The sequence below is a fragment of the Xiphophorus couchianus genome, chromosome 6 (assembly GCF_001444195.1).
Source record: "Xiphophorus couchianus chromosome 6, X_couchianus-1.0, whole genome shotgun sequence".
Taxonomy (NCBI): Eukaryota; Metazoa; Chordata; class Actinopteri; order Cyprinodontiformes; family Poeciliidae; genus Xiphophorus; species Xiphophorus couchianus.
This window is the reverse complement of record NC_040233.1, coordinates 14,030,607-14,487,555: the sequence shown is the minus strand read 5'-3', so window position 1 is coordinate 14,487,555 and position 456,949 is coordinate 14,030,607. Positions and strand designations below refer to the sequence as shown.

General features: G+C 36.9%; 19 protein-coding genes and 3 long non-coding RNA genes across 50 annotated transcripts; 17 read left to right on the top strand and 5 right to left on the bottom strand.

Annotated features, from left to right (window-relative positions):
- Positions 1-5,941: 5,941 nt before the first annotated feature.
- LOC114145820 (uncharacterized) lies at positions 5,942-9,619 on the top strand. Its single transcript, XM_028019447.1, has 6 exons — positions 5,942-6,194; positions 7,203-7,385; positions 7,470-7,727; positions 8,572-8,670; positions 8,922-8,939; positions 9,301-9,619. The coding sequence occupies exons 1-6, from the start codon at positions 6,128-6,130 to the stop codon at positions 9,381-9,383; spliced, it is 708 nt and encodes a 235-aa protein (XP_027875248.1). The 5' UTR covers positions 5,942-6,127; the 3' UTR covers positions 9,384-9,619.
- A 1,777-nt stretch (positions 9,620-11,396) lies between these two features.
- On the top strand, positions 11,397-15,179 carry cdc20 (cell division cycle 20 homolog). The gene is made up of 11 exons (XM_028019400.1): positions 11,397-11,546; positions 11,901-12,121; positions 12,217-12,353; positions 12,434-12,530; positions 12,609-12,734; positions 12,820-13,016; positions 13,095-13,189; positions 13,290-13,527; positions 13,945-14,070; positions 14,155-14,272; positions 14,666-15,179. Exons 1-11 carry the CDS (start codon positions 11,425-11,427, stop codon positions 14,842-14,844), a joined length of 1,656 nt encoding a protein of 551 aa, XP_027875201.1. The 5' UTR covers positions 11,397-11,424; the 3' UTR covers positions 14,845-15,179.
- Positions 15,180-17,396: 2,217 nt separating this feature from the next.
- On the bottom strand, positions 17,397-27,894 carry elovl1a (ELOVL fatty acid elongase 1a). 2 transcript variants are annotated; one of them, XM_028019402.1, is made up of 10 exons: positions 27,773-27,894; positions 22,145-22,247; positions 21,386-21,545; positions 20,720-20,812; positions 20,331-20,521; positions 20,121-20,201; positions 19,214-19,270; positions 18,994-19,099; positions 18,686-18,825; positions 18,283-18,585 (listed from the first exon to the last, which is right to left on the bottom strand). In XM_028019402.1, exons 4-10 carry the CDS (start codon positions 20,778-20,780, stop codon positions 18,283-18,285), a joined length of 939 nt encoding a protein of 312 aa, XP_027875203.1. In that variant the 5' UTR covers positions 20,781-20,812; positions 21,386-21,545; positions 22,145-22,247; positions 27,773-27,894. The 2 variants fall into 2 exon arrangements, with proteins under 2 accessions (XP_027875204.1, XP_027875203.1); XM_028019403.1 differs by lacking the exons at positions 22,145-22,247; positions 27,773-27,894 and having other exon boundaries at positions 17,397-18,585; positions 21,386-22,090.
- An 87-nt stretch (positions 27,895-27,981) lies between these two features.
- bokb (BCL2 family apoptosis regulator BOK b) lies at positions 27,982-36,892 on the top strand. Its single transcript, XM_028019404.1, has 5 exons — positions 27,982-28,290; positions 28,696-29,043; positions 30,077-30,205; positions 34,794-34,957; positions 35,791-36,892. The coding sequence occupies exons 2-5, from the start codon at positions 28,821-28,823 to the stop codon at positions 35,914-35,916; spliced, it is 642 nt and encodes a 213-aa protein (XP_027875205.1). The 5' UTR covers positions 27,982-28,290; positions 28,696-28,820; the 3' UTR covers positions 35,917-36,892.
- Positions 36,893-37,941: 1,049 nt separating this feature from the next.
- Positions 37,942-40,917, bottom strand: thap4 (THAP domain containing 4). Of its 4 annotated transcripts, none has more exons than XM_028019405.1 (5): positions 40,364-40,917; positions 39,131-39,290; positions 38,916-39,049; positions 38,423-38,526; positions 37,942-38,265 (listed from the first exon to the last, which is right to left on the bottom strand). In XM_028019405.1, the coding sequence occupies exons 1-5, from the start codon at positions 40,386-40,388 to the stop codon at positions 38,149-38,151; spliced, it is 540 nt and encodes a 179-aa protein (XP_027875206.1). In that variant the 5' UTR covers positions 40,389-40,917; the 3' UTR covers positions 37,942-38,148. The 4 variants fall into 4 exon arrangements, with proteins under 4 accessions (XP_027875206.1, XP_027875208.1, XP_027875207.1 ...); XM_028019407.1 differs by having other exon boundaries at positions 38,916-39,025; XM_028019406.1 differs by having other exon boundaries at positions 39,131-39,287.
- A 119-nt stretch (positions 40,918-41,036) lies between these two features.
- On the bottom strand, positions 41,037-44,992 carry agxtb (alanine--glyoxylate and serine--pyruvate aminotransferase b). The gene is made up of 11 exons (XM_028019401.1): positions 44,647-44,992; positions 44,069-44,261; positions 43,850-43,914; positions 43,613-43,713; positions 43,456-43,526; positions 43,289-43,373; positions 43,084-43,182; positions 42,519-42,588; positions 42,079-42,174; positions 41,779-41,907; positions 41,037-41,362 (listed from the first exon to the last, which is right to left on the bottom strand). The coding sequence occupies exons 1-11, from the start codon at positions 44,917-44,919 to the stop codon at positions 41,255-41,257; spliced, it is 1,290 nt and encodes a 429-aa protein (XP_027875202.1). The 5' UTR covers positions 44,920-44,992; the 3' UTR covers positions 41,037-41,254.
- Positions 44,893-46,059, top strand: LOC114145800 (uncharacterized). Its single transcript, XR_003595767.1, has 2 exons — positions 44,893-44,992; positions 45,691-46,059. It is a non-coding gene; the product is annotated as an uncharacterized LOC114145800 (long non-coding RNA).
- A 2,797-nt stretch (positions 46,060-48,856) lies between these two features.
- Positions 48,857-73,706, top strand: kif1ab (kinesin family member 1Ab). 7 transcript variants are annotated; one of them, XM_028019397.1, is made up of 49 exons: positions 48,857-49,254; positions 50,178-50,366; positions 52,781-52,854; positions 52,993-53,172; positions 53,321-53,389; positions 53,668-53,846; positions 53,956-54,067; positions 54,665-54,742; positions 54,853-54,918; positions 55,013-55,030; positions 55,129-55,207; positions 55,297-55,375; positions 55,576-55,718; positions 55,889-55,927; positions 57,349-57,479; positions 57,572-57,651; positions 57,775-57,850; positions 58,560-58,639; positions 58,727-58,833; positions 58,930-59,013; positions 59,223-59,403; positions 59,515-59,587; positions 59,701-59,791; positions 59,896-60,044; positions 60,266-60,444; positions 60,635-60,772; positions 61,340-61,458; positions 61,541-61,626; positions 61,728-61,863; positions 62,134-62,317; positions 62,449-62,539; positions 62,647-62,765; positions 62,874-62,929; positions 63,598-63,706; positions 63,835-63,901; positions 64,018-64,102; positions 64,210-64,315; positions 64,583-64,606; positions 64,733-64,847; positions 65,813-65,946; positions 66,042-66,103; positions 66,227-66,372; positions 66,925-67,101; positions 67,196-67,267; positions 68,362-68,471; positions 68,685-68,804; positions 68,951-69,143; positions 69,259-69,377; positions 70,513-73,706. In XM_028019397.1, exons 2-49 carry the CDS (start codon positions 50,261-50,263, stop codon positions 70,568-70,570), a joined length of 5,079 nt encoding a protein of 1,692 aa, XP_027875198.1. In that variant the 5' UTR covers positions 48,857-49,254; positions 50,178-50,260; the 3' UTR covers positions 70,571-73,706. The 7 variants fall into 7 exon arrangements, with proteins under 7 accessions (XP_027875198.1, XP_027875196.1, XP_027875193.1 ...); XM_028019395.1 differs by having other exon boundaries at positions 57,280-57,479; positions 67,196-67,240; XM_028019392.1 differs by having other exon boundaries at positions 57,280-57,479.
- A 492-nt stretch (positions 73,707-74,198) lies between these two features.
- On the top strand, positions 74,199-80,949 carry espnlb (espin like b). Of its 3 annotated transcripts, XM_028021595.1 has the most exons (6): positions 74,199-76,286; positions 76,405-76,469; positions 76,710-76,842; positions 77,244-77,362; positions 77,839-78,030; positions 78,726-80,949. In XM_028021595.1, exons 2-6 carry the CDS (start codon positions 76,455-76,457, stop codon positions 80,310-80,312), a joined length of 2,046 nt encoding a protein of 681 aa, XP_027877396.1. In that variant the 5' UTR covers positions 74,199-76,286; positions 76,405-76,454; the 3' UTR covers positions 80,313-80,949. The 3 variants fall into 3 exon arrangements, with proteins under 3 accessions (XP_027877396.1, XP_027877395.1, XP_027877397.1); XM_028021594.1 differs by having other exon boundaries at positions 74,199-76,469; XM_028021596.1 differs by having other exon boundaries at positions 74,201-76,469; positions 77,839-78,015.
- Positions 77,928-90,309, bottom strand: LOC114147063 (uncharacterized). Of its 2 annotated transcripts, none has more exons than XR_003596016.1 (4): positions 90,171-90,309; positions 79,404-79,546; positions 79,219-79,297; positions 77,928-78,036 (listed from the first exon to the last, which is right to left on the bottom strand). It is a non-coding gene; the product is annotated as an uncharacterized LOC114147063 (long non-coding RNA). The 2 variants fall into 2 exon arrangements; XR_003596015.1 differs by lacking the exon at positions 90,171-90,309 and adding an exon at positions 86,714-86,826.
- rab6bb (RAB6B, member RAS oncogene family b) lies at positions 81,435-88,361 on the top strand. Its single transcript, XM_028021597.1, has 8 exons — positions 81,435-81,675; positions 84,937-84,995; positions 85,406-85,459; positions 85,880-85,985; positions 86,091-86,202; positions 86,331-86,424; positions 86,751-86,817; positions 87,246-88,361. The coding sequence occupies exons 1-8, from the start codon at positions 81,606-81,608 to the stop codon at positions 87,308-87,310; spliced, it is 627 nt and encodes a 208-aa protein (XP_027877398.1). The 5' UTR covers positions 81,435-81,605; the 3' UTR covers positions 87,311-88,361.
- A 72-nt stretch (positions 90,310-90,381) lies between the features above and the next one.
- Positions 90,382-95,040, top strand: aire (autoimmune regulator). Its single transcript, XM_028021598.1, has 13 exons — positions 90,382-90,689; positions 90,884-91,058; positions 91,167-91,307; positions 91,415-91,480; positions 91,561-91,698; positions 91,883-92,010; positions 92,104-92,225; positions 92,319-92,388; positions 92,595-92,729; positions 92,824-92,942; positions 94,005-94,083; positions 94,178-94,276; positions 94,575-95,040. The coding sequence occupies exons 1-13, from the start codon at positions 90,543-90,545 to the stop codon at positions 94,656-94,658; spliced, it is 1,503 nt and encodes a 500-aa protein (XP_027877399.1). The 5' UTR covers positions 90,382-90,542; the 3' UTR covers positions 94,659-95,040.
- Positions 95,041-114,014: 18,974 nt separating this feature from the next.
- On the top strand, positions 114,015-122,316 carry LOC114146781 (angiomotin-like 2a). 2 transcript variants are annotated; one of them, XM_028021132.1, is made up of 12 exons: positions 114,022-114,164; positions 114,316-114,504; positions 114,576-115,372; positions 115,883-116,051; positions 117,324-117,468; positions 117,557-117,646; positions 119,359-119,654; positions 119,743-119,918; positions 120,032-120,133; positions 120,227-120,417; positions 120,499-120,630; positions 120,988-122,316. In XM_028021132.1, the coding sequence occupies exons 3-12, from the start codon at positions 114,663-114,665 to the stop codon at positions 121,071-121,073; spliced, it is 2,097 nt and encodes a 698-aa protein (XP_027876933.1). In that variant the 5' UTR covers positions 114,022-114,164; positions 114,316-114,504; positions 114,576-114,662; the 3' UTR covers positions 121,074-122,316. The 2 variants fall into 2 exon arrangements, with proteins under 2 accessions (XP_027876932.1, XP_027876933.1); XM_028021131.1 differs by lacking the exon at positions 114,316-114,504 and having other exon boundaries at positions 114,015-114,164.
- Positions 122,317-126,149: 3,833 nt separating this feature from the next.
- On the top strand, positions 126,150-128,203 carry LOC114145875 (zinc finger protein 684-like). The gene is made up of 2 exons (XM_028019526.1): positions 126,150-126,590; positions 126,844-128,203. Exons 1-2 carry the CDS (start codon positions 126,318-126,320, stop codon positions 127,951-127,953), a joined length of 1,383 nt encoding a protein of 460 aa, XP_027875327.1. The 5' UTR covers positions 126,150-126,317; the 3' UTR covers positions 127,954-128,203.
- A 2,120-nt stretch (positions 128,204-130,323) lies between these two features.
- Positions 130,324-136,052, top strand: LOC114147221 (zinc finger protein 726-like). Its single transcript, XM_028021824.1, has 5 exons — positions 130,324-130,767; positions 131,435-131,543; positions 131,626-131,731; positions 131,817-132,066; positions 132,973-136,052. Exons 1-5 carry the CDS (start codon positions 130,495-130,497, stop codon positions 134,089-134,091), a joined length of 1,857 nt encoding a protein of 618 aa, XP_027877625.1. The 5' UTR covers positions 130,324-130,494; the 3' UTR covers positions 134,092-136,052.
- Positions 136,053-139,103: 3,051 nt separating this feature from the next.
- On the top strand, positions 139,104-165,675 carry LOC114147151 (uncharacterized). Its single transcript, XR_003596030.1, has 3 exons — positions 139,104-139,335; positions 164,576-164,632; positions 164,766-165,675. It is a non-coding gene; the product is annotated as an uncharacterized LOC114147151 (long non-coding RNA).
- A 17,708-nt stretch (positions 165,676-183,383) lies between these two features.
- On the top strand, positions 183,384-350,670 carry tnr (tenascin R (restrictin, janusin)). 6 transcript variants are annotated; one of them, XM_028021452.1, is made up of 31 exons: positions 183,384-183,696; positions 235,306-235,353; positions 257,304-257,359; positions 276,520-276,634; positions 278,956-279,166; positions 279,300-279,400; positions 280,256-280,418; positions 281,059-281,535; positions 293,404-293,523; positions 293,659-293,802; positions 295,743-295,858; positions 299,471-299,621; positions 303,964-304,142; positions 304,413-304,503; positions 304,913-304,995; positions 306,164-306,266; positions 306,905-306,994; positions 308,161-308,294; positions 308,471-308,600; positions 310,828-311,094; positions 313,721-313,840; positions 314,191-314,334; positions 319,489-319,608; positions 322,522-322,665; positions 330,835-330,965; positions 335,050-335,182; positions 336,391-336,542; positions 336,700-336,796; positions 342,818-342,979; positions 343,251-343,414; positions 346,428-350,670. In XM_028021452.1, exons 4-31 carry the CDS (start codon positions 276,557-276,559, stop codon positions 346,545-346,547), a joined length of 4,125 nt encoding a protein of 1,374 aa, XP_027877253.1. In that variant the 5' UTR covers positions 183,384-183,696; positions 235,306-235,353; positions 257,304-257,359; positions 276,520-276,556; the 3' UTR covers positions 346,548-350,670. The 6 variants fall into 6 exon arrangements, with proteins under 6 accessions (XP_027877253.1, XP_027877249.1, XP_027877251.1 ...); XM_028021448.1 differs by having other exon boundaries at positions 304,895-304,995; XM_028021450.1 differs by lacking the exon at positions 235,306-235,353 and having other exon boundaries at positions 304,895-304,995.
- Positions 350,671-354,578: 3,908 nt separating this feature from the next.
- Positions 354,579-371,091, top strand: kiaa0040 (KIAA0040 ortholog). 4 transcript variants are annotated; one of them, XM_028021385.1, is made up of 2 exons: positions 354,579-354,690; positions 367,818-371,091. In XM_028021385.1, exon 2 carries the CDS (start codon positions 368,420-368,422, stop codon positions 368,735-368,737), a length of 318 nt encoding a protein of 105 aa, XP_027877186.1. In that variant the 5' UTR covers positions 354,579-354,690; positions 367,818-368,419; the 3' UTR covers positions 368,738-371,091. The 4 variants fall into 4 exon arrangements, with proteins under 4 accessions (XP_027877186.1, XP_027877187.1, XP_027877188.1 ...); XM_028021386.1 differs by having other exon boundaries at positions 354,594-354,686; XM_028021387.1 differs by lacking the exon at positions 354,579-354,690 and adding an exon at positions 361,939-362,062.
- Positions 371,092-375,771: 4,680 nt separating this feature from the next.
- Positions 375,772-430,860, bottom strand: tnn (tenascin N). Of its 7 annotated transcripts, none has more exons than XM_028021376.1 (19): positions 430,794-430,860; positions 407,594-407,791; positions 407,219-407,419; positions 406,685-407,059; positions 400,454-400,587; positions 399,798-399,927; positions 396,343-396,525; positions 395,542-395,631; positions 390,291-390,554; positions 388,901-389,161; positions 386,990-387,253; positions 386,123-386,386; positions 381,137-381,267; positions 379,824-379,962; positions 379,582-379,733; positions 378,789-378,885; positions 378,494-378,658; positions 377,840-378,003; positions 375,772-376,316 (listed from the first exon to the last, which is right to left on the bottom strand). In XM_028021376.1, exons 2-19 carry the CDS (start codon positions 407,787-407,789, stop codon positions 376,164-376,166), a joined length of 3,363 nt encoding a protein of 1,120 aa, XP_027877177.1. In that variant the 5' UTR covers positions 407,790-407,791; positions 430,794-430,860; the 3' UTR covers positions 375,772-376,163. The 7 variants fall into 7 exon arrangements, with proteins under 7 accessions (XP_027877177.1, XP_027877176.1, XP_027877179.1 ...); XM_028021375.1 differs by lacking the exon at positions 430,794-430,860 and adding an exon at positions 413,577-413,759; XM_028021378.1 differs by lacking the exons at positions 386,123-386,386; positions 430,794-430,860 and adding an exon at positions 413,577-413,759.
- mrps14 (mitochondrial ribosomal protein S14) lies at positions 430,653-434,024 on the top strand. Its single transcript, XM_028021383.1, has 3 exons — positions 430,653-430,784; positions 431,203-431,367; positions 433,620-434,024. Exons 1-3 carry the CDS (start codon positions 430,716-430,718, stop codon positions 433,800-433,802), a joined length of 417 nt encoding a protein of 138 aa, XP_027877184.1. The 5' UTR covers positions 430,653-430,715; the 3' UTR covers positions 433,803-434,024.
- A 752-nt stretch (positions 434,025-434,776) lies between these two features.
- On the top strand, positions 434,777-438,430 carry cacybp (calcyclin binding protein). The gene is made up of 6 exons (XM_028021374.1): positions 434,777-434,928; positions 435,964-436,165; positions 436,293-436,389; positions 436,480-436,579; positions 436,865-436,959; positions 437,543-438,430. Exons 1-6 carry the CDS (start codon positions 434,911-434,913, stop codon positions 437,703-437,705), a joined length of 675 nt encoding a protein of 224 aa, XP_027877175.1. The 5' UTR covers positions 434,777-434,910; the 3' UTR covers positions 437,706-438,430.
- Positions 438,431-438,967: 537 nt separating this feature from the next.
- plk3 (polo-like kinase 3 (Drosophila)) lies at positions 438,968-446,875 on the top strand. The gene is made up of 15 exons (XM_028021373.1): positions 438,968-439,311; positions 440,179-440,286; positions 440,392-440,508; positions 440,988-441,117; positions 441,226-441,313; positions 441,691-441,786; positions 441,883-442,081; positions 442,208-442,334; positions 442,468-442,571; positions 443,575-443,695; positions 443,784-443,867; positions 444,212-444,374; positions 444,456-444,585; positions 444,677-444,787; positions 444,881-446,875. Exons 1-15 carry the CDS (start codon positions 439,096-439,098, stop codon positions 445,076-445,078), a joined length of 1,992 nt encoding a protein of 663 aa, XP_027877174.1. The 5' UTR covers positions 438,968-439,095; the 3' UTR covers positions 445,079-446,875.
- The last annotated feature ends 10,074 nt before the right edge of the window (positions 446,876-456,949 follow it).

Sequence of the window (456,949 nt, the reverse complement as noted above, 5' to 3'; positions counted from 1 at the left end):
CAAATGAAAAGATTAACATGTGCAGCTGTTTTAGCTTGCTTGAGTCGATACTGTATTTCTTTTTGTGTATCAACCTTACACATATTTACAGATTCAAATATCTGCCCATTCATCTTTGCAAAATAGCTCAAGTTCAATCTGAGTCTCAGAGGTTTTCTTCACGCCCTGTATGTAGCTCCAACAACTTTGGTCAGCTTTGCTGTCTCTTTTGGATCAAAAATATCCCCACAGCACAGCATGTTACCACTACCGCCATGTTACACAGTTAAATAGTGTTTTCTCATTGATATGCAGCCAACCATTGGATGGATGGCCATCAAAAGATGAATGCCATATTTTGGTAAATTTCCACTTCTTCAATAACTCTTCTTGCCACAATGGCCAAAATACTACAATTTGAGTTGTTCAAAGCGTCCAATATTTTTTAAAACCCAATTTTATTACCAACCTTTCCGTAGCTTTACTGCTGACCTTTGAGGGATGTCCCTTGAACTCAATGATGCTGTTTGCAATCTTTCACAAACCTCTGATGCCTTCTCTGAACAGTTGATCATATTATGAGATGCATTTACAAACAGCTAGAATGTAGGTGGTTTACTGCTCTGTCCTTGTTTTAATCAGGGTGAGGCAAATTTGCTAACCATAGCAACAACCATAGTTACATCAGTAAAGTATCAGTCCACTTGTAATCATTTTAGAAACTCTTTCATAATGATCAGGATTAAAGGAATGTTAAAGTTTGTGTTGAAGGAAGGTTGAAAAAGCTTCCCAGTATTAACTCTCTTCCTGTTATTCATTACTACCCAACATGCATGCCGTTTTGTTGCAAAACAAAAACAAGGAAATATTTTTTCCAGAGATAGTTTCAGCTAGAAAACACCCTCTGTTTGTGTATGTGGTGTACTAACTTTTGTTGTTTTTGTTTTAACCAAGAGCAATTTTCTTTCAAAGTTCGGCCAACACATTCATAACTTTTCGGTATTCAGTAGTGCTCCCTTTTATCACATTGCCTTAACAAAAAGCCAGATTTCTCCTTGACACAAAAGCTTTATCTTCATTACAGAACATGACGTTTGCTCCACAAACCTGTTGGAAAAACTTTCATCGAATCTTTTAGAAACTGTAAAAGCAAGGCTTAATTAGTAACGGGTCGTTTAGTCATTCTGTAAAACGTAAAACACACCAGAGTAGAGTAACAGCTAAATCGTAAGCTAAGGAATATTGGTTATGTGAATATATCAGTACAAATTTTACAGCAACAGCTTGAAAAGGATAAGTTTATGCCATAGGTAACAATATAACAAACGCCCTACAGAATTACATGAAGCATAACTGGTTGCCTCCTAAAATACATTATTCTCCCACAGCCCTTTGTTTATACAGGCACTTCCCATCTGCATACCTTCCCCTTTTAGAGCACGCCTGCACAAGATCGAGGCTCTTACAGTTGTCCAAGGCCTAATGAAGACATTAGGATGCAAACAATTCTTCCTTATCAGAACCTTGCCTAAATACCACTTTAAAGGTAATAATAATATTTTCAAAGCATAAATGAGCTTTGCATATGAAGTTAAAATTTTTCCCCCTGTTTTTACATGTTTTTTCTGGGGGTTCTCATGTTTCCTTCAGAAATCTTGTGACAGGTTTGCTGGGCATTTCTAAACAAACTTTACATCAATAAATGAGATTGTGCGTCATTAGTTTTTGATTCTTTGATGGGTTTTGATGGCTCTCACCTCTAGGCAACACCTGGTTCAGGGTTGGCACGAGCACCAGAAATGGAAACGAACAAGCGTGTCATGTACTTAATGTGGAAAACATCACGTTTTACATGTTCTGTGTATACACACCAACAGAAAAGCACTTCAATCCATAAGATATGAATATATACAATTATTGCTGCAATGTTCTCTTACAAAAGGTATATGTGTCAGAGTGAAAAGATCTTTTCGGCGTACACATTTGTAAGTAGCTAGTTTTATTTGTCGCAGACAAAAAACCTTGAAGCAAGAAAAAAGAACAAAACAAACAGTCTCATTTATTTTTATTCACAATTCATCTGTGTCACCATGGTTACAAATAATTTTGGAGAGAAACTTGTTGTTGCGCAACACCCCCCCCCCCCTCTTTCTCTACTCTCTCACTCTCATACTTCCTCTTCTGAGAGGGGAGATGTGCTACCAGCTCTCCTTCTAACGGGTTAATTGAGTTTCCTAAATCTGCTGGGATTTACCCTGTCCAGAACTGAAGTAAACTCTGTTTAAGCTGGTTTCGAGAAACGATTCGCCTGGTTTCTGACGGCCTACATCCAGGTGTCCCAACCTTCTTCCCCCTGTGAATTAGCCAGACTGAGCAGCCTACAGCCAACTAGTTTCACAGAGCACACCTGTTAACGGTCGCTCGTTCTCTAAATTACAACTTGCATTTGTTATTGAACCAGGTAGGTTTTAGTGACTCGGGCGAGTCCCAAGGATGTTGTTTTACATATGGGTTACCAGCAACCTAAAAACATTTTCCACTTTTTCCTCTCCAGAATCAAACATCACAGCTATTTTACAACCATCAAAGAACTTTAAGGTGACTCATTAACTGAATGTCCACAACATCTTTTAGATTTTCTTTATGCTAAATATTTTATTAGTAAGGCATTTTTGCAAGGGTCAGTACAGCTTAATTCAGTAGCAGAAATAATCAAATAAGTAAAATCAATCATCTAGTCTATCTTTCCCTACTGCTGACACTGAGAACTAAAAAAGGGAACCTTTGAGAGAGACGGACGGAGTTTGGCGTTTCGAACCCCAGACCTGGCCTGATGATGAAGAAGGTGCTGCAGCAGGAGGAGAAGTTGATCGGCGAAGGCAGGGATCTCTGTAGGTCTGATGAGCTTCTTCTCCGCATGGATGGTGAGGTCACACAGGAGTTGCAGGAAGGAAGGCACCAGTTCTTCTTCTTTGCCTTTGTTCTTTGTCTTTGCCTTTATCTTCATCTTTGTCTTTGGGGTCTGAACCCAGCTGATGAGAGAAGTGCGATTTGAAGCCACAGGTTGCGGGGCTGATGGGTTGGTCCCCATGCGCAGGACAGTCTTCGTCTCTGTGGCCCCGGCTCTTCTTCAGCTGCAGAGTTCTTTGTCCATCTCGATCTTGGCTCAAAGCTGCCTGGAGGATCCAACCAAAGATTCCTCTCTTGCACTCACCTTTTGTAGGGTTTATCCACCCTTTTGGTGCGTTTGCATTGGCTAGCACTGTTGCTGTGCTTGTTTCATTGGCTGACTGCTTGGACAGATGATCTCATATCCATCACTGTCTTACAGACATTATGTCCTGATGTCTGTGCTAATGTCTCAGGGTTGCTCAACCTCCTATGTCCCTTGCCTGCACAACCTTTTCTCTGAATCGTTTAAGTTGCTCAACAATCTGTTTCTAAATAAGGCGTTGATCATCTCTGCTCTCCTGTTAGTTCCCCCTTTTCCCTTAACCTTTCACCTTTCACCTACCATCTACCTCCAACATATCAGTGATGTTTAATTGCAGTTACACCTTCTTATACCATTTCAAGTTCAATGTCAAAATCACATTTATTTTTTTTAAGCTTCTCTGATTTAGCATTCATTTATAATTTTATAACCATAACTTATTAATTACTCTTATTATAATCTTAATGTGAGTTATTACAGATGTTTTTTCTGAAAAGAAACCAAGAATAATCCATGATTCTAATTATTTGATACCAAAGTTACAGTTACTTGTTTTTCTTTTAAGTGTTTCCACAAATGTAAGTGTAAGTATTATTACAAGTGAACCAATATTAATATAAGTATTTTACTTTGAATCTTATCCAATTACTCAAAATGTTTAGATTTCATTCTTTAAAACTTTCATGCTTTAAAATAAGGAATAGTCTCAGCTATTTTTATAAATCTGCAGGCTGGAAACTTACCTCCTCTTTTCCAGGAAACCTGCTTTTCCTGTTTAATGACTCTCTCTGTCTGACTATGATTTCTTATGATTAGATAGAAAAAAGAATTAAAGCAAAGTTTGCAGGAGACAAAAACAATACACACAACCAGATTTATTTTATTGACATTCAAGTCTACTGTTGGGCCTTGATGTCACTTGAGTGATTCATTTTAAAGATAACTTTATTTATTATTACTGTTAAACTTAAATCTCCAGCATGGGGAAGTGGGATGAGCTCGGGCTTTCTTGACAAACTACATGGAACCGGGGACGAATAACATTAAGTTTTCTTCACATGGTTTTGGGAAGCAAAAACTTTCCACTCCTCTTTTGTGTTTCTTTCAAATATTTCAGAAAAAAACTCCTCCAAGCAATTAACCTTTAGTTTTCTCCTAGCTCCTCCTTTTTGCTCAGGGCTTTACCCATATTTCTTTGAAAAACCTGAAAGAGCTAAGAACAAGTTTGTGTTGTTATGGGAACTTACATGTTTTTGCTGTAGCATTTAAGATGAGAGTTACAATCATCACATAAGCTTAGAAAGCAGAATAACTAAAGATAAAGCCATGTATTTGCATGAGAAATAATAGTTTTGTTTATAAAGGAGAAAGCACCTCCATTCTTTTTCATCAACAAAATGTTATACATATTATTCAAATTTATAAAGAAATTAAAGGTGTCTAGGATTCATCTCAACACAGAATACATGGAGGTTGTATTAACTTTAACTTCTTCATTTCTCACAAAAATATGCATGATTAATACTTCAAGGCAATTTATTCTACTTAGCTTTCACTTTCACCCACCACTATCTACAAATATCCATGGGAGGTTAATATCGGATTCCACATTGAAGGTAAGACAAACCAGAACAGCTAAGGAATACATTACCCACTTCTGAAAAACTGGAAAGTTCTAAAGACAGAACAAAATAGATATTTAAAAAAGAAGCTCAGGATTTCATTTTTTTTTTTTTTTCATGAACAAATACACAAAAAAAGCAAAACAGCAATGTTCTTACACAATGCACAACATCCTGAGGTGGATGATGATGTTTAATAGTGGATTAAATTTTTGTCAGCAGTCATATTTTTTAATTGCTATGTTGGTAAACAAAACAGAAACGTTCCCTCAATATAGTGTAAGAAAAGCTGAAGTTTCTCACCAACCCCAATTTTAAAATGGATCCAATATGGCTGCCACTTGATATATTTGTAATTTATTTATGACCAAAGAAGGCTAATATGTTTTTAAATTGTGCTTTTGACATCTCAGTAACATTAAGTCTTTCTAATACCTACATGTTAATTAAAAATAAAATGCAAATATGTTGCTTGTATTGCAAGCTTTCTTGCTTGTATTGCAAGAAAGCTTATCACTTAATGGCAATGGGAATCCTATTGATTTTGCAAATTCAGGTGAATTGAATGCATCATTATAATGAATATTCTTCTGCATATTGGACAATCAGACACTGTAGGAACAAATCTTTTGAAGGAGGTTGCATAGTCGTGTATGTTTGATCTATGTAGGAGAAACAAATTGCCAGAAGTGCAAATTTTAACAAATATGTGCAACCTCTGATATATGGTGGCCTGGAAATAGCTCCAGAGCCAATAAAATGTTTTGCAGGGTGCCATAAACAAAGCACAGGAGATAACCCACGACTACTAGCACTGATAAATTCACCTCTCACTGCACTTCAGGAAAGAAATATTGTGAAGGTCAGCTCACTCTGCCGGACTGCAGGACTACACAGACTTCGTATTTTCAAAGACAAAGAAAGTTAGTGGACCACTCTAAATAGATTTTATTTTGTGCAGAGTCATTGCTCACTTTTAGTTTAGCTTTCACACTTGGTCTGTGTGACCCATCTTTCGTTTCATCACCTCTTCGGTATTCAGAGGAATAAGTGAACCTGGAGGATCCTGAGAGCCAATAAGAGCCGCGCGCAGGGCTGTATTAACATAATATCTGTGCTGCTGAGAAAAGGGGCGGGGAGTGTTCTATGCTGTCAAGCAGCGTCTTTTAAATGTTGGAGTTGATGTGCTGGACTAATTCTTTGCGCTCTTCTTAAATGGCTTAACATAACCCTGGCAATCTTTAACCTGTTAGACGCTTCTAAGCGCCGAAACTGTTAAAACCGCAACGGACAAAAAGCAGTCGCCACAGAAATGCGTTTCTTTACCTTTGTTCTCATTTTTTTCAATCATTTATCGAGCGCCCTTCCTCTTCACGTAGGTAAGAAACTTGACATCGCTTTTCATTCGGTTAAGAGGATAAACTAGAAACCTGTGCTAAATCTTTAAACTGTTTAGAATTTTTTTTTTTACCTTAGACATGACTGTGTGGGTCGGATCTCCAGATATTCCAACGACACTTTTTAAAAAACGACTACGGCAACAATTGTTGCGATTTTGTGCAAGATGTGCGGTGGTGTTTAATGTGTTTACATCAGACTGAGAGTTTAGTTCCAGTGTCATCCTTCATGAAACAAACAAAAAAGTACCAGATTAATGTCAACAAGGTTGGACTCACTGGACTAATATGATAGAGATGCAGTTCATTTTAAATGTTGCTTTCCTTAGAAAAAAAGAAGCAACAAAGAAGTGCTCTAGGAAGAGTATTAGGAGCTATTTGTAAGATTCCTTTAATCAGTGCTTTTGCTTTTGCTTTTACTTTTTGTTTTTGCTCAGGCAGAGCAGCATACATACGGGAGACATTGAGTTCAGTAGGTTTTATGTTATCTACTGGTAAAAGGACCTCCACCTGTGCCAAAACTGCAAAGGCACAAAATCGCAAAGTCACTACCTCGCTGAGGTGATACAAGTTGCATAGATGGCCAATAGTTCATCTGATTTTCCCCCCCACTGTGCCATCATTCCATGTTAGACTGGAATAACATGATACAAATTCAGCTATTTTTAAATCTTGCATTCCTTAGGATCAAAAAATAATACAACTGTTAAAGCTACAGTAGGAGGAGCTTATAGCTTAGGAACTATTATTCAGAATGCCCTTTTGGTTTTGCTTTTACTTTTTGTTTTGACTCAATGTTGAAACTAAAAATGAAATCTATTTGTTAGATCACAATAGAACACCTGAAAAACTGTACATTTCCCATTTGCCAATACTGATCAGTAAAAGTATACATTTTTAACTTGGTTATTTTTAATCAAGAGCTTGTTTTAATTCTTGCATCTGATTTCCCACTATTTTTTTTTTTATCCCTTTCCTATGTCCTTTCAGATGCCATCATAGTTCAGATCCAGCAGTGGGGGGTGGTAGGAGCTCAGCATGTCGCAGAGCAAGTTTTGCTCAATGGAATTTCTCTCTCAAGCCCAAGCTGGGAGGTCCAGAGCATAATTAAAAGCATGTCCGCTAGTGACCTCCTACCTGATGGAATCAGCAATAACCAGACTTCAGTTCTAAGTAAGATGATCTCGATTTTGTGCAAACCAGATAATTATGACCTTATTTCATAATTATCAGTGTATGTTGATACTCTCCCTTTAGGAAATCATACTGTCCTTCGCTCTCGGGAATGCATCATAGAGGGCTCTCGGCTCCACTGGTCTGATCGGGTGTTTTGTGACGGCAAGGTCTTCCTGACCCTGGAGCACAACAACACATGGACAGCCCATGTGCCGGAAGCGAAGGCCCTCAAAAACCTGTGGGACCAGGAGGTGGAGCATTCAAAGATTGAGAGAAGTCGTCTACAGGAGGGATGCATTCAGCTGATGAAGGAGCTGAAGCTTTCAGAGGAAGAGTCAGGTATTGTTTTTTTTTTTGTGTCTTTTTCAGACATTTTTTTTTAGAGAACTTTAGCAGATCTTTTTTTATTTGTCTCCTGCCTTATTATTAAGAAGCTACGTTAAAATGCAGGTCATGTAGTCAGTTTGCCTTTTTGTGCCCCTGGAGCTTTACCACCTGTCTTTTTCAGGAATAAAAAAATCCCTTTAACAACCAATATCATAAAACCTACTCAAAGTCTCGTCTAAAGACATATGTAGTGGAGCATTAGCATTTGTGCTAATGGAGCATTTGTGCTAATGCTCCACTCCACCCAAAAGCCCTGATGATCGGAATGTGAATAATAGTTTCTAAACTACAGGCTCCTCTTACTATATCTTTAGCTGTATTAACACTTTTGAAGTTGCACTTTTTTATTCTAAGACATTCAACATCTAAAATGAGCTGCATTTCTATCATATTATTCCAGTCCAACAGAATAAACGACTTATTTACTACCTATGAAACTTGCATCATCTTGGTTGCTGACATTAACCTGGTACCTTTTTGCTGGTTTCATAGAAACCAACAAAAAGGTTTAACTGTTGAGGTTAAGATAACTGCATGCAGTTAAACGATGTGGTGCTGTTGTGACTGAACTTTGAGTATGAAGCAAACAAAGGAAACAACAACACACATCTGATTTTATGTCAGAACGTCACGGTATTTGGGTGTACATGGATACAAAAGGGTTTGTTGAAAATGTACAAAATGGAAGTAGAAAAGTAGTGACATAAGAGTTCAAACTGGCATAGTCTATCATTATGCTGTTGTTGACAGTCATAGTCATTTGAAATGTCATTTGTTTTTCTTCTTCTCTATTTAGTTCATGGAATTGCTCTGCCCAGATTTCTGATCCCTATCTTGGCTGTGACGGCATTTTTAATGCTAATTATAGTGACCATTCTTATCTCAAGAGGCTCTGGTGAGTGAACAACCGTTTTCTCTTTCATTTTTTAAAACTTAGCATTGCTTATCGTGATACAGAGAAGTACAATTGAGGTTCCTATATTGTCAGCCAATGTCTGCTTGCTTCCGTCTTGACTTCATTTTTGAGTCTGATGACTGCTAGGGTCACAAAATACACCGCAATTTGAGATGTCTCATCAGTATGATCTTCCATAGTTCAAGGAAATGTAATGTCATGTGCTTTGTCTTTGTTCACAATCTGTTTAGGTCTAATTCACCCTGGAGGTAAGAAAAACAAAACTCCTACTGTTTCTGGATGCTTCAGCTGACATTCTTAAAAGATTGATAAAAAATAGTTAAATATTAAATGTACTAAAAAAAAAAGAACACATAGCCTTTGGACGAGTATGTACTACTTGATGTTTGTGGGTAGGTCATGTGGTTTTTCTTCTCCATCCTAATTATATATGTGCAATGTGACCTCAGTTGCCCGTGTGTTTTGCTTGATCAGCAAGTTACATAAATCTAATTAGGTACAGTGGTGACAGCTCTTTGAACAGGTCCCCTGTTAAGTATTTACATTTCTTGCTTGCTAATGAAGAAATAAAATGGGATTGATGTTCTATTTTTTTTTTTTTAATTGCAGGGGTGATCGGCTCCATTATCCATTACCCCAAAGATATAACTTACACGGCTGATGAGAAGAAATCCTGTTACAGAGCACTGTGACTCAAAAGGCTCATGAATACAAAGTTGCTTGTGAATTGATGTCTTTGTCATATGTTATGTTTTCCTTATTCTCTTTATTGCTTATGCTTATTTTTTTTTTTTAAAGTAAATGACTTAAAGAAAAATTAACACAAGTGTTTGATGCAGTAAGTTGTTCACATTCTTGTCCACACCAATAAACTCTCCACACAAAACTTGACATGTTCCTGAACACCCAATAAAACAGTGCAAACTAATCCGAGCTCTCTCACTGTTCATCAAGGATGTTTCAAAAACTAATGGTATCTTTTTGCTTTTAAAAAAAGTGTATTTTAAATAACATGTACTGTTTTTGTATAAAACCTGACGTGATTTTTCTATAACACTATATTAAACTTTATGAAAAGATCTTATATTTAGTTAAAGCAGAATATTTATGCACATAGTCAAAACAACAAAACTCTCCAATCACTCTATCAGTGAGAATATATAAAGGATTTATGAGTAAGGAAGACATTTTCAGAGTCCAAATGTAAAAGTTAATCATTTATGCAGTATTTCTTACTTATGAGTGCATTTTAGTCGAATGTTGGTTTTCTTGGACAATGGCTGACAGTGCTAACACACACAACGGTACTCTGTGAAAATGCATTGAGGCAGTATAAAGAATTTAAAAAGCGCTTTTGTGGGATTCCAAAATAATTCATGTTTATTAGGAAAAGTTGGATATTAGCAACACCTAAGATGTCAAATGTTAAAAGTTTCTTCATGGCAAATTGTTTTCTTTTGTTTCTGCACTGTCACTCAAAAAGCAGTCTTTTGTGATAACAATACATTAGAATATAATTTGGAAGTTAGTTTCAGCTATTCAATAGACCACATAGATTTGTTGCAGAGAGAAAAATATGAAACCTTATTTCTTGCAATGTTGATGACCATGGCTTATGGCAATTAAAACTCTAAATTTAGTTATTGAAACATAGAATACCGTTAAAATGCAGAATTTATAAAACAGAAATGTTAAACTTCTTTATAGTAGTGTGAAGCAACTCCTATTAAAATGTGCCAGGGGTTTATTAAAAGGCATAGTCTTTAGCTGGAATTGATGTTTCAAGAGGGACCACACACAGATATCCAGGATCATATGGGCTTACTGTCAAATTCTTTGTCCCTCCTCACCTAGAGAAAATGTCAGAATTGTTTTAGCTAGGCTAAGAAAAAAAGGAATGCTGTTTTTTGGTTTGGGGAGGTGGGGGTTCAGTATCTCGGAGTCCAGTATGAGGTGATTGTGGGAACCATGCCATCTGCTGGTGTTTGTCCGCTATGTTATTTTAGCACACTTGAGGCTACCCTCGGCTGTAAAGCTTTCTGGAAATACTGATTTCATTTTCAGCTAGACTTAACACCATTCACTACCTGTACTATGACCACAGTATAACTGCGCTTGATTGGCCTAAACCATTTAATAAATATGTAAAAATAAATACACAGAATCTATGGAGTACCATTCAAAGAAATAAAAAGTCACCAGACATCAATTAGTTGAATTATAAAGAAGACGTAGACATTTGTTTATGTTTTTGAAACAAACATTTTATATGTATAAATACTTTAGGTTGTTCTATTCTAATACATTATTTAATTAATGTGCAGTTATAATCTAATCCACATGTGTCAAACTCCAGTCCTGGAGGGCCGCTGCCCTGCAACTTTTAGATGTGTCTCTGCTGCACCACACCGAAATAGAATAATTTCGTCATTAGCAAGGCTCTGGAGAACTGATCCACACAAGAAGGAGGCAATTAAGCCATTTCATGCCAGTGTTTTGTACCTGTGGCACATCTACAAACTGCAGGACAGCGGCCCTGGAGGACTGGAGTTTGACACCCCTGATCTAATCAAGAGAAATAAATAAAAAGCAAACAATAGGTGGCGATAGAGTTCAAGAGATTTGGTTTGTTTTGTAGACGTCAGCGTCGCAGGAAACAGCAACTACCAATCAGAACTCCGCATTTGTTCTCGATACCGTGGCAACGGCCACATATTAACGGCAGCGTCTTGAATGAGCCAATCACAGAAGCGCGGCGTGGGATTTAAAACGTGTGGCGTCTTCTGCACGAAATTCAAATTTCAGACGGAGACGAGGCGAAGCGACAAATCCTCATTTTTCTGCAAGCACAGTTTGTATGTTTGTTTTTAATCTATAAATCCGATCATGGATACGTGTTCTTTGTGTTTTCGATCATACGGTGATTCTGTTTGGACATGTTTGTTTTGAACAGGCTAATTACGTTAAATTCCTTTTATATTTTTATGTGTGTCCACAAATGTATCAAAACTGGATTTAACCTGGTAGTGTTGGGAGGGGGGGGATAAATATTTGTTTCTTTGTTCAAGTGTCCTCTTGAAATAAAGCTGATCCAGCCTTGAAATTGTTGGCTAGCATTAGCATGGAATCGCCAAGTATCAAATGTAAAACGAAGATCTGGTTACTAATATACATAAAATCGACACACTTTTTTTGGGGTTCACGCTCAGGAATTTGGTTTCAGTCAGGAACCTGACTGAAATGGCGCAGTTTGGATTTGAGAACGACGTCCACAGCATCCTGAAGCTCGACATGCCGATTACAAACGCTCCCATGGCGAGGTGGCAGAGAAAGGCCAGCTCATCCAACACGTCCAGCCTGAACACCTTGTCGCCTGGAAAATCTGCTAATGTTTCGCTAAGTTCATCTAAAACTCCAAACAAAACACCAGGTAATTGAAGCATTGTTTTCATTTTTGTACAGAGTTTAAAAATAAAAAAAAGTGCCAATGAGGGCGTTTGTAAAACGTGTGTGTAATTTCCTCAGGTAAAAACAAGAAAACCCCATCAAAGATGGGAGGCGATCGCTTCATACCGACAAGAAATAATAAACAGATGGACGTGGCAAATTTCCTGCTTACAAAAGAGAATGAACCAGCTGATGCAAACCCTGCTTTGTCAATAGTAAGTAGTCTGACAGACGTCCTTTTAAAACTTGATGTGGAGTCTAGGATTTAATTGTTCACGTCTTTCCGTATTTATAGGAAAGCCAGAAGGCCTGGTCGGTGACACTGAACGGATACAACATTGAAGATGCAAAGATCCTGCATCTAGGAGGGAAGCCACTGAATGCACCAGAAGGTAATTGGATGCAAGCCTGGATTTTTTAAAGCAATTAAATTTTACTTTGGTTAATTTCTATTTTTATTTTTTATTAAGGCTATCAAAACAACTTGAAAGTCCTCTACAGTCAAGTTTCAACACCCGCCTCTCTCAAAAAGACCAGATACATATCTTCTACTCCTGACAAAATCTTAGATGCTCCAGGTCTTCGAAATGATTTCTGTAAGAATGCCTATTGCATCTTTCCACAAAACATAAATCATCCTTTTATGTGTGGCATATGTTAGTCTCCCCCTCTCTGTTCCAGATTTAAATCTGCTTGACTGGAGCAGTCGAAATGTCCTTGCTGTGGCACTTGACAATAGTGTGTACCTCTGGGATGCCTCACAAGGAGACATCACTCTACTTGTGAAGATGGAGCGTGAGGAGGACTATATCTGCTCGCTATCCTGGACTAAAGAGGGAAGCTACCTGGCTGTTGGAACCAGTGATTGCAAAGTTCAGGTAAGGGTTGCCATGGATGTGCATTCTAAGCAACGTGCTTGTCTGTACGTGGATCAATGTATGCATTTTTCTTTTCAGCTGTGGGATGTTGAAAATCAGAAACGCCTGCGCAGCATGACTAGCCACACAGCAAGAGTTAGCTCTCTGAGTTGGAATGATTATATTCTTTCCAGGTATAGTTGCTCTGACACTTAAATTAAATTGACCAATTATCTAGAAAAGTACCTGAAGTAACTCTATTTCCTTCTGTATATTTTTTCTGTCTTCTCTCAGTGGCTCCAGGTCAGGGCACATTCACCACCATGATGTGAGGGTGGCGGACCACCTCATCTCTACACTTGCTGGTCATTCACAAGAAGTGTGTGGCCTCAAGTGGTCACCTGATGGGCGATACTTGGCTAGTGGCGGCAATGACAACTTGGTGTGTTTATGGCCCCGCGTGCAGGAGGGAAGTTCCAATAGTGAGGGACAGTTAATCCGTCGCTTGAGTGAACATCAGGGAGCTGTCAAGGTGAGGCTCTTCTCTGCACAGTACTAAGCATTCTTCAAACATCACTGGTATGTAACTTCCATACAAGTAACACCTTGTATAACTATTATCCCTTAGACTCTAAGATTTTGTCATGTATCAAAATTTTATGTTGACATGATATTGCATAATTGCTACATTTTTCAAGAGCTGTATTGCTCTGGAGCTGTACAATCCACATCTCCGGTGGTAGACACTGAACTTTTAGCCATCACATGGCCCAAACGGAAGAGTGGAAAGAGAGCTCTTTTAATTCATGTTCTTCCATTGCAGTCTTAAAGTTTTAGAGAGGCTAAACCAAAGCAGCACTTGTCTAACAGCATCATGTTGTTGCTCTGGTTCTCATGTCTTGAGCTGTTAACTTCTTTACTAAAGTATTGTCATGCATTTCCATTAAAGGCTTTGGCCTGGTGCCCATGGCAGTCGAATATTCTTGCCTCTGGTGGCGGCACCAGTGACCGCCACATTCGCATCTGGAATGTCAACTCAGGCTCTTGTGTCAGTTCTCTTGACACTCAGTCGCAGGTAATTGAGACTCTAAACTCTGACTTCATTGTGCTGTTTAAATTGTGCTTTTCCTAAGTGTACTATCTGTTTCCTAAAATGCAGGTCTCGTCACTTGTGTTTGCACCCAACTACAAAGAATTGGTCTCTGCACATGGCTTTGCCCATCACAATGTTGTCATTTGGAAGTATCCCTCACTCTCCAAGGTTTCAGAACTTAATGGTAAGTGAGAAATTTGACTTTCCTTGTGTCTGACAACAGGTGGACAACCCTAAATACATAAACTCTAAAATTGTACTCGATCCCAGTTAGTCCATTTATAACGGGTGCTACGGTTTTGGTATACTCTTAATTTCCATCCTGGCATTTAATTAAAGCAATCTGGTCTGGAGCTCTTGAAGCCTAAGCAACTTACTGCAACATGCTTCATTTGAAAAGGGACATGACTGTTTCTATACAAATTTGCTGATACTTTGAGTTGTACACTTGTGATCATATTATCCAAGGAGCATTTCTGGCACTTTCTATTGGAGCAGTATTTGAAAGAAATGTTGACTGACCATGAAGAAATTTGCTCACAATCTTCTTGCATAACTTTTTTTTTTTTTTTTTTAGGCCATGACGGCAGAGTTCTCAGTTTGGTTTTGAGCCCAGACAACACAACTGTAGCAACTGTTGCTGGAGATGAAACTATTCGTTTGTGGAAGTCCTTCGAAATGGATCCTGTAAAGAAGAAGGCTAAGGAGAAGCTATTCAGTTCAGCTAGCAGTGTCATTCATCAGTCCATCAGATAACATCCCTTGTTTTTTTTCTTTTATATCATAGATATTTTTGATTATACAAATGTGTATGCAATTGTTTAAACTGAAATAAAGCTTTCCACTCAGTTGCTATTATTGGGGGCTTTATAGGTGTTTACTATGTGTAGTTCAAGGAATTGATAAAGTGTGTGGGAGAAGGGAATTGTTTAGCTTTTACTTGAGTTTTATTGGCATGTGCCTTGTAATTGCTGAACTAAGATTTTAATGAACCATATTTATCAAATGTTGTATAATGCATATTTTTCTGGATTCACTTCTGACTGTGCTTATGATCTTGACTTGGGTTTAATAAATTGCATATTGCCATCTGTTTGTATAAATCTGAGGACCCATATTTATCTTAAGTGAGCACACGGAAAGGGAACTGAATCTTTTATTTTGTCCCCTGTGTTTAAAAGGGGTAAGTGGAATTTTTGCTGAAGTGAGATACTTTGAGATTAGACTAATTTCTTAAACACTCCAAATGCATCTGATGGTGTTTTTGAAGTTTATGGAGGTTGCATATTCTTTTTAAACCGAAGGGAAGAAACTGGGACCTAAAGTCCCTGGCGCCATCAAAGGGCATATTAATCTATTTTCTTTCAGTTGATGTCTATGTAACTTTTGGCCTTATAAACTGCCTCTAGATGGCTCTATACAGCTATGTGAGATTCTGAGGTAGACCACTGAAAGTAAGTGTTTGAAGGTTTAGACTGGGGGATATTTTAACATTTACTCATTTTAGAATAAAATTAGTTTACAATATATTGACAATGACTTAACATGTGGTACACATTGACTCAACATTGTCCATTAGGTTAATATTTAACAAATTTTGATATAATTGAATGTGACATTTATAGGCTACTGATACTAAGATGACAATTCAGACTTGCTGGAACAGGACAATAAAATGGGAAACGGACTGGAAAATTTAGGTGTCAATTTATAATATCCATTTACCTAATCAAAACTCTAATTTACTATCTCTTGTATTTCAGTTCACAATGACATTTCTTTCCAATTAAAAAAATGACCATCTTCAGAGATGCATTGGATTGAGCTAACTTTGCAGTAATTGCAAAAGTAATTGGTTTAATTTCAACTTGCTGTGCAGGATAACGAATTATTTCATGGAGCACACCAGGACAGAAACTTAAACTTCAATAAAGAAATATTTTATTTAAAGTCTGCAGTTTTCCACAAAATTAAAATGGTGTATTTGAAGACAAACTTTCAATGTATCAGTTTTAATAAAATCTTCTTTAGCAGGAAGATACTTCCAATAAAACTAGTGTGGAGAGCACAATCTCGTCTGGATAGCAACAACAGAGCCAGTGGCTTAAGAGTTCAAGCCGATCAAAAGACTAGTTGTGTTCTAGAAGCACAACTAATGTTTTCTACTTTTATTGAATCTCAATATCTATCAGAATAGGTTAATTCTATAAAATCCTTCCAGAACCCCCTTACTGTATTTTTTGTTTACATTTCTTCCTTTGATTGCAAGGTATGTAGAACAAAAGATAATTTCTGTACACTTAACACTCTCTGTCCCATTTTGGTCCCAGTGACTTCCATTATAACCACATACAGCTTCTGTCTTCAAATTTTTTTTTTTTGGAGTCTGTTGATGCTGCATGTCTCCACTTTGAGATAAATTAATATATATAATGGAATGAGTTGATTTTATATCTGCTTTCTTCTTTTCTTGTCAGGTTGTCACTTATGTGGAAAGTTTTGACCGATCATGAACACTAACTTTTGTCAACATAAGATTCTGTGGCGTGTACTTATCTTACTGAAGTTGGTTTGACTCACTACTCAAAGCTGAAAAGTTTAAATATCTTGTTAGAAAATGTTTGAGTTGATACAAATGAAAGAGTAAAATTAGTCATGTAGTACCAAAGCCCCTTTCAGTGAGTGTTATTTCTCTTCTTTTATTAATTTCAAATTAAGTGTAGACACTCAAGACTTCCGGCTTCAAGAATTTATTTATTGATAAGATTTGCAGTGTGCTCGATATACATCTGGCCAGTTTCTCATCCAGTTTAAAAGACTTAATTTTTCCAAAAAAAGAAAATGTGTGTCATACTGTAGTTTAAAGGTTTTGTTATGAAACCACATTTAAGCAGCTATGATTAGTGAGGTTTCTAGGATTCCAAAACTGCAAGAGTTATTTCGTTTCCCCTGGAAATTCTGCTTAAAATAGTTTTGTCTCAGAAATATACATTTGTTTTTGTTTAGAAATCTTTTCATAATGTGTGTGTTTGTCAAACACATTACTCTAATGTGGAGCTGCAGTACAGCCTATGTAATGGTTTGAATTTTGTTTTAAATCATTTTGTCACTCACCAGTTTTCATTTAGATTTTAATTTCAAAACAAGACAGGTCTGTATGTTTTATGTTTAGCCGTATTTTGATTATAGATAGAATCTTTGCTGATTTTATGTGATTTGGAAAAAATTCTGGAAAAGTAATTACGTCTGTGAGATATAGGTTAAGCAATAATACACTGGGTAAAGTTTGAGCCTCAAGGATAGAAACAGACTTTTTCCCACTTTTGGGATATTTTATTTCCATTTAAGTCAAAAGGTTAGATGTAGAACTTTGTATTTTTATGACAAGTAACAGCTGCAATGAAAATAAAAATAAACACAAACATTAGTAGGTAAATTTTTACAGCTGTTTGCACTAATCATTAAAGCCTAAAAAGACTTAATTGATGTCATGCCCTGTGTGTCAAGAGATCGATCAATACACGGTCTCAAAAAAGTCTATGGAAGGACATGTATAACAATGTATGTGTCAGTATTAAAAGGCAAAAAAAGCATCAATACTGTAATATACAGTATAATATTTTCATGGTTCTTCATAAAAAAAGAGATGTGGCCTGTTGCTCACTGAGTGCACATAACCACTGCTTTCTAAATGAAACAGACCTTTATCTAAATATTGTTTTATTTCAAAAGATAAATAAAAAAAGGAGAAAAAACTAAATATATGACATTTACAATGAAACACTTTTGCATAAAGGTCATGGTAATATTTACACGTGTTTAGTGGAAACATTGCCATACTCCCAAGCAACAAAAGGCCACGTTAGCCGAACAGTGCTGCAGGTCAAGCCTGAGTTAAAGAATACTATCAGTGACAAAATGAGCACCAATTTCCTATTCAGTGTTCATCACAGTAAACAGCTTCTGCAACAACTTACAAGGTGTTGCATTCAGAGATCAGTGGCAAAAACAGTCTGCCAATCATATCCCACAGGGGTAAACATTTAATAAAATTAGACTATATACAAATTACATAGTATAGAGGTAGCATATTGAACTCTTGTATTCAAATATGCTACTAAATATAGATATGTGGCATATTTGAGGTGCTAATATCTACAAACGGTCTATGCCTCCCCTGCCCACCAGAGTCATTTAAATTTTCTTCACTTTCCCCATGACTATATTTCCATTTTCACAGGGGTGAGCATGCCCATTTGTATGGGGTTTGCCATTCATCACAATGTGTCCGTTGGTGGAGCCGTTCTGGTTCGGCTTGTGGTCTGCAACTGGAAGACGGTTGCCCTTTATGTAAGCCTGCACCCAGAAGTTGGAGAAGAGGAGGAAGAAGAAGATCCCGTACATCCAGATCAGATGGATCCACAGTGGCATCTGATAGTCGCACTTCTCCATGAAGTAATACTGGCTAATGTGAATAGAGATCAGAATAAACTGGGTCTGGAAAGCAAAGAGGGAAACACGTGTCAAAAATGGGCTGAAAGTACGACATGCATCGAGCTCAGTTGAATTAATTAAGCTGTGTAAAGCTAAAACATACCAGCTGGATGGCTGTCATGTGCTTCTTCCACCACAGATACTTCTGAAAGCGAGGCCCTGCAGCAGAGAGTCCGTAGTAGGTGTACATGATGACATGGACCGTTGAATTCACCATAGCATGGAACGATCCCATTCCTCCAGCTTGGGAAGGGAAAAGCATCCATTTGACTTGGTTAATTTTATGAAAAACGTTTTTGTTCTTCCACAAAGAATTTCATTGTTTTTGGGAATTGACTTGTACAACAATGGAAGCCAATGTTTCCGACTGGTCAGTGTGTAAAATGTGTGTCCTGGGCCTGCAGCACTCACCAGGCGTCAGCGCAACACCCCACCACCAAGACCAGGGCATGAAGGAGTGATGGAAGACGTGGAGGAACGTAATCTGGGTTTGCTTTTTTCTCAGCACAAAGAATACCTTGGGGGAAGAAAAAGGGAGTATACTCCATCAGACACAAATTATGTTGCACATATGGATTTTCTGTGCAGGCTAAAAGTGAGATAGAGGAAATGGGTGAGGGGATGTCCTTACTGTGTCGAAGAGTTCCACAAACTTTGAAAAGTAAAACAGCCAAGCGACTCGGATCATCTGCAGGAAAGAAGGTTGTTGCTGGGTCAAATATCTGTGATATGTTGCTAATCAAACATAATATTACTTGGCACATGAGTATTTTTGAACAATATAAAAACCTGATTTAGCAATTTTTTGGTTGTTAAATGAAAATGAACAAAAAAAACAACAGAAAATGCTTTTGTTCCTTTAGGCGTTAGTTGCTTTGAATTTGAAATCAAAATTATCCGAGTCTTAGGGTTCGTTCATTCTGTCTGGAATAATTTGCTTCTAAACTGGGAAACCATTTAATCTTAGTGTCTCATAAATCTGACCCTCTAGACTAATTCAGGTTATACTGTCATACTAGTTAAGTGTGTTTTTAGGGAATACAGAGTATGAAATGTAGTAGAAATGCAAGCAGATCTGATTGTTTTTTTATTTTTATTTTTTTACCAAAATCATAAAAATACGATTGCGACTTTTTTATTGATGTTCAGGGCTAATAAAGCCAAACCTTCTATTCCAAAACTTCACAGTTTAGGTCTTATACATTTTCTAAACTCTTCATGGTGCACGTTAATTTTAACACTGATTTATTTGTTTTCCCCTAATTTGTTTAGATTCCTCTGTTAGACTCCAGTAAATAATAAAAACAACTTGTTGTCCTTTAGTTCACTTTTTAACGTGTCCATATATAAAAAAAGAAGCAATTTCAATTAAATTCTACTAATATTAAAAATCTCATCATTGTAACCTAGATATATGATTTTCACATGGTACAACAGCAATTTTTTGTCACTTTTGTACTCTTCTACACTTTCATGGATAGCTAAGGCTAGCCATGATTTTACATTGCTAAGAGTACAACAGCAATGTAATGACTTACCCTGAGAGCTTGTGGGCTGGTGGTGACATCAATAAGATCACATTTCCATGTGAAGGTGGTGGCCCATCCAGACATCATGAACTGAATTTGCAAGGAAACATCAGCAGACAGTCATTAACCAACTGATCCCTTTCATTTGAGACAGCAGATCATTATTTTCTTCTCTCTCTCTCTCTCTTTTTTAGCTGTATTTTTTATTTTTATTTTTACCTCATACACTATGTAGGCATTCAGCAAAACCATGCTGAGGTTGTAGATGATCATGGCTCGGTTGAGGCCGAACGGCTTGCGGTTGGCCATCATGCGTGGGCCGATGTACACAGAGAAAACGACATAGGCCAGGAGGATGCTGGTCATCTGCAACGGGCTCTGCATCAGAGGGTAATCCTTCACTCTGGTATCTGGAGAAAAAAAACAAACATGCCCTTGTCACTTTTTCATTTGACCACATCCAGGCAAATGTGGATAGATTTGTGGGAAATCTTTAATACTAAAAATACATTTTAGTATTAAAGATTTTAAAGTTTTCACCTATAAGTGAAGATGCTATTTAGAGGTAGGAATCAATTAAAAACAGAATTAGGAAAGCATACACTTACCAATTCTGGATATTATGTAACCATGGAGTTTTGTCACGCTTGAAAAGGCTTCCCGGAGCATGGTGACGGCTTGCCTTTTGCTCAGTCAAATTTCTAAGAAACACATCAAAAATAGAGAAGATTCTATCCTAAGAATGGGAAATTGAGGTTGTCAGGAAACATGGATCTATACGCCTGCTTCCCTATTGACTCAACAAACAGAAGGCAGCTGCTCAGGCTCACCATCTGCCCAGGAGTGACTCTGATTACAGTGCCTTTTTAAACAAATACACAAGCAGAATGTGTACAAAGAGTTTCTTATGCAGTTACAGCTGCTACTTTAAAATACAGGGAGGTTTTAGGAAGGATTGTGACACATCTAAACATTTGCTGTAAAGACAATGAAATAGTCATAGCTGACAGAGCAGGTAAAACAGGTGAGGTGAAGGACTTGCCCCATGTGGCTACCAACGAACTGAGGCATAAGGCAGGAGCCTGAGAGATGTTTTAATCTAGATCAAGTTCCTTTCAACAAACTGTTAAACTGTTACACACACACAAGTACAGACAGTGTGTTGAAGTAAAACTAAGATCATGTTCTGATTTATTAAAACACAAACATTTCTACCAGCAAAACAGAGATGGTGAGAATGATACACAAGTTTAGATTTTGTCTTTGTAGCTCACCTAAAAACAAGTCTTCAGCAGTTCAGAGAGGACCCGGACCAGTCCAGAGGGTCCAGCAGATCAGAGGTGAGAGGGATCGGGTGAAAACAACAGGCACACACAGAGCTGAGTCGTGAGTGGGTGTCAGTCTCCTGCCTCCTTCAGTGGTGAAGTTTTTTCTCTAAAAAAAATTACAGACAAAAAAAAATCCAACAGTAGCTGCAAATGCCGGTCGGTGAGAACCAGAAAGGAGTGAGTGAACGTGGCTGATCTGCTGTGATGACTGTGAAGCTTGGCTCATTCAACTCAATTTAAAGCCCCATGGCTTTACTACAGACCTTGCCAGTTTCAGAACCACACCCTGTTTCAGTGCCATGCTCCACCCTCCTGTCCTGACTGAGCCTGGCTGTGATTGGGCTGCTTCATGAATGGTGATGAAGGGGATGGGGTCACAGAGGTTGGAAGCCTTGGCTTGAGAAACAAATGCCCACAGGGAGATATTCTCTTTATCAATAAATAATCAGATTAGGATTTAAAGGGCCCCTTTCTGGATGGTGAAAATATAGGCTATGTGCTGAAATTTTAACAAGACACAGTTACCACCAAAGTAAATCTATTTTTCCAAATCTGTCTCTCTGAAATGAATCGGGTTAAAGGTCAAATCAAAGTGAGCCATTCAACAGACCAACGTGACTTTTTGGAGTTGCCCATCCCCTCTTGTGCTGTAGCCTCAGAGGTGGGGTTGCTACCGGACAGGTTCTCCGGTGCCTCTGGTTTTACCTGTTTCCCAGGCAGGCGATATAGGCGTCAGCTCTGGATGTCGCTCGAAATATCCTGTGCAGCATGTACCCTTGACGCGGAGGTGGACTGAAATGACAGGCATCTGTAAGCGAGAGAGAAGGAGGGAGGGATGGAAGTAAGGAAGTTTGGAGAATTAGAGGAATGCTTGCCGGCTGTTGACATGTTCTGAAGCACGTGAAGTCCGTGCCACTGACAGCAGGCATGAAAGACCTTAATTCACTTAATGTGAGGCGACCATTTTGTATGAACATAGATGTTTACATACACCGCATGAAACGACTTTATTTTTTACCTCCTTTGGTCAGTTAGACTTTCAAAAAATATTTTTCTGTTAAAGGCCAGAATATAAAAAATACATAGATCATTTTTTAAAAGACCGGTATCTACATACATGAGTTGTAGAAACTTTGGTAAAGGCTAACAGATGATGTACAATGGCTGTAAAAGCTTATGGTTAATTCACAATGTACCTTAACGCTGCTCCTTTTGTGATGTCATTTGAAAGTCAAAAGAAGTCAACCATAATATCAATAAGAGGACAGTGGAAAAATAGTTCTGATTCGTCCTTAGATATGATTACCAGATGCCTTAAGGTGCCGTGTTCATCTATTCAGAGAATTATACAGAAGCAGTTCAGCCTGGGAATGCCCAGCCGGTTTTAACAGGAAATGGGTTGAATTCATTTCAAATGTATGTGGATTTGAAAGCAAAAGACCTTATGAAGATGTTAATGGAAGGAGGTAGCAGAGTGTCATTATCCACAATGAGAGAAGTCCTGTAACAACTCTGACTGACAGTGTTGGTACAGGGCTAAAAAAAAAATTTCTCTGAAAATAACTTAAAAGGCCAGATTATAGTTCGATAATAGACTGGTAGGCTGATGAAACTCAAACTCAAAAGTTTACCATGATTTTTACATTTGGAGGATAAAGAGTGAAGCTTATATGGTTTAGAACAATATGCCAACAGTATGGGTGTGGCAGTATTATGCTGTGGGGATGACTTACTACAGGAGGGACTGTATGTCACAGCATAGACAGCACCGTGAGGAAAGAACGTTACTGGTAATATTGAAAAAATATTTCAACCCAAACACAAGTTCTTAAAGCTTGGGTGCAACTGGGTCTAGCAGTGATAGAAAGCATAAATGAGAACTAAGTCCATGTTTTGGACTCAGTTCTGTAGACTTTATAAAAGGCAGAGCTAAAAATGTGAGAACAAGACAGCCCACAGACTCGACTCAGTTACACCAGTTCTGCCAAAATTGATAAAAAAACAAACAAAGGATCATTTCATGTTTGAGGAAGGAAACTCAAAAAGAATTTGTTCCAAATCATTAACTTTATCAAGTAGGGCCACTTCACAATAATGACATGTATACCAACTGTCTATTTTGAAGAATCCAATAAAAACTCTCTCTAAAATTCCTCTCTCTCAATCTCCAGGCATTTAACAAATAGAAATAATTTATGTTATACTAGATGACTTGAAACAGAAAAATGATATCCTCTGAACCAACAGTTCTGCACATGGTTCTTCAGGCTTTCATTAACCAGTTATACTTTTCTAACAAGAAGTCAGACTTTCTTCTCATATTTTAAATGAGTATCTTTAGACACTATGTTGTTTAACAGCCACAACTTTTTCTTGAAATTTGATCATGACATTTTAGCAGGTGTAACAGAAGTGGGGCACATATCCCAGTAAAATTGGCCTGATGTTGCTTCTGAAAGGAAGCCTTGACAAGTGCCTTCTTAATAATCGCTTTAACTCTCAATTTCATTTAAGATTTCAGTTTCACTCACTGACGTTTGAATGAACTGAAATTGAGATGTCGCTTACACGGCTGGTTAGAAGTGAAATTTTTTTTTTCCAGCACTCTTCTGTTCATTCATGCCAAGAAAAATGAAATGTGATTACACAAGCTTTTTCTGACATGCATGTTAAACAACAAGTCAGGCTGGCATCGTAGGCCGGGGGAAAAATTGTGCAAAAAACCCCCCTAAAAAACAAGTCAAGAACAATGGACATTTTTGTTCATTAAAATACTGAATATTTTAATGAACTGTTTCCTCACAAAGGTTTAAGAAACTAACTGAATAGAAATTTAGTGATATCATTCTGAGCTGCTATGCCATTTTTTTCTTGTTTTAAAGAAATGAAATGAAATAAAATAAAATACACAAAACAAAACTCTATTTGTTTTTCTTGTGGCTGCATAGTGTTAATTTGAGTAAAGGTTTTGTCTGACTCCAGAACCCAACTCCCCAAAACCAACACAACAGAGTTGCATTCACCTCAGCAGCCCTGAATAATGAATGGATGGCGTTCTCGAGATATGCTGGTGGCTCCCAATTAGGCCCATTGTGAGAAACTGCACTGAATAGTTGCCCCTCAAATAAACTGAAAATAAGATGAAAACACAGACGTATAGACCTGCATGTGAGCATGTGTCCAATAGCATGTTAGTTTACTAAACTTCTGTTATCTAACATCACGTTCACATGGCCACCATGCCTCATCAGGAAGCCGGTGACACTAACATCCAAGGAATGTGTTACTCTGTGGTGCTTTTTATTTTGTTGCTGTTGCATAATAATATGCATTGTTGTGCAGCCCATTGTCAGGAAATACTGCAGTTTTTGCGATGTTTCAATTATTGCAAAGTTTCATCTTTTCTGACCAAAAGTGCTTATGCATTTATGTATTTGTTTATCTATCTGACACGATACACGGGAAACCTTATCAAAAGATTATTGGGAGAAAAGAACTTAGGAAATTTTCAAAAAATAAGCATGTTTGGTATTATTTTAAAAATGTATTTACCTTGTTATTTTTCCTCAAAAATCAGCAAAAAATCCAAAAAAATAGCTTTTGGCAACATCATATCTAAGAATTTTTTCATTCCATTTTTTTGACACTTGTATAATGAAGAACAGACACCAGTAAGTATCTGCATAGTATTTTTGTATTTTTTCATCGTTTGTGTTATTCAACACCTTTTATTTGTTATTGAACATATTCATTCATTAATGAATGATTGATGATTTCTCCTTGTTATTTCCTGACAACAAACACTATCATAATAACACGGTTTATTTTAATGTTTCACTTTAAATTTCTTACAGTAAGAAGGATGTACCGGTTCAAAAATGTGAACAATTATTCTTTTGAGAAATGTACCAGATCTATAATAATAATAATAATACAATTTATTACATTTAATTTATTATTAAAATTTAATTTATAAAATTCATTTAATAATGAATCTTCCAGATTATTATTAATCTATTAATTCATTCATTTATTACCAGAGTTTAACTCTTTGTTTTCAAATATTTTACAATTCTCACCACAAGAATTTCTTGACCAAATATTTAAACTTTATCCTTTCTACTGTCTTGTTGTTTCATGTCATTTCTGAACATTGAACACCTTAAACTTCCAGACAGCCCAGACTGGCAACAAATATTAACTTCCTAGTTCATGTTACTGAATTGCATTTACATTTTTATAGTTTTGACTTAAAGCAACTGGTAAATCTCTTGTTAGACCACTTTGACTCAGGAATCAAGGAAATAAAACTATTTCATACAATAAATACCTAAAAAATCATTTTTTATTATTTCAGCTTGGATTAGCATTAAGTCAGTGAGCTTAGAATAATCTTACCTAACATCTATGCTTACAGAGCACTTGCAGTTCACTTCCAGGGATCTGTTTACTTGCTTCAGCCCTGTTTTCATGTTATTTAAGTCTGTACAATATTGAAAATGTGAGTTTGTTTTTCTATTAAAGGCTCTGTTAAGGCCCTAATATGAACGACAATGCGTCAAAATCCCAAACCAGCACAAGATGACTGGTTTCAAGCAATAGAAAACATCATAGAGGATTCTTTACATTGACCATTATTCCCAGTTGGGCTTGACAAGTCTCAAAGCAAAGGTGTGAAGTTGAAGAAATAACTTCAGTCTGACATGGTGTAATCATTCTGATCACCAAAGCACTGTGACTTACTTGTTGAAGATCTAAACACAAATAAAAATAGGCCAGTCTGTCTCCTGCCCTTCACATTTAAGAAAAATACACAACATTACCAACGTTGTTTTTGTGGCTGTTTTTCACAGTGGAAAATTGATTAAAGGAAGAAAAAAAAAACAGAGCAGAAAACTGAGTCTGTAACATGCCAAAATCTGGAAACTTTATAAAAGACTAGAAAAATGATGGGAAGTTTCCACACACACTATATGGGAAAATCTGCTTCCTCATCTTTACTTATGAATGTAAACAAAAACACATGGGAGTAAAAAAATGGGGAGGGGCTTTCTTTATCATCCAGTGCTGTCCTTTGAAGAGGATAATTCTGAAACTGCCCCGTGACAGGCTAATTAGAGAAGAGGAGGCTTCCATGGGTGGAAAAAAAACTAGAGAAACCTTTTAAATATCTGAGCTGTGTTAGTGAGTTTTCATGTTGGAACACAGTATACAGTATGGCTTTTTGACATCAGTGGATGATATAAAGTAAAATCTATAAACAAATTGAAGTTTTATTTTAGAAATCTGTCCCTGATACTATTTAATTCATAGGATTATTTACACATTTTCAACTACTTAATGTTTTCAAAAGAAATACAAGATGTCTTTTGGTTGTAAATGTAGAAATAAACTGCTCCTGCACAAGAAATAGTCATTAATACTTCAGAGGTAAACGTGGTTGTATAGGTTAGTATCTGCAGATGTTTGTGCAAATATGAGTTGTACAAAGAAACACTTCCCTAAAGTTTGAAGTAAAGAATTAATATAAATGAAATGTTAAAAATAGAATATTAAATGTCTGGAGGAAAAATTATTCAAAAACCCTTGAAAAATACTCCAGATTTTGTATTAAAGAATGTGACATTGTTTAATACAAAGAGTACAATACTTACAGTAGAAATATAATGCATGTTAAATAAAATTATTTAATACAATTTAAAGAACACATAATATACAACTTCTTTCTTTCTTCCTTTTTTTCTTTCGTTCTTTCTTAATAATTCATCCGAATTACATTTTATTGGGTATTCCTCATCCTCTTGGGTTAAAATATACAAATCATTAGTATTTGTTTAAATTATGTTTCAGGTTTCTATTATCTGAATTAAATTTCCTCTGTAATTTCTAACTGTTGGACATTTTCCACGGATTGAACTGCACAAAAAATAAATAAATAAATAAATAAATAGCAACAGCGACACTTAGTGGGTGAAAAGGATACAGTTAAACAAATGAAAGAAGAATAATAACTCAGGCGGGTTAGGGTTGGCGTCAAAAGCTACTTATTTTTGTAAACTTACTTTTATGGAAGATTGCATGGAAGTGGATTCAGAGATTAAGAGACGGGCGCCCGATTTGCCATGTAAAAAAAATAAATAAGAAATTCATAGTTTCCAGCTATAGAAGGTGCAGCAAGTGGGCGTATTTTAAAAAAAAATATGAGTCTATATTATTGCAATGAACAACTCTATCACTATTAATAATAATGATAATAAGTAAACAAAGGTTCAAAATTACACACGCCCTTGTTTGGACCTCACCCTAACTAAATATGTATGTAGTACTTAATACCTGTTTTCAATGACCAAGCAGTCTTGGAATCGGGTCGGGACTGGAGAACTAAATCCTTCGTGCGCACTCATCAGACTGCTTGTTTAATCCGCCCAGATTTGTGAATGAAAGTAGATGCGCTTGGTTAAAGTCTAAGCTCCTGCCGGGGTGATAGGACTCAAGGAGAGGCGGGCGGCAAACATTCACGACCGGGCTTCTCCATGCAGTAAAAACAGCGCACCCAGTGGGCGCCAATGGGAAGGTGGAACAACAGGTAGGCGTCTTCTAACGGCGGCTCTCAAACAGTCAGCTCTGTGCACGGAAACAACTGGACCGAACCGAAATTGAGACCAGGACCCGAACTTCGCGGGGTGGGAACCAGTTATTCTGGTTTTTTTACGCGTACAGTCGAGTTTTTTTTTTTACTAGTAGAGAGAACCTGAAGAAGTCCGAGCTGAAAGGCTTTTACCCCCCAGCTCCTTTGGAAATTCGGGATCAGGTCAAGTCATATCAGGAAAGAGGTGCATGAAATGCTGATGGTAAGAGTAACTCTTTCAAATGCAGGTTTTGATTTCTTTGTCTTTTCTTCAGCCTTAGTTGGGATAAATGTTTTAATTCTTAGTCAGTCTTGCTCTGTCTCTGTCCCAAACGTTATCATGCTATCACTGTTGTTGCATAATGTAAAAAGGTGTTGCAATATCTTGACTATCCCACAGTGTGACTCAACAATAACGCCTCCGTGGTATTCTTATATAAGTTTCTGGTCACTTTTAGTGCCTGTATGTCATGTGCATTATTTTTTAGTAAATAAATAAAAAAATATATACATTAATTTTTCTGAATTCAGCCCATGATAGTTATGTTTTTGCTTGTTTATTTTTCATACTCTTCTGGTAATATTTTTTTTACCCTTCTGATAGCCTCATTCTTATCTATCCTCACAGAAGCTGCTTTGTCCTCATCCCTGAACTTGGCTCCCCACTGGGAGGAAAACCAGGACACTCTTGATTACACAGCTGATCGCTGAGAGGTCAGACTTTCACTGACCCAGATTCCTCAGGAGCAGGACATGGATGTTCTCCGGCGATCTTCTATGTTCGCCTCGGAGGTCCTTGATGTCTTTGACCGATCGCTGACCGAGAAGGAGCTGGTGTCTCAGTCCAAAGCACTTTGCAGAGACTATATTCTATCCAGGCTCAACCAGAACGGGTTGGGTTGGTCCAAGACTGAAATTAACTTCTCTGCCCCAAATGCAGCGCTCGCCGAGGTGTCTCTGGTGCTTCTTTGTCTTGGTGAGAGGAGTTTTGGATAACTGAGCTTTAAATCTGGCTGTTTCTTTACAGAAACAGCCAGATCCCAGATCGGCCCAATTTATGGGCCGATCCCAGAAATTGGAATTGGCCAATTTTCTCTTGATCGGCTCTGATCAATACATAGAAATTCTATTTTTTCTTTTCATTAAATACATCAGTATATGGACTGACCATTGTGCGTTATGATGCACTATCATGAGTGTAGCAAATGATAGATAACGGTTCAGGAGGTTAGATAATGCACAAGTGAGGATGCTCTCGTAATCCTTTCATTTTATGTTGGTTTCAGAACTACTACCTCTACTAAGGAACATCCAGCAAACCTTTTGGCATGTATGCATTTATAGTCCTTTGAAAAAAAGATTTTGCAATCGGTTAGACCTCAGAAACCCATAAGCCTGTGTCATCTGATCACTTTATTTACAAGTTCATATGCATCTCATCTGAAGATGTTTCTGAGGTTTTTTTTAACACTGCTATGTCTACATTTGTGGCTTTTTAGCCACAAATGTAGACATAAACTGACCTTGAAGAAATTAATTTGAAAAAGAAACCCAGTAATTTAAAAAACATAATAACCTTCGATAGGATAAAACACCTTATCAGACTCCTATCTTTATCTGTCTGAAAAAATATAAAATACATTCTGTATATCCTATGGGGGAAACTGTGAGAAATAACATGTACAACTACAAAACATAATGCATGTGATATGCAAGAAAATGGACTGAACAGCCTTTCAGACTTGAATATAAATAGATTTTTCTCCCACATATTTTCTATCAGCTATTTTCAGACATAGGCTTGGAGAAACGGATGAGTAAAAGACCATGTCTGAATCTTCTCGACTTCTGTTCTTTCTATTTACATTTCTGCACGCAGTTTTATGTTTAGTTCTGCCGATTTATTTAAATTTTACTGCCTGACAGCGTTTTGTCTCTTTTATGCCGCTTTAATGTTTTTTTTTCTTCTCCCTAACAATCTGGTGTCCCTCTCTGTCTCTTGTTCCTAGGCGATGAGTTGGAGTGCATACAGCCCAGTCTGTACAGGAACGTGGCACGGCAGCTTAACATTTCAGTTGCCATGGAGAACGTGGTTTCAGATGCCTTTCTCGGCGTGGCAACGGAGATCTTCGCAGCAGGTATGCCATGACCCTGGAGGAGGATGAGGAGGAGGTGGCGGTGATGATGATGATAATGATGATGATGATTGTAAACACGCTGTTTATTAAGTGTGTAGGAGCTCTGCCAGCACAGGAAGTGACTTGGAGTTGAGATTACAGATGAAGGCAGTTAGTGTGATTTAACATTGGTGCTCTGCAGTTTCTCTAGTTTGCAGAGGGGCTTTCAGTATGAGGGGGTGGGTGAGTGGATAAATCAGTCATAGGTGGAGGGGGACATTATCTAAAAAAAACATATGTACATATTCTAACTTCACAGTTAAGAAACTTGTAAAGTTATACTTTGATGTTGACTGGAAGAAAAAGTTTCTAACTTGGGTTTTACAACATGTTTGCCTTGACAGAAAACATGAAAGAAGTTCATAGGACTCCACAAATACTAGATAATGATCCAAGCAAAGTGGCCCCAGAGGAGAATGGTAAATTACGAACATCAGTCATCATTTTTCAAGTCGATCCCTTTGTAGATAAGCGACTAATTTAGTTACAGTTCTTATGTAATTCTAAACAAAACTATTTCCCCCGCTAATTTATGATGCAGCCTATTGAATTATCACATAACTACTCATTCAGATCTTGAGTTTTTAGAAGGAAATGGAGATCACTATCTTTTTATTATGGCGTTTCCTCAGCACACACATTTTTCTGTCTGTTATTTCTGAACGCTTTAGTCTTGTGAGACATCATGGCCCTTTTATAGTTCTCCATCTGGGCATAGTCTGGCTTTTTTTTTTTTTTTACTACCAGATATTTGTTCAATTTTAAGTCTCAACATAGGACAACAACAACAAACACATGCAGTATATTACTCCCACATTACCCATCTCATTCCCTTTGCCCTGGCTCAACATTAGACGTGTGACAACAAATGGCACAATATTCAGTCACGCAGCACCCCAATATCTGAGAAGCAATTTGAAAATCCCTTCAATGTTTACCTTATTTTCTCTAATTTTAGAAGAAAAAGAAAGTGTCCTTTAAGCTACTTGATACTGAGGGAGGATTCTGTCACTTCCACTCCAGGAGAAGTTGACGTCCCCTGAGCAGAGATGTGAAGGCAACAATTTCCCTCTGGGTGGAGTTTAGTTGTATTGGTGTCCCAAAGATAGCAATTGACAATGCTCTAGACAAAGTCCCATCACAGAAGACATAGCTTTAAAATGGCCAGTCCAAAAATTAGGACTATAAGGTTGTAACTTAAATGACAACCTGAGCTTAAACAACAATTACATTTATCTTCTATTTTTGTGTAAATCTTCAATAATCTGAATTTGGAATAATGAACCCTGTGTGCTTCCTTAAACTGAATAAGTGAGTCGAGCACAAGAGGAAACTTAACTAATCTTGGTGAGAACATTTTTCCACTATTCATCAAGAAAGTTAAGGCTTAGCTCTCGCTCCCATGTGGCATAATTTTGGAATTTGAGTTATTAAAGTCCAGGATGAGACTATAACTGTGAAATACCTCCTCTATATACTTTGGCAATTTTGACAAATTTTTGAGCCTTGATCTAAATCTGACATGTACATGGAGTCAAGTGGGCATTGGTTTGGGAATCAATTTTGTGGTTATGAAGATCCTGAGTAAACATGCTGTGTCAATTGTGTTTACACAAATATTTAAAAGAAAAAATGTCTTGCATGATCTCAATTCAATTCAGCTCAATTCAACAATATTTATTAATCCAAAAGTGAAATTAAATGTTGTAATTTTCTGACCGTTTGCGGGCCCATATGAAGCATTGAAATACCATCTCAGATTCAGTTGATCTTCAGATAAAAGGAAAAAAAATTGCTGACTTTACAACAAAAGTAAAGTGCCTCATGCTGATGCAGCTGAACAATGTGAATTCTACGACCTTGATCCCAATAAGCACTCACTATTCAAAAAGGGAGTCCATCAGAAGCAACATCTATACTTTGGAAGTGACAGGATGTCATATACCACAAAATACTATTAAACTTGCTAATTTCTGTTGCTTGCAAAATGTTAGACAAATGGTCCACATAAGCATCTCTGTTCATTGGGACGTTTTGTACATTTTTTCATGGAAAAGACTTCTTGAATGAGAAAGGCAACAAATAAAAGCTGTGTGAGGATCTGATCAAATGGTGAAAAATGACCTCCGTTGTCGTTTCCTGGATGTGTCTTATAGGCTCTCTGGGGGAAAAATTATGCAATCTCTATTAGGTTTTTCTTGTTGATACGAATCTTGAGTTCAGTTTACATGTTGATATGATTTCTGGGTTTCTCAAAAACAGATGTTCCTTGTTCACTACCAAAAACAGTGCTGACGGTTTGAAGTTTCCAAATAAAACAATTCCATGTTCTCTTTTATAAGCCTCGGGGATAGATTAGAAGAATCTGGCTGCCCTGTGATGAACATGCAACATTTGGCTCATTGCCTGGATGTGCCAAAAACAGACTTTCTTAATATAATTTTCATGCCTGCGCTCTGGCCGAATGTTTCCCCCACTCTGATGTCACAGGGCCGTAATTTGTGGAAATAGCGTGGGATTCCTCTGAAAGAACAACAAACTTGGGAGCTTGAGTTGCACTTTGCCTTCTGAGATCGGTAGAGAACTTTGATTAAAAAAGGAAACACAAAAAAATCAGACATACCTTCTCCTTTCCTTTTGCTATAAAAGTTTATTTTTAGCTTTTAGGTATTTGTTAGCATTCTTCAGCCCAAAAAGAAATTGAAGCAGCCTTCTGTGCTCTGTTGTCCTCCATTAGAATCAACATGGCTCGTCTCTCCTTCATCTATCTTCTTCCGCCTCCCACCCCTGTTCAATTTCTTCCCGCCCTCCTCTTTTATCCCTGACAATCTCGTGTCTATTCTCGGCCTGCTTCTCAGTAGGGACTGAGACATGATGTGCTCGGATAGCGTCCATGGACCGTTATCTCATTTAAGCTCACCCACGGCTCTATCCCCTTATAGCCACCGTCAGACTCTGCAGATCAGCCCCGTGGAACATTCATGACAAAGCAAGCAGGACCAAAAGAGGCCAATGACATTAGCCTTTAGCTGCATTCCTGATGGCTATTATGAAAGGGCCAGCTTCCCTGAATACTGTACCTAGAACTGTTCGTGTGGCTGTAATTGTCAGGTCAGGCAGCTCCTTTCAAGCAGGCTCAGTTTGCACTTTTATGTCAAAGTATTCACACCCTTTTACATTACAGTCTTCACTATATCCTATTGGGATTTTATTTGATAAACCAACACAAAATGGAGCATAATTGTGAAATGGATGGAAAATGCTACATGGTTTTTTCCCCAATTCTTTCTTAAATATTGCTCAAAGAATAAAAATCTGTAGTCTGCATTTTTATTCAGTTCTCTAAATTAATACTCTGTAGACCAACTTTTCACTTGCATCTGCAAAGTTTCTGGGTATGTCTACCCTGCTTGTTTTTGCAAAATAGTTCAAGCTTCATCAGATTAGGTAGCAAGCATCTGGATAGTAGTTTTAAGTCTCGTCACAGATTCTCAATTGGATTGTGATCTGGACTTTGGATAATTCTCTTCCTTCTTTAAATTAGCTTAATTTAGGTCTTGCCAACTTCCCATGATGTCACTGTTAGCTTGTTTCACCTGGAGTATCATGTGTTTAGTGTGATATGCACTTAGTTTTTCATGACAGCTTTGTTTGTTCATTAGTAGAAATGAATGCTGTATGACATAAAAAAGCTCTTATAAGAACAGAAACAATACAGATAAGTAACTGCTTCTCTACCAAACCTCTTAGGCTTTCGTAAAACAACCGCTTTTATACCAAGATAAAATTACACACAGTTAGTCTCTGTTTTGTAATGAATAATTAGTTTTTCTCTGAAGTCAGTTCTTTGCATTCTTTTTTTTTTATCTAGGGGTAAGTAGAGCTAAAAGCAAATGCATGGTGCAATTTACTGTGCTTCTTTGTGTCCTACTAAATCAAAAATAATGTTTTTGTTGTAACATAACAAAATATGGAAAAGCTTACGTTATGTTTTTTTCCAGCTTTTAAGCTATGGTTGATGGCATCATAATCCCAACCTCTGTAATTGACAGTAAGGCTGGCAGTTTGTATAAGAACTCTTATCAGTCACATTAACACAAATTACTCTGGTTTGTTGACCTGAACCTGGTGTTTGATTTTTGTTTCAGTACAAGGTCCAATGGCTGCACAATATTAAAACTCAGAGGGGAGAGGGATTATTGCCTGGGATGTATGGCTAATGTTGTAAATAATTGATTGTTGATTCCTGTCCAGAAATTCAGCTTCTGTGAAAAGGAGAAACTGATGTCCTTTGTTTTATTTTTGTTTCTGGCCCATTACACACACGGCACAGTGACTGTAAGAGAAAATCAATATCGTTAGCAACCAAAACCTATATTCAAAGTTAAACACCCGGAGGCACGGGATGAGATCATCAGCAGTGTTTTCTCAGATCAGTTCAGATTTGCCTGTATATACACAGTTAAAATTAAACCTACTGCACTAATGTCTTTATTGTTTTTTTAATTAATTAATTAATTTATTTATTTATTTATTTTTTGTGCTGTAGGTATAACATGGGGTAAAGTGGTTGCCATGTATGCAGTAGCTGGAGCCCTGGCAGTGGACTGCGTCAGACAAGGACATCCCATCACAGTGCACATCATAGTGGACAGTCTTGGACAGTTTGTCCGCAAATTTCTCGTTCCCTGGCTGAAGAGACGGGGAGGATGGGTGAGTCTGCTTTCTTTGTAATTTCTCTGAATTAAAAACCCGATTCAGAAGCAAAGCTGCTGCTTAATAACTGGCCCTCAAACCTTAAAGGAAGCTGCTAAACTAAGAAATGTGGATTTAAATCAATTAAACCGCCTTATACTACACATTTATTTAGCCTTCTTGCTAAATTATTTACATAGGACTGAGAAAAGATGTCACACTGTTTGTGAGGGAGAGGGGTAACTGTAAAACATCACTTTATCAACCACATTCATTTCATATAGCTACAGTATCCAGCTATATGTTTACGCAATAAAATCAAAACTTGACCTATTTATAGTCCCATCTCACTACTAGTTACCATACACAATACTTAAATCTGTTATTTTAGGGGTATTTTGTAAGAAATAGTAAAACAATGAGAGTGACTTTTAAAGACGTTTAATATCCAGAAAGTGATTAAATATTTGGTAGTTTTGAGAAAGATGTTCATGAATAAAGAAAAAATATATGATACAACTATACAGATTTTTTTTCCATCGTGGGGCAATCAAGGATATTTCAATTCTACTTTATTCTATTCTAATTGCAGTTTCTTGGTTCTTGTGAATTTTTGCCACAAAGGTGTTGCAAAACCCAAAAATGTTTAATAACCTCAAAAACTATCAATGAGCACTGTAAAATATTACTATAAACTACAACAAAGGTTTGGCCCAAAGTGATTCAAAATGCCAGCAGATTTAGGTTTAAAATCTTAAATTAAAACAGCATCTAAGAAGTAAAGATCTTTACAAATCAGCAAACTTCTGGCATCACTTTTTAAAATAAACTCTGTTTTCCCTTTCCGTCAGGCAGAGATTATGAAATGCGTGGTGAAGATGGACTGCACTCCTGAACGTCCATGGCTGTCATCAGTCATCGACTCCCTGAAATATTTTCTTACTACTGTGTACGTCTACATCATGAAGGAGCAGTGAGCTGCTCAGACGGAGGAGAGAACTGGTGAAAATATAGGACTGAATCTCTGTCTTGTCGATAAAAGGTGAGATGGAAATGCTCGCTGTGCCTGATGAGGATTGAGCTTTCCCAGCTCTTCCCTTTGTGTTGCTGAATGGTCAGTGGCAAATGTTTCATCAGCAGTGTGTCATGTTTTGCACAAGCCTGTGCGTGATTACCCTTCTACCAAAGAGTAGTCGCTTGCTTGATGTTTTCAGTGGAGAATTGAGGATAACCTTAATATTTAACAGCATAAATGTTATTTTTCACAACGCGCTCCACCTGTTGTATGCTTTTTCTCACTGTTTATCAAATTGCAGTAAACACTCATTCTCTGATGTAATATGAGGCTATTTTTACTGCCAATGTCATGTGGAAGATGTGCTCTTTTTAGAATATATATTTCCAGAGAGCTGAAGGTGACTTCTGGGTGGATGCTAAGCTAGCTGAAACATTACCTGAGAGGTTTCTAGTGCCTGCAGAGGATAAGATTTCACCCTGCTGAGTCCACTTTCTCTGAGCAGCATTTGGCTGTATTGTTTACATTTCAGGAGATGAAACTATTGTGCTTTCGCCAAAGCACAAGCTGCGTCTCCCATCAAATACAGGTGAAAGTGATGATGTAAATGTCTATATATTTTTTCAATTTAAACACAAAACTTTTTTTTTTCCCAGCCAAGCCCATTTTTTTTATAACCTTCAGATGACTTTCACAAAGTACATGATACATTTTTGCTGTACTGACTTCAGGTTTTAACTTGTATATTTTATTTAAGACTTTTATTTATATATTCGGTGATAACCAACAATCGATTCCACCGCAGCATAAAACCTGCCACTACAACAAGCACTTCAAGATGAATGTGTGTATTGGGTTTAAAGTTCAGTGTTATTTTTGCAACTGTGTCTGCTCTATATTTTTTAAACCCACAATAAATTTCAACAAATACTTACCAATATGTGGCACTTGATTTCGGTTCTCCAGCTGTTTTTAAAAATAATTTTATTTTGTAAGAACTTGATGAAGCTTCAGAGTGGTACCTAACCATATCTCAGGAATTGAAAAGTTCAAAAATTAATATAGTATGAAAATATGAAAGGATTTCACAAGGTATAAAATAGGGTAATTCCAAATACAATATTTGATTCAAATACAGTAACGTTTACCAGCTTTTTAATATTTTTACAAATGGTCTGGTCCGATAAGGCCAATGCTGTTGTTGCAGACATCTGGTGTGAATTTAATGACAAAGTTCCCATTAGAAATATTTAAACTGAGACAAACATTGGGATGTTCAAAAATTTGTCCTCATCTGTATTAGTTGCATTCATTAAACTGTTTGGCTTTTCTTCACTAATGCTTTTCTCTGGAGGTCTTTGGAGCAAATTTATTTGTAAAGTAGACAACATGTAGCATATGGTTTGAGACTATTTCAGTCCTTTTAACGTGAAAGTTTTTCTGGCAAATTTCAGATTTCAACTGTTGCACTGACTGCTGCATGTAGTTTTAGTTATCAATCCCTTCCAGTGAGTAATTCACTGGCTCTAATCTCAGAGACAGGAGATGACATCCAGTCAGAAGAATAAGCCAGAGTTCCCAGTGCAGGCGTATTACTGGCCACATTAACAGCAAGCTGTTAGTTACCATATTCATTATCACGTATGACACAAAGGACCACATGGTCTGAAGCGCTCACAATTTTTTGCAAAAACAAATTGCAAGACTGACTCTGGTTTTCTATTAAGTATAGGAGTTGCCTGCAACTCTGTTTACAGTTTGTAAGCATGTAGGTCTTATGAAAAGTTATTTTTGGTGGGATGATTTATAACATTGAAAAAGAAAGTTAGCAGCTCCAATCTCTGGTTTTTAATTCAAAATACCATTTTTTCTGTCCTAATCACCTTTGGTTACAGGCTTCAAATGAGGCCATGTGCTTTGAAAAATATGCATGTGTAAGACCTCATGTCTTTTCCTAATTTAAGTTTGAGTTATCAAAACGAAAACGTTACCGTTTTAAGTTTAATCTTTATTATCCATTGGGACCATGTAGATTCAAAACAGGGACATATTTACATGCATGCAATATTTAAAACAAAAATGCATGACAAACGATAAACTCCCTGAGAAAGAAAAGGTTTCTGACCCACACTCCTAAAATGTTGCTCTGACAGGTGTGGGATGAAAAGCAATGGCGGGGCCGCGGCTGGTTGGGTCAAGATGATCGGCTGTAAGTGATGTACAAGTGCTGAGTGAGCGGCTGGTTGTCTGTTGCCATGGAAACAGTCTGTTCAAGCTTCCCGTCTGGTCGAAGTTGCAAGACTCGGCCAATCTGGAAGAAAAGAGAAAAGTAATGCAATAATCAAAGCAACAGAAAGCAAGTTATGCGCTATATAGGGAAAATCTGTATTCTGAAAGCCGCCATAGGGTTTCAGAATACAGTAATATCAGCTCGTTTCTGGGTACGAATGATGACTGATCAGTTTCACCTGTTGTACATGGGGCTCTTTGGCAAAAGAGATTCTACCCAGGCTTTGAGACTGCAGCTTGAGCTGATTTCCTGTCAGCTCCCCCTCTTCAATCTCCACCAGACCTACATAAAAACAACATCCAGCCTTGAAACAAGCCATGCGAGTACAAATATAGTGAAGGCATAAACAAGGAAAGCAATAGGAGGATATCTCTGCAGACAACACATTTGTCCTGGGTTGAGACAAACTAAAAACTGTAAATTCAATGACTTGAGAACAAATTAAAAAAAACTAATGACAAAGCAGCCATTTTTAGTGTTTGTTTACATGTCTGTAACAGGCTCTAAAGCAGAGCCAGACATAACTGCTGCAGAACCTGATTCTGCATTTCAATATAATGGCATTTGTGATTTCAAGTTTTTAAGAGATTTAAAAAAAATAAAAAATAAATCAGCAGAACGTAAAACAGCACTAATTATCAGAAACTTGGTCGTGTTTAGTTGATGTCTACCTGAGTTCTGTGCGATGATGAAGGCCACTTTGTTTGTCCCCGGCTGGATTCGAATAAAACCGCATTCTCTGTGAAGAGGCTTATTGGACTCCGCATGAAATGCGTTAAACCTAAACAAAACAGTCAGGAATGAGCTGGAAATATGATGGAGAACACGAAGAAGTAAGTTTAATTCTGCTGCTGAGACAAAGTCTAGCTCTGCAGGGTTAACGTACGTGAAGTTGATGACTGGTTGCCCAACATGGCTGAAATGTAGTTTCTCAGTGTATCGGAAAGGTTTTATGGTGGGGAACGTTCCTTCTCCGGGTTCGTCGCTCTCCCAGGTGCCCAGCAGCCAACTGAGAGGCTTGAGGACGGGATTCAGCTGCACTGCTACTGAAAACAAACACACACAGGTCAAGAGTCCACTCTCAATAAAACCCTGGTAAACACTCCCTGTGTGATGTGATTTTTAATTAAGCGAAAGTGTGTCCATGCTCTTTATAAAGCAGAAAACTATTTTGTTTGCTTTCAGTAAACACAGCCCAAATGCTAGGGTTTAGATTCTTTACAGAAAAGGATGAGCTCTCTGTAAATATTTTCTACATATTTTCCACTGCATAAAAGCATCCAAGTTATTTTAACAGAAACTAGAAACATGCAAAGTGTGGTTACAAACGCGTCCAGATGATGGCAGCGATGCAAAAGTTAAGATTGAAACTTAGGGGTCCCCAAACCAAGTACGGTTCTCAGGGCGAACACAAAATGAGTACAAGAAACTGAACAAATTTGATACAAATATGATGCAGAGAAACTGTAGAGCACAATATTAGTCCCAGTGTGAAATATTTCATTAAAATGATTGGACTAATTATTTTACAAAAAAACCAAGAAGTCTAATTTCAACATCATAATGAAATCTGACATAAAAAAAAACAAAAACTCGTTTGGGTCAATTAAAATCCACTTCCTGCAGAATCTGTATACTGATCTGAATCCAGAAGATGGCAGTAGAGCACCGTATGACGTTAATGAAAAACACTCGAGGAAGAAGAAACATGGCAGGAAAATGACTGAATCCAAATAAGACAAAAAAGTAAAATTAAATCTGCCAAATAAAACAAGCATCGTTAATAAAAACGATGAAAAGTCACTTGACATGCGCAGTTCGCAGTATACATGAAGTGGCGGTGTCTGTTTGTTTGTTTATGTTAAACTCAAATGCACGCACAAAAGTTACCTAAACGAAGTGCACGGCAAAAGGAAATGTACCAAGAAAATAATAATTACAAATATTTTATGAAAATCAGTAATTTATTTAAGAAAAAGGCTAAGGATTTTTTAAAATCAGTCTCAATAACCGAGATGCCGTGTCACTGTGACAAATCATTTAAGCAGTAAAACAAAAATCCTTTAACATTGTTTAATTTATAGTTTAATCCTAATTTAAACATGACCTCCGGACTTACCGTTGCCATCAGTGGGAGCCGCCATGGACAAAATTTGCTTCTGGACGGAGAGTATCAACCCTAACAAAGGACAGAAATATAAAGCGAAAGTCGCAAAGAGGTAGGACCTGTTCAGACGCAGCTAACGAGCACCGCATGGACTCCTGGGAAGTTTAGTTTGTCGGAGATGACAAGGTGCATGAGATGACAAACTAAATGAGCACAATTGTTAATAAGTAGTTTAATTAGAATTGATCAAACAAAGTTGAAAATGATGTAAATGTTAAATCTCCAAACTTTTCACTCAAACAAGTGACAGAACTGTTGTCTAGCAAGAAGTTCCTTGGTTTGAATCCCAACCAAGGGTCTTGTTGCAATTAATTTGCATGGTTTGTACACAGGTGTGAGTTCTCTTAAGGTGCTCCAAAAACACGACTTTCTTTGGTTACTCTAAACTTCCCTTATGTGTGAATGTATGGGTGCATAGTTGAGTTGCCCTGTAATGAACTGCTGGCCTGTCCAGGGCATACCCTTTCTCTCACCCACCAACTACTGGATATAAGCACTAGCTAACTCTGTTCCTACAAGGATAAGCAGGTATGAAAATCAGATATTTGGAACAGTTTGCTTGAGATAGTTTAAAAAATATCAGGACATTTCAGCTTTTCTGTTTAACGACACTGGAGCATTTAAGTATTTCAGAAAACAGACTTTATTAACATCATCAGTGTACTCAGCATGGCAGCTTCTGCAACTTTAGTTTAATAATGGCAAACATATACAAGAGCTATGCTGAAAAATCCTTAGAGTAGATAGCACTAGGAGATTTCTGCACTTTATTCAATGTTCCAACCATGTTGGATATATATTTTATGAATTTGTGCAGAGTCAGTGCTGTGAGAATATGAGTTCTTAAGGCTTGCTCTTTTTGCAGTTCTTCAGAGCATCTGCCAGGGCATGCAATGCCTTGTCAGCATTGGTCTTCTCGCAGTTGTATCCCATCAAGCCGATTCTCATCACCTAATTAAAACAGAGAGTGAATTAATGCCTGCAGTGACTCAGTAGGATTATTACCCCCCCCCCCCCCCCCCCCCCCCCCCCGACTCAAGTTTTTCAACGTTGCTTCTGATGTAAGTATTTAGATGGAATCTACGTTTTAAATATACATGTTAACATGTCTGTTATTTTGTATCTAGATAGAAACAGATCAAAATTATATTTAGAAAGTCTGTTTTTGTGTGCGTAGTCAAATGTTTAATTTAAACATGAATAGGATATTAAAACGAAAAGGCATTGCATTTTTATTATGTTTTTCTTTTCTTTTTCTCAAAATATTATCACCTACAAGGGGGTCTAAAGGTCATATCTCTTTAATCTACTGTAGTGACCCTAATGATGAGACCTTTGCATGTTCACATTTCTAAAATGAAACCAACCATGCCAACGGATGGACCCAGTCCTCCTGTCATCTCCATGTGGTGATTCTTCATAATGTAGGTGAGCATCTCTCTCCAGTCATAGCCTTCAGGGATGGATATGGTGGTAACAGAAGGAAGCCTCAACTCCTTCATGAAACACATCGTGCCAAGAAAATTGTTTTAGCATACTTTTAGACCAACTGATTTTAGTGTTTTTGTCCCATTTTCTCATTTGCTTCCTTCAAATGTACGTTCTACAGTTTCTACTCAAGCAAAAAACAAAACAATATATGTTTCTGAGCTTTTCAACTGTCTTACTTTGTCAGGGATGAAAAGCTTGAGCCCTAGGTCTTCTAGTCCTTTGTAGAGGTAGGCTGCAACCTCTTTGTGTTTCCTCCAGGACTCTTCCAGCCCCTAGAGGGAGACAACGATTGGTCATGTTGTAGTCTTACTTGCAGAAGAATAAAGGACATAGTTCATATTGTAGACTAATTTTAACTTCCATTCAGGAAAACCAGCAGATTTGAGACCAATCAGTAGGCACTCCAGGGCTATTGATGATTGTTATACTTGGCTTTATTTATTAAGATCATTATTAGCAGATGCCAAAAAAACAAAAAAAACAAAAACAAAAACAAATATATATAATAATGAAAAGAGAATTTGAACTAAGTACAGTTTAAAGTCTAAAGGGAAATCTTAAAGTATTAAATTCAGTTGATGTGGTAAGGTGGAAAAATAGTGAAATATCTCTTTACCCTTTCAGCAAGAATTGCCAGACTCTCTCTCAGTGCAAAGAAGCCAGAAACAGGACCAGTGTGGTGATATCTAAAACCCAGAGCAAACTATTATGTCTTATCTATTATTTTTGTCTTACAATTCTAAATCAAAGACTTTATATAGTTTAAACATAAGATGGCACTAAAAGAATAGCTACATTTAAAAAAAAGAGTATCTTTGGTTTGGTAACTGTTTACAAAGTATAATGAAAAACAGAAAATCAATTTAGTTTCATTTGTGCACATCACCAAATGAGGAATTTTAGCATCTCATTCATCATTTGTTTCTTTGTTCTGTAAATTTTGAATTTTCTTCATCACTAAATGAGAAGCAACAGACATTTATAACTTAGAATTTTAAAGTTATAAATGTCTTTATAACCTTCAGTTGTATGTTTAACTTTCAGTTGAACGTTAAACAATACAACACAAGAAATGTGTGGTTATATTTCTGATCATAAACTTTAAAAACTGAACTGAACCTATTTATTAGAATACTGTGAATTTACTTTATTGACACAAATAATAAAAAAGAATTACTCACGCTCTTGTTGGACTGCCATCACAACCCCAGTAGTTGGACAAATGTGTCATGTCGAAGAAATAGGATACTGGCTTTGTTTTCCTGTTAAACATCTTGTTGCTGTGTTGAGGAACAAAAAAACATCACTTGGCTTTAATAATTTGCCCTATTTCTTATTTATTGTTTGGTTAGACATTCAGTGATGCACTACAGTCTTCAGTCTTACCATGCTCTATCATTAAAAGAGATGGGTGCAGTGCCAGGAGGTGCATTAAGAGCCTTCTGAGAACCAGTGTACAGGATGTCAATTTCTTTGAATACAATAAGAAAAGTAAAAATCAGATAGAGGCCAAATGCTGAGCAGAAGTATTGTGATTTTATTTGTTGACCTACTTTGTTTGTCCATAAAAATTGGAGCTGCTCCAAGTGAGGCTACAGTGTCAACTAGGAAGAGGCAATTGTGTCTGCAGAACATAAAATATAGAGCTGTGAGAAATATGCCTTAATGTGAACATATTTCATTTTAAAGATAAGCTGGATAGAATCCTACTTTCTACAAATGTCTCCAAAGCCATCCACTGGGTGGCAGAGGCCAGCAGAGGACTCTCCGTGTGCAAGAAAAAACAAGACCGGCTTGTGTTTTTCTATGGCCTAAAACACAAAAAAGAGTTTTAACCACCCAACTCTTCTTATTCTGTTATTCTTATTCTTCAGTGAACCAAAGTCTGCTGGAAGAAAACAATTCAGATGTTCAGTAATAGCCAGAGTTGTAAGACATAGTCCAAACCTGCTCGATTTCCTTATTGGTATAGTATTCTCCTGGCGCCTTTAACAGTCTGTGTACATTGGCACCTAAGGACAGAACAAACAAACAAAAAAGAATTTAATAAATAAAGCAGTACAACAGTTATCTCAGAACACATATAAATGTTATATACATTTTAATTGAGTTTCAGTTTCAGTGTTGATAGGGGGGTTATTGCCATGTAAAAAAAAAACACCATACCCATTCTTTCCGCAATTTCAGCTACGCGCTCTCCCCAAATCCCGTTGACGGTAATGAGGACGCTCTCCCCTGGCTCCACAACGTTGAACACGGCGCACTCCATAGCTGCGTGTCCGGAGCCGCTCACTGATATGGTCATGTTGTTTTCTGTCTGAAAGGCGTACTGGATGCCCTTTTTGATATCGCTCATGATCTGTGACACGAATTTAAAACGTGAAACAGGCTTTTAGTTCGACTTGTTGTAATTGAAAATAGAAGGCAATATTCATCTGCGGCGGCAGTGAGTGTGCGCTTCAGGAACTGTGCGTAATTACGCACCACTCTGTTTAGAAAAAAAGGTGATGTATCTAAGGTTTGCTCATGTAAAAAGAAAAATCTAGCAATTTAGTGGAGATAATCAAAGCTAGGACGCAACCGCCAACATCTCTCCAAATAACAAAACTGTATCAAAGAGCTCTCAAAAATAATAAAATGGAACCGCATCTTCAAAGACCAAAAGGCTACCTAAATGAAACTCATTTTCTCGCAACAAACCAAATCTGAGATAACTGAATCCTACTGTTTTTCAGAACAGTTACCTCATACATTTCTGGCTGCAGGTGACCAATGATAGGCCTGCCTCCTGCTGCTAAGACACGTGGAGGAACGTTCGAGGGTCCCGGACCGAACAGGTAACGCAGAGGCACTTCTAGCGGTCGCAGCATGCATTCGGGAGGCGGGATAGAGACGGAGGACATGGAGCGCTCCAGACGCTGCAGCAGCGGGGCGCTCCTAGCAGCGAGTGGACCGCCGAGAGCCGCTGCCGCCAGCTGAGCGAGCGACGCGCTCCGGCCGAACAAAGCCCGCTGCATAACGGCCGGAGTTCTGAACCAGAGAAGAGTGCAGGGATGGAGGTTATGAGAGATGCAGAGACTGAGTCTGGAAGTGAGTTTGGGTGAACATTTAAAAGATACAGGTCCTTGACCTGGTGAGTAAGGGCGTGCGTCATTTTACGCAACAAAGTGTACGACAGCAAATTGTTACAGTAAGAGAACCTGATGCCCCATGAACCCTTCTGTTTATGTTGTAAGGGTTTTGGTAAGTCAGGTAAATAACATTATTTGAGCTTTTTTTTTTACAGAGCAAACATATTCACACCCCCTGAACTTGTACACAGTGTGTCAGTTTACAACAATACATAATCTTTTCATGAAATTCTATATGAAAGAATACAAGAAAGTAGCTTGTTCTTGTGAAATGGAAGTAGAAAACATGGTTCCCTAAATATTTTAACTAAAACATATCTAAAATGTGGGTTGTAATCAATACTTTAAATGTGTTTTTGGAGCATTTACAGCTTAAAGTCTCCAACAATATATATCTACTTTGCTAATCAACTGACTTATATTTTTGCTCATTCTTCTTTATAAGATATCCCAGGGTCAAGTCCCGCCCAAGGTCCTCAGTTAGATGTAGTGCTTGAATGCAGAATATTTGATCTATATCACTCCATTGTGTCTTGGTGGAAAGGGTGCAGAGTTAGAGTTTTGACACACATTGTGTTTTGCATCTACACCAGAGAGTTACATTTTGCTTTCATTTGACAACAGCCATGGCTTTCTTCTTGCCATTGTGTCATGAAGTTCAGGTTTATGGGTTGCACCACTGTGGGCAAATTCTCCTGCTTGTGGATCTTTGCAGCTCCTCCAGAGTTACCACGGGCCTCTTAAATGCTTCTCCACTGGTGGATGACCAAGTCTTTGCAGGTCTGCTGGTGTGCCATACTCTTTCCATTTTTAGATGATAATTTGAAAAGTGCTCTAATATAGTTATAGCTTTGAATATTGTTTTCCAACCCACTCTAAAATTCTTCACAACCTGAATCCTGGTCTTTCTGGTATGAGCTTCATGATGTTTGATCACTAAGGTTCTCTAACAAACCCTCTGAGGCTTTTAACAACATAGCTGTATGTATACTGAGCTTACATAAATGAAATTTATTAAAAACGTGACTCCTGACTTCAGTTTGTTGTGCTGGCTTTTATTTAGGAGTAAAAGGCTTAGTATAAAATTATGCCACCTCTCCAGATTTCTAATTTCTAAATACTTTTCAAAAATGCATTACTGCCTTGGGTTATTGTTGTGATTAGTGTATGAATGTCTTTATGTAAGGAATGTTTGTCCATGACCCACATGCATGCACAGGACTAGTTTTGGTGATGCATTTCTGGTTTAGATCTGCAACTATTGAAACCAGAGTACTACACTTGGCAGCTTAGAACCGGCTGACTTTGGTTTGTTTGAGGTGATTTGTTGACTTTGTCTGTTCCGTCTGTCACAGCAGCCTTTGTAATGTTTAGAGGAGCCTCCTCTCAGAGAGCCAATCTGGTGTCTCGGTTGAGGAAGAGGGGCAGGCCCATGCATCCACCCACCAACCCATATAAAGGCATAAATACCCAACCAAAGGCACTCAAAGTTCTTTTTCATGTTTATGTTATGTACAAAATTTTAAAAAGACTTCATGCTTTCCTCTTTAAACAAATTTCCAACAAAAGTGCTTCATGATGTTTTATTTAAGAAAGGAGAACATGCAATCATCCAGAAGCAATTTTCCTTTCAAACGTTTGTTTGTGCATGTTTAAACTGAAATGTCACTGACATTATATTGTAAGAGTTATTAAAATTTGAACGGTTTCGACATCAGTTCCAAACTTCACACCATCGAAGTGAAATATTAAAACAAGTCTGTCAATTTAACACTATATATTAGGTTAGATGTCAGGGTGACCGGGTAAATAATTACACAGAAGATAAATAAGTGACATTTGTTTTTCTGCTTTCTCTGGATGACATACTTCAGAGGCAACTTCTCTAATGTTGAAGAACTCAAGAGAAGAACGGCTTTCTAGAAATATATAAATCAGTTATAATGAGGTTACATTTAGTTAAGTTTTCCACAAATATTGTTCTGACTTAAAGAAGGTTTGTACTTGTTAACTTTAAGTCAGTAATTGTTGTAAAATTATGATATTTACAGGTCACACCATTCTGTTTTGTTCTCATTGTGTGTTTCCTGTATTTTCACAGCATATAACCGCTTTTATTTGTTTGTTATTATGCTTGCAGCCTGCATTACAATATCACTGAATAATATTGGCAGTGGTATTATTATTTTAGCAAGGGCAATTATCAATTGGGGTTACGTTTATGAAGACTGCTGTTCTGTTTGACATATTACACGTTGTGTTAAGGGGATTAATGTACCATACTCCCCCAAATTAAAGATGACACCTTATTAATGATTTTTTCGGTTTAATATCAACACCTCTCTTAATTTAAAATAACCTGTACAACTTAATGTTTACAAACTATAATTAAACAAATGCACAGTTAAAGTCATACTGTATTTAAAACGTGTACTTCCTTATATCATAAACATACCTTGTGCCTTTATCAAGGGGTTGCTAATATCAAGATACATTTTATAAACTCCGTTACAATTTATCTTCTCTTCTTAGATTGCCGTTAATCTGCCTTTATGATAACAATTAAACAGGAAGTTGTCCCTTAAAAATAAAAGCATCAAAACTCAAAGCAGGAAGTTAACCATAGATAAAGCTAAATTAAGGCGATTACCTTAACAAATACCTTAACACACCGTATTGCCTCAGTTGATTTGTGATGCTTACACTGAAGTCAAACTAGCCCGGAGTGGTCCTGGCACGTGGCCCTTTTCTTAACAGACAAAACAAGGATGAAATGTGCGCAGGCAGTTACAAGTTATTTGTAGTAGTCAACATTTTGTGCGCATACTTCGCAAATACTGCACAAATATTCCACCTTTGGTCCAGTCATGTTTGTTCTGTATAAATATTGATAAGACGTGGGGGAAAAAAAGACAATCCTCTGTCAGATTCACACGTTATGATATTGATTTCCGCTGTTATTTATAAGTTCAAATGTGTTAAATTGAGCAAATGACAGGTAAATCCTTTATCATGACATTTTCCATTTAGAAATAGAGGCTTACGCATTTTAGCGATCCGCTATGCCTCCATTAAAAGATGTCGTCAGTGTGAGTTGTGGCGCACGCAATTTTTCCATTAGCATCAGTGAATCTGTGATCAATCTCATGGTCAAATCTTTGGAAGCGCATTTACCTGTATTACTTATACCATGACCTAATCTCAACTCCTTGTTTAGCCTTTGTGCTGCAATGAATGCAGGATAGAAGTTTGCTGTACCAGAAAATTCTAAAAGAGGATGGATCGCTCTTGCGTTACGCAGCCAGTCCATATATGTTTGACTGAAATAAAATGAAAAAAAGGAAACAAAAAAAAATCGTCCTATGTGACTGAAATTTAAGCAATTCTGCAAAGACAAGAATTTCTCATCGTCAGTTATCGAAAATTATTGATAGCAGCTGATATGTTACGGTTTGAACGCACCTTAATTACGTCATAGCGCTATAGGTTGGTCTGGATTTGGTCATAATTTTAAAGCAGATTTTGTTCTGTATTTAATCAGGCTAAGTTAGTCTGATATTTAAATTTGTTTGATGATCTGAAACATGTAAAAACGTTAAAAAAAGAGAATATGTTGGGGTGTAAATGGTTTTTCTCAGCACTGTAGTTCCAGTGAATTCTTTTTGACAACAAAAGACAAAACCTCCACATGTGGAATAAAATTACCTACAGATACACAGTGAGATGGAGCAGCTTTGTATGCGAAGGGAATGAAATCTGTGGTGGTTCATTCCCCCTCCTCTCTCTTTGCTCGCTGATGATGCTGATGCTGATCTCATCAGCCCCTCCCAGCATCCCTGGCACAGCTGCGCCGCCATTTTCAGCACCATCAGAGCAACGGAGTGACGGCGCACTCCATCCTCCTGTTTATGCATTTGGATCCGCTTTTTCCTCCTCCTCCCCACCCTTGTCTCCCACTCCTGTCTCTCTGTCTGACGCACCGCTGTGTTCAGCCCACCCGGGACCGCTACTGCTGCTGAGGCTGAGGCAGACTCCCCTCTCCCCGTTTCCTCGGCGGATTCTCCATGTATGGATGCGCTGAGGGAAGTGATGCTGTAGGTTCCCGAAGACTGAGAGAAAACACGGACCACAGACGAAATTCAAGAAAGAGCCACCGGAGGAACCCGACGCCTTTTTGAATGGATTCATCCTGTGTGTTTTTGTCAAGACGGAGTTGCTGAGGTAAACCACTGTCCTCATTATAGTTTTATATTTGTTATTAGAGCTCATCGTGATGTTTTTTTTTCTCTCCCCCACTTCTGTGTTTGTGAATATTGACGATTTCGCGAGCTTTTTGTTTACGAGACGCTGCGTCAGGATGGTTGGCCTTTTAAACGACTAACGCCAATATAAATATGACATCAACCCATATTAGATTAACAATAAAAAAATAATATACATGTAACGCCTCTATAATGATGTGACCTCCTTTCTGACGCAGTGCCGGATAATTTGGTGTCTGAGCTGTTTCCATGTTTACGCGGCCTGTCTCTGAGGTGCGGCAAAGCAAGATGGAGGAGACGATATTTACATGGACAGATTTTCTCATTTTCCTAATAAACAGTGAACAAAATATCAGATATGTAACATTATAGCGTCCTATAGTTATTTTGTCGCCTTTTTTGTTTTAATTTTTGATCGGCTGACGATAGCTTAAAATATATTGTTCAACATATGTTGTAAAGGGGGGGCACAAAAATGTGTAAATAATGATAATAGTCAAAGATAAGGTAATGTTAAGGATGTATTTTGGGATGTGAAACCATTTTTAATGGTACAGTTCCATAACAAGGGCCTGAGTCTTGGTGGGGATGCAGCCCAAAGAAGCAGCCATTTTATTGTACTATAGCAGAGATGATGCTGTTGAGCCAAATAATGACCCGGCCATTTAGGCAGAGTGTTTTAGAAGCTTGCATTTCTGTTCCAGTGGGGATTATCTGGCTGCCTAACAGTGGAGAATCATGTGTCAGTTAGCAATTTGTGGCTAACAGAGCTTTCTTCTCACTTATGCAATTCAATCCCAGCCATCTGTTAATATTTTTTAACAGCTTGATATTTATATTTTCTAGAAATAACACCGTTCCTGTTATTTTGTACCTGTACAGGTGCCTGGTGTGTGTCTATAGCCAAACAGATCTCCAGTTCTTCTGTTGACACACACACACACACACACAAGCCCACCAGAGAGATGGCGGGGGCTTCAGTGAAGGTGGCGGTGAGGGTCCGACCCTTTAACTCCAGGGAGATTGGAAAGGAGAGCAAATGCATCATTCAGATGTCAGGGAACACCACAAGTAAGTGTAACGTCATTTGATATGAAGACTTTTCAATAAAAAGTACATTTCCGCGTGTTTCAGTTTAACTTAGCTCCACGTTTTCTGATCTGTATAATTTATTTTAATGTCAATGAAACATGGAGGATAATCATTATTCCCAATAGCTTGTATACTATAATGATTGTTGAACTGAAAAGAAAACCCAGCAACTAAACATAGTTTATTTTGCAAATCTAATGTTCGTTCAAAAATTGACTGAACCTGGATTAATTGATCAAAATAGATGAGCTAACGGTTTGACTAAGCAAGCAATACCTGAGTTGAAGTTAACTGGTTATCAGGTAGCAGACGAAAGTTTTTAAGAGAAATATCTTATTCTGATCTTAGTCCATCTCATTATTTCTTATTTTGTTCCTGTGGAAGAGGATTAGTGAATTCTGATTCAAAATGGCAGAATGGCTGCTTGTGAGGAATTATGAAGCTCCTTCTAGTTTTTTCTCTAACCCAATGAACTGGATCGCAATCTTTGACCTGGTCTTCAGTTACCACTTTGTCCATACCATGATGATTTTTACCTTAGACAAATTGGTGTTTATGCAAAAACATCAAGAAATGAGACATAATTAATTAAATGTACAGTCAGGATAAAAACAATAGGCATTCTCCCTTTAAGTTTGTATGTCTAAAGGACGGTTTTAGACATACAAGTTGTACTATTTTCCCAAATTGTTTTGTTTTCATATTTGGTAATCAAAGATGAAGCCAAATAGTGGAATGTCTGGTGTGTTTATTAATATAATATTTAAAAATTCTTATAGTCTGAAGTTGGATAAATATTTGTACTTAAACCAACATATATATTATTAATTAAAACATAATTTGATTGAACTCAGTATCATTCAGTCATAACCATACACTTCTTCTCCCATTAGTAAATCAGTTTATTTTCACTAGTCACACCCACGCCTGATTAATGTCAGATCTGAACACTCGAGAAGTCACCCACAAAGAAAATGTCTGAAAACATGAAGTTGGTCGAAAAATCTCAAAAATCAACATATCACACTCTGATCTAAATCTTTATTTGATATTTGAATTTGTTGGATGATATAAAGCATTTAATTGTAACCAGAACATAAAATCAGAACAAAATTAAATACTCCTATCTAGTACTGTGAATACTTACGGATTGTGTGATTCAGAAATGTAACAACAAGTACATTTATTGATTGATTAGTCTGATATCACTAATGGCTTCAGTTCACAAAATCCGAGACAATTGGTGATGCTCTCTTGCTGACTTGATGATATTCCTCTGACCTACATTGAGCTCAGTCAAACATTTCACCTCAGCTGTTTGTCTTGTAGGCAGCTCTGCGCTGCAGCTACATATCACAGGGCAGCGAGGTTGGGACCATCTTGGCAGCTGCAGAAACAAACAAAAGCTTCAGTCAGTCCTGAGGCGCGACACTGTGTGTGTGTAGGATGCAGTGGCAGCAACATTTCTCTGCTCTCATCACGCATGCTGCCAGGATTGGGGGGAAAAAAAGGGCCTTGTTGTTCTGGTCAGGTCAACAATCAGCTTATCTAAAATGTGTGTGTGAAAGAAGGAGAGCCTCAGCTTTTTGTGGCTTTTTGGAGGCTTTAATTTGCCTCATTAAAGCCAGACCATTCTGATGCTCACTACAGCTAACTCCGAAATTTGCCCTTTTTATAATACAAGTGCTTACAGCCATGTCCTCCCTAACGTTTATCATCAGCATTGTGCCTCTTTCAGCTGAGTGCACAGTTTTTGGGGGCAGTGTTTGTGCTATATTAAGCTTCCCCATAGAGTGTGTTACAGTGGATTCAGTTCACTGACAAAAGAGCACCTCAGTTCATGATTCACCCTCTCTCTTCTAACAAAATGAAGTGAACATACTGTGCCTACTTGAGATTTTATGCAAAAATAAATAGAGAACCAACAACTTAAATTTATATTTTAATTACAAGGCAGATAAAACTCATACAAAATCTTTGCTTTTGCAGTTTTGTGATAGAAATAGACTTGTTTTTTCTTCTGGTGAATTTTATATTTTTCTTGTATTTATTAACCTTTCACTGGTGAACTATGGATAAAATAGACCTGGGTTGGATATTTGTATTTTTGGGGCCACGTGAGTGATGTAAAGATTATGTTTGCGTATTAAAACCCAAAATAATAAGAACATGCCATGTGAGCAAGGAATTTTTAGAAGAGTATATTAGAGGTAAGAGTACAATGATTGTGAAAGAGAACTGATTTGTTTTATTAGAAATAGATTTATAATCAGTTTTACTTGAATTCATTTACCTTTTTCATTATATTGCTTATGTAAAGTAAAATTTTTGATAAATGAAAGAAATTGCCTGCTTCTTACTAAGTTGCGTTGCTGTTTTTTTTTTTTTTTTAGCTATCCTGAACCCAAAACAGCCAAAAGAAAACAAGAGCTTCAACTTTGACTTCTCATACTGGTCACACACTACGGTGAGTAATTTCGCTGCTTCTACCGTATAATTCCATCTGCAGCAGTGAAATGAAAACATATCAGTTAAAACAATATATATCAACAGCTTTTTGACTTGTCTGCTTTCTTGATTTCCTCTGTCTCCATTTTGTCGGCAGCCTGAGGACATCAACTATGCGTCTCAGATGCAGGTGTACAAGGACATCGGAGAGGAGATGCTGCTCCACGCCTTTGAAGGCTACAATGTGTGCATATTTGCATATGGACAGACAGGAGCTGGCAAAAGCTACACCATGATGGGACGACAGGAACAAGACCAGCAGGGGATTATACCTCTGGTGATTAGGAGTACATTTATAGCTGATTATACAACCCAAGTTCATGGGTGGTAAACCACAATAATTAGGATTCAGCTCTGTCATTTGATTAGACCTTGGAAACCTAAAGGAGCTTTGTATTGACACGCTTTGCTTCTCTGTCTTCTAGCTTTGTGAGGACCTTTTCACTAAGATCAATGACAGCAACAATGACAACAGCATGTCTTACTCTGTGGAGGTGAGTGATGCCAAACCCTTAATAAATTCCTTTTATTTATTAATTACCAGACCTAAAGCTTTTGCCAGTTTGTAATCCATTACACTTTAGTTTTAATGAAGCAAAACTGGAAATGAAATCAAACTATTGTGCCAATGGCCTTATACACAGGGTGTGTCTAGAAGTATTTTCTTTTAGATTCATTCAAGGGGAGAAAAATGAAATACATTGCTAAATTACTGGCATGATTTGTCAAGAACAAATTGCATTTCATAGTTTCTCCTTTCCTCTGCTCTTAGGTAAGCTACATGGAGATTTACTGTGAGCGTGTGCGTGACCTGCTGAATCCCAAGAACAAAGGAAACCTGCGTGTGCGAGAGCACCCCCTGTTAGGACCGTACGTCGAAGATCTGTCTAAGTTAGCAGTGACTTCGTACAATGACATTCAGGACCTGATGGATTCTGGAAACAAGGCCAGGTAACGACATGGAGGCTGAGTCGTTGCCAGTTGTTACCACATTTAGTGCTAAACAGCTGATGAATCCATAAAAGTGACAGAAATATCATCAACAATCTCCCTTTTTCAGGACTGTGGCTGCCACCAACATGAATGAGACCAGCAGTCGCTCTCATGCTGTATTTAACATCATCTTCACACAGAAGAAACATGACATGGAGACAGACAACACTTCAGAAAAGGTTTAGACCCAGAATCTTGCCATGTTCTGCAGCTCATCTAAGTGTAAATGCATTAATGTCAGCCAGAAACCTCTACAAAAACAGTAAATCAGTCAACACATGTACAAATGTGTGTATTTCATAGTCCTATAGTAGTTCTCGAAACTTTATTTTGTGCACATTTTATTTTTGTACAATATTTCCAGATTGTTTTGCAATAATTACACCAACAAATATATATATCAGTGAATGGTATCTCTTCAGCTCTAAATTCCTTTTATTTTGCCTGCACAACATAATTTCAATTTGACTTAAAATCAAGGATAGGTCATTTCTTCCAAATCAAGTTTAAATTGTTGTGCATTTCTAAAGTTGTATCCAGTCAATCTATTGAATTTCCCCTAACAGTTGACAACAAAAAAAGACGTTTGTCATTTGCAAATAGTGTAATCTTTAATATGTAATATGTCACATTGCAAACATTATTTTTGTATTTAACGAATAACTTTGCATGTAGTACTAACGCCTTGGGGATACCACAAGGATCATCCATGTACGATGAGCAGTTTTCTTCCAACATTTTTAATTGTCTTTTGATTGTATTTAATTATTTGATAGGTCAGCAAGATAAGTCTGGTAGACTTGGCCGGCAGCGAGAGAGCTGATTCAACTGGAGCTAAAGGGACACGACTGAAGGTGGGAGGATGTTGTTTTTAATAACGATTTTTTATGCAGGACTTAGAAGAAACTACAGAAAGTACTTCAAGTGTCTAAAATGCTTATTCCTGCTTGTGTGCTTTTTGTAGGAAGGTGCAAACATAAATAAATCTCTTACCACACTTGGAAAAGTCATTTCTGCTTTAGCTGAACTGGTGAGATTCCTACATGATGCTAACATTTTGTTGCTGGTTTATTGTTTTCTTTTGTTCCAATAAAACTTACTTATGTCTCCTTTTAAATTCATAGGACTCTGCTCCGAATAAGGTTTGTTGTTTCACTAAGTAAATATGTGTTTCATAATAAACTAAAAAAAAAGTTATTCCTTATAGTAAACCACAACAAATATTTTGTTTTCTAAGCAGAACAAGAAAAAGAAGAAAGTGGAGAGTTTTATTCCTTACAGAGATTCAGTTCTGACTTGGCTCCTGAGGGAGAACTTAGGTATGCAAACAAAAATATTCCTTAATTTATTTTTATCAGAGTACATTCATTTTCTGTGTTAATACAACTTCATCATATTTTTGTTTCAGGAGGAAACTCTCGCACAGCCATGGTGGCAGCTCTCAGTCCTGCAGATATTAATTATGATGAAACTCTAAGTACTCTTCGGTGAGGAAAACTTGATAGAACCTCATTTTGACTGATAACAAAGTTGCAACCCAAACCTAAACCTGATTTGCTGAAATTAAAATTGTAGCTTTACCTGTCATCTGTTCAGGATTTTGGCTAACTGTTATTGTATATGTGATCCATAGCTAAGGTCTAAGTTGAGCAAAGTTCAGTGGTGTTGATGGCCTCTGTTCTGTCAGGTATGCTGATCGTGCCAAACAGATCCGCTGCAACGCCGTGATCAACGAGGATCCCAACAACCGCCTGGTCCGCGAGCTGAAAGAGGAGGTTGCTCGCCTCAAAGACCTGCTGTATGCACAGGGCCTGGGAGACATCATCGAGAGTGAGTCTCACACACGGAAACACTAAAATACGATTATAGAAAATGCCCATACTTTGAGCTGGGCGCCTCTGTGCGGGGCTTTAGTCTCCCTCTATTCACTGAACACCGGGGATTAAGTTGGAACGTGGCTGTTTTTGACACGCAGTCTCTCTTCTCCTCTGTCCTGTCAGCGTATCGAGGCACCCTTCCTGCCATCACTGGTTTGAAATGTGTGTTTAACTTTAGCAAGCCTGCGCTTTGCATCTAAAAGACATTTTTTTAAAAAGTCTCCTATTCTACCACTCCAGAGACAAAACTTACAATCCCAAGAAAGTATTTGTGATGTCACACAAGACACCAAACAAATAAAGTTCATTCAGAGCATCTATAAAATTTACATCTTGTTGTTGTAATGTTTGTTCTCAGAAATGTTGCAAAATGGCCTCCATTTTTTTCCAAATTTTTTTTTCCCAATAGGAGACGTCATAACATTGAGCAACATGACCCCTGACCAGCTATTTATGCATGTCTTTACTAAGGCATGCGATGCTTTGGGACCTCTTGGTTAAACTTGTCTGTTACTTTGAATACAGGCACAGGAAAGAAGATGCCCTGAAAGCATGACATTGAAGTTTTAATTCTAATAAATAATTAGACCATTAGCAGGACTGTAAAAAAATCAAATGCTCACTATTTTCTTCCTGATATTTAATCAATTTCTTTGCACTTCAGAATTATGCACAACCTGGTGTTGGTCTATTTCATAAAAATCTCCAATAATACATCACGGTTAATAATTTTAACTTGAGAAAGTAATCTAAGTACCGTAATCAAATCTCTTAGTATGGTCAATCATTTCCATGGTGCTTTCCTCTGTCAGTCTAAATTCCAACAAAAGCGAAATGACCAACTAATTTAATTTTTTTTATGTTAAATGATTAATATTTGGAGATCAGCTCATCCTCAGATTTTGAGATTTCAGTGTGTCCTGGTAGGTGTTTGCAGTAACAGATACTAACCAAGAGTGCTAGAGCTTAAAAAGGCCTTCTAAGGCTTTTTCCACCATTTTTCACCGAATGGAAAGATGTTGTGTTGATTGACTAGATCTGCATCCTGTCAAGATCTTAAAAGTGAAGAGGCTTGCAAATTCAGGAGCCATGCTTTAGAAAAGCTTCAATGAAAAGCTTGAACGAACAATTTTTGGTTTATATATCATACGCATTTGATCTGTATGCATTGAAAACATATGACTGTATGGTTTTTGTTTATGTTTGTCAGTGCTTGTTGACTGTGTATATCCAGTTTATTTCACATTCAGTTTCTTTGACATTTTATAAGTTTTTTTCTGAGTTGAACTTTTCTCAATATCTGGAACGGCTTTGATAAGCAAAACAGCTCTGCTTCTTGGGTCAGTTATTTGAGCTCTTCTCTCTCTTTTTTTGTACTCCTTCCTATTGGTCCCTTATTTTGTCTCTGCGTGTCCCTCTCATTCCTCAAACATCTCGCACTCGCTCCCACCTTCTGTCCCGTTCTTGTTTGTTTTTCCTCGTGCTCTTCCATGCACTGCCTCTCTCTCTGACAGATCTGTGCGATTACAAGAACTTTGTGAACAATCGCCAGGCTGTCAATCAAAGGGGTGATCTCTCCACAGTGACCAACGCCATGACAGGAATGAGTCCCTCCCCCTCGCTCTCTGTCCTGTCCAGCCGGGCCGGCTCCATCAGTAACCTTCATGACCGCATCTTCAGCCCGGCCAGCGAGGAGGCCATCGAAAGGCTCAAGGTATATGGGTTGAAAACAAAACTAAAATAGAGAGTTGGAATTATGTCTGTTTAGACTATTTTCATAGTAAATCGTTTTTCTTTTACATTCAGGAAACAGAGAAAATCATTGCAGAGCTTAATGAGACTTGGGAAGAGAAGCTGCGTCGTACTGAGGCGATTCGCATGGAGAGGTTTGTCTGAAATATTAGCTGTAAGCTTATCCCCCCCAACACCCAACCAGCCTCTGTAATAGATGTATTGATATACCATTTGAAACTCATTTTAATAGTTTAAAATATGTTTGCTTGCTGCAGAGAGGCTCTGCTGGCTGAGATGGGTGTTGCTATGAGAGAAGATGGAGGAACTGTCGGTGTCTTTTCTCCCAAGAAGGTAAGATATTTGTCAAAGGTAACTAATAAAATCTCAATGCAGCATATAAATAGTGCCCTTTGTACTTAATGGCAACTGTGTAAAACTGTGTTTAAAAGCTTTTAATTTCATTTTGCAGCAGAATAATCTCACACTAAGAAAAATAATTTCATTTCATTTGAGTATGATTATTTAGCAGGCAAGAAAATTATATTAATTGTATATGTAGTTAATATCTTAAATATTTATCTTATGAAAGGAAAACATTAACTGTTAAAGTGGTAAATATCACAGAAATACTTGTACGCTTAAAAATAATGGTTTTGATGTAATAGGGTTAGCTTTTTAAATCCTAATCTAAAAATAATTGTTGATTATTTTTAGATTAACAAAATAATCTAAAATATTATTTTAGATAATCTAAAATGTTATTTTAGATTATAAAAAGTAATCTAAAATATTTTTATGTTTTAATTAATGTTTTAATTAAAACATTAAAATTTTTAGAAATTAAAATGTTGATTGGATACTTTAACCAAAACCACAGACATGTCCCATTTATAATTCCGTATTTTGTGATCTTGTAATAAACCTCTGGAAGAGTTTTTTTTTCTTGAAAACTAAGAATAAGCCATTATTGGGTCTTTCTCTGAAGACAGAGAAAGGAGGATTGAAAACATCTTGCAAAACGTATAAAATCTGTTGACGCTCAAACGTGGCTCTGTTGCAGACCCCTCATCTGGTGAACCTCAACGAGGATCCGCTAATGTCTGAGTGTCTGCTCTACTACATCAAAGATGGCATTACCAAGTAAAACTTCATGCATACCCATTCTTACATTGAATTAGCTCTGTTTGTAGCAGTTTTCACATTTTTAATGACTTTACCCTCCTTCAGGGTTGGTCGCGAAAACGCCAAAACTCGACAAGACATCGTTCTTAGCGGCCACTTCATTAGAGATGAGCACTGTACCTTCAGCAGCACAACAGGACCGCAGGGAGAAGGTAAAAACCTAATATCCCTATACAAAAATGCTTAATCAAAATATATATTTCAGCTGTTTTATTAAAGTGGATGATATTAATTGTCTTCTGGACCAGGATGTGTCATCCTTGAGCCATGTGAGGGGTCAGAGACATATGTCAATGGGAAGAGAGTGACCTCGCCCACTGTTTTGCGATCTGGTGAGAATCCATTCTTATTATTGTGAATAAAATAATGACCAAAACAATAAAAAATGACCAGTTAGTAAGTCATTTCTGTTACCTTACTTGAAAATTGCTGGTGGGATTAAAAATTTTGAGTGATGAAATCCTACAGTTCCTGTGGAGACAGTAATAAATTTGTTTTAGATGTTGGAAATTTCACGCATTAATGTGATTTTCTTTTCAAGGGAACCGCATCATCATGGGTAAAAGCCACGTGTTTCGCTTCAACGACCCGGAGCAGGCCCGCCTGGAGCGGGAGAGAACGCCATGTGCGGAGACCCCGGTGGAGCCCGTGGACTGGGCCTTCGCTCAGAGGGAGCTGCTGGAGAAGCAAGGCATAGACATGAAGCAGGAGATGGAGCAGAGGTGAGTTTGAATGATAATCTGTTGCTGCAACATTGTTTGTTTTGTGCAGTACTTTGTAGCGTATCCTTACATTTCATTTCATAAGTCTCTCTCTGGAATTGAATCCTCAAGGCTTCAGGAGCTTGAAGACCAATACCGCAAAGAAAGAGAAGAAGCCAGTAACCTGCTTGAGCAGCAGAGGCTGGTGGGTAAAAACTCTGATCAACAAAAACTTGAACTTCCTCTTGATTCCAGATTCTGCCTTGTTCAGTGTTCTAACAAGGTAAATGATCAAACACATTTCATGGTGCCTTCTAGGACTATGAGAGTAAACTGGAGGCCCTTCAGAAACAAGTAGACTCTAGGTACCTGGAGTCACCTGAGGAAGAGGAGGAGCCTGAGGAGGAAGGTGATGATGTTTTCAGATACAGCTAGACTCACAACATAGTCACACCAGTGTCAGGTGTTTTTTTGATCAAAGTTGATCCTTGTTTTTTTTGTATTTGTCTACAGTGCCGTGGACGATGCGTGAAACTGAACTGGCACTCTGGGCTTTCAGAAAGTGGCGGTTCTACCAGTTCACCTCCCTCAGGGATCTGCTCTGGGGAAATGCCATCTTCCTCAAAGAGGCAAATGCTATTAGTGTGGAACTAAAGAAAAAGGTTTGTTATTCATCATTTTGTGTAACTGTGCCATATTTTTTTCACACTTCTTAGTGTCGTAAGTAAAATTTGCCTGCACATCATCCATGGCCAGAGTTTGAGTTCAGGGGCTAATTTATGGCCATCGTCAGTGAGAAGGGAGAGGTCAAAGGTTTCCTCAGGGCTTCTGAAACTATTTGACAATATGTGAATTGTGAGTTCATTTTGTTGTATGTTTACAGGTGCAGTTCCAATTCGTCCTGCTGACAGACACTCTTTACTCTCCGCTCCCACCTGACCTGCTGCCTCCCAGTGTGGCTAAGGAACGAGAGAGGCGACCTTTCCCTCGAACAATAGTAGCCGTTGAAGTGCAGGATCAGAAGAATGGAGCCACGCATTACTGGACTTTGGAAAAGCTCAGGTAGTAAAACATAGTAATTAGAACAGTTTGATTATTACTTCAATGCCAGGAACCTCCCCATTTATTCTTCTTTAACAGTAACTGCTCCTGAAGTTAAAGCCGTTCTTTTGTCATCTAACAAAAATGTTTGCTGAAAGTAACATCACTGAGCAAAAAGCTGATTTCTTATTATTTATGCTGCCCCCTGCAGGCAGAGGCTGGACCTGATGAGAGAGATGTATGACCGAGCTGCAGAGCTGCCCAGCAGCACTGTGGACGACTGCGACCACGCCTTGACCGGAGGGGACCCCTTCTACGACCGCTTCCCCTGGTTCCGTCTGGTTGGCAGGTAAGTTATCTTACAAATAATGATTCTACTCTATTAGGGCTGAAATTATTAATCCAATTAAGCATGATAAATTGATTATTGAAATAATCATCAAAATCACCAAAACTGTACAAACAAATATATACATTTTGCATTTAAGATAAAACACTCTTCCTTGTCTCTAAATATGTTCTACCACAAGCAACATAGTTAGAGCTTCACCTAAATCAAATTTTTTATGTATATAAAACAAAAAACTTCCTGTTAAGCACCTTTTGCTATCCAATTGCTAATTGGTTAATCAAAACAATTGTCAACAGATTAAACCTACACTGTGCTGATGTTAATCGAGCAGAAAGGACTGAGTATTTTAGGTAATAAAATATTTAAAAAGGGAATTGAATTATGTGTTATCTGTATCTTTTAATGTATTTCTAATATTATGTATGAAAGGTTTAAGTGTTTAAATAAAAACTATGAAGAACTTGCCCATTTCTTTATCCGATGAATCGATTGAAGTAGAAATAAAAACGGCTATTCTGACAAAGACTTGTGGAACCAAAAATCTGTCATCACTCCTCTCTTCAGGGCTTTCGTGTACCTGAGTAATCTGCTGTATCCGGTGCCTCTGGTGCACCGCGTGGCCATCGTCAGTGAGAAGGGAGAGGTCAAAGGTTTCCTCAGGGTGGCGGTCCAGGCCATATCAGGTACACAGAAAATTTGTAGTAAGCAAAATTAGCGACATATTTCTGAAATGATTTTCAACTTGTGGTGCTCTTGGTCTTGAAGCTGATGAGGAGGCCCCTGATTATGGATCTGGAGTGAGGCAGTCAGGCACTGCCAAGATCTCCTTTGAAGACAACCAATTTGAGAAGGTATTTTGATGATTTCCCATGTTGCCATGCTGCACGCTTTTGACTGTAAGTGTTCAAAATATAAAAAAGGGAAAACCTACATCAGTTTTACCTTGGTTTAGTTTCAGAGTGAGTCGTGTCCTGGAGGTTTGCCACATTCCAACACCTCCCAAGAGGAGCTCAGAATCGTGGAGGGAGAAGGACAAAACGTCGAGATAGGAATCTCAGCGGATGAGGTCAACAACAACACCTGTGCAGGTGAGCTGTCCGCAGATTTCGTCTGTCCAAAATTCTTTCACTGTCAGCAGATTAGCAATACATTTGCATGTCATTTTTAAACTTTGTTCAAATGTTAACATTTTTACCAGACTCCCAATGTGACAAAGTCAGATATTAATGGTATTTTATTAAGGTTAACGATAAAATGACTAATAGCGTGAAAGCATTTTGGTGTTTCTACCCTTTGTAAGAGTCAAACTCAAGATTGGCCTCTTGAACTTTAATTATATGCATCTGTGCACCACGCAGCCACTCAGGAGCCTCCTTACAGCCCTGTGAAGAGTTTAGGTCTGGGTCTGGACCTTCCACTGGAGCTGTCTCCAGAAAAAGCTCTGTCACACCTGAAGATTGGCAGCACCTTCACCTTCAGAGTCACCGTCCTTCAGGCTTCCAGCATCTCAGCAGAATACGCCGACATTTTCTGCCAGTTTAAGTGAGTTTAACAGTGACTTCAATGGATGTTTTTCTCAAATAGCTATGAATTCCTGTTTTTAATGACTGATAATACATATAACTGTGTGTGTATTTGATTTTAAAAAAATATCTGTGATTTCACTTTTTCAGCTTCATCCATCGTCACGATGAAGCTTTTTCAACTGAGCCACTGAAAAACACGGGCAGAGGGCCTCCGCTCGGATTCTATCATGTACAAAATGTAAGCAGCCAACAATGGTGGGACCCATAAACTAAACTGATTAGTGCTTCTGAAAATGAGCCACTGTATTGCGAGTCTACTTGAATTTTACTTCCTGTCTTTGTTAGATCAAGGTGGAAGTGACCAAGTCATTCTTGGAGTACATTAAGACTCAGCCCATCGTCTTTGAGGTGTTCGGACACTATCAGAAACAGCCTTTCCCTCCATTATGCAAAGATTTGATCAGGTCTGGAGGGAATTTGACATCTACTTCTACAGTTACAAATCATGATGTGATATCGCTGTGAGAATACAGTTCATTTGATAGGTCGCTTCCTCATTTTGTTACTTTCAGTCCTCTGAGACCCTCCAGGAGGCAGTTTCCGCGGGTGATGCCACTATCCAAACCAGGTCAGTAGAAATTATCTTTAGAGAATATAATATAACATTAATTTGTCTGGAGTAACATATTTTTTTTTAATTATGAGCTATTTGACATGCAGCATAAAATCTCTTGGAGTCTCAGATCTTGTACAAATTGAGCAAAAATATCAAACACCTATTTTTTAGGCCTGGGATTATGAATTGACATCCAACCCAACAACATTTGACATCAGTTTAAACATGCAAAAAAGCTAATATTGAATTGTATCAAGTAACAGAATATATGACCCAATTTACTTCCTGTCTTCTTAAAGATCTTTTTCTTGGTATTGATGGAGACGAGTTTAATTTTTTTGTATAATTTGATGAAATTGTAGTGAATTCATTTAGGTAAAAATTCAGCCTTTTTACAATATACCCTTTCATATTTTATATGTTTCAAAAAAATACAATTGGTCATCTGTCAACAAAAGAATAATGTACTTAAAGCATCCCCCATTTATGTTAAAAGTAAGTGAATTACTCAAGATAACTGTAGTAATATTGTAGTAACCGCAAGTTATAAATGATTGGGTACTGGTCATTTTACAGCTTTGCCCATTTGTGCCCCGTTGGTTTTGTTGCAGTTTGCCATTGGTTTCAAACCAGCTATTAGTTCATTTGTATCAACAAGAGGTTGTTTTTTTCTCTCTTAGTGCCAGCCACAAAGCTCAGCACGCTGACTCGCTCCACTGCTGGACCTTGTCATGCCAAATATGACCTCATGGTCTTCTTTGAGATCTGTGAGCTGGAGGCTAATGGAGAGTGAGTCCTGTTTATTTATGCTGCCTCTTGAAGACTGAAATTTAAGTCAAATAAAGAATTAGCTAGAAAATGCATCGTTCACTGGTAAATGCAACTGTTCAGATGTATTTTGTTGAATCTGTTTCCAGCTACATCCCAGCTGTTGTTGACCACAGAGGCGGCATGCCGTGCCATGGGACTTTCCTTTTACATCAGGTTTGATCAACTTCTATATATTTCTTTATATTTTCACCTTCAAAAATATATGGTTTTGTAGTTATAAGTTGACTTTCATAACTGACACAAATATCTATCTTTCTTTGACTCCACAGGGCATACAGAGAAGGATCAGAGTTACCATTGCTCATGAAACAGGAAACGATATCGAGTGGAAGGAGGTGAAGGAGCTTGTTATCGGTGAGTAGTGTCTCTGCTCAAATTAGTTTATTTAAAAAGGCTTCAGTGAACAAATCAGAAAAAAGAAGTTTAAAAGCAAAGAGTCTCATCCTGATTCGTCATTACAGGTCGCATTCGAAACACACCAGAGGCTGATGAGACCATCATTGACCCCAACATCCTTTCCCTCAACATTCTCTCCTCTGGATACTTCTGGCCAAAACATGATGACAAGTATGACTTTGAGTTTTTTTCTCCCCTCATAACAATTGTTTTTTAAAAAAAAAATTCATATTTGGTATTTTAATGTTCAACAACACATTTCTTCAACACAGATGGGCTGCTTTTTATTCTTTTCTTTAACAACATAACACTGTGCATTGTTATAAACATGTGGCTTTTGCTGATTTGCCAAATTTGCTGAGTTTTATCTCTTAACAGCTGCAACTAAACAGTTTTTAATTTATGCCCTATTTTCTCTTTTTTTTTCTTTAATGGCAGCGTTTCATTGGGCGTTGATCATAGGTATAATTATATATTTTTAAAGTTTTTTTAGAAATATTCCTTTTGATAACAAAATAGGCTGACAATAGATTGCCTGGTTGTTTAAAGCAGCATTAAGTTACATGTTGAATTTTTTTCTTACTGCAGGACCTTCTATCGATTCGAGGCGGCATGGGACAGCTCCATGCACAACTCTCTGCTTCTGAACAGAGTCACTCCATACGGAGAGAAGATCTACATCACTCTCTCAGCTTACCTGGAGGTACAATAGTAGCATTATAGTAACATTTTCTGAGCTAGTCAGAAAATGTTGCAGACTTAGTTAGCTGGTTTTTCTGAGGCATAGACTGATTATTTCTGTATTATCATTTTTTGTTAAAATATTGAAGTATCACTCCAATATTTTGAACTAAAATGCATAGTATAATCAAATATTTTTATGAAAGCAAAATGAACAATTCTCACTGTTGATAAAATAATGTATAAATTATTACAGTTATAACAATGAAACCAGGGCAATTTGTAGTTATTTTGTTCACTAAAAATATAGAATTAACACCCACAACGTTTGGTAGTAGTTTGTGATAAGCATCAGTTTTTGGGCAGAATATTAATTATACATTTTTGACCTTTCTGCTCTTCATAAAGAACACAAAATATAGTGTATGCCTGACTAACTTTTACCAGGATGTACTAAATTTTTCCAAAAAGCATTATGATATAGCATTGTTTTTCTTACTACAGCTATTGGAGCTATCACCAATAACTTCACAGAAACTCCCTTCAAATAATCTGAACTAGCCCTTTAATAAGTGGAATGACTTGGGCTCCATTAATTGCTACACAATGAATGCACATGTTTTTGAGACTTTAAAACATTTAAAGTTATATTAGCTAGCTAGAGCAAGAGGTTGTCATAGCCTTCTTTTAGCCAGCTGTCCAGCAATGTGCAGCAAAAGCAGGGGATATAGTTTGTGTTGTGTTATTCTTAGCATTACTCTATATCAGTTTTGGAAGTGTCTGTTTTTAAAGTCGGGGCATGTTTTCCATGCCTACTTGTTACAAGAGATGGCGAGCTGTCAGTGAATTCTTTTGTCACATATTCATAGCAATTTATTTTAAGGTGAAAGCAGGTTTTGGTTTTCTAGGCTAGCAGTATTTGTTTATTAGTAGTTACTTTTTTTTTGTACCCATTAATTTTTTTTGTTAATTATCCTACTCCTCCAGATGGAGAACTGCACTCAGCCGACAGTTATCACCAAAGATTTCTGCGTGGTGTTTTACTCCCGTGACACAAAGCTTCCAGCCTCCCGATCCATCAGGAACTTCTTCAGCACTGGCTGCCTCAGGCCCTCAGAGAGGTACATATTCACAGATAAACAGTTCAGGTTACCCGATGGTCTCATAAACGGCATCTGGGAATCACGTCTTAAATGCTGACTTTTTTCCTTCTCAGTAATCGTGTCACCGGAGTTTATGAGGTCACTCTCTGCCATGTTGCAGACAACGGAAGTCCAGGTGCTGAAGGATTAAATTTAGAAAGTTATCCGTGCAAAAGAAAAAAAATACATATTTCTCAGATGTTTTTTTTTGAAAATTTTTAGTACTAAAATTCTCTTCTTTATCAATTCCCTTTGTCAGGAATGCAGCGTCGTCGCAGGCGTGTTCTTGACACCTCTGTGGCATACGTGCGAGGAGAGGAGAACCTGGCGGGTTGGAGACCCCGCAGCGACAGCCTCATCCTTGACCACCAGTGGGAGCTGGAGAAGCTCAGCTTACTGCAAGAGGTCTGTTATAACACACAATAAGAAAATGTAAAATAGCAAAGTGGGAAATTTCTAACATTTCTTTAATCCTATTACATTTAGTATTTTCTAACACTCTATGACTGTTTAACATTAGTCTGTGGTACATACCTTGTACTGAAAAGCTTAATTAGAAGTAGAACATTATACAAATTGAGCACATTTTATTTTAAAGAGGGAGTATTTTGCTACATATACAAATTTAATAACTAATATTTTTGGTGGCTATAGCCTCCGTAGAACAACCCACTCATCTTATTGTATTTTGTAGATTTTAACATGATTATAACATTTCATTAACTGTTCCCTTTCCTTATTTATCTTTCTTAATATATTGTGCAACTAAATATATTCATAAAGAACCAATTCAAAGAAAATAAAAAAACACAAACTGAACATGAATCCAGTAACTATGTTTAAATATCGAAAGAATGCTTCTTTATATGTTAATAGCAGTTGATTACAAGTCAGCTTTTTAAATACTGTTTAACTTCACCTGCAATTAGCTTTTTTTGTGTGTGTTTTGGTATTTAGGTGGAGAAAACCAGGCATTACCTCCTGCTGAGGGAAAAGCTCGAGGCAACTCTCCAGGCAGGGCAGGACGCACTTTACAAGAGCAGCGACATTTGTGACTTTGCAAAGAGCCCCGTCCTCAGCAGCAGCCCCGCTCCTGACAGCCCCAACCAGAGGCAGAGGGAGCTAGCTGCTAAGGTGACTGCTAAAGCTTATATTTGCCCCCTGTTTTGCTTTGGTCTTTATGCATCCTGTTACTTAACAAATGGTGTTTCTACTGTCTTTTACCCAGTGTCTGCGCCTGCTGATGCACACATTCAACAGAGAGTACAGCCAGGTGAGCAGCAGTGCCAGTGAAAGCAAGGTGAGCCCCAGCCTAGGCCCTCTAACCTGACCCGTTAGAGTTTTATCTTTACTAAATATTTAAGCTTTAAAAACTGTCACTGTCCAATCACTATCAGCTAATGTATTTGCATCCATCAATCACACTTGCCTTTATAGCGATATTTAGCGATTCTTTATTTTAACACTTGACTTAGCTACAGTTGATATACTAACCTCTCTTAAAGGAACATTTTATAATGCGAAGTAGAATAACGTGGAGTACATTTTGCGTCTAGTGGAGATAGGAGCCAAGATAAGTATAGTAACTCATGTTTTACAACATAAATTATAATGTGAGACGTCCCGGTTAAATTACTGGACTTCTGCTGTGACCAGTTTTATCAAGCCAATGTAGTTTGTTTAATAGTGAATTATATTTATTATTTTTGGTCAGGGTTCTTACCACACCCATGTGCTTTGCTCTCAACACCATCAGAAAACAAAAATAAGGCAACCCATTCCCAGCAGAGGTTCATGCAAAAACTTTATCATGAACTTTTACACCATGGCGCTTTGCATGTGGTTGTGATTAAACTTTGTCATTAGTCAAACCACATCCATGGGTCACCTGGATAAACGAGGCAGGCCACTGGAACAGTGCCATTACTGTCTTAGGATGTTAAAGATGCTTGAATGTGCAGATCAGAAATCTCCTTACAGGAGATGAGTCAGATTTGAAGATTAATCTGGTTTCATAAAACCATGTCTTCTTGACTTTTTTCTAATTCATCCCCATATCTGTTCTCCTAACTTAATCCATAAATAACGATCCTCTTTACACACTCTGAGGTCTCCACTAACATACTAATATGACAAAGCTGCATACTTAAAAGTCGGGGCTCTTAGATATACAGATTCACATTCCAGTGGTGGTTCTTATGTACATGTTAAAAAGCGACACAAAAAAACAACTGATCTAGATGTTCTCTGAATGCATGTCTCTGTTGTCCTTGTTTAAATGTTTGCTGATATGTTTTGTCTCTATCTGTATTTGTCCCTCCTTTGTTGCGATTCCTTGTTTTCCCTCGTGTGTGTGTGTCTGTTTGCGTGTGTGTGTGGGTGGGCGATTTTTAGCTTTCAGAAATGACTGCGTCACTCATGAGGGACTCGTCCTCCTCTGGCTTGAGCACACTTACTCCCTCCTCTACTTGCCCCTCATTGGTCGATGGCCATTTTGACATCCGGTAAGTAAAATCCATCCTGATCGTCTTTTTCAACAATTTGGAATGTAACAGTTTTGCTTCAGTGTTGGTTTATTTAATAAAATGATATATTTTTGTAAACGTCTTTTTTCATATAACTTATTTTAGATGTTATTCTAGACTAAAATATGCTATGACAGATCTTAAAACAATCTAGAGGTGGTAGGCTAGGTTTTCAATTTGCTGTTTATGTAGGCTCACTGAACCGAGCTCAGGAGCATCGACACCGGACCTGGACCCGTTCAGCCCAGTGGACAGAAAGAAAGCTCTGAGAGGATACACCTTTGTTCCTGACATACAAGAGATTCGCGTCAGGTGGGCAAACAATCAGGCTTCGATTCTGTGTCACTGGGAAAAATATTCAAATTGTGTTTATTAAAACAATAAGCATATTTAGTTGCTATTGTGAGTCATGATAACCCTAAATAGCCGCATATTGATTTTCTTCTTTGTACATTCAGCCCCATCGTGTCAAAGAAGGGCTACCTGCATTTCTTGGAGCCCCACAGCAGTGGCTGGGTGAGGCGTTATGTGGTCGTGCGCAGACCCTACGTCTACCTGTACCGCAGCGAGAGGGACAATGTGGAGAGGGCTGTCATCAACCTGTCCTCAGCTAAAGTGGAATACAGTGAAGATAAACAGACATTACTGCGGGTATGTGTCAAGGTTTGTTCAAGTATGAAATAAACATACTTACTTCTGCAACAGAGTTTAGCTGTTACAGAAAATGAACTTAAGTAGCCATTGACAACATATGTTACATCTGCAGACTCCTAACACATTTGCGGTGTGCACTGAGCATCGTGGGATACTGCTGCAGGCCGCCAACGACAAAGAGATGCATGACTGGCTGTACGCCTTTAACCCTCTGTTAGCTGGTACCATCAGGTAGGTAGTGGTGCTAAAGTAAAGTTACCATTTAAAGCATCTGGAAAGTTTTATCAATTTCATTGAAAGGATTCTTGTATATCACTCCAAAAATGGTTAATTCTAGAAATGCACCAATAAGATCTTTTTGGTTTGATTTGACCTGATTATACTTTTTTCCCCCCCCAAGACCTAGAATATACAATAAATGCAACATGGGAAATAGTCTCTTCAAGCCTCCCTACCTCAATTGGTGATTATTATTTAATTATTTAATTACTGTACTGTAGATTTTTACTCTCATATTAAAACTAGGACAAATTTATAAGTAAATTACCATGACAAGCTAACGTTTAGTGGTGATTAGTGAGCTAAGTACATTTAAAATAGCTAGCATTTTAAAAACAGAAATTTATGTTTGCATATTCTTGAAAGAATGTAGATTCTTACCTTACTCTTAACCTGAGATTTCTAAATGGCTACCAGCATTTTCAAAACCAGCATAGTTTTGAGAAGGACCATGCAATCGGAGTAACATTGCTGTACTCTGATCAACACTCTTGTTATCTGCTGAAAGTCTAGCTTTCTCTCACTTTTTCACAGCCTGCCATCCGATTTCCTTTTAAATAACTTTGTACTTCTCTTTGTTTCTTCCAAATGTATTTTAAACAACAGATTGATGCCATAAATTAGCGAAATAGCTTCTGGAACAACATCCACCGTACGGTGCTGATGTTAGCGCAACCTGAATCTACTAGGACAAAATAACAAAAAACGATTGGCTTTATGAGTCTCCAGCCTGGGGCATGTCTGAATGTGACTCTTGGTCCTCTTGTAATCCATCAAAGTGAGCTAGAAAGAGAATCTGTTTGGGTTTTCTTTCTGGGCCCATTAGCTCCGTGAACTAAACTCAAAGCTAAAGACAATGGATTTATAGAAAATATTAATGTATGTAGCATATTTTGCCTTATTAACCTTAATAAATGGAAAGTTACCATAAGTCCATTTTAGTCAGTACTAACATTTTTTTAATTTTTATTAAAACATATAAACATTTCTTTGGACTCATTGGATGTTAACCAGTAGAAATATTCCTTAACATAATTTCCCAACGTGATACACATAATGTACCACTCTGCTTTCTTTCTTCATTTAGGTCCAAGCTCTCCAGGAGAAAGTCAGTCCAGTCGCTCCCAGCTGCTCAGCGGATCTAACAGGTGAACCAGCCTTGAGGAACAACAGAAAAAGAACAAACAATCTCAAAAGCTCATGTCAGCATCCTCCTCTAATAAACACAAACCTTACAGCAAATGTTTCCATAGATACCATATGGTGACCAGCCCTGTCTCGAGAATAACTCATTACTCTGTTGAGAACCCAACCTTGGTCTGTTTTTGCAGTCGCCTCCTCCAACCTTGCATGATATGCTCCCTTTTGACCTTTAGAAGAGTTTACAAGGAAAACTAACAACGCAAACCTGATTAGTAACTTTTTTCTGATGGACGTTTGGGGCTTGTTCTGAGTAGTTTTAATGTACTTGTAGGAATAGGTTATCCTTAAGACTACCCGTTTCCTGTACAAAGATATGTGGCCAGTTCCTCTTTTATGATTACTAAAAATAGGTCCTTGTAGTAAACCAGACATTTACCACTTACTGCATCAGAAAGGCAAAAGGAAAGCATCAGCCTGAATTCTTCTCTACGTAGACCTGTGTACAGTGCGGGGATGATAGCTTCATATACGTCATACATTTACTGTAAAATACCTCAGTTTGGATCTGCTTGACGCAGCATGAAATTCTTCACTGCAAAAACATCAGATGGCAAAGAGGAAAACTCTTGTTCCTCATCATTTTAGCTCAAAAGTAGCATGAGAAGGTATCTGAAAGGACGAGGGGATGTTCTTCCTGTGTGGTCTCATTAAATAGTTTTGTGAAAACTGGATTCATTGGCTTAACTAAGGCAAAAATAATTCACTATAAGGAGAGATAACTTTTGTCCTTGTCTGGCACTTTGGTATGTCTTTGTTTATTTCAAGCTGTTGTATATTTTCTGCACTGTTATTTAATTGTGACAAGACCACTGTTTGGTTGCATGGCACTTTATAGTCTTTATTGAACTAATGCATTTTTTACTGTTTTTTTTTAAACCAAAGCACCGTTCTGTGTCATATTCTATTGCTTGTATGTGTCAGCCGGTACATTACTTTACAATGCACTATCTGTGTTGAAAATTTCACTTTTATTTACTAATGCAAAGAAAATTGATTTAAAGATAAATATCACCCTGAGGCTTACAAAGACAATAATAAACCAAATCAGGATTGTCATTTCCCTGAACAAAGATTATCACAGTCTAAACTTCATAAAATGTGGTTTTGGCACTTGTGAAGATAAGTAAGCAACAAAGATTTTCTTATGTTTTAAGTTTTTTAAAATTTATTTCCAAGCTTGTTATCTTTTTATTAAAGCTTCAAATTTAATAAGAGAAAAAAATAACTCAGTTTGCCCTTTTACTTGGGTACGTTCACATGCTGATGCTCACAGAGGTTCCCTCTTTAGGGAACACTGACCTCATGATTTCCAGTTTCTATTTTACCTACAAATAAGTATCCATAAACTGAGTAAAGCACTTATTTTCTCAATTAGAGCTGCAACATAGACTAAAATAGCATACTTTGGTGTAAAACCTTGGACCTTTGATTGGTTTAGAGTGCGTTGCACCGTGTAGTGCCTCCTTTTCTTCACCCCATTCTCTCTACTTCTTCCCTCTCAACTTTAAATAGCGATGCTGAAGTGATAAAAAATCTTTCTTTTTTCATGATTTATGTCAATGTTTTTGGGGGTAAATATTATCAAAGAATCCCTAAGCACTGTAAAAGTTTTGCTTTTATAAGTAGACTTGTTAGCTTTTGAACAACATTATAGATTACATACTTTTAATCTATTGTAGATGGAGACTTGTGGCAGAATGTGGGGCAGTATGATTAGCTGTGTATAGCTATGAACTTCAGGTCCAGTGATTCTTTACTGCTGACAATACCTTCCTGTATTTTACCAAGATGGCCCAAAATATTACTTTGACTGTGTCAGTGAAGGACAGATTTATATGTAAGGGAAAGCATAATAAAGCATCTTTCTGAATAAAGCTCTGGTCAGCCAGCCAGTCGTCCATTTCATTGTAGTTCTTGGTTTCCTTTTGTCCTGCCAGGACCAGATTGTGGGTAAACTTGACTTATAGTCAGCAAACAAGTGAGTCTGTGTGCCACAGGTCAACCAACCTGTTGAGCAATGCAGCCTAACACTGTGAAAGCTGTCTGCCTGTTTTACAATATCATATGGTGGCACTGGACAAACGTACTGTGTGACATTTAATATTTGGGACATCTTGATATAATCATTCTGTATGTTTTTCTACATGTTATCTGGTGATAGATGGAAATGATGCGAAGTTTTATTTAATAAAATTGTATGGACAGAATGTTTGTTAGACCTGTTTTGCACTTGTGCACAATGCATCTTTATTAATTTTATTGTTATTAATATATTTTTAATTGAAAACCACAATTTGATTTCAATTCTGTTGTGGTCATAATATTTAAAAAAAAAGATTAAAACCCTCCTTGCTTCCACAGACAAAGCACCGCCACAGTTCAAACAACCATTTATATTTCAAGCAGGCAGTTTGCATTGCTTCAAGTCCAAAAAGTGCAAGACTTTCATGTAAAAAGTTCTGAGATCGAAGCAGTAATTGTTTAAATGACATATGAGTTGATTGTTTATTATCTAGCTTGCTTTATCTGTCACAGTTGAGGATCAAAGCATGCTGGTCCTCTTTTCTTCATTGGATCTTGTCCTTCTCTCCTGCCTTACAGCTTGCTAATGACAACAGCTTTCCACTCCCGAAGTGCTGCTTGTAAAGTATTGTCATTCATGATCCCTGTAACAATTAACTGGAAACCTTCCTCTTGGTTCTGTCTTGTATATAAATTGAGATTTCCGTGTTGGGTCTTATCACACAGATGGTATTAACTCCTTTTTTCCTCTGTGTCTCATCAAATTGTCTCCTGCTTTGTCAAGTGTCCCGGCAGAGTGAGGAATAGTGATGAAGGGTTTGCTTTGTACCTGTTTGCTCAGTGTGGATGAGGTCTTCGTGTTAAAAGTGGGGAAGGGTTCAGGATTTTTACTCTTGCTCGGAGTCACTTGACAGAAGCAGGTCTCAGCCTAAACACAGTGCTCACGTTTATCTTTTGAGTGTTCTGGGGTTCTTTCTCATGTCTGTGAACACATAATGGCAATTGTCAAAGAAATAAAATAAGGCAAACAAATAAATAAATGAGTGTTGAAACTTATGCAAATTTGCGTGTCGTGTGTTTATCAATTTTGTGAGTTTATATTGCTCAAGCTTATTGAAGGTACAGAATCAGGAAACTGTAAAATATTTAATCTTTATAGTTGCTCACAGATTAGGATTAGATCCCTTTTACTTAAAGTTGATTCTCCAATAAAAAGAATACTGAAAGATTATTAAAATAACAAAAAAATATTTAGATGTCATTTATGTGTCCCCCAATGGCTTACATTTTTATTATATAAAATTCCCTAATTTGTATTAAAAGTGCTGAAGTTCTTTTTAGCAGATTATGTTACATCAAGCTCATTGGTTTGGTGTAATATTTTTAATATGACTGTGTTTTTATTAGAAAATCATTATAATTAACAGAACTAAAGTCTTGAAAAGATCAGTCTGAGTGTAATTAATCAATATAATGTATTTCACTTAGTCCCAAAAAATGTGACTTTTATATAATACAAACATATAAAATTTTCTTTGTTTTCAGGTTGTCAAACAAAATGTCGTAAACATTAAACGTCTCTAAATGATTGTGTTTGGGTGGACAGAACCCTGTTAATGGATAATGGCTCTTCTCATGTCTGTTGCATAACGGTATGTGCTGTTCTTCCAGGTGGACACATGGGCTAAGCCTTTGTGAGGCTTTCTCTGTGCAGGATTTCTATTATTGATTGCATTATCACCATGTTCTCTGCTGCAACACAGTAACACTAAAGTCCCATTAACAGAGGTAAGAAAACCGGGCTTGATACAAAGAGGCCTCAGACAGAGGCAGAGGCCGTTGCCTCTCATATTTCTCTTCCTGTGTTTGTCTCTACGTCCTATGTACACACTGTGCTGTTTGACAGTGGCAGCACATTTTTGGATAAGTTTAATTATAGCAGCTGGCAAGTCGGATCTATTAAAAGAAAAAATGTTTAAAGTGATAGAAAAAAAAAGAATTATAATGGCAGTGAAAGAGAGAAAAAAAGGATAAGAGTAACTAAACTCTGTAACTGAGTCATTGTTTAATGAGTACTGTGCAAAATTCTCCATCCATCTATTAATTTTTAAACCTTTGCTTTCCAAGTTCAAAGTATTTCTTGTAACCCTTCAAAATGTTATCTAGTAGTGAATGTTACACTAGAGGCTCTTTTTAAATTGTACAATGGGACATTTTACTTTTGCAGATTCTTGCAGCTGATTTCTTTGAAATCTGACCATTTTGAGATCTTTTAATTTTAAGATGATGTGGTGACCTATGAATCATTCAGGCATAAGATTAGTATTGTTTTATAATAGAAAATGTAAGAAAGAACAATTTTACTTTACACATATAATATTAGGTATATTAGTTTGTCTCACCTGCAATGGTGTATTAGCAAGTGCTAATGATATGATTTGATGTGCTGGAAAGTATAAGGCTAGACAGCATGGTTACAAAATACCCTCCAAAGGCCTAAGAAGAACTGTGGTAGTTTTGGGTACTTGAGGTGATTTTGTAATACACATCTATTTTGTTTAGTCAAAATCTGACTCAACATTACTTAGAAAATGTGCCAGATAGAAATATTAACAAAACAAATATTTGTATCCAATGCATAATTTCTTGTGATGCGCTGCTGTCCTTCAGTTCATCACTATTGTGACCCACAAAATGGTGCCCATAGCTTTGTGATTCTCAGACTAGTGCCAGTAGGGGTCGTCAAATCGACACAAACCAACTGCAAGTGTTGGGAAAGACACACTACCACCTTTAAGGGGCATGCTGCACTAATCATGTACCCTCTACACATGAACACTTACACCTGATGGTGTGTGTTCAGTACTCTGCAGCATTTTATCCCCCACATACATTCACAGAGCGATCGTTTCTATACCTCCTGGTCCCAGTCATCCTATCCCACTGCTTTAATTATGCACACTCAAAAGGCCCCCCTGTCTGAGGTTTGGATCCAGTTGATGCTGCTCACTGGCTTTATTGGTTATTGGCTTCTACAAGGCAACGAGCGAGACATGTGTGTTTTCTTCTCTTGTGTTTTTAGTTGAATTTTTCTTTTGTTAGTTTAAGTTTTGTGTGCTGTTGGCATCCTCATTACGCTGCAGGGGAGCAAATTGTAAGTGTGAGTAGAGTTTTGCTTATAATTATCAGTGGAATGTTTATAACATTGTTTATCTTTTTGAATTTTGGATCAATTAAAGGTGAGACATTTCTAAAAATAGTTACCTAAGTTGCCATTTAAAGAGATTTCTTTAAGATAAATATACTCAATGTAAAGTAGTTTTTCTAATTATTCTGCTTTATTAATCTATGTAAAACAGAAAACCTGCACTAAGAAATTAAATTAAATTACATGAAGTACTAAAACTATAATACACACAGCTGCCAGAATAATGCAGTTCAATATGTGAATAAATCAAAACATTTCTTGAAAAAGATAAGATGTTTGGATTCAGTATTCAAAGCAGTGTCTCAATTGCTCCAACAGGCTTTCTCCTGCACTCTGCTGGGGGCTACTGCATCCACTGTCCAGGCTCCAGTTTCACCACTTCCTGTCTCAGTTTCAAGCACTACAGTCTATGTCTTTACATTAACTCAGTGTGTGTTTGCTATTAGACAATATTTATCTTCTGGCTGATTGTTGCGAAGCTGTGTCACATTTCTGCAGCATTTCCTTATTTGCCTGTTATATTGGTCTCTTTTGTCTTTTCAACAGAGGGGCTGCTCCTTCTTGGATCTGCCAGAGTGTGAGATAGGAGAAGAAGAATGGAGAACAATAAGGTGACCATTGATCTGAGATAAAATTCACCTCAGAGGAAGGAAAATAAAATGCTTTAAGAACAGGATAAATTGTTGTATTTGATGTAGGCACTAACTGCTATGTTGCGTTGAAGATTAAAATTCAAGTAAGGTAGCATTAAAGGAATATTTTGGAACCAGAACATGTTGAAACAAAAACTGCATATTGGTTCAGCTGTCCTTTAGAGCATTGTTCATGCCTGCTGTGTGTCTCCCCAGCAGCCAGTGAAGGAGGTTCTCCCCCTGCCTCGCCACCCCACCCCACTTCCTGTGACCTCCACCTCTCCGACCCCTGCTGCCTCCTCGAAAAAACACACTACAGGGTCCATCCAGCAGGTTCAACTGGCCTCCTCAGGTAATGAAGCCAGACATATGTCTAAGCTTCTGCCAGATTACAACTACAAATTTCACCTGCACAAAAAAGAGGAAGAGTATAGTATGTGTCCAAACATACCAATAAATGGTTACCCACTCAAGGCTGGGAAAGGTAAGCATTAATCAAAGACACAGAAGGGGTCTACAGTAACTCTGGAGAAGTTACAGAAATCCACAGCTCTGCTGGGAGCATCTATCAACAGGACAACTATTACCATGTACTCAACAAATCAGATTTTGATACAACAATGAAAAGAAGTTTGAAATTATATCTTTTTTGAATATGTTGTTCACATATTTAAAAACAGATTGTCACACATTGCTCTAAGTCAGTCTTTAAGGCTTATTTTGACCTTTCACCTTTGTTGTATTTGCTTACAGTGGTGACATCCTTCAATCACCTGAGGCCTCCAGAGAGAGACCTCACGCCGATGTCTCGGATGAAGCCTATTAAATCGCTGAAGCATGCCGGCTTAACTGCAGTCTTCACCGGGCAAACTGTGAGTCATGTGGTGCAGTCTTCCAAGTGAACATTACACCCTCCTAAAAGTTCAAACCATCCTGAATAAAAATATCCTCTTGCCAGAAGAATCGCAATTACATAATTACAAAGACAAAAACGGTGTTCAGGAATTTAAGCTTTTAGTAACAATGGTCATCTCTTAAATTTTTAAATGATTAAAAGGCGCCTGCAAATTAAATTGAATCAAATGGATAAACTGCAGTTTGTCAAAAATACAAATGTTGCTGTGCTTATAATAAAAAAGGGTTGCTGGTGCCTATCTCCAGCGTCAACAGGCGAGAGGCGGGGTAGACCCTGGACAGGTTGCCAGTCCATCGCAGTATCATAAAAATATTAGTCAAAAATATGTACTTGTTTTTTGTCTGCTTATAGTATCTTAAAATGCTAAATAAATATAAATGCTAAATATCCAGACATCAGTGGCATCACTATTGTGTCATTGAAAACCCATAGTGGCTTGACAGTGAGGAGGTAAAGGAGGAGGTGCAGGAGGAGGTACCAAGTGTCAACATGATCTTGGCTGACATTGACTCCCTGGTGCCAACCCACGATGAAACTGGACGCCCCATAGCAGAATGGAAACGGCAGGTGATGGTTCGGCAGCTCCAGGTCAGGATGCAAGATGAAGAGGTAGAGGAGGCACAGGTACTCCTTCATTGTTTTGTGTGGGGGAAAAAAGACAGAGCACACTGTTTTAGAAAGAAAACAATAGATAATCTGAAAGTCCAAAATGGTAAATGCTTTTTAATTTGACAATTCTCGAAAGATGAGACACTTTTTAATGCAAACAGCCCCAGAGAAAGTGATGTTTATATACAGTTTGAGTGAAACATATTAATGGTTTTCTGTCCAGTTTTGATAATGTTGAGAGAAACAACAGAAAAATTACTATTTGGAAGACCACACATACTTTGGAGGTCTGAAACTATCGAGCTTGCAAAAAATTGCAAAACTCTATAAACTCTGAACATAAAGTGCTTTATCAACCTTCTCTGTGATTGTTTGAGTTTTTGGATGAGTTGCTGTTAATGCTGTTGCGTCTGATCCCTTTGAAGGAAATTTCACATGTGGACTTATTGCAATGGTGGCTTCTTTCAAGTGCTGTGCTGAAATTCACAGATCTCCCATTCTTTAACAAAACTGTGTGCATAACACCTGTATTTAATGATTTGGATGTTTGATCCAATACTTTTGTCAACATAGTGTATGTCATCAGATGTTAAGCCCTATTATTATCTTCTGTACTTTTGTGCAAAATGCTAAACTTTTATGTTTTAAAAAGATTATGCATCAGAATTGTGAATTATCTTTTTTATTTTTTTTTTTTTATTTTTTTACAGAATATGTTGAATGGCTACATGCCACTGGATTCCTGGAAATACTCCCAGACTCACAACGCCATCTTAGGGCCCTTTGGTGAACTCCTAAAAGAGGAAGATCTGGTTTACTTGCAGCAGCAAATTGAGTCTGTTTCTCTGCAGAAACGTTGCCAGGCTTATGAATTAGAGTTGACCAGGCTAACCGAGGAGTTAAAGGCAATCTTACCTGATCCTATTGTCAATATTTCCCTCAACAAGGACATTCTACAAAGAATGGACTCTGGGGGAAAAATCCCCTTGACTCTACCCATCTGGTGTGATCGTGTCTCAGAGATTGTCAAGAATATGTCTCTGCTGGTGGCCAATCTGACTAAAACTCAGAGAAAAGAAACTGAGTGGGGGTTGGTGGGAGGAATGGTTGAAGGGATGAAGAGTTTGCAGGAAAATATAATTGCCTCTGAAATTGATTTGGACTCAAGATTGATGCAAAATAGCCAAGAAAAGGAGTCTGCACCTGTGGGGACATCCAGTGGATGTAGGATACCCCATATTGGGATGACATCTGCTTTCAGCCATTGCTTGGAGAGCAGCAGCTGCAATAGAGAAAAGAGAGAGAAGGTGGAGAGGGAGATCCAGCAGTCTGGTGTGTCAGTAAAAAACCTTAGGTCCAACTTTGAGGGTCAGATTGGAAGCATTTACCCCTTTGCTGGGGTTGTACATGGAGCACAGCGGCTGAAGGGGAAGAATTGGATTGGACCATCAGCAGGAAGCAGTGATGATGTGAACACACACCTTAGTCATGGCGCCATTAAAACTTGTGGAGCTGTGATGGAGACCACCAGCTTAAGGAAAGAGCGGATAGTTGTGTTATTCCTGAGTCACTGGAAAAAGTCTGCATATGCCATTTCAATGAGAGCAGCAAGACAGAGACAAGAAAAACTTGCAGCATCAGGGAAAGTGGCTACAGCTCAGCTGAAACAGAACCCCCACTCTCTGTTCCGGTTCTGCCAACAACGAGGTGCCGTGGACAAAATCATAAACTCCTGGAGGAATAAGCTGGAGTACACTCCAAAATCTCATTTGGTTTCACAAAATCCATGTAACTCCCATGTTACCTACTCCCCAGAGCAGTTCCTGCCAGATATGGATGGAGTCGCAATGAGTCACGACAGCTTGACCCTCGACCTCTTCATGCTGGGTTATTTCCACATCTTAGAACAAGACCTGCCTGCTGAGGAGAGGAAGATGAGACATCTCCTCTGCTTTGAGGTTTTTGACCATGTCAGCGTCTTCCCCTGGGAGAAGGTGCGGGATTTCCACAAGGCTGTTCTCCAAGAAATTCAGTCTAGGAGGCGGCAGTGGAGCGACGGCTTTGAAGACCTCAAAACTCAATTCTTTGGTGAATCGACAACGTGTCGCTGCCCATCGTCATTGGTGCCAGACTTTAAACCTGTACCCAAGGTTATAGTCCAAAATGCAACTCCAGATGAGAGTGGCAGTGACACAGAATTTTCCTGTTTCAATAATGAAGATATATGTAAATATATCGATCGCAGTTTTGCTTTCTGGAAAGAGAAAGAGGCAGAACTGTTTGACTTTGAACACTGAGTTAAAATTTGATGGGGTTTTTTGGGGACAAAATGATATTGAAGAGCTTGTTTTAAAAAAGAGATGGATCCTAAATAAAACACTGAGAAAGCTTTGTTGATGAACAGTTATTGCAAACAAAAGTTACTGTCAAAAAACTTCAGTATTTTGAAGAACCTTCACCAATTCTGCAAATAGAGAAAATGCATTTGAATTTTAGATTTTTATACACCCAATGTCTACAGATGTCCAAGGTTTCCAACTGCAGTTTTGCTGAACACAATTACCCCTTTCATGCATATAGCGGCCACTACAGTGGACAGTTGTCTTAAAGCCATTTTCTTGTGTTTCATGTCAATTTTTATGCACACAGACCACAAAAGCGGACACCAGTGAATCATACAATGCAGTATCAACTACTGGCCATCCACTGTAAGTGCAAAAAATATTTGTTAATATATATTTATTAATAAATATTTCTTAAATCCAAATCCAACAAAAAAGCTACTCAGGAATATCCACTTCCTACTTTTACTTTAGAGGACTCTTGCAGGTAAAGGAAATATTGTGACATTATGTAACCCCTAAATATTAATACTAGTGATGTATTTTCCAAATAACAACTTTGTATTTGGAGAAAAATACAACTGATCACCTAGAATTTATCTATTTATTTTTTACAAAATTTGTTTTCCCACCTTTTTTATGCCTTAAGAAAATAAAAACTGGAAAAGAATCCTTACATAAAGAATCATAATTCATGCAAGGTTAACTGTAAGATTATATCCCTAATTATATTATCATAACAAATAAAAACACGGCATTTAAGATATAAGACCAATAAAGAACGACATTTTTAGCACAGAAAGGTTGTCTTAATCAAAAACGTGTTTACTGTCTACTTAAAGATTCTTATTTTCAAGGCCCTAATTTTAACTTGATAAATGAATTCAGAGCCAATTAGCTTATATCCTGTATATGTGGGGATACGATTACGTCAACTGGTTTTTAATGTCTATCGATGACGTTTCACTTTCACCGTGCCTGTTCGTTACCTTTCCATCTCGAGGAAGGAAAATCATATCTGAATGCGAACAGAAAGGTGAGGGATTTGAAAGAGGTGAGGTCGCGCAGGCGCACACGCTACCTAAACTGACAGGACGACGCCGAGCTGCATTCCCACCATTCTGTGAGGAGAGGAGGATCCTGCTGCGCACCCATAGCCCAGAGAGAGACACAGGCCGATAAAGAAGAACAATATACATAAAATACATATTTTAAAAAAAATCTAAGTTAGGCTTTTTATCTGCCACCATGTCTGCCGGAGGAGATTTGGGGAATCCCCTGAGGAAATTTAAACTCGTGTTTTTGGGAGAGCAAAGCGGTGAGTCAGTGATCGGTGAGAGGTTTGGACGTCGAACATGTGTGTGCATGACGAAGAATACGTATATAATCATATTTTTTTTTGACATGCTAAAGAGGCTAAATTGAATTCAGAAGATGTTGGCCTGGGTGTATGTGATGCCGATGTTGGTGCTGGCAGCATCAGTGGGACCAGGATAATTTGATTAACGGAAGACAAAAAGAAGAAGAAGAAGAAGAAAAAAAGCCGCATACGCGTAAATTCAACTTATACATCAGGAAATATGATTGTGAATGAGCGGACGTGTATTGTCGCAAATGCTCCTAACTCGTATCATAGCAGGCGAAATGAATGGGGATGTTTTGATGTGCTGCAGTGACCGTGAAATATCTTCCTTATCTTTTCCCTTTTTATCTCCATTCCCTTTTCCTGACATCCCACATGATTCTTACGCATGAAAACATTTCAAATATCTCCCCCTGGTTAGTTTTCTGTATTTTTAGATAGGATAACAAACAGTCTCCCATGTGTCAGTTCGAGACACACCCTAGACTGCCGATGTCTGTAGCATCTCCAAAGCACGCAGTCTCTTGCTCTATCCCATAAATTATCCCAGAAAAACAAGAAAGGCTTGACATGGCTGAAAGATTATACTGTGTTATCAATAATCCTTTCGTTTAGGGTAAGAAGTTTCATGCGATGGGATAAATTCACAAGAAGAAAATCAATAAGGGTTTAGTGCCTGAAGACGTGGTCAGATATTAAACACCAAAAGTGGCAGCAAAAAAAAAAAGTCGATATCCTATAAAAAATAAAAAAAAAATGATAAAGAAAGGATAACCAGCTCTGATGTGACAGTAAGTCTGTGATTTTCACCGTGATGTCTGTGTGTATGTGCCTGTACGTGTGTGTGTCTTTTTTATTTCTGTGGGAGAGTGTGTCCACTAAAAGCATCTGTGTGAGTGTGTGTTTATGTGGCCTGTACTGCAATGTTTGCTGTCCATGGTGCTGAAGACAGGCCTGGTGTGGTCTATCGCTTCAATAAGGCTTCAAGGCTGGAGTGTTAAGGAGGCCTGCTGGACATATATGCTTTCCATCCACACTCATGTGCAGATGTGACATAAAATCTTCCTGTGGATTGATGTAAATGAGCATGGAGAACACAAGGCCCACTTTGGTCCATTTACTTATGTTTCTTAATTTCTTAATTGAGATTAGATCATTTCAGTTCACTTGTCTGATTTATATAATGCCACTTCACAACGAATGTAATCTCAGGACATGTTACAAAAAAAAAGAGATCTAGTTCACATCCAGAAATCATACTCCTAGAATTTAGTTATATAGACAGGTTCAATACAAAGCGTTCCTTTATTCGATCTCCATAATAAAACACTGCAGTCCAACGGAAATCCGGTAAGCCAATTGTTAAAATGTTACAGAAACCCTGATTACATCAACACTTGACTTGACTTTCATCTGTTTGGCAACATAGAGTTCATGTGACATATTCTGGTGGAGCAGCACCATACCAAATAGCAATATCATCATTGCAATATCAGTTAAAAAAAGAAGAAGTAAGATGCCAAGCACAATTTGGATGCAATATTTGCTATTTGTTGTGCATCAAAACTTTGCTTTCCTATGTGTTTGGCCACTCAGATAGACTTTCAACACCCAGAGAGCAGTAAGAAAAATGTAGGCTACTTCTGATCAATATTGTTGTTATAACTGTCAGCAATAACATTTCAGTCACATTTTCCTGATATCATGCAGGCCTAATTTTGTTTCCTCCCCTGAGTCTTTTATAAAATGCTGTCTCAGAAACAATTAGATGATAGGAGTGTTAAGTCACTATAAGTATGATTTGTTCAAATGCCGAAGAAGAGGTCAATTTGAAATGTAATTTCCATTAGCCTTGAGACAGTGTTTTGGCCCGGTGGTGCAAGGATGCAGTAAGTAAGGCTGAATGCCCAAATCAACTTTTGTTTAAAGAGTGCTAAGCCTTGAAATTAGCAATCACTTTGCTGTCAGATTTATGCAAAGTAAAATTTTCAATGTAGCATGTAATTGTGTTTATTCTACGTCTCCGTTAAAGGATTTTTAAGAGGCTTGTTTATTTGTATACCGTTTATATTTTTTTTCTAATTTTCAAGTAGATTTTTTTGTTAGTTTTATTAATTTTCTTAAAGCAGAGATGCCCAAGTTCAGTCCTTGAGTTCTACCATGCTCGTAACCCGTAGGTGCCTCCTTTCTCCAACACACCTGAATCAAATGAATGGCTTCTTACCAGGCCTCTGCAGCACTAAAATGCTGATGAGCCATTTAATTCAGGTGTGTTGGAGAAAATTGCAGAAGTCAAACAGTTTGCCTCGCTTAATGTTTTTCTTCATTGTTAGAATATTGACCATTTGCATTTGTCATTTTATCGCTTTGTAGGTTGGGTTGCTGTGTACATGATTTTTTTCAGAAAGAAGACAAAGGATCTCAGGCAATTGGGTACTTCCAGAAAGTTCTTAAAACGCTGACCAGATGGGGGCTACTTAAAATATTCATATGGCAAAAATAAAACAAGAAACAAATGCAGAATTTCAGGAGTTATGTTAGTCTGTGGCCATATTTAGAGGAGTATAGAATACGAAACCTGCAGTGAATAATGAACTAAAATATCAGCATGCTATGAGGGGCAAATAAAGTGCATTTGTTGAAATAAAGAGGGGTAGGAGGTAGCCGACCACCAGGAGGGCTGTCTGCCATAGGATAATTTGTGTGGCCCATATTCGAACTCCTACCTATCTGGATGATGTTATATGTATACTTGCTTTGGCAGCCAATTATTTAAGGCAATTTACTCTGATCTACTCATAGTCTCCTCCAGAGCTGCACAATGTCTTCAATATCTTCAATTTCACATTGGTAAATGTCAACTTTGATGGAATATCATGCAGGCCATTATAGTGCCATGCATACTCTGTGTCCATGGCACAGGGTATGCATAACATGGTCTAGTTGGATGGACTTAATCATTCTTTTTGCCCACATGCGATATAGATCTCATTAAATGAGCGGATAAAGTTCAAGGATGAGAAAGGAAGAAAAGGATGACAAAGTGTGTTAATCGCACTTATTTGAAATTTTTTCCTGAGAAACCATTTTAAATGTTAGATGTACTGCTTCTGACACACCTTTCACAGAACAACTCCATTTGAAGAAATAGTTTGATTAAACATTTTACTGAGTGTTTTAGCTAACAATACCAACTTCTGTGTGTTTTGGTTTCAGTGGGGAAAACATCTCTCATCACCAGATTCATGTATGACAGTTTTGACAACACATATCAGGTGAGGCTCAGAGCTCAAACACACAAGTGTTAGGAAGTGTTTGGAAGTATTGATTCAGTATAGATCTGGTCAGTAAGTGCACTTCAGTATTGATGATTGGAAATTTGTTTACGCAGGAATAACACTAATAAGGGTTATTGAATTAAAATGTAAACTCTGAACTAATGAATCATATTAAACAATGGCATAGTGACTCAATAGATTTGTCATAATACATTCAAGGTTTTTTTTTTAAATAATAACCAAACTAAATGTACTAAATTGTATCATAGCACTATGAGGGGTTTTTTTGGCAAAATCTATTTTTTTTGTTTGCTTGGTTGATTATTTCTGTAGATACATAAAAATTACTTTGCTTAGAGCAGTAAATTGTGTAAAAATTCAATTTTCCGCCCTGTCTTTTCTCATAGGCAACCATTGGAATTGACTTCCTCTCTAAGACCATGTACCTGGAAGACCGGACAGTAGGAAAATCTGATATTCATTTTGAAACTTGCATGTAGAAATATTACACTTTTAGGGTTTTAGTATGCCAATGTCATTGAATGTCCTAGCTTCCGCTGTGTTTTGACTAATCTTTGATTTGATTTGCTTAATCGCTGCTCTCTTTATGCTCTAACATGATTATATGAAGGTTATTTCTCCTAGTAAGAGCTTTGGAACATTTTTTCCCCTTGCAATAAGCCATAGTCATGGATCATCTTCTTTAACTTGTGCAAATGCTATTTCTGTCGCGGGATATTATCCCCTGCCAGCCTGCACGAGCTGATATGGGCTTATCCCCCAGAAAAAAAAGCCTTTACTTGTGTTTAGCTTGTGTGAAATTTAACAGTTTATGTACAAACAGCTGCTGAGAGTGCGTGTGTTTGTGTGTTCGCATTCAGGTAAGGCTGCAGCTGTGGGACACAGCTGGACAGGAGCGTTTCAGGAGCCTCATTCCCAGCTACATTCGGGACTCTACAGTGGCAGTGGTTGTCTATGACATTACAAGTGAGCCCACGTTGATCCCTTTTTTAAATAACTAAGTGTTTTGCACACTGGTATTTAACGTCACAGCAAGACACTAACTCTAAATTGACGCTTTAATCTCCACAGACGTAAATTCGTTCCAGCAGACCTGCAAATGGATCGACGACGTCAGGACGGAGAGAGGAAGTGATGTGATCATCATGCTCGTGGGCAACAAGACAGATCTGGAGGAGAAGAGGTAAACACTCTGTTTTGTAATCAACTCCAACATTTAACTGCCGCTTAAAAAAAAAGGCTGTTGAAAGCAACGTGTCAGAACTGAATGAGTCAGCCTCAGATGTCGAGTCTGGCTGGATTTTCCCGCAGGCAAATCACGATCGAGGAAGGAGAGCAGAGAGCCAAGGAGTTGAACGTCATGTTCATCGAGACCAGTGCCAAGACAGGCTCCAATGTCAAACAGGTGATCTTTGCGGTTTCACCATATTTAACGCATTTAAGGTTCAACTTTAAAGCAAATTCACAGGCAAAGACAATTATAGCACTTTAAATAGATGTAATTGATGGTAAATAGCAACAATATCTGATAGCTCAAAATCTATTAAGATGTACATATGAATGGTAAACAATATTATTTCTAATGCTAAAATTTACATTTTTACTCTATGCAGAAAGATCCTAGGCTGGGATTTGAATCATGGGGCCTTTTTTCTAGTAGTGCAAATAAGCAAGCAAACAAAATTAACCCCTACCATATCTTTTTTTTCACATTTTTATTTCTCTTTCCAGCTGTTTCGTCGAGTCGCGGCCGCCCTACCTGGGATGGAAAGTCTGGATGATGCAAACCCCGAAGGCAGTATCCTTTACAGCTTTTCTGATCTGCCTTTTCGAGAGCCAAGCGTCTGAGAAGCCGGCAAGCTTATTTTTAATCTTTTAGTGGCTGTTGGCAAAAACACAGTCAGACAAGCCTTCTGTCTATACAGAAGCATCCGCCATTAAACGATTTATGCCTGAGAGGCAAGGATTGCACAAAGCCAGGAAGAGGTTTTAAATGCAGGGGTTTGGCACCACATAGTGGCTGTCAGAAAAGTGACAGCGGGAGAGGAGGAGGCACTTTTAGAATAATGTCAATTAATTGACGAAATAGAGTTTAAAATAGATGCTCTGTTTGATTTATGTTTATTCACCATTTCATCCTATTGTACAAGAACATGCACTAAGAATTATAGATCTGACACTGATGTAAGAAGTCCCAATGTGCTTTTCTTAACTGAACCTTCCCAGTGATTGACATCAAGCTGGACAAACCAGCAGAGCCCACCGTCCCGGAGGGCGGCTGTTCGTGTTAATGCAGAGCTGTTTCTGGATGGCTCCCCTCACACCATAGGCTTGTTGTATTACTTTATACTGGCTAGCTTCCAGTTGACTTCTCTAATTGGATATAGGAGCCAGACCTTGTATCTGATTGGACAAATCAAATGTTATCTTTCAGTCTTGTTCAGTTGTAAGATATTGTATACTTTGTCAATATGTAAGACTGGAGGAGGAGAAAAAAAAAACATGTTGCGTTGAAGAGGAACAACTAAAGAAGAAACAGTGTAGGAAGAAAAAGAAAAAGAAAAAAAAATAGAGAAAAATGGGCGACCAACAGAGTTCTTTTCGCTGTTATGTTTTGTATTTTTTATAAATAAAAAGGGAAAGCACCAAAAATGATGCCTAAACACGGAAGGGGAAAATGTCGGAGGGCCGGCTGTTTCTTTTGATGGCCGAACACGTCTGAATGTCTGCAGCACGCATGCACGCTGATCTGTTCTTTGACCTTTGACCTGCCCTCCAAGGTCTCTGTGCTCTGGAAGGAGCCAGAACATCTTAGAATGTTTTATAGCATCTCTCTATAGCATCTCATGACAAAACATCTCTCATTTGATATTCCCCACAAGGGTCAAACAACCAGTAGGTTCACCTAACAGTAGCTGTGAAAATGTGGCACTCTTTCTCTCTCTCTCTTTCTCTCTCTCTATCTATCTCACTCTTTCACACTCTCTTTTGCTCTCTCTTTCTCTTTTATAGAACAAACTGTACTGCGGTAAGAAAAAGATAATAAAAAAGAGCTAATAATACAGACAGCTTACTGTTACAACCCCCTGTCCCACCAAATTACCCTTCGCCTTTCCTCTTTTCCTCCCTCTGCCTCTCTCCTGTCAGTCTCCCCGTCCTCCCATCCCGGTAATACCCATATAACAATCCACTGTAATGCACTGCACTGTATATAATAATGTAATATGTATGTTGTGAACGTCCCTCTGTAGAAGTGGTCCTTGTTCACCAGTATGAATAATGTAATAATGTTTAATGATTAATAAATTACAGATTAAAGGGCTTCACTCTTCTAACCATCTACATTCACCTGGTTACAAAATGGTGTATTTCCTTTTTATTATTTACATTTTTAGAATATATTTTGTCAAATGGAATAGAATAGAATATACTTTATTGTCCCATAGGAGAAATTTGTCACTGACTATATAAAGAAATAAACTAAAACCGAACAGAACACCAAAGTTATTGCACACCTTCCAGGCCTCAGCATACTATTTAAAATGTTGATTCAACATTTTGACGGTGACGGTTAAAAAAAAAAAGTATTTAAAACACTTCTATTTAGTTTTTGAGTTTCTGTTCCTTCTACTGGAAGGCAAGAGCTTGTATTATTGAAAGAACAAGAAATCCTCAAATTTTGTGCTTTGGTGAGAGATTATACTTAAATATACTTTTCACTACTCTTTTAGTTTACAAATTCAGTTACTTTCAAGTTTAATTGAAATAATTTCAACTTACTTTAATACAGTTCAACTCAATTCAATGCAATTCAGTTCTATTCACCTCAGTTCATTGGAATTTTAATATATCCTCTTATGTTAAACTCAGTTCAGTTGTATATTAGTTCAGTTCAGTACATCCATTGTCTATACCTGCTTATTCTTGCAGAGACGCAGGTGATGTCATGAGGTCAAACCACAGAACAAACTAATCCATCATAGGGTCATACAGAACACAAAACTATGCAACCCCACACTCAGAGCTAAAGGAAATTAAAAATAACCAATTAATCTAATAGTCTTATTTTCATGTTTCAACTCATATCTGGTAAGTTCAGTTCAACAAAGAACAGCTATTAAATGCAACTGGATTCATGTCAGTTTCATGCATTCCAATGAAATTCAGCTTAGTTTGGTTTATTTTTTTCAATGCACCTCAGCTCAACTAATTTTGGTACAAATTCTTGCATTTTGACTTCATTTCATTCAGTTGAAATCTAGAACAATGCATCTTGACACAGTTCATTTCAGTTATACTCATTCAACTCAATTTATATTCCTTCAAGTAAACTGTAATTTGATTTAGTCCAATGCAGTTAAATTGAATTGAATTCAACCAAATTCTGGTCAATTTGTTGTAATTTCACATTACAAAAAAAAACCCAAAAACATTTCAATGGGTTTTTAAAAAATGCTTTCTAGCTTTATCCATCTAAAACAGTCCAATACTCCAGTACAATGACATTGTATCCAACACAATCAGAGAATGTCCAACTTTTGCAATTGTAATCTTGCTGAAAAGTAGTAGGTATTTTGTGACACATAGGAATTCATTTAAGATATTTTTAAATATTTTTTTCCACTTCAAAAAAAAAAAAAGAATCCACAGGCAGCTTCACTTTTGGATGGATATGATTCAAAATAACTTATCTCAGACAATAAAGGAAACCTGTTACAACCCTTTAAAAAATCACCAAGGTGAACATTAGAAAGTTATATTAAATAAACAAATTACTGTGATACACAAAGATTAGGCTTTACTCTATCACCTACTGAACTTAATGTTCCTCACCCCACATATCAACATAAACAAATCTACAACAGGCATTTTTTGTCTTGTTTGAGAAAAAATAAAGTACTCTCCAGCTCCTAAATGATGAGCAACAGCTGGACCATGAGCATAGCAGCCAACCGGTCATGTAATCCATCTGCTAATTGTTTACAGTTTTGATTTGCTGTTTCCAGTTCACTGGAAAGTGATAATTATGACGCTAATGCTGAGCTCTCTGTGGTGACTCAGAGTCTGCAAACCTGATAGTGGAGGGGAAGTTGAGATGGAAAGAACCTTTTAGGAGGAAAACTGTCATTGTAAAACAGCGTGCTGCCTCACCGTGCTCTCCTGGTGTAAGAGGACAGGTATTCCCCTGGATGAAGGTTGTTGGTGTCGTTGGTGGACAAATAAAACTCCTCAGCGGTCTGAGGACTGGTCTTCTTCTGGTACACCAGGTCTGTAGTCTCATAAGGATGTCAATTTTATTTCAACCGTGACAAATAAATGTGTATCTAAAACAGAAATGAAACATACTTTTACAGGAAAATGGAAAATAGTCTACAATGCATAATATTTCCTGGTGTTCTTGAATGGCGCACCTGTCAAAATGTCACCCCTTGAATAGGACACGCCTCTTCCAGAGGGGTGAATGTACAATCTCCGGCCTGGTCGGCTCCTCATTGAAGTTCTCGTTTTCACTTGAAGCAGATCATGTCCAGAGTGGAGGTGTTTAGGGACGCCAACCTTCGCTCTCTGCTGCGCGAGTTGCGTACTGACATAGCGATGGCGGTGGATGACCCTTTTCCTATTGTGTATGGCTTGGCAGACAAAAACATAATCACAGAACAACAGCTGCAGGTAAGCAACAGGAATGTATGTCCAAACTTTTATTTAGAGGTGAAATTCTTTAAAAACCTATCTATGTTTGTGGATAACTACATTCAGTTGTTTGCTTTAGATTTTCACGGGACAGCTCTGTCCGTCACATTAATCTGTACATCTGTCATGCAGTGTTTTGAAACCCACACACTAGAGCATTTTGTTTTCTCTAGGATACTCTTAAGAAGGAAGGGAGCGAGGGGATTCACAAAGCCATGTACTCCCTCCTTTCGTGGCTGTTGGAGCAGAGCAGATCAACTCTCCAGGCTTTCTGGAGCAACCTATCCAAGGACTACAACATGGACAGCTACCCCAAGCTAAAGGCACTTCTCGCTAACCTGAATACCAGTCTGTGAAGTCCAATTTCCTTGAAAGCATTTCCTTCTTATAAAAGTCTTGTCTTGACCTCATTTGACTTTAACCGATTCATTCATTCTGCTGATTCTGTTCGTTTAGGACCGGATGCTCCGCGGTCCAAAGCTGAAAACAAATCTTATGGAGGAGTTAAAGCTTCTCACAGCAAGAAGAGGAGCCATGAAGACAAGGGAGCAAATGTTCAGCATTCAGAGTATCATGCTAAGACAAGCGATGGAACAGGTCGTCTTACTTTCTTCCAAATCAGTTTTTAATCCAACAGCATTTTTCCAGTAAGTTTATTGACAAATTTAGCTTACCGTAACTTAGATTTTCTACTCTTGTACCAGTGAGTAAAGTCAAGTTGTACAGAGTGAAGAGTGAAGCGCGAGCACTGCAACTACCATCTGGAAACAGTAATACAATATATTATTGACTAAAATGAACCTGCATTGCTTTTATTTCATGTTAGAAATATATCAGAATTCTGCTACAGCTCTGCAGGTGGTATCTTCCTCTGTTCAGAGAGGCGTAGCCCTTTCCTCTTCTTCATCTTCCTCCTCTTCAGATCTTCCTTTCAGCCAGGACAAAAAAGAAAACACACAAATCAAACAGGAGCGTACTGCACTGGATGGTAAGACTTTGAAAAACTGACATTGTTACTTTTTAAACTTTGATTAAACTGCTTAATAGCATTGGGAGACCTTACCATTTGGTCACATGTTTTTTTTTTATGTGAGAAATTGGTAGCAAGATGTGCTGTTTTTTTCTGTCTACATGAGAAGATATTTGAGGCAAACAGTATTGTCTTGAAACAGGCTCCGTCAGAAAGTGCATCAAAGGTGCTGAAGGTTTTCACTCGTACAGTTTAGCAGAGAAGTCCCACGAAAAGTCCAAATCTGCGAGTGCCAGGTTTACCCACCAGGGGGAGGCAAACCCAATAATAGTAAGCCATCAATGTCGTCAGTGGTGCTTAAATGAACGGTGCTGTTTTATTTCTCATCTGATCTCAGCTGTGTGTGTTTGTTGGTGTGTATAGATACACTCTAATGATGATGAGTGTGCGCTGTGTAAGGATGGAGGGGAGTTGATTTGCTGTGACGGCTGTCCTCGAGCCTTTCATCTGACCTGCCTCAACCCCCCACTCACTTCCATACCGAGGTAAACAGTTACAGAGGTAAATGTGAGAAGCTTTTAGATAATAGACATTTGATTAAAGTCTTTTAAAAGTAAAATGCATTTTGTGATTAACAGTGGCTCTTGGCAGTGTGAGTGGTGCTATGGGCTTAGAGTGAAACAAGAAAATGCTCTACAGCTTGTCCAGGTGTGTATATAAAGCCTTTCATTGTAATATAACATTTAACACTGTCTGAAAAGAATATGGGTAGACTTTATATAAATAAGGGACTATTTTTCATTATCGCCGATGATTATATTTAAAATATTCCAAAATCACGATTCTGTCAGTGTGTAAGTATCCACTTTAATCTAGTGCTTTACTTAAAGGCGATGCTCTGTTCTTCAATTCAGGTTCTCCCCACTCAGCCTCAGCAAACCAGCATAAACAACACTAACTCCATCTTAGACAACTCTTTCTACCCCACTTTATCATCCTCCGTCACGAGTGTCACAGCCTCTATCAAAGCATCGAATGGCAAAAACCAGGTGAGGCGCTTTACTTCATCTTTCCTCCATCTTTGGATCTTCTTTACCCTTTCTGCTGCTTCTTGCTTGTTATAAATGTGAACTGTGTGTCCAGTGCTCAGGCGGAGAGATGGTCGCCCTGAGGGAGGTGTGTGGTGTTTGTCACCTTGGGGGAGATCTGACTCACTGCCTTCAGTGTTTAAAGCATTTTCATGCACATTGCCACTTTTCCAAGTAAGACAACCACTTTTTTTATCAGTGACATGAGAAATATGTTGAATTAAAAATACAAAAGTTATTATGATGTACAGAGCCTTGAACTTCTTCTTATTTTGCCATGTTGCAAAACTTTACTTTAATACCATTAAGTTAAATCCAGTGTAACCAGTTGCTTTAAATATGGAACAACAAAAACATAGGTCTGTATCATATGTTATTGAATTATAAAGGAAAACAGGACATCTTAGATAATTAATTGAAGGTTTGTAGACATGTTTGTGCACTGAAGGTAAATATGTTTCAAAAATGCTTCTTTAAGAAATGATTGTAGGGGCCAATCAGTGTGGCACCCAAGATTTTATTTAAAACAATGTAATAACACAAGGGCCTTTTGTATAAATGTCTCCCAATAAATGTTTGGATTAATTTATATTTTCAGTATGAGATAATACCATAGGGTGATGTATAGCAACCATAGTTTGTTTCTTCTTATAACTCAAGCCAAAATACACTGATAGCAATAATATCTAAATGTTCTTTTGATTCCTGATCACATGTTCAGATCCCTTATTTGGTGTTTCGTGCCCCATAATGGGATCGTGTCCCTAATTTTTCAGAACCATTAATCGGTACTGTGCAGAGCAAATTTCTTTTAGCTCCCTCTCTGTCAGGCTAGTATTGATCAGCCATACCAGTATTGCATTAAGAGTGTGTTTGTAGAGTCAATTCCCAAGTGCTGGCTAATGGATTACGAATGGCTTTTTGCAGAAGTAACTCAGGGTCAGCACTTTCAGAAAATGATGTTAATTATAAATGAAAGATAGATGTCCTATACTTTTGTTGCACTACCTTCTTGATATTGGCCTTGGTTTTAAAATGAACATCAATCAAATCATCCGAACCAGTTTTACATAGACCTTGATGTACTAAAATGTGTAATAATTTTGGAACTGTGTTTAGCTTGGTGATTTAGAACAGTTTGAAGCTGCCTGTCTGCAATGCTCAAATTACACATTGATCGAAGGAAACCTGATACTCTTCAGTCTGAGTCACTTGCGATGTGTTTGTGCTTCAAAGGGGAAGATCTGTCTGCTTGTCCTGTTCTAGACCATGGGGCAGCTCTGCAGAGAAAGAAACCGAGCCCAGAGGCATGCAGGTGTGTCTACAGACCTTTACAACAGAAACAAAGGAGAAGAAACGCCTGCACATGCTGCATTGTAATCATTGTACTCTTTCTGGTTTGTGTTTAGCTTGCACCTTCAGTCCAGAACTCATTCAGTCAAGATCAGAGCACTTCCTTCTCTGAACCAGTCGTCAATAAGGACGAACTGGACTCCATCTTGGAAGATGTAAGGGTGGTACATATCAAATGATGCAAAAATGAAGTCATTATCTTCTCTGATTGATGCTTTATTTCTGCTGTACTTTAAGTATATTCTGATTTGACTTGAACTTTAGTAATGATTTATTATTTACATAACAGCTGAATTGACTGGGGATGAATGTTAGACTCGGGTATTAACTGGCTACATTTGCCGTTCAGTTCAGTTAATCTTGAAGAACACATCATTTTGCATTTTGAAATGACAAAAGGATATGTGCTCGCAACATCTCATCTTTCTTTTTCTTCTGCTCTTTCTATGGCAGCAGAACTCAATTGACGGCCTGTTGCAGTGGGCCTTCCACAACATCTCCAGGCCTTTTCCAGACTCTCAGGGATGCTACAAGTGAAAAACAATTATGCACTCCAGGTTATAAAAACAGGAATGACAAATTGACCCCCGGGTAATTGAATTCAAACAGCATAATCACTCATAAGTTACAGCCTCTCTCCCACTTTAATTTGGAAATAAATGTTTTATGATAGCAGTTTAATTTTAAATTGCTTTATCATTTTTTTCCTCCCACTTTTCTCTGTGTGTTTTCTGTACTTGTGCCAATAATCTTTTATTATATGACCTTTGGAAAAACTTTGAACTTTAACAAATTTTTGTCATCTGACCACAAACCTGAATGCATTTTAGAAGGATTCGGTATGATTGAGTATTGCAGAATTGTATAGTGGAAGTAAAATATTTGCAAAGTGTCTCAGATCAGACACTCCAACTGGATGGAGAAGACCTTTGAAAATAAGTTTTCAAAGTTTTCCAGAGTCCCAGTTTGATTTATTTTGGGGTTTTGACTATGCCATTTAAACACATTAAAGTGCTTTGATCTAAAACACTGTATTTCTGTCTATATTTTTAAGGTTCTTGTGCTGCTGAAAGTTTTTTATAACCTCTAACCCCCCAATCTCTAGGATAGACCTGTATGTAGCACCATCTATGTTCCCACCCAAACAGGGCCAGCTTTCCCCATCCCTGCTGAAGAAAATAATTCTCATGGTATTATATTGCCATCGAGGGATAGTGTGTTCAAGATGATGCAGTTTCAGTTTTTCTTTACACACAGCATGTTGCAAGAATAAAATATTAAAGTTTGGTTTCATCAAATCTGAAGATTGTGGCTTTGATTGAGAAGATGTAAAAAAAAAAATCAAATTTTTGTTGAAATATGTACAGTATTTGTAGTTGTCAGAAAATATTTTTTTTACTAGAGAAAAAAACTAAACAAAACACATTCAATGTGATAAAGTTATTTCAGAAATGTTTGAAAGAAACAGACGCTTTTTGGTACATGTTGGTTCTCTCTGACCCAAGCTTCAACCTAGCAAATATTAACAAGTGCTTCCAAGGTTTCTCTCTAGTATCAATGCAGTACGGTCAAAACTCACACAGCCATACTGGCAATAGACTTTGAACCGCAAGTGTAACTACCGCAGTCAGAATTTTATAAAAGCTTTTATGTTTGTTTTCTGTTTGCTGTTGCTACCTAAAATATCCCTAAATGCTACAAGTTCTTTCAGTCTGCTGACATCCTGACAACAAAATCTCTACTCTCAACACTATCAGGTAGTTCTGCACAAACCACTAAACCCAGACCGACACTTATCACATACATCGATGGAACAAGAAAAACAATAAAAACCTCCAAGGTTTTTAACATTATTCCTGTTTCGGATTTGCACGGTACACCAGATGTTTTTAATCCAGTGAAGCATTTGCCCTGAGAAATTCCTCTGTTTAACAGGAATTCCTGCTGGACTATATCACATAGATGAGGAATGTTGTTATTGTCATGCGATTCGTGAGGTTTATTATGACCGCCAGTGGGATGAAACTTGGACAAGAAGCACAAAGATTTTTCTCCTCTTGGTATTTGGTTTCCATGGCTCCCAGTACCTTCAGGCTCAAAACAGAGGATGATTAATATGCTTGGTGCTGCGCCTTTACACATGTGCAGATTTATTTGTTTGTCAGCACATTTATATCAAATTGCTCATGCAGCATCTTCTGAAACTATGGCTTTCGTGGGAAAGCCAGCATCACACAAATACAAAGAGGGTAGCAAACTAGCTTTTCATAACATAAATTTTATGCAAAGTAACTTCAGATTGATTCATGTGATAAAGCACTTTTTCAGTCTTCAGATTGTTTATCCATTCACGCAAATCAAATACTGTAACCAAGTTAATTTAAGTCGGAAACACATGCTTATTATACAAACTAATATAACACACAAAAACTGCTTTCTTTATTTAAGCAAAAAAGACCAAATAGTTTCACACCGCAAGGTGGCTCCCATCTGACAAATACAACAAAGCACCATCTGCTGGATTTCACTGTGCCAACACTGTCAAGCAAGCATTGCTGTATTATAAGAGGAAGTATTTCCTCTGACAAACAATGTTTGTGTTGATAGTGAAGTAAAGTGGGAATTACCCAGATTTTTTCAGAACAAAGGAAACAGACCTGCATGTAAAAAGCCCCAGAAATGGCTGAAGTGAGGAAGCTTAAGGGATTTATTTTAGGTGAGCTCAGTTGTTATACTTCAGTTATCTTTGTTTTCTGTCTCAGTTTTGTTCATTTCAGTGCATTGTTGTTTGACAAATAAGTCCTTGTGTGTTGTGAATGAGCTAACTACAGATAGCACCTGTTAAGTCATTCTAATCAAATGATGCATTTCTACACTAGACCCACATTCACCCAGAAGTGAACTCATATCTTTGCAGTCATCCCCTGTTCCTCTTGTTTGTGTTTTGTTTGTCCTCATTGAAGCTGATTGAACACCTTGTCGTAACCTCTCCATGGGCTCTGGAATGAACTGTTGACCTCAGAGGGAGTGATAACTAAAACACAAATGTTCTTAATGTTGAACTAATGAACTGGTTAACAAAGTTCGAGCCTGAGATGAGATTCAAGTAAGACTCCTACTCCAGTAGACTTGGACTTCTGATCTGAGACTTAGATCTTAGTAAAAGCTTTTATCTCATGCAATGAATTGGAGAAAATGTCAGTATGTCAGCAACTGACTACAGCAATGTTTTACTGTGAAAGGATGGGCTTGGTTACTAGCCAGTGATGATGATGATGATTTATGAGGGGTTAATGGCTCACAACAATTTGTTGATATTAATTGTAGCTTCATAATAAAAATTACATTAATGTCTCTCAAAAGGAGAAACATCCCTTATTTTTCTTATGGCATAAAACTATATCCTTTAACTGGATCTTATATAAATGATATGTGCTGAATAATACTGCATTGTAGTCTAGATTGTGGATCATCACCTTTGTTGCATAATCTCTACTCTCCAGTCAAACTATTTCCATTGCATTCATTCATGATGTCTAATGAGGAACAAAGGCTAACTGAGTTATGAGTCAGCAGTCATTTTTCCCTCACTAATGTTTCTCACCATTTTAACAGTTGGAGAGCTCCTCCTCTTGACCTGACCTACATTTTATCTTATCGATTCATCAGTGGTGACAAGATGTAAACTGTTTTAAAAGTATGTGCCCACATTTCTCAGAGTTTATATGTTTGGACAGTAAGCGAGAAGCTGTGAAACCCCTAAGAATAACAGTAAGGCAGATATCTACAGTGTTTTGTTCCTTTGTCAGTCAGTTTGAAGTCACAGGGCCATGTTCCTTAAACATACATCCTGTCACTATGGTGTTTTCCACAAAACCGGAAATTGCTAAAAATATATATATAAAAGGTGAACTTCCCCTGTTTCGGGCATCTTTTAGTCATTTTGTCTCAACTCCCTCCAAGTTTTTTTTAAAGGACCGCTCCCAGAATTGAGGAAGGGGCTGGTCTTGTCTCAATTATTGAAATATACTACATGACTTACTGGCAAAGGTGCTTTCACGCTTTGTCAATAGTATTGTTGAGGACAGGAAGTAGTCTGTGAGGGTCCCACAGCACTGTTGGTGTGAAGCTACAAAGCAGGAAATGCCAGAAGTTTGAGACACTGAGAGAATTTATGTGTCAAACAAGCTAATGATGAATCTTTAATCTCTATTGTGAGAAGAATCTTTTTTTTTTTTTTTTTGAAAATCCCAACCTTTAAACTAGGGACATTCATTCAGGGGAGAAACCTTCAACACTTCTGAAGATTTTTCTTAAATATATACTTTACTTTTTTTTGTCGATCAGAGAGTCTAGGACGTTTTAACTAGTAATGCATAACTTTGTGTTTCGTTGGAGCATAAGGTGTGACATTCAGCCGTTATTCAAAAGGAGAAAGACAGGTGAACAGGTGTGAAAGACAGGTGTAAAGATACCTCATATAGTTTTGAGGCTGTAATAGTTGTATAGGTTGCATCATACTAAGAATGTGATGCTACTCAAGTTTAAATATGTGTGTGAAGGCAAACGACCCATAATGCTTGAATGTATGGAGTACTTGAACATGCAGAGCATGTACCATTTTCCTTACTTGCATCAAAATGAGTTGTAAAGGTCTGAATAGTGAAGATGTTCATTCAACCAGAAATGAGACAAAAGCTGACTTGTTGTTCTTAAGGAGGCTTCTATGATTTTCAGATAATTCCATCTTTGAAATTTGTTTTTAACACAAATAAATTCTGTGTTGCCATGATTTAGAAAATGCTTGTTTACGTAAACTTTAGAAGCACTGTAAGACTTCGCTGGATGCCTGTGGGATTGAAATGAATGTTGTTGTTTTTTCTGAACCTTTGCTCCACTGCTTGATTTAGTGAGATGGTCCGATGCCAACATTCCTGGGTTATATAAGAGCGGTCCGAAGTCAGTAAGGTCTGAGATCTTACTTTTCTTTCAGAACTCACTGAAGTTGATCAGAACATTGTGTTTACTTGGGTGTGAAAAACTTTGTCAACAGTCCATAAACACACTCAATGCCAGTCTCGTTACAGACGTTTTCCACTCTGTCAATGCACTTTTTTCTTCTTCATGCAAATGTTCCACTTTTCACAGTATAACTGCTTTTTCTGTCTTCCCCCAAACTATGTAAATTATTTAGTTCAACAAACATCTTCCTAATTTAAAGTGATAGGTAACAATGTACACAAAACCCAATTACGGCAGTAGCAGTGGTCAGATTTTATCTCTGTTTCTTGCTCTGCATAGAGTTACATGGTCAGCTTTGAAATAGCCTGAACCTGTTTATAGAGGAGAAATCTCATCCAACTGCTCCCCTGTGTTTCCTCTTGAGAAGTTCAGATAATGACATGCTGGCAGATTGCAGGGTTGCCATTGGTATGAAACTGTAAACACGGCAGGGAAGGCTTGTTAGGACATTCCAGAAAAGTCCTCAACTGGGGGATTCTTGGAAGAGCTTGCCGGGTGTTTGCATTCCTGCTTTGGGACTACAGTGCTAACAGGGTTTCCTGTGATCATAACTATAGGCAGGGGCGCAACTACAAACTTTCTGAGGTGTATGCGAACATGTCATCCCCTCCCCACCCCCCGCCCCCGGGCCGTAAACTTGTAAAACTAATTTTTCCACAATATTTATTTATTTACTATTAATCTATTTGTATGATTTGTTCTTTAAATTGCCATTTATATTATTTTTCGGTTTCAGGAAATGATTGAGGGATGAAGAGACTGATGTCTGGTTCTTTAGGTTCTGACGGGTCTGCGGTTCCTCTCCTATTGGTAGTGTGAAAAGTGCATGAAAGCAAATATAGGGTACACAGCATTCCTTTACAAAATTTGACCTGGCTCTTATTTTCACTCCCACTTAATATGTTATGAATTTTATCTGTAATATAAGTTTAACAAATTTTGAGAAAAACAATTGGCTCCTACTGGCCTTGAGCAAGTTATCAACATATAATATCTCACCCTCAGTCTCTCTATAGTTGGCAAAGGAGTCCCAGTGGTAGAATAGAATAGAATAGAATAGAATAGAATAGAATAGAATAGAATATTCACAGTAGGAAAAGGCAGGTGTCAAAAGCAGCAAGTTAATACAAGTAGAATCATGCATATGCCCACAAAAGTAGAAATATATAAATATAAGAATAAAAGACCATGGAGAAAGGAGAAATTTACATGTGCGGTTATTAAAAAATACCATATTCAAATTAGTAATGTTCAAATAAGTAATGTGCATTTGGATAGGTTAATTTAGAGACATCATAAATGTGTCTCTAAATCTACACACATACACATATATATATGACCCACCAAACCGGCACCAGATGGTGAGGCAATGTAGATATACAGTATATATATATTTAGATATATTTATAAATATATATATATTGTCTCACCATCTAGTGCCTGTTTGGTGGGTCTGCACCTGAGGAAATGCACCTCCAGTTCCTTGGTTTTAGCAGCATTTATCGGGAGGTGGTTCTGCTGGCACCAGTCCACAAAGTTCTGCATTCTGTGATAAAACCAACTACAGCAAAGACATCAGAGAACGTCTGAAGATGGCAACCTGGGAAGTTGATGGAGAAGTCTACAATTCCGAAAGTGAAGAGCCGTTTCCTGTCTTCTTGTCAAAAGACGTGAATAAGATCTCAAAGCCACATTTTTATAGACTGTTCAGTCAATATTATGGATAAATATTTGTTTCACTCATTAGTTGTAGATACACATAAGTTGCAGGTTTAGAGACCAAGGCATTAGTTTTCAGTGCAATAACATTGATCTTTAAAACAATCTTGCTTACATTTTGTAACATTTTTTGTACAGATTACAATATAGTTTTGTCTAAATGGTTATGTAAGATGGCTTCAGATTACTGACAGACGGTAAACGTGGAGATAACGGGACGGAAGCACATGTAACGGCAGCCAGCCAGCCAGCATCAGAAATGTGTTACTGATTCTGCTTGTTTTCCAATAATATCAAGTACACAGCAGTTCTACAGGCACTTTATCTAACTGGGTTCAGAGCACAATGTGACTTTTCATTGGCTTCACAGAGATTACTTCTTTGCCCTTCCATTTCATATTATCAATTACTTAAATAACCGCAGATTAGATATTTTCCCTCTGGTTTCTGTCCTGACACTAAAAATAAACCATTTTGTATGAAATAAAATAATGGGCTTTTATTAGTTCACACAATACCGAGTCTGTGTCAGACCTCAGCTGAAACCATTTACATATCTCACAGCTGAATCATTGCGACTTGATGGGGCAACAACAAAGCTGGAAGTCATAGAGACTTTTTTTTCCAGTCAACAATTTTAGAAATTGTTTGATTTACACAAAAGTCTTACAGTAAGTGAATGAACAAGCTGCAAAAAAGGAGCAAATTGCTTTTTACTTATCCTGAAAGTGCGACAAGAGGGCAATAACTGCTGCCTGTCAGAGTTAAAACAGTTTAACTAGAAATTCCTATCAAGTCCAAGATTTTTAATGTGTCTAACTATTTTATTATTAAAATTATTTTAATATTTTTAAGCGTCAGTGTTCTTGAAAATAGTATTTCCATGCAGGAGTAGGGCTTTTATTTCAGCAAAAATAAAAATAAAGTATTAAAAGTTTGAATGAAAGCAGATCATTGTCTTCTTCAAATTTTAAATATGGGGCATCATATTGTTACAATAAATATGTAATATTGTATAAAGGTGCAAGGTTTTATTTCACAACTTGGTAAGTATTTATATTGTAATATCAAGATATATTGTTCTAATGTGCAAAGTAAATAGATCTAACATTGTAATGTATTAAAAAAACATAATTTTACTGTTTTCTTTTCTTATTTGAACTTATTCTAAAAAATATATGATCTTTCTTAGGTACCTTAAAACACCACTGTTACGATTCCAGGTTTTGTTACTTGAGACCAGGATAAATCATTTCAAAAATGTTTTCAAAAAGGACACACATGAAAAGAATCATTTTAAAATGGCATTTGTCAGGGCATATCTAATAAATGCTAATAAAAAGTAGATTTTTTTTCTGGTCTTCCACAAAAGTGCACAATAAAAGTGGAAATGCTATTAGCCGTTAAGTAATGCTCGATATGTGATCCTACATGACATAAATAGACTAGAGATTGTTTGCTGTCAGAGTTGGATTCACTCCTCCCATTCCGCTAGGGGGCTCTGTAGTTGTTTTGCATTGGTTGTGGAGGGGAGGTGAAACAAGAGAAGAAACTTACGGCAGGCCAGTAATGAACCGAGACTGCCGTTAGCTGAAGCTAACAAGCTGAAGCTACACTAAAATCATATTCTACTGGCCTTCATGAGTGTTGCCCAACGTGGTGAGTTATATTAATGCTGTAAGCTGTGGGGAGATTAGTTTTTTTGTTATCTGTTCTAAGCGTGAGCTTGCTGAATTTGCTAGTGCTAATTAGCCCAATGCTAGCTGTGTTTGCTGCACTGATAGTTGAATGCCGATGTTTATTATATGACGAAGTGTTCTATGAACAAACTGCCATAGCCTCCTGGGAACCGAAGAAAAAAATGTGTTCCAATTTCTTTTTTTGTGTGATTTCCTATCTAGTTGGGCCTAAAAAAACACCTTACAATTAAAATTTTTTTAAACATATTTTTATTTTTAATTTCACAGCATGTCCACTGTAATGGACAACAGGATGATTTTAGTGTGAAAATACAACTGAATTTAGAAAATGAGCAGATTATGGATTTAGAGTGATATTAACAAAAGAATAAATTTAATTTGATCAAAAAACTAAATTCTTTATCACTCTTGGTTGTTTTCTGTTGCTTATTGCTTGCACGGACAATAGTTGCCTGTGTATTTAGTTTAACATTGGACGTAAGCAGTTCTACAGTTCTTCTTTTGGATATTTTAGCGGTGATAATCCTGGAAGCACGTTTTCCTTTTGGTGATGCAGAGAAACATCTTGCATTTGGTACACCTCATGTATGTCTTGCCATTGCAGCCCTTATTCCTGCATCTTTCTGCATGCTTGATATCCACCATCTCTGGCATGTGCCTGGCCCCTAGTCTGCGTACAGAGGGCTCTGGTTGAGGGATCCTTGTTTTGGTTGGTGGCTGATACTCTTCTTCACTGTCTTCACTGCTGTCATCAATTGAAGGACTATCCAACAGCTCTTCAGCCAGGTGCAATTTGAAGTCCAGATACTGTTGGGTGTTCTTAGATGATCGATTAATCGCTTTACTGTCAGACTTGTATTGGATCCAAGCGTTTGTAATGGCAACATCAAAGAAATGAGCGATCACACGTGATGTCCATTTCTTGGTCCTGGTTGACATGCGATAAAAGCTCAGCATTCGGTCACACAGGTCTACGCCACCCATGTTGTCATTGTATTCTCTGATCACTGCTGGTCGTCGCACCTGGACATGAGCCTTTTCTTTGTTGGACCATCTGCTACAGATATCTTCTGGATCTTTCCCATACACAGTGGAAGCCATCAACACTGGTTTATTGTCAAACCATTTAGTGATTGCCAGCTCAGGCCTCCTCCGGACCACCGTCACTGATGCTCCTCTCCCTTCTTTTCGCAACTGCTTATCTTCTGGTAGCTGGCATGGCTTTGGTACTCGGTTCCTCATTATTGTTCCAGTTGCTGGAAGACCCTTTGCAAGCAAAGCATCCATGAGATTGATTGTTGTGAAGTATCGATCAAAGAATACACAGGTTCCTGTGGGAAGAGATTCAACCAATCGCAAGACTGCTGCAGCTCCAACTCCCAACCTTTGGCCCCTGAACGTATTCTTCCCTTGATACACCTCAAAATCCAGCACCAGACCATTTGGAGAGGCAAGGACAAAGACTTTTAGGCCAGTAGGGTTTGGCTTGCCTGGGACATATTGCCTGACTGGACAGCGGCCTGTGAAAGGGATGATTTGCTCATCAATGCAGACCTTGTTATACCTTGGAAGTCTGAGACAACCTTGCCTCACACGGTCAACCAATGGTCTGACTCTCCAAAGAATGTCTGACTCCTTTGTCTCTTCTGTTACATCCAGATCATCAACAATCTTGAGTGAGCTTCTCAGCTTGTAGAACCTATCCCTTGTCATTTTCCTGCTAATAACTGGCACTTTAGTTTTTTTAGCCCAAAACATTTTAACTGTGGGATAGCCAAGGCAGGCCATGTGTACTGATATGCCAAAGAAAATCTTGATTTCTTGAGCAGTAGTATTTAATGACACTCCTGTAGTTTGCAGCTGTCTTTGATTTGTAAAAGCTGCCAAATCTTCAAAGATTTTGTCGTCGATGTACTGCGAAAAGTATTGGATTGGACTCCAGTGTTCTCGGATTTTAGGGTCATTTTGACAGACAGGACGCCCAGGTAGCACAGGTGTGAATCTATTATGATGGATGGAAAAAAAACACAAATAAGTACTAAAATACTAAATACTAATACAGCAATAATCTAATATGATAATAGAATTGGATACATTAGCCTAGAACTAAATAAAACATACAAGGTAGTCCTGGCCCACAAAGCACGACGACTTTCCTGCTCCCTTTCTGGCTCTGAGTCTGTCTCCTCATCAGATACTCCTGCATCTTCTTCCTCTCCTTCTTCACCTACTTCTTCTTCACCATCTTCTCCTGTCCCAGGCTGATACTCATCCTCATCCTCATCTGACAGCTCCAAATCTGAATCTCCCTCTACTATTCGGTATAAAATCCTCTCTGCTTCACTTCTTTCTCCTACAACAATGTTGACTCATTAGATATATTAAAATGGTCCTGGTGTCCACTACAATTGACATTCATAAAAGGACTGATATTTCAAAACAGAAATAATTAAACTGTTTTCTGAGATAAAAATATTATTATTGACATGTTAATAAACAAGACTATATATAATTATCATGGTAAAAATAGCAATAGATAAAGAATAATTTGCTTACCTTTCCTCTTTCCATAAAATGTGGTTGTTGGTATGCCAGCCATTTTGATTGAAAAGAAAAAGTGAGTTCCCAGCATGCAAACCTATCACATGACACATCACTGGAAAGCCCAGGATGTCCTCTAAAGAGTACTGCAGGGCTTGATAGGGTAACTCAAAATAGTAAAAGAAAATACAGGTGAACAAAATGTCCACTATAAAGGACACAAATGAATGGGCTGGGTCTCAGGAGGTTATAACTGGTTAGTAAAGCCTAGCTAATAAATCTGTGTTTAAGTTTGTGTTGATTGAATTCTGCAATACTACGTATTGATGTTTAGTTTTTTCTTACTTTATTTACAGTTTAACCGGACCGTGTCCGTGTAAAAGCACTCGGCAATAAAAATAAACAACAACGACTATCTTATGTTCTTTGTAACATTCAGAATAAAATCGTTGAATTACGATTATAAGCCCTACACTGTCTAAAGAAAGCTTTAATCTATGTACATACACAGTTTCCTATAAATACAGAGCTCAAATGGAGCTTAAAAAACTGCAATTTTTCCGTCACATTCAACACCTTCAAGGCAGCCGCGTCCATCAACTACCTGCATCAACTATCAGCTCTTCATCGTTCGTCACAGACTGCTGATTCCTGCCATAGGCCACATTCTCTTCATTGCCTCAGGACCGATGGAAAGCCCCTGGTACATTTTCAGAGCTGCTGAGCTTGAATGCAGGCATGCGGACACAGAGCCCCTCTCTCTCACCTTCTTTCTACAGTGCCGTAGGCCAAAGCCAGCCATCAGATCACATGCTATGTGCAGCCTCAGCAGCAGAGGAGCGCTGCTATTTATTGGGAGCATGTGTGTGTGTATGGTTGTGGGTGTGGGTTCGAGTGTGGGGGGGCCAAACAAGTCCAGGTCCAAATGAATGACTGGCATCCTGGTGACCTCCCAGGATGGCATACAGCTGCTGGTCAGGATGAATGTTTCAGGACGGGTGTCATTGCTTTTTTCTGCATCAGCCAACTGCAGTAGACATGTTGTCTCCAAGGCAAAAATTTATTCACACCTCTAAGGAGCAGCTATGCCAGATTTTGCAAGTGGACCCCAGAGAAAATCTCAGAGTGGAAAAATGATTTCAGATTTTCCAGGAAATTGTTTTATTATTCAAAACTGGCTTTTACATTTCAAAAGAAAAATGCTAAATATTTTAATGGCATTTGGATAGCAACTAAAGTCAACTGAGTAATTAAAATCTTCACTTTTAATATCTAACAAACTTGTAGATATCTTTTGTTGCTTGATTTTATGTTCTATTTTACATGCAGTGTAATCTTTGGCAAAAAAAATGACATATAAAACTTTAATTAACAGAAATATGTGGGCTGAAAGAATCAAAGAAATGAGGCAGAAGAAATTAGGCAAAGGGAAAAATGGAAAGAAGAACATTATTACAGGAACACTCAGCTATTTCCCCCCAGAGCGTTATGAGTAATGCGCCTGAAATCAGAGGCTAGACACTCAGGGTTGTTATTCAAAGGGAAAGTCAAGTTGCTATGGTATTGTAAACATGTAAATTTTATGTGCTTAATGAAGGTGAATTAGTTATTTCTCAATGAAGCCAAATTCCTATCAAGTCAAGAGCAGGTGTTGAACATCTTTCAGATCATTTAGGACTTCAAAGTTTTGTACATTTCATTTTTCATTGTTCTGAGGTTCAGCTTGGTCACATACCAAAGTAAACACTACAAGAGCAGTCTGAGGGTGTGTCATTTTGCCTGCAATGGCCTAAAATTATGGGCTTAAAGCCACAAATTTACACAATTTGCAGTCTCACTCTGTTGAGCTTACTTATTCAGTTCAACAGCATGATATGTTGATCCTTGTGAAATGTATGCTTCCTAAAACACTATTTTCTTTTGTGCTACACTTTACTTTGTACAGAGGGTCTAGACTCTTGGGTATCAAGAAACAAATGGCTTCCATGGACTCTGTTGAAATTTAAAATTTTATCCCATCACTTTTTGTAATGTGCCAGTTTGACACTATGAAGCTTACTGGAAATGTAAACGATTCCCATGGCGAAGAGAGACGTACTGAGCCAAACAAGATGATTATTAATGTTAATTCAATATCTGGAAGCTTGGCCAACATTCTGAACCCTTCCTCCACTGCCAAATCGACATCATCCTTTATAACTTCTCTGTTTGTTCACTGATTGGCCCGATTTAAATTCTATGGTAAAAATCCAGCTCACTGGGAGAAATCCCAGACAGAGCACTGAAGCCACAGTTAATTATTGTCCATGTCACTTGATCCCAGCTGCTGAAAGCACTGAGTTCAGTGAAGCAAAATGCAACATCTCAAATATTATGAAAGATAAGCAAATGAGGAATTTCCAGTTACACAGACAAAGCAGGGAATTGCTTAAAACACACACCTAATCTCCTTAGGAAATTAACATACAGTAAAATTCTAGTATTTTGGAAATGTTTCTTTTTTGTACAACATGCTTAGAAAAGAGGAAAGGACCCACACCCTCTGAGAACTGATGCCACCTCTTATAGCAAATATGTAATGACTAATGTCTGTGGTTTTCATAGACTTCTGTTTCAATACAAGCAGTGCATTCTGAACTACTAGTGTATCTGAAAATTGCAACTGGCATTCACAATAGATTACAACAGATTACATTTTGGGCACTAAAACGTGTATGAGACATCTGTTTTAGCAGCAGCAGATTTACTTCTTCTGAGTCATGCATTAGGTCTGTTTGTCTGGAACATCTGCAGATTCCTCCTTCTCTGCACCAAGACATGCAGCAACATGCCATTTTATTTCCTTTGTACAAGTGTGCAAGGTTTGAAAAGGAATTCATGCTTGTTTCAACATAAATTCACATGAAAACCAATATCAGCCCTGGAAGCAATTCCAAACTGCAAAGACATGGGAAGCTTATTGTCAGCGTTTTTCTGTGAACCGGATACCACCAGAGCGCTGCACGCCTCACCTTTGTCCATTGTGTTTGTGTGAAAAAGGAAGCAAAGCAGGGTTGTGAGATCCAAGGAGAGGAATCCATCGCACTCTTTCTGACTCGTATCAGTTACATTCCTCACCAATACCACCCTATCAAATGACCCCGTCTAGCTTTCCCACCGGTTCAGCGTTGTAACAAGCATCCTGTCCTGTAAAAGCTTTAAAAGTTTCTGTCTCGGGACACGTACACTCATGAAAGACTCATGCTGTGTCTGAGTCTGAAGGCTTGAACAAAATTACTGAAGCAAACAGAAAGCAAGACAGGGAGATAATCAGTGAGTCAAGAATTTAGTTTTGGGAGTTTTAGAGTAACGACCAAAAATAATGTGTCCCTGGCCATGATTACTGCAGCTTCAGGAAAAAAAATAAATGCACTCATCTGACAGAACTTTAGTAGGTCTGCTGCATATTTAAAATTTTTCAACAATGTGTGTATAAAAACAGTCATAGAGCCTCTTGTTTAAAACCTAGTTGACTAATAAATTGGACAACTGTTGCTTAGTGTATAAGATTGAAGATTAAAACAATGAAGAAAAAAATCAAAAAACATTAGGTTGCAGTGTTTTTGACCCGCATCTGTAGAAAATTATGATGCTTTTGAGAAGCAGTCAGTCTCCCAAAAATGGAGGCTGAAACAAAACTTGACTTTAGGACCTACTTTCTGTCAATACAATCATGCAAAAGATACTTCAGCCAATAACATTTATGCTATACTGTTGACTGTTTATTAGCTTCAGATTCACCGCTTAACACACAACCGGGTGCTTGTTTTATAGTTAACTGAGTAAGACATCAAGCAATTTATTGTCTTTTCATTATCTATTACTTATTGTTAATAATAAGTAAATAATAAGTAATATTAAGTGGCCTGAGTTTTTGTGTGATCTGAAAAACTTCAGTCTAACAAATAAAAAATGAAAATAGAAGAAATCTGTGAGGGGCCAAATATTTTTTCTGTCTTTTATTTACTATGTTTACAGCACGTTCATTTGTTCTCCTTTCCTGTGTAATTTCAAATCAGCAGTGAACCGTAAGCAGATGCAAAGTTTGTTTATGACTCAGGCCAGCTCTGTATTGAAGCTTCAATAGCCACAAACATTTACTATATTTAGCACCAGACCTGATGCATAAAGGTGTCTCATATTTTCTGCAAATGCTCCTGTTCTTTCCCACAAACTAGATTCAAATCATGAAATATAGGTTTAGTTAGGCTCACGGTTTCAGAGCCCACAGGCAGACAGACACTCTGAGGATTTATTTTGTGGTGTAGCATTTCAAATGTTGATCTCTAATGACTTTTGGAAAGCATCCATAATTCTCAAAGGATCAGCCTCACATTCCTTTGGTAGTTCACAGGAAGTGTGCTACAATGGAGGACAAAATGACCAGAGGCGTTGCCCATCACCAGACATGCACACAGAGAGTGAACGGAGGAAGTAGTGAGTTGGTGTTAAATGACATGAACAGGCTTTTTTAAAAAGCTGGAGACTGGCTGTATTGCTTTAGATTCTAGACATTAGAGGGGAAATGCGAGCACCATCCACTTTGCCAACTGTTCTCCCTCCATGCAGAGCTGCCCACAGAGGTTTTTAATTTTAAAGAGTCTCTTCAACAACAAAACATCTGAGGCATAATGGGAAATTTTACTTATTTAAGAGGGGCTGAAAAGCCATTTGCATGACAGTGGACACCATCAGCAGTTCAATGCTATCTCAGGGGGCTTATAGATTTTAGGTCTAATAAGATAATCAGCCGGAGGCTAGCTGCTACATACAACAATTGATTGCTGTGGACTGCTGTGCTTCGATTGCACCCATTTTCTTTACCAAGTCAACTGGAGTTTACATTTTAATTTTGGGTGGCAGTTTTAGAGGTTGTAGGTGGATCATGTAATAGTGTGATAATACTGTGTTTATAATCCTCCATTCAATACATTAAGATATTAATCAGTTATTCAGTCTTTATTTGGAGCGCTCCCATAAACATTACTGCTAGTTTAATTTATTGCTCTAAATTGCCCTTAGAGTTGAGTGTATGCATTCCTGGTTGTTAGGAAAAGCAATCCAGTCGATCACACACAAGTCTTGTGATGGACTCGCAAGCCTGTCCAAGGTGGATGAAACCCCAAGTAAATCATATCATAAAAATCAAACACAATTGGTGTACTGAAGTTAATGGATAAGAATCAATGTAAGTTGCATCTTAAATCACTTAAGATACAATAAGAAAATGATGCCTCACCGTGGGTTTTTGAGCTTGACCAGAAGACTTGGGGGGTGCTGAAAAGATAAATACATTGACAAAGACAATGGTTTTGGAAGTCCTTAAAAGCACCTTCAAATAAATTCTAAAATTTATAGGCAGGCAATGCAAAAACGTCTAATTTGGAGTAATTAGATTTTTCTTTTTGTTCTTTGTCACCATTTCTTCGGATAGACTTTGTAAAGGTTGCAGAGGGGCCATATTATTAAAACTACAAAGCACAGCATTTCTGTTGTCTTGTTTAAGCTCTAAAAGTATGTAATCAAGTCTCTGTGTTCGACAGAAATACACATGATTAGTATGCTGTAACAAAAACCTCTGCAATGTAAAGGGCCCACAAGTCAGTCACGTTTAACATCCTCAACATAGTGCTGGTTTGGTCTTATGTCATAAATAGTCCAGACAAACATTTTGACTTTGACAGAAATGAAGATTTGTTTTCTCCCTACAGGCAAGAAATGTATCTCTTTGAGAACACAAAAGTGGACGTTTCTATAACTTACAAATGTCAATGTGAGCTACGGTTTTGCCCTCTGTGATTGTTCTCTTACTTTGACATGTAGCCTCATCTGAGTGATGAGAAATCCTCTGTAGGTTTGAGATTGGGATATTTGTAGAGTAAAATCAAACCGTGGCATCCTTTTTGCTGCCGTTCTTTATTATGTGCGGTACAAAGAGCCTATGTGCTTGTAGTTGTGGCATTTCAAAGACCTCAAATTCCAGAAAACAGCTGCCACACACGCATACATACACACACACGCACACCCCCACACACAAGCACACACACTTAAGCAATCTATAACAGCCTTAACACAGATGCAACAGCTTACCCAAGAGTGACCTGTGGTGAAAGCCACAAGGCTGGATTCCTTCAGGCCTGGGACAAGCTGCAGCTCTGTTTCCTTTATTCCCTCTATAACATATATAACAGCTGAAGCTACTTTTCATATAAACATTATACTTGCAAAACATGCTGTTGTAATAAAAATGGGTGCACCTAACAACCTATAGCATTGTTTAAAAAGAAACCAGCATGGGCCCCTCTATATGATCGAAGCCTGCTGATATGGTAAAGATGAAAGGCCAAAATATAATGTGGCATTTCAACAGCTAGTCATTTTTGAGACACATTTCCAGGAACGTTCCTGGTAGGAGCTTTGGTATTCTGCATTTTTTTATGGGTGAACAATTGCAGATGATAAACCGACTGGGCACACAGCCAAATAGTTTTGGTAGAACTAGTGTAAGGCAAAGACTGTTAACAAACCAGACAATAAAACTTAACATGCATATTGTGAAAAGGCTAAATTTACCATCTGATAAGCCCGTAGGCAAGTTAAAACGAAGGGTTTTCTTGTAAACATTCAACTTTGCATTAGATCTAAATGAACGCAAAAAGCAAAATCATTAAGCTCAGTTGTATTCCAGAGGAACATAGTGCTCTCAAATGGACAAACCTGACAAACAACTTTAAACAAGCTCTAGGTTTGCCGTATCCATATTGTCACTATATATAGCATTAATAGTATTAAGTTTTCATTAATTTGAGTTGAGGTTAAAATACTATAACAACTATTTGCAAGATGTTTTATAAACCTTATGGGCTGGTTAAAGCCTTCAGTAAAATTAATTCTCACCAATGTTTGCATCATGTTCTACTTCTGTAAAATAATAAATCCTGTCCTTCCAATCGGAATCTCTGTCAAAATCAAAAGTCACTTTTGGTTGCTAATGCCGACTCATCAGCTCAGTTCTTGTCTCTAATGTCATTGGCTTCATACACTCAGAGCAAATCCAGCGTTTCCTTTCCTTTAGTGTGCTTTTTAAGCAATATTCTAGCCCCTCACCTCCCTCAGTGAAAATTCATAATTCAACGCTAACCACTAACACTTTATCAAGGAACAAAACAAAACATGTCACTAGATTGCAAAACAAACACTTTTATTTTATGGTTTGCTAGTTTTGGCTGCAAATAATTTCATAAATGTTTCCGTTTTTGATGTAAACTACAACTGAAATGTTTTTTTTTCTGTTTTAATAACAAAATGGCCCGTGTGCATTTTTAGTTACGAAGCCCTCCGGGTGCCGGGAATGTTTTTTTCTTTTGCGATCCCTCCCAATAATGTACTGATCAGTTCATGCGGCCTAACTGAATACTGTAAGCCTTTCTTACGGTGGCCGCCGTACTTTCTGCTTTAATAGAAGGTTATGTGAGGTTTTTCCATGAATGTTAATATCTCCTCATGAAATGTCAGAAGTTTTATATCTTTTTCTTTAGTTAATGCACCACAAACCTATGATACAGACAAAAACTTTCCGTAAGTAGGAAAGAAGTAAAAATACATCCAAACTACTTGGACTATTTCTGAGTTATTATCGCAGGGTAATAAATCATCTGACAGTTTTGATTGTGTCTCTGTAGTCTGAATGGTTTAAAGGGCCGTTCTCATGTGCAGTTCCATCTCAACCTTAACAGACACAAACATGCAGTGAACAAATCGATTTTCAATCAGTTTTTTGCACCAAAGAGTTAAAAATAATAAACACGTTTTATTATAATGAAACACTGGGTTAACTCGGGGAATCTCATCTGTCCGACTCGCGTATCAATCAACTCCAAACCACTTCTTTGTTCTGTCACAATTATCGATTTATCCCATTTTGATCATCATGCTCCAAACTTTGCAAGGACTGACCGCCCCGCTCACCGCTTCCTCATCCACACAAAGCCAGCGCGCCAGTAACCTTCCCATCCATACTGGATGACAGCCACGTCCACAACGTCACGCCCTCCACCCAAGTGTCAAAGCCGCGTGCTCCTGTCATATCTTAACATGCAGTGATTGAATGTTAAGGTATTCAACATGAGTGATTGAAAGTCACTGCATGTTAAGGTTGAGCTGGAACTGCACATGAGAACGGCCCTTAAAAACAATTAAGACTACAGAGACACAATCAAAACTGTCAGATGATTATAACTCAGAAATAGTCCAAATAGTTTCGATGTATTTTTACTTCTTTCCTATTTACGAAAAGTGTCTGTTCATGTCATAGGTTTGTGGCGCATTAACTAAAGAAAAAGATATAAAACTTCAAATATTTCATAAGGCGATATTAAAATTCACTAAAAAAACCCTCACATAACCTTGTATTAAAGCAGAAAGTACGGCGGCCACTGTAAGAAAGGCTTACAGTATTCAATTATGCCAATGAACTGATCAGTACATTATTACGAGAGAACTCTAAACCTTTTGCGAGAGAACGCAAAAGGAAAAAAAAAAATCCCATGTCCCCTGGAGGGCTCCGTATTTAGTGGAATCTGCTGCCAAAATGTTTATTTTGAGGGATTCCGTTCCATAAAATACAATTACTGTCTTCCTCTTGATGTAAACGTGTTCCCTTACTTATTTTTACATTCTCTCTGTTGCCTTTTTAATACCTCGTTGGCCTAATAAAGCGCCGCGCTGCTCTCCTCCTCCTCCTGCTCCTCCTCCTCTGTGTGTGTGTGTGTTTTTTTTTTTTTGTTACGCTTTTGATCCCCGAGGGACCTCGCGTTTTACATTCCTGGCATTCCGACTTCAGTCCCTCCTCGGTTACTTATTATCGCCGCCTGCTCTCTCCATAATCATTTCACAGCGAGAGAGGAGCGCGGCAACATGAGGCACGTTCAACTCGACTAAAAACCCAGCGGAAATATTGGAAATACTTTGGATTTTAATTCACTTCGGGCAGAGGGTTTTGTTATCATGAAAGCGTGAGCTGGTAAGAGAAGCTTCTGGTTTTTGTTTGTTTGTTATCAGAACAAAAGTCGCATCGGGACTTTGATAAAGAAGCCACATCGTTGTTTCGAGTTAAAACGTTTGAGACTGAAGAGATGTGCTGAAATATTTACGTGTACTTATTTTTGTTTTAGGTTTGATATTTGAGCTTTAAGGCGGAACTATTTTACAACGCGGTTTTGTCCGCTTTTGCTCCCCCATGAGAAAGGAATTTTTGGCTCATGAAGTTTTTGCCTGCCATAAAAAAAACTCACCACATCGCACAATTGTCGCTGTTTGAAGGCTTTCTTGTGGCTACACAGTTTCTATTCTTTAACATAAATGTATGGCTCCTTTGTTATTACTGTTTCTCTCATAGATAGTTATTTAACCATCTCTATGTTTCCCCTCTCAGGTTCACAGCTGATTGAAAACATTTCCACTTTAGACTCAAAGCAGCTGTGCTGGTCCTTTTGGAGAGAACCTTGTTTTACACTGTACCATGTCGTCCACTGAGGAGCCGTCTGGCACGGTTCTACACCGGCTCATCCAGGAGCAGCTCCGCTACGGAAACCCCACGGACACCCGCACTTTACTGGCCATCCAGCAGCAGGCCCTGCGTGGAGGCGGAGGCAGTGGAAGCAACAGTGGACCCAGCAGTGGGGGTGAAATGAGCAGGACCCCCAGGTCTTCTCTAGAAAGCCTCACTCAGGAGGATCCGCTGCTTCCCCACCTCTCAGCGAGACAAGAGCCGCAGGGCCAGGAGCACCAAGGGGACTACCATCACTCAGAAAGCGGCTTTCAGCTGCACGGGGAAAAGCTGCCAACCTATGAGCAGGCCAAAGCACATTCCCAGTACCTGTCCTCTCACTGGGCCCACAGGCAGCTCCATGAGGGGCAGCTCCTGTTGCATGATGGATCCTTCCACGAAGAAGCAGATCTGTTGGAGCCAAAATGCAGCCACGTGCGTTCACTCAGCGAGCATCTCATGCAGATGTCTCTGGAGAGACAAGATGCAGCAGCCAAAGCTGCGTCCATCAAAATCAACTCCCACAGCTACCCGGAGCTCCCCTACTACACCCCACAGTGCCTTCAGAGGATGGGGCAAAACGCAGACAAACGCAGCCCACCCCCAGAATACTGCAGCCCCATGCAGGGTCAGGGTTTTATCCCTCACCAGATCCAGGAACAAGTGCAAGCTCAGCCCCAAAGGTAGAGAAGAAGAACCTTGTTTTGCATCACTACATTTGTTTTTATGTGTGTTTTAGAGACTACTGTAGCATTGCATCACATCATCGGTATTACTTCTTAACCCGCCCAATACTTGCCTTTGTTTCACATGCGTAAACACATACTTATGAATATGAGTCACACTGCAGCCTGCATACGGAATTAGATTTCGAAATACTTTCAGAGGAGCAAGTCCTGCCCTCTAGATGTTTGTAATGTTTGGAATACAGCAGCAGCATAATCACAGATACTTAAGTAGTCTTTGGTATTCTGACTAACACTATATCCCACATTTAGAGTCTTACATTCCCAACAACCACTGGAGCCTTTCTGCTGTCTGATTAATAATAATAACATGGTTTTTAATTTGTCTTTCATTTAAACTAAGGATCTTTTTTTTCTCAAGTCTTGTATTTCTTTGCTGCTAATTAAATCAGACCACAGGAAGGCAACTAGACCCATCTGATCACAAAACAACATTTTTTTACATAGATATGTCCAGTCTGAACAGCCAGGAGAAGTACCCAGCTACAACACATTCAGCAGCCTGCCACCTGCTGGCTTGGAGGAACCTAACCAGGTGGAGCTCTTGGTGATGGAGAATGAGAGACTCAGACAAGAGCTGGAAGCTCACAGGGAGAAAACTGGCCGCATTCAAAAGGTAAGAAGCTGACAATTCCCCTCAGAAATTCCTCAGAGTTGAAAGAGGAGAATTTTTTTCTATGTAGAAAAGAATACTAAAATCAAAAAATGACATCTCAGTTTAAAGAAAATCACTCATTAAAGAGCCACACAGCTCCCAACCACCTGCTTTTGAAACAGAACTCCAGCGGTCAGTTGATTCCCTGATATCCAAGATATCTGGAGAACCACCGTGGCCGGCGCACACCCCCTCCTTTGGACAAACATATGAGATCAGCAGCTGCTGCCTTTTCTTAATGTAGGGCCACAAACACAGGTCACAGCCGGCTCCTGTGTTTGCACACTTCTTTCATTGTGTAGTTGACATGCTGGAGGCCCATGTGTGAGTCTGCTTTATTTTCAGGCAAGCCATAGATTTCCAGGATAACATTGACCACGTCACACCAAAGTCATTTAGCTGGGTAATAGGCTAGAGTGGTAGGCTGGGGTTTGAAAAAAAAAGTAGTAAAACAGAATCGACTGTTTCTCTTCTTATCCAATTGCATTTTTTCCCATGCTCTTGCTTTTAAAAGGCTCTTTTCCCTCTGTTTTTATCTCACCAAACCTTTAATATCCTTGTTCGGCTTGTTTGAAACAGCCTCGGCGACACTCGACACCTCGGCCAAATCTTTGTAAAAATCAGCCCACTCTCTACTAGAATTATGTCACATGGTTTTCGCCGTGCCTCAGCCCTAAAGAATGAAAATTGCCAGGGCTGGAAAGTTTTCCCCGTCGGGCCGCAGCCCTGAGTAAACATGCCTGAGTGACTGCTGTAATGGTGGGTGTCTCTTTGCCGTTTCCACAGCCCAGGCTCAGGCATGTACACCGTCCCTGCTGGCAGCTTTCCCAAAACCGTGTCAGTCTTTCTTTATGCGTATTACCTTGCATGCTCCTGTGCACGCATGCGTGCACACACACACACCTGGAATTGCAGCTATCACCTCTCAGGAATGTAGATATAAATCAGACTAAGAGGGAGTGGTGCAGGCTTGATTTCCTTCTCAGAATCACACCACACATGCGCGCGCACGCCAACATACACTGTCATGGACAGCTTCCTTAAAACTTGGTTTAAAAATATACCTAGTTCCTACTTAAAGTGCACTGCTACCTGACCGCCCCCACATTGTCCTGTAAGGCATTGAAAAATATGAATTAACATTCCAGATCCTCTGGAGCTTACATTTTTGTAAGCTGGGCTAACCAAAAATGCCTCCTTTCTTTTTCTTTTTTCCCCCCTCTCCTTTTTCAGCTGGAGCAGGAGATTCAGCGCATTTCCGAGGCTTACGAGACACTGATGCAGGGCAGCAGTAAGAGGGAAAACCTGGAGCAGACACTCAGGAGGAGGCTGGTGGCCGAGATCAGGAGGCTGCAGGATTTCAACAGAGATCTCAGAGGTATGAAACACCCCAGATCACACACAGAGAGGCAGGATGCGGCACCAGATGCTGTTTGAGCTAACTTCAAAATGTTACTGCGTCACAGAAAACCTGGAAAAAGCCAGGACCCATGTTGCAAAAGAAGTAGAGGTGGCTGACCACAATCAGCACATCATGGCCAAACTCCTTGAACAAAGTAAGTTTGCTACTTTGATTTCAATTTTTCTTTCTATCGGCCAATGTTAATGTTAATGTTGGTATATTGTGCATCCACATTCAAGATTGAATGAATCATAAAATAATCTGCAATCAAATTAGGGTAGTAAGTCCATGTGGGTAGTCTAATTCTTTGGTGATTCCGTGATCAAATAAAGCTCTGAAATGGCTCTTTTTATGAGTTTTCGCAATTAAAATAAAGAAATTTGAGGAATCTTTTTTCAATTTACAATTATTCCATTCAGGGTTTTTGTACCTTGAATGGGTACAGAACCCATTCAGGAAGGGTTTTTCTAGGGTCTTAAAATGTATCAAATTTGTAGGTCAATATTCCCCAAAACAAGGTCTAAAATCAACTTTAATGATATCTTACATGTCCACAGTTGCTCATTTATTGCGCTTTTCACTAACTATTTCAAATAGTTAAAACTAACCTAATTATTATTAAGTTTAAGTCAGAATAGGTTAAAAGTTTGTTCAGAAATGAGCAGAAATCCAGTCACGTTTACATAAATTTCAACCTTGAACTTGAGATAATCAAATTCACTCCAGATTTATTAAAAACAGTTCGACGGCCCTTTAAATTTAGCATCAGCAAGAAAGCACAGATGCTAGCTTTAGCGCTGCCAGTTGCTGACATCTAGCTAGTGGTGGTGTTTTTGCTGTGCGTTACAAATCATTCATAGGTTGTGTCCCAAAAGTCCCGATTTGAAAGGATTAAGGTTTCCTCGGTACCTCAGTGGGACAGAGTGCTCATACCTTTGATGTGCGACTCACAATGATTGTGAAATTTATTCCCCCAGAGAAAGACATATGCTGGCAGTAACCAGATGACCTTTAGCTGAAATTTTACATCCTTGGCCAGAGCCCCTTTTAGAAACACAATGCATAGCTGAACTAGATTGCAGAACAGGGCCTCTTTCTGGAGCTTTTGCGCAAAGGAATTTCACTTGCATAACCTTGGCTGATTTGCTAAGAGGGTTTCATTGCAGGAAATTCAGTTCATGCAGCTTTTTTCAAAAGGAAATGAAGTGGTAGGAATGAGCATCCCCATGCCCCCACCTGTTGGGAGTGTAATTTATGGTGTCTGTTTGGGAATCTGGACTCAAGCAGAGCGCTGGTGTTTGTATGGCCTTGATGAGGAATGTTTTGTGCTATGTGGGTCAAAGGGATGGGGAAGCTCCCCCCTCCACCACCACTTTCCTTCTCCTTCTCCTCTTCCCTTTTTCTTTTTAACATTCCAGAACTGCTTCACCAAATGAAGAACACTGGGCACCATGTTGCAGCTCTGGAAATTATTACGTGTGTTCTGGAAACTGTTTCTTGCAGAAATGCAGCCATCAGGCTTTTTCTTTGTCATCTGGCCTGCTGATTCCAACTTTGGCTGATGCCAAAAATACTTTTTTTTCCCCATTCAAAAAGAGAAAAACGCGTGTTGCAGGGTTTCTAATAGGGGCGATCCTTTCTAATCACCCCTAGGATTTTCTAACTTATGCATCAAAGTATAGGTTACTAATTGTAGACAGATTTTTTGATTAAACAGAAAAAAGTACATCTTGCGTATATGATGGTGGTTGATATGTTTATAGCCTAAAATGGTTAGAGTTTTGTTGCATGCAGTAATAAAGAAAATACATTTTTCTCCTTCTATGTGTCAAGGCTCACCTTCCCATTCTCAATTTTTTTTTTCAGATGAGGAGCAGAATGCTGAGCGGGAGCGTATGGAGCGGGAGATGCAGCGCCTGCGATCGACAGTGGAGGAGCAGGGCCTCAGGACAAAGCGGCTTGAGGACGCTCTGGAGGCGGCTCGGGGACGAGGGCGTCAGCTCGAGGATGAGCTGAGGAGGAAGAGGGCGTACGTAGAGAAAGTGGAGAGGCTCCAGAGCGCGCTGGCTCAGCTGCAGTCAACGTGCGAGAAGAGGGAGAGCCTAGAGATGAAGCTCAGGACGAGGTTGGAGCAGGAGCTGAGGAGTCTGAGGGCTCAGCAGGTAAACCTCATCGCCAAGCACAGCAGTGACTGAACATGACGTTTCTGATCAGTAAGTTTTAAAAAAATATTCCATCTGTTCATTTCAGAGGCAGTCTCAGCCGCCGGGACTGACTGTGAATTCGCTCCAAGAGCGCCTGCGTGAGCGCGAGGAGCGGATTCTGGCCCTGGAAGCCGACATGGTGCGTTGGGAACAGAAGTACCTGGAGGAGAGCACCATGAGGCAGTTTGCCATGGAGGTGGCTGCCACTGCTGCTGCTCAGAGGTATTTAACCTTTTACTAATGTTTAATTGGACTGATAAGCTTCAGTTTATCCCAGTTTGAAATTAAGCAAAGAAGGATCTTATATTCATTTATTTATTTATTTGTTTTCTCAGAGACACCACCATCATTAACCACTCACCCTGCCACTCCTCTAACAACAGCTTTAACGAGGATCTGCCACTTCCCGATCACAGGAATCAGGAAATGGAAAACAGGTAAACAATCAGAAAACAAGGATGAAAATGATCTTTTTGCTTTATGTGTTTGTTTTTTTTAACCTATGTTATTTTATTCCTTTTTCACTTCAGAATTCGAGCCCTTTATGCTCAGATACTAGAAAAAGATGCTGTGATAAAGATTCTCAACCAGCGGCTGCATCAGGATCAAAGTCAGAAGGATGAGCAGAGTCCTCGAACAAACCTCCTGAACACGGTGGGAGCTCCACTCCGACCGGCTTCCTCCACTCCCTCCATCAGCACAGCTTGTTCCAAGATTAAAGGTCAGAATCATTATGAGCCTTTTACAAATTACTGAATGTTTGAAAGTCCGATGCTGACATTTTCCGTGACGGGGTCTTTAGGCAAAAATCTGTCAGACGATCAGACTTTGCCAGTCCGTCAGTTCTCTGCCCAGTCTGAACCTTCAACGCTCGAAAAGCAGCCGGAGGAAACCAAACCTACAGAGGGAACCAGCACAACTAAGCTAAGCAACGGTAAGCAGCCAATCAGAATCGCAGCTTGAAGCTCCAACATCACACATTATAAAGCTAAGAACTGAAAATGCACACGTCCAGTAATTTTTGTCCTCCCTTACATTGATTAACCATGGTGAGGATTAACCAGCTGGTCACATTGCATCAGTGCAGGTCACGCTTTATAATTTGTGGTCTGTGGAATGTGCATGGTTGGAAAGTAATTTGAATCTGTTGACTGAACACATTCACCAGACTGTTTTCTGTGACTGTGGAGAATTTTGTTTAACCTTTTCAGTCAGTGCAAAACTTTTTCCAGTCTTTTAACCTTCAAACATATGTGTAATATTTCTCTTCCTTCTTTTTCTTATCCTCCAGACAAGGCAGCACCGAAGAAGATGCTGTCAAATCCCTTCAGAGGCCTGGATGATCTGGAGTCGGAGGCAGTAGAAATTTTCATTTAAGCCACCGTGATTTGGATTCTGAATGAAAGGACAAAAAAAACCCCTAACTTTTGGGTATCTGTGAAGACTGCAAGAAAAAAGAATGAGGCAAATATGTGAATGCATGAAAGTTGGGGAGTTAAAGAGGGCAACGTTTGAGAAACGGACAGTTTTTTGTGTGTGTTTTTTTCACATGTTGGCAGCAGAGCTGTGCTCTGAACATCTTTCTCACACTGAGCCGGTCACCTGCAGGCAGTCTGCCCGGCACGCTGAGAAAAAATTAATCCTCTGAGGTACTTGGACAGTATTGTGGATTGTAATCTGGTGACATATTCTCATAGAGTATATGCCATGCTATTTATATAAATATTTCTATCTATGAATATAAAAATGCTGCTTATCCCCTTTATTAATATTCTTAATTTTATTATTATTATTATTATTATCTTTTTTCCCCCACTAAGCTAATGAGCTATATTCTTACCTTATATGGTTTCCACATTCCCTAAATATTAATAATTTCAATGTTTTTTGTTGAATATTCAGCAAGGGGTTAACGTTCTGACCTGTGTTTCCTCTCTTCTTTTTCTTTTGTGGGTTTAATTGTTAATAATTGCTTTCCCGTCACACTGATGATCTCTTTTTGGAGGTCTGCCCCGATCTCATTAATTTAAACTGATAACACATGATCTGAAAATCCCACTGCTCATGTTTCTCCAGCCTGAGCTGCTGGTTCTGCAATGGTTTGGAGATGTGAACAATGAGGTCTATAATATATAGAGTGTGTTTTTATTATAATTATTTAAACTGACAGAGACCTGGTGTTGAAGAAGTGTAGTTTTGGGATGTTGTTGTGTAATTTTATTATTATTATTTTTTACCCCATCCTCTCAAAAGTATGTTTGCATGTGTGATAGTAGTGAGTGTGAGCCCCGATGTGGTGATTCTGCTGGTTTGATTACCACCGAGGGGCCAAAAGGGTTAGTGTTTTGTTTACTGTGAGTTGCAAACTAACAAACAGGTTAATTAATTTTATTCTATATTTTATAACGGATGTTTGTATTATTATTTTAGATACAGTAGTGCTCTGAGCAGGAAACCAAAGAGTTATTTTGTAAGTTATATGCCGACAATCACGGCCTTGTCAAGCTGTAAACAACCAATCATAGGCTGAGTTCAAAAACAGGCATTTGTTTTTTGTGAAATCAACTGTTGAATTCATGCAACATTTCAATAAAACAATAAATGTTCCCATAAACATTAACTATTGCATTTTATTTCACGCAGTAAGCACCAGTTTTTACTGAGGTGTTAATAAATCATAATTTTCTCTTGAAGAGTGTTTTTTCTACCACTCCTGTATCATTGTCAACTATCCACTCATTCCTGCCCTCTTGTTCCACCACTGCAAAGAGCTCTCTTCATTAATGAATACCAGAGCCGCATTCTTTCGGGTTCAACTTTCTCGGGTGGCTTGTTCTCTTGTTCTCTTCTTGCCATGAAGAGCAGGCTTGACATAGATCACATTCTCACGAGGACACGTAACCCTATAGGAGACAAAAACAGGTTTGCCAGATTAGCCTCTAATGCTGTTTGAAATTCCTCATGTACCTTTGCTAACATGTTACATTCCCATACGCTTTTATTGCCTCTAATTCAGGTCCCCCTCCACCTGGAGGTGTTTATGAAGTATTATTGGACATGCAACAGGATGTAATGAAGGGAGGATAGAGAGCTGTGTTATCTGTATCCATTTCCAGATAGATGTCTCTGATCCACACTGAGTCAGATTTAGAGTGGAACCAGTTTGCAGCAGCAGAGACCCAAAGGCTTTCAAAGAGCAACTTGACTATGGGAATGACTGAGATGTGGGCAATCAACATAATTGTGCCATAAGTGCATGTAATAAAGCTGTAATGCATTTTTTTAAATAACACAAAGTTTTCAGCACATGATGTAATGAGTTTGACTGAAGATGTATGTTCATGCTTTAAAAGCACTCACAAACATTTGTGTATAAATGATGAAAGGTTGCATACGTACCCGACAATAAGAAGATGTTGGGTAAAGCAACCTAATTTGGGTCCAAGATCAAATAAGGGTTAATCCAGCCTTGGAATGATTTAACTCTAAAAGAGTTTGGCACAGTATGTTGCTTTAAGTCTATAATCCTGACACTGTTTTACATTTTAAGTGTAGCAAAAAAGCCAGAACAGAAGAAATCCATAGAGGGACAGATCCCTTTTTACAGCACTTTTCATTGCCTCAAACACATGGCACTTGAGCAAACAAAACCAAAACACAGTCACAACTTCAGTGTCCTTTCACAAAGATGCTGAAAAATATTCTGTTTGAAAGTGACAGGGATATTTTCAGTCTCTGCATTCATGCTCAGGGTTTTATGATGGGTGAAAAATTGCAATTCTTTGAGGATTTAGAGTTATTGTTGGTATGTTGTTGCAGCGCAAATGCCAACAAAGGACACTAAACTAAGCATGGAAACATAATTTGTATAGTTTATTAACAACCCCATATCATTCATACTGATTTGAGCCCAATATGAAATTCCCAGGGTACTGAGCCAAAGAAATAAGAGCAAATTGGTCCAAAAAACTGCAGAAAAAAAAATAAAAAATTCTTGGTTTTATAAAGGAATCTCCCACCTCCTCCTGATCAACAATTACAGTCCATCTTCCTGCATCATACCAATTCTGGGGAAAAGAGCGAAACGCACAGTCGAAACATGTCAGCTGCCTTTCGAATTCACAAAGGAATGCTGGCAAGTCTTCACATTGTTGTCAGTCACTTGGCCAGATAGACGTTCGCTCTAAGATTAATGGCATAGCATACCACCAGTTCATTCTCTGTGTTTTCCCATGCGAGTTTCACTGTTGAAAACATCTAAAATATCTCAACAGCTCACATCCTCTCTGCCCTAGTCCAGACCTGTTTAGTTTTTTCTTTTTTCACCAGAATTCCTCATCTTCTTTTCCTAGACACATTGTAGTGGGTTATGGCTTTTTCCTCAATACCCTGTACCAAACTTTACACACAAATGTGTGGGGTATCAGTTATAAATGACTTTTTAAAGGTCAGGCATTGGGTCATCATTTCTGACATATTTTAGAACGTTTCTCCCCCATGGGAATGAAACTCCTTCAAAGAAGAATTTTAAGTATTTAGGTTGCAGACACCCAAAATGCTTGAAAGACAAAATGTGAAAAGGGTGAAGTTTAAAGGTTAAGTTTAAGTTTAAAGCAACACAGACTTAGATGAAGGTAGTACATTTTAACCTTCTTAGGTCAATACTTTTTCCATACATCAACACATTTTATATTATAGATTTCATCTTAGTCTTCATTTTAAAAAGTTTAGTATTGAAACTAGACTGAGATATTTTCATCTGCCGTCACACAAATTTGAGCATGAGTAACACCTCATCCTTAAACCAAAGGGTTTACAATGATGTTGGTCAAGCAAATGGAGTTCTAACCTCTGCGTTTTTGAGAAAGTTCTCTACAAGGTTTAGGAAAGCATTTATGAAAATTTTTGACCATCCCTTAAGTAGCACATTGGTGAGATCAAACACTGATGTTGGATGAGTGTACCTGGTTAACAATCTCCACTCTATTTGACCCCCAAAGGTATTCTACTTGGTTCATATCAGGAGTCTGTCCAGGCCAGTCAAGTTGTTTCTTCAAACTTATTCATCCATGACTTTATGGACGATCATTTTTCTCCAGTGTACAGTCATGAATGTGAAATTGCTCAAAAGGCTGAGGCTGATGCCAAATATCACATTTTGTGTTTCAAGTTTGAATTTAATTTGGAAATTAAGATACCAAAGTCTGCAGAAAGAGTGGACTATGGGACCTTGACGTCCGGCGAAAAGTTTGATTTGGGGAGCCATGTCATCTGCTGGTGTTGGTCTCCTGTGTTTTCTTTTGTCCAGAGTAAACACAGATATGTACCAGGAAACGTTTGAGCATTTCACGCTTTAAAATGTCCTATGATGGACTGGCGTAAAGACCTGTCCATTATAGACCTTGGTCAATTATTGACCCTTCATCCCACCACACACAAGAACAATGTGTAGGAAATGCATGGTTAAAAAAAACAATTAATTTTAACCCCAAAATTTCTTGGTGGCAATTCAGGTCATTCATATCACAACCTCTTTGGTAGCTTTAATACTTGGCACTAAACCCTTTAAATGCTTAGAATACCAAAATTTTAATATTTGACAATGATATACTGCACAAATTACAGTAATTATTTTAATGATATCCTCTTTATTATGGGAAAAATTTATCTAGCCTTGTGTAAAAAATGATTTACCCACTAAACCTAAACAGTGGTTTTATAACCACCTCTGTTTGCAACAACTTTTATTAAGCATGTATGATAACGACCAATAATTCTTTTTTACGTAGTTGTGGGCAAAGTTACATTATTATTATTATTATCATTATTATTTTAGCATACTTTTAAAATTGCTTTATAGAATAAAACATTTACTTTAGACCAAAAGAAGCAAAACTCAAGAAATTTGTAAGGGAACAAATGCTCTTTCACAGCACACAACACTTTGAGGCCTAACATAAATGGTTTCCGGTACATTTCAGGATTTTTAATATGACTATTATTGCTTTTATTTTTAAGGAGTGATGCAGTTTCAGTGATTATTTTCACTCACAGATCACTTGTTTTAGTTTAATCTCATCTTTTTGTTAAACTTCTTACTCTTAAGGTTTTGTGTATTTTTCAATCATAGTAGTATATCATTTAATTCCATAAAGTAAAAAAATAAGTCAACATCTCCGTAAAAATATGTCTCGGATGTAACAGAACTTGAAAAACGGAACACAGAGAACTTAAAGATAATTGGCGCCATCTTGTGGCATTGACTGAAATTAATATTAATGACTACCTGAACATTAATAATAATAATAATAATAATAATAATAATAATAATAATAATAATAATAAGTTTGTATTGGGTCTTTGCTGTTCATTCATTTAGAATTGTAAGTAACAACATTTCGATGTGCAATGAATTTATTACCGGCGTACGCTTGACAATAAACCATTCGTACCCTCTGACGAAACTCCGCCCATCCGACTATCAACCTAAACAGATACCGCTAGCTAATTTAGCTCAATGCAGCTGCCGGAAAAATGCCGCTTCCTACTTTAACGTTGCGTATTTGAAACATTTCTCAAGAGGTTGCTTAAGAGTCAGAGAAAACGAAACGCACACCCGGGATGTGCTCAGTTGCTGGATGTAATTCGTCGCGTCGCAGTGCGCAGCGATTTAAATTACCAGAAGATCCGGAGGAGAGACTGGAATGGGTCATGTTTCTAGCTAAAGTCAACAAGCAGTGTTTTAAGGAGTCATCATGGACTGATATCTCAGTTTGTAGCGAACACTTTCCAGACGACTGTCTTGTTAATGTCAATGACGGAGTCCAGCTGAAGCCCGGTGCTGTTCCGTCATTGTGTTTAAGTATGGGAGCCGAGGAGAGCTCTGAGTGGGAGGTAAGTGTTCCCCTCTCTGCTGAAAACGAGGTGGAATTTACGCATGGATCCAGAGTCAGGTTTAGATCAAAATTGTGTCTCCAGGTTATGAGCACTGGACAGATGCAGACAGATGTAAATGCTTGGTTGATGTTAAAAATTATTCCAAAGGGCCTTCATTCTATCAAAAAGAAATTATATACATTTAAAGTATTTCCCCCCCTTTTCCTGTTATGTTTAATATATAATAAACCAATTATGCTTCTTGCCACAGGCTGCAACAGAAGATGCAACCTCCAGCATCATCTCAGAGGTTCCCGAGATTGATGCTGTTCTTGATGAGGAGAGTGACCCTATAGACGAATCAGTGGAATCAAGCGATTCGGGTGAAATAGACTCGGACGAGGACTGGAAGCCAGCGCGGGGTGTTTTCCCCGTGAAACTATTTCCTGCGAAACAAAGCTATGATTCTGTAGACCATGTTGATTACTGCGATTATCTTTCACTCACCCCCATACACAGCCAACTCTGCACAGACTGTGGAAGGTTCTTTGATAGACGAAAACCTCATACCTGTGAGCACAAAGTGAAGCCTTATTCCTGTTACATTTGTGGGAAAAGATGTGTCAATGAGGTGGCTTTGAATTTTCACAGCAGAATTCATAATGAGGACTATGAGTTTAATTGCAAATTCTGCAATGTTACGTTTAAGTTGAAGGCAGACAAATTTGCACATGAGCAGATCCATATAACCCAAGGGAAACCGTACAAATGTCCAGACTGTTTGGAGACTTTTGCCACAAACAAGGAGCGCAGAGTCCACCTGGAAAATCACAGAGGGACAATAGAGTTAAAATGTCGCTTCTGTGGGGTTGAGTTCTTCCGTGCTCTTTCCATTCAGAGACATTTATTGATCCATACTGGCGCAAAACCATACAAGTGTTCGGTTTGCCAGCGTGGCTTCAACCAGTCAAGTCATTTGAAGTCTCACATGCGCCTGCACACTGGGGAGAGGCCTTACAAGTGTCAGCACTGTGACAAGTGCTTTAATCACAACGTGAGCTTAAAGAATCACATCCAACGTTATCATCTTGTACATTCTGGACCAGAAGCAAAGACGGATACAAAAATCAACCAGAAAAGAGACGCTAACAGTTCTAAATCTAACATGTTCAGTAAAAGTATAAACCAAGATCTTGACAGTGATGAAGAGGAACAGGACACAGATTATGATGCACAGATTAGTGACGATGAGACTCGAATGGAAGGGTTTTACAGACCTAAAACTAGAAGAAGGGGCACAGGTAGACCAATAGGGCGACCTAAAAACTTTGAATCAAATGTGGTGGAAACTGGAAAGTTAAATGGGAAGAGGCAGAAATAAAAATCTACCTATGAAGAGAACAAGGCGCCTGGCTTCAATCCTTCACAAGAAGAAAGATGAAATATTGACACTGAAAATTTGCAACATGTTTTTAGAAAGTTTATTTTTATATTATACAAATGAAAAAACTGCTTAGTATTGTCTTTAAATGTGAAGAAAAATATTATTTCAGAGTACTTCATTATTGACTTATGTAGTGAATGAAATGTTCAAACTGTAAAATACGTAATAAACATTTATGCAAATTGTGGTTGACAGTATATTAATCAAGGCTAATATTAAATTCTTAATTTTTCAGTAGCAAATTTTGAATAATATTCATAATATTCTGCATTATGATGGTTGAGGGTCATGTAGTAGAATTAAAAAATAAAAAGTTGTCTATCTGTAGCTACCTTGAAGCACATTTAAAATTCTTGCAAAAGGGAGGTTTAGAAAAATATTTAATAGTTTCATCCATGAAAAATCCAGGAGTGCAAAAATCATTATTGTTTATTTGTATAAGATACAAATTTTAACTAAGACCAAGTTCTATCTAAAGCCAGGTAATCCCAGAGCATGATGCTTCCACCACCGTATTTTATTGTGTGTGTGATGTTCTTTCAGTGATATTTAGGTTTCTTTTGTGCCAACTGTATTGTTTCAAGTTGTGCCCTAAAATCTTATATTGTTTGTCATCAAGCCACCAGATTCTCCCAAAAGATGTTGGGAGAGTTTTGCCATTTTCAGTGTTTTATTTGGAACAAAATCTCTAATCCTTAGTCTAGATATATGGAGTAAATGTAGAGTACTGTCATAAAATATATATAACACAATCAGTACTCACTATGAGTTCAAGGTCATTCAGAATTACTATCGGCTTTTTGACAACCTGCATATTTATTTTTAGTTTTCAGATTATTAAGTAAATAATTATTTTTCTTTTTAGAAATTATTTATTTATTTTTTTAAAAACATTTTTATTAAAAATTATTATTTTTCTTTATAGGTGTTAGTAAAGATTATCAACAACAAACTGGTTCAAAGCAGTATTTGTGTATCTCAGTGGATAATTGAAATTGCATCTTTAAAGAGTTTCTTTTTGATTTTAGCTTTTTTTTTTTTCTTCATATAAGCCAAAATAAATGAGAAGTTAAAACATTAATCCTAGAGCACAGTAAGAAACCATTGTGACTTATTAATTTGCTAACATGTTACAGGAAGAAAACATTCCTTTCAGGCATATAATTCTGTATATTCCTAGTTTTCCTGGAGGATGTTTTAATAACAACCACTATTTAGATTCTTACAGGCAAATAATAATGTAGCGGAGAAATAAAGTTTGTTGATTCCATTTTACTGCGCTTCAAAAATAAAATAATATGACTGATAAGCAGTCTAACTGAAATGAAAGTGAATTTGCTCTTTGATTTATTTCTTCTGACCGGTGTACGCTTGGCCACAAATCATATCAACCCAGCAGGGACACTCCGCCCATTTAGACATGGCTAATCGAAAAAGAAACCCAATAAATTAGCTCATTCTTAATGCAATCTCCATTCCTATATTAATTTTAAAATAAATGTTAAAAGAGGAAAAGCAAATCTTAAAGCCCATTATGTGCTTATTGTGAATCACCATGAGCAACAGGGCAATTTTATATCAAAATGAACAGGCAACAGATTTGTACTGAAAACTTTGCAGGTGGCGTGCTTATTTAGGATTTATGTACTACTACAAAAAGGGAAAAAACCAAAAATTTGGAATTTGAGTAATATAAACATTCTTTTTCCAAGTCATCTTTATTTATAGGATAGTGGTGCAAAAGGAGGGTTTCGTAACAAAGTGCTTCACATAAAAAGAGGCAATCTAAAACCAAAAGCACATTGAGCACTAGTAATATTTGCAGGAATAATGAAAGACAATGACATTAAGGATGATTTTTTTTTTTTTTTTTTAAAAAAGAAAGAACAGCAGGAGGAGACAGAGGAGACATCCGATCTGTCTTTCAATTTTGAACAATTACCAACCATTCTAACACGAGAAATAGAAAACAAATACTTTCCAACAGAAAGAAACAGAAAAATAGTTATAAAGAAAAACACAATAAAAATGCTCAAAGACAGTAGAAAGAAACACGGGATTACTCAATCCAGTCTATAAATGCATATACGTTTTTCTAATGTAATAGGGACATATCCTAGTAAGGAAATAACCTACACGTTATTCCCGTTTTACCATCTCTAGGCTCTATAAACCACCATAGTTCCTCAAAAAGGTTCCAGGGTTATGGAATTACGCTGACATGAAGATGGGGCTTGAGAGCCGAATGAACGTCTTTACTGTGAGCGGAGCCAAATGATTTGGATCTTGAAACATCGTCTGAATTCCCATCAGTCTAGTGCCACGAAACCCCGCCCCCCTCACGCTCCACCTCTGCTGAAGCATCACTAGTTAGCTTCTAGCAATTTTGTGCTGTTGACGATTGTTGGGTAGCTAACTTCTCACTTAAATGTACAGTTCCAGACTTTATACACACTGGTAGCGAAACGTAAATCCAGAATGTGCTCCGTCGTTGGCTGTGAGTCGTGGCGTCGCAGAGCTCAGCATTTCATTCTTCCAGCAGACCCAGAGAGGAGACTGGAGTGGGTCCAGTTTCTCTTCGAAGTCAATGGTCAGAGACTTAAAGAAACCTCATGGACTGACATCCGTGTTTGCAGTGAACACTTCACAAGTCACTGTTTTCTAACAGTGACTCGAGCTGCTGGTTCGACCCGGCTAAAATCTGATGCTGTACCATCAGTGTGTTCCCCTGACGAACCAGAGTCCAAACAGGTGAGATTCTATGAAGTGAAACATCTGAAGAAGTTTGTTCTTTATTCTGTTTTTTTTTTTTTTTAGCGTCATTGTTTACGTGATTTTACTGCTCGTGAGGTGGATGAACAGTGAGTGTATTTATATTGCTTTCTTACGTAACACAAGCCCCAAAAATATGGTAAACATACGAACAATCCCGGATCGACACAAGTCAGCAAAGGTCAACACTGTTTACTGTATGTTAGTTAGAACCAATGCTGCTGGAATATTGGCCTATCCCACCGTGTAACTTATTGGTCGTATGTTTAGGGTTCGTGTCCATATAGAAGATCTTTTTTTAGGTAAGTGTACTTACCTTGCATGGCGTAGCATTCATTGCCCCACAAGTACTGTCCCTGAAAAACATTCCCATTTGAAATGGGCTTCTTCAGGGTCATTTCAATCTTTGAAGCCCCTGCAAAGCTGTTGTGGGCCATTGTACATTCAGCAGTCAAGGTCTGCAAGAAAGCGTCTGCCTCAAGGCAATGTAAAAAGGGTGTTGTTTTTTTTCCCAAACACATTTGTTGAACACTTTATTTACCACCAAGGTTGTTGCAGAATTTGCAGACTTGTGTTGCTTTAAGCAAGTTTTCATAATTCCATGTATTTTTGTTTTTACAACCTTGACTGTTTTTGCTTGTTTTAGGATATTATTCAGCCCAAATATCCTGACCAACTTGAATATAACCAACTTAACAAATGCCATGGTCCAACTCCAGGATCATTAAACAAAGAGGAGAACTGCTATTTAACGAGTGAGTTGCCTTAAAATTTTAGGCAATTAATATAAAAAAAACCCCCTTGCTTTTGCATTGAATGTTTTCTCTTTTTTTGCAGGCGTCCCTGCAAGCCCAGCATCAAGCGAGGCCTCTGAATCTTCATCATCATCAGATTATTGTAAGATGCTGGAAAAAATTGAAAACCTTGACATTATCAAGGAAAAGTGAGTTTTACCCTAATTATTATTTTATTTTAGTTTTTACCATTTTCTAATACGATGGAAAATCTGATGTATACTTCTTTCCCAGAGTTAGCATGCTTCGGATGAGTAAGAGGTACATTGTAAACGAAAAGCAGCTACTCCAGCTCTTCAGTGCCACTTGCCCCATGTGTCAATCTGAAGTAAAAACCGAGAAAGTGGTCTGTGGAGTCCTCTTAGTCCTGAACCAGCAGTGCCGGCAGTGTGGCTACAAGAACCACTGGAAGAATCTGACCCAAAACAGCATTACTGCAGTGTCAGAAGATCATCAGACCAAATGCATGGAAATATTTTTAGAGGTAGGGACCTAATGACCAAATGGGTTTTTCGTCTTTTAAAAAAGATGTCATATTAACTTCCTTACGAATATGTTGCAATTTAAAAAGTATCTGTGTTTGAAACAATTAGTACAATTTTGATTCCAGGTCAAAAATAAATTCTAATAGGTCAAATAAGCAAAATCACATCATCCTAATTGGAGGCGATTAGTAATAAACATATGCTGCAACTTGCGTGAATGTTTCAGCAGCAAGTTGTTTTTTCACTTTAAAGTAGAAGACTAAAATTAACCCCAATTTAAATCTAAGTTTTATTTGTGTTCAAATACCCGTTCAGTCTGACGTTGTTGAAAAATCTTAATTTCTGAGACCTCAGATGACTGAGCTTTAGAAGAACAGCATGTATTTGTCTACGTTTAGAAGTGGTTATAATCTAATGAAGTTGTTTGAACAGCGTTAAAGGATGGCTTTTCTGGGGCTTTTTATAATATAAACCACATTCATCCCTTCACAAACATAACTTCCTGATTTGAAGATGTGTGCTAACAAATGGCTCGGTGACTTTGCCACGACTTTTTGGCATGTGGTGGGAAAATCTAGGTTTTCTCCGGCAATCCTAAACAAATGCTCTGCCACATTCGCCCATATCATGGTCAGTGATATGGGCAAAAAAAAAAAATCATAATAAAACCACTACATCTATCTGTTTACATGTTTCACTCTTATTGCCACTATCACAGCGTCTGCAAATAACAAATGTTTCTTTTTGCTGTTGTTGTTTTCATTACTTTTTGATAAGTGTAAACAGACGCTTTAAATATTTTCCTTCTTATCTTTGAGTGTTTGAGAAACAATATGTAATCTTATATTTTGTACAGAATTTATTGTGTTTTAAGTCCCTTGCTTGTTCTGTTGTGTGGTTGACAGGCAACATCTACAAAGACAGTAGAGATCAGTGAGAATGTCGAAGTTGTTGACAAGGAGAGTGATCACACCACAGAATCGGAGGAATCCAGCGATCCGGGTGAGGTCAAGGACTCAGACGACAGCTGGGACCCGGACTCAGAGGACAGCGGGGACCCAGACGACGAGCTTTCAGTTTTGGAATCTGAGAAAGAGAGCTCTGACGAAGACGTCCACATGCATGGTAGTCTGAAAAACAGGGAACTCTGCACAGATTGTGGGATGTTTTTTGTAAAACGAAAGCCTCACACCTGTGAGTATAAAATTAAGCCCTTCTCTTGTAACACCTGCGGGAAGAGGTATGCCACTGACCACGCCTTAACTCTTCACAACAGGGTGCACAGTGCAAACTATGAGCATCCTTGCAAATATTGCCGTGTTGGGTTTAAGACAAAAGTAGCCAAAAAGGCCCACGAGCAGACTCACTTAAATGAAAGTAATCCTTTTAAATGTCCCGAATGTCCGGAAACATTTGCCACGTACAAGAAGCGTAAAAACCACATGAGGAGACACTTGAAGCCAGGGCCGCTGAAATGTCCCGTTTGTGGGATCGAATTCTTTTGGGCTGTGGCTCTCCAGAGACACTCGATGGTGCATACAGGGGAAAAACCGTTCAAGTGCTCGGTGTGCCAGCGTGCCTTCAAACAGCCCAGCCATCTGAAGTCCCACATGCGCCTGCACACAGGGGAGAGGCCTTACAAGTGTAAACAATGCGATAAATGCTTCAATCACAACGTGAGCTTGAAGAGTCACGTCCAGCGTTGCCATCAACATAAAACGACAAACCTGAAGGGATGCGCTGATAATGACCCCGAAGTAGAGGATGCGCAGCTTGCAGAAAAGGAGGTGAAAACTCAGAGAAGGACGAGGAGGACCCTCACAGGTAGACCAGTCGGGAGACCTAAGAAGAACCCCAGAGTCACAATGTCCGAAGAAGAAAAAGAGTCTGGCCGAGCTGCAAAACCCAAGACGGCCAAAGTAAGAAAGCGAAAACCAAAGAAAAAGCCGTCTAGCAGTGAGGAGGAGGAGAAGCTGAGCGAGAGTGAGGAATCCTTGGACTTAATGGAAGAAGAGGAGCAGTAGCAGAATGAAGATGTGAGATCAGGCTCGTAAGCCGAAAACTCAAGAGTTTGACCTGACAGAAATGGCATCTGTAAGAGTTCAAGAAGCCCCAGAAAAAAATGTTGAGGAAGCTTAAATTATGACTCAGTTTGGGCCAAATTCTCCTTTTGCTGATGTGGAGTTAGTAATCTTTGGTAACAAAAGGTAATTCTCAGGTCATTTAGCATGGTATAAATCATTTTTGAGATGCTGTTTTTTTAAAGTGGACTAAAAATACTGTAAAGATACAGTAGTTCAATCTTTTGAGAGGTGTCTGCTTGTTTTAATTGAAAGCGAGAGAGAGAGACCATGTTCTTGCCTGATCTTGATTTTTGTCTTTCTGGTTATTTAACTCTTGTACAAATGTTTATTTGGAAAAAACAAAACATTTAGTACAATTAAAGTCAGTACACTGTTTTAGCTGGTTGGTGGTGCTTTGTGTATCAGCTTTGACTAAATTGAACTAAAGTTGTTCTTCTACATTGTTCTCATATTTTGGTTTTATGTAAACATAGTTGGATGACTTCGATACAAGAAAAGTTTTCAGCATAAAGTTGCTAAAATATTTTTGGCTCTGTCCAGCAGTCATTTTAGTGGCAGAAATGGTTTGTTTACAGACATGAAACTGAAACAGGAAGAGATGAAATGGCAACTAAATGGCAACAAATGTTGCTACAAAAAAATGGGAACAATTTAGTGATTGGGTGAATTGACCCAAAACTCTCCTGGACTCTTTCCTCCACTGCCTTCGCAGGTGTTGTTTCCATATCCACATCTAAGTTAAGAAATTAAAAGCTGCAAGTCAGATGCAGTTCTGCTACTCTCCAATAATTGTGTCCACACGAAGCAGAGCTTCACATGCTCCACAACCATGTGAAGCTCTGCAGCTCTTAGCGTGGTGCACATCTGTCACACGTGATGTGTTGCAGATCACAAAACAGCCACACTCTTCTGTTCTTCATATATGAAGAACAGAAATGTAACAAGCTTGACTTTAGTCTTACAACAAATGCAGAATTTAATTGCTCCATTCATTTTCTGTTGGTCGAAAGTTTTTAGTTTTAAACTTAATTTGGGATTAAACTCCATTTTTTAAAATTGAATTATAACGGGTGAGTGCATTCCCTGTGCACCTCTTTGATTTAGTAACATTCTGCTGTACAAACCGAGGACACTCTAATCCTCGATTGGCATCATTGTTTGTTTCAACGTCTGGGTGAGCAGATAAATCCAGATTTGTCACTGTGTGTCACTTTCACTGATGAGCAAACGAATCCCCTGGTGGACAGCCAAGACGGGATGAGTTAACATGAGGAATAATGGCTTATGGGTGAGGAAAACAAAGAAAGATAAGAGCAAATGGGACTAGTTTTATTTCCAGTGGCCCAAAGTTAAAAGCTGCACAAAGTGTGGATGTCCTTTTTCCAGACTGTCAAACTCTTGGCACAAAAAACAAAAAAAAAACTTCAGCCTTCTGCAAAGCTTTGGAAAATATCGGTTACATTTTATAGAGAAATGCCAAGAGAGACCTGTAAGTGGACCCACTTGAATGTTACACGTGTGACACACAAAACATTTCAGCGTTTAAGAAAAGCCCTCATTCAGTTCTGTCTGCTGCAGTAATATGATGGTGTTTGACTTCCAAATTGAAGCACAGTTAGCAGCTTGAGCAGAAAAATATATCTATTTTTTTAAACTTTGCTTCTTGTCTATTTAGGTAAAATTCTGAGACATCTACACCACATTGGACTGTAAAAGTTGCACAACAATTATTTTTACAGTACACAAAAATCAAGAGATGTTTAAATGTTTTAAAATAGTTTATGTAGTGTGGTTCCTGTTATACTGAAAACATTCAGGCAAATGTTTGGTCTGAGCATAAAAATATATCAAATTAATCAGTTTTTATGACCTAAATGGATTAAATATTATGATATAAAGTAGTCTATTGTGTCTGATTTGATGCTTTTTTCCATAATTTCTTTTATTCTTCTTTGAATACCAAAGTAGCCTTATAAGTTTAGCAGACCTTCCTGCAAGTGTTACAGGCCATTTACCAAGTTTTCCAGTCATCTGACACATTTTATTGGAAAAATTAAACAGAATTTGTCAAGCTGGTTTATAATGATTTTCACTGTGTGCATTTGATACATTGCATCAGATTCCAGAATCCTAACATTGTGTTTTTGAAGAAAATTAGTTTTCTTCTAAATATTTGACCTATGAGGTCTATTTAGTAGAAATATGTTGGAATTTTCTGGTCAACATTCAGGCTGTACTTACTTTGCAAGAAAAGGGAAATTTGTCATTTTATTTTTATTCCATCTGGCCAAGACTTTCCATACTTCACAAGAACTCATGTGTATCAACTCTTAGGAAGTCCTCATATCACCCTCCCTCGCTCTGTCCCTTAATAGCTTCGGGACACCACACAAGGAAAACGTTCTGCCCAGAATGTGTGTTAACAACAAGTTCCAAAACCAGACTGATGCCATTTTGTTCTTGCAGCTCTCGGAGAGACAAATGATTTCTCTGTTGTGGAGGACCTTAAAAATGTGTCTGAATTCCTACAGGCTACACATAAAACTGTTCAATTACTTTTTTTAAAATTGATAACACTGCAGCTGCCTCCCTAGATAGATTTTTTTTGTGGGAGAACATGCAAAAACATCTCTGTTGCTGTTCTACTACACAAGGAGCTGAAATTTCAACACAAATGTGACAATGGAAGCAAATAATCCCACATGTATCTGCACACAGGGGAGAGGCCAGACACATCTGTGACAAATGAAAGCTCTAATGGGAAAATTTGAGGATGACTGGTCAGGTAATGGCTTGCTTTTTGAGTAGAGACACTACAGAAGAGACTTTAGATCTTAAGTCCTTTAACCAAGGGCGTAGGTTTGGTCTAAGTTTTGGTGGGACCTTACAACTTACTGACCAACCCCCCCCCCCCCCCCCCCCCCCCCCCACGCACCGACCATTTTTGACCAGTGGGGGGGAGGGGAGGGGGGCACCACATTGGCTTAATAACCCCCTCCCCCCAACCATAACCATAACTTGGATACAGATACAGTCATACTCAGCAGATCAGTTCAAGAACATTTTACTTTTTCCTGTTCAAAATTCAGCAAACATTAAAAAGTAAGATCAAAAGAAATATCCTCTGGATCTACTGATTATACAACAAACACAATTGCAGATAAGAACAAAAAATGACTTCTTGCACTTCAGGAAAAAGATCCAACACCTCACCTGGAGCCCTGAAGCTCCAGCCACCTCTCCATCGTTCTGCTCTGCCCCTTGCTCTGCTGTCTGAGCATCCTATGTGAAAAAGTATTACATAATTAACAGACCTATTCTACCTCACATTCAGTGCTGACCTTACTAAACACCGGACTTTACAACAAATGCGTTGCGTGATAGATATCTAACTTATGGGTCCCCTCACTGTACTTACAGCCGAGGTAGCGAAATAACTTCTAATGTCTGTCGTCCTTTTCTTTTTTGGTGGCGACATGGAGACTCATAATAAATGTCAAACTCAGAAGGAGACGCGTTCACTGTCAGCACCATGGACCAAGCTTCCGTTCCGCGTGTGGCCAGCTGGCCGCCGCCTGTTGCAGCTAATCAAAGAAAGTAGATCCACGTTCTGTGAGCCAATAGCGGGTCGTCATAGTTCATAACAGCGAATTTTAAAATGAATGCTACCACTGCGTAGTATATTGAAATATTAAACTAATCAATGTAGATTTTCGTTTATTTATTTTGTTTTTGTTAAAAAATACATATGTTTTTTTTTTTATTAATATGGCAAAAATTGGTCGGGACTATTTTATATCCCTTGAATATTGGTCGTGACATGTCACGACCGTCCACACCCAAACCTACGCCCATGCCTTTAACACAGAATTCATTTATTTAAGAAGGGCTATAAAAACCAAAGGCAACCAAAGAGCTGCACAGGTCAATTAGAAAGTAAAATGTAGACAAACTATAAAAACACAAATAAGAGACAAGCATATTAATCATGCTCTGCAGTATTAAAAGCCAATATGCAAAGGGGAGTCTTCAACAAAGATTTGAATTCATTTAAAGCTCCCCAAAGATTACACATAACAAGTAGCCTTTCATTGTTTAATGAATAAAAAAATCCACCTTAACCTCAGAAATTTACCATATTTATTCCTCTTACTTTTCTAATTTGTCTGATTTTTTTTTATTCTTTTAACTGCTGAACAGACAAAAGACTGCAAACTCTAAATAGTAGGAATTTCTAAAATTACTTGTTACCCATCTTTATTACATCTCCAAAGCAGTCTACAGGTATGGGAGGGGAAAGTAACAAATGACCAGGGAATGAAGAGGCAAAAACAGGAGGCTATAGGTAATGTTTTATTTAAAAATAAGCCAGGAAGAATCTTGAATGTGGAGGGGAAAAACCTGAGGAAAAAAATGTGTAAATAAAATCAATGGTTTCTAATAAGAGACAATCCTCCAGCAAGCTAACCTGGGAGAGACCATGAACCTGGCATCTCCATAAACAAGGCCGTACTTAACTACAAACCTGGAAAAAAAGAATGCGTGCACACACTTCCATCAAACCACCACAAAGCTGCAGCTCACATGCTGCCCACTTGGCCAAGAGGCCCTGAGATCAGTTCCCCACCTGGCCTTATACTCTGCTCATCAAGAGGCAGAGTGGAGCCAGCTGTGCCTGCCTAAACTGCAAGAGCTCAGCAGCAGCCGGAATTGACAAACACACATGCAGTCACCACTGCATGTAACAATCTTGGTATAAATATCCATTAGAATTTGCATTTGAAACAATAAGAGTCAAGTACTACTTAAAAGAACTCTCCGTGTATTCTGGTCATAAAAGTATGTCTTGGAGTCAGAAACGAAACGCAAATTGTGCAGGGCAGCTTATCTGGAGCCCATCGGTTAATTTGGATGATTGACAGAACAGAATCAGGGGGAGTTTACAAATCACCTGGCAACGTCATCCACCAATCACAAGGAGGGAAAACGCTTGGCTAAATGAGTGAAATCCTCAGCTGCGCAAAAAGTGAAGGAAAGTCCGCCTGTTTTCCACAGGGTATCCAAGTAGGTAGAAAAGTTTAAAAATAATGAGGAATCACAACAATGTAATGCAAGAACAATGGATTACATGACCTGAGTGGAAATATTTACTCTAATATGGATTATGACCATTAAACAGCAAAGGTAGGACCCAGTTTATGTTTTTGGCTGCATGAAATGAGTTCTGTTTCTTGGCTGCTGGTTCGGTGGGTTTTGCATGTGGCATGGTGATTCTGGTTGTTGGAAACGGCAAAGCTTGAGTTTTAATGTGATAGGTAGTTTGTGTGGGTTAACCATGTTGTGCTGTTTTTGCTAAGTGTTTTAGTGGGTTTGCGTCTTTAGCATCTTACTTTATTTTTTTTTAAGTTGCTTTGTGTTGAAGCTGGGTGTTGTTGAGGTAGAAAATATGGTTGCTATTGCTATATTGCTACATGAGCTTTTGCCCGTTACGTGGATATGCAATATGTGTGTACGTAAACACCTTTTGAAAAGTTTACAATGTTAACTTACCAGTTATTTCCATTTCAGCGTTGAGTTTACTGTAAAAGTTTACAAATAATTGTGAATCCCTCTGCTTACATGTATCCTTTGGTTCTCTGTGCTGTTGTGCCGCAGCTTAAGCTCGCTATAAGGCCTGTCAATGTTTTGACGAAATTTATCGTGGCTTTTCAATCAGGCCAAGTAAGCTTGTTGCCTTTTTGACTTCAGGACGCCTTCACAGAGGATTAAATCTGATGACGACTCTCAGATCTAAGTCTGGTTTGTGTTTGGAGGAGTAAGTAAACAAAATGCTTGTTTAGTGAGCAACAAAGCAACCCTGTTCAATGGCATTTTGATGGAGCAGAAAAGGTCACAAAGTTTGAGTGTGCAACAAGCTTGAAATTCAAGCTTCAAGCATTGTAAATGCCAGTTATTTAGTACTGGCATTTACATCAAGCTAAACTTGCTGAGCTTTTATTCAGTTTTAGCTCCACAAAGGATTAGACTGGTCCTAATTTATCGCTAGCTACAACCTATAATCTGATTAAACAGGTGTTCTTTGAAAGGACAGGGAACTCGAACTGCAGATGAACCAGTACATCTTGATAGCAGTCATTACCCTCAGTGACTAATGTGGCGGAAACTTGTAGTCCTTTGATTCCCAATGATGTAGGACACTGCTATCCTAAGAATAACCACTAGATGTCAGACGTGTGCCACAAATACTGACTAAGAGCAACGCTGCTTTCTGTTCAATTACTATGGTAACTGCTACTTTTTCTGCAAGACCTGAGGTGGCCTGCCCAGTAAAATCCGTCTGTAATATCCCTGTCCTTCCCCCCCGTTTTTACTTTTTCCATCTGGAACAAATTTAAATCCGGGAGTACATTTCACTCTTTATACACTGTAGTTAACCACTTAGTTTTATGGAAATCTAAAGTGTGAAAGACCACAGAACCACAGAACTTGTCAACATGAATTGCTCAAACTGGCATACAGTGGCTCTAGAAAGTACATACACCTATTTATGGTGTCGGATTTTGATGTCATAAAGCACAGAGTGCTGTAAATCATTTTGAAACATCTTCCACCTTTATTGAGATCTGGTACAATTCAACTAAAAATAAACTAATATGTTGGGAGAGAGGGGTGTGGAGATTTGTAAAGATTCAACAATGAGATGGTGTAGGTGTGTACACCCTTAGTTTACAATTTGACAACCAGTCTTTTATGGAAGGACTGTGAGTCCCACAGATCTTGACTTGTCCCACCCTTAGACTGTGAGGACATCTCTTGTCCACAGCTCTTTGCTGATTTTCTGTCAAATTTAGCAATGACTTCTGAATAGACCTTACCAAAAAGTAATGTTCTTCTGGTGAAAGCATTCTTTTATTGATTTAGATTGTATGCTGAAAAAGGAAATCCTTTTTAATATTCACCTTTTGAGGAAATATCTGAAGGTCTCAGGTCAAAGCTGACAGGCATGTCATCTGAAGAAAAGTAACCTTGAATCACAATGCTAAAACCAAATTTTATTTTTGTGCCACTTACGGTTTTCTTCTGCTGTCATCAAAAATCAAGTTTGGTTTCTACAGACAACAAAGCAATCTCTCACAAGCTTTTGGGAGATTTTTGTCAAAGACTGGGTGTGTTTTCTGTGGTCTTATCTACTTCTTAGTCCAGGCATATGGAGAATACAGGAGATCTGTGTTGCATGTAAAACACAACTAGCACTTTTTGGAAATACCTGCAACTTCTTTGGTCTTAACACAATAACTTCTCAACAAACCATGGCTTTTTGTAAGTGATTCAAATGTGGGGGGGGAAAAATCTACTAGGTGAGCTGAAAACCTAACTGTTCCAGATTCCGTACAATTAATGGCAGGTGTGAACTAAATAAGATCAATTACTAAAACTGAATCGCAAAGTGCTTCAGTACGATTTCAATTTGTAGATGTCCCCATTTATGCAACCTGGTCATACTTCTAAAATTCTTCCCCCAACAAATGTATTTATGATTATTTATTCATTTTTCTTTTTCTTTTATTTGTTTTTACTTCTCAAAAACACAGCTTTTCAAAATGAGTTTGTAGACTTTTGAGATTCATTGTATGCCGGCTTGAACAGTCATTTCTCTCTCTGCCTCTGTAAGACTGTTCCAATTTAGAGCGTCTTGTTTTTTTTTTTTTAATGATCATCTTTTCTCTATTGCCAGAGGACTGGTGCTTTGAGGATGACTTCAAATAAGGGGTGTTTTATGGAGAAAATTGCTGTTTTGCTGTTAAAGCCCCTTCTGTGTGTAGATAAAATTTATTCATCACAAAAGTCAGTCTTTTTACTATACACAGTATGTACTTGAAACATGAGGGCGCATATATGAAATATGAGCTGATATCTAAAGTACCAACTAATCTCTCTTTGCAGTTAAAAAGCTCACTAAAAGCCTATAAGTAGAAAGATATGCATCCATCTGAGCCTGCTGACATTTTCTCACTCACCATTTCTCAGACAGCTTGGCTGTTAAAATGCAATTGGCCTTTTGGTTGTATTTTCTTTACAGAAATATTCATTTTTCAGTTTCTTTGTTTATGTCTTTTAATTGTATTTTAAAATCAAGTGATACACTTTGAAAGGAGATGGCAAGATGATTCGGGTTCAAAACAAGCTTCTGTGTGGGAGTTTTTACATGTGCATTTCATGCATTTGATTATGTTTGTTGCCCTTACTTTGGAAATGTCATGGCAAATATCATAGACTTGCAAAGAAATATCAATAAGAAGCATTATCACTTCAATGTGTTCTGTTACACATAAAACTGGTCACTTACAGCTAAGCTGCATTTAAAAACATTTTGATATTGGAAATATCACTTTTGTTTAAAAAAAACTTTAAATACCATCAGGAAAAAAAAAAAAAAATATATATATATATATATATAAATGTCTCTACTTCTGATCATTGTCCTGTTTACTAGATCAATCTAGTACCAGGCAGTGCTAAGTAGAATTTTCTGCTGCTCAAAAGCATTTTGGTTTATCAATTTTTGTAAATGCATAATAGCAAAACTGCCATTTCTCCAGAGGTTCAAACTTTAGTTACTAAAGGGATAGACCTAGACAGTTTTTCCTTAATCTTTCAGGAACTTCTAATCTTTTCAGAGTTTTCACACAATCACGTCCCCACTTCACATAGAATTGTGCAAAAGATACAGAAGGTTGTCCTCCTCTGCTGATTTTCACATAGAAGACTGAATGCCGTCACTCAAAGATTATCATACACAAAAGCATCAAACTCTGTCATTTATCCGCCCCCATCTCTCGCACAATCCTTATTTTTTTTTTTTTCAGAATTACCTCCATCAAGAGTGCAATCACTTGTCTTCTCTCCAGTGTGGTTGAGGCAGGGCAGATTAGTTTGCTGTCTCTGTCACAAACCACATTGCATTGTCAATCCAAAACAGCAGGGACAAGTGTCAAAGATGTCAGATTTCTGCCTGACTTAGAAGGATATATTAGAACTTGAAGATGAACATAACATTGAAGGAAATGGAACTTTAAAATCCATAGCCGTGTCACCTTTTTTTCAAAAAGAATTTACATGCATACAAGAACACCGGCATTACAAATATGTGTCAAGCAGACAGGTACTTGTTACAGCAGAGAGATGCGTAACTAAATATATGTGCATATTGTGCGTGTACTCACCTGGAAAATAAAAGACAAGGAGCTGATTCCTGTATTGGTAGCAACATACTGACAGCGTATTGAGAATGTAGTGAAAAGTTTTTGATAGCCAGTGACAGTCAAAACTTCTGCTTCCCCGAAGTGCTAATTTTACAGCTTCTTTAGATCTATTTGTGTCTCTGGAAATATTCCTACCAGTAGCTGAAATGTGAAAAACCACAGTCTTGTTTTAGGTTTTCACTGAGTCGTACCCTGCTGAATGTAGGTTGCACGCAGATGGCTGCTTGTTCGATATTCTCTGGCTATGAGCATCGAGTATAAGCTAATGATATCTGACAGATAATATCAAGACAGAGGAGCTGCTTTATATTGTGTGCATTCAGAATCTTTGCCTGTTGCTTGCCTGCAGCAGGGATAAAGCCTTGTCATACTTCAGCACACAGCAAAATATGCTGATAAAGAAAACACACTGAATCAGAGCAAGCTGAGGAATCGTTTTATATATAATAAGAACACATTAAAAGCCATGAATACAAATGCAATATAGCTTTGGGAGAAACGGAGACAAAAAAATACCCTTTAACTGATACTATACTAAGGTGAATAATGATGTAGAAACTGCAGAGATATGCACCAGATATGATGCATATCCATACCATGCTGATTCAGATGTTTTACATTCAGAACTCGGGAGTTTCTTATTATTTTATCAGCATGTCATAACATTTTCTCATTTGATTTACAAGGAGTAAATAACGTTCCCCTTTCCTGAAAGTCAGTTTTTTTTTTCTTAACATTTTAGGAAGCTCGTGGAGATATCGAAGTCTTTAAGTGATGCTTTATTTCTGGCTGTAAGGAATTTTATAAATGTGACACCAGCTGTCTGTTCCAAGCAAATATACAGTGTTTTCTTGATTTGTCTTAAAATCGAATAATTTTTTCATATAGATTTGCTGCCTAGTTTTTTCATGTCCAGAAGTTGTTTTTTTTTTTAGCTTCTGTTTTCACCATCTTATAATGAGGTACATTATGTTTTGGTAATCTAATTCCAATTTGGTCATCTGCTGCTACACAAATGTTTCTACTAGGATTGCAGATAATATTGATTTAGAGAGATGGTTGTAATCCCCTTTACTCCAATTATATATTCAGTTTTTAACTCGGATTCAAAAGGGCATCAGACTACAGGATTTGCAACAAAACCAGTGCTTGGTCTTTGGAACGAAAAAAGACACAAGATGCTAGCAACACTTTTACATTCAGGAGTTATAGGAGGTGTCCAGATAGTGACAATCAAAAATAACAACACAGTAGTTCCTTACTGCGTGTGTACTTTCAGCTCTAAATAACCCACACCATTGTTGAACATATGGTCATTAGAGAGAAAAAACATTGGTGTAGTTGTTTCCCTGAGGTCAGCTGTGAACTGTCTGGCCGAAGGCTTTGCTGCCCAGCATCAGCTTCCAATCATACTTGACTCTGTCCTCACTCGGTCAGCTCAGTCAAATGGCTGCCTATGAGAGTTGATAATGCAGACTTTTTCCACAATGCTATTGTTAATCTCTGTCAAAAACTGGAAGACATGCACCTGCATTATAGTCCATGGAGCCAAAAACTTAATTTTCTCTTAATACAGCATGAGAAGGACTTCAACTTTAGGATGAAGTTAGGAATTATAGCAATCCTTACACTCCAGCATGCTGCATTCATTATGTTTATCTAGTTGTTGGCTGCAGGGTGAAGTGTATTTATTCTGAATGTAGAATTAATCCAGGTTCATGCAGACCTCTTGGAATATTCCATAATAAAATTCATATGCCACAGCAATGACAGAGAAAACATAAATTGATTTTTCGCACACATGTGGAAGCGCACAATGGGAAATCAGAGGTGACAGAAAACCCCAAGTGACTGACATACTGCCAGTCTAGAATGAAGAGTTGGTAAATGGCTGCTGTATTTCTGCATGTCTTTTCAGATACTTTCCTTCTGTATGCAGAGGAATGTGCACAGGCTTGAATGTTGTTATGCTTCTGTTTATAACAGTTTTTAAAAAAACATTATGCAGTGGCATGCAAAACACAATGTCCTGCAGATTAAGGTTTTGCATAATGATTTAATGATATGTCACTGTAATTGCCTTTAAAGTGGCCAAATCTGTTTCTAAAATACATACTCAACTTTTGTTGAGTAGTTTTCTTGAAATCTTTAATTTCAGTATCCTGGGGATTTGGATAAAAAGTGCATAATGGGGCGTGCCGTGGTGGCGTAGTGGTTAGCGCGACCCGTATTTGGAGGCCTTGAGTCGCCGTCGCAGGTTCGACTCCCAGACCAGACGGCATTTGCCGCATGTCTTCCCCCCTCTCCTTCCCTGTTTCCTGTCAGCCTACTATCGTATAAGGGACACAAGAGCCCACAAAAAGACCCCTTGGAGGGGTAAAAAAAAAAAGTGCATAATGAATCAGGCCACTTTTTTGTATTTTTTTTTAGACATTATCTTAAACACCTGCTGTTGTTCTATGACCATTTATGATAAAAACCGATACAGAGCAACACAGAGTTGCTCTTCATCCCATCCGACCTTTATTCCTTTGTGCCTACTTTTGTTGCCATCTCTGTTTTACTGTTTCTCATTCTTTGCATCATTCTCCAGCTCATGCATCTCACTCTTCCTTCAGTTCCATTTCTTTGTCAGCCACATGTGAAGTAATGCGCTTTGACTGAAAAATCAGACATTTGTGGCCTGAAATTCTTTGAGGTAGTACATCGTATTCAGATTACTCAGGCTTTGTGTATGCACGCGTGTGTCTGCAGAGGTCGCACAAAGGATATGCTAGGGGATGCATGAATATGTATAAAATATCGTTTGCTTTGAAATAAAGGGTTGTCAGGCTAAATACCACCACTGAGTACAGATTATAGTGCAGGAAGTGTCAGAACTATCTTTCCATCTCAATGCGGTCTCTGAAATATATGCTGTGCATGCTCCAAAATATACAAAAAATCTGCTTCTGCTGTTACCACTCAGAAATATAAAGGCTAACTATGTTTGTACATAAGGGTGTGGAGCTGCACCAAACTGTTGTGCAAGGTCATTCTTAAAGGTGTTACCCTTTTGTGGAGTGGGGGTTGGGGGATGGGGATGCAAGGGATTTGTTCAGATATATATGGTATGTAATATCAAAATATTTTTTCTATCATGACCTTAATGTTTGCAGGAATCCAACAGCAATTGTGCACGTCCATGGGTCGTTTCCTTGAAATGGACCCGCAGCAGAGTCACGGTGATGACCTTACACAGCATAGTCTGCAGTCCTGCTGTGAAGGCGGGAGGAGAATATGATACATCAGGGACATTATAGTCTCTGTGGCTGCAACTCTATCAACTTACAAGACCATTAAAGCAAGGACAAAGTGCACATCCTCCTCACTAAAGTCCATTCACAGATCATATAAAAGGATATATGGTGCATGTAATGGTGTTTGATAAGCACCCCAAAATGATCATTGTTGGCCTACAGTGGCCATGTTGGCATAATGCCGGTTTGCATTTCAGGGAGGAATTAAGTCTCAACTCTGCAGTAATTATTCCTTTAAAAATCTTGTGCCTTACTCCCTGCACTGATGCATGAACAGCTGCAAAGAAATGTTGCAGAAAATTTTAAATTATTTAAAGAATGCCAAAATTTCTTCAACTACACAATCTGGTCCCTTTCAATTGTTTTTAGGGATTCCTCCAAGTGGTGATAATGACATATGTGAATATGAAACCCCTGCTTTCATGATCCCAAAAAAATTCTAGATGATGTGATATTTGCCAGACCATTGCCTAACTTTGCAATTCTTCTTGATTCAAATTTCTTTTCACAGCACAGTCTGGACTTTCTCCCATTGAGTTGAATTTCTCCGATAGAATTTCTACCAGTTGAATCAGTGAACGGAAAGAAGTTGTGAATGATAATGTTGTTTTTATGCTTTGTATATAATTGTCGTCTGCCTGTAGTTTTAGCAATGGCAGGGGAGAACGTGAACAAAGCCGCTCGGTCTGTGTTGGCCATGATTTTAAATATTTAACATTAACAGCTGCCTTGTCCAGCTCAGCTCTTCTCTCTTCACAGTGGAGGATGGTTGTTTACAGTGCAGGCAATTTCTGGTAAGCTTCCTAACATGGAACTGGCAGATTGCATACGTCAAGGGCAAACTTTAGTGATTGGGTAAAGTTTAAAACATCAACAGTGTTTTGTTTTTGTTTTACTTTTTTTTAATCAGGCTAATGTAACACAATGTAATTCAGTTTTTTGAGAGAAGCCTCACTAAAGTCTCATATTTTGCTGGAAACATCTCAATTTATCTGGTAAGAAACAAGGTCTAAAAAGAGGTTCAGGTGAGATATTCTATCCACCAAAAAAAAAAAAGTGTTTCTGACATAAAGTGCAATGACAGGTGGGCATAACAGTGAGACGCCCAATGCCTAATTTTAATGTTTCTCTCTAACTTAGTTTGATCTCCAGAATAGTGAATAAGATGTGCTAGTTTTAAGTTGTTTAACAGAACATGTTATCCCACAATTAATGTAGTTTAAAATGGTTAGCAGGGCAATGCACATACTCCTGAGCAATTCAAAGTTAATTCAAATTGAGCTGTAAATCAATAGAATCATAATCTCTGTTTTCCTGGGACTGTTTTCTGAAGGGACAAATCAAAACACTAAGTTGTGTAGAAATGTGCAGCTTTAATGGATTTAGAGTCAATACATGTAAAGTACTCTGTGGGTTTACTTTGGAGGAGAGGCAACACTGACATTACAGCAGAGTCAGACCAATGAAACTTTCTAAAACTGTCAAAATTAAACACAAGAGGTAAGACATTTGAAGGGCTCTTTGTGGCCTGACTCCTCTGGCAGTTTTGCAAGGACAAATGCTACTGACTTAATTTGTCTAAATTTGCATTAGACCCCAGAGGATATGCAAAAGATTCAGACCTAAAGTATTCCATAAAAAAGCAAGTTCTGTAGGCTTTCTATTCAAATGGACCATTTTCTAACATCCAGAAAAATAAGATTTACAAGAAATCTTCTACTTTACTACCTTCAAATTTTACTTAAAGAATGCCTACCAGTGTCATTTAATATAAGCTGATTTCTCACCAGCAAGTGGTTGCAGAAAAAGTATCACATTATAGGTGAAAATATTTTTACAACTTTATTATTTTAAGACCTACCAATGCTATTGGTTAAAGTATATAATATATAGTTCTGGACTGCAAAACTATATATGCTGACACATAATCTTTGCATCAAAGTAACATTTTACATTTCATTTCTTACAAATCATAGGAGTCAAAAAAATAATAGGGAGAACTGTTCAAAAAAGATTTGTTTGGAAAAATCAAGTGGACATAGTTTTTCCATGAAAACAATAAGTGATTCAGTCAACCTCAGTCATAGAGATTGGATGTAGAATGATCTGTGTTTATCCACATTTTGTAGCATTTAAGATGTTTTGCAACTGTTTCGACAGGTCAGTGAAGTAGGACAATATAATCCTGTTAGGATTAAATTCTGGCATTTAAACAGTTCAGAGCAAATCTGATCTGTTTAAATGCAATCAGCATGTTTGGAAGAGGAATGACATTGTACTTTATCTTGAAACCTTCACACCGCCATTGCTGCGTTATATTTTTATTTTTGTAGCATATGGTAGTGGCAGACTACATATTTTTAAAGTAAGGGTGACAAATATACAGACACATTCTTGATAAGAATTTACATTTAGTTCTGGCACAGCTACACTTTTGCACATTGCTGCACAGATTTGATCAGGTTCCTTCTGGCCTGTAGGTCACCCTTCAATACCTAGTAGAGACGAAAAGCTAACCCGGCTGGAGAGTTGAGCCTACAGTTGAGCAGAAAGGATAAACTTTGAGAATAATGGAGCAAGAGGTGTTGGAGGAAGAGTATATGAGGAATATTTGAAATTATAATTCAGTTTTCCCCAAACACTGAGCAATGTGAAGCCTAGAGCGCAGAACTCAGTGCTGCTCACAGTTGACTGTTTTTTACCCTCTGTCTGTCTCTCTCTTATTACCAAGCTCTTATGATAAATCCTGAAGGTAAATCCTCTTCTAAGCTTCTAGCGCTCCTCATGAAGCTATGAGTTTGTATCCTGCTGATAGGTCTGCCTGTGTGTGTGTGCATCAGATTTACTCAGTGTGTGCACATATCACATTTATAATGTGTGGGTTACCACGATTTATACTTCCTTAGCCAAGTTTATTTTTCTACGCTATCACTAGAGGATATACTATTTTGATACAGGGATTTATTTTATTTCTTACTTTAATTTTAGATTATGTGCGTTGTTTGGGGGTGGAGTGAATAATGTCTGACAAGTTGGAAACTATATTTTATTTATTTATTTATTTTTTAAGTGACAAAAAAACCCCTAAGTGGATTAAGAGCTTGTTATCATGAAGGAGGAGAGAACAGACATGGGAATTTTTTACATCTAATATTCTGCTTGGGTTTGGCTTTCTTATGAAGTTAAGAAACAAAATTCTCTAACTTTTAAGCCCTCTTTGGCTGCGGCACTTCCTAAAAGAATATGAGTTATGCAGAGGTGCTGCCCAGGGCAAAGCATTAACTGAAGCACATCTGTCAGAGAGTGAGAAATCACAGGCCTTTTTCTGTGAAAAATGTGAAGAAAGTGTCAAAGATGAGACATAAGTAAAGAATGGAGGTAGGAAATGAAAGAAGATGCCTCACCTCCATTACATTCCATTATCTCTAACAGAGGTCCACTTCAGGAATCATGCTCATTCACACTCCTGCCTATAGAAACCATTACTCCACTTCCTAGTGTTTCTGGACCTGAACACGGAGATTGATGGGCTCCTTTTAAAATGCAGGGGAGTTGCCAGGGGCATGTAGGGCGCACGTTCTTTTCTTGCAACTCTGTCACATGCGCAGTCGGACTTTGCTTTAGCTGTTCCATTTCCTGCATAAGGAGAGAGGAGAACAGATGGGAAGGGAGGGTCAAGAAAAGAACAAAACAAAAAAGGAAGGTCTTGAATCGGGGAAAGCGAGGTCAGGGCTAACCATTATTTTCAGGATTTTTTTGGTTACCTTTAAAGAGTTTAATGATCCTTTCAGATTTTAAGGTCATGGTTGACTTGCTTAACATGTAGCTAATGTGGCCCTTTATCCTTGTACATTTAAAATGAGAGAGCACTTTATGTTTGATTTGTTTCTATTCACTGACGGAATGACATTACCTTCTGTCCGCCTAATGATGAAAAAGCTGCAGCCTCGCTTTAGTTTTTTTTTTTTTTTTTTTGTCCTTTGTAAAGCAGGAGTCTCAAAGTTGCAGGTGCCTGACCATTCAACAAAGTTTCAGTTTGTCTTTGATGCAGATGGAGACTGGTTTTTCAACCAGATGTAGAGCGTTTAGAAAGCGTCTTAAAATGATAAATATAGGTACAACCAGAATCTTATATTAACCATGTTTTTTTTTTTGTTATTTCTAATTCTTATTTTGAATAGAATAAATATAAGGACAAACACCTTTTGACTTTTACTGAAATAACACTGTCAACTTGTTGCCAATTGTATTTTATTTTTTAACCAAAAACATTTAGGGGATTTCTATGCATTTCTAAGCATCTGCAATGCTTTACAAATCTTTTCAATGTAGAAATCTGACCACATTTTTTGTTTTGTTAAAAAAATAACATGTTTAGTTGAGTCGATAAAACTACAGTAAGATTTTTTACATTACAGAAAATTAGAAATAAATATGTATTGTTAACTTTGCAATTTTGGCCTGCAGTTTTGCCACCACTATTCTAAAATGTCCTCTGTTCATTCAACCTTGAACCTATCTTTTCTTCTGCTGATTCTTATGGACTTAAAAATAGGATCAACGTTTGTAAAGAGCAAAAACACAGTCTCGCAAATGATCAAAAGTGCTGCAGGCACCAGAATATATTCCAAACAGACACAAATCCAAACTGACAGGATAAAAGTTAACAGAGAAGCAACAAGGTTCATTAGAGCTGCTGGGACTCAGAGCATTTTATTTTCACAAAAGGATTTCTGTCATTAATACAAGCCTAGAGTTTATCTCTCATATATTGAAAAACTTTTTAATCGTTTGGCTAACATGCTGTGGAAATCTGGACTGAAATCAATTTATTGAGGACAAAACATTTGGTCTATATTGCATGTTTTATGCACAGTGGACACAGATAAAAGTAAAGACATCAGCAATCCAGAAACAATAAAAGCATCAAGTGAGAAGGTTTCACACTATTCAGGGAAGAACAGCTTTGGCTTGTAGTACAGGAAGTTCATCACTGCCCCATCAGCCACAAGGCAGATCAATAGCTATCTGGAATCACATGTATCTGAGTGTGTGAGCCTGACAGAATGTGTTTCTGTTTGTATGTGTGTGATGAAATGAAACGGGAAGAGAATGCACGTGTTCCAGTTTGATGCAACACCCCTGATGACTGTTCCCATTAGCTGGGGATGGACTTGTACAAGGATACATGAGAGCATTACTGTTGAATGGGGAGTGGGTTTCGGTTTTGTGTTCAGAACTCAAACATTGCTAAGTTTAATTACAGCAGGTTGCGTGTGTGTGTGCAGGCGTATGCGTTTGTGTGTGCAATGGAAAGAGGGTGAAGGCTATTTTTGTGTATGTTACCATTTTTGGCTGCCTGCAGGCATCAGGCTACAGTGCTGCCTATGTCAATAATTTGTCCTTCATCAGACAGTACAAGGTTGACCACTGAGCACATGGATAATTAATTTTCCACTTATTCCCACCGTTATTCTCTTCTTTGTCTTATTTTCTATGAAACTTTAAAGCACTCTTTCTCTTTGAATTTGACAGAGTATATTAACATTTTTACATGAGCTGCAGACAGCCCCCTGTCTTGATTAGAAGTTTTCAGGTCCTCATAAGACTACTTTGTAGGTTCCCTGAATGTCTATGTTGGGACTTGCTTGCTCCATTTACAGCCAGTATCTGTCATTCAGAATTAGACATAATAAGTGTGTATTTTGAATTTGAATGTTTCCTGCAGTAGCCATTCTCACAATCTTTGCTTATGATTGACTGATGATTATTTTAATTCCACCATGTATCATGCCAAGGTCCTTTTGTTGTTAATGGGCTAAACTAATAGGCTGAAATAGGCTTGAATGTTTTTTAAATTATACTCATTTTAGGTTTATTTGCAAGGGACTGGAAAAAGGCCTAAATGTTTCAAACAACCTTTAGCAGACCTTTTTACAGCTACCCTGAATCATATAAACACCCATTTACAACGTAATTTTATGCTCGGACAATGTGAGTCACAGTTTTTATGTAAAACATCTCTGTAATCATCCACCTGGGTCAAAATTTTATCCTTTCTATACTTCTTATTCTCCAGATTCTCCCAGCACTCCCTCATCATAAAGATTAAAATTACATTTTTTTTGTCCCAAAGAAAAATTAAATGTTGTAGTTTATATCATTCCAAGCTCTTCAAAGTGTTATTCAAGATGCTGATGGCTGTTGTCAGGAAGAATCTCCTTTAGCAGTCTGTATTACATCTACCCTAAAGAAACCTCTGACTGAAGGCCTTTTGTAATTATCTTGATTTTTATGGAAAATCAATCTTTGAAGACTGGTTCTGTTCTGGGACTACTAGAGATGATGGCTCAAAGTGTTACCTAGAAAACCTTTAACAAGCAACTTTTAACGTGCTAACAGTGCTCAGAGTATGGCAGAAACTGAGAAATAGAAAATCCTTTGCAGTCCAGCCAGTCCAGAATGTCACTGACGCTACTTCTGTTCCAAGTCGACGAGCGATTTCCCCTTTAAACCCAGCAAATATTCTGCTGGTTCTCCCAGAGAGCCCTACAGTTGCATATTCAGCTCATTTGGTTTGTTTGGACCAGCCGCAGAACATCACTTCAATTTGACTTTGAGACTGATCACCTCACAATAAGACAAAACGTCCTTTAAGTGTCTGGACAGAGATGGTTAAATAAGACAATACAATCATATTTTCATGTTGGTTGCTGCTGAAAATAACTTGGCATGGTTGTAGATTTTTTTTTTTTCTCGTGTTAATGCTGCCATGTTTTAAAATGATTTTATTCAAATATTCAAAGCAGAGTGTGTATAACGTGGCATACTGGCTTTTTTCTCTCCCTCCCTCTCTCTTTCCCCCTTGATCTCTCTCGCTCTCTTTCTTACCCCCACACACTGATTCTGTTCCCATACACTGGAGCCATGTTTTCTTTATCTAGCTTCTAAAGCTAGGCTTAAACACATGTTTCTTGCGACCCATTGTTCCCCTAAGCTTGGACTTTTCCACAAAGGCACCCTAATCCCCTCACACGTGGAACTCCCTTTTTGCTTCCGCATTCATGCTTGTCTATAATGAATTGTGATTTGCTGCATTGTTGCTTTCTGACTTTCTACTTTTGCTTCTACTTTATATTCTTCATTATTCCATCCCTGTTCCATAGTTCATTAGTTAGTTGATTTGAATTTTTAACTATGTATTATCTTTGGACCAGTAGATGGAGTTCATGGTTGGTGCAGAATATTTTAACCGTAGGGTTGAGTTATTTTGTTAATAAATTCTTAGACTTTGTTAGAGTATTGTCTGTGATGAGTCTAATGTTAGTGTGTGTTTGCAGTCCAGTAGTGTGGCATTAATTCTGCCATGAGAAACTGGCACATTGGGTTAATAATTCCAGGTAATCTTGTGGGGATAAGATTCAACTAAAGAAACTGTAACTCTACCAATCACTTGATCAATAAAAAAATCTTAATCATAATTACTAATAATTAAAAAAGCCAAACATTGATTCAGTTTCTATTGCCCAATAGCATGAAGTCTATGATCTTCTTTGTATATTTGTACAATATATAGGCCTGTCGCGATAAACGATAAATTAAAACTATCGACGTCATTTCAATTATCGGCATTATCGTCTCTTCCGACTTTTTTCTCTTTCTGTTGATGACACCGAATGAAAAAAGGCTCAACTCCGGTGCTCTCCACTGACCCTCCCTTCCTCATTTCCTTAGTGTAAAGCCCAGCGCACACTACACCATCTTGGAGCTGTGGGCTGATTGTCGGCCCATTTTCAAAACCTGACAGACCACACATTAGCCGACAGAAATCCTAGGTATAACGGTTCGATCGGTTCGTTCCTGCCGTGTGGTGTCCAACAATGGGCACAAAATAATGGCTACAAGTCCAGTGAACTAATTTTAAAACCAGGCATTAATCAATGCTTTACTACAATCTACCTGCAATGCATGTGGCTAGTGTCAGCGTAAAGTCCTGACTGAATGAAAATCATTATAACCTATTTACGTCACGTTAACGAAGAACAGCTGAAAAGTTACCAGGTTTATCAACTGCGGTAGCAATTTCGCTCCAACTCCTCCTCTTGTCATTTCTATATTCTTTGCATGTTGAATAAACAATAATGTTGTTTCCACGTATCATCTCCAATGTCCGCTGGACTTCGGGTTGCGCCGTGTCAGCTGTTTGGGATTCCCCGACGTAATTTCCCCTCAGAAAACACAGAGGAGAATCCGCGCTTTCTGATTGGCTGCCTGTCACATTCAACAGGTGTAGTTAAGATCCCAGTCGGGAAAAAAACCCTGATTTGGATCGGAGCGGCAACGACGATCTACCATAACACACCACACAATCTTAGAAAGATCAACGTTCTAAGATTGTCATAAGGGGAAAAATAGGAGCAAAAAATCATGTAGTGTGAACTATTGCATCAGGTAGTCGATGTGCCCATCTTCTCCATTTAAATCTAATGATTACTGAAGGGCAACATAGTATACAGACTTCATAATCTGCACTCTTTTGGTTGAATGCAGTATTTATTTCCACTTTGGCTTTATGTTGTTTAGTTTTTATCAAGTACATTTTTTGTTAATGGAGACTGAGAATCCATTTTGTTTTTGGTTGTTTTGTTTATTTTGTTTATCAGCTCCAGTGTTGAATATTCTTTTGAAAATAAAATGTATCTATCTTTAGCAGGAAATCACATGCATTATTATGTCATTTCCATTAAATCAGTGTAAAAAGGTCTTCAGACAATATTATCGTTTATCGCAATAATTTTTTGAGACAATTAATCGCTCAGCAAAATTTGCTATCGTGACAGGCCTAACAATATACAAACACATTTCTTATATTGTTCCTTAGTAGTTTGCTTTTCAGCTTATTCTGTTATTCCTCCTTGCTGTGTCTAATTTTGACTTTTACTGCTTCTGCATATTCCTCAATATAACCCAAGATGATACATCATATTAAGGGACTACTTTATAAAACATTTTATAACAAATGCAATTTAAACATACTTTAGAAATAAAACGGATAAAATTGGAGTTGTGTAGACAAAGTGTTGATGTGTGTCTATCTACACATCATCACAAAGTGTCTATCTACTTGTATGTTACTTTTTGTTTGCTTGTCTTGTTTTATCTGACTTTCTCTATCATATTGGTTTTGGGTATAAAAATGTACAAATAAAATTGGCAGTGACTCAAAAAAACCCATAAAACTTTCTGTTTGTAACTAGTGTGACTTAATCCCTGGAGTACTTAGCGATGCACAATAAAGTAGAGAAAGTCCCAGTGCATCAGCATGGAAAAGTATCTGGCATTTATGAGATGATTGCATGTTTCCAGGACAACATATTGGTGTGTCCATCAGCAAAAATACTATTGTCCTTAATGTGCAAGTTGGACAGTGAAAATGAATATGAATGAGACTTACAGAGTACATGATGTAAGATCCTATGATGCTATCGATCTATGTCACACGCAACACGCTAGATGGTGTGCACTATGTGGTATGCACTATACTATACATATATAGAGAGATATTTTCTGTCAAACTTTAAGATATCTGAAGATGACATCAATAAGCAGGGTGTGGAAATCATCAATGGTGGTGAAGCAGAATCCTGATTTTAAAATCACGTCTTGGACTGAAGTAATACCCATGGGGGGTTTGTAGGTGAGAGGTTTTGCTTGGCTTTCTTGGCTTTGATCGTGTGCATGAAAGTAGCTTCAGTAAAGTATTTGACAGAGGAAAGTGTGAAATTCTTCATAGCTGGTGTGATCCTGAATTTTCCAACCTTCCTGGTTGAAAACTAAGAATGTAAAACTGCAAAAACAGTTTTACACCTAAAAAGAAAAAAAAGAGCAATGTTGAAACATATTTTGGAATGAAATTCTTATCTAAACGTGATTCCATTAGAACATTTTCATTGAAAGCAGTAAGAAAATTTCAGGATTTTGCATACCGTTGTCTACGGATCTGTAATGGACTGTTGATCATAGAGTGTCCCTGATAACTGGTGAACATCGGCTGTAGTTCCACCACAACGTTGGAAGGACAAGCGAGTATAGACAATTGATGTATGGATAGTTTTTGGACAAATCTGTGTTTTGTGAAAGATTTGATTAACTCTCATTTAATCCATTTCAAAGTTTTGCACTTTTACAGTTTTGCTCTACTTACCGAACAGCAGCTGGTGGTGGTAATCGAGTCAATTGTCATAAATGAACTACAGTCAGACAAGGTTAAAACCCATGACAGAAATGCGAGCTCTATCCGTTGAGGGACCAGATGTTTTCTTGTGAAGTGGGTATTAAAAAAAGAACCAGAACATGGATGAATATCAAATTTCCAAGAGCTGGTTGACCAGAATGCAAACTGCTGCCTGAATACTAATGTTTTTGCTGGATGTGGTCCCTCAGTTTGGCCCTTTTCCCTTTACAGCAGTTCTGTAGCTTACAGCTGTCCAGGTCAGGTTATGGCTGTGACATGAGTGATTGTGTGGAAGTTGGATCTGTAAGGGAGTAGTTACCAATGCAGTAGGTGTCTTTGTTTTTGATCCACTGTGGTCTGGCATGGGCTGTCAACTACAGCCCCCTGTGGCCCTCAAGAGGCATAAATGTATTTTTAATAAGCGTGTTGTAAATTCAAACAGTAGGTCTGCAAAGATCAATGGCAACTTACTGTCCTCAGAAGCAAAATAAAATTACTTTTTTTTTCACATTAAGCAATCTTGTTTAAAAAAACATTACTTTTAAAAATTCTCAAATCATTTCAAGCCATATTACTTTATGAATAACTTAAACTAATTGAGTCAACACATGCATGTGTGCTAGTGTATCATCAGTTTATGTGCCCAGGTCTGACACTAATGCAAATGGCTACCTCAAGGGTAACATACAATAAAAGGGCGTGTGCATGTCATCACTGATAAAAGGCACTTGCATGTACACCCCCCGACACACACACACCCACCCCCACACACAAACACACGTTATTGGTGATGCCACCCAGCAGCCAAGTGTCCAGATTAATTACTGCCATTCCACGTGAGAACAGAGCAGCTGGCTCAGGCCTTGACTGTTGCTCCTCCCCTCCACTCAGTATTTCATCTCTCCTCTGTCCATCTTGGCAAGCATTTCTCCTTTAGGCTGAAAACATTTTTTTTTTAATCACTTCCTTTTTTCGGACTTTGGAAAATGACACTTCTTAGCTTTGAGTCTTCCACTTTTTAGCTCTCAGACCTTCCATTAAGAGAGCAAAGCCACAGCTTTTACTGCTGCTGATGTTTTGATTCTGACAAGTCTGTCAAAATTCCTCCTTTTTTTTTCCTTTTGCTCCATTTTGGCTCGACATCATTCTGCCATGAAGTATAGCACATTATATGAAGTCATGTTTTGAAACCAGGCACAAATGGATCCTAATGGTGTTCTGTACTTAACCTTAATTTATTTTGAAGTCTCTTTGAGAGCTGCTTGTGCAGATTCTGTCTGTTGCCAGGAGTGCACTCTTCTTTGTATGCTAATTTCTTTGGTTTGAAGGGGGGGAAAACCCTCTATAATTTCTTCATTACTTGATACCTTTCCCCTCTAGTCCATTCCTCTATTCTTACTTTCTTCCAATGACAGTTTGGCTTCTGTAAACAACAGACTTTATGGGAGAAAAACAGTAAATTAAAAAGTTACTAATCCTTTTTCAATCTTTTGAAGAATAATTACCAAACTTGAATCCATCATAAACATAATTTAATGCCAAGGATTTAGCATCTTCATTGAAATATTGGGATTTCTGTGATTATCACCATTCAGAAATATGCATCAACCTATTCTAAATATTTCATAGTCCAAATATTATGTTGATATTATGAATTGTAGTAGCCTCAGCAGGTTTTCATCTGCAAAGTATGAAACAAAACGGTCCCATAAAAATACAACCCCATCTTGTCTCTGTGACTCCTTGCTGCTTATCTGATTGTTGAAAAAAGCAAGAGAAGCAGGTTTTGGGTTTTCAAATTCTTTGCATATTTCCTCTAATTAGAGATGGTGACAAATTACAGCAATCTCAGGAGATGAACTGACAGTCAGCACTTCAGCAGAAATGCAAATTATGTCAGACAGCTTCAGCTTTGCCTCAAACATTTCATAAGTTGCCTCTAAGTTTGCAAGTGTTTATTGGTTTTGCTGTGATCAGAAAGGTGTTACATATTGTGTCTGACTGGTATACGCTGAAACCTTTGAATTCCTGCTAAAGCTGTAATAAAAATACTTTATTTTAAAAACATATGCTTGAATGTAATGTTACGACAAACAAATCCACGGTGTGTCAATAAGGCCTAAAACAGCAACCTGAAGCTAATGTATTGCGAATAACTATCATTTAAGATGAAATAAAGTAGGAATCTTTTTGAGACGAGTGGTGGATGAATTCAATCTCAACCACTTTCTCACAAGCTGAAACATTTAAATATTTCACAGAAAAGGGGAAAAAAAACCCTGTAGACAAATTTTTTTTTCTCAGCATTGCTTTACCATTAGTAGAGCACTTTTTTATTTTTAAGGCTCTATTAAAGCAAGGATATCTTGTGAAATCTTTGGAGATGAAACGAGGTTCAGTGTCTTGAACATCAAAATTCCAACATAAGGGAGAGTAACTCAGAGGTCAGATTTTTGAAAACTCCACATCTTTAGCAAAGGTTGTTAAAAAAAAAAAAAAAAACACCATAATGATTCATAATAGAAGCTGAAAACAGGAATGTGATGAATGTGACTAAATGAACATTTAAATCCTTCCAGGAATCATGCACAACCTAACATTTACAAACAAAAACTAAAACATAAAAACTCGCACATGAATCAAATATTATGGATCAACTCTTTTCAGGCCTAGTTATATATTAGTGTTGAAATAAAATACACAATCCATCAAAAATATATATTTTTTACTGCTTTTCACAACAGCAGTAACCTCCTTCTGCAGCATTCTGCTGTATCCCCATGAGCCATAACAACCTGGTGAAAAGTTAGGCATTTATTAGCAACTGGGGACGTGAGCCTGAAATAATTTAACCCTAAAATTTACTGTCTGATTTGCAGCTTTGGTTTTAACAGCATCCCCTAAATTTGGAAAGTATCCGTGTAGTACGAGAAGGAAGGATTTTAGCTTTCTTTGGTATTTTTTCTAAACATTTAGGAAGTAAAAGAACTGCTACACAGAAGGAACAGCAATTTCTTTCCATTTGGAAGACTGGCTATCTGCTCCCCCATGAGCGTCCTTAGGCAATGTACACTGTCCCGAAGCTGTTAATCGGTTTAAATAAGACTAAAACAGCATCACATTATTACAGCCTATTTACTGTGATTTGACTAGCATTTAGTTGGGAAAAGTATTAAACAAATGGATATGCATTGAACAATTTGAAAGCTAATGGGTTTCCAAACAGAGAGAAAATTAAATTAAATTGGATCAGAATTGATATTTATTTTTAGCTGTACTCTTCAAAATACATGCAGCAGTCACAAGAGCTGGCTAATAGCACAGTGTTTGTGCAAGCAATTTGTTTTAGAAACCTCTGAAACCACTCAAATTATCCAGGTCTTTGTCTGTTACAAAAATTTAGCTACAATAATTAAATGTCACTAAAAGGTCTTATGTTGCCCAGACTATGAACCAAAGCACCAAACAAATAATTTCAGTTTTTCTATACAAAGTAATTAATTAAACTGACTGCAGACATTTTCTTCACATAAATTACTCTGAACAGATATAAAATTCTGCATCAACTATAGTCACATTATCTGCTCTATCAGGCAGTGTCTGGCCTCAGTATTCATGTGTACAATCTACAAAAAACCCGCTGCTTCATTCTCACTATGTGTTCCTGTGTTGAAGCTCCTCTTTATTCTGTCAAATAATATGCAAATCCATCTGGAAATGAAGTCTGTGATTGCTACTCCACCACATGTGTGTCTGTCATTAGAGAAAGTGAGTTCATGTGCCATTTATATGCAATATTGTCTGCTGAAGTCTCTGCATGATAAATGGAGGAAACTAATTGCTTGATAACAGAGAATAAAAATGAAAAAGTCTCTGCAGTCAGTTCATGGGATTGTTTTCTCCTATTAGTTTTCATGAATATATGTCTGAGATGAATCCCCTCATTAGTTATATAAGAAAGTATTTTGCAATTTTGTGTTGATGTGAAAAATTTTTCAAAGAACAACATTTTTATTTAACTAGTGTCCTCTTACATTTGTTGATTCGTCTGCTTGTTTTTTAAGTCAGTTGCATGTTAGATCAGTACCTGTCGTGTCGGAAGCATCTACAAAGTTATACCTTTTTACACTCACCGCTGGTTTTGTTTCTTTGTGTCAAATATTTCATTTGGTAATATATGCATAGTTCATAAAAAATTTACAAAATGTGTTCTCCTGTTTCAGCTCTATTTGTTGGCACAAGTCTGGGGCCTCACAACATTATTCCGAGGGGAGCAAATGGCCCCTAGGCCACTCTTCAGCTCCTCCTCCTCTGACAGGTTTCCTTCTGCAGTTGCCCTTCCATAATTGAAATTGCCACATGTAGCTCTATACATGTGGCTAAACTGGCATCAAGTTTAGCCAGCTTCCTTGTTGCTGTTGAAGAAAACCACGGAACCATGACTGACTCTATGGTTCACCATGGGGACGATCTGTTGGCTTGTTTTCTAACAAATCTTTGAGGCTTTCCCAGAACAGGTGATTTTAAATTACACACAGTTGGACTCTGTGTAGTAATTAGGTGATTGTTGAAGTCAGTTGGATGCACTGGATTTCATTTAGGGGTGACTGGTCAAAAGGGGTGTACACGCCACAGAAAACTGAACTTTTTCTTCGTACTTCATCCACTTTGTCCATTTATCCCACTTTTTCTTTGTCTTTTGCATAACATCCCATTTAAATATATAAAGGTCTGTGATTGATGACGAAATGTAAAAACACTTCAAGGGGTTCAAATACTTTGCAAGGTGCTCTACGTCTTTTTCTTTCAAAATCCATTACGGGGAAGAAGAATGGGCAATCTATACATCATTTACCCTCTTTTAGCTGCAAATACTTTTGAGTAGCTGTTCTCTATAAATCTACCTCTCTATATTCATAACCTTTCAAGGATGGCATTGGTATTAACTCAATATTTGAAAATAGCAAACGGTATGGTATAGCTAACTGGAAAAAAGACAGTTTAATGGTGCTTCCGTCTGTCATTTTCCAGCTTTATGTATGAAAGAGAACCCCTTGTTTACTCTGTTTACTGTTGTGGTTTTAATTTATCTTTTCCACCTTGGATCATTTATCTTCTTTTTCTGATGATTTATTAGGAAAGCTTTTTCTTCTGAGGTCATTTTCAGTTTTTTTTTGTCTGATTAGATGAGGCTTTTTAACTCACTTTCTGTTTTTCAGCATCTCAAGCATACTTTTTTTTTTTTTTTTTACCCCACCAAAAGTTGTTTTGAGCTATGTAAAGCTAATCTATCTTAGGGGCCTCTTTTCCTCCAGCTGTTTCTGAAGCTATTTACATAAAATCGGCATTATTTATGGACACCTATTCCTCCTGCCTGGAAGTGTAGCCCCAGGTACACATCACGCCAATCGGAATACTACCAAATGAATAATGCATATTTTGTTACTTATCATGAGTAATAGCTCCATGGGGAGATGTTGGAGCCCAGAATAGTTGCCTGATGCTGATTCAAGGGGAGAAGCAATCTGCTACTGTTAGCCTGGGACTTTAGTATGATATACTATCTAAATATTGTGTCCAAATAAAACATAAAATCTTTTTCTGACATACAGTAGATATCGGTAGATCTACATACTCATCGGCTTTAGGTGCAAACCAAAAGTAAGGATTGGCTTATATGCAGTTCCTCTAATGCTTCGACCCACATGTGATTTAACATTGCGGTGGGAAGTACCATGAATGTGAGGTCTAAAAACACGTATTCCCAATAAGGGAATAGCAAAAAAAACCCCACAAAAAACCCCCAGAAAAGATTGAGGAAATTTTAACCTTCAGGCAAAAACGGGTTCATCCTGAGGAGAAAACATCCAAATTTGTCCCAGATAAACTGCATAATGCAACACAACACATGTAGTTCAGTGTAAAGATATGTACACAATTTGTATGAGAAAACTTAAAATATATTTTAAAAAACAACACAAACTGATGAGGCTGTGATGGAAAAAGTCTTACATACAAGCAGTCATAAGTATGGCAATTAAAGTAAAACAATTGTACAAATATGCATGAAACAAGTCAGCTTTTCAGCATTTCATTTCGATGAAAAAAATAATTTGCGGGCAAACTTGTAAGCTTGCAGATTTACATCAAGCGATCAATGACAAACTGGAGAGTGAATACTTGATTTGTGTCTCAAAATATTAGTAGCAAGTACATTTTCTAAATGCTATGTGTATTTTACCACAATATATAGAATTTTATTTTTTTTATTTGGTTGACAAAACAATCTTTGGGTGATTGCTTTTCTTTAGAACATTTTAGGGTTTTTTTTCTCTTAAACTGTAAGTTTATCAGTTTTCATTATTGAATTCAACCTCCATCATTTATCTGCCTTTCACCTATTATTGAAACATGAAATGCATGCAGTTCCCATAGTTGGGTAGGGGATTTAGACTTTGAGAAAATACAAGAACTCTCTAATATTTTGGCTGGTTATATGAACATCTCAAACTAATCTCAGTGAGTCACAAGTTGAACACTTCCTAATGTTACTTGCTCTTACTTTTAAAGAAGTTTAAGTGAGAAACATTAAGAACAAAGGAAGGATGGACCAATCAGCCTTTGTTAAGGTATAGCACTCATTACCTGGAACACTGAGAATTAACATTGACAGCCCATAATTAAGCAACATCACCGGGTAATAATGAAGCGCATCCAATCTCAGTAAAACATATGCAGACGCTGCAGACTCTATGTCTCAGATACTGACTTTGTCACTCTTCATTACATGGGATAAAAACTGTTAAGAAAAAAGTCTTTAGGAGTTCAAGGAAGTTTTAAGTTTGTTAGTACACAAGTCTAAGTTGAGTCTGACTTAAGTAAGTCTTTACTTAAGGACTTGGACCTGTTGAGCCAGATCTGAGTCTCAAACACAAGTCGCCCTCTCGGATATAAAAAACCCCCCAAAAAACACAGACAATAAAATTATGCAACGGCTTTATAAGTCTCCAACTAGAATCCAAGTAATACCTCTTGAGTGAGGTCACCAGAGTTCTGGTTAGTTCGCTCCAAATAATGCCTATTTTGATTTAAATATAATTGTTTCAGCCCTACTGAATATTTTTCATAAGAGCTGATATTTTAGCAATAATGTTTTGAAGTCATCTGATAACATTCTATGACTTTACTGTAATTATATATTTTTTATATACAGTATATAATATAAGACAAATTGATTTAATCTGGTGACTGAGATGAAGTTAATATCTGAAGCCTGATTTACTGTATAAAACAAAAAGGTCTCAACCAGTCAAATAACTAAGGTCAAATATTTATTTCCTTTTAAAGTGATTCTAATTGGCTTTCCACGAATTGGTCTACACTTCCAGCAGATCTTTTGTCTCTTTTCAACATTTCAACGGACAGGAGACTAATTACATCCATATCAACCTTTCCTCTCTGTCTTGGTGTTCATTATATTTGCGATTTCCTGTTTTAAACAAAGAATGTTCTTTTAAGTTTTATCGTATCTATTTCAATTTCCACCATGATGGCATGATACTATAATGTGCATAACAAATAACAGCATTCTCTCTCTCTCTCTGTTTCTCGCTCTCGCTCTCTAATAGATTCAAAGCAGCATGTCAGTGGGAAGGAGCTCCTGTTTCTTCCAACATCAGATACCTGTTAGTGTGGCAGAATATTTTTTTTTTATCAGCAACAGTCTTTATACCGGCAGTATCTTGGCTCTAAATCCGCCATGGTTTGCTTGGCCTTTGATGAGATTGTAAACTATTTGTTTTTGTCATCTGCATGCAGACGCGCTTGTTTACTGTTGCTGGCGCTGGGAGAGACGCATTTCAAATCTCAAAGCAAGCAAAGCTGCAATAACAGCTGTTGTTTGGACATCTTTTCACCGCTCAGAAAACTGGAAAGGATCTGCATATCCTCAGTCATCTCTCGTCCTGATTGTGACAGAAATAATCACATAAGATTTCAATACTTTCCTAAATTGAAATGCGAATAAAAGTCTCCTCTGTGTGAGGAAGTGAAACGGATAACTTAGTTCCTGTCACTGCGATCAGCAAGAGAAGGGAATGCTGAACATATTTGTTCCGCCTAATTAAACACAGAGATATGAAGCACATTGCAGACTCTTTCTTGACCTATTTTGTATCTGCAGTTTGTAAATTTAGTGCAGGTGTTCAGTGTTTTGGGCTCACAGGCTTCAGACAGCAGAAACTGCAGCATGCTCTATGTGGGCACTGCTAAACAAGTTACTGCTCTGAAAGACAAAGTGCTGTAATTTCCTCTGGGACAACTGAGAGCCTTTAATTATTCATAAATTAATAGACTGTAAAACTGTGTGTGTCCCTAGACGGCAACTTTATGTCTTATATTTTACCATTTTACTTTGGTTGTACAGTGAAAAAAAACAACAAAAAACTTTACTGTCATATAAATATCTAAGGGAGTTTAACAAGAGAGATCTGAAAGGTAACTATAGGGCTTTGATTTCAACATTGTAATCTAGAGATTATGGGGATAAAACATGTAACTGTTTTTTATGTATCTTAGCCTGACTAACCAAACTTTATTGTCAAAGACATCTTACTTCCTCAGTTTATTAATGTGAAGGATGCTTAGTTCTAAGATTGACTTGCTAAGGGAATTGTACAACTGTAGTAAACATAAATCAACTACATTTTATGGTAAACACTCTAATAATGTGGAGAACTGTATCTTAAATCATGGTGATATGCAGAAAAAATAAAACATTCAGCAACACAAAGGTGGAATTATTGGGCTATACAAGAGTTATATTCTGAGTGTTATTACGCCAACCGGTTTAACCAACCTGTTGTTGTTGTACCTTGTGTTTATGTTATTCCTATAAATATATTCCTTATTTACAAGGAACTAGATTCTGCTGAGTTGTTGCAACACACTTATGGAATAGAATAGAAATATTCTTAATTGTACCACAGTTGGGACATCCAGATGTAACTGCAGCAAAGTGACATGACATGGAAGCATGTAGGTTAAAGACAAATATATTAATATACATATTTTAAAAAAATAAGAATATCAGTATAGTAAGGGCAAAATTATGACACTAATACTGTGCAGTTATCAAAAATGGCATACTCTGCTCCAAGGAATGTGCAACTGGGTAGGATAGTACAGATACCAGCAGGGATGTGATAACTTAATGAGTTTGTTGGAAACAGTGATGTTATAGATTCTATGAACTGCAGGGAGAAAGGATCTGTGATAATCCTTTGTTGTGCACTTAGGATGCAGTAGTCTGTAAACTGGCACCGTTAACTATTCCAAAACAAGAAAAAGGAGCATTACGCGTTTGTGTTTATTGACCATTGAGATAAATAATGCCTTAACATTTATTAGCATCACAAATAAAGATGTGGAAAGACTCTTAAAGTTAATTTATATTTTATTACATGGATATATTTAGTGTGCACATAAATGGTTGTTTCTGAAAATGTGAAAAATAGAACCGGCATCACTATTTATTCAAAACAAACAACAACAAAAAAGCTGTGGTAGTTCTGCAATTTATTCTTTACTTTTTGGAATCGACTTCCTGTTTTCTTAGGATGTAAATTTGACATAGTAAAGGGATCAATTTCTCTTACAGTTTTCAAACCAGGAAAAACAAGAGAACATACCATGTTATTTTTGGAGTGAAGCCAAGAAAATGTAAACTTGTAAACAAATGTAACCTTTTGCAATGTAATAGTGAGGCTTTAATGGTAAAAGGTGGGAGTTTTCTAAATTATTTTACTGGACCAAATGCTACCTTTATTTCAAGGCTTTTCTCATCTTTACCACAGATGACATTCCAATTGTTGGACAGTGTTGTGTCAGGTAGAATTCATGCAACTTTTATTGCATGAAACATGAAACGTGTATTGTGCCAGGTGAAGCCTAGTATAGCTATTACTAACTGGAATCAATTGCTTAGGGATATTAATAAAATTAGTAATTTAGATCAAAATCACCAAGTTTTGAAACCACTTGATTATCAAGAAAATAGCCAAATAGTTCAGTCTGTTATTTACAAAAACGTGCCTGATACAGATTAGGTTTTAAGGCTTTTCTCGCATCTTTGTCAAAGATGCCTTCAAATTGTTAATCTTGTGGAACCTGTAATCATAAGGTTCCTTATGCAGAATTCTGAATAAAACCAGAATCGAGGTTTAATCCTTCAGCTGAGCGAATATTATACAGTCACCTGTATTTTGGATCAAAAGCTCCCGGACACGGAGCGGCCTTCTTTCTGATGCAGCAATGCTGCAAAGACAAGGATTTTTATCTTAGTCCTGGGTTATAGGGTCACCATAACGTCACAAAGTTTCCATTCTGAAACTCTTCCTATTGCTGGAACCAGAATGGGTTAAGGCAGTGCATTGTTGAATCAATAGAAATACCAGCCTCATTTATTCAGTGATCCATGGCTGGAAGTATAAATCAGGTTTACATGCTCACTCAAACATTCACCAAACTTTTCTGCAGCTGCACAGAATAAATGACTACAGTGTCAATGAATTCAGTAAATGGGAGCAAATGGGCAGAGAAAGTGTTCAATGCACTAGACACCTCAATACTTGTGTGTTTATTTCTAATTTTCACTGCAAGATAAGTATGAAGTGAAGGCAGGAACAAGCTTTTGTATCTGTCACTATCAGTATGTCTGAAAACAGTCAATGGTTTTCCTGAAGCTAAAGTGAAGACGGAAACCATAAAACTCGGTAGCATGAAGGTAAAAGGAATGTTTATCCACCATTTCTTCCCACTCTTGTCACAAATCATGGTGCTTTTTCTAATGCATCCTGCATATGGTATATTGCAGCTTTAAAGAAAGCAATGAGACTTCTACCTGATGCAGATGTGACTGACTCACTATCTTCATCACAGACATCATTATGGCAGCCTGTAAAGAAACTAGCTGCATACTAATGCACTACCTCACCACATGGCCCAGCCTCAGAGTAAATAACAGGTGCTGATGAGAATATAACACCTTACTCTGATGAATTCCTCATAAGATCTGAGGACATGTGGTTTTGACTTCAAACAAAACATCTCTTCTTTTAAATAAAGGCATATCTTTTGATTCTGGAGAGAAATTTCAGTTTATTTTTGGCTATTTCTTTAAGCAGCTCTGCCAGATCTCTGAATTTATAAATTTTGTAGCAGGAGCTTTGATGGATCAACCTTTTTCTTTACAGTTAAAAATAAAATTCCATTATTTTTCCAAGGTCTATTCTTTGCCATGTCAATTCAACTCTCAGAGAGGTCTTCCTGTTGCTCTTGAGTATAGTGAGCCCAATTTTTAAAATTTTTTTTGTGTCAGTCACTTTCACCTACAAGGGAGATGCTTCCAAACAGCTTCACTGAACAAATTGATACATTTTTTGACTTTAGATATCAAAAAATTATTCACGTTTTCTATATCATTGAGGTGAGATGTTTTTTTTCTGCACTTTATTATACTGTATTTTATATTTTATTTAGTTTTAGTTTTATAACATTTCATTTAATTACTTGTATGCATTTGCTTATCTGTCTGTGTGATAGGGCTGAAGTCATTTTATAAAAAAACATCTTTGAGGAAAAGCATGATCATAAAAAAACGAAACATGCATAACACAAAAACAAGTAATTCATTTTGTACCCCAAAATATAGCTCGGATAAATCCCCATCTCAAAATAAAATCCCATAAAATTCAGGCATGTTACAAGGCATTAGACATTCTGGTGTGAAACTTGGCCATAGCAGCTTTTACTTATAGATTCTTTTTTTAATCTTCTTTCTCTTTCTAAGTAATTTGTGCTCTTTATGCTACTCTTATGCTCACAATTATTTTGCATTTTGTTCATGTCACCCTTAACCCATGTCATCTCCTAGCAGGATGACATGGGTTAAGGGTGCTCCTCCCATTTTTTTTTTCAATTAGCAGATTTATTGTTTTTCTCAATCTGTTGATTAAATTTCTCTGGTCACATCATACTCTCCTATCATAATAAATTATAGCTCTCTTGTCTGTATGCAATAAATGGTGGATTAAATGCTACAATAACATATCCCATGCTTTCAATCCATAATGCTAAGTAGCTTTTGCAATAAATTATAAGCACAAATAAAATCTTAAATTATTAGCAAATTTAACATGAGTGAAATAATACAAAATCAAATCAGGTCTCATTATACTGGACACTTCAGCTTTTACAAAATTTTATTTTAGAACAATTAACTTTAAACTAAAATATCTTATAGAGACTTTAGTTACCGTGCAGAACAGTAAAACATATTTCCCCTCAACTCTTTTTAGTTAAACCCTTGACATCAGTATGACCACTGCTAAATGTTAGTGTACACTGACTGTCACACACATTGGTGCCCTTTTGAGACAGTTTCGTTGTTGTAAGGAAAACATACTTTTCACTTGCCAGAAAAAAATAATTGATTTTCAAAGGCATTCATTGGTTTCACATGGCAGAATTTCAGCCATTAGGGAGCAGCACACTGTATCTATTCACTGACTCAACTCTTCCTACTGAGAGCTTTAAAAAAATCAGACAAATGTTCAGTCTGTCCATGCTTTTGCATGATACACAGAATAATCTAACATAACTACATTAAAGCTCAGCACAAAATATTCCAACAAAAATAATATTTTTTTAAGTGTCATATTTTTGGAATAATGCACTCAGGCCTAGCCACTGTGAATTTTGACTAAACCTCTGTTTTTCAATGTGGACCCTGTGTGAATGGCTAATTGTGAAAAGGTTTATTGGGATTCATACTGCACCCTGCCTGATATTGATCTGTGGAGATTCTTAAGGGGTAAAAATGGTTTAAGGTCTCATGATTCGCTTCACCTCATCTGTTTCTCACCATTACTGAATGTGATACCAGTATTTCAGAACCAATAATGCAAGATTAATGCAAGATCAAGTTTCTCAGCTACAGGAATAATAATAAAAAAAATTGTAAGTTAACATTTACTATTTTAATTCTATTCGGTGGCCCTTTCCTGCCTCTAACAGTTTCATTTTTGTCATCCAGAGCTGCCATATCTTTTAGCTCTAATCATCTCTCCATCAATTCTGACCAGTCTAACCAACCCAGCTGAGGAAAGTCATCTTCACAGTATAATTCTGCCACCACCATGTGTCACCATGGGAGTGTTGTGTTCAAGGTGATGTGTAGTGTCCTCTTTTCCTCATGTATCATTTTGCATCTATGACAAAAGTTCAGCTTGATCTCATCTCACATAGATGCCTATGTCCATGTTTGCTCTCATAAAACAACTGCAAGTTATTTAACCAGTTGCTTTCATGCACTACTGTCTAACATAAAGTCCCAATAAAATACACTGAGGTGCGCCGCTATAATGAAATAAAATGGAAAAGGAAAAAAAATTAAAAATATGTCTTGCAAATACAAATGCTTTTTCAAGATCTGTTAAGTGCATGTAGTTCTGACACTGAAGCGCAGAATATACAGATGGGTGTTTATAGGAAAGCATCCGAGCAAAACGGGTTTGGACCATTATTTTTACAAATGGCACCATGTATGCGAGTAAATAAATTACCGACTGACAAGATGGCTCTGCCTTCTCAAGCTTGGCAGAGGACTACTAATCCAGGATGTTGAGGGCCCAAAGCACACTGCCAAAATGCCCCAAGTAGAAAAAGAGTGAAAACTACGATGATTTAGTTACCTGATCTGAATCCAAAGAGAAAAATAGAACAACAAGCCCCTGCAGCAAAAAGAAAGTTTATATATAAACAGTGTCTCTAAAGGATGTTAAAACGTCTCCTGAGGAATTTCTGTGCTGCTGGTATAAAAATGGGCAATAAATCTATACTGCTGAATTAAGTGCTTGAGTAATATATTTAGATTTCAATATTGGAAGGCATATCTATGAAAATGTGTTGCTTTGAGGTCCCATGAGGCAACATTTAGTTTATTTTAAACTTTATTTGGTGCATTTTCACAGGTTACCGTTGCCCTTATAGCTGCAAAAATAATATGTAAACATGATGTGATCTGTGAATTTACACAGCAGAGTTTGTCTTACAGATGTAGTCGATGTTCAGCATCAGATCAAAGTTCAGCAGTGTTCAATGACTTCATCTTATCCCTCTCAGGCACCTGTTTATTGTTTGCCATCAGCACTCCAGTCATGCTTGGCACGGTTCACTGCTCCTCATATAGATGTTTCGAGCAACTCAATCCTGTGTGACCTCAGACTGGCTGATGAATTCACCCTCCATCCTCACAGTAACTCCAGTTTATCCAACTCTTAATTGGTTTCTCTATTTGTGTAATTTACTTTCTTATCCTCACTTCACTGAATAAGGAACAGAACGGGTGTGCGCGCATGAATCACTTGTGAGGAGTTGCCAATTTAACTAAAATGAAACTTCAAAAACAACTTGGAGCAATCCGAGAAAACTGCATGGGAGAAGAATCTTTTCTTGCTGCTATCAAGGTTGTGGACTTCAAGGAAAAAACATCAGGGGTGCAATGAGGGAGTACTCCAATTAGACACAGAATGAGGTTTGCAATTTGCATAGCCACATGCATGACAACGAACACACAAACGCATGCGCTGCATTACCATACATAAAACAATGTCACTTTACAGCAGCTCGTTATTCAAGTTTCCTAATTAAGTCAGTTATCTGAATACATCATTTTTATGATCTTTTTCTAAAATAATAAAATTGTTGCTTAAGATATAAAGTGCAACTTTTGATCAGTGACTGATCAGAAGAAACGTAAACATCCCAATCAGACATCGACACTGCTATTTCTACGAATGTCATCTTAAGTACAAGCAGAAATTAATAGATACCAAAGTTTGGAAGCAGATTTTCATTCAATCGATGGCTCATTTTGAAGCAAAAGTAAACTTTGGGACAAACTTGGGAAATAGGTGCCTGAAGAAGATGAGCATTAAATCATTAGACCACAAGAAGAAATGACATTATACTCTGTCATGAGCGTGCAGATATTAGTAGAACTTGCTGTGTAAGACTAAATGTGTTGGCTGTCATCATAAGGAGGCAGGAGTTGCAGTCTGGTGGGGGATCTTTTCCTGTAATAAAAGCTGACTGCAGTTCATTTTAGCTTCATTCCCTTCACCCTCCTACAGTCTTATCCCTTTTATCTAGCACTTTTCAGAGGACATTTAGTAAGTGTTTCACAATATAGAATCCTTCAAGTTATTCCATAAATTAAAGAATAAATGGTAGAGACATTATGTTACTATACAACAAGGAGGAAATGAGTCACACATGCACTTACTGAAATGTATCTGCTGGTTCCTTATGAAATTATAATCTTTTAACTTCTGTATTATGGGTCCAATGGCACTCATTGAAAGATTCAGAAATATATACGACCAGTGTCCCTTGTTTATTTAGCAAATACTGTAGTCCGTAAAGGTTTTGAGATAGAGCTCTTTCCATTTACTTATCACAGCAACCTTATACGCTGGTAATGAGAAACATTTTAAAGGCCGTCCGTTTGGATAAAACCGGCTGATATCACTTTAAACTGAGGGAGAAGGAATGCCTCGAGAGGCATTTAATCAATTTTTGACTTTCAATTCGTTTATACTCTTTTCCTGTATCATTTCAATGATAAAACATAAAACTCTATGTACCCCATTGCTGTTATTTCTTTGTGTGGATTACTTGGACTGTTGCCAACATCTCATGTGATTTTTATGCCAAAGGATGCAAACTGTTTGCAGGCACTTTTTGTGTGAAGTTCCAATCCAGGTGAAAGGTGGTTAAAAGTTCATATAAATGCTGATACAGGTGAACCTGCTCTGGTTCACCACCTTCTAAATTGTCCAGCTTGAGTGAAAGGTGGTACGCACTATCTGTGACAAGGTGCAAAACATTTCAGGCGCATGACCAGACGACATCCCAGAATGCAAGGCCAGTGCGCAGGAGCTCAGACAGTACGATTAGAGTGTGTGCTCCTGACCAGTCCAATGCATCAACTATGTCCCCGCTTTGCTATCAATGTTACTTGTGTATAAAAAAACCCCATTTAAAATAAATAAACAAGCAATGCCTGGCAGGGCAGTGAGAGGAGCAAATAAAGCCAGGTGGCCCGTCATGCTTATAATACACTGGGGATTCCCTGAACACATTGAAACTTTCCGACACGTACATGAATTATGAACCTGTATTTGTGAACACACTCTTCATTGTTAAATAGCATGGAGAGACTCATTGCTGTTAGCTTTTACTGCTTCGATTAATTAGCATGGTCATTGAGTACAACTGGTACGCCCTTCAGATCTGTAGCATTTTTTTGCTGTTTTTGAATCACATTTTTTAACATGTTTCATTAGTACTTAATATGCTGAGACCTATGGAGTCTAAAATATATCTCTAGAATCTTTTGCAGTTTTAGTCTGACCTTGATTAGAGGATCATTTAGTGGGACCTCTGCTCCTAAAAAGATTGGAATCTACTGTATCTTCAGTGTTTTCAGTTTCAAAATAACCTTTAATATTGTTTGATATTGTTCTTATACCCCCTTCTCAGGTTTATAGGCAGAATGGTTTTATTCTATCATGACATGTAAAAACTATATAGAATCGAAAGATAGAGTACCTTCTTTCCCCCCCAGGATCTTCTTTTCCCAAGTAGAAGTTTTTGTGTTGCCTCCCTTTAAGCCTGACATGTCTCCCATGGCTCTTGTCCAATGAAATCATGTTGTGTGAGAATAGTCAACCATTTTTCAGATGTAGATGATCATGACTTTTAAAGTAAAAAAAAAAATTGTTAAATTCAGCTCACTAAAGTACATGGAAAAATAGAGATGTATTTTTTAGATAATTACTACATAAATGGTTTTAAAAAGTAGCTTGTGAAAAAGCAACTCGAATCATATAATTTAAACAGCAGCTGTCAAACCACCAGAAAAAAAAAAACAAGGTTATGCAGGTAATCTTGTTGATACAATGTTTATCTCCCAGCCCAGAAACTTCAAAGGAGCCCTGTCTTGTTGCTGCAGTGAAAAGAACTGTTTAAATATCTGTTAAAAATAGAAGTGGGGAATTGTTGTGAAGGTCGTTGCCTCTGCCACGCTGGTTTCCTTCGTTCACTAAGCTGGCAGAACATGAGCCGTTTCTGTGTCAGATGGATTCCTTTGTTTCCCTTGAATTGAAGAGAAACACTGTTCTTACATTTTGTTAAAATCAAAGCTGCCATGTGCATTGTTGAGAACATCTGCTAGTCTGTCTTTTCATATCTCAGACTCAACAGCAGAATTATTTTTTCACATTTTACAAGAACAACCTGTTAAGTACACAAATGAAACTATATGTCACAATATATTCATACTAGTTATTTAGAAGTGTTTTTAGGTTCAGTCTGCAGATATTATGCTTCAACCTATTTGCTTTTTCTGGAGTTAAGTATGAATGTTTGTATTCATATTTTACAAAGAGGCAGTCGTGCAGAAGAAACAGCATGTGGTTTATTGTTATATTACTGTTCCTGGCGCTGCATTCACTGATTTCATTTTGCATGCAAATTGGTTTTGACATTGTGACCCCATGGAAAGTTAAATGACATTATTGTGCCATTACAATAATGTTCCACACTTATCTCCTCTTGCTGTTTTTCTCTCTGCAGCTTCTTCTGCTGACTTAAGCAACCTTGTGTGACGGTAACCTCCCATAAAAAAAACGTAAATTGACCTTCACTTCTTTAATTCTTAAAAGGAAAACAAAAAAATGACAGAAACTTTACTGAACCTTTGTCCAACATGATTACATCGTTGGATATTTTGCTTTCACACCTTACTAATATATCTCTTTTATGATTTTTAATGAAGACCTATCATTGATGTTTTATCAATAAGAGATATTTCAAAATGTGGGCTTGTCTTAAAAATTTCATTATAGCACATCAATAATAAAATTATAGGTGTGCTATGCTAGAAGCATAATGATTCACTTTGAGAAGAAAATTCATGATGGACCTTAAAGGTCAAATGAAGACTACTTTAGTTTTTCAAATAACTGTGTAATTTGATAGTATGCAGTATTGGAATACCCATAAAATTTCTAAAACATGTAATTTTCTACAAACTGCATTAATATCATTGTTTGAATTACCCTTCTGAGCTCATGAAAGAGGAGGAGCAACATGTGACATTGTGGTCAAATGATTTGGGGGATTTAAAATGGGATATTGCATGGCTTTAGGTGCACAAAGCAGCTTTTAGTTTTTCAAAAGATCGAAAGATTTGAGTGGATGGTGCAGTGTGGACAAAAGATTGGAAACAGACGAAGCATAGCAAGCTCTTCTCATAACAAGCTTCATAGTCTCTCCATGGTTTTGCACCATAGAACTGCAGTTTTGCACTGAAAGGGCTCCAGCTGAAGGAGAATGCAAGGGCGTCGATGTTTTGCTGTGTCAAAAGCAAAAACACTGCAGCCATACATGGACCTTCTGCAGTGGATATGACGGGACCTTTTTCTGAAACATCAAAGCATGAAGACTAGATGAAATTTAATAGCGAAAATGTCAAATGACGGATGTTAATTTCATCCAGTCAGGTGTAGATCTTGAGAAACTCATACAATGACATGCTTGTTCAGTCGCGTTGAACTGGAATTTGTTCATACAGTCAGGAGTGGTCCATGAGAAACGCCTTCCTTTGGAAACTCCCATTTCATCTGCAGACATATGTACTTGGAAATTTCACTTTTATGAATATCTCCAGTCGCATAGCTGGAGATATATGCTCAAATAACAGTGGTTTCAGTATAATGTTCATGCATAATGAGTTAAATTGTGATGGGCATGCATGTAGCTACCCACCATGTTGCATTTCCTGTCCTCCCAGCATTCCAGTCAAGGCCACTTTCCTTGTCATTTTCTTGAGAGCGTTCTGTCTGAGCAGCAAATTCTCTTCTCTTTTTGACAGGTCCAATTTGGTGCAGCCGGACAGTTTTTATATTTGGTTCTGTAGAAAAATCTGTTTCCGTGTCAGAGATGGACACACTGGCAGCTGGATAGTTTGTACACAGTGATGTCACATAGCAACAGCTGTTTGCCTTAGAAACAAGAATTCTGATTTTCAGCTCTGCTTTGTAGCTTTGTTTAGCAGGTGGAAATGTATGGTTTTCATTATTTTTCCAGTACAGTTGAGAATATTTTCAATCAGAATTTTGATTAAGATATATGAATGCAAAATATACTTTTTTTTTCTATATTACTTTAAGTTGACCTTTAACACAATATGATTAAGTGCCCGTTTCAAGATTTACAAACATACCTCGATGCATGTATGCAGGCAATGCATACATCCAGTGATTATAGGAGCAGAAGATGTAGATCAAGGTAAAACTCAAGGCGAGCGATGAGCCATGCGTACATGAGAGTGATTGACAGCGGTAAGACCATCATCCTGGCTCTGATTGGTTGTTTCTAGTTAACACTGAGAAGGCAGAGGAGATTGATTTTATTTTATTTTATTTTTTCACAGAATCTGTTTTCCACTATGCTGTGACAGTTTTAAAAAAATATGCAAACAAATATATTTTTTTTATTATAAAAGTTACATGCTGTAGTTTTAAGAAGAACAATATCTGAGGATTCTTTTTTATTTCTTGTTGTAAATATGTTATGCAAAAACATTCTGTTTCAGAGCATATTCTGGTTGGGGTACAAATGGAATAGATTGTTAGTTCATTACAGTGCAGAGACACATGGGGTTATAGTTAATACTTAACTCGATACTGGGAAGTGTTGTTGATTAAAGTGGGCATCTAAAAACCTTTTATATCTTTGATCTTCAGAAGAGTGCCTGCAAAGCCTTATTTGAGGAGGAGCACTGCACACTATTCCCTTTGTGTTTCCTCTGTCTCTGTCTTGTGTGTGATTTAAAAGGTTCCTGTACTATACAGGCTCACAGTTCATCTCTGCAGGAACAGTTTTGTCCTGAATCATGAAGTAGCTCACAAAGAAAAAAGTGTCTCAGAATATATCCACTCACACTGCATACACTCTAAGCTGAAATTTCACTCAGAAGAGATTTTTACACCCCTAAGCATACAGTTCACCTTGCTATTGTTGTTTTTATTTAATTTTTTTTAGGAAAAAGATTGCAAGATTAATTATGTGTAACAAACAGTCTTCATTAAATACAAAGAGCGTTGCCTGGGGCTTCAATTTTCAAGATATAAAAAGAATAAATAAAAAACATTTGACTATATGGATGCTAGAAGAATATTGGAAGCAGCTGAGAGCACAGGAAAAATGAGCTGAGGTCGTATGAGTGATTGAAATCATTTCTTACAGTAAGATTTCTCAAATAGCCCCCTTTCTGAGGCCTATAAATGACAATGATGGGATGAATGGCTGGACAAAATGAGAAATGTGACTGGCATTGTAGCAAATAATGCTTTGTGAGAGAGAGCTAAAGAAATGGGGAACTTGCTGGAGCAGCAGAGAGCACTGAACTCTGCACAGTACAGCTTGTTTTACTGTGTTTTGCATAGAAATAGCTATTTGGAATAATCAGGGTAGCTGTTTGGAAAACATGGTATTCATATTCTAGGAAAGGGGAAACAATATATTGCTGCGTAAGTTTATTTTACATGAATACAGCAAGTTTTATCCCATGATCCAATTCAACAAATTGGGTGCGTCTTTGCGCTCATGAGTGTCTTTGTATATTCTCCAAAAGAAAGCTGATGATTTCATTCTCAGGCTTCACTCTAAACACTCTGATCTACACTCTGATCTACTCTGATCCACTCTGATCATAAATATTACAATTTTGCAAGATAAATATAAGGCTTGAACCAAGATTAGGCTCTTACTCAATGAATATCAAACATCATGAGACGAAGTCACAAACCCTCACAGTGCTTTTATCATCAGTGTTTAGAGGAGGGGTGTGTAATGTGTGGTCAACCCCTGCCAAAGGAAGCTACTGTAGGTACAATATCATTGTCAACTTACACATTTGAAGATATTTGTGATGTATGATGTTGAACAACTATAAATTAGACTTAATGGGGCGCATTACTTAGAGCGGGCACCCTGTGTACAAAGGCTGTGGACTTTGACACAAGTGACCTTAAATTGGTTCGGAAACGTCAGAATAAAAACTATAACATATTTCCAGACTATGTAAATACAATAACTGACCCTTCCATGAAACTTTAACTCTGCAGATTTGGTCTCAAACAAGACATTTAGCAGAAAGCTGAAAATATCTATTGAAGTTTGAATTCTAGTCTCTAATGTAGACATACTGAAACATTACACTTAAACCTTGGGGAATGTAATAAACTTCAAACTTTATGTTTCAACTTGCTTATTGAGGACACACAATAAGCCTCTGCATTTGCTGAAATGCAGTGCTTTTGAATTGTACCAATGGTGATGGAATCCAATGAAATCTATGTAAATAGACATTGTCTTCCAGGACAAATTATACACCCCATTTGCCTTTGCAGCTGGTTCTGTCAGGTTTATGTTGGCTATATTATCAATGCAATTCATTCTATGGTCGCATGAATCTTGCCTGCATAATTCCACATGAACAAACACAAAGTTTGTCATTGTAATTTGGAATATGGTATTCTATTGCTGACTGGCCAAATAAATGATTGGATACAGGGAATTCTTAAAAGTCCAATGTACAGTATGTCTTGGACTTTTAGTTACATTCGCTTGTTCAGATTTTTTATTCCTTCGACATTATGTTGTCAAGGATGAACAGAGTGCGCTGCTTACAAAAAACAAATCTTCAGCCATAATATATATATTTTTGAGAGTGTTGTTTTGACAAATGAGCCACACTCTCAGGGCTTCATCACACTTAATGTGTCTGAGTGTGTGGTTTTTCTATCTGTGCGCATCCTTTCCTACAGTTTTCTGACCGAGCTCTTCTAATTAGCTCACCGTGATGACTCCCCCATAAGCAGGCGAGTGATCTCCTCCAAAGACAGTTCATCAGCTGTGGCAGCTATAGCATCAGGTTCTCTTGCTATACCTGGCTAATGGCACCCTGTGGATCTCTTTCTAGGCCACCTCTTTTTTATTCTGCCCACATATTTTGTTGTACACAAACTCTCTTATTATCCATCTGCTTGTTTGTTGAAAATACTTACTTACGTACTCTGGTACTTTGGTCAATTTGAACACTTTCTTCTGTGTTATTTCAGTGACTACATAAAGGTGAATAGATGCAAACACACGACTGTGACTTCCTGAGAATAACTCAATACTATACCTGGCAAACATTTATTTTATTTTTTTTCAGGTAGCAACATGACGACAATTTTCAAGATATTGTTGCACTTCTGTTTTAAGGTTCATCCTTCTACAGCTACATGTTAATAGAGAACACAAACAAAATCTTACATCTCCAAAAAATTAGACTTAAAAACATAATTTTTTCTTCTATTTTAACATTTGAATAATTCATTAAAAATACAAACCAAAATGTTGCATGCCATTAAGCATTTAGAGGAAGGACTCAGTTCCTGATTTGATGTTTAAATATTTGTATCTTCGCATTCATTCCTAATGAGGCTTTCAGTCCTTCTGGGCATGCTTGGCGTCAGAAATATTCTGCTAGTATTTGCAAATAAATCCTTTTAGTGGCGCTTTGCAGAAAAGGTTTGATTTCTTTTCTGCTTTCCACAACATCACAAATCTGCTCAATTGAATTCAGGTCAGGAGACACGCTTGACCAAGCTTTATATTTTCACATTTTTTTAATCAATTTGTACGATCATTGCACTATGTCATTGCCAAGCTTCTTGAGGCCGGGAGCTGTCTTTTCATGCATTATTTGATGTAGCATTTGATTGTGTCATTCTGTGACAACAACTTTTGTATTCATTTGAACCCAACATACCCAAAATTATTTATCAAGCTTTCTCCCATGTATGTTTGTGAATTTATACCTTGCAGTTTTGCTAAAGTAATTTTTATTCCGGGTTTCTTCAGTTGATTTTTACACAGACTGTTTCTTAATAAAGGAATCCAGGAATGCATGAATAACCTATAGGTCAAAGTTAAATATTCAAGGATGAAGACAAGGATTTCTTTTCTTGCTGTTGTGGTTTTGAGATTCTTTCCCATAGCCTATGCTCTGTTCTACCTTGCATTTGGATTCCTCTGTGCTTCTGTGACCTCTCCCATCTTTAATGTGACACAATAAGCACAAGATGATGCTGCTTACACTTTTTTTTAATGATTTGCTTAAATCAATAAAAAAAATGAGTGGTGTGTAAACGTGAAGAGGATTTGCCACCCATCCACGCCTAATGTGTGACTGTGTGTTGAAATTTGTTCACAAATACCTAGAATGTTTCAGTGAGGTAGGAAGTATTTTGAATTCCATCCTTAAGCAGTGAAACTGAATATTTGCATATTTATTGCCTCTGAATTGTTCAGTGAGAGATTAGGCACATTGCCGATGTTATTTTAGCATTTTCCAGTCATATTACAAACCTAAATATCAGCTCATTTGCAGAGGGTTTGTAGCATTTTAATGATACCAGGAGTACATTTATACGTACTCAGCTGACTGGTATACAGGACTACTGGAGATTTCCTTTGTGGCCCGGTGGGTTAGTGGGATACTGGTTTAAGCCCGTGGAGAAGCTGCCACGCTCGTGGTGTAGTTACACAGAACCTTCTTGTTTTGCAGTGCCAATAATGTCTCAGATGCTTTATCAAATACCTTCTCCACCTTTCCTCCACTTCTACCAGGCAGACCAGCTCAGTGAGCAGCCTGAGGGATCTGTAAACACATCAACGAGCGCTACAGGGCCAGCCTCTGACAATGAAGAGTGAAGATCAGAAAAACTCATCCCAAATACCCTGGCCTTTGTGGTGCTTATTAAAAATTCAATGGTCACAAAACAAAAAAGGTTCATCCTACCAGTCTACCATCCTACCCTACCAGTGCCACATAAATTAATCTCCCTGTTTGCCTCTCGCATCTAGCAAAAAGATATACAGTTCAGCGGCTCTAGCTTGTCATGCAGGGCTGGCCCAATGTGGTATAAGGTCTTAAGCAGAATATGATCTCGAGCTCCCTCTTCCTGTTAAGAGCCCCACCAGAAAGAATGTTTCAATATAGATTTGGTGGAATTTAGGAGATGGGGGCAAGTTTAATTGGCCAAGCTTAAAAGCAATCATTGGTAATTTATTATTTACTAAGGTGTATTTGTGAACAAACCAAGATAAAACTTATAGGTTCAGACTGTAGTAAAAGTCACACAGCAATCAAATTCTGATGATTGTACTTTGCACTTTTACAGGCCAGGATTCAAGGATTCTTCAAATACGCATGAAAGAATCAAAGCAACTCTCCAGGTATATTTTAGGAAATAACATTGTATGAAGCTCAAAAAAGTTGATTTTACATATTATCTCATCTTTAACAATCATAAATATACATTACCTTTAATTTCTTAATCTTAAAATGATGTCTCATCTGATCTGACCAATGATTTTCCTCTATTGGCTTCATTTAATATGTAAATATTCAGGGTTTTAAGTGGCTGGTTCAAATTTAGCCGAATTTCTCTCATTTTCTTTTTGATTGGTACTTGATGGAAAATATTGCACTGGTCTCAGAAATAAAACCAATCTCATTTAGGGTAAATATTCAACATACACTTGCTGAAAAAATAAATTAAGATGCATCTCTATTGTATAACTTACAAGCAGTACAACAAACTGTTGACATGTCCCTTCAAAAATACGGCCCGTTACACACAATTGGCCATAACAATCTGATTTACTACAACTCATACTGATTTTTAGCACATTGGCATTGTAATTTTATAAAGTTTGCTGAGATGTAGAGTCTAAAAGCAGTGAAGTCTTCCAAGTTTTTCTGAGACTGCTAATTAATATCGTCCCTGAAGGCACCAAGGACTGGCTAGATCATGAGTTCTAAAATGTAAGGCATCACTGGCACAAAGTAAATGTTATTTCAGCAATGAAACAACTCTCTTGACAATAATCAGCGGTACTTCATTAAATAGTGGAATAGCACTGTAACCTGTCTCTCTCCTGCTCTTTGTCTATCCAGCTTTGTTAATGCAACTTAGGTTTAATGTGAACATCTGCTTTAGACACCGTATATATATTTTGTTAGTGTTTTTCACCAACACTTTTGTTGAATATCATCCTCATTGTTTTTGATTTGTTGTTTTAGATAAAAAATAATAAAATGCAAATGGATAATTAATTGACTATAAGTATGACATTTAAAATGAAAACAAAACCCAACATCAACAAAAAAGTGGCAGTCATAAAAACATAATATGCATCTGAAGCTACCACAGCTGATCATCTTAAATAAATCTTAAAAGGATTAAAAGCTTAACTAGACATAACATACACATTAAAAAGGATAAATTATGAAAGATTTAGGTCTAAGACCTGGCTTTTGTCCAGGGAGGATAAATCTGCCCCAGTCACCTGTTTTATTTTCAAGAATGTCACAAGCATTTCCTGAAACTGTGGTGTTTGGTAACATCGCATCATCATCATTAATATGTAGTAAAGATGATTTTTTTTTAGCGGGTGCAGGTCCAAAAACTCTTTTGTGACAGAAATGACTCATGTTTTAAAAAGCAACTGACCAGATGTTTAGTACTTTCAAGATTTTTAGGTTCCCTTCATTTAAAATGTATTTGCATATTAAGAGGATAAGAGACCTACAAATTGCAACATTTATCACCACCTTAGATGAAACAATCCTTTCCTGATGCTAGCGTTCTGTTTGATGAGAAGAATGCCCTCAGCTTCAGAGTAAAAGAAGCCACTTAAAGGCTAGACAGGAAGAAAATGATGTGGATCAGGGTTGTCAAACTAAATGAACATCTACACCTCCTCACAGCTAGAGGGATATTATTAAAATAAAAATAACACTCACAATGAAACATTAGTTTAAGCCTTCTCTTAGATTCTACAGGAGGAAACTAAAAAAAAAAGAATATCTACCTAGATGTGTTTCTCAGCAATGCATGGTGTTTCCAATGGTTTTTCCTCTCCTCTTTCTAGCTGATGCAAGCTGAAATTCTAGAGCAACCTTGATGTTCTCTTTTTTAAAAAATAAATAAATATAAAAAATAAAATATATAAATTCGGACCCTCCGAGCAACACGGCCACTAGAGGTTGCACAAGCAAAGATACATCGATCAGTTCTGAGAGAGGTGAAAGCCAGAGGAATCAATTGAGAAAGAGCAAAAAAAACCCCCCCAAAAAACAAAAAAAAGCTGATGGTGAGATCGCATGCAGTTCAACTCAGCAAAAAAAGAGTGACAGAGTGAGGGGATAGCTGGAGGGGGTAACAGGGGGAGAAACCGGCAGCCAGAGTGAGAGCATCTTCAGCTCGCTGGAGAGAAAGAGGGAGGGAGAGAGCGAGAGAGAGGGAGCGGAACGCCGGGCTGCCCATCCTCATATTTCCTTGTGCATCTGTGTGAGGCTGTGTGAGCGGCAGAGAGGGCTGAGCACATCTGACTCTCGTGGAGGCAGCAGGGACTCATTCCACTTGGCCAAGAGAGATCGATGCTTTTACGTGGAGCTGCACAGGACGGCTGAGCACCCTCCTGCAGAAAGTCTGTGCAGCACCACCAAGAAATTAAAGAGAACAAGAGGCAAAGACTGAGTCCATCACAAAGCTCCGACCGGGTGAGTTAACTTGAGCTTTTTTTTTATTTTATTTGAATGGAGCAGAGTCTGTTCTGCATGTGTGAGCTACTTTGTGGTAAGTGTATGTCTACTTATCTCGGTTCTTCACTCATGCACAGTTTTGCACATTTATCAGCCTTTTGAAGTTGCTGCATCATCTCAGTTTTTAATTTTGTGCCAGAGCATTACAGTCATCGTCTAGGGCAGGTGATTAACTGGGGAGGCTCGGCATCAATCAAGGCGTTATCACGCCGAGCAGAGGAAATCACAACAATAGTTGCCTAACGACCCTTTATTGTTGGGTTGTTGAGAGGATATTTTGCTTGCAGTGTGGTTCAAGTGTACTGCAGGAGCTTTGTGTCAAAACCTGGGAAAATGTGTCTGCAAAGCAAGTCCCCCTTGAACAATTTAATAAGGGTCACTATATAAGCTTGCTTTGAGGAAAAGAATGGACTGGTTGATGCTTATGTCAGATTGTCACTGTCTTAATTGAAGTAGATGTTTGTTGAAAGTGACTGGTTTTTACTGTAGTTTTAAATATTTTTTTGTCTGGAAAACAATTAATAAATAAACAACTGTAACTCTGAATAAAATCCTCCTTATACAGAAAACTCTCAACATTCTGAGTTGATGGGACTTCTTTTTTTGTAAATAAAGTGCAGTTAAGCCCCACTTTTTTCATAGCCTCTTAGTAGATTTGTAGATTTGGATTTAATCTATTTTTATCCACCCAAAGAGTTTTTTTCTTTCCCTGATAGTAAGTAAGACATACATATCACAGAAGATGATTCAGGAATGTAAAAGTAGTGTCAAGTTTAAAAAGAAATAACATCTATTATTACTAAAATTTTACTAGAAAACATGTTAAAACTCATGCCTTTTTAAATGATCACTGGAAGATCTCTATTGACATAACTGTCAAACCCTTCCTATAAAATTGATGACTAGCTTTTTGAATGTTTCCACTGGACTTTGAGTCAAAATGTGTCAGGATGAGCCCCAAGTCTTTCATGTTAGAGGATTTCTTGTCATTACCTTAATCATTTACTCTATTCACTGATTCTCTATCAGATTTAGGTCAGGACTCCAAATTAGACACTCCAAAATGTTACTACTTTTAATCAGAAGAAACATATGGATAAAATTTATGGATCACCGTAAACATGAATCCACTATGGATATAAAGACTTTCAGTCTTAACTGCAGTTTCATTATGATCCCAGTTGCTTCCTTTTGCAACCCAAAAATGACCTTTTTGTGAGCATGGTTGATGTTATTTCTTTAACTTACATGCTCTGTACTATTTTGACAGTAATTATAAAGCTTTCAGACTGTTGGAGAAATTAACTAACTTGTCATTTTATCTCAGATAATTTAGCATGTTTCAACTACACTCTCTTGTTGGCATTTAAAGTTGATGTTGATGTACATACATTGAATTGTGGTTTGAAATGCCGTGTCCTGCTTGAATGATCCCCTCATCCATCTGAACATGTCTCCATTCCTCTTTCAGTCTCTGCTCCTCTGCCTTTGTAACACCCCCCACCACACACCTCCACCCAGTGTTTTGCTGTGAAGGTTATTGCCATATATCGAGCTGGTTTAATTTGTCAAAGTCCGACAGACATATTGTCCATGGTCAGAACAGGAGAACAAGTTGGGGTTGGGGATTCAATTCAGTTAGTCCAATGGCCTTAAAAAGAGAGTAGACAATAGCTTTCCTCACACATTTGGAAAAAAATGGTAAAAAGTGGGAGTAGGCGAATATCGCCAAGTCGAGGTGAGGCGTGGTGTTAGAATCCTGCTAAAGAAGGATGATTACTTAAACTGAACCTAAAGGTGATTTTATATTTTTACCCTAAAAAGGTATGTTTGTCTTTAACTTGAAATTACATGATGTAAGTCACATTTAAGGTATAAAAAGTTTGTATTGTGGTTCAATGTGCCATGGCAAGACCCCAGCATTTTAACAGGAGCATACTTAATAAATCAATTATCTACTACAAGCATAACAGAGTTTTACAAAGCAAGGTTTGTGCTATGCGCAGCAGTACAGTAATCTAATTACTCTCAGATCTTAATTTGAACCAGTTTTCAACTCAGATCTGAGAACACATTCCTTAAAAAAACAAAAGTATAAAAGAGTGTAATACCGTTAACCGAGATTAAATTTAAGGCAAAGTGGGTTTGATTATTTCACAATATACAACGACAATATGGTGATGAATACACAATAATTTGGCATGAAATTTCCTTCACATCCACATCTTGCACACTCATAGGCTGCACAAGCCAGATTATTATATGTGTGACATCTCATGGAGGGAACTGTAAGTGAAGGAAAGCAGATAAGCAGCACAGAACAAGTAAACAAAAAGTTGGAAGGAAAGTGACAGAGAGGAAAAAGTTGGCATTTGTTCAGACAAATGCCCATGTCTTGCTCCTTCACCTTGAAAACATAAATCAAAGCAGCCTACTCAGGATTCAGCACACAGACCGACATAACGTTAAAACAGGCTACAGACATGGTCCTTAAAAATCTGAAAAAACAATCTCCCTAATTCAAATTCTATGCTCAATTATAAGCATTTGTTTTTATGTTTGTATAACAACCTCCAGATTGTTGTTTCTGTAATAGAGTCACACTAATCTAATTGGTAATACACTTGTGTGATGGATATTAGAACCAATGGTTAAAGATTTCTATCTCTGTTTTTTCTCTTCCCCTGTGTTTAAATCTGCACATTATCTGATGGACGCCGCAGTCGATAATTACAGCTGGATATGTACACGTTTAACTCTCTTCCTAACAATAAGTAATGACCGTATAGCTTAGCTAACACAATTAACGTTAACGTGAGGGGGGCTGCAGTGGGGGAATAAAACTCCCATCAAAATAAAGCATTATGTAAATTATTAATTATAACGCAGACAATTGCAATCTTGTTCAGCTGCCCATTGGCAGTGAAACAAATGGAAAAGAGTCAGAAAGGAGAGAGAACAGCAGTGATAGCCCTGAAAAGGAGGGAGTGTGAAAAATATTTTACTAATACCACCTGCTCCTGGAGTAATTTACTGAAACCATTTGCAATTCAAAGACTAAAGCGCAGGCTCTTATCTAAACTGACTCTCAACAAATGCAAACTAGAATGCGGGAAAGACTTGAGCAAGTATTTGTATAGACTGGATTGTTCGACTCTGTAAGATGTAATTAACAAAGTGCTATACACAGAATCAGAAATCCAGACATGAAACCCAATTTTTAAAAACAACATAGAAGGTAAAATACACTGGACAAACTAATATTTAGATGTTAAACTAAACTTTGACGTCATCGTTATTTAATCAGGACAAGATTTTAAGCATGTGACCAAATCGATGTGATTTTGAATAAAGATATGTGACAATAAAAGCTAGTGCAAAGACTTGAACAGGTAAATAGCCGGTGAGGTGAAGAAACCTCAAAAAAATGGTCCACTGCAATCACAAGGAGAACGATTGGATAAAAAGAGTGAGAGATCCCTCATATTTTGTGTCTCAGCTTAATGGTAGTGGTCTCACATGGGAGAGAGGGAAAGCCAAGCTTTGTGTGAGGAATGAAAACCTCAAGCCTTCCCATTCGCAAGCATCACATCACCTTGGAAAAAAGCCTTGGAAATCAACCGATCAGTCTCTGCGTTTACATGAAATGATGGTTTTCTCTCTGCTTGTGTTCCTATTTTTCACCACATCTGCCTTTTTTCCCCCTCAGTCTGTCCTCCTCCAGACAGGTCCAGAGCTGAATACATCACCTCTGCTTTCAATATTGTGCTATTATCTAACTTACTTGAGAATTAAGAAAAACCTAGATAATTTCTTTTTGTTTTGCACATGCATAATTACAGCATGACCCTATTCAACAAAACCCACATTTTTAGTGCGAGTAGAAAGTTACACATCGACATACTGGTTAATACCCACAAAGACGCTTTTCATAAGTGGTGAAAACACTTTTTACAAATGAGATGCTGCTGTCCAAATGTTTGGTTCATTGTTTGGTTCATTGTTTGGTTCATTGCTCATTGCAAATAACAGATTTAATGGAGCAGAGATGTCCATATTTTGCCATGCTGACAATTTGAACAACTTTACTTCAAAAACAAGTGGGATTGTTTGTTTGAAACTTTTCGTCAAACAGTTGAAGTGAAATTATATCAGGGTAAATCAAACAAAAATATAGTAAAATTGTTAAACTACAATACTTGTTGTATTAGTATCATGTGGTTAACAGGTAAGCATTATGCAGTACTGCTGTTTCCCCAAACTTTAAGTTTGTCAAATAAACACATCTAAAGTCAAAACATTTTTTAAACTAATGTATATTGATATAAAGCCATATTCAATTAGTTATATTATTAAAAAGTTAATTTATTCCAGTGACTCAATTCACTAAGTGGAACACATTGTATACTAGGTATTTGTTGGGCACAGACTGTTTTCAAGCCTTTACTTCTAATTATGATGGTTTTCTGCATACAACTAATGGAAACCCAAAATCTAAGATTTGAATGTGACATCAGATGAAAGAGCCATTTTAAAACAAAGAATGTGAGGTTAGTAAAAAGTATGTTTAATATTTTCTCAAAGGTAGTTAATTTCAAAAAGTTATTTTAAACAGAAAAGTGAGCCTTATCAGAATGCATTTTATAATTTATTGTTGCTGGAAAGATAGAGGTTGGTAAAAAATAAAGCAAGTCTGAAAGAAAACCTTTTTGAGCCTACAAAGGAATTGAGACTGGAGCCAAGGGTCGCCATCCTGTGGGGAAACAACACTAAACCTACGACCAAAGCTACGATGTAATAATTTGAATCAAATGATGTGTCAGAATGGTCTAACCACGGTTCCAAGGTAAATCCAATTGACCTGTGGTTTAGCTAGAAAACTGCTGTTCACTGTATATACAATGTAACTGTGAATGTAGTTTCAGTTTTTAGAAGTCCAGACTGCAAAACACTGCAGTTTCAACTGCTCCAAATTGTAGCTTGACTAAGTTGAGTAAAACCACATACATCACTTTTCATATTTTTACATTCTACTTTGTGTTATTCCATCATGTAAAATGCTACCTGGTAACAAAATCTAAAAAAAAAAATCACGAATAGTTTTGCATGACACTATATGGATGCATTGGTATTAGATTTGCTTAAGTAGAACGATTTTCTGACAATGGATTTAAGATCTTGAAGAAGTTTCTTTTTTGTAGAGCAAATTTGATTCAAATTAAGAGTGAGGGGCATCAGTATAAAAATGAATATGGGATTCAGCTCACATCATTTTATCTGACTAGTGCACCAACATGCCTAATATATGTGGATATTCATGGATACCACACACACCATAACTTGCAGATGATTTTATTTACTGTCCTTCGCTGAAAACCATTGACGTAGTTTGAAGATCCTGATCGTAATAATTATGCTCATAGTGTGCTCTAATTAATGAAGGTTAAGGCTGCTCAAATAAATCCTTGAGACAATAAAACATTCAGCTTCACTTTTCTCTTCTTGCATTAATCGTTCAACCACACAGCGCTTCACAGGGGTCCAATTCACCAACAGGAGACTGGATGATTGTACCAATTATGTTCATCTTATCAAGAAGCTCGTCTGTTTGACGGCACTGCTTCAGAAAGAAGGCAGTGTGCGCTGGCTTCTCTTCAATTTCGGAAAAAAAAAAGGGACACAGACAGAAGGGTTGATAGTTTGCAGTATTCGCTGAGAATGGGATGTCTGATTGAGCGAGGTGCTGTAAATTTCCCATATGCAGTTTGTGAACGGTGTAGAGTGACAGTGCTGAGTGTGGGTAAAACAAGAATCAATAAGGATGTCCAAGACAGCCGCTCTCTGCTATATGCAGGAACACCAATAAAAGACATTTATGTTTTCAAACTGTTTTGATGCCATCTACTTTGACCTCACAATCGACGGAGCTGTTAAACTTGTTGGAAGTGTATTAAAATAATTGCGCTGCCTAGCACAGAGGATTTATGGTGGTGGGACAGGGAGAGAGTATTGGGTTTTTAAGGCCTTGTGGTAGTTTTTGTTTTACTGTGTGTTAAACAGTGAGTGAAGAGAGTGAAAATGGGAAACCTGATAGGATCATAAAACGCAGGGAGAAATGTGAACTGCCCACTTGAAATAATGTGGGCAAGATGGAGGGCTTTGCAGTCGAGAGGAGTGGAAATCTTTCTTCTGTTCTTTCCATCCTGTACCTGAAAGACGTGTTTTCCACACGGGACGACACAATGGAACTGATAAGCCTCTGATTTATATTACAAAGTGCCTTAGAGATGTGTTCACCTTGGTCTTTACTTTCAATCTGTTAAATCACAGACAAATATTTTTTTTCTTTTGCCAGAATGCTTGAAACAGAATAGAGAGAGTTCAGAGTTCAGCTGAAGCTTCTTGTTGAAGTGTTGCTGCTTGGCTCATGGTTTTTATTATGAAGTACTGTACTTTAGTAGGAAGGTTTTATTTTTATCCTTGCATCTTCCTATGCTCTCTATGATTTACAGTTGCTGGGAGAGGCCACGTTAATGTTCCTCATTAGCGAAACTGCATGTATCTAAACTGGAATTCTTCCACTTCAGCAGCTACTTAGCATCTGGTGTTATCTCTCCCTTGTCCATCTTTCTCACTCTCTCATTTCCTCCAGCCTTCAGTTTTTTGTTTGTTCACATTCTCATATGGCTTCGCTTTCAATTCCAGAAATAATCTTTAAAGGTTTCCCATCTTTTTCACGATCTGTTCTTTGAACGATATTTACCGCTCTAGTCACGTGCCAGTGTTTGTGCATAGACTTTATATCAGTGCCAGTGCATGTGTCTTGTGATATCTATAAGCACATTGCTGCATGTATGTCCTTAGGGAGAAGGGAGTGTTTCAGATGACCTCTGTGCTGCTTGCTTTTAGTCCCTTACTGTAAAGTAAAAAGCCTCAAGTTCAGGCGGGAGCCCCCTCTAGGCAGCCTGTGAAGAATGTTCATATATACAAACACAGCGGCTCAAGAGACACCTTTAGCTGGAGGGTAAAACAGCTATGGCTCACCTCGTGTAACAGCTGTGTTGCAAAAGGACAGAAAAAAAGCTGATTTTTTGAGATTGTGGCTTGATACAGTTTAAACTAGATATGCAAAAGGGCAGTGTTATTTGTCTTCCTGGCACATAGCGATAATTTATTGCACATTAAAGAAACTTTATTACCTTTAGCTGTTTTAAAAATGTGGTATACGTCAGACAAAATTTGACTTTGCAATTTGATGCCTTGAAATTTGCTTTTGTCTCTTTAAAAAGCTGTTACTTTTTCTGACATTCCCCACCAGCATGTCGTCACGACAATGCTTCTCATTATGCCGATAACGAACCATTGACAAGATGTCATTGGTTTTTAAACAAACTGTAGATTTAAGGTCGCTTCAAACTGCTGTAGTCCAATTTCATTTTTAGCTTGTTTTTATGCATTTAATTTTATTTTTTGACATTAATTTCAGATGGATCTTTTTATGTATTAATTGTTGTATAAAAGCCTCATGTAGGATTTTATTATTATTATTATTTTTTTACATATTGACTTCTTCTGTACTTAGTGTTCGGTTGTGCTTTACCCAAGATCTTCCCAATGTCGTATGCTTTAGTTTGGAGGTAAACATGTTCATTTTTGGAACACAGAACTGAAAAATGACTGGACATTGTATATTCTGAATTGCACTTACTTGTTTAAACAAATAATGTGGCACCTTCAGGCATCTATAAATTCTACCCAAGGATAAAGCAGACAGTTGAAGGTCCACGGTTTTCTTCCAGGTATCTAGGCTCATTATTTTATTTTATTTTTTTGTGATTTTCACATTGTTTCAACAAGCAGAAGCTGAGTCTTACAGCTTGTTAAAATACACCAAGTGTGCTTTCAAATAAGTGAATAATACGTCAGTAGCTTAAGAAGCAAGAAAGAAAAAAGAATATTTAGTCTGAGCTTTCCCCAAAAAAAGAGTAGAGTCATAGTAAAATTATCTACAAATAAAAATATCTGGTTATTAAAAATCCTTTTGGTAATAGTAACTGATCTCATGCAGGGGTTTGTGTGTACAAGCTAGGCGTTAGGAATCCAATATATTGAAACATATTTGAACTCTTATAAAACCTGGACTGATGAGGTGAAGACAAACTATTTGCTGAAGAAAATTGGCCCCTAAAATCTGGCCTGAATACATTAATTATTCTACAGTGCAGGTTCATTATGATTTGAATTTGCATTTATAGAGATTTTTACAATGGCACAGTCTTCTTGAAAACAAAAAGAAATAGTTTAAGATATGATGCTTTGCTGAATAAAAATATAATATGTCAACCACATCTGCATGCTGGAGTTATAAAGGGATCTGGACACAGAGTTAAAGGGCCGGAATCAGTTCAGTTACTTGCTGTATAGACTACAAACATATTTTACCCTGAAATATTCTATATTTGCAAATGTTTTCACTGACACGGTGTACATGACATGTCTCCTCTCCTCCCCTAATTACTGTGTCAAACTGGCAGCCTGAAAACAAAACTGTCAAGTCGGAATAAAAATATCTTCCCCAAGTTATCGTGGAAGAAAACCTGGCTGCTTTTATTCTCAGAGAGTGAGGAAGATGCAAAGTCTGGATGGAGTGAGTAAAAAATGTCTTTTTGATGTTTAAGTACCTCATCCAGTGTGTCAGTGTGGAGCGAGAAGTGAAGAGCATGCACAGTGTCGAAAGCTTTTGCAGCCAAAGATGTTTTTAAAATCTGTTGGGGAAAGTCCAGATTTGGTCTAAAAGTCTACGTTTTGCCACACAAAATATATTCTGCTTGAGCAAACAGCACATCACCCAAATGTTTCTATGTTTTAGAAACTGGGCTGACAGAGAGAATTTGTTTTCTGTTGTCCAGTTGCTCTTTGAAACCATTGACATCCCATATAGACAAATTTATCTAATCTCCAAATGACGAACCTTTTTCATAATAATAGAGTAATGGCTATGGGACAGTCACCATTACAAGAAAGAAAGACAAATTTGCCTGTCTGATGTTTTTTGTTCTGTTTCTGCTGGAAGTTCATTTAGTGCTATGAAAATTATTTTGGGTTAGTTTGACCAACTTGTATATTAACAAACAAAATCTAAACATTTAGTTTTATCATTATCAGATATCCATTTGGTTGTTGCAATTGATACACAAATGAATTGATGCCAATGATATTTACCCAGTAATATTATCAACACTCAAGGTTTGAAAGCTCAGACGTGGGCTGAAGAATGTCGCTTTCATAATCTACGGTTCTATAAATTCTTTATGCATGTGATGGAGGTGGTAAAATAAAAGCAACACTGTTCATTATGAGGCCACAACTTGCTCATTAATGTGCCTATGCAAAAATAAACATGGGGCTTTGCATTCCCAGCCTTACTCTATAAGGAGCAGACGGGCAGAATGATGCACTTTTAAGATTTGAATACTGCTAACAAACTTAGCGTTGTCCTTTTTAGTCAGGTTTTATTAAATTAAAATAATAAAGACGTCTGCTAGATACCCATGTCATCTGAAAAAAATATCTTGAGCATATTAAGCCGTAGTTGGAACATGTGCTGTGATTTTCTTTAAAATCATATAAATTCGGTCATGTCATATGCTTTTGTTTTTAGCTGTTTGTGTGAATTGCATAAAGCATAATATTTTTCATTATTTGCCATACTAAAAGAATATCATACTGACCCACACATTGAAACAGGTCAAGAGACACTAAACAATAAAAGCTGAAGTATTCCTTTTTTAGTATAGTATATACTTTTGCTTTCTCTCGGGTCAACATTTTTCGTACAAAAAAATCACTACTAAAAAAAAACATGGTTGACCCTCATCATTAAATTGATACTGAATTCAATATCAATCTGTTGGCATTGAGCATTTACTTAATATTGTCCAAAGCTCGATTAAAAAGCTATTCTCATTCTTATTGCTCACTGTCATGGCTTCAGTTATTCCATTTGCAAAAAGAAAAAGAAATTTTTTTTCTGAAAGATTACACATTTAATTTAAAATGCAGAACAGAGCAGTTATAAGTAGATATGCATCAGATATAACTTGTAGCAATTTGGACAGAATATATTTTGTGGTACGGAAAGCGCCATTCGTTATTTTTGCAATAAAACAATATGAACTTAGTGTGAGAAATTTTGTATCCTTTTAATAACAGCAACTTTATTCTGTGGTGTCTTGCTCCTATGTGTCATCAATACGTTAAAGCTTTTGAGCTTTCCTAAAATGAAAAAAAAAATAAAATAAAAAATAAAATATATAATTAATAAGGCAAGCATATTTGCAAAGAAATCAAATTTCTCCTAGACTACTACTTCGAATGCACAAAAATGTTGGAAATCCAATATATAATCACATAATTTTGAAGCCACCCTTTAGAAAACAGTGTTTATGCTGCATTGGAACAGTTCCTGCTAGGCTGTACCTGTACCGGAGCTACAAGCTTTTGAAAATATGATTGCCGATATTCACTTTCAATATTTTGCAAGGAACCAAACTTCTTTCACAGTTAAAAATATTACACAAGAAGGCAGCAATTTTCACAAGTTTTCGTTCTTTGGGTTCTGCCTAAAAATCACTGCTCTGGAGCTACACTCAGATTTCACTGCAAACTATTTTAGTTATTTTTTATTCAAACAATTCAGTGCAGTTTTAATGGTTGAATTTTTTTCTTTGGTGGGTTGGGGCCAGCAGTCGATGTAGCACATAGCTAATAATATATCAATGGAAACTCCCCATTACCAAACCAATTTCTAAGCCTCTGCTGCTTTTATGATGATTTACATCATACACACTGGCAAGGGCGTAGGTTTGGTCTAAGTTTTGGTGGGACCTTACAACTTACTGACCCCCCCCCCCCCCCCCCCCGCACCGACCATTTTTGACCAGTGGGGGGGAGGGGAGGGGGGCACCACATTGGCTTAATAACTCCCTCCCCCCAACCATAACCATAACTTGGATACAGTCAACAGTCATACTCAGCAGATCAGTTCAAGAACATTTTACTTTTTCCTGTTCAAAATTCAGCAAACATTAAAAAGTAAGATCAAAAGAAATATCCTCTGGATCTACTGATTATACAACAAACACAATTGCAGATAAGAACAAAAAATGACTTCTTGCACTTCAGGAAAAAGATCCAACACCTCACCTGGAGCCCTGAAGCTCCAGCCACCTCTCCATCGTTCTGCTCTGCCCCTTGCTCTGCTGTCTGAGCATCCTATGTGAAAAAGTATTACATAATTAACAGACCTATTCTACCTCACATTCAGTGCTGACCTTACTAAACACCGGACTTTACAACAAATGCGTTGCGTGATAGATATCTAACTTATGGGTCCCCTCACTGTACTTACAGCCGAGGTAGCGAAATAACTTCTAATGTCTGTCGTCCTTTTCTTTTTTGGTGGCGACATGGAGACTCATAATAAATGTCAAACTCAGAAGGAGACGCGTTCACTGTCAGCACCATGGACCAAGCTTCCGTTCCGCGTGTGGCCAGCTGGCCGCCGCCTGTTGCAGCTAATCAAAGAAAGTAGATCCACGTTCTGTGAGCCAATAGCGGGTCGTCATAGTTCATAACAGCGAATTTTAAAATGAATGCTACCACTGCGTAGTATATTGAAATATTAAACTAATCAATGTAGATTTTCGTTTATTTATTTTGTTTTTGTTAAAAAATACATGTTTTTTTTTTTTTTTAATTAATATGGCAAAAATTGGTCAGGACTATTTTATATCCCTTGAATATTGGTCGTGACATGTCACGACCGTCCACACCCAAACCTACGCCCATGCACACTGGGCATATTTTCTTAAAATTAATCAAGCAATTGCAACTCAATATTTTGGAGTCAGAGGGAGACTGTCGTAATGAGGAAGGATGAAAAGCAGCACTGTTTTTATAGCGGGTCCTAATGCCATTTTCAGTCTTTATAGAACAATTACATGAGAATACTTTATTACATAACTTTATGCAACTAATTTTTGAAAATTAGAATAGCTAGGGAAAGTCCAGAAAGAAATATCCTCTCTATGATGAAGAATCATGAGGTATTATGAATTGATTTATATCCTATGGAAGTGAGACTCTGAATAGGTCAATATTTTTACTCAGATTGATCAACGGGAAAAAATATCTTGATCAGGGGAGGCTTTGTTTCTATTGCCAGCATTTTACCAGCTGTACATATGGTTTTTATGTAAGCAAAATTTCAAATTAGAGGTAATAAGATAGTAGTCTTCTGGGATTTTCGATAAATTGAATCAAAATCACTATGGAGTCCCATAATGATGACCAATGGGAGCTGTAGCTGTTGTTCATGCCTGCAAAACATCTCTGTAATACAAAAAAGTCAATATCACTTTCAAGTCCTATTTTATATCTATGAATTTACTCGTGTTATGGTACTATACTGTGAAAAAACACAGTTATAATTGCTTATTATTCTTATAATATTATTATTCTTCTCATAAAACAGAAACTGTTTTCATATAATTATTTCCATTGCATTCAAAAATAAAATAAATAGATTCAATGTTTTGAGAACCTTTCTTCAGGGTTCTGCCATCCCTTTTGGTGAAAAAAAAAGATTTTTTTTATATTTTGTCTTTAATAATGAATTTTTTGTAAGATTTGCAATGAGGGAGTTTCTCCTTTCTTTTCTCTTCAGGGATCACCACATCAAATCATCTGTATCCATTTAGTCTAGTGCTTCTCAGTTCGGGTTCCTAGGCCCCTCTGCCCTGCATGTTTTAGGTGTTTTCGTTCTGCCACACACCTTACTTGTATAAGTGGGTGATTAACAAGCTTCTCCAGTAGTTGATGGCATGCAGAGGAGGTGATTCAATTATTTGGATCAGGTGCGCTGGAACAGAGATTGATCTAAAATATGCAGGGAAAGGGAGCCTGAGGATCATAATTGAGAAATACTGCTTTAGTCTCATCTTCTGCAACTTCTACCTTTGCATTAACTAACTTTGTCCTCTTTCACCACATCCATAAATCTTGTTTTTGGTCTTTCTCTTGGGATGCCCTTTAGCTTCAATCTCTGCATCTTTCAACTGATATGTTCATTGTCTCCCCCCTGAATATGTCCAAACCATCTCAGTCCAGCATCTTTGACTTATTCTGCAAAATATCTAACATGAGCTGTGCCTCCTGATGTACTCATTCCTGATCCTATCCATCCTCATTACTCCCAGAGAGATCCTCAACATCATAACCTCCAGTTCTGCCTCCTGTCTTTTCTTTACTGGAACTGTTGCTAAACCACACAACATCTCTCACTGATGTCTTGTACAACTTTCCTTTCAGTCTTACTGATACCCTTTGATCACAGCTGACACCTTTCTCCACCCAACATCCAACATGCTTGTGTATCCTTCTTCACTTCTTTTCCAGATTCTCCATTGCTGATCTGGACTTTTGAGCCTAAGAATTTAAAGTACCTTCATTGGTTTTGTACACAGATGTTTTCTCTCTTTCTGGGCCTAATCTTCAATCCTTTCTTTACCATACCTCTACCTTTTTGGCCTTTCTTCTATCTGCATCCCACTTTCATTACCGATCACAGTGTCATCTGCAAACATGAGTCATGAGTCAACCTGTCCATCACCAAAGCAAACATAAAAGGGCTTGGATCTGATTCTTGATGCACTCTCACCTTCACTTTGAATACCACTGTGGTCCCCACAGCACACCTCACTGCTGTATCACAGCTCTCCTACACCGCTCTAACATTCGTCTCTGCCACTCCCATCCTCCTCCAATGAATCTCCCTTTGTACTTCCCTGTCAGCATTCTTAAAGCAAAAAATACATCCATAGCTTTAAAAAACAAAACATTGAGTGATCAAGCAATTTCTGCACTTATTTTTGTGCTTTTCTTTGTGAAATAAATTTCAGCCTCAGATAACTGGTGGTGGATTAAAATGTGCTGCATCACTGCTGTAAATTCAGTAGATCCTGAAGCAAATAATTAAAGCTTTCCAAATGTGTTGGGGTTCCCTTCAGAAACTTTTGTAATGTAATAAACAAATCACAGCCACAACTAAGCTTTTTTTTCTCATGTGAGAAAAATATTCAAAAATAGTCCAAAGAAAACAAAAATAATTTCTACTTGGATTAGTTTTAAAGTTACCTAAGCTCTAAATTAGTAATTAGAAACATAATACCATACTACACAGTAAGCAATCTTTTGACAGGTATACTTGTACACACTGTATACCAGTATGTATGTTAGGTCTGGTAATGAACTCATTTTAAGTACATAATCATGGCAGTATGCATCCACATATACTTCTATCTAGGTCAAAGGGATTCTGTGCTATTTGTTACAAAAACATTTAACGTGAGCAGTGGTTCTCTAATACCTGTCCATGAATAGCTGAGAACAGAGCATCAACAATGCAGCGGTAGCTTTTTGCTACTTCTACACTTTTGTAGCAATTAAATTGGTGTACCTTTAATTATTGTGGTGGTATTCAGCCACTAACTGCTTGAAACCAAATGACTTCCTGACAGCTACAGGGTCACAAGCCAGTATGTACTGCTGGGCCGCTGATTAAATTCACCCAATAATTAAGCAGACATCATTGATTCCCTGCGGAGAAATGGAGAAACAGAGAGAGCATGTGTGTGAGAGAGAACCTTCCTCTGTGTCCCCGTGCTTCCTGTAGCCCCTGCAGCGTTGGGCCAGTCAGATATGCGTAATTTGGGAAATGAGCATAAGTCGATTCCACTTAAATAGACAGTGGTGGTTGGACACATCGATGTTCCATGTGTTGACTCCTGTCATTTTCCTCCTCTCTGACTTCCTCTGTGTAATCAACAGAGAGATCGAAGCGCATCAAAAGCTGTGTCCCAGATTGTGACTGTTTGAGTTTAACATGATGTGCAAGACTTTAAAAATAAATGTTCAAATAGCAGCACACTATGAGCAAGATAAGTCTGTGTGAGATTCTGAACACCTTACCAATTCATACTTTTACAGTCATGAGGATACCGGTTTCCTCATGGATCCATTGCCTAACATGTAACTGTTTTGAGGGTGATGACTAAGGGGTTTGCACATGCTAATAAGAGTGAGGCTAGTGATTAGTTAATAAATCTAAAACTAAATTATGTGGATTCAGTACTGCTATTGTCCATGGGTTTTGTTTTTTTTGTGTCTCTGCCGGTGTTGTTTGCCTGCACATTTCTGTTGACAGGCATTGTGCACACCACTCATTACTGTCACCCACATTAGATTGTCACAAAAGCTGCAAGCTATTTTCACATATTTTCACATACTGTAACTATTGTAGTCATGCAGCTTGGGGTTCCAGAGTTTGCAAATATCACTTTTTCTGTAAAAAGTAAAAACTTTGCATATTCCAATAACCCTTGCCATAAAAAGCTAAAAAGGAAACAAATACAATTTAGCTTAAATTTAACTTAAATACTGTTGACTTTCTTTGTTGTAGTAGGATAAACCATTCTACGTGTTTAATCATCAGTCCAATATACAAGTAGTAGTAATTCAAAAGTTTTGATGCTCTGATTAAATTTTGTCACTAGTAAGAAGCTACGAAACAGGAACTTCAGCATCATTAGCCAGTTGCGGGATTTTGTCTGCCCCTCTCTTCCATTAATTGTTCCTGACAAGCAGGAAGTGAAAAGTATATTTTTTTCTTAGTGTATTAATCTTATAGCATTCACATCCACAGGTGATAATAAAAGCTTACACTTACTTCACCAAATGAAGTAAGTGAAGTGTCATGTTGGGAGGAGCTATATCAGTGTGTGAAAGTGTTTCTGTATAAAGAAACATTTTAGCATTTTAATAACAGATCTCATAGCAGGAGATAATGTACAAGCTGATTTTGCTAACTGGCTATTCAGAAGAAAAGAAAAGAAGAAGTGAAAGAAACCTCTTTTTTTTCTTTTTTTACCTTGATATCAGTGCAGTTATTTTGTGCTTGTCCCACAGAAAACAATTATCTAAATGAGGAAAACAGCAGATCTCTGCACACTATTTCTTTAGAACTTCATCTTGAGATATGATTCATGGTTTTCTTTTTCTGTTATATGGTTGTTGTTGCTGTTTGAATGGGAGTATTATTGTCCGTGTTGGCACACACAGTTATTGCAGTCACAAGAAATTGTGCTGCATGAGTATGACAGTCAAGAGTCCTGGCAGATCTTAGTGGCCAGGAGCAGATGATGATACTTAAGTCTCAACATTTGCAGTTTAATAGATAGTAGAGCACACTTTGCCTTTAGGGCTTTCACAGTGCAACAATGTGCATGGTGCGTTTCCACAACAGATGTTAAGCAACATCAAGATTTATGTATGGTTCTACATATACTTTTTGTGAGATTTGCTTAGTAACTGTGGTAGCATGCAAAAGGTGACAGATCATAGAGTCATCAGCTGAAGGTGTCAAATACAGTATCTCTTTAGCAGCTAACTTACCTAAGTCTAACACTTTGATATCAATTGTATAATTAGATTTCACAGTTTCTTAATTGCTTTTAAATGCAGACATATGGGTAATAACCACAATCACAGCTTAAAAGATTATTGTAATGTGATTATGTTTTTGCATTTAACACAAACTCAAAGCAATATATAATCATGACTCTTATTTATGTGTAAGTTGATTATGGTAAAAATGTTATTGCTTTTTCTTAATCATATTAACTTCCACTGACATTGTGGTTTAGTTCTCTACACACTCCTCTCAAGCTTAGCGTCGCTTAAACACCTAAAGTCAAAACTGCATTCTCACTGTGATTCAAGCTAATTTCCTGTTTTTCTTAAATGTAGTCTAAGCATAAACACTTAACAGACCATCTTGTTTTTTATTTTTTATTTTATGAGGAACTTTTTTAATTTGCACTTTCAACAATACAAGAATATTTAAATATCATCAAACCCAGGCAAAACCCTGAGCCAATTCTTATTTATTCATAATTTACTGGCATAGATTCAGACTTTAAATATTTTGGAGAATGGTAATAGTTATTCAGCCTTTATAAATGCATCTCTCAGCTTTTCTTTTGGATGTTTGCTTCTGTTTTGTTCTTTTTTTCCTGTCCACTACTTGTACTTGTTTCCATTTTCATTGAAAACAAGCTTTTGCTTGTTGAGCCACAGAAAAAGATCCAAAATAAAACCCTTATGTATAAACCATAGTTGAATCTGCTCATTTCACACAACTTATCATCATTCTTAGGTCTTGATTGAAAACATTTCTGGTCACAGTAAAAATTTCAAGGTAATGTGAAGCAAAAAAATAGACTCAAACCATGATGATGATGATGTTCAGCGATTGAGCACCAGAGGTCGTCACTAATACAGAGCCATTCAATAAATTACAATATAATACTGAAAAATCCTTTTATTTTAGGAATTTTATAGTTAAGTGAAACACATTATATAGATTAATTACACACAGATGGATGTTTGAATGCCTTTATTTCTGTTACTTATTGTAATTCTCCACTTATAGCTAATAAAATCACGAGGTTTATAATTTCAATATTACATTAGACCAATAAAAAATATTTTTAATACAGAGCTTAATTAAATTTTAATATCTGTTTTTAGGGTGTTATTTTCAAAGGGTACTTTTAATCTGACTGATGACCACATATTCAAATTGATTGAGTCTAACCGTAGAGAAATATAGCTAACACCTGACTCTAAACTTGGGGACATGATTAATTTTTATACTGATATGTGCTGATATGTGCTTGAAAGTTACATTTTTGTGTTTGCCGTCAATAAGTGAGGTCATATTTTTTTAAGTTTTTTAATATCAGCTTTAGATGTCTTGCTAATGGCACCTCCAGTCTTACAAAGTGTTGACTTTGCTTAAGATCAAACATGAGGAGTCTAATGTTTTGCACCCATACCAACATTTCAACCAGGTATGGCTGCACAGCCCAGCTGAAGTTACTTGTTGTTCAGGCAGTGGCATGATCAGTTTTGCATGACATCTGAGAGTTGTTTAGGGTGCAACTTTTTGTTGCAGATTTCTGTGTTTGATTTGCGTGAGGTCCAAGATAATGTCAATATTTCCACAAATTATTTTAGCTGGGTAACCCACACAGATACAACAGTAACCCTAAATAAATCAAAACCTTTTTCGAATAGGACAGATGGCGGTTTTGCATGCTTTACCATTTCTTGTTCAGAAACCACACTCCCACTCACAAGAAGATGATTTCCTGTTGAAGCAAATTATTTTTCAGGTACGAGGATCCATCTATCTTCCAGTGCCATTCACTAAAGAGTATGAACACATTTATTCTGTGTTCTGCCATCCTTATAAAGGACATTGATTGGTAGGATGGATTGTAGGCACACTCTTTTGTGTGAGCATAATGATTTTTTTAATAAGACAGAAAAAAAAAGTCTGGCAATGTTAGCATTTCTCATTACGAAGACTGTCCACCCAGAGAGATTTTGCACAATGAGCTATTCTGTTCTCATCCTCCCTCACTTTCTGTTTGTTGGTCCCTCTCATACTCATAAATTTTCTCCCTTTTCTCCTCCTTTGTGACATTTAGCAGTTAGTTTTCAAGGGGGTTTTATTCAACATGCCAAACCTGGAAAAGAACATAACTCTAATCATCCCTGCTGGACACAGATCAGAGTAACTCACTGAAAAACAAACTGTTATGTGGTTTGTTAGTTTTGAATGGCATGCGCTATAGAATTACGGAACAACAACAAAAAGTGCTTTTGATTTCAATTGGAGTTTGAGGTAAATTTTAGTTGGTTTTTCCTTAAGTGAACCCTGATTTCACTTGAAATCTGCTAGTCGATCATTTTGAATTGTATTCTTATGAAGTTTTCTATTACCACAGGGTTTATTTGTAAGTTGATGTACAGATAAGAAGTCTGATCAGACTTATGATCAGTATCAGATGCACATTTTTTTCCCTATTAAAGTTGGCAGCTAGCTTTTCAGATCTACCCAACAGTTTTGCAAAAGGTAGATTTGTCTTCTTATTTCAATACAGATCCAACAATATGTCCAACTCACAAGATGAAACAACACATCTTCTTTTCACAAACATGTAAGGGGGTGAGATTGTGTGTGTGAAGGGGCTGAAGAATGGGGGAGTGACTCTGTGTTAGAAGAATAATTCTTGACAATGATCAGGTTGTGCATGGTGATGTGCTATTTCCCCATCTGGATAATTTATCTCTGAAGGACCATGAGTAAATTCACTTTGAGTGGTCAGTATGGCTGGAATAGCTTAAGTTTTACCAAACTATTTTATATTTTAAACCAGAGATTGTCAAAGGCAGCCCATAATGTTCAACAAGAAAACAGAGATAGAACTTGCAATGCATAGCGGTCACATAGAGTGGTAACAGCTGCAGGTTGACTTGAAATTGTCTTGCTGCCTTGGTCCCTTTTTAAAAACAAAAAGCAAAGTAAGTAAGTAAGTAAACTTTATTTCTATAGCGCTTTTCACAGACCAGGGTCACAAAGTGCTGCACAAAGTGTAAAAAATAAAATAAATTAAAAGCAACATACAAAACAAAGTAGACAGAGGAAGCTCAAAGTATTTTGTACAAGGGACTTGTGATTGGTACAAAACCTTGCTAGCACTCTGAGACACTGAAATGTTTTGAATATTTATTTCATACTACATTACTAGTATATAAACTGAAAAAAAAGTTTGTTCATGCACTGTGACACTTGCGAAGTGTGTGCATAAAGTATAGAAATGTTGTTTATGAAATTTGTGTTCAGCCACATCAGAGTACACAGTGGTAGCCTTGTTAATAAAATATGGATAGGGACATCTTAGAAGAAGGAGGTCTATCCTGCAGACTTTAAGTTTATTTGGTACAGATTCCCAGTCAATGTTGTTGTTTTTTGCTACCAGGCATTGTCCTGGATTACACCTGGCTTTGTTTCAGCCATTAATTTGGGGCCACTATCTAACCTGATGACAATCCCATCTTAAACCCATTTTTAAACCTATTTCCTACCTTTTTGGGCACGATATATAAATACTCACTGACAACTGTGAGTGTCAAAAGATAATTACGTTTGCTTATCCGGGTTTTGTTTTTTTGTTTTGTTTTATTTTTCCCATGCACTAAGTGAAAAATGTGACATTTTTCTCAGTGCATGCAATAAGTAGTCAAAGTAAAGCTGGGCACTGAGATAAGACTAAGAACCATCACAAGTATCACAAGCTGCCTTTTTTCCTTGCTCCTTTTTCTTTTATTACAAGTGTGAAAGGATGGATGCAAAAATACACACACACACACACACACAAATACTGTCATTGCAGGCTCAGTACTGAACCATTGGTTAATGGGAAAGAGAAATATTCCCTTTTACACATTGGGACAAGGTCTCATTATCTAGTTCATTTCCAATTAGCAACATGACCAGTATACAGAATGTAGCAGATTATAGAGAGGTACTATTGTTGGCTGGATGGATTTTGTGTTTCACTGCATGTTGCTGCTCAGATAGGCAGTGTGCCTAGAAACAGCAGTGGTTTTAAGGAAGCAACACCGTCTTTGGTCTGAGGAAAGTAATGCCCGGAAAATGGTGAATAAATGGCTGTTTTGTTGGCACACCAAAGTATTTCTCTGAGAGAGGCATGCACAATTTCCCAATGGGGCCTAAAAGCTTTGCCATAGCCATGACCAGTTTGATACTTTAAAGTGAAATGAACAAGTTTTTGAGAGTGATGCAAACTTAGATTAAACATCCGAAGCTATTGTCTAACTTTTTCAAAGACAAAACATACAATTCTGTGCTGGATTGTAAGACATCACATTTTTGTTTAACACAAAATACCAAATTCCCTACATTAGGTAAGCGTGTCATGATGGATTACCCCCAAAATATGTTGTCCAAAGTATAAATATTTCTTTTTCTCACTGCCAGTCTTCACATTTGAAATTCAGTTTACTTTAGCTGGTTGCCACAAGCAAGTGTGAGATGGAGGTATGGAGGCAAAAAGCCACGAGACAAATTGGATAAATGTTATTTCAGGAGAAATATTTAAATGGATGCAGGAATCTTATTGAGCTAGTCATGCTTGAAATTGGGTGAAATCTCAGACTATCAGAAAATGAAAGATTCTATATTCACCTTTTGTGAACTCAGGGACTTCTGCCTTTGTCTTTTATGAAATTCTTAACCCATGAGACTTTTTTGTTTGTTTGTTTTGTTTTGTTTTGTTTGGGTATGTTTAGATCATATCTGACCTGGATAAGATTATTTTAATCAATAGCAGTGCATAGTAATCAATACTCAACACCATGTTTTATCATTTAAGCTATTATCAATACTGAAAAGTGTGCAATTCAAAGCTTATTTAAGCCTATATCAGTATAATGGTTTTTGCTCTATAGAGATGATAAAAAAGAAACCAAGGAGGAGGCATTCAAGAGACAATAAGCTTGAGTGAGTGGGAACCGGCACATTGTGTGTTTATTGGTAGCAATTCCTTATTTGAGCAAATCACCTGCGTGGGGGTATTGTGTTTGAGTCGTCCTTTCGGGATAATTTAGACATATTTGTTTGATGCAATAGAGTCGAGTTGAGCACTCAATGAGAAGTCAGCCAATTAAATGTTTATTGTCTTGGGGGTGTTTTAAACTTGATTTTAGACCTTATTCCACAATGGACATTCATATTAAGGGATTAGAAAAGAGGCATTTATTTTGTTTTAATGTTAAAATATGGACTGACTGTGATAAGGTGGAGATATTTAAGAAATGTCTTATTTTACAAAATACTCCAGCAGTTAAAGCTAGTGATGCAACATGTATATTTTGTTATGCAGAAATTCAGTCATTTTTTTACGTAGTTTTTTTCGCTGTGTGGTATAATGCGTTATATTTTGTGTTTATATTTTTAACAAACACTTTTATCCAGAGCAATCTGCAGTTATTGTAAGACAGCTGTGGATAAAGAGATTCTTGATGCTCCATCTTCTTCAACATGTGTATACTCCATCTCAAATACCTTCATTAAAAGCTTTCTGGTCATATCACTTTTCCCCGTTTTGCTGCTCAGATGACTGTTTGAAAGGTTACATGTTGGCTGCAAAGAAAAAATACAATCAAAGTATAGACTTTTAGAAATGTTGAAATTAATTATGTCAGGAATCCCACAGACTGTAATAGATCTGTTTTGGTGACTGGGGGTAGAAATGGCGGTTCATGTCATTTGAACCACTGTCTGCATCCGTTGAATATTTTTACATGCTCTCAAGTCACACAAACAATCTGTACTGTATATTATTAGGATTTAATGTGAAATACTGATACAGAGCAATGCATGAATTTGAAGTGAAGGTAGAAGTATCTGTGATTTTCAATTTATTTTGCAAATACGTCTTTTGTATCAAGTCCTAAGATCTAATGCAGCCAGCCTTTTATGAAGGCTTTAGAGCAGGGGTGTAAAAAGTCAGTCCACGAGGGCCGGCATCCTGCACATTTTAATTCTCTCCCTGATGGTACCAACAACCTTTTCAGCATCTCAATGTTCTTCTTAGGCCTTCTAACGAGCCATCATTTGATCCAGGTGCGTTAAACCAGGGAGAGAACTAAAACATGCAGGATGCCGGCCCTCAACGACCGACTTTGGGCACCCCTGCTTTAGAGGTTTGCTGGAGAACATTGAACATTTAATGAACAAACATCATAAAGACCAATAAACACAAAAGACACTTAAGAGAGGAAAAATCAAAAGCAGAGTTGTGTATGAAAACAACCTCCCAAGATTTGGATATCTCAATGAGTACTGTCTGATCCGTCATGAACAAATGGAAAGAGTATGGCACAAGTACAAACCTACCAAGACATTGTTCTCCTCCTGAACTGACAGGTGGGGATAAGTATATCATTAATCAGAGAAGCAGCCAAGAGAACATTGAACATTTAATGAACAAATGACGAATTCGTCTGGTAGCATCAGAGGAATTCCAGAGATCCATATCAAAACTGTGCGAGTGTGGCAGAGTAAATATTAGTCGTGCATTCCTGAAATCTGAGCTTTATGGAAGAAAGGCAAAAGCAACATGTGAAAGAAGGTCAGACAAAACTAAAATTCAACTTACGTTATTCCTGTGTTAGACAGGCAGGTTGTGAATAAAAGTAAAAAGACCCCATAATTTTCAGACTTTTATTTTCCATCCATTAAACATGTGACATTTTCTGTTGAAGTACAAAATAACATCACAATAAAATACATTGCAGCATGTGGTTATAATGTGGGGGGAAAAAATGAAAGAAATGAAAGTAGTATGTTCTGCAAAACATTTTGCTTATTATTATCTGTTGCTTATTAAACCGTCAGTAGCTTTTATTAAGTTTTAGTTATTGAATTTATCAGTGGTTGTGTACTTTGTGTAGTGAAGTGCTTTTGCAATGGAAAAAAAAACATGAGTTGGATTCATCATTTACATCTTGAAAGTATATTTATAGCATGTGAATATGGGTGACTGAATGTCGTGTAAAGTGCTTTGGAGTCCTCTGGACTAGATGAAGCGCTATACAAGTACAGGCCATTTAGTTAAGAAGTATGAAGGAGTATAAAAAAAAGAAATGTATTATGTGACTACATGAACATAGAGAAGCCTGAACATGTTTTTCCTTAATATTAAAATACTTGAACACAAGTTTAACCTGATGGTTATAAACACTGCACCCTTGATCTCCTAGGAGATCTGTGTCAGTCTCAGTCAGCATTTTGTCCTTGTTTTATGCCTTTTTTTTACCCATTCAATTCTTAACTCCTTGCCTTCTGTTTTTGTCTCCCTTTGTGTGGTGTCTTTCGTCACACTGACTAACACAATTAATGTCCTTCGAAGTCTGGCAGGCAGGCCCATCCACCTACCACCCCAGAAAAATCTGGATGTCTCATCCAGGCAGCTGTAGTTCTTTGGTTCCACGTTGGCTTAGACCAAGCCATCTTATTTTATGGTTTGTTTGACCAGTTTGGCTCCTGTGTTGTCTGTGGGCAAACCTGGGGATGGAGTTCACACAGTTCACTCCTTTCTGCCCGAGTCTTTTTGAGTTGCTATGCTTCACTCTTTCTTACCATTGTGTGTCTTTCTCCCTCAGATACTCACACTGTATTTCTCACCAGAGACTTGGTTGTTCATCACCAGACATAATTCAAAAAGCAGACAAGAACTCCTTGTTCACTGTTCCATATCAGTCAATTACTCAGTCTGTATTTGTGTGTTTGGAGGGTATTGGCGATCTCTGTGGAAGTGTGTAAATGTGCCAAAATGAGGCACAGAGTGGTGAATGTCTGTGTGTGGCCGGGTGTCATTCCTGACTGTGCTAACGAACAGACTATCAGTGTCCTAATTTTCATGTTGCTTAGAGGCTTGTTTCCAGTCTATAGATGAATCTGACAGTGATCAATAAGCTACTGTTTCTGTGCATGGTACAGGGGCTTTTGTTTTGCTGTGTTTGCCTGTGTGGATGCATCGGCATTCTTGTGGATCATTAAGCTCCTCTGGGGGTGACACGGCTCTGTTTTCATTCGGCATCCGTCAGGGAACGAGGTAGTCACGTCATTGAAACATCTGAGTCTTCACATGATAGATAATCAACACATACTGCAGAACATTGTTTGATAGCATGACTTTACATGACAGGCCTCTGAAGTGAGTTGACAGGTTTCTCTTTCTGCTTCCATAAGAGCCTGAAATAGCTATGATGAGTCATTAATTAATGTGCCTCTTTCAGAAATAACTTCATTCTAGCCCTCAGAACGTCTTCCCCTCTGCTAACTTTTCCAACATTTTTTAAATTCTTTGTGGAATTTTGCCAAGGAACCTATCCCAAGAAAAATCTGAATGGATCTTAAACTAGGTTGAAGATGTTTTTACAAATGTATGTCTTTTAAAAGATTTTAGTCAGATTTATGACCGCCATTTTGGTTCACTGTAGGGGGGCATTTAAACATTATTGATATTGTTCCATTTAATTGTTCTCATTTGATGTCAAATCAGAAACAGACTTCCAGATATTTAATGAATAGACCTGCTATCATATTTCAATTTTCTAGAAAAATGATGTCATGAGTCACTAATAAAGACTTAGTATATGAGATTACAGATTAAAAGATTAAATAATGTAAAATAAAATGAAACCCTAAAAATATTAAATTCTTTTCTAGCAATAATAAACACAAAGAAACAGAATATGACAAAAACCGTCAAACATAAATATACAAGAAGGAAAATATCAAAACAGAATAGAAAACCAAAACTCAAACACTTGTGGATCAAGACAAGTGTTCCACCATAAGAGGAAAAATGTTGTGAAAGCAACATTGATTTATTTTAAAACCAATTGGTTACCATGTAAAAATATATATTTTTCTCCAGCTATAAACAATTTTGATGACAAAAATGAACACAGTTACATTAAGGATCTAAAACAATTCCCCTTATTTACTGTTAAAACCAATAATTTATAGTATTTCATCAACATATGTTGATCTTATTTATTATTGTAAATAAAAGCTAAATAAATTGCTTATTTAATAGGGAAAAATGTATGTCCTTCTCCATCCATTGCTTAATAGACACTGTTTTGGCTTTTTAGAAAAGAATGAAAACAGCTTTGACCTTTTACAGTTGCTTCACACACGTATGAGTGTAGATTAAGGTTGTATTCTTACACTTTAGGTGTCAATTTGAAGAAATGTGTTTCATAAGGAAGTGAAGATAAGAGGAAGCAAAGAAGATTTTCTGTCGAATTCATATCTTGGTACCAGCACCGCCCCCCTCTTTAAGAGCTGAAATATTGTGAAATTGTAGAGACAGTCAGACTCAGAAATATCCCACTCAGCAGGGTTTGGCCATACAACTAGTCCCAAGGCACAGACACGCAAGCAGGTGTCTGTCTGACAGTCATTGGCATTCTCTCCAGCAAATTGTGTGACTCAGATCAAGTCAGCAGTATACCTCTGGGAGCTGGATTAGGCCTGGAATAGTGAAGGACGAAACACCTTTTTTTTTTTTTTTTGAGAGGAAGTCACTTTATTATTGACACATGCCTAACCAACTTGAGATTTATGTTGCATGTTTTGCATATCACAAAAGATGGCACTGGCTCCTGTGTCCTGGTTGTCATTGCAGGATTTGGATTGATGCACTCTCTTGTAGCAGTTGGGGTGAGGAGCCCAAACAACACTGCATTTTTCTATCATAGTTTGTTACTTCGAAACAATAAAAAAAATGTCCCTCCTTGTGTTTAGTTTCTAAAAGCAACTACAGTTGTACATGCTAGGAAATTTAAATATTATATATATATATATATATAATTTTCTGAAAATAAAATAAATGACAACGCTTAGGAAATGCCTGGAACAAGCTAAGTGTTAATTTGGGGATTAAGAGTTAAACGGGTTTCCTGTGAGACAGCAATACAAATGCTAAGACTTGTTCAAAGAGAAGACCGAGGCAGCCATAGAGACACTCTCTGACCCTGGTCAGTCTCCTATTGATAGTGTTACCATGGGAACGGGTGTCAGAGCTCAGATGCAGGGTGCTTGAGGTTGAAATGTGTGTGTTTGAAAGGCCGAGTGACAGTGACTGGTTAGTCTGGATACCCACTACTTGAAAGGTATAAACCAAACTCACAAATAGATAAGTGCAAAAGTACTTATTGTCCTAGAGGAAAACTTTTGAAATAACAAGTGTTGATAAAAAGTTTTCTTTGACGCTGTACACAAGCAGAGCATTAAAATCCAGTTTGTGCTAGGGAGAAGGGAAGATGCAAGCCAAGAGCAAGATTCATAATCACGTTGGAAACTAAAGCAAGAAGGCATTGATTTTAGTGGTGAGGCTACATTAGGCTGCACTAATTACTGTCAAGGCTCACACAACACCATTACATAAAAGTTCTCTTGCTTTAAATGACTCTGCTGGCATTGTGCTAGTCCAGATAAAAGTATTTATGCAAATTATTGTTTATTAAAAAAATTAAATGGGGCATGTTTTAAACCAAAAATCCTAACAAAGCAGGTTCAAGTCTCTGTATAACAAATTCATTTGTAGTTGAAATGTATTGACCTTAAAAATATGAACAAATAACAAACAAACTTATTGTCTGATGTCTGTCTGCAGTTTTTGTTGTGATTACATAAAAGACAATTATACAACTTTAAACTTTAACTAGGTAACTAACAGGCTGTTTAATAATTTTCTAAAAATGATCTAATAATAGCATAAATAATGCCTTCTTGTGACATAGTGTAAATTTACTAACAAAGCATTTTACATGGTTACTAGCTACTAAACAGGCACCTTATTATTGCCTGACCATTATCTTCTTTGTAGCTTATTAACTAAACTATCTGATTTAGTGTTTTGTAAGACTGTTTTTTCATTCTCAGTGTCAATATTAACACATTAATTGCACACAATCTAGTTTTAGGTAACATGAAAACAAGCCATGGAAATAGGAGATTTAAATGGCAGCAACAACAACAAAACAACTATTCTGTACTTGCAACATAGTAATTTATTTTCCTGCTAAAATGTTTTGGTGTAACTAGTACATGCCATGTAAATTTAAAACAACTACCCACCAGTACACTGAACTGGCCTTTCCCTGGCAGACATAAACCCATCAAACACATCTATAACCCACCTGCAAGAAAGAGGATTAAAAAATCAGTCCTGAATTTCAATAAGGCAGTGTTTAAGAAATGACTGCCAAATCATGTAATATATCAACCACAACCAAGTCATCTGAACAGATCCAGCTGGCTTTTTCCTGCAGCTCAGCTCTGTGACACCAACTGTGTCCCCGATCCTCTTGTCTCTGCTTCCTGTCTTTTTCTGAGGCTGAGACTGAAGTTAGGAAGAGAGTTCACCACCTACTGGTGCTGTTGCTGCATGGTCAGGGGAGAGGCAATTTAGTTCACCCTGTGGTCATAAACTGAATCACAAGTGGAGGGTTAAGTGGAGAGGCTGATGCGCAGGGAGAGAAAGCAGAGTTGAATACAGCTGAGTGAGCTTGACTGCATTTTTGGAGTTAGATGTGTGTCGCTGTTTAAAGTTGAAGTTACCTGAGCCATTCCAGTTTTAAGTGTTCTGGATGGCATATATAAAGAAAAGTGTAAATATTTTTATATTCTTTTATGTTTGTGTTCAGCTATGAGTGTTTCTGTAGCCTTATATTTTATTTTAGCAACGGAAAAACTTTGAACCTGGAGCTTTGTGACATTGAGCTCAGTTAGCATTAGATGCAAGTAATAAAGTATATTTGTTTGGCTCTAGAAAGGGAGAAGTGAATCACAATAATGTGCAAGCAACATTTAATAAGATGCTTTATTGTAATGTCTGTAAAATCTATTAAACAGCCATACCACCTGGCTATTTTTGTTACCTGCTGTTTGCCTGATATGAGAAATAAGTTAGATGTGAACCATCTATCTAGGTTTTATGAGCTCTGCAGCTCTGTACCTTCAAATCAGTCAAAAACCGAAAAATACTTGGATAACATTGCTGTGAAAAGACATTTACGTTGATATCATAATTGGAGAACAGTCGTTGTTGTTTATTCCCCCTCCTGTTTTATAGCCTCCATTCTATGAATTTGTTAGCGTTACAAAGAATCTGTCATTCTGCTGTGTTTGAAAATATATCAGAGCACTGCTTTGAGGCATCACAGATGAGATGGAGTAAGAGGGCAGAAAATGAGCTCATTCAGTGGGCTACAGTTCTCATTTTGGAAAGCTACGTTTCTTTTTTTTTTTTTGATTCTTCGTTCTCTGTGCCTGCCAAAGCCTTCTGTGCTGCCAAGCAGCTGAATGTTTCGTGAAGTCATGGGCAGCATGGAAGGGCTACATCAGAGCAAGAAGCCAAATTGATCAGTCTTTTCAACTGCAGCCAAAAGCTGCCACCATAATAAAGTTAGGCCTTGATCATGCTGTTGTGATCTACAAAGCATACAACAGAGAGATGGAGGAAAGTACATGGGCAAGCTACTCATCCCTCCACCTCTACATTTCCACCTTTTTTTCTTTTTTTTTTTTCCTTTGGCGTTATGTCTCACTGCCTCTCTGCTTTCTGTTGTATCGCTGCTCTTGTTGTATCCCTCAGCGGACCAGCTTGGAAACACTAACAGGTGCAGGTTTTCAGCGTCTACTCCTGGTTGACCATTCAGAGACTTTCCCTCAAGTTCAAATAAACACCATCACTTTCTCAGAAGCACATTCATTGCCTGACGGGTCGGAAATTCTGGCCTATGTATCTGACCAAGATGGAACGCTGCCTCGATGGAGGCACCAACAAATTTGCACACAGGAACTAAAATATGTGTGTGAATATATACACAGATATTTTGTTAATGCGTTTATTGGTGTAAATTATTTAAGGAAAGCACATGCAGGTAGAAAGGGGTTTGGATCTCATCTTGCTATATCAAATAAAGCTACAAACTTGATAAACTGTGAGGAGATATACCCCAGGCTGTGAACTAAGCCATGCAGTCGGATCTTATTTTATCTGCGCTGCTTACCGTTTCACTGTGTGGAGTTTCGGTGTCAGACTCACACTTCAGTGAGTTGTAAATTGCCTAAAGATAGCAAAATGCTTGACAGTTTGTCAATATGTGGAGCTTTTATTTTCATAGTTTGCCATATTAGGAAGGTTTGAAACCTTAGGGCAAGTAAGGGGTGTTGTTATGATGGTCTGCTTAAAGAAAACAAAAAATATTTTCTGTTTTCAAAGCGTCGGCTCTCTGGTGTTGAATAAAAAGCATCTTTTTAGTGAAGTTTTGAAATGTTGATCTTCCAGCATAGGAAAAATCAACATTCTGCCAGAACAGATGGCGAATGGGATGATTTTGATGTAAACACATTTAAGAGTATATTCATTATTAATTGCCGACTTAAATCCAATATAAAATGTATGACAAGACTTGAAAACTGACATTCAGAGAGGGTTTAAATCCAGATGGTCTAAGCATGATCTATTTTGTAAAGAATGATGGAGAAATATTGAGTTCCTATATGTACAAAGCTGGTGGAGACGCACCCCGAAAGACCTGCAGCTGTAATTCCAGTGAATGTGGTTTTGAAAAGTATTGAAAGTATTGAAAGTATTGGTGGGGCGGAATACAAATGCACACCCCCTTTTTCAAATGATTATTTAAAAAACTGTTTTAAAACCATTCATCACTGTCCTTCTGTTTCAGTGGTAAGCAATACTTTACTGGTCTATCATGTCCTACGAATTTTGTTGTTGTAATATGACATAATGTGAATGTTTATTTTTGCAAGATGTAGTATATACATACAGGAAAGGACAAACTGAGGGAATAGACACAGAATATGTTGTCATTTTAGGCCATGTTTATTTTGGGAATGATAAACTCAGTCATTTAGCTTCGTGAGCATTACTGTTCATTAAATCTGAATGCTGAACTGAAGCCTCACTCAGATTGCTAAATATTTATCAGGCACTGCTATTGCTTCACTCGTTACACATTTCTAGTTTCCATTAAATTGTGGATGAATGTATTGTCTCATCGTTCAAGTACAGCTCTGTTATAAAGCTGTGCCATACTTCCATATTTGCGATACTAAAATAAATCTGCTTTGTTTGCTCAATAAGCCGGTATGAATGATGGTAGCACTTTTTAAGAGTAACTATCAAAAGAAAAGCATGGAAAGCAGAATTGGAACGGTTCTTGTTTTTCCTTTTTTTTTTTTTAGTGCCTCTTTTCGAATACTGTGATGAAACAGTTCCCTTAATTGCCATGTTTATAATTTCAAATGCAAATTATTCCCAGTTTCTATTTATTCAACTTTACGTTGGAAGTTTGCAGAAAAAACCCTGAGGGTTTGTTTTGCGTAGTTTGTTTCTCCTTGTTTATTTTAGCCATAATTTTAAATATTAACGTCCATATGCCTCTGACTCACATAAATAGCCAAGCCGGAGCTTTATTACTATATTCCGATTTTACTGAGATGGGATGAAGCCTGAAGGAAATTAAATCTCAAGATAGTCTAGAGAAGATGAAAATGCTTGTGGAAAAACATGAACAGCTATAGTTTTACTGACACAAAGGAGAAGACATTGTCTGAATAATGTTTAGACTACCCAAATCCTTCCAAAAATCAGTGAACCTGAAAGTATTATATTTAGAGACCGGGCACTGACCGGGCTAAATACAGACTATAGATGTCAGAGTAAATGTGTTATGTCCCCTTTCATATGTGCAGAGCTTTTAATTAATCAAATGGCAACTGAGCATGTGTGATTCATGTGTGAATTGCTTTCTCCCTAGTCTTCCTCCAGTCCCTGCAGACGGACTAGTTTAAACATGTCAAGATTTATTCAACAATGAATTGCTTGTAACACAGAATTGCTGCATTTGTTTAACAAACAGACACAGAGTTTGGGTGCATTAATCATTTGAGCAAAGCTATACAGATCAATTACCTTTTCCACAATTTTGCCTTTAATGTTCCATGTCACACCTCCTCATTAGATTTTCGCAGCTTCTTAATCTGATCAACGAGAGAACAGACTAATAAAGTTTGTTCTTCAGTTTACTTAATGTCTGACTTAGATTAATACTACAGTACTTTCAGCTACTTATATCTACTACCACTCCTAGTCCCAGCAACTTTTTTGCTTTTATATATTGCATTTCCATATACATTTTTTTGAATCATAAATTCTCAAAAGTGTTAAAGTTTCAGATACATCTTTGCCTTTGTTTATTCACTGCTGCATTTTACTTTTCATAGCCAATTAGTTAGTGAAGTATTTCCCTGCTTATATGTTCTGTTGAATAATGTGTAATGAATAAAAGGTGAAAATTAAAAGTCCCTGTAACTGAAAAACTTACTACAAGCATATTTTTGCACAATATTTGTCTTGATTATAAATAATACATATCTATCAAAAATAAATTGGCTTGTTATAGCTCTATTTATCCTTAACTGTGTGAAATGAACTTTAAAATGTCACATGTGATACATGGGATTTAGGGCATGTCAATTAAATTATTCCTTTTCCTTTCTATTGCTTCTGAAATTCTTCTTTTACTGGTTTATTTATTTATTTAGTCCCAAGAAGGGACTTTTTATCTCAACTGTTTTTGCATTCAGGCAAATAAATAAATGACAACACTATTTAATATAAAACAAATGCAATCAGGTTAGTTTAATCTATTTAACATATCAGTTATATATCAAGTATTTTTGTCACAATCAGACTGATTATGGGTAGTTCAGTCCAACATTCTTAACATAGCATCCACACATTTCATTAGCATCATAAATCTTTGTTTTTTTTTAAATCAGTGACCAAGCTTTCGTTTCCTCCAGAGTTTCTATAGGATCCTCTCCTTCGCAAAGAAAATGTGTTTTAGAAGTTTGCTATATTGTTCTAACACTTCAACTAAAGTGTAAGCCATTATAATTCAGTATTTAAGAAAAAAAAAAGTCAGTATATGTGCTTCTTCATTTTAACAAGCATCTTTACCAAGGAAAGAGTTTGCAGAAGTGACAGAAGTGATGTGCTGAGATTTACTTTGATGGCAAGCTAACACTAGCATTCCGCCTGTGTTTTAATGACTGGTTGACAATTCGTGTGAATCCAAATTTTCACACCGGTAAAAATCTCCTATCATGTTCTTTGTCAAGGGAAATAATAAAATAATTGTTTAAAATATGCCTGCGTTTCATATATTGTGCTAGCAGTTTTGTAATGATGTAAAAATACAGAAGTTACATCTGTTTATATTTAACTTGCTTACATTTTCAGCTAAGCTAACTTTCTCTTGAAGTACCTTTTGTCATTGTGTTGCTCTTAAATTTGATTATTTGTGCTTTGTGATCTTAAGAATCTCATAGCAAAATTGCGGATTTGGAGACAATTGTAAATGCATGCTGAAAAAAAATTACACAAACAAGTTTAAGCATGGAAAGTGATAGAATAAGCCACTTTCATTCATCACAGCTCCACATAACTGAAATGGGAGAATAATGTTTGACTAAGACATCTTTCCTATTATTATGATTGATATCCAATCATTTTTTTCTAACTTTGTCAGAAGAACAAATAATCTCATAGGAAACGTGGTAAAAGTGACCATCATCTTAACTTGCACCTATGTTTTGATAAAGCCACCATGTTGTATTTCTTGTTTATGAAAAAAAACAACATAGCTTTAGTGTAATGTACATTTGGAACAAATACCTATTTAAAGTCAATGTTACCATAACTTCATTTACTATCTGGGACCAACTGCTGGCAGAGTGAGCTGCTGAACTCAGCTGTATAGCGGAGGGAATCCGGTGATGGCTACATCCATCTTTCACTTACAGTCGATGGAGTGAACTTATGATCAGCTGTGTGTGTAGTTTTTCATAACCATCACAGGCAACTTTTTTGCATGCAAGACAGCTATGATGAACTGACAGTTGGAGTGTAAATATACTTCATCACCTTATTAATTGGTACTACATCATGCTGTCGCCTTGTTCATCTTCTATTTCTGTCTACCCAGTGGACTTTATTTTGGATTGAGACCATTTTGCTCCGAGGGCAAATACTCAGCACATCTGCTTGTTCTCATGACTATATGCAAACAATAAAGTGATTTAAGTAAGCTTATTTCCATTAGTTTTTTGCGTTTGAATGTGGAGGCTGTACATCATTGTAGAAGTGGGTCAGCTATGTTGTCCTGAGGTGCATTTGTGAATAAAAATTAAACATTTAATTTTTATTCACTTAAATTTACACTTAAATTTTTATTATTTAAGTTTTTGCGATGTCTGATAATATGTTGATCTCTGTTAATTTTTTCAAAGGCATGCTGGACAATAGCTGCTTGGTGAAACATCAAACTCACACCATCAACCTTTATTTTGCAGATATTATGTTCTTTGGTTTAAAAATATGCAACCAAGTGTGGTTCCATATTTGTAAACTAGGTTTGCCTTAATTAGTTTGTATATGCAACGCTCCTTTACAATGACGTGCCTCCTGTTCAACTCTATATAATTGCATTATCTCAAACATTTGGTTGGCAATCTCATAAGTAAACATGAACACAAAAAATAAAACTTTTGGTTCTTATAAATGCTTGCTCAATAAGCTAGAATGCAAAACAAAAATGTGCATAAGACCTGGTCATAATCCTTTATTCATTTTGAGCCACGTGTAGGTACTAGCATGATTATTTTTGTGAAAATGCTATTTGTTAAGTAAAAATAGATCTTAACTTTCAGATGTATTTTCAAGAATATTATATTTTATAATATTAGCTCAGGAAAATATAATTTAATTCTATATTACTACTTTAATAATATAGTTAAGGTATGTAAGTTCATGGATGCACTGGATTATAAGAACAAGTCAACCAACCGTGAATTAAAAACAGGAAAGATCTATGTGTGTTTGAAAGTTTACACACCAACAAGTCATTAAAACAGTATGGCATCATTTGACACTCAACTGTTAGAACAAAGATTTCTAATCACTGAGTGAGTTGCACCTCCATTTTAAAGCGATAAACCCTTGATCTTTTTTATCAACATCATCTCAAAAATGCTTTGTTTCTTGGGATTTCCCGGTGCAGTGATTTCTTAAGGGGCTTAAACTGTTCTTATGCTCTTCCATTTCCCTCCTTTCTTCCACTTTATCCTTTTACTATATTTTTTCCAACATCATTGCACCCTACTGATTAATTACAAGGTCAGTGTAAACAAAAGAGAGCAGTTGTTCCCATGTTCTGCTATATCATTGGCCAAGGCTGCATTCGTGGTATGGCCTTCCATTTATCACCACTCGACCCTAGTGCGACTTGAGCCATTGCATGCCCCGGTGAGGGCAAGTCCAATTAAAATAATGGACTCGTGGGTTGATGCTTTTCTTAGCTCTCTCAATAATGCGGTCATTTATATGCCGTTTTATCATTTTTCAGTGTTGCAGGCAGTTTGGATGCAACTCATGAATCCAAAAAGTGCCTCTGCAGGGGATTTCTCATTAAGGACACGTTTTGTCTAAAATCAAAACAACACCAAGGGTTTTGTGCATTAAAAATTCAAACGAATTGAATGATGGTGGCCTTGTGCATAATGATGGGTTCAACTTCAGATGGGGGAGAAATTGCTTGTCTCAGCAGTATCATTAGCCAAATCCCCAAATTATTATCATGATATATCAACAGGAGCCAGTGGAAGAAGATGGAGTGGGGACAGCTTGGATGATTGATACCTTGTGTTCTTTAGCAAGCCAAAGCAATCTAGCCAAAGTACCACATTAATGGTATTAGTCGTCATGAACCAAAAGAGAATGTGAAGTTATTGAAATTCGGGACTGAATAACACAGAACTTAGTGAAAATTGGTTTAAAATGCTTGTGTTGAGTTAAATTTTGAAATAGTTTTTTTTTGTTACTGAAAATATGTACAGTACAGGTTTTCAATGGAATCTATACTATCTACCAGAAATGAGTCTGGAGGCTGTAGACTCACTATTCTCACTTCCATTTTTATACTCTTGGGTCAGTAAGTCCTTCTTCTGCGTACAATTAGCCTGGTAATTACTATCCTGCATAATTTGGCTCCATAATGATCGCGCTTCACACAGTCTGCACATTCTCCCACTGATCATGATTCCTCCGGTAGACATTCAACCAGGCCAATCCGTGAACACCAGGAGAAGCTGTGAACGATGACATCAATTTTCTGAGCCGTTTTAACATACAAGCTGTTCTCATGAGATCATTTTGAAAATTATTTTGACTCTTTCAAATTACAGAACTAATGCTACATCCATTATTAGTGATGTCCTTTGATCATACGCCAGCAATAGGAGTAGTGTAAAAACACAACCGTTTGATTTTAGGTAAACAATTAGTTTTCTTTGTTACAGAAATTCAATTACAAAGCATTGGTCTGCCATAGAAAAATACAGCTGCAAGAGCTGCAATCCCAGACATATGCTTTTCTAGGGCTGTTTATCTGAACCAATGCCAACTCATGAGAGTTGTGCAAAACTGTGTCTATATGCGTTAAGGAGTAGAAAAAACATGTTTTCTTGTGTATTGTTAACCTTCAGTAATCAAGCGTGTAGACAAAATGAAAAGTCATGCACTCATGGGCATAGAAAGATGGAAGGATGTGAGACCTGCACAAGGTCAGTGTCACTGAGCCATGACAAAGATCCGGTGTCGTAAATAATGAAAGCTCTGACCTTTTACAAGAGCAAGACAAGCCATTTATTAGCTTCGTCGACCCCACGTTCACTGTCTTCATCGAGGCTTTCTAATAGTAGGTACAAGCAATGAATGGACTATTGCTTTAGTCATTTTGTTTTTTGTCAACAGTGACACTTGTTATTGAATGATAGTACAACAGACAGTCTCTGTAAAGTGAATTTTCTTCAAATTAATTTTTAAAAGCTTCTGTCAGATTTAGCTATACATTACTTTGTGATGCAGCTAGGAGAAAATTATGCCTAAAATGTTGCCTTTAGTTTAGTTTTAATATGCACCAAGTTATGTTGATATGCAACATCTGACAGTAATAGATCTCAGTGTATTTATCAGGATACACTGAAAAATACAAGCTATCAATTTATTTTAAAATGTGGAAATGGTAAAGTAGAGCCAGGAGTCATTTAACATCTCAATATTATAATAATCATTCTCACTTACTTACTCACTTGTACTTCAATTTATTGAACAATGTTGCTTTTAACAATGTTGCCACATTGTTTTTAAAGGCAACAATGTACTGTATGGAAAAACATCCTGAAACCTTTTGGTCATTGATAGTTTGAAAGTGAGTCCTTTAGAAAATTTTAACCTTTTTCAAACCCTCTTCTTGAAATAACTCTGTTGAATTGAAGCATATTAAATATACAATAGACTCTCTCTGGAAAAATGAATTTCTATTTCTTAAAGCCATAAGTTTAGAGGTCAAATGCCTTGTGCTTCTTTCAAACTAATGTCTGTTTTAATAAAATAAGAACTTTGCAAGTAATCTTCTGATCTCTACCATATTTGTAAAGCTTTTGACCAACTTACCCAATTATAATTTCTCTTTTAGAACTACAATGAAATAACACTTTAAAACAACAACAGTCAGGTGGATGTTGGGATGTGTTGAGGAAAATAGTAACTTTATATTTTAAAACATAGATAAAATTATTACCAAGCAGACATCTTCAGCTGTCTTTTACATCTTGTATTTGAAAGTTACACAGTAAACAAGGCTGGCATTATTACAAATTCACTCTTAGTTTTTCATAGAGAATCCACATCATTACTCTGAGATGCCTTCCAGCATTTCCAAATGTACAGTATAAACGTGATGACAGGCGGCATTGAAAGCTCTCAGGGGTAAAACAGAGCTACTGTGCTGTACATCTTCCAGCCTTACTATTATCGTTGAAGCCCTGTTCTCTTCTTGTTACCCACAACCCAAATGAACTGCAAACATGTCTTTACATATTCTGAACAGTAGTTGTGTTTTCACTGAGGTGTTTTTATGCAAATTTTGAAGCGTCACATTGAATATGGTTGGATAGTTAAAAACATCCTTAGTATCGCGAAAATGTTTCTAATAGTTGCTTGAAGTGTTTTTTTTTCTGAAAAAGAGTCTGAGTAAAACGGGAGATGGAGACACATTTCCCGAGTTCTGACATAATGAACTTTCTCATTTACTCGTGGGTCTGCGTGCCAAATTTGGAAAAATTCAACCGTCCAAACATCTAGCCCAGAGGGGCATGAGATGGCCACGGAGATGCACTCCAGGCTGGGATGGGAGTGGTGGAGCCAGGCCTAGTGTTAACTGAATATTTTCTGTCTTTTCAAGCAATTTTTAAAATGGTAAACTCTGTGGGCCATATGTCATTTTGACAGACTGTAATTCACATACCTGATTATTTGATGCAGACACAATGAGATTTTCTTCACAGGTAACCAAGACATTCTAAAAAAAATATTCCATCTGAATAATATCTTTAGAGCTGTTTAGCCTCATCCACATTTAATTCCAATAAAATGCCAAAATTTCAGGTGGGGAACAATTTTGGGTACAGTTTGAGTTTATATATATCTATATAGTATATAGATATATATAAATTTACGTCATCAAAATGGCCCATTTTGTCAAAGGAGAAAACGTTACAATAGGGTTTTGATGCTCTGGCCTAAAAATTGTGGGAGTAGATCAAAACATTGACAGTTTCTTTTGATTAAGAACCACTTGGAGAATTACATTAACCAGCATGGCTGAGTCCATCTTGGCTCCTTCAAAGGTTTGTGTATCTCTTAAAGCTATTTAGAAAATTTGAAGTCCTTACTACTTCAGCATATGCTCTTAAAACCTCACCAAGCACTTAGGGTTTTTTTTTGTAGCTCAAGTCTTTTGATGCATTTTTTTATGTTAAATAAAAGGAAGAGAAAAGATGAATGGTGAGACAGAGATCTTTATGCAACACAGCTGGGACCTGCACTCATTTTACAGCATCAGAAATATGATGGCGTGTGTTCGTGGCAGGAAAACACAATGCTATGTCCCCATAGGCCTTCCATTATATTGAAGGGTAAAACATATCTCTCCCGTATCACTCATCAATAAAGACATTGCCCCCTGGGAAACTGACACGGGAATGGCTTAATAAAAATACACCTCAAGTAAAGTTTACAACCTCTCAATAAATCACTATAACTCTTGGTAACAAACATTATAAATTTCTTCATGGAATCTGAGAGGTTTGATTGCATTGCACATATGTCTTTACATTGAACAGGGTAAAGGAATGACAGCTCAAAATAAAAATGAAAAGAAAAATTGGCATTTATAATTGTGACTTGAAATATTAAAATTGATGCTGAAATAAAACTATGTATTGAAAGTGAAACTAAAATAAATTGATAAATAACTTAACCAAGGTTCATGTTGACTTTTTTTCTTTTGTTTTGCTTTCACTGTTTTTCAGTTTAATTTCTTTACCAGTTTGGTGTCCGCAAGTGCATATGTTGGGCTTACCGCTTCAGAGCCACATATCATTTGCATATATTATGGAGACCAACACTAGTGCTGACCAAGTTATCAACAATTCAGTCCAGTGGGATAACAGAGAAAGATAATGTGGTTACTGTAGTTGAAGGCCCAGCTCAACTCAAAATAGCCATCGCACATGTGTTAGACAGAGAAAGATGGTAGCTGGAAAGCACTAAAGTGCAATTTTGTACCTGAAACATTATTTATGATTGACAAAGTAGTTGCATCAACAAGCCATCTTAAATATTATTGATGAAACAATCTTCACCATGAGAGGTTTTAGTCTGAACCATGGATTCCTCCCATTTTTTTACTTGTTACCAATCATTTTATTTTTAAGTATAAAAACATGTACGCATTGTGTGATTAACACTAGGGGCTTGTCTACCCGAGTCCTTCTTAAATTCAATATGGAGAGACACCCTTTTGTGATCTGCTCTCAGAACAAACAAACAGACTGAGCTTTTCAAACACAACATCTTTCAACTGTCCTCTTTCTCCAACTATATTATATTCAGAGTGCAGTGAGAACTGTACACATTACGTGCCTCTCTTATAATCCGTATGAGCAAGACCTTTTCTGTTGAACCTTGACATTTACTCTGGCATTAATTAACTCTGCTTCGTCTCAGACACAGGATGAGAACTGTTGGGAGCAGAGTGGAAGAAATGTTTTCAATACCAATATTTTTGAACCATTGTTAATTCCCCCTACCCCAAAAAACCCCCCAAAAAATAACTTGATCTTTTAAAAATAATTAACATAGTATAAAATGCTCTAGTGTTCATGAAATTCATTTTTACAAGATCTAGCAAGAATATAAATAAAACCTGATATGCACAAACTACCTAGCAAAAATTCAATGCGTAATCCAAAACATGCACATTTACACACACATACACAGCGTTTTCTATTGAAAAGAAGTAACATTTATATTGAAATACTGTATTCTCAGTAGGTTTGCTGAAACAATAATTTCAGTATATCCTTGCTTGACAAATGTTCTTGTAAAACGTCAGTTTTTCCATGATAATAGTACCGTGAAGTTTTCTGCCAGATCAAAGAACTGAACAATCAGTTTAGGACATTCGTTTTAGACTGAAGTGGCTTTTGTCTAAATAGAACAATTATATTATTTCTGGGGTAAGAACAGGTGTAAGCTAATCTTTCTATCAAGATTGGCCACTTATTTGATTTGAAAATCAAACATTTCAACTGAAAAGGTTACTGTAGCTATATCTAATATTAAACTTTCAATAAATTACTTGTTTACATGTGTTTTCTGTCATTAAAAGCTTTTGAATTTCTTCAAAAGAGGGAGTTGTCTTGACTTTTATATGGTGTAAACTATGCAGAATTTTATAGAAAGTCTGTTATCCATAGCTGTACCAAATAATTTAAAATTCTTAACTTGCTTTATCTACTCATATTTTGTGATCATTCAGCTAACACAATTTATATGTGTAAGTTTGAGATTGCAATATTAAAAATGAATGTGACAGCGCAGCATGTACCCATCTTGTAAATAGATTGGACAGTGGGATCTCCTGATTAATAATGGACAGTCAGTGATATACAAAAATATTCCCAGATGCAAATATCTGCATTTGTTCAAAGCATTAAAATGCATTGGTTTTAATTAATGCCTTCACATTCATGCCTCCTTCATTTATGCATTTTGCTGTTTAGTCATCTTTTCTGGCGTTTTGGGCCCTCAGTCTACCATCTGTCCTCTGATTTCTGGTGTTTTTCTGTCCATCTTCCATAATTTTTTGCCCTTTTGCTTTTTTCTTTCTTTCATACGTGGCACCTCTTTCTGTTAAAATTGCAATAATTTTCATGTTCATTTTTTACCTCAGAGTTCACTTTAAATGTTAAATGCACAAAGACAAGCAGTTCATAAATAATATTTTTCTTCCACATTCTCCATCCTTGTCTCTTTCCTTTCTTGTGATCAGCCCTTGTCCACATTCCTCTGAATCCACTGAACTCACTCATGAATACTCACACACACGCCCACACGCACTCACACACTTTCTAAATGTTGAATTAATTCCTTCATTGTCCTTGCTCACTGCTGGTGGTCCTTTATCTCTGGGGTTTGTGGAAAGGTGACTTGATGGCTTCCCGTCATTAAAACCTCATCATCTAAGATGACACAGTCTACTGTTATTGACTTTCACGTTTTCCCCAGAAGGCTTGCACCCATAAAATCCCATTGGCAGATGACTGTTCATCTGTGATTTCATTAAAAGTCTCTTACATACATAAGTACATCTGAATACAGACAGAATTCTGTTATACAGTCTGAATTATGCATTTCCCTGCATGAGATATCTGAGTGCACATAGGGATTTTAATGCATATTCTTTATATTCATTGGAAAGAGGAAGCACATTACTGTGTAATGGGTTTCCTGAAAAGCATTAAGACAGAGGGACATAGCAAACATGAAGACTTTAGAGGAAATCATGGACATATCTGATTGGATAATTTCAACAGAAGTCAAGTCGTTTTGTCCACTTCTGAGCAGAGGCATTTCTAAAGGTCACATCACTAATCTTCCGGCTTCTTTGGCTGGTCATTAATCATTTGGTCTTACGTCTGTCATCATATGGGGCTAATGAAATCTATATAGATCCTTTTTCCTCTGTTGGTTTGGCAGCTTGCCTAATTTCTGAAATAAAAAGACAGAAAAAAACACTCATTAAGCTTTTATTGCTCTCAGAGGATTCATGTGTGACCTGCGACCGTGTTGTACTGAAGTTTTTCACTTGTCATTTGGTTGAATGGTTTGCCCCACACATGTTGGTGGTATATGGGAATTTTTAAGTATACTGTGAATCATTGAAGGTCATAAAAGCTTTAAGAGAGTCCAATGTTGTTGCTATTTTCAACTTGTTCAATAAAATCTTATTTTAAAAACATAAATCTTGTACTGCAGTAAAATTTTTTTAAATAATTAAATGTTCCCAGCACACAGCAGAAGAATGCATAACTAATTTAACAAATTAACAATGAGCTATGTTTCTTTTTTACATTTTCCAGCTGATAAGTCACAGTTTAACATAGTGGTAGTTTCAGATAAATGAAAATAAAATTCCTTCCATAAAGACCATAAAATATTTTGCTTTAGGTATGGGAATGTATTTCATAGTAGTTCTGGTTTAATTTCTTTAAAGATCTCTAGATGGTTAAACATCAGATATCTCAATGAAGTTCTTCAACAATAATCATCTAGCTTAAATCAATAAAACAAATTTATGCAGATTAAAGACATGAAACTTACATTTAATGTATGGTGTTGCACATAAAGTTGGAATAAAAATATCTTATACCTCATGAAATGAGGTTAATCAGCAACATGAAATGTTAATGTGCACATAGTCTGAAAATATATCTTCCAAAAATATTACAGTGTAAAATGAACCATAATAACAAATAGAATATGTCTTAGAAATCTTTTTTCAACTTTGTAGGTGTACTTCTGGGGCTATTCTTAACATATTGATCTATCCTTGCATCCATTCATCATTATCTTCATCGTAGCTGATATCAACTACATGGAGGTAACAGTTCATGGACAGAAAAACATGCAACAAACATCACTCTCTACACACACACACACTCATTCTTGGGGTTCCCAAGGTGTTCCCAGGACAGAAAGTATATATAGTCTCTCCTGTGAGTTATCGGTCTGCCCCTGGTTTTCTCTCATTGGTACAGAAAAAATCAACATAGGGAGGCACCTGGGAAAAATCCCCATTAGATGACAAAACCACCTTGGCTTAAACCTCTGTAATGTCGAAACGAAACCCATTCGTGAGGGTTGGAACATAGACAGACAGTAAATCTAGCCATCTTCCACTTCATCCTACCTACAGTTGTGAAAAAGACACCTAAATACTTGATATCCTCAGCCCTAGGCAAAGACTAACCCATGAGGTGAACTGCTCACCTAACAGCATGAGGTGAGCAGTTCACATTATTTTGGTTGTAAAACAAGTTTGCAGACTTGTGAACTGCTCCAGTGCAGGTGGAAGGCCATGGTTTGAAGATGGCAAAAGAACTACATCATCTTCAAAATGCCAAATGCAAAAAAAAAGAAATAAAAAGATATTTAAGTTCCAAAACCACACACCCTCCCATACGCCAAAGACATGTAAAATGAATTAGAATTTATTATATTAGCAATTTTTCTGGAGCTAGTCTTAAAAAATGCATTCACACTTCATAAGTGAACAACTATTCTACATGTAATCTCTGGACTATATTTATATTCCATTCATCTTCTATAGAAACTGTTAATTCATTGGTGTAATGAAAACCAATTTTTTAATTTGACTACACATATGCCATGCTGCCCAGAAAGGCTTTCATAAATTTCATTTGATCTGCTTCTCTCTATTCACACGGACACCTTTTGTAAGTCAGTTGTTTTTGTGACTTAATGTTTTTCTTTTATTATGGAGATTTAAAAGCTCCTTTTATTATTCACACACAGTTCTTCTTTGTGAAGGGGACAAATCAAAAAGCTTTGACTCAAGCTGCTCTAAGAAAGCCAGTGGCTTTGCTTTGTTAAGCTACAGTAGAACACAGAAGTGTGAGTCATCGTTCATCCATAAACAATAATTCAGTAAAATCAAAGCAACTAATGTTTGAGTTTGTAAACAGGGTTCTTTAAGAAGTCAAGAAACAGTAATGGAAATTGCTGCCTGTATGTTTATTGGATGATTGAGAAGCTGTTGTTTTGCCTTCACTTCTTTCTTTTCAGTTTTAAAAATATGAATATTTTTGTGCTTCATATCTCTGTTGCTCATTCTTTGTTATTGAATAGTACAGAAATAAACAAATGTGTTTATTTAGGATTGTGGCTAATGTAGCAATGGTTCTGTTGCTTTGACAGATTCAGACAACTTTAGTGTTGCGATTAAACAGCCTACTTGTTTAAAATCACATTGGCACCAACCAGGTTTTACCAGCTGTTTTGACCCATTCAACTTTTTTTCTCCTCAAGATTTACAACATAAAATCTTGTTTGCATAAATTTATTTTAGAAATTGCATTGAGCAAACATTGACCATAGAAGATTTCGATGGAGTTCATTTATATTATGTAGCTCCAGCTAACAACCATCCATTATCATCCATCGAAATGCACTTTACAAGAAAAACATATCCAGTTTTGGAGACTATTTAGATGTATCCAAACCACAGCTTTACAAGATTATCCTCATTTATGCATTAAAGCCTTCTGTACTGCATTTAATAAATGTGAAAGTTGTTGTAGGTTTAATAAACAGGGGTAAAAAAAAAAAGCATTTCACTTTTTGATTTGGAGATCACTGATCAATTTTTAAAAAATTCATCACTGATCAATAGTGCATCATACTCTTTAATCAGTTAATAATATTTCTTGTCAAAGTGTAGCATCACCAAGTGATACAAGATGTGACACTGATTTTGTAAGCCTCTCTATTCTTATTTGTGTGTTACTGTGACAACTGGTCAATATATGGAACTGATTTAAAATGATGATCTATTTCATCTTTGTAGAGTAACTTGTATTTCCTAAGGGAACAAACTGCCTGTTTGTAAGCATAATCAAATTTTTTCTCTTAGTTGTTTAAATACGTCCAGTCAAATCAATGTTTATTTAATCACTACTCTGACCACAACATCTTATACAGCTGGAGAAAGTGTGAAAAAAACATGTTCTTGAAATTCATCTTCTCCAGCTCTCTGGGTGATGCCATAAAGTCACAACCTGATTTATTCTACTTCCTTTAGACATATCTAAGAATTATGCCTCATTTTAAGAAATCCCTAGAGGTACTTATTCATATTCTCCATATGATTGGGCCATCAATACTGGGGGTAAGTGAAGGTCATTCTGACAGTTTAATGGATTGGCAGGCCTGCCTTTCTTACTGCTGCTCTCTAAAGCTGATTTCCTCAACATCTCCGGTCACATTGTATCAAGACAGATGGTCAGTTTAAAAGACAGCAAATACAATCAGAGAGGCATCAGTCAGAATGCGGCCACCTTTTTTTTCAGGTGGCTGTTGATTATGCAAACTAGCTTTTATTGACCACAGAGCCCTTCTTCTTGAAAGATATGTGTCCAAGGGTGGGGAACAAGGAAGTGATGCAAAAATTACTCTCGTCATTCAAGTTGTTGACAGATGCCCAGTGTGACCTGCATGGCATAGCATGTAAATAGATTATAAAAGCTGGGACTGGGCTGGCAGCATATCACATCTCCACTTGACAAATCTTTTGTTTTTCTTTTTTTTTTTTTTTACACTGTCTAAGGCATTAGCTCTAAAAAGTAAAATGTGTTTTACAAAGGTTGCTAGTTCTTTTAAGTACTGGAAACATCTACTAACTAATTCATAGCCTGAAAAACAAAACACCACATCTCTGGGCTGTAATTTCTGTACTATTAGATTAATATTTTATATTTTTCCACAGCCATCTTTGATATTAATGAACTTTCAGTGGGTGCCTACGCTGCTTGCCTGCTAAGATGACATATCTGCCTGCCCACCTGTTATGAATATTTATAACATGTGAGTGGGCAAAGGTTAAAGAAATACATTTTGCTGTTGGCTCATGTTCTGCTCCTTGACTGGTACTCAAAGGAAAGTCGATGTCCATGGTATTGAAGTTGTCATTACCCTTTTTTTTCTAGTGTTTTGGTGATCTTTTTGTGCTTCCTTTTTTGCTTTTTTGTGACTTATAGAGTTCTAGAGATTCTAATAATGTTAGTATGACTAAGTAGTTGAGAGGATAATTGTGATTGCTATTGTAATGGCTTTTTCATAGGATGCATGACCCTCACCTTTCCCAAACAAAAGTGATAAGTGGAGAAGTCAGACAGAATGAGAGAATAAGAAAGCCTTATTGACCTTGACCTGCAAACAAAGGTTGCAACAAATATTTTTTTGAGGTCTAGAAAAATAGCTTGTGACAAAATGTACTTCTGCGGTAAGTATTACCATACCTCACTTTTGTCAGTTTGTTTTTTTTTTTACCCTGTTTATCTTGTTGTTTAGGCTTTTTTCCCCCCCTTCAAACTCTACTCATGCTAAATACTGTCATAAGTTAAGAATAACTTTAACAAATGTCTGCGAAAAAATAACATATTTATGAAAAACCTTATTGGGTGAGAACAAAAATGCAGAGTCAAGAGAATCTGTCAAATCTGATCTCGCTAACAGCTCATTATAACTGTCTGTTATAAGTTCCTGTCTGTACATAGATGTTACTACAGCAGGTTGTCACTACTTGTGACTGCTTCCTGACAAAGACAAGAAAGGATTGATTGAACTATAGGTGTGAAGTTGTGGATTGTTATGGAATAAGGATTTAATAGAACTCAGCACAGATGTTCTTGCCATTTGGCTTTTGTTAAGACAAGACGGCTGTATTTGATGTTAAAGAGGACAGCCTTGATCTTGATAAGTTCTGGGTCAGGAAAGTAACACAAAGATTAGTTCCAAGCATTAGTCCCTACTGTTTTATGACAATGTGACAGTATGTCTTTGTGAGACCAGCTGACCAATCTTCTGATAACGATATTTATGTAATCTAAAGGAAAGGATCAGTAAGGATCAAATTTTTTAATTTTCTATTACAGTACATGGGATTATGATTATGTTTTTGGCTTGTATAAAAGTGAATGTATGAGTACAGAGTCTTACAAAAGTACTCATACCCTCTGAACTTTTTTATCCTGCTTTTTCGACTAGATCTTGGTTTTGCCAAGCATGTCATATTAGCAAAAACGTGGAAAAAAAGAGTAATTACTTTAACTAGTATTATTATCATCATTCTAAACTTTTTTTTTTTTTTAGATTTAAGTGAATTTGCTAATTTAAAACCACGGGATGTTTCACACCCAGAGCAGATCTGTAACTCTTTCTTTGGACAGCAGAATGGCACAGCAGGGCAGTACTTTTCTTTTTTTTTAACTTTCTAAACATTTTGTCTTCCTTTTTGGCTTCTCTTCTCCTTTAATCAGCAGCTGTCCATTCACTGTAAGCCTTTGAAGATGTAAGTTATAAATCAACTAATCAATGGTACCAAAGCTGGTCCCTGAACAATATTGGAGGAAAATAGCCTGGATAGTCCTCATTGATTTGGCTTTACAAATTGGTTTTTTTCTCGAGTACGACTGACCTTGAAAGACAAGAAGGTTTTTATTTGTCGCTGGACACAAAACTGTTATTCTGCTTCTTTTTTATTCTTTTTTGCTCACGTACGTTTATGGCACCTTTGAGGTTTATACAGTGTATTTTTATCATTGTAACTTCCACCCATGACCTTTTATTCCTTTTGTCACTCAGAAAGTAGAAGAGATTAAGCTTATTTCTTGCTACCTCATAATGAAGTAACATTAAGCACATCCGTTATCCTGGGGGCGAGTTCCCTTTAAATCAGGTCGGCAAAAGGAAGTTCCTGGCACTGATATCTCATCGGGGACAAGACGATGAAAAGATCGAAAGTGTTAAAAAAGAACCTATTTTAATTAAAGCTGCAGATTTACTTGCCTATCTGGATTTAAAGCCAGGGCTGGGACCAGTGGGAGCCAAAGTGTTGGTTGTAAAAATAAGTCATGCCAGATAGGGGTAGAAAAGTGCCTCATGAGAGACAGCCAGGGCAATTAAGGTGGACACTCTGTGACTGTTCTGTAATTAGGATAAATAGCAACAAAAAGTGCAGTTGAGAAAATACACATTGCTACCGTGATAGCTTCATCATGTCAACTCATATATTTAATTAGGTCACTGTTAGTTTGTTCATGTTTTCAGAGATCAGAATGTTTGATATTTTTATATTTTGAAAACTTAGAACTCTTATAAATAGTTTAAGTTATGCTCTCCTGTACATGCTTATGTGATTGATCAGATTAACAGAGATAACTCGATCCTTCAGAGAGCTTTGACTTTTGCGGCATTTCCAAAATGTTACTGGTACAATTTAGATTTAACTGGATATTTCAATGATATCAAATTAAAGATATATAGTCAAAAACTCATAATCTCAGTTTATTCTTCCATATGCAGTCTCTGAAATTTCAGAAAATAAAATAAAGCATTAGGTATGGTTTGTCTTTTTTCTGTATAATGTACATGCAAGGACATGAACATGGGATAAAAGCTGGACAATGCTTTGCAGAGTTTTTGGCACCCATCAGACACACAGCATACATGTAAACAATACAACCGGAAGGATCTGCTGTGACAGATTTGAATGCTGATGAGAAGCCAAAGGAGGTCTATTCTCTGGTTGTAGATGCAAGCATGTCACTGTTCTTTCCATTTCCAGCCGCTGCAATGGTGTGAATATCAACATCTCATTCTTTATTCCCTTACATTTGTGATTGTTATTTTTGTTCTGTTGCTTGTTCTCTAACGCCGTCAGATTCCTTCAGGTAACCAGAGAAGGGAAATGATGGCGCACTCACATTTTTTCCAGTCAGCTGAGAAAAGAGTACAATGACTTAATTAATTTCCTTGAGTTTTATTCTACACTTAATCATACTGACCATGACTATATGTTTTCCTCTTATCATAATTCAACCCCAGTTAAAGTTTAATCATATTTCAGCTTCTTACACTTCTGTGTATATTTAGTTTGTGGTTTGCTTACTCTGATTATGTCACAAGATGGCGCTGCCGTTAGACCCAGTTACTAAAGACAAAAAAACTACGATACTCTGCATTTATAGTATTCTGTGAGAAATATTTATTATTAAAAGCTTTTGTGTACACAGTATGAAAGCACAGTAGTTTGTTTTTCTTAAGTCATGTGAGTAGTTTTATTGTGTCAGTGACACTTTAAGGCTTCTCCACTACTGCAACTCCCATGGTGCATTTTATCTGCAGTGTCCAGGACTCACTGGACTATGGCTGCTTAGTTTGCTGCAGATAAAATACACATAATGACCACAATACAGTATTAGGTGCAACTGTTAAATTGCTTGTAAACACAATAAAAAATTGACAAATGTTATTGCTACCTCTTAATTCAGTTAGGCACCTATACTAGCGGCAGAATATTAGAAACTCTTGTGGTTAGTTGTCAATATCCTGTTGACTACCATGTGTGTATTACCTGCTAAAGGAAAGCATTCGACCTAGATGCCAAAACTGCAAAATAGCAGTAGGAAAGTGAGCTTGAAACCTATGTTCATCTGGGAAGCAATAAGTTCATCATCGATGAGATCTAATATTACAAGATGGGGGGTCATAACCTTGTGGTAGATTTCTTTTATGCTCAAACATCAACCACCGTACCCAATTCCCTCATGGCCTTCCTCTCACCGATGGTATAATCTGTTGTGACAGAAAATGTGACTGAATGTAGGGAGTGTTTGCACTGTCAGATCCTTTACACTGCCTGTGTAAAGGAATTTATAATTTATGATCACCATCTGTAAGTTCCAGCATTTGTCTTTGTCTCCCCTAAAGCTCTGGTGGGCACTCTACAGTTTTTGAACTCAACTGAAAAAAATGAGGGCACTTAGTTTGATAAATTTCAGAGAACAGTTATATAAACACCAGTGCATGCACACATGGCAAAAGTAAAGTGAATTTTCTAGTTACAGCTGCACAGAACCCCTTTGCAAATCAAACAAGGACCTAGTCAGTGAATATTATCTCCTCTGGCTCTTATTTTTGATAACTTCTGTGGCTTTGTACCACTGATTCCCTGAGCTAGGTTGTTTTCCATTTCTCATATTTTAGCTTACAAAATGGACTGCCTCTGTCAACTGCAGAAATGCGTCATTCACTGAGACGCCTTTATGCTGCAGCAATTGCATCGTTTTCAAAAAGCAATTGGAGTCTGCCTTTCCTGATTTTTTTAGTTATTGTAATAAATCTTCAGTTATTGGACATCCAATGACTGAAGATTGTTACAGGTGCCTTTGTATCATATGGACACCTATTGACTATAAAAATGTCAGTACTTATATTTTCAAAACCCAGAAATACAGTACTGCAAAACAGTATTTGCCCCTTACTGTTTTGGATTTTTATGACTTTACTACTTCTTATCATCAGAAAAATTACCATGTAATTTCTTAAACTAGAAAGATATAGAAACCTCCTTTGCTATATTGGAACAAAGTCACTGCTTCTCTTGCTACAACAAGATTTAACTTTGATTCACAACAATTTTTAGTTCAATTTCATTTGCCAATCCAAGGCCTCATCACTCCCAAATTTACATACATGTAGTTAGAAATTTACTATGTAAATAGCCCCTGAATGACACCATGAAGTAGGCTACAAGTTTTCAAAGATTTCAAGATACACCACATCATTTTCTGATCTCAAGAATTTAAAATGGTTGATAAACTAACTAATTTGCATTTATTATTATTACTAAGGCTTTGGGACTCCAGCAAATCATAGTAAGAGCCATTATCCACAAACAAACAACACTAGAAAAGTTGTGAAATCTCCTACATCACAAAGGAATGTTGGAAAAAAAATCTAAAAAAGTAGTTAAGCCTCAGTTAAGCTCTATGTTCCTGATTGGTCAATAATGAATATGGCATTTGTTGCAGATTTTTAGGGTAAAACCCACCTCTCGCCAAGAAGAAGAATTGATAATTCCCAAGACTTCTGGGAAAGTATCCTCTCAACTGATGAGACTTTTTGGAAGGTGTGTGTAGATGGATTAACACTAAATCTCCTTGTTGTTTCTGATTATCTCTAAAAGAATGGCCGAAAGGGAAAGAGATCAATTCCACACCTTCTCTCTTATGGCTAGAAAATTCTGCCCCAGTGCTGTGATTGTTTCACAGCATTCTCTTTCTCTCTTAGAGGTTTATGTCTGCAACATCTAAGTGTTTTAAAGTGAAGGATTCACTCTAGAATCCTTCACATTTTCTACATTTTCTACATTCCTGTTGTACTCCAGAGCTCTGACTGTACCCTGGCATGATTCTATATATTCAACCAGAGGGTGATAATTCAGCATAGCTTTCAGTTTGTTTATACACATGTTGTGAAGGGTAAATCAGTGCATAAAGCTCTGAGCAATAGTAAATCATTGCTTAAGGGTCAGAGTAACAGGACAATGTAATTAGCATTATGTCAAGAGGCAATGAGAGGAGTGCTACAAATAACCCAGGCTAAATGGTTGATACTTCATCTCCAGCACTTAAAGCACACCTACACTTTCTGTTGCTGTCAAAAATCTTCATGTCTTTGTTTCACTCTAGAATCCTTCACATTTTCTAAATGCTAATTCACTTTTTTGCATTCCAAGTATCTGTGTTTGGAATGTTTACTAAGAAGAGTTATTTCAGCAATCTGTATTAAATATTGGATTTTATTATATAAATTTGTGTGTGTGTTATCCAATTGTGCCAAACTGATTGAAAAAGAAAAATAAAAAACGGAGTGTTTAAATAATATGAAATCTTCCTTCTTTTTTTCTTGTCAGCAAAAACCCAGGGACCAACACTTCTCAACTTTATCTTTTACACCCAAGGTGAGCTTACAAGCTGTCTCATATGTTTATACATACGCATGTGTTTGTAGATTTTTGTCATTCCCGCGTAAAAGAGCATAATGAAATTCTTAACTATGTATTAGTTAATTAATAGCAGGAATAACAAACTCAAGAAAAACAATAAAAACATTAGGACATTTTTCTTAAGGATGGCCTTAAGAAAGATGTCATTGAACAGGTTAGGATAGGATTATGGATTATGGATATATGGAAAACATATTCATTACATTTTTTGCACAAAATCATTCTTGGATAATGAGATTTTAGTCTGGTTAGTTCTACCTATTTTGAGCTTCTTTTAGAAGGAGCTGTTTTAGGGCCTCTTGTCACTTTCAATCCACATAAGCTGCTGCTGTCCAGACAAAGCACTTATCTTTTCTAGCAGCCATTGTACAGGGCTTGTAGCGGTAAAACCAGCTGACCAAATGAGCTCAATCTCCACTTGGGTAGCTAGGTGACAAGCCGTTCCTGTTAGATGTGACTTAACAGTCGGGAGGTTTATGAAACGGCCCATTTTCTGGACGCCAAAAAAAATTAACTTTTTGCCTAGATACGTTATCTTTTGGTTTCCTATACAAAGGTCTCAAAAATTATGTATGAGTTCTGCATTTATGCTGAAAGAAAAAATCAAGAAACTCATCAGTGTTCATAAATGTTTGAGAGAAATCATTTGAGGCCTTGTTTTTTTTTGTTCATAGGTGATTGTTATTGTTGACTACCAAATAATGTTTACTAACATGTATAGTCTATATTTAAATAGCGACGTGTGTTTTCCTTTTCCATAAATTTATGCTCAGTGATGGAGGGTTTTCATACTTGTACTGAGATATTATGAACACTCCCAGATGGCATTAATAAAGCTCATCATTGTTTCATTGTGGTACATGATTGTTGATGGGGTTTATCATATTTTTATCATCAAACTGCATGTGCTACAAGAAAGAGAAATGGGTAGGTTTAGGGATTTGAGTGACTTTGACGCGAGTAAAATTTCAATGGCTAGAGAGGATCTCAAAATCCACAGCTCCTAAGGTATACTCTCTGTCTACATTGGTCATTATCTACTTTAACATGATCCAACACATGAACAGTAGCAAATTGGCGACAGGGTAACACGCCCAAGGCTCTTTGATGCATGTGGGGTGTAAGGCTAGCCTGTGGGCCTTGATCTGACATAAAGCAGCTCTAGCTTAAGCTGCTAAAGGAATGATTCCTGGTTCTAAGAAAATGGTTCAGTGTAGTGCAATGTGACGCTTTGAGAATATTTTACTGGGTAATCATGTGTCCTGCGTCAGAAGTGGATGTTACTTTGACACATGCTGCCAACTTAAGCATTGTTGCAGACCCTGTTTAAGGCATTAATACAAATTAAATTACCTAATTGATGTGGTCTCATTCAGTAGGATAAGTGTGACCTGCAACAAAGCAGAAAATAGAAATGGAAATAGAGTTGTGTAATAAATCCAGACTTAATTTAATAAGCTTTGTGTTACATTCTCCTGACTTCCCTAATTAAATTATGGTCTTTATTTTTGTAGAGGCATGAGAAATTCAAATAGGAAAAACGGTCTGAGAAATAGTGGGCAATGTAAGAAATTTTTAAGAATTGCATTGTTGCAGTTCTTCTCCCAAATTAAAGTTTCACTTAAGGTTCCTGCATAGCTTCATTCAGCTTTGGGTTTCTGTTTAAATTTTCATCTTGTGCTACTGTTTTTGTCCCTTTGTCCCTCTATACCCCCCTTTAGCCACACTGGCAGTGAATCACATATTTAATAAGCAGCAGTTACATTCACAGTGTCCCATATGTCTTACTAATTTACAACACCATAGGTCTGCATTAGGTTAACTGTATAGCTGACCCCAGTGAGGTTATATTTTAACTTTCAACATTTGCTGCAGTGTACATAATTGAATTATGGGATCCTTTCATGATTTTTATACAGCTTAGTTTTCACTTGTCCTGAGCGCTGCTTTCCAGTTTTCATCAAGCAATTTTTTTCACACAGCATTAGTAATGTGATACTTCTCTATTCTTTCTTTTAAAGTCATTTGAAATGTACAGCTCCCTACTTAGCAGCGAAGATGGCCTGGGGCAGAAGAGCCTTTTGAATTTCAAGGAATTGTCAAATAGAATATAGCTGATGACTTTGTACTGTTCAATTATTCGTTTTTCACAGTCTTATCTTGGCATTGATTCTAACCATCATGTAGTGGTAAGTATAAATGCTTGAACAAATAGGAACTGGACATCCTGTTGTACCAGTGAATCCACTTGCCTTCTGCACAATCTCTAAGAATGCTGAATTTAGCTGTAAACACAATAACAGCTAAATAGTTAAATCAACATATAACAGCAAAACAAATACACAAGCAAAAAAATCAAGTTACTGGATGGGAAATTAAAGGTTTCTGTTTTCCAGAATTGTGTCTCCATTTAATAGCACATTCAGATATCTTTTGTTGGGACTGTTACTCTTGCCATTTGGAGTGCTTATTGGTTTTATTAAAGCATAATTCAATCAATTTTGAAATATTATTGAATTCAAATATTGTGTTCTGTCTACTGGTACAAAGGGAAGTAGTTTATTAAGGTAACCAGCTTGATCTAAGGTAGCTAGCTTAATAACAGCTGGGTTTTCCTTTTAAGAAAGTATTTGTTTTGGTTAGTATCAAGTAATGGATGTTTAGCCAAAATGAATTTGCTGGATTTTGTAACATAATATTTATTGTCTGCTTTATTATTATTGCAGTAAATACAACAAAAAATTGCAATTAAAATTTAAACCCACCTCCTTGTTTTCTGACAAGTGTGCTACTTCAGACGTTTGTTGTTCGCCAAACTCACATTAGCCTCAGCAGAGTTTGGGCTGTGCGTGGTTGTAATTTGGGAGGATGTTCTGGTGGAGTGATACTGTATGTCCTCAGCACTTTTTTTAAAAGGCTCCCCTGCACATTTTTACTGTCCAAAAGCATCCATCCATTATTCTACACATTAATCCCTAGTGGAGTTATGAGAGCCGGGATTTGAACCCAAGAACTTCTTGCTGCAAGGCAACAATGCCACACTATCTTAAATAGATTATAGTCCCAATGAAAAATAGCCTGTCAAGCTGAAGTCTGTACACTGCCCGCATGCTCATTAATCGGCTCTGCTGTCTCTTATGAACATTTGATGTGACATCTGCCACTTCAACTGGTTGTCAACAGTGCCTGAACTTATGCCAACACTGATGTGCAACTTATGAACATTTTTTTTTTCTAGTTAGTTGTTTTCATTTACCTGTAAGTTGTTAACATCCTGGGCATTTATTCTGCTTGAGTCATGTCAGCCAGATGGATTTTGATATCAAAGATTTCATTTACATGAACATTTGAAGGTGTGTTCATGTGAGTGTGGTAAATAGTTGTACTGCACCCCAGTACTCAAGCTAGAGACTGTAATTGCTAGCATCCACACCATTGTTCTTAGCAACTAGTTTTGTTGATGTTGAGAGGTGCTTAGTGAGATTCAAATAGCAATGTGTTCCAGGGCAAAAATTACATTTTACATATAGATGGCTGCCATTTGTGTCTTTTGGAGAAGAATAATGTCCGTACTTTCACAAATGTGACCACTGTATTATCTGGGCTCTCCATAACTTTGTCTGCCTTTTCAATTACTTCAAAGTCAAGTTTATTTGTATAGCCTATTTTAGCAACAAGGCAGTTTAAAGTGCTTTACATAATAAAAACACAAAACAGTAACCTATGGTGAAACAAGCAATAAACATTGTCAACAAAATTATCAAGATTAATCATCAAATATATAATATATTAATATATGTACCAGTTATTATTCACCAAAGCAATTCTGAATAGGTGGGACTTTAGCCTTGATTGAAGGAACTCTGTGCATCAAAGGTTTTTCAGTTTTATTTAGGTTTGTTCCAAATTAGAGGAGCGATTAAAAAAAAACCCCGCTTCTCCACATTTGGTTCTGGTTCTGGGAATGCAGCATAGACTAGAACCAGAAGAACTGAGTGGTCTGAAAGTCTGTTTTCTGAGCTACAGTGAGACAGAGTAAGGACTTTAGAACTGGAGCGTGATTATGCTGTGCAGGTGTTTGTGTGTGAACATGTGTCTGTCTGTATTTGGGTGTCAATGACCACTTTACTTTTCCTAAGCATTTATATTATTGTTTTTGTGCCCCCATCTTCGTGTCAGAAGAAAACAGCTTTAACCTTCAGTGTGCTGAATTATTGTAACGTGCCTGCACTGTATTTTATTGTCGGTAAAGATAATACAATAATGACGGAAGAGTATTTCTTTAGATCACCTATTACTGAAACGCCATTAGTAATACAGTTAATTTAAACACCATAATTCCCATCATTGCACAGTTCACAATTAACCAGAACATATTTTGGTTACCAAGGTGACAAGCATATGCGATGGTATCTGACATCTAGCATCAGTGATAAAAATGGGCCCTATCAGAGGGGTATTTATTGAAAAATGTAAGTACTTTTTCCACAACATAAAAAAAAATCTTATCAAAATATACACGAAATCATCAAAAAGAGCAGACAGCTACTTGAAAGCCCAATTTTATTGTAGACTTTTGTGAACAAGGAAAAAACTCTGAAAACTGTCAAGATCATATGACTTAATGATTAATTTTGTAATTAACAGTGTAACAGTAACTGGGACCAATATGTAAGAGGGTAAAAGCCAACATTTATCTTAATTTGTTCTTGCTGTTGACATAAAAATGCAAACAGAGTGAAAAATTTATATGAACTGATTAGGAGAAGCTATACAAATTTCTCTGAGTTGTTTAGAAAAAAAAAAATTCTTGAAAGCCAGAGCTCATTCTAGACATAAGCTGTCTTTTGACTACTTTGGTTTTTATATTCAACAACAATAACTTATGTTGTTTGATGTTTTTCCTCAAACAGATTTTCTAGCAGTGTTAAGTGGTGTTTTGACCCCACAATAGAGAAGATGAGGCAGAACGCACTACATGGTTTGCCTTTCTAATTGCTTCTCATAGGAACCCAGGTATTGATTGTTGCAAATGCCCATCGATTTTTAAGTGGGACTCTGCACTATCTGACGTTTGTGCTAAATACCATAAGGCGGATGCTTTCTGTCTGTTTGTGAACACAATTTATCTTTTCGTGTAGCGGCATGACTTTAACTCCATTCAAATTTGTATTTATGTGTATTGTTTTATTGAATATGAATTGGAAAAGCAGAAAAGAGGAAAATTGCTTGTGCTTTTGTAGGGGGGAACCCAGGCAGCCTTAATCGAGAGGCATTGATCTGGCCATGGGAAACAGTGTGCTTACTCGCACAACAAGATAGCCAAAGGCTATTGGCAAGCTGTTTGTTCCCATTGGATGAAATCACATGAATTTCCTCCCTATGGTCTAAACAGATCACTACATCAAAAGGTCAGAAAGAGTGCCATAATTAATAAGCTGCTTTTTTTCAATATTTCCAAAAACAAAATGACTATGTGATTTCATGAGTCAACAAAGGTATTAATAATAAATTAAGCTTATGCATAATGCACAAAGATATATATATATATTTGGTGGAAAAAGTGTGCAAAGTAAGTATGAGAATAAATTAGCCGTTTGAGAAACCCAGTGTAGATTATGTACTTGTATCTTTAGTAAAGATAATTTAAAGCATATCTGGAATTGGTCTTTGTGATCTTTGTTTATTAATGATAATTTGTACGGCTATTCCCTTTTAGGATATGGAGTTATGTAGCTACCTAACAGATTTTAAACCTCCAGGGCTGCAAACTTAGAAAAACTCAATAGTCTTAAAAAAACCCAAACGTACCGGTAAGTCAAATTTAGACATGGAACATAGTTACATTTCCTACACCTGTACCAAATGTGAATCTCAGTCTTCGCACCTGAGGGCTGTGTGACAGTTGGTGTGTGTTATGCTTTGAACCGTACAGGATATTGGTTACATTTGTTAGATTTTTCATGAGAAAGTGTGGAATGAGTAATTTCTGCTAAGGTTCACTGTAGGCTCAGTAACTGACTCCTAACTGACCTCTTTTGCTTTTCGTGCAATATGGTGCCATGTTGTGTGCATGGAAAACTGTCATGTCAGTCTTCTTCATTTAACATACTAATCTAATTGTATCTAAACTGCTTCTATCCTGTAAGGGCCAAACTTTGCTGCACGCGTTTTATTTAACGCCTTTCAGAGATGCTGCAGGTTTTTTTCCGTGATGTTCGTTGGACTGCTTGGCACAGGAAATGACCTGCTTTAATCGGTATTTGCCTGTCTTTGTTCCTTGCTCCACCTGTCGTTGAGGGGTTTGAATAATGCAATATGCTGCCCTTAACTTCCATTTGAATACACTGAATCTGTCTTGTCAGCAGAGAGAAAGTGACACAAAGACAAGTAGACTTTGAAAGACCACAAGAGACAGAAAATCTGGAGAGGCAAAGGTGACAAAGACTAAGGTATGTGAGGAAAGTTTATTGAAGGACAAAAAAAAAATCGAACACGTCACCATAAAGGGAAATGGATGTAAATTTTGTTAGAGCACTAAGAAGCACACAATGTAGACACACAAAACAGTCAAGGATTTTTCGGGATATTTGATATTCTTCTAATTACAGACACTTATAAGTTTATGTGTAAGTTTATTTTGCTGGGCTGTGTTCCTGCAGCTCCAAACCAAATGCTTAGAAGGAGAAACCAGTTTTCTCTGGAGCAGCAACAGGAGCACCTCCTGGACTGAATATTAATAATAATAATAATAATAATTTTAGGAATAATGCCATGACTACAAAAAACTGTTGAAAAGCTGAACTTTGTTTTGGCTTACATCTAAATGAAGTGTGAATAAAATCCTGATCTAACTGTAAGCTTTCTTGCATTCATTTTCTGTTAAACTCTTATTTGTCTAAATGTACTTTGCTGAGAAAGTTTATTTATTTATCCATTTATTGATTTATTATTTTCAAAATATCCGCATTTTGAAATACTGATACTGAATTGTTATAATTCAAACAGTAGAGAAACATCTCTTGATGTCTTGTTTTATCCTACTGAATCAGCAATCCCTGTGACAGTTTTCTTTCGTAGCCCACTGTTAATTTTCATCTGACTTTTCTTTGGTTACACAATGTCGGCTTCATTTATAACATCTTACTTCTGATCATTTGTCAGTTCAGCTTTAATTTGGAAGACCACCACCTTGAATAATAGTCCACTTATTCCCAATCTCCCTCTCGATATTTTCCATTTTTACTGTGAGATTTTGACTATAATGACAGGCTGGAAGGTGAAACCCTTCATACATTGTGAGGAGGTTTATTATTCTTAGCTATCAACTTCTTTTTCCTCTTTTGGCCAGGCTGCTTTCCAGTGAGGCACATAATAATAGATAACATTCTTGTTATCCCCTGGTTCTTCCTGACCTTTCTTACTCATTATATGGTGTAATAAAATATTTGCCCCCTTACAATTTTTTTTTTTTTGTATTTTTGTTTCACCTGGTTATCATTTTAATTCTATATGTTAAACAGGGCAATTCTGATTGGGGAAAAAAGTAAGTATAATCTTTTTTTTTTTTTTTTTTTTACATTTTATGTATAATGGAATAATAACTTAATGTATGGGTTTTGAAATTTATTTTCCTTTTTAAATTATTCCAAGACATATTTAATGAGGAGCATCTGGACAGGAAATTTTTGCAGGCAAGTCATTATTAAGTGTCGATTTTCATCTGGTTTCATGAATTGAACAGAAAACAACCGGTAATTTTGCTAAGAGATCGATATCTAGAGATCGCATCCTCTGACCTCAAAAATCCAGATACTGAGCTGAAACTTTTTTATTGTTTCCTGTTAAAGGGAATTTCTCCAGTTGCATTTATAAAATGTAGCTGGAGAATGAGCAACAACATCAATTTTAATTAATGAGAACTTCCTTCATATTAACACCTCTGATTTGCAGTTGTCAAATCCTGTAGAAAGACCATGGCCAGTTACAACAATGGACACATATTTCTGTACTTGAGTCTTTCATCTTTTAAGCAAGTTCCTCTCAATGGAATGCAGAATTTCAAGAGAGATGCGCTGAAATAAAGATCACATAAAATTGCAATGATGATCACTCCCATACGAATAGATGGATCAATGATTTGCACAAAAGACCTACTCAAAAGTATTCTGCCAAAATCAGATAAGGAGAAGTTAAAACTTGAGACTTTAGTGGCCCCTGATCTATGTACTTTAAATTGCCTCTATGTTAGAGCTCTTTGAACATATCATCTTTAAACTCAGTCTTTTTCACACTTTGTAATTCCTCAGTCTTCATCTAAAATGCCTAACACAGAGGTCTTTTGCTGTTAAGTCTCATCAGTTCAGGTTCCATTTTTTTTCTTTCAGCATCATGTGCTTCTCTTCTTCCTTCTCATGCTACTCCACTGTTTTTTCCTCCTCAGAAGACAAAGTCGAATGGCCCAATAGCTTTTAATTGCTATGGTTTTTATGTGGTCTGCTGAGAAATAAAAGCCACTCAGCACTTCTGTCCACAAGATAGATGCTGCCGATACTTCTCACTGAGTTGCAGCATGGGAGCACACCCCGTGGCTCAAGGAAGTGCAGGTGAAGTAATAAAAGAAAATGGTTCGCTGCGAGGGGGAAAAAAATCCCCTGCAATGGATTTCATTTTTTATTGGGAACAAGTCACTCAGGGTCACACACACAGTATGAGAAATTTAAATCCGCATGGACACGCAAAGGCAACTACACATACGCAAAACAAGGAGCAGTGTGAGAGGAGCAGCAGCTTGTTAGAAGCAACCAGTTCAGTAATGAAATCTGCTCTTGCTGTTGGACAAGGAAGCATATGGTAGCCATCACACAGTGACTCAGACTTGTATTAAAAATGGAGACTGCAGGAAATCAAAAGCATTGCTTGGATCCCTCCTGTGCTTGACTCAGTTCTGGTGTTATAAGGCTGAATGCAAGCCCTTTATCTCTGAAAGGCAGAAAGATTAGATGAACATGGCCCTCTCTACCTCTGGGTATGGATTAAAAATACTTTGTCACACCTATTAACACCGAGATATATCACAGTATGTCACAAGCTGAAGCTCTGAATGAACTTTATATAAGCATATTGCATTGACATAAATGGCATACAAGTATAAAACAATATATATATTTTTTTTACTCAGTGAGTGTCCTATAAATTCTGCAATGTCAAGAAATCATGAAATCTTTTATACTGGTTTCTGAAGATTGCAGTCTTTCATTTGAGGTATAGTTGAAGCCACCTTGGCCAAGTTTCGGAAAGTTAAGGGACTACTAAAAATGGTCAGTTTCTCTGATTTTACATTACATTTATTTTATTCTATGAACTAATCACAGCATGTCTCCAAACTTCCAAGCAAAAATTTTGTATTTATTTGCACAAAATGAGAAATAGTCAAAATATCGAAAAAGCTGCAGTGCTTAAAGACCTCAAATAACGTAAAGAAAACAAGTTCATATTCATTTAGAAACAGCAATACTAATGTTTTGACTCGGGAATAGTTCAGAACTCCATATTTGGTGGAATAACATGTGGGTTTGTGTATGTGTGAAAAAAATGAAATCTAGGTAAGTAATTACAGACATCAAGAAGAAAAACTGGTTCATGCTTTATTTTTAATAGGTTAGATTACGCCAAAGGTGTATTTAGTGGACTTTTTCAAAAATCAAACAGGCAGCTGCAGTTCAACCAAAATGCTGAAGTCCTAACTAACATTATGAAAATGGATCATAACACACACCAGTTCTTTGTTCTCTTCCACTGAACTAGCTCTCTGTTTTTCAAAGAGTAGATTGTTAAAGTTTGCTATTTGTGGTAAAGCACAAAAGCTCTCGCTTTTAAGGTTTTCTCAGGCTTTCAGAGACCTGCTTACTCAGTGTTCCCAACACCTAAACTTGGTGAGGCAGCATTTATTTTCTATGCTCCTCAGCTCTTGAACAAATGCCCCAAAAACATGAGATGGGCAAAAACTGTTGGCTATCGCTACTGTAAATGAGGATTGAAATAATTTTTGTTTATTGTTTGAACCATCTATTTATGTTTTGCCTTTCTAATCTGTATTTTAACACACTTTCCTTTTACGCAATGTTTTCTATACATATAATATACTATTTTATTATTTTTTTCTGGGAGTTCTGTAAAGCACTTTGGATTATAGTAATAATTCAATACTTTATTTTTGGCTTTAAATCTAACTGCATGAAGACATAGCTTGAAATTTTTTTTTATGTATTATCAAAAGTTGGTCCTCACAGGAACAGTTAGGTTTAGCTATGCAACTGTGCACAGCTCATAATAAATGCATTCAGTCATATTTTCAAACATTAATGCATCATCAATCGATGCTTTAAGGCAAGGTGTCAAATTCCAGTCCTGGAGGGCCATTGCCCTGCAACTTTTAGATGCGCCTCTGCTGCACCACACCTGAATAAAATAATTAGGTTGTTAGCAGGACTCTGGAGAACTTACCTACACAAGAAGGAGGTAATTAAGTCAGTTCATTCCAGTGTTTTGTACCTGTGGCACATCTAAAAACTGCAGGGCACCGGCCCTTGAGGACTGGAGTTTGACACCCCTCCTTAAGGCATCCAACATTGAGATGCCTTAACATTGAGATGCCTGTTCTGGGTAACTAAAACAGAAACAGGAAACAACCCCAGTCATGGAGCCATATTCTGGAGATTTGCAATAATAAATATTATCATGATGAGAGGATAATTGCTATATTTTACCCAATGCAATAAATTATATGCCAATGATCAATTCCAGCTTGTTACATATATATACTGTATATATACAGTATATATATATATAACAGAATGCGCAAAATTTTTAAGCACTGCAATCAGCTGAAAATTATGCAAAGACTAATTATAATTTTGGATTTTAATCTTTGAATTTTAATCTTTTAAGGCTTCTCAAAATGCATATCGCAACATTAACATGCATGTTTCCTTTACAGAGAGTATGTGGAGATTCATTGAAGAAGCAAAGAGTTTCAGTGGCATAGAGAATTCAAACTTACTTGAAGCCCTTGATTTCAATTCTATGCAAATTTAGTTGCTGGAAATGTTGAAATTAATCTGAAACAGAAGATTAATTTGTTGAGACAAAATGTCATTAAGAGAATAGTTACAGAAAAAGTGCTGGGAATGCAACAATATTTATTATGTTTGTTAAATCTGTGAATCAACAGAATTTTATACTCCTGAAAATAATATTGCAAATAACACACTTTTAAGAAAACAAATATGGAATTATTTCACTTTAGTGTGTCAGTATTGTACTTTCTGATATAAATTTCCTGAGAGGGGAAAAAGGCAACCAAATTGCAAATATATCTTCTTGGTGTACTCGCACGTCACTGCAAATGAGTCGTCTTCATAACTTCCGACACTGAACATGACAGCAGGACATGCCTTTAACAGAACAGAGGCTATTCTACACACTGAAGACAGTCCTGACATCCTGAAGGGAAATTAAGTATGGATCACAGTAAGTTATGCGATTACGCTGGAACTGAACCATGTCAGAAGTTCACTGAAGAGTTTAATTGCTATCCGTGAGATTGGATTTTGTTAGTCTCACCACATGATGGAAATTCAAAATATGAGTCCATGAAAAAGCAATTACTTGCTTTACTGCTTAAGTGTTAAGAGGCTCTCATTATCTAGTTAAAACCCTTCACAATTCTAATTCAAAGGAAGCTCTAATTTGCTTTATTTACTGTCAAACTGCAGAGCTTATTTTTTTCCTCTGTGGGTGAGACACAGTTGAGTGGAGTGTTTGACTCTTACTTTCATTACAATAAAATGGCCAACAATAATTATGATGAAAAGCTTCTTTGTTAATAAGACAGAAAACTTCAAAAGTTTTACAATCATTTGCAAAAGCCAGTTGAAAGTTTAATTTGACTGAAATCCCAGTTTGGTGAGAAGATCTCATTATTCATTAAAAGCACAATAGCTTAGGTAGTAGAAATATTTCCTTTGAGTTGAAATACAATTACCAAGGCTGCCTTTATTGTTACATATGAATGAAGATGATGATCTAAAGTAAGTCAGGTCTTGTTCTCTTAATATAAAATGCATTGCATACAAATAGAATAGAATTTAATAGCTCAAAGGCAGAACGCATTTTCCAGTTATATCATATGGCTTAAGTTTTTTAAGGTAAGAAAAATTTACAAAATGTTCCTGTCTGAAAAGTGCAACTAAATGTATGCAAATTGTGTTTACAGCTTGCAAATGTTTGTCATTATTCAAACCATAGCTTGTAGACAGTACTGTAGTGGTCAAGGGAAACATTTAGACATCCAAACCTCTCTGAGGCTGCTTACTTAATTAGTCTAGGTTACTGTAGTGATTCAGGCAGCAGAAAGCCATTTTTCCAAGTTGAGCTGGCAGCATACCAACTCGACTTGGAATCAGCCCCTGGTGAGAATGACTTTTGTAGAATTTCCTACTGCTTTGTTTATCAGCAGGATGTTTTATTTTTTTCGTTTCTTTTTTCGACAGTATGGCTGATGTAGTGAATCCATTGTCATGTTTCTCTCTCATTTCTCCGTGTTGCTCCAGACAACAAACACACATTTCGGTCTATTCAGCATCTTAGACAAACATACAAAGCGTCTCATTTTGTTTTAAATGAGCAGAGAAGTGTGAGGTTGAAGGCTGTGGAAATGCTTCTGAATAAGACTTGTTTCATCATGTTGCACACAAATCAATAGAGCCACGATAACAAATTATCAAGTATCACGTTATGTGGTCATAGCTATCTGTCACTGAGGGCGTGTGTGAACTCACAAATGTTTGCTGGAGCTAATTCAGTTAGAAAGATAGCACCAAAAGCAGCAGATTTTTTTCATGACAAAAAAAACCAAACAATCAATACAGCAACCTTGATCTTTGTTCTCTGAAGAACAGACATCATTGGACCAGGATCACGACTTGTGAAAATGTAGAAAGGAATGATAAAATAACTGATAAAAGAATCTGTTATTGATTTTGTTGCTTTATATTACTCTGTCAAATAATTTAATTTTCTCCAGGCTGGTTGCTACCAAAAGTGTCTCATGATGGTAATATATTTTACATTTAAAGGATATTTACTCATATTTTAATGGCTAAACTAGAAATATAGATCATGTGATTTGATGTTAACACTCATGAAAACCTTAAGTGTCTTGAAAATAATATTTGAAGGGAATATGTTTCCTGACTCTCTGACAGGAACCCAACAGTTTTGTATTTTGTTCAGTTATGTCCGTCTTTTGTAGATTTGGCTGTATGATTGACAGTGTCCCTCATTTAGTAAAACTCTGGAATGCACCCGGGTGCAAAAATGATGACAGGACAGGTTCTACATCTAATTTATGAAACTAAGGACTTCAGTCACCTTAACAGAATTTCCTAAATGAATAAATTAAAAATGACAAACACTAGAGATTACTTTCAGATTTTAAATAGACTGCAGCACAACATAGGATTATTAGCAGGCTAACAATCCTAAAAGACATGAATATTTGCATATTTGTATATTTTCTCAAACATATGTATTTAAAAGACCTACTTTTTTAAAGTATTTAACAGTACTATGAAGTCCTTTCTCTAACAACCTCCAGAACCATTTTACATCAACAGAACCTAGAGGACTAAATTAAACTCAAGTTTTTTTGCAGAACGGCATACTTTAAAACAATGTCCCAAATTTCATTCCTTCAGCTGATTCAGAGCCAGCCCAGCTCTATTTTAGTAACCTGATGCAACATTTTACACTGACCTGTGTATGAATGTGTATATCCTAGATCTCCTACTGAAAATACATGCAGTCCAAATACCTGGCCTTGGACAGCGCTTTAGAGTACCAGGTTTCCTTCTAGATGTTGGCATAACTCCATAATGGGAAATAAATAGCCACTGATCAACCTAAAAGATTTGGTTCAGAAATCCCTGGCCTCCTGTGCACAGTTATAAACAAAGAGATGTACAGTGCAGACTGTTTAAATCTCCTTACTGCTTATGATCTTGTGGTAGGGCTATTAAATGTTCTTCAACTGGTCAGTAATTAATCACACAGACAGTCCATGTACCACAGCCATCCTCCTGAGATATTCTGAGCTTAGCCAAAGCTTGCTAAAAATATTTCCTATTTTAGAGGCTGAAGGGGTATTTTTCCTCTGAAATTCCTGAAATTGTGCTTCTTAATATCTCTTTTCATCTAAGCCTAATTGTAATTTCCACTTAACTCAAAGTACAGCCTGTTAACATAAGTAATTTATTTCTATATTTCTCTGATTCATACTTCTTATTTCTATGTAATGCAAAATGTGCATTACATAGTACATAGGAAGATAATTTCTTTCTATGTACGTCTGAGAAATAAGAATCAGCTTTCACTGTAGAGAAAAAAGAAAGAGAATATGGAAAAGAGATGGATGGATTGTGTGTGAGATCACGAGTTGATTCATCACGTTTTCAAATTTATTTGAATCCAAAAGCTAATTTTTACAATTTTAACATTCTTGTGTCTTTAGAAATACAGTCTCTGTGATATTGTGCACCTGTGCAAATCTATTGTTTGTGTTTCTTTCATTCTTATTTCCATCCACTGTTACATAAAAAATCTTTTATCTTTTGCTTTGTCTGCCCAGTCTTGCAGATCTCCTGGTACACATGATTACTGTGTGAGTAGACTAATGAGTTTTGTATTGATTTTGACTTCCTTTACACAGTCCGACCAAGATTCTTTAATTTAATCACAACCCCACAACATAACTGCATCACTACATCTTTAATATATGAAACACCAGCTGTAATACCACTTCAGCTTTTTTTTTTTGTTGTGTATTAAATTCAGCAGTAGGAAGCACAGATATTTGCCTCATTCTTCTATTTTGAATAAATCCTCCTTCCTATGGAAAACCTCACTGGTTTTCAGGCAACAATATAGGAAACTGTTTTCAGGGAGATGATTTTTAAACGTCTGAAAAGGCTCCCAGAAATCAATGAAACATGCACAGTTCATACACTGGATTTGCTTGAATAACCAAGGTAATAGAAAAACTTTTATCAAAGCTCCCTCTCACTCTGCAAATGCAGCTTTGCTCATTGGCAAGCAGGGCCATCTTTTGAGATTATCGGGAAGTGTATTGCTCAAAAGAAAAGATTTATTTTATACACAGGTGGGACAAATAAGCAAACCTCTTTCTTTCTCTAATGCTGTGTATGACTGACATTTCAATAAGTATTAATATGTGTTACTGAACTAATTTCACCGAAAAAAAAGGTGTGCTTAGGAAAAGGAATTTCAACATTAACTGTTTGTACTTAAAACGTGACTACAAGATATACTTTTTAGTTGACAGCTTCAATCAAATGAATGAACCAAAGCTAAAGTCAACATGTTTTTTAAAGTACATGAGAACTTATCTTTGTGTCAACACATTTCTTGTGATGATATTAACATATGAACTGTATGCTTCATTAATTGTTTCTGTACTATTTTCTGTTCCTGAACGGTGAATAACAATGCTGTTGAAAAGGCAACCCAGCCTTTGTTAACATTTATGTCGTGTTGTTGTTTTAAAGCTTGTTTAAAAATCTACAAAAAACAGAAGAACTAGGATTTTGTCTCTTATCCATCTTAATACAGAAGACTAGCTAATTTATTTCAGTAATTTCATTGAAAATTGAAACTCAGATATAGATATTCATTAAACACATAGTGATATCAGTCATTTATCTGTGGCAAATTAAATTATTTGGCTTTCAGGTAGTGACAATATATATATAAAAAAAAATCTTCAAAAACTCTATTGTTATATAAAAACAACAAAATCAAGACTTTTAATGCAGATTTGTTCTATTGTGGCCCACTGAAAAGTAAAGTGTACCCTTTGTTACACAGTAAATACATTCAGTATTTGGTGACCAGGACTCATTTTGCATGACTTACTACATGACTGTGGCATGGAGTCAGTCAGCTTGTGGGGCTGCTGAGGTATGAAGGAAGCACACTTTGTTCGTTCTGCTCTCTCACATCTTCCTCTGAATAATTCTTTATGTGCTTTAACATTTCATGGTAGGTGACTATTGTATACTGATTTTAGAATTGACTAGAAGACGAGGAAGTCTCCAAATCATCTCTGATTGTGGATTTTTTGCAGTGACTCTCAAAGTTTTTACCCCAGCCACACTTTTGAATCTCCACCAAACTCTTGATCAGGCTTTGTCTCATGTCTCTCTTATAATGACGGTTATTTCTGTGGTTTTGCACCTTTTCTAACTCAACTTTCCATGAATTTGGTTGGATACAACATTCTGTGAAAAGCCCGCTGCTGTTATTTTTTTCTTCAATCTTGTTTTGGCAAGCAGTGTACCTGGAAACCTGAAAATAATGTTCAGGTTTTTTAGCATGCAATTTTTACATTGTCACTTCAAATTCAACCACTACTACATATATAGTATATAATACATCCCACAGTGGTTATTTTATATTTTCCCAAACATATGTAAGGATTTTAATTCTAGCAAAGTTATATGTGAAGATTCCTTTTGAATTTTTAAGTTGATCTTCATTGTGAGTTTAATTTTTTTCTTAATAGTTAACGGAGGGCGGAAAAATCTTTCACTATAACAAGTGGAGCACAGGTCAAAGATCATTAATCTTGCTTTCAAAGTACACAAGTCAATGTGATCTGATATTTCTATTTCTGTGTTGAAGCATAATTTCTGCCTCAGGTGAGTACTTTTTAGATAGAGGCATACATGCACACATCTATTTATCTAGAATTATTATCACAATGTTTATACATGCTCTTTATAAAGTGTATAGCCAGGTTTATGTCTTTCATTAAATTTTAAGGGATTAGTACTCCCTTCTAATCTTGCTTCCCTTAAAGTTTATCACTTCAGAGCTTCTAATTATCTCCTTCATTTTCAATCAGAACATTTGGAGTTGATACACTATCTAATTATTATAGTACATCCCCTCATGTTTTTGCTTTAATGTCCACAGTTAACAGGATTTTCAAGCGGATTACTATAGAGAATCAGAGAATGGTTCCTCTTGAAGTTCGGGGAGAAGCCCAGGCTTATATTCCCTAAGGTCTGCAATGCTGATAATGTTCTCTCTGTAATGAGAGTCAATAGGAAGTGGATTGAGAACTGCTGCATTTGTCTCTCTCACGCTCCTTTCGCAATCCCAATCATCCACCTGGATTTTCCACTGCCAGACCTTCAGCCCTCACCTCAGTGCATCCTTCAGAGAAAGACTTAGCTGTCTCCGTGAACTACAGAGGTAGATGTGAGAAGCTTATCAATTGGAGGATGAATTAAATGACTTTAGACATATACAACACTTTTCAGGACCCTCAAAGACGCTTTATAATGAAATCAGCCATTCCCATTCATTCACATATTCACACACTGATGATGGCAAGCTATTGGATTGTAGCCACAGCGGCCCTAGGGCAGTCTTTCAGAAAGGAGGCTCCCTCCCTGGATTTTGTTAACTTACTCAGACCTGATGAGCATTATGTATGCTGTCTTTCAAACATGCTAAAAATTATGCTTGCTTAAATGGGCATTCGACTATGAATGCACTTTACTAGTTATAGATATGGATATAGAAAATACTAAGACTGTTAAAACCAAGTTAACATGAATGATAACTTATTGGATGATGCTAGAGATGTAAGAGGGATGGGTGTAAAAATAAGTTTTTTACACCCATCTACCCACTTCTATAAATGTGTAAATATTACTTTACTATAGTTTTTAATTTTTTTGTTTGCCTTTGTTTTACATTTATTTTGTTTGTATAACTTTTATTCTCTTATTACACTATGTTCAATAAAGTCAAACTCAAACCAGAAGTCAGGTTTGAAAGACAGATCCTAAGGACAATTTAGAGAGACCAATAAACCTTGCAGACATGTTTTTGAACTGTGGGAGGAAGTCAAAGTACCCGGTGAGAAACCTTGTATGCACAGGAGGAACATTGAATTGTTTTATATAGAATTTTTTAAGTTTAGGAAATTCTTTGAATCATTAACTTTAAGAGTGTCTTCAGGGCTTGGTATTTAATCTGAAGACATTTTTTGAACTCTTGTAACCATTTTGCTGTGTGATAAATTGTGTTTGAAACATCTATGACTCCAGTTGATGGGATTAAAGGAAACTAAGGACGTTTTTCTATTATGTTCACTTTACACTAATAATCACAGCAAGTTTCTGTTTTCTTCCTGCCTTTTGCCATCTGCACCTCCTCACTTTGTGCCTTGGAACAGACAATGAAATAAAACCTTTTTCTGCTCAATTGCTCCAGTGGACGACGCATTGAGACCCATTTGACGACACACTAAATGATTTTTATTTTCTGGTGGAAAAAGAGGGCTTGGAACCAATTTTTCACTGGCTCAAAGAGGGCAAAGGCAGGTTTTGGTATGGCAGTTGATAAATGACTGGTGGGAGGTAATCCATCTGCTGCATCAACAAGGAATAGGATCGTCTACTGTTAAAAAAAAAAAAAAATCACGATTAGAGGCGGATTCCTATAAAGTCCAAACATGCTGTAGAGTACAGTAACATGTTTGTGTCTGTGTGTTTGAGCTAGTGATAGAGTGACTGTCTTTCAATCTCTTTCTCACTTTTTTTGCTTTTTCTGTAGTTCACACACACACACACACACACACACACACACCGACACACACACACAGACAAGAATGGCCATGTGCCATCTTGCCTAAATACCAACTATCTATCATCCGTGATATTTCATATATTTTAAATTCAATAAGCCAATATGATTTATGTAGTGGCTCGGGTGGCTTTGGTACTTTGAGATTTAAGGCTAGAGACAGTAAAATGCATTAAGAAGTTCTTTGTTCTCTGTGTTTTCACTGACCATGAACAACATCTGAGGACTTCAGGTCTTTTGCGTTTGATCCTGTACAGAAGTGCAAAAATAACATTTACATTACATCCAACTCTTTAATATTAAATTCAATATGCTGCAAAATTACCCTATGGTGTACTCTGATGCATCCAGTTGCATTTGCTGTGAATTCTTGACCATTAATGAATGTTGCCACCTTAATGTTTCCAGTTTCTTCTTCTCAGTAAGGAATCACTAACATGTTTAAATATCAGTATATTTTGAAAATAATACAAATTTAGAACCATCAAAATCTTAGATATTTTAAATATTAGTTCATTTTTCAAAAATATTTTATTATAGTTTTATAAATAGATAATGTAAAGTAACATGTTCAGATAAAATCTATGTTTTAATTTTATATTTATCCATATAACTGCTTGTCCACCGAACTCTCCATGACCCAATGGTTATGTAAACATGACAGTTTTGCCAGGGGGCCATTTACACTGAGTTTCAGATTTATATTGAATTTATCTCATTTCTTTGTGAGAAATAACTCTCAAATTGTTTATTTTTCAAATTCTGACCATAGTTTTTATTTCATGTTTTGCTTCATGATATCTGCACCTCAGTCAAGAACACATTCAGTCCACCTTTCTGCCTTTGGATTGGTGCTATTGCTTTGTTGTACTAAAGACACAGAAAAAAAATATGTGCATTTCTTTCTGTTGCTTATATTTTTTATTCATGCACCTGTCTTTTGCAATAATGGCGTTCTTCAGCTGCTCCTGGTCCTGCAAATAAACAGCAGGAGAATAATAAGATTCACATTCAAAAGTCTCCCTCTGTGTTGCTTCCACAGCTACAAAGCACTCAGAGGAAGAAGCGGTCCACATGTAACTGTGTATTCTCACAGTAGGACTGCAAATACAGTAAAAGTGGCTGTGTGTATGACTGAGTGCAGTTGTGGTCTGAAATTTACTTACACTCATAATAGGCTTGAATTTGGCGCTTTAAAAATTATTTGAGCCTTTTCTTGATTGGAATGAAAACATGCCACTGCAATAATTATTTTAATAATTAAGTTTGTGTTTATTGTACATCGTTTATAATTTATACAGTGCACTACTGACAATAAAACCACCAGCATGCTTGATAACTGTTACTTTTTTAAAACGTTTGAAGCATTGCCTTCTCTGTTCCAAGCATGTCTCTACCATTGTGGCTTCACAGCTCAATTTTTTTCCTGATCTAAACATTTCACCAGGAGGCATTTGACTTGTCAGTGTCACCCACTGCCTAAACAATTTAGCTTCTTTCTTAGTCTGTCCTCTCTCAGGCAGGTCTCTGTGGACGACGATGCTGGTGTTTTAGCAGCTTTCAGTTCATGACAGGTTCAAGATTTCAATGAACCAATGTCCAAACCAATTTCCTTTCATTTCATGGTGGCAGTTTGTGTCAGATAGTTGAAAATTGGACACAATTGGGTGCTCCAAAATAAATTGAAACTGGTTTTCAATTGGAAGGGTTATAACTGGCTAACATTAAGTTTCTAAAAGGACCACGACCTTTTGTGGGAAATCTGAGGATTTTACAAGAAAAGTGTGGTCAAGGTTAGCAAACCAATGAACTTTAACAACTGTGAAAAGAGAAGAGGTGCCTATTATTGGACCAGAGGCGGGATCATATTTAAGGACTCTTTCGTGTCCCAGAGTACACGAAAGAAAGACCGGAGGCCGGGATTTTCTTCTGGCAAGGCAGCAGTGCTACCAACGCTATCTCTCTGCAACCTTCTTATAGACAATGCTTTCTAAAAGTACATTTCTGTTAATAATTTCAGCGCAATTTGAAGATTTTGTAACTGTACTGCACACATTTTAATTAGTATGTGGCATCTTTCAGCTTTTCTTCAACAACTGACATGTCTAAAAGCTTTAAAAATATATACTTACAACTGTCCCTGCATACCAACTTATTACTTTTGAAAACCTTTTCAGTTTTAATGAAGCTTTCAAGTAAATGATCTAAACTATTAAAACGTGTGTTGTTCAATTATAGTTGCAAGCCAACTCTGCACTAGATTGAAGAAACATTACATTGTCATTTGTTCAATTTCCTTTAGAGGTTTATCAGTAAGATTTTATACCATCCATGTCTTTAATCTCTAATTCTGTAAATCTAAACCGCTGTAAACTAGGCAGTCCCCACAGGCTTTATGAGTTGGATATTTGATTCTGCTTTTTTGTTACCTCCAAGATACTTACATTATTTTTCACAATTTTCATTCCCCCCTATTTTACAGTTTGTATTGTTGATTTTGACTTGCTTGCTTTGTTTCTTTGTTATTCTCAGAGAAATCCAACACTCTGTTCTCAGTGTTTGAAGCACTAAGAACAGAGCTTACCCTTTTGTTGATTCAATCAGATTTCTTTCTTGGAAGAAATTAAATGAATTTGGTAATTAAATGAATTTTCTTTTTAAATAATTAACCTCAGAGCTCATAAGAGCAAAGCTTGTCTCTGTATCTCACTGGACATGAGCAGAACAGTGGTGAACAGACGGGGCTTTCTTTTGTATTTGCGTGGGCACTATTTCTTTTTTTTTTTTCGGTTGTTGTTTTTCAGTGAGAGCACCTCGAGAGGTGTGTTGCAACACAAATCCCCAGCAGTACATGAGATGAAGAAAACAAATGAGCACTTTTCCTGTTTTCGTTGCTGAAAGTGGAACCTCTGTGTGCTCTTTTTCTATCAGCAGGGTAGGGTGTAGATGTGTAGGCCTCTGTGAACTCTTCTTTTTTTCCTGTTTGTGAGCCTTTTCAATGTATTTGCCTTTAAAAGATGAGGGAATGGAGACAGAGCTTGTAACCTTAACCTCAATATTTAAATTCACATAATTTCTATTATGCATTTTACTCTTAAATCAGGCAGAGAGCAGTGCAAATATGTAATTTCTATCATTCTAATGTAATATCCCTTTGTCTTGGAAAGGTGCAAGCACAGAAGGAGCTTAGTCACAAGATAACAAGGTTCCCACGGAAATAAAGGTATTTTGCACACACACACATGCACGCCTACATGTATAGACACTGTGGCAGGGTCTCTATCTCTGTCTCTTTCAGTGCTAAACCTAACCTACTGTATAACCAATAGGAGCAGTGGGTCCGCAAAATATAATACGTGTTAGGAAACCGGTCCTTAAAATGTATAAGACCATACGCACATAATATTGCTGATTTGGATGTATTGGACTGTTATTATGCACACTTACAAAATATATATCTATTGAATCAAATGGGGGTAAAAAAGAAATTTCCTAATGGGGTGAAGTGTTTAAAGCACTGTTGTGTGAAAATCTCTAGACCGTGTCACCTCAATTTTAACATCAGAAAACCCTCCAAACCAATTCAGCAGTTCCCCTCATACAGGAGAAATTTATTTTCCATCTAAATCCTTTAATGAAGAATTTGTTTTTAATTAAATTTTGCTTTCATCCCCTTCAGTTGCAAATCACTTTATTATTTCTCTTATGTGACTTGATAACAGTGTTTTAGAAGAACCCATTTCCACAGTCACTGAGGGCGAGGCAACTAAAACATTTCTGCACAACTGTTCTCTTAGCGGATGTCTAGACACACACAGTAGCAACCTCTTTGTTTGACAAAATAAGAATCTACAATACAGAATAAATATCAGATTTTGCATTTGTGACTAGTTTATTTCGATTATTACATGCACTCCTAAAAAAACACTTGGAGAGAAATGCCAAAGAGAGAGTCACTTTCTCACTACTTCCTCTCCATTTGTTACTGATCACAGATAATAAACCAGTTACCATTCTGATCAGAAATTCAATCACTCTCCTTTTTTCCTCTCTCTGTTTTAGAAATTCCTTAACTATAACACAGAATACTCAATTGTTGATTTAGTAGAAGACAAAAGGGGTTGTCTATGCTCCTGTCTGAACTTGAAGAATGCAATAAAAATTCTATTAAAAATATTTCTTATTGTTTATTACCAAACATTTAATATATTGTTACTTTTGCCTGATCTAGAACCAAAAAAAACCCTATTTAATGTCATACAGTGAGAATGAGGGGTTATGTCTTTTTATGACCTACTTATCTGGCTTCATTACATACATTCTGGACTGTAGGTATATTTTAAATGTTTGTGTGGCTGCACAAAACAAGAAGGCTGGCAGATGGGCGTGTAGGGCTATACACAAAGGCTTTCTATATTTGTAACTGACAAATAAAAAAAGCCTACATCCTCAGCCCACATTATTTTGTGACAATTAAAACTCAACATACTTAAAGAATCTGCAGAATTCCAACAGCAGCTGCTTTAGGGTTAATGATTTATGCTAATTTTCAGGAGAGTCAGCTGACTTGTTATAGCATAGTTAGCCAATTCCCTTGTTAAAGAAATCTCTGAACTGTTTTAGTTTGTCACATGGTGCTTCTTGTAAGAAATCAATCACTGTGTTTCATTTGCTCTTTCTGCACTGGGAGTGTGATTCATTACCTTTCTTAATTACTCATGGGTGAAGCAGCTTGGTAATCTTAATCTGTTAATTAAATTTTCAGCTCCTGGATCTGACAAAATAGACCCAAAACCTGTTATGATTACATGCTGGATGAGGAAGATAATTCACACAGATTTCAAGTTCTAATCAGAGATTATCAGAAGTCCCAGGCACGAAAGTTCAAAGCATGTTTTTTTTTATGAGTATTTTTATGGATAATGAGATTAAATATGTTATTTTTTTCTATTAAGAGGATTAACATGAGATGCCTATGGTGTAGAGTCTGACTGTTTATCATACAGTCAGACAGGACAAATGGTATTGCCATGTGAATATTAATCACCTCTCTGTTTAATGTTAATGCAGTCATTTAATTTATAGCTCAGTGGCTTATACCAGAGTGCAATGATTTGTTTTACTGGCATGTTGTATATTTTATAGAAAAATGGTCCACTTTAGAAATCTCTTTAAGGTTTATTTAAAAGTTTGTTTGTCTCTCTGTAGTGCTGATCTAACAGTTTTGTGGCATCGAAGCTTCTGTAAACTGTTCCTATTAAACTGAAACATTCATCTGATATAGCTGTTTTCACTAGAGGTTTTAGATTTATTTCTGTGTCTGTAAAAAATATATATATTTTTTTATAGAAACCAAGCATAGTTTGAGTGTTTTGGTCTTTAACATATAATCCTAGAAAACAGTAATTACATCTTAATTTGACTTCTGATTTGATTAGAGATTTGTTTTCTGGAGATATAAACGACAGTAAAGCAGGTTAACAGTTTAGGGGATAAACTTCTCCACTGTTGTAATGGAATAATTAGAGGCTGTCAGTAGTAGCAGAGTGAGGGATGGTAATTAAAGATAATGGTGAGTCAAGAGGAAGGACAGAAAACAAAATAGCTGTTGAATCAGTGTCAATCTTTCTTCTGGTTAAACTGTTTTCTTACTCCTCTTGTTGTTAAATAGAAGGAAACAGTCCTCTAACAGAATAAGTCCTCGTCTTAAATCCATTAATCTTCCACAATTAAGTGAATGGTGTTTACTGATTCTGATTATCAGTAGATTTGGATTTAATTTTAAATAAATGGCCGTAGTTAAAAGCAGAGAAATTATATTTTCACTTATTTTAAATATAAAAAATAGAATATATATATATATATATATATATATATACCTCATTGATTTAAGGTCTTTGTAATATAGATTAAAAAGACCTTACAGGTTACACTGCTCTGAAGCTCTGACTTGCTGGCCATACATCAGACAAAAAGCTTCCTTCAACTACAAAACTACTTACAAAAGTATCTTGGTTGTGTTAAATGAATTTGTCCTGGACCATTTTAAATTAAAAAGCTGTGCAGAATTCCCCACCCTAGTCTAAAAATAACCTCACACTCACACATCTGGTGTTTGAACACCAGATGGCACTTGTTTATTTATTGTGTAGTGTATTAAATATATTGTGGCATATTTAATTGTATTTATTAAATGTCATCATTAGCTGCAAACCACAATCATTGTACACCTTTGAACTTGTCATATTTTTACTGCTTACTTACACTTGTAACTAAAGGAGAATGTGAAAAATGTTCACACAACTGATTAAGTACAAGCGAATGAGGTATTCAAGCTCTTGCCTGTCATCATTACCAGCCATTCTTGAATTGATTTGGTGTAGAGTACTTTAGATGGTATCGACATGTACACTCTTTCTGCCATGACACAGCACAAAACATATGAGTGTTGGGGTGGATCAGCTTGTTGCAAGTACATCATCAGGCTAACAGCTTAAATTTGTCTCTCACTTTGTTTCTGGTACTCCTGAATTTAACCCACTGAATGACAAGAAAAGATATTTCTATTCTACTCTGTTAATGCTGCAAGCACATACTGTATTTTTTGTTAAAAACAAAACAAACAAAAAAAATCATGAAAAAATGGCCACCTTGTCAAATGTGTTTTTTCTTTAAACAGTTCAGTTTTTTTTTTTTTCTTTTAAGTTATTTATAAACCCATTTCCAAAAAGTGAGCAAAGATCAAGATAAATGGAGAGAGGGAAGGTAGAGAAAGAGACAAGTCTGCGTTGAACTGAGAGGAGAGGTGAGAGCGACAGCAGTGGAAGCCTTTGATCTTAGGTTTCTAATCAATGGGGATTATAGTCTGCCCGCCTGTGTCAGTGCTGATTATTGCAGCAGGATCAGGGGATGGTGGACATCTAAAACTGCAGCACAAAAATACACAACTGCATTGTCATGTCTGCTGTATTTGATTACATGTATGCACTTTTTATTGGTACTATAAATTAAATTTGAACAAATATTTGGAAAGATTATGCAAACATGTATCACAGCTAAGCATAGTCTTTAGATATTGTGTTGTGGAAATAATACTGTAGCTTGTGTGATTATCTTGCTTATGTCCCAGCGATTTGACTTGTGTCAGATGGAAAAACATAATAAAGCAATGCTACGGAAAATAAGTCTCCAATGTATAGACAGATAAACTTTACTGTTCTTAAATCTAAATAGTTTTGAGGTCTGCTGGAAGCAGCCAAACATTTCTGTTTGTCTCTGAGGTGAAGGATTTTTTTTGTTTTTCTTTTTTGTTTTTGTTTAGAATTATGTCTTGCCAAGGATTATCCACACATTGCACACATAATTGTAAAGCATGATGCAAACAATGCATGACAATATTACTATGGCAGAAAGAGCACTAAAAAATGATTGGAAACAACTATTCTTTAAGGGACCTTCATTTTATTTATAGCTGCAGCCACAGCGGTTGGATTTTATTATATTTCTGCTTTTTTTTCCTCTGTTACATCTCTGCAGTAGAAAACAGACAGAGCTGTCTTTCACTGTGGCAGGCTCTCTCCTAACGAAGAGGACCTTTTGTATCATCTCCTGACCAGGCTATTCTTGGAACTGATAGCATCAAAATCAGATGTCCTGGAACAGAGATGTAGCAAAGATAACACCTTCAGTCTGACCTCCCATTTCACCACATCTAAGGGTTTTCAATTTGACCTAAAGTTAGCGCGATCAATAGAGGATGTCTTAACTGTCTCTCCCTTTTTCTTAAGTACCTGATATTTCCTTAAAACATGTTTGAATGATTCAAAAACAAATTTTCTCCACAAATCTGGTACAAGAAAATTTACATCGATCTCGCTATATAAGATGCAGTGCGTGTGGAAAGTTTTCACTGTGTTTTAACTTCATAGTCAGATTAAATATATTACTCACGCATATTCTGTTTCTCAATTTCCTATTTGTAAAAGTATAAATTACAATAAATAAATACAGATACAGCTATTGCACAAATTATTTGTCTATTTTTCATAAATATTTGTTTTGCTATGATCAGTCTCACTTGATCATAAAGTCTCCGGGTTCTGAAGATTTCAAGATGACCAAAGCAGGGCTTCCTTTGTGTTTCAAGCTGTGCTTGAACTCATGAAAGCTTAAAATGTTCATATGTAACTGGGCACTCGTCCAACAAATCCCTTAAAGGTAATGAACAATATTTACAAGCGACGCACTCATTTCATGGCTCCCTGTAAAGTAATGTGCAAAGGCCAGCTGGTGTAAGAGCAAACTGCTTTGACAGTTATAGGTCAGATCCACCCTAAAGCATAACATCCTAATAGTGTATGTTTATTGGGTAGTAAAAATGTTAACACAACACAGTTTTAAAACAACTTAATTTCAAGGAACTTACTGCATTTTTCAGTACTTTACATTTGAGGATAAAATGTTTCACAGATTAAGAAATTAAGATGTATATATATATGTTTTTCTTTTATCAAAAATCTAAGTGAAACCAAAAGCAAACATTACCTTTTTTTGTTGATGTGATTTGCTTGTGTGTGAAGATCATTGCCCTTATGAGTGTACTCATACTTTATGAGTATGAGTGTGAATACATTCAAGTGAAACCTGGTGCAGACCAAAAAACTGGACCAAGACCCACTTTTTGAGGTGACCTCGGACCCCTTCTCAACCAACTGGTGCAGTTCCCTTCTGGTGTATTTACAGACTGGCCTCGATCCGGATCAACCACTGAAAACATAAGCCTTTTTGGACTTCACATGCCACAGTTCCTGGGCATCTTAGTGAAAATGAGCCCTTCAGTGTTGCTAACACTAGTGCAGCATGTATTGGTTATACTGAAATATGATCTGTTTTCTGCTTATTGATGCCGTTGCCAGCATGATGTGGGTAAGAGCACGGAGAGCATCTTTTTCATTCAGCTCACAGCGTGTGTTTCCGAAATTAGAAATTCCACTGCAAAACAAGTATGGTATAATATACTCTTGACATTTGAAATGGTGTTGCAGTTGTAGTAGAAGCACAAATGTGCACAACAGAAAAGACTTTAGTAGGACTTCTAAGTTTGTTTTTCTCCAAAGGACTTTCCTGGTGTAAATACACCTTAACAAACAAAGACTAATTGACTAGTTAAGATCTATACAGATGTGTTTGGTTAATATGTTCTCCTGCCTTTTTCCATTCTGAAATTGATTTAGTCTGTAAGAAATATGAAGTTATGGAGACTGCAATAAAAAAATTATACAGTTTCGAGCTCTTTACACATCTTTACCGGTGGTCCCAAATTATGTGGCGAGATTGCTTAGTAGCACAAACGTCACATTTTCAGTGTATCTCAATTCGATTTACTTTTTTCAGTTTTCTGAAGGATATTTATAAATAAACAAAATTGTAATATTGTGTAGTTGTCGGTTTCCAATGAATCACTGGTACTTTCTGTCAATAGTCATAAAATAAAACATCACTACTTGTGCTTCAAAGTAACCCTTTTTTCTGTTCTTTTTTTATGCCATTGAGTTGTTTGTTTGGTAATTAAATACAATTCCCACTGAGTCCAGGAAGCACTTCTTCACTTGCTTTCCTGGTATCGTTTAGACAGCCTTAACACAAGTACATGTCAATTGTTTTGATCCCTTGTAGTTTCTTTATCATCAGTGAACAGCTTATGGTATTTGATTGTCATAGCATTTCTGTGTCACTTCAGCTCGCCTTTTAAATCACATAAGAGAGGCTACAGACAGACAGCAGACACCAAAGGTGGAAAAAGGATTATGCATTTCTTCCTTTGCCATTCATTGCATATGAAAGACACTGGAGAATGTTGTCATTTCAGTCTCACAAGAGACAAAAGCCTTTGAAAGTGAAAGATGAAAGGAGAGGCTCATGAGAAAGATTTGGAGAGGGACCAACACACAACAGCTCACAAGGTGACAGAGAGGAGGATTTTGATGTATTTTTTTAAGGTCATGCCTGAACAAAAAGATAGGGGAAGAGAACTGAGTGAAGCTAGAGACAATTGGCAGATCTCTACAAATGGTGGCAAAAGTTATACACTATTTGATGTATGTATGCAGGTTTGTATGGAGAAAATGCAAAAAATACCAAAAAAAAGTTACATTTCTAAGGAAATTTCTCACATAATGTATAGTGAAAAATCAGCATCTCTTATAACTTCCCCTCACTAAATAAAAAAGATTTCCCATGCTGCTTAGTTGATTCTAATTGCTACACAAGTTCCTAAAAATAAGACAAATGAAGAAAAGAAGGAAACTGGTAGGCCTACCACTACAAACTATCTCAGGATTAATGCAAAGCATGTTCTTAAAAAACTGATAGTAATTATTATAATCCCCTCCAGCATTGTGTATCTGCCTCGTGTTGCATTGTACAACCCTCATAGATGTGACATTTTTTAACCGTTTATTTTCACCTTAATAAGTCTCCATTTCAAGTAGGAAAGATAATGCTAATGTTATCATGCAGTGTGAGCAGAGCTGAGACCTTGAATCTAAATAGTGCTGTTAAAATTCATGTTATTCAGACAGATTTTTTTGTAAATGAGAAAACTAGATACAATCACAAAAAAAATACATTTTGTGATTGCTTTTGTACCTTTGATTATTATTCATGACTGTGTTAAACTTTTAAATCAGTATTCTGTTTTGTGCAGTGATTATAAATTTGATTCTCACAAGGTCGATATAGTTACAGTGACAATGTTCTTGTTTTAAGTATCATAAAATTAGGTCTGGTTTTTTTAAGGACCTTGGAGGATTTTCTGTGGATATATCTGCTTCTAGATTCGAGTTAATTCAAAGGTTTTCACCCAAGAGTTAGCAACTTATCATCCTGAGTGGATCCTGATTCTATTGCCTTCCAATTTCTCCATTACCAAAATATTTGAAAGTGAAATACTTTTTTGGTCATTACTTTGATCATTCAGTTTCTTTATGCTTATGAGTCAAACTAATGCTAGTTCTTCATTTCCAGGTAAAAAAAACAAAAAAACTTGTTTCTTGGTTTTGCTTAATGCTCATATTTACTGTCATTAGTTGCACTTAAAAATATTGTTTTCTCAATAATGAAATCTATGTCTTCCTGCCATGAAATTTATGCAAGTTCTACTTATATTTCACTGACATTGACCCAATAATAATCGTACTTATGACAACCCATGTTATGTAGATGCATAAGGACTTGATAAATGCTTTGAGTGTCTCCAAATGATGGCAGTCCAACCTACTTTTAACTGCTCATTTCTGAACCACTTGATGGCCCACATAAAGCATTAAACATTGAGTCTTAAATGATCAGATGAAGCCTCAATTTGGAAATCAAATAAAACCATATAGTGACATGAGGGCAAAAGCGATATACCATACAGAATGTAGCAGGAACCAACATACTACAAAGACAACATGACTTTTCATAAAATGGATTTAATTTTTTTGTGTTTAGACAGAGCTAGCACATTTTAACCTATGCCAACATACAATTGAGCATAGCATAATCTTTTGAGATTACACTTTTATTCTCAAAAGCATAACAAAAGCTTTTGAGATTAGCCTAGCATTTCAGTTCATCCACGAATTGTTTATTGCTCATAGTTAATTTGGGTGTAATGAAGTATGAAATGCTCTGTGCCAATATTAGAATAAAGGTTTCGCTGAACAGTTGTTACAGGTGTGTTAAATATAAGTTATAAAGCTGGTCCATTGTTCCAACACTGTATTGTATTTAAATAAAGCAGGCAAATAAACTTTTGCATGATGAGAGTATATTTTTTTGCATTTGTGCACAAACTTTTCTGAGTAAGAATCTTGCTCATTTTTGCACATCGTTTAATCATTTTAACCACTTTCTCCTAGCAAAATATAAGAAGTTTAGGTCTGACTCAAGACTTTTGCTCAATCCTGCATTCTACCTGAAATAGCTGAAGCAGCAGGAATATCAAACCAAGAAAGTACAGGAGAGGACCACTAAAACAAGCACTAAAGCTATTTTTGGCATGGTTGTCCTGAAACCTTCTATTTTTTTATTTCTTCTTGAAAGAAATGACCAGCAGATGGTTTTAAAATGTAAAATAAACTACCAAAAAGCCTTGTATTGAATTATCAAAAAATAGACGAGCCCACTGGCATTCAGATGCAGTAAACAGTGAAAGATTTTTTCAGTTTCTCCAAAATCAGAGCTGCTTTAGTTCAAAAGTGCTGAAGCCTTTTACCTTCACTCTTTGCATTTATAGCCATCCTATTTTGGATTGTCTTTCTTTTATTAAGCCAATCTCAAGCCCTTTTACATAATTGTTCTTAATGGAATTTGTTCAGCCATGTTTTAGTTTGCTCTTCCTTTTTCCATTTGTTTCCTCACCAATTTTATTGCTTTTAAGATCATTTGTGTACAATCAATAGTTATTTATGTTTTCTTTAATTTCTTATGCACATGTGAGCATCCAATCTGTTATTTGTTTTTATAAATATACTTTATTGGAGAGTCATGACCTGACCTTTACCTAACCTAAACTCAGTTCACGCCTTAGTCTTAATCGTAGCCTCTAATCCAAACAACAGTTCTTCTTCTTTTGGGCTTTGGGCCCCATGAGGAGCAGTGGGTCTCTACATATAAGTAATTGTTGGGACTGAGCAGGCATAAAACAAGACCATAATTAGAATTCAGTGTTACATTCCTGGCAACACATACAGCTCAATTATTAGCTTAGAAGGGATTATTCTGACTATGTAATGATCATTTTGCTTGTTTACTATTCTAAAATAGATACAACTGGATTGAAAATGCTCAAAGGCCTTGCCAAATAGAAGAAACCTGAAAGAAAAAAAAAACTCACTAAGAGAAACACTGCATTGTAAAGCATTGTTATTGAATCAAATGATGGTGTAACCAAAAAATTGTTTTAGTAAAAACGTGAATGAATGTAGATGGAGCAGATGGATGCACCTTTGCCGGATCATTAACACTGAGGGCACCACATGGCGTCACACACTTGCAGGCTGGCGAAAGTCTGCTGACACAGACTGCTGATTACAGCAGAGTTAACTGGACCTTTCCAAAATCAGTCAAATCTCCAGTAACTTTTGTAAGAAGATGTTAAATATGCCCACAACATGCATCTAATGGCTGTAATCAATGTAACAGTGCTCTTTTGCATCACCAATCAACTGATCATACACTTGATTGATTGATTGATTCTTTCTTTTTCTTTCTTTAATATAATCTTTTTCCAGGTGTTGCAGAGGATATATATTTATCTTAGACTATTATCTTTCTATATGAGCTTCTAGGTAGGATTTTGTCTTTTCATCCATTTTCCTCAATAGTACTCACTAAATACTGGACAATAAATGCAAATATCACCATATTCTAATTTCAGTTTTGTCTAACAGGTTACTTCAGATCTTCTCATAGGTGTTTGTTTCCATTTTCATAAGTAAATGGATCAGAGAGTGCAGTGTGAAATGGTGTGTGGTTGTCAGTGATCATAGCTTTTGCCTTGTGCTGTTAAACTGAATCCATTTTTGGTCCTTTCTTTGTGCAGAAATAGCCCAAAGATGGAGGGAAACAAAGACTTATACAGCCCTCAGGTTGAGGGAGCAGCCAATGAACAGAGCCCAATGGTCCTGAAAGACAAGGCAATTTGGCCAGAGTGATGAGAATAATGAGAAAGGCATCGTAATGTTGCCAGAGTCCAATTTACAAGGTGCAGAGGGTAGAAAGAGATTGAGAGAAAGAAACTGAGATGCGGGGATGGCGAAGGAATAAAGGAGCATGTGTGATGTGAATGAGAGAGAGTGTGAGCAATCACCCCTGCAAGACGGCTTGGTATTGGTTTTACGTTCATGCTGAGGTGGCTGCTCATTAACCTGTGCAAATGAAGGTTAGGGCTTTTCCTTCATAGGACAAGGTAGAAGGGGATAACAAGACCTCTGCTGAAGAAAGAAAAGGGATACTGTAACTAGATGTGGAAAAGACAAAATACGTTTTTTTTCCACCCTCCACAGTGGATGACTCTGAGCTTAAAAATCAGCATCTCTGAGTGAACAGATTTACTGTGCAAAGTGACAAAAAGACTTTAGAGACGGGGATCAAGAAAATCCTCTGTCAAAGAAAGAAAATGAAATACTTGTCAGAAAGATAAAAAGAGATGGTGAAAATGACAAGAACAGATAATGAAAAATGAGAGTGGCAAACAGAAAAAAGGGACAAGACCAGGATGGACCAAAGGTGATTTTTTGGGGAAAGGTGACTAAAATTCTGAGAAAGCAAAAGTGCGAGTTCTACAGAAAATCCTCCTCCTCTTTGCCGAGTGCAAAGCTGCTGAGGAGAGACAACATTTCAGCAGATGGAGGTTTTGTGCCCTCTGGTAACCATCCAGGCCTGGGATCGACATCAGCCTGCAGCATCTTAAACCACAAGCAGCACTTGATGCTGTCTTTTGCGCTGACTGCTCATGATCGCGGTGCCTCTCTCAGCAACTGCATCTCAGCAGCTGGGGATATACTTGCAACGACACCACTGCAGCAGGACTCTAGTGGAGCTTGCCTCATGAGCACTTTTGCTGTCCTAATCGTGAGTCTCGTAAAGGGATAGTGACAGTCAATTGCTCCCGAGGCTGATTTATCCATTCTCGCAGAGTCCCAAGAGGGACCCAAGTAGGAGAAAGACCATGTACACAGATTGAGACATATGTCGACTGGGCTGACAGAAAACACTTAATCAGAAGGCAGCAGTCTTAAAAAGCCTTACAGCCATGGAATGAAAGCAGCACAATGTAAGAATGAGAGTTAATGAAGCATTCCAGTGCGTTTCTCTTCTGTAATCCAACTGGGATATTAATCTCCTGTGGGCCCCATGCTGCCTAAACAAAGATACAGACACCTACACAGGAAAAGACTATGATCAAGAGGTTTGTGTGTGTGGGAAGAGATGAATTCTTTGTTTATACAGCCAAAAGAAAACCACACAAAAAAAAAACGTTGACATTTTCATGCCATTTTCTCTTCCATTGTACAGTACTTAGGGTTAACAGGTGAAATGAATAACACTTACCTGACCCTCATGGCACCAGTTAGTGGGAGTGAACATTGTGTCCACACCACAAAGTTGATGTGCTAGATAAAGAGAAAAAGAGCCAGGATAAAAATTTGAGCAAGTTTGACGAATGCAACTATATCAGTGCATCGTTAGCTGGGGATTTTGTAGGGTGCAGTGCAGTGCATCTGCAGTGGTCAGTATTTATCAAAAGAGGTGTAAGGAAGGAACGGTGGTGAGTTCACTGCAGGATCATGAGAGGCCAAACTTCACTGGTGCACCGAAGCCTTGGCCGTTCACTAATATTAAAAAATACCGTAGTTCATACTGCTGAAAAACTTTATGTTGATTCTGATAGAGAGATATAACAAAACAAAAGGTGTATTGAAGTTGGATGAGGTTGGGTCTACAGAGATGCAGACCAGTCAGGATGCCCATACTGAGTGCTGTCTAATCCTCAAAATGACAATGAAACCATCTTCCGCCAAATAGATATGGCTCATGAATGTTTTGAGGAACTGAGCAAATTCTCCAAGTTTTGAAGAATTTGCTTTATCTCAAATAAATCAAACATCTAAGGGTTCTACTGGCCACTTCTATTTAATTAGGTTAAACCTTTAAGTCCATTTTTGATATACATTTCATAACAAAAGTGACAGAAACTTTTCCTTACTTGCTTTACTTGCACTTTACTTGCTTTTATTTTTATTTACACAAAGCTGATAATTAAGACAAGAGAATGTTGGATGGTTTCTCTAGACATGCGTCTGTGAAACATAATACCAAGATGCATTGAGATTCTACAGTTTGCTCATTAATTCATACATCGTCCAATGATCTGAGTGAGGCTCTGAAGACAGAACAAAGAAGCAACTTTTTCTCTTTTCTGCAATTCTCTCTTGACTAAATAAATCTTTCTACCCTCATTTCTATGTACTTCATGTGCACTTTTGCATAGCATCCACTGATTTCTCAAGGGACTTAAATTGTTGTTCAGGTTGCTATGCAACTGTGAAACTGTTGAAGGAAACAGGCAAAGCAAATCTCAAGAAACACGATCAAATGTGTTGATCCAAACATCTCCAAAAGAGTAACAAGTCTTAAAGTCAGCTGCAAAACTTGAATAGGGATGATGTGACAAAACTTTTTTATTGAATTTTGAATGCATGGCCTTTTGAGACAGAAAGGCATACTCTTTCAAAAGCTTCAATCTTGTTCAGAATTTTTAAATTCTATTTTTGTGATGTTTCTTTTGCAAATGCTAAGCATATCATTGAACTTATAACAAAACACTAGTGCATCATATGGACTCATTACTAAGCATTTGCATCACCTCTGTCTCAATTTGCTTGGTAAAGAGCACCACTCCTTGAACATTAGAAAATGTGAAAAGTGAATATAATTTGGAATGTCAAAAAGTTGTTCCACAAATAAAAACTTAAAATAAAGTTAGCAGAAAGCCAGGTTTCTGCTAACTGCTGCTCAGACATCAGTGACTAGTGACAAGTGTTCAGATTACAGTTGAGTGTGCCATCTACATTTTTGCTATTTTGTTTTTATTTCATGATTTATGTTTAATAAAATTATGTCTCATAATAACTAATCTTATAAAATTATGGGTCTGCACAGTAGGTAGCACTGATGCCTTGCAGCAAGAAGGTCCTGGGATCAATTCCTGGCTCAGGGTCTTTCTGCATAGTATTTCATATTATTCGTTTTACCATGATTACTTTCAGCTACATTGTTTGCTAAATATTATAAACATAAATACATAATTTTCAGAAATAGGTTTACACGTAAATTATAAATTTATGTGGAACTTTGAAGGCTCAGATAATTTAGGAATGTGAATCAAAATGGTAGACTGGCTAATACCTTGTTGTTTGTCTGTGCCTGGTGTATTTTTTCAGAGTAAAAGGTCTAGAAGCATCATGGTGTGACTGTTACATATGCAAATCTAACCGAGCATGAATAACAAAACCAAGCCTGTATTTAATAAATGACTCGCAAACCATCTGTGAGGCCCATGAGACTGCAATGAGGCATACAAATTTTATAATGTAGCAAAATAGAAACTTATTGTTATTCATTGCATTAAAAATTTCAATAAAAAATGAGAAAGTTTGCATGTAGATGAGAGGTAATATTGGCAATTAAAATTTGCATAAATGAAGCTCTTCATACAACATGTTTGTAAGTGAGGACTTATTAGAAACTTCAGTGCTATGTGATATATTCTGCAAGCTTGACTAAACAGTTAACAATGTGTCTAAATGTGATGATTATAAAAGGAAACATAAGGCACCACTGATGCTTGACTGAACATGGGCATCAAATTGGTGATCTAAGCAAAGTTACCAGATGGGAGAATCTTGCTGGCTGCTTAAGTTTTTGTCTTTAAAATATGATCAGTGATAGATGGAGAAGCATATGAAAAAAAGTTTCCCTCAATCATGATTAAGCCATGATGTTTATGTTTAAGAAACTCAGCAGTGATATAAATTGTGTGATAATTTCTCATGTCGTATTACCTTCTTTTTGTCCCACATCAAATTTTGAATTTTTCCAAATAAAGTAATAAAATTGTTCTTTTATCAGTTGTTCTTGCCTTAGGCTGTATGAATCTCTTTCCAGATGATAGCAACTCAAATTGGCCAAGAAGCGACTGGTGGGGGGTGTGGAGGATGCATTTCGCCTTTTGTGTGAAATGCAGTAATTTGGTACTTTGTTACTAATAATTTTGATGGTCACCTTTTCTATTTGTTTCATCCTCTTTTGATAGATTGCTATGCTAAGTGATAGGACAACTTGTATCATCACTACAATTATTTAGGATTTATTTTGTTAATCTGCTCTGCCGTCTATGAACAACTGATGTTTTTTTTTTTTTTTCTGTATACCTGGTGACAGAAAATTGGATTACTGTCACTTTGTAATTGCACTCTGAGATATAATTCTTTATTCATATCTCCTGTCTTGCCCCTTAATCACATTGAAGATGAAAGATTTTGCCATACCAAGACAGCTCAGGGATAAATTTCATTTAACATAGAAGAATAAGTAAAAAAGACAAGATCAAAGTTTTTTCTACTTGACTTTTAAGCCTTTGGGTTTTTTGTGATTCATTATACAGTCTGGGTTATTTTTTAAAGGAGGTTCTTTAATGCAGGCAGAATAATTTTCACCTTCCTTTGTGACATTACAGAGAAGCACTGATGGGTTTTGTTCTAATATGAACAAGCAGTTTTGTTTTAGCCTTGGAGGGAGGCAAAGTCATTCAGTTTCTCGCAAGAAATCACCTGTGATTGATGTGACAGTAAACTTTCAACAGGATCTTGAATACCCTGACTTTATATCTCCCCAGGTTCTAAAAATGTAGTTGTGAATAAACTAAAAGAGCCATCAGTATCTTATGTAAGCCTTCTTTTTGTTCTTTTGTACTTAAGAATAATAAAAGAAACACTGATCACCTCCAGTTTTGACGAACAGCACAGTTATACACCCATCAAATGTCTTCATTCATATAATTATTTTTCCATTTAATTGTTTCCCATATCTCATGCATTTGTAAATATATTTTTAAATATAAAACAAAATGACATGATAGGGCTTTGAGGCTGTGTAGATCGGAGCATTTGGCTTTATGCTGGCTTGTGTTCTTTTCTGAGGGCATGTGCACTTACTGCTGCAAAACGTAAATATTCAAAGCCAGCTTTTCATGCCTGAAGCATGTTGATTCTCCTGAGCTGAAATGAGTGGGTCTCTTCCTAATTGAGCCTCCATGAAAAACCTCAACTAGCTGTTAGCGATAATGCCTGTGGGCATCAGCCTCTTCCATTATCCAGATTCATGAGCTTGTGACTTTCAACCTCTTTTAAACTTTTTAGCACTGCTTTTGCAAAACTATTTTTAAGCTGAAAATGAATTTCATGGTTTTTGAGGTTTTTTTTTTTTCTTTTTTTGGTTTGATTTTATTTTGTTTGTTTAGTTATTTATTAGCATTTTTATAAACGAAAAAACAATTTGTTGTGTGATTGATGTGACCATCTAATTTCCCTCAGGACAGTTTACATTAACATCTATGTTAATAAATGACCAGTTTGGATTTTAGTCAGATAATAAATCACCTATTAGAATAACAAGGTTATCAAAACCTACCAAAACTGGTATGTGAAAGCAAAAGTTGCTGATGAATCAGCTTTCACTTGCTGCTTGTGTCAGCCTTTTTGATAATATGAGTGATGGGAAAATGCAGGTCACTGGGCTGCATAAAACGACTAATTTTAGTTTCAGGTTTTTGTATCAGTAGATAGAATCTCCCAGCTGTTGTTTGACAGCTGGGAGAAGAAAATAGATCACACTATCTTGACTGTTATTTTTATTGTATACATTTTTAACTCTCGGGCTGCACAGTGGCGCAGTTGGTAGCACTGTTGCCTTGCAGCAAGAAGGTCCTGGGTTCGATTCCCGGCCGGGGTCTTTCTGCATGGAGTTTGCATGTTCTCCCTGTGCATGCGTGGGTTCTCTCCGGGTACTCCGGCTTCCTCCCACAGTCCAAAAACATGACTGTTAGGTTAATTGGTCTATCTAAATTCTCCCTAGGTGTGTGTTTGTGTGTGAATGGTTGTTTGTCCTGTATGTCTTTGTGTTGCCCTGCGACAGACTGGCGACCTGTCCAGGGTGTACCCCGCCTCCCGCCTGGAACGTAGCTGGAGATAGGCACCAGCAACCCTCCCAACCCCATTAGGGACAAGGGTGCACAGAAAATGGATGGATGGATGGACATTTTTAACCAGTTTTGCTTGTTTGTGTATGAAAGCATGAATTTTCTTGAATGAAATGTGAGAAAATATCTCTGATAGTTATTAGAAAATTTAGAACAACTAATGAGATTTATTTTCAAATGAATATGTGCATTAATGTAGTCTGACTTTGTTTTTTAATAATTAAAAAAATTTAAATAATTCAGTTATAACGACAAGCATTGTGAAAAATCTGGCCTGCCTTTATGCTTATTTCGGATTTCATTATCTTGTCATGTGAAGTTGCTGACTTTGTCATGGATGGATGGATAAATAAAAGATTGTCACAAGATGTTCATTCATCTTAACAATCAAAAGAGAAGAACAATAAAATGAAATAATTCACAAGTGTCAAACACATTATTACACTTGATCCTAAAATTCTGTCTTCTTTGTTATACGTCTCACAGAAAATTTATGATGAACCATTTATCATCCCAGCCTCTCCCAAAGACTGTCTAATGTAGCTTTTCTGTTAACAGGATGGTTGTAATTGGTCTTGCCCACCTCATCCCATCATTTACATCCCCGGTGTTTTGCTTGGTGAATTTGGCAGATAAATGACTTGTGGTGTCAAATGACAGTTCCATGCTTGAGGGGTAGTGAAACATTTTCCATCTCGTGGGTACAGGGTGGAAGTCCTTGTTAGTAAGGCCAAAGTCATCTGTAAAACCAGCGGTGAGGTAACATATCAGCTAGATCAGTTATATGCAATTACTTTGTATTTTTTTTTGGCTTGTTTTTATGTAACAAAATATTTAATATTGAGAAAAAAAAAATAACAGTAACATGTCCCTATGCTGAAATGTAAAGCATGTAGGTGGCATACTTAAAGCTGAGTTACATTAGTATGCAATAATGACAAAGAAATTCTTTGAATGAGACAATCTTATAAGGATACCTGGCTCTAGCACTGTAAATCTGGCTGTTTCTTATTTATGTGCAAATACACTGAGGCCTGAGCCTGTAAGGTGGGATAAGATGCCTTCCGTCTTGCTCTCACAAAAAGGCTCCAGCTGAGAGAAGCAGACTGCTTTACCAACATGAGATGCACTATTGAGATTATAAAAAAGGTTCCTAGAATTCAAATCACAGATCCTCGTATCCACCATACACCCCCAAACATGGTTAATCTGAAGGGAACTGGGAATGAAATTACTTCAAATCTCATTCAAAAACACTATCAAATGTCCTCAATATAAATATTCTGTTTAGTTTGATTGGTGCTTTTATACTCTAGCGACACACACCAGTCAACTCAAAATTATCACCTTTGAAGTTGTTTTCCTGATGAAGGCCCTTCATCAGGAAATTTCCTGATGAAGCAAATTTCGTGTTTGAGCAAATTTCGTGTTTCTTATTTGCATGTATCCCACAACACCTGGCTAGTTAAACCGAAGTAGATGTCTAATTTATAGCTTCAGATTTCAGTTTAGACTTAAGGTAGTTTCAAAACTACCTTAAGCACCATCCTGCAGGTAAGATGTACATTATTGCATGTTTGACAAATACTAAAGATTGCATTTAACTCACCATCATCAAGTGGTTAGTGTTACAATCACACCTGATTTTGGTTTTGTAGCTGTATTTCAAATAAAACTATTTTATTATAAGTTTTATTTGAAATACTGTATTAATGACCCAAAATAGATTGCGTAGGAACCTGTTCTAATCCAATTACTGACACCCTGTTAACAATAGAAATATCAATATGTGTATCTGAGACTAGAAAATCTGTGTAGTTACTACTTTGCCCAGTTATGCCAATGTACATCATATCTACATTTATGGATATTGTATATGTTTTATTCAAATAAGTGAGCTCTAAGCAGAGATAAAATAAAATTGGAAAATAAAGTCAGGCAGGACTAAAGGTCTATTTTGAGGTTTATAAGTTACGGCCACATTTCACAATCTCTTGCTTAAAATCTAAAATATTTACACATGTCAAAGCTGAAATGAATTATTTTATCCTGAACAGACATTTCTTCAAATTCTACTTAAAATGTATTTGTGAAATGTTGATTCCATTTATTTAGAATGCTTTTTTGTTTTTGTTTTTTTTAAATGTGATAATTCAATAGACTTGTCAAACTTGGTGTGAAATATTGTACACTCCCAAACTGACAAAAATTTAAGGAAAAGCTGTCATTTTAAATTTTTAACTATGCTGCTAAAAGCTGCTTATTTCTATCAAGAATAAGATTATGATAAAACAGATTATTTTTTTATTTCTTCATATTTTTGATAAGTAACCTAATCAAATGTAATAGTGCCTTGCAGAACTGGCTTATTGTGGATCTATAATAGAGTGGGGGACACCAATGAATGAGTTACTGAAGTTACTCTGCACAAAGTTATGAATTTATGTTCCAGGGTCTGTACAATAACAAGAGTATTTATGTACAGACACATAAAGGCTATTGTACTAATCGCTTTCTTTGGAAATGTCATTGAAAATAATGTTTTTTCTTTTTTCTCTTCCTCTACTCCTTAATAGGTGTGAGTGGAGGACAGTGGTGAAGTGTGTTGCAAGGATGCCAGAATCAAAGCAACTTCTTTGGACCACAGAGTTCACAACAATGTTGGCTCTTGCTCTCCTTTTTGCACTGCAGGTAAAATTGACTTAGCAGTGTTACAATTTAAGTATCTCTTTATAGTTATTTGTTTTGTATCCAATCCTTTTTAAGCCAAGATCAAATTATTGTTGGCATACAAATTATGACTTTTGACAGCATGTATATTTGTTGTTATAATTGTTTTTTTTTTTTTTTTTTTTTGTATTGCACCTTTGAAAAGCGGGCATTTCTCAATAGTTGAACCAGAATTTAGCAGTTGGTTTTTAACACCATTATATCTGGATAATATGTACCAATTTTAGAGCAACACTTGCGTTCACCCAAACGTCTGCATTTTTGGTGAAGCGTAAACCACATTCCACATTTATTGTTACAGCCAGGCTACATAAAAGGGTTCTGTGTTAAATTGGTCTGTGTGCAGCCCAGATCTGTCAAAATTGTTAAATACAGTCCTTAAATGTGCTGCTAAAATGGTTTGCATATGCTTACTGAGAAAATTTCTACATGTTTCCACAATTGATGGTGTAAATAAGTCAATAGGATTCAAAAACCACATTACTGCTGTATGGTTATAAAGCTAGAATTCAAGCACCATGTGTCAAGTAGGTCCATCTTTTAGTGCAGATGATGTTTCATATGAATTTACTTTTATCAAGGCAAACAAAATATGTGCTTGGCAACTGCAGTGCATCTGTTATAAGTGGGAGAAGCTCACAAGTAAATTGCTACGATTGCTCTTTGGTTGGCATGCATTTTCAGCTTCAAATGCACTTCAGTTGGAAAAGACATGAAAGGGTTTATGTTTTGTTCATTTGGACCACAAATAATAAAAAATCCTTTCATTCATAGGTGAAAAAAGGGAAAAAACCTTTTGATTCAAGCTTCAAAGCTTTCAAATGGCTATCATTCTACAATCAAACTGCAACGACATGTGGAGTTATTCAGATCTTGACATATCTGCATGTTGGTGTACTGAATATGCTCAGTTCTCTGACAGAAAAAAATTGAGCAATTCTTCAATCTTATATATATATATATATATATATATAAGATATAAGGGCAGACATACCCCATATATATATATGGTTTTGTATTGTATTGCTGGTCTATCAATACATGGTTGCCAGCCCAATTAAAGTGTTTAAAGCCCCAGTTGTCAGTTTTTTCTGCAATATGGCACTTCCCAGCCTCCATGAGACACTGAAAGAGCTCTCATAGACAAGTGGGGGTCCAAGCTTTTGGCCTAAACAGATAGGTGAGAAGCTGCCAAGGGACCATAATAACTCTGCAGAAACAGCTTAGGTGGAAGAATCTGATGACAGACCTGTTAGTCATGCAGTCCAGAAATATGGCCTTTTTGTAAGAGTGTCATGGAGAGAACCAATTCTTCTTGCCATTTTTCATTTATCATAAAAGTTCTGCTATCAAACATGTGGAATTTGTTTTTGATAAGGTGCAACCAGACTGGCACACTGTAAAAAAAAAAAAAAAAAAAGAAAACAAACAACTCTAATTTAGGGTAAAATATTGGTAGCTATGGTTGCTAGACTTTTATAGTAAAAATCTTTCGACCACAGCTGTCAATATTTTACCCTAAATTAGAGACGCTTCTCTTTTACAGTGTAGAGTTGCAACCAAAAACATGCAACCCCATCTCAGATCTCAGTATTTAATTCCAGACTTTAATCTAATTTGTAATTGATGGTAAGATTTAAGATTTGTTGTTCATATATATTATTCATCCATCAGCCTGAGCTGAATTGCAAAAAATAGGTTGAACAAAAATCTCAGTCTCTTGCAAGTAGGTGAAGTTGGTGAAGAAGACATACCCCAAAAGACTTTCAGTTGTAATTTCTTGAAAATATGGTTATACGAAGAGTTGATCCAGGTGTCCTTAATGAACATTAACATCACATTTTTCAGAGTTTAAATAGTTTTTAATGCAACTTAAATTAAATTGCAACATAGAAAGGTTAAATAGGGTACTGGGGTACTTTTGCAGATATAGATGATTACTTCTATATGATGAGATCTTGCTACTTATGTATTACAGTTTACTTTTGCAGTCATAAAGCCTAGCTTTTAAACGCAGAACTGTCACCACTGCTTTTTGGAGATTACCGTTTCTCTATTTGAAAATTGTTTTGTCAGTGTTACAGCCAGTAAACACCATTTTTCAGATTTTGCATTTTATTGTCGCCTTGTTTGTTATACCCCGGGGCTCTTTTCTTTGTCGTTACTCCATCATTTTGTAAATGCACTGTCATATGAAGGACAAGAAAAGAGCGAACATACCTAAATCCCCTGAGTCCACAAAACGTGTAATGTTTTTTGTTTCATGTTGTCTCTCGCTCCAGGGTGCTGCACATGCTGCTCCATCAGGAGACAACAAGCTGGTTCGAACCACCAGAGTGAGAAGGCAGATCCCAGAGGGGGATCAGTTTCCCTCTGCTTCTTCAGTCAACCAGACGCTACGAGAGCAGCCTCTTGTCTTTAACCATGTGTACAACATTAACGTGCCAATGGAGTCTCTGTGCTCCGTTGACCTGGATGCATCTGTGGCCCCAGGTGACCATCTCCCCCCCTGATCAGCTGAATATTGTGAAGACTCAATTTAGAGGAATTGTCTAGACATTTTAGAAGCATGTCCAGCATCAGGTTTTATTTAAAACTTTTCAGACATGTTCTTTGAATTGTATAGATTCTCACGCTGAGTTGGGATCCAGACCTCCTGTTGAGGGTCCAGGGGAGCCATCCGGGCCAACAGAATACACAGAGCAGACGCTTGATGCAGAGAGTCAGGTGGCTTTTCTGAACATTATTGTGCACTATTACTTTCAGTAATTTCACATGAAATTATCTAGACACAAGTGTTGTTTTTACCCTAATTAAATCAATCATTTTTATAGCCTTTGCTGTTCAGTTGGGTCCAGTGTAGGGAGTCTATTTGGATTTCTCATGTCTGTTTGCTCTTATTACACAACAAAAACAATATGTTTATTACTGACATAATAAACAGTTATAATTTATAAACAATCTTTATAAAATTGTAATAATAAAACAGCCTATTGTCTGGAACCTGGGCGGTTTGAACAATCAGTACTCTGCCTTAGCTTGCATTTAAGTTACAGATATCTTCTGCCACTTTCCCTCCTGACCTGTCCCCTCTTCTTGTCCTAAGTCGAATTAACAAAATGCACCAGCATAGCATTTTTTGATTAGTCTGCATTGCTTTATGTATATTTTGCACATTGTCTGAGAGTGTTGCTGGTGGGGAGAAACCTTACAGTAAGCTAAAACTAAAAAATAAATAAATAAATTGTAAATAGCAAAACTGTATGTGGACTGTTGCTTATAAAATTCACTCGCAGTAAACATTGTGCTAGTATCAGTATTTGACCATAGAAAGCAAAGCAGTTGCAAGCCTTTGACTTTATGTATGCGTGTTTGATGGGTAAGATAAGATTCAAGAAATAGCAGCAGCTGCATCAGAGGGCCCAAAATTTCTGGTATACTGATCATAATCTTATACTTAACCAGAAGTCTAAAACCTCAATTCTTCAAACATGAACAAACTCAAGAGAACATTTGAAATAGATGATTTTATTGCCTTGTGAATGCTGTGAAATTCAAACCGAACTGTTGCTCCTTGCTTAGGTGACGTTTACGCACCGCATCAACATACCAAAAGCAGCATGCAGTTGTCCAGCAATAACCACAATCCAGCAACTTGCCACCAGAGTGGAGATGCTGGAGAGAGAGGTGTCCATGCTCAGAGCTCAGTGTGGATCTGGATGCTGTGGGGAAGGCTCTGCCATGGGTGAGTTCTGTCGTTTCCTGACAACAACGCATTTAAATAAAGATAAATTTTTTTGTGTTCTTTATGTAGAAAGAACGAAAAATTGAACAGATTAACAAAAACAGGCAAACAAAAAATAAACAAGTATGCCAAGCAGAAAACATGAGGCAGACAACACGATATTATTGATTCTGATTGGCATTTTCTTTTTACCTGCTCTGTGGAGAAAGGGTATAGAGAAATCTCTGACAGTTCTGTCACCATGTTATGAGAAGACCATCGTGGACAGAGCCACAAAATAAATGATGGTTAAAGTATCTGCTCCAATGACACCATCACCCATTTCAACTACTCTCTGAAAACGCTCCATCTCCATGGTGAGAAAATGATTTTCTCTAGCAGTCATGATCAGAATCAGAAAGAGGATGACACACGCAGCCGAGGAGGATGGTTGCTGGAATAATCTAATTGAAGCAACTGTATATTTATATCTCCTGACAGCTGTTTTCTAGTCTGTGTTTGCAATTGTCTTATTAAACACAAAGCCTTTGACTTTGGAATGAATTTAACACATTTTATTCAACATGTAATGTTTTCTTGTTGGAGAAGGTATCAACTGGAACCATTTTGTAAAGCAGACCATGTCCACTTTTTGTTTTAGGTCGCGTGGACTTTGTCCCAGGTTGCAGCAGCCATGGGAGCTTCAGCTTTGATCTGTGTGGCTGCATCTGCGAGGAAGGCTGGGGCGGCAAAAACTGCTCAGAGCCTCGCTGCCCAAATGACTGCTCTGGTCAGGGGGTGTGCATCGAAGGGGAGTGTGTGTGTGATCGGGACTTTGGAGGCGACAACTGTTCAGAGCCACGATGCCCCTCAGACTGCTCAGGCAGAGGCCTGTGTATTGATGGGGAATGCATGTGCGAGGAGTCCTTCACAGGCGAAGACTGCATGGTTGGACGGTGTCTCAACGACTGCTCAGATCAGGGGATGTGTGTCAATGGGACATGCCAGTGCCGCCCCGGCTATGTGGGAGAAGACTGTTCATTGGTCTACTGCGCCAACAACTGTAGCAAGAAGGGAGTCTGCAAGGAGGGTTTCTGTGTCTGCCAGGATGGCTTTGCTGGAGATGATTGTAACTCAGGTAAGCTAACTTTTTTTTTTTTACCCTAAGAAGTTTATTGGTATATGTGATTTAACCATGTGAAGCAAAAACTTTCCTCAAAAGAGTACTTATTCATTAATAAAGATCTGAAAGATTAAATGCTTGAGAACAAAAACACTATTTAAAAAAAACAAGGCATTGTTGTAATCCTGAGAGCTGTGTATGTGAAAGTGGATGCAAAAGGCAACAGAATCACCCATGGTTTTTTGTTGCAGTTATTCCTTTCAGTATCATCATTTGAAGCTCCTGACAAAAATCTCAGCACTCTGATTAAATCAGTGTTAGATTTGTTGTTGAATGCTTTACAGATGATTATTTGTAAAAATTATTGAAAAGACAAATGTTTCTTTACAGAAACAAAAAACACTTCAATGGTTGTTGGAATGCCCAAACCTTTTCAGTACAAGCCCTAATTCTAAAAATTTGTTATATGCAAAGTATTAAGATTTTATATGCCTAAATATACCAGGTTTTACCATGAGTGTTCAGTTTTTCTTCAGTTGGAGTTGTCGAGAAGGCAAAAGAAACAATATAAAAATACTTCTTTTGTTATAAGTGAAGTCAGTGACTGAAGCTTACAGGTGTTTTAACTAACTTTCTTTACTGACGTGGCTTAATTAATCGTTTGACATTTTAAATATAATTGGCTAGAAAACCAATAGATATCATACAAGAGTGGGTGACCAAGAAAAAAGGAAAACTAAATTGAAAAGACTCACAATTTAAAGAGATTAATTTATCATAAAAATGTTTTGAATTGATACCATGTGTATCGATTTGGAAAGTAGTCGAGAATTGTTTTTAAAGATCTGAGCCCATGAGCCATGCTTTTTAGTCTTGAATTTATCAGTCTTCTCAATATTCCAGTGTTTAGCTCACCAAAAAGAAGAGAAATATCTGAATAATGCCGCTTTTCTCTTTTAAGTGAGCTCTTACCTTTAGCCTCACTAGTACTGCACAAAGTAAAATCTATTCAGATCATGTTGCACTAGAAAAATAGCAGTTTCAATTATTTTGAATGAATGAATGATTTTGGCCTTTGCTCTGTTGTTGATTATTTAAATTTACAGTGTAGGTAGAATTTTATTTCTTAAACTTTAATCTTGTTTGTGACTATGATAAGAGATTTGAAGATCTTAGCATGCCTCAAGTTTAAAAAATATATTTCCATTAACATCTATTGAATTAATTTCTCAGAAAAACAGAGAAAAAACCTACTGTGTTTTGTGTTTTATGCAGAAAGAAAGAAAAATTTAACAGATTAACAAAAACAAACAAACAGACAAAAAATAAACAAGTATGCCAAGCAGAAAACATGAGGCAGACAACACAATATTATTGACGATATAAACAGATATAAACAGATTCCACAAGCTTGAGGTGGGAAGATTACAGACTTCAGCTCCACCATTGTTAGCATATACTGTATGTAGGGCTGTGAAATAAACCTTTTTGTGCTGCAAATGCAAGTAGTGGGGGTGCATGACTTGCTGGACAGCAGAAGGTCTAACGATGTTCATTTGTCAAAAGTCACATTCATCTGGGGAGCCAACTGTCACATTAACTGCAGCTGAGACAGTTTCTGAGCTGTGCTTGCCTTTGTTCAAAGCCAGGCCTCAGTGCCAAAATATCACATCCTCCTCTGCCATTTGAGTTACCTGTCAACAAAATGATGGATGGGGACAGATAGGGGAGCAAGCGATAAAAAAATCAGGAAGGGAAAATGGTATTTCTAAGGCTGATTCATCCATTCCATTTCCCCTTATTTAATATCTATACCAAGTGAGAGGGACGGATTACTTTTTTTTTTTTTTTGTAATTAGCCACTGCTTGTAGGGGTGAGTTTGTTGAATACAAAACGTGGCAGTTCAATAACCAGAGGAGCACAGGGTGACAGGCTTAAGTGTTTCATGTTATCAGGAACCGAAGAAAAACGGCAGGCATTTTTTCTTCAATTATGGTGGCCTATATTCTCTCAGTATTTGAAATAATGGAGACTGTTGAATTTAAATTGGATATTTTTAGTCATGGGGTCAGAAACTGCACATACATTTTTATGTGAAAATTTTGTGTACCCATTCTTCTGGAGAAAAATAGCACTGGGTACCTAGGTAAAAGGCATTCCCCAGTTTTTCAATGACATCTTGTAAAAAAGGGTATAGGCATGTAATAGTTTTATTTATTTATTTTTTAAATCATAAGCCCTCATCGCACCTGTAAATACCTATTAAAAAATTGAGCCTTGCTTGTTTGTGTTTCTCTATAAAGAAAATGAACACCGGGAAAAAAATGAGTTGTGCTCAAGCTAATTATTTTGAGTAAACATGAGGGAGAAATGACTTGAGAGAGTAGTTATTGATTTATTTACTAATGGGATCAGCACACTTGTACTAATACATGGCACAGATTAAAAATCTAGCATTTTATTGGTTGAAATAATAATAATAGAACAATGTCTTTAGCTGCTTCTGTTCTACTCAGCTAAGAATCCATGTAAGTAGACTTTAACAGGTCATGCAGCAAATCTCATGCTAAGAATGACTAGAATCATAGCATATTGTGAAACAAAGAGGGGAAGGGAAGCTTCTCCAATCCAAAGACAATGTGTGCAAAGGGATGTGAAACCAGATTTAAGTGAAATGTATATTGAAAAAGTAAAGAAATTAGCAAAAAGTGAAAGAGAAGCATAATCTGGCTGTATTTTAGCAATATTGGAGACTGCAGAGTGCAGAATTTGAAAAATGAAACTAATCATCAGAGCTCTACGTCAGAACTTATTCTAGAAATGTGTTTCCATCTCTCCTTTAGCTCTGTATCTCCTTTTTTGGAAAAGCCAAGAACCACTTCAACAGAGCGTAAAAACGTTTTTGCAAAACTGAGGAAATTATTTCAAGTTTTGGCATTTTCATCAACTTGAACATGATACTTCAAAATGCGCATAAACAATGTTTATAGAAACATAAACTTTAATTAAACCACACAGCTCTGTTTTTCAAGACTGGGAGAATGGATATGAACACTATTGCATTTCAGCTGACAACAGAACACTTGTCTTTTCCAGAAGCATTATACAGCACATACAGCTGTAAATCCAGGAGACATTATTAGCTTGTCTTCTAATAACGAAGAGGGTAGAGCTCCACTCGGGTTGCTAGGTGAAGGGCTGGGCTCTATTGGGGTTGCAAGTGAGGGACAATGCCTGTCAATTGAGGTTTTTTTAAAAAGCTCATTTTCATGACACTGACTAAACATGAACTTATTGCCAAAAAACGGCAGTGTTTTTATTTGTTTTAGTACTTTGTTTCAGCAGTAGAGACCTGAATGGAAACACAAAAACTTGAAAGGCTCCCTCTGAATGAAATATATTTAATTTAGATTATATAAAAAATAAACTATAGAGGAGGATAAACCGGGAAATTACAAAAAAACCTAAAAACTTGGCAAACAGTAAAAGATGTTTTGTATAATTTTGTTATGAAGCTCACCCTTTAGTTGAGATCCCATCCAAAAAGTCTTATTTCAATTTATTTATTTTTTACACTGTCATTATTATTTTTTTAAACTTTTTTCTGCTGTAGGATGTTATGATATCTGGTCTTTAAACCACATTTTATTAAATGTGAGCCAGTAAAGGAAGCCATGCAACATCAAACCTCTCTGCCGGATCTGCTTCTTGTATAACTGTGTATGTGTCTCTATGCTCCTAAACTGTAGGCTTAACCTGCTGTTCTCTTTAATCAGTAAGGAGAGGTTGAGAAGAGGGAAAGATGTGGATGTTACTGGGCCAGGAAGGGGATGAGAGCCGGGGCTAATTTGTGTATTCGCAGATGGCAGCATACTAAATGAAGCAAAAATGTAAGAGTATCATCTAAGATGTTTTGAGACATGAAAATATTAATATATCATATCAATGAAGAGAGATTTTTCTCAGGGTTTAATCAGAGTGTGAAGGCAGAATTACATATGAGCTGACATTTATGCAGGCAACCCATCTGAGAACATATTATTCACCAGTAATTTTATTAGATTCACCTTGATAGGGTTGGAGCCACATTTTGCCTGCAAGTCCATGATGCAAATCTCCTGTTCCACAATATCCCAAAGGTGCTCTACTGGATTTTGGTCCGGCGACTGTGTGGAGGTCTTTGAAATCATTGTTGTTACTGTTTACTGTTCAACAAACACATCTGAGATTAGAAAGAAGACACACTGCATGTGTTTATTAATTTGTTTACTCTACCGTATCCCACAATGCAATGCAAACCTTGTTACAGATAGATTTTTGACTCAAGCTTTGTGCATTGACCTGGTAGGTGTGTTGCATCAGGATCAGATTGCATTCACTCCCAATACGAACTGATCTAGAGTCTGTTTGCAACTGTCCCAAAACTGGTGCAAGGAGGTGGTATGGGGATCCCCGTCTTAGTGTGATTGTTCTGTTCACATCTACAAAAACGCACCAAGGTCGGAATGAACCAGAATTTGTTTTAAGCAGACTAAACATGTTAATTGTGATAACGCCTTGAATGTATTTGGTTTAGACTAAAACTATACCTTCTGTCAAAATGATGTCTAAACCCTTAAAAGGTTCCTCCTATTGTGATAAACACTTAAATAGTTTTTGTGTAGCAATCTACCAAAACTGACATGCATGTATTGATTCCTGTATTTGAATCTCTGTTTTAATAGCATTTAGTTAAAATACCCTTTGCTAAGTCATACTGTTTTTGATCTCCAAGCACTGTCTATACTTGGAATGGCGATGGTGGCTCAGAAAGTTGGAGTTTGTCCTGTAATTTGTGACTTGCTGGTTCCAGTCCCCGCTCTGTCCTTGAGAAAGACGATTCACTCACCTTGGCTGCTGGTGGTGGTCAGCAGCCACCACCAGCGCTGATGGTGGGGGCTGCCATCAGCTCTGGCTCCAGCCTCGCTTCTGTCAAACTGCCCCAAAACATTTGTGGCGACAAACCAAAAGCTTACCACCATCATGTGAATGTGAATGGGAGAATATAGTGTGAAGCGCTTTGTAGTCCTCTGACTTGTTAAAATACAAGTCATTTTACAGGCCTGCGTGATTATGCTTAATCATCAGAACCTTATGTTCATGTTGATACAGAATTTTATTCTATCAAGACATTAGCTTCACCTACCTGTATTTTGTTGGCGTGAAAGACTTACTGCCCATTGAGTTGTGACAGGGTCAAGTCTCTGCAGAGTGGTGGGGACAATAGCTGCTGATTTCTTTTTCCTGTAGCAAAAGTTCCACCTCATCCACTCCATTTTCTCAGGACTGGACAAGAGCCAAAATTATGATGGTCAAAAGAATAGCTGTAGTTCCAGGCTTGATTCTTATCCCAATTTTCTTTTCCTCCTTGGCCTCTGCTTGTGTTAACATTATTTGTGCTGCTTAACTAAAAAAGAAGTATTTTTAAATGTTTCATGCAATAAAGGTGTTGCTGTAACTAGGGATTAGTGGTTTTAAGCAACAGCACTACTTATAAAAACCCTTTTTATTTTATTAATTATTGTATTTTTATCTCACACATGGAAAAGCTGAAAAGGACTGGATAGCGGTGCATTTTACAATGCATTCATTTTTTCATTTACATATACAGTACTGATTGTTAAAAGTAAAAATAAATGTGAGTGCAGCAACAGATTGTTTCTCTAAGTTGCAATATTGTAATTATGAGAAGATTAATTTTAAACTTATCAGAGAAATAAATTAACATTAATCATGTGCATTGTAACAACAGCTACTGTTAAAAAAAATGTTTTAAACTACTTCCTATTTTTATATGCGGGTGGCATATAATATTTTCCATATTTTCTGAAACAGTTGTTGTACTTTAGTGTTTCAGATCATCAAATTAACATTAACATTAGATAAAAATGTTTAAAAAAATTTAAATGATGATTTCCTTCTCTCAGGTGGAAAAAAGCTATAGGAAGACACTAACTTTCTTTCTCAGGTTATGTTTGTCTGATATTGAAATTTATTTGACAATTTGAAACACTTGTGTGTGACAAACATGCAAAAATAAAAGAAATCCGTAAGGGAGCAAAACCTTCTCAGACCACCGCATAAAGGTCTTAACTCAATCAGGTAATAGAAGTTAATTACACAATGGAGCCTCTGATGATGGAATGACCTTTGTTGTTAGGTTCATTCTTTCTGCTGATTACACCTAATGAGACTCAGGAGTTATCACAAGATGCTGAAATGACCTTCAGTCTATCGCTCTTTTGAATTTAATCACAAAAGACGCAATTTGGATAAACGGTGCCGATTTCTTTTTATACTAAAGTAAAACATTAAGAACTGTAATAAATTAAAAGGCATAATATTGTGTAACTCCACCTTTATATAACATATAATTGATCAACTGTGGGCTGCACAGTGGCGCAGTTGGTAGCACTGTTGCCTTGCAGCAAGAAGGTCCTGGGTTCGATTCCCGGCCGGGGTCTTTCTGCATGGAGTTTGCATGTTCTCCCTGTGCGTGCGTGGGTTCTCTCCGGGTACTCCGGCTTCCTCCCACAGTCCAAAAACATGACTGTCAGGTCAATTGGTTTCTCTAAATTCTCCCTAGGTGTGAGTGTGTGTGTGCATGGTTGTTTGTCCTGTATGTCTCTGTGTTGCCCTGCGACAGGCTGGCGACCTGTCCAAGGTGTACCCCGCCTCTCGCCCGGAACGTAGCTGGAGATGGGCACCGGCAACCCTCCCGACCCCATTAGGGACAAGGGTGAACGGAAAATGGATGGATGGATGGATGTTTCTGGTGGCTTTCCCATTACACTGCTTGTGGTGTATTTATTTACTGTCTTTGCTGGTATGTTGAAACCTTTCTTGCACCTGTATCATATTCAAATATTAATAAAGGCTCAATGATGTTTGTGAATATTGCATTACTCTTTATAGAAAATGTACAAAGTTTAGCTTCAGGACAAATTTTACATTCACAGGAACTCTGCTCCTGTCTTTCATCTTGATTTATGTCTTTATTTTTGAGTGAATGACTCACTTTGCCTGGAGGCTGACCTTATTTCATCACTGTTCGTCTTTCCTCTGGACTTCTGTTGCTTCCCCTTGGATTTTTATTTTCTTCCTGTACCCAACCAAGTTGAGTTGGGCTGCTGAAATAAATCTTGTTGCAAATGTTGGAGAAGTTGTCCACACTGCTTTAAAATAAACAAGCTGCTGCACAGCATGTGCCCATCTGTCAGGCACGTGGGAAAGCAGTTGAAATAGCTTCTGAAATGTCCCAAGAATTCCCAGAGGAGGCCTTATTGCATGGTGTCATGTGTTGCAGAGGTGAAAGGTTGTTTATCACACCATTACACTCATTGGCCCCTTACCTGTGTCTGCTTCACGCTTCTTGTCTTTATCACTCACTTGATCATCTTTCAGGATTAATTATTTACTCCTCTCACGCACACTCTCCATCCACTTTTCCTAGTCTACTCTGTCCTCTGTGTGTCTCTGACTTGAACTGTTCATGTTCACTGAAGGACTTCCTGTGTACGTCCTTCACTTGTCTCCCCAGCCTCGCTTTTGTTCATTGTGGCAGGGGAAGCTGTAAACACTCCTGCATATGCCTCCACATTTACATTCGTAGCTGTCGGTCTGGTTTATGGCTAGAAAATCTTGCCTCTCACTACAAGTGCAAAGGTCTTTTACTTGTGGGAATGTTCAGTATCAGTAAAGTGGTGAAATGAAAGATATTTAGCAAGCAATGTGAAGTGCCTTTAATTACGACAATGTTTATGCTCTCTTTTATTGGAGGCTTCTGAATGTGTGCTGAATCTGGCACAGAAGTCGAGAGTAGCCAAACAAATGTGGCCTTTGATTTCATTTTGTGTTATGAGTGATTGAAACTGAGCCAGTGAGCTGCTGCAGCCGAGTGTTTATCAGGCATCGCTAATGTTTTTTTGTGCTAATTTAAAGTGTGGAGACCTGCTTTGGGCTAAGCCATTAATGCACATAGCATTTACATTTATTGTATTCACAAATCTTATTTGCTACAGGATCTGATGTGTTCGAAAGCTTTACAACCCTCATTTACAGCAATTTATTTATTTATGTTTTCTAGTCAGATGTATTGAGAGTGGTTTGACTGATCAATCATAATATGTACTGTACAAAAAGGCTATTACACAAAAGTGCATTTAGAAAAATGAGCTTGCTTTTTCTCTCATCATTAGCTGTTATGACAAAAGGAACTAGACTGGAAGGAGAAGAATTTTATCTATGAGTGGTTTTAATATTTCAGCATAGTGTCAGTGTCCGATGTACTCATTGTTCACTTATTTTAATACTGAAACAAGTTGAGAGGGGAGAAAAACTGTCTATATGTGAAAACACTCAATGAATACTTAAATAGATTACATCGTGTTCAATGATTCTGAGTAACATTACTTTTGCTGTTAGACAGATGAACGCCTTCAGGTGAAGCTTTACACAGTTTTGATGTTTGAATTAGCTCATTATTTTTACTGAAAAAAAAGATTGTTTACATGGTAAATAGAGGCAAATTGGAAATGGTGATATACAACACTTCCAAGACAAAGGAACTGGTCATTGACTTCAGGAGGGACAGAGGACCAGTTCTGATAGGAGGGGAGGAAGTGGAGGTCATGTAGACTTAAAACAGTGATGGCATAGTTACTTTGAAAAAGTAACTTTAGTCGGATTACTGATTACTCCTAGAAAAAGTAATTTAGATTACTGATTACTTGAGTTGGACAGTAACTAAGTTACATTAACAGTAACTTTTTAGTTACTTTCAGCAGCTGCTAACAGCAATGCTCCACCACCTGTGAAAATTGCATTGAGCTTTGCCAAACCTTAACCTTGCTAGTTATTTTACAATGGTAATGTCAACAATGTGTCTCCACTTATATGGTTGAACTGAAGGGGAGATTGTTAATGGTTACAACAGTACAAAAAAAAAAACTTTTGTAATTTGTGTGTGTTTTTCTGTGTTCCAGTATTGTCTGCCGCTCCACAACTCAGATGTCCCGCTGCACAGATTTGTGACACTTATCTTAATATCAATAATTATAACGGCGTTTAGTTGCACAACTTTACGGACTCGTTCATTCGTGGCTGTTTTCACGTTTTACTGCACTGTTCATATTAGTCTCGATGTTTGCAGTTTGTTGTAGCACAACTCAGTGCTCGACGTCATTCACAGGTAATATATTAGCTTGACATTAACAAAGACACAGCGGGATGGATCATCAGGGAAATGATAAACAGGGACAGCCTGACAAAAACTAACTGGGTGTCAGACAAATTCTGGGTTTTATGTCTGCTTATTTGCAAGGCCAAAAACCGCAACCCGCGACTCATTAAATCTACAAGCGACTTTAGGAAGAAAAAAATAAATAAAAAAAGCCCAAAGCTGCTTATAATAATCTAACTTGGAGAGCGAAACTCAAAATAGTTCCTGTTTCATCAGCAACAAAATGCGCATCTCCCTCTATCCTCCATTGTTTACATTTCTGTCGCTGCTGATACTGTCACATAGAAACGACAATCACTCCCCAAGACACGTAAAGGAAATAAAATTAAATTACAAAAGAAAATAGTAACGCAAAGTGATTTCGATAAGTAACTGTAATCCGACTACTGGATTTGAAATAGCAAATAGATTACTTGTTACTGAAAAAAGTGATCTGACTTCACTGCCTATAAATATCTTGGCCTGTGGCTGGATAACAAGCTGGACTGGACAAGCAACACCAAGCAGCTTTATAAGAAGGCTCAGACCAAGATGTACTACCTGAGGAGGCTGAGATCTTTTAACATCTGTGGAAAGCTACTGGGGTTATTTTACCAGTCTATTGTCGCCAACAACCTGTTATATGCTGTGGTGTGCTGGGGTGGAAGCATCTCTAAGGCAGACGTTTTCAAGCTGGAGAAGCAAATCAGGAGGGCCGGCTCAGTGGTTGGCACAAGGCTGGACTCTCTGGCAGCAGTGGCAGAGAGAAGAACATTACTGAAACTTGAAGCTGTTATGGACAACACCAGCCACCCTCTGCACACTGTCATCAGCAGCCAGGAAAGCAGAATCAGTGGGAGACTGCTTCTTCTAAAGTGCTGGACCAACAGACTAAGGAACTCCTTTGTCCCTCATGCAAAGAAACTCTTCAACTCCTCACTGGAGGTTGGAAGGAGGGCTAACAGGAGTACAATAAAAATTGAGGGACTATAGAATGTTAATGTTAAAAAAAAAGTTAATGTAAAAAAATATTGAGTATTTTATGTATTAGTGAAGTGTGGGAGACTGAACTACAATTCCCCTGAGGATAAATCCTAAAGGGATGAATAAAGTTTCTTTCTTTTTATCTATCTATCTATCTATCTATCTATCTATCTATCTATCTATCTATCTATCTATCTATCTATCTATCTATCTATCTATCTATCTATCTATCTATCTATCTATCTATCTATCTATCTATCTATCTATCTATCTATCATGTAAAACACATGCTACTGAGTGTAAGTGAAATAAAAGGAAAAGCAGTTCTTTACATATGTCATTATCACTACGTGTTTCTATCAGGCCCTTTACTGATTGTGCGCCAATCATATGTGTGGACAAAAAAAAGAAAAAAAAATGTCCTAAAGACTACTCAATGCAAGCATTTTAATAGTTCATAAAATAACCTATCCATTAACTGCAATGGCATTGTTGACACTGAAGTTCTTTAAGATGGTACAAATGAGTTTTCCTTTTGAACTAACGTTCAGCTTCAGTCTGTGGGATCAGCTAATGTGGACTTATAATAACACAGAGTTTCATTTTGAAGGAAAGTTAAAACGTTAGAAAAGATTCTCATATATCCAGAACATAATAACCATAACACTTAAATAGAAGAGACCTAGACTTTTTTGAATATTGGTTGGGAATATCAGGTTTTTAAAATGTCACACTAATGGGTCAATTAAGGTTGTTCTGACTTGTCCTGAATGCCTTTAAGAAGAAGGAAACATCCAGTTTTCTTTTATCCAAGCACTTAGAACAGTTTTTAGCTGTCATTTAACTCTTTTTCAACTTCTAGTGTTCTCTGGCCAGATTTTCTACTTATAAGATAGTCACCTCATAAAAAAATATTAGGCATGCAATTAACACCCACTTGTTCAAATCCTGCAGTTGCCAGCAGTTATCTTGTTTTTTTAAGGTTTTATTGGCTCTAGTGGCCTTTATTTGATAGTTAATTGACAGGAAAGTGGGTCATGAGAGAAGGGGAAGACATGCAGCAAAGGTCGCCAGGCCAGGAATTGAACCTGCGACAGCCGCGTAACGGACTAAGGCCTCCATATGTGTGTTGTGCTTAACCCCTGCGCCACCACAGCACATCCCGCCAGCAGTTATCTTATTGGTTTTTTTTATTACTTAATCCCAAAATTCTTTATTGTCTGTCTTCCTTATTTTTTGACGATGTGTGGAGATAGTCCGGAGAGCAGTAGTGTGTGAATTTGTGGTATAGCTTTAAACATGCCTCATGCATGTGACGGTATTTTCTTAAACCTCTGGCAAACAATTTGCAGATTGTGAAAGTGTTAAAAAGAAAGTAATGTAATGCACATATTGGCCTGCTTATGCCATACATTTATTTTTCATGGACTAACTTGCTCAAAAAACAAGGATGTGACTGAGTCTGGTTTTGTTTTCAATTACAAAGATAACAGATTTATTTAAAATTAAAAGGTTTTTTTTCTTACACTTGCAGTCTTTAAGACTTTTTTAACTTTATGGATTCTTATAGTTTGAAGGTTTAATCTTTGGTAAAGCACAAGAATAATTTTGGGGGGGTTTTGTGTGTTTGTTTCAATAGTGGCACCTGCCATGAATTTAAATGCACGTGGAGTTACAGATCGTACTATCGAGCTGGAGTGGGAAGGGTCCATTATGGTGACAGATTTCTTAGTGACCTACACCCCAAGCAGCCCTGGAGGTAAGGAGAGAACTCTCTTTAATCTAGAAAAAAAAACAAAAAAAAAACATTTCAAACATCTGTTGTGTCATAATGCCTTGCAAAAACAACGGGGGATAAAAGTGCATCACCTTGTCATTTTTTTGCTTCTGTCAGGTGTGCAGCTAGAAATGAGGCTCCCAGGAAACACAACATCTTGGATTATCACAGGTCTTGAAGCAGGCATAGAGTACAACATCAATGTGTTTGCTGTCATCAACAACTCAATCAGCGTTCCCTCCAGTCTCACTGTTTGGACGTGTAAGTTTTGTTCTGTACTTTGTTTATATCTTCAAAAAAAACATCACCTGGCAGTTGATGGAGTTCATGTGTTTAGTCCCAGACCTAATGTACTTTTCCTTTTTTATAGAGGTTTTCCATTAATACATTCTGACAGTCTCATGTCAGTTATATAAATGCATTTACACCTCCCTTTAAAAAAAACGAAAATACTTCCAATTTGTTCAAGATCACGACCTGCTTGTTTATGCTGTCTGGCTGTGATATAACCTGTAAAAACTGCTCAGTGTCACACACACGCTGGCAGGTGTTAATGGCAAGCCAGCGGATCTGCTGGGGAGGCATGCCAGTTGTTTTCATGCCTACTAAGAGCGCAGACTTATCAACCCCCTAAGTAAGTAATAGCCTATTCATTATTGCAGCTGATGTGTGGCTGCACAAACATATTTCCATTAGTCCCATCAAGGCTGCTAAAATCATCCTCAATTTCACAGATAAGTGAATTTTATTTCAGTTATGGTAAAATTTTGAGTAATAAAGTCAATTTAGAATAATTAAACTTGATGGAACCGTTTTTCAGTGAGGATGTGATATATTGGGTTGTCTTCTTGAAATAGCATTATAAAACAGAGAATTTGATTATCCATCGAGATGTTTAGAGCATAGCTGCTGGTGAACAAGGCATTTTAATATCTTCCAGAAATACTGTGTGCTGGTGAGTAATGATTATATATTTTGTTTACTGAATTTATAGTGCAGATTATGTATTTATACAACAAAATGATCATAGATTATTGTGTAGGAAGTATAGAATCTTAAAGTATTCATGCCCTGGAACACTTTCAAAATTTGTCACATTAACTACCAAAAGATTTAATATGTTTTACAGGTATTTCATAAGACAAACCAATAAAAATTATTCCAAAAATATTTAAGAGATAATTATAATTCTGAAATGTGTAGTGTGCACTCAGCTCCTTTACAAGTAAAGCCTTGGGTAAAATTAAGCTCAACCAGTTCCCTTCAGAAACCACCAAGTCATTTAATAGTCATTTTGTGTATAATTTAAACTCAATAAAAAAATCTAAATTAGTTTTTTTGTGAAAACTATAAAAGTTAGGTTAGGTTCTAAAACAATATTACAAGATTTGAACATTTCACAGAACACTCATCAATTCATTGTCTGAAAGTGTATAGTATGACTGTAAACGTAACCTAAACTGAAAGTCTAGGTAAGGAGATCACTGTGAAACACTACCCTACTACTGCAATGGTGCTTTCGTTCTGAAGGCCAGGAACATTAGTCAAAGTTTAGGAGATGATGAGTACAAAACAACAAGCAAGTCCAATAGTTAGCTGATTTTGATTTTTAGCATTTTAATGTGCAAGAAATTGTAGTTCATGCATCGACCTAAATCCAATTGACTACCTAAAAGCACTTCATCCAATTTGACCAAATATGAACTATTTTGCAATAAAAAATTATTTTAAAATGTTATACTCCAGATGTTTAAAGCTTCTGTAGACATGCAGTGGATCACTACCTTTTTGCGGTTCAGTATTTGCAGATTAACCTGTTTGTTGATTTTTTTATGGATTGTGACTCCAAGTTATCTGCGGAAAGTTGCCGATCTAAGGAATATTTTGTGTATATATCTAAACTATTCAAAAGAAAATGCAATTTGTGAAGCTGGAATAACTAGAGAATGGTACTTGACATGCCATTGGTTACCATGTCTGCAACTACAAAACGTACCAGCTGTATTCGGATCCAGACCATGGAACACTTTGATTTTAGTGACATGATTCTGGATTGGAATGGACAAAAAACAATTACACCTTAAGAATAAAGAAAAGCTAAAGTTAACTTAGCCTTATTGATAATCAATCAATCTAAAATGTAGTAAAGTACAAGAATGAAACAGAGTGTTACTAAACAAATGTTTTTTTTATGTATCCAGACCTCTCCAATCCAGATGGATTAGTCTTCAAATTTATCACAGAGACATCAGTGGAAGTCCAATGGCAACCATTTTACTATTCCTTTGATGGATGGGAGATCAGCTTCATCCCCAAGGTAGGTCACAATGTTTCATACTAGGGATGCATAATATTTAGAAAAGAAATGTGATATGCAATCATGTTTGAGAATGTTTTGATGACGCTTTGGATGATTCAATGCATACACAGGACTGCCTTCTACAAGTCTGTTTATGCCATTTATCACAAAAAACCCCTCATAGACTTTATATGAACTGTAATTATTGCAATGAAAGCTAAAAGTCAACACATCACCCTGAATAAAATAGTACAGATAACCTGAATGGTGAACATTCTGAAAGCAGCAAGGTATAATGGTTCCACATGGAATTCTTTACACACCATTTTGCAATGTTCTTGAGGAAAGAAGTTCAGTTTAGAAAAAATTTACACAGAACTTTCATTATCGCTTTAAGTTTAAGTGCCTGCACAACATCAAGCTTGAATGTAATTAAACAACTGGCTTGTGTTAAGGTCATTGGCTGTTAGATGGATAAACAAGCTTACTCCCTTCCCCCTTTTCTTTGTGAAATCATATCAAGGACAGGTTTTGAGCTAAAATGCGAGAAGTACTGTAACCTTATATAGACTCCAAATTCTAATCTCCCCTCTCACAGTAATTGGTTTTCTTCTTTAAGGTGTTCTCAAGAGAGATATCCTCTGTTATGGTCTGGCACCAATCCCCAAATCTGATGCTAAGAGGATTTTTTTGTTTGTTTAGCTTGTTTTTACTGTATTAAAGAAAGAAGTATCATTTCACTGGTTTTAGCCATTCTCCTCTTTTCTGTCTTTCCATAGTTCAATACCTCGTTGGTGTCCATCCCCTGTCAAACAATTTCCCAGATTTCTTAATTATTATACCTTCCATGCATCACTTTTTGCTTGATATCTGTAACTCTTTTCTCTCTATCTACCTTGCATCCTTTTCATTCCACTGTGCATTCCTTTCACTCAATCTTTCCTCACTGTCTCTTTCTACCACCACAGGGGAAATCATATTAAGGGTTGGCAGTCCCACCCCCTGTGGATTTAATCCAGCAGCGGGGATTGTGAATTTTGACAATCTCGTAATAGAAGTAGGCATTAATACTTTGGCCTGTGTAACACAAAATTCTCGAAAGGGGAAATAGAGAAGGGGGCACGGGGGAGAGAAGAGGGAGCTTTGAGACCACCATTGTTAGGAAAAGCAACACTGCAGTGCATGTGAGGAAAACTAAAAACAATTTTGTTGCAGTTTTTGAGCACAGAACATAAATACACAGTACACGTTGTAGGTTGGAGTTAAGGTATAATGATAGGATCATGTACAGTGTGTAAAAACATCCAACAGTAAGAATGTCAGTTTTATAAATTTCATTTTGTAAAAGTATATTATAGTTTTTAGTTTATTATTCTATAATTGTGCGTATTGGATTTATAAAAAATGAAACATAACATGATTCCATGTATTTCTTGCTAAAGCATCTGTTGACACTGAATCATTTTCAAGTAAAATGTAAAGGGAAAGTGTGTTTATTTTGCATCTTTAATTGCATAAAACATATACATCATTTTAAATCTGCTAAGATTACTGATTTTATTTCTGTGTAAATAAAACATTTTTTATGTGTACATGCACAAAAAGTTTGCCTTTAACCTCAGTCTTTCAGAAGCCTTTTGATGGAGGAAGACAGTGGGGGTGGATGGTTTCTCCATTATTTGGCTCACAGCAATACCAAGTGACATTTAAAACATGAGGACCACTCAGAGCATTAAGTGCTCCGCCACAGCAACGGCTCTGTCTCACAATCACAGTGAAAGTCACTGGGTTCTTCTTTTATCCACGCTACTGCTCCCCTGATAGGTTTCATGATATTCTTGCTGCCTGGTGGTGACATACACAAACCAGCAGCACTAAAAACAAAAAGAGAAAAAATACAGTTACTGTGAAGGGGAAAAAGAAAGAGACTCTAATGTTAACCGCTTTTTGGTGCAACTTTTCTACATGAAAAATATTACATATGCGTGGGATTTAGATGGATTGAACTTAGCACTTGGACTCTTTTTCTTAGTTTTTCTCCATATAAAGGCATGCTTCAACTCGAAGCTTATGTTTTGACATCACAGACCAAGTATTCACGAGAAATGAAAAATTACTCAAACTTTCATCCATCGATTTTTCATACATTTTCTGCAATTATACATTTGATCAGGATGCAGTTTGCAAATTGTAGACATAATATGTAGAAAATAATTTATCTTGTTGCATTTTCAAACAACATACTATATTTAAAGTCAAGTCAAGCTTATAGAGCATATTTCAGCATCAACACAGTTCTAAGTGCTCTACATCATAAAAACATCATACAGTCACCAATTGTGAAACAAGTATTAAACATTACATTTTATCAAATGCGAATCATCAAAATCACCAATGCACATCACATATGTTGATCAATTTTACATTTTCTTAGTGTTTCTCCAAACGAAGGTTTTAGCCTTGAGTTAAAGAAACTCAGTTTTAAGATGTTTTGCAGTTTTCTGGAAGTTTGTTCCAGATTTGTGGTGCATATAAGTTGAATGTTTTTTCTCCCTCATGTTTTCCCTCCCGACCCCATTAGGGACAAGGGTGTACAGAAAATGGATGGATGGATGGTTGTCACTAATTTTTATTTCATTATGTTTGGGCCAGCAATGAATTTTTGTAAAACAAGATGAAATACTGTATCTGGGTTTATTTGAGTTAATCAAAACCACAACCTCAAGTTTCCTCTTTGCAAAGTGTTGCAGCAAATAACATAATCATCGGAGCTGCTGTACTCTCACAGCCCGCCCAGGTTCCTGCCCATACTCACACCCAAAATAGTGAGGAACAGATTGCAAAGGAGATGCTCCAAAATAAACTAGACATTAACTAGCTACAGTAAGACTTGGCAGTGGAGAAGGGACTTGAGTAAATAGACAAAAAGAAATCAAATAATATCAAAACATTCATACACTCCTCCACTCTGTGATATGGACAATGATTCTGTTTACATTTTTTGACCTTTATTGTTATTCAGACAATAAAAGTCAGAATATATTATATGAAATATATTTCCATATAATTAAAATACATTTTTAATTATATGATTAATATATTTATTCCAGTTTGATTATGTGTTGCTGATAAACCTAGATTACATTTATGATTAGAAATGTATTTAAAGAAAGTTACTACATCCTTTATGTTCTGCTGTGATGAAAATCATCAAAGTGCAGGTGGTTGGGGTTCTCAGATCAGCAGTAGGTAAAACATCTGTCAGCAGGAAGTGCATTTGCAACATTGACTCTTTGGGAACAGCTGGATGTAGCTGGGGCCTCTGTACTGATGAGTGACAGGACTTTGGAATTGCACAGTCTGCTGCCTCTGCAGAACACGACCTGGAAAAAAAAAATCACTGTTGCACATAGTTTTTTGCTTGGTAATATGGTTTGGGAATTTAATGTGCTAAACCATCCAAAAGTTTAGAGGTAAAAAAACATAGACTGTAGTACATTTTTCTGTATATTTATAGGTTGTGTAAATTGTTTGTAAGAAGTTATTTTTATGTGGACTTCTTCATCTTATGTAATGTCACTGTTGAAATATTATTAACTTACCTCATCACTTTTGTCTATTATTTTAAAGGACAATGATGGCGGCATGACAGCCCAGCTGCCCAGCACCATCACCTCATTTATTCAGAGTGGTCTAAGGCCTGGGGAGGAATATACAGTCAACCTGGTGGCGCTCAGAGAGCAGGGTCGAAGCCAGCCCGTCACTGCTACCTTCACAACCTGTAAGTGTGATAAAGCATGAACTGGAAATTGCAGTGTTTTATGATAGATTATTACACTGATAGTTGCAAAGAACTGGATGCTGACTATCATAGAGCATGACATTTTTCATACATATCCTCCCAATCAAAAGAATGAATAAAAAGTTTAGAGTTTGACGTGTATCTAACACTTGCAGAGTGTTACCGCAGAGAAGAAATGTGACATCTGGGCATATGCATTGAAATATGCACCTGTCAGCCATTGTCGTTAAAACTTAAATGTATGTACTATCATAATTACATTTACCTCACCATTCAGACAAATTGGAAGGAAAAGCAAAGTATATGTTTTGTTGTTAAGCATTCTTTTTTTTCACGTGTCCTGCTGTTAAATTTAAGGTATATCCTATGAAATAGTTCATTGCATACACAAGTAAGGGCAGCTTTGATTTAGAAAATAAGATAGTTGGAGATGACATCATAATTGCTTGCTTAACTTTATTAAATTAGGATTTCATATATCATCAAACTAAACAGGCTGCATTAACAAAAAAATCTATTAAAATTTGTTTTTATTACCTTCAGTCTTTCAGATTATTTGTATGGGTGCATGAGTTTGAATGTCTGTAGGATAGATTTGTGTGTTAGTTTGTCACCTGAAATTGCAAAGACATTACACTGGTGAGTAGAGTAGAAAATTTTAGCACTCATCATTCAAGAGCAGCAAGAGGCAGGCAGCTCCCAGAGGCCACGGCAGCCTCAGGCAGACAGACACCAGGCACCCCCCACCTGCTAGCTTTACCCCCACCACGGAGGCAGGTTGACAGTGAAGCACAGGAGAAGTTGCCCCCAGGGCAGAAAGGTACTGGGAGAGATACGTTAAACCAAACTCCCCTATTGCCCATTGCTATCCCACCTGATTCGACAAAGGACTAAGTACCCCAGCAGGACCCAGCTGAGTTCATACATCCTGTGAACCATAGGCCACCATGCAGAGAACAAATAAGCCCCAACACAAACACCACCACACCAACAAAGCACCCAACCCACTTGACTTGCTCTTGTAATGTTGCCAGAGCCCCCATGGCTGTCCCCACACCAACAGTCCCCACTGAGACAGAGCAGGTGCAAACCCAAGAACTACATAAGGACAATGCCACTCCACTGTTGCCTGTTTTTTTTTCTTTTTGTTTTTGTTTTTTTTTCCCCTGGAGTGTGTGTGACAGTGTTTAGGTGAAATGTTATTATGAATGCAGGTGTGTATGCTCAAAATGCATTAAAATTGGTGCTGGAGGTGGTGTCTTGAAGACCCCACTGCTTTCTGACAGATGATTTAATCTCCATAACCCTCAGATGCAGTAAAATTGAAGTGTATAATGGATCTTAGCAAAGTAAGGAATATACTTTCCATATTTGACAATAAGGACATTTAACAACTATTAAACATGCTTTCCATTATACCCAGATTTCTTCATAAAAATGTTTTTATGAGCAGAAAATAAAACAATAAAGACGTGAAAAACATCAGTCTGTGTGCAGTTAATCTGTATAGTGCTTTACATTTAGTGACTTGAGTTACTGAAGCAAATGAACTTTTAGTAATGTTCTAAGTTATTGAATATGACTGTACATTATACTGGGCATATTGCAATGCAACATACTCCCGATTCTATGGAAGGAAAATTGTTCAGGTTCTATTATTGGTGATGTAAACAAATTAGATGCAAGACTAACTATACAGCTATATAACTGTACATTAACTGTACAGGCATACAAAAGTATTGTTATCTTATTTCTCATATTTTTGTCTCCAGTGCAAAGTAGCTGATGTATGGATCCCACTCCTCACCCAGCAGACACTATTTAGGTGTAATAGGTCCAATTCAAATCTCATCCATAACAATTCAGACGCCGACGTCTGCAGTCAAAACACCATCAATTTCCTGTCAAGTCGTCGTTCAGTTTTTGGGGGTTGTAATTAGATATCGATTAATAATTCATGTCATCTCCTCATTAATTTTTCACAGTAGCTCGCTGCATGACACCTTATTGGATAAAAAAGCGGAAAAGACAAATTTGAAGTTACTAAATTATTCATAACAAAGATTTATCCCTCCTTGGAGATGAGGGAGCACCATAAGGAGTCAGGAAGAAAGCCCAGAGGGAGAGCAGAACTGATGTGGGAGCTGGTTCCCAAGAAGGGGCTTCCTTAGGTTGTTTTCTAGAACAAGACTCAAGGGGCCAATTTCTAATACATCAAGGATCAGAATGGACCTGCAATATGTCAAGTCTGAAATTGAGACTTATTTAGATCTCAGAAGCTCACCGCCTGTACGAATAAAATCATTGTGAGATATTTCTGTGAGAAGTCAAACCTGTAACAAGCATTGGTGAGTAACTATGCTGTCAAAGCATAGAGTGCTGCTCAAGTTTTAAATTCTGAGATATGTCTTGTGGAATGAATTATTGTGACATAAAAGTAGTAATGAGAAATCTCAGCTTGGTTCTTTTTGAGTTGAGTTAAATAAAATTGACTTACTATTTAATTTAAATTTAATATAAAACAGATAAAATGGAGAATAATGTAATTATTGACAGAGGCCTGGTGTGTGTGTTTTTTTTTTTTACAAAAATGCACACAGACATATAGTGCTTTGCAGAAATATTTGTTCTGTTTCTCATTTAGTCATGGCACAACTACAAACTTGAATGCATTTTATTCATTCGTTATGTGTTGCAAATAATAATGAAGGAGCCAAGTCCAATTCTGTCCAATAATCTGTTGCAAGACTATATACAGTACAGACTAAAGGTTTGGACACAACTGTGTGTCCAAACTTTTGGTCTGTACTGTATAAATATCTACTGTAACTCATTCTGATTAAGCCTGGGTGGTTGAGGAATACCCCAATAAATATTTGCTTATGTAAAGGTGAAACCTTTCATTGATGGCATTTTATTTTAACATCGAGCCTCATTTTGTAATGAAGAAAGGTGTCGATTTGAGTTCTTGGCACCTTTGCTACTTCTGTTATCTGCTAAAACCAGCAGCTGTCAAACCATAGCTTTCTTGGAGTTAAGCCATCAGTTTAAAGCATTAATTGTAAACGTATCTAATATGGCATTATTTTGACATAAATCTCATCATTTTTGATAAAGGCACTATGCTGAGAAGTGATCGGTGAATCCCTCATTTGTCAGGCAATTGGGTTTTCCCTTATTATCCATGATATGTGTGCAGCGTTTTACATCTTGTAAATATATTTTCCTGACTTGTATCCCGCTTCATGTTTTACACCTTTCACAGAAAAAGTTTGTTGTCAGAGCGTGTGTCAGCTCTGATAGGTTTTACATGAGTAGCTGTCAGACCAGGTTTCACTGATAATAAATCCACATCGACCACTGTCAAACCCTGAGGCACTGAGTGCTAACACAATGTGTTTGGGGGTTTTATTTTAATGTTCCAATATGGAATTCAGATCCCCATCTGAGATTGAAACTGAGTAAGTTTCAGTCTGTTTGATTGAAACTTTTCGTTTGCTTTAAAAGAGCCACACTTTGCAGCGTCTCATCTTGGGACGTTTTCAGTCTGCTGTGTTTTCCAAAACCTGAGAAAATAAAACATTGTTTTCAATTGACATTAAGAGTGGCACTTTTGAATTGTTGCAGAATGTGGCCTAATTTTGTATCCCATTTTACTCAGATGTGGAAAAATTCAAGTTCCAAGTCATATAAATAGCCTGGAAAAAGTTGCTGAATGTTCAATTCCAATAACCTTTAAGTCCTTTACACACACCATAATCTGCAGCCCTCATTAGTAAATGTGTCTTTTTACTCTTTAGATATATAGCATGCAAATAAAATAAACAGCTTACTTATCACTAAGAACACCATGTCCTGATTTTCCGACATTCAACATGGCTAAGTTAGGTTTGATTTCATTTTCAATTTATGAAGCTAGTGAAACACAGATTAAGTCACCACCATAACTTATTCTTGGTTGATTGTCATTCACTTCAGTTTAGGGCTACTGAGCAGAAAGCAAAGACTTACCCAGGTAATTAGGTTTGTATTTACCTTGTAGTTGGTTTATGCCAAATTAGTTCTGAGCACTACTAAAAACAGCCCAAGTTACACCTGTTCTACTTCACCAGAGTGAAAGCTATGCAAGACAACTGCTTTTGTTAAGTCAACTTGTGACTATTTGCATCCCTCCCTATTATAAAAGAAAAGGCTGAATTTATGTTGAAAAATAAGAACATTCAGTTTCAGTTCACAGTAGGATTGACACAGACAGCAAACAATCGTTGTCCAGATTGACAACATGATGCCTGTTTTTTGTTGCTTTGTTTCTTTTTTGCAGTGATTGATGGTCCGACTCAGCTGATTGTGCGTGATGTGTCAGACACCGTAGCCTTTGTGGAGTGGACACCACCAAAAGCAAAGATCGATCAGATTGTGTTGCGTTACGGCCTTGTGAGAGGAGAGGGCCCGCGGACCACCTTTAGACTCCAGCCCACACTTACCCAGTACTCATTACAGGTGCACATTTGTGTGTTGTATGAATCATCACAGATTTGATAATATTCTAACATATGAGGGGACTCAGCTGTCATTTATATCACTTATAAAAAGAATAAGTTCTCAAGGGGTGTCTCTTTATCTTTGTTTCATGCTCAGAGTTGTTGTTTCCTGTGATATGCATAAATGATCAAATAAAAGGGTTGCTTTGCCACCTGTATCAGGAGATAAAACAATGGTAAGAAAGAAATATACCAGTTTAAATAGCTGTGTTTATTTTCTCCTGTACAGGTTCTGCGTCCTGGTTCACGGTACGAGGTGTCTGTAAGTGGAGTTAGGAAAGGAAATGAAAGCGGCTCTATCTCTACTGAATTTACAACCGGTGAGGTCTGACAGCAACCAGATGTAGTGATGGTTTACCTGCATGTGTGAATTCAGGAGTAATGGCATAATGGCCTAATGCATGCCATATTATTTATCTGCATTCGACAAAGGAGCTTTTACTTTGCTAAAGATCGCATAGAAAAGCACAACCTTCAACAGAAAAAGCTATTGAACTCCTTTGAGTGTATTATCTTCAGCTACAGTTTAACATTGAATCTGCATTGATCAGGGAATGTGAGAAGAGCTAAAATAGCAGCCTTACATAAAGACTACATATGATACATTTACTCTTTCTTTTAGTGGTTTCTGGTGCTTTTTTTAAAAACTGCTGATATATTTGCTTGCTCGCAATTTCTGAGAATTGGTCTTTGTGTCCCCAACATTGTCAGCTTTATCATTCTTCTCAGAGATCGATGCCCCCAAGAACTTACGGCTTGTGTCCAAGACCTCCACTACCCTCGAGCTTGAATGGGATAACAGTGAGGCTGAGGTAAAGAGACGTGAGACAGATTTAATCCATTTGTCTCAATTTGCTTTCAACCACTTTAAGAGATTGATGGCTGTGGGATTCATCTCAAGATAAGAGGTTTTAGTTATTTGAATGTCAGTTTTGTCATTTCTGTTTTGCTTATGAAATTATGCTGATTAGAGCTCTCGACTGAAAGGTTATTATTAGATTGCAGGAAAAAAAAACCAAGTTGATCTCAGCAGTGAGCATTCGAGCTGTCAATAGATAAACACCCTGTCACTCAAGAAAAATGCTGTTTGTACAGTCGCGTTTAAAGTACAGACACCACAGATTATCTGAACTAAATGTAGTAATGCGGACTGTAGAATTATGTACTTAAGTCACACAAATCCATCAATTAGACTTAATGCTCAACTTTTATGGAACTGAAAATGTTACTACTGACCAAATGCCATCACTCCCCATCAGTGGTATGCAACAGATATGAATTCACTTCTAGTTCTTTGTAAATCCAAGTTAGTACTAATCATAGAATAAATACAATGTAGAAGCTCACAATCTCCAGATTGTGATACACCCCCTAACACACTTAAAAAATCTACTTTGGAAACATAATATCTAAAACATATTAAATGTGCTTTTGCCACAAAAAAACATGGATTTTGGAGGTAAAAGGCACAGGAAATCTTTGAATCCGATTTTTCTCTAGGTGCTTTAACTGTAAATACTAATGATAGTCTGAAACAAACTCTTCTTTCCATCACTAAGGGACTTTTTTTCCATTTCACACCAAAGTCACATTTATATTGTTCATTCTCATTGATCACAAAGCACAAACCAAGCAAGCAAGCAAACAAAAAAACCCTAAAAATATAAATGTATGGTTAAAGATAGAAGGTTTAGACTTCTGGACAAAGCCAGTCTGTAACCATCCCTGTGCAGTTTCTACCTCACTAAATCCTTTCACACCATACCACAGCATGAAATTTTTAAAGAAAACTTAAACGCTGACTGGCTCCCAATTTAACATTGTTTCCATGATGTTGTATTATAACACTACGATGTGTTAAAAAGGTTCACATGAGATTTAGGCTGACGAATAAAAGGATACGAAGCATAGCATTTCTTTGTTTTCCAAAGGTTACATTCAGATTTATGTTTCTGCAAATGTTTAAATGTTCAAATACAGGTGGAGGGGTATCAGGTGGTGTACAGCACTTTAGCAGGAGATCAGTATGATAAAGTGATTGTGCCACGCAATGAGGGTGCCACCACTAAGACTAATCTCACAGGTGAGTGCAGAAGAAATTCTGGTTTAACTTCTTTAAATTTCTGCTGTAAAACTTTCATATATTATTTATTACTGAGCTCTGCAGGGCTTTAATGCTTAATTTTCAGTTTTTGTTATGCTGTTAGTCTTATCACAGTCCATCTGATGTGCACTGAAGATGTTGGGAAGTGACTGTGTTTTACATGGCAGGTTTGTCTCTAGAGCTAACATTTGGTTGATGGGCTACTGATGGTATCTCCTGATACTCTTGCTGTCTTACAGGCACATTGAAGGAAAGATGGGTCATCTGGAATATATATTTTTTCATTTGTTAAAGGCCTTAATGATGCAAAGGTCCCTGTTTCCACCCTCTTTATTTTCCATTGTTCGTCTCTTCATCTATATTTCTGCAACTCAAGACTTTGAAACCTTCTCATTTGACTTTGATTCCAATCATTATGCAGCTGACAAAAACTGATTTCTCCAAAAATCACTCCTGTGTTCATGCAAACGTCCTCATAACCTTTGTTTATCTTTTAGAGCTGTGATGGAAACCTTCATTTTCTAAGTGCCTGTGAAGAGGAGAACGTGAAAGTGTCTCCTAGAGTTTGAAGTATTGCTTGTTGAATTGCTGCTTCTCTCTCTGTCTCTGTGCAACAGACCTTCTGCCGGGTACGGAGTACGGGATTGGTATCTCTGCAATGAAGGGTATCAACCAGAGTACACCAGCAACGATGAATGCCAGGACAGGTAACTCTTCTTGATTCAGTGAATGAAAACAAGTTTCAGCTTCTGCATATTTAGAATATAGGAAATGTTTCAGCATAGCAAGTCAGCTCATTTGTTTTAAATAGTCACTGCTCACATCACACTGATCGCTCATGTTTCAACCAATATGAGTCTTTTGAAAATGCCAGGCAAATAAGATTCTGGCTTTGCTTTTGTTTTTTATAGAAGTATTTAGCGATTTCATTTTATCTGTGTTGGATCAAAGTTCCCATTACAGCATTTTAAATCTGTAATCATCTATGCTATTTAGCTAATGGCCCTCTCTCTTTATCTCCGCAACCCAAAGGCCATTAGAATTTTTATTGTGTTTTGAGTCGTTTGACTGAGTATTAAAAAAAAAAAAACTTGATTCGACCTTCACCTGTTTGAAATGTCAGCATGGATGCCTCGCTACTTTTTCAAACTGCATAGTTTTGTTCTTCTTTTTAACAGATAATTGTATTTCTATGGTTTATGTAAAGTCATCCCTTTGATGGTTTTGAAGGTTCTGTCACAGACAAACCCCCTTTAATAGTTAGATTAAAGCAACTACTTATGGATCTCTGGCACAAAGTATTTATTATATAATAACTTAGGTCATTCAGGAGTTGTTTTTTATCACCATCAGTTTTTCTTGAAGTTTTTTCTGTCTTAATTTTAATTCTCAATATCTGATGAGGAAGCTTCAGACAACGTTTAACTTTACATTAGCTTTAAAGCTATTAAAAATTAATACCCTGCCCTTACACTGTTAAGGCTATTTATTGGTTCTGCAATTTTTTATGTCAGAGCTGTAAGAAAACTGTGAAAATGTAATTAAGAAAGTTAGTTAGCTTTTAGGACTGTTGTAAGCTATTATTTTAGTAAACTAGTAATTTATCTTCACTATTCTAATGATTAATCCAGTAATTGAATAAACATTTTTCCATTATCTATCTGCTGTTTAAGCTAGTAGAAGAAATATATGAAAGAGAAATTGCAGTGATACTGGAGATACTTTGTCCCTGTGATATGCATTTAAAAAAAATGATTTTTTTTCTGAATAATAATAGTGTTATGCCAAAATCCAGTCTCAGGTCTTCTCAGCTAAAGTTATTTCACAGTCCTGCTGAATGTAATAAAGTTATGTTTGCCATCTGGTGTTGCAGGCCTGGATGTACCCATGGATTTAACTGTGACAGCTTCAACTGACAACTCCATCACTCTGGTGTGGGGTGTAGTCCAGGGTCCAATTGACCACTACAGGGTCACCTACACATCTTCCTCTGGTATCACAACTGAGGTAATAAACACAACAAATCTGAGCCAGTTTACTGTCGCCCAGGGATAAAGTTCATACATTATAGGGATTTACACTCTGTTGACTAAGATCTTACAAGGCTCTGAACCATTTTGGAGAACCTGTAGCGTGTAGTTGCTCTCAATTTGAACTTGCGTGTCTTTATCTTTCTGTTCCAGCTGACAGTTCCTAAAGACATAACCACCACGACTCTGACAGACCTTGACCCTGGAACTGAATATACAATCACAGTAGCAGCAAGAAGAGGGAGGCAGCAGAGCACTGCAGCAACCATAGATGCCTTTACAGGTAAAGAGAAATGTCAGTTTTGTATTTACATATCATGAGAATAATTACTAAGACAAACATTTAATGCATACATTTGGAAGAAGCAAGAGTAGCATTACAATTTAATAAAAGTCAGATTTTTTTTTCTTATCGATAAATAATAAATCACAGTTTTTTTTGTTTTCTCTTTTGCAATTTTACTGAAACGTTTCTTACCAGTATCAGTTTAAGTCTCTCAATCAACAAAAATACAAGAGATAAATGAATTCCCAAGAGTCTGTGCATAGACAGAGACATGAAAGATCAGCCAATTACTACAGAAGCTAGAGACTGGTCTAAAGATGCTGCTGCATCATCAAGCAAACTGTGACTATAATGAATTAAAGTGTGGCTGCAGGTAAGGTGCGCCATGTTAAAAGAAAACAGAGGACCTTAAAGGCTTTGAAGCAGCAATTAGGAGAGATACATTATTCAAGTCAGTTAATGAGGTTGTTACAAGTGTTTCCTTACTACACCTCTGTTTTGCATGTAACTGGTATTTGACTTTGTTTCTGCTGAATTCTGTGCAGCTATGTAGCTATGCTGCACAGAATTCAGACGACAGTGCCGGAATTTTAACCAGCACTGTCGTCTTGTTTCTCAACCTGATGCCATTTCTTTGCATTCAGTCAGTTTCCTGTTTTTTTTTGTTTTTTCACAAAGTCTGTCCATCAGAATACATGTCAGATTATCTGTCATTCTTCCCACCTCTGTAGGCTCTTTGTTACTTTTGTAAAAAGCTTGATGTGGTCTTTGCTCACACAAAGGATGATGTCCAAATGACGGGCACCACTGTCTTCTCTGCTGTCATTATCATCACACTCATCATCTGCTTTCTTGTTCACTGCTACCATCATGGCAGACTGGCAGTTGTTGCTATCACTACATCATCATCATTACCATCATCCTCATCGTCATTCTTGGGTGACTTCAATTTCACCACCTGCAAAGAGATAAGAACAAGATAAAATGACAGATCAAAAAAAGTCAGGGGAAAACTATTGATGTGTCTGTCATCTTTTCATTCACCGCTTGGCCTATTGGCAGAAACTGCCTGCACTTAGGTAAACCTGTGATGGCAAAACCAATGAAATATGTCTGGGGCCCTTTGTGGATCAATACCACCTTTACCACTCTTTTAATATACTATTGATAATACCATGTTTTCACCACCTTAACCAGGGATCATCTAACTAATTAATTATTACTTTTGAAAGATATTTTTAGGTTCACTCAATTATGTAAGAGTTTTTCTCAAACACTAGTTTGTTTGCAACCAGATTTTAGGGGGGAAAAGTATAAAACACTACTGAATTAAAAACCAACAGCATGTGTTTAAATGCGAGGCAATTTGTATAAACTCTCTAATTGATTTACTGTCATCTATCATCAATTTAAAAAAACAGTCATCATAACCACAATCATAATTTTTATAATATTTAAGTGGTATTCAAAAGAAATAACTTTCTTCAACAAAATATTTCTTTGGATAGCACTTTCTGCTACTCTAAAGAAGAACAACTGGGCTCATCATTAAGTATGACAAAGAAGTCTCCGTGGCACAAATTTCTGCTGACATTGTTGAAGTAAAATATCACGGCGGTCTATGAAAGACAAAAACTGGTGCCTCAAACCAACATTTGTGGATGTAGGTCAGTAATAACAATGTAGCTTTAATGCAACGATTGATGGCAAAAGATCTGTTCAGTACGTGTTTCATCTGGATTAATCAGTTGAGGAAAAGTTATTGTTGCTATATTTCTCCTGCTATATGAATCCACACTTGGCTAATCAAATGAAACTCTTGTTGTGTTTGGAGAAGATTCATATAAATTACATTACCTCCCTTTTGGGTCAGACAACATGACAGCAGCATCTGCTGTTATCAGGCTTTTACAGTTCCGTCACATCTTCATCATTATTGCAGGTAATCTCATTAGTTTCTCCATTTCATGACCAATTAAATCATTATTGCCACATGACTGCGGTTTGCTCTGACTCACCTTGTTCATCAAGTCTAATCTTCTCAACTTTATTATAAGGAATCTATTACACCATCCTACGGCGCTCCCATCCATCATTGCACGGCTTTGACACTCATTTCCATTCATCTTGCGACTGTTTGTCCCTTACCGCCTCTCATTCGCCGCTGGAATTTTAACCTGTTCTTGAACGCTACCGAGTGACTTCTAAACCCCCGTTCCTCCAGGGATCAGGCCTGTAACCCACCTTTACCTGTCAGAAGGGACATCAGATTCAGTGTTGGTGGCATGGAGTGCCCCAGCACCACCCGCTGACCTCTTCATTCTGAGCTACAGCTCTGCTGATGGGACAGACACTTCTAAGGTGACACTAGATGGCTCCAAGACGAGGTCACTGGTCCAGGGCCTGCTGCCGTCCACTCACTACACGTTCAGTTTAATCACAATACAAGGGGATGTTACCTCTGAGCCCCTTACGGCATCCCTCAGGACAGGTGAGCTGCTCAGTCTGAAATGTGTTGTGTGTGCCATGGGTACATACAGTTTTCAGCAATTGCGACTTTTTCAAAGCAAAAAGGAATCGGCAGCTACTTTTTATAATTGCTTGTAAAGTGTTTCGTTCATGAAGCTTTTTTTTCCTAAATAACACTCTTAATCCTGGGAAAATCCAGGAAAATTACTGCACTCACTTAACTTCACCTTAATACAAAGCACAGAATACATTTTTTTAAAACCCAGAAAATGTTATGAAAATCAATGTCTTCCTTTTCAAGCAATTTTTTAAAAATGTAAATGATGGACAATTTTATTACAAGGGCATATGTGAAATTACTGCACACCTTTCACGGAAATTTGGTGGATTAATTTGGAAGAGTGTCTCGAGAAAATAAACAAAAAATGGGAATAAGGCCTTCTTAAAAAATAGACATTAATGTGTGTATCTGAATGGGTGATAAAAAGGGTTTTAAAAAAAAGCTTGCAACATTAAATTAAAGAGATATCAAATTACTGCATTGGCAAAAATGTTTTTTGGGGGCTTTTTGTTTTTGCAGAACTGTAGAAGAAATACTTTTTTGTCTCCAACAAATATATATTGTGATATTCACCACAGTCAAAGTATGAATCAACAGGAACTCTGACTAATGATTCAATGTTTGTTCTGAATTAAAGACCTTTTCTGCCAGAAGAATTTTGTGAAAAACTGGTGACATATTATATTCCAGAAAGAAGACTGAAAGAACAAGCAATGGGACAATATGGCTCACATTTGGTTTTCTGCTTATTATTATAATCTTTTTTTTGTATGCAGTAACTCAGAAGTCTCATCTGAATTCTCTTTTACTTCACTAAAGCACTTTAACATTCTCGAATGAGTTTATTTTATCATGTGAAATATTTCCCAGGATTTTTTTTCCATATTTCATCCGAATCAGTTTGTTGAAAACATAACATTTAAAGTTTAGTATTCATCTTTGAGTGGATAAATTACAGAGAAGAGGGTCAGAGTTGTATTCATTAAAAAACATTTAGTTTTTTTCAAAAATGTTTTTATTTCTTTTTTTTTTCCAAGGAGAAATTTATCATAAGAAGGGAAGTATTTGAATGAATAGAAATGCCTAGCATCACAAAAATAAGTATTTTAACTTTTACCAGAGGCTCAGATTTAAACAAAAACAGTTCAGCAGCTTTTGGCTGTGTCTTTTGTTCTCCTTTTTTGATTAACCTACACATTAAAAGCACATTTTTGAGGATGAAATTGGATGGGGATTTGGAGACAGATGCATAGTATTTCTTCCACCTCTCTTTTCAGGGCCTTACTTTGATCTGTCTTCTTTGAATGTGAGCGTTTGTGAAGCTCTACTCTTCTTTTTAGCTTCGCATTTGATTCATTTGCCATATTTAAAATATGCCGCTTGGCTTTACGTTTTAGCCACAGTTATAACAGACGATTTTGCTGAGCTGACTTTGATAGTCATTTTGCCACAATGGTCAGTTCAAGCTTCAAACTGTGCTTTGATGTAAGCTTACATAGTCTGTACACTACTGTGATCTGCCTGCGGGACATAGAAAAAGTATTATATCTCTGACAGAACAGTTTTTTCTCCTCTGGTGGGTTTAAAACTTATTAGAAAATATGTATAGAATGTATAAAACAATATATGATATATAGAATTACATATAATTGAAATTACAACAAAAATGAATATTGTTACTGAAATAAACATCTTTAATTTTGTTTCATTTTGTCTATTTTTGAACAAAAATATATTTTCACATGCTGCTTTTGAAAGCAAACTAAGCCAGAATTGCTATTGTGAAGCTTTATTTAATCTGATATTTGGTTGTTTTATAGTTTGTTTGCTATATTTTTATTCATCTATTAAGCATTTGTGCCATATTTTGAATACTTATCTACTTGATTAGTGTTTTATTTGCATTATTTTGAATGTTATCACAGACATTTTATCTTAATTTAATGGGGCAACAGTGGTAGGAGTTTGTCCTGTAACCGTTGGGTTGCTGGTTTGAACACAAGCTTTGTCTGTCTTATTTGGACAAGATACTTAACCAGTCTTGCCTGCGGTTGGTGGTCAGACAGTAGCCAGCTGTGGCTATTGTCCAGTAGGTTGCCCTCCTACTGGACAGTAGTCAGTACTGTCCAGTAGGACCATCGGGGTGTTTGTGTGTGAGTGAATGAGTAAATGCAGTATAAAGTGCTTTGGAGTTCTCTGGACTTGATAAAGTGCTACACAAGTAGAGGTCATTTCCCATCTTTGTTTGTATTTACGGTTTTATAAGCAAATAAAACAGACATACAACGGCCATTTATAATTTATACCATTCTATCATTTTTGAGCTTCTATTTCCATGTGTTACAAATTAAATATTCCTCAAGTAATCAGTTTATAAATTTTGGTTTATTTCTGGGTAGAATTGTTAAAACCCCAGGGGAATCCCTATATATATATATATATATATATATATATATATATATATGAGTAAAATATATATGAATTAACCATTATGAATTTGATGGTCAATTCAAATTCGCAATGGTGAATTACAATTGTGAATTGTGAATTTGAGTAGTTAATAATTCTTTACCTATTGTTGTCCTAGAAATGGACCCACCAAAGGAACTGGCAGTCTCAGATGTGACAGAAGATTCAGTGACCATCTCTTGGATCAAACCACTGGCTCCCTTTGAATATTATAAGCTCTCCTACCAGTCAGCCAGAGGTAGCATGTGTTATATTTCATCACACTGTTTGAACTAAGCGGGTTTGAATTTTATGAAATTCACTATATTAATATATGGAAATCACGGTGGTGTTTCTCGTTACAGTTAAATTAACATGGCATTTGCTTTCTTACACAAGGTACATTTTGTGCTGGCACACTCTGTTCCACAGCGTGTTATAGCGATTAATCATGACATTTTATCAGTCAGCTTTAATTGAATTTTAAATTAAAATTCCATACTGATCAGCAATTCATTCCAGATAGCAGCTGGTTACATGGTACACCATGTATTAAATGTGAAATAACAGCGGTGCCTAAGATTTCGTCATTTCTTGTGCCCACTTCAGGTCGAGTGGACAGCGAGATGATAGACAGCGATGTGACAAACTACACCTTGTCTAGTCTGTTTCCTGCCACAGAGTACGAGATCAACCTCAATGCTGTCAGAGGGAGTCAAGAGAGCAGACCTGTCACCACGTCTGTCTTCACAGGTAGCTACTACCAGTCAATAAGAACACCCACTACATTGTGCGCAGGATAGACAGTGGAGATGCTGCTTTTTAACGTATCATTCTTTAATAAGATTTATTTAAACAGAACATTTTAAAAGGAGCCAGAAAATGTGTCTTAGTTTTTCAGAGTAAAATGTGGGGATGTCCTGATCGGCTCCATCAACGCGACTAAATGCATGAAAATCACTGATTGTAAAGGGCAGTAAAATAACCCACAACAGTTTAGCAGTATCACATTACCTTTGGTATTATGTAGTACTTAATACTTATTTTTCTTAATAACTACAGATATTTTTGATATGCTGTTTTGACAGTAAGTAGCCTTATTGTGTGTTGAAATGTCTGCATTGTATTCAGAACATCACCACTCTGCTGTCAACCATAGCGCACAGAAAAATGCACCTTGATTCTTTTGTAAATTTTAAATTAGCTATTTTTTCAATATCTGCTTGTATTAGCCTTCATTAGCCTGCTTACCTATATTTTAATATTTCTTTGTCTGAAATGCTTTATTGTTTCTTGTGTTTGCTTGACGCATCTTCCATGTAGATCCAGGTGATGCTCAGAAGATCGATCAAAACCCAGAGTGTGCGTGATTCTGTATACGGTGCCGAATTGGCCTCTTAGCAGACAAATGTTTCATTGTGATGTTTATTAAAGGGATCAAAGAATAGTATATGTAATAAACTCAAAAATCCCAGGATTTAACACCTAAAAAAAGATTAAGATTAGAAACTTATAAATGTACATATGTGATGTTTTTTTTCTGATTACTATGACCATTTTAAAGCTACAACAATGCAACTAAATTTGCAAGAATAAACTGGGATTTGATTCTTTGCTGGACCATCAGACCAATTTTTCCTGTGCAACTGGGTTTCATACAAGAGTTTCCACAAAGATGTCACATAAAATATAAGACACAGCTGACACTAGAACTCTTTCCTGGAGCAACAGATGAAAGTGTCCATACCACGATTCTGTAATTGGTTACCACCTCCCAGCTCCATCTCACTCCGAGCCATCACTCTTGCTGCTTTCTCCCCTCACTTATCTCTTTATCCATTTTACTCTCTTCGATCTTCCGGTTTAACTGTCTGTCTCTGCCTTTCTCCCTCTTCCTTCATCTCTCTGTCTTATGTTTCCTATTTATTCCATTCTCTCTTTTCTTAATCCTACCTTGTCTGGGTCTTGCTGTACTGTTTTTTCTTTTGTACATGTACAGGTTTTTCACTTTGAAATTAGGTATTTGTCACAAATCAAAAGAACAAAGAACATCCCGTTTGCCTTTTTAAAGCTATTCTTGAAACCAAAAAGAACATAACTCTAAAGTCAAGCTTGTTAGTAGTGGTAAATAATATTTTCTTCAAATAGCACAATGTCCAACCAGGGACAATTTAATACTGTTTTCCACAACAATACATTAACAGGGGATTGGAGGAGTAATCCAGCCTTGCCCCAGCCAAGTATTTAATGACTTGAAAATCACAGCAGTTTCAACATAACTCACTTTCATAATCAATTATTGTGGAAAAGGCTGAAAATAGCAGCCAGCCACTCTTTGTTTTGCTAACACGGCAGGTTCTTTTAATCTAATATGAAACTCCTGACATTAAATATAGACAATGTAGCAATTTGTTTAAAGGGATTATGACTGTACTCATAGTGTGAGGACCTCTCACTTTTCAGAACTCAAATATTTTAATCAGCCACCTTTTTAACCAGGAAAGTAAAAGTTCTTTGTTTTTTTTCACTAGACCTGCTGAGATTCTAGTTCTTCTAAAAACTACCTGAAAGGTTTGTTTTAACTCGATGTTATTTACCACTTCTAACAAGCTTGACTTTAGAGTTATGTTCTTTTCAGAAGACCCTTTCAATGACAAGGTATTTAAAGAGGCTTCATTTTGCACCCTTTGAACAGATGTCTAATGTACTCACAGAAAAGTAGTTGAATGGCAGGAACCATTTATTTTAAATAACTTTGACTTCTGGCTCTTTTTCACATCGTATATGTAAAATACTGAACAATTATTACTGAAATATAGCCAAATAATATCAGAAACCAATGCAAAGATTAGATTTTTGATTTACAACCCAATTAAAACAGAAAGAAATGACAGGCTAAACATTGTTGGAAAATATTGGTAATATTTCATTATTCAGATCTTTTTATGAAACACAAAAAACATTTACTATGTTGTTCAATAAGCATCACTGTGCAGCTGTTCATCTGTTGCAAATTATATACATAAATATATTGGTGATTTTATATCGAATGCACTCAATTTTACTTGAGAGTCATTGCTGCTTCATATGATTGCTATTGACAGCATTTAGGGAGTGTTTTGTTTTGGACTGAATATGTATTTGATGTGTGATTACCTACAGAGCTTAAAGATGAAGTTGCATAGCATCATAATGGTACTTGTTGTTATTTTGGTCATAATGGTTATATTGTTAGTCAATATCGTCACGATGTGTTTTGTGTTTGTGCAACATTGTGGTTACCTTAATGAACAAATAGCTACAGGAAAGCATAGTGTGCAATATCATATATTATTGTACAAAGGGATTCTAGGCATACATAAACATTTACATAACCCTGAGGGCATTTAGTGTTAATTTCATATACTGTATTGTTTTATAAAACTTTAGTGCACAACTTTTACAACTACTACTATCTAAATCACATGGCCAAAATATATAGTGACATAAAGAAAACAGGACAAATACTACATACAAAGTAACATTTGAACACAGGAGAGAAAATAATGAAGAAAATAACATATTAATCTTTAGTTTTTGGTAGAAAGCAGCAAAGCTTATTTCAGGTCATTTGTGTCCCTCATGTGTTACAGGCCCAGTGAAAGCTGTCATCCTTAACTAGCTCACTCTAAAATATAATTAAGGATGGGACATGTATTTTTAAGTGCTCTGTAATCATCAGAATAGTATTTAACAAACTAACAGTTTTGTCAGTCACACTGTAAGATTTTATAATAATCCCAGGCTTTTAGGAGATACTTAAATTAATGTCATGGTGAGGGTAATAATTATCTGTTGTTAATCAGCATAATAATTGTGCAGTTAAAAAACGCTTTAGGCTCAATTGGCTCTACACCAGTGCGTAACAGAAAAATCTGCTGTAATAATAAGGCATGTCTCACATTTAACATTGATCTATTAGCAAGCATTTTACTTCCACATGCAGTGTATTCACCATAAAAAATCCTAAATCAGCAGGTTTCACTGCAACTCTCCACGGCGCAGCTCACATATAGTGTAAGCATGGCTGCTGCAGCAGGTACAAATATTTGACTTTTCATGGTAGGAATATTAGGTTGATACCACAAACACCCCCAGTATGGCTCAGGGATTAACATGGAGTACATGTTCTCACATAGTGATAAATCACTTGTTTTGTCTTATTACAGAGAGGTGGTGCAGAGAGGAGCGGTAGTAATATAAATATAAATATATGCAAACCTTTCGATGGCTGCTTGTGTATCATTTTCTTTTTCTATCGCTAAAAATATATATTTAGTGTCTGTTTCTAAATAAAATAAAAAATGATTACAAATGCAAACATTTTTGTTTAAGCTGTTGATCTTGAAATTTGGGATCTTCAATGAGGGTTTTTTTTTTTCTTCAAAGCCCAAGTATAGATCATCTTGTTTTTCCTTAAATAAATACAGTTGGCTATCATACCATCCACTTAACGTTAGAAGCTTTGGGTGTGAACGTTTAATCACCTGGCGTGGTTGAAAGCCTTTTTTAAAATGTTTTTAATTAAACTAAACCACAGATGTGGCATCTGTTGTCAACATCCTAAAAATTCCTTTTCAATACATCAGCTGACCATCCTGTGCTGAAAGTACAATGCCCTACACAGTGAATGAGTGCCCAAAGTTATAATAAAAAATATTATAAATAGGGCCCACTCCCTCAACAGCACCAGGGTGTGGAGTCAGCAACAGCTTTGGCTTATGGAGATCAATAAATCTTTCTTAGTGCAGACACAATGTCTGCTTAGCATAGCATGAGATTAGGTAACATTGGTTGCAATACTGGTACGCTACTTATTTGCTTATTTATATTTCTTAGTAGTACAGCTGTAAATATTCTTCAGTTTTTAAAGTTGCAGATCCATAGCAGCCAGATATTGCAAACTGAAGTATCGGTTTTGATAATAGGCGTTGTTGACACCTGTTATCATAACCAATAATAGGTTATAATAGGTTATAACCTATTATAACCTATTATTATAACCGATAATAGGTTATAATAATAACCTATTATCATAACCTATAATAGGTGTCAACAACACCTGTTATTGACCATACAGTATAGCCATACTCTGTATTCCTCTGCCATACAGAATAGCTGGCAAAGGTATTACATCTCAAAACGTGGAGACTTATTTCATGGAGAGATGTGAATCTGGGGCTTATAACCCAAGAAAATTTGAAGGAGAAGGATCCTATTAATATTAACTTGAGAAGTTTGCATTAATTTTCCTTTTTTTGTGGTTGATGCAATTATTGTAACATTAGTTCACCTATTCAAGCAACAAAACAAGAAACTGTGAGACACTCCAACGTGCAAATAAGTGCAATTCCATTTTTTGCTTTAATAAGGTTTTCATCAATCATCTGATATGTCCAAAACCTTTGCTCTCACTCAGATTTCCAAATCTACCTGCCTCAATCTCTGCCTTGCCAAAATAACTTGCCTGAGGGGAAATTGGGGTTGAAACACTGGGGTTAAAGGTATAATTAAATTCAAACTCAATTTTGGTATGTCCAGCAGTCTGAGAGACAAATTAAAAAGAGGCTGGGGAAACAGATGGCTCAGGAGAGTATTTGAGTTTTCCTATATCATATTTGAATTTCAAAGAGAGTTTCTTTTGCTACAGACTCATTGAATAAAATATTTTCATTCAGCTAGAGTCTGTGCAATGTGATAGGCAGCAGGCATAAATCTGTGCAAGTTAATGTTCATGTGACTTCCATTTTTCATCATAGTCATTTTTATACCAAATCCTTAACCTTCTTTTATTCCAAAATTGTTCTCTTTTACTCTCTTTGCATAAAAATGTCCACAATTTCAATGCATATTTTTGTATTTGCATAGCCATGGACATGCCTGCAGAACTGACAGCTCTCAACATCACTCCACAAGGAGCCCTGCTAAGGTGGACCCCTCCCCTGTCCAATGTGGACAACTATGTGCTGACCATCACACATAACCAGCGTGAGTTGTCATTCACTTGCTTTTATTCGTTTGCTGTCTGTTATACCCTAAACTAATGAATTAGTAGATGCTAAAAGGCAACAATTCCACAGCTTTTGTCTCTTGCATGAAGTACTTAAATCTATTTAAGGTTTTTAATTTGTGGGATATTTCTTGTGTGACTGCCAAAGTTCAAGACATCAATTTAGAACGTTTTCAAGCTCACATGTGATTGATGTTTTATTTAGTTTCATGGGATTTATGCGTAGTTAGATGTTTTTTGCAAATAATAAAAAGAACTCAGCCCTCATTTCCCATCTCAGCCTCTAATTAGCAGATCTTCAGATGTTTGAAATGCTCTAAGAATGCCATATACATTATGTATGTCTTAATACTGATATAAATACCGTAATCAGTGATTTTGTGTTTCATTCCTAATTAGGAAACAGTCTCTCCTATCCATTTTACTTGACAGTAATAAAATAACTTGTCCCAACTGGAGTTTCTGTAGACTAGGCTCAACCACATGAAATGTTAAAACAACAAGTTAACCAAGCCAGAAAGGCTAGAATAATATGTCCATAAAATGCACATAGCTTTACTCAGCTAGATTTGTTTCTGACATGACACATCAGTAGTTCTAAGCTTACCTCAGTCATCTCAAGTTTTGCTCCTGCTAAGGAACCTGGGTTTTGTTTTTGATAATGCTCCTGTAGCAAACATGCAGCCTTGTAGTTGTTTTTTCCAACTAAGACAAAGTTGAAGTCAAACCGTCCAACGAAAGACCAATGATTAGATTATTGTAATACCTTTTATGTTGGACTAGATAAATCATCATCATTTCTGCATCACCTACAAACTGTGGAAAACATGGCACCTCGTCTTTTAACAGGTATTGAAAAATGAGAACATATCTCAGATTTCTGTTGTTTGGCTTCCTGTTGGCTTTAGGACAGATTTTTAAGATTTTATTGCTTATTTTTAAAATTTTAAAAGGATTGGCTGCATAAGATCTCAGGGATCTTCTTAACATCCACATTCCAGTAAGAACTCTTTGGTCAGCCAATCAACTTCTTTTACACGCTCCGAGATCTGGGTTAAAATTCAGAGGTGATTGTCCTTTTGCAATTTATGCTCCTAAACTTTGTAATTTCATATGCAGAAGACTAAGACAGAGGCTTTTAAATCTTTGCTCAAGACCCATTATTCTTCAGTTTTTGATTTCTTTTATAATGACCGTTTTGGAGCATATTCTTATTTCGCGTAAACCTTATTTTGTACTTATTTTTCTTCTTATTGTTGTTACTTTTCTTTAACGGTACAGTACTTTGGTCAACATCTTTTGTTTTTATGCACTATATAAATAAATTGCCATTGAGATTAGAGATCCTTTAAGACAGTACAGAGCAACATGACCTTTTTTCATTTTGTTTGATTGATGAATAATTTAAACTTGGTACAAACAATGCCGTTGTTGAAGAACATAAACTTTGTATTCAGCTCTTGTCTTCTGTGTCCAGATTTGAAATGAAGAGTCAGGTTATTTCTGAACTACTGCTGTGATACAAAAGCAGAAAGAGCTGATGTTCTTTTTAAGCAAGCAATACACAGATTGGGTAGTTAATTAACACATGCTTTTTTGAACTTCTCTTTATATTTCTAGAAGATATGATGGAAAAGTGATTGCAGAGACACTTTGGATTGTTACTCCTTTAAATATTACAACATTTGGTTGAATAGATATATACATTTCTTCGTAGGTTAGAAGGCAACCAAATTATATCAGGCAGAGAGATGTATCCGATACGAGATAAGAGTATGTGTATGCTGAACAGATATTTGTAAAGAAAAAAAAAGCATCAACCAGGATTTGGAAAAGTGCAAAGTAAGGTTTCAACACATTCCCTTGAATGTTAATACGGCCGACCCAGATCAATAAATAAATACTCCACTGAATATTGCACTGCATTACAGGAAAGAATTGTATTGGCAGGAACACCCACATGAAATCCATAAAAGCAAACCTACATAAATAGCAAAGAATGGTGAGCTCTTCATAACTTTGTGTCACTCTCAGGCACTTAAGTGCCATTAAGCAAAATATGTATTCTGTTATAAAGAAGATAGCTTGTTGCATGTAAGTTTTCATCATTTTTTCTTGCAGTGAAAGATTTTGCATATCACATTGGTATAAGAAATAGAGAGGTTTGTTGTCCATCAAATGCCGTGTACAAAATGCTGTACCACGGTACTGTTTTTTGTTAAAGATTTTTATAGAATCAGTTAAACAAAACAAATAAATTGTCAAATATCTTAGTGCACAAGATGTGATAAGAAACTAAAGTACTGCTTTTATCATTTTATCCAATGATACAAAAATATGTTTCCGGTTTTATGTATTAGTTACAAAACGCACAGCTGATTGATTTTGATAAGACTTGAGTTATTTCGGAAGAAGAAGGGGCAAATATGTTAGTTTGTAGACATACATATTTGGACATAAGAGAAGACTTGCTGCTGTAATGGCAGCAAATGCTTGTGCATTACTCATAGGACAGTGGTTCCCTAAGTGTGGGGCTCACAGTGCCATTGCAGGGGGGCCGCAGTGTCATTGCAGGGGGGGCGCGGGAAGCAGTATGGATGAATAAAAACAGTTACACAAAAGTGCTTCACTGTAAAGATGGTTTGTAGTGTGTTTTGTTGCAACCTGAAGTGTGAAATAAACCTCAGTGGAGTTTGAAAACAAAATATGTGTATAGGTTTATGTCTGGTTGAACGATGTGTGTGCCCAGTTCATTCATTTTATTGTAATCCATAGGGGGCCCAGTAAATCTTTGGGAATCAGTGGGGGGGCCCAGTAGAAAATCTTTGGGAACCACTGTCATAGGATAATAAAGAAGTACTTGTTGGCCATGTTTTCTCTCTGTTTTTTAGTGACAGCAGACACTTTCCTGGTTGAAGGAAACAAACATGAGCACCAGCTGTCCAACCTCAAGCCAAGCACCACCTACTCTGTGGCCCTGTATGCCACCAAAGGACCCCTGACAAGTGGCACTGTGATCACCAACCTTCAGACACGTATGTGTTAAATTTATTTAGCTGGTCTCAGCTCAACTCTGCTTCTGTGGTAACCAGTGGCGCCTCACAGTAGGACGCCCTCTCTCATTCTGATTCAGTCCATTCTGTGTCAAATTGAGATGTTTCACACTGTTTGGACAAGCTCTCAGTGGGTACATAATTTAATTCACGGGAAAAAGTTTTGCATGAATGAGTACTTTTTTTGACATTCATGGAAATCGTTTTTATGCTATTTGTTTCTTGGAAGTCAGCTGGTCTTTTTATTGTCTCAGAAGACATACAACATCATTATTTTTTTAGACAATGTTTCATGCTCAGATTTAGCCTGAACAAACTCAGTTTTGGTTTTATTTGATCAAACCATAACAACATGTTAACTCTTTTTAGACAAAGGTATTCATGAGTATGGTATGTGGACAGTTTTTCTACTTTTAACCAACTTTGCATATTTTTTAGGCTGAAGACGTGTTCATATTTTGTCATTTGGGGCTAGCAGAGTATCTGTTGATATAGATGCAATTGTTATTTAATTTCTAAACATTAGTTTTGACCATTTTTTTGAACTATCAAGGTATTAGCTATTTCTGCTTATATGACATCATTTGTTGGAAAAAAATCCAACAAAGCCTACAGTCATTTCCATACTTTCCATATATTTTTGTTTTAGAGCATCTATCCATCCATTATTTTACACGCGTATCCATACTGGGGTCGGAGAGGTGCTGGAACTTATCTCCAGTGGTCTATGGGTGAGAGGCGGGGGTCGCCAGTCCATCGCAGGGCAACACAGAGAAAGACAGGACAAACAGCCATGCATGCACACACCCACACCAAAGGAAAAATTAGAGAGACCAATCAACATCACACTCATGTTTTTTGACTATGGGAGGACATCGGAGTACACAGAGAGATGCACAGGGAGAACATGCAAACTCCATGCAGAAATTCGATGCAGGACCTTCTTGCTGCTACCAGCTGCACCACTGTGCAGCCTTATTTTAGAGCATATTGTGATAGACACAGGACAAAGCTACAAAAAAAGTTAATTTAATACAAATGATTTTCTGGACTTCAGTAGTTTTTCATCAATCATTGGATGAAAAAATGTGCTCTTTCTGTCTGATTTCTATCCTTTTTACAAGGATAGAAAGGAGTTGAGAGGGTTTGATGTACATTCCTCCACATCCTTTCTATCCGGTTTCTGATTCAGTCAGCAGAGTGACAGAATTCTCTCACCTAAAGTCCATGGAGATGTCACTTCTTATCTGGGTCCCATTCTCTCAGCCAACAGGCACGATGAACATCCAGCTTTTAAAATCTCTCTATATTGAAGAAATCTCTTGCGTCTGGCTTGAATTGCTCTGAGGAATGTTAGGAGGCAATATGTGTCTGTCCAACAGTCTTGGATGTTTGGTTTCAGTTCCCACCTGGGACCAAAGCTCAATGTAACAACAGAGAGTGAAAAGCTGTTTGCCGTTTTGAATCATAAGAAGTTTGCTTGAGGATGATAAGGAGGCACAGTCAAAAACTCAACAATGTGGAGGTTGCATGTTGCATGTTTTCTCTGTGCACTGGTGGGTTCCCTCCAGATACCCCTGCTCCATCCAACAGTACCACGCACTGTTAGGCTCTCTAAACTGTCCTAACTATGACTGTATGTGTGCATGGTTGTTTGCTCTGTGTGTCTCTGTGTTGCCCTATGACTGATGGGTAACTTGTGTAGATTGTACCCTGCGTCTAGTCCACAATAGGACCTGCCTCTTCCCTGAAACAGGCAGCCACCCGCAAAACCCTGAATGGATAAGCTATTATACACAATGGATGGATGGAAGGACATGTGAAGGACTAAGAGACATGCAAGATGATGATTGCTCTCAAATGATAATGATATTTGATCATTAGGTGAAAATATTTCTCTAAGCTTTATCAAATACTCTTGTTTTCTTTAGAAAGAAACCAAAGAAAGAGTAACACACAGACTGTTTAAATCAGACTAGAAACACCTAGAGTATGAACTGAAGACCTTCACTGTGAATGCTTGCAGATAATTATTATAACAAGGCATTAACTGGAAAGAGTATTCTGCTATAGAAAATAAAAAGTTAACAATGACACATGCTTGACTGAAGCACTATACTACTTAAGGTCACAGTAAAACAACCATTGAGTTTAGTTGACGGTTGGGATTTACCCAAACTGCATTTTTCATCCATCCATCCATCCATTTTCTGTTCACCCTTGTCCCTAATGGGGTCGGGAGGGTTGCTGGTGCCTATCTCCAGCTACGTTCCGGGCGAGAGGCGGGGTACACCCCGGACAGGTCGCCAGTCTGTCGCAGGGCAACTGCATTTTTATTCAGTAAAAAAATACATAATTTTTATTTAAATAAAAATAATGTATTAAATAAACAATGAGTGTTTTATATAATAAATATTAATAAGATTGACAAAAATCTTACAAAAATATTAATTTGATAAAAATATTAATAAGATCGATGACAGCATTTCAAACATGGCGGTCTGCCCTTGTTGAACTCAGGCTATACTGCTAGCTAAATTCCAATTTCATGTATTTTTCAGTCCAACTTTTTCCAATCACTTTCTCATTTTCAACACTAAGCCACATATGGCAAGTGTTGCATCATGACTCCAGAAGCAAACATGTTGACATGGTGAGACACATTCTGAAGGCTGGTTTCACTTCAAACCTTTCTTCTTTCACTTGTCTGGAACTTTATTTGCCAGCTTATTGAGGATATAATGCAATTAAATTAATTGTTACTAGCTCTAGCTCTGGAAACATTCCTTTCTCTTGAGTTATTGTGAGGAAAACAAAACATTCATCCAGCATTTTTAATCCCCCATGGAGCACAGTAGTTTCCTCTTCAATAAGAAACAAACACTAGGAAGGCTGCAAAGACTTTTAGTTATTAATTTGGTTTAAGAAGTCACAGTATACATTTTATTACAGCATGTTATAATGCAAACAAAGTATTAATTTCACAGGTCAGCCTCTTTAGTTTATTTAAAATAAAAATGATGGAAAAATCAGAATATGCAGTTCGAATGTGTAGAATCTGTGATATACTCTATTATATTTTTACAGCATCATGCAGGAAAGAAAAGCAAATTATGTTAATAATTTATGTCAATAACACTTCCTAGATCTATTTTAATATTTTTTAATTTCCTTTACTCTAGTCTTTACCAACCAATACAATGTGCATGGGACAAAATTTAGAAGATAACTATAACTATTCAGGGTGTCCATCTATCTTGTTTTCCCGCCAGGCCATCTTTATGTTTTACGTTGTATCCAATTACTAATGTAATTCCAGTCCATACATTGAACTTTGATGCAGTGTCTGAAGTTATATTTCAATATTAAATCTTCTCCTGCTTGGCTATAATTTCTTGAATCAAAGTTATTTTCTCATGGTCAGTGCAATATATTTAAAACATCTGTGCAAATGCCAGCGATAGCTGCCCAAGCTAAAAGGTCAGCAAAAGTTCTAGCTGTGAAACTTTAAAATTTTCTCCTAGGAATAAGTGACATTTCCACAAAGTCGCAGAGAAAGAGAAGTGGAGAAAAAATAAAAGGCCCAATCACATCCGTTTGCTCTTATTTATTTATTTATTAGTGATGGAGTTCTTTGTAGATCCCCAAACCTCTTAGACACAGCTGAGAGTGGTTTTGTTGTCTGGCCCGTACCCCTCAAGAGCTCAGCATAGAGTAAGACAGCATGCCTCCGGGAAGGCTGATATTTAAGCTCTCAGGGTGGTAAATAGCAGACTTTGCTGCAGGTGTCTCAGGGTGTATTTTGACTGGAGTAGCAGGACTTTTTCTCTCATGTGCCTCACTCAGCTTGTTGAGTAGTTACTGGTATGGCGATGAAGCAGCTATAATCCTTGCTTGGGGCAACTTCACACAGTCCTCCAGGATTTCTGTACACCAAGTGGTAAGAGTTGCTATAGTACATAACCACAATCTTACATTTTCAGGCAAAGGGTGCATTTCTGACTAGTTCCATGCTTGCTTTCAGCTTCACACAAAGTTCTTCTAGTTTTCAAACTGCTTGCAGCACTAATTGTTCATATTTTAACTTAGATTTTCTTTTCTTATCTAGATTCATGTCATTATTATACCTCTAGATACTTTTTGCACACCTCTACTGATGTGCTTATTTGTAGTTGGTGGTGAAATAAAGCCACGAGGAGAAGTCAATTTGTCCAATATACCTTGTAGTCTCCTTTAGTCTAAATTGTGCACATGATGAAGATGGTATCCATGTAAAGCATCTTTAAAAATTATTTAGCTTTATGTTATTAAAGCTAAAGTTTAATCAATAATACTTTTATAATAAATTTATGTCAGACCATGATTTTTTGGTTAATGTCAAGTTGCCATAACGAAGACATTTTGAATAATGTCAACTGTGTATTAAAAGTGTCATGATTAACCGATTGACACTTTATGACAACAGTCATGAATATTCATGAAGACTTACTCATGTTCATGACAAGTGTCATGTTTATGACGGTGTCATGACAGACTTATTCACAACCCATCAAATAAAGTGTTACCCAACACTTTATACTGAAAAAAATGCCTTTCTTGAAATAATCAGCAAGATTCCAAGTGATAATGTAATTAGTGTAACATGTTTTCTCAGTCTCCAATCACTTGTAGATGGAGAGAAATTACTTACTGGGCTCAGTCAACCCAATCATTGTTGCTATGTTTTTCCACGCTGCTGATATATTTGGTTAGTTTTTGATTAGTTTTTTTTAAGTAGCCAGATTGCAAGAGTGCATATATTATGTTATCCATAGCAGGCATCCTCATTGTATTTTCATCACTTTAATTCATATTTTATTTTCTTTAATTACCTGCAGAAAGTAAATGAATATTGTATACATTGTGAATACATTGCCATTTACTTAGAAGAGGTTCCAGAGATGCCACTTAAAAATATATATCTTTGTCCGTCTTTGTATATCATTACAACAATTTACTGCAAATAGAGCTTTCCCATCTGCTACTTTATACTTGTGTTTTTTTTCATCCTCTAATGTTGTTGGCGTATTTAATGAATCATCAGATGTAGCCAAACCCATTCATCTCAGTTTTATTGTTCAAATCTCATGCTTGAATAAGGGCGTCAGAGCTGACACCTGCTCACCTGCACTCTGCGAAAAGGTTTAATTGTGGACAAATGAAAAGGAGGTGCCAGACTTAATTGGAAAATGAAGAGGAAGGAAGAATAAAGACTGTGTCCACATAATCCACACCATCTGCGTTAATCAACACAAGTGTTTGATGAGAATAACATAAGGGGTCTTTTCACTGTTGGCCACAATAGTCTAGAATTGTGGTTCTAAAAGCTGCAGTAGGGAGTTCTGAAAACACTGTAGACTAAGTATTAAATTTTGAACAAGCACACCTTGCATGTCCCTCTCCCCATCCTCACTGTTGTGCTACAGCCCTCCCTCAAAAGCTGCTCCTCCACATCCAAACCTGCAAAGAACTTGAGAAATAGTTTGTTTTCCTGTAATATTGTTTCTAAACCATGAGCACAGCAAAAAAAAAAAACACACACTCTTGAGCTTGTACGCGGTGTGTGGGGGAAGGGCTTAAGCAGCATTTACTCAAGGATGATCACCAAACCTTACTCCTGGCTCTGATTGATTGTTTCTGAGTAGTGTATTTTTGCAAATGGCAGTAGGACCGAGGAGCCACACTAACTGGATTTTTTTTTTTCATTGATTGTCTGCCTCATATCCTACTGTCAGGACATAGTGATAGTTGTAATAAAAATACAATTTTATGACAGCTAACTACTGCAGCTTTAACCAGGCCTGGATAGGCTAGTTGGAAGAACCGATACATTTCCCAGTGGGTCGGCCTAATATTTGGGCTGCAAAGCTGTTTGAATGTGAACTGGAGGTGTGACTGAAACAGTATTTCTTTGTTTGTTTGTTTGTTTTGCTGGAGAAAAATGTTGGCCTGGGTAGGAAAATTTAATGAGGCAACATTATAAATAAGTTTACCAACAAAGGATTAAGTTATGACAAAGAAACAAACACAAAAGAGGGTAGAAAGAGAAAGATGGGGAAGATCTAAAGGCTAAAAGAGAAGAAAGCGTACTCTTACTCCAGTTCCTTAAAGATGTGATGTTGGAGAGGGAAAGATAGAACAAACTTTAATACAGTGTGCAGGTTGCTGCTTTATCTGTTCCCTATCACACTAAAACACCTTTTGTTTTCTCTTTCTCACTTAATCTTTACAAAGTTTTCACAGCTGCCTTTCATTACAGTTGAGAAAAGACGTTCCGCATCCATATAGAAGTTATCAGTGTTGGTCCATGCTGTTAATTACAGAGCTGTCACTGATCAAAGCAGTTGTGTGTACTCACTTCAGTACTTAATTCACCAAAAGGTGGTGCCTCAATGGTGTGAATTTCCTTTGTGTTTATACTCTTTAATGAGGTGTAAAGGTTTGATTTTGGGTCAGTCTTTAAACTAAAGTTTAATTCTCCTGTTCAGTGAATGAAGAAGACGAAAACAAAAATCAAAACCCAGAAGATGTATTTAAAAAAGGGACAGCGATGTATATTATATCTTCATTATATTTTCACCTACGCATTTTATTTGTGTTGATGCCTCTTCCTCCTCAGACTGAGCTCTTTTAGGTGACTTACTGATGATGTGCCCTAGAGTCATGATGTAACTCCAGGAAACAGATTTTGTGTATAGAAGGTCATTTAATTTTTTTTGTCATACAATAAAATGCAGTTACAGCTTGTCAATGCTTTCGGTGATGTGCCGGTATATCTCATGTTGACTCAAAAAGGGTGATGCAAGGTGGAGAAATTGATGTGAACTTGCTTTTTTATGTGGTTTAAGTACCAACAAAGGCTCTGTAATCAGGTCTTGTTCCAGAGCGTATAGGGACAAAAAAATTATACACGAATAAAGTGACGTAACATTCAATAAAACTTCGGTGGGCTTTCTTATTAACAGCTCGGATGCTTGTGAGGCTATGATTTGTCTCTGACAAAACAGAAAAGTGCCTTGCTGCTTTTTGTACAAGTTCCTGTGGGGTTTTAAGATTACTGGCATGGTGATTTTACTTCTCTTGAAGTTTCCCTGCAGTGTGGTTATTCATTTTGTCACCTTTTTTCTTCTTTTTCTGCTTTGAGAGTAAACATGACATGCTTTATTCATGAGTATTTTTCTTTCATCACTACTATCACGACAAAACAAAAAATAAATAAGAATATCTCATTATGAAATATTTACATTGTCTGTGTTTGTAAGGTGTAATATACAGTTGAAATTAGGTATTCACATACAATTTATAAAAAAGACATAACCAGGTTGTTTTTTTTCCCCCTTATTGTCTGACATCCAGCTAAACATGTTCTGTGTTATGTCCATTAGGATGGCTCAATTAATGTTTTATTTTTTTATTTCCTAAACTAATAGGTTAGAAAAAATTCTCATCATTTAGAAAATAATACTTTCTTCCTGTTTAGACATTTCAATATAATTAATGTACCTATATTAAGCCCATGATGTCATGGCCTTGCAAAGTTTGAAATGGTTAATTCACAATAGCTGAGTTTAATATCCACATAAGGCTATATGTAAAAGCACTCCAACATGGAGGAGTGCTTTATCAAAAAAAAAAAAAATACAGTGAGACCTTGTTTATGTGTCATAATTGAAATCTGACATAATTGGCTTCATTAGCTGAATGTGACATAATGTTTTTAGTATTATTATTATTCAGAAACTATGGTTTGTAACCTTTTTGAGTGGACCATTAAACCAGTTTATTTTAATGCATAAGGTATTTATCTTTAAATTTTATCAGGGGGATTCGAATGTTCAGTAGCTCATTAACATGTTGACATTTTCTTCAACACGTTTTTGGTTTCAGCATTAAGTATTCAGCATTTTGCCCCTATAAAGAATAAAGAATCTGAAACGTAGGAACCTTAACCTTTTCACATAATCATTATAGCATTTCGGAACTGCACTTCTCAAGTGTTTGAAAAGTTGTACGCATATTTTTACTCCTATCTTTGCAAAAAAGTGCTAATATGACTTTTCTTTCATGAACTATTCCTCATGTAAAGTCATTTGTTTCCTCTGCGTTTGGCAGCCATGGATGCACCTGTGAACCTGACAGCCAGTGAAGTGAACCACCGCAGCGGTCTCATTTCCTGGCAGCCTCCAATCGCAGAAATAGACAACTACATGCTCACTTACAAAACTCCTGATGGCAGCCGTAAAGTAAGTTATATTCTATGGTTTCACTTTACCGTCTATATGTAGGTCACAGCCTAAAATGTTGTATGTCCATGATCATTAACATCTGAGGTCAAGATGGAGTGTTCAAGTTCAGCAGTTCTGTGCAGTCACCTGCAAGAATGTAGCTAGAGTTGTTTTTTTTTTTGAAGGAAAGTAGAAAGTAATTATTTGCCAATATTAAAGGACATCTAAAATAAAGACCCAATTGTTTAATGTATTCTGTTATTTTCTACACAGTTACATAGAATTGGGTAGGTTTGAAAATCCAAAGTGACTGTTTTTACAATTATACATTAGAGAATACACATTTTATCTTTCACTCAGGCTGTATATGAGCTGTTCATCAACACTGACAGATTGTTTCACACCAAAGGGAGCCACAGGATAAAATTGCCTTTCGGATAGAAGTATCACCCTAATGTGCCTCAGTAGAAACATTGTTTATTTTGATTAAGGGTTTTGATGTGACTGAGTGATTGTAATGAAGCACATTAGTGAGAACTGTGTGCTTAAATCCACATGCAGAGACCTGCGTTAGTGATGAGCCACAACAAGTCTACTTGTTTCTGAGCACACATTAACACAGTGACCTTGTAAAGGTACCATTAGCCATGTGGTTGCTCATTGGGGATCACTAATACACAGAAAATGCAAAAGTAAACTTTCAAATGATTAATTTAAAATTCTGTTTTCAAAGCAAAAGATATTAGCATTTCCCAGTTGTTGTCTTTTCCTCTCTGCAGGGTCATGTTTGTATTGAAGTAGAAAAGCAAATGATGGATGCCCATTCCACACTTTTATATGCACATGAGTCTTAATTTAAAACATTTTAACTGCCTTTCCCTGTACAAAAGACACTGTAACACTGCCTTCTGCTGCCAACTTAGTCCAGCTGCCCACTGTATTTCACTTTCAATTAAAACCAGACAAATACATACACCAAATAAAAAGACATACACACATTTTTTTTCTCAGTCTTAAGTTGAATCAGACTAAACGTCTCTTGTTTTAGGTTAATTCAAATTACCTAAATTATTTCTATTTGCTAAATGCCAGAAACAGACTTTTAAAGATTTTCATGTAGCTTTCTTTGAATTCAGCAGTTTACATACATTTGGTCAGTATAAGAAATAATTGTTTTTTGAACTGTATGACTTGGGTCAAACTTTTGGGTTTCCTTCCACAAGCTTCTCACAGTACTTTGCTGGAGTTCTTTCCTCATAATGCCATGTTTTATTAAATGTACGAGTTTCTCCTGCACCAAGACAGTCCCACAACATGATGCTGCCACCCCCATACTTCACATTTAAGATGATATCTTGTAAGCATCCCTGTTTGTAACAATGGTCATTATGGCCATCAGATCAGAGGACATGTCTCCAAAAAAGAAGGTCTTTGTCCCTATATGCATTTGCAAACTCTAATCTAGCTGTCTTTATATTTCTTTTGTATGAATGGATCTGGAAAGAGGAACTGAAAGAGACAATAATCATTCATTATACAAGCTTTTGACTTTGAAGATATTAAAAATAATTAATTTATATCTTGTCTCTCCTTTTTGTGGCATTTAGCAAATAGAGATAATTTTGGTAATTCTAACTGACCTAAAACAAGAGAAATTTGGTCTGATTTTACTTCAGCAGTGAGGAAAAATGTGTCTTTTTATTCAGACTATGTAAACATCTGGTTTCAACTGTATCTGAGATGGGTCCCGAGGGTAACAGGCTCATGAGGGATGAGGGAAACTTCGACATTCATCTCCCCAGCGACTCTCTCCAGGTCATTGTGGAGGATTTAAAAGAATTCCCAGGCTAACAGAAATATATAGTCTCTACAGTCTCTCCTTCAGGGCTTAAGGGCTTGGCAGTAGTATTCATAATACTTCTAGCTCTGGACTCCACAGAGATTTGAAGTTTTCATCCTAGCTTCTAATGAGGGCATAAAAACAGAAGATTATTTACACTCTTTTCATGCTCAAACACAAATTAACCAAACTATTTGCACATTCCTTTGGACTACAGTTATTTAAATAACTGCGCAGTATTTATATTGACATTTGGGCCTTTTATTTTATATTTTATATTTTGGGGAGTCTACTTGCTTTGCATGTCACTTTGCTGGTGTGGCACCATAATTTCCCTATTGTGGAATTTCTATTCTACTCTCTGTCTGCTCAGAAGAAACTTGACAACAACAAAAAAGTAAAATGATTTCTTATTTCAGTTTTTGTAACCTTGTTGTTCCTGAGGGTCAAATTGTTCACAATGGGAATAAAAAAAGGAAATCTCTTCATAATTCATTTAAACAAGCATTAATGTTGTTGTTCTTCTTCTGCTAATGATCTGACACTTAATTTCTTGTATCTGTTGCGTGTTTCGGACCATTCTCTGACTGAGTTATTGTACTTATGCACATGCATGCCCATGGTGGTACTCCCAAAAATATATATTACCAGTATTGGTGCCAGTATTGAGGCATGAAATGAATATGTAAAAACTATTTGTCAATATTGTATTTTTGTATAATTGTATAAATCAAATTAAATGTTTTAGATGCTACTCTATGCTTTACAGTGGAACAACATACTACTGCAATAACTTGAATCTTCAAAGTCTTGTTACAGATCTATATCAGGGGATAAAATAAAGATAGAGGGGTGTATGTGGTTTCATTAGGGTCAGTGTGGATTCTCTCTGCTTTGCTGTCATGTAAGCCTGAGTTCACAGAGTCCATAGATTTACTTTCTCTGTGAGGAGAAATAAAAAGGTCTTCTATTTTCTCAAAACCCCTTTCCTTTCTGTTTATGCCCACTATTTATTGTGGTTTAGTATTTGTCAGAAATCATCAACCCACAAACAAAGAAATTAATTAATATGGAATATATGGAAATATGGAATATGGAAAATCCACCATGTATGAAATTCTATTTAATGTTATAATTTTTTCAAAACTTGTATTGCCGAATAAGTTCCTCGTCTCCAGTTCCATGCATCGTACTGCTTATCTACAGAGCAGTGTTCATAGCAACATCTGCACGTCAAGGTGTTTCTCTTTCTTATTCCTCTCTTATGGCCTGCGTCTGAGTGTGAGTCTATGCCTTTAGCAGTTATCTGCATAAAGGCAGTGTTGGTCAGCCGCTGTGCATGAAGCTTCTCCATCGCTGAGACAATGGGCATTTATGATTTACACAAATTAAAAGCGAGATTAATTTCTTATCTGTCATTTACCAATTAAGTTTCACATGTCCAGGTATAGGGTTAGTACGCATTAGCCTTGATAAGACAGGGCTCTTCGATTGCATTAGAAATACTGACCCTGAAAACCCTCCGACGGGTAAATGTCACCTCCTTTGAGACAGAGAGACACTATTTACCGGCTGTTTCAATGCATAATTCACATGGACACATCGCCTTGGAACATGTGATCCGTTTTTTCAATCCAGCTAAATATTTTATTCTTTTTTTATATATATTTAATGTGTATCCAGGCTACACTGTAGCAAAATCAAAAACACTAATGCTTTCATAAACCAGTGTTGATTATTTTTAAGGGCCTGACTTCATTTACTGTATGTTACAGAAAGTACTGCTTTTCAACATTTAAACTTCCCGTTCTGTGAAAAACAAAGGAGTATGACAGCTTCGCTGTAGTTCTCTGACTGTTCCTATAAAAATAGAAAGATCTGAATCTGATTTCTTGCCGTTCTTCTGTTTGACAGTCTAAAGTAAATGACATCCATTCTTTGCCATCTGTTTTCTTTTTGAATTTTATTCATTTCCCTCCACACATTTTTGTCCACTAAGTGAGACCAGTAACCTTTACTCTAACACAAACTAATTAACCAGATTTTTCCCATTTTTTTTCTGACACACTTCTAAAATGAATTTTCTGTAAATATACAAAGAAGTCATTAGGAGTTTCCAGTACAAGAATAGCTTAAAGGTCTTTCCAAACTTTCCAACTGGTTACACCTATGGTTAAGAGTTTTGCAAAAAATAACATTTTACCAAGCGATGCTTTCCTCCCACAGTAAATGTTAATGAATGTGGTTCTGTGTGCACACTAGGAGCTGATTCTTGATGCAGAGGACACATGGATTCGACTGGAGGGATTGGCGGAGAGCGCAGAGTACACGGTTAAGCTCCAGGCTGCTAGAGGGCTTGATACCAGTGCTGTGGTTTCCACCACCTTTACTACAGGTACAGGATTTGCAGCCGTGTGTTTTCTTTGTTTGGACTTGTGTTATGGAAGGATTCCTTAGCCCCAGAGGTTTTTCACTGAATGTGGTATTAGAGTTAACAGAACAGAGGTACGTGATAATCTGTCCTTAAAGGCAGAAACTATTTTTATTTCCCGGTCCTTGCCTTACAGAGAGCCTGCTGCACCTATGGCCTGTCTGTAAGAAATAACACCGAATAATGTGAGAGACAGAATATCAATTTCCAATTGTGACAATCCCCTCCAGCCAACTGGGTATCTCTTTTTTTGTTTTTGATCGCCGTTCAATAAACTCTAAACATACAAAAGTGTTGTGCAAATAGGTATGTTAAATCAATGTTCAGCATGTTTTAAATCCATAATTTATATATATATATATATATATATATATATATATATATATATATATATATATATATATATATGCTGTCCCATTTAGCCAAAGAGGAAATATGTTGACACTGCAAAGTATTAATTTATTGCAATTTATATATTTTTTTGCAATAGTCAGCAACATTTAAATAGCATAATGTCACAAATTAATCACCAAATTTGGAAAAACCTATTTGTAAAGCCCATGAATGTTGCTCCAAAGTGTTATGAAGTTTTAGTTTGTCTTTAATTTTAATTTCACTTAATACATTATATTAAATAACATACATACAGTATATAGTAGTGATAGATGTCTACCTTCAGTAGAACACAAGACTAGATTTTAATCATAGTTTTAGGAAACCCAAATAGAGAAACTGTATAACAAATCACAAACTTTTACTTGTATTTTAGATTTTGAACTAGAGATAGTGTAATGAAGTTCACATTCAGTATCAGATTGTGTCATATTTCATATTACTGCAAACTGTTAATGCAAGAACAACTTTACTTCTTAGTTAAAAATAAGAATTTCAAATACAAATACTACATGGAATCAATCTTAAACTACACACCTCAATCGTCATATAAATAGTTTTCACTAATTTTGAAAAACAAAATAACATATTAACAACAATATTTTCATATCCCTCTGGTAGCACCTACAACATAGTATCTGATGGAACATAAATAGGGGAGGAAATGAAAGATCTTGAACTATTCAAGCATAATTAACCTATTCCTAATGCATGTTTTTTTTGACTGAAAAAAGCAGAAGTTAATTAAATTCTGTCATTATCTCCGTATTTCTCTCCAGGGAGCCGTCTGTTTTCAACACCTCAGAACTGTGCCCAACACCTGCTGAACGGGGAGACTGTGAGTGGCGTCTACACCATTTACATCAACAGAGATCCGAGCCAAGGGGTGCAGGTGTACTGTGACATGACCACGGATGAAGGAGGCTGGATTGTAAGTCACTGTGAAGACAGCACTGTTTAGCACGTTGGCTGAATTAAGAAAATGCAATAAACCAGTAGATCAATGATAGAAAACCTTGTTTTTACTGTTATAGAGCCTCTCAGTCGATTTATTTTAAACCCCTCTTCTTTGTCATTTTGATTTCCAGGTGTTTCAGCGTCGTCAAAATGGTCTGACTGACTTTTCCAGGAAGTGGAGTGACTATCGAGTTGGATTTGGAAACCTTGAGGATGAGTTTTGGCTTGGTAAGTCTCCCACTTTGAGTGAATGAACATAGAAAAGAAATGGTAAAAAACAGTTTTTTTCCTCTACGAACCCTGTTTGATTTTAAGAGCTAAACAGAGAAGAACAATGTCTACTTTTGATGTGTCTATCAAAAACACCATGACACTTTTGAACTACAATTCAAGGTGGCTGCATTTTTTATGTCACTGTCTCCACCTTGCCAATATATTTCAGCTCCATTTTACACAGAATATTGATCCACAGCCTGCCACCTATTTTGTTCAATCTTCGTTCCACTTTTCTGAATGCTGCATTTCTGTCTCTAGCATCACACCAGATCACTGACTTTGGATGATTTAGTTCATGCAATCAATAGAGGCTCATTGTTTCTACTTGGTTTCAATTGATACATTGATTTTACAAGGCAGAGAAATATCTTCAGTATTCTGTTCAGATGTTAAGGCCTTTACGGCTTTTTATTATTATATTTGTATGATGGATAGTCATATCGTTGGACTGTTTTTGTATTCTTCTTAATTTTTTTTCCTCATCTCATCTTTTGGCACTTGACTTTATAAAGTCTGTTTGATGCATTACTGAATTCTCCGAGAGCTCATCTCCCGCTGAAATTACTTGGTAATTGTTGCGCTGTTCTGATCTAAAGACAAAAACAACTCAACATTCCCATTCCTTTGATGGACAGCTGAATCATTTTCGCTTGCCTCTAAATCTCATTATGAAACTATAATTGTATTCATTGCAAAATGTGCAAATGAGTCATGAGCTCAACAGGTCACCTTTTGTGTTATTGTTTGAGTACAGATGGTTTATAAAAATAATGCATGAATATTTTATCGCATGAATCAGAGCCTCAAAAGAGATCTTTTGTTCAGAATTGTTTTAAGGAAATCTGACACATTATTGATATGATGAGGGGTGGAAAGTGGGGAATTAAGCCTTTTACCCATTTTTATTTACAGTTTCAGTCAAAGGCTTACAGAACTATTCATTGTTGCAACATTGAATGCTTATGCAAATATTGTCAGATACATATAAACAGACAGACACTTATCCAAATGTCCTTTTTCAAAGTAGATATTGATCATATTTTTAGTTGCCATCAGTAAGCTTCTAGCAAAATTCTACAGTACTGAAATGTTCAAATCAACATCTATGTGGCCAAAACTACACTCTGCTGACTAGTATAATTGAAGATGTATGATTTTTTAATATATATTTGTTATTTAGCTGGTTAGTAATTTTAGCTCATTTTGTAAGTTTTAATACTAGTGAACAAGAAATCAAAATAGAGTGATGAGCATCAAATATTGGCGACTAAAGAAATAAATGAACTGTCTAAAACAGCTATAGATGTATAAGGCGGTTCTTGTCCATCATATATTTATGACTTACATGCATTGTACATTCCTACACCAAAAGCAAGATTCTTACTTTTCAGGAGGCACACTATTAAGTCAGACTCTTGGTAAGAAAATAGATGAGAACTTAAAAGGACAGTTTTAGATCTAACACATCATGAACTGGAACTGACGGCATAATATGTTATTTTTTCTTTTATCAGATATTTTTAAATCTGTAGTCTGACTTGTCATTAAGCTGAACTGAAGCTTCTTATGTTGGTTCTGTGCCACCACAGGGAAAGTATTCAAAGATAAATGTTAAAAGCATGCTGTCATAAATTCATTCTTTATCTATAGCTTTTGTATTTTAGCTAAAACAAAAGGGAGATATCTTCTGCTAAAGTAAAGGCTGAGATAGAGAGAGAAATCCAGATTCTTTACCTTCTCTGAGATAGTAAGTCACAGATATGTCTGAGCTTTTCGACAAGACCACCTGAGGGGCATTACGCTGAAGCATACTAACATGGATTTACTGTATGTTTCATGGTTGTGCCTCTAGATTACAATCCAAAGAGCCCTGAAAAAAATATATCTAGTTCAGTGAGTACAAAATTTTATCTGACCTGTTTCCTCTGCAGTGGAGTCTCTCATACTGAGTCCTTTCACCTCCTCTGAACATGCACCACAAAAAGCTGTCTTTGTCTCCTTTCTTTATTTTGTTATTGCCTTCCAGGCTGCACTCTATATCCTTACTGTTTTTTGAGTTGTTTTTTCTATATGTGGTCTCTAATTGTGTCCTTTCAGTGCATACAAGCTGCTTAATGTAACCTCTGGGTGTGGAGGATCAAGAATTTTTCTGTAATGCCAGACGTTAGTCAACATCCCAGCTTGGAGCTCAGCAGACTCTGTTTGGCACAAAACATTTAGAAAGAAAAGATGAAGTAGTCATGTTAGCCTAATGATCTGCTAGTTAGAATAGTTGAGCCTTGGAAACATTGATGTATTTTGACGGCGGTAACAGATCCATGCTTACTGCGAAAAATGACACAGGTTGAAGTTTCTAAGATCTCAACTTTTAGGACTGATTGGTTAATAATAGACTTTACATTATTTGGACTAAGTCTTACAGATAAAAGCATTATCATTGCTGAAGTTTTATATCAGTGACATAACCCATACTGGAATGATCCACACAAAAACTAAATGCCAAGGAATTTTGCTCTCATAAGAGCCGCCAGATTTTCTGGTATTAAGTAAATACATTTCACTAGATTGGACCACCTGTCTGCTAATTCCACTATAATCATATGGGATACAACAGATTTAATTTTGCCACTGAATGCTTCTATGAATGCATTCGTTTCTAGTTTATGATCATAATAATGTCTGCCTTGTTTCAGCCTCTCTTCTTAACAATGCCTTGGTGTGAAACTCATGTGAAACTTGTCTCGGATGTGTTACTCGAGTTAATAAAAACTTGTCACTTTAAGTTTTATAAAACCATATTCAAATCATATTTGCCAAAGATGGGGCGTGCCGTGGTGGCGTGGTGGTTAGCGCGACCCATATTTGGAGGCCTTGAGTCCTCGACGCGGCCGTCGCGGGTTCGACTCCTGGACCCGACGATATTTGCCACATGTCTTCCCCTCTCTCCTTCCCCGTTTCCTGTCAGCCTACTATCATATAAGAGACACTAGAGCCCACAAAAGACCCCCTGGAGTGGTAAAAAAATATATATATATATTTGCCAAAGATTAAAATTGTGAATGTTTATTCTTACATTGAAAACACCAAAACTTCATGCCAATGCAATTGAGTATGGCAACATTACTGAGGAAGCAAGTCTAAAAATCTCCATGCTGGTCACCCCACACCTTGCCAAAAAAAGATTCAAAAATAATAAAACTGAAACAGAGCCGCCAACTTAGAGAAGGCAATATGTTATTGAATTACAGAGGGGTGTCTCAGAAAAAGAAAATCCTGTGATAATTCATATTTACAAATTGTATTTAATGAAATATGAACTCAGTGAAGCCAAGTTGAGCACAATATGCCAAATGAAGTGGTCCAAGACAAATATAGTTTTTTTTAAAAAATATATATACAGTGACATACTGTAGGTGGTTAGTTAAATTATGTATTTAAATTTTAAACCATACTAAATATTGTATTCTATTTTTCCTTTCAGTAGTTACCATTTAAGAAGTGACCTCAGAACTTTTTATTGTTATTAATGTATATCTAGTGACATCTTGCCCATGGTCATTGTAGTTCCACTGTGTGCAGGCGTCAATAAATTAGATCACAGTTATAGCCCTGGGGAGCCATTGCAGCAAACATTCAGCTAATCACCACCTCTGCACTCAGAATAGCAATTTACTGCACAATAGGAACCATAAACACAGATATTAAATCCACTCAAACTGAAAAGACGAGCCACTCGACTGGCCAGCGGTAAAGAGTTTGATAATTATCTGCTGTAGTTTGAGGACGATCATTTTTAACCGTGCTCTTTATTTGCACCATGCTCGCTGACCTCTGCTGAACGCAGTTTTAGTTTGATGATGTAATAAAAGAGACATTTGGGTGGCTGGGAGCAATCTGTAATCATTATCCCATCCTTTTGCCTTTTAATTCTCCCCTTATTGTTTCTACATAAGTGTGGGAGTGAGGCCGGTAATAAAATGGAAGATAATAGCACAAGGGCTCAATCGTGTGTCAAAATGCATTTTCGGTCACTCCACTCAAGAAGGAAGCATTAAAAAAATGTATAAATGATGGGTGGTGCATTAATTGCTGATAACACAACTATGTTATACAACAGAAATTAAAAGCGACTCACTGTTAAGCTCAGTTTTATTACCACAATTGCTTTTTCCCATCGCCCTAAGTGCCCCTGGGTTGTAACATCGATTGTATCTCTCTTCCATTGACATACTGTATTACAGCAGACTTAGTTTTCCTGCTGCACTACTTCTTATCAGTAAAGGCTAGCGATTTAATTCCTGTCAAATCTTTTCTCAGGTTGGTTCATCTAAAGTGCACATGTGATGCATCTGCTAGAGGTTAAGCAGAGAGGGACGCTCTTTTTCCAAATGGGCGCTTGTTGTAATCTGATATCAAAAGCAGCTCCAATCGCTCAGGTTGGTGTGGGGCCTTATCGCATGTTGGGGTTCAAACAAGCTTTGTATCTGCTGCCTCTGAGATAGCAAGCAAAGACACAGATCTCAGTGAGTTGCAAGATGTGGTATTTGGAGGGGGCAGGTGGCAACAGCGTCCACCACTCTGGAGTGTCAATCATACACGGCAGCTACAGAGACATTTGACAGATGCACTTATCGGGATACAACCTATCACCCTCATAAACTGGTGGCGAAAAGACTGACATTGAGCTGCATCTTAGAGCATAAAGTCTGTGAATGTTTTGGCTGTTTACAGTCAGAAAAACTCTCAACTTTAAGCTGCCTGTAGTCTCTCAACAATTTGCACATTTGTTAGAAAATAATACAGATATACAAGAAATCGCTCTTAATGTTTCTTATTTACTCAAACACATTTATTTTCATTGGCTGCCTTTAATTTAACTTTGAGAAATATTACATTTGATGATGAGGCATTTCAAAACATCGGAATATGATGGAGTATTAAGGCCAGGCTAAGAAGTAATTTATTATGAAGAGAATATCTTCATAATATTACGAGAATAAAGATGCATACAATGTTCCCCATTTCAACATTTATTTTTTGATTATTTTCATGTAGGAGTTCCTATAAAATTACTACTTCACTCTCATGACTTTATTCTGGTAATATATTTTTTTATCACATTATTTTGACTTTTTTGTCTGATGACCTTATTCTCATAGTTTTATTGTCATATAACTTTATTCTCATAATATTATGACTTTATTTCCTTTATAATGGCCCTAATACTCCATTATATTGGAATAAATATTGAAATGTTCATTTGTTTCAGTAATTCAACTCAGAAATGGAAACTCTAGATCATTATACTGATTAGTTACACCCAGAATTATATATTTGCATTTCTGTTATCTTAACAGTCTTAAAACACCGAAAATTAGAATATTACAGCGTAGGTGGATACAAAGTCCTGCTCGAAAATGATCAGCATATCCAAAAAATTTGTCAGCATATAAGAATAAAGTTCTCTAAAGTTTCCTGGAAAGCATTCACACAGACGTTGGACTTGATATAAAACACAGTGTATCCTCACTATTAGATGACATAGCTCAACAAGCCATTACCCTCTAGACTGTAGAGTTTTGCTTTTTCTTTCTAAAAAGGACTTTGAACTACCCAGCAACGTCAAGTACTTTTTGCTCCAGTACTCTCAAGTACTTTAGTCCAGGTAGGATGCTTTGGACATAGACTTGTTCAAGTGGCTCAGCACAAGGAACTAAATTGTTTTTGTGGATAAATCTGTGTTGTAGTTCTTGAAGCACTGAATTCATACCTTTTGAATCTCCTGCAGGCCCTTGAATCATCTTTGCTTCTCAGTAATCTTAAGGCTATGTTTACCACTGTTGGTTTTTCATGCTTCTCTACAGCTGTTCCTCCCCCATATGCCTTGTGAACAATTAATTTTTTGAATCTTTTTTTGAAACTTACTCTCCTACATTTACTTAATGTTTTAAACAATTACTTGTTTTTCTACAGGTCTCGATAACATCCAGAAGATTGCTTCTCAGGGACGCTATGAGCTGAGAATTGACATGAGGGACGGACAGGAATCCGTTTATGCCAGTTATGACAAATTTTCCATTGGAGACGCAAGAAACCTCTACAAGCTCAGGATAGGAGAATATAATGGCACTGCTGGTAAGTGGTTTGGCCATAAAGAACATTTTCAGCATGTAGATCTTCAACACTCAAAGCTGACCCCTAATTTTATTTAAGAATTGACACTTATGTAATTTATGTTTTTTTTTTCCTGGGTGACAAGTATTTATTACCCAGAGTACTTCACATAGACTTCTTTCTGCTTCACTTCTAATATCCCTGCTACTTTATTGAATCATGTTACTGTTAATTGTGGTCGTACATCCCAATGATATTAAATGTTCTCTGTCCCACTCTTCTCTGATCACAGGTGACTCTTTCAGCTACCACCAGGGCCGTCCATTCTCAACTAAAGACAGAGACAATGACATCGCTGTCACTAACTGTGCCTTGTCCTACAAAGGAGCCTGGTGGTACAAGAACTGCCACCGGGCCAACCTCAACGGAAAATATGGCGAATCCAGACACAGTCAGGTCTGTCTTTTAACTCACTACATTTCCTTCCTTAAACATTCACAGTTCAAAATGTAACATAAAAGTGTGACAATTTCTCAGCTTTACTCTGAATCAGTTCCATTTTACAAGTTTGGTTCTTCTGAGAATTGGGCCTCTTTACCTTTAGATTAGTGGCTTTATCCAATAATTATATGATGTAGATTCAACTTTGAGGATTGAAGTGATGAGGATATATTGTAATTTAGGTCATCTAAAAAGGCAAGCTGTTGGTAATCTGTAATCCCCCAAAAGTTTATGCTTGTGTCCATTAAATTAACAAAATCCAAAACTTTCCTGTCCTTTGTTTCTAACTTACAAACTTTGACCTAATCTTCTGTCTATGAATCATTTCAACCATTATAAAAACTCTTTTCAAAGCATTGATTCAACCATTATAAAAACTCCTTTCAAAGCATTGACACACTGGGCTGTTAGGGACAAAGGCTTTTTTTGCAGATTCTGCTTTTACCTTTTTGTCAACAATGTGATAGTATTAATCTGTTTTCCTATAAATCTTTAGGATATTTTTTTTTTACTGTGATCTTGATGAAAGAATTTTTTTTGTCTTTACTTGGCTGCAAACTTGTGTCATTTGGTTCAAGTTTAGTTGTCTCTGTATCATTTCATAGTATTTTGTCAACAGTGTTAGTGCAGCAACTGTCCCTGGGTGGCTGTGACCCAGTGGGAAGAGTAGTCATCTGACATTTAGAGGGTGTGAACTCAATTCCAACAATCCTGACTATCTTGCCCAGAACCACCATATGTCAAAGTGCTCCTGCGTATCGGCACATGTGGTGAATATAGTGGGGAATTCCTCTGTAAGGTTAGAAAAGCTTTGTCAAAGTGCCATCAATGTTCTGCTAATGGTGTCAGAGCAACATGCTACGACAAGTTTACATATTGCCAGGAGGTGCTTACATCAGTAAAAATACACAAGTCAACAGTTTATTGTCTTCCCATACACAGAGTGTATGTTTTTTTTATTCTATTTTCTCTAAATTTCTGTATTTTCTCTTGTCCATATGGTGTGGTTGATTAGGTTTTATATTTGGTATTTTTGTGGCCATTTGAATCAATTGCCTATTAAACTAAATGTCCTCATTTGAAAAGGTTGACATTTTCAAAGTGTATTTTGGCATTTGCGAAAATCGACATGAAAGGAAGCCATTACAGCACACTGATTAAAGGTTAAAACCTCTTGAATTGAAAGACTAATTATTAGCAAATTAAAACACTTGAAAGAGCATCCTGAGTGGTCTTGTGGAGCAGCTCAGAAACAACTGCTGCACAGATTTTCTTGTTATGGACTCCAAGGAAAAATATGATCCACAAAACACACTGTGAAGAGGGTTCAAATCATCTGAACACTTCTAAATGCTTGTTGTTACTTTGGAGGAGTATTTTTTGCAATGAAGGACAAAGTAATTTAAAATATTTTCTTATTTATAATAAACTCAGGAACAGCCATATCAAGCCTTGATGTTATGTCCACCCTTTTTTCAGCCTCGTGCAGAAAACGCCGTACAAGCCATGAATGTGTTTTTTTCAGTTGGTGTTTGTGCGTGCGCGGGGGTGTGTGTGTGTGAAGTAAAAATCAGGCTGAGTCACGAAGGCTTTTGAGAAGTCCTATTTTTCCCTCTCCGCTTCTGCTTTTTTTCCTTTTGACATCTTAAAGTAAAAGAAATGCAGAAGCAAATATAGAATGAAGGTAGACTTAAAATGAAAATCTTATAAAGGCTGCAGACGAGAAGAAGCAGATGGACATGATGCACAAAAGGGCTAGTATAAAACTATTATAGGTGTTAATGTTAAGAGATTAACGTTAGGAAAAATATTAGCATTTCCTTGGCCGCCACTAGTATTAGCCTTTTCTCTAAAATATATTTTTTTATGTATTAGCTATGTTTAGTATACTGAAAGGAGAAAGTCAATGTAAGACAACATGCTAGTGATGCCCCACATGCTACTGAATGTTAGCATTTAGGCTAATTTTAGCTTATACACTAATTTTAACGTATTGATTGGGGTAAGTCCATGTTACTGAACATGCTTGTGACTCTTCACGTGGTATTCAGGACATTGTAGCTTACTTTAGCTGGTTAGTGCTGGTTGGAAACCAGCATCAGCACGCTGGTTTCCAACGGGCACACTTTCTCAGGCCCCGTCTATATTTCCTCAGAAAGTTTCTAGTTAAACAAAAGTTATAATGCCGTTGTATATTTAAAATCACAACTCTGGTCTGTATTTCTGACATGCTACTGTAACTAAAATTAACGTTTCTCTGCACATACTATGACATTTCCTTTCTGAGCCTTGATCTTAAATGTTTCTTTTGTTTTTTTCTTCAATAGGCTATAAAAGTTTCAGTACACAAAGATTACTGACTCAAAAAGAGGAGGCAATTTTCATGCTAAATCCAACTTTACAGTTTTAATTTTCTGTGAAGTAAAACCAACACAACACAATTTCATGATTGTTATAGGCTTAATCATATTGGAGCTGCTTGAAGTTATATTCCACAAAGGTTTCTGCTAGAGAACATAAATGTGATGAAGTGGCAAACAGACACAAGCTAACTAAACGCAATGCATGTTAGTTGCTGTGTAGCATTTGTAATTAGCTTAATTAAGTTTCATTCTCATCTAGCTTCAGTGAATTTTTTATGACTGATTTATTTTTAACTAAACAATTACGAAACTGTGGTCTGACTGGAAAAGAGAGTAAATTTTAAGTAGGCAAATTGGGAAAATGTGCCCAACCAATTTAATACTTTACTGTTGTGAAGTAAAAACAAATGTTTTTTTTTATTTGAAGTCATTTTTCTAAAATGTAGTTATTGAACTACCATCTTGATAAATTGTGTCCAAGCAGCAAGACTACTCTGTTATGTTGAGAAGGCTCTTTATTTGTACATTAGCCCTGTTAGTCTTTATTAGAGCATAAAATATTCAGATAGAGGCAGCATCTCTAAGTTTTATTTCCACTCTTGCAGGGTATCAACTGGTACCACTGGAAAGGCCACGAGTTTTCCATTCCCTTTGTGGAGATGAAGATGAGGCCCTTCAACTTTCGCAGTATCAGCAGTAAGAGGAGACGATCCACCACTGTATAAACAAACCACCTCCGCCCTGCCAAGAGTTGTGGATAAATGGAGTTTAGATGATACTGGGTGTTAAATCTCTGCTAACTGTGCGCCTCTCTGACCGCAAAGGCAGGCTGGAATTAAACTGTGCCACATCTCGTTAGTGAGGCCGCAGAGACTGAAGGAATGAGCAATTAAACAAAGCTACTAATATTTCATTTTAGCAAATTTCATAAATTAAAACTTTACCAACTTGTTATTTTAACCTGGATACGGTCAGAAAATAGCAGAGAGGTTTTGACACCACATCCAAACTCTGTTGATCTTTCCGCCTGCCCAGCATATGCTGTCTTTTCCTGCTGTACTTCTACTTAGAAGACAATGTATGTAATTTATTAAGTACTCAGAATGACAATGGTTGTAACTGCTGTAAAAAAAAAAAAAGGGGGGGGAGGGAGGAATGCAAACGAAGATGTTTTGGTTTAACCTTAATATTAGAGTTTTCCTTCCTTGAGATGCTGAATTGTGCTCAGAAATGCTCCTAAGAGTAAAATACTACGCTTTTTTTAGCCATTACAAAATAACACTGAAATCAATAATATATGCCCTTAAAACTCTGTAATATATATATATAAATATATTTTTATAGCTAATATTGTGACTGAGTCCATCTATAATTTGATGCCTTGATTTATGAGCCTCAATTAAGTTAACTCAAAAATAGTAACATACTGGACTGAGTCAGAAAAAAACATTACACAGCAAAATTGAATATAGAAAATAATCATTAATCAAATAATTCACCAGCAACATCTTCATTGCCTTGTAATTTATTTGTTTCATGAGTAATGTAAACTACTTTAGATGAGTTACATAAAGCAGAGGGAGAATAATCATCTTCTTTACACATTGTTATATATTTGGTAGCCCTACTGAGACAATGTCTGCACAGAGAGCAGAAACACAGCTAAGCTATTGCAGTTCATTCTGTTAGGTAAACACATTTAGTTGTTCATGGGCATTTTATACTCACTTGATTTCATTTCCAAGCAAATTAGTCAAAAAATATTTTAACTTTGTTGCTGACGTAGGGATTTCTTGCAGAAATAATGGCGATAGGTGCAACAGTTAACCAAAGGCCTTCGTAATAAAGATTTAATGATTGAAAATAAGCTCTGTTAGTTTTGTCACCAAGGCTGTCTTGATACTGCCCCACATTTCAAGCCCTTTTGTAGTCATTGTGATTCCCCCAAATGCGAAGTGAGATTTTCTAAATGCTATTCAGAACAAAGTCAGTGTGGGCATAGTGCAGATTTAAGTCTGGCTCCTCTCCTGCTGCTTGCTGAAATGAGCTAAACAAAGAAAGCAGAACAGAAGAGTGAAGCCAAGTTTTCCTTGTACTCGTTTCACTGTTTAAGCTGCTTCGCGAAACAAAGAAATCCACTAACACTGCTGGGAATGTGTTCCTTTTAGTGGGGTTGGCGTAATCTACGGCTTGCCAACCAACCATGTGTTCATGGTGGCACACAAGGCATTCGGGGCCAGTCAGCTGACAGCAGTCTTTCTGCTTGAGTTTAAGACAGACAAAACAAACATGACTGGAAGAAGGAAACCGATGTCATAGTCACTCTAAACACCATTTTGTCTCATTTATTGGGTAATCAAATACTTTGTTTCCTATTATTTTCTCTATCTCCTTTACTCTTCTCAGTAAATCTTCTGATTGAAGTAAACCAACCAATCAGACTCTATTTTTTTTTCTAGAGATTGAAAATAGTAGCCCTCCCCTGTTCTACTACTACTATTACTACTACTACTAATATACTCATGTAGATATGAAGTTGAACTGTCTTTTATTTTCACTGACCCCATTCGATGGAAGCCAACAGAGAAACCCCACTGGGGAATTCCTGCTAAAAACAGTGTATTTCTAACCACTGTTGTGCTAAGGAATGAATGGAGCCTACTGCATGTTGACTGAAATACTACCAAGGGCTTGAGAGTGAACAACAAATGTCTTTAGAATATATTTGTGCACATATTTATCTTTTGTTCTATCTTGAAGCTGCCCCTGAAATTACTTAAAATAGATTTAAATTGCTTTTTTCCACTTTAAGCCTTTTAATCAACATGAAACCTTTCCCAGGTTGATGATTGGTTTTTTATTGTCAGAGAATTTCAGACTCTTTCATGCAATAAACTTCTCTTAGTTATTTATAGTGAAGTAGATTAATATGTGTGTGTGTGTGCTTATTTAATTACCTGTTTTGATAAATTTCTCTTCTTTGGGATTTGTATAAATGAAGAAAGGTCTGGAAGCTCTTCTTAAAGGAAACAATTTGTATTTTGTGTTCTGGCAATATCTCTCATTGCAAACTCCAAGGTGCTTGTAAATCAAACAAAAACAGAATTGTCATTTTTATTTATGTCCACCTGGCGGGGAAAATAAATACTGAACACCTAATTTTTCTTATGCATATATTTATATTCAGGGTGTTGGCATGAAATTCACACCAGATTCTTGTACCTATCCAAGTATTCCACACATACAAAAAAAAAGAAGTTTGTTTTCTTTATGTCAGGGGGAAAATAAATCATCTGTTGGTAGTGAAAAATACTCAAGATTGTAGGCATTGCTCAGGTGTGACTTTGACAAGTATTTCTATCCAAAAGTTTTAAAATGTTGAAGGTTCTTGTTTGCTTCTCTATGCTTTCTGATCTTCAGTTATTCCCTAGATTTTCAATTGGATTAAATTCAATTCTATCCGCTTTATTTTCCGTTTCTGAAACCAGTTTAGAGTTCAAGTTTGTTGTCAGACTAAAAAAAATCCATATTTTCCTTTCTCTGTTTTCTGTTAGATGAACTCAGTCAGTATGATATGCTGAAAGACAGATACACACCATTATTTTCTTTGCTCCATATATCAATGGTGTTTTAGGGTGGTTTTCAGTGGCTCTTGGACAACTTTTCTGATTATTATTATTTTTTTTCACTTTATTCTGAGAAATTAGCATTTGGTTACTGCTTGGGTATGGCAGCTCCAAAGGTGCTCACTGAAGCATTCATAAGTTTAGAAATACACCTGTAGGCAATCCAGTCGCTATGCTTTACAACAATAAGGTTGCAGAGGTATTAAGAGAGTTTAGTTTATTTTCCTCATAATGAGACGCTTGTTGTACAACAGTTTTGTAATGTGTTCGTAGGTTATACAGTATGTAGTTACAACCAAGCCAGGTGAAATCATTTGACACTAAGAGGGCGCAAGAGCTCTTTGCTTGATATCTTTACCCTAACATCTACTGTATTTGCTCATAACTTAATTTATATAGATTATGTGTTTGATGTCTTTAAAAGCATGGATTACTTGGGTAGTTACCAACATATACTGTGAATTTCATGTTAATGTCTGATCACAAATATATTTGTTGAGGGGAAAAAATCACTGACATGCTAAATATTTATTTTATTCACTGTATATATAAAATGGCCAAATCTCAATTTTTTTAATATTTAAATACTGTTTCGCATGGCACTAACTTTTGGAGAACTGATAATATTTCTCTTCTACGCTGTTTTAGGAAATTTAATAAATTCTTCAAATCCATTTTCTCTTTAAGGTATGCCTCAAAATGCAATTAAAAAGAGCATCAAATATTCACTTGATTTAAAATAGGAATTAATAATATTCTTTTTTTTTTTTGCACCATGTAAAGTTTCATCTGTTTGAGTCACTGTAATTTTTTTTAAACATCTTAATTCTTGGAAACCTAAAGACATTCACTGTTTAGTCATTTGTACAGAAGAATTGTTTAAGTTGTTGAATTGTTCTTCATTTTCCACTTGCTGTGACATCAGTCACGCTCGGTCCTGTAAACTACTGAAGAAGAAATACCACAAGTTTACATGCTCAGTTTGCTTAATCAAAAGACTGTAACTTGAAGTGATCTGAACAATGCTGGCATGGACATGTAAATGTTGATAAAATGTGATTTTGACTGTTTGAAAGCTTAGGTAGACTTAAACTAAGAATTTGTTGTTGGATAACCTTGAATATTACTGTCAAATTTAGCTCTAGTTTGACTTAAACATGTACTATAAAGTTCCTTTTTTAAAACATTTTCTACATATTAATAAAATATTCAAATACTCTCATTTGACGACTATTTTTCCTTTGCTTTGTGGCTGTCAACCATGATTTTGTTTTTGGTAAGTGTGCAGAGGACTATCGGGATAATTTTAACATCCATGTACATTAATTATACTTGACTTGAGTAAACTCATATCTAAAGTGTCAGATGCGGGTCTCACAACCATTCTTCATCTCATATAATCAGGGGTAAAAATAAACAAATAAATGTGGGTTCTTCAAAACAAAAGCACTTCCTGTTTGATTCAAATTTTCAACATTATCTTTTTTTTAATCTATTTCTGTTTTACTTTGAAAATAAATGTATATTTTCATTTATTCTAGAGCTTCACTTCACTGTGTTAGAAAATCATGCAATGATCATATATATTGTAAAGATGGTATAATTTGGCATTGATAGTCTCCTCACTCCTTTTTCATGTTAGTGCAATTCGCCCAATAATATTTTTCATCTTCCTTTTCTATGTCATGTCATCTGTGTCAAAAGTGCAGGTCTATGCAAAATACTGAATATGTTATTGACATTGAAAATGGTAATTCCTGACGCAATGTAATATTGAACACACAATGCATTCCGAATAGCCTGTTGCAAAATTTGTATTGCATTCCACTAATATCATGATTATGGTACATTCTGTAGCTGACAAGAGTGTCTTTTACTTACTTAACTAAAGAGATAAGATTCCCATGAGATAAATTAAAATAATCATTTTATTTCATGAGCTAAAGCAATGTAAAAAGTAGAATAGATGTCATGTATCTGAGGAGAGAATCATACACTGCTCAAAAAAATAAAGGGAACACTTAAACAGGTGTTTAACACTTAAAGTGTTCCCTTTATTTTTTTGAGCAGTATAGTTTCTATTATTGCTGGCTTAAAACATGACCAGGAGTTGGAAGCAATGACAAATAAATGTCTTTGGTGCATGGACAAATTGCTAAATGTTTAACAAGAAATAGAAATAGTGAATTACTGATAACATAAATTTCTTAAACTTTAATTTCAGTCCTTTGAAATGCAAACACCTGCAGTTAAATAATAGCTGTCATGTAGCTCACACACAGAAACAGAACAGTATTGTAGTGGTTTAAAAGCATAATACTTGTAAACAGTTTTCAATATATAGTTTTTTTGTTTTCTTTTGTCTCATATAAAACATTTTAGGGGTCATACAGGTTGTTAGAAATAAAAAATAATTAAATTCAAAGCATGTTCATGCCAGTGAAAATCCAAGGTTTCTGCAGCTAAATCATTTTGAGAAATTTAGCTGACTATGACAGAGAAGCAGTAAATAAATCTAGTTTTAATTTTTTCTTTTTTTCCTCTGTGTTGCACAGGTTTCTAATAATAGAAGAAAATGGCTAGATCTTATAATTCCCTTTGAGGTAGTTACATTAAGGGTTTTTACATTCTGCTTTTTCAATCGCTATTACTGAAGATTATTCATCACACAAATATTGAAAACCCCATCAAGTTGGAGAATATTTTGTCAGGTTGGAAAATTGTGCACATCTTTCAGTAAATACACGCAATACACTTAGCCACATTTTTTTAGCAGACTAGATTTTCAAAAACCTTTATATCAGCAAATTTAGATGCATTGTCTATTCATGGCATGTTCCAGTTATCCACTAATTATTCATTCAGGTGATTGGTCAGCAAAAACAACTCGGTAAATAACTATGCTTTGTGAAGTTTCTGAATAAATTAAACTAAAACACAAAGAAATAAGCAACACAGCAGTTGTTCTGCAATAGCAAAGGTCAGAGGGATTAGCTGATTTCTCAAAATATTTCACAAGACCAACTGCTGCACTAATTGCAGTTTTGAGATTAAAAAAGGAATATCTTTGTACTTTGATTCAGTTCAACAATATGTCATTGATTTCACGGCGAAATAAATAATAAAATTTTTATAAAACATTTCCTTCACCAAGTTAAGAACTGAGAAAATTTTATGTCAATTTGCCATAATTCTTCATAAAGGCTAAAAGAAAGTAGGTTATTGCCTCAACTTGAGCACAAGTGCAGACAAAGCAATCATTGCCAATTTGAAAAAAGAAAATGTGATGATCAACGTTGGAAAATAACTCAAATTTATCATCAGACACAGAGAAGATTGTAACAATAAATCTTCCAAGCACTACTGCTACTGTAGTGAAGTACTGCATCTCAGACTTTTGAATTCTTACTTTTTAAAAAAAAAAAATACATTAGTACACTGTGTTACCCAGTGTACGAGTAATTGAGGTCAGGGGAGGATTGGTTTACGAAACTACCAAGGATTTCCCCAGTGGGTTATTGTTTTAACCCATGGAGAAGCTGTTGGACTCGCCCTGCAGTAACTCAGCAAACTCTGGGCTTCTCTAGCTCTCCTTCACTCCAGTCAGGCAGATCTCGGCACATTTAAGAACAATCACTGAGAACTGGTTATTATTTGCCAAGGTGTATTTGTGAACAAACCAAGTTGAAACACAATTGATTAAACTCCTACCATAAGATTGCAGCTATGGTAACACAACACCCAAACTGATTTCTTTGGACTAATCTTTAAATATGAACCAAACTGAATTTTTTTAATTCACGTCTCTTGATTTTGTTAAATCAAATTTAGTAAGATTTTTATTTGCAGTAAACAAATGTCATAATTTTAGAGCCACAGTCTGGCTCTAGAATTATGACATTCTAGGGCCCCACATAAATTCAATCATTTGTGTGGGGCGCTAAGTAGCTGCTTGGTTCGTCTATGTCTTTGACTGCCTTGTCATCATGTTATTCCTCAGGGGAACATTGCCTGACAGTCACTGAAGCTGCAAGCAACATTAAACAAGTCCACAGTGGCAGAGTAAGACATAAATGGGGGGCTCAATAGTCTCATGGACTTCTTTTCCACCTGAGCACCTGCCCTCCAAAATGTCTGTGCAAACCGCTGCTGATAACCACTTCCTGTTTGGTATTGATCTATAACCAACATAATGCAAAAATAACGCAACATTTTACTAAATGTTATCAGTATTCTGTCAATGTAACTTAGATTACTTGGTGTTATTTATTTTTTAAATATACTTTTAAGCACCTTCTTTTGTAGTATTATTATTGAATCCAGCAGGTGGCAGTCTTTCCCTCTACACCCTTTAACATCACCGATCTTCTATGTATGACAATAATCTCTAGTATTTTTAATGTTCTTTTTTTTAATTAACACCTCAAAATCTTGTTTTCTAATGAAACCAACCAAAGCTTTTGTGCCATTATTCCTTGTAGATTGTTTGGCTCAAAAACAGACATGAGCAGCACTAAACATAGACCTACAGTGAAAGATGTTGGTGGCAGCATCATGCTTTGGGGTTGCTTTCTCAATTTTTTCAATACAGATGAAATAATGAACTAGTTGTTGACCCAAACCTTTTAAGGCTTTACAACAAAGGCGAAGGAGTTAGGTAATACTAAAAAGCCAGGATGTGGCAATCTGATAAACTCCTAGTAAAATAAAAACTGAATATTGTTTTCATTCTAAAGGTGTTTCAACAACATATTAGTGAAAGAACGTGCAAACTTACTGTTCGCAATCAGACTGTAGCAAGTAGGCCTATGGCTTTAAAAATACAGAAATTTGAACATCCATCATTTTGTCGTTTCTGGGTAGGGCAGAAAGGTGAGGATCTAAAAATGACATATAAATATTAATTAAAAAATAATAAATTGGCCACTAAATAGTATATCTCAATGTAATCTGAATTACTTACGCAACCTTATCACTTCTTTTTCAACAGTGAATTTTCCCGGACAGACTCTTGTTAGTTGTTTTCTGGAGGAAGCTAACTAGCCAATCGTGTGTGGTTGCTAGGTAAAAATAATAAACATTTGGCCAATCCGCATCGCTTAAATCAGTGCCCCTGTCATAGTACATGCCCGGTAAGTTCTTTGTTGCTATGGTAATAAAGTTGAAAATGGCGACAATGGCAGCAGAGGGAATCTTAAATCCCCACCTTGAATGACAATGCAGAGGATTTTACAGATGGTCGGTAAGCTACAGCGTCTGTTGCTCAGTGTGCTTTATTAGTTTTAGCAACCATATTGCTCTCTTTTTCGTTGTTTAGTTTTTCTGTTAATCAGCTGGACAACATTGCTGTGTTTTTTATGCTTATGTTGCTGAGTTGGCATAAAGCTAAAGCTACTCTGGATTATTGGTGACGTTTCTTTTAATTGGTAACGTTAATTTGGTCCTTGTTGCCTTGTTTGAGTTTATGTTGCTATTTTAAAGCTAGTACTGATATCATGATGTTTGATGGGCCAGATGGCCATTCTGATGTGGTGTTGTACAGGGAGGCGCCTGTTTGCTGACTCAGATATTTGAACTTATATTTTGTTGAGTGCCTTATTGTCAGATAAATCCAGGTTTTGTTTGGTGTTATGGTTTGCAGCAGAACAGTCCTTCTGATTTTGGAGTTAATTTATGTGAAGGGCCATAAATACTTTATCCTGTACCAGTGGGTTCTATTTCTTTATTTTTTTTAAGTAGAAATGACTCTGGTGTCATTAGTTGATTCTCTTCAGTTTTAATAGAATTTAGCCTGTTGTTTGTCCAGAGTTAAACTTACATAGTTTGGTGTTTTTCACAGGTTTGAGTCTGACTCAGTGTTAACAGGGGTAAAAATAAACTGTAACTAATTGCTGTTACTGCATATAAATATAAATAATTTAAAGTTAAATACCTTATATTTTGCAAGTTACTGTACAGATATTACTTTTAGCTTTTATGTTTTTTCAACAGCAAAGACGTGTCACCTTGCTGATGAATATGTTCATGTGCAACAATATTTAACACATTTACTTATCCACCACTCATTGTGATGCAGTTGCTCTGTTGAGGTGCAATGTTAATACAACTGTGAACTTTGGCATGCCAAAAGCTACAAGAACAAATCCCTGTGAAAAAGTAGCTCTAAAGAACATTTAAAATTCATCATCAGTTTCCCTTACATAGAGAAACATCAAGGACTTACAGCCATTTTACAATGACATCTCCACTGGAAAAAAAAAACAAACATTTAATCAATTTACCCTTTTTGCTCCAACGTAGAACATTGCTTTAAGGTTTGGAGTATTTGTTTGGCATATACTCTGGTAAGAAAGTTGGTATCTGAGAGTAAAAAATTAGGACGTGTTTTGTGTTATTTTGGTTTTGCATAAAAACTCAATTTACAGATTCAATAAAAAGAGCAGCAAATGACTTTTGTGTATTTGCAGCAGCTTTTCTTTCCTTTCCATAGTCTGAAAGGATACAGTCAACAAAAGGTCTGCTGTCCTTATTAAGCCAGTCAAGTTTCAAAGATTTGACCTTACTGGAGTCTCAGTCAGTGCAGTTATTTTTAACATGAGTTAACAGTTACTTTATCTAAGTAGTTTTCCAACCTAATTGGACCAAATTATGACGCGGTCTCTGGAGAAAACACAGAATTCTGGGAATTCTGGAGATTTCTGTTAATAATGATGAATACAAAATCCTTTGGACATGGTGTTTTATGACAAAAGTCTAGCTGGTCAAAAACCTCCAGAGACTAAATAGAAAATTCAATCTAATATGTATAAATCTAATCCAAAATGTAATTATTCATATGCCCTGACTAAAAAGATCAATAATACAGAACTAATTTTGGAAAATTAGATTTTTGTGCAGATGCATGAATAGCTTCTTATATTTAGCTCTGCATGGTTAAAGAAGCAGGGCTCATTTCTTTTATGTAAATTATCCTCTTGATTTATTCCATCATTTTTTTTTTGCTTTTCATCAGCAAAAAGCACACCAGTTCAGTTCTATCCATCTGGTAAAATATCCACATCTCTGGACAGCATTGAACACAGAACTGGCCGTGATGTGAGGATGATGAAAAGCGGCGTTGTGGCCCACCTGCAGCCTCCTGTGCTCTCCCTGAGACTATTACATCTCACCGAGCCCAGAACGTTAACAGGCCCTGGCAGTCATCTGAATAAGAGGGAGGTACAGCCCAGATTTCCCAGTTAGGCTCTCGCTGTGATGGAGTTGTAAACACTGGGGCATAATTGGGCGACCGGCCGGTGAGCAGCTTGATTTTTATCAGACATTTATTGATGCTCAGAGTGTCGTGAGTTGGAATGGGAAAGCATGAACAGACAGGGCCTCTCGTAAATCACAGAAACAAGGGAGACATGAAGATTTGCCCATTGACAACTTCAGTGGGGCTGAAAGTGAGGTTAGGATTGGCATGCTGGTTAACTTGATGCTATGTTTATGCTTTAAGAGGGAGCTGTATTCTTATTGTCATAATGGTTTCATTCCAAATGAAACACTGAAATTAAATTTGTCAGCATATTTGAATAAGTAAGATCAAAGAGTGAGTAGAGCTTCTGTTGCCCCCATGGTCGTTTTCATGGTTACCTTTAATTAAAATCCCTGACAAATACCCATAGTTTATGAAACACTTATAATTTGTAAAATATAAACACTTACAAAACTTATATTTTGTAAGTGTTTGCGAGTTTTTTTTACTTTCTGTTGCTAGATTTAGACCAACTAAAAGGTTAAAACTATCTCTAAAAGTGTCACATTATGGCCTCACTTGAATACGCTGACCTATAAATGTAGACTTGAGCTCATGACTACGTGCTTAGATGTAGAGCTTGACTACATAAGAAATAAGAAAAGAATAAAAGAAATACATCTGTCCATACATCATTTTTAGATGATTAAGGAAAGCAATGCTTTTTTCCTTCAAGATTTAGTTTTCCAACCTCTCATAACATCTTCCTCACACGCTTAACGATGCTCCACTAAGATACACATTGGATGAGAATAAGATACATACATTTTGCATGAGAGCTGTTTAAATCATTGTAGTAAAAAGTTGCTGGAACGGAGTCAATATAATAAGCACAGATTTATTTAAATATGTAAGGCGTTGCGTTCTATATGTCAAGATAGTTTTCATCCAGTGGCAGCATTCTTACAAAGTATTCATCCCTCTTCAACCTTTTCCCATTTTGTCACATTACATCCACAAACCTCAGCAAATTTTGTTCGGTTTTTACATGACAAATCTATTTTTGTCTGAAATGTTGCTATTGCAAGAAAGTTGCTGAGTTGTCAACTATGTGGTGACTATTGTTAACTGCAAACATGCAGACATAACCTGGTGAGCCAGTCTATCAGTCAAACCTATTTGACGGGAGAGCAGAAGATGACAGTGGTTGATGGTTAGACCCTTTGCTGAGGTAAATAAGATGGGGGTATAAGATCGGCTTCACATGTAAGTATCGGTTGGTCACCGATCTCCCAAAATTAAGGAAATCGGCTGGGCTGTGTGCTTTGTGTTGTTATTCTTCTGGAAGGTGAACCTCCACACCAGTCTTAAGTCTTCTGGAGTCTTACCAGGATCGTTCTGCATTTAGCTTCATCCATCTTCCTGCCTACTCTGACCAGCTTCTCTATGCATGTAAAAGAAACCCATCCCCACAACATGAAAGTACTGCCAGCACACTTTCCTTTGGGAATAGTGTGTTAAGGGTGGATGTTTGTTTTCAGGCCATACTCAGCATTTTCCACCTAGTTGAGATCCTTTGACCAGAGCATCTGACCACATCCACGTTTGTCATATCTGCTACAGGGCTTGTAGCAACCTGCTAGAGAAGACGTCTTATAACTTTGTTTCAAAAATGGCATCATCTTTCCTCCCCTAAATAAAATAAGACTTGTGGAGTGTACGGCAAAAAGTTACTACAACATTTTTTTCCACCTGAGCTGTCGATCTCTGAAGTTTCCGGGAATCACCATGGACCTCTTTGCTGATTCTCTTATTAATGCTCTTTTTGCCTGGCCTGCTAGCTTAGGTAGAAGGCCTTGGGGTATATTGAAACATACTAGATTAATCCCTACTTTAAGAGAAGACAAGTCCCAGTTGATCTCCTGAACTAGAAAGCTGCACCTTTGTCTGCATTTAAAATATTTTGTGCAATCTGCTACTTAATTACAGCGTTGAAACAAAAAACTGTGTAAACAGTTGCAAAACTAATTATTTTATGTAGAGAGAATGTTCACCTTTTTTTGGCCAGGCAATGTATCTTCACAAAAACTTTGCATTTACTTTCATTCATTTTTGTAAATCAATTTCTATAAACTAACCATGACCCTAACCCTACATCTAACCATTATCAGTACACGCCTAAACCTATATCTACTCTAACTCCTGACCCCAAAAACATTTCCTTTATATTAAGCTCTAGCGTTCGGTCACAAAAGGCGCAGGACCTCACAACTTTGAAAAAAAGGACTGTACAAGATGAGAAATGCTAAACACACACGCACTCAAAAGAAACAAAACAGGGAAGTGCATTCATGACATAGTTTATTGTTGTGTGACCACATAAGGTCATTTTGTGGTTTTGTTTTTTTAGACTTGCTATCTGCCTTCTCAGAAACATGAGCAATGAGTCTGTTTTCAAGTGATGAAGAAAGAGCAGTAATACAGGACAAACATGTTGCCTTTCTGAATGCACACAGAATAGCTTGTCTGCTGCGTTTTGGTTAGTCTTTTTTTTCACAGGTCTGTATATCCTAGGAAACCCTAAACATCAGCATCTCAACAGTGTGACTCTATAATCCCACTAGACATTATTTTCCTGCTTCCCTGTCTGGAAATGACAGACAAGCAAATAGGAACTTGAAAGGTCTTTGTTGATTGATGGTCAGCCTTTGCTAAAGAAAAATACTTTCCACTCCTCAAGTGGATTGCGTCTCTCTGTTTACTTATGTAGTTGAGTAGCCAGGGTATAAAATCATGTCTAAGTAAGCTGCATTTGTCATATGAGAACTATGCTGAGATTCTTATGTAATAAAATGCTTAAATAGCAGTCTGACTTCATGTGCAACAAGGAACCCCTTGTGAAAACCTTCAGTTTACATACCAACTAATAGCTGGATTATGCAGCACAAGAAGCAATTCCTTATAAAGTGAAAACACGCGTTTCCCATTGTGTTACCTGGATTCAAACATAACACGGCTGAGTTACTCTTCAGGTCTGTCCCTGAGGAGACTTTATTGGCCGAGCTATTCCTGGACACTTGTCAGTTCCCACGACAACCTCATTTTAGTCACTTTTCATTAGCACTCACATACAAGAACTCACAGAAGCACACACTGTTGGATCCTTTCTGACTCAAGTTAGTGTGTTGTCAGAGCCAGACGGTTGCTTTGATCGGTACTGCTCTCTTACATGGCCCAGTAATTCCATAAGCCTTTAGTTAATGCTCCTGGTAACGTCACATGTACTTTTTGCTTTTGGTATCATGCTTGTCTGACCAGTGATCCAACATAAGCTCAGTGGTCTTTCCTGTAATTTGTTTAGCCATAGACCTGAGTTGGATAAAAGGATGTATTATTTGAGCCTTTCCCTCCTAGGTGAGACCCACTGTGGAAAACCAGATGGCAGCTACACCCATTATAGCGCCAGGTCAAAGCAGTATGAAGTGAAGAGTAAGGTTTCACAGAGGAAATGGGACATATACAAGAGGTCAATGCAGTAAAAATTGAAAATGCAGTGTTCCTGGAAGTAAGAAAATGTATGAAGGGCTTGTTTTCTAAGAGTAATACTGTTTCTATCAAATAAATGGCAAAATATTGTAAAATATATCCCCCGTGATGCATTTATCCAGTTACTCATTCTTTCTGCCGAAAGCAACCTAGCAGCATCTAACATCCAGAACTTTCAGAATCAAATATTCAAATATCTTTACGAGATTAAATGTCTATCCATGCATACAGGATGACTTCAACACACTAGTTTCCGAATCTGCAAATGGGATATACACGTATAAAAGACTTTCATATAAAGTGCCCTACAGATGAATTTCCATCAGGGGAAGTGTTGCTTTGCCGAGACCATTAATCAACTCTTTCTTGATATGACTGGACACACTCAAGCCTTAACAGCTGTTGGGCTGTGCCAATTTCACTGTGTGGCAGTGAACACACTGCCAGTCAGCCAGCACCCTCTGGGCTCGTACTGCACATTGGCGTGTGCGGGGGTGTGCGTGTGTGTTTGTGTGTGAATGGCTGAGAGTCAGGCACACCTGCAAGATGTGGTGAGACTTGCCTCATCAAATCTCTCGAAACCATGCCCTGCAGACACAGAAGAGCACACTGAAAGTTCAGTCAGTCAGTTGATCAGGAAGTAGGCTATGTGTCTTTTTTTTGTTTTTTTTTGTTTATCAGATGAAGTGCTACAGACAGTACATTATCGCACGGTCGCAGCTGTGCTGTGATCATGCTTCAGACTTTATTTGAAGTGAACAAAGAAACCATTTGTTAAAGGAACTGTAAATAGTTAAACTGTGCAGCCTGGAGATACTTCTCCTTGTAACTTCTGCAACTTTTTTCACATTTTGTTACATTGCAGCCATGTACTTTAATTTATGTAACTGGAATTGAATGTGAAACAATTCAATTCCAACAACAATACAAAGTGGAGCATTTTGGAAAAGGGCCTTATATTTTTATTCAATCAAAATATGTCTTACAAGTAAATAGCAGTTAAGGTTTGTGCTTTTTAATTCAATCAAAATATGGAAACATTCAAACAGCATAAACACTTTTACACCATACAGGCTCAGGCTGAGCCTGAGGCTCACTCAGGCTCACATTGTACATTATGTGAGCAGATTTACAGTTCATAAATCAGTACATTGAAGCTCAAAGGCTTTTCCTTAGAGGAGGAGAGATGAACCCCTCTGTGTCCCTTTCGTACTTGAATACAAAATCCTATTTTGCTTGACTGAGCTAAGAGAGAGCATTGACCACAGTGCCACAGGCAGAAAGTCAAGGTTTGTGAGTATACACACTTCACATGACGCGTCACATTCATATCTTGCTTTCATCCGACTCTTTCACCTGCTGTTTCATTCACCATTTTCATTTCCCCTTTTTATTCTCGATTTGGGAATTAGGAATGGGTGGACCCTTGTTTTGTTATTATGCAACATGTCTCCACCTTTCCTGCAACATATCCTGGTGTTGCAAGGTCTTCATGTCAGGTAATGTAACACAGTAGGGCAAGTTTATTTCTAACTACTTCCATAGATAACTTTTGTGCTTGAAAATATAAGATTCTTCATGAATTTGCTTAAACTTTCTGCCTTTCTGGCTGATGTCACTCCGTGCTTGTTGTGTGGGGAAAGTATGGCAACCGCAAGAATCCAGCACCGTGCAGAAAACATAACCATAGACAGAGGGCCCATTCTTATACAAAGTGGGCAGGGACCAAAACACACACACTCACAGAAAGAGGAGGAGGAGGAGTATGGAAAACACGGGTAGAGAGAGAGCGAAACAGGAACAGAAACTGAAGACTTGTCAAGATGTTTGGGTAAGGGGTTCCAGAACTGAAGAGAACACAGCAGAAGCCAGATGCCAAACTGAAAGGAACAAAAGTCTGAGCAGCTGACTGGATTAGACAGGAGGGGTGACCTGACCTGCTGCCACAGAAGTGCCTGCGGGGTAAGGTGTTACTTTCAAGCACTTCTTGAACGCATGTAGCTTCTCTAAAACAGTTCTAAGTGATGTATTTGAGTTTGTGAGATGACTTTACAGAAAGCTGATGTTTCTAACTCCAGACTCCGTTAACAAAAACAGTTGTTTTGACTGTGGTTAGACACAGCAGGATGTCTGACAGGTTGCAACAATGTGCTGATGAGTTTTTTCCTGCCTTTGAATTCTCCAGAATGTCAGTAACAAAGCCTGTTGGGCTTTTTAAACAAAAGCTCCCAATGAAATGTAGCTTGAACTGAAATACTTAACTTCCAATGCTTGAGTATATATTTAGCTATTTACAAAGAATGACAACTTCCTTTACTTCTCACTTCACGAATGTCCTCAGACTCACTCATTTCACTCAGCGAGGATCAAGTTGTCACAAGCCGGAAGTGTAATAGCTCATAGCTCTGCTTAATATTACTTCAGAATATCTGAGAAAAAAATATATTTTTTTGTTGACTCGTCCTCTGGAACAAAATACTTTCTTTTGCCGTTGACTTGAAATCAAATATTTACATACGTAGACCTTATAAAAATATGCGTAGATCAAACTAAAATCTTCATGTAGAATTACTAAAATTACTTCTCGTTGCTAAATGCCAGATACATTTTTTTTTTTTTCATTTTCCACAAATTTAGAAGTCCTTTAGTATTTGGTAGAACTGTTATGAAATAGTTTGCACTAATTTTGACTCAACTCCTCCTCACAGAACTGGTGTGAGCCTTTGTGAAGCTCACCTGTCCCTCCTGCAAAACACCCTTTTAGGGTGGTCATGCTGCCCTAATTCTTTCTCCGTTGGATGGGTGTCCTTAATGTCTTTTGGAGACATTACTCCAAAATCTTTATGTTGCTTTTGAAGTAATGTCTTCTTCCTCTCTGAGTGTCCTTTAAGTCTTATATTAAGACAGGACTTAATAATGACACTATGTAACAAGGTTCACAATCTCATAAAAATCATTACATCATCTCATTGGCTTCTCTAATTTGTTTAAGAATATAGTAGTTTCAGTATGTGTAACATGGCAAATTTGAAGAAAGAAAGAAATTATCATTACATTGGTAATATATAGAATTCTGGTAATTCTTAGTGACAGCAAACAAGCTAGGTTTTATTGGCTATAATGTCAAACAGTGAGGACAATTTCTAAATTAAAGAGCAAAATGTCCGAGCTCTCCGTACTTATCGATGATGAATAAAGAGGGATCTGCTCTGACTGTGTGCTCAAGGGCAAATCATTAAAGATTCCTGCGATGCCTTCTGTCACTGCTTTGCCTTTTAGGTCACACATGCTCCCTAAAAAGCAGCAGAGGGTCATTTCGGTGCAATCAAAACATTCTTCTCAGCCCCTTCCTGGCTTTGTGTGTCTCAGAAATGGTCTTTTCCTGTGTATCAGTTGTTCAAGGAGAGCACGGTGTCATGAGAAAGTGAAGAGGCCACTTAAAGTCAGGAAAGGCATTCCAGCAAGATAACTGAAAGACGTGATGTGATATGCTTAAAGGCCAGAGTTGATTTTCAAGTCTGAATATTTTGCTTTAATTTGTGCTTCCGTAACGTCACAGAATGAACCTCGGATAAGACTGTCATTCTCACTGCTAGTGGCCTTGGTTATCTAAGTCCAAGCATGAAACAGTGTAAACAGTTTTAAAAAAAGTCTGTGTATACAGCACAACAGTTATCTTTTCGGAGAAACAAATTGATAAAGTAGGTTCAGATTAAACTGTCAGTTTTCTTTTAATCTTTGATTGTCCTGACAGTGTTAGCGTAGTGGTCTTTTTTTTTTTTTTTCCCAGGTAAAGAACTGATGACTTATGCATTCCATTCTCTGACTTTACCCACTGATTCATTATTTGCTGTCTTTGTTATGTGACCAGACTAAACCAACACCTTCCCTAATTTGTGGCTTCATCTCTCCCACGAACACATGGCTCTGAAACTTTGACTTGTCATGTTTTTAATGTGAGTAAGAATCAATGCACACAAATGTGCTGCAGTTCTATAAGAGCCATCACAACATGTACCAGCAGCCAATTATCTTAAAGGATGAAGCAAAGACAACAGCACCACCCACATGTAGGAAATTTTATACGTCCAAAATTATCGCAAATTGTTTCCATCCACTGGTGTTATTAGTAAGCTGAGTTCTTAAGACAAAAAATCCCAGAATGACATGCATGCAGCCCTTTCAGGTTCTTAATTTAAGGTCTATAATAAAGTACTTTAAGCCCAGAAACTTAACTTCCATGGAAGTTAGGTGTCAGCATAATGTGGTAGAAGGAAGTGCTGATTTGGTTTTTCTGAAGTATTTCTCAGAAATGAGATCATTAGATCACAAATGGTGATCTGCCTTTTAAGTCACACATGCTTGAGCTGTGAATTACTTTTAGTTGTGAAATTATACATCGATTTAACCATTGCAACAGAAGACGTACTTGACTAGATAAACTGATGGGAAAACAAAGAGAAATACAATTCTAAAAGACACTTTTGATCCAAACTTATGGATTCTCGTTAAACTTTGACCCCAATATGATTTGAAACTGGCAAAACGAAACTGTGTAAGACGAGTTGATCACAAGGCTTTTTTTTTAAAAGGTCAAACTAAGTTTTGCCTCGCATTTTAAACGAAGGTACAAGAATCTGGATGAAGTGTGACTGTCAGAATTCAGTTTTCTTGAGAGTGAATGATAATTTTCCACAGCTAATAATGATATGGGAATCCAAGTCCATGTTGCTTTTGTTTCAGTCAGTGCACTCATCTAGACACACAAACCAAATTTCATGGCAAACATGAATGTGCACATAATATCAGTAAAAATACATACATAGAAATGTGTTGATTTGATTCTAAATAAGAGGACACTCCAAAATAACTGCCACCGATCTATTGTCTTTTTTGGAGCTCTCCGCTTGTTTATTTAGACACTTTAAGCGTGTGACTTCCTGTTGAGCACATGAACTCGGGTTTGTGGGGGAAGGTTAGTGGCTCTCTGCGGATAAACTTATTTCACACATGAGGCGCAATGCACGGTGACAGCAAAGCCAAAAATATTTGCTCTCCTCTTGCAGGTGCATCATCGTCTCTCTCCGTTTCTCTCTCTCTCTATCAGGAGCAAGTTAATGTGAGGTGAAAATCTTCTCCCCTTCCTGCAGCCAGAATGCAAATACTGTTGAAAGCGACAGAGCATCTAAAAGAGAACACTTGAGTGAAATGGTGTTTGAAACCATTTTAAAAAACAATTTAAACAAAGATGTTGCCTCAAGGGGTTCAGACTCAAACTGTTTCATTACAAAGAGGAGCAGTTTGGTTTCTGTGCTGAGTTTAATTTTGCACATCCGAAGCAGAAAGTTCCTTTTGAAGAGCTGCTTAATAAGTTAAACAGGTCAAATGGAAGCACCGTATTTCGAGGGCAGATTTCGCTCCTCCGCTGCAATGGGAGCCATTAGTGTTGTACGCAGCCCCGGGTGCAGACGAGTTTAACAGGCGGGGGCATCGACTGATTTTGGGGGGACAAAATGAATTTACGTAGCTGAACGTAGACAACATCATCAGTAGCCTACTGGCTACTTGTTAACAAGCATAAGGTGCTGTACTGTTATTAGCTAGTCATCTTTTAGCTAACATTACCTGTATCCAACCCCATTACCATTCTAAGGTACAAACAACAAACAGCTTCTAGTCCAGGGGGGGGCACGGCTGACTCTATGGAGGGCCAATGCCCCCCAAATGCCCCCCAATGCCGCCGGGCCTAGGGTTAGGGATAGGAAAAGTTCCGGTTGAGGAAAAAAACTCGCCCTTTTGCTGATTTATTCTGCCTTTTTGTCACATTTAAAGTAAATGTTTCAGATAGTCAAACGAATTTTAAAATCAGTTAGTGATATTCTGATTAAAGATAAAAATCAGGTTTTGGAAGTTTAATTAAATGTGTTGAGGGGGAAAAAAAAGACATCCAAATCATCAATAACCTGTGTGAAAAAAAAAAAAAAAAATCCCCCCTAAACTTAATATGTAGTTGTGAAGCTCTTTGTAGACAATGTCCATCAATAATTTGCAATGACTGGCAGAGTCTATTTTTGTGAAGGAATTTCAGACCACTCTTTGTTGCCAAATTATTTTAATTCAGCCAGACAAGAGGGTTTTTAAAAATGAATGTCTTATATATGATGAAGTCACATAATCTCAATCAAATTAACAGTAAGTCCAGATTTTAAGTAGGTTTCATTAGTAATATGTGAAACATTGATCAACCTATTTTATGTGCATTTGCTTAATGATTTTTCATTAGGACATTTGACAAAATGTAAAGTTTGCTGCTTATTTCATAAATGATGACTATGATGGTTTTATGCTGTAAAACAATTTGAACTGCCTTGTTGTGGAAATGATCTATTCAAATAAATTTGACTTGACTATAACTAGTCAAAGATTTTGGAATGGACATACTGGTGTGCTTTGGATTGTGATCCTGCTTACACCTTAGCATAAGGTCACAAATGAATGACCTGATATTCTGCAACACGATTTGGTGCTAGCGAGAGAGGAAAAAAAAAAGGTTCCACTAATGCTTCCAAGTTGTCCAAGTCCTTAAGTAGAAGATCAACCTCATACCGTCAAACACCGTCTTTGGGTTTTGTTTAGATGTTCTTTTTCTGATTATGTGTTTGTTTTCTTCCAAAATGTTCCATTTCTGGTTTGTAAAAGTTTTGTCTTCTTTTTTGTCTTGTACTAGAACTAGCTTCCCCACTTTTGGTGTCAATAGATGCATTTCTCATCTAATGTTGGACTTGGATAGATCAGGGCATCAGATGTTGCGTTTTGGGATGTTTTGTCACTTCATGCTTCAAACAGACAGGTTTGGTTTAAATGATTCCTTGATTCTACAGCTTTTATAGTAATCAAACCGCAGTTTGACCAGTGAAACTGAACCAATGAAATGTGGCAAATCATACTTTCAAAGAGATGCAAATATATTTTTTTATAGGGGAAGTATTTTATCTTTAAATAAACATAATTGTAAATTGGAAACTGATTTCTGCATGCACTGAGGATATTTTAAATGATTGAGAGGCAAAAAAAAGCTAAAACAGAAGAAATCTGTAACAAAGCAAAAACTTTTCACAGCGCTATACATTCAGGAAAGTCTACTTTAACAGGTCTCACTCTGGCCTTTCTGCCCTCCCTTTCGTAGTTTCCTGTGATACTCTGTCACACTCTCCATCTCAGCGGGACTCTTAGGAAGATTGGTTACCTCTGTCTCCCTCTCGCCTTCCCTCAGACTCAATCTCCCCTCGATTTTGTCCTCCCTTTTTCCGCCTTGCCTCCGTCTTCTCTCAGCGGGACCCTTGAAGGGATCTGCCCTGAATCCTGAATGACTTCTCTGCAAATTTAATGAAAGAAAAGCTGAACCGAAAAAAAGATATTCTAAGCTGACATTGACAAGAGGAAGGAGAGCAGGAGTGGAGATGTTTAAAGGCAGAAAGATGGATTGGAGTCAGGGAAAGCCAAAGAGGGTAGAAAGATAAGCCCCGTCTGCCTGGAAGCAAATTTCTGTCTGTGTTAATTTTACTTTTCTTCTGTTTGTTTCGCAGCCTCAACAATTCAGCAGCGTGACAAAACCAAGCCGAAAGCTAAAGGGCAAGAGGACTTGAGAAAACAATTAGAGGAATGCTGACCTGCATAAACAAACTCAGCTTAAGATTTTTTTTCCCCCCTCCAGATTAAATCACAACAACAAGGCAATTTCAAGAAAAGACACTCCTACAAACAAGCAATGTTTTGGTCCTTATAAGAGCAAGACAGACACGTTCTAACAGCATCCGTAAGGTGAGCTTCCAAAGAGGAACAGAACAGCACAAGTTTGGACAGATTCGTCACATAGAGCTGTGCCTCGGGGTAGCTATCTCATCTGGGATCTTCATGAAGAATGAGGAGCATGTGAAGTTCATTGTCAAGTCACTGGAAATCTTTGTGCTGATGGCTGATGAACTGACTTGTGCTCAGAGTTAAATGAGATATCAATCAGCTTTTAAAGTTGAAGCTAACTCACTCGTATGAACAGCGCAAGTCGGTTATTTTAGTGTGCTGGCAGCGTTTCTTTTTCATCGCAATATAGACCTCTAATCTCTCTAAAGCTTATTAAAACGCTTCTGGGAGTCCAACTCAAGTGATCGAGCTCTGCAGGCCAAACGTTATGGAAGGGAAGTTTCATAGTGCCCAGGATTTTTTCAGCTGGATGTGGACCTTGGTTGTGGACAAACACAACCAGGGGGTCTACAACACCATCTGCCTGGTCGTCCTGCTGACGCTTCCTCTGCTAGTCTTCCTCACCGCTGTGGTGGTGTGCTGCCACTGCTGCTGCTGTCGCCATGATGGCAGCTGCTGCTGCTGTGGAGGCTCTTCGAGGTCGGCAGCGAAAAAGAAAAAGAATTCATCCTGCAGCGAGGATTTGTGGATATCTGTAAAGACTGGACCGACTACTCCTGATCGAGTCGCTATGGGAATGGTGTGAGGATTACCTCTGTTCAGGATTACCGCACTGGTGCCGATCAGTAGTTGAAAAGATGTAAAACTGAAATTCTGGGATGTGGATATCATTCAAATACAAATAACTTCATATTGTCATGGGCATACACATGGCTGAGACGAGTTTGTTTTTGTATATAAATACTTGTCACTTTGTATTCACATGATGCTGTGTGTTCTGGTTTTATGACAGTGTTTACAACATTTTTATGAGCTTTTTTAGTGTGTGGTACATAAAGATGAAATATGCAGACTGAAATATATATATAAATGCAAGTGTGTGTGCAGTGTGTGTGTGTCAGGTAGAGAGGCGTAGAGTTATTGGGAGAACTTTGTTCTTAGAGCTCCCATGTGAAATTCAATGCATCCATATTTGGGACAGGGAGCAGAGGAAAGGTTTGCTCACTGCTCAAACAACTACTAGCACCTATTTTTCAGAGTGCAGACTGAGAAAAACAGCAGCAAAGAGAGCCTTTATTTTATTATTTTTTTAAAAACCATTTAGTGTTGTTCAATGAAAAATATGTTTGTCCAGACATTGGAATCATGGACAGGGTTCTCACATTAACGGAAGATGAAGAATAGAGGCAGTTTGTTATGCAGTCGCAAGAAAACAAATTTAAATAATTTGTTTTTAGAAACTCACAGTATGCAGTGTGTGTATTATGGCTCTTTTAGGGTTTGAAGCTCTGGAAAAATAAAATGTCATTTCAAGATACAGAAAAATACTTACTCACCAGTTTGGTTTTTGATTGATGTGTGTTTCATTGCACTGCAACTTAACCATTGTGAATGCAAGACACTGCTTCAGAAAAAAAAAAAAAAAGTGTGAGTTTGATGTCAGGTTAAGGGCACTATATGGATAAAACATTTGCTCTTGCATAGAAAACCTTACAGAAGCACTTTGGAGTTTAGACAGAAGGTGACAGAAAAAGAAAAGCTATTCTGCTACTAGGCATTATGACCACACTTATGTGTATAAGTTATGCATATGCGGACAATTAGAATATAGTTTTATTAAAATTGCTAAGCAATCTTTTGTTTTACTATTTTCTGAGTTCCCTCAACTATTGTGTGTCTATATATAAATATGGTATATGTAAACACATGTAAAGTAAACAAGTTTGATGAGCAGTTAGTTTTGTTACATTTCTGAAATACAGAAAATTCAAACTTTATTGAAATTGTATAAGATTTTGCCACATTTTTTATTTATTTTTATTCTTTTAGCAACTTCCTCAAAGGCTAATTAAGCACAAGTCTGTCTGCTGCATCATCATCTTTATTCATTAGCTTACTCCGATACCAAGTTGGAGGCCGGCCCCTCTCATTACAGCTCGCACAGACAATATCCCATGTGGAGAGCAGAGATGTCTCTTCTGCTTAATTTTTTCTGTATAAAAATCCTGTAAAAAAACTAATAAATAAAGCCTTAGTATGAATGTATAATATATAGTAAAAATCAGTGTATAAGGCATCTGCAGTTTGTGTTTGTCAGAGAAAATGTATTTGAGGTTTGCAGAGTCAGTTTGCATTTTTTGCATCCTTACTGTGAAAGACTTTTTGAGGCAGATTTGTGATGATCACAGACAAGCTGTTCTATTTCCTGCCTTAGTGTAGATATGAGAGCAATGTCTTTTTCCATCTTTTCCATTTACACATGGCTTATTAAACTTCAGTATTCAGTTATAGGCAATAACAAAGCCAAATGCCATAAATGTTTGTGTCTCAAGTTATTCATACATGAATAGCAATAATTTTACTTGTTATACGCATTACATTTAAGTTGCAACGTATCACAAGTATCTGCTTATGATTGCATATTTTTAAAGTTCCTCTGAAATGCCATAAAATGAATCACCATTAAATTTTATTTTCTTTTTCACTTGATGAGACAAAAGAGATGTTTTTATGTCGTCATCTGCTAAGAATGCCCATTTAGTTTTCAGAGGGAAAATGAGTTTTGACATGTTTTCAGCCAGTCTAAACATGCAAGACATTTTTTTTGTTTATTTGTTTAAAAAATGCTGACTTTATTGGTTTTCTTTTAATTATACACTTGGCTAGATTTTATTGTTGTTCTGAATCCATAATTTATCGAGGCTCGCACAACGATCCGGCACGAAGTGGAAGCAGACAGGGAGAAATATTATAATTTTCTCAGTTTCTGCTTAACCTTAAGAAGTGGGATATTAAAGTTTGAACACAAAGCAATTTTGGTTGCGTCTACACTGATATCGTCATACTGACAGCTTAGAGTCTAAGCCTTAGACAATATTAAGAAAAAAAAATACATCTATCCATGTATGTCACGTAAAGTAAAGCTCAAGATCATTTTTACCAAGTGTCATCATTCGGGTGCAGATTTCCTAACATTCACAGCAATAATCAAAACAAAAATTTGATTACTTAACAGCTCTGCCTATATTTTATTCAAATAAAATATAACTCTGGTTTTGCAGGATTCAGGTTTTTGCTGCAAGCAGGAAGTGAACTGCTAGTTTGAACAAATTGGGTGCGTTACTTGTGTTTTGCTCTGAAATCTGTGCTGGATATTTGTCACTGTCACTAGAAACAACACCTGAAACAAATTTAAACATGTTAATTTATTTCTCTTTTCTCAATAGTTTAATTTTATATCTTATTAATGATATTTTTTGACCTTCAAAGTGACAAGGAATTGGGGGCATCCAGTGGATCGAATGCACCATATATGAAGACTACAGTTCTCACAGCAGCTATCCCTGGCTTCATTTGAACCTGAACCGTTTACTATTTTTACCCCTTTTCTTTCTGCCCTTTTTCCTGTAAATCTACAGATGAAAAAGAGGCAGCTACGATCACAAAATATAAACAACAAAATAAAAACTTAATAAACTTTAAATTTATTAAAGTTTATTCATAAACTTTAATCAGTCTCCAAGTATAGACAGGTAGCTTAAACATACAATTAGAAAGTACAGAAAAGTAGTTTCTATATTGCTCATTGGCTTTTACATCATGGAAAAAAACATTTTCTGCCTCGGGTTTTTAGCTGAGGAGACATTTTTAATAACTTATCTTTCAACGCTAGTTGTGTTGTAAGGCATGACCAAACAGGAATTCTTCATAAAACACATAGCAATTACCTAATTGCCAAAAGTGAAAAATTTCCTTCTTACATTCTGCTGCTTCATACTGTTGTCATCATTAAAATTAGGTTACACACTCATATTGTTGTTTTTTTTTAATTATTTCATTGACCCATTTCGCAAAACAGTTGATGAACCCAATGTTAAGTTGTATCCTGGATAAGATAATGTCAATGTCAACTTTGTCCTTTTAATAATAATAAAAAAAAAACTTCAGTCTGGTCGATTTTATATCTTCATCCACAAAGTTCAAAAGACAACATTTAAAATTAGGTATTGTTTCATTAGAGGTTTATATTAGAACAGAAGAACATGCAATAAGCAGCAAATAGTTTATGGAATTTCAATTTTTTTTTTTACATATTTGTTAAAGCTGTCAGCATGTTCTGACAGTATGATGATTGCCAATGCTAAGACCCGCCTCCTGGTTCTAATTGGTTGTTTTTAGGGAGCACTGAGAAAAAGATCTATTTTGTACCATACTGTTACAACATGGTGACAGTTTCAACAAATATGTAAAAAGAAAAACAAACATTTTTTCAAAAGTTACAAATTGTAGCTTAATCCCAAACAAGAAAAATCTGCATGATCAAACAAAATGAAAAATATTATTTTGTATTAAAAGCATAAGTCTCTGCACAATTTTCAGTAAAGAGTAACTGAATCAGGTGATTCACCGCTAAATGACATCAAACCTCAGTATTGGGCTGGATTAATTTTGAGTTTATATTGCGCAAACCTTAGACTTTTGTTTCAAGATTATCTGTGTCTTCACCAGATAAAAAAGCAAACACAGCAATAAGCCAAGGGGAAACAACCTGAAACAAGTAAACAAGAATCATTGGAGACATGATTAGGTCACATTACAGACCAAATAAGACCTAATCAGGGTGGAGCTCACCACAGTGCATTTCGGAACAGCCAGATGGCAGATCATCCAAGTAGGTGCTGTTGTTTGAGAGGAGCAGTTTTTGACCCAAACATTTTTGTACCAAAGCAATTGGTAAGAAATGACCTGTTAGAGCAATCTGACCTGATAATCCATGACAATGTCGATGAGCAATACTAAAATAGAAGCCAGTAGGGATCATTTACTGCCAACATGCAGAATGCTTACTATGCCTGGAGGAATCATCTGTGAAATTGGGGTCAAACAGATCTCTTGCTGAGGTACAGTTCACTCTTGTGATCTAAACTCTACATAAAATGCTTAATGAAATTTAATGAGTTAAACATAAACCATTGTCTTCTTTTTTTTCTCCACATTACAGACCACATTTTTAAACACCCCCTTGTTTCCTAACCAAAGTCTTGCAAAACACGTCAAAGTGAACCTTAAGGGAAGTGTTGACCTGAATGACACAGGCAGACAAATGGCATATGTACGTTGGCAAACTCATATTGTCCTCTGTATATATTTAGACACACAGAAAGAGGGAAGAAGAGAAGAGGAAATCGGCCAGCTCTTCCCACTTTCTGTTTGTTCTTGCACTGAGCAAAGCACTTACCTCTTAAAGCAATGGTAGAAACCAATCTCCTTAAAGTAATTTGCTGCCACTGTCTCAGACGGCCACTTGCATCACTGAGCCCTTGTGAGACATTTCATTCCCAAGCTGAAATAAAATACAACGGCAAAAACGGTTGTCACATTTTATGCATCTGCCTTCTCAGCATCTGATGGATTCTGATGAGTAAACCGTAAACAACATTATCCTTTCACATTCTTCTTGGCTATTGTTTTTGGAACAACACTGCAAAACTCCTGTCTTGTTTGATTAAGTCATATCTTATGTCTAAATCTTTTTGTCTTTAAGCGATTTGGTGTGCTTCTTGTATCCTTTAGCTATGTAAAGTGGTTCTCGCTATTGGTAGATTGTGACAGAGAACTGAGAAATAGTTTGGAGACCAGACAGCGAACAGTCATCAGTTCCAGCAAGGGCAGTTACTTAACTCCTCTATGATGAAAGAGCTCTGTACTTTGGAAACTGTGGTTCTATATTTAAAGGCAATCAACTAAAAGGTGGTTTACACAATTACGCAATTTAGAAAACCAAACCGCACTTAAAACGAGTGTGAACCTTAAAACTTTGTGCTCATGACCAGTATCCATGTTTTCAGCTTTGGTGCCCTTGACAAGATTATGGTCTGACCCCCTGAGAATGAAGGTGTAGCCAGTTTATTGGCACAGTAAAAATGGACTGTTAGAGCAACCATGTATTGACCAGTGTGCTCAATATTTCTTCAGTGAATCTGTTCAGGACAGTTGATAGTACATAAGATTTACCTGTTTGCTGAATGCAGCTAACCGACAACTGGATGTGTATAACTTAGCCAGTTATTTAGTTGAGAATATGGGTAAAGCAGAGTGGATTGCACTTCTATAGTTAGACAGCAGTTACAGTTGTGATCCTTGGCATAAACCCCCCCCAAAAAACAGAGCTTCAATATGCTACATCCGATAAGCACAGATAAGCTGAGTAAGCGGGAGATGTTCAAACCAAATGACACTTGGAGCTGCTATGTCCCTCACCAGCAATAAATACCAGGTCCAATATTTAATATAGAAATATTTATGTCAACTACATTCAGAAGAATGTAATAATAAATGGAGCTAAAATAATGTTCTTTACCTTTTCATTCAAAGTTTTTCTACCCTATTCTGTTAACACTAAGAAGGAGCTTTATCTTTAGCTTCATCTTGTGAAGTGTGAAATGTCTTGGCCATGAAGAATCATTATAGAAATGATTTTGCAGAATGGGCTTCGTTGGTATGACTTTGGTTGCATACGAGATGGAAAAAAGGCGAGCTCCCCCTGAGCGCCCTACGTAGAAAAGCTTACGCTGAGTCAGGTTCGGCAAAAATCTTGACCAATCATTTCTGTAAGCTTAAAACCACAACACTCCATCATAATGCAGATGCACCTGAATCATTCCAAGGGTTTGGATTTGTCCCACAGCAAAATAAAATAATGACAAATGAATTGATCTCTGATTTAAAACACACACACACACAGCTCACTGGAGATAAAAAGCGAAAAATGAATCAAAGCCGTGTTAACTAGTTTCTTCTATGACTACTCCTAAGCCTTTGCCCACATCCAAATCTTACAGAGGAGCTGCAACTACACAACACAACATAAGCCTAAAAAAAGATTGAGAAAAGGGCAAGGAACTCATTAAAAAAGATTTATTTTGTGACACTACAGTGAAAAAGCATTACTAATGTCAGTTTGAAAACATAATTAGTAAGGAAAATATTATTAATTTGGATCTGATTTGAAAATGTTCAGTAATTCTAATTAGTTACAAAATTTTAAAATGAAAAGCTTTGCAGCATAAAAAATGTATAAAGTTCAGCAACTTCAAATCCATTCTGGCAGATTGGCTGAAAGGCTGATTTATGTTCTCTATGTCCTTGTTACATAAACTGTGTTTGTGATAAGTGTTAAGAAAATCTAATTAAGCAAAGTAGAACCCAGTGCAACATTAATAGCATCTGTCAGCTTTCCAGATTAAAAACGGGAGTTTGGTCATTCAGTTTTCGAGAACAGCACAAACAAATGTCATTGTTATTGACATTTGATGGGGACACGTCACATTGATTGATATGAGCTGTCCCCCATCATATGAATGTAAAGCAGGAGCAATTTGGATTTTCGAGGCTGCAATCAGTTGTTATTTTCTGGCTTGTGTCATACCGGCTTATGTGATGTGACAGTGTTGGATGCACAGTGGCAGCATAATCAATAGAGTAAGGGCACATGCTTCAGCAGCTGACAAATGAGCCATTCATTAAACACACAAGTAATGCTGCTTCCTCTTGTTAATCCCGTGTGGATAAAGTAAAATTGTATGACTCCAAAACAGGGTTAAGATTAATATAATAATAGGAGATAAAAGAAAAACTTTATTTGGCATCATATTTTTTCTGGTTTTTAGTGAGGTTGTCTAAAAAACAGCAAAACACAATTGCTAAAAATACATGTTCTTCCACGTAGCATGCAACTTAATTCAACCACGTTTCTTGTTGACCATTTTTCCCCACAATCACACTAAACCGGGGCTTTCTGATTTGTTTACAAACAAATAATAAGTTACTATGAGTTATTTTTGGTTGCTTTAGTTACACTCTTCTTTCTCTAAAAATTATACAATATTTGAAGCACACATGTCTACAAAGTCCTTGTGTGGTCTATCTACATTTGTACAGAAACACCAAAATCTAGTGTGATCAAAGGTTGATAGTGCTGACTGCTTCTGTTGCAGTTTTTGGCCGCTTTTCTATTTGTTGTGGGCGTTTGAGACTCTACTTTTTCCCTCTCTGGCCATCAGCGATCGCCTCTTTCTGCTGGACAACGCTCCCACGGGTCGGATCTTCATCTCTGTGAAGTCCAGGGATGTTAGATGTCCTTTCCATGGCTCCCAGTTGACTCCCTAACAGCAAAACAGCAAATCAGGAGCACAGTGAGGAGGGCGGGGAGGAAAGACGAAGGTAATAGAATTGTGAAGAAGGCCAGAGAGAGGCAGATTCAGGGCTACAGAAAAAGAAAGTGGCATGACAGACAAGCAGAATAAAAGAAAGTAATAAATACCGGCCTCGGGGTCCATATTATGTGAGTACAAACCTGTTTTGACTGTTATTGCATTTTGGCAGCAAACACTGGAGTAGAGATCTGCAGCAAAAATACTACGAATAGAATCTTGACAAGAACAGAGAAATCCCCTGGCTTTTTCTAAAGTGTCCATCTCTCTAAGATGTAATAACTGCTGTTTTTTTTTTTTTTTTTGCCTATCAGACTACTGACACACTACTGGTTTAAAGCTGGCTCTTGAAATGTGTTTTCTTATCATTGGATGATGGATTTTAGTCATTTTGGCTGTTCCCCAGCATTACAGAAACCAAGCAATAAGCAAAGGGCTGGGAGCAGGTTGTCTTAATTTCTAAAAAAAATAACCTCATGCTGAGCAATTTCCTTATGTCTTTAACTAAGCATAGCTGTAAGAGATCCTACATAACCATGATATGTTTTCTAATAGTTTTGTTATGGTATACTTTTAGAAACTGCAGCAGAGGAAACAGATATTTTTGTGACCAAAGTTGCATGCAAGTCTTCTGCAGAAAATTACCAGAAATATACAGTTCTCTCAGTGGTTATCGCCACTTCTAATGAAGATGTGAAGATATGTAAAAAGTAATCAAATATGTTTTTTAATATTCCAGTAGCATAAAATCACAACAAAAATATTGTGCAAAGAAGTGTTAATAAATCTTCCATATGCTGCATGTCGGTTAGGATATATGAAGTTCTACTGACAAAGAATGCTTATAAAATACTAGATAATCCCTCTGATTAAAATTAAAAGTAGAATTGTTTTCTAAAAATGCGTTATGAGTTTATGCTTAAGCAAAAGAAGAGTTATTTTAGGACCTTTAACAAATCTTTATTGGGGAGGGTGCAAATAATTGCAAAAGATTTGAAGAACAGGAAATTGTAAAACCTTTAAAACTCTCAAGATTTTCAATGACATCTAATAACATTATTTGCTGTTACAATTACTAATATTTCTGGGAATTGGTGATGTTGCTTTTGTCTGACTTTGACTCACAGCTAATGTACTCAAGAACATAATAAATGGAATGAAAGGGGTTAAAAAATAACTGTAATTAGAAATTAAAAACAAGGCAAGGGAAAAAAGCAATGTAACAAAATCAGACTTAAAAAAATGTATAGTGTTCTAAAACCTCATCTAAAATTACCAAAAAATTTAATTTCTTCCCTTTTAATACTGCGACCACTTAGACTACCCTAAATGTTGTATTACAAAGGAATGCTACACTTATCTTGCAACTACATATATTTACTTCACAGAGGCATACTGAACACTGACCAGACTCATTTTGAAAAGCATTCAACAAGTCAGGTGATAAAGGCAAAGTGTCCTCCTTGTCCACTCACCACGCTGTGTGTGTTGTCTCCCCATTTACCATTAAGGTTGGCCAAGTGACAGTTTGCATACCACCAAGCTCCTTTGTGGGTCATGGCACAGTTAGTTAACGCAAGATCATTATCTGAATCTATGGTGGTCCAGGGCTGGCCTTGGTGGTAGGTCATGGCATCACCTGAAAGTCATCAATAAAAACAAGATTTCTGTAAATACTTTATATTGGCTTGTATTCATCTGCCTAGGTATTCTGAGTCATGTTTTAGAAGCACAGATATTTATAAAAGTAGAGAGGATTCAGGCATATAGTAGATGTTGCCTCAGCAAACTCTGGGTTATATGACCACAATGTCTCATTTTGCGTGTATGGATTTGTAGCATATTTAAATACTGCATGTTTTAAAAACCCGTTCGCTTTAAATATTCTGTCTGGCTTACTGTAACCTTTGAAGCAAAAATCTCACACACTGCTAAAGTGTGTTTACATAATGGTTGGTGTACACGGGGTTTCAAACCCCTCAATTACTGCCCCCATCTGTCTTGTTTCTAAATCTGCCATCACATTCTCAGTATGCATCACTGTATGTGGGTGTTAAAAATAAATTAGAACTTATGAAAGCAGTGCTTCCAGTTCTCACATACACAGACTTTTACATACTGAGACCCACCTGCTGTCCCTCTGTATTTGCCAATGGTGAGCTTGAATCTCTGTCTGACCGGAGCGATCTTAAAGTTGTCATAAACGGCGTGCGCTCTCTCTGAGCCCAGGCCCAAGTCGAACCTGATCTCATACTGCGTGGGAGTGTTGGTTAGCTCGTGTATCTTATCCAAACCTGTGACAGCAAATAAACAGATGCAGAATTTGAAGGGAGTACATGATGCACAATTACAGCGCATACGAGCGTGTTTTATAGTCTGTAGCTAAACCTCCCCCCCACAAAATAGAAACACAAAGTCGCTCACCAATCCAGAACTCCTCTGTCAGGTTGCCAAAGCCTGCTATGTACTGCCTCCAGCGTTTCATGAAGTCCAGATTCCCAGTGTTACGCCGCTGAAGTACCTAAAAGCATCAGGAAGGAAATTGTACTTACAGATGCTGGATTAGAAATATGTAAAAAGAAACTACTCCTATATTGAGTAAAAGTTCATTTTAAGATAGGCTTAAAACTTGTCGATATTTTCTGTATTGAAAAGTGCTGAAGAAGTATTTGCCCCTTTACATGTTTTATTGGTTTTTGCATTCTTTTGTTTCACTTAAAGGTTGAGATCAAGGAAAAGCAGATCCAGTTCATCAAACTACCACCATCATTTTTGAATGTAGGTCTTATATTTTTTCTGAGATGTTATGTTAGTTTTGCCAAACATAATGAAATGAACACCTTTCATTCCAGTCCAGTCCACAGAATATTTCCCCGAGTCTTATGGCTCATCAAGATGATTTATGCAGTTTATGAGACAGGCCTTTCTGTTCTGTTTGATGAGCTACGGTTTAAGCGTTATGCTCTGTCTTAACTCTCCCATGGTCAGGAGGAGTGTGGCAAATTTCATGGTTAGACAACTGATATATTCACATTCGACAAATAATATAATTTAATACCTTTCCTATTTACTCACTTCATCTTTGTCTAATAAAAAATAGCCTGATGATTTGAAACCTTTAAGTGTGACAAAAACGCAACAGAAATTTGCTTTTTCACAGAACTGCATTATATACTAAAATTCTACATAATTTGAAAAGTGAGTGAAAATGATATACCAGCCAACCGCCTCCATCGGTTGTCATGTCACAGTAAACCTGTATTGGCTTGGATTGGTTATTATTAATGTAGACAGTATAGACGCCATTGTTTTTATTGCCGTTCTTCAATATTTGTCCACAGTCCATAGGGAAGGGGTACAGCAGAGCAACTAATAACAACAAAGGGAATGAAAGTCATATTAAAAAATAGAATACAATGAGAAATAGCAGAAAATTGCTCTTAGCTGAAGAATGCTGACCTGTTTTGAAGAAGGTCTCCACCACCTTACTCCTTTTGCTGCCCCTAAAGGCGTAAATGGTGACAATGTACCTCTTTCCCCTCTCCAGCTTGGACACAGCGAAGCGTCTCTTGCTAGAGTCAAGCCTATTTTCAATAGTCTGGTAAAATAAAATAAAAAAAACAACATGTTTTTACAATATGTGCGATGATAATTATCTCCATAAGCCTATCATCAGGTCAAGTGAAGATTTAGATGAAATTAATTTTCATTCAGTTTTTGCAATCTGTTCATCCTTGATTTGTTTTATCTGTGACCACAAGAGGTCAGCCTTTTAAAGCACTTAAATTCAATGTCATAGCTTTTACAAAAATAGGAATCAGTTATGGATTTTAAAAGATTAGAAAATGATGCGAAATGTTCTCCAGACTCTGCTTTCAAGCAAGCTATTGATTTGGACACCACACACCTTCATTAAAAGTTGTGCTTTTTGAACATTCACAGTTTTATCAACATTTGAGACTAGAGGAAGAGTGGAGCGGCACTGAATGCAAGAGGCATTGGGTGCGATGTGAAGTTTACACAGCCAGTGATAATTTAGGAAGCCATGCCATCTGCTGGTGTTGAGCTACTGTGTAAAGTTCAAAGTCGGTGCAGCTGTCCCCTTGAAATTTCAGAGCACTTAATGCTCAACTCTGCTGACAAGCTGTACAAACTGATTTCAGAACTTGGCATATACCCACATTGCTTAAAGTAGCAGTAAATAGTTGAAGGACCCTGGAATCACTGTGCTTGATTAGCCAGCAAAGTTGAGCAACCTAAATCCAATCGACAATCTGTGGGGGACAGTCAATAGGAAGATGAGAGACACCAGAACCAACAATGCAGATGGTGTAACTCATGCTTCCTCATCATTCAGATAATCACAGGCTGATCTCCTCTATCACACACTGCAATGATGAAGTAATTCATGCAAAAGGACCCTTGATCAATCATTGGATGCATATATAGTACAGCACATGACCAAACTTCCTGTTCTATTTTTTAAAAATAAGTTTTATGTAATATTTTTATTTTCTGAGAAAGTGAATTTTCATTTTTGTTAACTATAAACATATCCTTTAAAATGGCAGAAATGAACACTTGGAATATATGACTGCGTTTAATGAATCAAAATAAAATACAAATTGAATTACTGAAATACCATTTTCAATTTCTTAAGTTATTGAGACACACCTGCACTCTAAAGTGAAATGATCTACACCTATCAGTCACTTGTAAGACATGTACCCATTTAGTTGAAAAAATATAAAACAAACCAAGCAGTTAAGTACCTGCAATTTTCCTTCTACATCTCTATAGGTGAGGATATAACCACCAATGTCGGCCAGAGGAGGAACCCAAGTGAAAGAAGCTGAATCCTGAGTCACATCTGAAGCCTTTAGGTCCTTAGGGGAGTCGATTTCTGTAGGCATGCATGCAAATCAGATAGGATCACAGCAAAGAAACATTATCTTATTCCTTTACACATGTAACATTTTGTGCTGCACCTATTCAAGTGAATTCTCCGTAGACTATAACTGCCAAGAAGGTACTCTTTACTATTGATTATTTCCATTGTTTTAAATTTTACTAGTGTTTTTCTTTAGCTCTAAAGCTCTTTATGATAAGCTATCCTTGCTCTTTTCATAAGTTTAAAGTGGGTTTTGTGTGACTTTCAAGTCTTGCCTCAGAAGCATGTGGCATCTGCCAGCTCTGTTTTAGTTGCAGATAAGCTGGCAGGTTTGCTTTTTCTTATTGAAATGCTTTGAAAATGTTATTTGAAACACATGCCGCAATATTGTGTTTGATACGAGGCGAGCTAAAGCAGCGGGTGCTTTAACCTCCCACGGATCAAAATATTAAAGAAAGCGACGCCATAAGGCCCAAAATCATCACAGACAATTCAGCAGTTTCACTTCAGAAGCATTCAAAGTTCAAGTTAATTTCTGTACAAAAATACATTTAAAAGGTTATGTGGAATGTCAAAGAGTGAAAAGTGACAAACGGCATCATTGATAACACAGGTGGTGAACAAAATTCTCCTTAAAAAAACGTAAGTTTAAAAGGAGTACTAAAATTTTATTGGTGCCATTACTGTGCAAATAAATGTAACAACGCATCCCTGTATGCAACCCAGATGATTTTTGAAGCAACAACTTTTATGTTTGAAGTCAGCACCACGCTGGTCTCAAGCCACTGATACCGTCTGACAATTTATGATGAAATGTTTATCATCTAAAACGCTGCCATTTACTGCCTAATTGAAAAAGAGTTAGCTTTCACTTAAAGCTCCCCAGAGATTTTACAGATCATCTGGTGAATACAAAGATGGCCCTTTTTGCCAGCCGTTCACATGTGCAGCCTCTTTTTATACTGAATTATGAGACGTAACCAATGACTTGGCTTCGTCTGTGGGAATTATTTCTTAGTTGAAAGGGAGCTTTGTTCACTTGTGTTCTGCAATTTAGTAGTTCACTATGTCACTGTTCATATAGTGCCTATAAATAGTTACATACCCTTTTTTTATGGAAGTCCCTAGCAAAGATCAAGTCATTTGATAACCTCTCTTGTTCTGTCACAGAACATGAACAGGTGAAATCAGATGTTTACATACATTGTATAAGAAAAAAAGAAACTTAGGCCAGTTGGGATTACTAAATGATGACATCATGGCTTTGTTTGGTTAGCACAAAGTATTTCAGGTAGATCTATAGACCTGTAGATTTATTTTAGGAAACGCATCTCCTTCTGTGACATTATGACAAAATCAAGATAAATCAGAAATACTTCAGTGACCTTTGATGTTTTATGATATGCTAAACTGTTATGCATGGGTTGCTATTTACAGCTGCCTTCAGCTGCTTTTTGGCCCAGGTCACTGTTGCAAACTGGATTTTAGGATTCAGTCTGTCTTTCGTGGTTAATTACACAATGAAAACTATAAAAATAAAAGAATAACGCTAAATAATCCTAATGTTCAGGAAGGATGTTGGTCTGGAGTCCCAGATAAGAGAATGCTTTGATACGAATTGTGTCCATCAAGCACAGAATAAAAGGAAAATATGTGGAAGGGAGCTGGTAAGAGTGTCATTATTTACAGTCAAGAGTCCTTTACCAAACTTGGGATAAAAGTCCACTCAGCAAGAAAGAAGCCATAATAACAAAAGCAACATAAACGTGTGTATGGTTTTATGAAAATAAAATCAATGTGTTCGGCCACAATGAGGATCATAATTTAAAAAGTGGTTAGCTTACAAACTTGAACCATTGCAACTATAAAGATTTAAGTAGCAACAACAAGCTGTGTGAGTGTTTTGCTCCAGGTGGACTTCACAAACTAGATGGCATCATAAACTCTTATGTAAACTAACAAAAGATTTGTGGGTAGAGGTGAAAAAATATGCATGGACAAGACAATCTATGATTATGACTTAGTTACACAGAATCTTTCAGGAAAATGAGACCAATGGTCTGAAAAGACAGAAAGTAATTTAATCAACCTCTTTATCTGTCAAATTGTGCCTTTTCTGCCTCTCCACCTAAAATTTCTCCAACGAGATTGCTTCCTTTACTCTCTATGGAGCCTTTGTTACCTCAGAATTAATGCCATATGTTCTTCACCTTGACCGGGAAATATTTTTTAAAAGTTCCACACTGAGATCTTTTTTTTTTATTAACCAAAACAGAGTAAGAATCTATTTAAAACTAAGTATGAAACCACAGCTGGGACACAGTGCTAAATGTAGCTTTAAAATTCCTGGTGAAACTCCAAGTTTCCAGGCAGAACAATTGGTTTTAGGGTGGAAATTTGGTTGGACTTATTATGAAAAAAGGCATTCATTTGGCAGACCATTTCAAGAAATAGTAAAATTATATTACTACTAAAAGTAAACTGCCTGTCTTCATCATATCAACCTGTCTTTGCTATTGTTGAAATCTTCTGGGACATTTTGTCCTCCTAGATGGCCTGGACATCAAGGAGTGTGTAACTCAAGCCCTTGGACTTATCAGCATGTAAGAGGTCATCTCTGTGTTGCTGTTTTTCTTTAAATCTGAGCCTAAATTCATAAATTTCCATTTCTCTGATGGCACTCTAAGGATAGACTGTTTTCTTAAGACTTTTTCCGACAACCTCTACCACTGAGAACATGGATGGATCCACCAGAAACTGACAGTGTGGACTAAATGGACTATTTGTCAGCTCTGACAGGAATCATGACATCCAGACAACTGAACTGATTTTGGGGAAGTCGAACATGGTAAAGCGACTATACAGAGTGGGGATCATGTTTTATAACTGAAAGAATAAAAGTAATGAAAATTGGCTGAGATGTATCAAATAAATATTGCGATCTGGTCAATTTGCACAACACTTTCTGGAGCTCTTAAGGAAAATCATGAAAGAAAATCTTGGTCGTTGTTCAGACAGGGATTCATGAGGCAACACAAAAAAAATATTTCTCAAGCAAATCTTTTTAAATCTTTGCTTTTTATGAGAAAACAAAATCTAATCCAGAAGTGCTTCAATTGGAGTGGAGATGCAGATTATTTCAAATCACTGAAGCTAAAACGTTGCTGCCATTTAAGACTGCTGAGAGCAGTGTTTAATCTGAGAGCCAAGTTTATCCAGGTATCCTCCTCTCCTCCTCTATCAAAAGCTATCTTATCCTGTGCTGGTGAGATGAAAGGTACTCCAGGGAATTCAAGTAAAAGTGATAGTACACTGAAGTTGTAGATTAATGAATAAACTGAATAAACTGCTGCTGACGTTATCACAGAAGGTGCTAATGAGGAGAAAGTTGCGGTGTTCAGATTTGTTTCAGCCTTTTAAGGACGCTGCTGAAACAGACTTTGATGTCTGAGCTGAGCATCCTTTTGAATAAAAGATTCTGAGATAAAGTTCTCTAACAAGTATAAAGAGCTCACTTCTCTGAGAACACAACAAGGGAGTTGTGAACATAACAAGGGAGTTGTATCTTGATGTGTGTACCAAATAAAAGTAAGAATGATTCTAAGAGTTTCCTTACATTGTGGCCGTGACAGGATGACAGGAAATCACAGGCCTATCTCAGGACATGTGTATTACCCATCTGATCCTGCATGGATCAGATGAGGGAGACATGATACAATACATCAAGAAAATTAAATACAGAGGAATGCAAAATTGTTCGGATCCCTTGAATTGTTGTTTAATCTTTTTCACAAAAAAATGTTTTGATAAATCTTTTTTTTTTCTCGCTTTTCTATTTTTTTTCCTACTCCTTTTCTAATTAGACTGTAGACAGTGCTAAAAGGCTGTAGAGAGACTGAATGCAGAGTGGTTGTTCAGCTGAGCTAAACGTAGCTTTAATAAAAGCAAGTGCATGTCCACAAGGTCCAAGAAAGCCATACATGTATGTCCCAGAGGTTGCAGAAGACTTAAGGCTGGGGTGTATTCATGTAGAAAGAGCAAAGACAAAGTCCACACCTAAACAAGTGGGAATCTGAGACAAGACTTAATCATAGACTTTCCCAGAAACCGATCATGCAATCGAACTTTTGCTATTTTGTAAAAAAAACCAACAACAAATAAATAAAATGGGGGGACGGAATTAAAATCTCCAAAAGTTAAAAAGTGCTAGAAAGATGCATTAAAAAACATGTAGTGGTAACTGCAACACCTTTTCTATGAATTCCTCAAGAAAATTAAATACAGAGGAATGCAAAAGACACTTTTATAGAAAAGATATTTCTATAAAGTCTTAGTTCACAGGGACTGCCTACTTTGATTAGGTGACTCAGAGTAATTGTCAAGACTTTATTTCAGTGTACCAGAGTGAAAGGTCTAAATATACAGTATATGTACCAACATGTGGATAAACGTCAACCGGTTCGAAGTCAAGGTCCTGGATAGAAGAGATATAAAAACACAAGTTGTACATGAGGCTGAGTAGACGTTATCTCTGGAGGAGCCAGCTTTAAAGCTTGACTTAATTCATACTTATGGTGACTATTTACTTATTTATTTTTTTGTACAGTTATGCTCATCATGACTTAAAGAGGAAGTTGGAAAAAATATAGATGAATTCATAAAGGAAAACTATAAAATACTTTATGGACATTATAAATGATTCGGTCAGTGATGCATTTTAAGGTCGCACATTTCTCGAGTTTACAAGCGGGACACATGGTTGCCTGATTAAAAGAAATGTAGTTACAGACCATTTGAATTCCTTAATGGTTCAAACAAGGACATAATCAAAGGGAAAATTGGTTCACCAAAGCCTGATATGCGACACCTGTTTCAGCTTGTGTTGAGATTGTCCTACTGGCTTTGTCTCCCCTCACAGCTTTGATGTAGACAGTGTAGATGAACGCAGGCCGTAAACCAGTCAGCACATAAGAGGCACTATCAGGCCCCACAAGGATCTCTTTACTAGAGCCGTCAGGTAAGATGTAGGTAAGGATATAGCCATCTATTTCTGCTTGGATTGGATCCCAAGAAAGGCTGAAGCTGGACTCGGTTTCGTCTCTGGCTATGAGGTTAGCTGGAGCATCCAGTTCTAGGAAAACATGTTAGTAGCTGATATTAACACACATTTCTATATAGCAAACTGCATGAAAGAAGCAGGTGGAAAAAATAAAACCGTTTCAAAGATCTCAATCCAACTAGGCAACAATATTCTTGAAAGTGCATGTTGTAATTTATACATTCAATAAATTAGAATATACATTGTCATGAGGCTCATTTGTCAGATTAAAAATTGACCACCTTTAAGCAGGTATTAAACATGTTCTTCATTAAGGATGCAGTTCTGTATTAAATGGGGTTTTTAGATTGGCCTGATGTAGTATTCTAACTTTAAATGTGATGTTTTCATTAGCGGAAAATGATCATAATTAACAGAAATAAAGGGTTTCAAACATCCATCTGTATGTACGGTAATTAATCTATATAATGTGTTTCACTTGGTGATAAAGGTCCAGAAATAAATGGACTTTTTAATGACATTCTAATTTATTGAATAGGTTTTATCCATCATTCTGTTATCATCTCAGTTTTACCCTGTAAGAAAGAAAAAAGCTTGTAAATTTTAGAAATTAGTCACAAAGTCTTAAGATTATGAAGTGTCGTGGTTCTAAACAAAGAGATGCGGATCTGAAACCTGTCTCAGCTTGTGTGGATATTGTCCTGCTGGTTTTGTCTCCCCTCAAGGCTTTGATGTAGATAGTGTAGAGGACTGCAGGCCTTAAACCAGTCAGCAAATAAGAGGTGCTTTCCGGGCCCAAAGAGATTTCTGTACTAGATCCATCGAGGGAGGTGTAGGTTAGGATGTACCCATCTATTTCTGCCTGGACTGGATCCCAGGAAAGGCTGAAGCTGGACTCGGTTTCATCTTGAGCTACGAGGTTAGCTGGGGCGTCCAGCTCTAACGGAAGATGTTAGTAGTGGATTTAATATACAGCTCTGTAAAGCAAACTACATAAAATAGATGGGTGACAAACTGCAAACTGACAAAAGATCTCAATCCAGTTCAGTTCATGTTTTTAACTGAGACTTGGAACATACAGTTCAACTCAGAGATGTACACTTAATGTAGAAAGAAATGCAGGACATTTTTTTTCTCATTGTCTGACTTTAAATCAGGATAAAACACCTTGTGTATTAGGACTGTTAGGAGAATTATTTATATCTCCCTAATGCAAGAATAATGAGAAAGAAAATATTTCTTTTTCACTGCTTTTCAACAATTTCAGAAATGTACATCCACAAAGTTCACTTTTCTTTAAGAAAGCCGAAAAGGTTTCATAATGACTCTGTTATCTTCTGATAGATTACAACAACTGAGTCATTTGAAAGCACTGCTGGGGATGTATATTAAGGCATCACCTCCTTATGTGATGTTGTAAAAGTAAAGATATCAGGAAGAAAACTGGGGAACTCCACATTTGTTCGAGGCTACAATTTACAGAAGTTTGAGATCTGTATAAACAACCAAATAAGAATGAACACTGTTGCAATATCCAGCCTATCCGAGGTTATATTTGCATTTCTAACCCAAAGCAAAGGCAAAAAATTAGGTTCATATGCCGATTAATGCTGTTAAGAGTTTCATTACCTACATTATGCTGCACTGACATAAAATGAAACATCAGCTGGGGAAGGGGAACCACTCATTTAAAAGCAACATAATCAGCTGTATTACAGGTTTGCAAGGCAATAAATTTCTTATTTTTTGAAAACATTTCCAGAGGTCTGACAAAACTAAAATTGACATGTTTCTCCATGAAGGACAAATGAGAAACTTGCCAGCCTGTGAACACCACACTCACTGCGAAGCACGGAGGATGCAGCATCAGTTTTTAAGGTTGATTTCCTACAGCGGAGATTATAACACTTCACAAAATAGATGGCATGATGGGGAAAGAATGTCATGCTGAAATACTGAAGCAACATTTGAAGATATCAGCCGGGAAGTTAAATGGTCCTAGTCATTCTTTCAAATTAGTCACAAAATGGCTCAAGGATAACAGAGTCAATGTTTTAAATTGGTCATCACTTGGACCAGTTTGGTGATAAATCAGCTGGAATTACAGCAGATTATTGCAAGAAGATAAAGGAAAACTATGCAAAAAATTTAACCAAAGTCAAAATACAGGAAATTCTGCTAACTACTAAGAAAATATATCTAGACTTTTAAATAAAAAAAGTAACTTAATTAATTAATTAATTAATTAAAGATTGCACTCAAAATTCTGGCATTAAGTAAACAGAAATAATTTTGTTAATCAAAGCTGACTTAAAGCCGGAAACATTTAGTCTTTAGTAGGTAATTTGTATCAGTACAAAGGTTTTTTGTTTGTATGAACATATCTGTTTTGAGCTGCACATTAAGCTTTATTTTACTATCTTGTGTCTTACGTCCCACTATAACTGTTTTTAAATTATTTTCCTTAACATGTCACCCAGCTATTTATCATGCTAGAGGAAAGACGTTTTTCAAGTTTAACAAATAAGCTTCAAGCCATTAAAATGATTAATTGCTGTGGAAGTGAGAAAGTTGTAGATCTGAAACCTGTCTCGGCTTGTGTTGAGGTCTTCCTGCTGGCTTTGCTTCCCCTGACAGCCCAGACGTAGACAGTGTAGACGACCCCTGGCCTAAGGCCAGTGAGCACATAAGAACTAACAGATCCAACTGGGGTTTCCTCCCTTGACCCATCAATGGAGCTATAGGTGAGCATGTAGCCATCAATTTGTGCCTCGGTGGGATCCCAGTAAACTCTGAAGCTGGAGTCTGTCTCATCTTCGACTGAAAGGTTAGTAGGAGCATCCAACTCTGCACAGGAAGTTACAATTAGTAGATATAACTTTAATCATTAAAAAGGAAACAGTGGAATAAAAACTACACATCTATGATTCAGCAAGGTGTATGAGTTAATGAGGTTAAAAGTAGTGATGATGTCAAACTTGGTGTTAGAATTCAGGTAAAATTTTTCATTAGATATTATTTGTTGTGCTTTCTTTAAAGTGACCCAATTTGGACCGCTTTTTAAAAAAACAAATAAATAATGAAATCCAACTCTGACATCATATCACTGTTATGCTTGCAACAATATCATGGGCATACTATGAACTATGTTAATTTAAAAAAATCATGCAAATACTAAGCAAGTAAATCTTTTTAACTCCATTTCTGACCTATTCCTTATTAATTTACTTATGTCACAAAATAGAGTAATGTATTTACTGAAAAATACAGATAGACACCAGTCAGCCACTGAAAATTTACTAATTAAGCCAAAGCTTTAACTTAGGAGAAGCTTTTCTTTATCAAATAGAGCAGGAATATGAAGAAAATTCAAAAGAAAATTAGCATGGTTAATAATAAACTGAATGTGTTAGTTTCAAAATTGGAATATATATATATATATATATATATATATATATATATATATATAAATCAAACATTTTATAGACATTCAGCCACAGGCTGAGGGAATTGCTTTATCTAATGATAAATACTTTTTGTAAGATGAAGGTCGAACCTTTCTTTTTCAGTTAGGACGGGGAAGTTTAATGTGGTTGATGTGAAATGTCAAAACCTATTTATTGGACTTTTTAAGACTACAAAAGGTGAAAAATTTTAGAAAATACAGCAACTAAAAGATTAAAAAAGAAAAAAGATCATAGATGCATTTTACAGGACGTAACTTCTTAGATTATTTGTCTATATGTTTAGTTATTATCACAAAAGCATTATTTATGTCATTCTATGAATTTTGGTGACAGTGTGAAAAGACTTTAACACTTCAATGATCCAGAATGTAGAATCAAAATTAAGAGTTTTTTGTTTGTTTCTTACCTTAGCTGTGAACCGAAGATGAGAAGCATTAACCTAAATGTTAGCTTACACAAAATCAAATCAAACTCACAAAAGAGGCCTGGGAGTCTTACTCAATGTTTACCTGTTTCGGCTTCAGTTGAACTCTTCCCACTGACTTTGTCTCCCTTGAAGGCCCAGATGTAGACTGTGTGGAGGACCCCAGGCCTCAAACCAACCAGCCTGTAGGAGGTGCTGTCACGCCCTACAAAGATGTCTGAGCTGGAGCCTTCAGCAGAAGTGTAGCGCAACATGTAGCCTTCGATTTCCGCCTGGGCTTTATCCCAGGAGACACTTGCGGTGTCTTCAGTTACTTCAGTAGTGACAAGGTTTGTTGGGGCATCGATGTCTGAACAAGAAAAAGTACAAAGCAAAATAGTTTAAGCACAGAGTAAAATGACTAGAATACAGTTTATGTTTGCTCAAAATAAAAAGAGGTGTGACACTGATTATTTGGCCACATATGGTTTATCTGAAAGCTCACTTTACATGCCTCTAAGAGTGTAGAAATATTCACAGGCATATGCAGACTTTTTTATGTGCTGTATTGCCTATGCTTGTAGATGGACTTCTACAAGACTAATGCAATCATAATGCAAAAAATGTCATACTCTAATTTCATCAAAAAGGAAGATGTGTGATTAGTATCTATCCTGTGGATCTAAGACTTATTTTTTTCAAATTTTTCACTGATTCTCAGAACCATGGTAGTATCACCTCATCGCTATTCCCCTCATACATGGCTTGATCAAAGAGGGCCTAAGGATGCATATCTTAGGCCCTCTTAAATAGCTTATTTAACCCAAAGGCATGGAGACTATGCCCTAAATGGTCAGCTAACTATAACAGGTTTGAGGAAAAAAGCCATAATCCTTTAGGTGTGAGGACAAAAGGATTTTTTTTTTGCCAGTCTTCAATCTCACTGCTTTGTAAAAGAAAATGTCTAATATTTAAGGGCAACAAAATGTCAACATAGAACTTAATTGAAGAGTTCCAGTTTCCCCGAGTGTCTGTCTCTGCAAAACTGGCTCAAGGGAAATTTAAATTCAAGTACAAACTTACAAAAATATTCAGAGATGCAGTGATTTAGTCAATCTGGTTAAGGGAAAACTATAACTCCCTTGATTAACCACTGCTGCATCAGTTCAAGACCGACAGAGCAGGGTTTGTTCTGACTGCTGATAGCCCCTTAAAATCATCAGGTAAGGTTCATTAAAACAAAAACCATTTTTTGCCTGCCCAGACTCTCAAACACTAGTCGAGAATTGGTTCTGAATGGATAGATCATTACTAATGCAGGATTTAAGCATTAAGAAAGAGACACAGAGAAGTTTCAGGGCCACACAACCCATCCAGTCATCCTCATGTTCATTTCAGTGAACTCCAACTTATGAGCTGCTGAGGATGTAAAAACATAAAGCTTTTGTTTCTGAGAATCACTGGAGATGTACGGAAGATGAGGGGGAAGCAGCCAGAGTCCGTGAGTATGAATCAGTTGGTAAGTTATGCTTAGAAACTCCATCAAAGTGAAAAAAGCCAAACAACAAAGAGAGGATGACAGAAAATAAAACATAAGAGTCACAGAGGCATCGTAAGAGAGGAAGCGGACAGAGATGTAAAAGCAATCATCATTTGGGATTGTTGGTCTGTGGATGTGGCTCAGTCAAGGTTCTGTTTTCTGTCAGTGTGCAGTCTGGAACTCGAAACTTTTTGATGGTCCATCCACAACAAGAAAGGAACTGTGCACCCATCTCACTCTATATTCCCTCCTTGTCTCTTCTGTCCTCTTCTGCTGTCACTTTCAGGTCTTTGATGTCACACTGTCTGACAGAGAGTTAAACTATAGGGAAATTTTATAATAGTTCTCTTTTGTCAGGTTTTCTAAGTGTAGCTCATTAAGTTGTCTTTGTATCTTTAGAGGCTGACAACCTTATAAGTGGATTCACTCAAAAAAAAAAAAAACACAGAATGTAGACTTTCCCAATTCTACAATATGGCAACATTAAACTACATGTTTACTCTAGTTTCCTTTAATAAAACAACAAACCTTCTGAGAATATATTAAGTTACACAGTGGGCTGACAGAGTGGGTATTTGTGCCAGTGGAAAAAGCACAGTGACATCACAGTAAGCTTGAAGAAAAAATAAAAATGTTCTGTTTCCAACCTCTTGAATAAAAGTTGCATTTAAATGTGCATGCTTTTTCTTCTGCACAATATTTTTTCCCTCATCAGACTGAGAAAATACAGCATTTACTCTGACTTTTTTGTTTTGCAAGTGCTGCAAGGACTTGTTTGTTCCTACGTTGTAGTGTATGATGGATCTTGTTACCACAAATGTTCTACTTCACTGGCCGTGTAGCATCTGGGGCTATGCAACACAAATTGTGGCCTCGGTCACTCGGAAAATAACTTATCCATTATAGGTGGCATGTTCAGCTGAATCATTGACCACACAGCTCAGAGTAACAGGCTGCATTTTATCAACTGCAGCCTCTCAGCCTCACTGTACATTGAAGCTGACAAAGAACATGATGTCCTACAGGATCCAATGTAGCAGAATCTCTTGGAAATCAGAGATATTTGTCATGCTTTCCCAAGAATGTATGTGCCAAAATGCCGGCCCCTTGAATCAAATATAATCCCAAAGTTATGTCATACCTTTTTATGTATTGTGTGAGTATATATATATATATATACAGTCATCTATATATATATATATATATAGATGACTATAAATTTATTTGAAATAAACAGCAGGTTTGCATATTTTTATACAAAAAGTTAATAAATTTTCTTTCTCACTCACTCTCTTTTTCCCTCTACCTCCCTCTGTGTGTGTGTATATATATATATATATATATATATATATATATATATATATATATATATATATGCACACACACACATATTTAAAACTGACACAGATGGATGTAATAACAAGCCAAAGATTAATTTTCTGTAATAAGGCATTAAAAAAAATACGGTTTTAAAATATTTTAATTTATGTGATTAATATGGTTTAAAATTATTTTATGAGAAGTAGAGATAGCTGTTTTTTTTCTGTTTTAAATAAATAAAATTGGATTATGTAACAGAACATGTTTATGTAAATACATTGATGGTGTGAAAATAGTTTCCCTCAATTATTTTATAGTTTAAAGACAAAACCATCCTGATTTTCGTCAGACTTTTCACACTGCAGCTCCCCCTACAGGTAAAGTACAAAGTTCAGCTGAGTTGTACCAGCTTATATGAAACAGATTTTTTACATTTTTTTATGCAAAAGTCAAGCATATTAAGAAACAGAACACTTAATTAAAACAAATTGTACAAAATCTAGATTCTTCTTAGAGGATGCTAAACAAGGACAAACTAGGATAAGTAAATAAATAACCAAACATAACATTTAAAGTAGAGCTGAAGTGGAAAAAAAGTGGATTATAATAATGACATCATCAAGGCATCGCTTTTGTGAAATATAATTCTATAAATATGAAATAAATTGATTTTTCCTTGAATATTTCAGCCATATTATAAAATATGCTCTGAGGTCTTTTGGGGGATATTTGAAGAGTCTCAATGAAAGAGTCTGGAAGGGATCAAGAGAGGAAAATCAGGGAAACACAAGGCAGATGGTGAAAGGGAAGATGAAATATGGGGAAAATATTTCCTCTGAGAGGCTTCGGTTATGGGAAACATCAACATCAACTTAGAACAAACCTCAGCTTTTATACTACTGAGACAATTAGACTGTAATTCATTATTTAGTGATATAATGGCGCAGAAAAATGCTTTTCGGAGACCCATTATTCTTGGGTTCCTCCTCAGATTCCTTCTTTAGCTCACCTCCTTGTATATTTTGGCTTATCATCATATACGTATTGATCAATCACTGCCTCAACATTTTTATCACATCTTCAAATACTTTCATTGCGTCACTTACCGACTCACATTATTTGAAATATTTGTGCTTGCTTGAAAAAATATTTCCTCCTTTATACTTCTTTTATCTCTCATTATTGAATAATCTTGCTGTCTGGAGATGAACAGCATGTTTACCGAGATAAAAGGTTAGTTCTCCTTTTGCGCAATGCCAGTCATCATGAACTAACTGCAACAGCTCTGACAAACACAGCTGAGGACTATTCTCTTCAATCACTCCTAAGCCTGTTCGTGTTACACCTAAAATGAAAGATTGTGGCTACTGGAGTGAAGACAAGCCACTGCCTGTCTGCTGTAGATTAGAGCGTTTGCACTCACATGTGCACTCAATTACTGCACATGTAAGTGGCACATTCTCACTGGAGGAGGAAAAAAAAAACATCAGCAAAGACAGGAATCCATGAGTATCTGTCTGGCTTCATAAGATGAGAAGGAAGTCTTTAAAACACGCTGCTAAGCCAGATGACTAAAAATCATTAAATCGGCTGCTGCAGAGTTTGAGAAATGAAGAGACATCAATGTGGAGACTGCTTTTCTGTATTTTTTTTTCCAACCAAGTAAGCTCAGAAGGTGGTTGATAGAGAAGCTGGAGGAGGAGTACGAGACAGAAAAAGAGAATAATGAGAATAACCGGAGATCTGTCGTGCTGTGTTTAGACCATGCTGAATGTCAAGAGCAGTTGTTAAAGTGAAGATAAAAAATAAATTCCTCCTCACGTACTAAAACCACTCAACACAAGCAGAACAACATGCTTAAATACAGGAATACCAGATGGTATCTGTAAATCACAGACCCCCTCACCTCAACCATCAGGGAACATCTTTTGGTCTCTACATTCATATCGTGTTTCTTTTCAGTGACCGAGCTCACCACAACCATTACAGCTTGTCCAGATGATTAGGTAGTAAATTCCAGCTCTCTATCACTAACCCATAATTGTACTTCCTAATGGCCAAATTCATTATATTGTTATTACTGGCTGAGTGTGGAAGCTAATAGCAGGTTGTATCATCTGGTTCATCAGAATGATGTATGATTGATTAAGTGTTGCTCCTTTTAGGCCCTGACCTCTGGTGAATTACAGATGTCCTGAGAAGAATGACGTGTTGTCTTTGACTGCACGCTACTGAACACTAAAGGGAATGCGGTTATGCTTTTTGTTTCTGCGATGCATCTCAATACCACATGTCCTGGACGTATCATTTATCATTTAAAGTGCAATCTTCATACAGTCATCTACTCTGTCTCCAATCTTTCAGAAATGCATTCCCAATGAAAATGGTGCCAGAAAGAAGTCAATTTCAGGACCACTGGGTTCACTGTCTGCTCTCTGGTAATACCAAAAGGTCATATCAAGTCAAGCTGCTCATGAATGCTGATGCGTTTTCTGACCTGTGACACCAGTTGCAAAAGAAGCTTTTCCTTTGGTGTTCCCTTTGATGGACTGCACAGAAATTTGATACTCTGTTCCGGGATACAGACCTGCAAAAAGGCAGATTTTCTTTTATCATTATTTACAAACTAAAATGGAAAGCGTTTGATTTCTTTAATGGTGTCTTGCATGTCTGAATCACACCCAAAAAATGTGCAAACAAGATGCTAAGAATAAAGATGTTTAAGGATTTAAAAGCCACAATCACTGAACCCATTTAATGTCATTATCTACCATTTTGACTTGGTGTCAGTACTACACATTCCAGTAATAATAATAACAATAATAGTAGCTATTATTATTATTATTATTATTATTATAGATGTCATTATTGACACACCATATTGGAATAAAGTGCAGAAAATAAGATAAAATAAATGCGATTCTTGGTCCTATACTGTTTACATTGTCTGGTCTTCTGTTTGATATCCTTTATACTGACTATCAAATTTTGATTGAATCCAAATTTTAAGAGCAATTTTGAACTTAACTTTTCATTTTGTATTTTTGTAGATATTGATAGATAAAACTGTGTCATTCATCATAATATGCCTATAGTTTTTAAGAAACCTTCACTTTTGCCATTTTCTAAACAATAATTCCAAGGTAATGGGTTGAAATTTAAGCCACAAGAGATTTAAAAGTTAAGTAGTCAGACTATATTTTTAAGCAATGTAATATTGGCACAGCTTTAACGCCTCACTTTGAGAGTATTCAGCATTGTGTCTTCAAATTAAGCTCACACTCTCGATATGACTTACCCACAATAGTGTGCTTGGTGCGTGCTTCTTGACTCTTCTGAACATTCAGCTCCTCCTCCTGTCCTGACGGGTCAGTATGTGTCAGTCTGAAGTAATCCACTTCTGCCTGCGGGTTCTTCCAGTCCACTTGGATGGAAACCTCTGTCTGGCCAATGACTTGCATATCATCAACAGTTGAGACATCTGGAAAGTATACAACATTTGATAGAACTGGTTGTGCAGTCAAGAGCCTCTCTAACAAAAGTCTTCATTACGCAAAGAGTAATCGAATGCATGTGCTCTGGTCAGTCCCCAGTTGTAGTTGATGCTGATTGCTAGTTGATGAATCCTGAACATGTGACACAAAATCTTACTAAGTATTTTTGGCCTACTTTCTAGTGCAAATATTTTAGTGCACTTTAAATAAGACAAAACTAACTTACAAGTAACTTTTCAGCAAGGAATACAAGCTTGATTTAAGTTAATAATTCCTAAAATAGATGAAAAGCTACTTATTCCATTGACAGATTATTTCATTTACAACATGTTAAAATGTCTTGTTATATGTTAAATAATCTTTTTAAAATTGGCACTTTTTCCATTTAAAAAGCTCAATCATTTTATGAATTATATTTGAAATATATAAAAGTACAGCAAAGGTATGGATGGCACAGTTATGTGACGATAGTTAAGGGTTAGGGTGAGAAAAAAAAAGAGGATAATTTCCTCATTTAACACAACTTTTATAAACCACCCAGCAATTATCTTAAGTAACTTAAATTAAACCTGCTATGTGACCCCTGAAAAAAAAACATTTCATGGCCAAAGGGTGTGAAGGGTTTGTTCAAAAGCTTAGCTTAAAACTCAACATGAACAGACTGGTCATATCGTCAATGTCTTTACAATGGACTGAATGATTTTCACACAGGTTAGAAGAAAGATACATTTCTTTGAGAAACTTTCAGATATCAAAAATCTACAGAATTCATTTGGTGAAGTTAGAAAAGTTACAAAAAGTTATTTGTATCACATAGTTTTAAATGGCAATCAGCTTCAGGTTTGAAGGCAATAAAATAAATTTTTGGATTGAACTAGGTAGAAACAGAGAAACAGACTAGTGATTGTGATCCAATGATTCTAGTCTTGATTAGTGATTGCAAAAAACTGATATTTATTATGTATTTATCATTTTTCTCTTTTCTGTTGTCTTCTAAGAAAAACTGGATGATTAAAGTCTTCAGATTGGTGCGTTGGTCTCAACTAGCCCTTTTTTGAAAAACAATTTTGTTTACAGAGGTTTCATAATTAATTTTATTTGTTTTTATAGTTTTGTTTATTTATTTTTGATATTTAAAATGTCTTCCAGTTCCAGTGTTAAATATTCATTAGAATTTAAAATTTATTGATCTTTGAGAATGTGTTTTTGCTTGCATTATTTTACAATTAATATTATATTACTTGAAAATAGTCCTAACATAACGATATTATCATTTATCTCAATAACATCTGGGACAATTTATTGTCCCATAAATGTTATTGTGATGGGCCTAGGTACAATATATTTAAAATAAGTAGCATGGATGTAATAAGAGCATTGTTTGTTGTTGTTTTTTTTTGTTTTGTTTTCATACAGTTCTTATAACCCCATCGTCTATAGTGTGAAATTACACCCAGACAAAGACTAAGACTTTTGCACACCTTTTTCATAAAACAGGGATAAGAAATAATTTCATTTACAGATGGGAACCAAATGACAATAGAGATTTTTTCCCATGGCAAGGACATACCTCTGGATTTATAACATATGGTGAGAAAAGATATTATAAACATAAAACAAAACAAATGAAAACGGTTAGCATAGTTTATGTCTGTTTTTTTCCCTTTTTTGTTTGTTTTTTCAAAAGGAAATGGAAAAATATTCACTTAAACCCTCCTTTTAAGTAGACCATCGTTTGAAGTTGAAATGAAAAGTATGTAACCCGCGCAAGGTCTGCCACACATTGTGTCTCCTCACACAGCAACAGGCCAGATGATGCGGTGTTTTCGAGTGGATAAAGCCCTGAAGTATGGTGCTTTTTTTCCCAGCAAACCAGCCGAACCACACAGCATAATCCAACTCATCTCCTTCCTTCTCATTAACCACATAAATCCAGACAAGAAATCCCTTCCTCATCACATCTGTCTCCTACCACATCTGTGAGTGGCAGTTTATGGTAAATACATCCATGCAACAGTTTCCTTGGAATTACCATAAAATGTAATGCCTAACATGCCAGGGCCTAATGAAACACTTAGTAATTTCAAACTTGCTTTAAAACACAAAATATGGAGCTTGATAAGTAAAAGATGACAGAAAAAAAGACCTACTAAATCTACAGCATATATTTATTTATCTATATGTAAGAGTTTGACATGTATGCAATTTATTTATATCGTTTTTACCATCACAAAGTTTTGAAACTGGTAAAAGTCAGACTTATTAGCATTTCAAGATTTCAAACTTAAAATTTTTAAAATAGCATTTATTGTTGCAGTTCTAGTCCTAAATTTATGTAAACTTATCACAGGCAATAATGTCACAGCACTTTGGAGTTTTTGATGATTTGTTTGCAGAGATTGTTCAACCGGGTTGGTAATGTCCATGATTTTTAAAAGCGAGAATTGTGAGCACAAACTTGATTTCATTGTGGATTTTCTCTAACCCACACAGTAAAGCTTTTCTTACTAATTATTAACCAGCTTTATCAATTCCAACCCCATTTCTGATTCGTCAGTGCCCTGACGGGACACACATTTCAGCCCACTTTTCAACTATCAAGTTGATTAATCTAAATATAAATAGCATTAATGTTTTTCATTGTTTCAACTTTTTTGTCTCATCTGAACATAAAATGTCTGTTTGCAAATGCAAGTAGCCAGGAATTTCAGCAGAGGTTGAAGGTATCCATTTTGAATCAGGTGGGTTTATCTTGATCAGCACACCGAGTCTCCCTCTAGACATTCATACTGTCGTTCCAGGATTTCCTAGCTTCATTCTATTGTTCCAGGGTGGTTCTTCAAGTCTTTTTTGGGTCAGACTATTGAAATTTTGGTACAATTGAATTTTCAAATAGGAAAACGATCCCAAACACAGATCCAGATTTTGAATGAGAAAGCAGGCCAAAGCATTTAAAACCTCCACTTCAACCCTTTTAAAAATGTATAAGCTTTGACCAAAAGCAGAAATAAAATCTAGCAATTATGAAAAAAAAAAAAAAAACACTAAGAGTCACATAACCAGCCAAAATGATGCAAAAAGCTTATTAATGGCTGACAACAAACATATAACCAAGGTGCACTTTGGTAAGGAACATTTAATTAGTGAGTGTGTAAAATTTTGACAGTGTGGAAAAAAAAGCACACAAAAAAATATTGTGTAGACACTTCTGGATTTTAAAAATAGCTATAGTTGTATATATAGTAAATGTCAATCTCACCTGTGGTGGCTTCAATCATATCGGCCTCACTCTGAATCTTTTTGATGACAGCATAGACTTGGACCATGTAGGTAACACCAGGTGTGAGTCCCGTAATGCGGTAGGAATTCTCTGAGTTGGAAATCCGAACCTGAGATACAGTTACAGAAAAGGAGGCTTGGAATCAATGCAGGAAGATAGAGTTTACACCGTGTTCCAAATTATTATGCAGATTGGATTTAAGTGTCATAAAGATTACATTTTTTATTGTGCTATTAAATTTATAGATGGGATTGTGTGTCAGGGCTCTTTGAATCACTATAATTAATTTCAGAGAGCTGGGTTGATTAGTTTGTCTGGTGAGCTAAAGGAAATCTACTTATGACAAGGTGTGAAAACATTAAATGAGTCATAAAATGTTTAGAAAATCTGCTGTGCATAATAATTTAGAACAGTGCATTTTGAGTTTTTTATTTTTGAAACAAATACTGTTCTCATGGGGAGCTTTGATCAGTAAAATTTGATTTATACTGTAATAGTTCATGACTTGAAAATTATACTGACCATCATTTGCATTAACCATTTAAGAAAATCTGAGAAAATATCACTTGCATAATAATTTGGAACACGGTGTAGTTTGATATGAAACAAGAAAAGAAGCCACAATAAAGACGTACCTCCTCTATGGCACCCTCATCAAATTTGGGGTGATAAGTCAGCATGTAATACTCTGCCCCTTGGACAGACTCCCACTCCACCAGGAGAGAAACATCCGTCACTTGGACCAACCTCAGACCCTGAGGTGTGAGGACTAAAAAAGAAACAAAACAAACAGAGGTCAATTCCACTGGCTAACAGTACTTTTTACTGTTCTTTCCCTTTCTATCACTGTGTTTTCAATATTGAGTGATGTTTTCACCGTCATGGCACAACCAATGCAAAAGTAGCCTATTGCTAAAAGCTGAGAAATCTAATCATGCTTGAAAGATACTCTGTTTTGGTGGTTTTACTTCAAAAGGGCAATGTGCTTCAGTGGAAATTTTGCAAAAGGTTAAAATACAGGGACATAAACAGCTTTAAAGGGATAAAAAGGGCATATTTTGAACTAATTTTGTCTAATGACAATTAGAATTAATTGCAGGGAATGAATTTATACCTTGTGGTATTCCACAAGGCAGAATCATGAAGTTTTTTTTGCTTTTTTGAAAAAATAAGTGAGTCTACCCCTTTCCATGCAGTAGCTGTTAGTTAATACCCCTAATACAACTCAAAGCAAAAGACAAAGAACACCTTTTATTGCACACACCCTATAACACACTGCGGGGTTGTTGTTTTTTTTGCGTGCCTCAGACTTTTCCTTTTCACCTTGACATTCCCTTTAACACGGCACCTCTATTGATGTTGGATTAGGTTCAATTGTACCCACACACGAAGTTGCAGATCTGTCTGTGCTTATTCTTTGCAACTTCAGGGCCAAATACCTTGAAGTGACTGAAGGTTTGACATGGCTGACCTGCTACTGTGAACATCTAAATTGTTAATCTTTCTGTTGTGGAATGGAAATCTGTTTGTTTCATAATATCTCCCTGCTTTAATGTTCTGGTATATTCCTTAATGCAAACCACTTGCAATACCAACTCAGTTGGTATTGAATCAGGGAAGAAAAAACATTTCTTTCCTGATTCAAGTGCTTCTCTTGAACTGTTTATGGTAGCAAGTCGTTTCCATCAAGCTTATGCCATGTGAATGGCTGATTCACTATTTTTGTCAAAGTAAAATTAAAACGTACCTAATAAAGTGTTCAGTGAGTTTATGTAATTAAATTGACAATTTTTTCTCAGATTCTTTGAGAGCTTTAAAAAATTTACTCTCTCAAAAGAAATCCTAATTGCAGAAAACTTTAGTTTTACCATTAAACAATACTGAAACCATGCAATCTTGTGATGGATTTTAAGAATTAAAGTATTTACTATTTCAATGAGTTTTTAAATGAAACCACTTAATGGATTTTCACATCTTTCAGTATCCATCCTGTGAATAAATTCCTGCATTAAAAGCACAATGACCTGGGGATGGATCTGGGCACAAATTAATAAGAAACCAGAAGATATTTTAGAGAGCTTGAAAGAAGTGCAAGTTGAATTGTACCAGTTGTTAGATTGACAGCTACAATAGCCAGCAGCCCTGAAGTAGCTCTAATTTAAGATTCTCATAAAAACACACACCTTAAGGTCACAGAGAGAGAGTTAGTGTTTGTTCTCCCAAGTCCTTTCTAACAGGAGTTTTTTTTATTATTATTTCAAAAAAAGAAATGATGAATAAAACATTAGCCGTAGTTTAATGTATTTATTTAAGGACCAGGACTTCAATGTACACTGAATGGTGTTCTGAATATCTATACCAGTACCCTGCAAATTTAAATAAGGTTTTTTTTTTTTTTTCTGTACTCAATTGTACAGTGTACAGCAAGGTGGAGAAATGGTTGTTCTGTGTTTTATGTGAGCTTCTACATGCGTTTACTCCTGGGTCCAGGCTCAGGTAGATGAAAATCATGTAAAAGTTGTTTTGTAATGTTTTTTCTGCACATTCACTAGTCCAATTTAGATGCTACTCAATGACCAGGTAATATGAATAATCAGATTTGTCTTAGTCTCTACATAAACAATTTCAGACTGCTGGTGTTAATTTGTTTGCAAGTATATCTTAAAATAATAATGAAACACTTCTAAAGGAAAATTCCACCAGAATTCCTGTTTAGAGGCTTTAACAAAGCCCTAAAGACATTTCTTAGGGTCATGGTAAACACATGACCTTGTGTGACTGGAAGGCAGCTGAAGGATGGCTTGTCCTTCGAGAGAATACCCTGCAGGCTTAAGGATCTCAGTACCTATGGGCTAAAGAACTGGTTAGCTGTCAACCTCTCAGTGAAGGGAGTTAAATGGGAAGGAATCAGCGCCTCGCACAACAATAGATACACCCTCTAATTTCCATGATATTCATTAAGCTTGGCATTTAGAGGTATTCTAAGTGTTCTAAAATCTTTAAATTTGGTTGTAATCTTTGTAAAATATAGATCATGTTATCTGGTAGAATGAGGTATGCACCATTGGAATTAAATTTAAACAAATGTACATCTTGTTAAAGGTACAGTAGCTTTCATGACAAAACACAAGAATTACCATGTTTTCTTTTAACCTTGACTGCAATGTTGTTTGCATTACTCATGCAACATATTTTCTTACTGCCCCTTGTTTTAAAGTCAAATGTTCAATAACCTAAAATCACTAACAGCTTTTCAATATGGGACGTTTGTCATGCAAAAGATGATATTTACAAAGACTTTTCTTATGCCATAGTCTGCATGAAATACAATACTTCGATTATCCTCTGAATGCATCCAAGGAGTAATCTGTTATATTTTTTGTGTGATGATGGAGCATGTCCGTTATTGGCAACTACTTGTTATTTCGTCAACATTTCCATTTTTTTCCTGGCTAGGAGGCAACAGATCTCGAACCTATTTTCACTGAAACCCTTTTCCATTTTGTTGGTATCTTGTTACATCTGTCTTGTCTGAGACATTAAGCAGTCCTATCCAGCAGTGGCTTTAGTCCTTAAAGGGGAGCTCCTGTAAAATAGTTTAAAGAATTTCTTGGAAAATTAAATCAATTAGAATTATTGATTATAATTGATGACATAAAAGATCACAAATGCTTTTAAAAGTTCTTGTTACAAAACTTTATGACAGAACTGTCTGACGACATGAAAAGAAAACTCCCCAAAGCTAGGCTAGTATTTGTTGTCTCTTACTACTCTTTTTACAAGTTTAAGCTTTTTAAACTGTAAACCTTAAAGTTATTCGTTTCACAGAAAGTCTGATTGTTATCTTATATGTAATTGAATGAGAATCAGTATTGAAAATCAAACTTTTTTTTTCCTTACTGAATCCAGACTTGGAACATGATAAAAATCCATTTCCATACAAAGACCACATAGGAACCCGTCTGTCTGGCTTTAAAATGTTTCCTCATTTTCTCTGGACATTTCTGATAAAACACCAACTATGAGTTAAATGGCATTTTTAAAACTATCCATCCCATAATAATGGTTTAAGTCAAGTCTTGGCAGTCTGAGTCCTATTCATGACAGATGGGATGAAATTGTTTTGTAGATGCTTTAATTGTGATAGAAATGTTCCTGTCAGATAGTATTAAATATTATATATTTTACCATCTAATCAACCATATGTCTAATATAGTGTGAGACATCTGTCTGTGTTTGCTTACTGATGTAACTGAAGAGTTTTACCCTCATGTTGCTCATTGTGTAAATTGCTGTAAGGAATGCCAGTATGCATAGAGGATATAAAGCAGTTTCAGCCTGGTGGTCCAGTACTTTATGGCAGTGCAGTTTACTTTTGGGTTTGTTTTCAGGGTTGAAGAATTATGTATTAAATAACTCTTAAATCCACAATAGTCCTGAGTGTTTGCAACATATAAAGAAAATCAGTAGCTGTGGCATTTCTAATGAAGTGACATTCCAAGGGAGCACAATTTCACCTGTACTGTACAGTGCTGTCAGAAGAAGGTACTTGTATTGGTGTATAAGTATCTTCATATAGCATGGATTGTATTTATCTTTTATAGAAAAACTGTATGAAGTCCATGTCTCCTTATGACATTCCTTTTTCTTGACAATGCGTTCTGCTGGATTGAAAAACTCCTGAGCAAAAGTCCGGTTGCTGCAGTCATGATCGCAGTGTTTGGGAAGCGTTTGTCCTTCCTATCATCCCCCCCATTTCTCTCCCTCTGTGTGTTCTCAATGTTTTCCCATCAGTCTTTTAAAGTATGCAGGTGGACTTGACATTGCCAGCAGCTACCTGACAGAGCTTGTTTTCATTTCCTCCTCACAGTGCATCATTCTCTGAACTCGTCACGAGACTGTGTTTTTTAGACAGGTAACACTAAAGCTGATAGAAATATAAAGATTCTGAGATCAGGTTATATTCGTTTATTCTTGCTTGCTCCTCGTCTGTTTTTCTCTGCTACAAGATTTCTGCCAGTTTAACAGATTTTCCCTTTCTGCTGGTCTGGAAGGACTTGAGCAGTACTTAAAGTCTGCCTGCAAAACCTGTGTCAGCTGGGTATCCTGATTAATACTCGTAGGATTGGAGTGCAGTCCAATTTTTTTTAAACTTTTGTTCAAAACTGTGTTTTTGTCTTCACAATCATAGGCCTTGCATATTATTTTATTGATCTATCAAATTTGGACTGGAATTAAGATTCTTAAGAGCTTTGCATCCATAACAATGGTGATCACAGTGAAAGACTGTATTTGTTGCTGCAGCTCACTGTCTATATGTACAATGTTACCTTCACCTAATACTATCCTGAGAAAACTGTCAATGTTAGGAGAGCTATGACTTTGACATAACTCACTATACCAATGTATGCCAACCACTTGGTCCTTGCAGATGAGCATGTGCCCCTGTTTATATGATTTATTGCAAAGCTGCACAACCACCTTCTACTCAGAGACAGTTTTTATGATGGTCCCTTTGGGGGAAAGAAGAAAAGATTATAAGTGCAGTTTTTGTATCCTCGTTGTCAGTGTGAGATAAATTATCCACATTGGGAAAACACCAAATTGCTCATCACTGCATTTCTTTAAAAAAGTCTTAGCCATTGCTGATTTATTGCTGCTGATGATATGACCATTTGTTATTGTTATCCATTATGTATTTGGCATCACCTTCTGACAGGGACCATTATTGTCGTCACCAGCATGTACAGCCAAAGCTGTCAGAAAAATCTGGGTTGTGAGCAATTGTGAGCAGAGAACTCTAATGCAGTGATTTTCAATCCAGGTCCTCGGGACAAACAATCAGATGTTTTCTTGAACCAGCACACCTGAATCAAATGAATGCATTACCTGGTCAGTATGCCATCAAGTCCTACAGAAGTCTGGCAATTATCTGTTTATTGAAGTCACTATAGAGGCAGGGAAACACCTAAAACATGCAGGCAGAGAGTTCTGAAGACCATGATTGGAAACCACTGCTCTAGTGGACCATAACGAGCTCTTAGGCCACATAGGCTTTACAATCAAGGGAATAGTTGAGTGGACATGCTGTACCAACCCATATTGGTACAGCATGTCTGTACGAACATACTGCACCAACAGCTTTTCTGTGTTCAAGAAATACTGATACTGCAGCGCCATAAAATGTTCATAAAGTTTATAATATCAGTGATATCAGCAGCAATTAGCACACACCTGGTGGAACTGTGCACATGCTGAGCTCCTTATAAATGCTATTTCTCAGTGAAACACTGGTGCAACCATTACTAAGGGAACAACCAAGAGTTTCTTAAAGAGATAGAAGCCTAATTTCAAGGAAAGTCAAATGTCTTTTAAGTCATATATGATATATAAACAGCATTTTATAACCACTGAAGGTAACAGTTACTTATTTATGCTATAAAATGGCACTATGTGACTGTAAAATACATAATACTGCCCCTTTAATAAAGTATTGGGTTTTGGATTTGGCATTATTTTATTTTAATTTAACCCTCTAGCAATCATGAGATGCAAGGCCATTTGGATCCCACAAACTTTTTAGCCTTTGCGCAGCAGGGTTGCACTGATCTCACATGTGCTTTTCCAAAATTTTTTGAGGGGGTGTTACTATTAAGTAAACAATTTGACTATTTGACAGGTCTTCAGCTTTGGTCCATAAAAGCCCGCCTTAATCTGTAAGAAACTGAACTGCTAAATGTCGGGCTGCAGATAACTTGTAATAATAGTATTTGTACTAGCACAGGCTAATTGCTGATATCTTGAGAAATGTATTTAAAACATTTGAAATTTAACATGTTTTGTGTTTATCATTTGAAATGCCTTACCTAAAGAACAATCCTCTCCATAGAAGCCTTCTTCACAGACACATTGACCATCCACACACTGCCCATTGTCCCTACAGTCATTAGGACACGTCGGGGTACTGCAGTCTTCACCGGTAAAATGAGGGAAACACACACATTTTCCATCCCTGCACTCCCCCTTATCATTGCAGTCACTTGGACATGTCAGCTGGCTGCAGTCTTCTCCTGTGTAACCCTCATAACATACACATTTCCCATCTACACATCGGCCATTGTCGTTGCACTCATCAGGGCAGGAGGAGACAGAGCAATCAGGGCCTTCCCATCCTGTGTTACAAAGGCAGCTGCAGGTGTCTTGCTGGTAGGTACCATGACCACTGCAGCTTGTGTCTACACCTTAACGCAAATACATGACAGAAGAAAACACTGTTGATAGCTGAATGTTATAATTTATCTTGCTCAAACTGAAAGTTGAAGTTGAATGGCCATTTAATTCAGGTGGAATAGCTGACTGCTTATTCCGGCTGCTTAAATGCATTGTTTGTGAATACTTACCTGCAACACTTCCTCTCCCACAGCATCCTTGAGTGCACTGGGTCTTTAGGTAGGTCACTTCTTCTTCCAGTCCATTGATTCTGTACAGTAGGTCTTTGAAGCTTTCTGATTCCTCACAATTACACTTAGGTGTTTGCAGCCTAATGTTGTGTTTAAAGATGATGTCATTTTCTCCATTGGTTATGGTATCTTGTTGCAGACCTACAAAAAATGACACTTTTCAGGTTTTGATGCCAATTAAAGCACAATGTAAAAATGTTCCATCTAACTGCTTTAAATATGTATTTACATTGCATGTTACATTCTAATTTCTTCTGTAATTGTTGTAAGCTGCCTATGCGCATGGTTTATTTATGTTTGTCTCATCTGTTTGACCTGTCTTGTGTGTTGGCAGACGTTCCACGGTGCAACTGGAACTTCCTGGGATGTCAAGCTTATAGATGTGGCTGAAGGTGAGTCCCTGTTCTGTGCCAGAGGAATCTGGCTGGTTGTCTATGCAGCACACATGGTGTGACACAGTGCAAAATATAATCAGCAGGCACAGGGCCCTCCACAGGAGTCCAGTGCTCATTTCTGCAAGAAAAGATGTGTTATTTTTTTTTCTTATTTAGTTTCCTTTCCTGCCACAAAATAGACCTCCGGTGTCTACAAATTACATTAAGTATTCACAGACTGCTTAAGCAACTTTCAAGCCTAAATGTAAATGCAGAAAATTTATTTCACCTTGAACATATTTTTATAACCACACATATTTTTCTTACCAAGTTTGTCTTATTCTGGGACTGAAGGTACAAGTTCGTTTTTTTGTTGTTGTTGGTTTTTTACTGTAAAACTAGTGATTAAAAATGCTTAGCTATTTCCAGGCTATAAAAATGTGTCATAAAACATTACACCATGAAATAGTAAAATGGAGAAAATTTTGCTTTGCACCAAAAGTCATTTTAGTGTTCCAGGATATAAAACAATATTGTAGTTATGTTTCTGCTGATGCATGTTAAAGTTGCTTTTTTGTTGTTATTGCATTTTAGCAAAACCTCTCCCTTTTTTATGTTAGAGTGGGGTGGTCACTCTACTTCTCCACTACTTGTCGTACCAGGAGTTCTCTTTTCCACTTGTTAAAATTTATCACAGCTTTTCTGTTCATTGTATTTTACCCAGAAAAAATATACAAAAGTTATGGACTAAACCAAATCACACTGTAATAAACCCATTCCCTGGCCTACTGAACACCCATGGTCAATCAAATGTTGTTGGACTGAAAGCAAATTAGGAAAATCTCATTTCGGCGTGAGGGCAATCACTACACTGTGCCTTTACTACCCTTCAAACAGAGTCTACCCTACCTACACCTTTCCAGGTCACCCGGAAAAGATGTGTTTTGTTTACTCAAACAAAATTAAACAAAACGCACTAAAAGAAGAATGATTATTTTGAATTAAGTCTTCATTGATGTAAGACTATCAAAAAACCAACTCTGAAAAGGCTTGATTTAATAAGCTTATAGCATTTAAAGGAAGATTAAAACTACCTCAGGATAGACTACTACTAACCAATTGATTCCAGTGGTTTTTAATTTTGATGTATTTGTTTTCTTCAAATGATATCACTGGAATAGCCTACCAAATGTGGAACAGCTCACAAGAAAATGGAGATATTTGTATTCATGCTTCACTGGACCAGAACCCTGAATCTTGAGTTTGAATTAGGTTTTCTTAAATTGTTTTCAGAGTTCAAACTCGAGTCAGGAAAGGACATCTATTTAAAAAACAAATCATAAACTCTAGTATACTCAGTAGGGCGAACAGCTGTTTATTTAATCTCAGGAAATTTGAGCCATGAAGTCATTGCGCATGAGTGGGTTTTGTATGTGCTGATGCACCCCCTCCACATTAAAAAGCATCAGAATATGAGCAGTCATCACTTAGCCAGAGATTATTTTGGGTTGAAGTATGAAATTTGCTTGTTCAGGCATTTGCAAAGCTGCAGAAAGGGCAGAAGCTCTTCTAATGATGTCATTACATGTAATGACAGTGATGTCATGTTAACATGAAACCTTGTAGCGGCTTCCCCCCAAAAAACCCAAATAACATGGTTTAAAAGGAGTGCACCTTTTAAAATCTTCAGAAGGTTATTTTGGGTTTTGGTCTGTATTTAACCTTCTGGTAGAAAAAAAAAGTTTTAAACTGGTGGAGACTTCTGTATTGAGCTTGTGTGGTCTAGAAGAAACACGCTTCCAACAGATGTTGTTGGAGGACAGATGAGTAATAAATGTGCATTGGTTGTCAAATAGAAGCTACATATATATATGGGATAAAGTGTTTCTTTAGTTAAAATTAAATAATGGCTGAATGCTGCAGAGTAAGTCTATAAAACTGCAGGCGCAATTAAATTATTTGTATAGAGGCGTAGGGGTAAAGAAAAAAAAAACCTCCTTAATTTCAGGTTTCAATTTGACTTACTGTAAAATCTTGATAACATCGATTAATTTTAAATAAAGTTATTGAAAAGATCAAACTCCTTATTCAGAAAACCCAGTTGTCTAAACAAAGCTTCCTGCGTATAGGTTGGGAGAACATCTGGAAAAGTTTGAAATGAGATGAGAAGTAAGTGTATAATAGGATTTAATACAGGCATATCTTTGGCCAGATTATAAAAATGTCAACAACTGGACATAAATTCAACCCATCTTTCATTCACTATCATTACATGAGTTGGGGCAAACCCTCTTCACGAGGGTCTAAAGAAATCTTACAGTATGCCACTTTCCTGAAAACTGGACACAAGTTGTTTTCCTCCGTTTGCATATGAATCTTAATTATGGTGATTTACCTTTTTGATGGAAGATAAATAGATTTGTATAAACATGAGTTCAAAACAATATTTTGTTGACCATTTTGGGTTATTTTCAGACTTATAAACTGTCCACAAAATTCCACCTATGAAATATGTCAAATTGTTTTGATCAAATGCCAAATTTTAGCAATGTTTAAAAATTAGAATGTGGAAAAAAAAGAGAGTAAGGACATTCAAGTTAATCAGCAGACAGTAGCCAGATGATAGACAGAATAGCGCAGTTCAAAGCTCTGCCAGACAAAGAGCCTCAGTGGCCATGTTTGCTGCTCCCTGTTGAGGTTTTATTTATTTTCAGACCCTTTTCTTGTTTCTCTTAGAGAACATAGCACTTTGACTATATGTGCATAAAGCAAAAGGGTGCAACTGACAGAAAATGACAGAAAGGGGAGACGTATGAAGGCATGAGTGGAGAGAGGAAATGTGTGGCACTCAGTGCTGAGATGGATGTAAAGACTGAAGGAAGATGAAATGGAAAAATAGTCCTCAAACCTGATTATGAGTAACATGGAAAATAAATTAACACCCCCACCCACAAGAAGTTTGAATTTCAATGTCTGTGTCAGTCAAATTTGGAGAGGAAGTGCGGGTTGCAAGAGCCATGCTTCTAACATATTTTCTGGGCTAAATAAAGACAAAGAATGATAAGCGAGTCATTTATAACTGTTAAGGACATCCAGTGTATGAAAAGAGTATATAGTTGACAAATATGCAAAGAATTATTAACATCCTGACAGTATCACTATATCTATATAAACAAAACTTTATTTACATTTTTGTCTGAGGGTAACATGATATATACAGAAAAAAACCTCTGCTCATTAAACTGTAAAACGTTACTGGAATTCAAGATTTCTTGTTAATATATTTGAGGAAAAATGGGGAGAAAATATGTATATTTTTGCTATTCTTACAAGAGGTTTAAAGAAAGCAAAGCACCAAATTCCAGCTAGAGAATCATTGGTGAATGCAACTGATGATGCAATTAGCAACAATATAAATAAATGAAATCTCTGTCTGTACACCAAGTAGAACAAGAAAGCAGTGCACAGTTGCATAAATAGTCCGTCATGACCCAAAGTGGTTCAAAATGTTTTCACACAGTTTCTGGATTCGTTGGATGCACTCCAACGGACCGGCAACATAAACATATTAAACATGTTTGATTTCAAGGTCTGAAATATTGTTAATGCAAAGAAAATGCTGTCATTCTGAGACTGGAGAAGACAGCAGGGAAACAATGTGGCTTTTTGTCAGAACAAAGCTCACTTTGACTGCATTTAAAACTGGCTTTCAATATAAACAAAGTAAAATTCAGCATGTCTAAAATTCCTGTTAAAGATTCCTTCCTGATAGTAATTTCTACACCTCTAATCAATGTGTCGTTATTGGCCTGTAAAAATGTTTGTTGAAAACACATGTTCTTTAATAAGGACAGAACAGGGACTGGGTCCATGGGTGCACAGTATGTGAAAGTAGACATTCACAGCTCAAAGGACCAGAGGAAGAAAAGCCCTGAGAGTAATATTTTAATGAACAGGAGCCCACAAAGCGTCAGAGAATTCCTTGACTTTTGAAAACGAATTGACACTCCTTTACTGTATTCTACATGTATATTCACAAATTTTATTGTATTTCATAGGGACACTGCATTAAAAAGACAAAAAGAAAAACACAGAGAAAAAGATAAAAATAAGAACTGCTCTGCTAACAGACTATTCCATCTGAGCTAGAGGAGCTGAATCTCTGCATCTCCTCCAGAGTTACCATGGGAATCTTGACTGATTTTTAATCCCCAGCATAACCCAACTCTTGTTAGGTTTGTAGTTTTTGCATCCTCTTTTCATTTTTATGATGAATTCAACAGCACTGTGTAAAATATTCAGAGCTTGTGATTTTCTTTTAGAACCATACCATAATTTAAATATCTAACTCTACTGTATATAACTATCTAGATACATTTTACAGTATTTTAGTGATATTGGTAGTTTTCAATAACTTTTATTTAGGGTTAACAGAGTAAAGGGACTGCATACAAATGTACACCCCACTTTTCAGATTATTGTTTCAAACATGATTAAAGTTTGTAGTTTTATTGTGAAATAATATGTAAAAGGTTCAGTGGCATGGACTTTTATTTTTACAAGAAAGTGTCATGGAAACAGACAGAGAAATATAATAGAAGAATTATCTGCTCTTTCCATTTCCTTTCCTTTATATGCCTTTCCTTTCCTTGCTCACTCTTTTCCTTTCCTTTCCAATCTGCAAATTGCTGACAAAACATGGAAAGTAAACTGATCAAATGCAGCTCAGAGCAATTATCGTGTGTGAGTGGAGCTCACATCTTCATGATCCCGTCTGCCGTCTGTTACCACACAGACCACAAGAAGACCTCGAACAGGACCTTATTTTCAACTATGGTAACTTTATTGCCTCAGTAGTACCGTCATTAAAACCACTGAAAGGTAATAATAAGTCAATAATGTAGTTCATAGCTTAACATTTGTGATGACAATGGAGATATACTTATGTTTCAAAAATAAAGGGTGTTTCTAATCTTTCAGTCAGTGAAGACAAAGAAAAAGAGTTTAGACATTTCCATGACAACACTTTTTATGAGCCATCAACTCCGGATTGTGAGTTTTTCCTCTGAGTTCGTCGTTCTCTCTTAGCTTCCTCCTCCTCTACATCATTCTGCACAGCTGAGGGCCTACATCTGTAGCTCGTTTTAAGAGCGTTCCTCTGTTTCGCATGAGCCAGTACAGTAGCATTAAATAGTAAATCTACCAGATCAACAGCCCGTTAAGGACATCTATCCCGCCAGCCAAAAGTTATTGTGTTAAATTTGTTTTTTATCATGATGGGAAAATTATTGCTAGCAGCTTTGTTCACACAGAAACCTTGATTGTCTACAATATATTGGAGCTATTTAATTAATAATAGGAGACATAAATATAGACCTGTAATCTCATTTGAAAGCTACTCGGCTCACCTTGATGTGAAATTAACTATTCTAATCTTAATACTAAATATTGTCTGTATTGCTTTTTGCAGTACGTCAAATTCCAAAATGTACTGGAGTTTATTAATGTTTATCACTGATTGAGATTTACAGGAAGGTAGTGCTGTCATTCCCACCAAGCAAAATCAGAAACACATTGAGACGCTATTAATAACATTTAAATAGCTCCCTAAGGTGTGGACTAATCATTGAAACAGTTTGAAATGAGCAGCGTTGTACATAAGTAGCGGTAAAGGGATTAAGTAAAAGGCCGAGGTAAATGTCTTCAAAAAGTTCTGCCAATGCATTTTATAAATTAAATATTTCACACAGACAAAGCAGTTTGCAAATAGATTCTGTAAAATAAATATCAGAAATGTGCAAAATCTGCAAATGTACCTTTTTAAGTGATCACAACTTTACACCAAACTGCACATAATAAAAAAATGATCCAATTTTGAACAGTTTAAATACAAGAAATGCTCATTTTAAATCCTGCTGTCTTACCGTTTTATGATTTGTTAAATTTGCCCCTCCTTTATCTTCTGTCTCTTTTCTTTGAAAGTCTGAAGGTCACTCACCAAATCTCTGCCTCTGCCACCTGTTGACAGGCCAGAGCTACTGATTCAAGCTCTGAGGATCTCTACACTCTGAGCGACTTTCTCTCTCTCTCTTCCTCTCGTTTCTTACTTAAATGTTAACATGTCTCAAATGCCTGTAGGCCAGTGAGTGGTAAGTTGGGGAGTGTCTCTACTCCTCCTACAGTCACTGAATGAGGAGGAGGAGGAGGAGAGGTTATTAACTACTTATATTTGATCCTAGAGATAACGACTCTTGGTCTAAACACTCGTTGTGCATAGATTCTCAATGGTCCTCTCTCATTTTCCACTTATTTTATTGCGTGTCTAATTGCAGTAACCAAGAAATAAAAATAAAAAAGCATGAGGAATTTAACTAAATCTCTTCAGCAGCAACCGAAATAAAGGTCTTATTGAAAGCAGTGAGTTTGAAGCCAAGACAAATACACACCTGATCCAGGATAAAACAGTCCCCTGGGGAATAATTATTTTTGACAGATTTTTATATCTTATGCGAAACATAGCACAATGAATACATATTCAAAGGCAGTAACAGAGACATGCAGACTGTGCTAGAGATGAAGATAAAAGAACACCAGCTGTGGATCCTGGACAAATAAAAATATGATAATGATCACTTTGGTGAATCCACTGCTGTTCTGATGAGTGAAAAAAAAAATCTAAACATCTTGACTTGATTTAAAATGTTTTGTCTTCAAAAATGTGTCTCGCATTATTTTTGTGGAGATGGACACCACTGAGTGCCGTCTGAAGAGGCATCAAAATCTTACTCCTTTAGAGAAAGAACATGCCTGCTTTTTTGGATGGCTTTCCTTAAAGAACAAAAGTTAAATGTGAAGTGGAAGCACGTAGGGCCAGGTAAACCCCAAGTGCCAAGGCTGGCAGTAGTTTCTGCCTTCACTGGCAACAAAGTTCTGAAAACACATAAAACAGCTTTGACATTTCTGTGGGAACAGATAGGGAACATTGGGATAGTTTGAGTGACACTGTATGGGTCACGAGCTGAGACAGGAGTTGTGAGTATTTAAACAGAAATCCTAAGATTTAGCCATAAACAATGTGACCGGTCATTGGCATACATTTTCTTCTATTTTAAATAGAAAAATATGATGGAATGAATGAAACTGTACATCAGAATAAAGAAAAATGCATCTGCGTCTTTAAAGTTACAAATTACTCAAAGGAGAACTTTGTCTGTTGAAGTAATGTAAAGTAGGTCCTTGGAGAGTTAGTATTCCCATCTGTTCTTTGTTCTATTTTATGTTAACATCATGATACCATGGATTCTTAATGCACTCCTGAAAAATACTCAATACTATAATTGAAATTTACAGAAAAGTTCTGGGTTCTTTAATTTTTTTTACATAAGCTTAAAACATTTAAGCTCTCAAATAAATACTCTACATTGAACAAACAAAAAACTCAACATTTTATATGGTTTGTGATTTTATTGAACAATAGCCCAGTTACTGCTTTTCTTTTTTTTTGAAGTAGTAACATTTTACTATTGTACAGCACAGCATTAGTGCACTTCTATACACTAGTTCAACATCCTATTCACTTTAAAATTACAATACTTGACAAGTGTAGTTATTAAGTTACTACTATTTTCATAATAAAAATATTACATTATTTTGTTCTAAATGATTTGTACAACTGATTTAAATAATTTTAGTAAAATTGAACTTGAAGGATAGAAAATGTGAAGAAGAAACACTTATATCCATTTAAACACTTTCAAAGACCTGTGGTATGGTAGGATATGCCAATTACAGTGCTTCTTGGGACAATGAGAAGCTATGTCACGCACGTCTATTTCTAGAGAAAAATGCGAATGTTTCCCAGTCCGTCTGTTGGCTTCACCCCATGCTGGGAAAATGTACCCCACACAGCTGTAACAGAACTCCTCTCAGCAGGGTGAATCTTATATTATGTTTTCTTTAAAGTGATGCATGTCTGCACTCAGCTTCCTTCCTCTCCTGGGCAGAAGACAAACTTTCAGATGTTATTAGAGGAGCCCACACACACTTTTTGATTTACTTTCTTGACTCATTTCTACTCCTTTTATAAGGGTGAAATGCTCTTCATGGAAAAAAAAAAGTGGTTTCTTTTAACATCACAATGTAGCCAGGTCACACAAAGGTCAAAGCTGTTTTGGAATACCTCCTGGCTAACCTAATTGATGTAGTTTGTGTACAACAAGCAGGTGTTGCATCAGTCAGTTTATGTTATTGTCTGCTGCTTGGAATGCTCATTAAAACATAGTGAAAATAACCGTTATTTTCAATGTACTTTAGGCTATTTAAAATATTTTTTAACTGTGTTTTTGTTTATATTAAACATGTATATGAAAAATAAATCTTCACTTTGAGATGGGCCCTGCGACAGACTGGCGACCTGTCCAGGGTGTACCCCGCCTCCCGCCCGGAACGTAGCTGGAGATAGGCACCAGCAACCCTCCCGACCCCATTAGGGACAAGGGTGAACAGAAAATGGATGGATGGATGGACTTTGAGATGGCAAAGCTTTAAATGTGAACTTCATATTTATAACCTGAAAAAGAAGTTACCAAGCTATATTTGCCATGACAGATTACCGGTAAATATATTTCTCGTACTCCCATACTGTTCTGTTGGAACTAGTTTCAAATCTTGACACAGAAATCCCAGCTGTTTTTCATTTATTAAAATCTGTGACATAGTCAGTAATGGGTCATTTCTTATGTTCTCAAAACAAGCAGCCAGTAATTATCCTTCAAGTATTTCCATGTTTGAGAATGGCTCTGTGTCAGGTGATCCTCCTCTGCCACATGTCGTTTGATCTGCATGTTCATCCGGCATTTTTCTATTGCTTTTGTTTCAATCAAGATATTTTAGTGCATTATAAACATGTTTTGAATGTCTATTTTTTGGTTTTTATCAGAATCAAATCTATCTTCCATTCAGCTAATAAGCTTTCTTTGGCCTTTAGTGGGAAATGCGTTTATATTCTCGTAATGAAATTGATGTACCCAGATGTTCAAATGCCATGTTTAGATATGAGTTTTCCAGTTGTTTACAGTGCTTCACCGTCACAGCTGAACACAAGAAGTGAGGGGAATCTTATTAATCACACTTAGTATGTAGTGTGCCTTTATAATGGGTTATTTTTAACAAAACCAAGAGAAAAAACATTACTTACTTCCTTAGATTTTTCATCATTAAGATAGACAATGACAGCTTGTTTTTACGTTTGATTGCAAGATAAAGGAAATATTTTACTAACCACTTCTCAATCCTGGTTACTGCTTGTTGATGTCTCAGTGTCAAGACAATTTGCACACCTTTCCCTAATAATTTTGACTGTCTTGTAAAAACCACCATGTGTGAGATCCTTGTACTACACACTACAATAAAGTGACTATTACTCCGATGTATTTTTGCCAAACCATAACATGCCAAAAATGTCTTTAATTGAGGTAATGGTTACCTTGCATTCTACTACAGTTTCTATACATTACACATCATTAATCATTCTAATAGATGTCAGGAATTAATGTTTTATAGTTCCCCCCCACCCCTTCATGAATGGCCTCTATGTATGAATTCACAGCATACAGAACTTGTTTGCTATATAGATATATTTATTTCATTTCCAAATCACAACTGTTTTATATTTGGTAAATAAGACAATACTTACAGTAAGAACAGAGTGGGACACCTCCCAATATTGGTCCAGAGACTTTGTGGTGTCAGGCCCAATTCACTGTTTTTTTGTTTTGTTTATTACTACGCTTAGAAGTCACTGGTGTTTATTGGTTTATCATCTCTACGTTAAGCCCTTAAAAAGTAATGTTTGGTAACTATTATATTAGTCAGTCATTCTGGGGCTGTCACTATATCACTTGACATGTCACATACAGCAGCTCCAAGTCGACTTACGGGGCCTCCTTGCCTCATGCCTTTCTGAAATTGTGGAATTCTGGTCCAGTTCATGCATCAGACTGTTTTTGAAAGGGACTATCTAGCACATGGTTCCAAATATGAAATATTTACATATATCAACTTATACTCCTTAAAAGTAAGAAGATAAACATAACTGCACTTTCAACTTTCCAATATGAGAATGGCCTTAAGAAATGTTCTCTGATTACCCATACCCACAAAATGCAGCTCTGAAGCTACATGTGGCTCCTAAGATCCTTCACAGTGTCTCATAAGAACTTTTGCCAAAAATGATAAAAAAATTGGGTCAAAGTTTTAAAATTTAATAGTCATAAAAATTACAAGCTCTAGCATTGTAATGCAACATATGCATAACATTTTCACAAATGAATATATAGACTTAGGAAAAACTTTACTTGATAATTGGTTGCCAAATGTGTGCTTTTTTTAATGTCATTTTCTAAAATATTAAATACCCCATTGGGAAAATCTAAATTAATTTTATATGGCAGGTACTGTTAAAATAATCCATTTTATTTCAAGGAGTTGATTCTGTGATTATCCATTTTTAACGAATGAAAGCAGACAAACCTCTCAACCAGTTTTACTCCAGTGGCCAGGGATAGAAAAACCAGGATGTTTGTTACAAAAGTACCTAACAACCATTCTAATTTTTTCTAAAATCTTCACTAATCTGGACTTAACAACACTGTTTGTCCTTTTCAGAAACCAACTTTTATTCCCTCTTGGTCATTTGCAGCTCAAGCATAATGTTGGATAAGGATTTTTTAGAAGGAAATATATATATATTTTTTTTCTGTGGTCGCCTACAAGTTGAATGCCGCACTTATTTTGACTCATCGTCTTTTCAGAACTGAAAAAAATTAATTGATCACAGGAACAATACAGTTTCATTTTGGGTGGAGGCACCTGCTAAAGCCACAAGTTAAATCTCATCTAATGAATGTGCCTGGGCTTTTCAGTGACATCTCCATGGTGTTAGTGCAACAGACAAAACTGCTAAGTAGCAAATAATTTACGTTGAAAATACAGCTTGCTACATGCAATGATAAACCAAAACAAAAATATTATATTGCTGTTACCGCTATCATACCAGAAGTTGGCAACACCACCAATACTACAGCAACGCCATCAAGAATAGAGTGGATAGTGATCAATTCATTCGTTGCAGCCAATAAGGACAAACTGAGTTTTGAAGAAGTTTTGGCCTCGAATAAATATAGGATAAGATGGAAAAGAGAAGTGAAATATATATATATATATATATAAAATTAAAATTCTATATACTTTTAATACTAAAATGTTAAAACCACTGTCAGCTTTACCCAGCAGTTCGTAAATAACAAATAAAAATTTTAAACCAGTACAGAAAATAAATGTCCAAATATCCCATCAAAGTGAATGAATGTGTCATTTTCTAGGTAGAAATAATTCAGCACCCATCACTAAAACATTTAGTCTATACATCAGTTTGTCTGAGACTGTTGACCACATTGATGTAAATACATTTGGTAACCATCAAACAGTTGCCCTGTGGCCATGTATGTGGGCTTAAACACCCCCTTCAGTAATGGAAACAAAAAACCTCAGTGGTTTTATAATGTAAATATACAAGAAGCCTCCTTTGAAGAATATAGTATATTTAATTTTGCAAAGTTTCAGTGTAAAAGAGGGACATGACATTCACTCACAAATTTTAAAAAAGGCAGTAAAGTATGATAGCATACAATAAAGGGGAATTCTAGTCTCCTTATGGGATCCTCAGGTCTAACAATAAAGATGTTAAAATATAACCAAAAATGGTTTCTCATTCAGTTTTAAGTAAACATCCAGGTTTTGTAATTTCTTTAAGTATTTAAAACGTCTTGTCAAAGAAAGGTCCAACAGAGACTTCAGTACCATGTGAGTTTACAACTGTCAAACATCTTGGAGCTATTTTTATTTTTGTTCCAGTGTAAAGTGAAACTGCGCAACTTCAGTGGAAAACACATCAGATTAAAGGAAGCTGTGTAGATAAAGCTAAAGTAATTTAGAGGGAAACAAATTAATCCCATATGATTGTATGGATGAATGTGTTCCCTTCAGAGCTTTGGTTGCGTGCTCAGATTTCTAAGATGGTTTCCACATTGTGCACATAAGAACTACTTGTGAACACAGATTTATATGTACAGAAGATTACAGAACAAGTTTCTGCCATGTCTGCACTTGGCACTCCCGACTTGATTTACACTATCAAATACTGTATATAAATAGCACAGTGAACATGTGTAACGTAAATGTTGATCTACAGCATGATTATATTCAAACATTCTACAATTACTGCTAGCATTTAGGTTAAAGGATAGAATGGGACTTCTGTTTTACAAGGCAGAATGTTGTCAAAATACAACTTAAGGGTTCTGACAGCACATAGTAAATGGTTTGAATCCAGGCTTGTGAGGCACCGTGCATCACTGGATCTACACCCAGTATTAAACGCTGGGTGTAGATCACTGGAAATTTAAACCCCTTCTACTTTCTTTTGGTAAAACAAGCAAACAAAAACATGCAATCATAACAGCTTACAATGAAAAAATAAACAATATGAGTTATTTTAGAGGGTAATTATGTAGGATGTGGATTTTGAGGCAAAGTTATTCTACGATAAGTTTGTAACAAGTAGCTTGTATTTGTAAACTGTTACTTATCACATATTGATACACAATACAAAATATGACTCCCATCTAAAGCCTAATGCATCAGTCAAATAATTAAAACTTCAAAAGTTTATACCGTTACTAAGGGCCAAATAATACTGGTTAAACAACTTTAAACCTGATTACATCCACTTCCTATATGTGCTTAATACTAATGGAAAATTAGAGTGGCCAGTTATCCCAAAATGCGTGCTTTTGGACAGACGGAGGATGCCAGAGTACTTGTAAAGAATTCATGCATGCAGCTGGAGAACTTTCAAACTCCAAACAGGAAAGCATGGAGTAGAACTCAGGACGTTTTTGTTGCAAGACCTCATTTGCACTATGGTAATCCAAAATTGTGTTTGTTTCCCATTCCAGGTAACTTGTGCAGATTAATAAATGCAGATGTTTAACATCAAACATCTAACCAAAACAGGCTGCACGGGGTTGCAGTTGGTAGCACTGTTGCCTTGCAGCGAAAAGTGCAGAAAGGCAACAGTCCTGGGTTCTCAGGCCAAAAACATGACTAAATTCTTCTTATGCGTGCATGGTTGTTTGTCCTGTTTGTCTCTGTGTTCCCCTGGAGATAGGCACCAGCCTCCCTTACAACCCTGCAAGGATAAGGATGTTTTTTATAAATGCTCAAAACACAGTTTGGGATTTTGGGAATGTTTATTTGTGACAATAAAGAATGAGGAGTATTAGTTTCAAAGCTCAATGTTTTATTTTGTTTCAATTTGTGGTCTCATCCTGAGAGCACAATGTATTTACAATCCTATGTGTTACACTTTAGTGTCAATGAAATTTTAAATGTAGAAAATGTCTATTCAATCCAGATTTTGTCCATGTATAAGAAAAATACAGATTTGAACAAAACTAATTGAAAGTTAAAGGATTAATTGGAAAAATGTTGAATAAGAGAGGTAAAAAAAATGAGTGACTGCTTCTAAATTAAAGCATTTTATTTAAAAAATAATTTCCTGTTCTATAAAGCTACTGTGAATATGAACTATCAATATGCTGTACAAATCACCAAATAAGTGAAGCCTACAATTAAAATGATCATTAATAAATAATTAGCGATCTCTTGTGAAAAGACTAGGTGAAGCATATCAGGAATTGAGCTAATTGGATCATAGAGGAGGAGTAATAAAAGAGCATGACAAATAAGTTGGGGTTAACAGCTGTGACAGAGCTTCCTGAGGTAATACCAGTTCGCAAGTCTGGGTCATCCCGTCATGAGTCTGCGTGAATCCCTAACCCCCATTTCATCAGCTGATGAAACCCAATAACCAACCACTGCTCATGTACTTTGATCCTCAAGTCTTTCCTTTTAGCCATAGAACGGAGGAGAAAATTACTGCAGTACATATTTTTTGTTGGCTTTGGCAAATACCAACAAGTAAACAATATAATTTGGCACATGGAAGTAATAAAATGTGTAAATTTTGCAAATTCCTTTATAAAGCAACAACAACAACAACAAAGCACACAACCATCTGGAGACCTCTGGTAATCGTTGCATTTGTTACCAATTATTTAAAATCCTTTTGACTTTTCAGGATAAAAAAAGTAACACTTCTTTGACAGGTTAAACTTTTAGGTTCTGCAAATTAACCTATTAAACAGCAAGAGCTCTTGTTCTTTTCAACATGAGAGTTTTAAATTACCCAATGTCTGTCTTTTTAGTGCAAGCTGAACACTTGCATATGATTGGAGCATTGTCTGCATGCCCTAAATAAGAAATAAAAACGTTTTCATTTATGAAAACCAGAACATATTGTTACCTCTCTCTTAATACATTTTGTTAAAGTACGATTTGTTTTCAAAGCTTGCACTTCCAAGAACATTGGTGGTCCTGTAGCTAAATGCAATGACAGATGGCTTTGACCCTTTCTATCCACTTCAAACCCCCCATGCTCCACTCCAACCCCAGGACTCGCTCTCTTTTGGGCTTTACAAAATGAATTTAGTTTCACTTCAGATCTCAAAATATGTTACCTTTTTTTAAGTACAACTTTTATCTAGATAAAAAAAAACATAAAGAGAATTTATGCTTTGGTGTTTATAGAAATTACATTCATAAAGCTATAGATAAAACTGGCCTCGTTCTATGGAAAGAGGCCAGTTGTGAAAGTCTTTTATTTGAGACAAATTTGTAGTTGCTAAAAGATAGTCCACTGTTGTTCACTTTTAAATGTGACATAGCCTATTACAAAACCAAAAAACAATTCCCTTGATTTACTGTGATAATGTGTTTGTTATTATGAAGCTGATGGACTTTCTTACAAAGACTGATGTTACCAGTCATTTAGAAGGCCTGGCATCTTGTTTATGTGTAGTTTTATAGCTGTTCCGTTGAATGATATCTCAGAATTTGTTTCTAGAATCACCTCATTGACTTGTGTATTTTTTTTTATATCCACATGATCATACCATCAGCTTTTTCTAATCTAAGTATATTAGTTACTCAATGAGAGAATGGTTCAGTTTTATTAGCAATTAAGAAGAATCTCAAGTACCAAAGTTTGTGTGGTCTGAGTCATAAGGCTTGGTTTTAGAAATAAATTGGGAATAGTCCAATATTAGATATAAATTTGGGAATATGTTTGACTCAAGGGAGTCACATCATTGAAAAACATTAATATGGACCCACCATCCAAAAATGTACAATTTTATTTCCTCCAGCACTGTTTCTGTTGCGTCGCAAAGAATCCTTTCCGCTTGATATACAGGAAAATATACATACTGATAAGACGCAATGTGGGTTTTCCTGGTTACAAACAACAACTTACTGCACCACATTCCCCAAGCATAAAAAAAGTGAATCCCAAGTTCAGGCTGCTAAAACCTAGACAAAGTAATGTCAGTCCAATTGATACCTCACAATGTGTCAATTGACACAATTGTGTAGCTCACAATCATAAAATTGTGCAGCTCAAAATAATTAATTAAAATCTTGAACAGTCAAATGAAGTAGCTAAAAAGTAAATATGAAATGAGCATGCTAAACAAGGGGTATTGTATGATAAAAAATATACATATTTATATATTTAGCAAACCGTGCCATGATCTGAAACTCAAAAATAAACAGTCACAATTTACAAATATGCAGTAGTTCATGTCCCAAAACCACTTGAAAAGCACTAAATCACCACTGTGTCACAATACCAACACAAAATGAGATCATAAATTTGACTTGCACACCTGGTGGCTATTTTTAAATAAACAAGAAGCTAATTGAATCATTTCATGGTCAAGAAAAAGCCCATTCTTAAGGATTCAGTCTTTAAAAATTATTAAGTTAATTTTAAAACTTCCCCAGCTCAGCGACAAAATAATTAAATGCAGTAGTGACTGGTGTAAGAAGGAAAAAATGTTTCAGTGAGACATTTCCTGTATGTCTCTGGCTGAGTAAAATAAATAACTCTCTCGTTGAGATGTCATAAATGTCATAAACGGAGCCACAGCATTCAAGCCTTCAACCAACCCATTATGCTGAACCGGATATATCTGGCAACGTTTTTTTCTAACTAACAGAAACTGAGCAGATGTTCCAGCATTTAAAGGTCCTTTTAATAAATCATTGACAAGATCAACCTCTCAGGTTGAATCTTTGACCATGGAAGTGTTTTGCTGTGGACTTAGTATATTTTAACAGTTTGCATGCATGCTTTAGGAAACACAAGAGAAACAGTATAATCAGCACTGAAGGCTATATTTTAAATCAGCCAGCACCTTGTATAAAACGCACTGCTCAAATAAAATAGAGGCAAGCTCTTGTGTTTGCTTTTATATGACATTAGGTCATGTCTCCAGATTGAAAACAAACACATTTTGGGAATATCTCACTAAGACACAGTGCATATAATTTGCTGTCCAGGTGGTGTGATGGATTCACTGGCACATCATTGTGTTAAATCCTTCCACTCTCTGCAATTACAGGTCAGACACAGCTCATTTAGCAGGAGGCCTTGACCTAGCTGACATGGAGAGCCCTTTCTCCCATAACTCAGGAATGCCAAGCATTCCCCCAGGGTTTAGAGGCAGACTTTTCCACTTTATGGCATGCAAGCAGGTTATGACATACATATAAGGGTGATAAAGCTCATAACTAGGAGACATAGTGTGATGGGATCACACTAACCATAATTCTTTGACTTCTTGGACCACATTCCTCTGATACACCAGAGTAAGTAAGTGTAAAGAGTATCAAATTAATTGTACTTAATATTACAGAGTCATATAAAATTATAATGATCCACTAAACTGGTCTTCCAACAACTCCCACTCATTTTAGTCTTTCATTGTGTTTATAAATGCCATAGTTTGAAATACATACTGAGACAAAGATGACAGAGCAGCTCTACTTGAAGGTACCAATAGTCATGGAAAAATGAAAGTACACCATGCATCAGTTTTAGGTTTCTAAAATATGAAACATTTAGCTCATATTCAGTTAGAATTAGAATCAAATCATAAGAGGGTTAGATTATCCTCTTCACTTTGAATACATGCATGCTAATTAAAGGTGCACTGATTCCATAAGAGGGAAAAGAACACTGCTCATTCTATCATATTGATAAAAAATTAAGCAAAAATTTAAACGTTTATGAAAAATTGGGCACACTTCAGAAATGCACAAATTTGGCAAAATATGTAAAATTATAGAATTTTATATAGACTGTAGGAATGTGGACTCTAGTAAGGATATTATATAAAAATGAGGTCTTCTGCTGTATATCCACCACATTGAGCTACTCACCTGAGCCGAGCTCTGCTGGAGCTTTCTTCCAATTATGGCTCAGTAGCTCTGAGAATAAATAGACTTGAAAATACCTCTGTTAGTTTATAAATCACTGAATGGTTTAGTACCAAAATACATTAAAGATATGTTGTCATTGTATCAACCTTCCGGACCACTCAGGTCTTCTGGTCCTGGTCCACTCTGCATCCCCAGAACCAGAAGCAACATGAAAGATCAGCATTGAGTTTCTATGCTCCACTAATCTGGAACAATCTTCCAGAAAACTGCAATAACAGCTGAAATACTGAAATTCTTCAAATTAAGGGTAAATCCCCACTTGTTTAGAGCTAGGTTAGTAGTAATTGGAACATTAAGCAATTGCTTGATGATTTTGATGATTGCATTTGACAAATGCCATAATGTTTATTGATTGCTTCATAGTTGGCAGCTGTATGATGTTTTTATGATGTAAAGCACTTTGAACTGCCTTGTTGCTAAAATGTGTAATACAAATAAACTTGACGTTACAAAAGTTCTCTCCATTTTGAAAACATGCATGCTAATTAGGGGTGCACCGATTTACTGGCCAGCCAATTTATTGGCACCAATTTTCTTTATTTTGGGAGATCGGTGATCAACCGACACTTGCGTGTGAAGCTGATTTTATCTACCTCAGCAAAAGTCTATAAAATCAAATGAGCGTCATTGTGGTGCGTTATTGTTTTTTTTGTTTTTTTATTATGCTCTGCATTTAACATTCAGGTTTACACAATTTTACCTCATTTATTAAAGTAAGGTAAGATTTATATGGTTGTTCATACCAACAATGCTCAACAAACAAAGCCAGAATTAACTGGAACCAGAAATTTCAGTTCCACCCCATTACAATAATAGATATTTTATTATGTTGTGTAAATTGAAGAAACATTTTTATTTTTATTGCTATCTTTTGACAAATATTTGAACTAAAGTAAAAAGAGGCATATAATTCTGAAAGCATCTAAGATATGATTTATCCATTTCATTTTTTACATATTTTACTGCTAGTGAGGTCTATATATGATTTATGGTGACAGGTTCATGTGTAAACTTGTCAAGGTCAAATGTTTGAATGCCCACCCACAAGGAACGTTTTGTTTATTGTTTACAAGCTGAGTAGCAGACATTAAAATGCCAAGCGGGAAGACACAGTCATTTGTAACCATGAATTTAATAGCTTAGTCGTGTGTGTTTGCCCCATCTATCTTACATTTCATCAGTGAGGCATTAAGATAAGAAAGCTATGAGATGCCAGCAGCAAATTAAACCGCTTCCCTCATCGTCAAACGCTTTTATAGCAGCCACAAAGAAAATACACAGACATCTGTTCCCATCACATTTTCATCTCAGTGTGGTATGGAGTAAATCAGACCGATGTTTGATCAGCCAAGGGATCCTTATTTGCTTTAATCAGCATGTTTGGGATGGGATGAAAGAATGAATAAACCGCTGTTACAGAGAATATTGTTGACTGACATCCGAGAACTTAGTGGTTTACTCTGGCAAATGAGAGTGCAAGTCTTCATCTTTAAAATAAACAATGTTCAGTTCTAAACATTTAGTGTGCTTTCTACTAATCCTATTTACAAAACTTTTGAAGGGTGCAATAAATAACAAAATGTTTTACTTTCACACTAATAATTGATTTGTTTTAAAAGGCAAATTTCTATGTAAGTATAAGAAGTTTGGTCATTTTGCATTTGCATTTACTTTACTCATTCAATGTGTTTTTTTGCAATTCTCACATGTATCCAGCATTCACAGTTGCTTCAGCATCAGTAGCATTATATCATTGGTTGACCATTGTTGTCCCCACGTTGGGCGCCACTTGTTGTTGCGCAACACCCCCCCCCTCCTTTCTGTCTCTACTCTCTCACTCTCGTACTTCCTCTTCTGAGAGGGGAGATGTGCTACCAGCTCTCCGTCTAACGGGTCCGTTGAGTTTCCTAAATCTGCTGGGATTTACCCTGTCCAGAACTGAAGTAAACTCTGTTTAAGCTGGTTTCGAGAAACGATTCGCCTGGTTATCTGACGGCCTACATCCAGGTGTCCCACCCTTCTTCCCCCTGTGAATTAGCCAGACTGAGCAGCCTACAGCCAACTAGTTTCACAGAGCACACCTGTTAACGGTCGCTCGTTCTCTATTTTGCAACTTGCATTTGTTATTGAACCAGGTAGGTTTTAGTGACTCGGTCGAGTCCCAAGGATGTTGTTTTAAATATGGGCTACCAGCAACCTAAAAACATTTTCCACTTTTTCCTCTCCAGAATCAAACATCACAGCTATTTTACAACCATCAAAGAACTTTAAGGTGACTCATTAACTGAATGTCCACAACATCTTTTAGATTTTCTTTATGCTAAATATTTTATTAGTAAGGCATTTTTGCAAGGGTCAGTACAGCTTAATTCAGTAGCAGAAATAATCAAATAAGTAAAATCAATCATCTAGTCTATCTTTCCCTACTGCTGACACTGAGAACTAAAAAAGGAACCTTAGAGCGAGACGGACGGAGTTTGGCGTTTCGAACCCCAGACCTGGCTTAATGATGAAGAAGGTGTGGCAGCAGGAGGAAGATGTTGATCGATGAAGGCCAGGATCTCCGCAGGTCTGATGAGCCTCCTCTCCGCATGGATGCTGAGGTCACACAGGACTTGGAGCTGGCAGGAAAAAAGGCACCAGTTCTTCTTCCTTGTCTTTGTCTTCATCTTTGTCTTTGGGGTCAGAACCCAGCCGATGAGAGAAGTGCGATTCGAAGCCACAGATTGTGGGCCAGACGGGTTGGTCTCCATGTGCAGGACAGTCTCCGGCTCCGTGGCCCCGGCTCTTCTTCAGCTGCAGAGTTCTTTGTCCATCTCGATCTTGGCTCGAAGCTGCCCGGAGGATCCAACGAACGGTTCCTCTTTTGCACCCACCTTTTATAGGGTTTATCCACCCCCCTGGTGCGCCTGCTGTCTGCTTAGACAGATGATCTCATATCCATCACTGTCTTACAGACATTTCCTGATGTCTGTGCCAATGTCTCAGGGTTGCTCAACCTCCTGTGTCCCTTGCCTGCACAACCTTTCACCTACTCTCTACCTCCAACATATCAGTGATGTTTAATTGCAGTTACACCTTTTTACACCATTTCAAGTTTAATGTCAAAATCACATTTATATCACATTTATTTTCTTTAGCTTCTCTGATTTAGCATTCATTTATAATTTTATAACCATAACTTATATCACATTTATTTTCTTCAGCTTCTCTGATCTATCATTCATTTATGATTTTATAACCATAACTTATTAATTATTCTTATTATAATCTTAATGTGAGTTATTACAGATGTTTTTCTGAAAAGAAACCAAGAATAATACATGATTCTAATTATTTACTACTAAAGTTACAGTTACTTGTTTTTCTTGTAGTTCCCACAAATATAAGTGTATTATTACAAGTAAACCAATATTCATATAAGTATTTTACTTTGAATCTTATCCAATTACTAATAATGTTTAGATTTAATTTTTTAAAACTTTCATGCTTTAAAATAGTCTCAACTATTTTTATAAATCTGCAGGCTGGAAACTTCCTCTTTTTCCAGGAAACCTGCTTTTCCTGTTTAATGACTCTCTCTGACTGACTATGATTTCTTATGATTAGATAGAAAAAAGTAGAATTAAAGCAAAGTTTGCATGAGACAAAAACAACACACACAACCAGATTTATTTTATTGACACTTAAGTCTACTGTTGGGCCTTGATATCACTTGAGTGATTCATTTTAAAGATAACTTTATTTATTATTACTGTTAAACTAACTTTATTGACACTTAAGTCTACTGTTGGGCCTTGATGTCACTTGAGTGATTCATTTTAAAGATAACTTTATTTATTATTACTGTTAAACTAAAATCTCCAGCATGGGGAAGTGGGATGAGCTCGGATTTTCTTGACACCATGCTCACTTGACTCCTGTCAGTTTTATGGATGATGCCACCTGTCTGCTGTTAATGTACATTTGCCTCTGAAGCACACTACACTAGTTTAACGTTGCGTGGCTTTGTTGTTCAGTCTCTCAAGTCCTGAGATCGCTTGTAAAGCCTGTAAATGCTCATCTATTTCCAGAAAATGCAACATAAACTCCACCAATTCCTCTTTCGAACTGACCAAACTAACGCAATTAGCCAACATGGTTATCAATCAGTAGCAAAGCCAGAGTGCAAGTACTCTAAAATCCACCCAACCTAAGTAGGATTTTAATTTTGTGTCATCTAAAAATAATAAATACCTCTTGCTTCTATTAAGTTGTAAAAAAGTGACTGAAAAAGGCATCAGTGAATCATTTTTAACCTATAAACTCTGAGGTTGATATCTGCTGGCAGAAGTTTAAGGGTCTGACATTTATCATAATGTTCAGAACTAGAAGTCCTGGAAGGTCAGCACTCACATCCTTTTCTGTTTTAGATGTCTCCGGGATTATTTTAGCCTTCTTGGTGATCTTGGAAAAGCCTTTAGAGGCGTTTCAGTTAAAGGCCAAAACATTCTGAGAGCCAAATAGCAGTTTAATTATGACGTAAAATGACAAATCTGTTTTTCCAAATTTCAAGAAACTTAAAAACATTTTGACCTTTGGGACAAACATAGAATGACTTAGGTTTTGTTACCATAATATTAACATAAAAAACGACTGTTACAACAAAAGACTGATTTTAACAGTCACTACTACTGTGCATTACCCACTGCTATTATTAATAAAACCATGTTACAGCTGTTTGAAATAAACTGGCTATTAAAACCAATTTTGTTTTATTATACGTTTTTAGAGCTTTTGTAAAAACAGTAATCTGTAAAGAGAGAGAGAGAGAGAGAGATCTGCAAGTGCATCCACTTTGTCATGTGTTAGTATTTATCCAAGAACGCATTCCCTCCGGGGTCCAAAATAACGAGGAAAGCTTAACTGAATCTATCATTTTGTTTCTTCTTCTCTCTATAAAACATAAAGACAGTATCCTGCTGAACTTGATAAAAAGAAACGTCAGAATACTACCTTACAAAAACGTATTCTCTTATTCTGCACGATCTGGGTGGATCTGCACTTCAAAGTACTCAAAATACAATTTTAATCAGATGTAATGTTCTTCACTCAACAGAAAATGTAAGGATTCTGCTCCTCCTGGCTAGTGGGAATGTCCTTGATGCCGTACTGTATATTGTGGAACTACATTGCCACCTAGTGGTTCCTAAGTAATACTACAATAATTTCCAATTCTTTTCAGATGAAGTTTCTAGGTATTTAATTAGTTTTCAGTGGATTGGGTTTGGGGTTACTCACAGGCTTCACAGTAGTGTTGGGATATCGGAATTGATATAAATCCAATTTAATCATTACAATGTGTGATTCAATCTTAAACACATTTCTTTTATCAATCTGTTAAAAGAAAACTGTGCATCTCTATTGGCAAGAGATAAAGCCTAAAACAGCAGTAACGTCCGCATTGCAGTGAGTACTCTATGTATAAATAACTTTAAAGTCCGAAACGCTAGTTTTAAGGTTTACATTTTGAAACAGAAGAATTAAATGATTATATTACCCTCCTAGCCACAGGGGGCAATATCTTCTATCTCCCTTTGGTAGTTCATCCTGGATCCATAATGGCGGCTAACAGAATAGCATGTATGGGTCTAAATGCCCTTTATTCCACCGTTTACGCACCGAAACAGGTAACTTACCTATTTTCAACACACATGTTGTGGCTTGCGTGTTATGAAGGAAGCCCTCGGTTCTTAGTCAGGAAAACTGAAAAAGTAACAGTGGAAATGTTAATTGTATGACTGGTTTTGTAACGCTAGGTTTCATAGAAACTGTTTAGATGTTAACTTACTGCACTGAAACTCACCTTTCTGTGTTGAGGTGGAGTAAAAGGACGTGTGCATGTGGCTTGGTTAGTGGTTAGTATGACTGGAAAAGCTTGACATAAATTCAGTAAATTTACCATTCTTCTCAACTTTCCATGATTCTTCAGCGCTGACGTATTGTGGCTTACCTTTCTTGTGGAGTGTGTTCGTCTGATATAATTTGGGGAAAAGCCTGGGCTGTTACTTGCACAGCTGGGACTAACTGCATGTTAATGATGGTCAGGCACTGCGGAGCTGCTGGGGAGCAGTGGACCAGCTGAGAAGTTACTACGTTGACTGGAGGATGCTGAGGGATGTCAAGAGAAGACAAATGGCCTTTGAGCATGCTGATTTGAGGACACGTATCAACGCACTGCGGAAGAACACCATCTTGCCCAAAGAAGTCCAGGTAGAGTTCTGTATTTGTACCAATATGTTCCTTATTGGAATTGATCAGACATCTGCAGCTGACCCAGAACGCTGTTGCTTACTGTTTCTCTAAAAAAATAGCACATCACACCAGTTCTAAAGTCTGTTGTCTTTGTATCACCTTCCAGACCATTCAGGTCTTTCGGTTTAAATCTTCCCAGAGTCAGATCCAAAGACGGAGAAGCTGCATTCAGTTTTTATGCACCACTTTCACAGTTTCCAGGAACAAGCTTCCTGAAAATGTAAAAATGCTATAACACTGATTTCCTTTAAATTAAGGCTAGAGACCCAGTTATTTAGAGTTACCTTTGATTTATAACTGAAACATTGTTTAAAGTGTTTATTCCAGTATTTGACGATGACGACATTTGAGACCATCTAATTTCCAGTTCTTGTTTGTTTTGTGTTTTTATCATTTAATTCACCTGGAGCTGAAATGTACTATACATATAAACTTACCATACCTTAGTTACAGGTAAAAGCCAGTAAATTAGAATATTTTGAAAAACTTGATTTATTACAGTAATTGCATTCAAAAGGTGTAACTTGTACATTATATTTATTCATTGCACACAGACTGATGCATTCAAATGTTTATTTCATTTAATTTTGATGATTTGAAGTGGCAACAAATGAAAATCCAAAATTCCGTGTGTCACAAAATTAGAATATTACTTAAGGCTAATACAAAAAAGGGATTTTTTAGAAATGGTGGCCAACTGAAAAGTATGAAAATGAAAAATATGAGCATGTACAATACTCAATACTTGGTTGGAGCTCCTTTTGCCTCAATTACTGCATTAATGCGGCGTGGCATGGAGTCGATGAGTTTCTGGCACTGCTCAGGTGTTATGAGAACCCAGGTTGCTCTGATAGTGGCCTTCAACTCTTCTACGTTTTTGGGTCTGGCATTCTGCATCTTCCTTTTCACAATACCCCACAGATTTTCTATGGGGCTAAGGTCAGGGGAGTTGGCTGGCCAATTTAGAACAGAAATACCATGGTCCGTAAACCAGGCACAGGTAGATTTTGCGCTGTGTGCAGGCGCCACGTCCTGTTGGAACCTGAAATCTCCATCTCCATAGAGCAGGTCAGCAGCAGGAAGCATGAAGTGCTCTAAAACTTGCTGGTAGACGGCTGGGTTGACCCTGGATCTCAGGAAACAGAGTGGACCAACACCAGCAGATGACATGGCACCCCAAACCATCACTGATGGTGGAAACTTTACACTAGACTTCAGGCAACGTGGATCCTGTGCCTCTCCTGTCTTCCTCCAGACTCTGGGACCTCAATTTCCAAAGGAAATGCAAAATTTGCTTTCGTCAGAAAACATGACTTTGGACCACTCAGCAGCAGTCCAGCTCTTTTTTTCCTTAGCCCAGGTGAGACGCTTTTCGCGCTGTTTCTTGGTCAACAGTGGCTTGACACGAGGTATGCGGCAGTTGAAACCCATGTCTTTCAAGCGTCTCTTGGTGGTGGATCTTGAAGCACTGACTCCAGCAGCTGTCCACTCCTTGTGAATCTCCCCCACATTTTTGAATGAGTTTTTTTTCACAATCTTGACTAGGGCGCGGTGATCCCTATCGCTTGTACACTTTTTCTGACCACAGTTTTTCCTTCCCTTTGCCTCTCTATTAATGTGTTTGGACACAGAGCTCTGAGAACAGCCAGCCTCTTCAGCAATAACCTTTTGTGTCTTTCCCTCCTTGTGCAATGTGTCGATGGTCGCCTTTTGGACAGCTGTCAAATCTGAAGTCTTCCCCATGTTTGTGTAGGCTTTAGAACTGGACTGAGAGACCATTTAAAGCCCTTTGCAGGTGTTTTGAGTTAATCAGCTGATTAGTTTGTGGCACCAGGTGTCTTCAAAAGTTAACCCTTACACAATATTCTAATTTTGTGACACACGGAATTTTGGATTTTCATTTGTTGCCACTTCAAATCATCAAAATTAAATGAAATAAACATTTGAATGCATCAGTCTGTGTGCAATGAATAAATATAATGTACAAGTTACACCTTTTGAATGCAATTACTGAAATAAATCAAGTTTTTCAAAATATTCTAATTTACTGGCTTTTACCTGTATTTGTAGAAAATAAATTAGTTAGTTATATTGTTTGTGTGGATTTATGGCTTCCAAAAGGGAGAAAAGTAAATATTACGAGGGTTTCCAATTACTAAAGCTATTAGTTAAGAACTCATTTTGTAAACTTTATTTTAATTTGTTTCCAGGAAATAGCAGACAAGGAGATTGCAGCACTACCCAGAGACAGCTGCCCTGTGAGGATACGCAACAGATGTGTGTTCACCTCCCGACCTCGGGGAGTGAAGAGAAGATGGAGATTGAGTCGTATTGTCTTTCGGCATTTAGCTGACCACAACCAGATGTCTGGAATCCTGAGGGCAAGGTGGTGACTGTGCCCTTGTTGGACTTGTTACACTGATCGTGTCATTATAAACCTGGCTGTTTGTCAGAAGGGAGGACATCAGCGTTTCAAACTTGTGGTAATTGTGCTGTTTACTGTATATTAATCAGCATTTGTTTTCCCCTGTTAAGTAAACTAAAATCAAAAAAAAAAAAAAAATTTTTGTTTCATTGTACACATTAAAGAGATGATTAAATCTTGCTACAAATTATGTTGCTCATAGATTGTTTTATTAAGATATACACAGATCATATCATAGTCTTATGAAAAACAAGACGTTGGCCTACTATTATACTATTGCATCTCCTTTTAATGTTAGAAATGCATTAAAAGCTTAGCAATGATTAAATATGGCTTCAATTCATTTTAAATAAGGTTTTGATAAATATAAAGTGCTATGTGGCTGAATATCTTTCTTTTCTTTCCTCTCTTCTGTCCTTCCCGGTTTTCTTTTGTTTACTTGTATTTTCTTGCTTCCTTGTTCCTTGTGTTCTTTCCTATCTTTCTTTCCTTGTTTGTTTCCTTCTTTAGCTGTCTTCCATTATTTCTTTCTCTGTTTTGCATTTTTACTTCAAATCAGACTTCTGTCAAAATATCTTCCATTAATTCATATTGAACTTTTGTATTTATATTTTACTATTAACACAAAGGACTGAGAAATCTAGAAATATCACTTTAAAAATGTATGAAATTTCAGAATAAAAAATTTGTAACCAAGCAGGTTATACAGTAGATGTCGACATCAAAATTGCAAGTAGGTTGCATTGTTCACATCACTTAATAATAATAATAACTATTATTATTATTAAGAATAATTCATCTAGCTATAATGCGCTTTTTAGGGCATTCAAAAACAATACTTTATTCAACAAGTTATTTATTATAATTGGTCCTAGTTATGTTAAGGGTGTCAATACTCATTCAGGCCAATGGATGGCGGTGTCAAACAATTGACCCTCATGAGCGAACAGCAGAAGTAGAGGACGTCATTTCCTGGGCCGGGCTGACGGGGTCCATAAGGCAAAGGAACCACTGTAGCAGCAGAGCTTCAGCAAGCCGGCTAACATCTGGTTACATCTCAGAAATACAAGGTCATAATGGATATAACGGAGCAGGTGAGCCTCTGTTAAAGTTTAGGCTTTAACATTCTGACAGAAAAATAATGTTTCAACTACCCGTAATTGAATTTATTTTACTTCCGCGATAGCATTTCATATTATATTAGTTAACTTTTACAAGTACACGGACAACGCTAAACTCTTATATTTACTGTTTCTTTCTTAAAACTCGAGTAATCTGTGCTTTATGATTCATTCTGATGTATTTTCTCCGTATGATTTTAGTATCCGCTGTGCGATGTGGCAGTGTGCGTTTGTATCTGAGATGCTAACTTAGCTTTTAGCTTCGAATGGAGTTTGCCAGAACATTCTAGCAACTTTTAGCTAGCAGGAGACACCAATGCGCAGCCTCTTGACCTACGGCTTCTAACTGCCATAGCAACGAAATAAAGTCACATGATTTAATACATATTCCTAAAAATATTGCTTGTAATGGGTTTAGTGACCAGTATCCTGTATCTAGACACTTCTTGCTGCTAAAAGAAAAGAAGGGAGCAGATTTCTCAAATCTATATTTATTTATAAGATTTGGTTGTGTATTTACCTGGTGTCATCTGCTTATGAGTAAATTGATTATTCTGGGTTCAGTATTTATTTATCGGTATTTTAAATAAATTTCAAAGTGTATGGCAATGTTTTCCATTTAAGCCATTGGAAGTGTCCGAAAATCCGAAAGCTTTTTGGTCCATCAGGACAGATAATATTTAACACCTAAAATTTTAAGATATTTGTATTTTAGGCAAATTAGTTTACTGTATACAGAAACACTTGAAGATGGCGAAAGTATGCTTAAAATTGAGTTTGTAAGTGGGCTGTATTAGATTAGAATTGATTTCTGCCTGCCTTTTTAATATACGATTTTTTTATAATTGTGTAATGGCTGCTGATGAATGGCTTAAGTTATTATCTATGCTAGATTATTAAATAATATAACCCTTTGTTTTTTACGTTCTCTCAACAATCCGTACTTAGTTGTAAAATGGCTTTCCACTGTATGGAATATAAAACTCCCTTTGTTTTTGTCCAATACAGATCACTCAGCTAGAAGCTGACTTGCAGGAGTTGAGCTCCCTCTTGGAAAAATCAGAGAGGAAAAGGGTACAGGACATCTTGCAGCAGGAACAGAAGAAGGTGGAGAAAGAACTTGCAACCAAACGACTGCAGCAGGCTAAGAGAGAGGCAGACCCATCTGCAGTGTCCAAAGCAGCATACACCGTGAAGATCACCAGCTATGGTATGTCTGTTTAAAATGGATTTATTATCAGTTTAACTGCATTCAAGATCTTGAGAAGATTTCTTTTTTTTAAAACAAACTGTTTAGTTTTTTGATAACTGTGACACTTTACTCATCCTCCCTGCAGCATGGGATCAGTCGGAGAAGTTTGTGAAAATTTACCTGGATTTGAAAGATGTGCACAAAATTTCAGCAGAAAATGTAGAAGTGGACTTCACAGAAAGGTAACGCAGTAATCAACAAATATTATCTGCTCTGTTTATTCTTCATGTGACAAATTATATCGTTACAATTTCTCATTGTTCCTCTTGCAGGTCATTTTCGGTGCTAATTAAAGACCTAAATGGCAAAAATCATCAGATGACTGTCCTTAACCTGCTGCATCCGATTGATGAAAAGGACAGCTACAAAAAGGTCAGTAAAACTAGAAATACAAAGATATGCATATTTTCCTATCCAGGTATTTTTTTGAGCAATTTATCAATTTTCTTCTGTCCTACACATAAAGGCCTGCCCATTTATCTCTGGTGTACCTGGTATTATCCAGCATGCTACAAATTAAACAGCTAGTTTGAGGCAAAAACTCCTATAATGTTGTATGTTGTATACCATTTCAAATGAACAGGGCTGCTATGTTTTTACACCATATTTTTATATTTGGGGATTTTTGCGTAACTTGAATAATTTTGTTTCTTTCAGGTAAAAACAGACATGTTGTTGATCATGTTAAAAAAGCAGACAACAAAGAAGTGGGAGTGCCTTACAGCAGTGGAGAAACGGTCAAAAGAGAAGGAGTACGTTCAAAATGCATCTGTAGACTTTAAGTTAAGAATTTTTTTTGTTTAGGCAGAAATCGAGGTCATAATGAATTTCAGTAGCTTGTGAGATACTGTAATGCATTATGAACATAGTTATAAAACAACAAATCTTTTAACTATTCAAGCCATGTGCAAAGTTGGGAGAGACATACCTGAAAGACTTGAAGATGTCCATTAAGTCATGCTGAATACAACGGCATACCTTCTCAGAATTTTAGATGCTCTTATTACTTTGCTTCACTATTATGCACGACGTTTGTGTTGGTCTATCGCATAAAACCCCATTATTGGTGTCTGTGTTTGATGAAACGTGGAAAAACATGGTAAATGAGGACTTCTCTTTGGCAATTCTACAAATGTACAATTTCACATCTAAATTTTTATTTTTATTTTGTACACTTTTAGATAAGTTACCAAATATATCTGTGCCACGTATTTGCCATCATCTACTCTCATCCTCATCCAATGACGTGAACAGCTGAGAGAACCACACATATGAATAGAATATGCTATGCAATTACAATATGAATTACAATATTTTCCTGCTCTGCCTCAACAGCAAACCCTCTATGGAAGAGAACGCAGACCCCAGCGATGGCCTCATGAGCATGTTGAAGAAGATTTATGACGATGGAGATGATGAGATGAAGAGAACTATCAACAAAGCCTGGACAGAGTCGCAAGACAAGAAGAAAAGAGGGGATGATATGATGGACTTCTAAACATTTCTCATTTTTTTCTGCAGTGTGACCAAATTAGAGCTTTAAAGATAAAGAGTGCATGACCTAAATATGAAAAAGTAGAGCTCATGTCATTGGAGAGTATTATACAGTCCTTCAATAAATTGATTTTGGTTCTGTATGATCTTACGCCAGTCATGAGCTCTAATAAATTAATATTACTGTATTGTAAAGAAAAGCTACGTCCAGCAGATGGCGCCCTTCACTCAGTGATCGGTCATTATTGCTCGTTTAAGATTTTCCAACACTCGAGGAGTAAATTGTGGGTAGTGTAGTCTGTGTCCATTTCTTCACAGGATGACAGGTTTGTAACGTGCCAAAGTCACGCCTCAGTTTTCCCATAAGTAAAAACATCCAGGAGTGAATTCATATCCTCAAAAACATAATTCTTCTTTTTAGAATGTTATGTTCGTCTCTATTGCAACTGAAATGAAAACAATATGTAATTCCTCAATTCATCATTTACATTTTGTTCTTGTTGGATAGTTTTTATTAAATGTGTAGAGTTAGACTGTTTTTAATTGTGCTCACGTTTCCAAAATATACAAGTGTACATCTTAATTTCGCTCTTTGCTATACTGTTTTGTTTTTCTGTCATCAGACTTGTCATCATAACATTCAACAAAGATGACACTTGAACCCTCTTCCGTGTTCAGCTGTTTTTTGTTTACATTTCCCTGTTATGCTACATAAAGGGGTACGTCGTTTCTTTGGCATTTATATTGTATTTGCTATATTTCAAAACCCTTACATTTATGAATAGAGAATATTACGTTTTTGCACGTTTTCTCCATCAGGTGGCAGCCTTCTGTAAAACTTGGCAGATTTTGACTCGGGGGAATTCTGGGCTTTTTATGAAGCAGTTTACACTGTGCTGTTGTTTTTATAGTCTTGGGAATAGTAGCAGCTCTTTTAGCGTCTTTAATTGCGTTTCACAAACTTGCTGACGTGTTGACGATTTGTCCATAAAGGTATGTATCAGTTAACATTTGATTATGAGATTAAGTAAATGTCGGATTACTTACAACAACAAAACCAAAAAAACGCTGAAATGACGATTAATATCAGAATTTAGACCTAATTTTGTAAACCGTTGTGGATGTTATGTTTTGTTATGTATTGGTTCATTCATATATCTCATGCATCCATATTTCAGTGAGACTAGCTGAGCAAATCATCTGGACTTTCTCCTCCTGTCTCCCTCCGCCCCAACCCGTGACGTCACGGTCGACTATAAAGCCTCGCAGATCTGTGTCCAGACACGCCAGATGGAGAAAACCGGAGCGGAGGGAATTAGCACACAGCATCATAGTTCTTTCTGAGAAATACGCAGGAGGAAGGATTTGGACACAACATTTGATTGAGACGTTTAATGGATTCCGGCTGTTATAACGCGGCGCAGCGTATTTCGTGCCACAACATGAACGCGGATTTAATCAAGCCTGTCGCGGAGCGCGGACACCACCAGTCCTCCGCCTCGACGAAGAACAGCAGGAATAAACCAGAGCACGGCAAACCCGAGCTGGCTCAGGTGGTGACGGACCCCAAGACGGGAAGGTCCTACAGTAAAGGGAAGCTTCTGGGCAAGGTAAGGCAGAGCTGATTAGTCCATGCGCTCCAATCCTGTTCCACCAGTTCGCGACAGATCCATCTAGAAGCTGAATAAATTATGAGTTGAGACGCAGATTAGGAGTCATGGTGAAGTATGTTCCATGTATGTTGGTTATTGGGGAGGATTTCGAGAGAACCTCGTGGTGGATGTACAAAATCTAACCTACATATCCCCCACCTGCTGTGCGGGTTTTTGATGAATGAATCAGACGCAAGGTGTGCCCAGCTCCTGTTTGCAACACCTTGTATATATAAAAAACAATCTCAGAAATGACTGAGCAGAACATTCCTCGCGTTTTTTTGACCTTATCTGGGTTCTTTTTGTCTCATTCCTCCTAATGTAGTCATGCTGAAATATTTCCGCCACAAAGAAGCGGGTTTTTTTTTTCTTTTTATCTATTTTTTTTTCCTCAACGTGTTGCTCCATCATGTCATGTATGTGCTGCGGCGGAGGGCTGTGAGCCAGACTCCCCCCTCCTCCTGCCGCAGAGCTGGAAACCTCTCCGTCACTTTCACGGTTAATGAATGCAGCAGTGCGGTGTGCTTCATCCTTCACATCTTCCCCCGGCATGTGGAGACATGATCGCATCAAGAAGATGCAGCAATAAACCCTCGATTGTCTGATTCAGACCCCAAAAGTGCCGCTTGACTTGCGTTTAGAAATGATCCTCTGAGTAGATCGGCCTTGTTTTTATGAAGCTGCTAAATTACAGATGGTGAATCGTTTTAATTGCTCAGTCCTAAGCTATTGATCCTCAGCTGAAAGGCTTTGCCAGGGAGGCTGATTTATTTATGACCATTGCAGGGTTTCAACCATTTTAACCCATGACTGTGCTTTCCAAAGGGTGGCTTTGCACGATGCTATGAGATGACAGACCTTTCCAACAACAAAATGTATGCTGTGAAGGTGATTCCACAGAGCAGGGTCTCCAAACCACACCAGAGGGAAAAGGTACACGCATCTCATTATGCTGGAGTCCATTGCGTAATCTTGAATCTGTTGAACGGCAGGATCTGAAACGTGTTCACTAACCCATCTGTATTTACATTTTACCAGATTACGAATGAGATCGACCTGCACAGGTCCCTGTCACACAAGCATGTAGTGAAATTCTCCCATTATTTCGAGGACCATGAAAACATCTACATATTCCTGGAGCTCTGCAGTCGGAAGGTGAGACGCTGGAATTCTCCGGAATGATTTGGTGCAGTTTCTTAAATCAAATGTTTTTTTTTCAATCCTTCATCAATTTCTGTCAAATTTCCATTCTGCTTCTCAAATTTTGACAGATTAAGAGCTTTCATTTATGTATGTTACTTGAGGGATATAGTTGAAGAGAGGGAGAGGAGAACACCAGTAGCATTAGTAGTTTCTGAAGCCATCAGAAAAATAACTTCACAAGAATATTGTACTTTATGCATCAAAGTTGGATTTGAATATCTAACAAACTGTATCACTGAGTTGTATGAAAGCATAGCTAAAGTTATGGTATTTGACAAACAACTTATTGATAAGCCCCAGAGAGTTAAAGAAACAACCAACTTGAAAGCAGTTGTCTGAACTTTGACTTCTCATACAGATACTGTAATGAATGTGTGTTTTTTTGAAGAACCGCAGGGTTTGACTGTCTTCTCGTTGTTTTCTCTCTTTAGTCTCTGGCCCACATTTGGAAGGAGAGACGTACTCTGACGGAGCCAGAGGTGAGATATTACCTCAGACAGATCATATCCGGCCTGAAGTACCTCCACAGCCGGGGGATCCTGCACAGAGACCTCAAACTAGGTATGTGACTGAAACTGCACTAAGGCATCCCGGTAATCTGATGCTGCTTTAGTTGTGTACATGTCCTCCGTGGAATGCCGTCTTAATAAAGGCATTTGTCCCTTTCAGGTAACTTCTTCATCAATGAGAACATGGAGTTGCGGCTTGGCGATTTTGGCCTCGCTGCCAAGTTGGAGACGGTTGAACAGAGGAAAAAGTGAGTGCTTGATTTAAAACAAAATCTTTGAATACTAAAAATAATTGGAGCACATTTGAGTCATTTTTCCGGCAAGACCAAATTGGCCTTTTTTTTTGCTCAAAGTAGCTTAACCTAAAACCATTACCTCAGTTACTAAGCAGTTTCCTCCTCCCACTGCTTTCCTCCTGCAAGTACCTGCCCGAACCAGTTTCCAAGTGGCAGTTGAATGTAGGGCTTAGATCAGAGTTTCAGTACTTTGAGATCTTCCTGTGGCATACCAGAATGAGTGTAGCAGGAAAAAACAAAAGACTTCGGCTCGTTCTCTTTGACACTGTTGCATAATAGAAACTGTTTTGAATTCTACTCGGTACTCAAACATGCACCTGTTTTCTCAGAACCATCTGTGGAACTCCTAACTACTTGGCCCCCGAGGTGCTAAACAGGCAGGGCCACGGCACGGAGTCGGACGTTTGGTCGCTCGGTTGCGTCATGTGAGTTTGGTTTAGTGGCTCCGCAGACGTCGCGTACTGAAATTATTTTTTTTAGTGCGAAACTGACCAATGGTGTTTCTGGTTTCATCTTCATAGGTACACGCTGATGTGCGGCAACCCTCCCTTTGAAACACTCGACTTGAAAGAGACGTACAAGTGTATAAAGGAAGTCCGATACACTCTCCCCTCCACAATCTCCCCCGCTGCACAGAAACTCATCTCTAGCATCTTGCAGAAAAACCCCAGTGACAGACTAACTCTGGATCAAATTCTCAACCATGAATTCTTCTCCAAAGTATGTCATTTCCCAGCACTGTCACAGTTTGCATAATAACGTATATGCTATCATCTCATGATTAGCGTCTTTGTTGTTCCATGACAAAGATTAACCTTTTTCCTTGTTTTCTCTCTTCATTTTCAGGGTTTCACCCCTGACAAACTCCCTCCCAGCAGCTGTGTAATGGTACCAGAGCTCCATCCGCCAAGCCCTGCCAAGAAATTCTTCACTAAAATGGCAAAGAGCTTCTTTGGCAAGAAAAAGGCAAAAGGTAAGCGGCACAGTCACTGAGCAGTTTTAAATATAGCCTTAAAAGCTAATGAACCTACTGGACCGCATTCAGGCTTTTGGCTTGAAGCCTTTCAAAGGGCCGTGGCTCATTAGAACCGCAATTCTCTTCACAGCAGAGAAGATTCCATGTGAGGAAAAAGACGACAAAGACATTTCCAAGCTGGTGTCGGGCATTGTAAAGTGTTCCATAAGCTACAAAACAGTGGGAGCCAATGAGGTACGTCTTATTGCCTTTTTTTTTTTTGTATGTGATTTAAATGTTCCCTTGCTCTTCCAAGCAAATGGCAACCTAGTTTAATTAAAAGAAGAAGAACTGGCAAGTCATTCTGGCAGCTGAAACTCAAAGCTGGCACAGTATCACATGCTAAGACCTCAGTATACATGGTGTTGAAGTGGGGAGCAGTAGATTTCTTTTAATATGAAGGGTAGTTTCTTTTTCAAAATTGTTTGAAATGCATTCACCAAAAAGATAATTAAGAGTAAACACAAGGTGACTATATAAAGTTTTGGATATTTGCATACAAGTTATTGTTAGAGGCATTTAAGTAAAAAATTTGCCACAGACGACTTGTGCTAGATGCTTATTGTGAGACTTGATGTGGGTTTTTTTTGTTTTTCTTTAAATCATTAAGGGGGGAGCTAATTTTGAGGTCTGTTTAAACACTTTTATTTGAGAACACATGCACACGATGTGCTCATTATGAAAGGTGGTTATCAACCACCGGGACACACTAAATGCCACAGCAGCAGGATGCTCAGTTGGCCCATCCCCTAAACTGACTGGTCCAGCTTCTATTTATAGAGCCACATTGTTTTGTTCTAAGAACTGGATGTTTCCTTGATCAGTGTACTTGGAATGATTAACTGGAATTTAACTTTTTTTTTTGTTTTGTTTTTAATCTCAACTGTGACAGATGATTCCAAACAAATTACTGTGGTCATATGGCATTGCGCTTTAAAGCCATTTCACCTCTTTGCATCTTGCATTTGCAAGCTTAAAGCAAAACCCAATGGCGTGCCAGTCATTTATGATGCAGTAGATGTTGCAACATTGCTGCAGGAGCTGGAAGAGTTTGCAAGCATTGACTCATTCTCGATCTAGAGCATGTCTGCAGTTGCCTTTCTCTAACCTGGGATTATTCCTTCATTCTCTGTGACCTGTATTTATTATTATTTATTTAATGCAGAATGTGTCATTAATCATGATGTTTTCCTTTCAGGGACCTTCTCCTACTGATCAGCCGGTCAGTCCCGTGCCCCTAGAACAAACTCCTGCTGAGGAGGAATCCAGGAAGTCAATCTCCCGCTCCTTCAAGGGAACCATGGCCAGCAGCACTGAACGTAGGTTTTTGTTCAAGTCTGATTTTCTGACTTTCTCTCACTTTGCTTGCTTATTTTGTAATGGGCATTTTCTTGTTTTCCCCACCAGCCTGTGAGGATGTCCTGACTCCTGCTGCTGTGGCTGAAGCTGCCATGAAGGAGCTGAAGAACTGCCTGGCCACCATGCCTGCAGGTGAGTTTGGAAAGCTGGGTTATAATTAGTATTCGATTTGTAGCAAAGAAATGAAAGGCTGCTTACCTTAATGTGAAGCATCGGGTAGTGATGCCAAATCATTAACGTAAATAGGAGCTTGTCTGGGCTAATTTGTTTCCCCTCTGACCTTTTTTTTAAATTTTTTTTCTTTTCCCTGCTCCTTTGCCCTCAGTCCTTGAAATATCTGCTGACTAAAGCATCTCAACACTTTTTAAGCCATGCACCTTTTATTGCATTAATGGCGTTGATAAGATGCCAACTTGTGGACTCTAAATAACAGCAGGTTTCTTAACCCGATCTTTTCTAATTCACCTTCTCCCCAGCTACCAGAAACCCGCCCTGCTTGTCCAGGCCTCAGTCTTTCCTTTGGGTCACAAAATGGGTCGACTACTCCAACAAGTATGGTTTTGGATACCAGCTCTCCAACCAAAGCATCGGTGTGCTCTTCAATGAGGGAACGCATCTTAGCCTCTGTGACCAACGCAAGTAAGTGGCTCAGATGATGTTTAAAAACGTCAGAGTTGACTTTTAAAAGATTTTTATCTAATAAAATTCCCTTCCCAACAGGACGGTTCACTACTGCTTGACCAACAACAAACACTTCACATTCCCAACCCAGTCGCTCCCTGAGCAGCTTCGCAGCCAGAAGCAGATTGTTGAACTCATGGCCAACTACATGGAGCAGAACCTGATGGAGGTATGAAGCTTTTGTCTGCAACTGTACAATTAAAGTAAACCAGCAGAATGGAGTCAAAGACGAGCTAACCAAACATTTCTATTCCTCCCAGGGTGGGGATCTTCCTTGTGAGGAGCAAAGCTCCGGACCCCCTCCTCTGCTGCTTCAGTGGGTCAAGACCGACCATGCTCTTGTCATGCTCTTCAACAATGGCACCCTGCAGGTTGGAGCAAGCTCACAGATTCTAAAACGGAGCAAGTTGTTAAAAGCTTAGTCTCGCCTTTGCTTAAATCTGTTTTCAACTCTTTCCTTTCAGGTGAACTTCTACACCGACCACACAAAGATCATCCTGTGCAAGTCGTCTGACGACGCCTACCTGCTCACCTACATCAGCCGGGAGCGCGTGTCGTACACGTACCTCCTCAGCATGCTCAATGAGATGGGCTGCACTGTTGAGCTACGTCACCGACTCAGATATGTGGTCCAGCTGCTCCAACACCACACTGACGCCTGAGAACAGAGCTCTGTCTTACAGGCTGAGTGGCAGATACTTCAAAAGCAGCCAGACCAGTTACTGACTTTGTTTTTGTTTCCCTTACTAGGCCTTTGCTAGTTTTTGTTGACTTTTTTAAGGCAGTGCAGAGGGCAGGTGAAGCCTGTTTTAACTGATGAAAACCTGCTCAATTTGACGGAGTTACAATCTTTCCTGGACTTCTGTTGCCAGGGTGATTGGTTTGAATGACCTTGATGACATTGAGCGATGGTGAAGTTACCCAAAGAAGCATCTGCCCGAAGGGTTTGTGCCTACCAGTTTTTGCCTCAAAAGGTATCCACTTGGAAGGTTTTGATACCTGAAAGAAGAGATTTTTTTACCTTGTCTGAAACGATGGGAAGCGAACATGAAAACCCGCTTAACTCTCCTTTACTCACTCAAAACTATTGCTTCTTGCTGATCTTTGTGCACCAATGACCCTGCAGCCTTTCAGTTGATTGACTGTGCAGGCACGGTTTCTCAAAGGTTCCTAAACACTAAAACAAAACTGTTCAAATTGCTTGCAAATGAAAAGGGTTGATCTTGTGGTTGAAATGCAGTGAGGCTCTGTTTTTTTTTTTTTTTTTTTTTATTTATTTAAAAAAAAAAGAAGCATTTCAGCAGCAAGTTCTCCCTCCCTGAAGATTGCAACTGTGATTTTTTTCTTTTTAAAGCTGAGTTGCTTTCGGATTTAAGAATAGTTTGACTTGAGAGAGAGAACCTCCTTCCCTCAGTCGACTTCTGGCCTTTATGGAATGTGGCGCACATTCTTTTTTTCTTTTTTTTTTCTTTCTGAAGATGAGCCAACAAAAGATCACTTAAGATCTGAACCTCACACGCACAATATTTTCAGGCTCATTAAATGAAGGCGAAACTAAGTCATTGCTTATTTTGCTGCAATGTCACTTTTTTTTTTTTTTCTTTTCAATGCAAATTTCACTGATGCGGTACGCAAGATGCTACAGGGACAAACACTGTTTTGCACTTTTATTTGCTTTATTTTCTTTGACTACCTTTTTTTTTTTTTTTTTTACTCACGTGTTAAATTTTATTAGATTTTAACAAAATATTAAATGTTTCGGTTTTTAAAAAAAAATTATTCCGCTTTAAATTCACTTGCAATAGATGAATGTGTGTCCTCTACACAAGTGCCAGGAAACGAGGCTGCGTTCTTTACGAACCTGAGGGTGTGGAGGTTTGGATAAAAGTGCCTTTCTGAGGGATGTCTGTATAGTGCAATAACAACCCTTTGATGAATGTCAAGCTGGCTACATGCAAGATTTCAGATGGGTTTTTAAAGGTGGAGTTTACTTTTGCACTTCGAGCCAAGTAGCAAAAGTAAATCCAATAGCACTACACTCTCACTACCTGGTATAAGCTTTTAGAACAATTGTTAGTAAGTATATAGTCCAATAATATCCACTATGGAAAAAAGAAGACATTGTATTCTGTTGTACTGTACTGTAATCCTTCTGGTTTACATTGCTTTCTTGATCCAGAGTTGTATCCTTAAAACTGTGACCTGGAATGCAAGTATTGCCTACATGTGTTCCCCAAAAACACCCAGTGTTGTGAAAGCCATCTGCCAATTCAGAAGAGTCTTTATTTTTTGGCACATAATGTCTTTATTTATTTTTTTTATTTATACATGTTCTTTTTTTTATTTATTGTGTAAATGTTGCGGTATTGACACTAGGAAATGTTCAATTCCGGTCACCTGTTTTGTATGTCATGTTTTGGGGGAAAAATGGGACAAAAATAAAGTTTATTGAAAATTAATTTACTTTGCTTCTGAGTTGTACTTTACCTTTCATCATGTTTTTTTCTCTAATATTGTATAATTTGAAACTTCTTGAATCTAGTCATTTTTATGAACTACCAAGGTTTCATATGTATGGCCAAAAACCTTAGTGTGAACCCCTCATAATGGCAAAGAAACTCCCACTATATGCTTTTAAAATGAGACCAACTAAGTAGTCATCCAAACAGCAGAGCACAATTTTAAGACCTTAAAATGTCACTGAAGAAGCCAGCAGCCTCATTCTATCATAAAACCAGGCAGAACATGGAATAACCTCACAATTCAAAGTGAGTGGAAGAAAGATGTCAGATTAGTAGATGGCTACAAGAAATGCATTTTTGAGGTTGTTCTTGCCGAAGGGGGTAACGATATTAGCAGGAAAGGGTATCTTCTTCAGAATATTTAACATTTCAGTAATCTCTAGTGTTTATCTACAATTCATTTTCCAGAGATGAATAAAAACTTTAGAGATCAAATGTGGGAAAGGCTTTTTTGAAATACCAGAATATTTAATAGGATGCTCCTATCCTTCGTTGTCCTATTATGAACATCATTGTTTGCCAAACTCTATTCTGACTTTTGGAGGAATCGGATGCTTTGTTTGGATGACATATAGTGTTGCAGCAACAAACACTCCAGATGAGATGCTGTCTGACATGAAACCAAGAATTAATATTGAAAATGGCAGCGTATCGACCCCTCTGTTGAATATGGTAGAGGATCAGTGATGCTTGGGTCTGTTCTGCTTTCAATACTTATGGTGACCTGGCATCATTAAAACAAATGACTTTTTGGGCCCTGCCAGTAAAGTGAAAATGGGTCTTTGTGTGAAGGAAAATGAATTAACTCACCTGGGCAAATCAACCCAGAATTGGTTTTGCAAGACATAAAATCAACCATCTTTAATGGTCGCTGCAATGCTAAATCCTATAGATCACCTGTGGGGGAACGTAGGAGGAGAAGACTGACTCGGAACGATTGAGAGATTGTGGAAAGAAGAAATGTCAGAGATACCTGAATGCTGCAGCCATGTTAAATGTTACAGAAGAGTGTTGTTTTATTTGGAAAAGAGTGGTTGTTCAATCTAATGAGAACTAAAGTGCCAATAACTCTGCCTTGCTGTAATTTCTGTGAGCAAAGAACGTTCTCCCCTCTGAAGGTTTTGAGACAAAACTTTTGGATTTTTCTAAGCCAAACCTTCAAATTTTCTTAAAGGCTTTTACAGACCCTCACCAAGGGTTCCTACGAATATGAATATGCCCAGCACTGTAACTTCATCAGAATGTTTAAAATGTGTCTGTTCAGAAATGCAGCCTTGGCAGTCTAACAAACTCATACTTGCTGAAATCTCTATTACAGAATCCTGGAAGCAAGGCTCCATTGTACAGTCGGACTGTTCTGTTTGTCTTCTTGGAAATGTGATCACTTCAAAGAACTTGTCCAACAGTCGGGAGCCATTGTAGTTCACATCATCAGATTACACGCCAGGCATTTTCTTGTTTACTTCTCTACATTCTTTAATTTCAGCTTTTCAGCAGGAACTAAATGTCTGTCATTTATGAGTAAAACAAAGGCATCCTAAGAGTAAAAAAAAGGACGTGACTCCATGAGTTATAAACAAAGCCGGGGAGAAGACCAGATTTTCAGGTTTTCCAGGTCGTCGCTTTTAAAAGTAATATGCCCTGGCAAGAAAGTGTCGGCATATTGTCACAAACTGATTCATAAATTAAGAAAAAAAACCAAAATAACAAGAAAATCAATAGGAAGCATTACAAATTGTTACTGAAGAAACATTGTAAATGTGTTTATTTACCTATACAATTTAGAGCAGAATATACAAGCTAGTGAGATTGTAAATCTCTATATATAGTAAATCTCACCAGACATAGTGAGATTTACTCACTATTTATAGTGAGTAAATCTCACTATGTATAGTGAGTATAGTGAGTATAGTATGTTTAGTGAGATGTATAGAGACTATGTATGTATCTCACTATGTATTTCACTATACATAGTGAGATTTGTGCTAACTGATCAATCAGAATATGGATGAATGTCTTACAATGTGTAAAAAATTGTTGTAAACAACAGAATCTAGACTGCAAGAAGAACGTATAATGAAATAATGGGAGCGATTGGATGGGTCGACTAAAACGCCTATTTTTAGTTGAAGATACATCAGCTCCTGCAAAGCAACAAAACAACAAGCAGCTTTCCAGGAAAGCCAGGACTAAATTACCGGTAACTACGAATGGTATGAATAGGTCTCAGCAGGTATGAAAGAGTGATAGCTCATTTGAAACTGCAAGGCCTGTTTGAATTTTGGTTACATATGTGGCTAGTTTTCATCATCAAGTGAAAAGAAAACAAAAAAATAAGGGCAACTCAAAAGCACTTGGTATTATCTGTTTTAAACATCTTTCTCATATGTTCTGAATGACTTCTCTAGATAAGGAAAGGAAGTGCTTGTCAGTTAATGACATGGGTAATCAGCAGAAGGAAGAGGAAGATCTCAAGCTTTTAGAAGATTAAAAATTGACTAAGTTCACATAAAGCTGTGAAGTAGGAGTGCAAATATTCAAATTTTGAATTTTTAGTCATTTGTTTGCCATAAAGCTTTAAAGACCGCAAATACAAACATTAGTACATCCCCATCCACTACTGGGCCCTAAAGGTCATTTTGCCATAACTAATAAAGTTCTATGAGCCTGCCAATAGAAAATACAATACAGAACACTGAGGGTTACCAAATTTAGCGTGAGGAATTTAATTTAGGTGTGGCCTTTTATCTGTGTATATATGCTTAAGATACAATAAAACACTATAGGTTAAAAAAAAATACTTTTTTACTAGAGTTTATGTAGGAGCTAAATAAGAGTCAACAGTGAACTCCTTAGATTCTCCATAGCAACGTCAGTGTTAGAACATCTCAAACTATTTAACATCGTGTTCTGCACCTTGTTGGCAGTACACCAAACTTCCTTCAGCAATGTGATGAATGTCTCAGCCTGCTGTTCTTGAAAAAAAAAGCCTCCTCTTGATGTCTTCTTCATTTTTTTTTTATTTTCCCAAACTAACATGAAAAGAAACACTATTAAAATTAGTATCCTTAAAGCACCAAAAAGAGATTTACTCAGACATGTGGATGGCTCTGTTTGCGAGAGAACATCAAACACTGCAAACATAACTCATACTACGAGTCCATCTATTAAGTCTGCCTGATTTAGTTTAGAAAGTCCATGACAATTGTAAAACAAGTCCAATCCAATTTCCAATTTTATCTGATCCATCTACATTCATTTGTGTTATCTAAGCTATAGTCTAAGCTATCAGACCTCCATCCTTCTTCCCAATCTGATGATTTTGCATTAATCCAAAATCTAATGACATCCTTCTTTAAGTCAACAGCTGTGCTTAATCACAGGCAGTGATATTTTCATATACTCGAATTAGCAACCGTTCCCTTCTACAGGCAGGATCTACAGTCCTGTACTCTAAACCTTTCTCCAGCTGGGTACAATTTTCTATACAAGCCCTGTGTGTGTGATTTTATAATGTTGCTTTAATAGCTTTGCCAAGGATGTAAATATAAAAGCTTGACACTGAAAAGTATTCTCAAGTGCATCTGATGGTCACGTTAGCACCCTCCTTAGTCTTTTGAAATACAAGGACACCTATTTCAGAACACTTGAAGTGATTATGTTCCCTGTGAGGACCACATGTTTCCCCCCACTGCTGCCGTCCATAAAACCCTTGAAGAACATGAGTCAAGGCGAAGTGGGTGGCACTCCTAAAGAAGTTGGTTCCCTTCCTCTGTTTCTGTTCCACTGACCCTCAACCACGTCTTGGTCCAGCTCTGATGTTTATGAGTGTGTGTTTGTGTTGGTTGTGTGGTTTATCCTTCATGGGGGCATCCAGTTGCTGATGTTACATTCCAGCTCGCTAAAGCTGCAATAAGCTCACTCTCATGTACGTCACTCTCCAGTCCTACAGGAAATAAGTGTTTCCTTTTACAAGTCTCCCTCTGGTTCCCATTAGGAACACAAAGCTGAACGTCAGGCTGAAACTTTCTGGGCACATTTCTCTGAGTCAGTCTGTGCTTACGAAATGGAGTCGTTTTGTTGAGTCATTTATCAGAGATCATCTTTAGCATGGAGTTGAGCTTTTTTTTTTTCCCAAATGGTAGGATGACACAAGATTTTATTGTATAAATTGGGCAACAGGTAAAAGATATCCTGTTGGGTCAGAGCAGCTCAATGTGTGAACAGAAACTAAATCCCTTCAAAATCATCCACTTAGTTATTTGTCAAGACCAAGTTCAAGTTTCCCAATTTTGTTCAAGATGCTGTGGCATCCATTTCTGTAAACGACAACAGATATTTCATCCTAAAACCCTGTTTCTGCAGGGTTCCAGCATAACTATCTTAATAAAGCCGTTTTTATTATATTGTAAAAACAAGTCTCCTAAACATTGTTTAGTTTTAATATTTATTTTTAGACCTAACTTTACTATCTTCAATAAAGTCACATCTTGCTCATTGTAACAACGTTTTCCCAGATTGAGGTTTACAGAAATGCAAAAAGTCTAGTCAAACTTCAGGACTGTTCATGGTGTACCCCGCCTCTTGCTCAGTTACCAAGGGAGAAAAGACAGGCAGCCTTCCCAGAAGAGTTTAAGCTATTCTAGCTGCTCAGGGTGGGGTGACATTTTAAGAAACCTGATGGATTAAGACTGAGATGCTATACAATTTAAAATCTGTGTAAAGGCAACAAATGCTTTTGGTGTGTTCTATTTCGATTGACAATATTGCTTGACACAAGGCTTTGTCATGATGTCATTGACACTAATGATGATATGAAAAGAATAATTAATACCTTTAGATCAATCAGTATACAGTAGCTTTATACTTGTTTTTGACTTTCTTTTTTAATTTGGTTCGCAAGCTATTTGCTAAGGAGCAGTCCCTACATCCCACCTGATTGCAGCTGGATATACCGATAAATAGATTTATACTAGAAACATGGTAAAACCACAGAAATGTTATTGTGTTCTGAAAGCTACTCACAAACAGCTTTATTCTCTCCAGGCATTTACAGGGACAGGCACGTGGGACACTGGCAGTGGTTCCTCTGGGTTCTGTGGGTTGCAGAATTACTGGAATTGTTTTGGTGCTTTCTGTTGCCGCTTGGTTGGAACTGAATCTGGGGAATTTGGTGGCAGCGGCCTTTTTGGTGTGTTCCCAAAGCTATTTAGTGGTGTGGTGGCGCTCTTTAGGAGGAGCCTCCTACTTTCCAACAGCATCATTGAATCTACTTGCCCTGGAGCATGAGTGGTGTATATAGCACAAGATCTAAAACTGCAATTATAGCAATTTCTAAATGAAAATAGAACTTTGTCAAATGCATAAGTTACTTGTTTTTGGATTACTTTTATGTCCTTCTACTATTTTCTGTCATACCTTTGTGTCTGTCTTTTGAGGTTGGGCTCATTATTTATTCTCACTAATGATCAGCCCCAATGTCTCCTGCTGTGATAACAGAAAATGAATGAACACTCAAACCAAAGTCAAAGCTGCAGGAAGTCAAACATCTGGAGACAGGCAGGCAGAGGAAAGGAAAGAGCAAGGGGAGGAGGAATTCAGCCAGACATCCAATTGCTCTGGGACAATTTTACATAATTAGTATCTTCTGTTTTCTCAAGGGCTTCCTCTCTCTCTGGCCCCCTCCACAGTATGTGTGCAAGAGAGAGAGAGACAGCGAGAGAGAGAGAAAGAGGGAGAGAGATATATATAGAGAGAGAAGGAGAGAGAGAGAGAAAACAAAACAGAGGCTATTGTAATGCTCTTTCCTCATAAGCTGCAGCCAAGGCCGCAACCCACAGCCCACATGAGTGCATGCAGGAAAAGTTATTCTTTAGGAGGGTTACTTATCTATCACTGGTTTCCTCTCAGGAACAAGAGTTTCATCATGACCTTTCCCTTCCCACAACTTTTAAATTAGACCCACTACATCCTAAAGCATTGTTCAGAGCAGCACATATATTTCCCAAATAGATGTTTCACATTTATAGCTTCCCCATCTGACTATTGGACCGTAGCACTGTAAAATACACTTTCCTCAGGAGGCATATTCTTTTCAGCCAGCAGTTATGATTTCAGATGTCACCTTAAACCTTTTTCAGGGCGTCCCTATGCCAGCAATGAACCTTTTCTGGAATCACTTTGTGCCAGCCTAGATGTAATTCAATTTACTTTATTTATATACAAATTATAGCAATAATTTGTATTATGTAAAATGGGAAGTCTGTCAGGAGAAAAAGAAACTACTTAAATATTTCATTTACAGATGCAGACATTTGTTATTTGTTTACATTTCACAGTCAATTGATAAACTGTCAATGTTCCTCATTGGCATTTTATCCAGACCAGAGTTACTTAAATTTTGTACTTTGCCTACCAGTCTGCTTTCTTTGTAGTTGAGTACTTTCTTGATTTATAGAGATAAATATTCATAAAAATGTCCAAATCCCCTCTCCAGTATAATTGAATTGTATATTATTCTCCAGGATGGTTGTATTGAAACTTATTTCCATTTATTTTGACTTTAAGTCTTATTTGGACCAGTTGACTCTTTTATAAATGTTATCAAATGTAGCTTGGAAAAGAGAAATGTCTCTTTATCAAATTAAAAATAACTCCATATATAAGTCGATATAATTTAGTCATGAAACCACATATTTACAGATAATTATGAAGAAAATATAGGAAAATTAATTTTAAACTGAGGTGAGTGAAAGTGGGTGCAAAAAAAGACATATGTGAAAAAAAGACATAAGTGGATAAAAAAAAATGATCAAAAAGAGAAACAACCAGTATCCATTTCGCTCAATATGTTTATTCTAATTAAATTCACAACAAATTGAAATAAAATGTAAAAGAATGCTTAAAGAAGAACCACATAATGGAAAATTGTGGATGGATTTTTATGGATTCAGTTCTCAAGCATGAGTAGTATCAGATTATTATTCAAAGACTAAACAACGCTTGTTATTTGAAGGCTGAAAATGTTTCTTCAAAGTCTTCTGTTTATGAAGTGACTCCAGTTTTGTTCTGTGCTAATCACCACTTTTTCACACAAATAATAGTGTCACAGAGTAAAGTTTAAAAAATGAGGACGATGTTATACTTACCATCTAGAACTTCATAACCTCGAAACCTGTGCTAACAGGGAAAGTATCTAAGTCTTTTTTTATAACACTGACAGAAATTTAATTTCAGCAGAGCATCACAATATTTCAAGTCCAAAATCCTTGCAGTTTCAGTATGTGAAACATTTCAACTGTTTGGATGCATGCTTGGTGTGGGAGCAATGATCTTATCCTGAATGTGACCTAAAACAAAGGAGGTGATTGTAGATTTCTGGAGAAATGGGAATTGGTTAAACACTATTTACATCATGTGATAACTGAGGTGGTGGAGGAGTATACAATCACATTCCATAAATTAGATAAATTAGAGCATGAGTTTGACATTATTGAATATGACTGTTAATGTCTCGGCATTCACCAAGACAACAGACGAGACTGGAGACTCTACAGTAAAGCTGTACACAAGGAGGGACAGAAAAGGCTGTATTTCTTGAGCTTAGGTTCTTAAGTGTTGACCTCGAGATCATCTGTTGTAGAAGCAGATGATGGTATCTGCCCCCCCAACAGATCATCCTGTTTGGGAAAAAAAAAAGGAAAAACATGGTGGTTAAGAATGCTGGTTTTGTTCTGGAGACTGTGGAACCTCTACAGATGATTATGAAATGAAGGATCCTTTCTAAATTGAAGAATGTAATGGACAGACCTGAGCATCTTCTTCATGCAAAATACTGACCGCTACAGGAGGTAATTCAATATCAATATCAATATCAATATCAATATCAAACAATCTATCAATCAATCAGGTTTTATTTTTTTTGTTTAGCATATTTCAGCAGTTTTCTGGAAGTTTGCTCCAGATTTGTGAAGCACAGAAACTGAAAGCTGCTTCTCCATGTTTGGTTCTGGTTCTGGGGATGCAGAACAGACCAGAACCAGAAGACTTGAGTGGTCAGCAAGGTTGATACAACAACAGCAGATCTTTAATGTATTGTTGTGATAAGCCTTTCAGTGATTTTTAAATGAACACAATTTAAAGTCTATTCTCTGAGCTACAGAGCTAAAGAACTATCCAGACTGTAGCTAGTCCTTTGACCTTATACAGGTCAAATCTCAGAACAACCTTCTGTTATCTGAGAAACCGTGTAGCATGTGCACGTATGTCTGATGTATGATTTTTGTGGTGAGACAGAAAGAAACTATTTATAGTCACAGAGGTGGTCTTACAGGGTAAACATTTGTACTCAGTGGAAAGATGAATCTGAGTAACTTACATCCTGTGGTGTGCACTGACACACACTCACCTTCCTGTTTGTCAGGTGAAAAGGAAGCTAAATGTACAGTGCCCACGCAACAACAAACATTTAAGAGAGACAAAAATAAAAGACACCTCCGCAGTGCTATGACTTTTTTCCACTGGTTAAGATCAAATACACTCAGTGCCAGTTTCCTATTGTTAAAACAACTGTAACTCACAGATTTTTTTGCAATTTGACAATGCCACAATTAGTCTTACGTGTAGGTTCATCAGGACTGTCCAATGGAAGGCTGCAGGTCGTCACCTTATGTGATGAGTATTGATTTTTCTTGCAACTCTCAGGTTGAAGTCTCTATGATGACCTCACAATATGAAGGGTGGCTCCATCATGAATTGCTGATAGGATGTGAGGACGCTGTAGACTGGAAACCTGCTGCCATTTGTACACTCAACAGTCTACTTGAGGATTATTGCTACTAATGCCCATTCTTCTGCTACGCCACTGTTTTAATCTTCTAATGGTTTCCATTCTGCAGGATAAGACACCATTTCACAGAGCCTCTAAAACCAACAGATTTAAATCTCATTGAAGACCCTTGGGAATTGTTAGCAGAGATTTGCACCATGAGACTGTTTGTATGCAATACACAAGAGTACACATAAGGTCCAAATTGACTCCAATCCAACGCTACTTTGATCGAATCTCTAAAGAAGCTAAAGTGAATATAGATCATCAGTGTTATTAATTATATCAATTTTTTATTTTTTCTGTGTCAGCACACACTAAGGCAGCATTTTTCATAGCTCTGAAAACATCACATCCTCAGCCTTGAATAATGTGCGGACAGCTTGTGTGAGAGACTGTTAATCCACTAATGTCTTTGGTGGGGAGACACTGTGCTGACTAGACAGAAAGTCACAGCACTGTGAAACAGATGGCCAGAAAACTGTAATGCAGAGGATGCAGCGAGACTCCAGATTAAGCTTTCTAAACGGCTCTTTCAGGGCACGTGCAGCAAAGAGATGATATATTACACCCCTGCATTCGGGTTGAGTTTTACCACAGATACATACAATAACAGCAGCAACTAGACATACAAATAATAAATAAGTACTCACTATTAGTATCATGCAACAGAAGCATTCAAACGATGAAAGAAAGCGTTCTGAGCATAGTGTGGCTAACTGTACTCATGAAATGCATTAGGAGATATAATGGGTCTGACAGTCCTCTCCTTGCTGAACAAAATCATTGAGAATGACACATAAATACCAAACAATATGTTAAAAAGAAATAGTTTAGAAGCTGGTTTAGTCTTTCATGCATCTCCAACAGGGTGTGGAAAAATACAAGTAATCCAGTTACCATATAGCATAAGAACGATAAATTCAAAATAAGGCTCATTGGACATAACCCGAAAGAAGAAAGCTGATTCACTATGCGGTGTCACTCAACCTTGGCTTCCTCCAGTTTCTCCCTCTTCATCATGTGACCAGCTTATATTGACTTCCATAGAGTCTGCTGACATGTAAATGTCTCATGACTTGAGTTTGTTGGTTGATATGGAACTTAAAATAACTTCCAAAGAGGTAGTATTGTTGCATCATACTTCTCCATCACAGTCATGCTTTGTACAGAATAAGAAAATC

Coding starts and splice junctions, on each gene's coding strand:
- kiaa0040 (XM_028021385.1), top strand. CDS start 368,420: ATGGAAGGGAAGTTTCATAGTGCCCAGGATTTTTTCAGCTGGATGTGG.
- plk3 (XM_028021373.1), top strand. CDS start 439,096: ATGGATTCCGGCTGTTATAACGCGGCGCAGCGTATTTCGTGCCACAAC. Junction 442,335..442,467: donor TGGCAAGAAAAAGGCAAAAG/GTAAGCGGCACA, acceptor TTCTCTTCACAG/CAGAGAAGATTCCATGTGAG. Junction 443,696..443,783: donor CATGGCCAGCAGCACTGAAC/GTAGGTTTTTGT, acceptor TTTCCCCACCAG/CCTGTGAGGATGTCCTGACT.
- thap4 (XM_028019405.1), bottom strand. CDS start 40,388: ATGGCGGCTCCCACTGATGGCAACG. Junction 39,050..39,130: donor CAACCAGTCATCAACTTCAC/GTACGTTAACCC, acceptor TCATATTTCCAG/CTCATTCCTGACTGTTTTGT. Junction 38,527..38,915: donor CATCATCGCACAGAACTCAG/GTAGACATCAAC, acceptor GTTTTTATGTAG/GTCTGGTGGAGATTGAAGAG.
- aire (XM_028021598.1), top strand. CDS start 90,543: ATGTCCAGAGTGGAGGTGTTTAGGGACGCCAACCTTCGCTCTCTGCTG. Junction 92,226..92,318: donor CCACTCACTTCCATACCGAG/GTAAACAGTTAC, acceptor TGTGATTAACAG/TGGCTCTTGGCAGTGTGAGT. Junction 92,730..92,823: donor CATCGAATGGCAAAAACCAG/GTGAGGCGCTTT, acceptor CTGTGTGTCCAG/TGCTCAGGCGGAGAGATGGT.
- tnr (XM_028021451.1), top strand. CDS start 276,557: ATGCCAGAATCAAAGCAACTTCTTTGGACCACAGAGTTCACAACAATG. Junction 280,419..281,058: donor TGGGGAAGGCTCTGCCATGG/GTGAGTTCTGTC, acceptor TTTTTGTTTTAG/GTCGCGTGGACTTTGTCCCA. Junction 336,797..342,817: donor TGAGGATGAGTTTTGGCTTG/GTAAGTCTCCCA, acceptor GTTTTTCTACAG/GTCTCGATAACATCCAGAAG.
- tnn (XM_028021376.1), bottom strand. CDS start 407,789: ATGAGCACTGGACTCCTGTGGAGGGCCCTGTGCCTGCTGATTATATTT. Junction 407,060..407,218: donor TGGGAGAGGAAGTGTTGCAG/GTAAGTATTCAC, acceptor ATTTGCGTTAAG/GTGTAGACACAAGCTGCAGT. Junction 395,632..396,342: donor CACCAAGCACACTATTGTGG/GTAAGTCATATC, acceptor GCCTTTTTGCAG/GTCTGTATCCCGGAACAGAG.
- cacybp (XM_028021374.1), top strand. Junction 436,166..436,292: donor CGTGAAGATCACCAGCTATG/GTATGTCTGTTT, acceptor TCCTCCCTGCAG/CATGGGATCAGTCGGAGAAG. Junction 436,960..437,542: donor AAACGGTCAAAAGAGAAGGA/GTACGTTCAAAA, acceptor CTGCCTCAACAG/CAAACCCTCTATGGAAGAGA.
- elovl1a (XM_028019402.1), bottom strand. CDS start 20,780: ATGCTCCGGGAAGCCTTTTCAAGCGTGACAAAACTCCATGGTTACATA. Junction 20,522..20,719: donor TTACATAATATCCAGAATTG/GTAAGTGTATGC, acceptor TTTTTTCTCCAG/ATACCAGAGTGAAGGATTAC. Junction 19,100..19,213: donor TTGTGGAACTCTTCGACACA/GTAAGGACATCC, acceptor TCTTCCCCCAAG/GTATTCTTTGTGCTGAGAAA.
- espnlb (XM_028021595.1), top strand. Junction 77,363..77,838: donor CAGTCTTCACCGGGCAAACT/GTGAGTCATGTG, acceptor GAAAACCCATAG/TGGCTTGACAGTGAGGAGGT. Junction 78,031..78,725: donor AAGAGGTAGAGGAGGCACAG/GTACTCCTTCAT, acceptor ATTTTTTTACAG/AATATGTTGAATGGCTACAT.
- LOC114147221 (XM_028021824.1), top strand. CDS start 130,495: ATGTGCTCCGTCGTTGGCTGTGAGTCGTGGCGTCGCAGAGCTCAGCAT. Junction 131,732..131,816: donor CTTGACATTATCAAGGAAAA/GTGAGTTTTACC, acceptor CTTCTTTCCCAG/AGTTAGCATGCTTCGGATGA. Junction 132,067..132,972: donor GCATGGAAATATTTTTAGAG/GTAGGGACCTAA, acceptor TGTGGTTGACAG/GCAACATCTACAAAGACAGT.
- cdc20 (XM_028019400.1), top strand. CDS start 11,425: ATGAGCCAATCACAGAAGCGCGGCGTGGGATTTAAAACGTGTGGCGTC. Junction 11,547..11,900: donor TTTTTCTGCAAGCACAGTTT/GTATGTTTGTTT, acceptor GTTCACGCTCAG/GAATTTGGTTTCAGTCAGGA. Junction 13,528..13,944: donor AACATCAGGGAGCTGTCAAG/GTGAGGCTCTTC, acceptor TTTCCATTAAAG/GCTTTGGCCTGGTGCCCATG.
- kif1ab (XM_028019392.1), top strand. CDS start 50,261: ATGGCGGGGGCTTCAGTGAAGGTGGCGGTGAGGGTCCGACCCTTTAAC. Junction 57,652..57,774: donor GAGGCGATTCGCATGGAGAG/GTTTGTCTGAAA, acceptor TGCTTGCTGCAG/AGAGGCTCTGCTGGCTGAGA. Junction 60,045..60,265: donor GTGTGGAACTAAAGAAAAAG/GTTTGTTATTCA, acceptor GTATGTTTACAG/GTGCAGTTCCAATTCGTCCT.
- agxtb (XM_028019401.1), bottom strand. CDS start 44,919: ATGCAGCGGGCTTTGTTCGGCCGGAGCGCGTCGCTCGCTCAGCTGGCG. Junction 44,262..44,646: donor TGCAGCCAGAAATGTATGAG/GTAACTGTTCTG, acceptor TTCGTGTCACAG/ATCATGAGCGATATCAAAAA. Junction 42,175..42,518: donor TGGCAATTCTTGCTGAAAGG/GTAAAGAGATAT, acceptor GTCTCCCTCTAG/GGGCTGGAAGAGTCCTGGAG.
- bokb (XM_028019404.1), top strand. CDS start 28,821: ATGGATGTTCTCCGGCGATCTTCTATGTTCGCCTCGGAGGTCCTTGAT. Junction 29,044..30,076: donor TCTGGTGCTTCTTTGTCTTG/GTGAGAGGAGTT, acceptor TCTTGTTCCTAG/GCGATGAGTTGGAGTGCATA. Junction 30,206..34,793: donor AACGGAGATCTTCGCAGCAG/GTATGCCATGAC, acceptor TTTGTGCTGTAG/GTATAACATGGGGTAAAGTG.
- mrps14 (XM_028021383.1), top strand. CDS start 430,716: ATGGCGGCTAACAGAATAGCATGTATGGGTCTAAATGCCCTTTATTCC. Junction 430,785..431,202: donor CCGTTTACGCACCGAAACAG/GTAACTTACCTA, acceptor AATGATGGTCAG/GCACTGCGGAGCTGCTGGGG. Junction 431,368..433,619: donor TCTTGCCCAAAGAAGTCCAG/GTAGAGTTCTGT, acceptor ATTTGTTTCCAG/GAAATAGCAGACAAGGAGAT.
- LOC114145875 (XM_028019526.1), top strand. CDS start 126,318: ATGTGCTCAGTTGCTGGATGTAATTCGTCGCGTCGCAGTGCGCAGCGA. Junction 126,591..126,843: donor AGGAGAGCTCTGAGTGGGAG/GTAAGTGTTCCC, acceptor TTCTTGCCACAG/GCTGCAACAGAAGATGCAAC.
- rab6bb (XM_028021597.1), top strand. CDS start 81,606: ATGTCTGCCGGAGGAGATTTGGGGAATCCCCTGAGGAAATTTAAACTC. Junction 81,676..84,936: donor GTTTTTGGGAGAGCAAAGCG/GTGAGTCAGTGA, acceptor TTTTGGTTTCAG/TGGGGAAAACATCTCTCATC. Junction 85,986..86,090: donor GGTTGTCTATGACATTACAA/GTGAGCCCACGT, acceptor TAATCTCCACAG/ACGTAAATTCGTTCCAGCAG.
- LOC114145820 (XM_028019447.1), top strand. CDS start 6,128: ATGCGTTTCTTTACCTTTGTTCTCATTTTTTTCAATCATTTATCGAGC. Junction 6,195..7,202: donor CGCCCTTCCTCTTCACGTAG/GTAAGAAACTTG, acceptor ATGTCCTTTCAG/ATGCCATCATAGTTCAGATC. Junction 7,728..8,571: donor GCTTTCAGAGGAAGAGTCAG/GTATTGTTTTTT, acceptor TTCTCTATTTAG/TTCATGGAATTGCTCTGCCC.
- LOC114146781 (XM_028021131.1), top strand. CDS start 114,663: ATGTCGTCCACTGAGGAGCCGTCTGGCACGGTTCTACACCGGCTCATC. Junction 117,647..119,358: donor GGCCAAACTCCTTGAACAAA/GTAAGTTTGCTA, acceptor TTTTTTTTTCAG/ATGAGGAGCAGAATGCTGAG. Junction 119,655..119,742: donor GGAGTCTGAGGGCTCAGCAG/GTAAACCTCATC, acceptor TGTTCATTTCAG/AGGCAGTCTCAGCCGCCGGG.